Consider the following 496,052-nt stretch of genomic DNA (forward strand, 5'->3'; position numbering starts at 1 on the left):
TTATTGTGAGCTACCATGTGGTTGCTGGGAATTGAACTCAGGACCTCTGGAAGAGCAGTCAGTGCTCTTAACCGCTGAGCCATCTCTCCATCCCAATTAGGTGATTTTTTAAAAAATGTATCTATTATGCTTATTTATTTGGGAGCACACATGTGGTGAGCATTTTGTGGGAGTCAGTTCTTTGCATCCACCATATGGGACCTGGGGATTAAACCCAAGTTGTGATGTTTAACACCAAGCACCTGTACATACGAGGCCATCTGACCAACTCTAATTGTATAAATTTGTGTTCCACACAATATGAGGCCATACTGAGAAGACTTACGGGTTTATCACCATTGCATTCCGTGATGCTTTGACTTTTGTAGCATTATGAGCTGAACAATTGTATCTATCTGATGGTTTGGATATGAGTTGCTCTTTCTAAAGGACTCACGGGTGGATGGCTTTCCCCATCAGTGAATCCAATCACTGAAAGGTTGGTTATTTTGGGATATGGGTGTTGGTAGAACTTGCCGAGGATGCTAAGCCCTGGGTTCAGTCTCCAGCACAGCATATGCTGCGCGTGGTAGCACAGGCTACGTGAAACACTACCTTAAAAAAATATAGGTGGGTGAAAAGATAACCCAGCAGTTAGGAGCACTTGCAGCTCCTGCAGAGGACCTGGGTTCAATTCCCAGCACCCGCACTGGGAGGCTCAAAATCACCTATAAATCTAATTCCAGAATATCCAATACTTAACACCCCCTTCTGAACTCTGCAGATGCCTACATACATGTGGTCCACTTACATACATACAAGGCACACACACATACACATAAAATAAATAAGTAAAGACTCTAAAAATAGGAACAATATATAAAAGAATCACCATTTACCCAGATACTAAAACCATTTTCAAAACTTAGCCAACTAGCCAGGTGGTGATGGCACATAATCACAGCATTGGAGAGGCAGAGGCAGTCAGATCCCTGACTCTGAGGCCAGCCTGACCTACAGAGTGAGTTCCAGGACAGACAGGGTTACACAGAGAAACCATGTCTCAAAAAAAATTAGACAGAAAAGCCAGGCAATGTGGCACACACCTATAATTCCAACACTTGAAGGTAGGAGACTCAGAAGTTCAAGGGCATTTTCAGCTATGTAGAAGCTCCAGGCCAGCCTGGTAGGTGAGACCTTGTCTCAAACACTTTAAAAATGAAACAAAAGAAAGAGATTATTTTATCAAGATGGCTCTGATCAATGGATTGACAGAGCAATAGAGTACTTTTTTAAAAAACAGAGTCTCTATGATATGTATCCCTGGCTGTCCTGGAACTTGCGCTATAGAACAGGCTGGTTTTGAACTCACAGAGCTCCATCTGTCTCTCAAGCATGCATTGATAGAATCTTTTCCTTTTTTTCTTAAATTTACTTACTTTTATGCATATGAGTATTTCGCCTACACATATGTGTGGTCAGCATGTGCCTGCCTAGTGTCTCTGGAGGACTGGAGAGGTTGTCAGACACCCTGGAACTGGAGCTACAGACAATTGTGAGCTGCCATATGGGTTCTGGGAATTGAACTCAGATTTTCTGGACAAACAGCCAGTGATCTTTACCACTGAACCAACTCTCTGGCCCCAGTAGAGTCTTAATTTAGTGAAAATACTAGAAGGTTCTAGAAAGGAGGAGAGGGGCCTTGTAAGCCTCTCAAAGTGGCTGCTGGGAACCCAGCTCCAATCCTCTGTAAGAACAGTTAACCACTGAGCCACCCCCAGCTTTGTGAGAGGAAGTGCCTCTTGGGGTGTGCTTCTGTTGTTTGTTTGGTTGGTTGGTTTGGTTTGGATTTTGGTTTTTCGAGACAGTGTTTCTCTGTATAGCCCTGGCTGTCCTGGAACTCACTCTGTAGACCAGGCTGACCTCGAACTCAGAAATCCACCTACCTCTGTCTCCCAAGTGCTGAGATTAAAGGTGTGCGCCACTACTGCCCAGCTTGGGGTGTGCTACTGAAGGGTATACCCTTCTCCTCCACCCACCTCTTCCTGGCTGCCATCACATGAACAGCTCAGCCACACCTCTACTCCTGCCCTTCCACCACGCTTCCATGTTTCTCTCTTACCACAGCCCAGAAGCTATGGAGCCAGCTAATCTAGAAGCTCTGAAACCATGAAAGAAGTTGTTTTGTGGGTGTCCATTCATGTGTGAGCATGCATGAATATAGGAGCATGTACGTTCATGCGTGTGTGCGTGCGATGTTGAGTCTAAGTATCTTTGACTGTTTTCCACCTTTTTTTTTTTTTTTTTTTGACACATGGTGTCTCACTAACCCTGGAGTTTACCTGTGGCTAAATCAGCTGGCCAGTGAGCCCCGGGAATTCTCCTGTCTCTGCTTCCCAAAGGCTGAAGTACAAGTGGATACCATCATACTTGGCCTTTAGATGGTGCCAGAAATTGAACTTGGGTCCTCATGATTATGTAACAAACACTTTACCAACTGAGCCACCTCCTCAGGACACCCCCGCCACCATTGTTGAAGCAGGCAAGGTCTCATGTGACCTCAGACTCATGTAGCTAAGGGTGACCAGGAACTCTGATCCTCATGCCTCCATCCCACTGAATGCTGGGAGCAGGCGTACAACACCACGCCCAATGGATGCAAAGCTGAGTACTGACTTTATGCATGCGCCCTACCACTGAGCCACACCCCCAGCTTGTTTCATCCTTTTTCTCAGGTTTTTGGTCCCAGAAACCAAAAACTGACGAGCACCATGGCTCTGCCCACTTTATCTCCTGTTGCTATGGTTACATCAGCTTTTCTATGGTTAGTGTTTGCAGATGTAGATTCCTCTAGTCTTTTTTTTTTTTTAACTTTCAATCCTTCCTGTATCTTTATACTGCAGACATTTTTCTTGTAAACAACATATGGCTGGCTTTACTGGTGTGGAAATATTTTTTGTCTAACGGAAACATTCCGTCATTAATATCATACCACTAATAAATAAATAAATTTGCATACTCACTTTGCTATGGACTTTATTTTCTGGGTTCCCAATCGTCTTCTTTCTTGCAACATTTCTTAGACTAATTTCCTTAATTCCATTTTTTAAATGTTGCCATCTGGTAGGATGGCTCAGTGGGTAAAGGTCCTCAGCTCCAAGCCTGAGGACTTGAGCCTGATCCCGGAGAAGCACATGATGGAAAGAGAGAGCCGGCTTCTGAAAATTGTCCTCTGACATCCATATTCTTGGTGTGGTGCAAGAAACGAAGAAGGGAAGAAAGGAAGAAAGGAAGAAAGGAAGAAAGGAAGAAAGAAAGAAAGAAAGAAAGAAAGAAAGAAAGAAAGAAAGAAAGAAAGAAAGAAGGGAGAGAGAGACAGAAAAGAAAATGAAGGAAGTAGTATTTTTTAAAGGTTTATTTATGTCTGAGCACACTGTCACTGTCTTCAGACACACCAGAAGAGGGCATCAGATCTTATTACAGATGGTTGTGAGCCACCATGTGGTTGCTGGGAATTGAACTCAGGACCTCTGGTAGGTCAGCCAGTGCTCTTAACCGCTGAGCCATCTCTCAAGCCCCGAGAATTTTTTTTTTTTTTTAATCATTCCACATTTTGCCACCATGGGTTCAAAAGTTATTGTTTCTCAGTTTTCTGACAAAGATAAGTAAGGTGTGGAGTTTGAAAGTTACTTCTTGTCTGTTTGAGTTAACCTAAAACACCTCTGGCCAAGTTTTCTTTCTGTGAGGCATTCGAGGGATTATTGTGTGCTGCCGCTGTTCAGTTTCGTAGCTCTGCACCAAGAGCTTGAACATTTGGTGTTTTTGAGACAGGATCTCAGGTAGCCAAGGCTGGCTTCAACTTCCCTATGTAACAGAGGGTGGTCTTCAACTTCTGATCCTCCTGTCTCCGCCTCCCCTCCTGTATAGGAGTTAAGGAACACAATGCTGACATCTGGCTTATGAGTTCTAGGGATGGAGCCCAGAACTCTGTGTATGCTAGGTAAGACTCTGCCAACTGAACTACGTCCCCAGCCCAGGCTTGAACATTTAAAATGTGACTAATGCAACTGAGCAACTGAATGTGTGTATTTATTTAGATGCAGGACATCGATCACTGTGTAGTCTAAGACGGTCTTGAATCCCCAAACCTCCTGTTTCTGTCACCCTGTTCTAGGACTACAGGCATGCCCAACCATGCCCAGCCCTGGATTTTGAATTTTTTGTTTGCTTGTTTTTCGAGACAGGGTTTCTCTGTGTAGCCCTGGCTGTCTTGGAACTCACTCTGTAGACCAGGCTGGCCTCAAACTCAGAAATCCTCCTGCCTCTGCCTCCCAAGTGCTGGGATTAAAGGCATGCGCCACTACCACCCAGCTGAATAGTTTTTCTTAAATTACACATACACATGCAGACGTCAGCCCCCATACTGCATAACAGAGCTCTAGGGATTATGGATTATGTGCCCAATCCCTGTCAGTGTCTGATCGTCCATGGGCCATGAAGTCAATTCTCTTGATATCTTGCCAGTGATTTGGTTTATATCTTTTAAATGTGTTTTTATTATATTTTCTTTATCTATGTGTGTGCATGTATGCGTGTGCGCGTGCCCACGCGCGCGCGCGCGCGCGCACACACACACACACACACAAATGGATGTCAGAGGACAACTTGCAGAGTTGGCTCTCTCCTTGTACCGTGTGGCTCCCAGGGATTGAACTCGGGTTTAGTGTCAAAAGCCTTTACCCACTGAGCTGTCTCACGGCCAGCTGGTGACTGGCTGTAAACATGATCACGTAACCCTGTTCTTAAATGAGACATGAATTCAACCAGCCCTGTTCCCATCTTAATCTCCACGAGTCTTGGGTTCCCTCTAGTATTCACACGTTCTCCCAGTCAGATTCTTTTTTAAATTTTAGTTTACTTTTAAATGTAGGGTGTTTTGTGACAAGTATCTGTGCACCACATACATGCAGTACCGGAGCAGGCCAGAAGAGGGTGTCAGATCCCCTAGAACTAGAGCTATAGAGCCTTGGGAGCTGCCTGTGGGTACTGGCAATGGAACCTGGATCCTCTGGAAGAGTGAGCAGTGCTCTTAACTGCCGAGCCATCTCTTTAGCCCCCATCCAGATTCCTTCAAAGTATGTTAGCAGTACTGGGTATCTGTGTGTGCCCGTGAGTATCTGTGTAGTGTATTTATGTATGTGTGTGGCACTCCCCTCTCTGTGCACACATGGAAGCTAGAAGTCAATGTTGGATGTCCTTCTCCACCTTATTTTAGAGACAGGATGTCTTACTGAACCTGGGGCTTGCTGTTTTAGCTAAAAAAAAAAAAGCTGGCCAGATGGCTGCAGGGATCCTCCTGTCTCTGTATCCTATTCCTGTAGTGATAGACATGAGCCACCACAGCCAGAGTGTGTGTGGGTGCTGGGGATCTGAACGGATGCCCTTGTGCTTGCCCAGCGACCAATTTACCCACTGATTCATCTACCCAGCTCTAAAGTCCTTTTAAAAGATTTTCACACATATTAATACATAGTAAATAGGATGTTTACTATATATATGGCAGGCAAAATTTAGAATAATGTACAACTACTAACTCATTTAACCATTTGTGTGACAAGCGCTTTAATCACCCCCACCTTACAGAGGAGGAAGCCAGGCAAACATAGATGGTTTCCTGTGAGCCAGACACAGCAACTCATGCCTAATTAACAGTCCTCATTACTCAGGGCACTGAGGCAGAAAGATCTGTCGACCTTGGAGTTTGAGACTAGCCAGGGGAAAAAAAGAGACCTACATCTCACACAGAAGGGAAATGGCCAAGAATGTAGCTCAACCAGTGGCTCGCTTGCCAGCATGCATAAAGCCCTAGGTCCCATCCCTAGCATGGCATATACTGTGCACATGACATGAGCCCATGACCCCAGCACTCATCAGGGTAGGGACTGATAGATCAGAAGTTCAAAGTTATCTTCAGTTCCATAGCTAGACTGAAGTCAGCCAGGGGTACCTGAGACCCTGTCTCAGAGCTGGGGTTCAAGTTGGTACCCATAAACCCCATTGCCTCTTTCTGGTTGTTTTCCTCACTGGTTAATTTGCTTTCCATCTGACTTGCATAGAAGAATGGTTTTTGAGATTGAATTATTTATTAGGTATTCAGTAGGTGGCAGTCTGTAGAATGAATGAATGAATGAATGAATGAACAAATGAAAGGCAGGCAGGCAGACATTTGCCTGTTTGCACCCATCACCCCTATCCTGGAAGAAGGCTGAGTCTTTCTTGGGAGGCAGTGATAGGGACCTTTGGGGTCGTCTCTTTCCTGGGTCTCTGATGATACCCTTCCCTTGGGCTCCAAAAGGGGGCATGTGCTGAGGTCTCCAGAGCCCTTTGCTTGGCTTTGCCCTTCTCCTGCTGGGTGCTGTTGCAGCTGGGTCCTCTGTAGAAGCAGAGCTGGCCTTCCTTCTTGGCAGCACTGGTGTTCATTTGATGTTTCCGAGGCCAGGCCCAGCGGGTGGCAGGGTTTCTGCTGTTAATCACACAGCCTTCTAGGGCCTGTCCACGTGGCTGGCTTTGAGGGTCAGCCAGAGCTCTGGTGGGAACCGCTCACTGCTCTAATTGGCCCTCTCTTGGGAGGCAGCAGACCCTGGGTCTCACTTGTTTTTACTCTGGCAACAGTCACACCCTCTCAAGGAGGACAGCATGCTTCCTGGTGCAGCTGGTTCTGTGGCCAGCCTGGGCAGAAGTTCATTCTTGTTCTACAGAAACCCTGGGGCAGTCTGGGTCTTTGCCCAAGGCCACAACAAGGCCAAGCTAGGTTGCCTTCAGAAAGCCCAATGACACAGCTCTGCACACTACTCGTTGGCAACTAGAATGAGTTCCCACAGGAAAAAAGACTTTCCCTTGGCCACCCAGGCCCTGCCAAACACCAGACACAGGGCTCTGGCTTTTGGTGTTCACCAAGAGATATCCATGTGAAAATGGTCAGATACTCCAGAATCCCTGCAAACCTACAAGCCGGAGATGACCACGTCCAAACAGAGAGGACTCGGATGCCCACTGACACTCAGCATGGCATGTGTGTTTCAAGGCGCTGTCCCTTCCCTGCCCTTCCTGTAAAACTGAAAGAGTGTCAGAAGCCATTGGAGCTTCATTTCAGAGGGCCTGGCAATATGTCGTTCACCCTCCAGACTCCAAGGGCCTCTCAGAGCAAGGATGAACTGGTCCTGGTCACCTGTTTGTGGGTCACATCACAGTTGTGAAGTCCCAATGTTCATGAGCCTGGTTCAGCAAAAATGTCCAAGGTTCTCCCTCCATAGCCCAATCTGTTTTTTTTTTTTTTTTATTTCTATTGTGACATGTGTGTGTGTGTGTGTGTGTGTGTGTGTGTGTGTGTAGTTTTATTTTATGGCTGGGTGTCCTAGTTTGGTTTCTCTGTTGCTATGATAAAACAACAAGACCAAAACCAACTTACAGGTTACAGTTCATCACTGTGGGAAGCCAAGACCAGGAATGTAAGCCTGACAGGAACCTGGAGGCAGGAACTGAAGCAGAGACCGTGGACGAATGCTGTTTACCGGCTTGCTTCCTATGACTTGCTCAGCCTGCTCTCTTTTGCCATCCAGGACTAACGATCAGGGAAAACTCTACTGTGCCCTGCAGTATCCTTAGGTGTTCTTCAGAGAGCTTGGCCCTACCACACCAATCATTAATCAACCAAATGCATCTGAGTGGTGGTGACAAACACCTTTGATTCCAGCACTTGGTAGATTTCTGGGAATTCCAGCCTGGTCTACAGAGGCAATTCCAGGACAGCCAGGCAGGGCTACATGGAAAAACCATGTCTTAGGAAAAAAAAGAAAAGAAAAGAAGAAGGAAAAAGAGAAAGAAAACACCCCACAGACTTGTCCACAGGTCAATTTGATGAGTTTTCCTCTTCTCAAATGATTCTACTTGTGTTAAATTGAAGAAAAAAAAAAAAAAAAAACTAGCCGCCGGGCAGTGGTGGCGCACACTTTTAATCCCAGCACTTGGGAGGCAGAGGCGGGAGGATTTCTGAGTTCAAGGCCAGCCTGGTCTACAGAGTGAGTTCCAGGACAGCCAGGGATACACAGAGAAACCCTGTCTCGAAACAACAACAACAACAAAACCCTAGCCAGCACTGCAGGTATATGCATGTAAGTGTTGGTGCCTATGACTGACTACCTCTGGAGCTGCATTTAGGAGCTGTTGTGAGCTGCTCAAAATGGGTCCTAGGAAATCCTAAGAACAGCGCCCTCTCTTAACTGAGGAGCCATCTCCCAGCCCCTGTTTTTGTTTGCATTTACTGATCTCAGCTGCCAATGGCCTAAGAACCTGCCTTCCCTCCCTACCCTTAGCTGAGTCTCCTCAGCTCTTCATTCTGGTTCTTCTTGCAATACTTCAGGAAGCCACACTAGACACCAGAGTCCACATGTTCCACATCTGTCTCTAGCCCCGTGGCCTCCCCTCAGAACCTGTCCTTAAGGAAGCAGTTTTGAGGCTTTCAGGACAAAAGACATTGGTGTTCTTTTGTGGCAAGTGTGGGTTACAAGAGGAGGGTATGATTCCTGAGTGGGAGTCTTTTGGCCCTGAGGTCCTCGTGCCCCATGACAAGATTCAGGACCCTTTTTGCCTGGACCTGAGGGTCTTGCTCACTCGGTAGCACCTTGTATCTTTTTTGCATCAGTCTGAGCTGATACCCACTGAGTCTCCAATATCATAGGAACTATGTTCTATTTGTTCTGTTTAAAATCTTTTTCAAGACCCAAACTGTCTTCTACAATCACCTGTGACTACCACCTGTCACCTGTCACTTGATCCTCTGTTCAGTTGACATCCCCAAGCCCCAGAACCTGGCTGGTTCACCTGGTGTCACATTTCTCTCTGGCTCTGTCCCCAGGGCACTTGTTGGTTAATGATGCCCAAAGCAGGCTAATGATGGCAGGGAACTCCGAGTGTGAACAGTGCTTTGTAAACTGTGAAGTTCCTAGATCTTTTTTTTTTTCTATTTAAAAAATGTTTATAAGTGTTTGGCTCGTATGCATGTCTACGCACAATATGCATGCCTAGGATTTGATTCCCTCTTCTGACCTTTTCAGGCAGCAGGTATGTATGTGGAACACATGCATGCATGCAGGCAAAACACTCATACACACAAAAGAAAAACAAATCTTGTTCAAAATGTTGTAGTGTCTGCATATAACTTAAATGCATCCTCTAATATACTCAATTTTTGTTACATGATTTGTTTATATTGCATGTGATGGTATGTGCGGGTGCATGAACACCCATGTGCCATGGCACACGTGGATAACAGAGGACAAGTTGCAGATGAGAGTTTTTGCCTTCCACTATACGAGATATGGCCTGGGGGTCGAACTCAGGCCTTGAGGCTTGGCAGCAGGCATCTTCACCTGCTGAATTCTTATCTGAGTTCTGGAGATGAAACTCAGATCCTCACACTCTTCTGACTGAACTGTCTCTCCAGTGCTTTGAAATTTCTATTTTAAAATCTACTCTTGGCATGGGGGCACCTACCTTCAGGCCCAGCATTCAGGAGGCCAAGGCATGTGCTATCTGGTCCTGTTAGACTGCAACCTTATTTAGCAGGATTTCCCCACAACCAGCCAGATGTATAAATAAGGCATGGACTTATAATATAGCTTAAAGCTTAGGCCTTTTGCTGGGGCAGTCTCAGCTCCTGTTGAAACTTAACCCTTTCTCAGTTCAGGTCTGTGTTTGTTCCTGTCCGTGTTTGCTCCCAAATAACCCCCTCCCCCAAGTGACCCACTACCAGTCCGGGTCCTGGTATTGTTAGGGGCAAATTTCAGATGGGAGTAATGAATCCAAGCTCACATCCTGCCCACTCTTATGGTCGTCGAGGTGGTCGGGATCATGGAAGTGTGGTCCCAAGATCTTTCTTTTTTGATATCTCTTGACCAGAACCAGGTCACCAGGCTGGAGCCCACAGGGGATGACTGAGGTGGATGTGGGGGGCTAGTTCTTTTAGGTATCAAACATAAGTGTGGAGACCACTTTGAACCCTCTGGAGTGCCTGGATTGACTCTTGAATATCATGGTTAGAGATTTCAGCTAAGAGGTCAGCTTTGACCTTTGAGAGGATGACCATTTCCAAGGTCTCTTTAAGGGTCCAATTCATCCTTTCTACCTGACCTGAACTCCAGGGACAAAATGTACAATGAAGTTTCCAGTTTATCTCCAATGCCTTAGACAAGGTTTGACTGACCTGAGAGGTAAATGCTGGACCGTAGTCTGATCCAGTATTGTTGGAGTCCCGAATGGAGGAATCAATTCTTCTATGAGTTTTTTTATTTACTGTTTGCACTGTTTCCTTTTTGGTTGGAAATGCCTCAGTCCATCCCGAGAAGGTATCTATAAAAACTAAAAAATATTTGGAACCAAATTTCCCTGGTCTTACCTCTGTGAAGTTCATTCCCCCATAGGCTCCTGATGAGGTACCTCTTTTCTTTGTGGCATCTGGTGGGAATGTCCTGCAATTCTTTAGTCATGCTTGGAATATATAACTTGGGAAGTATCAGTTCCTTTTTAAAATTCATTCCCAGGTGTGTGTAGGTGTGGAATTTTTTGGTCACAGTTCTGCCCACTGTCCTTGTCTTTCTTCCACCCACTGTGTGTCACCGTCCATTCTTGGTGTAGGTTTGGGACAGGAGTTGACAGGCCTGATTGTCCTCTTTGGGCTGCTCAGACAGGACCTGGTCTGGGAGCACCACTGGCAAATGTGGGAGAGGCTGCTTAGCTGCCTCTCAAGCCATCAAGTCTGCTTTTCAGTTAATGATTCCCTCTGGGGTCTGTCCTTTTTGATGTTTGAGACAATGTATAATGGCCAATTTCTTTGGGAGCCAGGAGGTCTAAGATTTCTCATTTATTTTTTAATTGTTTTTCCTTCAGCAGTTAACAGCCCCCTTTCATGGTGTATATTGCTCCATGAACATATGCACTGGCAAATGCATATTGACTATCAGTGTAGATATTAGTCATTTTGTCCTTATCTAATTTAAGCACCTCAATGAGGGCTATTAGCTCTGACTTCTGGGATGACATCCCACTCAGGAGGAGAGACATCCATGATGGCTTGTTCAAGTCCACCACTGCCACCTCTGCATACCTCCACTGGTACCATCTTCCATGAAACTGCTCCAGTAGTGGACGTGGTGATGTCCACTTTGGGCCAGGGTTGGTCAGTTAGGACTGTGTTCTATGTATGTATTGCAGGGTTTCCAGCCATGTGGAAGTACTGGCAGATTTTTCCAGGGCTGGTTAGGTAGCAGTGTGGCAGGGTTCACATCGGTGCTGGGAGTAAAGTATGCTGGGGGTTGGGGAAGGTTAAGTAAGAGAGAGTGATAGTGAGTCAGTTGAGCATTTGAGACTCCTCATTAAAATCTGGTGATAACTTTTGAGTGCCTCCCTACCTTCAGGTGTTGGGGTCCCAATCCAAGCTGAAAAGGCACTGTCAGTCAGTGATCTCAAGGGTTCTGAGAGTATATATGATTATTTCCTGTAACTAATTTGTGGGCTTCCATCCAATGTGGTCCTGTTCTTCTGTGGTAAAGAGGGTCTGAAGGAGAGTCGTTGGGTAAAGTGGAAACTTAAGGGCTCTTTGGAAAGTTGGTTGGATGGTGTTTTGCTGGGACAAACACATGAAAAAAAATGTTTAGCTGAAGTGGACACAGGTGAAAGACTAAGACTCGTTAAAGAACATTTCACTAAAACAGACACAAGAGAAAAGATGTTCTACTAAAACAAACACGTAAAAAGACACGTGATAAGAGACTCTTTGCTAACACACATATACTGGTTTGCCTTATATTGTATAGTCGAGCTACATTTGCCAGGACACCGTAGAGAGAAACATACCAAAAAAAACTTCTAGTGGTACACTACAGTTTCTTGCCACTTTTGCAGACTCAGACTGATTGACAGAGTGATGTCAACTGAGACAGACACAGGTAGTGAGGCAAGACGCATGCTGAGGCAAGACATGTGCTGGGACAAGACCTGGAGAGGACATGCAATGTTTAGATGATGGAGCTGAGCTAGACTTACTTATAGAGCTAGCCGTGCAATGCCTGTTAGTCTCATGACTTCGCTGATCTTCGCTTCCCCCGAGAAAGACACAGCCAAAAACTTTTCCTGGCATCCCTACTGACTCGTGCGGAGGCTGAGGCCCAACTGTCTCTACTAGATAGTGCCACCGCTGCTGATTCCTGTTTGCTATCCCAAGTCTACCAAGTTAGACTAGTGATTTATCCATAAAGTGTTTTCTAGTAGATTGAGCTGTCACTGCTGACCTGTGAACTAAACTGAATTTCCAGACAACATAGATGAGAGTTACTCAAAAAAAATCTTTCTAAACATGTTCACTTCCCCCATATCCTTTCTTTTCCACTACCTCTGGTAGGTGGTGGACTACAAGACAGGTTAAAACATTTAAAAATCATCATTAAAAATAAAGTTTAAGCCGGGCAGTGGTGGCACACACCTTTAATCCCAGCACTTGGGAAGCAGAGGCAGGTGGATTTCTGAGTTTGAGGCCAGCCTGGTCTACAGAGTGAGTTTCAGGACAACCAGGGCTACACAGAGAAACCCTGTCTCAAAAAACCAAAAAAAAAAAAAAAAGAAAAAGAAAAAAAAGTTACAGTTGGGTGTCTTCCCAGGTGGGCTGGTAAACCATGAAAGGGCTCCCTCCCTCAGTGGCCAGTGGGGCAATGATATGCAGAGGGAAAGCCTCTGGTGAGGGGCTGACAAAGGCTTTCAATCTGGTTTGGGGCCAGCTAGTGAGGAGAGAAGAAGATGGGGGTGAGGATTGGCCAGTCCCCAGGCAGTGGAAGGGCCTTGAGAGGCTGACGGTATAGGATTTGGCAACAAGTTCTCCTCTGGTGGAGGCAGGATTAGTGGGTCCTGCTTAAGACAGTAACAGACAACTGCAGCAACAGTTGTAACTATCTCTTCAGTCTGCTAGACTGATCCTGGACATTTCTGGTAAGGGCAGAAGCCCTTTCCTCCTCTGTAGGTTCAGGGAGAGGGGCAATAAGGTTTCTCTACCATTTTGTGGGGCGGTCATATAGAAGAAAATGCCAGGCCATGACACAGAGAGCCTGGGCACCTGAGAACTATAGCCTGTATGGGGAGAGTCCATGAGTCAAAGGAACCCTCAGGGGGCCAGCTAATGCCAAAGGAAGACCATTCAAATTCTCAGAGAGTGTGAAGTTTCTGGGAAATACTTGGGTGCCCCAACTGGTGACAGCCTTCTGAAAATCCTTAAACTTGTTTAAAATCACTTCAAGAGGAGTATCCAGGGCGGAAGAGGAGTGTCCCATATTGTCCCATAGTAAACGAGTCAAAAGTTAGATAGAAAAGAAAGATGCCAAAAAACAAACAAGCAAAGTAAAAAACAAACACAAACAAAGCTGAGTTTCAAAGACAGACAAGAGTTCAAAGGGGTGGATTGTAATCCCTTGGCCAAGTGGAGAATGGGGAATCCTCTGTCTCCTCACTTGAAGAGCAATACTGTGTCCAGCTTTTCTTCTTTGAATGACCAGAGGTCTAGACCATACCAGAAACAAGACCAAACCCAGAAAAAGAAACTTACCTCCTCACAGAGGGGCTGGCCGGCTTGATAGTGTTCACTATCAATATCTGGGGGGTGAGGGGTGGTCAAGGATAGGCGGAGATCTATATGGTCAAGGAATCGCCACACAAACCACTCGAACTCTGGGCTCTGTTAAGAAGGAAGTTTATCAAACACACACCCCAGGACTGACAGATCAGGGCCGCACCATAGATTCAGGAGCTAAGAACGAAACCCCAAATGTTCCCAGGGCCAGTTTCTAAAAGCAAAAAACCTCAGTGAGCTCATGTACAGGTGCAGAAAGAGCTGCAGGGTGGTCAGCTCTGACTCAAGCTATTTTGACAATTTAGACATAACAGTTCAAACTGACCTTTAATTTGATTGGTCCTAAGTGGAGCCTCTGGTTGTGAAATTTCTTAAGAATAACAAACCTTAGCTGGGGAGATGGCACAGTGGTTAAGAGCACTGGCTGCTCTTCCAGAGGACAGGGTTTCAATTTCCATCATCCACATGGCAGCTTACAACTGTCTGAAACTCCTATTCCATGGGATTCAACACCATTACACAGCAATACATATAGTCAAATCACCAATGTACATAAAATTGATGATATTAATAATAATTAAAGAATAACAGATCTCATAACAGGGTATATGGTCAACTTGACCCTGCTCTGAGTCAAACTATTATTATTATTATTATTATTATTATTATTATTATTATTATTATTATTATTATTTTGGTTTTTCGAGACAGGGTTTCTCTGTGTAGTCCTGGCTGTCCTGGAACTTACTCTGTAGACCAGGCTGGCCTCGAACTCAGAAATCTACCTGCCTCTGCCTCCCAAGTGCTGGGATTAAAGGCATGTAGCCCCACCATCTGGCTTTGTTGGTGGTATTTTTGTTTGTTCTATTGGATTTTTGTTTTTGTTTTGAGACAGAGTCTCACTATATAGCCTTAGCTGGCCTGGGATTTCCTAGTAGGCCAGGCTGGCCTTGAACTCACAGAGATTGCTTGCCTCTGCCTTTGCAGTGCTAGAATTAAAGGTGTTCTTCACCATGCTTGGCTGTTTCATGAAACAAGCTCTCACTTTATAGCCCAGGCTGATCTTGAACTCTTCATCTTTCTGCCTCTGCCTCCCAGGTGCTGAGACTATAGGTGTGTGCCACCATATCCAGCTTAAAATTTTTATTTTGCCTCAATTTTATTTATAGAAATAGCACAGACCACCAGCCATCTGCCAACAGTTAGAAATGGTCACAAACCATCTGTCTTCACATTGGTAGGCAGATGCCTTTACTATAGACCTTCACAGGAGCCTGGGACTCATTGGGAGCCTGAGCTAGAGCAGGCTTTAGGTCCAAAGTAGGCCCTAAAATGGCATTGCTGGTGACAACGACCTAAATGTTGGAGTTCAGGAATTGCCATACAAACCATACAAATACTGATGTCTGTAGATTGCTGTCTGTACGCAGGTGAGGGCAGGTGAAAGACAAGGCTAGGGCCTGTGAGTGGGCAGTGGAAAAAGAAGGCAGGCTGAGAGTTTTAGAGAGAGGGGACAGAGAGAGACAAAGAGACAGAGAGGAGAGACAGAGATGAGGTGACAAGATAGAACCTATAAGAGAGGAAGATGAGCCTGATCCACATGGCTTGGAAGAGTCACAGGTGACTATGGATATTATACCACACTAGAGTTAAGTAGAGTGTGTTTGCCCCATCTAGGTGTGCAAGTTGTGTCTATATCAATTGAGTTTTGAGTTCTTTGTGTGGGCATTTTGGGGACTGAGAATTTACTGTTATAAATTTGACTGATAAATTACAAGCTTCTGGAGTTTTCTTTATACAGGGCTCCGGTTTAGAGGAAGTCTTGGCCGACTAGCCGCAGGGAACAGATGACTGGGAATGCAAGTGAAACTGCAGGAAATTGGGCAGACCTCCACTTAAGGAGAGCCTAAGGAGTGGGAGACATAACAGTTCATATTGACCTTTAATTTGATGGGTCCTACATAAAGCTTTGTGGAATTGCTTAAGATTAACCCTAACTCGCCGGGCGGTGGTGGCGCACGCCTTTAATCCCAGCACTTGGGAGGCAGAGGCAGGTGGATTTCTGAGTTCGAGGCCAGCCTGGTCTACAGAGTGAGTTCCAGGACAGCCAAGGCTACACAGAGAAACCCTGTCTCGAAAAACAAAAATAAATAAATAAATAAATAAATAAATAAAAAAGATTAACTGTAACTCATACAGAACATGACAGTATATGTGATCAGCATGACCCTTCTCTGAGTCAAGTTATTTTTTTTCCCTGTGTCAATGATTGGCATGCATATCACAGCAACAATATGAAATAGTTGGCAGGCATGGAACAAAATGGCCACAGCTATGCTAGGGGCAGGGGCCACAGGCCTCAACAATAAACAGAGTGGTTATTGGGTAAACAGAAGCCTAAATTCAGCATTCTTCAGAAATCTCATAAGGCCTGACTCTCTTTACCAAGACTTCGCTCGCTCAATCCACTCTACAGATCAGCTCCCTCAGGTAAGAGCATCTAGTTCCCGGTCATCCCAGCAGCCTATGTCAGCCCATGATCCCCAACCTGCTGTTGTAAAATCCACTTGCTTTCTGATACTTTGCTTCTCTCTGCCCTCTAAGAGATACCCTTGGCAGTTTGACCCCAAATAAACCTTTCCTTCTACCCTAGAACTGTCCAGTTCCATGGATTCACTGCCTCCTCACTTAGAGACTGAAGTGGAGATGCAGTCCCAGCCTCGTCCTGTGATTGGCAGAGCCTGAGACCCTTGGCTATGTAGTCATGAACCAGTTCCCCAACTTGATGCCATTTCTGTGCCGTTAGAGTACTGGGCATGTGTGGTATGAAGACTTGGGCCATGTACTCACAGTAACCTGTGGCTCCCAATGACCTTGGGACTGGAAAACATGTTTGATTGGGGGGTACGGGGGGGAGACAGAGTCTCATATAGCCTACCTAGGCTGATCTCAGACTTGCCATGTAGCCAAGGATGACTCTGGACTAGTGACCCTCCTGTCCCCACCTCTGGAGTGCTGGAGTTCTTGGTAAGTGCCTCATATTTATCTGTCTTCATTGTCCTTTTAATTCGTTGACTTTAAAAAACTATTTTTTTCTTAAATTACTAATTCCTCCCTCACTAAATTCATTGGCATGTCCCAGGCATCCTGAAGCCCTGACCCCGGGGAAGCTACACTCCATTTCAGATGTGTAGGCCTGCGGTGCTTCATGCACACTTCAGTCCCCATGCCCCATTGCTGCTCCCCCTGGGGCCTCAAGATACTACATCCCGCCTGCCCCTACCCCTCCACATGCCAACCAAGTCCCCTGGCCTCTCTTGCTTACCTGTCAACACCCTGTAACTTGGCTCCCGAGGGTCTGGCAGGGGAGTGGGTCTCTTTGTGATAACAATGGAACTGTGGTATTTCTCCATGCTACAGGGATATCTGTCCCTCTGATGATACCTGCCAGTCTTTGTCATAAGTAGGGTTTTATCTGAGTTTCCTAAAGGAATCAATGAGACAAGAGAGACCCTGTGAGCACCCAAGCAAACTTAGCCTCCTTTGTTGCTTTGAAAAGTCCAGGATTCCAGGAGAGAGAGGCAGAACCCTTCGCTAGGATATACTGGATATGGCTGGGGTTCTAAAGTATCCTATGGCTCTCTCTTGGGACACGATGAGTCCTGTGCCATTCAAGCCCTGATCTAGAGCTCACACTCTGACCACTTCAGCATCAGGGACTGGGGGACAATCATACTTGGTTGTGGGGCAGCTTGGCAGGGGCAGCAGCTCTCTGTGATGAGATGCAGTTGGCACCAGAGTGTGGGACAAAGAAATAGCTTGGCAGGGAATCAGACAGTCCCTTCTGCCACCAGCCCCAGCTTTCCGCTGGGGATACATAAGAGGATTAGGGCTCAGAACTCTGGACAAGGGGCTTTTATTCACGGACTACATTTTCATTGGCTTGCAAAACCAAGGGGAATGGGGAGGGTCTGACCTCTGGTCTCTTTGGGGGAACACAGGGAGCCCTGCTCCCATCAGGGATGGATAAAGGCATCTAGTCCCTACCACATCTGTCTAAGGCCAAAGCTTCGGGTCCCAGGGGGGCAACCTCTCCTTGCCATATAACAGCCATTTACACACTGGCAGAAAATTTCCTGAGTTAACAGTGGCTCACGAGGGAATCAAAGTTCTGAAATGTCAGGGCAGAGGGAGGCATGTTGCCACCGTTCCATCTTCTGAACATTTGTCTGGGAAAACTGAGTTACAGAAAGGGGTTGGAAACCTCTGTGCTTGAGTACCTGGGCAGGGACCAGAATGGGGGTGAGGGTGGAACTGTGGCTGCCTGGAGTGGGGTTTGTCCCCTGCCTGGCACTGGGGCTGATCTGTGTCCCTGGTGGGTGCTCTACCTATCCTAGCAGCTCTCATAACTGGAACGATACAGCATGTGCTTATGGGTAATCTTTCAGTGTAATGGCTTTGAGGGTTGGACGCACCGTTTACTGCTGAGAACAGCTCTAGTAAGCAATTGACAAATATTTGATTTGCTTCTGCTTCTTATCTATCACAAACAAACATTATGGAGATCCTCATACAAATCTTATTTATATACATTTTTTTATGGTAAGAAGTACAGGCGGGCCAGGCGGTGGTGGCGCACGCCTTTAATCCCAGCACTTGGGAGGCAGAGGCAGGAAGATTTCTGAGTTCGAGGCCAGCCTGGTCTACAGAGTGAGTTCCAGGACAGCCAGAGCTACACAGAGAATCCCTGTCTAGAAAAACCAAAAAGAAGAAGGAGGAGGAGGAAGAGGAGGAGGAGGAGGAGGAGGAGGAGGAGGAGGAGGAGGAGGAGGAGAAGAAGAAGAAGAAGAAGAAGAAGAAGAAGAAGAAGAAGAAGAAGAAGAAGAAGAAGAAGAAGAAGAAGAAGTAGTAGTAGTACAGGAGATTATGCTGCAAAAGTTTTGTTGTTATTCTGGTTATTGTTTTGGGTTTTTTTGTTGTTGTTATTTTTGTTTGTTTTTCTTTGGGGGGAGGTTATTGTTGTTGTTTGAAACAGGATTTCTCTATATATCTCTGACTATCCTAGAAGTCATTCTGTAGACCAGGCTAGATCTACCTGCCTCTGCCTCCTGAGTACTGGGATTAAAGTTGTGGGAGAACATGCCTGGCTTTGGATGTTGTTTCCTCTGAGACAGGGTTTCTCTGTGTAGCCCTGGCTGTCCTGGAACTCAAGCTGTAGCCCAGGCTGGCCTCGAACTCACAGAAATCCACCTGCTTCTGCCTCCCAAGTGCTGGGAATAAAGGTGTGTGCTACCATGCCCTACTTGTTATTTTGAGACAGGATCTCAAATAGCCCAGGCTTGCCTCAAACTTACTCTGTGTAACTTAGAATGACCTTAAAGCCCTGATCTTCTGGTCTCCATTTCCTAACTGCTGGATCACCATACCTCATTTTGCAAAGTTTCATTTTTTGTTTGTTTATGTATACGTGTGTTTGTACTACATATACATAAGGGTGTGTTTGCCCTTGTATGAGATCTGAGGACTACTTTCAGGGGTGAGTTCTCTTCTTCTGTGTAGTTTCTACAGATCCAGTTCAGATCTGAAGGCTTTCTGGCAAGTACCTGTAACCATTGTCATCTCTCTAGTCCTATAAAAATAGATACATAAAGTAATGAATTATTATCTTTTGTATTTGCTTTAGTTTTAAAAAAAATCTTTAATTTTTCTGGGCTCCGAACTACTGATTTTTTTTAAAAGATTTTTATTTTTATGTATATGAATACACTGTCACTGTCTTCAGACACACCAGAAGGCATCGGATCCCATTATCAAATGGTTGTGTGTTGGGGATCGACTTTTAGCAGAAAGCGGCTATCAGCTTTGCAGCCATCTTGAACATATACCCTGACATGAGACTTGGATTACAATAGCCTACAACAGCTGAACACACTCCGATAACATCTTGCTTTGGATACCCAGGACTTTCCTTGGGTGTGTGAGATTAAAGGTGTGTGACTTAAGAGTGTGACCTAGAGATCAGATTTAGAGACAAGACCTAAGGGCATGATTAAAGGTGTAACTTAGAGGCGTGGCTTAGAAGTGAGACATATAAAAGGCAGAGGCAGACGGCAGAGAGATATACTCTTTAGGGAGACTCTTTAGAGAGTACAGCTAGACTTGGGACTTGGACCAGGAAGAGAGACTGAAGAATAAACGGGATTGAATCACACTCTGTCTGGTCTCCATTCTTCAAGTTCGTCCTCACTCTCTCTCTTGCTGAACCCCAACCCGAGGACCAGAACGGCAGCTTGGGCCGGGATACAGTGGCTGCCAAACTCAGGGCAGCCTGGGCCTCAACATTTTGCTCAGGCCGAAACATTTTTTGACGCCCGAACATGGGGTTAGTGCGGTTCTCAACAGTTGTGAGCCACCATGTGGTTGCTGGGAATTGAACTCAGGTCCTCTGGAAGAACAGCCAGTGCTCTTATCTGTTGAGCCATCTCTCCAGCCCTGCTTTAGTTGTTTTTTTTTTTGTTGTTGTTTGTTTGTTTGTTTTTTTTGTTGTTGTTGTTTTTAAGAAAGTAATATAAACTACATCCCAGTGATAGTGTAAATGCTTAGCATAAGAAGGGAGGGAGGAATGGAGGGAGGAAGGAGATACACAGGAAACTAAATCCCCTGATGCTTTGTGTCCACTCCCTAACCATGGAACAGACCTTAGGGTTGATGATGCTTCTTGTGGTTAACAAATTCTGTCCGAAACAATGTATACACCGGGGACTCAGCAATGAACCTGGGATGTATAGTGTTGTCAGTATGAGAAATGTTTACAGAGAAAACACAGCAGAGAAGCAGTTACAGGGGTGATAGGTGACTCATGGCTGGAAGTTTGAGACAGGGCATACAAAAGGCTTTAGTTTCTATGGCTGCATAAAACACAACTCCCAGACATGTTGGCCTGAACACAACAACCAGTTCTTACCCATCCGGGTGCTGGTGTGGGGCATCTCAGCTGGGGATCTCCCCGAGATTGTGATCACATGAGAGACGGTGCTGGGATCCTCACTTTGAAGACCACAAGACCAGGGCCTGGCAATGGGCACAGTAGAGATCCGTGGCTTCTCTCACTTCTCCCCGTGGTCTTTACACGAGAGCTCTCCGGTAGAGCGGATTCAAGGCCGGACTTCTCTCCAAGCCATCAGGGCTCCACCTTGATGCATCTGTGAGCACCAAGCAGGAATGACTGCCTTTTACCACACAGCTCCGAAGATCACACACACGTCACCTCTGCCGTGCTTTTCTCTAAGCACTTCGAGAATGTTGCCACACTCCATGGTGCAGTCTGTAATCCAAGCTACTTGGAAGGCTGAGAAGGAGGACCACAAGTTCAAGGCCTACCTGGACAACTTATTGAGACTCTTTTCCAAAATAAAAAGTTAAAAGAAGGGTTAGGAATAGCTCAGCGGCTCAACTGTAGGGCATTTGCCTAGCATGGGTGAAGCCCTGACTCAGTCTCCATTAATGAAAACTCTCTCTCTCTGTCTGTGTGTGTGTGTGTGTGTGTGTGTCTTTGTGTATGTGTGTGTGTCTCACATGTGTCTATTCATAATCTCTCAATGAGGTGAAGTTATGAGACAAAGATGCGGATTGTTCTATGACCTGCTGGCATAAACACTATTTTTATATCTAGATTATATCTAGAAATGCCTTTATTTCAAAGTGTCTTGTTCTCACCATCTATTTATAACATTCCTTTTTTGTTTGGGGGTTTTTTATTTCTTTTTTCTTTTTCTTCCTCCCCCCCCCCTCTTTTTTTTGAGACAGGATTTTTCTGTACAGCCCTGGATGTCCTAGAATTTGATTTGTAGGCCCAGCTGGCCTCGAACTCACAGAGATCCACTTGCTTCTACCTCCTGAGTGCTGGGGTTAAAGGTGTGTGCCACCATGTCTGGCTTCAACACCTGTTCTTAATCTATGTTAAAACTTTTCTTGAGGTGGAAGAGATGGCTCAGCTGTTAAGAGCACTTAACCTGGAGGTCCCTGGAAGTGTTTTGGGTGGCAGTTGGGAGGACAGGGTACCCTGATTCAATTTTGTTTTCATTTGTTTGTTTGTTGGGACAGGGCCTCTCTCTATGTAGCCCTGGCTGGACTGGAACTCACTGTGTAGACCAGGCCAACCCTGAACTCACAGAAATCTGCCAGCCTCTATGTCTGGAATTTTGGGTTTAAAGGTGTATGCCACTGTACCAGGCTAAGCCCGGTATTCTTGACCATACCAGTCTGGACTGGAGTCTCTAGAACCTACACAAAAGCCAGGTGTGGTGGAATATGCTTTGTGATCCCAGTGATGGCAAGAAGCAAAGTAGAAATAGGTGGTTCCTGGGGCTCACTGACCAGCTAGTCTGACCAGCCTGGTGATGTTCCAGGCCAGTGAGACACTGTCTCAAACAAAAGGCAGATGGTGCCTGCAGTTATCCTTTGACCTTCAAATAAGGGAGAGAACAAATCCCCATAAGTTATTCTCTTTCCTCTACATGCACACCCTTGGCAGGAGCATGCTCACAACCATTATAAATAAATAAATAAATAAATAAAAAAAGATTAAAATATGAAACTATAAGAGATTTAAAAAGCCACCCTCTCCTATAGAGTGAATTTGAGTCCATTCCTGATCTATGTAAGATCTTATCTCAATAAACAGACTGTGCTGGGCACCAGGGCACACACCTTTAAGTCCAGCACTCTGGAGGCAGAGGTAGGCTGATCTTTGTGAGTTCAAAGGCTGACTGGTCTACCTAGCAAGTTCTAGGCCAGCCAGGGTGACACAATGAGACCCTTTCTCAAAAAAAAAAAAAAAAAAAAAAAAAAAAAAAAAAGTAAAAGAAAAATCCAACATTAAAAATTAAATGATGAACTACCCACAACTTTGATGGGCTTGCTTGTTTTAGTATATTTGCATCTAAATAGATGTCCCTGATATGATTCATAATAGTAGCAAAATTACAGTTATGAAGTAGTAACAGAATAATATTATGGTTAAGGGTCACCACGACATGAGAAAATGTGTTAAGGGCCACAGCATTAGGAAGGCTGAGAACCATTGCCTTGAGAACCATATTCACGAGAATAGATGTTTTTATTTCTTTTGACAGGACTCCATCTAGCATAACCTGGCCTCAAACTCACTACATTGCTAAGACATCTTCCTGCCTTCACCACCCACATGCTGGGGTTAAATGTGCCCAGTGCTAAATTCAGTTTTTATGGTGTGCTGAGATTGAACCACGAAGTTTTGCACGTAAGCTATTAGTCTACCAGCTGAGCTACACCCCAAGACCAGGCTTCTCTAATGGTCATGAGGTTGAATGGGGAGTAATTATGCACACGTGTTACACTTTTTGACTATCAAAAGTAAGGGCAGTGAGGGTTGGAGGGATGGCTCAGAGGTTAAGAGCAATGTCTGTTCTTCCAAAGGTCCTGAGTTCAATTCCCAGCAATCATATGGTAGCTTTTAACCATCTATAATGAGATCTGGTGCCCTCTTCTGGCCTGTAGGCATACATGCAGGCAGAATGCTGCATACATAATAAATAAAATCTTTTTTAAAAAGTAGGTGGTGGCTGGGCAGTGGTGGCACACGGCTTTAATCCCAGCACTTGGGAGGCAGAGACAGGCGGATTTCTGAGTTTGAGGCCAGCCTGGTCTACAGTTAGTTCCAGGACAGCCAGGGCTACACAGAAAAACCCTGTCTCGAAAAACCAAAAAGAAAAAAAAAAAAAAAAGAAAAAGAAAAAAGAAAAGAAAAACAAAGAAAAAACAAAACAAACAAACAAAAAAAAGCAGGTGATGGGGCTGGTGAGATGGCTCAGCAGTTAAGAGCACTGACTGCTCTTCTGTAGGTCATGAGTTCAACTCCCAGCAACCACCACTAACCATCTGTAATGAAATCTCACTGAATACAGCTACATTATACTTACATATAAATAAATAAATAAATAAATAAATAAATAAATAAATAAATACCTTTGGGCAAGAAAGAGAAGGGAAGGGAAGGGGGGGGGAAGTAGGTGGCAATCATGGACCCTGGAAACAGAATTTGTATATTTTTTTTCTTTTAAGATTTATTTATTTCATGTATATGCTGTAGTCTTCAGAAGAGGGCATCAGATCCCATTTCAGATGGTTGTGAGCCACCATGTGGTTGCTGGGAATTGAACTCAGGACCTCTGGAAGAGCAGTCAGTGCTCTTAACCGCTGAACCATCTCCAGACCCAGAATTTGTATTTCCATAGCTCTATAGTTTGTAGAGACGCTTTGAGGCTATAGGAAACACAACTCTTGTAGCTCAAATTTCAAAAACTTTTCTGGTCTTCTGCCATGACCGCACAGAAAGCCCTGGGTGAGACAACAGAGCAGAAGTGGGCGGGGCTTACCGGAACTTATTTCCCAAGCCTGGGAGGCAGATAAGGCCAAGTGCTATCTGGACATACCTTAATAGCACCTAGACTTTAAGAAGGAGAAAAAAGTCAATAGAACATGAAAATGTTCTGACAGAACTATTACAAGAGTCAGAAAGAAAAGCCCCTAGGAAGTGTCTCCATGACCTCTTATCAAGATATCCAAAGCCTTCAGCTTTCTTACCAGCTTCAGCCTCCAAATGTCCGAACTCCTCGTAAGAGGCCTCTACAGATGGCGAGCTTAGAGTGGTGCAGGCTCACAGCGCAGAAGGGCTTAAGAAGCATCTGATGTTAGATAGCACTGTTCTTCGAAATGCTCTGGCAGCTGCCGGCCCCTCCTGCTTTCACTGCGTGCGCCTGGGCCAGTAGCCACAAGCTTCTCAGAGCCCTGCTTCCGAAAAGCCCATTCATAGCTTTCTTTCTCAAGGTCTCATCTCAACCCTGACTTCCTTGTCTACACAAAGCCATCCTTTCTTCTCAGGGACCCAGGTGGCAGTTGAAACTTTACATAATGACTCCTCTTTCTTGTGGTCCCATAAAGCCCCCAAAGGGCAGCCCAGATGGAAGATCTGCTTTGTCCCAGTGCGTGGTGTCGAGGAGTCAGATGAGGGTACTTAATCTCCATTTTAGCCAGAACCGGGCAGGCTAGCACCCCAGAGCTACCGGGCACATTACAGACCAACCCCTCTTGACTTGCAGACAAGACACAGGCGAGGTTTTCTCTCAGCCTGTGCAGTGACGACTCCCTGCCTCCCACCTTTCCTGTGAGGATGAATGGGTGGGCGGGCTTACTCTCCAGGTCTCAAACTCACTGGCTCACTTGTGCCTTTCCTCCCTGGCCTCCACTGGTTACTAATGAACGCCACTCCCAGCCTTCCACGTGCTTCTCAGGATCCTGTCATTTTCTGAATATTTCACCATCTCCACAGCCATGCAGGATTCAGTGCCTTCTGGCTTCCGGTTTCACCTCCTCTGATGCAAGGTACCAGCTTCAAGGCCGTCCCTGCCTTTGTTTCTGATCCACACTGCCTCAGACCCTCTTGTCATCTCAGCAGTGACTGTGTGTTCTGCCTGACTTCAGCACCTGTGCCATTAGCCCCCAGGCTGCAGCAGACGGTACCTCATTACAGGCAATCCGCACGACCGCACCTTCTGTATGCCCAGGAGGAACAAAAACAGGTAGAGAAACCATCCCAGGGCTGGAGAGACAGCTTAGTCAGTAAAGCGCTTGCTTCCTTTGCAGACATGAGGGACCTGAGTTCGAGGCCCAGCATTCACATGATCCTAGTGCTGGGAAAGTAGAGACAGGTGGATCAGGGAAGTTCCTTCCAGCCAGCCTACCCTCACTGGCAAGCCTAAGATTCTGTTAGAAACACCATCTCAACTGGCAAGATGGCTCAGTGCCAAGCCTGTTGACCTGAGTCAGATTCTCCCAGGACCCTTGTGGTAAAAGGAGAGAACTGACTCCGATAAGCTGCCTTCTGACATCTACACCAAGTTATGAGGTACACATGCCTCCCCCACCCAGTAAATAGATGCGTGTAATTTTTAAAATGTAAGAAATCTTGTCTTAAAAAAAAACCAAGGCCATAGGCTAGTGAGGTGGCCTAGTGGTTTGACTGAAAGTGGCCCCATAGACTCAGGGAGTGGCATTGCTGGAGGTGTGGCCTTGACAGAAGATGTGTGTCACTGGGGAGTGGGCTCTCAGGTTTCAGAAGCTTCAGCTAGGCCCAGTGGCACTGTTCCTGCAGCCTGAGGACCCGGATGTAGAACTCTAAGCTGCTTCTCCAGCACCAAGTCTGTCTATGTGCCACCATGCTTTCTGTAGTGTTGAGAATGGACTAAACTGCTGAACTACAAGGCAGCCCCAATTAAAGGCTTTCCTTTATAAGGGTTGCCGTGGTCACAGTGGTTCTTCAAGACAGAAAAAAAAAAAAAACTTAACTAAGACAGCAGGTCGGGGTGCTTGCCACCAAATGTGATGACCTGAGTTTGATCCCCGAGAGCCACATGGAGGAAGGACAGAACCGAACCGACTCCTGAAATCTGCTCTCTGGCTTCGGTACCTGTGCCATTTACACCCACATTCGCCTGTAGGGGGTTGGTCTGGTGCTGCTTGTATTCAAATGCTAAATTCTGTACCCCAAGATTTAGTTGCCCCCAGTCAGGGACAGGGAAATCCTCAAGTATACCAGCTTTTGTTGTATAAACCTTGCCCTCAAAGTTATCCCTGATTGGTTAATAAACATGCCTGCAGCCTGAACTGGGCAGAAGAGAGGGGGCGGAGCAAAGGTTCCTGGCCGTGGGGTCTCAGAGAGAGAGGATGAGGAAGAAGGAGGAAGAGGTTGCCATGGAGTAGGGAGGATGGTTGTTAGCACATGGCCATGAGGGCTAGCCTGATGAAGCAGGGACAGCCCAAAGGGAAAACATGACAAGTAATATCTCAGGAATTAAGACAGCGAGGCAAACAAAAGCACTGCCCAACTCCAGTGCTTTAAGGCTTATCATAAAATATAAAGGCTTTATGGGCCAGGCGGTGGTGGCACACGCCTTTAATCCCAGCACTTGGGAGGCAGAGGCAGGTGGATTTCTGAGTTCGAGGCCCACCTGGTCTACAGAGTGAGTTCCAGGACAGCCAGGACTACACAGAGAAACCCTGTCTTGAAAAGCAAAACAACAACAACAAACAAACAAACAAACAAACAAACAAAAACAAAAAGCTAATTTTATGGGGCTGGAGAGATGGCTCAGTGGTTAAGAGCACTGACTGCACTTCCAGAGGTCCTGAGTTCAAATCCCAGCAACCACATGGTGGCTCACAACCATCTAATGCCCTCTTCTGGTGTGTCTGAAGACAGCTACAGTGTACTCATATATAATAAATAAATAAATCTTTTTTAAAAAGGCTTTATGTTGTTTATTTGGGAACTAGAAGGGATAAGTGGGGTATTTACCAAATAGTATTTACTACAACATCCACCTCCCTAAAATGCAATAAAACTTAAGAAAAAAATTCTACTCGTCTGTCCTGTGGGGTCCACAGTTCTGGGAGATGCCCTGCCAGCTTTCCCCAGGACTCTGCAGTCTCCAGTTTGACCCCAGACCCTGTCCAGGCCACAGGCCTTTCCTACTTCTATCTCACTCCAGCCTTTCTTTCCCCTTAAACCAGTCATTTGGGAAGACTGTCGAAAAGTGTTCGTCTCCATTTTCTGGAACTTTCTCTCCTGCCTCTCCTTTGACCGAGGGTCCTTGTTTCCTTCCTTCATTATTATGTTTATGTATTACAGGCATTCAAACTCCAACAATATGTTCATGAGGGAAAGAGACAACCCCCGCCTGCCCTCTGGGGCTGGAGAGACACTCAGCAGTAATAAGTCTTTTTAAAAAATCTCTGGGACTAGAGAGATCGTTGAGGGGTTAAGAGAACTGGCTACCCTTCCAGAAGCCTCAGGTTCTATTCTTGGCACCCACATGGCAGCTCACAGCCATATGAACTCCAGGTTCAGGAGATTCAATATGTTCTTCTGGCCTCTGAAGGCGCCAGGTACACATGTCATGCATGCAGGCAAAACACAACCCCAACACAACACACACACACGCACACGCACACGCACACACACCTTTATTTAAAAAGAGGCATTTAACCTCTGTTTAACCAAGCCTCACGGTGTTAACTCGTCACCATTAGCCAGTGTCTGCTGCCCTCTGGTGGGCATGTAGGAAATGGCCCAACTTCCAGCTCTTTCCGTTAGCCAGCTGTGTGGTTTTGTGTTCATCTTCAGCTCCATCCCAGACAGATGGCAGAAGCAAGTGCTGTGCCCAGGAGGCAAACAACGTGACAGCGTGGAGTGTCTGTCACAGAGGTGAATTCAAGGGTAGAGTCATGAGAGGAAAGGCTTTGAAGTTGAGAAGGCTCAAGGCCTGGAATAGTCTCTTTAGTAGTAATCCTCCTCCTGCTCCTCCTCCTCCTCCTGCTCCTCCTCCTCATTATTTTCAGCAACAAGCAGGGTCTCATTGTGTTTGGACTGGATGGACTGAAACCCATAGGGACCCTCCTGGTGCTGCCTCTCGAGTGCTAGATTTAAAGGCATTCCTGGCTATTTTGTTTTTTGAAGATTTAATTTTCTGTGTATGAGGATTTTGCCCATATCTAAGTATGTGCACCACATGTGTGCCTGGTGCCTGTGGAGGTCAGAAAAGGAGACAGCAGGAGTGTCGGAGCCCCTGGACAGCATGCGACTGCTGGAAGAGCATCCGGCTTATACCTTCAGCTGTCTCTTTAGCCTCTACCGCTACTAGTACTAGTACTTCTGCTATTACTAGTACTAGTACTTCTGCTATTACTAGTACTTCTGCTATTACTAGTACTAGTACTTCTGCTATTACTATTACTAGTACTTCTGCTATTACTAGTACTTCTGCTATTACTATTACTAGTACTTCTGCTATTACTATTACTAGTACTTCTGCTATTACTATTACTAGTACTTCTGCTATTACTAGTACTAGTACTTCTGCTATTACTATTACTAGTACTTCTGCTATTACTATTACTAGTACTTCTGCTATTACTAGTACTTCTGCTATTACTATTACTAGTACTTCTGCTATTACTAGTACTAGTACTTCTGCTATTACTAGTACTTCTGCTATTACTATTACTAGTACTTCTGCTATTACTATTACTAGTACTTCTGCTATTACTAGTACTTCTGCTATTACTATTACTAGTACTACTTACTACTACTACTTTGGTTTTTTCAAGACACCATTTCTCTTTGTGTAGCTCTAGCTGTCCTGAAGCTTGCTCTGTAGACCAGGCTGGTCTTGAACTCATATAGATCTGCTTCCCTTTGCCTCCTGAGTGCCAAGATTAAAGGTGTGTGTGTGTGTGTGTGTGTGTGTGTGTGTGTCCCCACGCTGCCCAGACCCATTTATTATTTTTTAATGTGTCTGCATATGTCACTGTTTGCCATGTGTGTAGACACCTGAAGAGACCAGAAAAAAGCATCGGATCCCCTGGAGTCTCACATGCCGGTGTGACTGCCGGGAACTGAGCCATGTCCTTGGAAAGCAGCAAGTGTCCTAACGGGTGAGCTACCAGTCCAACCCCCAGAACAGTGGAAAGACTGGCGCTAAGGGGGCAGGGAAATGAAGATGTTTATTTGTTTTGTGGTTGTTTTTTCTTGCTCTCCAGGAACTCACTCTGTAGACCAGGCTAGTCTTAAACTGGGAGATCCTCCTGCCTCTGCCTCCTGAGTTCAGGGATTAAAGGTGTGTCCCACCACTTCCTAGCTGACACTTAAGAGTTCTCAGGATAGCACACCAGAGAAGGCACTGGGACACAGAGAGAACCTGGAGTCTGCAGAGGGTCATGCTCAAGTGTTCAGAATATAAAGACATTCCCCAAGGCCAGGGAAAGAAGCTCAAAAAGACAAGGAGGGGGCAGAACTAGGAGGAAATAATAAATCCAACCTAATAAATCGAAGCCATGAAAAACCCACAACTAACATTCTATTTCATGATGAAAAACTAACCGTTTTCCCTTAAAATAAGAAACAAGGCAAAGATGTGTGTTTTCATTGTTTCCAGCCAATATCCTTAAGTAAGAAACAAATAAAAGGTATCTAGGTGAGAAAGAAAGAGATAAAATTATTCTCCTCACTGACACTATGGTCATTTACTCAGAAAATTCAATTGAACCTTTTGAAAGCTACAGGAATTAATGAGTTTAACAAGGATGAATGGCAAATCACAATAGACAACTAAACTGTAACTGGGGAGGTATTTCCTAGTGCATGTGAGACTCCCTGGCAGCACCACATACAGAAAGCAAAACAGTAAGAGCTGGAGAGATGGATGCCTGGATAGACATTTACTATGAAAGTCTGGTGACCTGAGTTTAATCCCGAAACCCATGGAAAGGCAGGAGAGAGCTGACATCCACATGTACTTGACCACTCTGTAGATCCAGAGTACATGACCTCCACATGTACTTGGTGGTGCACACCCACACCCCCACACCCCCCACACTACCCCCCACCCCTCCCACCATCACCACCACCATCACCATCACCATCACCACCACCATCATCATCACCACCATCACCATCGAAATTGTGCCAGGCCTAGAATCAAATTCATCTAATCACTGCACTAAGGATGAAGAAGCAGGCAAATTCAAGACTGGTCTGGGCTACATACCAAGTTCCTGGCTAACCAGAACTGCATGGTGAGGCTGTCTCAAAAACAAAAATCAGGGTAACTGGATTTTGCATTTTGTAGACAATGTAAAAGAAACTAAAAATAAAGAGTACTATTTATGTATGGTAGGACATGGTAATCCCAGCTCTCAGGAGGCAGAGATGGGTGGCTCTTTATGAGGTCATGGTCTACATAGTAAGTTCCAAGCCAGCCAGGGCTACACAGTGAGACCTTGTCCCAAAACAAACAAACAAACAAACAAACAAACAACATCTATAATAGTACAGGAATATACTTGACAAAATAAACTTGACAAATCTGTGAAAGTCATGAACACTGGAACTACAAATATTTAAGAAGACCTCAATGAATGGAACAGAGAGACAGACAGAGAGAGAGACAGAGAGACACAGACAGACACACACATAGAGACAGAAAGAGAGAGAGGGGAGGAGGAAGAGGAAGAAGAAGAGGAGGAAGAGGAAGAAGAGGAGGAGGAAGAGGAAGAAGAGGAGGAGGAAGAGGAAGAAGAGAAAGAGGAGGAGGAAGAAGAACTGTAAACTATAACCCTAGTACAGGATGCACTCTGGTTGGACGACCACAAGTTCAAGGCCAGTCTGAGCTGCATAATAAACCAGATCAGCAAAGTCTACACAGCAAGCACTGCCTCTAAAAGCCAAGAAATAAGTAAAATGAGAAAATACAAGTAAGGCTGTTAGAAGAGAGTACTGCCCTCACAGAGGACTAGGGTTTAGTTTGCAGCACCCACATTGTAAGGCTCACAACTGCCTGTAACTCCAGCCCCATGGGCTCCGCCTCTTGTCCCCATGGGCACTGCCACTTCCCATACCCATAATTAAAAATATAAAGATAAAACATTTAAAAACAAGAAAAAGAACAAAACAACCCAACAAACAAAAACCTGGTAGATTACTTTGATAGTTTGTGATATTTATGTTCAACAGAACAGACACCCAGCTGTGAGCATCAGGCCAACTCCAACTCTTGGGGTCAGTGGTCTCTCTATCTCTGTCTCTGATTATTAGGGGCTGGAGATATGGCTCAAGAGTTAAGAACACTAGTTACTGAAACAGTTAAACTTTTTCAGAAACTCCTAGCAGACTGAACAGAACCAAGAGTGCAGGTCAGCTTGGTTGTGAGCTCTGTGTTTCAGGGACACAAGCTGACCACAAGATAGATGGTTGGTTACGAATAGGCTCTTAGAGAATAGCCCATACAAAATGTTCCCCATGACTGTTCCTTGGACCCTGTCACAAACTGAATAATGGGCTGGAACTTTCTGCAGGTACTCTCCAATAACCTTCACTCCCCCTGGGTTGTGGTTTCCCCCTTGAGTTGTGTTTTTTGACTTTAAATTCTCTCTGTCTCCAAAGCCCCGGGTCAGACCCCATTGCCCCTGCGTGGGCTACAGGTCTTGACCTCAACATGTTGATCGAAATATACCTCTTGCGGATAACAACAAGTTCTGTGTCTTGTGAGTTAATGGGTGGCCGAAAATTCCTGAGGCTTGGGTGAGGTCCTCCCTTCCTGGGGGCCTTATATTACCACATGATAACCCACAACCATCAAACTCTAGTCCCAGGGCATCTGATGTCCTCTTCTGGACTTCGAAAGCACTAGGTACTCATGTGGGCAGAACATCCATACCCATAAAATAAAATAAGTCTTTAGATCTTAAATGTCATTTATTATTGTGTGTGAAAATGTGAACGTGGATGCCCATGTGCCATGGCATACCTGTGGAGATCAGAGGACAACTTGCAGAAATCAAATCCTCTTTCCTCTGTGGGTCTGGGGCTCAGACTTGCCCTTTTACCTGAAGAACCATCTCAGCCCCAGCGATTGCTTCACTTTCTCACTACCAGTAAACCCAAACAGCCCTTTTGTTTCTTTGAGAAGAGGTCTTGCCACGTAGCCCTGGCTGTCCTGGAACTCACTATGTAGACCAGGCTAGCCTCAAACTCACAGAGATCTGCCTGCCTCTGCCTCCTAAGTGCTGGGATTAAAGGTGTGCTCCACTATGGCCTGCTCAAAGAGCCCACTTTTGGCTGTAAGGCCTAACTCATCTTGACTCAGAGAGGTCAGCTTTGACTTCCATCCCACGTGTAGAGCTTCAGAGGGGGTCATCTTGATCCTTATCTTAATCTTGTAGTTTTTGCAAAAATATCCAGGCTAATTACTGATCTTTTACACACAGCTGGGTTTAACAAAAACATTACCCCAAATGGTAATGTTTTACCATTTTACCTGATTAAATACAAACAAACAAACAAACAAACCTCCAAAAAAAACAAAAAAAAAACCAAAAAGGAAAATTCACTTAAACTCCACACACCTTTTCCCAGATCTTCTTAACTCTCTTTTGGCAACAGGCCCTAGGCCTGCAATACAGGAAGCTTGGCTTTGGGTAGTGAACTTTTTCCTCATGATCTGAGGGACTCTTTAGGACTACATGATTTAAGCAGGACCTTCAGGGAAGGCCTCCAAGATAAAGTGAGAACTGAACCAAAGACCTGGAGTGGCTTCAAATCAGCTGGATATCTGGGGGGAAGAGTCATTCCCGAAAGAAGCACTTCTCGCTGGGCAGTGGTGGCACACGCCTTTAATCCCAGCACTTGGGGGGCAGAGGCAGGCAGATTTATGAGTTCGAGGCCAGCCTGGTCTACAGAGTGAGTTCCTGGACAGCCAGGGCTACACAGAGAAACCCTGTCTCGAAAAACAACAACAACAAAAAACAAAAACAAAAACAAAAAAAAAACCAAAAAAAACAAAAACAAAAAAGCACTTCTCTGCACATACCTGAGGGTGGGTACACAGGTGTATTCCCACCATACCATCTTTTTTTTTTTTTTTTTTTTTTTTTTTTTTTTTTTTTTTTTTTTTTTTTTTTTTTTAAGTATTATTGCCAGGCATAGTGATGCACGCCTTTAATTCCAGCACCCAGAAATCACAGGCAGGTCTGTGAGTTCAAGGCCAGCATGGTCTACCTAGCAAGTTTCAGGATAGCCAGGACTACATAGACTCTGTCTTTTCTTTTTTTGGGGGGGGGGGGGAGACAAGGGGTGTTTCAAGACAGGGTTTCTCTGTGTAGCCCTGGCTGTTCTGGAACTCACTCTGTAGACCAGGCTGGCCTCGAACTCAGAAATCCACCTGCCTCTGCCTCCCAAGTGTTGGGATTAAAGGCATGCGCCACCACCGCCTGGCTAGACTCTGTCATAAGGAAAAAACATGTATGGGTGTTTTGCTTGCATGTACATGCCCAGTGCCTTAAAAAGACAGAAGAGGACCGTTCAAGCACCTGGAAGAGGGACGACAGACAGTTGTGAGTAAGCAGTGGTCTTAACTGCTGATCCAGCTCTCCAGCCCCAAGCACAATTTTGGTGAAGGCGCCTAGGACAACTACCTTAATTTCTAAACCACTATCCAGCTCTTGCATTTCTTTACAGTACCTCCAGAGAATGGGAACTGATGTATTTTCCTTTTATTCCTTCCTAATTATGCCTTTTGAGATTATAATTACATCATTCCCCCTTCCCCTTCCCCTCTCCAAACCTTCCATATCCCTCTCCTGGCTCTCTTTCACATGGCCTCTTCTTTCATTGTTATTCCACACATGTATGTTTCTGTATATAACATCTATGTATGCCGTTATTTTATTTATTTGTTTATTATTTTTGTTTTTTTGAGACAGGGTTTCTCCACTGGCTGTCCTGAAATTTGATCTATAGATCAGGCTGGCCTCGAACTCAGAGATCTGCCTGCCTCTGCTTTCCAAGTGCTGAAATTAAAGGTGTATGTCACCACCACTAGCTTAATATTTCTTTCCTCCTCCTCCTTTATTTGTTTGCTTGCTTTTTTTTGTTTTGTTTTGTTTTTTTTTTTGTTTTGTTTTTTTGTTTTTGTTTTTTTTGAGACAGATTTTCTGGGTAGGTCTGGCTGTCCTGAATTCACTTTGTAGACCAGGCTGGCCTCATACTCAGAGATCTGGCTGCCTCTGCCTCCTGAACACTAGGATTAAAGGCATGCTCCCCTAACACCCAGTTACATTATTTTTATTTTCTAGAGGTAGTTTCATAAAGCCCAGACTTGCTGGCAATCCTCCTGCCTAAGCCTCCCGAGAGCTGAGATCACAATGTTGCCAAGTTTTTAATGTTGTTTTTGATGATAGGAAAGCACTTTTTGACTGACCTGTATCCCTCTGGCTTTGCTTGCTTTTAATTTTTATTTTTTTAGCAGAAGGCCAAGGAAGGGCCTTGCTCACTTAAAATAAAACTATGTATATGCTTGGTGTCCTTGGAGGCCAGAGGAGGGTATCAGATTCCCTGGGGCTGCAGTTACAGAGGGTTATAAGTTGCCAAGTGGATAGTGAGACTCAAATTAGGGTTCTCTAAAATCTGTTGAGCCCCCTTAAATTTCTGTGTATGTTGTGTGTTCATTGGCGGCAAAGGCCAGAAGAGGGCGTCGGGTCCCCTGGAGCTGGAGTTACGAGTTGAGCAACCCAATGTGAGTGGTCTTCCAAAGGAGCAGCAAGAGAGCTTACTACCTGAGCCATCTCTTCAGCCCCCTGGCTTTTGCTTTTACACAAAAAAACTTTTCATGATGTAATTCTGTGCTGGTAAGTTTTATTTTCGCTTTTTTACGAAGATCCGGCTAGCATTTCCCTATATGTCCCATGTATCTAGCCTAAGTTTGTGAGCAATACACCAGGAAGACGTGGAGCGACCCGGAGGTGCGGATGGAGGGGGAGCAATGAAAAGAGAAAGCTCACCCGCTTGTGCTAAATTGTGAGGGAGCATCAGCACCGCGCCTGAATGAGGGATCACTCTATGGTTCAGCTTTACAGGCTTACGTGATCACACGCTTGCGCAGCAGCATCACAACCCCAAGCCTGATTGGCTGACGCGGGGGCCGGCAGCGAGATCACGCACGCGCACTTTCTTGCGCGCGAGCGTGGTCTCGGGGGTGTTGTTCTTGGGTCTTCATTCTTTCTGTAGAACCATAATTTTTAATCCCAATTCACAATGTTCCCGGAACTCAACAACCTTCTCAGCACCACCCCAGACAGGACCGAGCAGGTAAGATGTCGCGCGGACCGGAAGAGGGCAGGTCCCGGGAGCGTTCAGTATTGCATCCGGGATACTGCGCGCTGGAGCAGGTTCGTCTGCGGTAAACCGAGGGCATCTGGGAGTTGTAGTCTGAAGAGGGCTCGCCGAGGCTGCAGTTGCGTGCCTGGGCCTGTGGAAGATGGGCTTCCTGGTCCATCTTACCTGTTCATTTCCAGGTCTCAGGGCCATGTACTCCGTGCCACTCTGGCTCCTAGAGGTGGTTGCAGAACAGGCCCTAGAGGAGAGCCTCTTACCTTCCCTAAGTCTCCTTCCACCCTGGAACATTTTACAGACTGCATGGAACACCGCTTGCACTCTTCCTGGTTCTGATGACGTCTAAGAACTGTTCACAATTGAACATCTGCTTGTGTTAAGCCTTCAGCATATTCCGTCCACTCTGTTTTTCTCAGCCTCCTCACTCTCCGTGGAACCTCAAGGTCTTTCACATTTTCACGTAGGCGTTACCTCTCCCAGGAGTATATTTGTCTTACTCTATAATTTGCAGCAAACATACCACATATGGAAAGCCTTTTATAATAACTATGGTGCCAGGCAAACTGTAACTTTGAATAGATCCTTGTGGATTTTATTTGCCCAACAGTTCTTGATTGTTCAGGCCTCCAGTTCTGACTTCTTTTCTAGTTGCTAGGGCATTTCCCAGGTCCAGAGTGACAACAGGAAATGACCACACTGGGTGGGTGGGAAAGGTGTTTCAAGGCCTGGCAGTGTGATTTGGCATTTTATATGGGGGGAGGGGAACAACTGAAACCCAGAGAGATTAGGCAGGTTTGCCCTAAGTTGGTACAGCAATTGACGTGGTGAGTGACAGACCTTGATCCTGATGTTGTCTGGAATACAGCAGGTAGCTAGACAATGCAGAGACCATCTTCATAGGGCTTTCCAGCCATCACTGTGATAAGAGTCCAGTCTGAACCACAGCCATTGGGAGATCTTAGTTATCAGAGGCCTTGCCAAGAATTGGGCCACAGGATAGCACAGTGGATAAAGGGCTTGGCACCAAGTATGGAAGTGGAATTTAGATTCTGATAACCTATGTCAAATCTAGGTAGGCAAGAGGGCACCTGTCATCTCAGCATTAAAGAGGCAGAGATGGGATCCCTGGGGCAAGCTGGCTGGCTGCTTTAGTTGAAATTGGCTAGTCATCGAGAGTCCCCACCTTGATAAATTGGAAAAATGGAAAACGGCTGAAGAAGATACCCAGCATCAACTTCAAGTCACCCAACATGTATAGCTGAACACACATGCCCATGCACATGCAGACACATATACCACATTCAAAAATCTAAAACAAAAACCATTTGCTTCCTCTTCGTTCACTGTTACAGACAGATCAACACCAGGGAGGATCTTAGGGCCAAAGACAGACTTAAAACATCTCACGATTAGGTGTGTGGTAGGGAGCAGAGACAGGCAGATCTCTGTGAGTTGTTGCAGGCCAGTTGGGACAATGCAGTGAGTCCCTGGCTCAAAACAAACAGAACAAAGTAACTCTGTCTGACTGGGCGTCTCAGGCTGGTATCTTTTGTTCCTTTGTTTTTGCTTTGATTTCTTAGGACTGTGTAGCCTTGCCTGGCTTGGAACTCACTATGTAGACTAGACTAGTCTCAAACTCAGAGTCCTACCACCCTCTGTCTCTCAGGTGCTGGGGTGAAAGGAGCCACACTCTGCTCAGTCTGGCCTTTGACCCACAATCCTGTTGCCTTAGACTTCTAAGTTCTGGGTGGAAGAACTTTTCTGAAGGCCCTTTATACTCATTGGAAATCAGAGATGAAGGCATGCTTTCTTTGAATCTAATTCTCCTTAAGACTGGTTCCTTGCCAGGTGGTGGTGGCACACGCCTTTAATCCCAGCACTTGGGAGGCAGAGGCAGGCGGATTTCTGAGTTTGAGGCCAGCCTGGTCTACAGAGTGAGTTCCAGGACAGCCAGGGCTACACAGAGAAACCCTGTCTCGAAAAACCAAAAAAAAAAAAAAAAAAAAAAAAAAAAGACTGGTTCCTGAGTTACTAAGCCAAACAGTGAAAAAATAATAATTTTCTTTCTTTCCTTTCTTTTTTTCTTTTTGCCAATAACATCAGTTTAGTACCTCGAGGAGGCAGTTATAGTCTGGTAGGCGTAGAGCCAGCCCTTACAGGTCATTGAGTTTCAGAACAGTCTGGTTCATGGCCTGGTGAAATCTCTATATCCTCTTCCGTGGTGCTAGCCAAAGTTTCTTCCAGGTTATCAATGGTTTTCTCCATCTTTGCCACAGATGTTTCAGCAAACTCTTCAGCTCTTCCAAAAGTTTGATCTCTGTGCTTGCCCTCCTTGATGGAATACTCCTCTGAGGCTGTCAGCATCTTGAGGGCCTGGTCAGTGGTTCAAAACTCCTCCCTCAGCCACCTGAATTGTCTCCCAGCCACATTAGTGGTCTTCTGAGCCCTCCAATTCTCCTTCCAAGGTCACCAGCTTCCTGGCCACCTCCTCATATTTGCAGCTGGGGACCTCTGTGGTGGACTTTGGCCTGCCTTCTATAGCTGAACCTTCTCTATCTCCTATCTTTTCTTGATCTTCCATAGCCCGGCTTTCAATGACCTTTCTCTCTTGCTCTCATCAGCTGCTTTCCCAGTCTTCTCTAGCTTTTGCAGGGCTGTAGCCAGGCGCTGCTGTGCCTGACTCCTCCTATAGGAGCTGAGTGGTGCTTCAGGGAGGCCACATCTGCTTCATCCTCAGTGGCCTTCTTCTCAGCCTGCTGCAGTTTCTCCTGGGCATTCTTCACAGACTCGGAATAGTTTTCCACCTCCGCCTCTGTCCCCTTTCGCTTCTCCCGGAAGGTCTGCTGCTCTCATCCAGCTGCCTGCATCGGTCCTCAGCTTGCTTCTTGTCAGCCTCGGTCTGCTCAGCAAGGTGATGGTATTCTCCTTGTCCAGTTTCAGCATCTGCATCTTCTTTTGGATGGCATCTGTATTGGGTGGGCAAGCTGTAAAGACTGGGTAAACTGGGCTGCTTGCGAGCACTGAATGCGTAGGCTCTTTCCTACTTCTGAGGCTGAGCTGTGCATGCCCATCGTCACTAATGGGACTCACAGCTTTACCCTCTCACAATTTTAATTATTGAGTTTCTTATTTTTTTTAACAACTTGGTTTTTTTCATTTTTTTTTTATGTATATCCATGTTTGTCTGCATATGAGTGCAGATGTCTGTAGAGGTTAGAGATGTTGCATCTTTTTGGAGCTAGACTTATAGGCAGTGGGAGTTGCCTGATGCAGACACAGTCCCTTGCAAGAGTAGCCTGTACCCTTAGCTTGTAAGTCATCTCTCCAGCCTGATTTTCTTCAGGTTTTAATTTTCAGGTGTGTGTGTATGTTCCCATGTTTGTGTGCATGAATACAGTTGCACAGGAGCCCAGGTGTGGGTGTGGTAGCCATTCCTCTTACTTTGTTTTGAGACTGTTGTTCACTGCATACACTAGCTGGCCATAGAACGTGTAGACATTCCATCTTTGCCTCCTGTCTCTCGGCATAAGCTCTGAGCTTGCAGTTATCCACTGCTGGGTCTGACTTTACTCGAGTTTTGGGGATTCAAACTCAGGTCCCAGTTATTGCACAGTGAGTGTTTTATCCACTGAGCTATCTCCTCCACTCTGACGTTTATTCATTTTTGGATTAATTTAATATATGTCATTAATGAACAGCTGTTCAAGTGTGGAAATATACAAAACTGACTTGGTTTCTCTTATGGGGCACACCTCTTTACAGGGTGTCTAACTTACTTTATGCTCTTCTCAACTTTCAGGGGAAACTGACTCTCCTCTGTGACGCCAAGACAGATGGCAGCTTCCTTGTGCATCACTTCCTCTCCTTCTACCTGAAAGGTATGTGACTCCTTGGTACTGTAGAAAAGGAACCCCAGGTCTGGAGAGATGGCTCAGCAGTTCAGAGCACTGTCTACTCTCCAAGAGGACTCCGGTTTAATTCCCAGCACCCACATGGCGTCTCACAACCATTTGTAACTTCAAAAAAACCCCCCCAAAATCAGTAATTGTCTAGCCAGGCAGTGGTGGTGCATGCCTTTAGTTCCAGGACTCAGGAAGCAGAGGCAGGTGGATCTCTGAGTTTGAGGCCAGTCTGGTCTACAGAGTGAGTTCCAGGACAGCCAGAGCTACACAGAGAAACCCTGTCTCAGGAAAACAAAAACAAAAAAACCAAACAAACAACAAAACAACAACAAACGGAAACCCAGAACAGCTAGGAAAATAGAGAAGAAAAACCCTAAGGAAACAACGAGAACATTGATTGCCCTGGCTTTGGTGTTTGGATAATCAGTAAGGTCCTCTATCAGATACCAAGTGATGGGAGCATCATTTGGTAGCATGCTTGAGGACCTGAGTTCAGATCTTAGGCAGTTCCAGAAAACCCAGATGTGGTGCAGACCTGTAACCACAGCACTAGGGAGAGAGGGAAAGAGTCAGGTAGATTCCTGGAATCTCAGTGGCCAGCACACACCCATCCCCACACACACACCCACACACACACACCCTCACACGGAGTACTTAGGGGCCAGGGAGATAGCTCAGTTGGTAAACAGCACTGGCTGCACCGGCCTGATGATCTGAGCTCAGTCCCCAGCACCCACATGATAGGAGGGAAGAACTGACTCCCACAAGTTGTCCTCTGTCTTCTGTACTCACACCAAGGTGCGTGTGCACAGCCATCCTTCCCCCAAGTAAACAAACACATAACTGAAATAACCAAACAGAAGCTGGGGATGTGACTTAGTGGCAGAACTGGGTTTAATCCCCAGTTCTAGAAAACAAAGGGGGAAGGACATTTTGGCTTGGTAAGGTGGTTCAGTGGGTAAAAGTACTTGTCACACAAGCTTGGCAACCCGAGTTCAACGTTTGGAACCTGTGTGCAGGTAGAAGGAGAGAATCAACTCCAGAAACTTGTTCTCTGATGTCTGTGCATACACATCTCACACACACACACACACACTAATTTTTTTTTTTTAATGCATCTTAGGGGCTTGGGGTTATAGTTCAGTTTGTAGAATGTTTACTTAATATACATGAAACCCAGGGTTGAGTTTCCAGTATCATAGCAAGGGCTGCACAGAGAAACTCCGTCTCAAAAAAAAAAAAAGAAAAAAAAAAAAGCAAAACAAAAACTAGAGTTTAAAGTCATCCTGGGTTATATAGGAAGTTGAAGACAAGCATGTGCTGCCTGAGACTCTGCCTCATAGAAAGAAGGCCGGGAGGTGAGTCTTAGACAAATCGAGCGTGATTATATCAGAGTGCAAGGCCTCATCTAGGCCTTCCTTCGTGTTCTTCTTTCCAGAGGGTTGAAGTATTGTTTGGTTGTAAGCAGAGGATTTGTTTTAAAAGTCAATTTACTTTGTTTGTTTGTTTTTGTTTTTGTTTTTTTTTTTTTAGCTAATTGTAAAGTCTGCTTTGTGGCACTCGTCCAGTCTTTCAGCCATTACAATATTGTGGGACAGAAACTGGTAAGTGTTTCAGCCCTCTGTGGTGATATCCCTTCAAAGGCGCTTGTGTCATGCATGGGCCGTGGCTGGGATTTTTCTTTCCTTTCCTTTTCTTTTTCTTTTCTTCTTTTCGTCTTTTCCTTTTCCATCCCCACCCCCCTTTTTGTTTGTTTTTTAGTTTTGTTTTTATTCTAGACAGGGTTTCTCTGTGTAACCTTGACTGCCCTAGAACTCACTCTGTAGACCAGGCTGGCCTTAAACTCAGAAATCCACCTGCTTTTGCCTCCTGAGTGCTGGGATTAAAGGCACGTGCCACCACTGTCTTCTGTGGCTGGGCTTTTCTGTTTGGGTTTTGGAGAATCTAACAGGAAGGACTGAGGATATCTTGGGACCCCGAACCCCTTATCCAAAGGATTAAAGCAAAAACTGGGCATGGGACCCTGAACCCCTTATCCAAAGGATTAAAGTAGAAACTGGGCATCTTTTATTGAAAGTGTATAGAACCAGACCTAGCATTTATAGTTGTCAGTGACTCAAACCCTTCTCCTGATTGTATCCAGTTAAAGTTTTCTTGCCTACTTGAATGTGTTTTCACACAACTTTAATCCCAGTACTCAGGAGGCAGGGACTGGTGAATCTCTGTAAGTTCACGGACAGCCAGGTCTACAGAGAGTGAGTTGTAGGACAGTCAGGGCGTCATTGTGAGACACTGTCTCAGACAGCGCACCACCAACAAAATAAAGCAGGTGTCTCACCTCGAGAGCATCAATTGTTGGTTTGAAGCACTGCACTGTACAAGTTGGTGGCTCACGCCTCTCATCCCAGCACCAGGAGGTAGAGGCAGGAGAACACAAGATCAGGGTTGGGACTGCAGAGGTACCTCAGTGGTTAGTGCTGTTGCAGAGGATCTGAGTTAGGTTCCCAGCACCCCCATCAGGCAGCTTACAACCTCCTGAGGCAGCTGTACTTGCAAGCAGAGATACTTACATATAATTAAAAAGTAAAAATAATCCCAGCACTCAAGGAAACACAGATAGGCAGACCTCTGTAAGTTTGAGGCCAGTCTGGTCTACAAATCTAGTTCCAGGACAGCTAGGGATACACAGAGAAAAACTGTCTTAAAAAAAAAAAAAAAAAAGGTCAGGGTTACGTTCCGCTGCATTTTGAGTCAAGGCCTGCTTGGGAGGATACCCAAGTCCGTGTTGCAAATATCGGAAAGCAGAGTGTGAACAGACAGGAACACTTCAGCAGGGGTTGGAATTTGTCTTACTGCCTTTTTAGCCAGTATGTAGCTTCTCTGAAAGGTTCCCCATTCCCTTCATGGCACAGCAAGTCATTCTGCTTTTTGTCTTATCTAGGGTGTCAGCTTGACAGCGGCTCGGGATCGAGGGCAGCTTGTGTTCCTGGAGGGCCTCAAGTCCTCTGTGGAAGTCCTTTTCCACTCTCAGGAGGAGCCTCACCCCCTGCAGTTTCTCAGGTCAGAACTGTAGTGCTGGGGGGTGGGGGCAGACAAGGGCTGCTGTGTTGTGTCAGGAGGCAGAAGCGGCTTCAGGGATCAGACACTTCCCCTATGTCCCTACGTGTCAGATAGCCCTTGGCTGACATGAAGCCGATGGTAGGTGGTGGTCCCCAGAGCTGTGGAAAGCATTGTTTTCTGGGAGGACAGCAGTGAAGTGCTCTGCTGTTTCTCTGATGGTGGCTCAGACTCCGTGCACCTGCCTTTGCTCTTTCTTGCCTTTGTATAGAAACTAAGGGATATGGGCTAGTGACCTGTTTTGTTTTGTTTTGTTTTTTAAATTTTATTGGAACATAGCCATATTTGTTTGTCATTGATTGTCCCTGGATATTTGGCTTTATAGCCACAGACTGGTTAGTTGATGCAGGGGAAAAAAAATGACCTGCAGGCTTAAATATCTCTTGTGTGACTCTCTAACAACAGCAACAGGAAATTGCTGCAGGTCTGAGACTGGCTATGCCATGCTCCTCAGCCTTTTTGAATATCAGCCCCTAAATGGCCACTATTCTTTCTCTTCCACAAAGGAGTCCATGACCAAACTATCCCCACTGCCCTGCTTTTTCAGATATTCCCTTTTGCAGTGGCCAGAATGTCTGTGTGTGTGACATATTCCCTAGCACCCTGGCCTTGTTTTATCATTTGACTGCAGGGGATGGTTACACCTGATCCCAGTGTGTGGGAGCTGTTCTCCAGTGCCAAGGGGGAAGGTGGTTGCCTTGGGCACTGTGCTCCACTCCTCCTCACACTGCTGGGAAATGACAGCTTGCAACATCCCCAGGGAAGGTGGGGGGTGGGTGGGTCACCATGTGTCAGAAATGTGTCAGTTCTGCGTGTACACTAGCAACCATAGGCCACACCCCTCATCAAGATGCTTGAATTCAAGCAGCAACTCTGCTTCCTCTAGCTGTTCAGGATCTGCTGCAGAGGCCTCTCTTACTTGCTCATTCTGGCTTGTTCATCTAGGTGTCACAGCTTTTGGATTGAGAGGCTATATAGTTGTTGTTGTTGTTCTTCCTCCTCCTCCTCCTCCTCCTCCTCCTCCTCCTCCTCCTCCTCCTCCTCCTCCTCTTCTTCTTCTTCTTCTTCTTCTTTTATGTCTTTCTTTTGAGACAGTCTCACTGCCTTCCCCAGGCTGGCCTCCAGCTTTCTGCTCTCTTGCTTCTGTTGTAGTTGGGACTATAGGTATGGACCACCATGCCAGGTCTTTATAATGTCTCTTCAGGAACTCAAGGCTTGTTCAGTTTTTGTAGCCCCTAAATTTTACCTTAGTACCTGGGAGGCCATAGAAAATACTTGATTTGGAGTAAAGTAAAATTTACTTGTGTATGTGTGTTTGTGTGTGTGTGTGTTTGTGTGTGTGTGTTGTGTTTTTTCTAGGTTGCTAAATACTATTGTACAGTTCTTTGCCTTCTCCAGCCTTCCTTGGTGCTACTTTGTCCCAGATGAATGTTTGTAGAGTTGTGCACGGTGGTACATGCTGTAATCCTAGCACTCGGGAGGTAGAATCAATGGGGTGATGGATTCCAGGTCAGTTCTAAAGTGTCACAAACTTTAGTGACAAAACTTTAGTGAACAAAGAGAGGAGCTGGGGCTGTGGTTCAGTTGATAGTGTTTGCCTAGTGTGTGTGAAGCCCTGTGTTTGACACCCAGCCCTCCGTCAGACCAGCTGTCATTCATGCTACAGAGCACTTGGGATGTGGAAGCAGAGAGGTCTTGTCTTTCTTGTTTGTCTGTGCCATCCTTGGCTACATAGTGAGTTCAAGGCCAGGAGTTCGTGAGACACTGTCTCAAAATAAAACAAACATTCCCACCACATATGTAGACTGACTGACAACCGCTTTGGTGATTCTCTCCTGCATTTCTAGGGAGGCTGGTGCAGGGAACTTGCAGTCGCTGTATAAGTTTATACAGGACACCCTGAAGCCTGCGGACAGTGGGGAGTCTCCATGGAAGTCCCCGGTGCTGTTGGTGGACAACCTCAGTGTGCTGCTGAGTGTGGGCGTGGGGGCAGTTGCTGTGCTGGACTTCATGCAGTACTGCCGAGCTACGGTGTGCTGCGAACTGAAGGTACGGACGAGGCTGCTGTGGTCGCTGAGAACCCAGCTGTGTGCTCTGTTTTCTCTCTCTGCTTTGACTTTCGCTTTCCTCTGGTGGACGCAGAAATTCTTTGTTCTGCCTGTTCTGCTTTACCCTACTTGGCAATGCTAAATAATAAACCTCTCAAAATTAAAGGTTGACTAGCACCGTGGGACAGTACCGCAGTCCCCGCCTGTGTGCCCTGGGGTTCCTCAGTGAGTGAAGGTTAGCTGGAGTCATGACTTATAACTGCTTTGTATTTTCTTCCCTTATGGGTGAATGTCCTGGAATTGAACCTTAAACCTTTGACTGAAACTTTTTTTTTTTAAAGTGGGAAATGGGTTTACTTTTTTAGTGCAAATAGCAAATAAAACATGTTGGAAGAACATACAGCATGCATTAAACTGTATGCATTAGGCTCTGACACAGTCCAGTCTTTTTTTTTTTTTTTTTTTTTTTTTTGCTTTTTTGAGACAGGGTTTCTCTGTGTAGCCCTGGCTGTCCTGGAACTCACTCTGTAGACCAGGCTAGCCTCGAACTCAGAAATCCGCCTGCCTCTGCCTCCTAAGTGCTGGGATTAAAGGCGTGCGCCGCCACCGCCCGGCCACAGTCCAGTCTTAATAGCCACCACCATCCCTTCCTCCTCTTCCTTGTCCAAACCAACCACTTCTATAACCCCTTCGCTGGAATCCTCCAGATCCTCTGTAGCCCCCACCAGATCCCTGCTAGTCTCCACTGGATCCTCTGAAGTCTCCACAAAAGTTGTTTCTGTAGCCTCCTTGGGAGCCTCCTCTATACCCTCCCCCCACCACAACAATTTGGGCCTCACATTATAACCTTCCCCCCTACCATAACCCCCTCTACCACCTCCTTATCCTCCACCGCCTCCTCCACAACCACCACCACTACCGCCACCACTTCCATCACTGAAACATTTTAAAGCGGTAAAGTAGGGCAGGGGTTGTCACTCAGTTGGTAACATGCTTGTGTAGCAGCTGTCCATGATGTCACATGTCTGTAACCCAGCACTCGGGACGTTGTGGAAGAAGGGTTGTGAGTTTTAGGCCAGGCAAAAGTGCTGGCTGCACAAGCCTAGTGACCCGAGTGTGAGCCCAGAACCCACATCGGCGTGAAAGGAGAGCACACGTCACAGCATTGTGCTCTGACCTCCACATATGCATTGTGTGCCTGGACCAGCATGCTCTCACATCCCCTACACAGCTAATTAAAAAAAAATTAAGAGAACAAAATAATTGAGCGAGAGGCTGAACATGGCAGCATCTGCTTCCAATCCTCAGACTCCAAGTCTGAGGCCAGCCTGGGCCGCAGAGCTCCAAGCCAGCCAGGACTATGTAGCAAGACCGTGATTCAAGGAACAAAACAAAACAGAGCGGAGTGAGCTGGCTGTCTTCTACAGTACCTGGCCCACAGTGGCTACTCTTCAGTGGGTGAGGGCACAGGCTATAGGGACTAATGGGCCAGTTGTGTGGAGAGGCCAGATTCAGGGTGCAGAGCACTGGTAGAGAGAAGTTACATGAATTAGCAGTGGTGTTTCCAATCATGTAACCCGCATGCACAGTCCTGCCTGGAAGCCACGGTTAAAGGGCTGCTGAGATTGTCTTGGCTACAGTCACAGGGCCAGGATCCCTCCTGAGGCAGGGTTTCTCTGTATAGCCCTAGTTGTCTGTAGACCAGGCTGGCCTTAAACTCAGAGGTCTACCTGCCTCTGCCTCCTGAGTGCTGGGATTAAAGGTGTGTGCACCACTGTCTAGCTAAATGAAAATTTAAAGATACTTAATTTGGTAGTGGGGGCATGGACATGCTACAGACAACTTTCAGGAGTCCTCTCTGTCCTGCTGTTCTGTGAGGTCTGGGAATTGATTCAGACCGTCACGATTGATGGCAAGTGCTTTTACCTGCTGAGCTGTCTGCATGCCCCTGTGGCATGATACTCAGGAACAGAGATGGGGCTTCTAGGCTGAGGTTGGTTTTAGATGAATTGAGTTGGATGTTTAGGTTGGATTTGCAGATAAAAGATTGGAAGTAGGGTTCTGGAGCCACAGAGCACACAGAGATGGGTGTGGGGACACGGAAAGCCTGGTGTTTTCTGATCTGGGTATCCATTTGTTAAGGACCTGGTTTCCTCCTTGTGTGATGCAGGGAAACGTGGTAGCCCTTGTACATGACACTGGGGGTGCTGAGGATGAGGAGAATGGCATCCTGCTGAATGGCCTCAGTCATCAAAGCCACCTGATCCTGCGGGCTGAGGGCCTGGCCACTGGATTCTGCAAGGACGTGCATGGGCAGGTAGGTGCACAGGCTGAACGGTGGGCTACTTTGGGGAGAAGGCAGATCTTGGCTGTCCTGAGTTTTGTGCATGTGAATTCACCAGGTAGCACTGAGACTCCTGGAGCAAGAAACGGTTTTTCTGGTGGTCTCATTTGTGAATGTTAGGGCCTAAGAGTCATTGTAGGAAGACCCCAGTCTTAAATAGTATGCAAAGGCAAAGAGAGTTTATCCTGAAGAACTTAACAGCATGCAGGGATCACCATCAAAATGGGGACTGTTTGAGGGGCTTGCAGGGCCTTTTTACACAGGGCTAGGGGAATTTTTCCAGAAGGTTAGGTAACCTCTAATGTGATTGGTAGCGGCAAAGCAGTGACATTAGAAGAATTTTGATTGGTTAGTTTCATTGTATTTGGTGAGACCTTGAAGAATTTTGGAGACCAGCTCTGTTCTGGTCTTCTTATCTCCTCCAGCTAGGTGTCCCAGGAGTTCTAGACTTACCCTCCCTAAGTCAGGGCCATCATTGACTAAAGGCCCATTGTCAGTGGTTCCTTCTGAGGAGCCCAATGTGCTTCCCAGAGAATTGAAATGTTTTATTCCCTAGGTTTTGGACCTTTCATGGCCAAAGTGGTAATTTGAAAAGGAGACTTTTGTCTAGAGTGGATTAAAGCTGCATTGTGATAATAGAATTCCTTTCCTGTACTATAGTATATATATATAGTATATATATGTATATAGTATATATATGTATATAGTATATATAGTATATGTATATAGTATATATATGTATATAGTATATATAGTATATGTATATAGTATATATATGTATATAGTATATATAGTATATGTATATAGTATATATATGTATATAGTATATATAGTATATGTATATAGTATATATATGTATATAGTATATATATGTATATAGTATATATATGTATATATGTATATAGTATATATATGTATATAGTATATATAGTATATGTATATAGTATATATGTATATATGTATATAGTATATATAGTATATGTATATAGTATATATGTATATATGTATATAGTATATATAGTATATGTATATAGTATATATATGTATATATGTATATAGTATATATAGTATATGTATATAGTATATATATGTATATATGTATATAGTATATATAGTATATGTATATAGTATATATATGTATATATGTATATAGTATATATAGTATATGTATATAGTATATATATGTATATATGTACCATTCAACGTAGTTCCTTTAAAAATAAAAATGTGGGGACTGATAAGCAGGATGGCTTAGCAGGTAAGGGCGCTTACCGCGGAGCCTGGCAATTTGAGTTGGATTTGGAAGCCACATGATGAAGGGAGTGGATGACTCCCTCCCACAGGTGTCCTCTGACTTTTTATATGTGTTTTGTTTTTTTCTCTCTTTCTTTCCTCCTTCCCTCCCTTCCTTCCTCACTGCCTCCCTTCCTCTCTCTCTCTCTCTCTCTCTTCCTCTCTTTCTTTCATGTATGTGAGTAGATTGTTGCTGTCTTCAGACACACCAGAAGAGGGCATCAGATCCCATTACAAATGGTCGTGAGCCACCATGTGGTTGCTGGGATTTGAACTTAGAACCTCTGGAAGAGCAGCCAATGTTCTTAACCACTGAGCCATCTCTCCAGTCCTTGTTTTTGTTTTTCAAGACAGGGCTTCTCTATGTAGCCCTGGCTGTCATGGAACTTATTCTGTAGACCAGGCTGGTCTTGAACTCCTTCCTCTGCCTCCTGAGTGCTGAGATTAAAAATATGTGCCACCACCTCTCCTGGTAATATGTTGATTTTCAAAATCAGTCTAGCTAACAAGCACAAAGCCATGCTTGGAAAGGAGACTAAAGGACTGGAGAGATGGCTCTATTGTTACGAGCGTTTGTTGCTCTTAAAGGAGAACAAGTTTAGTTCCCAGCACCACATGGTGGCTCAGCCATGTGTGACTCCAATTCCAGGGCATCTACCATGCCCTCTAGTCTCTATGGGCACCAGGCACTCACATGGTCCACATGTAGATAAACATACATTCATAAGATAAAAATAATAAAGAGTAGTTGCTGATGTATGTATAGCTTAGTGTTAGAGCAAGTGAACAGCATGTACAGCACCCCAGGTTCAAACCCTAGTACTCAAGAATAAAACAAAGTAGACAGCGAACCGGTGGTGGCTCAGCCCGTAAGGCATCCGCCTGCAGAGGGCGCGGGTCCTGCAGAGGGAGGAAGGGAGGGAGGGAGGGAGGGAGGGAGGGAGGGAGGGAGGGAGGGAGGGAGGGAGGGAAGTGGTGGACTTTTCAATCTTCCCTGTAAGAAGCAAGCAATACAGCTGCTGTAACGGAGAGGCAAGCCTTGTAACGTTTGCTTCTGGTAGTGTTACTGTAGAAGTTGGTCTCATTACCATATGGCACGCTTGCCTGAGCTATCATAGAAGCTTCAGTGGAAGGTGACCAAGACCCAGTTGGATTCAGAGTGGAGCAGGTACTTGGTGGCTGCCTCTTCCTTAATCCTTCTCTCTCTCTCTCTCTCTCTCTGCAGCTGAGCATCCTCTGGAGGAGACCATCGAAACCCACAGCCCAGCGGGCTCGAAGTCTCACTTACCAATACAAGATACAGGATAAGAATGTGTCCTTTTTTGCCAAAGGAATGTCTCCTGCTGTTCTGTGACCTGATTTGGGACAAGTAAAATGACATTGGACAGTTGTGGGTGTGGAAGCTGAGGTACCTGGGTGGAATGGTCCTTCAGACCTTTGGCACACTCTTCAGGCTTGACTGCAGCTCCTCTGTGACCCGGGCGGATGGTGCTGAGAGGGTGTGCCCACTTTGTCTCCAGGGTTCTGCTCAGGAAACACAGCGAGGAACTGCATATGGCTTCTGCTGAGAGAGGCTGCATGGTGAACTCCAGCAGAGCGGTCCTTTGGGGCATCCCACGTGACTTGGGCCTCACCTGCCTGTTTTTGAAGGTGGTGCCATTAAGAGCCACTGTAGGTAGGAGGAGGCAGTCAGGAAGTTGTCTTGAATGGCAGCCATCCTGGCTGACAGCTGGACAGTGATGGCCAGAATAAAGAAGGTTCCCACAGCAGGCTTCCTGGAAGTTGTCTTTTTTTATGTTCCACTTCCCTTTTACAAAGGGATGTTTCCTTGCAATCTGGTGAGGAAATGGGCTTGGAAAGGAAGTGAGGACATTCGAGGCTTAGAACAGGCTGTGGATAATTGAATTGGAGCTGGGTTTCTGCAGCCATCCCTGCCAGTTTGTGTTCATGAAGACCAGAGGCACTGTCCCCACCCCTCACCCACTGACAGTGTGAACCTGCTTCTGTTTCTGCAGCATTCCCTGCCAGCCTGTGTTCATGAAGACCAGGGGCAATATCCCTGCCCCTCACCCACTGACAGTGTAAACCTGCTTCTGTTTCTTCAGTTTGGCTATATGCTGGAGTCCTAGCCATCAAGAGCATGGCACTGGGACCTTGAGTAAGGCACAGGGGAATGTGACCTTGAGAAGAGTAAGAAAGTGCCTTTGCTGTCTGCTTAGAAGGACCTTGGTGAGTTACTGTTAATGCTCTTTGGAAGACAGTGGAGACAGAGGAGGGAGGGCTTGGAACCAATATGTGTGTGTGTGTGTGTGTGTGTGTGTGTGTGTAGGGCAATTTTAGACAAAGTCTCTCTATGTAGTCCTTGCTGGCATGGAACTTGCTATGTAGACTAGGCTGGCCTCAAGCTCACAGAGATTCCCCTGTCTCTGTCTCCAGAATTAAAGGTACCACTTCTAAATAAGAGAAAGGAATATTTATCCCAGCATCCTGAGATGACTACTGGTCACACCTAGCTCCTTAGTAAAGGTCCCCTCAGAGGGAATATAAGGAGTGTTTTCTTAAAATTAGTGCATTGTTTTTACATGTAAATTATGCCACTAGTAAAACTAAAAATTTTATAGATTGTGTGTATGTTCCTGTGTTGAACTCACAGCTTTGCACATCTTAGGCAAGTGCTCTGTTACCGAATTATGCCTATAGTCTTTATATAGTTATTAATTTAAAAAGTAGCTCAAAATAACACTGGAAAGGAGAAAGAGGTATTTCTCTTCACCTTCTGTCCTTTGTCCTGCGTGTCAGACATGAGTGTTTTTCATAAAGCTGGTGTGGTGGTACATACCTTTAAACCCGAGGCAGAGTGAGGTAGAGATTATGAGTTTGAGGCCAGCCTGGTCTACATAAGTTCTAGGCCAACCAGGGCTACAGAGTGTCTCTCTCTTTTTTTTTTTTTTTTTTTGGTTTTGGTTTTTCGAGACAGGGTTTCTTTGTGTAGCCCTGGCTGTCCTGGAACTCACTCAATAGACCAGGCTGTCCTTGAACTCAGAAATCCGCCTGCCTCTGTCTCCTAAGTGCTGGGGTTAAAGGTGTGTGCCACCACTGCCCGGCATGGACTGAGTGTTTAAAACCTCAAAGCTCACTCCCCCATTGACATACTTCTTTCAACAAGACCATGCCCCTGTATCCTTCAGATCCTTTCAAACAGTTCCACTCCCTGGTGACCAAGCAGTGCTCTCAGACACAGACTTCGTCATTCCCCCCACCCTTATCCCCACTTCCAGCTGCTGGACCTTTAAAGCAGGGAAATCATGGAGAAACTCAGTGCTGTGCTTAGCTTGTCTCAAGTGGAAGTGGAGTATTGTAGCAAGCATGTGGACCCCCATGCAATAATCAGGGAAAATGTGCAGGGTCCTGGCAGCCAAAAGAAAAGCTGTTTTGTTTTCTACACAGGATCTCACTATGTAGCCCAGGCTGGCCTTAAATTCATAGCCGTTTTCTCCTTCTGTCTTACCCCAGCCTCTTGAATCAAGCTTGAGATTATAGGCTTAGACCAGTTTTTACTTATTTCTTTTGGTTTTGAGACAGGTTCTTCCCTCCATAGTCATGGCTGGCTTTGAGTTCACTGTGTAGCCCATGTTGGTCTCAAGCTCTCAATCTTGCTGTGTCCAGCCTCTTGAATGCCAGGATAACAGGCTCATGTCACTCAGCTCTGATCCCATTCGTTTGTCTGTTTGTTTATTGTCAGAATCTCACTGTCGTCACTCCTAGGCTGGGACTCTATTTAGACCAGGCTGGTCTCAAACTCACAGAGATCCACCTGCCTCTGCCTCCCAGTTGCTGGGATTAAAGGCATGAGCATACCCAGTTATATAATTTAATGTGAATGCCTAGTGCTGGCAGAGGCAGAAGAAGGGATCGAATTCCCTACAGCTGGAGTTGCAGATGGTTGTAAGCCATGGAGGAATCAAACCCAGGTCCTGTGCAAGAGCAGCAAGTGCTTTTAACCACTGAGCTACCTCTGTAGCTCATTTTATTATTTTAAAATAGTTTATTTTGGGCTAGAGAGATGGCTCAGCGGTTAAGAGCACTGACTGCTCTTCCAGAGGTCCTGAGTTCAATTCCCAGCAACCACGTGGTGGTTCACAACCATCTGTAATGGGATCTGATGCCCTCTTCTGGTGTGTCTGAAAACAGTGACAGTATACCCATATAAAATAAATAAATAATAAAAAAAAATAGTTTATTTCAAGCTGGGCATGGTGGTGCAAGCCTTTGGGAGGTAGAGGCAGGCAGAGCTATTAGTTTTAGGCCAACATGGTCTTCTACCTAGTGAGCTTCAGGCCAGCCAAAGCTACACAGTGAAACCCCTGTGTCAGAAAACCAACACATATATTGTAATCTCAAATAAATAAAAACTCAAAAGATTTTTATTTTATCCGTAAGAGTTTCCGTATGCATGTGTGTCATGTGCAGGTGTGTGCTAAAGCCAGAAGAGGGTGTTTAAGTCATCTCCTGGAGCAGAGGTTCCAGTCAGCCTTGAGCAACCTGATGTGGGTGTTCTGAACAAAACTCAGGTCTGCTGTGAGAACAGCATGGACTCTTAACTGGTGAGGCGTCTGCTAGGCCCCGATTCCATCTATTTGAAATGTCCAGAAAGAGCGGATCTGTAGAGACAGACAATGGATTAGTCATGTCTGGGGACTGGGGTTGGAAAACAGGAGTCGATTTATTTAACCTCTCTAGACCTTACTTTCCTCATTTAAAAAGGTCCTGTTTATTGGGCTCATTTTTATTTAACAATTTCATTACATCTCTTTATTTTTACTTATTTGAGTGTGTGTGTGAGTGTGTGTGTATGTGTGCATTTGTATGGGCCATAGCATGTATGTGCAGGTCAGGTGATAACCTCTCAGAGTTGATTCTCTCTTCTCTGCATCCGAAATCTAACTCAGGTCTTCAGGCTTGTGAGCACATACCTTTACCTGTTGAGCCATCTCAGTGGCCCAACATTTTTAAAAAATTGTTTAATTAATTATTTTTTTTTTTTTTTTTTTTTTTTTTTTTGAGACAAGATTTCTCTGTGTAGCCCTGGCTGTCTTAGAACTTACTCTGTAGACCAGACTGGCTTAGAGAGTCACCTGCCTCTGTCACCCCCAAGTGCTGAGATTAAAGGCATGTACTATCACTGTCTGGCAAAAAGAAATTATGTTTTTTTTTTTAATTAAAAAATTTTTTTTAAATTTTTATTTATTTAATATATGAGTGCTGTGCTGCATATACATCTGCCTGTGTGAAGAGGGTGTCAGATCCTTCTATAGATGGTTGTAAGCCACCATGTGGTTGCTGGGAATTGAACTCAGAACCTCTGGAAGAGTAGCCAGTGCTCTTAACCACTGAGCCATCTCTCCAGCCCTTTTTTTTTTTTAATTTTAATTTAATTTAATTTTAAAGATTTACTTATTTTATGTGAGTACACTGTTGCTATCTTCAGACACACCAGAAGAGGGCATCAGATCCCATTACAGATAGTTGTGAGCCACCATGTGTTCTCCGGGACTTGAACTCAGGACCTCTGCAAGAGCAGTCAGTGCTCCATGTATGTCGTACACTTTGTACATGCTTGATGCCTCAGAGGCCAGAAGAGCGCATTGAATCCCACGGAAATGATGGTTGTGAGCTATTATGCTGGGATGCTAGGAAATGAACCTGGGTCCTCAGGAAGAGCCGTGTTCTTAACTGCTGAGCCACCCCCTCCTCACCCAGTATTTGTATTTGTTTATTTTTGCAGTTCTAGTGATTGAACCTAGGCCCTCACAAATGCGCTCTACCAAGGAGCTGTATCCCTAGATAGCTATATAGTCTGAATGGCCTTGAATTTACAGTGGTCCTCCTGCCTCTACTGACTGAGTACTGGGATTCTAGGCTGGAATTATTGTATTGTATCCTTGGTATGTGACAGATGAAATCTGCTTGAAAATACAGACATTGAACGAATGCCAACGTGGCATTGAAAGTATGAATCTTTTTAAGTGACTGTAACAGTAATTACAGTGACTGCCACTTACTGGAATCAAGGCATTTTATGTGTTCATGTTCTGATTTAATTTCTTTCAAAAGCCTCAGAGAGCAGTGTTCATTGTGTCCCGGTTCTTGGCTTGTAGATTGAGATTTCCTGAGGTTAAATAGATTCCCTCAGCCACAGAACTGTAGCTCATATTGGAACTGGAATTGAAACCAAGCAGCCTGGTCCTGCCTTAGCCATTTTTGCTTAATTATGTTGCCAATTGCAATCACTTTCTTTTTTTTTTATTTTTTTTATTTTTTTTTTATTTTAAAGACAGGGTCTCTTGATGTAGCCCTTGCTAGCATAGAACTCACTATGTAAACCGGGCTGGCCTTGAACTCACAGATCTTTCTGGCTCTGCCTTCTGAGTGCTGGAATCTGTGCATCCTCATGTCCAGCACATGTTCTCTTTAGAGCAATGGTTCTCAACCTTCCTCCTGCTGTGACCTTTTGATACACTTCCTCATGTTGTGGTGACCTCCAACCATGAAATTATTTCCTTGCTACTTCATAACTGTAATTTTGTTACTGTTATGAATCATAATGTAAATATCTGATATACAACCAACACCCAAAGGATTCACAACCCACAGGTTGAGAAACACTGTTTTAGAGGTAGGTATCTGTGTTTATTAGATAGACTTCTTCTCTAACTTTGAAGATTGTTCTGAGGATTAATTGACATGAGATGTAACACTAGGTACAGGATAGAAATGTAACTACTGGGATTGTTAAATTTTTGATGATTTTTTTGTTTATTTTTTAAAGACAAGATCTCTCTGTGTAGCCCTGACCATCCTGGAACTTCCTCTGTAGACCAGGCTGACCTTGAACTCAGAGACCTTAACGCTGGGATTAAAGGCGTGCACCACCACAGCCCAACTTCCATTTAGTTTTCTAAAAACTTGGATTTGTTTCTCCTGAGGACCAACCTGAAGTCAGGTTGAACTTTGGCTGAATTGTTACATGCACCAACTATAATCAGATTAGCTGGGACTTGTTGGAATTGCATAAACAATAAGATGGATCACCAAGCATGATGATGTATGCCTAAATTTCCAGCACGAGCAGGAGGCAGAGGCAAGATAGATGCCAGCTCAAGGCTAACCAGGGTTCAATCAGTCTCAACTAACCAGCCAACCAACCAGATAAGCAAACAAAACAAATTCAACTTTTTAAAAACAGCTGCTAATCTGTGTGTCTCTATAGATCTAACTAGAGATAAATGGAACCAGCCCTCATACCTGGCTGTTCATAACTAACTCCAGCCCTGGGGATCAGATAGACATTCTCTTCAGACCTCAGCAGGCACATGTATTCACAGCCTTCTACAGACACACATGCATGCAGGTAATTAAACAGGGAAGGAAAATTTTTTTTGTTGTTTTTTAAAAAATATTTTTATTTTTTGAAATTGTAATACTTTTTTTTTTTTTTTTTTTTGGCTTTTTTGATAGAGGCTAGCCTAAAGCTCTCTATGTAGACTAGGCTGGCCTCCTGTTGTGCCCCTTTCATGATCCCCAAAAGACCACTAAGGAGCCAATGCTGATGCAGTCGCACTAGGGTCTTTATTCTTTAGTGGGCCACTCCAGCGTCACTGATGCAGCAGGACAGGAGGGTGGAGCCCTGAGCCCAGGTTCATGCAAGCATTTATAGAAGCAAACAAACAAGCAAGGGGGTATCCAGTGTGGCACACATCTGGTTGGGGGCTTTTATGGCATTTGTTGCCCTTTAAAATGGTTGGCTGGTGCTGGGAGCCGAATCATAAACTTACTGAGTAGATATCTTTAGGTACATCTGTAACTTCTGCTTTCCTGATTGGTGGTTGTTAGTGAGTGACCTGGAGACCAGTGATAGGTGCAGGCCTGGTGGTTAACTTGAGTTCAACCTTAGGTCAGGTTCTCTAAGATGGAGCCTGAACCCAAGATGGAGTTGGTCTGGTCTCTCACTCCAACTCAGAGATCTGCCTGCCTCTGCCTTTGAAGTTCTGGGATTAAAGCTGTATGACTGTATACACCGTTAACATAAGATCTTTAAAAATAACAAAAGGAGCCCGAGAGGTGGCTTAGTGGAAGCAGCAAGTGTTCTTCAAATATAATTTTTATACACACACACACACACACACACACACACACACACACACACACACAGATATAGATATAGATATAGATATAGATATAGATATAGATATAGATATAGATATATATGCCCAGATAGAGTAAGTGTGGTCCGTGTTGTCAGTATGGGGAGATAAGTTCACTCCCTTCCACACTGACACTCCTTTCCCCTCATTCCTCAGAAATTCTTAGTGCAGAAGCCCTTGCCTGTGTCTGTCTTCGGGCTTTGGGCTCTGGCTGCCCGACCTGCCTGTGTTACTAAGCAACTGGCCTGTCCCTGACCTTGACATAGGAAAAAAAAAAAAAGACCCGATTTCTCCCCCCCCCCCCCCCCCCCCCCCCCCCGCCCCCCAACTGCTAAATATCAGGCCCAAGGCCTAGGACAGAAGTCAGCAGCTGTGCAGAAAAGCTACTTTGTATGGCTCCTGGTGCAACATATTGATACTCTAGCTCAAAAAAGGTTGGGAGGGGAAAGGGCAGGGTGTGGAGTGACAGCAGCTTCCTCTCTGGAGAGTAGACAGTCCTGCCGGCCCAGGGTTCAGTGGAACTCTAGTTTGTCTTTAACTTTTCCTAAGTGACTTTGTGGTGAGGTGGATTTAGAACCTTAGTCTTTTCAGGACCTTGGCTGTAAAAGAAAGCTCTCAACCCTGAAGGATCATAGCAGGCTCCGTCAGAAAGTCTGATAGACTGTGCGGGAGAGGCTAGGGATGCAGAGTGCTTGTCTAGCAGTCAAGGTGTTGGAAACACTTTGAACAAAGACACATGGACAGAGTGAAAATAACATAGCAAGGCAATTTCTTTACACAAAAAAAGGATGGGCTGGCAAGTGTACCAGGGCAGGAAGTGTGCTTGGTTTTTATTCTAATGCAGGTGGTGACTGTTTTTTCCCCATTGGCTGAAGTCCAACCTCAGAGTCTTTTGAGGTTAACTAGTTTTAAAAGAATATGGGTAAAGGAAATTAAGAAAAGGGGGAAAGGTTCTCTGCTCCAGGCTATCACATTCAAGGACGTATGTGTGTGTGTGTGTGTCTGTCTGTCTGTCTGTCTGTCTGTCTGTGTGTGTCTGAACGTGTCTGTGTGTGTTTCTGTGTGTGTGTTGTGAAAACAAACATTTTACCAGGTGGAGGGGATTAAAAGATTTTAATTACCTACATAAAAGTTTCACAAGGTGGAAAGATTTATGGAATATTAGTCCTTGGAGGGCAAGGACTTTGATGACTCGGGTTCAAGTTGAGCACACAAAGCAGACCAAAACACCCAGCAAATAAAACTGGAAAGATTTCACATATCCTTACGAGGAAAGAGACAGCGGTAAGAGACAGAGAAACCAGTGACAGAGAAGGGGATCCTCACTCCCAGGCTTCTGAGAGGGCAGACATGAAAGGATAAGGCCTGGAGGGAGTGGGCTGAGGATGATGGAGCAGGGGGGAGGATAAGCTTCCCTACCCCGCTTTCTACTGTTGCTTCTAATTAAGAAAAGAAAAGGCCGGGCGGAGGTGGTGCACGCCTTTAATCCCAGCACTTGGGAGGCAGAGGCAGGCGGATTTCTGAGTTCGAGGCCAGCCTGGTCTACAGAGTGAATTCCAGGACAGCCAGGGCTATACAGAGAAACCCTGTCTCGAAAAACCAAAAAAAAAAAAAAAAAAAAGAAAAGAAAAAAAAATTTTTTGATTTTCATTGCTTTTAAAGACAAGGTAACCTTTGAACTATATAGCCCTGGAGCTCATGCTGCACTCACATCATCGGTTCTGCCTCAGACTCCTGAGTGCTGGGATCACAGGCGTTTGCCACCAGTCCAGGCGTTTCGGTTTGCGTCTCTGTTGCTATGATAAAACTCTAACCCAAATCAACCTGGGGGTGAGGTGGGGCCAAAGAGATGGCTCCATGGTTAAAGACACTTGTTGCTTTTGCAGAGGACTGGAGTTCTTTCCAGCAGCTTCATGGTGGCTCACAACTGTCTGTAACTCCAGTTTTAGGGGGAGTTGAAGCCCTTGTTAGGGAACCAGGAACGCACGTGGTGCAAAGGCATGCCAGCATGGGAAACACTCACACACTGAAAACAATAAAATCTTTTTTAAAAAAATCAACTTGGGGAACAAAGGGGATATTTGGTTTGCATTTCCGTGTCCATCACCAACGGTTAGAGCAAGTACACCAGGTAAAAAAATTAAATTTTATTTTTATTACTGAGGTTTGAGCTCAAGGCCTTGATGCTAGGCAAGTGCCCTACCAGCCAGCTGTATCTCCTTATATCGATGGGGGCCATTCTTGGGTACCAGACTGGCTTCACACTAGGGACCTTGGACTTCCGTTCCTCCTGCCTGCACCTCCTGATGGCTGATATTATAGGTGTGAACTACCACCGCCAGTTTGCTTGGTGCTGAGGCTCAAATCCAAGGCTTTGTGCTTGCTGGGCAAGCAGCATATCAACTGAGCTACATCCCTACTGGAAATATGCTTTATAGAAAAACCCTCATCTTATTCAAAGGCTAAAGTGGCCATCTCTGATTTCTGTTTTGCATGGTGACCATACTTATATTTTCTTTTCCCCCACCACTGGTGCCCTTGAGGGCAGGAACACGATCTGTTCTACCCAAGTAATGCCTTGAGGGTAAGCAAGAGTGAAGCAAGAGAAACATGTTTAAGATGGGGGTAGGGAGCGACTCTGAGCTGTGACACTCAGAGGGCTAAGAGCTGGGCATTGGTAGTGTGGTCAAGATCTCTCCACAGGTGGACCTGAAGAAAAATGGAACCTTGGGGCTATTGCTGAGTGCTTGGGACCTACCTCACTTTCCCCTTCTGAGAGAGTCACTTCTATTTTCAAGGCCTAATGAGAGAACACACACTATATGCTTGGCTCAACATTTGACCAGGGCAATCACTCAACATAATCTGTTACATGTCCAAGTTGATTGGTGGCAAGTCAGCCGGTGGAAGGGACTTGAACACCCATAATTCATCCACGTAGATATAAACACTGAGTATATATATATATCTTCCACTTTACCCTATGCATTGTATTCTTAACAAAAAATGGAATCGTACACCAGCTTGGCTTTGAATTAGCTTTCACTGTCAGTAAGTGCTCACTAAACACCCTTGGTGTAGGAAGCTTCTATACCTAACTCATTAACTGCATAGATTTGCTACTTAACTCAGTTGCTTCTAATTCCCCGTTTGCTTTCTTTTTGATGCGGCTGTGAATCTAACCCAGTGCTCCGAGAGTCCCAGGCAAGTGCTCTACCACCGAGCCGTACACCCAGTCCCGCTTCTAATCCTTTGGCATTATAAAGCGTGGAACATGAGCTCTTGTGTATGTTCTTGTTCTTGATCACTTTCCGGGACGGGACGTGCTCCTGTCAAAACTCTTTAAGTGCTACTAGCCACCTTTTTCCAGGTCACGGGCAGCTCCAGTACTTCCTCCCGCAGTTGTGTGGCAGGGAACCACCAGGGGGCGAGCCCGAGCCGCTGGCAATGCTAGACTACGCATGCGCACGCCGCTGGGAGCACGTGTGGAGGGCGGCGGAGCGGGAGGGGAAAGGTAGGAGTTGAGAGGTGAAGGGGCGGGGAGCTGCGCGGGCGCCGGCCGGCCCGGAGGGAGAGGGCGGGCTCCAAACACCGGACCTCGGGCCGGGAGCGTGCAGGCCGCTCTCCGCCGCTCCGTCGCCGCCGCCCGGGAGCTGCCTCGCCGCCACAGGTACTCAGCGCGCGTCTCCACGGTGCGGCAGGGCCCCGGCGCCGGCCTCGCGCCGCTCGTGCCCGGGAGTTCCGGGATGCGGGCGAGCCCGGGCAGGGGCGCGCGGGCGTGGGCGCTGTCCAGCAGCCCGAGGGCGGCTCGGGAGACTGCAGTCAGGAGCGGGGGCTGGACGGTCGCGGGTCCCCTTCCGACCGCGCCCCCGCCCGGGCCTGGGTAGCGATGGGTTCAGGATCCGTGAGCTCAGGCAGCCTCGCCGCTGGAACCTGTTTCGGGGTTGTCTGGGGTTTCCAGGGTGAGGGCTAGACCCTATGACTCAGTCTTGCCTCTTTCCGAAGATCCGATAGCCAGGCAACATGTAGACTCTCTCCTGGGCGTGCTCGGTTTCTGGTTTTATGTGTTGCTTAAACCTAAACTTTGCTCGCTTATGTTGCTCGTGTTTACTTCCAGGTGGTTTTGTTGCATCAGGGTTATAATGTGATAGCGCTAGCTGCAGGGAGCTCCGGGTCCACACTGCATCACAGAAAGTTGTGCAGATGGAGGCGATGAAGAGGGCATCGAGCCACTGACGCGGCAGGTGTGGGGTGGGAGTGGGGTTCTGACAGTAGTCTCCCCTATTTTAGCGTATTTACTTCATCTTTTATGGTGACAGAACTGATGAATAACTCTCTGGTGATCTTGCAATAATTCTTGTGAAGTCGACGTAGGAACAGTCTTTAATGATGTTATCTTTGGGTGCATTTGTAGAGTTCGATCATGCAGCGTGCTGCCATCTCAAGGTGTGCTAAACACTGAAGCTTTTATTAGAGTCAGGATCAAGTATGTCTAGTTAGTGCTGAATGCATTTTAGGTGTAGCCTGAGTGATGCTTAAATGAAGATTGTATGTTAATTAAGTATATGTTAATGTATTTCAGATCTAAAGTGTTTTTATATATTTGCAGCATTTTTGCTTGGCACATTTTTTTTCTTTAAACCAACCAACAGCATATACAAGTGTAAACATTATGTCTATACTCATTATTAAATTACTTGGGGAAATGTGCCTAGGGCATTGGTCTACCACTGAGCAACACCTGCGGCTTTTTATTTTGAGTTGGGCTTCGTTGCCCAGGCTGACCACAAAGTTTCATCCTCCTGCCTCAGTTTCCTGAATATGTGGGATAACAGAGGTGTGTGCAACTGCTTTGCTCAGCACTCATTCTTTGCTCATAAGTTGAAATGGAAGAGCTGGTTTTCACTTACTTGAAACTCCTTTGTTGTTGAATTCTCATATTCTCTCTCTCTCTCTCTCTCTCTCTCTCTCTCTCTCTCATTACTGTGGCATGGGGTTAGGTGCGGGGAGAGAAAGTACCTCTCCAGATGTGCTTTGTAGTTACTGGTCTGGGAACCCTACCACCAGTTTAGATTACTATCCTGAGGTGGAGACAAAAACTTTATTCTTAGTTTGTGGCTAGAACACAGAATCATACAAATTGTGATTTGCCTGAAGTCATATGTAAGCTGCCCAACTGTCCAGTTGAGAAAGGAACCATGCCTGCTGGACGTTTGTGTTTGTTAATGTGGGTGGTTAGGGTTGCCACAATTCAAGATCACTTCAGATGAGTGTGACTCAGGGAGCCTAGAAGGATCTTCGGTTCATGTGCTGTTTGCTTACTCTGACTGTATCCCATTTGTTGACGGCGACAAGTACTGTATGTGTGGTTTTTGTTGTCTTTCTCATTGAACCAGTTTCCAGGGTCATCCAGCATGTACACGGAGGATCTGGCCTCCAAACCATGATTTGCCACATGAGCTCCTGACCCTGTAACTTACTACTGTCCTCAGTTTGCTAAGGAAATGAGATCCAGGTGACTTTAGCCACCTAAAGTGACACTTGTGGGTAATATTTATTGAATATTTCAAGGCTTGGGCAATTGGGCTCCAGTGTTAGCTTCTCTAAAGTTCCATCCATAATGAACAGGTGAGACGAGAGTGTCAACTCCTCTGTGAGTAAATTTCAGGCAAGTTTTCTCACTGGAGAAAACAGCCCAGTTAGGGGCTGTGCCTGTGTGCAAACTTGTTTGCCTGACAACAGTCCGTGTTTTCCTCCAGATGTGCCCCCTGGCTTCATAGTCTCTCTATTGTTCTGTTAGCAAGTGGGAGGGGGTAGAGGAGGTGGCACGAGTGGAGGAAGCAGCCTGTGTCACGGAGCTGAGACCAAGATGGTGCATCTCGGTGCAGCAGGGCTCTCATCTCCTCCTTCTTCCCCACACAGCTTGTTAGACTTTGCTAATTTTTAATTTTTTTTAATTTGTGGAAAATAATACATAACATAAAATTTACAATTTTAATGATTAAATAGAGCAGTCAGGGATATTAAATGTACTCACACTGTTGTATAGCTGCCCTTATTACACATTTCCAAAACTTCTTAATTATTGTACACAGAAACTGTCCCTATTAAACAGTCCGTATTTCCCATGCCGTCAACTGCTGGCAACCTCTGCTGTACTTTGTTTCTGTGAGTTTGCTTGTGATAAGTTCTCTCATCTGAAGGGAATTGTAATTATACTTTTTAGATTAGTTTACTTTGTTTTATGTGTTTGAGTGTTTTGCTGGCATGTTTGTATGTGTACCATATTATGCTGGTGCCCTCAGAGGTCAGAAGAGGGTGTCAGATCCCCTGGAACTGGAATTAGGAATGGTTGTGAACAACCTGTGTTGGAAACCAAACCCTGGTAGTCTGCAAGAGCAAGTGCCTTTAACTGCAGGGCCTTCTCTCTAGCCCCACGTATTTCTTTCCTGTCTGGTTCCTTTCACCTTGTTTTGAAGGTTCACTCATGTATTGTTTATTACATTTTATTCCTGTCTCAGATTGTTTTCAAGGGTTTTTATTTATAGCCTGTGCTCTCCTGGAACTTGTAGACCAGGCTGGCCTTGAACTCAGAGATTCACCTGCCTCTGTTTCCCAAGTGCTGGGATTAAAGATGCTGCTGTATATTTCCATTTTAAAAGAAATCTATCGCCAGGTGGTGGTGGTGCACGCCTTTAATCCCAGCACTTGGGAGGCAGAGGCAGGTGGATTTCTGAGTTCGAGGCTAGCCTGGTCTACAGAGTGAGTTCCAGGACAGCAAGGGCTTCACAGAGAAACCCTGTCTCAAAAAAAAAAAAAAAAAAAAAAAAAAAAAAAAAAAAAAAAAAAAAAAAAATCTACCTTTCAACGAAGATTGGAGCTGTTTCTACCTTTTGGCTCTTAGGAATGATGCCATCAGGCATACAAGTGTACAGTTAGTCGTAATCAAGAGCTAACCATCAGGAGCAACACAAGTGTACAGATAGATCGTTGAATTCTTACTTTTAGTTTATTGTATATTCTTTGCATGCTATTTGGATATACAGTTGTCTGTCAGCATCCATAGGAGATTGGTTCCAGGATCCCCTTTAGGTGCTAAAATGTGTAATTTTTATGTATATGGGTATATTCCCTGTATGTACTACATACATGCAGTGCCCAAGGAGGCAGAGTGGCTGTCGTATCTTCAGGAACTGGAGTGACAGATGGTTGAGAGCTGTCGTGTGGGTGCTGGAAACACACCTGGGTCTTCTACAAGAGCAGCCAGTGCTCTCAACTGCTGGCCCACGGCTCCACCTCCTAGGTTTATTTACACTATTTTTAATTCCATGTAGGTGTTTGTGTCTGTATGTGGGTGTGTTCTCATAGTGTGGAGGCTAAAGGAGGCTAGAAGCTGGAGCTGGAGTTACAGGTTTGTAAGCTGTCTAGTGTGAGCCCGGGGAACTCAGCAGTTCACACTCTCACACTCTTAGCTACTGACATAGCCCTGCAGCCTCTTTGTGTGGCTTTGAACTGTGTGGATTTCTCTTGTTGGGTCATAAAAGGTTTTTTATATATTCTAGTTGTTAATCCTCTGCTAGATAAATAATTTACAGATATTTTCTCCAATTTTTTTTTTTTTGTCCTGTGTTCTTGAAAAGGACCTGAGTTTAATTCTTGCACCCATATAGTGGCTCGTAACTCCCTATGACTTCAGCTCCAGGGGATCCAGTGCCTTCTTCTAGATAGGTTCCACAGGTATGGAATTCATGTGTCTTTTCCCCTATGTATTCACAGTTAAAAATAAGAAATTTTGTTTTGCTTAGTTCTTTGATACAGGATTTCTCTCTGTAACCCTGGCTGTCCTGGAACTTGCTCTGTAGACCTGGCTGGTCTTGAACTCAGGGGTCTGCATGTCTGTGTTTCCTGAGTGTTGGGATTAAAGGCATACTTGTCTCAAAAAAAAAAAAAATTCTAAAAAAAGTTAATGAAATAAAGGTTCTAGAAGAGGGCTCAGAGAGTAAAAGCACTTGTCCCCCACCCACAAATCTGGTGACCTGAGGTTGACCCCAGACTCCACCTAAAAGTAAAGCAAGAGAACTGACTTTGTAGAGTTGTCCTCTGACCTTCACGTGGGTGCCATGGTATGGGCAGTGCATGTGCATGCACGTGCACACTAGTACACACACACACACACACACACACACACACATGAACCCCAATGTCCAATAATAGTACATAAAAGAAAGTAGCTGGGTAGTGGTAGCACAAGCCTTTAATTCCAGCACATGGGAGGCAGAGGTAGGTGGGTCTCTGTGAGGTCAGAGTCAGCCTGGTTTACAGAGTGAGTTCCAGGACAGCCAAGGCTACACAGAGAAACCCTGTTGTAAAAAACCAAAAAAATAACAATAGTAAAATAAAAAGAAGTAAAAGTAAATTTTACAAAGAAAATCTGTAGCCAGGCGGTGGTGGCGCACGCTTTTAATCCCAGCACTTGGGAGGCAGAGGCAGGCCGATTTCTGAGTTCGAGGCCAGCCTGGTCTACCAAGTGAGTTTCAGGACAGCCAGGGCTACACAGAGAAACCCTGTCTCGAAAAACCAAAAAAAAAAAAAAAAAAAAAAAGAAAAAGAAAGAAAATCTATAAGCCTGGTGAAGTTTCTGTGCTGGGGATGGAGACTAGGAAATACAAGTTACAGATGTATTACATCTTGGGATGTGTCTTCATAGTTAGCCCACCACTCTTTGCCTCCTTGTGCATAGAAGAAAGGGTTGGAAATATAGTTCAGCAGTTAAGATATGGCCACTACTTATTATTCCAGCCTTGGAAGACCAAGATGAGGTTAGGAAGACTAGCCAGTTAGCGAGCTCTGGATTTGATTAAGGGACCCTGGCTCAATAAATAAGGTGGAAAAATCAATTGAGAATGATTGGCAACTACAGGCTTTCACATGCACACCCATCCATACACGTGTGCACATATACAAAACAAGTATACACACATGTATACCACACATGTGAAAACCAAAACAAGAAAAGAGTACAGAAGTTTTGAAACCTGGTTTGGACTTAGCAGCGAATGGAATGGGAAACATGGGCAGCTGGGCAAGAAAGAGTTGCAGGTGTGGAGTCTTCTCATACGGGTGTTATTTGAGGGGCCACTGGGCATGGAGTCTTCTCATACAGATGTTATTCGAAGGGCCACTGTGTATGGAGTCTTCTCATACAGATATTATTAGAAGCGCCACTGGGCATGGAGTCTTCTCATAAGGGTGTTATTGAAAGGGCCACTGGGCATGGAGTCTTCTCATACAGATGTTATTGAAAGGGCCACTGGGCATGGAGTCTTTCTCATACAGCTGTTATTGAAAGGGCCACTGTGCATGGAGTCTTCTCATACAGATATTATTGGAAGGGCCACTGTGCATGGAGTCTTCTTATACAGATGTTATTGGAAGGGCCACTGTGCATGGAGTCTTCTCAAACAGATGTTATTGGAAGGGCCACTGTTCTCTGCCGTGGTGTTACTGAGTGCTTTGAGGACTCCAGCCCCTAGAAAAGGGTCGAAGGTGAGCTGCTGCTTTGTGTCTTCTGAGTCACTCTCCACTCAGAGACAGCTCTTTGTGGTTAGAATGGAACCTTTCCTTCCACGCAGCATTTGTAGTAAGGAATCTTGAATGGTAATCTCAAAGGCTCATCCCATCTTCCATTTGGGGGATTAGGTTATATAAGGTTATATGTATTAGGTTGTCTGGAGTCTTGGTGTCTTCCATCAGAACGCATTACCAGCAGGAAGTCAGGCAAGAGGACTCCAGCTTGTGGCCTTGATGATACTGGTATGTGGCTAACAGCAGGAGTGCAGGTCCTGGCCTTGCTTCTGCTAGCACAAGCTCAGGCTGAGGCACCCGTAAGGGTCCTGCTGGGTGATTTTTCTGGCTTTGAAATAGGTTTTCTGGGAGCTAGAGAGACCACTCAGTGCTTAAGAGTACTTGTTGCTCTTGCAGAGGGTCAGAGTTCAGTTCTGATGTGGTATCCACATCAGGCAGTCACAAGTACTCCAATTCCAGGGGGTTGGACATTGAACCTCCTTTGTTCCTTGGGCACCTGAATACATGTCCTCATACACACATGCAGATACACACATATACATTTAAGCGAACATTTAAAAATGAGAGTTTTTCCTCATATTAGCAGTGATAAATCAGTTCAATCATCTTACTAATAATTCTCGATTAGGTCTCAAAGGAGTAAAAATGGACCCTTGTTGTTACTTGATTGTGGAGATGATGTATGTGGCTGTGACAACCATCACAATCAATGAGTATGATTGGTTCTTCCTTTAATGGAGGTGTTGCTGTTCATCCGAACAATGACTCTAGAACGTGGGAAATCGTCCCCTTTAGTGCTTGTGCTTCAGCGTCCCTCAAATCCATTTCTTTCATTAACTGAAATGAAAGAAAATTCCTTTCTATTTTTAGTACAGTTAGCTTGGTCTCTTGAAAATTCCTCCAGTTCATTTGCCTACTTTTGATGCTTAGAGAAGCTAAATTTCTTGCCCTGAGCATTGCTGCTTTGCAAAATAACTTAAAACAAAAATACAACTTTTTTCCCCCTGAAGATTAATTGTTTGCACTGGTGGACTAGTTTAGCTCAGTGTACAAAGCTGCAGTGACTTTCCACCTTAGTCCAAAACAGGTACCAGGTGCATCCAGGGAACACAAGGTGCCTCGGCCATGACCTTCTTCCTCAAGGGACTGCAGGCAGGAAAGGGTGCTGAGAGCATCTAGAAGCACCTGGAGCTGGAAATCCAGCCACAGAAGCTCAGGCAGAGGCTGCTGCACCCACAGGAAAGCTTCCTTCATTAGTTTATAATTTTAGCTTTTAAAATGCAGAAATTTATTTACAGAATATAAAATTTAAAAGTTGTAAAGGTGTTCACAGGAAAGTGTTCCTTCTGTTCTGCTCCTGTCACAGATCTTCTCCCAGTGACAGAATGCCTTTCTCATGTGTCCATTCAGGGGTATTTTATGCATATACAGACAAACACAGAGAATTTTTTTTGAATTAGGGTTTCTTTGTGTAGCCTTGGCTGGCCTAGAACTCATTATGTAAACCAAGCTGGCCTTGAACTCACAGACATCACCTGCCTCTGTCTTCTAAGTGCTGGAATTAAAGGTCTGCACCACCATGGCCTGGCTTCCTTCTATCTTTAAAGTTTGTTCTGGGGAATCAGACTTGGGTCATCAGGCAAGTGTCTTACCCACTGAGCCATCTTGCTAGACCTGTCTTGTAGATTTATATTTAAAATTATCATTAGGTATTTTATATATTTTTGCCTTTATACCTGTTATACATTTGGGGTTTATTTTAGTGTGAAATATAGTTTGAACTTATTTTTTTTCAGATATGCATCCATTTGCAGAATACCTGTTGTTGAACACCTTTCTCTCAATTGCTTTAAATTTCTCATCATGTTCTATATATGGTATACTTTGCCACATGTACTTGTGGGTCTGTTGACAGAGTTTTTGTTCTGTTACAGAAATCTGAATATTTATGTGTTAATACCCACTTTTAACTACTCTGTTTTGCTATTTGATAAATTTAGTCGTATATACATACATGCAGACAAAACACTCATACACATAAAATTAACTAAGTGAATCTAAAAAAATGTTTTAAAAATTAAACCATATATTTTTTATTTTATTTTACATGTGTGTGTTTTTGAGACATTGTTAGCATTCTGTCTAAGCTCCACCCCCACAACAACAGCCAGGTATGCTCCTCCCCACAGTTACCTGGCAATAGCCAGGTAGACCTGGCCCACTATAAAAGGGGCTGCTTGCCCCCTCTCTCTCTTGCTCTCTTGCACTCTTGATCTCTTGATCCCTTTGTCCCCTCACCCCACGTGCTCATGGCCAGCTTCTACTTCTTCCTCTGTCTCTCTCTGTCTCTTGGCATCTCTGTCTCTGTCTCTCTCTCTGCCTCTATTACCCTCTTAACTCTCCTCCCCATGCCCGGAATAAACTGTATTCTATACTATAAGGTTGTGTGGCTGGTCCCTCAGGGGGAAGGGATGCCTCGGCATGGGCCCACTGAGACATCCCCTTCCCCATACCTCACCACACACCCATAGAACATATTCCAGATCTTTTTATAAACACATCAGACATGGTTTCCCTCTGTAGCCCTGGCTGTCTATGAATTCATTCTGGAATTCAGGGATCCACTTTCCTCTGCCTTCCAAATGCTGAGATTAAAAGTGTGCACTACCCCCACCTGGCCAAATCCTCCATGTTTTAGTGGGTCTATGTTATATTTTTAGGTTAATGTAGGAAGAATAATTTCTTTTGAGACAGTGCCTCACTATGCAGTGATGGCTGGCCTGGAATTCTCTGTGGAGACCAGACTGGCCTCTGTCCAACGCCTCAGTCTGTGAGACAGGAGCTCCAGGTGTGCACCACCAACCACATCTCGTGTGTGATCTTCTTGTGATACTTCCTTACTGAGAGTAGGGCATGGTTTTTCTCTTTGTTCAAGTCTCTTATGTTCCGTAGAGAAACAGAAAGATCTTTGTGTTTTGCTTTTTTAGTATTTTGAATTATTTATATCTTCTGCTTATTCATGATAGATGTGAAAGCATCGATTTATTTGTAAAATTTTCTGATTTATTGTGTGTGTGCTCACCCAATGTGCTACCATTGCTGAGTGTAGGTAGGTCAGAGGACAATTTATCTCTTTTCCCCAGGGGAAAGCCATCTCAGGTCATCGGCTTAGTGGCAAGCACTCACACCTGCTGAATCATCTTGCCAGTTCTGATGTGGACTTCCTACATGTCAGTTCTCACTGACTTATGTGGTTCTTTTATCAACTGTAAAAGATTTTCAATTGATCTTATTGGATTTTCTAGAGATGTAACAACATCTACAATAATAAAAATGCAAAGAAACAACAAAAATACCCTTTCCTTTTCAGTTATATGATTAGGGATGGGCTCATCTTGTTCATTTGGAGTGAGGCAGGCACCTGGATTAGTAAAACACCTCTGTCTGTGTCTGTGAGGTTTATTTCCAGAGAGGATTAACTAGGGGCTGGCCTGGGGTAGACAGGGTCCAAACTGAATCCAAGGAGAAAGGAGAAAGCCTGCTATTTCGGGCATTTTCTCTCTATCTGCTTCTCCGTCAACATGATGAAGCTACATTGCTCCTTCGTTCCTTTTCTGACATTCCAGACTAAGGCCTCTGAAACTGAGCAAAAATAAATGATTCGTTTATGTCCATTTTGTCACAACCTCATTTTTCTGGGACCCATTTTTCCTGTTACTTAAACATAGTTGCTGTGACACCAGGCTGTCTGGGTCTGAACCCTTTGGTACTGATATGCAGGAGCTTAAACAAGCTTGGAGAACTGGGAATCATGGTGACACACGCCTTTAATCCCAGAATCCCAGAGGCAGGTGGGTCTTTGAGTTTGAGGTCAGCCTGGTCTATAGAGTGAGTTCCAGGATAGCCAGGGATATACAGAAACTGTCCCAAAACAAAACAAACAAAAAAAAAAAAAACAAGTTTTGGAGCTAGCTGTGAGCTAGGGAAGTCCTATAGTGCTGTCTACAGAACCTGGCTGCTGATTCTGGTAGGAGCGCAGACAGAATGCTGTAGAAATATGGGCAGTAAGGACTGCGCTGAGAGATTTGGGGTGGGAGCGAGCATTCTGTTGAAATTAAACTAGAAGTCACTCATGCCGCATTCTAGCAGAAAAAGTCTACATTTTATCTAGACTGGTGCAGGCTTGTAGTCCCATCTCCTGAGGAAGGCTGAGGCAGGAGGATGGCAAGTTCATTGCCTGCCTAGGCAACTTACTGAGATTCTGTCTCAAGTTTTTTAAATATGTTAAGAGAGGACTGGGGATTGGCTTAGTGATCTAGTGTTGTGGTTCTTAGGTTCCATCTTTGTACCAGAAGAAGAAAAGAAAGTATCTGTGTTTTGTCTGAGTCTGAGAGTTTTGTGAGACTAAGTTTAAGGATGATAGATTCTGGCTGGAGAGATGGCTCAGTGGTTAAAAGCACATTGACTGCTCTTCTAGAGGTCCTGAGTTCAATTCCCAGCAACCACATGGTGGCTCACAACCATCTGTAATGGGATCTGATGCCCTCTTCTAGTGTGTCTGAATGCAGCAGCCATGTACCCACATACATAAAGTAAATAAATACTTTTTTTTTTAAAGGATGGTAGATTCGTGGTGGGAGATTAACTGAGATTGTTGATTACTTGCCTAGCATGCCCAAAGTCCTAGATTTGATCCCAAACACTGCATACATTGAGTATGGTGGCAAATGCCTATCAGGTACATAGCAAGGCTATTAAGGTACATATGAGGCTATTCTGGACTATATGAAATGCTGCCTCAAAAAATGAAGAAGGCAGAGGCAAGATGGGGTTGATAGGTGTGGGGTTTGGGAGAGGAGTGTGGCCATGGATGTATTATATACATATATGAAATTGTCAAAGAAAAAATTAGAATTTTTCCAAGGTAATAAGATCAGTTTATCTGGTGAGGGAGTCTCAAGGTACTGCAGAATTCAGCTGGGGTGGTTTATAGTGGCACGTGGTGGGAGGGTAAGGCAGAACTGAGGGGTTTAAGACCTTGCAGTAGCAGGAGAGCTTGGCTGGTGCAGCAGTTAGGACTGCTAAAGAAGCCAGATACAACACTCTGCAGCAAAGCAGTAGCAAAGGTGCAGTGAGAGCGTCTCAGAAGCTGGCCAGAGTCCACCTGTAGCATCACGCTCAAGCATGCCAAGGTTTCAGCTCATTTGAGAAGAGAGCGCTGGGATGCCTACTGCACAGCACTGCCTAGAGTTTTACTTGGGCTCAGTCCCCTGGCACTCAGAGGTCACGGCAGCCATGGTTTGAGGGGCCCTAGTGCTTGAGTTGGCAGATCACATGCTAATACCCATTTGATACAGTTTTTCAGGAATGTAGAATATGAGTTACAAGGGTAGTGGAGGTTTCCACCTGAATTTTTTCTTTTGTTTATTTATTTTGTCTGTTTTGGTCATGGAAATCAGAGGACAGTTTGTGGGAATCAGTTCTCACTTTTCACCATGTGGATCCCAGGGACTGAACTCTGGTCATCATCAAAAGCTGAAAAGACCAAAATGTATGTCAGGGTCAGGATCCCCATGGGTTGTCCTTGAGGTGCAGTGAATATAGCTGTGAGTGGAGCTAGACATGCAGTGGAGACCCCAGGAAGTCAGAGATGCCAAGAACCTGGAATATCTCCAAGGAAGGTCATGGGAGTGAGCAGAGCCAGAGAGAGAGAGAGAGAGAGAGAGAGAGAGAGAGAGAGAGAGAGAGAGAGAGAGAGATCGATCATGGGCTGCGGCCAGCAAAACCATAGAAGCAAGTTATTCTTTAAAGCAAATCACTTCCTGTTTTGATGCTACAGGATTTGATATTTGGCTCTCCTCCTTTTCTGTACCACAGTTTTTCTCTTTTAGAATTGGAATATTGGGGCTGGAGAGATGGCTTGGCAGTTAAGAGTACTTACTATTTTTGCATAGGATGCAGGTTTGAGTCCCAGCTACACAGATAGTGATTCATAACCATCCATAGCTCCAATTCTAGGGGATCAGATATAGGGGTTTCAGTATATTTTGAGCATCAATAAGAAAGTGTGACTTCATCAAAAAGATGTGCAGCCAGTAGACAGATACTTAAAGTTTTTGTATGCAGGGTGTCCAACATAAGCAGACCTCCAAATTTAACTTAGTGTCCCTACTGGTATGGTTGGAAGATGAGCCAGATGCCTGGTGCAAATGCAGACAGCAAAATTAATAACCATTAGAATTGTGCAGGCTGGGGGTTGTGGAGATTTACCTGCCCTTTTTGCCAGTTTAGTATATGGTAAAGATGTTTTCATCAGAGTTAATCTGGCAGCTGTAGGGCTCTTAGATTAGTGGGCAATGTTTCCCCAAGAGCATGTAGTTGGGCCTTTCCTAGATTTTTCTGATTCTCACCAGATATAGGTAGGCCCAGTGATTTACCTTTCTGATAAGCTCTCAGGTACTGCTGTTGGATTGGGGACCATTCTCTAAGTGTCTTTGGTACAGGGAAGGAGTAAACAAAGTGTGGACAGCAGATGACTCAGTGGGTAAAGGCACTGACCGCACAAACCTGAGGACCTGACTTCAGTCTCAGGAACCAACACAAAGGTGAAAGGACAGAACTGATTCCACAAAGTTGACCTCTGACCTCCACATTTGATCCATACTGTGTGTGTGTCTGTGTTTGTGTCCATCTCCTGTGACAATCATGTGATGCCCTTGAGTACACTTAGAAATTTTTAAAAATACCAGCTGAAGGGGATTTTAGGCTGGGACATTTGTAAACAACAGGATGGATGAAGTACTCCCTCTGTTAGTTTGTTTATTCAGTTTATTATAGTGTGTGTGTGTGAGCGTGTGTGCGTGTGTGTGCGTGTGTGCGCGCGCATCAGAGGAGTTTTTAATAGCTGGTTCTCTCCTTCCACAGAGGATAGAACTCAGTCAAGCTTGTGTGCCAGGCACCTTTACCCTCCCAGCCAGCTCACTGTTCTTACATTTTACTTTATTCTAAGAAGGTGTTGTTGCCTGTCTGCTGCCAGAGCTCCTGGTCTGCTTGTGTCATTCCTGAGAGGCAGCTGTGTGGTGACCAGTATCTGTATAATTAATATCGGATCGGTGATTGGTGTGGCTCATCCGCTCATTACTTATACTTATCCAGAAAGGTTGTTGTTTTCCAAGACAGAGTTTCTCTGTGTAGTCCTGGCTGTCCTGGAATTCACTCTGTAGACCAGGTTGGCCCGGAACTCACAGAGATCTTCCCCCTGCCTCTGCCTCCTGAGTACTGTGACTAAAGGTATAGCTACCACAGACCTGCTATCTAGTAAGTTTTTAATCCTTTGTTTCTGTTTGAGAATGGGGACCTGAGGTCCGTCTCTAGCCCCATGTAAAAAGCTGGGTGTTGTAGTTGTGTTCCTAATCCTACCACTGGGAAGACAGAGCCAGGTGGATCCCTGGGCTGTAACCCCATCTTGGTTCTGTCTTGACCTAGATAATGGGATGAACCAAGAAAATAGTGTGTATAAAGTGCTTACATTTGTATTTGGTACAAGATAATCACCTAATAAACAGTGGTGGCCCTGGCACTGCAGCTTTGTTATTTTGACTTTACTACTGTTACTATGTTACTGTTGCTACTTTGTATTAAATTGCTTTGGGGAGAAGATATGGAGTCAAAAAAAAAAAAAACACTCTTAATTTCACTACCAAGAAATAAATCCTGTTCATATTTTGAAATTTAAAGGTTTCTTTTAGTAAGGTTGTGAACATAGTTTATACATTTCAGTAATCTTCTTTCCTTCCTCCCTCCTTCCCTTCCTTTCTTTTTTCATCTTATGTAGCCCAGGTTGGTCTCAAAGTCCCTGTACAGTTAGAAAGTGTCCTTTCTAACTCATCTCCTGTCGCCATCTCCTGTCGCCATCTTCGAAAGTGTAGGGCTATAGCATGAGCTATCACGCTCAACAGTATTTCCTAAAAATTGTGTGCTCATGTGTGTGTGTGTGCCTGAGTGTGTGTGTGTGTGTGTGTGTGTGCCTGTGTGTATACACTTGTGTGTGAACAAGCACAGGCAGGTATGCACACAAGTCTGTGTGAAGGCTGGAGGACACTTCTTTGGATTCAGTTTTCTCTTGCCACCTTGTAGGATCCCAGGATCTAACTCATCATCATAAGGCTGTGTAAGTACTTTACTGTCTTGCTAGCCCATAAAACATCACTTTTATAATACTAAGATTGTAATGTTTTAAAATATTTTTTGTCATAGAACAGACTTGTCTTTTCACCACACATGTCTTGTGGTGTGCACCCACTTTTAAAAAGGTGATCATAGAAAAGCCAATATATACAAATAATGGAAACCAAAATTGTAAGCACAGTTGCTGAAAAAGAAAAAGAATGACTGGGTGCAAACATAAAACAATAAGTACAGGAACTGCATAAATCCTGTGTAGTAAAAACTACCTGAGGCTAGAGAAAGGAAACAGTACAAATAGAGAAGCACTCGGATTTGAAGTCTCGGTGTAGTGAATATGTTAGCTCTTCCCAAAGTGATGAGCAGGTAGGTTTACTATAACTTGTACCCAGATCTGAGGCTCCGTGCTTAAGAGCACGTGCTGCTTTTCTAGGGGACCAGAGCTCAGTTCTTAGCGCCAGCATTAGGTGGCTCTGGTGCTGCTGGGCTGCAAGGGTAACCACCCGTGCATACACGTAACCCCCAACACATACACATGTGATTAAAAATAAAATCTTGGAGAAAGTCCTGCAAGCCAAGCACAGTGGCATGACTCCTGTAATCACAGCACTTGGAAAGCTGAGGCAGCCAGATTGAGAATTCGAGGGCAATTTGGGTTTCCTACTGAGAACCCTATCTTAGAAAAAAAAATGATGGAATTATTTTCATGAATATAGACTGTTGACAAAATTATTCCGAAACATACTAAGTTTTGAAGAGGCAAATAAGCTAGAATAGCTAAAAGAATGTGTTTTAAGCAAAGAGAAGTAAACAAAGGCAGGAGGATTAAGAGTTCAAGGCCAGTGTGATCTATAGGGCAAGAAAGACACTGCCTCAGATAAACCAAAACTGGGGACATAGCTCAGTGGTAAGGTCCTTGCCTGGTATGGCCAAGGTCCTGGGTTCAATCCCAGCATTGCAAAAAAAATAGACAAGAGAATGACATGTGAAGAACCACTATCCATTTGAAGATTTGGTAGTTGCAGCTGGGCATGGTGGCACACACCTTTAATCCCTGTCCTTGGAAGATAGAGGCAGATGTAGCTCATGAATTGGAGGCAAACCTGGTCTACCAGCAGGGCCAAACCTGGTCGACCAGCAGGGCCAAAGCAATGCAGTGAGATCCTGTCTCAAAAAATGAACAAACAAAAAAATTTAACAGGTGTAGCAGTCAACAGTAGATCACTGAAAAAGTAGAGAATCTGTAAATAGATTCACGAATAGCCAATTTGGTGGGAGGCGGCAGTAAGGCATATTGTTATGTTGATCAGGCTGGTCTTGAACTTACAAACTCAAGAAATTCTTGCTCTGCCTCTTGAAAACAGATTATTGCCCATACATCTGACTGACCTTTTAGCCAAGCTGCCAAGGCAATACAATGAAGAAAGGAGTAAGTTTTCAACAGATGGTACTAAAGTAAATTGCTATCCTTGTGAGGAGTTAAGGAGGGAGGGAAGGAAGGAGGGAGGGAGGGAAGGAGAGAGAGAGAGAGAGAGAGAGAGAGAGAGAGAGAGAGAGAGAGAGAGAGAGAATGAATGAACCTAGATTTAAACTTTACATTTTATCCAAAATGAGCTCAGATGGACCACACAGGTTTACTGTAAGACATACACATTTTAGGAGAAAATTACATTATAACAAGTAGTATCACTTTTAAAAACTAATGCACTCCCCAAAATTAAGTTCAGTTTTTATAAAGCATAAAACAATACTCATTAGTATACTATTCACAATAGCTGGGGGTAGGGGAAAGGTGGAAACTACCCAGTGTCTGTTAACTGTAAGTGGATAAGCAATATGTGACTTATGCGTTTAGTGATGTATTACTCAACAGTTAAGCTGAATGGACTAGTGATAACTTAATAGCATTGTTCATCCTTGAAAACTCAGCATGGAAGAAGCCATTCACAGATAGACATTGGATGACATCTTTGCAATGTCTAGGACAGGCGAATCCGTGGAGACTGGAAGTGGCTTGATGGGTGTCAGGATGGAAGTGCTAAGGCAACAGGGAACAACAGCAGATAGGCATCTGGTTTCCTTAGACCTGAGGGGATGTTCTGGATTTAAATCCAGAATCGTGATGGTTGGTAGGCAGGGCAGCAGAGTTTACTTCTGTGAGCACGTTAGACGGTGGGTGATATTTTATGGAATATGAATTTATTATTACTTCTCAAACAGGTTCCTTATGTATAGCCCTAGCTGGCCTGAAACTTTCTGTATGGACCAGGCTAATCTTGAATTTTTAGCAATCCTTTTCCCAAGTTTTGGGATTATAGGCTGTGAGCTATTGTGTTTGACTTAATATTTTATTTTTTCAAAAAATACTCAACAATTTAAAAAGTATACAGTTAGAAAATGAGACATTTCTGGCTGGAGAGACACGAAGTGGTGAAGAGGCTACACAGACCTTGAGGACCCAGGTTCAGTTCCCAGCACCCACATGATACCTCATAAGTGCCTGTAACTCCAGATTCAGAGGATCTGAAGCCTGGCCTAATGTCCTCGTGTATGTGTTTTCTCTCTCTCTCTCTCTCTCTCTCTCTCTCTCTCTCTCTCTCTCTCTCTCCTCTCTCTCTCTCTCTCTCTCTCTCTCTCTCTCTCTCTCTCTCAGACACACACACACTATTAAAAATAAGTCTTTACTAAAAAAAAAAAAAAAAATGAGACATTTCCTGGAAGAAGATGTGGTGAATTAAATGCATGGAAAATTGGTCAGTGTTGCCTAGGATGACGCTGTGCATATCTAATTGTAATTTGGAAAATAAAATTTATTTTCTTTTGGGTGGCTGGGGTTTGAGACAAGATCTAAATCTTGGTCTTGAATTTGTTGTCCAGTCAAATCTTGATTCTCTGATTCTACTGCCACCACTTCCCGAGTGCTTCTGGTCACAAGATGTGCCATGTCTGGGTCCCTTTCTCCTCTCTGTCAGTGCTGGGGATGTACGACCTCTGAGCTGTAGCCCTGGTCCCAGTTTTAGCAATTTCTTAGAAATGTTATACTATACATCTCAGCAATACTTCTAGGCACTTCTTCCATGGCTACAGGAAGTGAGGCATTCTAGAATTGGAGAGCAAATGAATTGCTCAGTATGTTAGTAGACCATGTATATGCCTTTCCCCAAACTTCTGTGTGTACAGAAGGTCAGGGCCACCCTGTCTCTCTCTCCGCTCTGCTCACACCCTTATCCTTTCTGCAGAGCCTTCTATCTTCTGAGCCTCTTGATGTGGCTTGATCTGGGCTGCTCCTTTCAGGCCCCCTGGCCAGTTCTGGACTGTGCTAGCACTGTTTTTTCTTTATATAAACAACTAATTTGAGCTTCTAATAACAGACTCCTTTGATTTTGCTTATATATATGGTCTTTCCCAAAGGTGCAGGCAGAATTGTTTGTTTTTTGTTGTTGTTTTGTTTTCAAAACAGGGATTCTCTGTGTAATCCTAGCCTTTCTGGAACTTGCTCTCTTAGACCAGGCCAGTCTGGTTTTGCCACAGAGAAGTATCTGTTTCAGAAATGGAACTCAGAGATCCATCTGCCTCTGCCTCCTGGATTAAAAGTTTGTGCCATCATACCCAGCTTTTTTTTTTTTTTTTTTTTTTTTTTTTTTTTTTTTTTATGTAACAAGGTCTACTTAGGCCCCCAGGGCAAGACTGTCTCTTTAAATTCAGAGGGAAGGACTGTAGATTTTTATCTGAAGCAACCTGTAACTCTGGGGCAATGTAGGAAAAACAGGTTATTGGTTCAGGTTGGGTAAATTTTGTTTTGGAATATCTTTGCATTAAAATTTCTGCTGAGTAGTAGAGATGGACAACCCCCCTCTTCCTAGGTTAGGCAGGCGAACTGTGCCATGAGCTAAAATTTGGATTTGTTTTCCAGGTGCTCTGAAAATTAACAGTTACAGTAAGTGATATCAATGAAACTTGTGTTGGCTACAGAATGGAAAGAGAATGTTAGCTTTAGTGTTTATATCATATTAATCTAAGAACTGCACTACAGAGGCAGGTCCCTTTCCTGGTAGCTGATGTATGTAGAAGAGAGGCCATGGAAGGAGACAAGGATTAGAAAGAGAGTCTCCGGGAGGGTTTGGTATTGGAAAATATTTAAGGGAAGAGATTTGTGCAGCTAATTACCAGGGAACCTCTTGCTAGTGTGTCTCTGACAGGTGTGCTTCTTTGTGTTTGCTTTGCCTTTGGGGCTGGAGGGAGGGTAGAGGGATGCTGGAGCAAGAAGTTGCTTCCTAAGGGTCTCTGTATGTGCTCCACTTTGAACAGGTCCTGTGCTGGAGACATCAGTGCCTGCCTGTCTTCTGAGGGTGAGCCCCGTGAATAGTGGAGCTGTTGAGCACTTTTTTACTTGTCAGCAGCAGCACTCACTGCTGCCTCAGTTCACTCGAAAATATAGAGACCTAAGAGACTTCTTGTTATCCCCTTGGAGCAGGTTCCTAGACTACCTTAAGTCTAGTGCTTCTAGAACAGTAGAAGGAGTGGTAGCCATTCCTTTTGATTTGTGAAATAGTTACAATATGACTCCTTTTGCTTCTGATTTCTGGTTATGGCACTTGAGGAGTCATCCTTATAGCCTGGGTTGTCATCAGGAAGCTTAATCAAGCCCAGAACACGTCTGAACAAGTTTCCAATAGCACAGACCAAGAAAACAGCAATGTGGAACAGAAGTGAACTTGAACTTTAAACCCACTAGAGAACTATACTAAGAAGAGAATTCTAGAGGCTTTGGCATTATGTAAGAATTTTCTGTTTTGATTGGTTTAAAATGAGTAGCAAATAGCAGATTAACTTAAACTAACACAGGGCAAGAAAAAAGACTTATTGGAAGGCTGTGGGGTGGCTTATAGACTGGAAAAAAAGTTGATGAGCCAGTCTTCAGAAAGGACTGAAGCCAAAACACCCTAGGGATCTTGGGAGCAACGATCTCTGTGGGTTGAATACGAACCACCAGTAATAGCCAGTTCCTCCTCCATTTTGTTCAGAAGCCAGTGTCCACAGGGATGGCCCAGCTGGTATGGCCTGAGTCAAGGTGGTGGACTTTGACTGATAAGCAGGCCCTGTGGACCTAGTAGGAGCCTGTGAGTTCCAGGGGGCTGCTGTTACTTTAAAAGGAGACAGCTGACAGCAGGCAGGGACAGTAGGATTTAACTGCTCTCAGCTCCTAGGAGCAACTGTGGAACCAACCGAGAACAGAGACTGCAAGTCAGTACTACTGCCTTTGTGTAAGTTTAGTTTGATGACTGTTATTTCAGGGTCCTAAGCTTTTGGTGTTTTATGTTGAGGACAGATCCTACTGAACAGTCTTTATTAGTAATCTGCTCAGGAATGTGTTTTGGGGGTGTGCATTTCTTTGCCAAGGGTTTTCTAAGGCTTTCTCTCAGTCTGGCGTGTGCACAGAAGAGGACAGGGAGGACAGGGAGAAGAGAACGCTCACTTGGCAGAGCAGCTGAAGGTGCTGTCTGTTGTATGGGCATGCTTGCATATGCCCTTGGGGAGTGGTCTTTTACCAATGCCTACTATGAGACCAGGATGTGTGGGTCGTGGGTAGCATTTGCGAGGCCCTGGGTTTGATACTTAACGCCTGAAAAGACAAAAACAAATATGCTAACATGGAAAATGGTTGAGAATCGAGAACTAGAGGTAGGTGGGAAGTTCTCAGGTTTGTTTGCTTAGACTGGGTGGGGGGTGTGATTCAGTGTCTGAGAGCCACAGGACCTCACAGCCATGTTGTTTGTCACCCAGTGACCTATGATGCTGGACACTCAGCCTTAAAGATCCACTTGAAACAGTTGCTTCAAGTTCATTGTTTCATGCTGTTGAAAATTAAAGAGACAAACTCTTGGGTGAGTTTGCAAACTAGAAACAAGCTTTATTAACAAGTATTACAGAAAAGTAAGAAATTTAAGAAATATGAGAAATTAGGGAAAAGTGATAGAAACTCCTGAAAGAGGAAAGGGTTTTCAAGAGAGGAAGAAGCCACTGAACTTCATAGAGGAGAGGTTTTACAGGGCTATGGGGAAGACTATATGAAGACCAAGGGAACTGTTGGGAGATTAGCTCGTTCTCTGGACTACTGAGGGTGGGTCCAGTGCGGGGTGCACAGGATCCACAAGTGTCCCCAGCCCGACCTGGGAGATAGGTATGCAGCCACTGTACATGTGCTGCTCTTAGGCATGACTGAAGCCCCTCTCTGTCCATCAGCAGCTCTGTCAGTCACTCATGTTGACTATGTACTCGCTGTTAGTCACTTAGCCTGTGTTACTACCCTCCAACCTTGCAGGTATCTTATGTGCTGTTAAGTAAACTAAGCTGTGCACTCACATCTAGCAGACGGACAGCAGTGTGTTGCTTCTTTCCCAGCCATTAGGAGCTGCAGTCTTTCTTGGTTGATTTGTGTTTGTCTCCTTGTCTATGAGGGTGTCCTGAGGTGATCTTCTGGGCAGGAGCTTCTCGTTAGAAGCCATCCATACTTAAAATGTAGTCTGTTTTTATGATTAGCTGCATTAGAAACAAGACATTTGGAAGGATATTGCTCCAGGGGTTGGGGTGGAAAGCTGGCTAGAGCCCCATCTCTTATCTGTCTAGATTGCTTATCTTATACCCAACTATAAACCCACTTAACTTCCTCAGTGTTCCAGACCTTGCTGCATTAACCCTTAATTTTCTTTAGAACACTAGCTTCTGTTCTCACTGCAGTGTAAATGAGGAACTTGCAGTTTTTTACCATGAACTCCTTTCCCTTAGTACCAATAAGAGCTAGGTCCTGCATCAAGAGAGCAGTCCATAGGCGCTCACAAAGGTACCAAGCTTGTGTGTGTGCATGCACCTATATTGAGACTCACATCTCCAGACCCTACATATTCTGAAACCAGTCCCTAGGCACATAACTGCCCCCTCCCCCTAGCAGTCCTGGTGTATAGAACCAAGTACTTAATTTTTTTTTTTATTTGCATTGGCATTTTGCTTGCATGCATGCCTGTGTGAGGGTCTTGGGTCTCCTGGATTTGGAGTTAGCTTCCATGTGGTTCTGGGAATTGAACCTGGGTCCTCTGGAAGAGCAGCCAGTGCTCTTTAACTGCTGAACTATCTCTCCAACCTCCAAGTACTTAATGTTACTTTACTTTTCTCCTTTCTGGTTAGGTACCTGCAGATGATGTCTATTGTCATTGGTATCCAGCATCTTCCGGGCTGATCCATGGTCACTCTCCGGGATGGCAACAAGGTGACTTAGCTGAGGATGACCCTGACTGAAAGGCTTCGTGAGAAGATATCTCAGGCCTTCTACAACCATGGGCTGCTCTGTGCATCCTATCCCATTCCCATCATCCTCTTCACAGGACTTTGCATCTTAGCCTGCTGGTATGTTTCCAGTTTGCCCCTTATGTGGTAGAACAGTGCGGTGTGACAATAGATTTCACTAAACCTAACTGTGATGGAGGTCTTGGACGCTGTGTATTTTTGTGTAGTGGGGACTTAATAAGGATACTCACTAGAGCTGCACAGGAGAGTTCAAAGGCATTCCCCTTTAGTGTTAGCAATAGCAAGAGTCTGAGTACTGCAAGGTAATGTGCGTTTGTTTGAACAGCTCCTTGGACACCTACAGGCTAGCTTGAAAGGCTTGCTTCTCTTGTCATTTCTCATGTTCATATACGGCCATCTTCTGATCCCTTGTTCCTTCTTGGGGTCTGCTGTGTGGCAAGGTCTGTGTGCCATGGGTGCTTGTGTTTCCTGTCTGACTTTCACAGGCCTCATAGAAGCCTGCAGCCTGATTGTGACTTTGTAAAATGAGGGGCTTGATGTAGCATGGCCTCTTGAACCATAAGACATTTTCAGCCATGTAAAGAACCCACCTTAATATCATTTTCTCTAGAAAAAAATGTATTTTACAAGCGTGGGTGTGGCTCAGTGGTAGAGCTTTGTCTGATGTGCTCAAAGCTCTAGATTCCTAGCATTAAAAAGATTTCCAGATTCACTGTATACAAGGCTGTGCTATAAGTCTGGCTCAAGACTGATCTTCCTGTTATAAATGACCCCAGACTTTTCTCTAATTTACAGTAAGAAAGATGAGAATCATTGAGGGCTTCCTCCCCGGTGTCAAGTCAGGAATATATTTAAATTTCTCATTTGTCCTCACAATACTTAGGAAACAGTCCAGTTATCTCTTCATTCCACAAAGGTACAAGTTTAGTGATGTGCCTGGTCCATGCCCTGCCTTTGTTGCCTGCCTCTCTTCATTCTGGCTCAGAGTACATTGGTGTTTAAAATCTACCAAACTGTATTGCATATTATAAAATACTTACAATGACACATGTTGTATGATGAATTCAGAGTACCGTGAGGAGTGCTGGCTATTTAAAAAAAAAAAAAATCAAAATTCTCTGTTAACTGACCTCTTTAGTGTTTTACTTCTCTAGGTCTTGTTTAGAGGGTCAGGCAGGTTTAAGACATACGGTAGTGTCAGAATTGTATGGAATCTTGTAGAATAAGGCAGGTTCTCAGACATGGCGCTATCAGAGCCATATGGAAGGTGGGCTTGATAGATAGAATCAAGTCCTCCTTGTCAGCAGGCGCCCTGCCCACTGAGCCATCTCAGCAGCCTTAACTGAATGTCTTTTGGCATCTTAACACATCTGGCATGAATAGCACACAGGCTGGTACCTTCAAAAGGCTAACCAGATAGACCTTATATAAAGTGCTAGTATCTCTACTCTAGAAGCACAGATCTGTTTAGAAGTCCTGGGCAATTTCTTACACCTGTACTGGAAGAGAGTTTGAGATTCAGAAGTTCAGTGGACTGCTGGTGGTGTCTGATTTTACAGAGTGACACATTGTCAAACCTGTAGAATCATGGTTTCTTCACCCGTATAGCACTGGGTGCACTCCAGGGTGTGGCTTTTGTTCATTGTTTCCTGGGTGCTTTACCATGTACGGATTTGGAGATAGTCTGCTTCATCTGAGCCATGATGTAGAGATGCCTTGCTTCTTTCTCTTCTCCCTGACAGGAGCTCACTGAGATCTTGAACCTGGGAATACAAACGCCAATGTTATTTTCTATTCTGGGAGTTTTTTTCTGTTGAAATGACTCTTGACTTTCTGTCAGAGCGTTGGGGTGCCTAGAGGAAGCAAAGCGTAGATAGCAGCCAGCTTTGGTATCATGTTAGATAGTCAGGCTCCATCTAACTGCTGCTCTTTATCCTTAGATGAGGTTTGCTAAGACCCAAAGGACCTCTGCACTTACTCTCCCTACTGAGACTCAGCAGCTACCGAGCTATGGGGTGTAGCTGTGTTTACCCCGGTTCATCACCCAGTCCCCTCTAGAAGGCACAGAGCAGGACTTGAGGTGGTGACCAGTGAGGGCTTGTGAATGTATTCTTCATCAGGCTGAAGAATCAGGGATTGAAAGGCTGTGTCTGCAGGAGTCAGGCTCCTCAGATTTTCTTCTCTAAGTTGATGCTGAGGTGTCAGTGATTGAAAGCTGAGGATATTCTTTCAAATAGCCTGAGTGCTGAGCCTTGTAAGTGGGTTTTGGTAAATTCACTCCTGCCTGGTTCCTAAGTGTAGTAACTGCTAACTCCCTCCCCTGGGAAAATCTGATGAAACTTGTAGCAAATAGATATTGTAGCAAAAGTTGTATTTATATTTCCTAGAGGTTAGGCTACTACCCAAGGGGGTGGCCCAGCACTGAGGGCGACTTTCCCTTAGACCTTCCCTGGTGTGTGTGTGTGTGTGGGGGGGGGGGACACGGGGTACGTACACTGTGAGGACAGGACAAGGGTACAGGATGTAGAATCCAGCTCAGAGGGAGGTTGGTATCACGATGAAGGTGCATTAAACCTCCTGAGGATGACAGTCTTGCAGGAATTTGAGAACAGATTTGATCCCTTTCCCTCTTGCTTTTCCTTTCCGGAGAGTGACTGGTACCTTCAGCAGGGAGTCTCAGCTGTAGTGGCCTATACTTCTCAACAGTTTTGTCCCTTTCTGTTGTTCTATGATTACCTTTGGGGTCACAAAATGGCCTATGTAACAATTTGCCTCTTTGTCTGCTTAGACATTTATATGTTCTTTTCGCAATAAGAAAAGAAAATCAGAGTACCTTAAGCCTGTCTGTGCTTGTGGTTAGGTCAGCCAGAGTGGCTGAGATCAAAGTTTCAAAGCACCCTGACCTCTGCTCTAAAGCCTGGACTCTGAGGGACCCAGTGGCCAGCTCCTTAGACCTGTTTTTCATGATACTGCCCAGTTGAACATTCAAAGCAAGAACCTCCTCTTCTGGTCTTACAAACAGACCCTGTTTAAAAAAAAAAAAAAAAAAAAAAAAACCCAAACCAACAGCACACAACTCCCCAAAGCTTGTAGGAAATCACAGATTGCTTTTTCACTCAGTTTACTCACGAAGAAAGGTAAAGTAAGAGGAAAACCCTTGAGGTCTTTACTTCCCGACTCTCCTAGCTTTGTTTTGTTCAACCCTGGGACGTGGGGGATGAGTGCATTGAGCTGGGTTTGGAGTCACACTTGTAGTCACAGTGCTTAGGAGGCAGAGGTGGGTAGATCAAGGCCAACCTACTCTGCATAGCAAGTTCCAGGCCAGTCAGGGCTGTCCAGTGAGACCTTGTCTCATAAATAAAAGCAAAAGGCTGGAGATGGCTCAGCACTTGAGAGCACTGGCTGCTCTTCCAGAGGACCCAGGTTTGATTCCCATTACTCATATGGCTGCTCACAACCATCTGTGACTTCAGCTGCAAGGGCTCTTCTGGCCTATTCTGTGAGCACCAGGCACCCAAGCACTGTGCAGACACATATGCAGGCAAAACACCTGTACAAAAAATGAATTAATTTAAAACAATTAGATGGCTGAGAATTGGTGCCACACAACCTTAATCCTAGTACTTGGGAGGCAGAGGCAGGTAGGTCTCTTGTTCAAGGCCAGCCTGGTCTATAGAGTAAGTTCCAGGACAGTCTAGAGTACATAGAGAAACCCTGACTTGAAAAACAAAGACAAACAAAAAACTAGAATGGATCTCCCACCTTTGTTATCTCCAGGAAGGTGTCTCATGTGACATCTTCTTTGCTTCGGTGTCTCCAGAGTTTCCTAATCTTAGCAGAGATAACTGGAGAGTGAGAATGGGAAGAGTGAGGAGCTAGGCAGTCTGTGTGGTGGATGGTGAAAATGCAGGGATGCTTATTCAAAAGGCAAGAGGAAAATACCATGGGCAGCATTAAAGTACACTTGCCAGGGAGCAGGGACAGGCTAAAATGTCTCTGTGGGCTGCTCTCCTGCAGACACCCCTGTACCTACTCTGCCTTGCTTTTGTACTCAGTCCTCTGCCAGAGTGTCCCAGCAGATACAGTACCTGGGCAGGGAGGAAGTGGGTTCTGGGATTCAAGGGACAGGGTAGCTGGTGGCTGAGACCTGACCCTGCACTTCAAGGTCACAGTGTACCTCACTGTTCTCCCTGCCTTCATTTATAAAACAGAAGTTTTAGGTTGGGCTTCCTCTGAGACAAGCCTTTGAGCTTGAGTAAGTTATATACAAGATGAGATGAGCACGAGTCTGGGCAGGAGATAGCAGGGGAGGCCTGTCATCCAGCAGCTTAGCACCCTGAGCAGCCGGGGCACTGTAAACAGACCTCACAGCACTCTCCCTGGGGGCCCAGCTAGGGATTCTGTATTCCATAAAGGGTCAGGTACAAAATATTTTAAGCTTTTCAGTACACCCATCTGGTATATTACCTTGTTGTTGTTTTTTTTAATTGCTATTTGTTTGTTTTATATAGCCCTTTAAAAACTATGAGAAAATACTTTTTAAAAATTATTAATTGACAGACTAAAACAAAAACAAAAACAAAAGCAGGCCATGGTTGTTGTGCCTAGTATGCATAGAACACCAAAAACCAAATAAAAATAGGCCATTGCTAGATTTGACTTCTGGGCTGTACTCTTTCAACTACTAATCTATAAGCAGCAGCATTAGCCATTGGTTGGGAGCTGCATCAGTTAGCACTGACCTCCAGTACTCGTGGCCTGAATACTTTGGATCACCCAGACAGACGCCTCCAGCAGCAGCAGAACATTTTCAGGCAAAGAGGGGCAAGTAGTGGCTGTTGAAAGTTGGGCCAGCATACCTAGAAAGAGCAGATATCTTAGGTGGCCAGATGTAGGCTATACAGGGATAGCAGCAGAAGCATGTGGCCCACGGGGATGCAGGGTATCAGTCAGGAACAAGTCAGAGAGGGGTTCTGGTACTAACAGGACCCTGTAAGCCACACAGAGGAGTTTGAACTTTATATAAGGAAGTAGTTTGAGGGCTACAGTCAGGGACTGTAGTTGGCCATGGTAGTGTATGCCTAGATATACATAGAGTATCAAAAGTTCAAGGCCAGCCTGGGAAACTTACGGAGACCCTGTTTCAAAATAAAGGTAAAAAGAGGGCTGAGAATATAGCTTAATGTTAAAGCCCTTTCCTGCTTTGTGCAAGGCCCTAGATTCAGTCTCCAGTACTGCCATGATAACAATGAAGGAGAAACTAATACATTCTTTTAGATAAACAAAAGCTGAGTGAATGGTGATTTCAGTTATTTCACCTTTAGGTCAGCTGATACCTTCTTATGCCTGCCATATCTGCTTTGAACCCCTGCTTTCTTCTCAGCTGGGTGTAGGATACAGTCTTTCCATCCCAGCACTTGGGAGGCAGAAGCGAGCACAGCTCCGTAAGTCCAGCTATGGAGAGCCTGTCTTTAAAGACAAACAAACAGTATTCTGGGCTGCCAAACTGACTTCACAGGTAGTGGTATTATTTGTCACCAAGTCTAATGTCCTGAGTTTAATGCCCATGACCCACCTCCTACAAATTGTCCTCTGACCTGTGCCTACACATACACAGGCAATGTGGGTGTACACACGCGTGCGCGCACACACACACACACACACACACACACACACACACACACACACACATAAATGTACAGTTATAAAACATCATTCAGAGTAGGTCATTGTATACTTAAGATGTCCATTGTAAGTTGTCCCTAGGGTGACTCCCAGTAACTTGTAAACAGATGGAGCACAGAGGATGTAGCTCAGCAGTGAGCACTCACGTGTGTGAGGCACTAAGTTCAAGCTCCAGTCCATGACAACTGAAACTGTTAGAGCAGACATGGTGGTGTATGCCCATAACCCTGCACTCAGGAGGTAGAGATAGGAGGATCAAGAATGCAACACCAGGTTTTGAAGAAATGGGTCGGTGCTTAAAAGCAATTGTTCTTACAGAGGACCCGGGTTGGTTCCCAGCACCCATGTGGCAGCTAACAGTTGTCTGTAATTCAGTTATAGGGGGATCGGATGCCCTCTTATCAGCTCTTCTGACATGTACACACATGCTATTCAGATTTATATACAAGCAAAAAACCCAGACACATAAAAAAAAAAAAGTAAATCTTGGGAAAAATTTCAGTACCATCCTCAGCTCTGCAGCAATTTTGAGGCCAACTTGGGCTATGAGACCCTTTCTCAACCCCCTCAGCCCACATAAACGTCTATAGAAAAGGAAAGGAGGGGATCAAAACGGCTCACCTGAAAGTCCGTGACTAAGTGGTAGTTTCTCGAGGAAAGTTTTCTCCGAGTAACAGGCCTGACTGTAACTCACTCTGTAGACAAGGCTGGCCTTGAACTCAGATCCACCTCCCTTTGCCTCCCCAGTGCTGAGATTAAAGGTGTGTGCCAGCACTGTGCAGCTAAATAATTTTTAAGGCAAAAAGTTAGTAGTGGAAGAATTAAGAAACAGAAACCAAGTAATATATAGAAAATATACAGCAGCTACCAACCATTTGTAACTCCAGTTTCAGGGGATCTGGCACCTTCACATAGACATACATGCAGAGAAAACACCAATGCACATAAAATAAAAATAATTTTGAAAAGAAAATCAATTTTAAAAAATAAGAGAGACTGGTAGATTAAACATAAGAGTTATTTGAATGCCTTCTACAGGACACTTTAGGCAACACAATAGGGGCTGGAGCAATGGCTCAGTGGTTTAGAGCACTGGCTGCCCTTCCAGAGGACAAAGGTTTAATTCCCAGTACCCACGTGGCAGCGCACAGCTGTCTGTAAGTCCAGCTCTAGGGGGTCTGACATCCTTTTCTCTTCTGGCCTTCATTTCTTCCGTTTCTAGAGAACCTGGGTTCAATTCCTGGCACTCACTTGTGTTGCACAGAAATACAAGCAAAGTATATGTTCAGGCAAACATTCATATATAAAATAAAAATAAATAAAATCTTGAAATTTTTAAAATAAAAATAAATTACCTTATAGATAGGCACTATAGTTTAAATATAAGATCACAAAGAGACAGAAAATGCTCTGCTAGAAAGAGATATTGCACCAAATAGTAATGGGAGGAGAGCCAGAGAGGCTTTATTATTCTCATACAATAAACTTCAAAGTTATGAAAGGAAGAGGTAATAGCAGTAAGCATACCCAGCTGACCACAGACTCCCCAGACAGACTGGTGATTTCAATCTACTTCAATAATGACATGACATAGGAGGATCAAGAGTTGGGCAGCCTCAACTATGTAGTAAGTTCAAGGTCAGCCTAGGCTACATGAGATTTACCTCAAAATAAACAGGCAAAACTCCTCAAAACATAAAAAGCAACAAGCAGCTAAGGTCATTAAGGAAACAGGCTGACCACAACTGTTAGAGCAGTAAGCATAAACAGCACTCCGCCCACAGCCACAAAGCGCACCCATCACTGAGCGTACACCCACAGGCAGAGCCGGCAGAGGCTGCAGACAGATGGAAAGTCTTGAAGTTGCAAACAAAAAGTCCCTCCCCCTTTTTTCTTCTTCTTCTTCTTCTTTTTTTTTTTTTTCAAGGCAGGGTTTCTCTGTGTAGCCCTGGCTGTCCTGGAACTCACTCTGTAGACCAGGCTGGCCTCGAACTCAGAAATCCACCTGCCTCTGTCTCCCAAGTACTGGGAATTAAAGGCGGGCGCCACCACTGTCCGGCTCCCCGCCTTTTTTTTTTTTTTTTTTTTTTTTTTTTTTCTGATTAAGACTCAAAGTTTAATATTGAGCACTACAGTTATATAGGGGAAGCCTACCCGAACCCGTCCTTTGTTTCAGCTGGATAAGGTAAAAAAGTTCCTTTTTGATTACAGTAGAAATAAACCAAAATAAGATCAGCAACAGAAAGAAAACAGGAGAATTCACAGATCAGTGGAAATTAAAACCATTGAGTCAAACAAATGAGAAGTTAGAGAATATGAAAATAATATGAATATGAAATAGGAGAAGTTGAGATGATGAAAAAAAATTACAACACACTACCAAACAAAAACAGGGGCTTAAAAACTTACTAGATAGCCTGGAGGTGGTGGTGCACACCTTTAACCCCAGCACTCAGGAGGTAGTGGCAGGCAAATCTCCCTGAGTTTGAGGTCAGCCTGGTCTACAGAGTAAATCCCAGGACAGTCAGGGCTACACAGAGAAACCCTGTCTCAAAAATCAAGAAAAAAAATTGACAACACACCAGAATACAATATACTGTAAGCAGGTCTTTCCTGGGTCTCACCCAGTTCTTCCCTGGGTGAGCCCTGTCACATTATACTGGTAGGAAAATGCCCAGAGCTGAAAGGAAACAATGTTTGGAAAACCTGTTTTTGGGGACCTACAGGCAGTGGCAGAGCATGTGCTTAACAAAGAGACAAGGCACTGGGGCATCCTGACTGCCCGGGTGCCCAAGAGAAACTAACAGATGGACAGACTAATAGGTTAAGGTGCCTCTGGAAGGATGGCCCTTGAGTTTAAGATGACCATGAGAGTGGTGGTCTAAAGGACAGTGGTGGTTAGGTGACAGACAGGCACAATGATGAGTGGGAAATCAAATTAACAGGAAGTTGTCCGGGAAGTCTGTAGCATGGAGTAACCTGGCCCTAATTATCAGGTTTGAATCTGCACATAAACCTTCGGGTGTGGCTTGAGGTCTTCCCAACTTCCTGAGTGAGTCTCCTTCCCTCTTGCCTAATGCCGTCTAAAGCCCACCTGGCCTGTTTTTGCTCTCCAACTGCAGTGTAAATTTTGAGAGCAGAGATCTTGTCTGTCTTGTGCGTCTCTGGGCCTTGCACAATGTCTGGCCCTGAGTTCATGCTCAAATATTTGTTGAAAGAAGAATTACTGAGAAAACAACCAGGCTGGTTGCCTGTTAGTGGTGACACAGCTGCCAGGGCTGAGCAATCAGGAAGCCATGTCCAGAAAGGAGGCAGAAGCAAGCGTCCAGATTTCTCTGCCAAGGAAACTCCACTCTTGCCAGTTGCACACTCCTAGGTTAGACATGTCTTGGATTGTAGGATAGCAGCGAGAGAGGAAAACAGATCTTCATTTCCCAAAGATGCTTTCCTCCTCCTTAGTCTCTGTGACACAGGTTGTTCTATGTATCCTGAGCTGTCTTGGAACTTACTATGTGGCTTAGGCTGGCCTCAAATTTATGATCTTGCTTCCTACTGCTTCCCAAGTACTGGGATTACAAACATGAGGTATCACACTCGACCCCAAACATGCTTTCCTATTGCCTTTGTTTGTAGTTCCATTTAATAGTGTATCATTGTGAAGCTCACTACTTGGTTTGGGATTGGTTGGTAGCTGAATGATAACTTAGTCATTCTTTGTCTTCTCTATAAATGGAGACTTCCATTTTTATTATAGATAATGGTGCTTGCCTCCTACAGAGAAGTATTTATATAGCTGATACACTTTAAACGCTTAGAATAGTCCTGGCACAGGGCTGGAGAGATGGCTCAGCAGTTAGAAGGACTTACTGCTCTTCTACAGGAGGAATGTTTGGTCCCCCCCCCCCCAACATGGCCGCTAACTACCATGTGTGACTCCAGTTCCAGGGAGTCTAGTAGCCTCTTCTGGCTTCTGTAGGCACTGTTTGCATGTGGTGCATAGATATACATGCTAGCAAAATACACATGTACATAAAATAGAAATAAATCTTTAAAAAAATGGTTTCTAGCACATATTAAGCCTCATATGAGATTCCATTATTATTATTATTTGCCTTCTCCCTTGGCCTATGAGGCCTAAAAATTAAAAGCAGATGGAAAAATACATGCGTGTAAACCAAAACTCAAGAACTACAGACAACATCAGCATCACATAAAACAAACTCATCCAGGCAGGCACGGTGCTACACACCTATAAATCCCAGCATCTGGGAGGCTGAAGGATGTGGGTTAAGGCCAGTTTGGACTTCATAGAAAGATTGAGTCTCAAAACAAATAATGATATAATCTCCTTCCCCCTCCCTCCCTCCTTCCCTCTCTCCTTCCTTCCCTCCCTCCCTCTCTCCTTCCCTTCCTCCCTCCCTCCCTTCCTCCCTTCCTTCCTTCCTTGGAAGCTGTGGTAAGCAAGATTACCTTTAGATTTTTTTATTTACAGAATTTTTATTTTTATATGTTTGTCTGCCTGAGTGATTGCCACATGTTTGAGTGCCAAAGGAAGCCAGAAAATCCCTTGGAGTTGAAGTTACAGATAAATGTGAGCCAATAAGTGCCAGGAACTGAACTCAGACCCTCTGGGAAAGAGAAAGCATTCTTCCTGTTGAGCCGTGTCTCCAGCCTTCACAACTACATTCTCAATAACTTCAACTAGAAACAGCCAAGTGTCCCTTGCCAGGGAAGTAGACATGTGTACTATAATTATTCATTCAATGGAATACTCCGTACCCGTGATGTCAGGGCTTTTATTGTAGTGCTAGGGGTTGAACACAGGCCTAGGCATGCCAGGCAAGTGCTCTACCACTAACTGACATCCCCAGTGTGTCCATAAAAATGAGTGGCTCACTGCTGGGCAGTGCTGGCACACGCTTTTAACCCCAGCACTCAGGAGGCAGAGGCAGGTGGATCTCTGAGTTTGCAGCCAGCCTGGTCTACACAGAGAATTCCAGGATAGCCAGGGTTACACAGAGAAACCCTGTGTAAATGGGTTTTGTCTCAAAAAAGCAAAATCAGACAAAGAATGACATATGAACAAACATATGAATATAACACATACATACATACACACACACACACACACACACACACACACATATATATATATATAGAACCATTTACAATAAAGTACATAAATAGGACAGATAACTTATTTTATATTATGCTCAAAAATAGAGCTGGGCTGGCAAGACAGCTCAGTGGGTAACGAGTGTTTGCTGCTAAGCCTGACAGCTCGAGTTCAATCCCTGGAATCCACGTAGGACAAGGGATGAAAGAACCCGCTTCTGCAAGCCGTCCTCTGACCTCCACACATGCCTGGAAGGTGCACCCCTACACAGATAAACAAATGGATGTAAAAAAGAGGGAACTGTGGTTGGCGTGTGGCTGCGTGGTAGAACATACACACAGAAGTATGAGTCTCAGCACCAAAGACAAACTCGGCAGTGGGAGGGACTGCAGCACTGCCTGCCGAGAGGGCGTGTGACGGCGTGTGCTCAGGGCTGTCTTCTGAGGGTCTGGACATTCTGTGGCTTGATCTAGGTGGTGATTAGTTACAGGTTTATGCGTAGATGAAGACTGTACATCTGATGTGATGTGTCATACTCTATGTAAGTTGCTTCCTCTTTTGTCTGCTGTCTTGTTTTCAGGGTACCATCTCAGTGTTTTACCACAAGGAGGCCTCAAATTTGCCACCCTCTTACATAGTTTATTTCTGAATATTAAAAAAAAAATTTAAGTGAAACGTGAAACAAAATAAACAAAATACACATATATTTCATAGCTTGCTGACGTGAGGCCAGTTTCTTTCCATGTGATGGACCCATTAACTTCTGTAGCAGGGGCTGTGTGATCCCCACCCTCAGGGTGTCATGCACAATTTTTATGATCTGTCCCTTTAAATAGAACAGTTCCTCAGCTGTCTGAACCAGAATTTGTATCCTCTCCCCTAGTTTTTTTTTAATCCTATGTCTGATTGATAAGATTTTTTTTTTTTAACGTCTTGTCTAAAGTCTCAGAAAGCATTCAGCCAGCCTTTTACACTAGTTGGGCTTCTTTGTAGGTTTTTTGGCTAAAATACGTTTGAAAATTCTGATCTAGATGGTATCTGAATTTCAGCTCTGAAATTCTGTGGGGAATAAAATGATGTTTTTACACAGTTCTGGCAAAGGAATACACTTGGAATTGCAGTGGGCCCCGTGTCACCACCATCTCATAGACCCTGCCTCTCAGATGTAATTATTCTCTCTCTTTTTCCTTCTCCCCAGCTACCCGCTGCTGAAGCTCCCCTTGCCTGGAACAGGACCCGTGGAATTCTCCACGCCTGTGAAGGGTTACTCGCCCCCGCCTGCGGACTCTGACCACAAACAAGGAGAGCCCAGTGAGCAGCCAGAGTGGGTAGGTGCTCGCTTGTCACTGAGGAGAGCCCAAACAAAGAGCTGATTGGTGGAGGCAGGCTCAGCAAGTGACAGCAAGAGTGGGCAGCTTGAGACTAGTGAGTTCATGTGCTCACCTGCTTGACAAAGGCACCAGGAGTGTCTAGTTGGACACTTAATGAGTAACCTCTATCGAGAGAAAACAGTGACGCACAAGTGTGAGTGTCCGAGAAAACCGAGGGGTGACCAACTGGACCCAGGTTCATACCCCGCCTACTCACACACACTGTGCAGAGACAGGTTGTCTAGTCTTTGATCCTAGGTGGTCATGAGGACAGCAGGGCATCCCCAGAGTGAGGAATTTTTTTCAATCTTCATAATCCAGTCAGGAGGGTTTTTTGTTTGTTTGTTTGTTTGTTTTTGTTTGTTTGTTTTTTTGTTTTGTTTGTTTGTTTGGTTTTTTTTTTTTTTTTGGTTTTTTGGTTTTTTGGTTTTTTGAGACAGGGTTTCTCTGTGTAGCCCTGGTTGTCCTGGAACTTACTCTGTACACCAGGCCGGCCTCGAACTCAGAAATCTGCCTGCCTCTGCCTCCCAAGTGCTAGGATTAAAGGCGTGCGCCACCACCACCCGGCCAGGTTTTAAAAGTACAGTTTTTTGCTTTGCTTTGTTTTTTAAACTAGAAGGAAAGTTGGAGCCCAAAGTACTTAAGGGCCTCAGTTACTTAATCTTTGAGGGTCAAGACTGGGTTAGACCTCTTTGCTCCCTCAGCCCTACTGGCCCAGACTGGACTGTTGTCAGTTGATGAGCTCTGAGCTAAGCATGGATATGAGAAAGACTAGTTGAAGGCCAAGACTTGGTACCTCACTCACTGTGACTTCTGCATTTGCTGTTTGAAGCTCAGAAGCTTGCCCACCTTATGTTTGGGTCTTACCTACCATGTAAGGACAGTGTGCCTATCCTTCATGTCTTGTGCTGTGGCCTCATAAGCTGGTGCCAGGCTTGCTTAGGTTTGTGAGAAAAAGCAAAGCTCGGCACAGAGCTCCTCGTCCCTGCCTCTCACACGATGGCCCCTTTCCCCACTTCACCCTGGTTACTGCCAGCTCACTAGTTAGGCTTTTGACTCTCCTGTTGCTGAACTGTGACAACCTGGTGAGAGGGTTGTGTTACAGCTACACATTGTGTCAGTGAGAAATACACACCAGTGTGTCCTGGCCTCTGCCTCTGACCACCAGAGGATGAGTGATCTGAAGCTGGCAGATGCTACTTGTGGGCTAAAGAGATGGCTCAGTTGTTAAAGAGTTCTGTGCAACACATCAGGTAGCTCACAAACACCCGTAGCTCTAGCTCCAGGAGACCCAGTGCTCTCTGGCCCTGAGGGAATCTTCACACATGTGGTGCACATAAATTCATACAGGTATACATACACACTTTTATTTTTCTAATTAAAAAAAAAAAACTCTAAATTAAATGTCTTCAGTGTCCCAGCTTCATGATGCAAACATTTTACCATCATTATCTGCTTAATATAGTTCTACTAAGTATGAACTGATGATACTTAAGTCTTTATTTACGGCTGTGTCTTGACTAGTAGAGTTCATTGGGCCTGTGTACAGGACAGAGGTATCTGTGGGCTTCCCTTAGGACCTTTCACTGGTCTCAGATGGTGACAGTGAGCAGGTGAGCAGTGCAGCCTAAGGTCTAGACAGTCAGAATTATTTAGTTCTTCCTCTGATGTGCTCCATCCCCTGCAGGATGGAAGAGACTCAGCTTGGTACAGTGGCCAGTTTCATGGACTCAGTGGCGAGTTACCACACTCAGATTGCTGTGTCTGATAAAAATATAAGCCCACAATAGAGTGAGAATCATTTCAGTTATAAGGAGCAGAAAACCTAACTTAAAGCAGAGTAAGTTAAAAGAAAGTCTTCACTCCCATACCTAACTCATGGGCAGGGCCAGAATGCCTGCTGCACTACCAGCCAGGTGCTCAGGACTCCATCTCTCAGGTCTGTTCTCTTCAGGTCAGCTTCATCTCTATCTTCCTAACAGTGACTGTAGGAGCTTCTGCCCTGTGTTTGTGCAACAGCAAATCTAGTGGATGATGGGCATTCATTCCCAAAGCAGCGGTTAAAGGTGCTTGTTGTTCTTGAAGATGGCCTGAGTTCTATTTCAACACCCACATCAGGCAGCGGATAAAAACTCTAGTTCTAGGAGACCCTCTGCAGGCGCCTACACACACCTGGAACACATAAACTTACACATATATGCACAAATTAAAAAAAAAAAAAAAAAAAAAGCCAGGCAGTGGTGGTACATTCCTTGGAAGGTAGAGGCAGGCTGAATTCTTGTGAGTTCAAGGCCAGCCTGGTCTTTAAGAGTGAGTTTCAGCCAGTGGTGGTGCACACCTTTAATCCCAGCACTTGGGAGACAGAGGCAGGTGGATTTCTGAGTTCGAGGCCAGCCTGGTCTACAAAGTGAGTTCTAGGACAGCCAGGGCTACACAGAGAAACCCTGTCTCGAAAAACCAAAAAAAAAAAAAAAAAAGTGAGTTTCAGTTCAAGCAAAGGCTATACCGAAAAACTTTGTCTAGAGAAGGAGGGGGGCCGGAGAGGGAAAAAGAAAGATGGTCACCAAAAACTTTTGATGGTCAATGCTGGAACAGTTTTTTGTATCACAGTGAAGGAGTATTGACTTATATGCGTATGTTTCTACTCTTAAATAAATGGTAAATACTTGTAAGTCTATCCTAAATCCACATAATTGACTAAATAAAATAAATAGGGACAGTAAGCAAATCCTTGGGCAGAAAAATTCATAATTCCCTTTTCTTTCTTTCTTTCTTTCTTTCTTTCTTTCTTTCTTTCTTTCTTTCTTTCTTTCTTTCAAATCCTTGGGCAGAAAAATTCATAATTCCCTTTTCTTTCTTTCTTTCTTTCTTTCTTTCTTTCTTTCTTTCTTTCTTTCTTTCTTCCTTCCTTCCTTCCTTTCTTTCTTTCTTTCTTTCTTTCTTTTTCTTTTTTTCTTTTTTTGAGACAAGGGTTACTGTTGCCTAGGCTGGCCTCAATCTGCTATGTAGCTGAACCCCTGATTCTTCTACATCTGTCTCTCAAGTACTGCAGGAAGGCAGGCTCCACAGTACCCGACTTCTCTGTTCCTTAAGTGTGTATAGAGACTTCCTTCCACAGAGCATAGGCAGGGGAAGGGTGTGTGCAGTGGAGAACTTGACAGGCAAGTCCTCAAGAAGGTATGGCTATTAGAGAAAATGGCACTTCTCTCTGGGGTCTTCCAGATGTATAGCTAGCTCTAGTCTACTGAGTAAAACATCAAGCAATCTCAATTGAGGGACACCCCACAAAATACCTGACCAGCACTCACACCAAAACCAAGAAACGTATGAGAAACCGTCACAAGCTATGAAAAGCCCTAGGTGTCATGGCCTGTGATTTTAGAAGCTTCAGTCCAATTTTAGATGTCTCTGTTGCTTTGTGTCTTAGATGAGGCATAACATCATGACAGCAGCAAAGTGTGTTGGAGGAGCCTATCTGTCTCACTGTGGCAGGAAGCAGAGGAAGAGGCAGGGAGGCAGGGGCATGTGTGTGAAGAAGGTGTCCAACCCCTGGAGCTAAAGTTCCATGCTTCCCAGCATGGGTGTTGGTTCTGAAAAAGCAGCAAATGCTGTAACTACTGAGCTTTCTCTTCAGTTCCTGCTACAGAGTCTACTCATCCTTACCAGGTCCTTGGTCTGAGTTCAGCCCACTCTGTATTAGACTTAGCGTGACCTATGGCTTTGTAGGATTGGCAAGGAGCAGTTCCTTCTGGGCAGAGGGCTGTGCATACAAAGAAAAACAAAGCAGAAACGGCAGAGATTTTCATTTCCCCATGTGTGGCCTTGGGCAAATGACTGTACACTTTTGCACTTGAGTTTCCATATTTATAAAACAAGATGATAATTGTGCCTGTGCTGCACATTATCTAAGGATTAAACGAGAGACTGCAGACTTAGTGCAGTGCCTGGCCCACCATTAGCATTCAGCAGATACTTGTGGCTGTCATTGTCTCTCAGTTCTGCCTAGCCTGAACAGATTGGAGAACAGGAAGCTCTGTGTGCTTGGACTGCTTGCAAGGTCACTAGCATATGTGCCTCAGGCCTGCCCTTGGCTCAGTGGTCCTTCCTTCAGGAGCCCTGGCCTAAGGGCCTTCCACATGAGGGTTCTGCTGGACCTGTGTCCTTGCACTGCCATACTTTTGAAGTTATGGTCACTCAGATTTACATAAATGCCAATGTTCTACATAGCACAGATGCTCAAGAAAGGTTCTCACTGAGTAGGTAAAGAGCAGGGTTGTTTAAGAGACAGTGAATGTGCCACTATTTTATTCTGTGCACTGTGAGAAAGTTGGTGGCCCAAGTTTTTTCTGGGCTTTGGAGTTCAAATCTCCGATAGTGGAAGCCATTCCCTTAAAGGAACTAACTCAGGGACTAGAGAGATGGCTCAGCAGGTAAGAGCACTTATCACTCTCACAGTGGCTCAGGTTTGGATCCTAGTGCCACATGGTCACAACTATCCAGAACTCCAGTTCCAGGGCATCCAGTGCTGGCTTCTGACCTCCATGGTCATCAGGCACATATGTAGTGCACATACCTACATGCAGATAAAACATTTATACACTTAATCAGTCTGCTTTTTAAAAAGACTGGCACAGACCCAGTGAGGCGGTGCACATTTTAAGTCCAACACTTGGGAGGCAGAGGCAGACTGAGTTCAAGGCCAACCTAGTCTACAAAGCAAGTTCAGGATAGCCAGGGTTCTGTTACAGAGAGAAACCCTGTCTCAAATATCTCCCCTCCCCCAATGACATAGAAAAAATGGTGGTAAGTAAATCAATCTGAATGAACCTGTAGAAACTAGTAGGCTGAGATGACACTGCCTGGGATGCCAGATCTAGTTTTCATAATTCCAAGGAATAATGTTTTCATTCTGATGCTTTTCTAGATGGTCTGTGAATGCAAAACAAAAGAAAGAAACACTGAGTAAGGGCTGTTCTGAGGATAGAGACTCTCCAGCACCACAGGTCACCAGTGTCTCTAGGAGCAATATGGAGTCCTTCAGCTCTACTTGCTCAGGCCCTGTGAGGTCTCTTGCTCAATACACCCTTTGCTGGCTGCCTCCCCTGCAGTTTCCTGTATCTTTAAGATGAATTAGTGTTTTCAGAGTCTGCTTCTAGAAGTTTCCAAACTGGTCTAGGGCTTGTGAATGACTGCCCCTGTAAGAGGATATTGGTGTCCAGAAGAGAGATCTTGAGGTCACATATTAAATGATGACTTGGTATGTTTAATGACTGGGCCAAGACTTTGAAAGAACTTGAAGGATGTGGAGTACCTGCTGGGAAGGTTCAGGTGGAAGTTGGCGGGTGAGTCAAGAGCCATCCAGCAGAGGGGCCCAGGTAAGCTGAGGAATAGGTCTGCACAGGACTCATGGCAACATGGTTTGTCTGCAAAGTCTTCTGGCCAGTGAATGAAAACACAGGAGCTGTGGGCTACCTAGAGTTGGTGGGACGTCAAAGGAAAAGTCTGTTTAGGACAAATGGGATAACAACATGTTCTATAGAAACATGGTGGAAGGCTGGGCATGGTGGTGTACCTGTGTGATGCCAGTACCAAGGAGGCTAAGATGGGAAGATTACAAATCTGAGGCCAGCCAAAGCTACATAGTGGACTCCACATGACAGACAGATAAATCTGAACTGCACAGAAAGCCATGCTACTCTCTTCCATGAAAAGAACAGTGGTGCTAACAATAGACTTCCAAGAAGAACTTTGCATGAACTTGGGAGTGGGGCACTAATAATCCTTCTGGAGCCTGACCCTGTATCCCACCCAGCTTGAGAACTCATTCTGAATTGTAGTTATTAGTCCTTTGTGGAAATACAGGCCCAAAGCCAGGTGGCGGCGGCACATGCCTTTAATCCCCGTACGTGGGAAGCAGAAGCAGGAGAGCTCTCCTCTCAGCTGCCCTGTAGAGTCCTGAGAGGCTGGCTTTGGCTTGGAAGCAGCCCCTCAACCCTCAGGCATGCCCAGCTCCCTCTAGCCTGCCTGCCTGTCTCTCTCTAGTTGCCATTGAATTTCCAGGACCTTGGTTTCATTAGACGGCCCCTCCACCTCAAAGACATTTAGGCTTTTCTCTGTCATCATTTTAAAGTCTAGAAGATCCAGCCAGGTGTCCTAGCTGGCCTTTCACTTGCCAGGGTTCCTTTGTGCTGTGCAGGCCTTCTTACTCTGTGTCCCTTGCTCCTCAGATGCCCTCCCTGCCTGTCTCCACCTCTTCTTCTCACAGATGCTCAGCTTTTAGCTCACATACTATACACATTAGGAATGTCCCATGGCGCGTCTGTCGCTGGGAATTGCACATGTGAATGCTCTCATCTGCAGTTTGAGCTTGGTCCCAGTGAGGTCAGCAGCAATGTGGAAGAATCGATGCTCATCCTGCCAGCAGTTTATGAGGCCACTCACTGGCATGCTTTGGGAGTGAGACAGGCACACACCAAGTTTTTGTGAGAAAAGTGGCTCTTAGTAAGAGACCTGAGTCTGAGACACTCTGATACCCTCTTTGGTTATGGAACTGCCCGAGCAATCCTCCTTCCTACTGCTTAGTACTGTTATTTCTGTTAAAATTCCATCTCTGTGGGTGTGAGTGGGCAGGGACCTACCATGCAGTGCACTACCTACCATGCAGTGCATGCAGTGTGTGGGCAGGCTGGCAGGCAGGTGCCACTACAGTGAGCAAATATGTGGTGGAGAGATGGGAAGGAAAGAGAATCTGAACTGGAGAATCAAGGGTGGGGAGGATCAGCCTGATGTGAGTAGCCCGTCCACCCACCTAAGGTCATGTTGATGTCCTGGCCAGCCATGTCTAGGTCTGTGGCCCTGCAGCAGCAGGATTCTGTCACTGTTTATGGCCCATGTTACCAACAAAGGCCATGGGGGGTATTCCTAGTCTGGGCTGCTGCCTGGGGCCATGTCAATGTCCAAGGACTGCACAGAGTTAGCCCTGTCCCTTGTTGGCTGCAGCATTCAGGAAAGCGGCCTGCACCTTGTCTGGGCAGCACAGTAGAGCTGGCCCCAATAGTGGGGGTGCAGGAGAGCTGGTGGGCTGACCAACTCAGCCACCACCCAGGCCCAGATCTAGGGGGTTGAGTTGGCCCATCCCAACATCTACCCCATCTGTGAACTGCTGGAGCTTGTTAAGGGACCAATGCAGATCCAATGCTCCAGGATTCCATGACATAGGGCAACACCAGAATATCCGAGGGGAGATCCAGTATTGATAGTATGGTGGAAGCCTGAGGCCTCAAACCAGACCAATGACTCACTGCAATGAACATTTACAAGTAAAGCCATTTGAGCAAAAGTGTGTGCTGTACGACACTGACGTACTAATTCCATGGTGCTGTACGACACTGACATGCTGATTCCATGGTGATGAACGACACTGACATGCTGATTCCATGGTGCTGTACGACACTGACATGCTGATTCCATGGTGATGAACGACACTGACATGCTGATTCCATGGTGATGTATGACACTAACATGCTGATTCCATGGTGATGTACGACACTGACATGCTGATTCCATGATGTATGACACTGACATGCTGATTCCATGGTGATGTACGACACTGACATGCTGATTCCATGGTGATGTATGACACTGACGTGCTGATTCCATGGTGATGTATGACACTGACGTGCTGATTCCATGGTGATGTATGACACTGACGTGCTGATTCCGTGGTGATGTATGACACTGACGTGCTGATTCCATGGTGATGTACGACACTGACGTGCTGATTCCATGGTGATGTATGACACTGACGTGCTGATTCCATGGTGATGAATGACACTGACATGCTGATTCCATGGTGATGTACGACACTAACATGCTGATTCCATGGTGATGTACGACACTAACATGCTGATTCCATGGTGATGTACGACACTGACATGCTGATTCCATGGTGATGTACGACACTGACATGCTGATTCCATGGTGATGAACGACACTGACGTGCTGATTCCATGGTGATGTACGACACTGACGTGCTGATTCCATGGTGATGTACGACACTGACGTGCTGATTCCATGGTGATGAATGACACTGACATGCTGATTCCATGGTGATGTACGACACTGACATGCTGATTCCATGGTGATGTACGACACTGACGTGCTGATTCCATGGTGATGTACGACACTGACGTGCTGATTCCATGGTGATGTACGACACTGACGTGCTGATTCCATGGTGATGTACGACACTGACGTGCTGATTCCATGGTGATGTACGACACTGACATGCTGATTCCATGGTGATGTACGACACTGACATGCTGATTCCATGGTGATGAATGACACTGACATGCTGATTCCATGGTGATGTATGACACTGACATGCTGATTCCATGGTGCTGTATGACACTGACATGCTGATTCCATGGTGATGTATGACACTGACGTGCTGATTCCATGGTGATGTATGACACTGACATGCTGATTCCATGGTGAGATTGTTCGTTTATCTGTTTTCTTTTTAGGGGAGGTTGTAAGGGTAGAGAGTGAATATGGAGGATGGAGAAATGATTGAGGTGCATAATGTGAAAGTCACACAGAATCAATAAAAAGTTAATAATAATAAGTGTGTAGAAAGAAGGGAAAACATCTCTGGGTGGAGAGGTGGTGGTGCACAAATCTAATCCCAAAACTCAGGGGGCAGAGACAGAGGCAGGCAGAACTCTGAGTTCGAGGCCAGCCTGCTCTGCAGATGGAGTTTTAGGACAGCTAGGGCTACACAGAGAAACCCCATCTCAAACAACAACAAAACCCAAGCAAACAAACCCATCTCACAGATGGGCAGAGTGTGTGTCTACTCAATTACATTCTTGTGGGAGTGAGGCGAGCATACATCTGGATGCCACAGGATGGGCGTTGTTATTTTCTTCACAGTGAGGACCCTGGAACTCGGGTCAGAAGCACTTCTAATGCCATAGAGCTGGAGAGCTGGCACTGAAATTTTGTTGTTTTTGAGACAGTTATGTAGCCTAGCTGGCCTGGAACTTGCTGTTTAAACCAGGCCGGTCCTCAAACTTAGACAATCCTGCCTTTGCCTCTTAATTGTTTGGATTATATCATGTATCACCATATCCAGCCAAAAACTTGGCTTGATTTTTTAAACACACTACAGAGTAGTAACTCTGTGGGTCAATGTCTAGACACAGCTACACACCTCTTGGAGTTTGTAGTCTGGTGCAGCCAGCAGCTATGCTCTGGTAAAGGGCTAGACAGTAAGTGATTTAGCTTGGTACTATGATAGACCAGACATCGCTCTTGCAGACACCCAGCTCTGTTGTAATAGCATGGGCCAGGGACCAGTGGGGGTGTAATGGACGTAGCTTTATTCCGGAAAACCCAGAAAATGAATCTGAGCTTTGTTTTGGCCTGGGGAGCAGGGTGTGTTTTCCTGATACCTAATTCATGAGTGTTTTTCTCATAGCACATGCTCAGTGTTTCCTTTCTGTCCTTCCCTATCTCTTCTGCAGTATGTGGGTGCCCCCGTGGCATACATCCAACAGATATTTGTGAAGTCATCAGTGTCTCCCTGGCACAGAAATCTTCTGGCGGTAGATGTGTTCCGGTCACCTCTGTCCCGAGCATTCCAGCTGGTAGAAGAAATCCGGAACCACGTGCTGAGGGACAGGTACTCCTCTCAGGGACTCCCAGCTCTGGGTAGCAAAGGGAGTTATATTGTCAGCCAGTTCTCAGGGCCCTTGTGGGCCTGTGATGCTGCATCCTTACAACTCAACAGAGTGGGTGTGAGTGGGCCTGACAGTAGGGAGTTAGCTGAGCAATAGCTGACCCTCTGTGTTCTGCTGAGATTAGCAAGTTCTACCTGGGGGTACCTTCTCAACAGACTGTCTGTTGCCACCAGATTATAGTTAGCTAGTGACTTTGACAAGAATTTTGGTGAACTAAAGCCCTAAATGTTCTTGCTTTCACTCTTGGCCACTAAAATTGTCTCAGGTGTTAGTGGGAGAGTTTGCATGCTCACACTTGACTTTCCAGGAAGGAGATGGCTTTAGGGCTCCAGTGCATTCTGAGGGCTGCACAGATGCATGGTCTTCTTGTTGAATACTTGGAAGCATTTCCCTCAGTGCCCCATCACCAGGCTCTTTAGAGACAGCAGGGAGAGATCAAGCATTTAGGAGCCTGTTGACAGATGATTTCCCTATAAGTGCAGTGGGTTGGCCCTGTGCTGGCAGAAACAGCAGAGGCTTCCTCCCGTCTTCTGCATAGCTCAGGGACCAAGAGCCTGGAGGAGGTTTGCCTGCAGGTGACAGACCTGCTGCCAGGCCTCAGGAAACTCCGGAGCCTACTTCCCGAACATGGCTGCCTGCTGCTGTCCCCTGGGAACTTCTGGCAGAATGACTGGGAAAGATTCCATGCTGACCCTGACATCATTGGGACCATCCATCAGCATGAGCCCAAAACTCTACAGACGTCAGCCACACTCAAAGGTACCCTCAGCACTCAAGATCTAGAGAGATCTGTGTGGTCACTGTCCCCTTCAATGGGTGCTCTCGTATATCAGGGACTGCCCCTTGATTCTAAGAATAAGGGTAGAGAAGGGGTTCTGGGTATCCCAGTTGCCACCCGGTATCGGTGATTGTCATTCCTTTGTCAGTGCTTGCTTGTTTCTACCCGCAGACTTGCTGTTTGGTGTTCCTGGGAAGTACAGTGGGGTGAGCCTGTACACAAGGAAGAGGATGGTCTCCTACACCATCACCCTGGTCTTCCAGCGCTACCATGCCAAGTAAGGTGCTCAGGCTCCGTGCTCTGTGGCAGACTTGGCCTTGAGTGGTTACTTCTCTGACCAGCATGGCCCCAGCCCTCCTATTGAAGTGTTTGTATTCTTTATACCAAAGAATTCTGATAATTTGAATGAGGATGGCCCTCAGCCCTGACTAAGAACAAGGGAACTGAGACAGGTCTGACAACTTCCATGGCTTGGAGTTTTCTTTTGGTTTCTTCCTAAGCCCTGGGCTGGTGGCCTTGCCTGACTACTGAGCTCCATGCAGCCTGTGTCTTCTCAGTAAGCCACTGCAGGCAGCTCTCCACACGTGGCTGGAGCCCCTGAGGCGCCTCTGGTGTGTTCTTCTGAGCCTTTGGCACCTGGAACCATGTGATAGGTCAGGAAAGGTTTGCAGCTTCAGCATGCTTCTGGTGCCTGTGGAGACTAGAGAGATGTTAAGACACCTCAGAGAAGCATCCAATCAACAGATGGGAGGAGACCCTGCTGGCCCCTTCAGGGACTCTTTTTTCTACAGGTTTCTGAGCAGCCTACGTGCCCGGCTCATGCTTCTGCACCCCAGCCCCAACTGCAGCCTCCGAGCAGAGAACCTGGTCCATGTGCACTTCAAAGAGGAGATTGGCATTGCTGAGCTCATCCCCCTCGTGACCACCTACATCATCCTGTTTGCCTACATCTACTTCTCCACACGTAGGTCTCAAGATGCGCTTCTCCCTGACACCCACTTCCCTGCTGTCAGAAATGACTTGGAGCTGAGAACATATCTGGCGGTCATTAAAGCTAAGGCTTCATTCCCCTATAGATTCTCAGAGGCTTCTGAGGAAAAGACACTTTGTGGGTTAGAGCTCCCGAGAGGTGTGCTACGTTCATGGGATTGGAAGTGCTCATTCTTGTCCTCCTCTTCTGGTTAAGCAGAAGCTTTCCCTTCCTTGACTGATGGCACATTCGGTTCGTAGGAGCTCAGTTACGAAGGGCTCCAGGGGCTGGGGCAGGTACTGCCCTGATATGTCCTCTCCGCTCTTCAGGCAAGATCGACATGGTCAAGTCCAAGTGGGGCCTCGCCCTGGCAGCCGTGGTCACAGTACTTAGTTCACTGCTCATGTCTGTGGGGCTCTGCACTCTCTTCGGCCTGACGCCCACACTCAATGGCGGGTAGGTCTCACAGGGCCAGGGTGAGCCGTCAAGCCCCTGGCACGTCTGGGCACTGTTGACCACTGGACTAGACGTCTGTTGTTATGCAGTGTCTTTGCCTTAGTATTTTTGACATTGACAGTACATTTTTCCCTCTTTATGTATATGTATATGCCATGTATGTGTTTGTACATATCTATACATACACATTCTGTGCTTTTAGAATATGTCTGCATATGTGTGGTATATGTGTATATATGGATGTTATTGTTTATATTTTAAATCTACATGCACACTTTGATTTTTTAGATTTGTTTTTATTATTTGTAATATGTTGGGGCATAGGGGAATGTGCAGGTGAGTAGGGGTGCCCGTGGAGACCTGATGAGGAGGCCCTGGAGCTCGAGCTGCGGGGGTTGTGAGCTGCCCGGTGAGGTGCTGGGAAGTGACCTCAGGTCCTCTGTAAGAGCAGTAAGCACTGTTCACTACTGAATGACCTCTGCAGCTGAGCACTGCTCTCTGAGGGCTTGTGTCAGGGAGGTGCGCCATAAAGAAAGATATATGTCTTCCTCACTGTTAAAAGAGGACTGGCTTGGTGGGTCAGTAAATAAGGCACTTCCAGTCAAGCCTGCAGACTTCAGTTAAATCCTTAGATCTGTGTAATGGAAGGAGAAAACCAGCTCCCACAAGTTGTCTTTTGATTTCCACATGTATCTTGTGACACATGTATGCATGCATGCATACATATGTGCATAAATGAATATAATGAAAGTTTTCGTTTTTGTTTTGTTTTTCGAGACAGGGTTTCTCTGTATAGCCCTGGCTGTCCTGGAATTCACTCTGTAGACCAGGCTGGCCTCGAACTCAGATCCACCTGCCTCTGCCTTCCAAGTGCTGGGATTAAAGGCGTGCGCCACCACTGCCTGGCAATGAAAGTTTTTTAAAAAAGATTTAAATGCCCAGATAGAGTAAGTGTGGTCCATGTTGTCAGTATGGGGAGATAAGTTCACTCCCTTCCACACTGACGCTCCTTTCCCCTCATTCCTCAGAAAATCTTAGTGCAGAAACTCTGGCCTGTGTCTGTCCTCAGGCTTTGGGCTCTGGCTGCCTGGCCTGCCTGTGTTACTGAGCAACTGGCCTGTCCCTGACCTTGACATAGGAAAAACCACTTCCCCCCCTTCCCGTGTTAGATAACAGACCCAAGGCCTAGGACAAGAGTCAGCAGCTGTGCAGAAAAGCTGCTTTGTATGGCTCCTGTTGGGTTCCGTGTCCTGGACTGCCTGCTTCCTTTTATGAGTCACTTTCAGAGCCTCATGTACATGGATAAGGCTCAGCCAGCAGCCAGATGCCCAGTGGGGACAGTTACTCCTCTTGAGGCGTAGCTTCTCAGCAAAGGTATAAGGATTTAGGCTGCGGCCATCCCTCCCATTTAGATGAATGTCTTGGCCTGGAGTGACAAATTTAGGGTCCATGGTAATTCCATCAGCCACTGGAGTCTAGTGTGGGAAGGGTCAAGAAAGCTGAGGTCTGGTAGTGGGGCAGTGATGTTCTCTAGTGAGTTCTTCCAGCTTCCCTTCTCCACTGGGTAGAAGAGACAAGGGACAGTAGCTGGCCCCTCTGCAAAGCTTTGGAGCCTGTCTAAGGGCCAAAAGCTAGGTTTACAAGAAGCCTTGTTGGATGAAGGTACATTAGAGAGAGTTTCTTCCCTGTGCTACAGAAGCCACTGGGCAGCCTCAATTTTAGGCCGGAAGGCCCACAGCTTTCCCAGGGCTCAAGCCTGGTAAGAACTAACACTATGTTAGACCTGATCATGCCACCGTCTCTTACTGTCTCTTCCTCTGCTCCCCAGTGAAATTTTCCCATATCTGGTGGTGGTTATTGGGCTAGAGAATGTGCTGGTGCTCACCAAGTCAGTGGTATCAACTCCAGTGGACCTCGAGGTGAAGCTTCGGATTGCACAAGGTAACACTGTGGTGATGGGCTGTTCTTCATTTAGGCCAGAGGAGATAAGGAGTCCTCAAAACGTGTCTCTTAGGGCTGTGGTGACTGCTCAGTCAGTAGAGTGCTTGCTGCAGAAATTTGAGGACCTGTGTTCAATCTCTAGACCTAGTCTAAAGGCTAGACATAGTGCAGCGGTTGTTGTAGTCCCAGTATTAGAGAGACGGATAGGTGGACCCTGAGCTGGCCTAACCTGATCAGTAAGCCTTGGGCCAATGAGATACTCTGTCTCAAAATACAAGGTTTCTGTAGAGCAATACCTGATGTGACCTCTACACACTTGCATACATATGCACCCACACAGCCCTACCACAGAGTCTCTCACTGTGTAGCTTTGGTTGGCTTGGAACTTGCTATGTAGACCAGGCTGGCCCCAGACTCGTAGAGACCCATCTGTCCTTGCCTCCTGAGTGCTGGGATTAAAGGTGTGCACCACCATGGCCTGCTAAGAGGAAATTGATCTCTTGACACACTTTATCCTAGGCCTGTCTGTGACAGTAACCAGAAACTGACTGTATTCCCTCCACCATCCTCTGACAAACTTCTGTGCTTTGTCAGACGCTGCCCTGGGTGTGGGGTTATGAAGAGATGAGGGAAAGCCTTTTGTGTAAATGAAGAGACTTGTTCTTATGACAGCTGTGGCAGCATGAGGAAGTTGTTAGCTCAGCCATTGCTCTGCTGGTCAGGAGTGGATATGGTCATAGTTGAGAAAGCCCTGGGCTTGCTTCTTGGGTTTCCTTATCTATTCACCCTGGTTCTCCATTGTTCTTCTGCACACGGTGGTGACTCCCTAGAGTCTGCCCATTGAGTGGACTGCCTGCCTAGAAGCTGGAGCCCTTCTTCATACATCTGTCCTTCTGAGGACCACAAGGTCACTTGTGGACATGTAGAACAGGCTGGTCTTCACTGCCTCAATATGGTTTCCCTGTAGGCTTAAGCAGCGAGAGCTGGTCCATCATGAAGAACGTGGCAACTGAACTGGGCATCATCCTTATTGGCTACTTCACCCTTGTGCCCGCCATCCAAGTAAGGTTCCAAGGCTTTACCTCTTAGCAGCCGTATGGTGTGTGTGTGCTGTCATCTCATGCAAGCTTCTAATAGATTCCATGTTGCTGCGCCAGAGATCTCAAACAAGTGCAGGGGAAGAAAACCTAACTTTCAGCAAGTTCTGCCCCATAACTAGGTCTAGGATGCAAACCATCCCTTTCCTATGCTAGGGCAGAATTCCTCTTCTTTCTGTGGTAACTGGCCAGAAAAACACATGAGCAAGTCAGGGCTTATGGAGAAAGGTTCTTTAGAGAGCACGCTGGTGGGCTTAAAGTTTCCTGGGTTGGATCAGGCCCTTATGCCTTTCTCACAGAACTAGAAGATTCTAGAAAAGCACCTTTTAAGGCCACGCTGAAGCAAAGTATGCAGGCTCTGCCCTGCTCCCCAGTAAACAGCTATCCTGACCCTACTAGTCAGCTCCCAGACCAGTAGCTGAAGAATGTTTTCCTTTGTCATTGCTGTGCCCTGGTAATTCTGGGAACTGTGCTTCCCAGGCTTACAGCCGCTCAGCCACTATGCCTCTCATGTGTTCACTGCAGGAGTTCTGCCTCTTTGCTGTTGTGGGCCTGGTGTCTGACTTCTTTCTCCAGATGCTGTTCTTCACCACTGTCCTGTCAATCGACATTCGCCGGATGGAGGTAAGAGTGGCTGAGTCTGCCCTGCCCTCTGTCTGGCTTGCTGCTGCCTTTGTTCAGAAGGCCACTGGATGACACAGTGTGGCCCCAAGCAGAGGCAGCACTCCCATGCAGGCAGCCTCTGAACAGCTTGGGGCCTGATCTCTGTGCACTCAACAGCTAGCAGACCTGAACAAGCGGCTGCCTCCTGAATCCTGCCTGCCCTCAGCCAAGCCTGTGGGGAGACCAGCACGCTATGAGAGACAGCTTGCTGTACGCCCATCCATGCCATACACCATCACACTGCAACCATCTTCCTTCCGAAACCTGCGGCTTCCCAAAAGGCTGCGTGTCATCTACTTCCTGGCCCGTACTCGCCTGGCACAGCGCCTCATCATGGTACCTATCATCCCTGTTCTGCCTTGCAAGGCACAGCATTCAAATCCCAGGGGTGGCACTACAGAGCCTTTCTTCTGAGCTCTCTGACCAGTAACTCCTGGCCTGCCTGTTGGGGAATCAGGATCAGAGGGGACAAGCTGTCTCTAGAGGGACACAGGATAAAGTCACTGTTCATGGTCAGTGCTTTTCTGGGCCCTGGCTAGTCAGCCTCCATGTAGCATGCAAGTAGCAGAGAACGGAAGGAGGAGTGTGCTGGCTGCTGAGGTGGCGGCATTTCTCCCAGGCAGCTAAGGGAGAGGGTGGGGGTAAACTGAGGCTCTTTGGAAGGTTTGCAGTGGATTAGGCACCTGGGCCCTCTGGCCAAGCTGACCAGGGAATAGTGTCAGCTTTCTGGGCCCAGCGCAGAAGTTCTGTCAAATTAAAGGGGTTCCAGTAGTTTCTAGCCTTGAGAATTCAGTTCTTAGCCACAGAAAGGGAACCAGGCCTCTAGTGGCAAATGTTAGCAGGTGTTAGTGAGAGGACTTGGGGAGGTAAAAGAGAGTACAGATTGGGGGCCATGTCCTACCTGCACATCCAGGTCCTTCCAGTGTGCAAGCCAAGACTGCTGGGGCCTGGGGCTGCCCATTGCCTACAAGGCCCTACTGAGCACCCGACACCCCACTGCAGGCTGGTACCGTTGTCTGGATTGGCATCCTGGTATACACAGACCCAGCAGGGCTGCGCACCTACCTTGCTGCCCAGGTGGCAGAGCAGAGCCCACTGGGTGAGGGTTCCCTGGGCCCCATGCCTGTGCCTAGTGGAGTGCTGCCTGCCAGCCACCCGGACCCTGCATTCTCCATCTTCCCACCTGATGCTCCTAAACTGCCAGAGAACCAGACATTGGCAGGTGAGCTGCCTGAGCATGCGGTTCCAGCAGAGGGTGTCCATGACAGCCGAGCCCCAGAGGTAACTTGGGGCCCTGAGGATGAGGAGCTGTGGAGGAAATTGTCCTTCCGCCACTGGCCCACACTCTTCAACTACTACAACATCACACTGGCCAAAAGGTAAGCTGAGCTGAGCCAGCTGTCCTCTGTTTGGTGTCAGCTCACCATCCCCAGGGCATCTCCTTCTCTACTAGGTGAGAGAACACTAGTCTGACCTCTGCATTGAGTCTGAAATCAGTTCACGGGGGCAGTGATGACAGGAGCTAGTGCTCCTAGCAGATACACTGGGAGGGTGGCCCTGAGTCCGTGTTCCCAGGAGTTAAAGGTTGCTTGCCCCCTTCCCCTTGGCAGAGTGAGATGCATTGGGTGCGGTGTTGGAAAGTAGCAAGATTGGGGTGGCAGAGCTGGTTTGGGGGCGGACTGCAGGCGGGGAGACTACACTAGGAGGGCACCCCTACTGAGACAGGGCATCACTGACTACTCACAGGTACATCAGCCTGTTGCCTGTCATCCCTGTCACACTACACCTGAATCCACGGGAGGCTCTGGAGGGGCGACATCCTCAGGATGGTCGCAGCGCCTGGGCCCCACCAGAGCCTTTGCCTGCTGGCCTCTGGGAGGCCGGACCTAAGGGGCCAGGTGGAACACAGACCCATGGCGACATTACCCTGTACAAGTAAGGCCTCAGTAGACAAGAAGTGGGTCAGGGCGGAGCCGGTGCTGGGGTACACCTGCTCATACCTTTGCTGTCCCGCACAGGGTGGCCGCGCTTGGCCTGGCAGCGGGCATCGTCCTAGTGCTCCTGCTGCTCTGCCTCTACCGGGTGCTCTGCCCGCGGAACTATGGGCAGCCGGGCGGTGGCCCGGGCAGGCGGAGGCGCGGGGAGCTGCCTTGCGATGACTACGGCTACGCACCGCCTGAGACGGAGATCGTGCCGCTGGTGCTGCGAGGGCACCTCATGGTGAGTAGGGTGGGATTCAGCGGACAGCGGGTCGTCGCGGCCTTGGCTCTTGTCAACATAGCACCCTCACGCAGGACATCGAGTGTCTGGCTAGCGACGGGATGCTACTAGTGAGCTGCTGCCTGGCAGGCCAAGTCTGCGTGTGGGACGCACAGACCGGGGACTGCCTCACACGGATCCCGCGCCCTGGGTAAGCGTAAGTTGGCCCCGCCTTTGCCGGCTCTCAGGCTCGGCTATCAGCTCATACTCTCGTGTGCCCCTCAACCCGGCCAGGCCACGCCGGGACAGCTGCGGAGGCGGAGCTTTTGAAGCTCAGGAGAACTGGGAAAGGCTGTCGGATGGAGGCAAAGCTAGCCCGGAAGAGCCTGGGGACAGCCCTCCGCTGCGCCGCCGCCCCCGAGGGCCTCCACCGCCTTCCCTCTTTGGGGACCAGCCAGACCTCACTTGCTTAATCGACACCAACTTCTCGGTGCAGCTGCCCCCAGAGCCCACTCAGCCTGAGCCTCGGCACCGGGCGGGCTGTGGCCGCTCTAGAGACTCTGGTTATGACTTCAGCCGTCTGGTGCAGCGTGTGTACCAGGAGGAAGGCCTGGCTGCTGTGCGCATGCCGGCCCTGCGCCCACCCTCCCCTGGACCTCCCTTGCTCCAGGCCTCTCAAGAAGAGGGGACTGCTCCGGAGAAGGGCTCTCCTCCTCTGGCCTGGGCCCCCAGCACAGCCGGTTCCATCTGGAGCTTAGAGTTGCAAGGCAATCTCATCGTGGTTGGGCGGAGCAGCGGCCGGCTGGAGGTGGGCCAAGTGGCTGCCCACACCTAGCTGGGGGGTTCCCACGAGGAGTGGGTGCTCACAGCCTGTTTCCACAGGTGTGGGACGCCATTGAGGGGGTGCTCTGCTGCAGCAATGAGGAGACCTCCTCAGGCATCACAGCCCTTGTCTTCTTGGACAGGAGGTGAGTTATCTGGCTGCCTGCTGCAGCCCCATGTTTTACCCAACCTGTGAGCGTCAGACAGCGATCTGAGGCTTGAGGCCTCTTTGCTTGGTGTGGGATTTGACCTATTTTTATTCAGTCTCTGGTTGATATGGTGGTTCAAATGGTGACCACTTTAAAAATGTGAAGTTTCTGTAGCAGGCGCCAGGCATAGGGTAACACAGAGTAGAGTTTTCTTTCTACCCTTCTAAGGCAGTGTCTCTCACTGGATTGCGAATACTGACCCTCTGGATATTTCAGTCTTCAGCTGCAGAAATTTTGATTGCAGAACTTTATTTTTAACAAGGTTTCGGTTTGGGTGCTTTTTTTTTTCATTATTTTTTTTAATGTGTTCAGGGTTTTTGTTTTTAAATAGACATTTTGCTTGCTTTTATGTGTCTGGTGCTATAAATTCTAAAAAAGGGTATGTCAGGCAGGGCTCTGGGACTGTAGACAGTTGTGAGCTGCCATGTGGGTGCTGTGAACTGAACCTGAGCCGGCAACCTCTGAGCCATCTCTCCAGCCCTCGTTTGGGGTCCTTGTAAACTGCCCAGAATCTCACTGTATAGCCCCCAGATTTTTTTTTAAGATTTATTTATTTTATGTCTGAGTACACTGTTGCTATCTTCATGCACACTAGAAGAAGGCATCAGATCCCATTACAGATGGTTGTGAGCCACCATGTGGTTGCTGGGAATTGAACTCAGGACCTCTGGAAGAGCAGTCAGGGCTCTTAACCACTGAGCCATCTCTCCAGCCCACCCAGACTGATCTTAAAGCAATCAATCCTTTTGCCTCAGCCTTTCAAGGGTTAGATTACACAAATGTTGTACACTTGGGCTCAGAACATCTTTCCTGTTAAGTCTGTTTGCTTACTCTGTTCTTTTTTCCCTCTGTGCTGCCTGCCCCTCATACCATCATGGGCTTCTGTATACATCATGGTTGGAGGAGAGGTATCCTAGTTCCTGAGCTTTGGCCTTACCTGGGTTTACAAACTCAGTTTACCTGCCTGCTCCACAATGGCTGTCCCAAGGGTTCCTGACTGTTGATTTCACCATCCAAGCTAGAGAGGGAGCCTTTTGGGGGTGGGGGTGGGGGTGGGGTTTCAGGGGAACTCTGGCTCCCTCCATTTTGTCTGCTGCCATCTCTTACTGCCACCACTGGGACTTCATCCTCCTGCCCTGTGTGTGTTGGGACTCCTCCCCTTCTGGTCTCTAGCTTTAGGAAGTGCTCAGGTCTCTGACCTTTAAAGTCCCTGATGACCATGCTTTCATCTTCCTGTGCACATGGAGTCCCAGATGAGCCTTTTTGCTGGCCATGGGCAGAAGGTGTAGACATGCAGTACCTTTTGCTGGGACAAGATTTCAGGACTCAGCAGATTTGTGATTGTAGGAGCCATTGGCAGATTCCTACCTGTGTCTGCAGCTTGTGCCTAAGAATTCTTGGGAACAAAGAAAATGCTAATGTGGCTAAAGGAAACAAGTAGACTATATACTCAGGTTCCAGTTGACTTCAGTTATAAAGACTGCAGCAGCCCTCTATGGTGGCTTCATGGAACATTTTCACCCCAGTCCCTTCCTCAGAACTGACCTAGTTCTGACCCTAAAAGCTCCAGGGAAACCCTCCCTCTATCTGCTGTCTTTTCAAAGAATGTTCTAGATTTATTGTTCTTTATCCGATGTGTATGAAAGTGCACCATGAGCCTGGTGCCTATGGAGGACAGAAGAGGGCATCAGAGATTCCCTGGCACTGGAGTTCCAGATGATCAGGAGCTGCCATGTGGGTGCTGGAAATGGAAACTGGCTCTTCTGCAAGAACAGACGCTCTTACAAGTGCCGAGCTGTCACTCCAGCCCTGTTTTATATTGATTTACCAGTGTTTATGACACCAGCTACCACATTATGAATTGTTAGCTGAGTGGTGAGTGGCAGCCTCCAGCCCTAGCGTCTTCTTATGGCACATCCCCTTGAAGCTATCGTCTTCCTTCTCTTCTAGGATTGTAGCTGCTCGGCTCAACGGTTCCCTTGATTTCTTTTCCTTGGAGACCCACACTTTCCTCAGCCCCCTGCAGTTCAGAGGTCAGTGGGCCTGGGGGGCAGCAGGCATTATATATGGGTGTGGGGGCAATATTCCTGCAAGATGCCTTTTAAGTATCTCCTCACTGAGTTTGTCTCCTTAGGGACCCCAGGGCGAGGCAGTTCTCCTTCCTCGTCTGTGTACAGCAGCAGCAACACAGTGGCCTGTCATCTGACCCACACAGTGCCCTGTGCACACCAGAAACCCATCACAGCCCTGAGAGCTGCTGCCAGGAGGCTGGTGACAGGGAGCCAAGACCATACTCTAAGAGTGTGTATTGTTTATCTCTGGGTGCTGGTGAGCTGGAAAGGGGGTGAGGAGGGGGGACCATGCTAGGAGTCCTAGAGGAATGATGGAAAGCATTTCCTAGCTAAAACGAGTACCTTAAAAAGTCCCAGAGACTGGAGCCTATCCTCCCTGTCCTAGGTCTTCCGACTGGAGGATTCGTGTTGCCTCTTTACCCTGCAGGGTCACTCAGGGGCAATCACAACTGTGTACATTGACCAGGTAGGGCCTGTGGTGGGGCTGTGGGTTCGGCTCCTGGATGAGGATGCTCTTGTTGATAAAGGCACATTACCCATGACTGAGTTCCTTTGGGCCTCTTTCCCCAGACCATGGTACTGGCCAGTGGAGGACAAGATGGAGCCATCTGCCTATGGGATGTACTAACAGGCAGCCGGGTCAGCCATACATTTGCTCACCGTGGAGATGTTACCTCCCTCACCTGTACCACTTCCTGTGTCATTAGTAGTGGCCTAGATGATTTCATCAATATCTGGGACCGGAGCACGGGCATCAAGCTGTACTCCATTCAGCAGGTGAGCAGGCGGGGTATAGGCTGTTGGTGTTTGGGGGATTGAACACCCCAACACTGAAGACCTCTTCTGGCTTTGCCTCCAGGACCTGGGCTGTGGTGCAAGCTTAGGTGTCATCTCAGATAACCTTCTGGTGACCGGCGGCCAAGGCTGTGTCTCCTTTTGGGACCTAAACTATGGGGACCTGTTACAGACAGTCTACCTGGGCAAGGACAGTGACGCCCAGCCTGCCCGGCAGATTTTGGTGCTGGACAACGCTGCCATTGTCTGCAACTTTGGCAGTGAGCTCAGCCTAGTGTATGTACCCTCTGTGCTGGAGAAGCTGGACTGAAGGCAGGTCAACCACACTACTCCCTTTCCCCCATCCCAAGGTGGGGCACGGGGGACAGCAACTCTTTGGACCTAGACTGGAGGCAACAGTTAGGCATCTTCTTTGCAGCTGACTCTGAACTGTTGTCTCCTGGCTGTAATAATAAACTTTTTTTAAAGACCACCTTTACTAGAGGCCTGAGGGGCTTGTCTTTCCACTCTACTCTGAGACCCTTCTCAGAGCTGTCCAAGGATGTGGGACAGGAACGGCAAAGGGAAAGGGGTCTTTTGCACTCTTGAGGCAGCTGTAGGTGAACGCAGACACTGGCCACAGAATAAGTTTATTATTTCAGTAGCCCAGGGCTGGAAAAATGTTCCACAAAGGAGCAGAGCCTGACCTGAGGCCTGCAGTGCATCTCCATCTGGTAGAGCTGAAGGCAGCAGGGATGGGACGTGTAGTGTAAGAACCAGATAGACAAAGCCTTTTCAGGTCTTGTTAAGTGTCCAGAGTGGATCCAGGAGGCTGAGGGGGTCATCCGTAGGTGGGGCAGCCCTTAGCCCTTGCCCACTGTGGGCCTGCAGAAAGCTCTGCTTGTTCATCCGCTGCTTCCCCCGTAAAGAGTTGTCTAGTGAAAATGCTTCCGGAGTCAGAGAGGCCAACAGCTCCAGGGAAGATGAGGGGGGCCCTAAGCTGGGGGCTTCAGGCACTGACGGCGCCTCCTCTGGCTGGGGGGCTTCAGGCAGGGGTGAAGACAGGGGAGGCGGCGAGGCAGATGGGACAGGGGTGGGCTCTGGAAGGCTAGCTGGTGGAGGACCTGGGGGTTCTACAAGGCCTGGAAGGCTGGGAACCAGCGAATCCAAGCCACCTGGGGGCCGGATGCTGAGCTTGGCAATGGTAGCCTGAATGGAGCTGATGGGCACGTCTCCACCAAGGACCAGATCCTGCGAGTCCTGAGGAAGGTGGTTCTGAGAAGGGAGAGCTAGTAAGAAGAGTTTCACTGGGTTATGAGCATCCCAGCAGCCCTCAGGGAACTGCCCTCACCTTCTGGCTGATGCTCATGCTGGCCACAGGCTTGCCAGGAGGAGGCACACCGTGGCGCTGTAGGACCTGCTCCACATGTCTCACCAATGCCTCATGGCAGAACTTGAGGTGGAGCTAGAGACACACATTTGGTCTAGTCAGCTGGGCAGGGCCATCTTCACCAAGGGCAAGCGAGACCCAACTCAGCCCAATCCACCCACTCACTTTTTCCTGCAGCATGTGTTTTCTTTGCTGCCGCATCCGCCTCACCAGCTGAGGCAGCTCAGGAATCCCATTCCCAGCCTCGACCTCCTGCACTGCTGCATAGAGCAACGCAAAGGCCCCTGTGCGGCCCACCCCAGAGCTGTGACAAGAAACAAGCATAAGGCCAGGCTAAGAACCCATAGGGTACAAAGCCTCGCCCCAGTAGCTGCCAGCTCCCTACCTGCAGTGTACGACAACAGGTGTGTGCAGGGGTCGCTGGTGCAAATAATGTGCATGCACCTCCTGGATGAAGCGCAGCAGGTTGCCAGGGCTGTCTGGCAGGCCTCTGAAGGGAAAGTGCAGGTATGAACCAGGCCTGAGGTGAGGCCTTCACCCCTATGCACCCAAGGAGTTTGCCCTTGAACCCACCACCCAGAACAGTGAACGTACAACTCAGGCCAAGTAGGGAAGTGGAGGTGCACAAGAGAGCGCTTGAGGCTCTGGTCCCGGAACTGCAGACTCAGCACTCGCTCCACATGGGTGTCGGTGGTGCGGATACTGCTCAGTGCCACGCTCAGGGCTCCATGCACCATGGGCTGGCCCCTCTCAGTGGGGAAGTAGCGTGCCACCTTTTGCTGAAGGGTAGACAAGTCAAGGCTAGCTTTCCCTCCCCACTCCAAGATTCCCTCCTGGATACCCATCTAGGCGCTTACCTTTTCCATCTCCGCCTCAGACACCAGCATAACAATGACTGACACTTTCTGTTCATGGACCATGAGCCAGAAATCTGCAGCTGTGCCAGGCAGCGGAGCCTGGGTGGCCACTAAGGGTGGACAGTACGGCGAGAGCCCCTCCACACAGCTAGCATTGATGTAGTCATCTTTGCCTGAGCGCAACACCACACGGTTACTGTCATACGGCATGACATCCTGGTGCCGGTTCTTCAAGGAATAACAGCGGGCAATGGCAATAGATCGACCTCGGGCATCATGTTCCTGTGCCTCCTGCAACTCTCTCCAGATGGCATCCAGTGCTCCTGCATCCCCCAGCTGGCCCCGAAAGGTCTCCAGCTCCTGCTGCAACTGCTGCAGCCTCTCAGGATGTTCATAGGGGTCCTGCTCAATTAGCCGCAGGGCCTGTGGTCGACGGCCCTCAGCTGCATCTACCTTGGTAGGCTGTAGCAAGGGCTGCCCGCCCCCAGGAGGCTGAGTGCCTCCGTGCTGGCTCTCAGGGCTAGAAGACAGTAGGTCTGCAGCTGCAGCACCCCTGCGCAGACATGGTGGTTGCTCTGCTGTTGGGGGTCTTGAAGGTACTGGGCCAGGCCCTGGCGATGGGGCAGGTGAAGGCACCAAGTGGGGACTAGGGGTGGGCTGCCTGGCTGGTGGGGGCCCTCGAATGGAGACAGGGGTTGCCTGAGGACCAAGGGGCCTAGGAGAAGGGGCAGGGCCATATGGCAGAGTGGGGTGAGGATGAGGAGGCCCAGGGCTGGGGAAAGGCAGAGCCCCTGAGTGTGGGGGAAGAGGGTCTTGAGATGGGCCTGGATAGATCTGGGTGTGCAGGGTGGGTGGTGCCTGTCCCAAGACACCAGGCTGAGGAGTAAAATGGTAGGGGGGTGGTGGTGGAAGAATCCCTGGGGCTTGAGATGGGAAGAGATGTGGATGCTGGAATGGAAGGGGCTGTTGTGTGGGTTGTGGCCCAAATGCTGGCCGTTGGGGCTGGGGCTGGGGCTGGGATTGTGGCTGGGGCTGGGGCTGAGGTTGGGGTTGGGGCTGGGGCTGGGGCTGGGGCCCAATCCTGGGAGCTGGAAAGCCTGTGGGGATCCCAGGAGGAAAGTGATGCTGTGGCAGAGGGCCTGTGACATGCTGCTTGGTCCCTTGGTAAGTATAGGGTGTGGGCAGAGGCTGCGGTTGGGGAACAGATTGGGGTACAGGCTGAGGCACTGGAAAGCAGGGCTGGGGAAGAGCTGGGGTAGGGTTTGGCCGTGGTGCTGTGTGGCTAGAGATAGGGGCTTGGACACTATCTACTGTGGTGGTAGCTGGCCGGACTGCCATGGCTAACTCAGGTCCTGAGAACTGTGGAGGTGGAGCAGAGGGAAGGCCTACAACTGGTTGGGGTGGCCCTACCCCTGCATAGGGACTGCTTACAATTCCATGCTGGGGAGAGGATCTGGGTACAAGACCCAACTCCGATGAATAGGCAGGGGCTGGGTAGAGGACCGTTGCTGGTGCCATGGGCACTGCAGCCCTAGGCTGCATCAGTTGAGTGGGGCCTGAGTAAGTTCCAGGGGGTATGGGTCCTGAGAGGTAGTGGGTGGCTGGGCCTGTAGAACTAGGGAAGGGGCCGGGAGGAAAGTGGAGAGGGGCAGGAGTTCCTAGGAATGGGTCAGGCAGCCGTGGGCCGACCATCATGTCAGGGGGCAAGCTGCGCAGCTCCTCAGGTGGGTCTCCAGCCTCCACTGCCTCCCCCTCCTCACGGCGGGACAGCAATGGCTTTGGGGCTGTAGGCCGAGGTGGTGGTGCCTTCTTCTTTAGCTCTCTAAGGGACAGACGGGAAGAAAGCCCAGCCTCCATAAGCCAGGCTGGCCTGGGCTCAATCTATTACAATAAAGCCTAAAGCCCATACCTACCTGTCCAGAAGCTGCTGGCGAGTGGCCTCTTGGGCACGGCAGATGGACTGTGCCCGTTCCAGCAGGGTGGCTACCTTGCTTTCCAAGTCTGCATAAAAGTCCTTGCCTTCCTGGGACTTCTTCATCAGGTCCTCATAGGCTTCATAGGATGCTACCAGGGTCTGTAATGTGGAGTTCCACCTTGGTGGGCAAAACAAAAAGCCAAACTGAGGCAAGCTACGGGGACAGAGCTCTGGACAGAGCTGAGGTAAGAACAAAGGCAGGCACTGACTTCTGGTCCAGTTCACTCAGCACCCGGCGCACAGCTGCATACTGCACATTGGCCTCTGTCAGTGCACGGAGAACATTGTCCTGGGCAGCCAGGTTCTGCTCCAGGTACACCTTCAGCTGGTCATACTTCTTCAGCTGTTCCTCAAACAGTTTCTGAGGGAAAATGGGGACAATACCACCTAAGGATTACCACCTAAGGAGAAGCCCACAGGCAGAGCCCTTTCTCGCTGCTCATCCAACCCACCTTCATCTCTGAGTGGTCAGTGGTGACCAGGGAGGCAGTGATGTCATCCTTCTGGATCAGCTCTCGGAGCTGCTGTTCCAGGGATACACGCTGGTCCCGCATCTCCTGCACCTTGGCTAGGATGCGCTTTAGGTTTTGCAGCACAGCCTTGTCCTCTGAGGGTAGCAGCAGTCAGTGAGGTCAAAGAAACCCTAGTTCCAAGCCACAGCAATAGCCTAGTTCCCCACAGCAATGGGCGGGGCTTACCCTGGGTGAGGGCTGGCGTGGGTAGGGCAGCCCGCACCTGGTCCAGTGGTCCACTGAGCAGGCGCAAGTTACCAACATGCAGATTCATAGCGCGATGCAGCTCACTGTTGGTGAAGGAAGCCTTTTCATGTACTTCCATGTACTTGGCCCATTCTCGCCTCACCTCTGCGAGCTCAGCCTTGGCAACAGAGGGGCCAGGGCCAGCCCCAGCCTGGCCCAGGGTCTCCTGCAGTTTCTGCTCTTGCAGCTCATCTTCCTCCAGTAGATCCCTGATGTCCTTCAGGGAGGCCTCCACATCCGTGAACACCCCTGACAGCACTGAGGTGTATTGAGGGTAGACACTGAAGTAGGCAGACCAGGCACCACTCTGCCTTCTGCCCCCAAGACACCGAAATACCCACTTAGATTAGAGCCTGTTTCCCAGTACCTGCTAAACTCCAAACAAACACAGGAAGTGACCCACAGAAACATTTGGGTGGTACATGCCTGGGCCAGGGCTTCACCAGCATCCTCAGGGGGGTTTGGGGGGGAGGGGGTATGGCGAATGGCTTGCATGCTACCTCTGCATCTGTCTGCTGTGTGCTTTGCTCACCCTGCATAGACTGGACAAGGTTCTTGACAGTGTCGGGCCGGACACTGAGGGCCGCACACTTCTCCATGAGCTGGGGTGGGATATGGCTGTAGGCATCCAAGTTGTCTACTGTCTCAGGGTCGAGCTGCATGGAGTCCATGAACTGACTAGGGAAGGAGACAAGATGGATGGATGCTGGGCTGCCTCAATTCCTTCCACATGAAGAGCCTGCTAGGTTGATCCCCCCACTGAAACTAGACTGAAGACTTAGCAGAGAGAGAATTGTAACCTTTACCTCATCCAATACCACATGGCCTAGTAGGCCATACCCAGGCACTGATACAGCTGGTGCTCCACAGAACATTAACATAACACCTACAGTCTAGATGGAGACTCTGGGCCGGGAGGCAGGAAACCAGGTGTGTACCCACCCCCAACACTTGTTCCGTACTTACTCTAGGACCTCATTCTTATCTTCAATCTTGGCCAGCATTTCCCGAAGCAGCTTGGCCTTCTCCTCACTATGGAATAAGCAGAGCAGTTGCTAGAGACCTGTATTGAGAGAGCCTCTCTGCCAAGGAAAGGGCCAGTCCCTCCTACACACCTGTACAGAGATGAGGCCTCGTGGGCAGCCATGGGTACCAACTTGGCAAAGATATCAGGACCTGTAACAGCTGGGTCTGTGGGGTTTACTGGCAAGGGCTTCACCAAGGGGGCTCCTAAGAGCAGGGAGCGTCACAGACATCAGGCCCATATGAAAACTCAAGGCAGCCTCTCCCTATCCCATCTTCTGCCAACCCCACTCCTCAGCTTCCCCTCAGCTGTCAGACCTTTCACAGGCTGAAGGGTATCCAGTGCTGGCACAGCCTCATGGTAGATAAAGTCATTGTCCTTCTTGGCAGAATTATATCTGGGAGTCAGGAATGGGGAGGGAACAGATTACCAAGGACCCAAAAACTAGATTCCAAAGGCACTGTTAGCTTCCTCCCAAGAATGCAAGGATAACCACCCTAGTCCACACACTCACTTTCCCCCAATGACATCCATAGCAAAGCGAAGTGCATCTTGCACGGTGTCAGGCTGGCCCTGTGAAGTATCGATAAGAAGAGATAATCAAGGCAGTGTTGAGATCTGTCAGGTCAGTTAGCTCTGCCTTCATGGCTCTGAAGGGCAGCCACATGTGTTCAGCTTTACCTTGGCCAACTTGATGGCTTCATTAAGCTTGTCCAGGGCACTCTGGAAGTAGGCCACCTGTGGAGGGCAAAACCTGGTCTGTCCTTCCCTGCCCAGACCCTCATGCTCCATATCCCCACTTCATCCTGCTTGACGATCGCATCACTGACCATGACCAGCATCTCAGGTAGCAGATGCCAGCCAAGTCAACAGCCCCCAAACAGCTCCACATCAGCTTACACCTCCGAAGAGCCATCCTCCCTGTGGGGAGCCCACCATGTCTCCTGAGAGCCTTAAAAACTACCACAAGGTAGTGATGTCTTGGCACATGGTGTGGGGAGGAAGACCAGGGGACAAGGGTGGGGCAGAGAGGACCAGTTCCAATACGATGTAAAGACAATCATAAAATCCCAGAACACACGCTCAGTGCTCTGACCCCTCACCCACAGTCCACTCACCCGTTCACCAAACTTCTGCTGCTCCTCCGCCTGCTTCCCCATGTGTAGCTGGGAAAGAAGAATAAGCATCACGATTTGTCTCCTAGGCTACGCCATCGGGCCACTGCACACCCAGCAGCCCCCACGTACATGAGCCACAGCTGCGAAGTAGTAGATCTTCATTTGGACAAGCTTCTTCCAGTCCTTCTGGATGCGGCCCAGCAGGGAGGCAGTCTCAGGGTTTTCCAAGGCCCGGCATGCCTCCTTATAGTAATCTACCACCTAGGAGTTGGGATGAGTCCAGTCATCAAGGACCAGGGGCAGAGCAACTTGTCCATCCTTAGCCCACTTCCTACCTGTGCACTGATGCGGGCGACTAGAAAGCTCTTCCGGTTGTCCAGCATGGACTTCTCCAAAAGGCACTCCTGAGCCTGACCCTGGAGCAACAAGTGCAGGTCACCTGAAAGTCTTTTCCTTCCTGGGAACCAAGGGACAGACAAAAAAATCCCCTCTCCTCTAGTCTCCCCTAGAATTAACACACTGTGCCTGCTCTTTCTGAAACTCAAAAGACCCAACACCAAGGCCTCTTTCCTGCCTGTCCATTACAGGCACATGGCTGGCCCAGGATCTGGATAGAACTGCCTCCTCCCTTAGTCATTCCTTCTCCAAGTCAACTTAAAGTTAGGGATGGTGGCTCATGTTTAGTCCCAAAAAGACAGAGACAGGAGGACTAGCCATGATCTAGAAGCAGGCATGGGCTACACATCAAGTTTCAGACCAGCCTGGGCAACAGATAGGACCCTATCTCAAAACAGAAACCAAAGCACTTTGGCTCTGCCGGAGCACCTCCTTCTCACCAGCATAAGGTTGACATTGAGGGTGAGGATCTGGCGACTCATGTCCACACTGAAGGCCTGTGGGAAGTGTTCACGCAAGTAGGCAAAGGCACCTGCTGCGCACTGGAAGTGGGTGCAGGAGACTTTCATGCCCTGGGAGGGAAGAGGTGAAGGCGTCACTTCCGTCAAAGCCCTCCCTCCACAGCACATCCACATGACCAATGCCCCCCCCCCCAATCCTCACCTCCTCAGATACCCGCTTGTCCATAGCCCCCAGCATGGAGTGCAGTGCACCTAGAGAGGCAGGGGACATTCTGTTAGGAGAGCCTGGGGATCTTCCCAGGCTGCCTGCTCCTGTGCTGAGACTAAAGCCGAGGGGCACTGCTGTCATCCAGTCAGAGAAACAGGTCTGATACCTGGGCAGTCAGTGCAAGAATTCCCGAGGAAGAACAATCACAAACCAAACCAAATCCTTTCTCCGGTTATGTACCTGGCTCGGGGTAAAGCAGGGAGGAGCCCCCATTCTTTCCCTCAGCCAACAGCACAGCTGACCTGAAGGGCAGTCTAAGGCCAGCTCTTCCCTCCCTCCCTCCCTGAGGAGATCTGAAGCCATTCATTGAGGAGTAGAGGTGATACTATCCAGGCATAGAGAGGCCATGCTCCCTATTGGAGTGAGTACACAGTGACAACTTTTGTGATAGCCAGGCCAGCAGAGTAGTCCTTTAAACAGTGACTTCCCAAGGCCCCAGAAAATAGCAGAAGTGCCTGTGTAGCTGTGTCAGAAGTCAGGGAGGGGTTAGAACCCAGGCTTCTTCCTTTCATTCACCCATAGCCTTTTTGGCCATCTGACCTAATGAACTGAGACTCTGGGCTGAAAGGGCTTGGAGGAGAGTCCATGGAAGGACCAAGCAGCTCACCGAGGTTGTAGAGAATACAGGCCTGCTCGTACTTGATGTCTTCATGGGCCACAGACTTGCCTGAGAAGATCTCAGTCCTGCAGACATTCCAGCCATCTCAGTCATACAGACGGTGGGAGCTGCCCTGGGCCCACAGGTCAGGGGAGGGGACCAACTACCCCAGTATGAGACAGGGGTCTATGGGAGATCACACTAACCCATTCCCCATCTTGTGTAGCAAGGAGGAGAGCGGGGAAAGGACCATGCCTATCACCAGGCATCCCAGCTGTCCAAGTATCTTCTAAGCTCTCAACTTCCCTGCCCAGTCTACCAGCGCTCACCAGGTGACGGCAACAGCAGCCTCCTGGCCTGAGCCCATCGGCACTCGACTCTGTAGGTAGTGTAGCTGGCCAAGGTACTTTCGAAGGACACTGCAGCCCTCGAAGTCCCGGGCAACACGAATAGCATTCTGGGAAGCAGGATGGAAGAAAGAGACTCATTATCACTAGAATTCCAGAAAAAAGTCCTTTCTATGCCCACAGCTATCAGATATACAATTCTGGCCAACAAGACTGGCAGAATGAGTCTGTCCCACATTTCTAGAAGATACTCTGCAATGTACTTCAATTTTTTACTATATTTAACTTTTTACTTTTAAAAAATATTATTTTATGTGTATAGGTGTTTTGCCTGTATGTATGTGGACCACGTGCATGCCTGGTGTCTGTGGAGGCCAGAAGAGGGCATTGGCTTCCCTGGAATTGGAGTTATATATGGCTGTAAGCTGCCAGTGGGTGCTGGGAATGGAAACTGAGTCCTCTAGAAGAGCAGCAGTGCTCTCAAGTGTTGAGACATTGCTCCAGTTTGACCCACAGGTCTTCATCTAAAACTGTACAGTAACAGCTGTATCCCGGAACCAGGAGGCAGGGAGAGGAGGAAGAGTTGTTTAAGGCCATTCTTGGTTACAAGGCAAATTTGAAACAGCCTGAGTTACATGAGACCCTGCATCAAAAAATGATGGGGGGGGGGGGGGGCACACATCCAAGACAAAGAAAAAAAATCCTTGGATGTGCATACAAAAGCACTTCTCACAACAGATTTAAAAACTGGGCAACACAAGACTTTCCATTAAAGACGACTGTTTACGTGACTTATGTCAAGGCTACTCACACAAGAAAATAGTCTACAGCTACACTAAAGACAAAGGTTGCTATGGATACAGCTACACTAAAGACAAAGGTTGCTATGGATATACTAACATGTCAATGACATGCTACTAGGCAAAAAACAAAAACAAACAAACAAAAACCACCAGATGAATATAGTGTGATCTTATTTCTGTAAAAGCATATAATATGCAAATAAATATACAGACCAAAAAGGAGGAAAAAAATCAGATGACTATAGCTCAAAATGCTGACAGTAATTATTTATGGTAGTGAAGTGATTTCTGTGTGTATGTAGAGTGAATATATGCACACGTGTGTGCAGATGCATGTACCCAAGGTTGACATCAGGTATCTTCCACAATCACTTGCCACCTTGTCTTTTGAAACAAGGTCTCTCAGGAAACCCAGAGCTCTCCACCTGGCTGGACTGGCTACTTATCTCCACTCCCCACCCTTCAGCCCCTGCCAAGCACTAGGGTTACATATATGCATGACCACATCAGCAAGGTGAACTCTAACCACTGAACCATCTTTCCAGCTCCAGAAGTATCGAAAATGAGAGCTGCCATGGATGTCTGTAATCCCAGTACCCATAGTGGCCCAGGTTAGCCTACAGCTTGTACCACTAAAAATAAGGGCCAGCCAGTTCTCTTGGTGCATTCCTTTAATCCCAGTGCTTGGAACACAGAGGGAGCAGATCTCTTTAAGTCTGAAACTAGCTTGGTCTACACAGGACAGCCAGGGCTACACAGAGAAAACCAGTCTCAAACAAAGAACAATGGAGTGTGAGGATACCCGGGTGGTAGACTGCTTGTCTGGCACCCACGAAGCCTGGGCCTGACCCTAGCACCACAAAACCAGGTGGTGCACACTTGTCATCTTAGCACTTAAGATGAGGAAGTAGGAAGGTCAAAACTTCAAGATCATCTTCAGCTGCATACAATGTGTCTAGACCTCTGTGGGTTACGTGAGATTATGTCTCAAAAACAGACAAGTTAGACAGCTTAGCAGGTAAAAATACCTGCTGCCAAACCTGAAGACTCGAGTTCAGTCCCCAGTACAGCAAAATAACTAAGATTTAAACATAAAGGAACAATGCCTATATCCCAGAACTTTTGGGACAGAAGCAAGACCAGCCTGAACTACATTGAGATGCTACGTATAAGAAAGTAAAATGAACTCCCTTTTATTTTGGTGCTTTTATAGACAGACAGACAGACAGACAGACAGACAGACAGACAGACAGACAGACAACCCTCAATCCAAATATGACCACAGTAGAATATAGAGTTATGTTTTGTTTTGTTTCTTTAAAACCTCTTTAGCAAGCCAGGCAGTAATGATGCACGCCCTTGATCCCAGCACTTAGGAGGCAGAGGCAGGCGGATTTCTGAGTTTGAGACCAGCCTGGTCTACAGAGTGAGTTCCAGGACAGCCAGGGCTACACAGAGAAACCCTGTCTCAAAATACCAAAAAACAAAACAAAACAAAAACAACAAAAAAACCAAACCTCTAGCAAACCAATTAAATTTGGTCCTACCTAAAAATACCTGCCGGGCGGTGGTGGCACACGCCTTTAATCCCAGCACTTGGGAGGCAGAGACAGGTAGATTTCTGAGTTCGAGGCCAGCCTGGTCTACAGAGTGAGTTCCAGGACAGCCACGGCTACACAGAGAAACCCTGTCTCAAAAAACAAAACAACAACAACAAAAAAATACCTTCTCCTACCTGTCTGAGTAACTCCAGCTTCTTTAGTTCCTCATTGTAGGCTTCTGGGTTCTCTCCATAATTCTTCAGGACAAACTAGAGAGAGAGAGAAAAAAAAAAAAAAACATAAGCAGAACCTGCTGAGTCTGAGGCAGCACAGATACTGATTCTAACAGCCTCCTCTTCCTCAGGACTAGTGAGAACGAAGATTGAACAACCTTCACAAACCCCTCAACAGGACTCTCAGTGCTAGGGCCTTCTCCATAGATGCCAGAAGTCTACCAGTTCAGGGAGCGAGCTGAGATCCTCAAAGGGTCACGAGCTAAAGCCTCATTCACAGATACTCTCTTCTAGATTCACAACTCTAAGGCAAAAGGCACCAAACAGGAGCAAGAGAACAAACCCTTCCCTACCAACGCCTCCTCGCAGGGAACACACCAATGAAAAAAGTGCTCTGCATCTCCCTCCACTCAAGAAAAGTCAGAGGGAGCATGATGAGAAAGGAGCCAGCATGGAGTGGGGTGTCACCCAAAAACAGCAGGGCTGGAGAGATGATTCAGCAGTTTCAGATGGTTCAGAGAAGAAGCTCATCTTCCAGAGCTTGGGTTCAATTCCCACACCCACAGGGCAGCTCACAACCATCTGTAATTTCCATTCCAGTACCCTCTGCAGGCCTTCCTTCACAATGTGGTGCACAAATACACATGCAGACAAAATACTTGTACACATAAATAAAAAATTAATTTAAGTAATGATAATAAACAGACAGACAGCAGGGCTGGGGAGGTTCAGCCGGTAAAGGACTCCCCTGTCTCCCATAAAGGCCTGCATTTAATCCTGAGTGCCTCATAGTGCAGCCATGGCAATTCACACTTGTGATCCCAGCACCCAGGGTGGAGAGAAATCTGTTTCTCCTCATATAGTGCTGGTGGGAATATAAATTAGCGTAGGCATTATAGGAGTAAGTAGGAAGCCCTTCCTGGGGACCTAGGTTTAACCTCCAGCAACTAACTACATGAGGGCCCATAAATGTCTGTTACTCCAACTCCAGAGGATCCAATGTCTTCTCACCTCAAAAGGCACCAGACACACATGTGGTGCACAGATATACATACAGACAAAACATTCATAAACATGACATTAAAATAATTCTTAAAAAATAAAGCAACTAAAAATAGGCACAGCTAGTTGGTTTAGTGGGTGACATCAGGTCCTTGCTGTAAAAGCCTGGTCTACCCAAGTTCAACAATCCCCAGAACACAAAGGTGGCAAGAGAGGGTGGACACAGGCTGTCTAGCCCCAGGCAGGAACTTGGAGGCAGAACTGAAAGCAAAGACCATAGAGGAGCACTGCTTACTGACTAGATGGCCCTCACTTGCTCAGCTTGCTTTCTTTTCCTTCCTTCCAACAAAATTGGATAAATTGGGTTATATCCAGGAAGCATGGCCTGGAGGCTTGTTGTGGATCTGGGCCTGATTTTTCATTACTTTTACATGTAAAGGGGGTTAATATCACCTGCTACACCTGCCTCGAAGATCTGCCATAAAGACTCGATCTAGATCCTAAACAGAGAAAGAGGATGCTGAGCTGAAGATATACTTTATGGTAGGGCAAGGCCTCTACTAAGACTCAGAACCATGAGCTCTTCTCATGTAGTAAGACGTGAATCTTCTCAAAATTATAAGATTCCATATCACAGCTGGTCATGGTAGTATAAGCCTTTAGTCCCAGCACTAGTGAGGCAGAGGCAGACGGACCAGAGTTAAGAGGCCAACCTGGCCGGGCAGTGGTGGCGAATGCCTTTAATCCCAGCACTTGCGAGGCAGAGGCAGGCGGATTTCTGAGTTCAAGACCAGCCTGGTCTACAGAGTGAGTTCCAGGACAGACAGGACTACACAGAGAAACTGTGTCTCGAAAAACAAAAAACAAAAACAAAAACAAAACAAAACAAAAAAAAGAGGCCAACCTGGCCTACATAACAAGTTTCTGTCTGGCCAGAGCTACAACCTTTCTCAAAAATATTCTATACCACAGATAAGAGATGTGTGATGAGCATATGATCATTGGTCGTGCGGAAGGTCGTTTAACACTGAGGGGATGAAGAAGTCTGCTTCTCGATGGTATACTTGTTCTGAGCTGTTACTCTCTTCTAATAACAAATGATACAAAACTGTGCCACTAATGATCACTGGAATAAGAATTCTGAATCATGCCATCACTTGCAGGTTAGAGAAAGGGAAGATCAGCGACTAGCAATGGGGGCAGCAGGACCCTGAGGCAGACTTCCCGACACCAGCGGTCCTCTACCTCACAGTCTCTTCTATTAGCATGCTCTCTTTCTGCATACTTTTTTTCAAAGAATTATTTATTTATTTATTTATTTATTTATTTATTTAATGTATATGAGTACTGTAGCTGTCTTCAGACACACCAGAAGATGGCATCAGATCCCATTACAGATGGTTGTGAGCCATCATGTGGTTGCTAGGAAATGAACTCAAGACCTCTGGAAGAGCAGTCAATGCTCTTAACCACTGAGCCATCTCTCCAGCCCCTGCATACTCTTAATTTGTTATAATGCCTTCAAATTTCGCCATGCTAATTAAAGCGATAAGCAAACAAAGCATTAAAAGGTATTGCATGCAACTTTTTGTTGTTGTTGTTTTGTTTTTTGAGACAGGGTTTCTCTGTGTACCCTGGCTGTCCTGGAACTCACTCTGTAGACCAGGCTGGCCTCAAACTCAGAAATCTACCTGCCTCTGCCTCCCAAGTGCTGGGATTAAAGGTGTGTGCCACCACTGCCCGGCCACATGAAACTGTTTAAAAGACTGTCTCACTGTTGTCTAGGCTGGGCTTTGACTCCTAGGCCCACATGGTTCCCCCACCCCAGCATCCCATGTGGCTGGGACCACAGGTGTGTCCCGAAATGCATCATGCATGTCCAGCTCAGCACATGCACTGTTCTTCCTTTACTTTTTAAACTTCCCTTCCATTTCCAGAGCTGAATCAAATCTAGGTCATTCCATGAGCTGTACTAAAAAAATGCACATAAAACCGAGTCATGCATACAATGTTGTTATTTTACACATGATCAGTTGCTGAATTTCAAATGAAACAAAACTTTATTCAGACAACAGTGTTGCCAAGTAAAGCTTTCAGCCCAGTCATGTCATCAAACCTGACAATTACAGGTCAAAGGTCCAGGCCTGAGAGCAGACTCTAAATCCTATCCTAGTCTCAAAGACTCCCTCCACACCCCTTTTGATCAGCCAGTTGGTTTCTTCTGAACACCACAAGTGAGGAAGATGTAGGCTATAACTCCCTGTACTACAAGACCCTGTCTTAAAAAGGGGATGGGGGATGGGGGAGCCAGGTAGAGACAGTTCTGTTGGCAAAGTGCTTGTCACACAAGCAAGCATGAAGGCTTGACTTCAATTCCCAGCACCCACATGAACAGCTGTACACAGTGCCTCAACTCTGTAATCCCAGCGCTGGAGAGACAATAGAGACCCCTGGGTTTGCTAGTCAGCTACCCTACTCTGCAAGCCTCAGGTACCAGTGAGAGACCCTATCTCAAAAACTAAGGTAGACAGCTCCTTAAGAACTATACTTGAGGTAGGCCTCTAGCCATCACATGCATACGTGCATACACACAAACATGTACACATACACCAAAGAATTGATTTCTTTCTAAGAAAAAAATCTGGTCTAACCCTGAGTGAAACGTATACAGGCTTCTGATGTTTGAAATTAAGTCAGAAAAGACTATGAACCATCCAGGTTATCATAATGGGACCATTCCACATATTAACATAGATAGAAAGACAGGTTCAGGCAGATCAGCTGGTCTTCTCATCTGTGATAAGACATAAAACAGATCCACGCCACAGATAACCGACAATATTTCATATACTTTGTGTCCTCCGCTGGTGAGCATGGGGGGTGGTTAGGCTTCAGTTCTTCTCATTTACCTGTCCTGTGGGAATTCTAGTAGAGACAAAAATTCCTCAAAGCTGAAAACCCAGATGTGACCAAGAGGAGCAGCAGGACAAAGCAAGGAGCACGTGCTTCCTTCAGAACAAGATGACAGACAGGACAGAGGGCCTGTCTGTGCTAAGCACATGAGGGGATTTGGAGGAAGCATGGATTAACTGCGAGGAGAAGGAGCATGAAGCCAGAAGTCAAGAGTGACCTGAGCAAGGCAGCAGCTGGACATGGGAGTGTGAAAGGTCCCACAGAAGAGGACTAAGGAGTGAGGCCACAGAGGCAGGCTGCAGGGAGCTGGTGACACACCCGACAGCAGAGCTTACCAGAGGCCTCTGATGGGAAATGAGCATTCAGAGATCAGCCAGAGCGAGAGGAGCAACCAAATGGAGGCATAGTGGGTGCCCAGAGTGTCTCATTCAAATGGAAGCTCAACAAAGGCAGGAATTTTCAAAATCCTTGTACTCCCAGGTCTGCATGTATAATAGGCACTCAACGAAAGAACAGGGGATGGCTACACCACCTCAGTCTAAGTGAGCCTGAGTGTAGCTGGTTACATAGGTGTTTGGGAAAAAATGATTTTTTATATTAACACATGTGCCCAAGAGCACAGGAGTCACCTTTATACATTTTCAGTGAGTCAGTCCCTGGGCCTCCAGAAGGTAATACAGGACTGATGATGTAGCTCACTGATAAAGGATTTGCCTCATTTGAACCCCTGGGTTCAATCCCTAGAACTGGAAAGAAGGGTTATGGGAAACAGTGCTTGTCCACTAAGGGCTTATGAGCCCAGGTGTGCTAGCCTAGTTTAGCACTGCAGCTCAAAACCGGCTTACTCTTCTCCTTACTCCGATTTCATATAAAGGAAGGGAAGTCACATCCATTCGGAATGACAACAATACTGTTAAAAGAAAAACTAAACTTACATTTAATGAAGTTTATCTGAGGAAAAGCAAAGACGTATTGATTTGTGAACAAGGAATTCTTCCAAAGAGCCACTTCAGAGACCTGCAGCCTACCCTAAAGCTCAGAAAACAACTTAGTTATGGTGTCATCAACCGGCCAAGAGTTACACATCAACTAGTTAAATGATTACAGGTTAGTGAACTGACTACAGTGCTTCCTGCCAACAACCAAAATTAATGTCACTGTGATAATCCTACACTGAGGCTGGACATGGGAGCGTACACAGGCCCAGAGTTCACTCTCTAGCACCACCAAGCAACAACCAAAACCCTGTACTGTTTGGATCTTTTGGGTCCAATGCAAGTGCCCAACACAAATCTCTTCAGATGGGTACTCCTGTACCTTGTAGATATTTCTACTTTTTTTTTTTTTTTTTTTAGAAGATTTATTTACAGCCGGGCAGTGGTGGCGCACACCTTTAATCCCAGCACTTGGGAGGCAGAGGCAGGTGGATTTCTGAGTTCGAGGACAGCCTGGTCTACAGAGTGAGTTCCAGGACAGCCAGGGCTACACGGAGAAACCCTGTCTCGAAAAACTTAAAAAAAAAAAAAAAAAAAAAAAAAAAGATTCATTTACTTATTTTGTCTATGGGTACTCTAGCTGCATGTACACCTTCATGCCAGAAGATGGCATCATGTGGTTGCTGGGGACCCAGGACCCCTGAAAGAGCCAACAGTGCTCCTAACTGCTGAGCCACCTCTCCAGGCCCTGATATTTTTACTCTTTAAATTGTTCAAACTTTTAAATTTCCTCTACAACGCTATGGATACCTTGTGTTAAGTGGTAAGGGGCTATATTATAGGGATATAATTCAGTGACAAAGCCCTTGCCTAGCATGCCTAGCAGACCCTGGGTTCAAACCCTAGCACCATTAAAAAAAAAAAAAAGACCTTGGAAGACTGCCTGTATTGCCAGGGCTGAACCAATTTTTACTCTACCCCTCTCCTGAGTTTCCACCAAGTCAACAGTAGAGTTTCTGCATCTAGAGTAAAGATAGAGAATGACAATGAGACCAGAGGCAAACAGTAGGACGAGGACTCTACTGTCAGGAAGAGTGAGTTCCAAGGCTCTGGAGTGGCTTCTGCAGAATCTCCTCTAACGTTCAGGGAAATGTATGTACGTGTGTGTTTCCTCTTGAGATAGGCTCTTACTATGTATAGTTCTTGCTGTCCTGGAACTATGTAGACTAGGCTGCTCCTGAACTCAGAAATCCATCTGCCTCTACTTCCCAAGTGTTAGCATTGAAGGTGTGTGTGGCCATGCCCAGTAAGAATTGCGTTTCTGGAGCAACACCTCTCATTGAGAATAGGTGCTCTCGGTCTTTCTTGGCCAGAATAAGAAAGGTTACATTCAAACAGAAATTTCCTAGGACTGATGCAGTGACATCTGCTTGTAATCCTAGCACTGGGGAAGTTGAGGCAAGAAGATCAGGAATTCAAGCTTAGCCTCTGCTATATAGCAAGTTTGAGGTGATAACTGCCTGTAATTCTGTGGGGCCCTGTCTTAACCAATGTTCCCACCCCCCAAAACCTAGGAGTTTTGGAACTGAGAATATGTCTTGTTTTGAGACAGGGTCTCACTATGTAGCCCAGGAATTCAATTTTCCTGCCTCTGTTTCCCAAATGCAGACATATAACCACCGTATCTGACTAGTCTGAGATATTATTATTATTAAAATGTATGTGGTTTTTGCATGTGAATGCAGGTGCTCTCAGAGGCCAGGAGTCTCATCTCCCGCCCCACCATCCCCAAATTGGAGATACCAGTAGTCTCAAGGTGGCCCACCAATGTGGGTCATGAGAACCAAACTTCTGTAAGAGTAGATACTTTATTTTCTACTGGACATCTGTCTAGCCCCTGGGCAGAGATTTTTTTTTTCATGTATTTAGGGTCAACATGATCTAAATCTAATTTAAATTCCCTCTAGACCAGTGGTTCTCAACCTGTGGTTCACGACCCCCTGGGAGATTTGAATGACTTTCACAGGGGCTGCCTAAGATCATCTGCATATCAGATGTTTACTTTATGATTCATAACAGTAGCAAAATTACAGTTATGAAGTAGCAACAAAAGTAATTTTATGGCTGGGAGTCACCACAACATGAGCACTGTACTAAGGGGGCAGCAGTAGGAAGAACCGCTGCTCTAGACTGTCAGTCATTTGAGAAACATTTCCCTAGGTAGTGGGTATCAGGCTAAAGGAACATGGAGCGGCCCCTCTGGTATCCCGACTGAATATGGGGTTAAAACACAGCTCATACAGGAGCAGAGTGTAGCAGAGCAACCTTTAATATCAACACTTAGGAGGCCAAAACAGGCCTGTGGGTTTGAGGCCTGCCTAGTCTACATAGTAAGTTCCAGGATAGCCAAAGCTATAGTGAGACCCTGTCTTGAAAAAACAAACAAACAGCCGGGCAGTGGTGGCACACACCTTTAATCCCAGCACTTGGGAGGCAGAGGCAGGCGGATTTCTGAGTTCGAGGCCAGCCTGGTCTACAGAGTGAGTTCCAGGACAGCCAAGGCTACATAGAGAAACCCTGTCTCGAAAAACAAACAAACAAACAACAACAAAAAACCCAACCAACCAAAACCCAGTATATATAGGGCCAGAGCAGCAGGGTCAGGGGAGGAAGACACTTGCTAGCAAGTCTAACCACCTAGCTTGATTGCCTAGACCTGCCTTGTAGAAGGAGAACACTAACGCCTACAAGTTGACCTCTGGCCTCCAAACAAATGTACTGCCATGCCTGAACCCACACATCTAGACACACACACAAATAAAGATTAAAAACAGCACATAGAACTGTTGTTAAGAAAAGGGTGAAGGGAAAGAAATTCAGAAAAGGAAAAGACTAATCCAGATTAAGGAAAGCTTTTTGGAAGTCAGAGCTTCAACCGGACCTTGAAAGTTGAATGGAACCAATTTACAGAGATTAAAGACTGGCTCTATCTCCACTCTGTGGGGCAAACATGAGAGCTCTTTTAGGTAGAACAGTGGTCCTCAACTTGTAGGCCTCAACCCCTGTGGGGGTGGCATATCAGATATCCTGCATATCAAATATTTGTACTATGATTCCTAACAGCAAAATTAACAGTTATGAAGTAGCAACCACTGAGGTAAAATGATTTCCACAAAGGCACAACAAGGAGAAAAGGCCTGTTAAGGAAACAGGAAGTAATGATTATGAACAGAATGTGGAATACCTGTATCAGAAACACAGATCAAACATATAACACATAACAGGACTGAGACAAAAGATCAAAGAATTAGGCTCTATCAGAGAATCCTTAATGGAAAACTAAAAATACCGGCTTTATTCTGTACAACTACCTCTCTATCTTCCCCAGTTTTGATACATTTTAGAAAAATTCACCTCATTATATATTTGCATTAAACAGAAGACAGGTGAGAATTAACAAAATTCTGTAAATTTAGATCAATTGGCTTAATATGCTGGTCTTGCAGATGCGGAAGGCGTATGTACGGGATGGAGGTGTATATCTCTGGGGAAGAGCACTTGCCTAGCTTCTTGTGCCAGGCTCTGTCTGGGCCTGATACCCACCACTTGGACCGCCACCACATATACACACCGGGCACCTGAACGCACCTCTCCCATCCTTAGGCACCTAACCAATTAGGGCCTGTACTGTGGAAGTACTGGTATGAAGAGAATCCGGGAGGCAAGACCATAGGAAACTATTTCCAAAACCCATTTTCTTTCTCCTCCCCCTTTCCCTAAACACCACATCGTGGTAAAGGATTCTAGACTGTCTACTCCAACAGCAGCTGTGCTAAATCCCCAAGACTCCTCACGGCTTCCCAGTTGTCCACTTCTGCTAAGGCAGTAGCTCTCTGTGAGGTTACCCAATTCCACATCACCACACCTGATCTCACTACGGAAACCCCTTGCCTCAGTGAACTCCAAAGGACTGCTCTACCCAACACAAATGACTCATAGGATGCCAAGAGCCCTACCGTGACTCAAGCCCTCTTATCAACAAGAAACTGTGTCTTTTGGTCCAAAGGAACTTTGGAACAGAAATTTTGTAAGGAGACCATACAGAACTGGAGAATCACACAGACACACAATCACACACTCTTAGAGCCAGACATATCTATGGACCACGGGGGTTCGGGTCTTAAACACACATTCTTTCCTAGTCCGGTCGTGAACTGGGGGCCCACCAAGGCTCATTCCTAACATGGACTCTGTAAAACCTAGACCGCCATCACTCCCCGTGCAGGCTCCCTGGACGCGGAGAAACAGGGCAGAGCTGGGTCCAGGAACGTCACAGCAAGGAAACGCTGAACCTCGGCAGAAACGCAGGAAGTCCAGGACAAAAGTCGGGAAAAAGGTTTCCAAAAAGATGCAGGGCCAGTCGGAGATAAGGATGATGTGCCGACACGGGAGGGGAGGGCCATCCTAAAGGAAAACGCCTGGCCCGACCTGCGACGGAACCCGAGGAGGGACAGGCGCGCAGGGGGCGTCACGCGCGGGCAGACGACGGAGATGTGCGGCGAAGGTGTGCTCACCTTCTTCACCGCAGACTGGAAATGAAAGTCACCGGCCTCCTTCAGGTCCAGCCAGATCATGGGCATCCGGGGCACGGCCTCCATTGCTGGTAGCGCTTAGCGGCCCCAGGGCCGCTCCCCTCCCAGGTCCAGCAGCTGCCTCAGCCGCGCGCGCAACCCCGCCCCTCCACGCCGGAAGCTGCTCGTCACGCGGAGTGACGCAACCCCCCCCACAGCCTGCTGGGAGGTGCAGTTCGCCCCCGTGTAGTCTTTTGCACAGGCGCAGTCCTCTTCGCGCATGCTCAGTCTTCTCGCGCGAAGGGTCTTGGGTGGAGGGACGAGCCAATCCACGGTGAAGGGGCTTCTGGGAATAGTGATCGCCTCCACTAAACTCGAGGCTTCGCTGGGATTATATGTTTTGTGTATCGCTCTTCTTCCTCCTAGGAGGGCCCTTCAAAAACTCACCCATGAATCTGTAATTCCAAATATTGAGAGCGGCGAAGGACGGGGACAGGTGCTACATTAGAGAAACACGAGCGTGATATAGTGGGGAGAGGGGTCGTGAAGACAGCCTTGAGCCATGCAAACTGTATGGCGGGATGGAACTCAATCTAAAAATGCCAAGGGATTCATTCTGTCAGCCGTAAGGGGGCAGGGACACTGCTCCACACCACCACCCTCTGCTGCCTGAGGAGTTCTTAGTAGGGTACATTTAACAGCCAAGTTAACACCTAAGAAGGTTGCGACTCTGGAAGGGACTATACAATGACAAGCATTTGTCTCTGGAGACACTTGTAAAACAGGAATTTTAAAGCTGTATGTGTGTGTTCCTAAATTTTAGTCAAATAATGGAGTCGTTCATGGTGGGTGGCCCCTGTTATAATCCCCACACCCTGGAGGCTGAGGGAAGAGACTAGGTCATTTTAAGGTTGGACTGGGCAAGTAATACGTTGTCTCAAATTTTGAAAATAAGGAAACGGAGAAAGTAGTGAGTGGCCTTTTGTAGTCTTTTAGGAGACCAATGATTGTGGCTTTGGGTGAAAGGAGGGTTGTTTTTCTTTCTTTCTTTCTTTCTTTCTTTCTTTCTTTCTTTCTTTCTTTCTTTCTTTTAAGTGTGTAAATAATTCACTTGGAGCAACATCTAAGAACTATTTTGAAAACAAAAGTATCCTAAGTTGGGGTGGGTACATGTTAGGAATGAGATCAAAGTTGATTTCCAAGTTTCTGCCTGGTGTAGGTGGATGGCTGTCAGGCTGTTAACTGACAGACATGAGGAAATTGAGAGGAACGTTTAGAAGAGAGAGCAAAACTTCAGGTCTGTTTTGAGTGAAGATGAGGACAGATGCATTTAGAGGCAATGTAGAGCCCAAGAATAAAGATTCTTTATTAATAAGATTAATAAGACAGGTTTCCCTGACCCAGGTAGGGCCTCTTTGCACAGAGCTAACAAGACATCTTCATACTCAGTAAAAGGCTTGTCTTCTTGCCAAATGAAGACAGCAAAAACAAAACTTTATTATTATTAAGAGTATGTTAGGGACTGGAGTGATTGCTTAGTCGATAAGAACACTGGCTGCTGCTTTTCCAGAGGACCTGGGTTTGATTTTCAGCATCTACATGGTAGTTCCCAGGAGTCTATAACTCTGGTACCAGATCTGAAGCCGCCTTTTGGGCTCCAGGGCCCACATATGTGGTGCACAGACATACATATGTGTCAAGCAAAACACCTATACACATACAAGAATTTAAAAAATGAAATGAAAAGAGTACGTTAGGCTGGGGAGATGACTCAGAAGGTAAGGTGTTGCCATAGAAACGTGGGAACCTGAGTGCAATCCTGGGAATCCACCTAAAGATTGAAAACTGTCTCCACAAAGTTGTCCTCTGAGTTCTACATGTGCACCATGGCCTGTGTGCACCCTGAATCCATGATGCATGTACACAATAAAGCTAATTTTTGAAAGTCGGAAGCTGGTCAGTGCATCTATTCATTCTCTGTGTCTCTGCTTCCTGGATGCTGTGAGGTGAATTCTGCCACCGAGGCCCTCCGTACTATAATTTGTTGAAGCCCTTGAAGATATGGGGCAAAATAAATCTTCCTTTTAACTTTCAGGTATTGTCACAGCAATTAGATTTGAGAACAAAAGGAGTTGTTTGTGGGAAGAGTTTCATTGTGAATTATAACACTCTGGAGATGGATGATGGGGGAGGGGATGTAAAATAGCAAGTGTGCCTAATAGCTTATAGCCTTCAAAGGGTTAAAATTGTAAAGTTTACATTAGATGTGCTTTACTATAAGAATGGGGTGGGAAGGATGCATGATTTTTCACTAAGCTAGCCAGAGGTGGGTAGCAAATAATCCCAGCTTGTGAGAAGTGAACATGTCAGACTGAAGGGCAAGGCCCTGTCTAGACTATGTAGTAAGTTCCAGGCCAGCGTGTGCTTCACCAGAACCTGCCTCTAAACAAACACTGCAGATACTTTTTCTGCAAAACTCGGGAACAACAGTTGAGTCCCAGCCAAGAGGAAGCCTAGTGAGTACTGTATTGTTGAGCAAAGAGATGCAACAGCTTAGATACAAAAAATGAGGCCAGGAAGGGATCAATGTGGGCTGGAACGGAGGGGCCAGGGGTGTAGCAGGAAGTCTTAGTTCTTGTAAGAAAGACCATCTAAGGAAGGGCCATTCCAGTGGGTGGCACTGGAGGAAAAGCTCTAGGATTCAGAGCAGCCAAGTAGCTGTCTCTGCATCTTGAGCATACCATCCCTATTGGCTGCCCTCCCCTGAGCCTCACTCACTACTTATTTGGCAGTGCCAGAGCTTGAACCCAGTGTGTTGTGTGTGCTAGGCAAGCACTCTCGCCGCTGACCTCCATCCCTAGTCCTCTCTCCTCTGTAGAATGGTTATCCCTGGCCCCAAATGGTACTTCTCACACTAAAGTACTACAAACACAGGTGTGAGTTCTGGGGTATATACACAGTTGCTATAACAAAGTACCATTGACTGGATGAGCCAGACAGCTGGAATTTAAGGCTGGGAATGAGGCCCATCTGTAGCATACTTTCCTAGCAAACGTGAAACCCTGAGTTCAATGCTCAATTACAGTAATTGGCATGAAAGTATCCGTCATAGATGTCAAATGCTGACGCTGGGGCTGGGCTGGGCTGGGCTGGGGAAGGTGAAGGGGCAGAAGGGATTCCGCCCCTCCTCCCCCCCCACACACCCCAACACCATGTCTCATCCTCCCCTCCCACTTACCCAGCAAAGCAGGAAGTTACAGGTAACATAAGCAGCGATACAAGGAAAGAGTTGACCCCAACACCAGGGGGCAGCAAACACCACCTTAAGCCAGGTCAGCTTGTCCTCTCACAGCCTTCCCCTCCAGTAAGCTGCATGGACCCTTAAAGACACACTGAAAGCCTTCCTCCTGTTACCAATGTGGAAAGGTAAGTCTGAGTTTTGGGAGTTGACCACCCAAACTCCCCCCCCAGCAAGTGAATGTAAGAGTCCAGGCTAGAGGTGGGTCATTTATTCAGCCGATTTTACTTGACCCCGCTCAGGGTCCCACAAAATGTTTTAGGTGCTGTTGAACAAAACAGGTGAACATCTCTGCCCTCAAGAAAGACAGCATTTTTCAAGGTGGGCCTAAGATATGGTACAAGGCAGGCACTCAGTATTTGGAAGACTGAAGTTTGAGGGCAGCTTGGGCTACTTAGGAGAAACCTGTCTCAAACAACAGAGGAAGGAGAGAAAGAAGATGAAAAAATTAGAAGAGGAAGAGAAAGAAGTGGAGGAAAAGGGTGAGAAACACACACACACACACACAGGGGGCGGGGAATGAATATGCAATGTGGATGGAAACTTACATGGACAGTCAAAATTGTGTAAAAGATGTCCTGTCTCGCCAGTAACCAGGGAAATGCAAACCAAGCTCCACTGAGATGCCATTTTCAGACTGCTGACTATAATCCAGTTAATAACTCATGCAGTCTTTATCAGGAATGAGTTACTTTCATAGTACAGCTAAATTAAAGGTTTTTGTTTGTTTGTTTTCAAGATGAGGTCTCTGTGTAGCCCTGACTATCCTGGAGCTAGCTCTGTAGATCAAACTGGCCTCAAACTCACAGAGATCCACCTGCCTCTGCCTCTCGAGAGCTGGAATAAAAAGGTATGTGCCACCACCACATGGATCAAATTGGCACTCTCGATTCCTTGGTCCATATTCCCTTCCTACTTGTCTGTGAGCTCTGAAAAGAATCCAAATCACCCCAAATAGGAAGCTTTGAACTTTCTCCCTTTGCCTCCCTTGGCTCAAAATCCTGAATCACTTCTTTACAGGGCAAGAAAACAGGCACAGAAGAGGAAAGTGTTCTCCCAAAACCTCACATGATTGTGAGAACCAGGCCACAGGAGGGGAAGGGGGGCAGGGTGGGGTAGGGTGAGGATAAAGTTACACTAGTGTAGTGTCCTGACTCTCCTGGTCTCAGACTTGGCAAAGCAGAGGCCAGAGCAGGAGCCGGGGTTAGAAAGCTAGGGCAAGAACTGGGGCAGGGGCCGGGGCCGGGGCAGGAGCACCCACCTTGCATTGCTTCCCTTCCAGCCATCATCCAGGTTCTTGAAGCTTGGGAGAAAGACTTCTTCCTTACACCTAAAGAGAGGGTGAATGTGCCCCAGCAGGGAGCAAAGAAGCTGCCCCTCTCTGCCTCTCTTTCTTCCAGACAGTCCTGGGCCTTCAAAAACAACAAAACAATGTTGGGCACTTTTTCCTGGAAAAAGATTCCAACACAGGAAATTTTCAAGTACCTTTGAGGCCTATCCAGGAGAACCAGAACATGGTCCTGGCACTTACGGTCACTTAGCCAGCAGATGGCGCGAAGGCCATAGTATTGCCGGACCTTGACTACAGGCTTCCAATCCTGTACAAAAAAGCCCAGCAGATTCCAAAATATGTTTGGTGGGGCTTCCTTTTTATTTCATTTTTCTTTTCTTTTAAGCTTATATTTTGAATTACATCTTGTCTGTATGTGTGGGGGTTACGGGGGATTTGCATGTATAACAGCCTGGGTGTGGAGGTCAGGGGACAACTTGAGGAAGTTGGTTCTCTCCTTCCACCATATGGGTCCCAGGAATGGAACTCGAGCAGCAAGCATCTTTTTTGTTTGTCATTTTGAGACAGAGTCTCACATAGCCTAGGCCAGTCTCAACTTGGTACATAGCAAAGGATGCCCTTTAACTCTGATTCTCTTGCCTGCCTCCACTTCCGAGGAGCTGAGATTGCAGGAACTACCTTGCTTAGCTTATCAGTGGAATTCCTAAGGCATCATTTATTTGTTTGTTTGTTTATTGGTTTTTCAAGGCAGGGTTTCTCTGTGTAACCCTGGCTGTCCTGGAACTCACTCTGTAGACCAGGCTGGCCTTGAACTCAGAAATCTGCCTGCCTCTGCCTCCCAAGTGCTGGGATTAAAGGCGTGTGCCACCACTGCCCAGCTTGTTTGTTTATTTAATGGGGAAGAGGGGTGTGCATGCCATGGTCCATGTGCAGAGGTCAGAGGACAACTTGCCAGACTCAGTTCTTTCTTTCCACTGTGTGGGTCCTGGGGATCAAACCTGGGTTGTTAGGTTTGGTAGGAAAGGTCCTTACCACTTAATCATTCCACCAACCCAAAATCATCCTTCTTCTTCTTCTTCTTCTTCTTCTTCTTCTTCTTCTTCTTCTTCTTCTTCTTCTTCTTCTTCTTCTTCTTCTTCTTCTTCTTCTTCTTAGGACTGTTTCATTCGGGGATAAGTGATACTTTTGTATTTATATCTCCACATGGAAGAAAACAACAGGGGATTTATCCCTCTCATGCCTAGAACACAGTTGCAAATTGAAACCACTGATAGACAGGACCTCCAGGTTCCAGAGCCTTCAAGAGTGTTTCCATGTCTACGCACACACACCCCTCTGTCTGGTACCAGGTAGCAAACATTAGCTCAGTCAAACATACTGGACTTTGCAGGGAGTGCCTACAGGTTGGATGGTACACCGTCGGGTGTGCCAAAACTACTGGGTCAGGGGTTAGGTTTAGAACGTGAGGAAAGGGGAAAAGGCCTGTCAGGTGTGTCTTCATGTGAGCATTGTGGCCTGAGCCACTTTCTTCACCCAATTCACCTTGCAGAGACCACTTGAGCAAGGCCTCCGGAATGTGTGTCCACCTCCTGACCACACATTACAGAAATGGGAAGGGGAGAGCTGAGAAGGAAAGGGCTTTCCCAAGGGCCCCTAGGAGTTGAGTTGGGTCTTTCTTCACAGTTCAGCCCCTATGAAGTCTTTTGACTAGACCTGATACTATATGTTACATGGGAATAGATGGGCATACAGAATTTGGGGTGGGGGCGCCTACCTGAACCCGATCTTTTGGAGTTCATAGGTGAACAGATTTCTTCTGGAGGTGGGGGGTGCTCTTCCTGCAAATACCCATGACCACTGAGCCTCTCTTCAGCCCTACAGCCCTATAGGCCTGGGTCTCTGCAAGAGTAGCAAAACGCAACCACTGAGCCTCTCTTCATTCTTTTTTTTTTTTTTTTTTTTTTTTTTTTTGGTTTTTCGAGACAGGGTTTCTCTGTGTAGTCCTGACTGACTGTCCGGGAACTCACTCTGTAGACCAGGCTGGCCTCGAACTCAGAAATCTGCCTGCCTCTGCCTCCCAAGTGCTGGGATTAAAGGCGTGCGCCACCACTGCCCAGCCTCTGTTTGCCTCTTAGCCTTCCTTCTCCCAGCAGTTACTGGGATTTACAACTTGCCTTTTTCTTTTCCTCTCTCAAACTCTAGCTGTGAGAAACAAATTGATTAATTAATTAATTAACTAATTAAAGAAAAAATAGTAAAGAAACTTTACAAGGATTTGGATGAGCATTCCTCTAAAGACAGACAGACACTAAGCACATAAAAAACACACTAAAATAATTAACCATTAGGAAAATGCAAATCAAAACCACAATAAAACAACATTCTATCACCAGTGCTGCACTCAAGAAGCTAAAGCAAGAAGTTCTTGAATTTGAAGTCAAAATAACCTTTTGAAAGAGAGGTAGGGTTGCAAGATGGTTAGTATTCATTTTGAAACAAAGATACGGTTGCCTTTTCCTGGATTAGAAAGTGCAGAACCATTTATAGTTAAGGTTACAGGTGGGGCATAGCCCAATCCTTGGGAAACAGGTTTAACCATAAGCAGGAATGAGCCTAGTCTGTCTTTACTATAAAATGGCTTTTAAGCCTAAGATGGAGGCAGGCTGGTTTGTCACCTGCTTTTTTATCTCTTTTAGGAGAACAATGGCTCCTTAGCCATGGGATGGTTGGAAAGCTAAAAGCATTCCCTCTAGCAGAAAGGTGGGGCCTTTTTGGTCCTCTTTCAAGCTGCTTCCTAGAACTACCTATACCCACAACAGGAATGCTTGTCCCTTTGCACAGAGAGCTCTGAAAGGAGCAGGTCCTTAACAGAGCTGACACCATATTGTAATAGGAAAGAAAACAAGTCTGGACAAGTCCAGAAAACAAGTTTGGACATGTTTTAATTTTTTTTTTTTTTTTTTTTTTTGGTTTTTCTAGACAGGATTTCTCTGTGTAGTCCTGGCTGTCCTGGAGCTCACTCTGTAGACCAGGCTGGCCTCGAACTCAGAAATCCGCCTGCCTCTGCCTCCCAAATGCTGGGATTAAAGGCACGCGCCACCACTGCCCGGCATGTTTTAAAGTATTATGATAACCAAAAGTCCACCTGCAATGAAGTCATAGCCCACAGATAACCAGACACATCTGGTTATCTGGTTATCTGCCATATACATCAGAAGTAACCCCAATTCAAGCATAAAAGAGGAGCCCCCGGCCGGAGCAGTTCATCACACTGGTAGCCATGGTTACCTAGCATGCTCCTCCATTCAGGCCTCCTCTGTAGCCGAGAGACCAAGCACTCTGCAGCATGGATCATCAAAGCAGCAGCCGAGAGACTGATGCCCCTATCTTCCTGGTCAGGCACTCTCAGGACCTGAGCTGCTGGAAACTGCAGTCATAAGGACTCAGGTCGTATAATTCATGAATAATGATGTACTTATTGCTATGCTTATTTCTTTGGTAATTAGCAATTTATTATTTGTGTTAACTGTACTGATATTGATAGAGGCAATGCATAGGAAATGTGGCAATACCTCGTTGTTACAATAGCTTTGGCATTGGTGATAATATATTGTTTGCTGTGCATTATTAAAGAGCAATTAAATATCAAACCTCTGTCTCTGGTGTACCCTCTCCCCTTTCGTGGAACTGACCATCTCACAGTCAATCCTGAATATGATTCCTGAGTGGAGAGGACCTGTCACTCCTCTCCCCGCTAGGACCCTAAAACCTTATCACAACCTGCTCACGACAGATAACACACTGGGCTCGAGACAAGCTGCTAGAGGCAAAACACAGTGAAGATGTTGATGTCAACTCTGTGAGGGACTGGAGGGCCACAAATTATCAGGTCTTAATTTTTCAAAGTTTTATTCTTGATCTTATCCAAAGACCAAGAACGACTGACGGAGAGATGGCTGGTGGGTAAAGGTATTTACTTCAGCCTGATGCCCTGACGTTTATCCTGGGACCCACATGGAAGAGAGAACTGTTAGGAACCAGGTACTTCCACAGCCTGCCTTCAGTGACACTCACCACTGGCCGCTAAATGCAACACATTTCCACTGTTACCAGGAGGAGTTGTGTACCCTTTATAAAGTCCCTGCCATAAAGGCCTGTGCTGTGCGCCCTTTTTCTCTCTCCCTCTCTCTCCCTCTCCTATTCTCCCTCTGGATCCTTCCTCTCAATCTCCCCATCTCCCCTCCCTCCTCTTCTATTATGTCTGCTCAATAGACCCCTCTCAAATAGACCTCTCTTATGAGACCTGTTGCATGGTGTGACTCTGTGGCATTCCTTGGCCCTGACCTGCTAAGATCTTCTTCCATCACAAAACCCTAACAAGAACAAATTCCACAAAGTTGTCCTCTGACTTCCACACTTGTGTCATGACTGTGTATGCATGTACACATACTAAATAATAAAATTTAATAAATAAATACATTTTATTTTACCTATTTATTGAGACTGGGTCTCACTGTATAGTCTTCCTAGAACTCCTTATGTAGGCCAGGCTGGTCTTGAACTCACAGACACCTTTGGTAAATAAGCCCCTTGAGTTGCAACTAGCCAGTTCCCACCCCAGACTTCCAGCCCCTTGAGATGAAGGTGGCCAAGCTCTACCCTACAGGGACAAGAAAGCCCAAGATCAGGCCACAGAATCCCACCAATCTCTGAGCTTGCTCCAAGATCAAGTCACAAAATCCCACCAATCCCAGACCACCCTGGAAAGCTCCCCTTGCCCACAAGAAACACTAAATCAAGCCTGCCTTCTGCTCAGCTCTCTGCAGCTTCTTCCCACCCCCAGCAGAGGCAGCCACCCTCTTGTGTCTTTCCAATAAATCTTGTGTGATGATTTGTGCACTGTTTCTCGGTTGACTCCCTATGGCTACGATACCTTTTCCTCGGAGCTCTAATGCTTATATCCTCCTGCCTCTGCCTACCAAGTGCTGGAATTGGAGGTGTTCACTACCACACCTTACCTTTATTTTTTAAAGAATGGGTTTTACCTTGTAGCTCTGGCTGGCTTGAGACTCACTTTGAAAACCAGTCCGGCCTTGAACTCACAGAGATCCACCTGGCTGTGTCTCCCAAGTACTGGGTTTAAAGATGTGGGATATCATGCCCAGTCCATGAGTGAAATTTAAAGGCCAAGGGGTGATGACATTCAGAATTTTAATGGTTCATGTATTTTAAAAATGTAGTTAACACAGTGGGTATCACCTTGAGTGTGGCTTCAAAACATCTCTGTGATCCTGGAGGATGAACTCATATGTGGCGTCCAAGGGTTTTAGGCAGCTATTTTTGGGATCAAAGCATAAGAGCCAGGTAGACACAGAAGAGCTGTGAACAGGCAGGTCTAGAGGGAGTAGACAGGGACACTGAGGCCCAGAGTGAACATGCTTGCCCAGCCTGCCCACAAGTCTCTTGCTCCTAGCTTAGGACTCATTTTAATGTCCTGGTGTATTGCCCAAACCTCCTTACCTTTCTTGGCCAACAGTGTTTCATAACATTGGCTAATATTTGATCTCAAGCCAAGTAAGGAAGGGGCCCTCTTTCTAGAGGCACCAGCCCTTTATGTCACCAGCAGTCCTTGGGCAAGGCAGTCTCAGTATCACCTAAATAAAAGGGGCTAAGAGTGGCAGTGTGTCAGGAACAATGGCAAGGCTGTGGAAGACCTTTGTATTGGTGGTGGCCTTGGCTGTGGTCGCCTGTGAGGCCCAACGCCAACTAAGATATGAGGATATTGTTGATAGGGCCATAGAGGTATACAACCATGGGCAGCAAGGAAGACCCCTCTTCCGCCTGCTAAGTGCCACTCCGCCTTCTAGTCAGGTGAGTATCTGCCATCCCAGCCTAGGAAACAGGCAGTGTAGGTTTCTCTTACCTGGGCACTGGGGATGTAGCTCATTTGTTAGAGTATCTGCCTTGCATGCAAGAAAGCCTGAATTTGAACCCCAGCACTCAACAGATGGAGGTAAGAAGATCAGAAGTTCAGGGTTAGTCTCAGCTAGGTAATAAGGTCTAGGCCAGACACTTCTATTCACAGGTAGGACGAGCCTGTACGCTCAGCTTGTCTCCTGACATGAGACATGAAGGGAAGGGACTTTTGTTCCTATTTTACACAAGAGGATACTGAAGGGCAGTCACAAGAGTACCACCTAACCGTTTGTGGGAAAGATGACAACCTCTCCTGTTTTTTTAGACAGAATGCCATGTAGCCCAGGCTGCATGGAACTTGCTATGTAGCTGATGATGGCCTTGAACTCCTGATCCTCCTGCTACCACCTCCTGAGGGTTGAGATTACAGGTGTGTGCCACCACACCCGATTGAACCTTTTATTTATGTCACCCTAACTGGCCTGGAACTTGCTATGTAGATCAGGCTGCCCTTGAACTCACAGAGATCTACCTGCCCCAGTCTCTGAGTGCTGAGATTCAGGTGTGTACCACCACTGACTTTACCCTGTAGGTCTCTGTTATGGCCATTTAATAAGTCCCAGATTTGGGGGTACTGGATAGACTTGAGCTAGACTGATGCAGGCAGTATCACGTGACTCCTCTGTGCTTTGTTCCCTAATCTGTGGAAGAGAGATGCTCACGAGTTCTCTGTTGCTTCTTTAGAACCCCTCTGCCAATATCCCACTCCAGTTCAGGATTAAAGAGACAGTGTGCACTTCCGCCCAGGAGAGACAGCCTAAAAACTGCGACTTCCTGGAGGATGGGGTGAGTCACCTTCTTCCAGCTTCCAGTCTGCCTCATGGAGGAGAAGTTCCCTCTTCTCTTGCCTTCTTCCATGTCACCTGGCCACTTTACCAGCAGTTGTAATGTTGAGGCCTTTTTACAAATCAGATCTTTGGGCCCAGAGATGGTTTGGTGGATTGAAGAAACCCTGGGATCCATGTGGTGGAGAGAGCTGACTTTCACAGCTGTTGTCTAACTTCTATAGACATTACTCTCACACAACTCAAGTAATCAAAGAAAAAACAGGCTCTCTTTAACACCCTTTCCAAGTATATATTATTGCAATTACTTACTCCAATAGCAACATGTGGCTCAGTGTAGTTTTATTTTGCATGTACAAGGTCCTGGATTTGATTTTCCTGGTGCCACCAAAAGAAAAAAAAAAGAGCAAAATGACAAAGTGTCTACAATCCATCTATACATGTTGCTGTTTAAAGACAGAAAGAGAAAAGTTAACATTTTAAAAAATGTTCTTTTACCATTCACATTTAAAGTAATGGTTAAATTTACTGACTCATAACTCATGACCCAGGAACAAGCATCATCTGTTGACAGGTCTTCACCCATAGTCTTCAACAGACACGGCTTTCTCTGGGCATGGAAACTTATGATTACCTCTCCTGTAATCGTTTGTGTGTATGTCCTGCCGTTTATATTAATGGGTGTGCATCTGTCCCTCCCAGCCACTCTTTTCTGGGTCTAGTTTGCATCTCTTATTTGAGGAAAGTCCCTGCCTCTTTCCAGAAATGTGACAAGGTGTCTCTAGCTCTTGTCCCACTCATCTACAGGAGGAGAGAAACTGCACAGGGAGATTCTTCAGAAGGCGGCAGTCAACCTCCTTGACCTTGACCTGTGACAGGGATTGCAGTAGAGAGGTGAGCAGCTTTACTGCCCCATGTCCACTCTGGGCTTCTCACCACCACAGAGGCCCTATCCTGAGGTTAACTATCCCCTCGTGCTGGGCTCTCTCCTGGGCTCTGGGAGGCACTGAGGTGCTGTGTATGTGCTATATACACAGGGTCTTCATCTGAAAAAAACCAAGCCTTTTCCAGCAAGTCCTTCAAGAAGTGTAGCATGTCCTATGTCAGTATGGCTTAGATCTTCTCACTGTTAGGAGAAGGGGAGCTTGGGAGAGTTATAGAGGAGACTCTGGGGCTCTAGAACATCAAATTTCTGGCTTCAGGACGGCCTATGGAAGCCTACTTCCCCCTAATTCTGCTCAGGCCCTCTGGCCTCCCATGGATGGAGGCCAGGCCTCCATAACTCATCAAGCCCTTGTAGTTAATGCCTCGGTTGCCTTCCCGTCTTCTCGAGGGGAAGATCACAGTCAGGTTGGGAAAGGACAATTTCTACTGTGATGGTGGTGACTGTCCTGCATCTTTCCTGCAGCCTACCCAAGTGGCCAGTTTTAACGATGATATAAAGCAAGATGACTCCGAAGAAGACAAGTTCGAAGGTCTGCCCCCTCACATCAGGAACATTTATGAAAACTCCAAGTACGATATCATCAGCAACATCCTGAATAACTTCTAGGGCTGGAAAGAGGAGGGAGGCGCTGCCTGCTTCTCTGACCTCTTTACCTCCACTACCCATCTCCCCTTGCTGCCTTCAGGACCCACCCCTGCTCCCTACCCTTCCCAGGAACACCCTCTGGAGAGTAGCTCTAGCTCCTAAAACATCCATGCCTTTGTCCACTTGCTTCCCTCTGCTGGGCCTTCCAGCTTTACCCTCTATCTGAAACTCTTACTGACTCTTCAAGGTCCAACCTCCAAAGTCCCCTCCAGTGGGAAGCCTCCTCAATTCTCCCAGAGCCAAAGTCCTTCCCACATCTGTTCTTCCAATCCTCAAACCACACTGGTAATACCTGCTGTGTCCCCAGCCAGATGACACTGTATCTATTCACAGCTGGGCCTCCTGGGCCAGTTGCAGGTGGCTGTAGGATGAATTTTTCAATGATGTGCTCTTGGCATCCTGGGAGGACAAAACCCTGTGGACTCCTGCTCTCTGCCTAGTCACTGTGACACCAAGTGCCCCTTGCCATACCCAGGCCCCTTAACCCGATGTGGAAGGTGGGTGGGGTGTGGTCAGGTCACCTTGAGTGAGGCCTATAAGAGAGGTTCAATAAAATGCTTCTGAGATCAATGAGGACGGGAATGAATGGTGCACAGGGGCTGGAATGGCTGAACGTGGCGTGAGGAGACAGATGTGTCAGGCTCTGGGTTGGGGTTGAGGAGATCCAGACTCTGTGAGGCCAGAGAAGGGGCCGTAAAGAAGTGAGGGACCAGCTAGATGGCTCAATGGGTAGGGGTGCTTGCCCCCAAACTGGACAACCTGAGTTCAATCCCAGGACTTACATGATGGAGAGAGAAAACTACTGAATTGTTCTCTGACCTCTGCACCTGTGCTGTGGCATGCATGTACGGTGCACACATGCATTCATGCTCTCTTGTGTGTGTACACACATTCATACAAAATAAAAGTGTCACATTTTTTCCTAATTTTTAAAAGAGAGGAACTAGGTATGGGGACAAAGGAGCTCAGGAAGGCAGAATAGTCTGTCCCCAGTCTCTTTGGCTGCCGTTAGTTCCTTAGCACAAAGGCCCAGTCAAAACTTTCAAACTTTCACTTGGGTATTAAAAAGATCACCATAATCATTGTTATCTGAAGATCACTGATTGTGTGTGTGTGAGACAGGGTCATGCTGTTGAGAGGCCACACCTACTCTATCTTGGGACTGGACTCCATCTTAAAAAAAAAAAAAAAACTGAGAACTTGGCCTGCAGCAGAGCCAAAGCTGTACCCAAGTCCCAGGAAGGATCCCAGGGCTTGTCACTGGCCCATACCCCACAGTCACTCCCTGGCTACACCCAAGTCTCAGGAAGGACCCCACAGTTTGCCATTGGCCCATACCCCACAGTTACTCCCTGGCTGCACCCAAGTTCCAGGAAGGACCCCACAGCTTGTCATTCCCAGGAAAGACCCCATGTCTTGCCATTGGCCCATACCCCACAGTTACTCCCTGGCTGCACCCAAGTTCCAGGAAGGACCCCACAGCTTGTCATTCCCAGGAAAGACCCCATGTCTTGCCATTGGCCCATACCCCACAGTCACTCCCTGGCTACTTCCTAGCAACAGTCAATCAAAGATTAGTCTGATTGTTTCAGATGTGCTTTCGGACCATTTGTGATTGTTCATGGTCTTGCTTCACAGCACTTGTGGGGAGCTGACAGAAGGTGGCTATCATCCTTGCAGCCATCTTGAGCCATATACCCTGATAAGAGACTTGATTACAATAGCCTACAACAGCTGAGCACACTCTGATAACATCTTGCTTTAGATACCCAGGATTTTCCCTTGGGTGTGTGAGACTTAAAGGTGTGTTACTTAAGGGTGTGACTTAGAGATCAGATTTAGAGACAAGACCTAAGGGCATGATTAAAGGCGTGACTTAGAGGCGTGGCTTAGAAGTGAGACACATAAAAGGCGAGAGGCAGACAGAAGAGTTCAGAACAATTTGGAGTAACAGAGATTCAGACACTAGGAGTAGGAGTAGACATTAGACACTTCAGAGAGAACAACTTGGAGTAGGAATCAGGCACTTGGAAGATTATTAGGTAGTAGACACTTAGCACTTGGAGAAAGAACTTGGAACTTGGAGACACTAGGGACTAGGAACTCAAGACTTGGACTTGGAGAGAAGGAGACTGAAGAATAAACGGGATTGAATCACACTCTGTCTGGTCTCCATTCCTCGAGTTCGTCCTCACTCTCTCTCTTGCTGAACCCCAACCTGCAGCAGACTGGAGCTCCTTGGGGCAGTTTGGGCTAACAAGTTAGTCCCCAAGGCTTTTGGCAGTGCAGGTTCAAACACTGACAGAGCGGTCTGAGACATTTTGGCCCCTAAGCGTGGGCTAGAGCAATTCTCAACATTCTTGACGCCCAAGTGTGGGGCAGCTCAGGCCGCAACAAGCACCCACCTGTCACCTTACAATAGACATTCTTTTAGATGCTTGACAGGACAGACACCCCCTCACTTGCTCTCATTTCCCATAAAACTTTGTCCCGAAGAGAGTTCAGGGCTGCTTCAGCAAACCATCCTGTGAGTTGGCGGTGAGTAAGCCCAAACTTGAGTTTGTGATAAAGAGACCCTAATGTGATTACATTGGAGTTGGCTTCTTGGTCATCTTTTGGGGTTCATGAATGCTCCCTGGCACAACACTGTATAGCCCAGGCTGATGTTAGACTCACAGCAACCTACTCAGTCTCCCCAGTGTTTGGATTACAGATGTGGCCCACTGCACCTAGCTTTACTTCTTTTAGTTACTCTTTATTAACTGTAAACGAAGTGTCTTTTGTTTTTGCAAAGATTTATTTATTTTATGTATATGAGTATATTGTACATGGTCACTGTGTTCAGACACACAGAAGAGGGCATCAGATCCCATTACAGATGGTTGTGAACCACCATGTGGTTGCTGGGAATTGAACTCAGAACCTCTGGAAGAGCAGCCAGTGCTCTTAATAGCTGAGCCATCTCTCCAGCCCCTAAACGAAGTATCTTAATACGTAGCTGGTAGCTGTCCTCTCCTTTCACTTCTTCTAATGCCCCCCTCCACCCCTCAGCATCCTTAATACATCCCCTCCCCCCTTCACGTCTTCTGAGGCCTGTTAGCATTCCCTGTTGGAAAGCTAACTGATCTTGTGGACTCCATCTTGTCCAGGTAACCACATCTGCAGTGAGTCCATGGATGAAGAGGCCATGTTATGTCCCGAAGGCAGTTTCACAACCCTCTACCTTTCTACCTTGTCCTCCATCTCTGGGGTCATTCCATCCCTCTTCAGTGATGTTCCCTGAGACTTGGGTGGTGTGTGTGATACAGATGACCCACGTAGAAGTGAGCACCTAGTAGATACTCACCCTCAGCACTCTGACCAATTATGAATATCTGCATTAACACTGACCTCTGTCCATGGTTGGGAGGCACACTCATCTATGAGTATAAGCATATATATTTAGAAGGTAGTTTGACAACATGCCTTATAGAAAAAAAAAAAAAAAAAAAAACAGTAGACAGGCCTGTAAACCAGTGAGCTACAGGCTTTCGGCCAGGTTTACAGTACCAGGCCTGAGTTACTATGGATCAGGCCTCAAACCCAGTTCAAAAGCAGCTGGCTACACACTTAACCTTTACACCACTACTGCACCAGAGGGCACATCATGCCTGGTGGGTCAGTATTACAGCATGCAGGATTGGATGCAGGCACTCCACTCAGCCCTTTTCTCTGCCAGTGGCCTGCACAACACCATCTGGTGCTATGAGAGGAAGTTTTTAGGTCAGTTACAACTTTTTTTCTCTATGTCCTATAACACGGTATATTATGTCTTCAGAAACGGAGACATTAGCCTGTGTTGTTTGGGGGCCTCTGGGACCTTCCTGCCCAGCAATTTGTAGGGGTCTGGTACTGAGATTTTCATTAAAAAACTCTTGTCTTTCATGGGGATCCAGCCATTCAAGGGCATCTATGTTCAAACTACTATTTGTTTTAATTGTAACTTTAGATTAGATTAGTTTATAAAGTAGTGAGTTTTCAGCTGGGCAGATGTGTCACACACCTTTAATCCCAGCACTTGTGAGGCAGAGGCAGGAGAATCTCTGAGTTCAAGTCCAGCCTGGCCTATAGAATTAAGTTCCAGGACAGCCAGGGCTATGAAGAGAAACCCTGTCTTGAAAAACCAAAAATCAAATCAAACCAAACCAACCAAACAAAAATCAACAATAAAAACACCCAAATTAAACAAACAACCCCCCACCTCCACACATATACACAACACCCAGTGAGTTTCGATAGGGGTTGTCATACACATTTCATATTAGTTAACCCCTCTGGACCACCTTGTCACCTCTTCACCTCATATCCCAATCCCAGTTTAACCCTTTAAATCCCGTGAGGCCCAAGCCACACTGCACCTCTACATCATGTACTCTACCGCCCTCTTTTCCTTTTTTTTTTTTTTGAAAGTATTCTTTTGATTTTGATGACAAATGAGCCTCAAGAAAATTGGTTGTCAGTCCAAGTCTAACACTGTTACCATCTAAATCCTGTCACCATGCTTGTCACACAAGGGCTGAGCCATCTCCCCAGCCCAAGAGACCTTAAAATATTCTATTTTTAATTTAAAAAATGATTTTGTGTGTATGTGTGTGTGTGTCTGTGTTAGTGTATCCCACATGTGTGTAATGCCCTCAGAGGCTGAGAGAGGGGGTTGGGTCCTCTGAAGCTGGAGTTACAGGCAGTTTTGAGCTGCGTAATGTTGATGAGATCCAAACTTGGGTTCTCTGGAAGAGCATGAAGTTCCCTTAACTGCTGAGCCACCATCTTTCCAGCCAGATCTTTCTCCCCACTCCCCTCTCTCCTTTTTCTTTTTTTGAAATAGGGTCTCCAGCGGCTAAGGTAGCCATCTGCAGAGGGCGAGCCCATGCCCTTCGCTCTCTCTCTCTCCCAGTTTGAATCCCGCTTTCCCCGTGTGACTCTGCCCGAGTTTCATGGGGAAAAAAAAAAAAAAAAAGAAAAAGAAATAGGGTCTCACTATGTAGCTCTGGCTGTCCTGAAACCAGGCTGGCTTTGAACTCACAGAGACCCGCCTGCTTCTGCCTCCCAAGTGCTGGGATAAAGACGTGCGCCACCAGACCTGACCTCATACATAATCTTACATATTTTTTTTCAGTGATTTCTCTGTGTACCAAGGTTCCAGACTCTAGCTGTTTGTTTATGGATATACAGGAGTGGATTGGAGGTGCTGGACTGTCAACATGGCAGCTGGCTACGCCCCACTGGGGAACTAGATCTATAGTTTTGTGGCAGTTGAGGAAAGGGAACACTTGAGCACTGTGGCAGTTTGGACAGGGGCAAACACGCAGCAGCAAATGCAGTCTCTGTGTATCTTCCACAGGCATCTGTCTGTAGGAAGTGAAACTCACAGATGCTATTTTTCTGTTGCTGATACAACACTGTGACTATGGCAAATTATCAAAAGAAGAGTTTATTAGAGCTTACCGTTCCAGAGGGATAAGAGTCCTTTGTGCCAGGGAATTGTAGCAGGGGGTGGCAGACATGGCTGCAGGGACAGATGAGAGCTCATATCTTGATCTGATCCAGAAGCCAGAGGCAAAGATCTAGTGTAAAACTTTCGATATCTTGAAGCCTGCCCCCAGTGATGCACTTTCTCCAGCAAGGTCACATCTACTAATCCTTGCCAAACAACCGCTAACTGGGACCAAGTATTCAAATGCCTGAGACTCATAGGGGATGTCTCCTTCAAACCTCTCAAAGATTGCTTTTTGCTAGAGGTTCATTTGGCTTTTCCCTTATTTTCATGGGAATATTTGTAATTTGTCCAATATACTTTTCTTTTAAACCAAATCAAATAAAAATGTAATTTACTTCTAATATTTAAAAATAAGTCAGGAGAGGGCTGACTCAATGGCTAAGTACTTACTGTGCAAACCCAAGGACCTAATTTGATCTTGGGCACCCAGGGTAAAAGACTACACAAACACTCCATGTGGCGGTGTTCAGCCTGCAATCTCATACTTGGATTGGATGAGCTTCAAGCTCAGTAAAGATCCTGCTCCAAAATCTAAGGTGGAAGGCACTCAAGAAAGACACCTGATGTCATCCCTTGACCTCTACATACATGCACAGAAATGGGCGTGCGTGCTCGCGCACGCACACACACAATCAGGAAAAGGTAAGAGTATTAGGAGAGTTTTCTTTATTTCTCTTTGGTTTCTTAACACAAAAGACATGCGTCCTATAAATAAAATGTTTCTTGTGAAACAGCCGTGGGTGAAGAGGTTCAGGATTCCTACTTAGTTCCATCAGAGGCTGGTCTTCAGCTCTCTTCTGCTTGTGGTCTCTGGTGAAGCCCAGAGTGAGAAGAGATGAGGAAGGATAGTGGCCAGACCCACCTCATGTTACATTCTTTCCCGTGTCCTTGGGTGATGTCTGTTTTCACATGATCCTACTGTACTAACACTAATGAGACAGACCAGCCACCTGCCCTCAGACATGGGAGTATAAAAATGTTCCTGTGTGCTCAGAGCCTAGATCAAAACGCTGACTTGATCGTTCTTGGAAACACTCTGTGTAACCTCTACACTAGGAGGTGGGGGTGGATACAGGAAGGCTAATCAGACAGCAGCAGGCTGGGGGAAGAGGATGTATCATCTCTAGTGATACAGTCTGCTAGCATCGTAAAGACCCAGGAGGCCCACCTGGGAGCCCACTGACTGGTTCTCAGCACCTTCACAGTCGAGGCTGGGCAGTACATTCACAGAAGGACTCACTAAGAGGAGCATGGCTACACTCCTCCTAATAGGACTAAAGGAAGCCAAGGCCCAGAGCCCCCAGAGTCTACCTCAGCAGCAAACTGAGGGGCAGGAAGAAATGCTGGCGCTCCACGAGGAGCCTAGTTAAAATTCATCAGTTACCAGATTGTTCAGTCTTTTGAGATAAAAACATTATTTTCAAGTGCTTATAGCAGAGGCCCAGCTCTTTATGTTGCGGGGAACAAAAGTCCTTCCTTCTGAATCTATGGCAATTGCACATACTGGTAAACCTGATGGTCTGGGGAAAGGGATCCCGCAGGCATCACACTGTGCCCTTCAGAACTGTCCTCTAGGCTGAGAAAGGGCAGCAAAGGGCAAGAAACCAATCAGGTGGACAGTGGGATGGACCCTAAGACCCAATTTGGGGCTAAAAATAGTAGATGATCCTTCTTGTCTCTACTGGAAGAATTTTAGGAAAGCAGATTTTGGCAGCAGCAGTTGAAGGTCTGCCCCACTGCCCAGTGCACTGGTAAGAGAAAGTCTCCTCGCTGGGTCCTTCTGTGCTATGGTGAGGTCCCATCCAGAGGAAGGAGGAGCATTGAGTCTCTTCACGAGGTCATTTGCCAAGATTAGAGGAAGAAATAGAAAATCTCTTCGTTGCAGCAGCAAAAGACATTTCTTAGTCCATAGGCCTTTATTTCACGACGCCAGCGTTCCTTGCTTGAATGTAAAGGCCCATCTTGCTGGTCAGTCTGCCAAGGGCTGGAGAGAAGGTGGACGCCCAGGGTTGGCAAATGGATGGAAAATAGGGGAATGGCAGGGCAGACAAGTCACCTGACCAAGCTGGTCCATGGCTGGTGGGAACAAGCCCCTGGTTAGGTCCTAGAGGTACAAACGGTCAATGTGCTCAGAAGCATCACGCTGAGGAAGTTATTCAAGGAAAGTGGATGGGTAAGTGCGAATCTGGGCAGACATGTTGTTTCCTGCTGGCCAAAGAGGGAAGGGATGTGTGTGGGAGTGGAGATCTGTGGGCGTGCTGGGGGTGGTGGGAGGTGACCATGGGTGGCAGCTGGAAGCTCAGGTAGAGGTGAGTGGCAGTAATCAACCGGCTCCCTAAGCCTGGGATTTAAAGTCCTCTGACGGTGGGTGAGGAGACCAAACCCCACGAGCACCTTGCTACAGGTCAGTCAAGAATGTCCTGATTTCAGACACACTGTGGGGCTCAGAGGAAACCCAACTGCTGTAGGAGGACTCCGGACCCTGGGATCCGAATGTGGGAGTGGACAGCAGTTGTCGTGTTTGATGGTTTTCCATTTAAATGTGCATTTGCTTTTAGTGTCATTTATGTTTTCTTCCTGTGAAAAATGTTCACTTCAGGTCTTTTCCTTCCAGTTTCTCTCGAACGTTTTCTTGTTTCCATTTCCTCCAGTTTCTCCCGAGCATCTCTATTCCCCTTCTGTTTGTCCAGGACATGTGGACAAAGACCTGGATTCCCCAAAAATCAGGCACGGGGAAGACTTCTGTTCTCTCTGCTTGCTGGAGACAGGGACCAAGTCCTCTGTGCCCATGGTGGAAGGGAGAGCTTGTGCGTGCAGCACGATGTTGTAGCTATACCACCACAGGCAGTGAGGACACCAGGGTGTCCCTTCTCTCCCAGCTTTACCCCACACTTCCCAAATGGCTTGCACGCTGCAGCTTCCCTAGGCAAAGGCCACAGCAGGGCCACAGACAACAGGGAAGGAGGAGCATGGGCTGGAAGACCTCCCGCACATGAGCACTCCAGCTCGGTGGCAGGTGGGAGCTGGGCCAGTGCTGCGGCAGGTGCTTGCTGGGCTTCGGTGGAGCCTGTGTACACGAACCAGTTCTGTTACTGGCTGTGGGACCCAGAGGGACTCCTGTCCTGTGCTGTGCATCTTGACAACCTAAGGTTACAAGGGCAGCACAGTGAGAGAGGACTTAAGCACCTGGAAAAACTGTCCCTCTGGCAAGCTCACATTACACCCCATCTTCTGGTCCACCACTGCCTCTTCTGAGAGGACTTTCCCCTGGAAGGAAGCGCCTATGCTTGTACCAGATCCCTAGCCCACCACATCCCATCCTTTCCCTAGATGGTGAGAAGAGGGATGCAGCCCACACCAACCCCTCCCTCATGGCATGCCATGGGGGCCATAAATGTCCAGCGGTCCGTGTCTGGGTCATACATCTCCACTGAGCTTAGGTTTGACTGTCCATCATAACCTCCCACCGCATAGAGGCGCCCACAGCTGGCCACGAGGGAGACCCGACTCCGGCGTGTGTGCATGGGTACTATGAGGCACCACTGGTCTGCCACAGAGCTGTACATCTCAGCAATACTGAGGAAGCCAGAGCCATCGTAGCCCCCACAAACAAACATCTTGCTTCCCAGGGAGGCGGCGCCATGTCGGCAGCGCTTGTTGAGCATGTTGGCTGCTGGGTGCCAGGTGGCCGTGTGGTGGTTGTAGTGCTCCACCTGCAGCAGGGAGAGAGGTGCAGGTACAACATGGTGAGTAACAAGACCTGCTCCGTGGGGTGACCCTCCAAGGCACAGAAGCCCACACGGTGCCAGACTGGGAGAGACTGGGGAGAGGGAGTTCAGTTAGCGTGTCCCCTAGCTCTGACGCCATCTCTTTGCAGCTGTGCACCTGCTCTTATACTAAGCTGGTACCTTCTGGGCATATGCAAGGAAATGAAGAAAGAATTTTCCTAAGGAAGGGTTTCTAGGTGATGGTGGAATTGGAAGGAGAGTACTGTCTCATGTGACTGTCCCCAGTGCTTTCTGCCTTGGCACTACTGACTGACTCTGGAGCTGCTACTGCATGGCTGCTGAGCCCAGTAGTGTCCAGAAGAACAATTGCTACCATTCACTCCTGGCATACGAGTGGGCTTACTCTGAAGAGGGCTTTCAAAGGCTTTTTAGCATCCCATGGACACCTGAATGGAGCAAGTTCAGGATGACTGCACCCTACACTTGTGTACTTGGGCTGTCTAGAAGTGAAGAGTTTTAATTTTCTTTAAGATTTATTTGCTTATGTATATGAGAGCTCTTTTTGCATGAATGCCTGTGTGACAGAAGAAGACATCAGATCCCATTACAGATGGTTGTGAGCCACCATGTGGTTGCTGGGAACTGAACTCAGGTCCTCTGGAAGAGCAGCCAGTGCTCTTAACCGCTGAGCCATCTCTCCAGCCTGAAGTGAAGCATTTTAGATGACGTAGGAGAGACAGTCTGAAACCTCAGTAGATAACCTTTATCTGGCAGTGGCAGGGGCTGAAACTTAATTGAGCCCTTGTGCATGCTAGACAAGCAATATACGACTGGTCTACACCCCCATCCCAGGACAGAGGAAGTCACCCAGGGGAGGCCAGACTCACACTGCTGAAGATCTGCAAGCCATCGTGGCCTCCTGACACATATATCCTGCCCTCAAAGACTGTAACCCCAGCAGCACTGCGGTTTGAGCTCATCGGAGTCACCACTGTCCATCTGCAGAAACAAGAAAATAGCAGGGCCATGAGATCGGTGGCCCTGACCTTCCAAGGTAGCTTAGCCAGGAAGGGGCGACTGTTTCTGTCTTCTTATGTCTGGATAGTTTCACATCTTCTTACTTCAGCCCTGCAGATAACAGTGCCTGATGCTATGCCTCTCCCCCAAGTCTCAGACTCACAGCCAGTCAGTATGGCGTGTGAAATCAGCACACTCAGACAACCTGGCGCACACCTGTGAACGCTTTGCATTTCTTGGTCTTGTTAATGAGACCACCACCTACCTAGTTATCTACTTATCAAACTTAAAGAGAGTGTCCGTCGGCTTCCCCCCTCTCTCAGCATTCCTGTGGTCCACAAGTACTGGTTAGCTGATTTCCTAGTCAGTATTTGCTCCCACTCCTAATACCACTTGCCTGGCCCTGGCCTCCTGTCTAGATCACTCCTTATGCATGGCCTTGCTTTCACCCCAATCCCACACAGCAAGGGGGAGTTGAATTGCTTTTCTAGCAGCTGTACCACGTCCTAAAGTGCTTCCTCACCGTCTTCTTTCAGGCAGTGCACAAGTACCTCAGTGTAGGTTTTGTTTGGTTTGCTTCTTTTGGTTTTCTTGAGACCTGTAGCTCTGTGTAGTCCTGGCTGTCCGAGGAACTTTGTAGACTGGGCTGGCCTTGAACACTCTACCTCTGCCTCCCTAGTGCTGGGATTAAAGGCATGTGCCACCCTGCCTGGTTCTGTTTGTATGCTGAGAAAGGCTCTCATTCTGTAGCTCAGGTTGGCTTTGAACTGGAGGCAATCCTCCTGTTGTAGCTCTCAAAGGCTGAGATTACAGGATGAGCAACCATGCCCAGCTCTTACTGTGGACTGTTCCCATCTTGTAGCTTTCCCACAGCACACAGGGAGCAGTTTCTTATTTGAACCCCTTCTTGCCTGTTTAGGATAAGGATTGACCACTGTTCAATCTTTTAAATAAAGCCGTGTGTATATGAACGTGCTTATGTATGCAGGTACACACGCATGTGTGAATGTGTACATGGAAGCCAAATGGGTATTATCCTCAGAACCATGCCCACCTCCTTTTCTGAAGACAGGGCATTTTTTTTTTAATTTACTAATTTTAAGTATATGAGACCTCTGTCTTCACACACACCCGAAGATGGACTCAGATCCCATTACAGATGGTTGTGAGCCACCATGTGGTTGCTGGGAATTGAACTCAGGACCTCTGGAAGAGCAGTCAGTGCTCTTAACCACTGAGCCATCCCCCAGCCCTGAGACACAGCATCTTACTGGCCTGGAGCTCATCTATTAAGCTAGACTGGCAGACCAGCAAACTCTGAGGGATCCTCCTGTCTCTCCCTTCTCAGCCAGGATTGTAAGCATGAGCCACCATGCCTGGCATTTTTGGGACTCATTCTTGCAAGGCAAATATTTTATAAATGTAAGCCATCTCTCAGACTTACTGTTTGTCTGGTGAGTACACCTTGCACCCCTGTCCTAGAGCGATGAATGTTCCCCACACTGTCCCAAGAACTCCAGACACAGACCTCCAGGGAAAGATGATGACAGTGTACTTATGGCAACCAAACTGAGCACCAGGGAGGACCTTCCTACCTGATAATAACCAAACTGAGCACCAGGGGGAAACCTTCCTACCTGACGATAACCAAACTGAGCACCAGGGGTGACCTTCCTACCTGATGAGAACCAAAGGGAACACCAGGGAGGACCTTCCTACTTTCTACTTGATAAGAGCTGCAGTCAGTTGTTAGGCAACAGAACCCTGGCTTTGGAACATGCTGATGAGTTCGTTCAACCCATCTGCTGTTATCTAAGACGGGAGGATACAAACACCAGAATGAGTAATTCAGCCAGCATTTCCAGTGTTTCTAGTGTTCCACCAAAGCATCCTACTCGGTTGTAATGGGTGTTACAGAAAACACAAGTTTAAACAGGATTCCTCACTGCCAGATTTTCTAGAACTTCTGCAATATCATATGTGTGGTGGAAAGACAAAGACTGAAGAAACAGATAACAACACTGCCCAGGCTTATCTGACCACATTCCTTCATACCAGGCCTGACTGCCACCGTGAACAAGCTTCCAGACACTCCTTACCCTGTGCTTGCACTTCCAGTACAGTGGACTGATGTAAGTAAGAAACACAGACCAATGAATAAATGTTTCTGGGTAGCTCAGCCTTCTGATTATTTGGAATGGGTTCATATAGCCTTCAACTCCTGAGCCTCCCGCCTCCACCTCAAGTCCTGGAATTACAGGCATGAACCACCATGCCTGGCTTTAGCTCTTTTGAAATCTAACCACGAAATTTCACCACGAAATGATCTTTTTAAAAAATATTTTCTATTTTTGTTTAGTTTTTTTTTTTTTGAGACAGGTCTTGCTTTGTAGCCCTGGCTGGTCTAGAATGCACTACATAAACCAGACTGGGTTTGAACTCACAGAGATGGACGTGCCTCTGCCTTCAAATGAAAGGATCAAAGGTGTGCACCACCATGCCCGGGCTTTAACCAGAGAGTTAAAAATCTATTACATGGCAGAGTAGGGCAGTGGTGGTGCACGCCTTTAATCCCAGCACTTGGGAGGCAGAGGCAGGCGGATTTCTGAGTTCAAGGCCAGCCTGAGTGAGTTCCAGGACAGCCAGGACTACACAGAAAAACCCTGTCTCGAAAAACCAAAAAGAAAAAAAAAATCTATTACATGCAAGCATTGTTAAGTCACTTCCTACCCGGAAGACGCTTTAAGCTGGGTGCCACAGCACATTCTCTATGGCTGAGGTGGATTATGAGAGTCCTTGAGTTTGAGACCTCTTCTCCAACAAAGCAAAGCAAAACTAAACAAAAGGTGGTGACAGGGACACTGGAAGCCTAGCGAGCACAAAGGCCTGGTAGTGGGGAAAGGTAGGCTGAGTATAATGGTTTAGATGTGTAATTCTTGCACTCAAGAAGCTGAGGCAGGAGGACTGCTGAGACTAAAGGCTCAGGCTATATTATTAGACTCTTATCTCAGGAAATTTTGTTCTATCTCAGAACAAATTCATCGTAAAGAACAAACAGCAGCTCTAACTTTTGTACTGGGAAATAAGTCAGCCTTACTTGTCCGTCTCAGGTGAGTAGGTCTCCACAGAGTTGAGGGAGGAGTTGCCGTCATAGCCTCCACACACGTAGATCTGTCCATCCAGCACAACGGTCCCCATGGCACTGAAACAGACAGAATGGTCATCCCAGCAGCCTTTGACATACACTAAGAAATTAATCTGTCAACTGTCTTTTTCTAGAATAGACCCAATCCCAGGGACACAACCAGGGAAGGGCAGACCATGAAGATCTGTTCAGTGGTTCCTCAGCCCCTGCTCCCCCTACTCTTAGGCTCAGCAACAAGCGGTCTCCTCTTCAGGCATTTAGCCCTTGATCTGCTTGACCTTGATCTGCTCACCTCTCGTCCCACTGCATGATGGGTTCATTCACTTGTTTATGTAGTTGAGGAAGGCTCTATACCCCTAATCCTCCTGCCTTGGTTTCCCAACGGTTGAGATTATGGTGTGCACTGTCCTGATTAGCCTGATTAGCCTGATTTACCCTCAACTATGTTTGGGCTGGAGAGATGGCTCAGAGGTTGAGAGTACTGGCTGCTCTTCTAGGGAACTGAGTTCAACTTCCAGCACCCACACAGTGGCTCACCACCATCTGTTACTTTAGTTCCAGGGGATCTGATGCTCTCTTCTGACCTCCTCAAGTACCAGATAGGCAAGTGGTGTATAGATATACACAAAGGCAAAACACCCCAAAACAAATATAAATAACGAGAAATAAAAATTTATTATTATTATTATTAGTGTGTGTGTGTGTGCATGCATGCACATGCAGAGATCAGAGGACAACATTTGGAAGCTGGATCTCTCCTTCCACTGTGGGTTCCTTGGACTAAACTCAAATCTTCAGGACTGCATAATAAGCACGTTGGCCCACCTAGCAAACCCAGGGCCTCAGCCTAATTTAACTGTAGGGTCTAGACATACTCAAAGTCCCCATGCTTCAGAATTACTATCTTCTAGCCCCATGCCCCAAGAGTGGCTTCTTTACTAGGACACGTGTCACATTTATTCATTCACCAGACTTCCGTCAGCCATGTGGAAGGCATGATGTCCTAGATAATGGTTATGCATGGAGAACAGAGGTCAGCATGGTGGTGCAATCTGACTGAGGAGGCTGAGGCAGGGAGAGCTCAAGTTAGAGGGCAGCCTGGGCTACATAGCAAGAGCCTATTTAAAATAAAAACCAAACAAACAAACAAACAAACAAAAATAACAAGTGAACAGCCAGAGTTCCTGATGGCAGGTACTTATGTGTCACCAAGAGATGAGGTGCTACAAATCTTGCTGTCAACTCTTAGCCAACAGGGACCCTTTGGAACATAGGAAAGGTCTTTATGGTGACTTCAATAGTGATTTTTGTGGTATATTGTACAAAATAGGCCATAGCTACATGTGCTTGTGCGCTTCCTCTGACTTCCTATTCAATTCCCTTGTAGTTTAATCTGTATTTTTATGACTCTGGGCCTTGCACAGCCTCCTTGGCCTGGGTGGGGGAGACTCCAGCGTCTGTTTGTTATACATTCATACATCACCCTTCAAGGAAGAACTGCTGTTAGCATAGCCGGCTGGGCTCTCTTCTCAAGGTTGCTTGGAGAAGACAGGCCTGAGAGTGGTAACCACAGATAACCTTCTACCCTATACAAAGCTTGTGAGACTTTAAGTGGCACTGCCAAGCTGCCTAACAAAGTGTTTTCACGTCCAATGCTACGGAGACTAAAAATGAAGCTGGGGTTGAGTAGGAAAGAGAAATACACTGGACAACTGCCACTTTTCAAGTACACATAGCAAGTCAAACTACACTAACAGACCCTCTGAACCTGCCCCAAGAGGAGATCACTAGTAAAATGACAAATTTAATAGGCACTGATACCCTTCTAGATATGAATGTGAAACATACCCGAAGTAACTATACTTCCTTTTTCTTGGTAATATTGGGGATTGAACCTAGGGCCTCGCTCTTACTAGAGCAAGCATCTTACCACTGAGCTGCAGCCTTAGTTAAGTCAGGAGTTGAGTAATGATGTGACAATGAATCAAGAGGTGCTCCCAAACCATAAACAAGTCACATAAGAGGTAAAGAGGATGCCAGAGAAGGAAGCCTGCCAGTCAGCCTGGGCTGGAATAATCCAGCACAAGAATCTGGAAGAAGGTGGCTTGCAGGATGGAAACAAGATGGTAAGCGAGCTGAGAGGAAGCTGTCACTGGCAGGATGGAGAGCTATGCGGGACGTCAGAACAGAAGTGACTAAGAACATGTAAGGGAACCTGTAAGTTAAAGGGACAAATGGAACTGGACCCATGTTGCTAATACCAGAGCAGTGGCCACAGTGAATAAGAGGGATACCCAGAGAACTTTCCTCCCATTTAAATAACACATCAAATCCACCAACATCAAAGCAAGAACGTCCCCTAGAGCAGACACACAGAGCCAACCGACAGCTGTCAAAGAGCCACCTGTGGTTGGGATATGGGAAAGGACTCCCTCGGTCACAACAAGCTGCAAAATGTCCAAAGGCAGAAAGGAGACAGAGAAGGATGCGGAGGGAAAGAGGGGAGAACTCTGAGAACGTCCGTGCAAGAAGCACATCCTGTGCGCACATTGCTTCTCCCAAAAGCAATGTGCACAGACCTCTGTGCGCTGTGTGACTCTGCTCTCCTTGCTGCTGAGCAGATGCCATCAGACTCGTGGCCTCAGACCAATACTGATGAATGTGGAATGTATGTGTCACCTTCGTGTGGCAAAGCCCTCCACACTAACTACTGCCTCAGCACACGTGCTATCACTTGGCATCCTTCCCACCTTCCCAGTCACGTGATCTCCCAGAGAACCAGAAGTATGGCAAGGAGGATGGACCTGTGAGGCAAAGGTTAAATCACAGAATTATACAGAAAAACCAGTAGAGAGCAACTGACTGGTAGGTTTCAAATCATCCTTTAAAAAATGGCACATTATTCTCCTTCCTAAAATTGAGTACAAGTCACAGAAGCTCAAAATACAGGCAGATCTGTTCTGATTAAATGTGCAAGGGACCTTGGGTTTCTTTCCTTCTCAGTCCCTATGAGGAAAGCCAGAAGAGTAACACTTGTGACTGCTTGTCTGCTGTGGCATGACAGGGTCCAGGAGCAGAGCCTGTCCAATGACACTTTTAAATAGTGTGGGCCTCCTACCACTGCAGAGCATGCACTGCCACGACCTCTGGACTAAGAGGGTTCCTCATGGACACTATCATGGTGTCCTCAGCTATGCTTCTCACCCTGCAAGTGTGAGCGACCAAGCCGTGGGAGACATGGACAGCTAGCCCGTTGGAGAATGTACAAGTTCAGTCCACCTTGTGAATCCACACGTGCTCACGGCTGGAGAGTGTGTGTGACACTGCCTTGCTCACGCACTTCTAGGGCAGTGAGAGCACATGTATAGTAAGAGAAAGAAAGCAAGAAGAGAACCACCGTAGGTTTCTTGCGTTACTAACGAGGGTAAAACTCCTTATCCTTCAGGCTTCAACTTTAATCCCACCTCTTCCCTGAGACCTTCCAGATCTTCTAGTCCAGTCTCTCGCCCTCCTGGACTCTTCCGTAACCACATTTTCAGTTCTTAGCTGGCACTTACATGGTAACATGTCCATGTCTTGGCTCCCCAAGTTCCTCAAAGGACAAGGCAGGTATTTTATGCTTAAGCAAATATGGGTTTGCTCCCAGGAGGTGCTGGCAGTGGCTGGCCTGGCAGCAGGATTTCTCCAGGCCAAACTTGCATTTTACTTTACTATGTTCCCCTACACGGGGCTCCCCAGATGCTCAGTGTGTGTGCTCAGCCTGCATGTGGCTTCCAGAATACCTTCGCTTGCTATTCATGCTCCCCACTCGGGTCCATGTGTCCGTCTCAGGATTGTAGGCCTCCACGGTGCTCAGTCGCAACTGACCATCATATCCCCCGATAGCATAGAGAAGCCCGTTCACCACAGCCACACCCACACGGCTCCGGGCTGTTGTCATGGGATGGCACTTTTCCCAGCGATTGGCGATAGGGTCGAACACTTCCACAACATTCAGGGAATCACCTGCATAAAAATTTGCTACTCAAATTAAAACAAATGAGACCACTTGTTTAGATCATAGCTACTGGGTATTGACTAGACGGAACATTTGACTCAATTTTATTAGCTTCTCATGAATCACTCAGAGTAAGTGGGCCCACTAAAAACTCTAGCTATGATAAAAATTTTAGACTCAGATGGGAAACATTCGCTCTTTAGTGAGAGTAGTTCTCAGTTATAATCAGGTAAGCCTCTTGCTTGAAATCAACAATGAAGGTAAATGCATGGAATGCTTGCCCAATGCAGAAAGCATGCCAGAGTGAAGTGCATAGGTCCTAATGCTGTCACATAATCTAATGACCAGACAGGTTGATTTGTGTCCTCACCCTGTTTTGAATGTGAAGTTAAAGGCTAACAGACTGCCATGAGGATTAAATGACATAATGAATACAGCACCCAGCATGGTTCTAGAATATGCTTAGAACTCAGTAAACAGCAGTCACAGAGACCAGGAATGATAATTTCAACTCTCTTACCCTCCTCAGATCATGATTAGCAACTCAAACAATTCTCTTCCCTGTTGCTTGGTACACCAAGCACTTGTTACATCCTGTGTTTGTTACCGAAGACTTATCTTTTCTAGGTCATGGTGTAACAAGCAGAAGGTTGCTGGCTACCTTTCCTAACCTTAACTGAAAACAGAACTGTCAACTTCTCACTGACCCTCCAGGGGCCTTTCCTAGAAATGTGACTGTATGCAGTACAAGAGCTACAGATAATGGTGATTTTGTACTGTTTTGTTTTGGAAGCGGAGTCTCAACAACTGTAACCCAGGCTGGCCTCAAACTCTAGACCCGCCTGCCTCAGCCTCTGAAGTACTGGGATTACAGTGTGTAATGGAGCTGCTGATAACAGGTGGATGTAAGACTTGTGGGGGCTTCACAGAAGGCAGTGAGAAAAATTATAAAGAATTACAGACCTGGGGTATCGGCAGCCTGGGGCACTGGGTTATCTCAGTCTGATCCGTATGCAAATGTGAACAGTCTAGTTATAGAACTGGGCGGATCCCTTCCTGTATTCGCTCTAGAGCTGAGTTAATGCTGCAGATGATCAGCACAAGGGAGGGTTCAGTTTAAGAATGAGGATGAGTCCCAGTCCTTGCTCTGACCAAAGCAGAGTATACATACTGCTCAAGTTCCCTAGGCCTCACCCTCCTCATCTGTAAATGTCAGCTATGGTGACTTACTGACTCTGACACAGGATCCTACTGTACAGTCCACACTGCCTGGGCCTTGGGATCCTTCCAAGCACTGAGATTACAGGTGTGTGCCACCATGCCCAGCTTCTCTCTCTTCCTCCCTCCTTCCCCTTACCACCCTTTCTGTTGTTGAGATGGGCAGTAATCCTCCTGCCTCTCATTCTCAAGTACTAAGATAGAAGCATGTGCTACATTGGCCAGCTTTTTCCTTCTTTCTTGAGCCAGTCTTACTGTGTAACTCAGCGTGGCCTCAAATTCACAGTCTTGTTATTTTCATGACCCAAGTGCTGGGATTATAGGCATGTGTCAGCATCCCTGGACTGTTGAGCCTAATTCTTTAGTATTGACATCAATGCATTATTATGAACACAAAATAAGCCCTACTCTAGGGCTACTTTCCGAAATCTTAAGATAAGGACAGGAGACAGAAGAGCATAAGGAGGAGGAGTCAGAACAACCAGGCTACCTTGACTGTGCTTCTTCATTCAAAGAATTCTAGAAGGGCTCTGCAAAGGGGAGTTGCAAGATACCTGCTGAGTTGAGGCCTCCCACGGCATAGATGAGGCCAGCGATGGACGTGCAGCATCGAGGCCGAGTCCTGAAAGCTGGCAGGTGGGGCCGGCGCTCTGGCATCAGGTGATAGTCCTTTGCTTCATCTACCAGGTCCCTGGAATAAGGTACAAGATGCTAGGATCGGAGGTACCTCCCACCTTGGTCCACATTTACACTTAAAAGCCTGGCTCCTCCATATCTCAATGTAGGGAATCTAGGAAAAGTCTTCTGAAAAATTTGGAAATTTGGTCTACCAGTGTTCTCGTTCTCTCTCTCTCTCTCTCTCTCTCTCTCTCTCTCTCTCTCTCTCTCTCTCATATGCCAGGGATTGAATCTAGGGACACACACATGCCTCAATGCTCTACCAATGAGCTAGCTATATCCCCAATCCTTATGTGAGGTTTAGTGTCAGAAACTCAGGTGAGAGCAGGGGAAGCCATACAAGGCTCCTGAGATAGCTCAAAGGTGAAGGAAAACATGAACAGAGGCCGCCTCAGCTGGTATAACCGGAGCAATTTCTTCTGACAGGCACAGACCAGCTGTGATTTTGAAAAACAGTGTAGGGGTTAACATGGGAGTGTTGGGGAAGCTCAAGCAGCCTACTTCCTGTCAGCACTCAGACCTAGCTCTTCCTTCCTATCCATCGCCATCCATGGCTCACACCCTCCAGTCAATCATCCCTTGATTGCACCTCGGCAACTGCTGCCAAGTACTCCAGATGGATTTCCCAGGCCCTCTTCTGCCTCCCCAGCCCCTCCTCAACCCCTCCAAACCACAGACTACATTGCTTTTCTCTAAGAATCTTCTTTGCTAGCTACCTACTGCTGACAGAATAGTTGATATGTTTCAGGATTACCCTTCGGACTGTTTGTCACAGGGCCCCAGCTCCCTCCAGTCACACAATCCTTACTTCCTGACATACCATCACAGAGCCCTGCACCACACCACTGACTTCCCCCTAAGCCTGCTGATCCCAACTAGGAGTGGAATACGGTAAAACTGAATGTGTGTAAAAATCTTGTCAGTAAAGGAAAAAAACAAAACCCACCATTGCATTGTGACTATAACAAGCAACTGGAAAAACAGGCCCTTTTCTTTGTTTTAATACATAACAACCCATCTTCTGTGCTGGTGGCTCTAGGTAGAAGCTCCACACACTGGTATACGAGACCACCTCTTCCATCGCCCATCAGAGGCTAGTCACTATCTACAATTTATTGAAGAGGGCAAGAGCCTCTGGGAAGCCCCATCTGTACTATCAAGTCAGCTGCCAGTGTGGGCAGCATATACACAATATACTTATAACTCTCAGTTGATGAAGATGAGGAACACATAGATAGATAACTTATGGAAGGAAAGCCCCTTCTGCTCCTACATGGCATCTAATCTATCTGCTTGTGAGCAATGTATGAGTTAACTGACTGCTCCAAACCCTTCCTCCCCTGAGCTAGGACAGGTGTCCAACTCCTTTGCCTAGACCCTAGTCTGTGTCCTGGACAACGCCACCCACACGTACCTGCATTTGTGACAGCACCGTACCAGGTCATCTTGCTGCACGCGATCTGATAGAAACTGGGGCCGGCAAAGAGGCAGGCGGATATTAGACAGCAGCTCCGGCAGGCATGCCCCCCTCTGCTCCCGGTCATATCTGACCCAGGCTAATGCAGCTTCAAAAACCTATGAGACAAAGAGCAGATGCCCTTGAAGCTACCCAGAGACCACACTCCTGCCTCCACAGTCTCAGTTTGTCTACTGCCTGCACTGGAACAGGTCCTCGGGTGATCCACCCTTTCTTCCTACTTGGTCTGGAATCCATAGCTTTCTTTTACACTCCAGCTATGCTCTTAGGCCTAGTGTTTTGTTTTTGAGACAGGGTTCCCTATGCAGCCCAGGCTGGCCTAGAAGGACTCAAGATCCTCCCAGTGCTGGAATTACAGGCGTGTGAGACCACGGCACGCTTAGGTCCATTCTTTTTTAATGTAAGCCTGGGTTACTGTAAAGCTTCCTGGATTTCATTATCGATTCTTTTCTGTACCACAACAGAATATCTTTCTCTCTGTTAATCTTGCACCCAACCAGCTCTAAATTCCAGTCCAGGCCAGTTCCTTTGTTTACACTGTCCACCTAGGAACCCTCCTTAGTGCCTCCAAACATAAGACTATCACCAGCCGAAGCCCCTCAGGCCTCACAAATTGCCACTCAAATAAACAAGTGTAAGCTGCCCCAGGACACACTGATTAGCAGAAGAACGCAGGAGGTTCCATGTCCATGCTGCCAAGCTCAGCATCTATTTCTCTGCTGGTCACTAATAGTCAAAGGTGCGACAGTGTATCTTCAGATATTCAAGAAATTTAGCTGAGTTCCTGTTACCATCTCGGTGACTGCCTCCTAGTGTTGGGAGCTGGGTTGATCCAAGATGTTCTTAGAGGCCCTGAGGAAAAGAGAATTCCAGCTCTGTCCCTGCCCAGGGGCAGACTTGGCAAGGACCAGTATGGGGCTGGGGCCAGGCCAACATATTAAGGTTTTGGTTCCTGGGAAACTGTCTTTCCCTTAAAAGACTGCAGTTGACACAGGAGGCAGCTGTGTCTGAACTATCCTGTGTTCTCTTGCCACACTGTCTGATTTAGCTTCCTGCTGACTGTGGCCCATTTCCCCTGCTGTAAACAATATGTAAGATACTATTCTTTTTGTTTTGTTTTTGTTTGTTTGTTTGAAAAAGGGTTTCTCTGTACAGTCCTGGCTGTCCTGGAACTCACTCTGTAGGCCAGGCTAGCTGTGAGCTCAGAGATTGGCGTGCCTCTGCCTTCCAAGTGCTAAGATTAAAGGTGCATGCTATCACTGCTGGCAGAATGCTATACTTCTTAATAAACTTGCTTGGCACAAGCTATAAGTTTGTGCAAAACCTCTGGATCCCAGGTTTATGTCTTCTTTATTTTCTCATCTCCAGTCCTCTCCACTGGACACTATTCACAACAGGTAACTCCTTCCCTCCCCCATTGTGTGCACAAATATACATGTTTGCCACAGCACCACGTGTATAGAGGTCAGAGGACAGCCTTGGGTGTCAGTCCTTGTCTTCCACCTTGCTAACTGTGTACAGCAGACTGGCTGGGCCACAAACTTCTTGGGATTTTTTTTTTTTTTTTTTTTTTTTTTTTTTTTTGGTCTCTGCTTCCCCTCTTACAATCTTACAATAAGAGTACTGGGACCACCAGAGGTCACTGCTGTGCCTAGCTTAATGTAGGCTCTGAGGATTCAGATTCAGGTCCCCAGCCTAGTAGAACAAAGTCTCCGCCCATTGAGCCAGGCTAGGGCTCCTGGCTGCAAACACCCTACATGGCTCAGATTTTGACTTCTCAACGGATCAGACGCAGCAGTGACGACCTCAGGTGTTTGCTGAACTACACTTCTTACTGTGCATGCAATGTCCTTCACTGCCAGCCCTCAGCACTCTCTGTCCCAAACAGCACACACTGTCCTCCTAAGGCACTTACACTACACCTCTGCAGATAGGTGTATCCTTCCTTTGCTCTTCTCTGGCTGATAACACTGCTTTTACTTTAATTTTTCTTGACCACTCCAAGAAGGTAAGACTTTATCAATAGCTCTGCCACACAAAATGGTTACAAACAGCTTTCAAAAGCTTCCCAATTTCATAATGGTCTCTCTCTCTCTCTCTCTCTCTCTCTCTCTCTCTCTCTCTCTCTCTCTCTCTCTCTCTCTCTGTGTGTGTGTGTGTGTGTGTGTGTGTGTGTGTTTTGAGACAGGGTTCATGTAGCCCAGGCTGGTTTCCAACTTGTTTCTGAGACAGAGTCTCACATTTAGCTAGTCTGGAACTTGCTCTGTAGCTGACCTGAAACTCAGAACTTGTTATGCAGAACAGGCTAGTCTCAAACTCATAGAGATTCTCCTGTCTCTACCTCCCACATGCTGAGATTAAGGATGTGTGCCCATGCCCAGCCCCAACTTGTTATATAGCTGAAGATGAGCTTAAACTTCTAATTCTACTGCCTTCGTTGCCCCAGTGCTGGGATTACAGATGTGCACAACCCATCGTCTTTATGTGGTGCTAGGGACTGGACCGAGGGCTTTGCTCGTGGTAGGCAAGCTCTCTCCCAATGGATCTACATCCCTAGCCCTGAGTCCATAGTTTTAGGTTCACCCATACTTCACCACCACTTCCAGCTCTTCCAGCTCAGAAATCCCTCTGGTTGCCTCTCACATTGCCGGCCCTACCTCTTTTTCAGCTCTCTAGGTCTGTTCTAGTTCCTCACCTCTCTGCTGACCTGTGTTCTGGAGATTGCTGCATGGGTGTCCTCCATTCCTGTGCTAAGCTCCTACCTCATTTGGACATGCTCACTTGAAAAACAACAACAACAACAACAACAACAACAACAACAACAACAACTCTAATTTCATGAAGGCCAGCATTTTTAAAAAAGATTTATTTTAAATAATTAATGCACGTGTGTGTGTGTGTGTGTGTGTGTGTGTGTGTGTGTGTGTGTGTGAATGCATGTCACATGTGTGCAGGGGTGCCCATAGGACAGAATAGGGTAATAGATCCCCTGTAACTATAGCTATAGGCGGGTTCAAAACGAGGAAACCAAATATGAGTCCTCTGGAAGAAGAGTAGGTGCACTTAACCACTGGACCGTCTCTCTACCCACGGAGCTGAGAGTTTAGCTTAAGCCTAACCATCAGAGCCTGCTCCCTAGCCCTCTCTGTCCCCCACCCCTCTCTATCTCCACCACTGTCTATCTCATATTTCATTCCCTCAGATTTCTAATATTCTTCGCCCAGGCTCTTTCTCAGCTGACAAGACAGAAACAAACCAGAGAAGAATGTCAATAAAAGATGTCTCCTAGCGTCTCCCTGTGTGCACACTGGCTCTCCCTTGGGCTGATAGGGATGCAGATGGCTTTTGCTCTTATCTGATACTGCTGATTTCTGCTGCCTTAGACTGCTTCTTCTCACTTCAGAACACCATGCAGCCACTGTTTTCCCACTTCTCCTGTATCATCCATTCTCCCTCCTCTAGAAAGTCCCATCAACAGTCAATGATGTATTTCTCTTGCTTTAATAAAAACAACACCACCTCCTCCAAATTCATGTGCTTGATTTCCAGTTTATGGAAATTATTATTTTTAATAATAAATATTGGAGGGCTGGAGGGAGATGGCTCAGTGGTTAAGAGTACTGGCTGCTCTTCCAGAAGACCTGAGTTCAATTCCTAGAAACCACATGGCTGTTCACACCCATCTATAATGGGACCTGATGCCCTCTTTTGGCAGGTAGACATACACACAGGCAGAGCACTCAGACATTAAAATAAAAAAATATATTGGAATTAACCTAAGCTCTAAGAATAAGGGAAATATGGCTGATAATTATACTATCATTTAGATACTAAAATATAAGAAAGACTTTAGGAAAATACATATAACAAAACAAACCCCCAAATACATAAAACTTGTATATTCATAGTTTGCTAATAAAAAAAATGGAAGGAAGGATGGACGGGAGGAAGGATGGACGGGAGGAGGGTGAAACGGGAGGAAGGACGGGCGGGAGGAAGGATGGACAGGAGGAAGGATAGGCAGGAGGAAGGATGGACAGGAGGAAGGATGGACATGAGGAAGGATGGACAGGAGGAAGGATGGACAGGAGGAAGGATGGGCAGGAGGAAGGATGGACATGAGGAAGGATGGACAGGAGGAAGGATGGACATGAGGAAGGATGGACAGGAGGAAGGATGGACATGAGGAAGGATGGGCAGGAGGAAGGATGGACATGAGGAAGGATGGACAGGAGGAATGATGGGCAGGAGGAAGGATGGGCAGGAGGAAGGATGGACAGGAGGAAGGATGGACATGAGGAAGGATGGACAGGAGGAAGGATGGACGGGAGGAGAGAGAAACGGGAGGAAGGACGGGCGGGAGGAAGGATGGACAGGAGGAAGGATAGGCAGGAGGAAGGATGGACAGGAGGAAGGATGGACATGAGGAAGGATGGACAGGAGGAAGGATGGACAGGAGGAAGGATGGGCAGGAAGAAGGATGGACATGAGGAAGGATGGACAGGAGGAAGGATGGGCAGGAGGAAGGATGGACAGGAGGAAGGATGGACATGAGGAAGGATGGACAGGAGGAAGGATGGGCAGGAAGAAGGATGGACAGGAGGAAGGATGGACATGAGGAAGGATGGGCAGGAGGAAGGATGGGTGGGAGGAAGGACGGGCAGAGGGAAGGATGGACGGGAGGAAGGATGGACAGAGGGAAGGATGGACAGGAGGAAGGATGGACAGAGGGAAGGATGGGCGGGAAGAAGGATAGAAGGGAGGAAGGATGGACATGAGGAAGGACGGGCAGAGGGAAGGATGGACGGGAGGAAGGATGGACGGGAAGAAGGATGGACGGGAAGAAGGATAGAAGGGAGGAAGGATGGACAGGAGGAAGGATGGGCGGGAGGAAGGATGGGTGGGAGGAAGGATGGGCAGAGGGAAGGATGGACAGGAGGAAGGATGGACAGGAGAAAGAATGGACGAGAGGAAAGATGGACAGGAGGAAGGATGGGCAGGAGGAAGGATGGGTGGGAGGAAGGATGGACAGGAAGAAGGATGGACATGAGGAAGGATGGGCAGGAGGAAGGATGAACGGGAGGAAGGATGGACATGAGGAAGGATGGGTAGAGGGAAGGATGGGCGGGAGGAAGGATGGACAGGAAGAAGGATGGACAGGAGGAAGGATGGGCAGGAGGAAGGATGGGCAGGAGGAAGGAGTGTGGGCTCTGCCTGTTCAGACTGCTGTTGTGCTCACCGACCTGCTCCTCTGACTTCACATTCAGCTCATCCCTAGACAGCAGCTCAAGCACGTCTTCCAAGGGCAGGGCCAGGAACTCTTCAGACAGAGACACCTCTACAAAGTGCTGGTGGGTGAAGCTGTTGGCTGCGTCATACAGCACAGCACACATCATCGTCTCGGCAAACTGGCGCACACCCAGGCAATTTTTGGGGTGAAGCCTTTGGCATAAGATGATAAGAGAAGAATTAGAGGAAGGAATACCATTATCTTCAATCATTCTCAAAATGGTTTTGAGTATAGCCATGGAACATAAATTTTGTTCCCAGCTTTGTTAGAAACTCCCTATGGTATCATGACTCAGCTTCTAAAGGTATCAACTTAAGATGGGCTAGCCTCAACTCTGCTTCCTGGGGCATGCGTGGCCTTGTCATGTCAAAGTGGAATGGACTGTCAGGAAGTCCTGTGACCTAACTGTCACATGAGAAGACAGCGAGCATGCACTGGGAAGCCTTGTCACCAAGTCAGATGCAGAAGCCTTCTCCAGGGCACAAGTCCACCTCTAGGCACCAGGAAGGCACCAAAGGCAAGGAAGAGTCACCCTCTCTATTCAGGAGCCATTACACATTTTCCTTTTTTTTTTTTTTTTTTTTTTTTCAGGTAGAGGGAGGCTCCATGAATCTAAGAGTTCAGGACCCTAGAAACAACAGCAACAGCTATTATTTATTATCATTCATACCCATTCTGCACAATTGTTCTATTTTAACTTTTTTGGAGACGGGGTTTCTTTGTGTGACAGAGCCCTGGCTGTCCACAGAGGCTAGAGGATTTGGACGCCCTGGCCCTGGAGTTACAGGTAGCTGCCCTGTGTAGGTGCTAGGTCCTCTGGAAGAGCTGCAGGAGCTTTGAACGGTAGAGCCATCACTCTAGTTCCCTGCTCATTCTTTTTCTGAGGTGCTAGGGATTGAACCCAGGACCCTGCACATGTAGGCAAACACTGTACCACTCAATGCCATCTTTAATTCTTTGAAATTCCTTTTTAAGGGCTGGAAAGATGACTCCGAGATTAAGAGCACTTACTGCTCTTATGAGTTCAGCCTCTAGCACCCACATCTGGAGTCTTACAACCTCATTTAACTCCAGCTCCAAGAGTTCTAATATCCTCTTCTGGTCTCGGAAAGCACCTGTACACACGGCATACACTCACACAGACACACAGACAGACAGACACACACACACACACACACACACACACACACACACACACACACACACACAATCCTTTAAAAAACCAACTCTGTGGGGCTGGAGAGATGGCTCAGAGGTTAACAGCACTAGCTGCTTTTCCAGAGGACTTGGGTTCAATTCCCAGCACACACATGGCAGCTCACAACTGCCTATAATTCCAAGATCTGACACCCTTACACAGACATACATGTAGGCAAAACACCAATGGACATAATATTTAAAAATTATAAAACAAATCAACTTTGCAGATTGCTCTCATTTCATAGTGGAAGACAAAGGTGCAGGGAACTAAGACATGTGTTTCTAGTACTCTGACAAGAAAGTGAACTTGTCAAGGGCTGTCAAGGGCTGAGACTGCAGGCAGGTCTCTTGCTTCTATGGCTACAACACCAGGGTAGACCTTACTCATAAGACCCTGGGAAATCCTGCCCCTGCCCCTCTCTGAAGAACATGGCCATGTTCCTTAAGTTCTCCGAAGTGTCATTAATTTTCTCACAGAGAAAAGGTGATGGTAACTACATACCTATTAGAACTAGAAGGATGATTTAGAAAGAAAACAGATGAACAAACAAAAGTGGGCAGGCATGGTGGTACAAACCTGTGATCTAGCACTCTGGAAATGGAGGCAGAAGGATCAGGAACTTAAGGTTAACGTGGACTACCTAAGGCCTTTTTTCAAAGAAACAAAACATGCCAGGGAAATAGCTCAGTGGATAAAGACACAGCTAGCTGTGCAAACCTGGTGACCTGAGTCCAGAACCCACTAAAACGTTCCATGTAATGGTATACACTGGACATCCCAGCATGCCTGCTGTGGGACTGAAGGCAGAGACAAGAGACTTGAAGGTCATGGGCCAGCTAGCCTGGAGTTCCTAGCACAGCAACAGAAACCAGAGGGACCCTGCCTTAACCAGGTGAGGTGAGACTCCATCCACTCCAGAAAGCTGCTCTTTGACCTCCACTCATTTGCATGGCATGCATGCCCCTCGCCAAAAAAAAAAAAAAAAATAGCATCAGCAAGCACACAACCAAAGATACAATTAAAAATAAAATTTAAGGGCAGGGCAGTGGTGGCGCACGCCTTTAATCCCAGCACTTGGGAGGCAGAGGCAGGCGGATTTCTGAGTTCAAGGCCAGTCTGGTCTACAGAGTGAGTTCCAGGACAGCCAGAGCTATGTAGAGAAACCCTGTCTCGAAAAACCAAAACCAAAACCAAAACCAAAACCAAAACCAAAACCAAAACCAAAACCAACCAACCAACCAAATAAATAAATAAATAAATAAATAAATAAATAAATAAATATTAAAAAGTAGCATTTTTCAGGCCAGTGAGATAGTAGATAACGGAGCCTGTTGCAAAGCCAGACAACAACCTCAGCTCAATCTCTGGCACTCACACAATGGGAGGAGAGAACCAACTTCCATAAGCTGTCTTCTGATCTCCATATGTGCAATGTAGCACATGTGTAAACACACACATGTACATGCATGAAAACAAAACACATCCAGACATACACACACACACACCCAGACACACACACACACACACACAGCAAACAAAATGAGTGCAGGCAGAATTACTCAGCACAGTGCCTGGCATGATGCTGGATGCTATCTAAGCTTCTGTTACATTTGCTTTCTTTCTCTCTCTCTCTCTCTCTCTCTCTCTCTCTCTCTCTCTCTCTCTCTCTCTCTCTCTTTTTTTTGTTTTTCGAGACAGGGTTTCTCTGTTTAGTCCTGGCTGTCCTGGAACTCACTCTGTAGACCAGGCTGGCTCGAACTCAGAAATCCGCCTGCCTCTGCCTCCCAACTGCTGGGATTAAAGGCGTGCGCCACCACCGCCTGGCTGCTTTTGCTTTCTTACTCTCAAACTAACCCAGCACGATTCTGGAGTCTTTGTGACAGAGTAGACTCTGAGGGATCAAATTTTCCAAGTTTTACTTTTCTGTATCCCTCTATTGTCTTGGCTGTCCTGGAACTCACTATGTAGTCTAAGAAGTGGCCTCAAACTTGAGGCATCCTCTTGCTTCAGCCTCCTGAGTGTTCCAATGACAGGCATATGTGACCATATCTGGCTCCTCAGCGAGTTCCCCAAGGCCAAGGAAACAAAACCACTATACATCGCATCAGAGACAAGGCAGTGTGGAGCAAGGGGCAGAGGAGATGCGTCACTTAAGAGACATTAAGCTGGTGTAAGGCAAGGAGGGTAAGCCTGGGCTTCCACAGCAGGTGCCTCACTGAGGCCCCATCAACCCAGCACCACAGACGGGGCGAGGGTGGCCGTGTGCTGACTATTCTCCTCCCCACTCTCTGAGGGTTAGGACTTCTGCACGTGCTTTGATCAGCTTGATCTAACATGGAGCACCAATCATGCCTTCCCAAGTGAGCTGTGCTACCAGCCCCACAGGAGGGAGGACAGAAAGGCAACCTGTGAGATCTAGGATGGGAATGGAAGGGCATGGCCTCACAGGATGGGGAGAGGAAGGAGCAGAGACCTTTGTCTTTCACTAGCTCCTCCCACAGCCCTCTGCTCACTGTCCGTAAGGAGACTGTGTGGGTGTCGTGATGCACTGCTGCAGACAGGCCAGGGATATGAACTAAGTTGCCGACCTGTTTCACTGGTGCGTTTGATTTTCAGTCTAGCTGAAGGCTGGTGGTGAAGCCCAATGGTAGAGCATGCATACCATGTACAAGGCCTTAGGCTTGGCTCCCCAGAACCTTGAGGGGGAAAGAAACTACCCAAAACAACCCAGTTCTGGGAGAAGAGTTGCAGAAAATGACTCCAGTATCTAAACACCAGGAGGCCCATCTATTTGCAGGCTGGGAAAACCCATATATCTGCATTCTGGGAAAAGGGCCACAAGTCAAAACAAACAAACAAACAAACAAACAACAAAAAAAGAAAGATGAAAAGAAAAGAAAATCAACTGCAACCTCTGAGTTGGGGGCGGGGGAGGCAACAGGCAGAAGAGCAGGTAGGCCAGACAGGCTCAGAATATGCTGCCACTGCATCGCTGTGCTCTCATGCCCAAAACCACTTTACTCAAGATACTGGCAACCAAACCTTCAAGCAAGGAAGCCCACACTTGTCCTCAAATGTACATGGAAGATGGGAGCTGACAAATCTCACACACCCTACAGCCAGGCTGAAGGAACGGAAATAGTAATCGCTGGCGAAAAATCAGACGGTAGGCCAGCCTTATGGCAGGGAGAAAGGCGACAGTGAAGTAGGGCTGGTGCCTGGGCCTGGGCAGTAACCAATGGGAAGATACTGAAGGCAGACCCAAACTGTCAGGGTTCTGCTTAGCACTCACTCAGGCACCAACTGCACTGGTCTAAACAAAGGAAATGGTTTCTGCCAGATGAGGTGGCATGCTCCTATAATCTCAGCATGTGGGAGGTGGAGGGAGGAGGACTGTCATGAACTTAAGGCTTGCCTGTATCACGTGGTGTGACCTATCTAAGAAAGAAAAGGAACTGTTGGGCATCTTTGTTGTCCTTTGAGTTAGGGTCTATGTAGCCTGGAGGTGATACGTAGGTCAAGTTGGCCTCATCTAGCTCCACCTGCTTCTGGATGCTGGGACTAAGGATGTGTGTGACCTCCTCCAGCTGTTCAGCGTCTTGAAGAAAAAGTGCCTTATGATAGACAAGACTGGTGTTGCAGCAATGACCTCAAGAGCCTCTAGGTGGCACTGTTGTCCACTGATGAAAGTGTAAGGAATGGCAACTGGCAGCAACCATTGCATCTGCAAGCCATTTTCCAAATGTGTGTGCGCCCGCGCATGCATTCCTCCAGCCTGATCTAGAGGGTATCCTAAGGCAGGGACAAGCCTGGCCCTGGAGCTGTCACTAATTACAAGGTTTCCATCTGTAACACTTAACACAGAGCCAGGGCCTCAAGGTGAAACCATTTGCCCTGCAGCTAGCTGAAGTATACCTCTACATTTGAGGCATCACTGCCATGGTTATGTGCCAGTGTGCACATGACAGTGCTCAGTGATGCCCATGGGCATCAAATAGGTAGGAGGTGGATACCTTGTAAGAGCCATAAACAGTCTCAGTGGGTAGGAGTGGGGTGGGGGAGGGGAGGTCAGCTCTGAGAGGATGATGTTCTTGACAGGGCTGAGGTGGAAGGAACACTGATCATCAGGCTAAGCATGGAGACTGGGCTTGGAAGAACATCATACGCACAGAGGAGCTCTTCTGGGATTCCCATGCCTGTGTGTGGCCAGCCCTAACTTTCACCTCCACATCTCTGGTGATTAAATGGCCTTTAGCTCATGACAGAGCACTGTCCCCTAAAGGGAAGGAAGAGCTTATCTGATCAGTTAAAAGGTCACAGGAGAACCCATTTGCCAGGAAGCAGAAATAGCATAATCCATGGCCATCCTCCTAAGACCTCACAATGACGGCCTCCAGTGGACAGACATACGGGTGGGCTCTGAATGAGCTGCGGTATAAAAAGGTCAAGGAACTCATGAGGGCTAAGAATCTAGACAAACACAGAGGTGACTATGGAACAGTTCGGGAGCGCCAAGTAAATCAGTAAGGTAGTTTGGTGAGAAATTAGCTAAGTTATGAGCAACAGTAAATGGACACAACAGACTGTATTTAAACACACACACATATACACATATACATACACACATACGTACATATACACACATACAGACATACATATACACACACATACATACATATACACACATACATACATATACACACATACATACATATACACACATACATACATATACACACATACATATACACAGATATACACACACATATACACACATACATACATATACACACATACATATATACACACACATACACAGACATACATTCACATACATATATAAACACACACATATATACACACACATATACAGACATACAGACACACATACACAAATACATACATATACACACATACATATATACACACACATACGCAGACATACATTCACATACATACATAAACACACACATATATACACACACATATACAGACAGACACACATACACAAATACATATACACACATACATACACACACACACACACATATATACATACATATACACGCACAGATGATAAAAGAAAAAGAAGTCATCATTTGAGAGGGACTTGGGGAGCAAGGGAGAAGAGGAGAGGGAGCTGGGGAGCACAGGAGGAGAGGGATGAAAACTGATGTAAATACATAAGAAATTCTCAAAAAAATTAAATTTAAAATTAAGGAATAAAAGAGGGGAAAATTAGCTAAATGAACTGAGGGCCAGCCTGAAAAGGGACAGCCTCAAAGGGTCTATGTCATGCCACAAGTGTCTACGTAAGTGCCCAAACAGTTGGGTCCTGCACAGGACTGATCCCAAGAAATGCCACCTCTACAGAGGAACTCCCAGCTCATTGTTCAAACACTCCAGACACACCCACACCGTTGGCTCAGCAAGACAGCAGGGATTCCAGAACAGAGCACAGCCCCACCATCTGCTTTGCTCACCTTTCTCGGAGGAAAGTGCAGCACGCATCTTTGATGCTCTGCAGCTGCAGGAAGCTTGCCCCCATCAGCAGTGACTGCACATTTTGCTGGTCGATAGCAAGGTTGCCGTTATAAGCAAAGTTGATGAGAGCCTCCAGGGCGCTAGAAGGGAGAGGAAAGCATGAGAAGCTCTTCAGAGGTGAGTCTTAGCCCACAGGTCACTTGGTCCTAACTGAACAGACATGACTATCCATGACTATCTACAGTGGTTTGAGTAAGAATGGCCCCCAAAGGCTCATATATTTGAATGCTTGGTCATCGGGAGTGGCACTACTTGAGAGGGAGTAGGAGGGGTGGCCTTTTTGGAGTAAGTGCTGGTGGGCTTTGGGGTTTTAAAAACTCAAGCCAGCCCCAGTGTCTCTCTTTCTGCTGCCTGCCGACCTGGAAGGATGTGAAACTCTCAGCTCCTTCTCCAGCAGCATGCCTGCCTGTGGGCCACCGTGCTCCTGCCGTGATGATAATGGACTAAACCACTGATGCTGTTATAAGCCTCAATTAAATGCTTTCTTTCATTAAGAGTTGTCATAGCCGTGGTGTCTCTTCACAGCAGTAGAACACCAAGAAACTACCTGAAGAAAGATGAGCCATGTTCAAAAATTCCTTTGAAGCTGGAAAAATGACTCTGGCTACAAGTGCCTACTGTGTGATCATGAGGACTGAGTTTGGATCCCAGCACCCATGTAGCAAGTGAGTGTCCCACAAATGCCTGCAGTCCTGGCTCCTAGGAATCTGATACCCTCTTCTGGCATCCATGGGTGTCGGTCATAGGCACACTCACCTGCACACCCACATGTGTGCATACACTCACACAGTCACACACGCACAAATAAACAAATCCTTTCTGAAAATCTGGTTAGCTGAGTTGAACATGGCAGCACATCCTGTGAGTTTAAGACAGGAGAATCTCAGGTTCAAGGTCCAGCCTAGGCTACGAGTAAGACATCTCAAACAAACAAAATCTACTTTATTGAGAATATTTTAAATGGAATTACTATTTCATCACAGCCAAAGATTCATTCTAGCCAGGTGTGGTGGTGCACACCTTTAACCCAGTTCTTAGGAGTCAGAGGCAGGCCAGTCAGGTTTAAATAGTGAGAACCTGCCTCAAAACAAACAAGTGAATAACTGTCCACATGTATTTTTTTTTTCAGACTCCTAATAAAAGAAACAATCATTTACAACCTCTCTATTGAAAAGGTTAATGGTGGCGGTCTTTCTAGTTTTGCATCTCTGTTCATCCATACATGTGATTAATGTGGACAGAGTTGTGAAGTGTTTTACTGATCCCATTCTCATTGTGCTACGCTAGCTTCAGGTCACTGTTTTGTGGTGGTTGCTGTATAATAATACTAAAATATGTTCTAATTTATTGGCTTTTATTATCAGGCACCATGACTACTGCCATTATAAATATTGTCATTAGACATTTTTTAATTTGGGAGTAAATGTTTAGGGAGAGATTTCTAACTTTGTGGTTTTGACTTTGTATTTGTTTCCCATGGAGAATGAAATCAGAATTCCAGCCGTGGAGCTCTGGACTCTCTCACTGTGTCCAGCCCTCTGAGCTCACTCTCACCTTCTGCTGGGCTGCTCCTCTCTTTGGATGGCTGTTCCTCCAGAAAACTCATTCTTCCCATTTTCCTGACCACATCACCACCCTCTGCTAACTTTTACTTCTCCTTCTTCCCTCCCCCTTCTTTTTCCTTCCTTTGTTTTGCTTGTTTGTTTTCAACAGGATCTCGTCTTTTAGCCTTGACTGTCTAAGAGTATATAGACAAGGCTGGCCTCAAACTCACAGAGATCTGCCTGACACTGCCTCCTAAGTGCTGGGATTAAAGGTGTGTACTATATCCTCAAAGATTCTTTCTTTAAAAAAAAAAAAAAATAGGTCTTGTAGCACAGGCTGGCCTCAAACTCACTATGTAACCAAAGGTGACTTTTGAACTCCTTACCTTCCTGCCTCCACCTCTTGAGTGCTAGGATTACAGGTGTATGCTACCACACTCTATTTATGCTCTGCTGGGGATTGAACTCACGGCTTCGAGTATGCTAGGCAAGCACTTGAACAACTGAGCTATACACCCCATCCTGCTCTGCTTCCCTCATATTACTGTTACTCCCAGCTACATATCACTGCTTCTACCCTGAGCGGTGCACACCATGGACGCTGCCCAGTGAGGCACTTGAGTACTCAGGTAGTTCTAGACTGATAAAAATGTGTTACAACGTTTACTGGAAAAACTATTCTTCCAGCCCGGAAATGCAGACAGTAATAAATATATTTACTATACTGGCACCCAACCCTAGTTTAAAAAATATTGGATTCTATGAATTAAATGTGTTACTTTAATAATGGAGTAAAAACACCATCAAAACTCCCACAAGGAAGGTATGACCGCACACATGTATAATTCCAATACCAGCAGGCTATATAGCCAGGAGGATTTCTAGTTGAGTGTGGGGCTAGTCTGGGCTACACAAGACTCTGTCAAACCAGCGAATCTCCTTCATTTCACCCGACCTCACACTGACCGGGGCGCTCGCCTCTGCTAACTCCCCACAGTGTGTGGAGCTGCTCCACCACAGCTGTGCTCTACTGCAGGCCCTCATATGGTCCAAGGCTCAGGCTGAATCTGGCCATGGGAATAATGGCAGCAGGGGCGTGGGGGTGAGAAGGCTGGCCTCGGGAAGCATAATGGGGAGGGGGGGGATGTCTGGCCACAGAAGCATGACAGTGGGTCAGTACCTTGGGTCCATCCCCTGCATTACAATCTCATCCTGCTTGCACTCCATCATGTCATTCGTAAACATAGCGTGGAAGTACGGGATGGAGGCCGCTAAGACGATCCGGTGAGCACTGAATTTGTGGTCCCCGATCTGTGGGCCAAAGAGAATACAAGGACAAATATTGAGGAACACTGATAGAAAAGCCCAATCCTCTGCTCATGGCAATGACATGGAAGACATCCCAGGGATGAAGGACAAACAAGGTTCATCACAGAGACTCTGCACATTTAAAACCTAATACACTCAGTGATGGTGGAAGAGATGTGGTGTAAAGACAGTAAGCAAAAGTAAGCCTGAATTCGACAAGTACCAGCTTTTATTTACAGTGCAACCCCTCCCATTTTCTCAGACACATGTTGCTTCAGCACTTTATTGGAACTCCAGGTTTGTTTTTTGTTTGTTTGTTTGTTTGTTTGTTTTGATTTGGTTTTTCGAGACAGGGTTTCTCTGTGTAGCCCTGGCTGTCCTGGAACTCACTCTGTAGACCAGGCTGGCCTCGAACTCAGAAATCCTCTTGCCTCTGCCTCCCAAGTGCTGGAATTAAATGCGTTCGCCACCACTGCCTGGCCAGGAACTCTGGGTTTGTTAAAAGACAGATTTATTAAGAGACAAAAAAACTCAAAAAACAAAAACCACAAAAAAAAATGACAAGAAATGGAGAGAAAAATTAGACCTGACTTGAAGGGGTGTGGGGAAAGGATTTAGAACACAGCAAGCAGCTCACATGGTGTCTGGGAAAATAACCCTGGCAGAAGGGCCTATGCTACAGACAGGCTGGTCCAAAGGGTCAGAGGTCATGTGTTTGATAGTACAAAGGGTCAGAGGTCATTTCTTTCTCCAATATCCTTTTAGCTACTGAGTCATCTTTCTAGTCCTATTTATTTTTGAGTGAGGGTCTCGCTATGTAGCCCTAGTTGGCCTGGAACTTGAACTCAGAGAGGTTTGCCTCCCTCTGCCTCCTGAGTGTTTCGATCAAAGGTGTGTGCCACCACTGCCCGGCTTCTACTGGGCTATTTTAAAATTTTTAAAAATATTCAATTCTTTTTTTTTTTTTTTTTTTTTTTCTGAGACAGAATTTCTCTGTGTAGCTCTCGCTGTCCTGGAACTCACTCCTGACTCTGCCTCTAGAGTACTGGGATTAAAGGCATGTACCACCACTGCCCAACTTTAACATTTTTATCTGTGTGTGTATGTGTGTGCAGGTGCCTGTGGGGTCAGAAGAAGACATCAGATCCCCTGGAGTTATAGGTGGTTGGTTGTGAGCTGCCCAGTGTAGGTAGTGCTGGGAACTGAGCTGAGGTCTTCTGGAAGAGCAAGTGCTCTTAACACCGTGCCATCTTTCCAGTCCCTAATATCAGTTATTTTTGCTTCTAGTTTGTTGCTTTGGAGCTTTCTTTCTTTTGTTTGTTCATTTTTTCAAGACAGAGTTTTGACACCTTGGTTGTCCTCAAACAGGATCTGTAGACCAGGCCTGCCTCTGCCTCTCAAGTACTGGGATTAAAAGTTTGCACCGCTACTACCTGGCAAATTTATTTTTGTTTCATGTGCATTGGTGTTTTGCCTGTATATATGTTTGTATGAAGCTGTCTGATCCCCCAAAACTGGAACTACAGCTGTAAGCAGCCATGTAGTTGGCTGGGAAGTGAACCTGGATCCTCTCAGAGAAGAGCCAGTACTTGTAAACACTGAGCCCCTGCCCCAGCCTGCTTTGGCATATTCTTACAGCTGTCTGAACACTAACCCTGAGTGAGCAGCCATTCTTTCTGGAAGTTTTAGACTTTCTCTGTTTCTGGAGTTCTGAAGTTTCGGGCTCTGTACCTTGGTGCTGGTTTCTCTTGTGCATTCTCTGCTTTATTTTAAATTCTGGAAAAAAAAACAAAACAAACAAACAAAAAAAAAAAACAAACAAACCAAACCCTTTTTGGGGCTGGAGAGTTGGCTCAGTGGTTAAGAGCACTGACTGCTCTTCCAGAGGTCCTGAGTTCAATTCCCAGAAACCACATTGTGGCTCATGACCATCTGTAATGAGATCTGATGCCCTCTTCTGGTTTGTCTGAAGACAGCTACAGTGTACTTACCTACATCAAATAAATAAATCTTAAAAAAAAAAAAAAAAAAAGTTCTGGAAAGGTATTTTCATAGTATTTTATTTTTCTTTTTATGTGTGGGTATGTATGTAATATATATGTGTTTGTTCAGGTGTGTTTGACCATGCTTGTGCATGTGGAAACCAGAGGTTGACATTGGATGTTTACATAGATTGTGCTCCATCTGCTTTTTTAAGACTGAATCTGAAACTTGCTGCTGTGTCTAGGCTGGTGGCCAAGACCCTGGGATCTCCTTCCTCTGCACCCTAGCACAGGTTTTAGATGTGCTGAGACTCCTGGCTTATATGTGAGGACTGAAGATTCCACCTAGGCCCTCGTGACTGCATAGCAGACATTTCATTCAGAGTTCTCCCCCGCCCCTTACACCACTTCCTTGCTGGTTCATTCTACTTTATCATTCTGTGTGAGTGCTGGGACATACATGCCACAGTGCGGGTGTGGAGGTCAGAGGACAACTTCAGGAACCTGTTCTCTTTCCACCTTGGGTTTTGAGGATCACGCTCAGGTGGTCCGTCTTGTGTTATAAGCATCTGAGGGTGAGCCATCTTGCCAACTTCTCATGCCATTCCCTTGATAGATTCCTCCTTTTCTAGTGCTGTGTGCATGTTCATTAAGGTGTGTGGAAGCCAGAGGTCGATATTCAGTGTCTTCCTTAATCACTGTGTATTGTTCATGTATGTGTACGTGTGCATGTTTGTGTGTGTGTGTGTGTACATGTTGATGTTGAGTGTCTTTCAAATTCACTACTTTTTGACATAATCTCTTTTACTGAACCTGGAGCTCATAGATCCATCCAGTTAGCCTAGCTAGCCAGCAAGCTCCAAGGAGCACCCTGTCTCTGCTTCCCCTGCACTGAAATGACAGGGATGTGTTGTCACGCTGGCTTTTATGAGGATGCTGGGGATCAAATGCAAGGTTGAGCTTGCACAAGTATTCTATCAACCAGCCTTTCCTCTATTTTCTTCTCTTCCAGAGTAAATCCACACCCCTGTCTATGTATTTGTATGTTTGTATTTGAACATGCACCATAGTGTACCTATATTGAACAGGAAAAACAAAACAAACAAACAAAAACATTCCCCAAAACTAAAAAAACAAAACTATCCTTTTCCCTCAAAATCCCAAGTGTTAGATTTAAAGATTCTGATCACCAGGCAGAGTCTTTAGTCGAAACAGGTTTTTGTTTTTGTATTGGTGACTGAACTCAGAGTCTCTCTTGTGCCAGGCAAGCACTCTAGCCTTGATTATGCATGCCGTTGCTTTCAGCCTTGCTCTTTGATATTTATTTATCAGAGAGGCAGAGTTCGTATGTGCTTTGTTTCACCAGGTTTGTGTGTGTGTGTGTGTGTGTGTGTGTGTGACAAAATCTCCTAGAGCCAAGGCTGGCCTTGGACTCCTGACCCTTTCATCTCTGCCTCTCAAGTGCGGGATTACAGGCTTGCCCCTGAAATCCTCACAGCTCACAGGAGCGCACTACCGCATGTTTGTGATCTCCAAGACTATGCCTAGCAGAGCTACAGCGCGTGCACACACACAGCTGCCCAGAGCTACAGCGCGTGCACACACACAGCTGCCCAGAGCTACAGTGCGCGCACACACACAGCTGCCCAGTGATTTTTAGACCCCGATCTCACTCTCTTTTGTGTGACTCCATCATTTGCTCTAAATTTCCAAACAGATATTGATTGACAAGTATGGAAACTGGAGGCTCTCGGGGCTCAGTCGTCAGGGTAGATGACAGCAGGGCTTCACTCGGACAGAGGCTCTGTGTCCACTCTCTGTATAAGCCAAGCAGCATGAGCGCCTGCTGTGGTTTTGTTAGAAGTGGTTTGGACTTTCCAGTTGCAGTTGATGTCTTTTTCTTAGAAGCTGCTAAGAGGATCAAGCATTCAGAAGCATTCTATGTATCTTTAAGTCCTGTCTGTGTTCCTGTCAGCAGCTGTGATAGGCAAGAGCTAATTACTAAATATCTTTAAGGTATTTTTTTCTTCTGGTATTGGGGATTGAACCTTGGGCCCTGTACATGCCAGGCAAGTACTCTACCACTGAGCTACATCACCAAGCTGGAAGGAGGGTTTTAAGTTTGAGGCCAGAGTGGACTATACATGTAGTACATTCCAGAAATAGTTTCAGCTATATAGTAAGATCCTGTCTCAAAAAATCCAGGAGCCAGGAGTGGTGGTGCACATCTTTAGTTCCAGTATTTGGAAGGCAAAGGAGGGCAGATCTCTGAGTTTGAGGCCAACCTGGTCTACATATTGAGTTCTAGGCTAGCTGAAGCCACATGGAGAGACCTTGTCATAAACAACCCCCCCACACACACACACATACACACACACACAGTCCAAAAGACACTGACTCAAGAAGTAACAAGTAAAGCCAGGTGTGGTGGCATGTCTTTAATCTCAACACCAGGGAGGTAGAGAGACAGGAGGATTGCCTCCAGGCAAGCCTGATTTACAAAGAGTTTCAGGCCAGTCAAAGCTACAATAGTGAAATTCTGCTCAACTAAAATAAAGCCAAAATGTTTGCTAGGCTCTTGCTCTGTGCCCTTCCTAGGAAATAAAAATGTGATATATTCCAACTGCAGGAGTTTCCAAGCAATTGTCACCTTTCTGTGTGCTCTGAATAAATCTCCTTTGCCCCTGAGACTCAGTCTTCAACTGTAATGTAACAAGACTTAACTGGGCCAGCACCCCCCTCCCCATAATATGGTACCCTAGCACAAATTTGGAAAAGCTCATATTCTGAAATGAAGGCATCTACATACTTTGCAAAGTGGCTGCAAGTACGTACACATAGATGATGTTTGTGCAGCCTACAGTCTGGTGTACATGTGGAGTTGAGAGGCCTGAACCCCGCTGGAGGTGCCTCCCTCGTCAGTACAGTTGGAGGCCGTGAGCAAACAAGAGCTACCAGGCCGCTGGAGCTCCTGGTTGTCTCCAGAAGATTTGTTTTTACACACATAAACCTTCCCTTTTTCTTTCTTGGAAAGATAAGGAAACAACATTCCTAGCTCTGCCCCAGTGGTATCTTAGTATCTATTAGGTCCTGTGGTCCACACAGCAAATCGTGTTTCCTATTACAGGCAACTGCAGCTCAATATTCAGCCAGCTGCATATTTAGATTGGAAAGACAGAACCGCAGAATCTGGGTTAGGAGACAGGTGTTCCTGGGGGAAGCAAGGGAGACTCTCAGAACAGAAACATCTTGATACTATTGCTTCTACTTTGAATGAGCTCACAAGGAACATGAGTAAAACATGGTAGGCGCCTCACTGATGTAGAGTTATAAATACCCCTGGGGCTGATGTGGGGTAAGACTGAGCTTTTAAGGCAGACACAAGAGATGCTGACAGTGCTTGACAAACAGCTGCCCATAATTCTTCTGAGGCATTGAGTCATACAGGTTTTGAAGTTGGTATGTAAGACTGAATCTGTAATATGAAGAAGTACCCTCACCAGGGCATGGTGGCACAGGCCCAGAATTCAATGTTAGCCTGAGAGGTGAAGGTAGGAGGATCAGGAGTTCAAGGCTGCCCTTGGGCACACAGCAAGTCTGAGGCCAGCTAAAGCTACAGGACCTCATTTCAAAATATGGGAGATGGGGAACTGCAAAGATCTAGGCATGAAGCTAGTATTTTGTGGTGTGCACCTGTAATTCTAGGGCTCGGGAGGCTGAGACAAGAGGATTGCCACAAGTTCAAAACCAGCCTGGCTTATATAATCAAAGTCAAGTAAAAACAAACAAACAAACAAACAAACATCAAGAACTAGGTATGGTGACAGACATCTGTAGACTCAACTTTCATTCATTCATTCATTCATTCATTCATTCATTCATTATTTAATGTGAGTACACTGTCGCTGTCTTCAGACACACACCAGAAGAGGGCATCAGATCTCATTCCAGATGGTTGTGAGCCACCATGTGGTTGCTGGGAACTGAACTCAGGACCTCTGGAAGGGCTCTTAATCTCTGAGCCATCTCTCCAGCCCCTCAGCTACGTCTTTAGAAGGCTGTAAGGATAACTTGAGCCCAAGAGTTTAAAATCATCCTGGCAACATAGGTAGGCTGAGGATGGGGCTGGGAGGAGAGGAGGGACTGGTACTTTGATCAGGCTGTAAAGTGAATGAATAAATAAATAAATGAATAAGAAAAAAATGAAGCTTAGCCAGATGGCAGAGGCCTGTAATCTCAGTATTTCGAAGTGTGAAGCAGGAAGATGGCAAGACCAAGTGTGTTTTGGGATACAGAGTGAGTTCAAGGCCAGCCATGTCAAAATAAAAGGAAAGAAGCTAATGACATAGCTCAGCGGTACAGGGGCTCCATCTCCAGGGGAGACACACGCACACATGTGATTCAGTACATGTGAGAAGCTGCATGGATAGATTAAACTTCAAATGTAAGCTAGAAAGAGGTAAATATAAGACTTTTTAGGGCCGGGCAGTGGTGGCGCACGCCTTTAATCCCAGCACTTGGGAGGCAGAGGCAGGTGGATTTCTGAGTTCGAGGCCAGCCTGGTCTACAGAGTGAGTTCCAGGACAGCCAGGGCTACACAGAGAAACCCTGTCTCGAAAAACCAAAAAAAAAAAAAAAAAGAAAAAGAAAAAGAAAAAAGAAAAAGACTTTTTAGGAAAAGCAGCACATCGTGGTAGATAAGAACAGGTACTTTGAATGGGCACAATGACACAAACCTTTAATCCCAGCACGTTTGAGGTCCACCTGGTCAAACAGCAGCCAGAGCTACATAGCAAGGCCCTGTCTCAAAACATCATCATCAACAACAAACCAGCTCTGGAGGCAAACTACCAGCTTCAAATCTAGTTCCTGCCACGTAGCTACTCTGTGTGCCTTAATTCTTTTGTAAAACAGTGAAAATAGTACCTTTCTCAGGGGTTGTCATGAGGATTAAGTTAGCTAACATCTGCAAAGCATTTAAAACAACTCAGAGCATTGCTCGATAAAGAAACTAAAATGTTTAATGAAAGTTATTTTTCATGGAGAAGTTGTCAAACTATGTCCTGAGGGTCAAAAAGTCTGTCCTGTCTCCTGTCTCGGTATGGCCTGTGAGTAAAGAACAGTTTTGCACTTTTAAATGACTAGGAGTAAAAACTAAAAGTGTGATATCTTAGGATGCTAACTGAGATCTGGACATGAAGTATGGCCCATGGCTTGTGTGCTCAAGCCTTGGTCCTATGCTCACCGTGCTATCTGGGAAGGCCTAGCTGAGGAAGTGTGCACAGGAGTGTATTCCTAGGGACAGTGTCTTGTCCGGGCCCCTTCCTCTTCCAATTTCTGCTTCCTGTGTACCATAAGGTGAGGAACTGTGCTTTGCCACACTCTCCTCACCATGGTGGGCTAACAGCTCTGTTAATGCTGACTTTGGTAATACTAGATACCAAAGTGGAAAAATTCAAATTTTGAATTTTATTTTATTCAAATTTTATTTTATTCTTTATTTAATTTATTTATTTATTTTGGTTTTTCGAGACAGGGTTTCTCTGTATAGCCCTGGCTGTCCTGGAACTCACTCTGTAGACCAGGCTGGCCTCGAACTCAGAAATCCACCTGCCTCTGCCTTCCAAGTGCTGGGATTAAAGGCATGCGCCACCACCGCCCAGCTGAAATTCAAATGTTAGTGTCCAGATATGGTCCAAATTATGTTCATACTTTTGTTTCTTTTCCTGTGTGGTACTAGGAATGAACCTGTGATCTTGTACACACTGCACAGGCACTCTGCAAACTGACAAAGTTCAGTAGCTGTGAGTGACTGACTGCCCACAAACCAAAAACAGTTACCATCTGACCTTTTACAGAACATGTTTGCTCTAGAGTCACAGGGAACAAATACCAAGAAGGAAGTGAGCAAGTCCTCCAGAAAAGAGGAAGTGGCAATTCTTAATTAAAACCCTCAGCCCTGGGAACTCCTCCCTTAGCTCCTCTCCACGCTTCCCTTAATAAATCCACATGTGCTCTGCTAAAGACAAAGCAATACCCCTAACCAAATTACTCCTGATTTCCGGCCGATGTTCATGGACTCTCTTAGCTAAATCAGCAAAAACTATTTGTAGTCTGTGGAATTCAACGCTGACTAGACACAAAATGTTCCCTCCTTTGTAGAATGCAGAAAAACTGGGCCTGAAATCAAGGCGTTTAATCCCCAGGACCTGCCTTTTTGTTAAACAGTCTCATGTGGCCCAAGCTGGCCTTGAACTTGCTATGTAACTGAGGCCTATGTGGACTTCAGCCTCCCTAGTGCTAGGGTTATAAGTATCGCCACCATGCCTCATGCCTCTACTCTCTGAGACAGGATCTTGCTATATAGTCCTAGCTGGCCTACAACTTTAGCCCAGGCTGCCTTCAACTCACAGTAATCCTCCTGCTTCAGTCTCCCAAGCACTAGGATTATAGGCATGTGTCACCACAGTCAGTTCTGTCATTAGCCTTCTCTTTTAACTGTGTGTGTGCACGTGCGTGTGTGTGTGTGTGTGTGTGTGTGCACACATAAATATCGGTGCCCATCGAGGCTAGAGCCATCATGCTGGGAGCTGAACTCTGGTCCTCGGCGCGAGCAGTACACATTCAACCTCCAGCCATCCCTCTACTCCTATCAGTTTCTTTTCTTAATGTTACAGTATTGAGTGAATATGGATGGCAGGCAACAGGCAAGACACTCAGGTACAGTTCTATCTTGTAATTCCTGCCCCTCCCTTCCCTGCTGAGGACTGAACCCGCATGTTAGGCAGCACTCCTACCATTTGGCCCAAGCCTACAATGTACTTTTTGTCCTTGTGCTGTACTGGGAATTGAACCTGTGAACTTACACGCATTAAAGAGACACTCTGTAACTGAGCTATGCCTCCAGCTCTCTGCAATCTTCAGGCAACACAGCTTCGTTGGGAAGCTTCAAGTTTTTCTCTTAAAACTTGAGACTGGGGGCTGGAGAGAGAATTCAGTGGTTAAGAGCTTGTATTGTTCTTATAAAGGCCTGAGTTTGGCTCCCAGCACCCACGTCAGGTGGATTCACAACCATCTGTATCCAGCTTCCAGAGATCTCATGACCTCTACCAGCTGCTCTGAGTGCTACACTCGAATGCAGATATACACAGATACAAATAATTTTAAAAATCAAAAAACAAAGCTTTAAACTGATCAAATGAGGCCACCTACATTATTGAAAGGTAATTATCTGTATGTAGTTTATTGATTAAATTTTTTTTCACAAGACAGGGTTTTTTTGTGTAGCCTTGGCTGACCTGGAACTTAACTCTGTAGAGCACCAGGCTGGCCGCAATCTCAGAGATCTACCTGTTTCTGCCTCCCAAGAGCTAGGATTAAAGGCGTGTGCCACCATCGCCCAGCTGGTTAAAATATTAATTACACTAAAAGTATTTTCCAGCACTGGTGTTTGGCCAAATGGGCACCATAGTCTACTGACACATAAATTTTAGTTGATATATCAAAGTACTCATTCTGCATGTATGTCAGTGCTTGCTAGGTACAGCCCCTTTGGAAAATAAGTTGGTGATTCTTCTACACAAACACCATACACAGCAGCCTCTGTACTCAGGACATTCATCGAAAAACAAAAACAAACAAAAAAAAAAAACAAAGAAAAACAAAACAAAAAAAAACCCAAATCCAAAACTCATGTATGATCTTTTATATAAGGTCCACAGCTTTATTTGTAACAGTCAAAAATGAAAACATCCTTTAGTGACTAAATGATTAAACAAACTATCGTAAATGCATTGCTACTCAGAAATATGAAAGAAAAAAGCTGTCAACACACTCAGTTCGGATGAACTTCTAAGGCATTATGCCCTATGGAAAAAAGCCAATCTTAAGCGCCACGCCTGCTAAGATTCCACTGACAGCACTGTTTTTAAATGAGAGACGAAGAGGAGGAGCTGACTGGTGGTGACCACCTGTACTTCCTGATACACAGGATGAGGCAGGAGAGTTACTTGGGCCTAACAGGTAAAGGCCAACCTGAGTAACCTAGTAAGACCCGAATGAAGTAAAAGAAAGAAAGACTGGAGAAATGGCTTAGTGGTTAAGGGCACTTGCTATACTTCCAGAGGCCGAAGCTCCCAGCACTCATGTTAGGTGGCTCACAACCACCCACAATTCCAGCTCCCAGCAATCACCCCCACCAGAAGTGTCCCAGTGATGGAACTCAGGTGGCCAGGCTTTCACCCTTCAATCTATTTTGGCAAATTAGAAGAAGTTTCTGGATGAGTACACTCAGTGTGTAATTGTGTCTGCTCATGTCAATTCCCACTATTTTGCCCAAACCCAATCTACGCTGTCTGTTTCACTTGGTTCCATCCACCTTCATACCTCTCCTTTAGGCTGCTGGCAATTGCACAAAATGTCTGAATCCTTGCTTGGATCTTTAGCTCCCAGGTTTCTGTCTAGTGAATTATTCCTCAGCTTTGAAGATACACTGAGACCTTTGAAGATACACTAAGACACACTGAGGCCTCCTGTGATTTCTAGGCAGGCAGTGCTCTCCTCTGTGTGCCACTGGTACAAGCCTCCAGCACATGTTGTGTTAGCCCTTATGAATATCCCTCCATCCAGGCTGAATATTCTGCCTACATTGGAAGGCCTGTAACATGTGGCTCATATATGAGTGTATTTAATTAATCCTAAAGCTTGCTTCATTAAAAAACAAAAAAACAAAAAAACAAAAAAACAAAACCTCCTGCATCTGAGATAGGTAATAAAATTGTTAGTAAATCATCTTTTTAATTTGCCCCTTCAGCTCAGACTGGTGGGACCTCACAAAGTGGCAGTTACAGGTGGCACACCTTAGGAAGTGCTGCTCTCCAGCACCACCTGAAACTTCAGCAGGCGTGGCAAAGGGCCAGGCTTGATTTCAAGGTTACCAATACAATCAGTCCTGAAGAAATAAGTGAGCTACACCTTTGTTCAGATGAGCTTCTAATAGGCTAGTATATAAGAAACTGTCAAGGAAGGGAGGGGGGGCTCTTTTTCTTCAAATGTTGGTGATCTATCTGCCCACCAGGCGAGAACACTAACAGAATAACCTTGTCCAGCTCGCCAGAAGCAGAACTGAGACTAGCCCTTACAAACCCACCGGGCTGGGAAACTGATGGCAAGCATTTTCAAATACACTAGGTTCAGCCTGAGGTTTTGGCAGTGTTTTAAAGTACATCGAACCAAAAAGGGGCTGGGGCCATGGTGGCCCACATCTTTAATTCCCAGCACTCAGGAGGTAGCAGAGGCAGGGGGATCTCTGAGTTTGAAGCCTGGTCTACAGACTGAGTGCCAGGATAGCCAGGACTACACAGAGAAACTCCATCTCAAACAAATAAGATAAGATAACATAAAATAAAATAAAATAAAATAAAAGATAGAAGGAATATTCCAAACTATTGATGAAGCTTCGGTCTTTCTGCTTTTTGACCCCACTGGGTAGGAACTCATCAAGGCAGGGCGAGTTGCTGAGAGTTAGCAATGAGATGTGGGGTCACATTCCACGAGAAGAGCAGGTTAAGACATTCAAGCCTATTCCCAGTCTTTTGGAAGCCTACTACTACCTTTTACCACCCATAACCGACAGGGGAGGCGAGGGGAGGGAGGAAGGCAGAGTTGTCAGCAATCACTGCATCTGACTAGACCAACATCAAGTGCTAAGAAGCTATTTCTTATCGGTCCAGAGTCCTCATAATGAGACCTCATGTGCACAACTGGCTTCCATCTCACTCTCCACCTGACTCCTCTAAGATGGGCATACTTGAAAAGGCCTGATGCTATTTTCATGCCTGGGCCCTTGAGGCCTCCCTCCCTCAGCCCAGAAAGTCTCTTCCCACCTTATCTGTCTAAGATCTCTTGGTCCTGCAATGTACCAATCACATACCATTCTTTCCCACGAAACCTTCTATATTTTAAGTAGGTGTCATCCTTTTGGTTTCTTGCAGGTTTCTAGTTACAACTCCACATCATAGAATTTATCACACTCTGTCTTATCTAAAAGTGAGTCGGAGAGTATCTTTGCCACTGATCTATAAACACCAAAGACAAAGGGTACTCTCATTCATAGCGTGTTGCCTCACACACCCAGCCAAGCGCCATGCACAGTGAATGTATTTGGCTAGTAGGCTGACTGACGGAACATCACAGACAGACCGCCTCAGCTCTGTGGGGTGATTCAGCAAACACTCCTGAGCATTTGAAACATTTGAAGGACAAGAGGCAGCAAAGATGTTCAGATGCTTCAGAAGCTTGCCCTCTAGAGAGGGAAAACAGACACACTTATGCTTACTTAGGAGCAGAGTGCCAGGGCTTCCAGTACATAGCACATAAGCATCACTAGATCAGCCAGGAGGTGGTGGAGCAGGCTTTTAGTCCCAGCACCTGGGAGGCGGTGGCAGACAGATCTCTGCGTTCCAGGACAGCCTGGGCTACTCACAAACAAACCCTGTCTCAAACAAACAAACAAAAACAAACAAACAAACAAACAGAACCACTATATCCAATTCAGGACAGCTGAAGTGGGCCCTAAAACTCTGCATTTCAAACAAGCTTCCAAGCCATGCTGATGCTCTGGGTCCAATGACAACAGTCTAAAGGTACCTTCTATTGAAGGTACAGTACAAGAGGGAGTGATTAATTACCCCAGAAAAACGAGAGACTCACAGAGACTCAATGTTACACAATTACCCACTATGCTAGGACAGGGCAAAAGAAAAAAAAAATGTGGGTCACTTCCAAACAGAAACACATGGCTTGGCAGGAAGAGAGGTATGTGAACTTGTAACTACACCAACATTAAATACAAATGCAGAGTGTTCTGGGACCCTAGTGGCTGCACACATACCTGTGATCACACCTAAGAGAAGGTAGCAGATCAAGAATTCAAAGTCATCTGTGACATAGCCAGTTTGAGACCAGCCAAGGGTATATGAAACCTTGCCTCAAAAACAAACACACAAGGAACTACTCTCCAGAGTGGGGAAAGTTTGGTTGTTTTCTCTTCTTGAGAAAAGATGAAAGGACCCTTAAGGCACGGACATGACCCTGCCCTACAGATGTGTCTGCAGAGGCCTGGAGCAAGGAGGGCCGAGCGCACAGACTACAGACAGCTACTGCAGGAGACTGTGGGCAACTAGGGGAGAAGAGCAGGAGGGGTGAGAGGAAAGCCTGTACTGGAAATCCATCGGGCAGTGCTACGAAAGCCAGCCCGGCACTCTGGCAGCAAGTCCCATCGAAAGCGCCTTTCTCTGGACTGAGTCAGCAGGGGCAGTGGGGGGATTTCTGTGAGCAGCTTAGAATAATCGGGCAGTCAGTTCAATCAGCAGCCCCTTCCTAAATCCTCCAGAAAACTAGCTGCCATCTGCTGCTTCTGTATTTCCCTGCACCCGTGGACAGTGTGATAACTTATTACCTAGTCCAAAACACAAACAACAAGACAGTATTTACTAAAATAAGGCAGAAGTCCCTTGGAGACACTGGTTGCTGCACATCTGCCCCTCACTCCCCTGACACGTCCATAGCCTTCCTTCCAGTGTGCAGAAGAGTAGACTTCCTGGGGCTGTTGATTGTTAGTGGTAAGGAGCTCACGGCATGAACATGAGGACCTGAGTTCAGATCCCAGCACCACATAAAAATCAGGTTGAGCTAAAAAGTGTCTGGAATCTCAACAGGACAGGAGGATCCCTGGAGCTCACTGGTTATTCACTCTAGCCCAGCTTACCTCCAGGTTCAGTGAGAGACCTTGTCTCAAAAACATAAGTGGAGAGCAACTGAGAAAGATATATAGTATTGACCTCTGGTCTCCATATGCATGCACACACAGAGGGACAGGTACAAATGCACCATGCATGTACACATGCATGAGCGAGACATACAAAGAGGCATGCGTGCGTGTGTGCACACACACAAACACAAATGAAATGAAGTAAAATTTAAAATGTAAAAGAATTGCCTTCAAGAATGAGCCAGAATTAGTTGTTCTTCCTCTGGTTATTACAACCATCTCCACGAACAAAAAAGGCAGAAAGTGCTGGTAAAATCCTGTGGATTTTTTATGATCCGGGGAGAAATCCTACCGTTTATGCTACAGATTTACCCCTAACCTCTGCCTTGACTCACAGATCAGTCATAGTTACTTTATTCACTTATTCATAAAGGTATGGTGGTTTGATAAGAGTGGCCCCCATGCTCATGAGTTTGATTGCTTGGCCTATAGGGAGGGGCACTATTAGCTGTGGTCCTGTTGAAGTAGGTGTGGCCTTCCTGGGGGAAGTTAGTCACTGTGGGGATGGGCTTTGAGAACTCAGTTTCCTTCTTCTGCCTGCAGATTAAGATATAGAACTCTCAGCTCTTTCTCCAGCACCATGCCAGCCTGGATGCTGTCATGTTTCCCACCATGATAATAATGGACTAACCCTCTGAACTGTAAGCCTGCTTTCCTTCATAAGAGTTGCTATGGTGGTGGAGTCTCTTCACAGCAACAGAGTAACTAAGACAGAAGGTGTGCATCTGTTTTGGTTCTGGGATCGACGAAGGGCCTGAGGTGTGCTGGACACTGTTCCTCATTGAGCTAATCCTCTCGCCACTCATAAGGTACTTGCAGAGTCAGAGCTTTAAGCAAGGGACTAGGCTGAGTGGGGAAGAGAGAGACCTTGGTTGACTTCAAGCATTTCCTCTTTTCTTTTTGGTTACTCTATTCTTACCATGTCAGCTCCCTGAAGGTTCCACAAAATAACAAACACACATATGTGCCTACCTCTGGCCCCATGTTTCTTCTTCTTTTCACTCCATACTTCTCCCTCTCCTGCTGGAATGAATTACTCCCTGCCTGTAGATCTCTATTCAGAGAGGCTATTCTGGCTCCTCTAGCAAAAACAGCATTTTCAGGCTCCTTATTTTGCTTACTTTCTTTTTTTTTTTTTTTCCAAGACAGGGTTTCTCTGTGTAGCCCTGGCTGTCCTGGAACTCACTCTGTAGACCAGGCTGGCCTCGAACTCAGAAATCCGCCTGCCTCTGCCTCCCAAGTGCTGGGGTTAAAGGCGTGTGCCACCACTGCCCGGCTTCTGCTTAATTTCTTCACAGACTTAACACTACTGAACATTCATAGCAGGTTTTTGGTTTGCTGTTTGCTGTCTCACTATGAGCAGAAGCTTATATTCACAAAGATTGTCCTTAAACATGGAAGACAGAGACACATGTGTTGAATAAGATAAAAAGTCATCCAGAAAGAGTAGGATAACAGAGTCAGGAAGCTGAGCGTGTGAGTACATATGTATGTGTTTCAGTTTGTTGGTTACACAATGATCATTCCTTAAGGTCTACAATAATTCTCTGGGAAGGCCAGCAAGACGACATAACAAATGTTTTTTCCAAGCACTTGCATAAGACGGGAGGCCTGAGTTCAATATCCAGAACCCATGCAAAAGCCAGAGGTTCAGGAATGTGAGTATCTGTAATCCCACAGTGAAGATGGGTGGCCAATCAGCAAAGTGTGCCATGTTAACACGTCTTACATATAACAGTGCTGGTGGGCTAGCTAGTTAATGCTGCAGGATATTTAATTACACTGTAAACCCTAAGATTGTATTGTTTTCTGGAAAAACCTATTTCTAGTTGTGGTGTGGCTCAGCCCTCAGCATAGACCTTTAATCCCTCTGGCTGGAATACAGACACGCCCTTAGTACACACCTTTAATTCCAAACAGTGAAGGTAAAGTTAGTTTGAAGAGGAAGCCCCCATGTTTATATGTGATGTCTAACTAGAAAAAAAGGGAGCAAAGGCAGATGGATCACTGTGAGTTTACGGTCAGCTTGGTCTATAGTGAATTCTGGGCCACTTAGGGCCACAGAGTGAGATAACTAATATGTGTATACAGAGTATGCATGTGTGTACATGTATTTATAAAGGTGTGTTTGCCCATGCTGGTATAAGTGGAAGCCAAAGGTTAATGTCAGAATGTGTTTCCTTGATTGTTTTCACATTTTTTAAAAAAGACAATGTCTTTTGAAAGAAATTATTAGTATTTCATCATTACCATCGAGATCACCATCACTGAGACAGAGGGATGGATGGAGGGAGAGGAAGAGGCCCTGAATCTAATGTTTTTCCTTTCATTCCTTCTTTGAGCATGACTACTAACAAACTACAAACAACCCCCACCCCCACCCCAAATGACTAAAACCCAGATGATACATATCAGGGCCCTAGCATTTATACCCTCTGAAATTTTACCAGAATCCCAAACATCACACAACTATAGAAACTGTCTACAGCTGGCAAAACCGTGCCTCTGGTAGTGCATGAGGCAAATCAGACTCAGCTGCTGAAGGTAGTATGAAGCAGCCCTACATCCGTATACCTGACATTAAAATAAAAGCACATTCTTATAATAGTTCTATGATCTTTAAAGAAGCCAAAATTCTCAAAATACCAAAAATACCACTACAAAAGGATCTTATGTAGCCCAGGATAGTCTCTCAATTTGGCTATGGAGTATGAACTTCTTACCCTGCCTCCAACTTCCAAGTGCCAGAACTAGGTGTGCATACCATTCCTTGTTCACAATTCAGCTCCTAACAGCTGAGTTTGCACACTACTCAAGTTAGTTACTTTTGCATCTCTGTAGCAAAATATCTGTCAGAAACAAGTAAGGGAAAGTTTTGAGGCTTGTGATTGGAGGAGATACAGTCCACCCTGGCTAGGGTGTGTCAGTGGAAGCATGAAGCCACTCATCATCCCCTTTTGGTTTTGTTTTCTGCAGCTAATTTTGTATTGCTGCGATAAAATACCGGGACCAAGACTTCTTATAGAAAAACGAGTTTATTTGGGCTTACAGTTTCAAAGGGGTAGAGTCCATGATAACAGAGCAAAGGCATGGTAGGAGGCTGAGGGCTCACATCTGAATCAAGCAGGAGCAGAGAGAGGGAATTGAGAGTGGTTCAAGTCGTTAAACTCAAGGCCCACCTTCAGTGACACCTCCTAAGTCTCCCAAACAGCACCATGAATGTAAACACTGGAGATGACTGAGGCTGTTTCTCACCCAAAACAAGCTATGTCCACTGTCAAGAAGCAAAGAGCCGGTGCTGGCTTCCTCTGTTTACCTTTTCATTCCATCCACGACCCTAACCCAAGACACGGTGCCACTCACGGTGCCACTCACAAGGGTGGGGCTTGTCATCTAAACCTTTCTGGAAATTCCCTCAGAAACATATCTGGGGTATGTGTATTTCCTGGGTGACTCCAAATCTAGTCAAGTTGATGATGAAGGATAACAAGCCTACCACAAGATCACAAATAAAGTACAGGAAAGATTACTTCTTAATATGAAATAGTTTTGATGGTTGTATTTGAATGCAGAGGCAAATTTGGTTTTAGTGTCAAAAAGCACTATGAATATTGACCTTGAGTTTGAACTCAGCTTGGTATACATAGTGAGGTCCTAATTTAAAAAAAAGAAAGAAAAAGAAAAGAAAAAAAGGAAGAAAGAAAGAAGACAGAGAGAGTGAGGGAGAGAGAGATGTAGGGATGTTTATATGCACTGTGTGAAGATGAGATGTGTTTTTGTCCTCCTTTGCCTGCCTAAGACACCTTCTGATTGGAAGTAATGGAGGATTAAAATTAAAAGCCACCGGGCAATGGTGGCGCACGCCTTTAACCCCAGCACTTGGGAGGCAGAGGCAGGCGGATTTCTGAGTTCGAGGCCAGCCTGGTCTACAGAGTGAGTTCCAGGACAGCCAGGGCTACACAGAGAAACCCTGTCTCGAAAAAAAAAAAAAAAAACCACCCCCCCCCAAAAAAAAAGCCTATGGCCTATAGCAAGGAGGCAGGGGGAACTCTGGGAAAGAGTCATGCTGGGAAACATTGACCATAAAGATAAAGGGGGAGTCAGACCTATGAAACAGGAGAGGTAACCAACCATGTGGCAGAACTTGGATTAGTAAAAGTGGAGTTACAATTGAGTTACAAGGTAGCTGGGAACAAGCCTAGCTTAAGGTCTGGACATTAATTCATAAATTAAAAAAGCCTCTGGGTCATTATTCAAGAGCTGAGGTGGACATAGAAAAAGCCCAAATGGTTACAAATGGCGTCCTTTGTAAGGGTTCGTAAAATCCAAGCTTAGAGGCTGAGAAAAAGTCGTGGGTAGAAAGGTGGGGAAAAAAGAAAAGAGCAATTTCCAAGCCAGGGTAGAAGGTGGTCCTTTAAGAGAGTGAGTGACCAGAGCCTTAGAGCACTTCCCAGGTGTGGCAGAGTGACTGGCTGAGCAGTACCCAGTTAGATCCCTCAGCCAGCAAGTGGAAAAGCCTGCAGCGTCCCAGAGCTAGGACAGAGGAGTGGCTGAGGTCAGCCTTCAATACTTGCTACTTGGTGAGGGGCATGGCTGCTTAAGAGCTCCCGTGGAGTGACACGCTATTCTGTGAGCTTCGTCTTAGAGCCCCAGGCTGGGGCCCAAAGCCATGTTTCCACAGTGGGCAGAAGTCAGAGGACAGGGCATGTGGGCCTGGAGTTGCCAGTGGGTGCCCAGGGGTGAAAGCTTTCATCTTACAGAGGCTTGGCAGGGCAGAGAAGCCAGCTCAAGGCTCATGGCACCAGAACCACTCATTCCACCTCTTCCCTGTGAGCAAAGGGCTGTAGCTTGAGGTACAAGCCAAACAGCTCGAAGTAGACAACAACCAGAAGAAATCCAATCCCAGACACGAGCCTTTGACCAGGTAAAAATCTTTGGAATTCTGCTTAAATGCTAAAGAAAGAAAAAAACTGAATATAGAAAGTCATAGGGAGAAATAGTACATCAAGTCTCTGACGGAAGGAAGGAGAGAGTTAGAGATTAAAAAAAGAAAAATATTTTCTATGTTAAAAATGAAAAAAATGCAATGACAGGGCATTTGGATTCTGTATAATTTTGTTTCGCTTATCAGTTTACAAATAATTATATTTTCAATAATGATTGAATGTTATATATCCTTTTTAAGAGAGACCATAACAAAGTGAACTTAGATAATAAAGAACTGAAAAAAAATCCTTGGTTAATTACAAACAATACAACAAAGTTTAGACAATCCTTTGAATCATAAAAATTCAGAGGAATGTAATCTAAAGCCTACATACAGTGCCACCTTGTGCCACAACTGCAAAATGGCAACCCATAGAGATGCAACATTCTGCATCAAGAGTACAGATCGTTTCAGGACGCCATCTTTGAGCCATGTCATATAATAGCATATGTGTTTCATTTTGTAGAGTTTGGGGAATTAAAGTATGTACATGTGTTAATGCATCATACAATTGACTGCTATTCAGGATTTCAATGGGCTTCTGCCCTGAGTTTTGAAAAGGCTGATTCTGAGATTGCACATGTTTAAAAGATGATGGCTATCTTGGAAATATTTTTACAGACTGAAGCTGATGATGCTTTGACATGTGTATCCATTAAAATAGAACAATTTTTAGACATTATGGCATACAGAATGTTACAAATATGTCTTTTTTTAAGACTATTTTTTAAATATATATTTTATTTATTTCATGTATATAACTATATTGTAGCTGTCTTCACACACCAGAAGAGGGCATCAGATCTCATTACAGATGGTTATGAGCCACCATGTGGTTGCTGGGAATTGAACTCATGACCTCTTGAAGAGCAGTCAGTGCTCTTAACCACTGAGCCATCTCTCCAGCCCCACAAATATGTCTTAAAATCCTACAGGTCAATTATAAAAGGATTTAGCTACACTTTAAAGGAAATTCTCATACAACAGAAGGGACATATGGCATCTCCAAGAGATAGGTTAAACAATGCTTTATTGACTTTAAACTTTAAGTGTCAATGAGACAGACAGCACAATTGCTGGAAAAAAAACTGGGTTTTAGAAAGGACTGCTGATTATATATATATATATATATATATATATATATACACATATATATATATATATGCACATATACACAGTAACTTCAGAATGGAAGGCAGGAAAGGTGTTGTGTTGGGGAAGATGTTTTGTATTTGTTACACAGGAAGTGAAAAGCTTTAATTCCTTCACAATTAATAAAGATTAGATTTGACTGGAAGAGACCTCCTGAAAATCTTGGCAGCAGACATGAAGGAAAAACCAAGAACAAAACATGTACAGTATGTGCTGACCTCTCCAAATGGGAACAGCTGAGACTGGCTGAGACTGACTGAGACGTGGATGTCTCAGTCAGTGCTTCAGCTTGAATGGCCAATACATGTGGGCAACAGAGCGCTCAGGACCTATTATTATATGCCATCCTTTCAAATGGCATAGGTGAAAATCTGTATTACAGTTTGGGTACAGTCCAAACAGACTTATAAAGTTTAATGTCTTTCTCCTGCTTGAACCTAGAGCAGAGAATCACCTTTAGCTGAACTGTGTCCACTGCACATCCCATACATGTGTTGATGCAGAAATGTGTATTACTTTTGAAAGTCTATATGTTTAAAGAGTGAAAGGACCAGACACCACAGGAGACAAGACAAGCAGCCCAGATGATTCAACCACACAGACAGCCTCAAGTGCTGTTTTCCTTAAAAACCTGAATCTAGAACAACTTCAATACAGCTAGCTAAGATCATCTAGCCTCAAAGACTGTTCTAGCCAAGACTTCAATTAAGTCCTGTACTCTCCCATCACAGAGAGACTGGACAGCAAATGATACAGCTAACTTTCTTGATTGGTTAAAATAAAAAGTCTATGGCCTATAGCAAAAGGGAGAGAGAGAGAGTAACTCTGGGAAACAGTAAGGTTTGGGAACCCTGGCCACCAAGATGCAGAGGAAGTCGAACCTATGAAACTGAGGAGGGGTAACCAGCCATGTGGCAGAACTTAGATTAGTATAAACAGGATAACTGAGTTACGAGGTAGCTGGGAACAAGCCTAGCTTAAGGCCTAGGCATTAATTTGTAAATAAATAAGCCTCTGCATCATTATTCAGGAACTTAGGTGGACAAAGAAAAAGCCCAGCTGGCTACAGAGAGAAGAGAAAGGGACTGTGTGATCGTTCAGTGAGCATTACTGTCTAGTCCTCCGACAATGTGAGTTCTATCCCTGGGGCTCTAGGAGGTAGACTGGGAGAAGTAACTCCCACATGTAGTTCTCTGACCGCTGCATGTACTCTGAGGCATGTTATCACTCCCTCCACAATAATAAATGAATATATTTTAAATTTTTACATAGAAACATATATATATATACATACATATATATATATATATATATATATATAGAGAGAGAGAGAGAGAGAGAGAGAGAGAGAGAGAGAGAATATAGATACAGCTGAGCATGTGGCTCACGCTAACAATGTCTGCATTCATAAAACCGAGGAACACGACTGTCAATGCCAGCCTAGGCTACATAGTGAGCTCTAGGTTAGCCCAAGCTACAGAATCAGACCTTATCTAAAAAACAAACAGAGTAAAGCAAAACAAAACAAAATAAAAAAGCACTTTATTTGGTGTGTATGTGCATGTGCAAGAGTGGGGTGTACATGTGGGTACACGTGAGTATGGAGGTAAGAGGGCAATGTCTGGGATCATTCTTCAGCACTGTGCATCCACTTCACTGGCCTGGAACTTGCCAAGTAGGGTAGGATGACTGGCTGGTGAACCCCAGGTATGCACCTGTCTCTGCAGCACCATGCCCAAACTTTGGTTCTGGGAAGCAAATTCACCCTCAGCTGACAAGTCAAGCACTTTACTAGCTAAGCCATCTCCCTAGCTGCATTTCAACCACTTCTGCAAGTAGCCTGGCATCCTCAGCTTCAAATGAGAAAGAAAGGGAATTTGGTGCTTTTCATTAACAATTTGGAAATATTCAACTTCATGCTATAACGGAGCTATGAGACTTTAGTATCAAAATTGAGAGTTTTTAATAAAGCCGTCTGTCTTTACTGTGTTTCTTCCTATAGCACTAGAGTCAGAAACCAGGGCCTCCCTTGTGGGACACTCGGAGTGCATGTCCCACGGCTAACTCCATCTCTAACCCCGTAGCCATACCGTTTAGTAGGAGACACTTCCAATTCCTAGATACTGTATATAGAGCCACAAAGTAATTGTCACTGTACCCTACAAAAACTTCAGCTCTCCAAAGGTCCATTAAAACACCCTGAGGCCAATAAGCTGTAGCCAACTGTGTTCCAGACTTCCCTGTGTCCACAGTTTTATTAGAACACAGCCGCACCAGTTTCTAACTGTATGGTGCAGAACAGCTTTTCAAGCTACGCGCAGTCACACTGAAACTCTATTACCTAAAATCCCCAAATCCTTACTAAGTTTTCTAGCTCATAGCTCACACACATTTGATTCATTCATTTTGTTCTCAACTGGAAGAAATGATGCAGTCAGCTGTTTGGGGTATTCTCTCTACGGTCTTGCTGGCACATACGATAACCGCAAAGAAGCTGGATGGTCCCATGCCAAAGAGGCAAGAGCGCCAAAAGTCAACAAGTTGAAAGTAGGAAGGTGGGGGCCACGCTCATAGTTTAGGAAAGTCTGGGAATGTGCTTTAGAAAAACAATGTGGTTTCATTTTGCAGTCATCAAGCTGAACCAGGTAGGGCTAAGAGAAAACAAAGAAGTCTCATACACACAATAAAGGAACTGTCTATGGTGAGAAGTGTCCCCAAACATGGGCTTCTGACAGTCATCCACCCAGCCAAGCTCCAGAAGTGTCAGGGAACCCCATGGATGTCTCGCTAGTGGTAACAGGTTTTCCAGACTGCTGAGCCTCCAGCTTCCCATAACGTCAGGTGTCAGGCAGCATTCATTAAGTGCATAGTCTCTCACATCCGCTCAGTCAGTGTCCAAATGCTAACAGCACCGTCCAAAATGTAATTCAAACAAGAAAGAGATCAAAGCCCCTTTTCCCTTCCTCTCTCCCTTTCCGTTTTGCTTTGAGACAGTCTCACTTTGTAGCCAAGACTGGCCTGGAATTTACTAGGTAGCCCAGGCTGACCTTAAGTTGGTGGCAGTCTCCAGTTTCAGCCTCCCATGCTTTGGGATTACAGGCAAGAGGCACCACACCTGGGTAAAAGTAAGCTTTTGCTGACTATTGAGTTCTTGCCACAAAGTGCTCTGCTCCTCAAGGAGTGCATTCTTCCTTTTAACTACTTTAGAGACCAGGCTAAAATTCAACACTACTTTAAAAAGTTGGGAGAAAGTCTTGGGAATAAACTAATTAATGAGCGTTCAGAAGTTTAAGTTTTCCTATACAAAATCATTTCAAAATAAAAAAGAATTCAAAACATATGTCTCCATGTATGTGGCATGGCAACTCATGCCACAGTCTCAGCACTCTGAGGCTGAGGCTGGAAGGTCACCAAGTCTGAGGCTGTCCTGCTACAAAGTGAGTTTCCGGCCAGTCTGAACTGCAGAGCGAGTCTCTGTCTCATAGCTATCCCCACTCCCAACACCCCCCCCCCAAAAAAAAAGGAAAGAAAGAAGAGAAAGAAAGAAAGAAAGAAAGAAAGAAAGAAAGAAAGGGAGAAAGAAAGAGGTTACATCTAGAAATCAGCCAAAAAGTCTCTCTTTTCGTCTCTGTGCAACAGGCTGTGCTGAATTTAGACACACTAGCATCACTGCCTTCCAGGCTCACAAGTGACACTAAGGCGGTTTGGTTGGTTTGGTTGTATCCTGCTCTGTTTGCTTCATGCCATCCGCAAAGCAGATGAGTAATCTGACAAAGGGCATAAAAGCAAAAGCATCACTTCCACCCATACAAAAAGAGCGGCGCTGGATCTCAGCTAATACCGTTTTGTGCCTTGGATAAATCCCTTAATAGCTCTAAGCTTTAAGCTTTTCACTCTACAAAATAAATGGCTTTAGTAGAGACCTGTATGGATTCCTTTTAACATGGTTATTCTAGCTCTATAATTACCCTGTATTATACAGTATACCATACATAACAAAACCGACATGCACCAGCAAGTCCTGACTTCATTTCCTTCTCCACCAACTCTTCTATTAAAGACAGGGTACAACTTCAGACTCACATGTGTAGCACTTCAAGCCAGCTTCAGGGGAGATTCTGTGCCTGGATCTAGTGGACCTAAAGGAAACATTCTAATACTGTGTCCTTCACTCACAGAAAAGACATTCCCTACAGGAGAGATGGCTGTCAGGTCAACTATGTGCCACACACACAAGCCCCTTGGATTTGAGTTCAACTCTTGGAATCCACAAAAAGGAGGAAGAATCGACTCCACAAAGTTGTGTGTGTCACAGCAAAGTGTGCACCCCACACCCACCCACCCACACATCACACAAGCACATAGCCCTTCCCCTCTGTCCTCTAAACTTACAGGTCTGTGAATGCTAAATATATAGGGTTGCTAGTAGTCTCTGGTTCTGCTTTCACAGATATAGAAGAAAAAGAATATGTCAGTTGAGGGGAATAAAACCCCTGCAGCCTTGAGATCTCAGGAGAAAAGATGCAACCTAGACCTGGGAGGTGGGGCTTCTGCCCAAATGGCTGGACCCAGGTGAACCTGATGCACACTGCTGGGACCTTGGAACTCTTGTCAGATGCATGGAGATGAGATGGGGAGGAAAGCTGAGAACCACAGACACAAACTGCTCTATCCAGACCTCAGTCACATCCCACAGGTTGCCAAGAAGCCCTGTACTATCCTCCTTGCCATTAAGGGAAAGGACTTGTTAAAGAGAACCATTAAGGCTTTTTGTTTCGTATCTAATTAGTTCATATTCAGAACAAAACAAAAACTACTCAGGAGGCAGAGACAGGCAGGAACTCTGAGTTCCAAGACCAGCCTGGTCTACGGACCTAGTTTTAGGACAGCAAAGGCTAAACAAATAAACCCTGTCTTGAAAAAAAAAAAAATCAATCAATCAACCAACCAAAAAAGATCAAGTGATCACGTGATTACAATAAAAAAAGGGTTTTTTAAATTCTAATTTTAGCTGGGCAGTGGTGGTGCACACCTTTAATCCCAAGCACTTGGGAGGCAGAGGCAGGCGGATTTCTGAGTTCAAGGCCAGCCTGGTCTACAGAGAGAGTTCTAGGACAGCCAGGGATATACAGAGAAACCCTGTCTCGAAAAACCAATCAATCAATAAATAAGTAAATAAATAAATATTCTATTTTAATTAACTAATAAATTTAGAGATAGGGTCTCTCTATTTAGCTCTGGCCTAGAACTCACAGAGATCCACCTGCCTCTGCCTTCAGAGTGCTGGGATTAAAGGTGTGTGCCACTACACCTGGGTAAAATGTAATTTAAAAACAAAACATATTAGCTTATATATTGCAAGATTCTTTTTTTTCACATTTTTTTAAATTTTATTTTATATTTTATTTACATTTAAGATGTCATCCCCTTTCCCCATTTTCCCTCCCTAGAAAACCCCTGTCCCATGCCCCCCCTTTCCTTTTTGCTTTTATACAATTTTTTTAAATGTTAATCAAAGGATTTATAAGTTTGGTAATACTCAATCAGAAGCGTAACCCAATACCCAACCTAGACATATTAGCTTATATATTAGTTAAAGATATTAGTTAATATATTACTCTTTTCTGTCACACTTCTACTTAACTATCCAATAGGCTCCTAGGGAATTTACGTTTAAATAGTTCCAAAAGGAAAATTAAATCTAGGCTCAAGTGTCAGCAGAGAACTTTGAGGGTGTGAGAAAACCATGCATGTTCACTTTCAGTCTTCCTCAAGACAAGAGGAAAGAGGGGAGCTTTAGCAAGAATGGGCACGGTTGAACTAAAGTAGCTTAAATCAGTCACAAATGAGTAACTGAAGTAAATTCAGACTCTTAGTGACAGAAGACTCTACACAAGACCGTGGAAACTACAAGTCTAACCCTAATTTTGCCTAATTCAGCCTGTGACCTTGAACAAGACCTTTCTGGGCTTTGGTCTCAACTGTTAAATGCAAGCTATTGAAGCACAGCAGTGGACTGCAAACTCTTTGAAGGCAAGGGGCATAAATAAACTAAAATAAATTCAAAACTGCACACTGAAACCAAGTGTGGTGGGGCACCGTCATCAGTTAGAAGTTATTCTCAGCTACATAGCAAATGCAAGCCAAACTCAGCATAGCTGAGACCCTGCCTCAAAAAACAAACACAAATAGCTGGGCATAGTGGGACAGGCCTTTAACCACAGCACTTGGCAGGCAGAGGCAGGCTAACCTCTATGAGTTCAAGGGCAACCTGGTCTACACAGTGAGTTCCAGGACAGCCAGAGCTACATAGCGGGTAACTATTTTGAAAAACAAAAACAAACACAAACAAAATAAAACAAAATCCTGCAAATGGAACACATAACATTTGTTTATACTTTGTCTTAGCTAAGGTTCCATTGCTGTGAAGAGACACCATGACCAAAGCAACTCTTATAAAGGATATTTACTTGGGGCTAGCTTACAGATTCAGAGGTTCAGTCCACTATCATCAAAGTGGGAAGCATGGCAGCCTCCAGGCAGGCATGGTGCAGGAGGAGCTGAGAGTTCTACATCTTATTTGGAAGGCAGCTAGGAAAAAACTGGCATCCTCAGGCAGCTAAAAGGAAGCTCTCAAAGCCCACCCCTACAGTGACACACTTCCTCCAAAAAGGTCATACCTACTTCAATAAGGCCGTATCTCCAAATAGTGCCACTCCCTGGGCCAAGCATATTCAAACCACCACATACTTTATTTAGAAATATCATTAAATTATTACTAATATCAGATGCACCTATAGTCCCAGCTATTTGGGAAACAGAGACATGTGCTTGAGCACAAAAGTTTAGGGCCAGCCTGCTCAACACATTAATCTCTTTAAATATTATTATTACAGGCGTGAGAGCTGGCTCTGTGGTTAAGAGCAATGGCTGCTCTTCCAGAGAACTCAGGTTCAATTCCCAGCACCCACACAGCAACTCACAACTGGCTGTTATTCTGCTTCTGAGGGATCCAACTCCCTCTTTAGCCTTTAAGGGCACCTGGCACACAAGTGGTATACATCCGTACATGTAGGGAAAAACATCCATATACATAAAAACAAACAAATAGGAAATATAGCTGGGTGGTGGTAGCATATGTCTTTAATCCCAGCACTTGGGGTGGGTGGATTTCTGAGTTCGAGACCAGCGTGGTCTGCAAAGGAAGTTCCAGAAAAGCCAGGACTACACAGAGAAACCCCATCTCAAAAAACCAAAACAACAAAAAATGAACACACACAATAAATAAATACATAAATAATAAAACACAAACACCTACTATTAACTGAGCATTTGTTACATGAAGTTTGAAGTTTATTAACTAATTGAATCATTAGTAGTCAGGTAGGTAACGATGTCCATTCACTGAGGAATAAACTGACTCACTAGAATTTAAGGAATTTAAGTTTTGTTAGCTATGAAGTGGCAGAGCCAGAATTCAGATCCAGGCAGAGCCTGTGCCATACTGCCTCTCAGACCACAACAGCAAAGTTCCCAAGGAAAACACAGCACAGAGAGAGTACAAATGCCAGCATACTCGTACAAGATGAAAAGCAGACAAGTTAGTGCCTGACTTAGATGGAGAATTCTGAGCATCCCAGAGGTCAAACACCTGCAGAACAACCTCCTAGTCTAAGCATTAGGAACACTCGACTCCTCTGCATGTGTCATGAGGAGGGGCCCAGAACAGGCAGTACTGGTCCTCTCTACCACGCAAGCAACTGCTCTGTCACTGCCCTAACAAAAAACAGGTGGTTTACACTTTGAACAGGATGAACTCCTTGACTCCAGACTTGGGTAACTAGGGCATTACTGAATACAAAGACGATTCATTGATTCTGAATACATCCTGAGAGGACAAGTCCTTTATTTTATAGCAATGGTTTTCACATGTGGTCCTAGAGGAAGACTGCATCACTGGTGAACTCGATGGGGCTCATGCCAAACCTATGAATCAGAAATCCCAGGGTGAGTGATAATGAACACGGCCATCAGGTGAGTCTCATATCTGAAGTTTGAAAACAACTACCCTAATAGGGGGGCAACTAGTTACCAAACCACCCTATGCCAAAAACCTTTAAACAGTTCTTTAGAGCCTGCTTATTTAAAAAACAGCCTGGATTCACCAGCAGTTGGAGGAAAAGAGTAAACTTTGAGAAACCAAGACAGATGTTGCAAAGCAGCTTTTGTGAATAGTAACTATAGCGTTGGTGTGCTGGGCCTTTCTATGGCTCCTTTCACCAGAGTTCTCCTGAGACTTTATAGAAGGGGGTTTGAGAACCAGTGAGAGAAACATTATCTATAGTCATGTCTAGCTCTAGACTTCTAGACTATGCTTTTACACAGTCCTCATGACCCTGACCTGACACTAGCAAAGTAACTGAGACTTGCACTCTCAGTCAGAACGAAGTTTGAATGATACAATTGTTCCTTTGCCTGAACGGAAAACATGTCACAGGGGAAAAAAAAAAATCATACAAGCAATTTCTGCTGTAGGTTTGGTAGATTCAGCATTTATGTTGAATGTGGAAGCAAGGTGTACTGCTTTATGGAAGTAAGTATCTGTGACCACACTCTGTCTACCATGTTGGTTCTTTCACTGGCTCATCTTTGTAGCCTGACTCTTTAAAAAAAAATTCCTTATCTGTGTCTGTGTGCTTTTGTGTGTGTGTGCAGATGCCACAGCACACTTATTGAGGGCAGAGGGCAATTTTCAGGAGTCAGTGCTTGCCTTCCACTCTGTGGGTCCCAGGGATTAAACTCAGGTCATTAGGCTTGGCAGCAAGTGCCTTTACCCACTCAGCTTATCACCAGGACACAGCCTAAATCCTAACCCAAAACTTCTTTCTGATTACTGCCTTTCATTGGTCTCTACTCATCCCAAATGTCAGGGCCACAGTTAAATCATTCTGCTTCCAAATCTCTACTGGCCTTGCCATCTTCTGCATCCTTTATCCAACTTCATTTTCTTAATCCTCTTGGTTTTCCTGTCTCATCTGAGAAGATCTGCCCCTTCTCAGACCATTCCGCTATTCTAATAGAGAACCATTTCTTTCAGGATTGAAGAAAACGTTAACATAGGTGTTATACAAAGAATACCAAATATCTAATCCTCACCAATTGTGAGATTTAAGAATTATCTTTAAGCTGAGTGGTGGAGGCTCACGCCCTGATTCAAAAAGCCAAAAACAAACAAACAAACAAAAAAACAAAAACAACTTTATTTTCACATTTCGAAATTTAAGCTTAGAGAGATTAAGTCATGTGCCCAAGATTACAGCTAGTATGATCTGTCTCCAAAGCCAGTCTCAGGTTGTTTTGCTTTTTAAAGTTCCAAACCATTAACCTTTTTTTTTTTTTTTTTTTTTTTTTTTTTTTTTGAGTCAGGGTTTCTCTGTGTAGACCTGGCTGTCCTGGAACTCACTCTGTAGACCAGGCTGGCCACGAGATCCGCTTACCTCTGCCTCCCCAGTGCTGGGATTAAAAGCATGTGCTACCACTGCCCAGTCACCACCCTACTCCTACCAGTCTGACTCGAATATATGAAGAAGCAATGCATCCTGAACCGAGTAGAAAATAAAGTTTAAGAGGTGTCTGTGTCTTTCTGTTGTTTTGAAACAGGAAGAGGGAGTGTCACGCACAGACAGTAAGAGCCTTCCAGGCAAGGTCCAACAGGAAAAACCACAGGCAGGCAGTATCTCCCCACCTGGAGGGATCCACCTGGCTCAGCAGGGCACCCAAGACCAGAATTCTGGATGGAAACAGGTGGAGAATATATCTCTCATATCTCTCCCCCCAAACAGTCCTTTAGCCTGGCCTCCATGACCTTTTAAGGTGGTGACAGTAGATTGTTTTCCAGCGTGGATCAGAGTAGCCACATCAAAAGATTTCCAGATCCGATTCTAAAAGCGCCAAGGGCAAGCAATGACTCCTGAAGAGAAGGCTTTTACAGTTAGCATTTACAACAGCGCAGCCAACTTCAAGGAATGACTTTATGACAAGATAGGATGTTTTAGTGGTACCCATCGGAATGTGGAGTCAGCCACCGCCCCTTCCTCCATAGGCCGGCTGTAAGAACGTTTTCTCTTGTCTGTATGACAGAAAAGGAGGCGGATATCCCAATGTCTCCAGCTCTTAGGGCGTCAGAGGCACGCCTCTCAATCTTTCCTTCCAATGGCTGAACGGCTGTCCTCTCTACTCTCCCAACTTGGCCTCATTCCCCTTCTGAGCTTGGCACCGCTCTCTACTACTCTGTTCCCCTCTAACCTTTCTCCACCTACAGTCTGGACCACTCTTCCCCTGTCCACCACCCTTTTCTTCCCGCTCAGTCCCTTTCCCCTCAGCCAGCCACCGCCCAGACCATGGTACCTTGAGCGTCACGTCGCATAGCTTGCCCTGCCGCCGGATCTCCTCCATGACGCCGTAGCCGCGACTAGGCAACTCCGACACGGAGAAATGCACCAAGTCCTCCAGCTCCTCCGCACCGTCCTCCACCATCTTCCCCGGCCACCGCAACTGCGCAGGCCTGGCCGGCAGGCTTCACACTAACCAGGGCGGGGCAAGGGCGCACGCTGACGGCAGCCCGGAACGCGAAGCCGGAATCTCATTGGCCTGAGCGGCCACCGTACTCACAAAGTCCTCTACACCGGAAGTCTCACTGCCCCGCTTCCTGGTTCATACATAGCCTTCTTTTCCCTGGAACCTATACTCCGTCTTCGTATATACAGAAACTCTTAAGCCTTCCAGGTTAATTGACTCCATCTCTGTCTTCTTTGTTCAGCCCTGACTTTTCCTGTACCTTTAACGGTACAGGAAAACGGAGAAATGTGAACTTAAATTCCGCTACCACCCTACACTACTTCCGTAATCCCTGCAGGCTTCCCGTTGCCATGGCGACTGTGTACACAGCTGGTCGGCTAGCTGTCCCGGTTGCGTACAGCGCTCCCTTAAGTTGCTGCAGTTATAGCGGTCGCTCTACCCGAGCGCCGCTGCCTCGCGAGGTGAGCAGTGGTCACGAGCCGGTGGCGTTAGGTAAAAGGGAAACCTGGTGGGGATATTCCCCCCTGGCTGCTATCAGTGGCTGGGTTCCTAACTCCTTTGGCTTTTTTATTTGTAAAAAAGACCCGAGGCACCACTGGAGAGCGTGTTATCGCTGAGCTTATTTCAGCCTGGTCGCAGTTTAGGGGAGCTAGGAGTTTTTGATGTTCCTTAGTCAGGAGTCTCCACCGGGATCCCACGACTCGCCTTAGACAGAAAGGGCATGAGGTTGAGTGTCAGGTCATTAAGACAAGGTGTCATCACTTAAAGCTTTTGAGCTACCGAAGAGGAAAACCCTCTAGAGGGGGACGGGAATAGAACCAAGGCCGTCCACACACATTTTAGAAAAGCATTCACCACACACTGGGTGAGAAAAAGGACAGTGGCCAGTTTTGCCTGGATGCCAATTTCGGGTTCATTTCATGCTGTGTTACAATAGGACCCTGTGTTGTGGCTTTAGAGGGTGTTGTTTCTTAGGCAGTCTTTGTCCCTGATAGAGGTAAGAGCATGGTAGATATGGACCCCTAGTGCCTATCAGTAATCATCCCACTGACTTCTTGTCAAGCCTTCATGGGTGTTAATGTATATCCTGCTTCTTCCCAAGCCCAAAACAAATGAAGAAACACTGAACCTCTTGCTCAACACAGAGGTCTCCTGATAGCCCCTCAGAGTCACTTTATTATGTATGAAGTATGTAAGGATTGTGTTCAGAAGACTGGGTGTGTTGAGACTGAACATGGCTTCTTGTACTGGGAGCTCAAGTATTCTCTCCAGAACGCTGCAAGTTCAGGGGTTAGAATAGTGTGTGGGGAGGGGGAAGTGACATATCACATACCTTGGAACTCTCTCAGTAGTGGCTGAAGATGGACCCACCTATGGAGATTCAGTCACCCTCTGACTTCCAGCCATGAGTGTCACCATCAACTACCATTTCTTGAGCACATGGTGTGTGCTGGGCGCTGTTCTGGACCTTGTGGGGGGAATCACAAGAGATAAAAGACAGCATCCTTGTCCTCAAGCAGCTTGTAATTTGATTTGGGAGTTGAAGCCCACATAAATGAAGCGACATAAGAACGGTAACAAACAGTATCTCAGTAAGTGTGAAATGGCATGTGCTTTGGATGCGCTGCTGACTAGTGGACTCGTGAGAGGAGTATAGACCATTGGAAAGGCTAGTTGCCGGCTGTGTTTGACTCCAGGAGTGCTCCATGGCATGAGCTTCTAAAGGACCTTGGAAAGGATGGATGGGGGGCTGCATGTGCATGTGCATTGGAAGTTTTAGGGCAGAAATGGAGAAAGTTCTGAAACAGTCTTTGAGCTGTCCTGTGAACCTGCTTCTAGAACTCTTTGGATTGTTTGTAATTCCTTCTAGATGTTATACTCAACGGCACTGGAACCTTCCTGGGCAGGAAGATAAGACTCTTGGGGTTATGTTCAGAAAGGTTTTCCAGAGCTGTAGAGATTGAGTATTGAGTAAAAAGCTCAGATCTCATCCGGAGGTACAATCCCCAACACTTGGGAAGCTAAGGCAAGAGAATTGTGAGTTCAAGGGCAGCCTGAGCTACACAGTGACACCCTATCTCAAGGAAAACATTTTTTTAAAAAAAAATCATGAACAAACCATTTCTCTCTTCTACCCTCAATTTCTCAGTAACATAAGTCAAAGTGAATTTGGAACTGAAACCTTCAGTCTCCTTAGTTTGGGGTCCATGTTAGAGCTCCATGTGATTGTTTTTCCCTAGAGCTCAATTTTGCAGACAAAAAAAAAAAAGTTCAATCAGACTATGTTCTTTTCTTACCCCAATATTTTTTTCAGATTAATTTTCCCAAAACAAAAAAATTGTGAAAGATCCAAGGGTGCTAGAAAAAGACATATGAAACAGTGACTTGAGGAATGTAGGACTCCTCTGTGATGGGCAAAAGCAGGGGCACTTGCTTGCTTTGACAGCTGAAGTACCAATGACGGGTAACACTTTCATTTTATCCACATCACTGAAACTGTAAGCTGGAAGGGCAGCACCTGCTTCTGTGGAATGCTTAACACTGTGGTGATGATGGCTAATGTATTTGCAAGAGGAAATGATCCCAAGTTGTGTCTAGATGTGGGAAAGCCATCACTACTTTTAAAATCTAGAGTAGTTTTTTGTTAGGCAGCACTACTGCCGCTCTATTAAGAGAAGTACATGTAAAATGTTACTATTATTTATTTAATATGTTTTAAATATTTTGTTATAGTTTATTTCGGTGTGTAGTGTGTGTGTGTGTAGTGTAGTGTGTGTGTATAATGTGTGTGTAGTCTGTGTGCACCCATGTGTGCCAAAGTGCATGTGTGTACACCAGAGGATAGCTTGGGGAAACTGGGTCTCTTCTTTGACCATGTAGGTCCTGGGGATCAAACTCAGGTCATCAAGCTTTGTGGCAGGTGCCTTTACCAGTGCCACCTTGTTGGCCCTCAAAGGCCTGTTTGTTTGACACAGGGCCTCACTATGTAGCCTTGGCTGGCCTGAAGCTGGATACATAGACTAAACTCGTAGGTCCAACTGCCTGTGCCTTCAGAGTGCTAAGATTAGATGCATGTACCACCACACTTGGCCCCCTGTGATTTTAATAAGTATTAGGAGTTCTGTGTCACATGAGAGTATTTTTTTTTCTGTAGAGGTAGTAAACATTACTAAACGTCCCTTCAGTATATTAGACGATTGAATCAACTTCCTTTGTCTGACATTTCACTTTTCATAAATTCAGCCAATTCTTTTGCAGATGTATGTTCGCTGTTCCGCCCACCCCCATCACCTCGTGTCCATGCCCACTCGTCTGTCTACCTTCCCCACAACTCCTTCCCTGTCTCCTCCTCTAAAAGTAGAGGTTACTTTAGGGTCAGATGCTTTATTCCTTTTTAAACTGTCCCAACCCTGATGGGGCAATTTAAAGGGAAATGTACAGGGCAGCCTGCATACTTCTCTGAGGACCTTTCCTTTATTTAAAGTTTGTTTGTACATTGTACAATAGGAGTTCCAAAAAGCCAAGTGGTGGTGGCACACACCGTTAGTCCCAACACTTGGGAGGCAGAGGCAGGCAGATCTCTGAGTTCTAGGCCAGCCTGAACTACAAAGTGAATTTCAGGACAGCCAGGGCTACACAGAGAAACTCTGTCTTTAAAAAAGAAAAAGTAGTTCCAAATGGGTTTTTCTTCTTTGAGACAGGTACTTGTTTATCCCAGACTGGCCTTGCACTTGCTATGTAGCTGAGAATGATCTTGAACTTCTGATCTTCATGCCCCCACCTCCCAAGTGCAGGGATTTTTGGCAGGCATGGCACTGCCGCCACACCTGGCTCTCAGGAAGGGCCCATCTGAGGGCTCTGAGGTATCTCACTGGGTAAAGTCCTTGCCTATTCAAGCATGAGGAATTGAGTTTGGATTCCCAGCTCCCATCTCACGTGAAAGCTGCATATGCCACAAAAGAGACAGGTGCATCTCTGTGGGCTTTCTGGGCAGCAAGTATAGCCAAAATGTTGGGTTCCAGGTTCAGCAACAGACCCTGCTTCAAAGCATAAGGTAGAGATCAATGGGGTGGACATCCTATTTCCACTTCTAGCCTCTACATGCACTCACAGGTGAGTACACACACACACACACACACACACACACACACACACACACACACACTGCTTTATCTTAAAACTCTACTATGCTAATCTGATAACAATGAAGGGTTTGTGTGTGTGTGTGTGTGTGTGTGTGTGTGTGATTTTTTTTAAGACATAGTTTCTCTGTGTGGCCCTGGCTGTCATGGAACTCACTCTATAGACCAAGCTGGCCTCAAACTCATAGAGAACCTCCTGCCTCTGCCTCCAAGTCATGCACTGCTGCTGCTGCGCCACCCCCACCCCACCCCATATTTAGCATATTGTCATCGGCTTTTCTTGATTTTTTCCACATGTAATTTAGCTAGACTTAACAAAATTAATGAGTATTACAAGTAGATTTTACTTATCTTTGCTGAAAGCTCTTGGGATTTTGTGTTCTTGATCATCACTGTGCATCATGAGATATTTGAAAAGGGGATCAAGTTTTCAGTCCCCCTTAAAGTCATAAAACTCAATTGGGCACCACAGTCTACATCTGTAATACAGCACTTGAGAAGGAGACAGGAGCATAAGGAGTTAAAGGCCAGCCTTGGGCCCATGAGATGACTCATGAATAAAGGCACTTACTTGCTTTGCAAACATAGTGACCTGAGTTTCCTCCTGGAACCCATGTAAACGTGGAAAGAAAGAACTGACCCCACAAATTTGTTTTTAAAAGGCCAGCATGAGATATATAAGCCCTGGTCTCAAAAGTAAACAAAATTAGTTGGATTATCAATTCTATTTAATCAGGTTTTTTTTTTTTTTTTTTTTTTTTTTTTTTTTTTTTTTTTTTTTTTTGCTTCAGAATCAATGCAGCAGTTCCACTGGCAACATCTCTTCTAACTAGCATTTGACTTTACTTGATCTTTAGTGTCTGTGACTTCAAGGTCGTTTCTGTTATGAGAACGACCCTTCATATTAGAAAGTCTTTTAACTAAGCTTGCCTCATGGTCACTTCTACTCTGTTCTTTTACAATGTGTCCATCCCACAAAGCTTTATCAGCATTTGTTTTAATGTTTAATGTTATATAAATGAGTAAAGAATATATGTGTGGTTTCCTGTTTTGATGGGACTGGAGAGATGGCTCCACAGTTAAGAGCACTGGCTGTTCTTTCAGAGGACCTAGGTTCAATTCACAGCACCCACATGGTGGCTAACAACTGTGTTTAACTCCAGTTTCAGAGGATCCAGTACCCTTTTCTGGTCACCGTGGGCACTGCTCATATGTTGTATGCAGACATTTGTGTAGGAAAAATACCCACACACATAAAATAAAAACAAAAAACCCTTTTTAAAAAAAGAAAGTGGTGAGAATATAATTCTGTTTGAGGAGAGCAAGATGGGACAAGAGGTTGATTTTTTTTTCAGTAAAGTGAGAGAAGAAAAACTATTGATCATGGACTAAATCAAGAACACTTAATTGGGGGCTGGAGAGATGATTCAGTGGTTAAGAGTGTTTTTTGCTCTTTTCAGCACCCATGTCAGGTAGTTCATTACTGCCTGTAAGCCCAGGTCCAGAAGATAGAAGATCAGACACACTCTTCTGGACTCCAGGGAACTTACAAACATGTGGCATATACTCACATAGACACACACAAATAAAAAACTGAAGAAGGAGAAGGAAGAAGGAGGAAGGAGGAGGAGGAAGAGGAGGAGGAGGAGGAGGAGGAGGAAGAAGAAGAAGAAGGAGAAGAAGAAGAAGAAGAAGAAGAAGGAGAAGAAGAAGAAGAAGAAGAAGAAGAAGAAGAAGAAGAAGAAGAAGAAGAAGAAGAAGAAGAAGAAGAAGAAGAGGAAGAAAACTAGCAAGATGGCTCAAGTAGAGTGTTTCCCTTGCAAGTCTGACCACTACCACACGCTGAAGCAGGTGTCCCTTGTGCCCAGAAACAATAATAATAAATACATCTTTTGAAAGATCCTTAATCTATTCTGCTCTAGTTAGTGTGTTGGAGACAGGTGTGAAAGAAGGGCTGGCTTTAATCTGTTCCAGACAAGTGTGTCAAGAGAAATGGACTGAAAAAGGAGCATAAATAGGTGCATTTTAGATTCAGGACATTTCTCGAAACAGCAGCTAAAATTAAGCCACTAAAAGGGACCAGTCTTTTTGCTTTGGGTTTCAGTTTCTTTGGAGTTGTGGTGGAAAATGCCAAAGCAGCTGAAAGACAGGAAGCATGTGTACTTACAGGGCAGGGACAGTGGGTTGTGACTGGTCTCTTGTAGCCCAGGCTCACAATGGAGCTGAGGCTGGCCTTGAACTCTGATCCAGCTGCCTTCTTCACCTCCCAAGTATTAGGGTTACAGGTGTGCACCACCATGCCAGCTTTTACTCTGATCTTAATGAATGACATTTCCCTTCTGGTTGGTATTTGGTGATGACCACTAAAAATCTTGTCGTTCTTCTCTCTTTAGCTAGAATGGGTACTAGGAAAAAGGTTCAAGCATTTGTCCGAGTCAAGCCTACTGATGACTTTGCTCATGAAATGATCAAATATGGAGAAGACAACAAAGTAAGTGCAGTGTGTTTGCCTTTGCTTATCCATTCCTTTTTCAATCCAGTGTGCCCTTGTTTTCACACAGCCATTTAAGGACCAAAACGGAGGGACTGGCAAGAGAGCTCAGTGGGAGCAGATGCCTGCCAGCACGCCTGAAGGCCTGAGGACTAGCTCATCTATCCGAATGGTGGGGGGAGGGAACCAACTCCTGAAAGTTGTCTTTCAGATTCCATGCACACGCTATTGTGTGCACATTTACACACACACACAATTTTCATCAAAAGGACTAAGACAGAATTGATAAGTCTTCATGTAACTTTAGAGTCAGTCGATCAACTCCAAACTGGGCTGTTAGTGAGGAAGTGATTGAGATTGTCATTGTTTTCCGTGTGTGTTCATATGGTGGCAGGGCACAGGGGTGGAAGTCACAGCAACTTGCAGATCTGCAGAGTAGTTTTTCCTCTTCCACTTTCGTGGGTCCTGAGGAATCAAGCTTGGGTTCTCGGGCTTGGTAGCAGACACCTTTCCTCACTGAATCATCTTGCCAGCCCTCAGGTATTTTAAACAAATAGTTGAAGAACAAATTGCTCCAGTGTTGCAAGTTCTGGTGGTCAGAAAAGAGCTCAAGGATGGCACTGTGTGATGTGCTCTATGGCATGATTTAAACAAACATGGAGCCAGGCAGTGGTGGCACACACCTTTAGTCCTAGCACTTGAGAGACAGAGGCAGGTGGATTTCTGAGTTTGAGGCTAGCCTGGTCTATAGAGTGAGTTCCAGGACAGCCAAGGCTACACAGAGAAACCCTGTCTCAAACAAACAAACAAACAAACAAACAACAAACATGGAAGCTTACAGCATGAAATTTGTTCAGCAACATTTACTATGGAGTATTCATTTGTTTTGATTTTGATGGAGGTGGGGGTCTCACATAATCTAGCTGGCTTCTGAACTAGCTGCTTAACAGAGGGTAATTGTGATCCGTTTGCTTTTACTTCCCAAGTACAGGGATTGTACTTACACGTCACCGAATCTGATAACCCTGTCTTGGCCTTAGTTTTGTTTTTCTATGGACAGCTAGGTCTTGGTTCTTAGATTATAGTAGCCAGTAGAAGATTTCAGTGAAAGCCCCATCAAGAGCTTGGGGAATACGCTGGGTTTGGTGCTATACTGTCATCTGAACAGTTGCGAGACCGAGAGGAAAAATCCAAATACCTAAACTCAAAGCAAGCCTTCATATCACAAAAGTGACTTACAAAAAAAAAAAAAAAGGCTTGGAATCTTATTGGGAAATGGTTGAAGGTGCATTTGAAATTTTGCTGAACACAAGTAGGTTGGGAACCCTCCATTTACATTAACACAAATGACTAATTGTATCTGAACACTTCAGGGACTTCATGTGATCATTCTATTATTGCTCCCAATGGCTCACAGCTGAGGAAGTAAACGCTGGCCATAGCGCAGATGATGGAGAGGCATCACATTTGTAGGCACACAGCCAGGGCCTGCCTGGGCTGTTGTTTCCAGTTTCCCTGTTACTCTGCCTAACTCGTGGCTCAGTAGTTAAGAGCACTCGATGCTCTTCCAGAGGACTGTGCTTAGTACCCAGTACCCACAGACAGTTCACAATCATATGTAGCTCCAGTTCCAAGGGACCTGACACCCTTTTCTGGTCTCTGCAGGTACCAGGCATGCGTGTACTGCATGCACATACATTCATGAAAATATTTATACGTGTAAAAAAAACCAAAAAAGTAAATTTAAAAACTTTTTTAAACTTTATATCTTCTGTTGTTTCTAAGTTAGGCCTCACTAATCAGTGATTATTTATTTATGTATTTATTTGATTCAATCTCCCTATGTAGCCTTGGCTGTACTGGAACAAGTATGTAGACCAGGCTGAACTCACAGAGATCTACCTGCATCTGCCTCCTGAGTGCTATCAGTGATTCTTTTGACAAAGACTTCCTAAAAGTAACTCCAACCCCCTCTTATTTTTTGTGACATTTCACACATGTTCCCCACACTGGCCTGAAACTCCAGAGCCTCCTGACATAGCTGTCCAGGGGTCTGGGTTCAGGTATGTATCACCCACACCTGGTCTCTCTCTCTCTCTCTAGAGCATTGATATTCACTTGAAAAAAGACACTCGGAGGGGAGTTGTCAATAACCAGCAGACAGACTGGTCATTCAAGCTGGATGGAGTTCTCCATGATGCCTCCCAGGATTTGGTTTATGAAACAGTTGCCAAGGATGCAGTTTCTCAAGCCCTTGATGGATACAATGGTAATTTAATTCGTTGTCATTTTGTCTAGGACTCTGAGGAGGCCCTCTTGGAGGAAGAGGTACAAGAGGCACTCCATCCTTAGCACAAAACCAAACAAAAGAACTTCAACTTCATTTACTAACATTGTAAACTTACTTGTCAGTCTGTGATCTAGTGATAGAACATATATTTACCTCATGATGTTGTAGACATGGCTTCATCCAGTCTCTGAGACATTACCTTTATTGGATTGTTAGAAGACCCTGGCTTTATAAATCATTAGTTAGTTTATTTGTTCACCTTACATCCTGTTTGAAGCCTCCCATCCCTCCTCTCCTCCTAGTCCCACCCTCACACCTCCTCCCCCAACTGCCCCTGCCCTTCTCCTCACAGAAGGGGAGGCCCCCACCATGGGTATCAACCCACCCTTGGCACATCAAGTCAGAGCAGGACTAAGTACATTCTTTACCACTAAGGCCAGAGAAGGCAGCCCAGCTAGGGAAGGGATCCAGAGACAGGCAACAGAGTCAGAGTCAGCCCTGCTCCAATTGTTAGGGGACCTACAGGAACTCCAAGCTGCACATCTGCTACATATGCTCTTTGGTTGGTGGTTCAGTCTCTGTGAGCCCCCATGGACCCAGGTTAGTTGACTCTGTAGGTCTTCTTGTGGTGCCCTTGACCTCTCCAATTCACTCAATTCTTCTCCCTACTCTTCCACAAGACTCCCCAAACTCTGCCTATTGTTTGTCTGTGGGTCTCAGCATGTTTCCATCTGCTGCTGGATGAAGCCTCGCAGAAGACAGTTATGCTAGGTTCCTGTCTGCAAGCATAGCAGAGTATCATTAATAGTGTCAGGGGTTGGTTCTCTCCCATGGGGTGAAGACTGGCTTTTCATGAGTCTTAAATAGTCAAATAAAAGCTTGTTTCAAGTCTCTCATTGGCTTTGGGTGTATGTGTGTCCAAATCTCAGTCTCACTATGTAGCCCTGACTGGCTTAGAACTCACTATGCAGACCAGGCTGGCTTCAAGCTCTCAGAAATCTGCCTACCTCTGGAGTGCCACCACCACCTGGATTTTTTTTAGATTGAATTTTTCTTTCTTTGTTTGTTTTTAAGACAGTATTTCACTATGTAGCTCTGGCTGTCCTGGAACTTGTTCTATAGACCAGGCTGACCTGGAACTCATAGAGATCAGTGCTGGGATAAAGGGTGTGTGCCACCACCACCTGGCCCTATATGTGGTTTTTAAAAAAATCTTTAAAAGTAGATGGGGCTAGAGAAATGACTCAGCAGTTAAGAGCATTCACTGCTTACTCTTCCAGAAGACCCAGGTTCAATTCCCAGCACCCACAAGGCAGCTCTCAACCATCCATAACTCTAGTTCCAAGGGGATCCTCTTGTGGACAGTTTGGACACCAGGCACTCACATGATCCACAAATATACATGCAGGCAAAACAGCCTATAATCTCAGTGCTTAGAAGCAGAGGCAGGAGGATCAGGAATTCAAAGTCATCCTCAGCTACCTAGCAGTTAGATGTCCGCCCAAGCTACGTGTGGCACTAGCTAAAAATAAATAAAGCTTAAAAAATAAAAATAAAGTTGTAGTCTGAAGACAGCCATCTGATGGTTGATGATCAGAATGTTCTCTATTTTGCAAGGCTTTTGTTTGTCGGTTAGTTGCTTGGTACTGGGCATCAAACCTAGAGTCTCACAAAAATTAAGCTCATGTTCTATCACCATGCTACATATATAGTCCAAAACGTTTAGACTTTTCTATAGGAAAGCCCGTGAAGGGAGTTAGGCATGGTTGTGCATGCGTGTACATCCAGAGGTAGAGGTGAGATGAACAGGAATTTGAGAACAGTTTGGATTATATACCTAGCCTCTGCTTTAGCAAAACCCAGTGAACCTTGAGTTCCCAAAGTTGTAATGTATTCTTCCTGTGATACATAAGTGTGGTCCCCACTGACCATGAGAGGCTCTACGGCCTGGAGATAAAAATGGGGAAATTAAGAACTAGGGAACTTGGTAGTCTTAGGCACTTGTGCTACAGACTTATAGATGGCTCTGAATCCCAGCTGAAGTGAGTACTGGCTCATTAGCGGTGAGCACCAATTACTAATTGTTTCTGGCTTCAATGCAGATGCTGAATTAGGGCCACTCATCTAAAACCTGACTCTGATCCCAGCATCTGGGAAACAAAGGCAAACAGACTTCCAGGCCCTAGTGTAGCCTCACCAGGTCTGCCATGTAGATTCACAGAAGCAGTCTTTGGAGATCCTTCAGTTCAAGAGGGAGGAATAAGAGCCCAAAGTGACAGTGGTTTGTGTCCCAGAGCCTGATGATGATGGTGGTGATGGTGATGGTGATGGTGATGGTGATAATGGTGATGGTGGTGGTGATGGTGATGATGGTGATGGTGGTGGTGGTGGTGGTGATGTAAAAAGGTGCAAATGAAAGTATTCCCAGAATAGGCAATCAGACACAGGTCATGTCCCAGTTGTGGTGATCCATTTCTGGAAATAACATGGTACTAACTAGGAGCTTTGTAGTCTGTCTATAAATAATTCTCTTAGCAAGATACAGGGTCACAGGCTGGCTATTACAGCATTTGGCCAGTGGAAGCAAGCAGATCAGGAGTTCAAGTCATTCTGGGCTACATAGCTTGAAGCCAACATGAGCTACACGAGACCATGTTCCAAACAAATCAACAAAAAAGCCCACCATCGACCCTTCTTTCTCTATCTCTTTCTGGAAATTTGTCTCTGTGGGGTGTTTTCTGCTAGCTCTCAGACACCTGCAGTTCATGGCCTTGAGAAGTACTGGAGTCTAATAATCCAGCTCCCCCCTATTCTTTTCAAGAAAAGTTGCAGCCACAGTGTTCCCTAGCCCTAGGACCAGGGACCTAGATCATCTGGGAACAGAGAGGCAGAGAGGTCCATGTGAATCACACATTAATGGTGCATGTTGAGGTTTTCACTGTTCGTGTCCCTGTTCTTCTGTGTACTTGCCTTCTTCCAGGGTGCAGTCCCTGATGTCTTTGGGTGTTTCTGGTGGCTGCCTTCACATCAAGATCCTGGATGGCACCAAGCATGTTGAGGGTTTGTCCAGGGAGGGAGTTTTCTGAATGCCACTCAGTCATATTTTGAAATGTTTTCAGGTACCATCATGTGTTACGGGCAGACAGGAGCTGGCAAGACATACACCATGACAGGGGCAACGGAGAATTACAAGCACCGGGGTATTCTCCCTCGTGCCCTACAGCAGGTAGAGAATGGGCCTATGGTTGGGATACCACACAGCTACCCTCTTCTCTACCATAGATGCAGCCAGCTCCAGGTTTACCTACTAGAGACAGTGTGTCCAGCACTCGAGTGAACTACAGCTAGCACTGGTTCTGGAGACAGGGTGCTATGACTGGCCTGGAGTAGAGTCAGAGTCCCAAGGAAACTCAGGCTTGGATGCCATAAGCCTGTTTCCTTGTTTCTGAAGGAGGGAACAGGCATGCTGGTCAGGTTCCTGCTGCTCCTGTGCTCTGTGGTTCTATAAGGAAGGATTTAGAGGTCTTTGCTGGTTTTAGTGAAGAGAATATTTCAGAACTTTCTTATTATCCTACTGTGACTTCTTGCATTCAGTAACTCCTTGAGGAACTAAGGAAAGAAGCAGAGCATGGCTGAGCCTTTAGGACTGTCAGCCATGACTCTGGGAAATAAAACAAAATGGGACAGAAGGGACCTGCTAGCCCAGGTTTTGGTTAGAGGTAAGATGCAAACAGCCTTTCTCCCAAAGCGTTTTGAGATTCTGAACTACACACGCTTCATTTCCCTGAAGAAATATGCTTACTATCCCACTGTCAAAATGATCAGCATCTCAAGGCTGAAATGTAACTCAGTTGGTAAGGTGCTTGCCTAACATGCTCAAAGCCCTGGATGTGATCCCCAGCCATGAAGACAAATGCATAGTGGCATGTGTTTGTGCTCAGGAAGTGGAGGCAAGAGGGTCAGAAGTCCAAGATCATCATTGATTACATTAAGAATCCCTGAACAGCCTGGGTGACATGAGACCCTATCTCTAAACTAGCTGGGCATGATGGGCACACTTGTAATTCCAGTACTTGGGAAGACTTAAACAAGAAGATGGTGAGTTGGATTAAATAACTGGAATACATTTTAAATTCCAGCCAGACTGGGACACAGTGTAGAACCTGCCTCAAAACAAACAAAAAACAAACAAACAAAACCCAACACAAACCAGAAAGATCCAAAAGTTGATAATCTAACCTAGTAGACTATCAGTAATCGTGACCATGACAGCACCCGGACTGTAATCTCTTTAGGATAAGAATTGTCCTGGGCTCCCTGATGCTCTCTCCTGAGGGAAGACTTGGCTGACATGAGGTAGTCAGTCAGCCTCTTCTGCTCTTGGTGACTGGTCAAATTCCCATGTAGGTGTTTAGGATGATTGAAGAGCGTCCCACACACGCCATCACAGTCCGTGTTTCCTACCTGGAAATCTACAATGAGACCCTGTTCGATCTCCTGTCCACTCTGCCCTACGTGGGACCCTCAGTCACACCGATGACCATCGTGGAAAACCCTCAAGGGATCTTCATTAAAGGCTTGTCAGTGCATCTCACCAGTCAAGAGGAGGATGCCTTCAGCCTCCTCTTTGAGGTGAGATGAGAGGCTCCTCCTTCCCCCTTTCCTTCTTCCTTCCCTCCCTCCCTCTCTTCCTCCTTCCTTCCTTTTCCCTCTCCCTTCCTTGCTTTCCTCTTTCCTACTTTTTGTATAGTTTTTTATTTACCCTGATAATCAGAATGAAAATTTGTATGTGCTTATATAGCAAACTTAGTGTTCGATAAGAAGAAGAAATTCATAAAGCATTTTTCATTTAAAAACAAAAACATGTATTTTAGATCATGACCATCTAGTCCTTTCTTTCTGTAAGGTTTGTTTGTTTGTGGTACTGGGGACTGAGCACAGGGCTTTATATGTGTGAGACAGACCCTTCGTCACTGAACTATATTCCCAGCCTCTTTTTACTTTTAAAAAACATTTTAGCCAGGCATGATGGTGAATGCCTTTGATTCCAGCACTCCAGAGGCAGAGGAAGGTGGGTCTCTGTGAGTTCGAGGCCTATCTGATCTATAAAGTGAGTTTCAGAACAGCCAGGGCTGTTACACAGAGAAACCCTGTCTTGAAAAACATACATACGTACATACATACATACATACATACACACACACACATAAATTAAAAACATTTTAGCTGGACAGTGGTAGTGCATGCTTTTATTAATCTCTGTACTCAGGAGACAAAGACAGGTAGATCTCTAAGTTCAAAGTCAGCCTAGTCTACAGAGTGAGTTCTAGGATAGCCAGGGCTACACAGAGAAACAGTTCTCAAAAATTTTAATATTTTAGATTCTAGTCCTTTCGTTCTGTGAGGTTTTAATTTTTTTTAATTTTAAAAAAATTAAATGAGAACATGTTTTAAATTGAAATTTTTTTAATTAAAAAATGAATTTTAAAAATTAAAAAACAAAATCTTTAAAATTTTAATTATATGTATGCTGTGTGTCTGAGTGTTTGTACATATGTGTGCAGTACCCACAGAGGCCAGAAGATGGCATTAGATTCTCTGAAGCTGGACTTACAGATGGTTATGAGCTTCCCCCATGTGGAATGCTGGAAACTGAATCTGTGCTCACTCTGAGGCATCTCTCCAGCCTCTCTTATGTACTTCATTATTTTGAGACAGATTCTCAATACATTTCCCAGGGTGAGCCAATGTAATGGTACATTCCTGTAAATCCAGCACTTGTGAAGCTAAGGAAGGAAAGTGGCTGAATTTAAAGCCAGCCTGAGCTACACACTGAGACTTTATTTCAAAAAGATGCTCAGGCTTCCTTGAAGTCACTCTGCAGCCCGGGTAGGCTTTGAACTTGTGACCTTCTGTTTTTGCCTCTTGAATAGCTGGGCTTACAGATCTATACCGTCCTGCCCGGACTTACATAGTTGAACTTATTCTTGTATTCTTTTTCTCTTATCCCTTTTGGCAGTGCTAAGGATCAAATTCAACTATGTGCGTGTTAGGCAAGTACTCTACCAGTGGCTACACTCCCAGCCTGTCTTATGTCCTCTTTTTGAGTTAACCTTAAGTCACAACTACTTATTGAATCCAAATGTAAGGACTGCTGCTGTGTTTGCATATGCTTGTAATCCTGTCTCTTGGTGGGCTGAAGTAGGAAGACAGTGAGTTCAAGGTCAGCCTGGCCACCTGTAAGAACCCTGTATAAAACCAGTTCTTTGGAATTAAACTTAAATGTGAAAATGAGAGCTGTGGGATGGCTCAGTGGGGAAAGGTGTCTGCCAGGAAGTTGTCCTCTGTCTTATAAGTACACAGACATAGTATATAAATAATAATCAAAAAATCAAACCACTCTGACAGTTACCAAGAAAAAAAATCCATAATCATGTTTTACAAAAGACCTAGCAATTCTATTCCTAGATGTCTACCCAAGAGAAATGAATGCATGGCACATATACAATATACACACAAAGATTCATATGTAAGTGTTCATAGCAACATTATTCATAGCCATCAAAGATGTCACCATGATATCTGTTAGCCAGTGAATAGATAAACATCTCTACAGTGGAAAATTGGTAATGAAAGGAAATGGGTAGGGGAGGCCAGACAGAAAGAGGGTGCGTTCTGCAACATGAATGAACCTTGGAAACATTGTTTGTAGCAGTCCGCCACAGAAGGCCACATATTAAAGGAGTTCATGCCCATGGAAAATCCAGAATAGCTACACAAAGAACCAGAGAGTAGCTGAGTGGATGCCTGGGAGGGGAACAGGAAGGACTGGACATGGGCCCCAGGGAGCCTGGGGTTATGTAGCAGTTCTAAAATAGGATTGTGGTAATGTTGCACAACTCTGTACATTTACTAAAAATCATTGCATTACAAAAAAATAGCAGACTAATGTGGGGAGCCGACAGAAGGCGGCTATCATCCTTGCAGCCATCTTGAGCCGTATACCCTGACAAGAGACTTGATTACAATAGCCTACATTGCTGAGCACACTCTGATAACATCTTGTTTTAGATACCCAGGATCTTTCCTTGGGTGTGTGAGACTTAAAGGCGTGTGACTTAAGGGCGTGACTTAGAGATCAGATTTAGAGACAAGACCTAAGGGCATGATTAAAGGTGTGACTCAGAGGCGTGGCTTAGAAATGAGACATATAAAAGGTAAGGGGCAGACAGAAGAAATTATTATTATTAAGTATTAGGCACTTGAGACTCGAGACAGGCAACTAGGATTAGACACTTGTAGTTGGATGAGACTCAAGACTAGAACTTGGAACTTGGAGGCACTAGGGACTAGGAACTAGGGACTAGGAACTCAAGATTTGGACTTGGACTAGGAGGAGAGACTGAAGAATAAATGGGATTGAATCACACTCTGTCTGGTCTCCATTCCTCAAGTCCGTCCTCACTCTCTCTCTTTTGCTGAACCCGACCTGCAGACCGGAGCAGCTTGGGGCAGTGCAGGCTCTAACAGTTTAGGCCCCAAGGCTTTTGGCAGTGTAGGTTCCAACATTGATAGAGTGGTCCTTGACATTTTTGGCCCCCAAACGTGGGCTAGAGAGGTTCTCAACATTTTTGCCACCGAATGTGGGGCAGCTCGGGCCGCAACAGACTAGTGCCTTTTACGGTATATAAATTACAACAGCCAGGTATGATGATACACCCTCTAATCACAGCACTTAGGAGGTAGAGGCAGGTGAATTTAAGAGTTCATGGCCAACATGGGCTACTCAGCAAGATCAAACAAAGATTATAACTAAAAAAAACCTTTTCTTAAAACATCACATGGTGATTTTTGCTTTTGCCCCATGAGTCTACAGGGAAGAAAGAGCTTCCCCTGGTGGTAGGAACATTTTATAGGAACCTTTGGAATTTTATTTTATTTTATTTTATTTTTGAGACAAGGTTGTCTTTGTTTAGTCCTATCTGTCCTGAGATTTACTTTGTTGGCTAGGCTGGCCTCTAACTCACAGGGGTCCACCTGCCTCTGCCTACCAAGTGCTGGGATGAAAGGCTAGGTTCTTTCCTCACAGCAAGAGTTCCTTAAATATTGGTGCCTTTCAGAACCATGTTTTTGCTGAGCTGTTGTGGTAAGGGGACAAATGAAAAGCTTAAAGAAGCTCACTGTGAGGGTACAGAGGTCACTCACTAGTTAAAAGCACTGGCTCCTCTTCCAAAGATTCAATTCCTCATACCTACATGAAGGCTCAACTGCCTGCAATTCCAGTTCCAGGGGATCTGACATTTTCCTCTGGCCTCTGAAGGCACCAGGCCACATGTGGTGCATGGACTAAACACCCATACATGTAAAATAACTTAGAAAATAACAACAACAACAATAACAAATTCACTATGGCGTTGAAGAAGGAGTGGCAAAGACCCACTGCGATTGACCATAGCACAATGTGAGCCCTGTTCCTGGAGTATTGGGTACTCTGGTGGGTGTGGTCAGGATGTGCACCCAGCTGAGCGATTTTGCTGACCTCTGCATGGTTTTCCTATTGGTGCTTTTGTATCACTTAAAATACATAGTATGTATTAAATACATAGTATGTATCACTTAAAAATCATAGTATGATTTTTAGATCCTGCATTTCTCAGTTATTAAAACCTGTCAATGATCAGTAAGAGCAGGACATAATGATGTATATGTATGAATGCGCCCTGTTAAACCCATCACTCTGTATGCCAACTTTAAAAAATAACTTAAAAAACATATTTTTCAATCTGGATACAATAACTCACACTTGTAATTCAAGCACTTGTAAGGCAGAGGCAGGAGGGTCTGTGAGTTTGAGGTCAGTCTGATCCACAGAATGAGTTCCAGACTAGCCAGAGCTACATAATGGGACCCTGTCTCCAAAATAAGCAAACAAACTGACAAATGACTTCTCATTGCTTTCTTGGCTGCCTAACACTCCTGTGTACTGATATCAGATTGTTGGAAATACAGTTGATACCAATTCGGTGTTTATGAACATCTTAAGCCTCTTTTTTTGGACAATGTTTTCTTTATTCTTATTTTATGTGTGTGGGTGTTTTGCCTGCATGTATGTCTATGTACCACTTGCATTCAGGACTCAGTGAAGTCAGAAGAGAGTATTGGATTCCTGGAACTGTAGTTAAAGATAGTTTTGAACTCCATGTGGGTGCTGGAAATTGAACCTGAGACCTCTGGAAGAGCAGCCAGTGCTCTCAACTGCTGAGCCATCTCTCCAGCCCATATTTTAAGCCTTTTGATTCTTACTGTATCTCACTTCTCAGAAAACATCAGTTTGTACACTTCACCTCAGATCTCTGGTGGTAAAAGTACAGGACCAAACTCCAGTTTGTCTTTCTTTTATTAGTTTACAAAAAAAAAAAAAAAAAAAAAAAAAAAAGACATTTTCCCAGAAGGCCCAGCTGACTGTAATGGCCTGACTGTTGGACAATGACTTAGATTCCTTGTTTTCAGTTTTCAAAATGTCATGTATGCTTCCTTTCCCTTCCAGGGAGAGACCAACAGGATCATTGCCTCACACACGATGAACAAGAACTCATCCAGGTCGCACTGTATTTTCACCATCTACATGGAGGTTTGTTCACCAGAGAAGGACTCCTGTGGGTGCTACCCAGTCAGATGCTCCTCCCAGGGCATTCTGAATTGTTTGGATATTTTTGTAGGCCCATTCTCGGACCTTATCGGATGAAAAGTATATCACTTCCAAAATCAACCTGGTAGATCTGGCAGGCTCAGAGAGGCTCAGCAAGACAGGGGTAAGTGAGGGGAGTGGGTAGCTCGTCAACCAGCCGCAGACCCTGTGGCTTAGAGCCTGTGTGTATGCATATCCCATACTGGACGCTTGAGAACAACCAGATGAAGTGGAGTCCTTTTCTAACCGTTACTTGAGATGATTCCCCTTAACATAGCGCCTATGTTGGAAGTAAGCCTGGGGTTCAGGACCTCACCGCTATCTCACAAAGGGAAAGCGGAGTGGCAAGCAGGCTTTTCCTTTTGTGAAAGGGTACATTGCTTCAGTCGAGTAACAAGCACGCCCAAGCAAAAACATGGTAGGTTTTTATCCTAACACAAGAGTGCTGTGTCTTCTCTCCTTTGGCTGGAATCTGACCTCATAGTCTTTGATGACCGGTTCATTTTGAAACTTGATGTGAAAGAAACGGGGGGAAAGGGCAAGCCTCTCTGGATCAACAAGTTCTGAAACTACAGCAGAGTCTCTGCTAAACAAACAGCTTTACATAGTAGGGAGATGGCAATCACATCACGAAGGTCTCGCTCCTGGGAGCTTTCTTCTGATAGGAAAGAGTTGGGTACCTTGTAATTACCCCTAACCCGTGTTCAGGAAGTGCTCCACACAGGCATGGCGTTTCTCTGTGTATGGACGTGAAAGAGTTCACATGTATATTTAATGGCAAATATATATTTGCAAAGGTGTTTTAACACAAAATTTCACGAGAGTATTTAAATGAGTATTTGCTTGTGCGTGTGCTACTGTATTTATGTGAATATTCATCGGCTTACCTGCTTGGGTATTTCATGTGCATTTGTGCATGTAGATGTGAGTATCATATGAATATCCATGTATATCTTCTTATTCACATCAACCTTCATATGAGTGGTCCTGTGAGTTTTACTACGACCGTTATCAGTAGCCCAAGATGGAAAATATTCCCAACTTGGAGGAAAAGGTCCTGGTTTTAGGGAGGAGGCTCGAGCCTGGCTTTGGACTTTCACATCACTGTAAACCACTGGAAGGGTGGGCAGCCTTGATAGGGTAGCCTCTCTATTCTGTCCAGCGTGACCAAGACTTTTTTTTTCAGTCGGAAGGTAGAGTCTTAAAGGAAGCCACCTACATCAACAAGTCACTGTCATTCCTAGAGCAGGCCATCATTGCCCTTGGGGACCAGAATCGGGACCACATCCCTTTCCGGCAGAGCAAGCTCACCCATGCCCTGAAAGACTCCTTAGGTAAGGGTGTGGATGGTCCTCAGAGGAGAGGCTGTGTCCTGGGGAGGACTAGGCCTGGCTCATCTGACATTAGGGATCAGAGAATCACTTTGACCCAGGGGAATGAACTTACTGCGACACTTCAGAAGTGATGCCAGTCAGACACATGGGACAAACCTTCGTGCACTCTTGCTGTTAGAATCTTTATTCAAGCTTTTGCCTCTGCTGGGAATATTTTCTCTTTCTACCTTGTCCCTAAACTGTTTGGCATAGACCTTTGTGGCTCTAGAGACTCAGGGAAAGCGCCTTTCCTATCATTTCCCCATGTCCTTTATACCTTCCTGGACACAACAGTGGGAGCCACCTTGTCATCCCTACCTGTGTCAGGCTTTGTCAGGCCTAATGACACAGCCACTGGTTGCTGGTCATTAGCCCTGTGACACCATGAGCAAAGTCTGAGCTGACACCTTCCCTCCCGAGCTTGCCCCAGTCTCCTGAATTGTCTCTACTGTTCTGTCCTGGTTTCTCCTGTGTACATCTTATGGTCTCTCTCTATTCCTACCTCTGTCTCTTGCCTCATAGCTTCATGCAGACTAGGGTTGTCTTCTTTGTCTCTAAATTAGCATGGGCTGTTAAAACAAAGTACCACAGGCGGAAGGCTTAAACGACAAACACATTCCTTGTAGCTATGTGGACAGTGAGGGCCAGGATCTAGCTGTCAATAGATGTGGTTCCTTCCTTGCACATGGCCACTTCTTGGCCATATCCTCACCTGGAAAGAATGAAATGGCTATTTTTTTTTTCTCTTTTCTTACAAAGACAGCAACCCATCACAGGGGCTGCACACCTAGACCTTATCTAAAAGTAATTACTATCAAAGGCTCCGTTCGAAACACATCAGACTGGGTGTTTGGGATTTTGGAGGTTATAAATTTTGTGGGGATACAAGCATTGAGTCCATAACAGAACTCTGTCAATCCTAAAGGAATCTCTCCTGCCCCTTTCTGCAGGGGGGAACTGCAATATGGTCCTCGTGACAAACATCTACGGAGAAGCTGCTCAGTTAGACGAAACGGTATGTAGACAGCCAGTGCAACCAGGCTGAAGTTTCTCCCCATGGGTGCAGAGGGTGAGGGTGGGGCATGGATAAGGTTGGATCCAGATTGGCTCAGATGGTGCACTATCCATGGTATTGTTAGGGACCCCAAGGACAAATCTGAGCCACAACTGCTGAAGGTGACAGAGATCAGGATGCAAACACCAAGCAATAAACCATATTAAGAAAGAAGCCCACGTGTAAGACAGACTTAACCTTGAGGGCTTATTATACAAGGAGGCCACAGTGAGAGCACTTTTGTGAGGAAAAAGAACATGTTTTGAGGGATACAGCTCCTGTGAGTTGAATAGTTCAGTAGAGATACAACAGAGCCCTCCCTGCAGAAAGAGAAGCCCTGGTCCTAAGTCATGTCAGAGTCCTGGGTGGTCGAGACCTTCAGAGGTGGTTAGAGAGGGGAAAGGACTTCCCCACCATGAAGCTTGGGTGGGTACTGAGCTGGGTGGCATTAAAATATTGGCAGCAGGATGCACAAGTGTTACTGGTAGAGGTGATGACAGAACTGAGTATGTGACTCATGCAGGAGCATCTTGCTCCTCTACAGGAGGATTTAAGAGGGAAGGAAAGGGAAATTGCAGGGCCTTGATGTGTCTAGAAAGGCCAAGCCCTAGGCTGTTCTGCACATGGCTGGAGCCATGATAGAATTTGAAGAGGGGAGAGCTGTGGACACGGATGGGACTTGGAGATAATCCAGTGGCAGGACACAGGTGTCCTGAAAATGACATGGAAATGTCAGACAAGAATAAAGTGCCCAACACTGTAACGGGTGAATCCATTCCAGGTTGGGTTTCCCCTTCTAAAGTATCCTTGTCATAAGACAGTTAGGAAAATTGTCCCTAGCTATGTTATTGTTGCAAATGTTGAAGGCAAGCTTCTGCTATCTGGAGAGTTCACTTAGGTGAAATGGGTCATTTCCAGGGATGTGAGGCAAGACACGACTTTAAGGCCTCCAGTCTGTATGCATTAGGGACTGTCCCAGCACAGGGAGAGTGCTCTTGCCACATATTCAGTGCACTGGGACTTGGGAGGCCAAACCAAAGAGCTCCAGCTGACGTGAGACAGCACCTCCAGGGAAAGGGTTTAGGAACCTCCTGGTCTCATCGTATAACAAAGTACAATTGAGCCCCAAGAGGAGCTATAACAACTTTGACTTCCAGGCTGCCTTAAAAGAAAGCTACCTTTGAAAACTCTATCCATGCTGCTTTGGGGAGGTCGTCACCCACCCTGGGACATTTTAGTCATGGACCCATTTGGGAGTCACTCCATGTCTCTCTGTGATAGAAAGACATGGTGGCAGATACAGGTGTCTTGGGTGGCTTTGTAGTAAGCATTCTTATTTGTAGTATTGCTTTAAGAATAAGCATTGGAGCTGGGCAGTGGTGTGCACGTCTTTAATCCCAGCACTTGGATGGCAGAGGCAGGCGGATTTCTGAGTTCGAGGCAAGCCTGGTGTACAGAGTGAGTTCCAGGACAGCCAGGGCTACACAGAGAAACCCTGTCTCAAAAAACCAAAAAAAAAAAAAAAAAAAAAGAAAGAAAGAAAAAAGAAAGAAAAAAAGAAAAAGAAAAGAAAAAAAAAGAATGAGCCTTGGAAAGCCGGGTATGGTAGCACATGCCTTCAATCCCAGCACTCAGGAGGCAAAGGCAGGAGGATCTCTGTGAGTTTGAAGCCTGGTCTATAGAGTGAGTTACAGGCTGGCCAAGGCTACTTAGTGAGACCCTATCTCAAAACAAAACAGATGATCCTTGGGGTCAGTCAATGGGTATTCCTCTTGACACATAATTCATATTTAACTAAAAAGCATACAAAGGGAAGGCAAAGAATATTTTTAATAAAGTGGAAGGAAGCTCTTGCTACTAACCAGGCCCAGATTATTTTAATATTCTAGAGATTCAGTGACCATTGCTGTTTTCTCCTGAGTTACTCAGTCCTGCAAGCCAGTGATTGTATATTCTGCAGTCTCTTTCTTTCTGAGGACCTCTTTGTCTCTTAATCCTTGTGCCCAAATATCTATTTAATAAACTCTAACTCTGTTACATAACAAGGAAAAAGAAGAAAAGAAAAGATACCTTCCAGTACAGTTTAAAGCCCCCATCCTCTCATCTCCACTCCTGAGATAGAGCACAGGAAGCAATTCTCATGACCCTCAAGATCTCCATGCTCTTAGTCCCACACTGCCCAGGGGCTCTGCCTGGGTCTGGACCCACAGGCCCAGAAGTGGGGTCTTCTGGGTTTGGTGAAAAGGTGTATGAGAGGTGTGGATGCTAATGTGTCTCTTCTTTAAATGTTAAAAAAAATACCTGACACATTCCTGTTATGCACTGTATTACTCTATGACCAGTGCCCGGAAGCAAAAGCAACAGTCATGTTTGGAGCAGAGTCTGATGTGGATCTCACAAAACTAGCACATGTAACAACAATTAGGCTTCTTCCGAGAGCTCTCTTTACAGAGACATGAGAAATTGTACACTGAGTCTCCTAAGGATTCATAAGGCAGGCCTCCCATCCCTGTAGAAGGAAGTGGTGAGATTTATATAAGGTCATTCAAATGTCCAGTGGCAGAGCACTTAACCCACCAAATGCCACTGAGGAAGAAACTTATCAGTCCTTCTCCGGGCCACTGCAAGGTGACCCATCCCCGTCACAAGCCTGTTCCCAGTCTCAGGGCCTCTTCACTGACCCAGCATTATGGGAGACTCCGTTCTCAGGGCCTGCCTTGTGCTCCACCCTCACCTAACACCTGTGCATTGACGATATTTCGGGACACCTACTCAAATGGCTGCTCGTGGCCTCTAGCCATAATGGCCCAGAAATCACTTAGGAGATGTCAAGTTTGCTTTGGAACAGCTACTGTTTATACATCTTCCTCTTTCTTCCTCCTCCTTCCCCTCTTTTCCTCTTCTCCTTCTCCTTTTTCCTTTTCTTGGAGTGGGGGCAGGGCATTTCTTGAGAGTCAGGCCGTCAGGTTCCTCTGATGTACTGGTTTTCTTTTTTTTTGCAGTGATAAAAGATGAACAGAGGCCGAGGGGTGTTAGGTTTCTTCCTCTGTTGCTATCCACCTTAGTTTTGAGGCAGATTCTTTTTTTTTTTTTTTCTTGGTTTTTTTGAGACAGGGTTTCTCTGTGTAGCCCTGGCTGTCCTGGAACTCACTCTGTAGACCAGGCTGGCCTCGAACTCAGAAATCCGCCTGCCTCTGCCTCCCAAGTGCTGGGATTAAAGGCGTGTGCCACCACCGCCCGGCGAGGCAGATTCTTTTGAAGAACCTATATCTTACTGTTTTGGCTAGGCTGGCTGGTCAGTGAACTCCTTGATTCACCTGTCTCTGTGTGCCCCCAACACTGGGGTACAGGGACACATATATAGTCAATATCTGACTTTTACATGGGTGCAGGGGATTTGAACTCAGGTTACCTTGCATTCACCACAAGTGGTCTTACCCACTGAACCATCTCCCCAGCCCCTACCATGTTTTTTTTGGGGGGGGGGGCAGGATCTCTCATTAACCTGGAGGTAGCCCATTAAGGCTAAGATGGCTGGCCAACAAACCCCAAGGATCTACCTGTCTGTACCTTACCAGGTTTGAGATTGTAAGCTCATGCTACCACACAGGCTTCTCTATGTGCATTCTGGGAATCAAACTCAAGTTCTCGGGTCCCCATGTTTATGCTGTCAACTACTTTATCAACTGAGCCCTTTTCCCCAGACACACGTGGCTTATTTGCCAGATGTGGTGGCACAGCCTTTAATCCCAGCACTCTAGAGGCAGAGGTAGGCAGAAGTCTGTGAATTTGAGGCCAGCCTGCTCTCCATAGAGGGTTCCAAGACATCCAGGGCTACATATAAAAAACCAGTCTCAAGACCATACAAACAAAAAAGCAAACAAAGAAAAAATGTAATAATGAACATGGTTGCATGTCCTGGCCCGAGCTGCCCTGCTTGGGGACCAAAATGTCCCAGACTGCTCTGCTGCTCCAGTCCGAGGGTCAGGGTCTAGCAAGGGGGGGTGGGGGGGGGGAAGGGAAGAGACGCAAAGAATGGAGACAAAAGAGAGTGTCTGTAGTCAAGTCTCGTTTACTGTCTCCTACTGACTCCCTTGCAAGAAAATCCTGGGTATTTATAAGCACAAGCAGGAAAACACACTTGAAGACTCTTTACCACATGAACCATGCAGCTGGGGCCACTAAACAGCAAAACAAGATACGTGGGATTAAACAAGATGTTTATCAGAGTGTGCTCAGCTGTTGTAGGCTGTTGAAAACCAAGTCTCATGTCAGGGTATATGGCTCGAGATGGCTGCAAAGCTGATCTAGCCGCTTTCTGCTAAAAGTCGGCTCCTAACAGTTGCATAGTATTTCTTTTAGACCAAGAGAAGTAGCTAAGGAGGAGCAGAAGGCACCTCCTGTAGGAGGGACGCTGTGCCTGTGCCTTTCATGTGAAGGAGAACCTGAAAAGCTTTGTACTGGAAGCTGGTTTCTAATTGTGCCTTCATGAGCACAGAATAGAAAGACGATGAGGATAGGAGAGGAGGAAAGAGTGCCTTAGGCAGGGGCGGCCTGAGCACAGGGATCTGGATGGAAGCTGGGAGGTGTGGGTTAAAACTTGGCACAGTGTGGCACTAAGGATGTTCATCTGTGTAGAAAGCTTGCCTGGGAAGCACAAGGCCCCAGATGTGCTCACCAGCACTGCAGACGAAAAGTAAAAGAAACAGACCAGTTTGCAGCAGGTGTGGCGGCTCACGGCTTTAATGCCAGCATTGGGGAGGCAGAGGAAGTTTGAAAACTGTGGGGTCTTCAGAGGGGCAGACACACTGATGACCTTCCCTGTTGCCCTGGGTGCAGCAGATCTCCTGGGAGGAGTGGAGGAAGAGAAAGGAGAAAGAATGGAAGGAGTGGGAGAGAAGAGATGGACTAGTGTCTGGGTAGTGCTCTAGATAAGGACCCAGTGGCAGCATGGGCCTCCATCAACTTCCTGTTCTACTGTTCCATTCCCTACCCTACTGAAGACCTCGTCTCCAAGGTCTTGCTTGTTTATTAAGATTATTTTTGTTTTTTTGTGTGTATGTGAATATGTGCATTGTGTTGTATTGTGAATACGTGGATGTGGCTGTGAGCATAGGTGCCCACAGAGGCCAAAGAGGGTACCAGATCTCCCAGAAGTTAGAGTGATAGGCCATTGTGAGCCACCTGATCTGGGTACTTGGAACTGAACTTGGGTCCTTGGGAAAGCAGCAAGCTCTTTTAACCGCTGAGCCTCCTCTCCAGCCTTATTTATGTATTTTTGATACTGAGTCTGATGCAGCTAAGGCTAGCCTCCAAGTTGATATATAGCTGAGGATGATCTTAAACTCCTGATCCTGTTGCTACCACCTCATAAGTGCACGTGCCATCATGCCTGATGTACCCTTTTTAATTTTATACTATGGTATGGATTGGACCAGCCTGGACTACATATTGAGTTTTGCCAAGCAAAACTCATGAAGACCTCCACTTGCTAATAGTGTCTATATCACTCACTTAACCTTCAGACCCCACAAATGCCCTTTTGTTCACTGTCCCCTTGAAGAGGTGAACCAATACCAGGTAAGGCAACTGGAAGAGTTTAAGGAGGACAGGGCCTATGCGAAGGCTGATCTTTAGGGTCTCGTGTGATTGGTGAGCCACCTGACATCTATCTGATGTGTTTTCAGCTCTCTTCGTTGAGGTTTGCCAGCAGGATGAAGCTGGTTACCACCGAGCCTGCCATCAACGAGAAATATGATGCTGAGGTACTAAGGGGTTGATTGATGGGAGCTTCCCAGCTCTGGGAACTCTGTCTGCGGGTTTGTTCCCTGTGTGTTTGCTGCCACGCAAGTATCTGCTGGAGGTTGTAAGGGAAGCCAGACTTGTGTGGTTTTCTTCCTACCTCCACTGAAGTTTTGCTTGGAGTCCTGGTCAATCCTCTTTCTTTCTGTGATAAGCCAGTATCTTTAAGAGTCCCTGGAGACCCCGCTAGACTGCCACAAACGTGAAAGGGAAGATGATTTACCACTCAGCTCACATTCGGGGGTCCAGGGACTTGGGTATCCCAGGATTCCCCAGGAGATTTCTTTAGAGCTGAATCAGCATACATTGTCTCTCAGAGTTGCCTGCCTGTCACGATAGAACACATTTATTTTGTGTGTGTATATGTGTGCATGTATATGTGTAGGCACATGAGTGGAGGTCAAAGGACAACTTGTGGGAGTCAGTTTTCAGGAAGATCATGAGTTCAAAGACAGCCTAGGTTCTATGAGACAGTCTCAAAAATCGACCCACTGGCTGGAGAGATGACTCAGTGATTAGAAGTGTTTACTGCTCTTATAGAGGACCTGGATTCCATCCCCAGCACCTACATGGCAGCTCACAACCATCTGTAACTCCAGTTCTAAGGAATCCAATGTGCTCTTCTAGCCTCCCTGGGAACCAGGCACAAACATGGTGCACACACATGCACACACACACATGCACGCATGCACAAACACATATGAGTAAAATAAAGATAAATCATTTTTTTAAAAAAGCAACAAAATATACTTATGAAATCATGATCACTGGAGATGGGCATGTGTATGTCCCTGTGTTCCTGGCAAAATGGTTAAACATTTCTAGATTCTAAACCTTGAAGGATGATGTCATCATGGAACTAAACATGGTTTAGCAGGAAAGTAGAGCTCAGAGTTCTGGTTCTTAAACTCAGTGAGGGTTAGAAGCACCTAACCAGCTAAATTCCTGTCTATTCTGAGCTCCTGATTCTGTTGGTGATAGAGCCTGAATATTTCCTTCCTTCCTTCCTTCCTTCCTTCCTTCCTTCCTTCCTTCCTTCCTTCCTTCCTTCCTTTTCTCTTCTGGTTCTTCTCCCCCTTGCCTTCATTTTGTGACATGGTCTCATTATATAGTCCAATGTGGCCTCCATTTCCTGTTCCTCCTGCATCATTCCCTGTGTGATAGCATTATGGACTTGTGCCATCACAGTTTAGTGAAGATTTATGTTTTTGAGTTTACAGTTGCTGCATTTGTTGTTTCTGGGTTGGACCACCTTTTTTCAGTGACTTGCTCCTTCCTTATCTGCAGAGCCTTTTCTTGTGTGTGTGTGTATGTGTACAATGTGTGTATGTGTGTGCATTATATATGTGTACAGGGTATGTTTGTGTGCACATGCATGCTTGTGTTCATGCATGTGTGTGCAAGTAGATGTGTACATTATGTGTGTGGATACAGGAGGTGCTTTCAAGATCTTGAATTGTGGGGTCTGCTTCTGCAGCCCTGTTTCCAGGCAGCTTCTCCCAGCAGTAGAAGAGGCTGCTACATCAGTCAGGCATTAGGAAAACAGTTCCCTCGTTCTCACGATAAGTTGGAGGCTGGTTTTCCCAAGAGGGTCCACTACCCAACTCACCTTCTGATTGGATCACATATGTCCTCTGTGATATATACACTCAGCGGAGTCATCCAGCAGCAGGTGCCAGCATCTCAGCCAGACTTTTCTGTATCTGGGGCATAATGTCTTTCTTAGAGTGGGGAGGATGAGGTGGCTGAGAATAGCCACCAAGCCATTCTCCTTGGCCCTAAGACAGTCCATACTAGAAGGAGGCCTACTTAGAGTTTCCTAAAAGGCTGAGCCTGGGTTTGGATTCTGATCACATGCCTCAGGCGTTGTGTCTAAATTGCCACAGAGCCACCATGATGCCAGAGGTCTGTTAGTCCTTGCTGTGCACTCACATGGCAACAGCAAGCCTCTGTACCTAGGTGATCTGACTGAATGAAGCTAGACTAGAGCAGGCCTGCGGTGTGAGAAGCCCATGGGCCTGTGATTAGACACTGCTGTGGTCATTTGTTTTGGCAGTAGCTCCTTCCACTGGTCATTTTCTGACAATGAACAGGCTGTTCATGGTGAGAGGTCTCTGAAAATTTCCTTGGGCCTCTGCTACAAAATATCAAATGTGACTTGGCAAATTCTCTTTTTTGGTTTTTTTTTTTTTTTTTTTAAGACAGATTTGCTCTGTGAGGCCTGGCTGTAGTTCTGTGTAGAGCAGGCTGACCTTGAACTCAGAGATCCACCTGCCTCTGCCTCCTTAGTGCTAGGATCAAAGGCAGACACCTCTGGCTGGCAAGATTTGGCACATTCTGTTGCTCAAAATTTATCACTTCTAGACTGGAGAGATGGCTCAGAGGTTAAGAGCACTGCTTTTCCAGAGGTCCTGAGTTCAATTCCCAGTAACTACATGGTTGCTTATAACCATCTATAATGAGATCTGGTGTCCTTTTCTGGCCTGCAGGCATATATGCAGGCAGAACACTATATACATAATAAACAAATAAATCTTTTCTAAAAACCTATCATTTCTCAATACTTGAATCTATGAGGTGTTCTCTGCCAGTTGTTTTTCTTCTTTCTTCCCTCATTCTTCTCTCCTCTTCCTCCTTTTTAAAATTTTTGTGACAGTTGCAGGATAGCCCAGGCTGGCTTCTATGCTATGTAGCCAACCAAGGCCAGCCTGGACTATTGATCCTCCTTCCTCCATCTACCAAGTGTTAGAATTACATGCATACACTTGACTTTTCCTTTCTGTGGTGTTAAGGCTTGACCCCAAGACTCATACATGCTAGGCAAGTGCTCTGCAACTAAGTCATGCCCCAGTCCAAAGAATGTCCATTTATAAAAGTGGACTATTAGGAGGTGCTGGACAAATCACTGGGCTGTGCATGCAAAGGGTATAGCTTGTTCTTGGACCACTCCTCAATCTCTCTGCTTTGTGGCCATCATGAGGTAAATAGCTTTCCATCGGCACCCTCACCCTTCCATCATGTTAGACCTCGTTTTGGACCCAAAACAATTTGTTGAGATTTGCTTGTTTGTTTTTGAGACAGGGTCTCACTATGTAGCCCTGGCTGTCCTAGAAATCGTTACACAACCCAGGCTGGCCATGAGCACACTGCGATCTGCCTGCATTTGCCGCCTGAATGCTAGGATTAAATGTGGACTACTACACATGGCTTGCTCAGATATTTTGTTACAGCAGCAAAAGTGACTAACACAGGGAATCAAGCCTTTACCATGTGACCTTCAGTGGGCATTTAAGATCCAACCATAAGAGTCCAGCATGGTAGCATTTGACTGTCATCCCAGCACTCAGAGGGAGAGCCTGGAGGATCAGGAGTTCAGGGTCATTCTTGGCCACATGATGGCTTTGGAGCCAGCATGGACTACATGAGACCCTGTCTCAAAAATTAAACACACACACACACACACACACACACACACACACACGAGTGGTATTTTTGGAAAGAGCAGTAGAGCAGTGTGGGGTGGGGAGAATTAAGTCCTGACACTTGACCTTTGACCTCCACACATATGTCATGGCCTCGGAAGGGCTTTATCCTGGGAGACTGGGAAACTCTCCAGGAGCTACTGGGAGTTGGGTTTGAAGACAGCCCCTAACCTGTGTGCAGTTCTCAGTCATGTTTGCTGAAAGAAGCCATCTTAGATCATAAGCTCATTCCAGATCATAAGCTCATTCCAGTTGGAGAAGGGTCACCCACCAACTAGGATGGATGGCCTAGAAACCAAGAATACACTTTATATATTGGCAGGAATAACCAGGATATCTGGGTCCAAATTAAGACATTGAGCATTTGGCTGGCGTGGTGGTGCATGTCTTTAATCCATCACTCTGGAGACAGAGGCAGGTAGACCTCTGTATGTTGGAGGCCAGCCTGGTCTGAGTGAATTCCAGGACAGCTAAGGCTACACAGAGAAACTCTATCTCAAAAAGAAAAATAGAAAGAAAAAAGCAAAGAAAAAGAAATTGGGCACTTGCTGTGAAGGAGCCAGGTAGTTTCCTGATGGCCCTCTTCCCTATCTGTTTTCCCTGGCAGAGAATGGTCAAGAATTTGGAGAAGGAACTGGCATTGCTTAAGCAGGAACTGGCCATCCATGATAGTCTGGTAAGGGATTGGATGGGGCAGGGGGAGTTGCTGGGGACAGAGACCAGGGCAAACAGCTTGGTGGGTTAAGGCCAGGGACAGTAGCATAGGATGGGTAGTAGAAAAGGGTCAGCAGTAGATGTTCTGCGGCAGGTGGAGTACTCCAGTGGCCTAGTTGGGCTTGTGGTCATGGTTCTGATGGTCCTGAAGGCAAAGAAAAACATCTCCCTGCCTTATGGTTTGCTGAGACATCTGGCCTGGTTTGGGGCTTTCCCCACCAGGACCAGATAGTAAAGCCAACAGCCAGCTCAGCAGTCAGGTGCTATACCGCAGCTCGGTGCTTTGGCCCCGATGCTCCTGATTGGGCTCAGGTTCCTATTGCTTATGTAGCATATGTTTGTTCTTCACCCTTCAAGTCCAACCGCACCCTCGTGAATTATGACCCCATGGATGAAATCCAGATTGCTGAGATCAACTCCCAAGTACGGAGATACCTGGAGGGGACGCTGGATGAGATTGACGTAAGGAGCCCTGCTGTGGGATCACCAGGCTCAACTCTCTTGGACTTCTCTTGCTGAGTAATGTGATGTGGAGTGGAGGCAATAGATGGGAAGTGGTGTAGACCCTTGTCAAATGCCTTCAGCCCACCATGGCCTAAGCTTCCATGTTTAGGGTTACAAACCCTAAAGTGAGCTCTACACAGTATATGTACCAAAGGTCGTCCATATCAGGGGTGTGGGAACAGACCTGGAAGCAAAGCTGCTCTGATGGGATCCCAGGCACCTCCTGGCTGAGTGACCTGGACTGAGTGAGTGATCAGTAGCCTCACCTGCGCAGCAGAGACAGCAAGCAGGCTCAGGCTGTCTCCCCTTAGATAAGCTGGGCTGTGCCTGGTGGCGTGAAGCTAATAAAGGGTTGTAGTCATTAAAGAAGATCCTGCCTAAAGGGTTGTAGTCAGGTTGATAGTATTAAAGAAGATCCTGCCCCCCAGAGCCCACTGCTGGAGTGGAAAAGAAGAAAGCAGCAGCACACAGGAAGGGCTGGGTAGCAGAATGAACCTCATCTACATTGCAGCCATTAAACCTCTCACCAGGGAACTACATGGGCTACCATCCCTCTCCTCTTAAGTGTCAATGTGGGCAGCAGCAAAGGCGGGGTCTCAGGCAACTGAAGTTTGGTGGCCTTTCTAGCACAAGGGGGCATCAAACCAACATTGAATAAAGTTCATTGTTCATAAGCTGCCAACCTTCCTCCAGCTGCACATGTGTGTGTGTGTCCCTGCCCAAACAAGAAGGTTCATTAATGGGGTCCATCTTAACCTTCTAGAAGTGGAAGAAAGCTAGTTAAGTAATTTTGTCTTTTTTCTAATGGTTATTTTATTTGTTTACATTTCAAATGTTGTTCCCCTTCCTGGTTTCTCCTCCACAACCCCCCCCCCAATCTCACCCCTCCTCCCTGTTTCTATGAGAGTGCTTCTCCACCCACCCACTCCCACCTCACCACCCTAGCATCCCCCTATGGGTCATTGAGCCTCCACAGGACCAAGGGCCTTCCCTCCCATTGATGCCAGATAAGGCCACCCTCTGCTACATATGCAGCTGGAGCCATGGGTCCCTCCATGTGTACTCTCTGGTTGGTGGTTTAGTCCCTGGGAGCTCTGGAGGGTACAGTTAGTTGATGTTGTTCTTCCTATGGAGTTGCAAGCCCCTTCAGTTACTTCAGTCCTTCCCCTAACTCTACCATTGGGGTCCCCATGCTCAGTCTGATGGTTGGCTGCAAGCATCCGCACCTGTATTGGTCAGGCTCTGGCAGAGCCTCTCAGGAGACAGCTATACCAGGCTCCTGTCAGCAAGTGTTTCTTGGCATCAGCAATAGTGTCTGGGTTTGGTGTCTGCAGATGGGATGGATCCCTAGGTGGGCTAGTCTCTGGATGGCCTTTCCTTCAGTTTAATATAGTCTTTTCCTTAGGGAGTATTTGTAGTAATTTTCCTCATTGCTGTGGCAATGACAATATATCTGACAAAAGCAATATGAGACAAGAATGGTTTGTTCTAATTCACAGATGATGTAGCCCATCATGGCAGAAAAGGCAAAGTGGCAGAGGCTTAAGGCTGGGCAGACTGCACACAATCAGGAAGCAGAGAGAGCAGGAGTGCTAGGGGTTTATCTCCCTGGATATTTTCTTCCTTCCTTCCTTCCTTCCTTCCTTCCTTCCTTCCTTCCTTCCTCTAAATGAAATGTACATTGGTGTTTCGCCTGCATATATGTCTGCATGTGAGGGTGTCTGATCTCTTGGACCTGGAGTTACAGACAGTGTGAGCTGCCATGTGGGTGTTGTGAATTGAACCTGGGACCTCTGGAATACCAGCCAGTGCTATTAACCATTAAGCCATCTCTCCAGCCCAGTTTCTTTTTATTCAGTCTGAACCTAACCCATGGAATGAAACTGTATCCATTGATGGTGAATTTTCCTCATAAGTTGGCTCAGTCTAGAAAGTCTCAGTCTAGACGTGCTCAGAGTGGTCTGTCTCCATGGTGTTTTAGATCTGTTGACAGCATTAACCATTTTGTATCTTATAAAGTAGCACTGTCCCTAGAGATTTCCACTCTAAAAGTATTTTTTTTTTTGTTGGTCATGGTGGCACATGCCTGTATTCCAGAATAGCATTTGGGAAGCTGAGGCAGGTGAGTTCAAGGCCACTCTGGACTATGCAGTTAGATTTTTTTTCATAAAACAAAAAGTGAGGACTGGAGAAATGGCTCAGCAGTTAAGAGTACTTGATGTTCTTGCAGAAGATCCAGGTTCAGTTCCCAGCACCAATGTGCAGCTCATGGTAGCCTGTAACTCCAGTTTCAGGGGATCTATTGTCCTCTTCTGGTCTTTGAGGGCACCAGGCATACACATACATGCAGGTAAAGCACTCATATACATAAAAGTAAATAAATCTTTAAAAATATACACACACAGCCGGGCAGTGGTGGCGCACGCCTTTAATCCTAGAACTTGGGAGGCAGAGGCAGACGGATTCCTGAGTTCGAGGCTAGCCTGGTCTATAGAGTGAGTTCCAGGACAGCCAGAGCTACACAGAGAAACCCTGTCTCGAAAAACTAAATATATATATATATATATATATATATATATATATATATATATATACACACACACACACACACACACACACACACACACACACATCTGAGTGTGGGTTTGTACTTTGCATAGGGTACCTATGGAAACTGAAAGAGGGTAGTATCCCATGGAACTGGAGCTAAAGACAGTTGTCAGCTTTCTGATATGGGTGAGGGAACCAAGAGAAATATATGCTCTTAACTGCTTAAAATGAGATGGTTGAGTGTCAGCCAAGGGCTCTTGACTTTTCTGCGTAGACACAACCTCTTGGTACCTTGGTTTAATCTCTGTTTTGCTCTCTTCTGCCAGATAATCAATCTAAGGCAGATTCAGGAGGTATTCAACCAGTTCAGGGTAGTTCTGAGGTAAGTTTCTCCTCACTCTCTTTCACACTCCATTTTCATTTTTTATGGCCTGGGCAATTGCCTTCAAGAAAACCTTCATATGTGTAAGAGGTGTGTGTATGTTTGTGTGTGAAGAATGTTCTCTGCCACGTAACGAACCAGATCTGAGAGCTCAGGGTATGCACAGATCCCTGATGGGTGTTTGTTGAGTTCATTAATTGGACAGGAACTCTCTGGAGTGCCAAGTGTGAGTATGCCCAGAGGCAGGCCTCATGAATCCTCCATGTCTGCTACCTCAAGGAGCACTTAGTATATTTGAGTACAGATCTACCCATTGTCTGAGCAGCCAATGCTAGTTGGTACTAGACTAGTCACTGGATTCCAAAGGGACTGTTAGAGCCTAGGTGACATCACAGTCCCCATGCAGGTTTACAGGCATTATTACATGTCATCTTAGAGCTGATGCACCTGGCATGGAAGGGGCTCTATAGGTTTCCCCAAACCCACCTGAGTGCTCCAGAGAGCTCCTGTCCAATTAGTGAACTCAACAAACACCCGTCAGGGACCTGCACACACCCTGAGCACTCAGATCTGGTTCGTTGCGTGGCAGGAATTGGACAATGTGGGGATGTATACATTGTGAAAAGGGATGGGCCTTTTTTTGTTGTTTCTGTATTGTCTTTTGGCTTATGGTAAGGCTGTGGCTCCAACATCAGGGCTTTACCTAATCAACTTTTAATCTAGCATTTGGGTCTCAGCCCAGTGGACGCAGCGTACCCCCATTACAAAGTGTTGTCTTATTCCTTCTCCCAAGCCAACAGGAGCAGGAAGTAGAGTCCGCTTTGCGCAGGAAGTACACTCTCATAGACAAAAATGACTTTGCAGCCATTTCTGCTGTCCAGAAGGTAAGCACAGTTGCTTCTTGCTAACATCACTCACTTCAGACTTTCCATCTTTGGGGGGGGACTTTGGCAGTTGTCATGCAAGTTCCCAGATCAAGATAACACCAGAATGAACAGAGTGTCCTGGGCAAGAGGAAACCACTTTAGGGCCTGGAGAGAGTGTTCAGTCAGCAAAGCGGTTGCTGCACAAACATGAGGCCCTCAGTCCAGTTCCCAGAACCATGTGAAGCTGGCCATGGTGGTGCATCCTTGTAATGCAAGCTCTGGGAGGCATAGACAGATCTCTTGGACTCTCCTGCCAGCCAGCCTAGCATAGTTGGGAGTTCCAGGCCAATGAGAGACTGAGCGACAGACTGTTCCTCTGGTCTCCACATCTATGTACATACATACACAGAAAAAAATAGTATACCTCTTTTGCATTTAAAATAATGTCCATAAATTGTACATATGGCTTAAGCTATAGATGATCAATACTTGGAACTAGGTTGGAAATAGGTCTTAAGATCCGTAGGGAGATGGATGTGGTAATGTACGCCTTTGATTTTAGCCCATGAGGATGGATTATTAGGAGGCCAATATGGAAAATAGACATTGATTTTCTAGGGTTCAGGGACAGCTCTACTAAGGACAGCATGAATCTGGTAGAAGCAGCCAAATCTTGGCGTGTGTGGAAAACATGCTTACCCCAGGGCTTGCACCTCGAACACTTACATTCTGTAGAGGCCCAAACCTCTAATAGAACGTATGCCCCTTGTCCTGATCTCTCTATCCAGGCAGGGCTAATGGATGTTGAAGGTCAGCTAGTGGGTGAGCCCGATGGACAAAGCTTTGGACTTGGGGTTGCTCCTTTCTCTGTCAAACCTGGGAAGAAACCTAAGACTAAGAAGACACTGAAAGACCAGTACAGGTGAGAGCTCTCTGCTCTGTATCCTTGGCACCTAGGCTCCTTGGTAGACAGAGGGCACAACATGGCCTCCTCATTCTCCCATGGTACCTGAGCTACCAGTGCTCACTACTGCACTATTGCTGATGCAGCAGTGGGGTAATCTGTGGGAAACCTGAGGGTTCAGGTCAGGGCCATGCCCCAGTGTTATGACTCATCCTCATAGCACCCCCAGTGTTTCCATCTTACTGAGTTCCTTCCAATGTTCCACCCCTGTTGTAGTTTGGTTGTAGGAAGCACTGGGCCAGCTCTGGCAGCACTAGGGCACCACTGTGCTCTCCACTGTGATTCCTCTGACTCTCTCACCTGCAGCTAACACTCAAGCCACAGAAATCCTAAACTCGTCTTTTAGGTGAGACTGGGGGAGGCAGAGAAGGGGACTGACACTATAGCCAAGGATGGCTGGTTTCAGATACAGGATGATCCTCCTGCCTCATGTTCTCAAAAGGGTTCCATCCCACCCATCTAAGACTCATTTTTATGTGCAAATTGGAGAAAGCATTTTCCCCAGTTTGCTGCCCAGGCAATACCTGGTAGCAGTAGTCAGAGCATGAGATTCAGGGGCACATCTTCCTTCTCTGTGCTTCTTAATCCTAAGAGACTTCCTCACGTGAGGCATGAGAACTGATCTGTAACTGTTTCTGTATCCCAAAAATGGATACAGAAATGATTATAATAATGAGAGCATCAGAGCTAATGGCATTGTGGGCAGTATATGCAGTCCTTCCACATGGGAAGTTCTATGTGCAAGCCATGAGGCATGTAGCAGAGAATGTACCTCTTCTGCCTGCTATGTCCTGGGCCTCTCCTTTGTGCTGCAGGTAGCTGGAATAATAACTTACATGGATACTGATCCTCTCAGCAACACTCATTGTAAGAAGAAAGGGGGCTTGTTGTGTTATCCATGCCTGCAATCCCAGCACCTAGGAGGCTGGCTGAGTGTGGATTCAGAGCTAGTGAGATGGCTCCACAGATAAAGGTGCTTGCTACACAGCCTAAGGACCTCATCTGTGGAGCTTACATTAAAGTAGAGGAAAACAAATTACACAGTTGTTCTGTGGCCTCCCCTCCCCCAATCATGGACTCTGTCACACACAATAAAAAAGCATATGCGTTGAGGCCTCCTTGGACTACATGGTACAACCATCTCACAAAAAAGAAAATGAAAAAAAAAAAAAAAAGAGGAAAGGAAGAGGGAAGCAAGACGGGAGAACAAATGGAGGAGGCAGAACTGAAAGGAAAGACTGATAAAGGGTGTGAGGTGGAGCTCGCCTGGTGCAGGATCTGCCTAGCATGCACAACCCTGGGTTGGATGTTCAGCATGACAGAAACTGAGAGTGGTACCATACTCCTGTAGCCTCAGCAGGAAGATGGAAAGGACCAAATTGTCCTCAGCTACCTAGGGAGTTCTAAGCTTAAGATACATGAAATCCTCTTTTACTCTAATAGAAATTTTAAAAACAAACAAAAAAAACCACTGCATTGACTCAGCTCCTAATACCCATGTCAGGTGACTCACAGCTGCCAGAAACTCCATCTCCAGGGATGTTTCACATCTCTGGCCTCTTAGGGTACTGCTCTCGTGTACACATGCTCCCACCCCTCACCCCCCACCACACACACACATTTTAAGAAGATAGGAGCTACTGACTGCCAGGTATGGTAATGTACTCCTTTAATTCTAGCACTTAGGAGGCAGAGGCAGAAAAATCTCTGTGAGTTCTATGCCATCCAAGGCTATATAGTAAGGATAGATAGATTGATAGATAGATAGATAGATAGATAGATAGATAGATAGATTGATAGCTGGCTGGCTAAGGGGTTGGGTGGTTGGGTGGATGGATAAATGATACATGAATAAAATAAGCAAACAGGCTGATGTAGTAGGCTGCTTGGTCTAGTAGGCTTGAGAAAGGTCTCATCTTAGGGTCTTAGTTTCTCACTACCAGTGCCTGGGCCTTGGTATTTCCCTGATGTTTTTCAGCTCCTCAGCAAGAAAGGAAGGTGCCAGTAGCCCTGTGAGTGGCAAGGACTTTGATATGGCTTCCCTTTCCAAGACCCAGCTGATCCCATCTTCCAAAGATGGGGACCTCAAAGACATGCTTGCACGAGAGAGGGAAACTTCCAGCATTGAGCCCCTTCTCTCAGACTCTCCAAAGGAAGAATCACGCGCACCCAGGTACCCATCTAAAGACAAAACTTCCACCAGATTAGGTCAACTCAAGGCAGGGTGTGGTCCTTACATGGTAGGTAAAGGATGCTCAGAGCAGAAAAGAAGTAAACAGGGGAAACAGAAAGTCCTAAAGGAAGAAGTGTGACAATGTATATGTATGCTAAGTGCCCCAGCCTCAGTCTTCGAAGATACATAGTCAAACAAGAATCATTGTAGGGGCTGGAAGATAGCTCAGGTAGTAAAGGAACTTGCCAGTTCTGATAACCTGAGTTCAATACCCAGGACACACAATAGTTGGAGAGACTTAACTTTCACAAGTTGTTCTCCGATTTTTATACACATGCTGTGGCGTGCACATGCACACACACACATACACACACATCATTTTAGAACTACCACATATCAATTATTTTAAAGTGAGGTATCAGCCAGGCAGTGGTGGCGCATGTCTTTAATCCCAGCATTTGGGATGCAGAGGAGGGCAGACTTCTGAGTTTGAGGCCAGCCTGGTCTACAGAGTGAGTTCCAGGACAGCCAGGGCTACACAGAGAAACCCTGTCTCGAAAAACCAAAAAAAAAAAAAAAAGACAGACAAAGAAACAAAAAAGGAAACATTTTCATAGTTAATATTAGATAAAGGGCATCCGATGATTATTACCTCTGCCCCTGGGGTGTACAGCATATGTATGAGAAACTTTTTCTGAGCCTGTGTACATTTCAGAACATTCAGAAAAGTTAAAACTTGCATAGTAATTGCCCATACACTCAGAGACCTCTTGTCTCTGTTGGTAAGCTATTACATTTGTTCCATCTTGTGTTGTCCTTTTCAAAATGCATTTCAAATAAGTTGCCAACACCAGCCTACATCCCTCTGTGCCAAAGGTTACAGTATCACATTAACTGGGGTTCTCAGAGAATTTTCTGCTTGGGGGGATATGTATGTATGTATAGTGCATGTACAGGAATATATGGGTTCACACCCTTGTATGTGTGCATGCTAAGCCCTGAGCAGCACACCTAGTGTCTCCTCTTACTCTGTGCCATATATTTGGAGACACAGTCTTTCAACAAACTAGAAGCTTGCTGTTTTAGGCTAAGCTGGGTGACCCGCCTGTTTCTGCCCCCAGTGCTGGAAATATAGACATGATACATGGATTCTTACATGGGTTCTGGTGTATGGTATGAGGCTTTCCTTAAGGAGATTTAAACCAAAGTCTACTTACTCTAGATAAGGAACCAGTGACAGAACACACTAACAATGCCTCCAGAGTCCAAACTAGCGAACCCATGACTGTGTTGGAGTTACAGGAACATGGGTAACTTAGAGGCAGCCACATTGCCAAAAGCCTACCCAGCCTTGGTGATGCCTCATAAAAGCGACACCCCTGGAACTGTGTGACTTACAGGCAACTGGACAAGTCAGAGGCTCCTCCTCCCCCAGCACTTTACTGCTTCTATAACCTTGTGAGAAGGGCTTGGTAAATCTTGTTAGTTTTAGGAACTTCTTAAGACTTATGAGTTACTTAACTTTTTGAGTCTCATTGGCTTCTGTGCTGGTTTGAATAAGAATGCCCCCCCTGGACTCATATGTTTGACTGCTTAGTCACCAGGAGTGCAACCCTTTGATAGAATTAGAAGATCTTTGTTGGAGGAAATGCCATTGAGGATGGGCTTTGAGGTTTCAAAAGCCCACCAGGCCCAGATTCTCACTCTGCCTATGGATCAGGATGTAGTTCCAGCTATTTCTTCAACACTATGCCACCATACCTCTCACCACGTTCCCACCATGATGATAATGGACTAAGCCTCTGATACTATAAGCAAGCCCCCAATTTTTATGAGTTGCCATGGTAACTTTATATTAATATAATAGTGTCTAAGAAATCTTGCATTCTTCTTCCTGGATAGAATTGCTATATAACATGGGGATATGAACCTAGGCACAATACAGAATACGTGCTCTTATCCACAAAGTCAGACCTTGAGGCCCTCTCAGCGAAATTTTAACACCATGAAATAACACCTCTGTGAGAAAAAAAATCATATATTCTGTTTGGCTTTACCCATTTAAAAATATATCAAAGAAATCTCAAGAGATTCAACAAATTCTGTTTGCTGATAGGTTAGAATGATGTTGTTTTCAGTTTCTTTCCTTTCCTCAGTTTCTGCAGTGGAACAAAGATGTGGGATTTATTCCTAGAGATGAAGTTAAATAATCTGACATCAATAGTGCCAGGATCTCTACCTCCTGCCCTTGGAAGTCACAGGGCAGAAAGATGAAGAACCTTGTGTCTCCAAGGCAGCTGTTCCATTTCTTTTCCCTCTGACTTCTCCCTCTGTCCCTAGACCCAGCACCCCACCCTCTAAGCCTGTGGCCTTTGAAGAGTTTAAGAATGAACGAGGTAGTGAGATCAATCGGATCTTCAAAGAAAACAAATCCATCTTAAATGAACGGAAGAAGAGGGCCAGTGAGACAACCCAACGCATCAATGCAATCAAGCAGGAGATTGATGTGACCAAAGAAGCACTGAATTTCCAGAAGTCGCTACGGGAGAAGCAAGGTAGATGTGAAAAGAAAACGGCCAGGGCAATGCGGGGACTCAGAGTCACCATGCTGTAAGTGTGGCAGCCGGGGCACTAAAGGACTAAGATTGAAGGGGCAATAGAGGGCTGTAGGGAACAGACCTATGTCATTTCACTACGCTCTAGGCAGCCCTTCCTGCCAGCTAGGCTTTGCCATTGTCACTACTTACTGCTGAGCCTTCCTCCTGACATGCGCTGTGGTCCACGGAGAAACTGGCCCTTGGCCTGAAGGAACCCCTCCCCGCCACACACACATTGGAGGCTCAGTAGAGAAAGCTAGGCAGTTCATTTTATGACCTTGTAAAGGTGGATACCACTGACAGAGATTTAAAGATAAAGTCAGGGTATAACAGGAATGCAAAGAAAGTTTTATTTTTTTTATTTTTGTTTTTATTTTTGTTTTTTGAAACAGAGTTTCTCTGTGTAGCCCTGGCTGTCCTGGAACTTACTCTATAGACCAGGCTGGCCTTGAACTCAGAGATCTACTTGCCTCTGCCTCCTTAGTGATAGGATTAGAGGTGTGTGCCATCCCAAGTTCAAAGCCTTGTCCATCAGTCTAACCCACTAGGTGACCTTCAGCATCAATAAGCCCTGCCTGGATAGAGAGGTCAGGACAAGGAGTCTGGGTTGTGTTAGAAGTTTGGAATGCAAGTGTTCATGGCCCCAAACTTGGAGTGTGTATGTTCACTACAAACACCAAGATTTGGCTGCTGCTGCCAGCTTCAGGCTGTCCTTAAAGCTGTCTCTGAACCCTGGAAAATCAATGTCTGTTTTCCATTTTGGCCTCCTAATAATCCATCCCTGAGGATCTACTTATTTATTTGACTCAAAGGAAAAAAAGAAAACTCTTTAAAGGGTGACTATCTTTGGCTGATGGGACAAGATCAAAATAAACATGACCGTCTCTCTCTGTCCTCCCCTCTGCCCAGCATCCCTCCTATTTGCTCTAAAATGCCAGCCAGACACTACTGAGCTGAACGGCCCCTATCTATGGATTTGCTGTGGCGGCCTAGCCTTCTTGTGTTTTGCCACTCCTTGTCACACCCACACATGCTTCCAGGCCTCTGCCACGTGGGATCTGCCAGCATTGTCATCATTTTGGAATACCATCCTTCCCCTACCCTGACTATCGCCTCACTCTCTGACCTCTTCCATCACCCTGCAGGAGAGTATGAGAACAAAGGCCTGATGATCATTGATGAGGAAGAATTTCTGTTGATCCTGAAGCTCAAAGACCTGAAGAAGCAGTATCGAAATGAGTACCAGGAACTTCGAGACCTCCGGGCTGAGATCCAGTACTGCCAGCGCCTAGTGGATCAGTGTCGCCATCGCCTGCTTATGGGTATTCCAGTTGGGGAGGTTGGCAGGCTCCTTGAGATCAAGAGAGGCCTGAGGTCAAGGCCAAGGGTCAGTTCTGGAAGTGCTCTCTGAGCTTCGTGCTGTAGAGCCAGGGTCTGGTCAGAGGCTTCAGGTAGGTGCTTTCTAGGCCTATGGTGGCAGGAGAGATCGGTGAGAACAGAGAAGCTCCTGGAGCAGAAAGTGAATGCAGTTGAGCCTGTAAGAACCTTAGCCTGCTTCCACACAGGCTCCCTTACCCATCACAGTGCTGTCTCTGACTCTTGCAGAATTTGACATCTGGTACAATGAGTCCTTTATCATCCCAGATGACGTTCAGGTAGCACTGAAGCTAGGCAGCAGCATCCGGCCAGGCATGGTGCCCATCAACAGGATTGTGTGTCTGGTGAGCAGCACGAGGGTACGAGGGTGTGGGTGATTCTGCCTCTTCCCTGGATTCATGTCTAGTGCTGCCAATGCCCAGGTAGGGAGGCAGGTGTAAGTTCCTCCATCACTGAAAAGTGAAAAACAGAGCTAGAAAGGTGGCTCCGCAGCTAGGACTTGCTGCTCGTCTAGAAGACCTGAATTTGTTTCTCAGCACCCGTGTCAGGCAGCTCACAACTATTTGTTAATTCATGTTCCAGTTCCAGTGCCCTCTTCTGGCCTTTGTGGGCAACAGCACACATATGGCATACAGTCACGCAGACATAAACACATACAAATCACCGGGCAGTGGTGGCGCATGCCTTTAATCCCAGCACTTGGGAGGCAGAGGCAGGCAGATTTCTGAGTTCAAGGCCAGCCTGGTCTACAGAATGAGTTCAAGGACAGCCAGGGCTACACAGAGAAACCCTGTCTTGAAAAACAAAAACAAAACAAAACAAAAAACCATACAAATCTTTTTAAAAATCTTACCCTAGTTAGGTTTCCAAAGCAAGGGTTGGGGGGCAAAGAGGGTTTATTTCAGCTTACAAGCTTTAAGCTCCATTGTGAAGGGAAGTCAGAGCAGGAGCCTAGAGACAGAAACCGAGGCAGGGGCTGTGGAGGCATGCTTGCTCCTTTGCTGCCCATGGCTTCTTTCCTCCCACCTGGTTGTCTAAGTCAGGCAGTGGTGGCACAGGCCTGGAATACCAGCACTTGGCAGGCAGATCTCTGAGTTCAAGGCCAGCCTGGTCTACAGAGTGAGTTCCAGAACCACCAAGACTATACAGAGAAACCCTGTCTCAAAAAACCAAAGATAGATAGATAGATAGATAGATAGATAGATAGATAGATAGATAGATAGACACATAGATAGATAGATAGACACATAGATAGATAGATAGATAGATAGATAGATAGATAGATAGATGTGGATGAGTGTTTTATCTGTGTGTGTTATTCACTACATGTGTGCCTGGTACTCACAGAGTTCAGAAGAAAGTGCTGATTTACATTTATAATTGGAGTCATATACAGTTATAAGACATTTTGTGAGTGGTGAGGGTTGAACCTGGGTCCTCTGGAAGAGCAGTCAGTACTCCTAACCAGTAAGCCATCTCTCTAGCCTCTTCAGTCTGTTTTCTTATAAAAACCCAGGACCTCCTACCCAGAGGTGGCATTGCCCACCAGGGGCTGGGGCTTCCCACATCAATCATCAATCAAGGAAGTGCCTCATAGAGTGCCTATAGGCCAGCCTGATGGAGGAAATTCCTTAACTGATGGTCTCTCTTCCCAGACATGTCTAGGTTTGTGTCAATTAGACAAACAAACAAACAAAAACACAACAACAACAACAACAACAACAAAACACAACCAGCACAAATCTTAAAGAGCAATATGTAAGGGCCAAATAGATGGATCAGTGGTTACGAGCACTGGATGCTTGTCCAGAGGCCTTGAGTTAATTCTTCACATCCACATGGTGGTTCACAGCTGTCTATATCTATAGTCCCATGAATTCCAATGTAGACACAGCACCCATATACATAAATAAATAAATCTTTTATGAGAGAGTGAAATAGAGACAGAGAGAATCCATTATATCATTGTCAACTTTCTGCAGTGCCCAGGTGCCCCTTACAGAGGAATCTGAAAGGACACTGGCAGACATGGGTGCTACAGATGCTCAGGGTACATTTGGAAACCCAGCAGGGGAATGTCCTGATGCTAAGCATAGGCCTGCCAGGATTTATCCTGACAGTGCCAGGCTGAGATACTGTGCTGGGTTGGGCCTCTCCCAGGGAGAAGATGACCAGGACAGGTTCAGCCAGCTGCAGCAGAGTGTCCTGCCTGAGGGTCCTGATTCCATCTCCTTCTACAATGCCAGAGTCAAGACAGAACAGAAGGTAACTTGGGACATTCACGTCTGTGAGGGTGGAGGCCCCAAAGATTTTGTTATTAGGATACCCAGAATCACCAACCTCATTAGATAGCCACAGAGTGTGTCTGAGTGTGTGTTGGGGATGTGTGTGATGGTACCAGCCCAGGGAGATTGAGTAATCACTAGGTGTCTTCTGCCAGCTCCAGACTGGAACAAGGCTGGACTTTGGAAGTAGGGGAAGAAAGATCACATAGATCATGGCCAGGTCTGGACATGGTTTGTAAATGCTAACCTACCTATAACCATGTATGGTGGCTCACAGCCCATAACAGTCTAAGAATGAAATCCTCTGAAACCACGGCCTGTGGAGAAAAGAGGCTGGCCAGGGGGGAGCTATCCTGAACAGATGGCAGAGGACAGAGGATCCCATGTAGACAAAGTGAAACTCGACATGGTGTCAGCCACAGAGAACCTATGACTCCCCAGTCTTCACTCTGCCAAGGCCCTGAATACTGTGTAGTACTCTGTGCTCAGGTGGCCTTTGTTACTGTTTTGTTTGTTTGAGACAAGCATCCTGTATCCCAGGCTGGTCTCAAACTTGCTAGGTAGCCAAGAGTAACCTGGGACTGATCCGCTTGCATCCACACTCCACATGCTGAGATTATAGGCTTGGGTTACTGTACTCAGTACTAGTTCCTATTTTTTTTTTAAGTTTTTTTTCATTGTGAGACTGATTTATAGCATGTATGTGTGTGTTTACATACTTACATTTTTAAAAAAACTGTTATTTTATGTGTATTGGTATTTTGCCTGCATGTATATCTGTGCAGCATTTGCATGTTTGGTGCCTGTGGAGGCCAGAAGAAGGTGTAGGATTCCCTAGGATCCCTCCAGAACTGGAGATGATAGATAGGAATTGAACCTGGGTCCTCTGGAAGAGCAGCCAGTGCTCTCAACCACTGAGCTATCTCTCCAGTGAGCTATCTTTCCAGTCCCAAATATATTTTTTTTAAATCACAAGCTCATGTTTGATTGGACTTAAAGACTGCAAAATACATGAATTGAAATAATTTTCTTCCTGAAAGGACATATACTTGTTTTTGGAGCAGGGTGGGAAGGGGGTTGTTTTGTTTTGATTTCTTAAGACATGGTCTCCTCTCCTTATAATCTCTATGACTTCGAGGCCAGTCTGATCTACACAATGAGTTCCATGCAAGAGCTGCATAGTTGAGGCCCTTTAATCCCAGCATTTGGGCAGAGACTGGTAGTTCACTGAGTTTGAGACCAGCCTGGTCTACAGAGTGCATTTCAGGATAACCAGGGTTATACAGAGAAACTTTCTCTCAAACAAAACAAAACAAAACAAAACAAAACAAAACAAAACAAAAACAAGACACTAACTCATTAGTTTAGGCTGGCCTCAAATTCACTATGCAGCTAAAGATGACCTTGAAATCCTAATACTCCCCTATACCTGTGGAGTGATGAGATGACAGGCTTTCAGCAGCACATCTGGCTATTTGGGTTTTTTTTGAAACAAAGTTCCATGTGGTTCAGGCCTGCTTTGAACTTGCTGTGTAGCAGAGTGGCCTTGAACTCCTGTTCCTTCTGCTCCTACCTCTTAAGTGTTAGAATTTTCAGGTTTTCCCCACTATAATGCCAGCATTTGCTTTTTGCAGTTATCCATAGAGTATTACCAACCTAGGACCATTTTACACCCTTCAAGAATTCCATGAATGCTGGAGCGGATCTCAGAAATAGAGCATTTGGATTTGTAAGGCCTGTATAAGGCCCTGGGTTCAACAAAAGGAGGAAAGCTTCCATCTTGAGCCTGGTGTATGTCAAATCCTATAATCTAAACACTTTAGGGGGGCCTAAGGGAGGACTATCTTGAGTTCAAGGCTATCTTGGGCTATATATATATATTGAGACACTATCCCAAGAAATAAAATTCCAGCTTAGTGTTGACATTGCATGTTCAGCTTCTTACCTTGGGGACTCTAGAATTCCTTTTCATATTCGAAACTAGCTTTAACATTTGCTCCTCTCTTGCCCCCTGCTTTAGTGACAGCCTTTCCTACCAGCTTTTAGGGATCCTAGTAGTGTATTAAAAGAATAAAATTTAATTAACAAAAGAAAGGGTAGAATTTGTGACTACTACAGCTGGGTGGGGGAGGGGTGTGTGTCAGGCTATAACAGTAATTAGGCCCTGACCTCTAGAGGAAGAGCCCCTTCCTGTTGGTTTCCTATTTCTATGACAAATACCCGGGAGTCACAGCCAGTCTGGTGGCACATGCCTCTTGAGTGCTGGAAGCAGGAGAATCAGGAATCCAAAGTCATCCTTATTTGCATAGGAGGTTCAAGGCAGGCCAGCCGGGGCTTCTAGACCCTCTCTAGAAACAAGCAGAAATAGAAACAAAGGGAAAAACAAAGATGAAAGATTTATTTTGTCTAGTAAACTGGTTCCATTGTTATAGGCATTTGGTAAATCAGATCATCGTGGCATCAGAAGAGCATGGTGGAGAGCTGCTTGTATCATCAACGTGCTCAAGCAGAAAAGGACAGGGTTGGATCAGTGACATGCTATACCTTTCAGGCCGTAACCCCCGTGGCCTACATCCTCCAACCTGCTCCTACCTCTTGTGTCCCACCACCTTCCAATAATGCTATCAAGTTACGAATCCACTGGGGGATAAATCTGTTGATTAGCCTCTCACTTTCCTATTACCTTTCAATGATTAGATCTACCCGTGGAGACTAAGCTTGCAAACACAAGAACCTATATGCTTTAAGGTATATAGTATATAAAGTACTTTATATCCAAACTGTTGTTGGGGTATATTGTGTCAAGGTTGTCTTTGTCTTACTTAATTGTTAATTCTGTAACTGCAAAGCCGAACTTTGGTATTGCTATTCTTAAGATGAGGGAGTGAGGCCCATCACTTGTCTCAGTGTTTTGTAAACATACGCCTTCCTCACTTTCTGATTGGTTTAATAAAGATCTGATGGCCAATAGCGGGGCAGGAAAGGGAAGTCAGGACTTCTGGACTGAGAGAGGGTCTCTGGTAAAAGAATCACGGACAGTTGGGTTAGTTAAGGTAGATGAGTTAGCTGGGAGGTAGCCTAAGCTATAATAAAATTAGTAAGTCTCTGTGTCATTATTCGTCCACTGGTGGGTCCAAGAAAGTTCAGCAATAAACTATAACATCTTTTGTCTTTTGAATCCATTCTCTGTCAGATTTTATGTAGGCCACTGAAGCATGCATGCCTACTTTTTGTTTGTTTTGAGACAGGGTCTCACTATGTAGCTCCGGCTGTCTTGAAACTCACTAGGTAGCAGGTGGAGTTCACAGCCACCTACCTGCCTCTGCTTCCTTGCTGCTGGGATTTAAGGCACATGCCACTATGCCCAGTACATGTCTCCTTTTAAACATAACTGCCAGGGTATTTCAAACGTTTTACACACTTTCCTTAGACTGAAAGGATGAAAGCGTTTGAATGGAATGTTACTTTTCATAGCAGTTGCACTGTGCAGAGAATGCTTTGTCTCCAGACTGTGATGTTTGCAGGAGCAATGATGAAGTGCACGTGACATGGCTTGTGAGTCCTCGCTAAGACCACACCTCCTCATCAATTTCCCCTCTCTTCATCTTTTTTTTTTCTAGCACAATTATATGAAAGCCATGGTGGGCCTCCAACAGTCACACAGAAAATAGTCTCATCAATAGCTTGAAGACCAGCAGCTCTAGTCTGTTCTAAGGAAGCTGCTAAACCACATGCCCAGAGTTCCAGCCACTCAGCTGCAAGCTGGGACCAAACCCAGAGAACACACAATTGCCTGCCTGCTAGGATGAACATCCTCCAAAGGACACCTTTGCTCCTCTTCACAGAATACTTTTGATTTTCATTTACTTCCATATGTAAAAGCAAGATAAAATTACTTTTTATTTCCTGTCTGAAAGGACATCTTCCTTATGTACAGGTTGTGGCTAAAATCCAGTCCTAGTGTTTGCCTAGCAAGCATGACACCTGGGATTTGATCCCTAGCAAAATACACAGAGATACAAACACAGACACAGCAGACAGACAGACAGACAGACACACACACACACACACACACACACACACCACACCACACACCACACACCACACACCACACACAAACATGTACCAATGTATATACACACATAAGGATAGAAGGAGGCTTGGGAGTGTAGCTTAGTGGTAAAATACTTGTCTAGCATTCATGAAGCTCTTCCATCTCCAACACCTCCAAAAAGGAAAATAGCTAATATTGTAGCTAGGTCTGCAATCCCAGCACTTGGGTGGTGGCAATGGGAAGATGAGGAGTTCAGTTAGCCTCAGCTACGTATCCAGTTCAAGGTCAGGCTGGACTGTAGGAAACCCTATCTCAAACTAATTTTACTGAGTAGGAAATCAAAAGAGCAATCCAGGCTCATCAGGCAGGTGTTTCCCTCTGGTAGGTCTGTCCTCCCTTCTGTGCACATCCGAAGATTAGCTTACTCGAAATACTTCTTCCAGTTCTCTTAGCTCACACACTCTGCTCCTGGCCTCTGAACACAGGAGGAAGTCCTTCTTCCTTGGCAACCAGAAGAGTATCAGATCTAGTTAGTGACCTATAAAAGGCAGAACTGGGTCCCTGTGCCCAGGAGTGCATGACCCTATTAGCATAGCCTTTCTGGCCAAGCACACATGTGCAGTAGGTGTTGCAGCTTCTCTGTGTCTTGGCCCCTCCTTTTTCCTTCTTAGTGTGTGACTGAAGATACACTTATGTGAAAGTGACAGGAACAGGGATCACACCAGCAGGGCTGAGCAGGGAAGAGGAAGCATCACTCCTGAGTCAAGTTCTCAGGCTCTGTGTTGTTGGTGATGGTAACACAGGGAAAGAGCTTGCTGCTTTGTTAAAGACAAACACTGGCCCTCTGGGGTTCCCAGCTGACCACTGCAGTCTCCGCTGATGTTGTGGGTCAAGGCTTTGACCGTGAACATGGTATGACAGTGATCCTCCATCTGGTACTCTTGACTGCCCAGGATGATAGAGGTCCCACAATGGAATTACCTGGAAGCCTGTCAAGGGAAGCAGTGAGTGAAACTACTCCAGATCACACTTCAGAGGTTAACTTCTATCTGAGGGCTATAGGTCCTCGAATTACTTTATATGAGGAAAGATGTAAGGAGCTGGGACTGAGGACATGGCAAAGTGGCTGAGTGCTTGTTCTGCAAGCATGAGGCTCCAAGTCTGAATTCTCTGTATATGCATTGAAAACCTTGGCTGCAAGAGTGTTAACCCCAGGAGGTCCTGAGAGCTTGCTGGCCATCCAATATATCCTAAACAGTGGGCTTCCTGTTCAGTGAGATACCCTGTCTCACAGTAATAGGATAGGAAGCAATTGTGGGAGACAACTGATGTCCTGCTCTAACCTGGTACCCATACCCACACATTTGCATGCATGTACCACATGTAAACTCACCCCCCCCCAAAACCAATCCCTCTCATCTCTGCTCCTACCCCAGGGTCTCATTATTTAAGTCAAGCTAGTCTAGAACTCAGTGATCCTTTTGTCTCAGCCTGGCCAAGTGTTTGTATTGGAGGCATGTACCACCACACTTATATCAAGGAGCTATTTTCTTTCCTAAGAGGAGAAGAGCCATGTGACAGTGTCTCAGGTATGGTTTCCAGGTGGAATAGAAATGAGGGGATTTGGTGTGTATGGTCCCCTTATCAGAAGTGCCTATTGCACACTCATGAGGACCTGAGCTTGGATCCCCCCCATGTACCCAGGTAAAGTCAAGGTATAGTGGCATGTGGCTATAAAGCTAGCCCTGAAGCCAGGGGGCAACAAAGTAGGGGTGTGGACATAGGCAGATCCTCAGAGCTCACAAAGAAAAACTTGTTACAAAAATGGGGGAGAAAAAGATTGGTAAATAAGGGTACAAAGCCAAAAAATTATCACAGATACTATATAATTTTGTGGTTAATAGATATAAACAATATAGAACTAACATCTTGTAAAACAGAGGCATAAAACTTGAAAGCAGAGGGGTGAGAAATTGAAATTTGTCAAGGTAATTTTGTATTGCTTGTGGAAGAAGAAAAATACTTTATCCTTTTATATATACAGTGCTTTTCCACTAGAAGAAGGATTGACTCTTCAGGATGAAGGTGTTTGTGTGAGTGTATGGAGAGGGATATTATTTCCTAAATGTCATACTGAGCCTAGGGTCTTGTTGCTAATGCCATTATTGCCTGCCTTCAATCACGGAAATGAAACGCACAAAGTTACTGAACTGAAAACTTACAATTTTCTTGTGCTTTCAAACTTGAGCATTTCTCCCTCCTTTCCAGTTTTTTGAGACAGGTCTGTAGTCAGGCTAACACTATATTCTTACTACTCATGGCTCTGGAGTGCTGCAGTTACAAGGGTGCCATGCTGTGCCTCACAAAGTCAGCATCTGCTGAGTTTAGACAATGCTCTCTCAATCCTCACTAGGGGAAGGATTAGGTAGAGAGGTAGGAAATGAGTGTTGGATAGGAAGTAGCTTTCCACTCAGTTCCAGTTCCAACTGTGGACTCAAGGGGGAATGACCTTTTGTCTTTCCTAACCCTTAGTCAGGTTCCCATTTGAGTCAGAACTCTGGCCTGGACACATAGAAAAAAAACCTGCTATTTTGGGAAATAAGGTAGCACCCAGTGATATCTTAAAACACATCTAGTTGCTTATGGGTTGTATCACGCAATCTACTATATATTCATCTGTATATTAGTCAACATATTAGTTCAAAGTCTTTATATTGACTGTGGCTATTGTTCAGTGGTAGGGACTACTTGCTTAATGTTCTAGTTTCATTCTTTTGCTGTGATAAAACACTTGGACCAAAAGCAACTTAGGGGAGAAAATGGCTTACACTCCCAGGCACAATCCATCATTCAGGAATATTGGAGTAGAAATTATGTTAGTTTTCTTATACAGTTTGGACCAGCTACTTAGGTAGGTGCTGCCCACAGTGGGCTAGGCCATCCTCCATCAAGATACCTTCTCCACAGAAACGCCACAGAGCAGTCTGATGTAGGCAATTCCTTAACTGATGGTTTCCTCTCAGGTGACTCTAGGCCGTGTATGTCAAGCTGACAAAGCTAACCAGGATGCCTAACATACACAAGGCACTGGATTCAATTTGCAGCACCAGGAGGGAAAAAAATTTACAGTTTTGGAGAAAGTCAGGGGGTCAACTGGTGTCCCACTGTCTGAGATACATTTCCCATCTCTTCCCCAAGCTATAGAACTTTCTTGTGGCAATAACCATGATTTGGCTTTCTTCCTTTTTTCATGAGACACAAAAGTTAACTCTAAGGGCCACTAGTAGCCTGGGGTCTGCTGGAATGGAGGTGGTCTGGGCCCATAGGAGACGCTACTAGAAGTGATTCTCAACGTTGTCGTTTTACTTAGCAGTACCCGTAAGAGTGCGGAGAGGCTTCATGTTGTGGACTTTTTCTTTAAACTCATTTGGAGGGCTTTTTGTATAAAAGCATGGAATAGTAGGGTGTGGTGGGTTTGAATAGGTTTGGCTTCCATAGACTCCTGTGTTTGAAAGTTTGGCCCATAGGTAGCAGCATTATTGGGAGGAGGTGTGGCCTTCTTAGAGGAAGTGCATCATTGTGGGGGTGGGCTCTGAGGCTCCCTATGCTTAGGCTCCGCCCAGGGCGGAAGAATGTCTCCTGCCTGCCTTCGGATCAAGATGTACAACTCTCAGGTCCTCCTCCAACAAAGTGTCTGCGGTGCATGCGGCCATGCTTCCTGCCATAATGGACTGAACCTCTGAAACTGTAAGCCAGTTCCAATTAAATGCTTTCCTCATAAGAGTTGCCTTGGTTATAATGTCTCTTCACAGCAACGGAAACCCTAAGCCGTGGCATGGTGGCACATGTCTTTAATCCTAGCACTCAGGAGGCAGAGGTAGGTAGGTGTAAGGCCTGCCTGGTCTACACAGTGAGTTAGTTCTAGGCCAGCCAGGGCTACACAGTGAGGCCCCGTCTTTTTTCTCTTTTTAAAAAATGTTTGGGAAAGTATTCAATAAGCTAAAAAATATCTATTACTTTGATCAGGAGGCCTATCACAGTAAGTATGGAGTATGATGTTGGAGGATAGGGAATTTTAAGGCAAGTCTGGGCTGAATTTTTTTTTTTTTTTTTTCCAGACTTGGGTTCTCTGTAGCCTTGACTGTCCTGGAACTTCTCTTTAGACCAGGCTTAAGGGTGGAGATTAAAGGTATGAACCACCATGCCTTATAACATGCATTTTCTTTGTCTTGAATTCAAACTGGGTGTGGTGATACATAATCCTAGTATTTGGGATACAGCAAACCAGATTCCAGAGAATCCTGAATACAGTCTCAAAGGTGCTGCCTGTAAAAATTTGAATCAAAGATACATGGGCCTCAGAATTTCCACTGACCTCCATGGTTTAATATGCTTACTCTATTGGGTTCTGACCAGACTAAAGTTACCGTAAGATTGAAGTACCATTCATCTGTCTCCTGTTAGACAGCTGTTTATTAAGGAAATGGGGAAAGTCATACACTTCATCTTAGCTTCCTCTCAACTTAGTTTCCATGTAAAGTAGCCCTTTTCTAATGTCAAGTGGCTGCCAATAGCTTCTGTGGCATTTAAGGCAAAGAGCTCCAATATATTCAAAATCTAGCTGGACATGGCGGCGCACTAGAGACTGAGGAAGAGGACTTGAAGCTCTAGGCAAACCTGGGCTACATATTGAAATACCTCAAAAAAATCAGTAAAAATAACATTGTTTAATGAAAGTCATTGTACAAACATGTTCACAACATTATGTGGTAAATATACAATTTTGATAGGCAAGGCAGTAGGAACCCAAGAAACAGCCGTGCCCAGTGTCAGGACTAGAAATTGGCTATCAGTTTACGTAGTGCCAGATAGAACTTATCCATTGGACTGTAATAACCTAAAATGTGTTGACATCTGTTGAAGTTTAGGGCTTTATGGACTGAGATGTTTCTCTATAGGTGGGAGTACTTGTATTTAGGAAGCCTTGAGGTCAATCTCCAGCATAAACTAGCTATTGGGAGTATCTCTGTAATCTCAGCACTATGTGGTAGGTAGATGCAGGAGAAGGAGAAATGTTCAAGGTCATCACTGGCAACATACAGAGGTCAAGGCCACATGGGATACCCAAAACCTGTCTCAGAAACATACAAGAAAGAAGTAAAAAGAGGAAGTTCAGGGTTTCACAAGTACCTCATTTTATCCTCACAGCAGTGAGAATCTGTTCATAAAACTTTCATCTTCAGCAGGTTGGGGTGTCTAGCACCTGTAATTCAGGCATCAGGGAGGCTGGGTGGGGTAAGAAGGATTTTGAGTTTGAGGTCAGTACAGCAAGTTTCAGCCACAAAGGAAAGCTCACCAACAAAAGCAAAACAAAATGGCCGTGGGAGACTGAAACCTAGAGCTTTTTTTTTTTTTTTTTTTTTTTTTTATGGACCTTGAACTTCCACTATATGCCTAAAAGTTACCAGGGGGGGGGGGAAAACTTCTAAAGGAAATAAGAGATACTGCTAGCCTACATACACACACGTGAAAAAATACATTTTAACAAGCCTGTGAGATGGCTCAGTCAGTAAAGGCACTTGCTGCCTAGCTGTATGATGTAAGTTACAGGACCCACATAGGAGACAAAATGGACTCACTGTTATCCTCTGCTACATGTGCATGTGTGTGGCTCAACACGTGCCATTCCTATAAAAACAATTTAAAAAATACATTTTAGGCTGGGCAGTCATGCCTTTAGCCCCAGCACATGGGAGACAGGCAGATGGAGCTCTGTGAGTTCGAGGCTACAGAGAAACCGTATTTTGAAAAACAAAAGAAAAAAGCTAGAATCCCAGCAGCACTCAAGAGGTTGTAGGTAGGATGAAGCATTCAAGTGTTCAGGGTAAGTCTAGTGAAAGATTCTGTTAGATCACATTTCAATTTATTGGTAAATCCAGTTTAAAAATTAGTGGCTAATCTCCTCCCTCCCCCCCCCCAAAAAAAATTCCACAAAAGATCTGAACTCTGTGATCTGCCACTTTCACGATAAGCAACTGCTATAAATTTAGCTTGGTGTAAATTAGCTAATAGTTTCACGCAATCCTGCTAATCCAGAACAAAAAGTTTATAGTTTAAATTATTTTTTTTCAAAGTTTCACGAAATCCTGCTAATCCAAAATCAAGTTTGTAGTTTTACATTTTTTTTCTTGCAAGAAAGTAATAACCTTTCCCTCAGGGCATTTCTCCCGAGGTCTTAAGAACAAACCGACCTTGGGGTGAGGGCAGAATACCGCGGTTAGGAAGGTAGGAGGTTTCGGTGGGGACACGGTGGTGGGGGCTGCGGGAAGCTGGAGGGCGGAGGGCGTGTCCGGGAAGCCGGGTCTGAGAAGCATCCCCTGCTTAGCTTGGTTTTCGGTGCGCGCCGAGAGCCAGACGAAGAGGCACGAGAGAAGAAATAAAGGGGCAAGCGGGGTAGAGTGGCAGCTGCGCTACCTCACAGCCTGGAGGCCAGGCTCTCCGACGGCTTCGGGCGCCTGGTGGTGGAGGGCTTCGAAGGATGAAGGCCGGTGTCCTGAGGGCCTCGGCCTGTTCCCCGGACGTCGCCCAGGGAGGGGCGGCGGTGGCGCCCCTCCAGCTTCGGGACCCGCCTACAACACTCGGCCCTGGGACTTATTGTTCCGGGAAGCCGCAGGCTAGGCCCGGCCTGGCCCGCGGGTTGCACCCCACCCCTGCCTGGGTCGGCGGGCTGGGGCTGGGGCTGGCGCTGGCGCTGGCGCGCCGACTGGCGGCCGGTGGGCTGCCTGTGCGTGTCTCTTTAAGGGGCTGGGCCTGCAAGGCTGCAGGGCGGGCGGGGTGTGCGTTGCTTCGGGAGTGAGTGTGTGAGGGTGAGAGCGGCGGGCGGTTGCCTGAGGGAGGGAGTGAGCGGGCGAGCCAGCCAGCCAGCGACGCGGGCCGCCCCTGCCGCCGCCGCGATCGGACCAGCGGCCTCCTCCCCTCCGGTCCCCTCCCCCGCATCGGCCTGCCGCGGGGAGGGGGCTAGCGTCGCCGCCTCCAGCTGCTCCTCATGAAGCAGCTGCCGTCGCAGCCGCCACCGAAGATGGGGGATTTCTACGATCCCGAGCACCCGACCCCAGAGTAAGTCTCAGGTCCGCGGCCTCCCGCTGCCGTTGGTCGCTTCAGCTGAGGGCGGCGCGTCCTGACCGGTGGCGGCGCGCGGAGTAACGGGCCCTGGGCGTCTTCGCGCGGTCGTGGTGGGGGGCAGGCCGGGCGCAGCTACTTCAGGCCGCCTCGCTTGGCCTCGGCTGGCCGGGCGGTTGGGCCTGGCGCGGAGACGGCTGCTCGCGTCGCCGCGGCAGTTGGGGCGGCTCGGTGGGGGAGGGGCGGCCACGGCCTCCTCTGCTGTTGCCGCGTCCTCAGTCGGCCTGCTTAGGTTCGGCGCTCCGCGCAGCTCTTCCAGGACACTCTGCGGCGTCCCGAGCTTCTGTTGCAGACCACAGTGCATAGGCCGAGGCGCCGCTAAGGCCAACGCGGGCGAGAGGGCGCCGGCTAGTATAGGCCGAGAATCCCCGGGCTCGGGTGGAAGCTCGGCCCGTCGCCCGGCCTATCGTTGACGGCAGCTCGGACCGGAAGGGCCTACCGCGCGTCTCCCCGCTTCGGTCCGCGGAGAAGACCCGCGTTGCATTCTTGGTTTTGATTTTTTTGTTTTTGTTTTCCTTCTTGGGCACTTGAATCTGGCCCCGTAGAGCTCTGAGCTGCATATTCTGCACCTTTGGCGCTTGGGTTTTGTAATGGTGGCAAGGTTTGTCTGGTCCCGTTGTTGAGGTGACACCAGTTTTGTTTTTTACCCTGAAAGTGAAAACCTGACAAACATTTCTCGATTATGAGGCTTGAACACTTTGGCGTACTATTTCTTAGGTAATAGAATCTAGAATCTTATCTACAAGGGTGACTTTACTGCGTGTGAAGATTTAGTTAAGAGACCCAAAAATCTCTTTGTATATTCTTCTCTAAAGAAGATAGTGTACTTGTAAAGCGAAATATAGTTTTGGCGTATAGTTTCTTTTCAGTATATATAGGGCATTTTTATATTTCTGTTGGGCGGTATCTGATAGCACATCAAGTTTTCATTCCAGTCAGATCTGGTGGTGTACACCTGAATTAGGATTGTAGGCAGACTTGTCTGCCTCAAAACGACAACAAAAGTAAAAAGAAAGCTTCCACTTCAGACTCAGGAGTCAGTGCTTTCCCTAAGCCCTCACAAGATTGTTTTGTTGTTTTTAGATAAATGGTTTCACCTTGTTGCCCAGGCTGGTCTTGAATTTAGTGTGTAGCCCAGGCTGGCCTCGAACCTGGGATCATCCTCCTTCAGCTTCCGGAATGCTGGGATTACAGGTGGTGACAACTAAGAAAAAACATTGTTTTACCTCGATTTGTTTATATTGATGTCATCTGCCCATAGGAGCAATCATTTCCAAGGGATGTCTAGTGAAAAACTGTTAAACTTTTATGACTAAATTACCACACGTTACACATTTTTTGGGAACGTTTGCCAGATTTTTTCACCTTGGTTCAGAATGTTTGGATCTTACTTGATAGTTCTTCAGTATTGTAACACAAAAGTTATTTTGTTGGAGTGTTACCTCCACACAAAAAGCAAAATCCTCATGTTGCCTAAAAAAATAAAATTTTATTGGGACAATTTTGACAATCCAGTTTACAGCCTGAATAGTTTAATACTTGCTTTTAAGTTTACAGAAGCCCTTTAGTGGTCCTGTGGCAGTTTTGTCTTGATAATCTTGATACATAGAACACCTCTTCGAACAGTCTTTATGTGCTCTTAAAACAAAATCCATCTCCTACTTGCAATAGTAAACCATCATGGCTTTATCTTTTCCTGGATTCTTGGCTTTGGAATAACACTTAAAGGTTTTTGCTTTGAGACTTGAAAGACTGCAAAAGGAATTTGTATCATTCAATAAATGTTGGTTGCATGCTTATCTTGTACAAAGTAACATGCTAGTCCCCAGGAAGGGCAAAGAGCCTTGCAGTGACTTTTCAGGTTGTACAGTGAAGTCTCGAAGTTGTAAGGATTTAGTTTATCCTTTTTTTTTTTTTTTTTTTTTTAATTGGAGGAAAACATTTTTCCTAATATGTGAAAAAGTGGAGTCAAATATATCTTTACTGTGCAAGTGAAGGAGAATGCTTATTTTTCCTAGTCTTGTGTTTTACTTACTGGCTTTACTGTTTTGGAGTTTTTAATAGTGGCAAGTAAATTCTGATACATGTGCAATTTTTTTCTGTTTATTAACTTGTATAGGTTATAGAATGTTAATACTGGCCTAAAGGTGTTGGCAGGCAACTTGAACAGTATCACCTGTTTTACATGGGAAGAAAATGAAGCCTGGCCAAGGAAAGAAGAGTGAAGCCATAGCAGACCCTGTGAGGAAGTCAGACAGGCCTGCACGTGAACACTAATGTAACTGATTGAGTGACTTTATCTTTGAATTTGGGTTTTCCCATTTTGGAAATAGTTATCCTAATACTAGCAACTTGATGGGGCTTTGGAGAAGATTGAATGAGATAATACATGAACCGCTCTTGGCACAGTGTGTCAAGAAATTTGTCAGGGAAATTTGAGAGGTGTGACTGAAGTTGGGGGAAAACTGGTTGTGAAGAGGGTTAGTTTCAGATGATTCTTTGAAAAAGAGAAGTTGTGGTGAAATGTAAATTTGCTTTGATTAGAGCTGGGATTGGGGCAGGGATGGTCTGTATTGTCTTGTCTTCCATTCATCCTTTAACTGGTTGCTTGTGTGTTGGCCTTGGATTTTTCTTACAGTATAAATAGCATTGTGTTCAGGTGAAGTGGCTATAATCATTTGAGTAACTGCATTAGGTGCTCATTTAGTGCAGGGGTAGAGATTGGGGGCATAGCACAACCAATCAGTCTTCAAGGACCTGTCATACTGAAGGAGACAAACATGATAAGAAGTGTTATTTGTTGTTGTTGGGGTTATTTGTTGTTTTAAACATAGGCCTATCTTTACTAAAGGTTGATACTGTAGGAGTAATTGATGTACACAATCAAATGTCTTTGTGCAGTTTACATTCTCATGAGGTCTATAAACAATAAGTTATACAGAATGGCCAAAGGTAAAATGCTTTGGAAAATCCTATAGGATATAGGTGATTTGCTGTTGTTAAAGAAGTCACAGTATAAATGCTGGTAAGCATCCTTGGGAGAGTAAGTTGAGATATCCAGTATCTGTGTATATATTGTTTGGAGAGTTGAGGGAGTGGCAGGGCAGTAACCATTGTAGTTCAAGTCAAGGTGGTAGTTCCAAAGTGCTGAGGCAGTAGTGTAAGCTGCTCAGTGTGGCCAGAATGGAATAAAAAAGTGATAGTTGAGTCACAGTAGGAGGGGTGCAGAGTTGCATAAAGGTTTGTAGAGCCATTCTAAAGATTTGGTTGGGGTTTTTTGTTTGATTTTGTTTTTTGAGAAGAACCCAGGCTGTCTTTAAATTCTTGAGCTCAAATGATCTTCCTGCTTCAGCTTCCTGAGTAGCTGGGACAGCATGTGCACTCCACTGTGAGTTTTAATCAGAGGAATGATATAATTTGCTTTCATCCTCAGAAGGATCATTTGTAGTGTCACAGAGGAGCAGAGTGGAAGCTTGAAGACTTCAAGACTTGAAGAAGCTAATAATCCAGAGGAGTGGCTGGCGGTTTATACCAAGATGGTGGCGGAAATAGATGGATGCTCAGTGTATGCTGAGGATTAAACTAACATGATGTTTAGTGACATTTTTGGCATGTGAGAGAAACTAAGGATGATTCTAAGGTTTTTGGCAGTTAGAAATCTGTCATCCTCTGAACTAGGGATGATGTAGAAAGAGCAAGTTGGAAGTAGTGGTTCTTTTTTAGGCATAGTAAGTTGGAGATGATTGTTAGACATTTAGGTTGGATTGTTATGTAAGTCTGGCTTTCAGAGAAAAGGCCTAAACTGGAGATAATTTTGTAGTCATCTATTTAGGTAGTATACTAAGCCAGCAGACTAGATGTTATTATTACTAAGACATTCATTCTAGACCAAAAATTCACCATGATTTATAGTTTAGATAAAATCTTAGTATGTAGTCAAGGCTAGTGTGGACTCGTGGTTCTCGTGCCTTTGCCTCCTAAGTGCTGAGAATGTAGGTACGCCACCATACCTGGCAAGAAATACTCTTTGAAGCTCCATGTTAAGATTTAATTATGTAAACCTCTTTTGTTATTTGCTTTTGAGACAGGATCTCACTGGCATCTCCTGGTGACCTTCAACTTCTGCCTTGACCTTCTAAGGGCTAGGATCACAAGTGTATACCACAAATAGGTTTGATGGTATAGACCAGTAATTTTACTTGATTAGTAGTCTGAGGCAGAAGGGTCAAATAAATATTCAAGACATGGTTGGGTTACTGAGTTAATTCAAGGCTAGCTTTAGCATCTTAGTTAGACCCTGTCTTAAATAATAACAATGATGGCGATAGAGAGCAGTGGTTAAACATTTTGCATAGTGTGCATGGGGCCCTAGATTCAAACCCCAGTACTAGAGAGAAACATGTCACCATTATGTCCAACATGAAATTTCTTTTTCTTTTTTCCTTTTTAATTTTTATTTTTTTGAGAAAGGGTCTATTTCACTATATAGCCTTGGCTACCCTGGAATGTGCTGTGTAGACCAGGTGGGGTCTAAAATTCAACAGAGATCTATGTGCTTCTCTGCTCCCTTAATGCTGAGATTAAAGGCTGCTATACCCGGCAGTTATTTATTTTTATTCTTTTTTTTTTTTTTTTTTTTTTTATCATCATCATTGTCATCACCTTTATTTCTTTCTTAGACAGGGTCTCTCTACAAAGCCCTGGCTGCCCTGGAACTCACTCTGTAGACCTTGTATTCACAGAGATCATATCTGAGTGTTTCTGCTTCCTCAGTGCTGGAATTAAAGGTGTTTGCCACCATACCTGGCTGATTTATTATTAATAGGTATTTGTAATAACTTTTAACTCTAGTATAACCCTAGTATTCGTTATTGTTGCATGAATTTTGTTGGTTTTGCTGAGGTGCTAGAATAGTCATATTGAATGACAGCAAAAGATGACCAGCTTGGGCTAGACTCAAGACTGACTAACTTCATCATTTCTATTAATTCATTCATTCACTAGAACTATAGAGTAGCACCTTAAAACAAAAAGATAAAAAAAATAACAAAAACTAGGACCTTATTTTATAGTGAACTAAAAGCTATTGTAAGACTTGAAGATTATATCTACAATTACCAATAATTGGGTTTAGATTTCTTTTTGAGAAAAATCTAGCTTGTGCGTTTCATTTTGTTTTGAGACAGGATTTTATTATGTAGCCTAAGCTGGTCTGGAAATTGTTATTCCACTAACATTGGCCCCTAAAGTGCTGGGGCTGGGATTATAGCCATGTGTATAGAACCAGTGAGAGAAAAGCCCACTTTCCAGCATCTCAGGTTATAATGGTATAACATGTTTTGAGACGTTACAATCCTTGTTACGCAATTTAACAAACACTTGCATTATAGATGTGAGCCATTATATTATCATTTTAGCCTAGATTAACAAGTAATGGAAATTTTGCCATTTGTGTTACTTTTCCCTAATTTGTATGTGTGCGTTTGTATGGAAATGAGTGAGTAATAGTAAACTCTGTATCTGTGAGATAGGCATGTGAATGCCATGCTGCATGTGTGGAGGTCAGAACCACTTGGGGAGTTAGTTCTCTCCTAACTTGAGTTGTAGTTCAAACTGAGGTAGTGAGCCTTCTTTTTTACTTAGTGGGGCATTTTACTAGCCCTTCAATTTTTTTGAAATTCCTTTTTGGCTGAGCTGTTAGAGAGACAAGATATCGGGATCCTTCTTTAAGTATTTTAATAGAGTTGGAGGTAGTTTGTGATTACCTATATTTGCAAACACACAGATGAAGCCAAGGCCTGGTAGTGTCTTGCAAGGCCGTGTCCCCCCCCCCCCCCATTTGTTCAGGCCTAGTTGTTACTTAGTGTCTTTTCTAGTTGAGTAAGTAAATTGGTTACTTAAATTGAGTTCTAAAGTTGGTGTGAGTCCCTAAAGCTGCCTTTTATTTTAGAGTGCTTTTTCTGTCAAATGCTAACATCTTGGTAGTGAAAATAGCTTTGGGATGATGTGGGTGTTGATAAGAATATAATTGTACAAGCAGGCTGATAGAAGGGCTGCTTACTGGGAACACTGCTGCTGTGGGCTTGTAAGAATTTGGAGCAAGTGGTAATTTCTGACTATAGCTCTTGCAACTGCCCACTTCCTTGCCAAGTATAGTTTAGACCTACTCTTTAGGAAGGGTTCTATAGTGGTCGTAAGTGTCCTTTGTGAAGACATGATATAACTTACATTTTGATTCTTTTAGAGTCTGATATTTGGCTTCTTGGTAAGTAGTTATTAATTGCATACTCTCTTTGAGTAGCCAGACAACACCAGGTTTAATACATAAGTAGAACAAATATTTACTAATATTCATGTGGTTACAGAAATTCTCTTTTAATATTTACTTAGTTTATGTATATGAGAACACAGTATATGTAGCTACCTTCAGACACACCAGAAGAGGGCATTGGATCCCATTACCGATGGTTGTGAGTCACCATGTAGTTGCTGAGAATTGAATTCAGGACCTCTGGAAGAGCAGTCAGTGCTCTTAACCTCTGAGACAACTCTCCAGCCCCAGAAATCCCTCCTATGGAAACCCATTCTATATTCTTCAGCATGCAAAAAACTTATTTTTAGTATTAATTTTATTTATTTTGTATATGTGTGTGAGTACCTATACCTGTGGAGGGCAGGAACAACTTTTGGGAATCGTTCTCTTCTATCATGTGAGTCCCAGGAATTGGAATCAGAAATCAGAATATCAGGCTTGATGGCAGGTGCCTTTGCCTGCTGGGCATTGTCATTGAAATATACTTCAAAAGTTGCTTTAAAGTAACCAAAATAGATATACTCTGTGGTAACTTTAGCAGGTCCAATAAAAAAACAAAACAAAAAACTTCTATTGTACAATGACATAGGAAGCCAGTTGTATAATTGCTTACATTATATATAAATTATGTATATTGCACATTAATAATAGTTTGTGTAAGAAGTAATGTTGTTAACTGATGTGGCACATTAAAATAGTGGTGGCTGAATAGAGAAGCCTTTCCTGGAAAACTTTCTCTGTCCAGTATGGTGAGGAAGGTTAGAATAATAGTGTCACTACCTGGGAGAATCTCATGTTCTTTGTTGAAATATTTTGTTGTTGTTGAACAATGTGAAATGAGGGGCACACATTAAAATCCACAGTAGTATATCTTTCAGCTGAACATATGTTGGTGAAAAAAATTTTTTTCCTATCTATATGTTTTTCTGAACTGCATACATTGTTTACACATTTTTGTTTTCAGTATTTTTTCTAAATGAATGAAGATTTTATTTTTAGTTCTAATATATGAATATATATATGTATGTATGTGTGTGTGGTGGTATGTGCACATGAATGCAGGTACCTGCAGGACCAGAGGTGTCATGTGAAGTCGTCATCACAGACAGTTGTGTGTGAGCTAATCTGTGTGGGTGCTGGGGACTGAAATCAGGCCCTCTGGAGCAATAAGGATTTTTAACTTCTGAGCCAATTTCCCAGCTTTATGTAAGTGTTTTAAAAGGCGCGCGCGCACACACACACACACACACACACACACACACACACACGAGTTTTATAAGTTTTTTTTTTTTTAATTTTTTTTTCAGGATTGAAATAAACGAAGCTTGGGGCCTCATTCCATGCAGTACACTGTATCATATTTTTTTTCCTTTTTGTTTTTTTTGGAGACAGGGTTTTTTTCTGTAGACCAGGATAGCCTTGAACTCAGAGACCTCCCTGCCTCTGCCTCTGTAATGCTGGTATTAAAGGTATGTGTCATTACCTCCCAGCCATCCCAAGTTCATAGCTTTCTGATTTTTTTAAGATGATTTGGATGGTTACTAATACTGGAGCCTTACTGGCATTCATCTCTTTCTTGCAGTTTTGTTGTTGACTTAAGTTATTGTAGAAGAGTTAAGTTATTGTACTAGAGAAGTCAAGTCAGTGATGAATGTTTTATATATAAGTTATATGTAAACATATATACTTTATAACAATAAGTATTATATGTTTGTTTAAAGTTTTGCTATGTAGCCCTTGTTGGTCTGGTATCCCAGGATTCATAAAGAATGATTAGCATATATGCATGTGTAGCACTGCAGAACATATGGGGAAGTCAGAAAACACATTTTCAGGAGTGTATTTTCTTACATAGTTGGTTCCAGGGATTGAACTCAAATTTTCAGGCCTGTGCACAAGGGCTTTTATCAGCAGGACCATCTCACCAGCCCCAGGATATTTATTTTCTTAGTTTCACTGTCATGAGTCGATGAACTTACAAAATGTTCAGCAGAATTGAGTTACTAGAAAAAAAATTAAAAATGTAGCCGTAGACATTGAGCCTTAGAAAGGTGGTTCAGAGGGTAGGAATGGAGGATCTTGGCTCAGGTTTTATATGGTATTTACAACCATCTGAGCCAGAGGATCCAATACCCTCTTTCTGGCCTCCAGGGGCACCAGGCACTCACAGTTTGCACCTATATTCAGGCAAGCAAAACATCCGTACACAAAAAATTTTAGACTAAAAGTAATCGAGGCACTGAACAGTTACGTATTGATTGCAGTAATAGCAAAATAACTCTACACAGGATGAAATTGCATAAACTGTACACAGAAATGAATTTTGAGTTCTGTGTTTAAAAATAGTGACTCAAGATTTAGTCTGGTTAGCCATAATGTATGGTCCTAGTTATCTTTAGTTGTTGGCTTGAGACAGTCTAGAGTCATTTTAGAGAATAGAGCCTTGATTTAGAAGTTGCCCTGATCCTATTGGCATGGAAGCCTGACTATTAATAAATAGTCCTTGTCCACTGTGGGCAGCACCATTCTTTGGGCAGGTGGTCCTGGCTGTATAAGAAAGCTAACTAAACCTGACTACAAGCAAAACATCCCACAGTGTTCTTCCATGGTTTCTGCTTAAGCTCCTGACCTGACTTCCCAGAATGATGGACTGTAACCTAGAAGTGTAAATTGAATAAACTCTTTCTCCTTAAGTTGCTTTGGGTCATTGTTTTATCACAGCAACAAAAATCAAACTAGAATTTGAACCAATATGTTTCCTGGTTTCATATTGTACTTCAGCTATATGGTTACTGTTGGGTTAAGAGGACAAGAATTTTTTTTTTTTTTTTTTTTTTTTTGTAGTTTTTTGTGACTAATTATTTCCTAAAGATCTTCAAAGCCAGGCAGTGGTGGCGCACGCCTTTAAGAGGCAGGCGGATTTCTGAGTTCGAGGCCAGCCTGGTGTACAGAGTGAGTTCCAATGACAGGCAGGGTTACACACAGAGAAACCCTGTCTTGAAAAACAAACAACAACAACAACAACAACAACAAAACAAAACAAAAAGATCTTCAAAGAATACAAGTCTGATCATTGGTCAAGGTAACATTGTAAAACTTTTAAGTCTCAGTGTCACTATGTGATAAGCAGTGAATCAACCTGCATTGCTCTGAAACTCAGTTAAATATTCAGGGAAGACTCCTTATTGCTTTTCCTTGTGGTTCTATGCATACCTATATCATTCTTCTTTTACTTCTGTCTCTGTCTCTTATTTCAGTCTACATTTCTCATTTGTCCTAAATTACTTATTGTGTGTCTTATTTGTGCCAGAATCCCAAGGATTTAGGAGACGAGCAAGATATGTTTATTTGAGTAGAGTTTAGTCAAAGAATTTTTATGCATTACTAACTGAAATCATTAATAGCTTTCATGTTTTAAACATTTTATGCCAAGTGTTGTATGGAGGGTCTTAGGCACTCTCTGTAGTAAGTTCAGTATTACTATTGGTTTTATATATCTTTTCTGTAGCCTCTAGTTTTGGGGAATGACTTAGTTTAGAAAATGTTTATTTTGACTTTTAAATATTATTTTTATGTATACAATGTTCTGCCTGCATGTATGCCTGCAGGCTAGGAGAAGGCACCAGATCTCATTAAACATGGTTGTGAGCCACTATGTGGTTGCTGGGAATTGAACTGAGGACCTCTGGAAGACACTCTTAACATCTGAACCATCTCTCTAGCCCCAGACTTTTTTTTTTTTTAAATTGTTTCTGGGACAGAGTTTCTCTGTGTAGCCCTGGTTGTCCTAGAACTGCATTTATAGACCAACCAGGCTGGCCTTGAACTCAGAAATCTGGTGTGCCTCTGCCTTCCAAGGATTAAAGGTTTGTGCCACCATGCCTGGGTGACTTTTCTTAAATTTAAGCTTTTCGTTTTAATTTTTTTGTTTCAGAGTCCCATGTAATCTAGGCTGGTTCCTAACTTATTGTATGGCTGAAGATGACATTTTGCTCTTATGAGTCGGGTGGGGCCTTGTATACTATATCCCAGTCTGGTTTTGAGTTGGTGATTCTCCCACCTCTCCCTCCTGAGTGCTTGGATTACAGGCTAGCCAAATGGTAGTTTTATGTCTTTTCTTGTTAAGGATTCACCTTCCCTCACACTAAGTCTTTTTCTTTTGAATCTTAACAGTAAATAATCCTAATCCCAAATGCTGGGATTGAAGGCATGCACCCTGCCATCACCTGGCTGTTATTCTGTACTTTTGAGTCTTTGCCTGCACATATGTATGTGTATCATATGCATATCTGATATCCACAGAAACCCTAAGGGGTCATCAGATGCCTGGGTTGTAAGCTGTCATGTGGGTGCTGGGAACTAATTTTTGAATGCAGGATTTTAAGAGCTAATTTGTTGTCAATCATGGTGGTACATACCTTTGATCCCAGTACTAGGGAGGCAGAAGTGGGCAGATACTTGAGATTGAGGCCTGTTTAGTCATATAAGGAGTTTCAGGACAGTTAGGTCTACATAGCAAGACTCTTGTCTTTAAAAAGATAGCTAATTTGTATAAAAGTCTTTTAGTTAACAATTTGAAGGAGCTGATTAATTATCCCTTATTTTTGTCCTCTTTAATGCAGCTCAGATCAAGTAAGAATAAGACTGGAAGACTAGCATTATAGTACTCCAATCTGGGAAAAGTGCAGAATAGATACAAATTAAACATTAAGTAGATAAGCTTCTGTCCTTTAGTCTGATTATAATAGCTATTTACCTCAGACTTGTGCCGATTTTGTGTGTTGCATTGTGACTTGGCAGTCATAATAATAGCATATATGTAATGAGTATCTCTTATCTATTTATCAATCATTATCTATAGTACACCTGCATGCCAGGAAAGGTCATTGGATCCATTTATAGATGGTCATGAGCCACATGTGGTTGCTTCCTAGGCAACAGGGCCTCTAGAAGAGCAGCCAGTGCACTTAACCACTAAGCCGTTTCTCTAGCACCCACATACGAGTGTCTTATTAAGTACTTGGTATCAATAAAACCTTGGTATTAAGGTTTTATTTTAATTTCATGAGATTTTAGGAAGTATATGCATATTTATAGTTTTGGAAAATACCTAATTTCAGTTGTATGTTTATTATAATTTTCCCCTGTGGTGCATGTATTTTTTTTCTGTTTTGCTTTTTTTTTTTATTGTATTTTGCCAGCATGTATGTTTATGCACCACATACATGCAGTGTCTGTGTAGGCCAGAAAAGTGTCAACTACTCTGTGACTGGAGTTATTGACAGTTGTGAGTTGCCTTGTGGGTGTCACTCCAATGTATGTGTTTTACAAATTAGGAACATTAAGGTGTTCTAACCTTTGTTTTCTTGAAGCAGGGTCTCATGTAGCACAGATTGGCCTTGAACTCACTATGTAATTGAATATGAACTTGAATTTCTGGTCCTCTTGGTTCTACATCAAGGCACGCACTACCTACACACCTAGTTTATTCAGTGTTGGCTGGCTACTAAGCCCTGTTTTTTCATGCACGTTTGGCAAGCATTCTTTGTTCGTTTGCTTTTTGTTTTTTTCAAGACAGGGTTTCTCTGTATAGCCCTGGCTGTCCTGGAACTCACTCTGTAGACCAGGCTGGCCTTGAACTCAGAAATCTATCTGCCTCTCCCTCCCAAGTGCTAGGATTAAAGGCGTGCGCCACCACTGCCCGGCTTGACAAGCATTCTTAACTACATTCCCTAGTTCTCTTTCTGTCTCTGTCCCTCTGTTGAGTTAGGGTCTTTATATAGCCCAAGCTAGTTTTGAACTTCACTATGTAACCATAGATGGCTTTGAACTTGTAATACTTCTGCTTCTACCATCCAAGTATTAGAATAACAGGTATACAGATATATAACTATGCTTGGGTAGTTTGGGATAAGAATCTTGTTAATGTTTAGTTTGGTGTTGAACTCTTAGGCTCAAGCAGTTCTACTTAGCTTTCTAAATGGCTGAGACTACAAGCACATGCTATAGGACCCAGCGTTTATTTTGAAGTTTGATTATCTTCATCTCTTTGTAGCCCCTTCTTCCTTTAAAAAAAAAAAAAGAAAGAAAGAAAAGCTTTCGATACTATTACTGTTGTATGTGTGAAGGGGAGGTTATGTGATGTGTGTATGACTTTCCGCCTACTGTGATATGCATATGGTCAGAGGACATGGCTGTGGAGTCAGTTTTTTTCTGTCCTCCTCCCTGTGGGTTCCTGGCTGTTAAATCAAACACCTTCATCTGCTGAGCTAATGTTTTTCAGTGATTCTGTAATTTATACGTTTTTGCTTCTAGCTTTATTTAGGATTAAGGAATGAAACAAAATATGTAATGGCTTGTATAGTATGGTTGCAATACCTAGAAAATACCAGTTTAAATTTAAAAACCACACAGATACTCAAATGTGTAAGAAGGGTTTGTACACCAAGATGAAAACAGGTTGGATTCAAGAGCTTTTGCTTGTTTTGTAATTTTATCCTCTTTCTACCAATATTAGATTATGATTGATTGATTATCTAGACATGGTTTCTGTGTGTAGCTATAGCTTTACTAGAACTCATTCTGTAGACAGGCTGGCCTCAAACTCAGAGATCTGCCTCTAGAGTGGAGTGCTGGGATTAAAGGCGTGTGCTGGGGTGGGGGTGATTTGGATGTAAAGTGAATAAAGTAATGAAAAGGCGTGTGCCACTATCACCTGGCTTATTGTTAAAGGTGGTGGGCCACCACCACAGGGCTTTGTTTATGATGGACAGCCATTATCAATTAAAAAAAAAAACTTTGTGTATGTGTGTAAGCAGTGTTGAGTTCTCTGGAACTGGTATTACAAATGATTTTTAGATGCACTATGTGTGGGGGTGCTAGGGTCCTTTGCTCTTAACTACAGAGTCATCTTTCCACCTCAGCTGCTCAACTTTTTTGAGACAAGTCTGGCTGGCTTGAAGTTTATTATATAGACCAGGCTGGTCTTGAACCCAGATCAGTTTGCCTTTGAGTGATGGGATTAAAGGCATGGGCCAACCACCACCTGGCTTTTTAAAAAATCTTTTCTTTTTTAGATGTATTTATTATGTGTATGACTATTTTGGCTTTATGTATGGATGTGTACCACTTGTATTCTTGGAGCTCATGGAGGACTAAAGAAGGTATTGGATCCCCTGGAACTGGAGCACAGATGGTTGTACCCTACGTTGTGGGTGCCGGGAGCTGAACCCAATTCCTCTGGACGCAACACATAATCTCAGTTCTTTGAGCCATTTCTTTCTCCAGCACTAGGTTTTGTTTTTTGAGACAGGGTTTTCTCTGTATTGCCCTGGTTGTTAAAGAACTCTTTTTGTAGACCAGGCTGGCCTTTAACTTGCACAAAGATCCACCTGCTTCTGCCTCCCAAGCTCTGGGATTAAAGGCATGCTCTACCACAGCCACAGCATTAGATTTTTTTCTTAGTGAGAAAAATTTTAATTTTTCTTTGAATCTTTTGATTGTGCCTCCTCCTCCTCCTCTTCCTCCTCCTCCTCCTCTTCTTCCTCCTCCTCCTCCTCCTCATTATTATTATTATTATTATTATTATTATTATTATTATTATTATTATTATTATTTTAAGATAGTGTTTCATGTAGCCCAGGTTGGCTTGAGCTTGTTAGGTTGCTGAGGATGACTTTGTGAACTGATTTTTCCTTACCTCCCACCTCCCCAGTTTAGTATTACAGGTGTGTGGTGCCACACTTGTTTATACAGTGCCAGCAATCTACCCAAGGCTTTATGTGTATAAGATAAGCACTCTACCAACAGAGCTAAATCTTTAGCCTTTTCCGTTCCTTTTGTGACAGTGTCTGCCAAGTGACCCAGGCTAGCTTACAACTCTTGATTGTCTTGCCTCAGCTTCTTGAATGCTAAGATTACAGGTTAATCACTATACCCATCTAGCAAAAACATCCTTCAATTAACCGTTGCCATTGATAGTGTATGTGCTTTTATGCCTGGCAAAATATTACATATGGGTGATAATAGTCATCAGACAATTGATGAAGTACAGCAGTTCTAAATTATATATATGAAATTTCAGTGGTTCTTAAGACCCACTGAAAATAAAAACCTTTTATCTTTGGCAGTACTTGAGATCTTAACAATATATCTTTACTACATTTTTTTTTTGTCAGATCTTAACAATATAGCTTTACTACATTTTTTTTTTTTTTTTTTTTTTTTTTTTTTTTTTTTTTTGTCTTGTGGTATTGCAGTACTCTGTTGTTGTGGGGATTGAATTTAGGGCCATTTTCATTTTAGGCAAGCACTCTGATTGAGCTATTATAACCTCAGTCACTGTTTTGAGGCAGCTCTTATTGGAGCCCTGGCTGGCCTCCAGTTAACTATGGAACCAAGACTGGCCTTTAACTTAATCATGTTCCTGCTTCTGTTTCTCAAGTATTGGATCATAAGGCATGAAACACCGTGCCTGCTCCTTCTCGTCCTTTTACATGTTTTTATTTTGAGGTAGGGTCTACTAAGTTGTGCAGATTGGCCCAGAACTATCTTGCCCTTGCAGTTTTTGATCTTGAATCTTTTTGCTTCAGCATGCTGTATAGCTTAGATTACTGGTGCTGTTCATCACAACTTGTCATTATTTTATTCAAACTTCCATAAATACCTGTTAATGGAGCAACTGAATTGCTGTTTAGATCTATATTTGGAAAGAGGATTTTTGTATATTTCTCTCAAGGAGTGCCCCTTATTACATTTAATTGTTGCCTTCCTTCTATCTCATACTTTATACTTGGGCAGTGGTGAATGGGTTTACTTGTAGGAACTGTTCTGTTTTCATTTTTGCCTTTTATTTGGGGATCACTCCAAAAGTACATTCATTAAAACTAATCCTCTCTTTGAGATTCTTTACATTCCTGGTCTTTTAAACCAAGTTGTTTTCTACTTGGCTGCTACATTGTACATTTCTCAGTCTTTATATTTACTTCTTTATGTTGGAATTACTTTTGCAACAATCATTTTTTGTTACTTGTTAGAAAATGTAAACTTCTCAAGGTCAGGGATACTGCTGTACTCAATTGATTTCTGGTACTTAGCATAGTGGTTTGCACCATCTTCAGGAAATAGTTGTTACAAAAAATGTAACTAGGACAGTGAATGAGTGGACAGGTTTTCTAAGTATCTGTTTTGATTAAAGGTTACATTTTATCTTAAGTACTTATGATTCTTTTTATTCTTTTGCATGTTTTCTTGGCTGAATGGGAATAGAGAAGAAGAAAATGAGGTAAGTATAACTGAATTAGTCATTTAAGAAATGGCCTTTTAAGTTCATTTATTATAGCTGAAGATATTTAAAGTTACCTATCATTTTGACTGAAATGAAGTTAATAGTTTTAATCAATTTGATTATTTTGAGCTGTAATGTAACTCAGTAGGAATATTGTATATAACAAGAAAGTAAGTTTTATTTTATGTTCAGTGGTGTTTTGCCTGCATGTATGACTGTGTGAGGGTCTCAGAGCCCTGGAACTGGAGTTACAGACAGTTGTGAGCTGCCATGTGGTGCTAGAAATTAAACCAGGGTCTTCCGGAAGAGCACCCAGTGCTCTTAATTGCTGAGCTATATCTCCAGCACCAAGAAAGTAACTTAAACTTAAAAGATTCAAGAAATTTAGAAAGGTTACAGAAGCTTGCAGTTGTAGAATCAGTTTATCTGTCTCTATGTATTGTTTCCATATAATATTTAATTTGAAAAATATTGTTTATTAAATATTTGAAAACCACTGCTCTGCGTATAATGTAATATGTGTGTATATCGCAAAAGCTTTATTGCTTTTCTTTTTTTCTTGTTTGGATTTTCAAGAAAGGGTTTTTCTATCCAGCCTTGGTAGTTTGAGAGATACTTTGTCAGACAATGGAGAAGACTTCTTAGTTATATTTTGTTGTTCACATAGTAATATTAGAGAATAAATTAGCATTATTATGGTGGTGTGCTAAGGCAGAATAATTTCAACTTTTAGTGTGACAGAAGGTCTGCTTCTCTTGATTACTTTATCAGTAAAATGAATGCTGTAAGAGGCTAAGTTGTACCAGGGAAGGTCATTAAATTGCTTGAACTTGTTGATCCCTACCTTAAAACAAAAATAGACATATCACAAACAGGTGGGGTTTTTTTTTTACTTCATTTTAGAGTCATTGATCATATATATATACATACCATGTACTCTACTGATTCTATGCAATGCTAGGACACCCTTGGTTTATTTGATCTTTGGTGTTTCTTAGGTAAATAACACATAAGGAAAACTTATTTTGTGTACTGAGGTGTTATTTACTGCCATGTATATAAGTGTCCTTTACATTTTGTTGAAAATTCTGTTAGGCTGAGCGTGATAGTGATGATTGCAATCCCACACTGGGTAGGTGGAAGCATGAGCATTAACATAAGCTCACATAAACTGTGGGCCACCTGGTGAGAGTCTTCCTCAAACCCAAACACACCAAAACAAAATAAAACCAACTCCCAGAGCTATAACAACAACACAAAGACAGTTCCCCTCCAAAGAAGGGAGGAAAAAGGAAAGAAAATAAGACAGGACCGTGAATGTAGAGGATAAGTGACATAGTAGATAAAATGGAAAAAGTGCAGGTAACTGCTGAAGCTGGGGATAGATACGTAGTGATTTGTTATTCTTTATACTTACACTTATCTTTTTACTTAGGCCTAAAATGTTTAATAATGAACAACTGGATTCCATTTGTAGCATAGTGAAAGTCATATTACTGTTGGGTTTTTTTCCTTGACATTTTAAATTGTAATGACAGTTTGAAAGAAAGTATTTGTTATAGTAATAATTGTTTTGTTCTTTTGTAGGCAAAGATTGAAAATGTGCAGAAAACAGGTTTCATCAAAGGACCAATGTTCAAAGGTGTTGCTTCAAGTCGATTTTTGCCCAAAGGCACGAAGACAAAAGTTAATTTGGAGGAACAGGGACGGCAGAAGGTGTCATTCAGCTTCAGTCTTACAAAGAAAACTTTACAGAATAGATTTCTCACTGCACTTAGCAATGAAAAGCAAAGTGAGTCTCCAAATTCCCCAGCTACCCCTCTTCAAGTAGACTCAAACCCTAAAGTTAAAATGGACACTGGAGATAATTTTCCTGCCACAGAAGAATCTTCACCACCAAAATCAAGAGTGGAATTGGGCAGAATTCATTTTAAGAAACATCTGCTTCATGTGACATCCAGGCCACAACTGGCTACAACTACAACAGTAACATCTCCCCTTCCTCCTACAACACAGTTACCAGCAGTCATAGCAGAATCAACTATAGATTCACCACCTTCATCTCCACCTCCACCTCCTCCACCTCCCCAAGCCTCATCACCCTCACCACCAGCACCAGTATCGGAGCCAGTAGCCTTGCCTCAATCCCCAGTAACAGCACTAATGACATCACCACCAGGACCTTTGTCAGTAGATGTAGCAGTTAGAGCTCAGAAAGAACCACCAGTTAAAAGTGTACCGGAATTTTTAGAGGTGGATACAAAGCAAGATATTGTATCTAATAGTTTGGAAGAACACACAATTCAGACTTTGAAGGAACAAGCAGATAATCCCCTGCAAAAAGAAGATTCCCATATTGGGAAGGAAGAAGAGGTTTCAGACGGCTCTAAGATAAGCCTCAGTTCTAGAAAAGCAAATTCTAAAAAGAAATCTTCACAATTTGAAGGCACATTTCTTGGTTCAGAATCTGATGAAGATTCTGTACGGACTTCCTCCAGTCAAAGATCACATGATTTAAAATCTTCAACAAGCATTGAGAAGGAAAGAGATTTTAAAAAGAGCTCAGCACCTTCAAAAAGTGAGGATTTGGGGAAATCATCAAGATCTAAAACAGAGAGAGATGATAAATACTTTAGTTACTCAAAACTTGAAAGAGATACTCGATATGTATCTTCCCGATGTAGGTCCGAAAGAGATCGAAGGCGAAGCCGATCTCGTTCTAGATCTGACAGAGCCTCTAGAACTAGTTTGTCTTATTCTCGGTCAGAAAGATCTCATTATTATGATTCTGAACGGCGCTACCATAGGAGTTCCCCTTATCGTGAGAGGACACGATATTCTCGGCCATATACAGATAACAGGGCACGGGAGAGCTCAGACTCTGAAGATGAGTATAAGAAGACATATACAAGGCGCACTTCAGCCCATTCCTACAGAGACCTAAGGACATCATCATCTTATTCTAAATTTGATCGGGACTGTAAAACTGAGACCTCTTACTTAGAGATGGAGAGAAGAGGAAAGTATTCTTCAAAACTAGAAAGAGAATCCAAGCGGACTTCAGAGCATGAAGCCATAAAAAGATGTTGTTCTCCCCCAAATGAACTGGGATTCCGGCGGGGGTCATCATATTCCAAGCATGATAACAGTACTTCCCGTTATAAATCTGTTCTTTCAAAATCTATATCCAAGTCTGATAAATTTAAGAATTCTTTCTGTTGTACAGAATTAAATGAGGAAAACAAACAATCTCATTCTTTTAGTTTGCAGACTCCTTGTTCAAAAGGTAGTGAATTAAGAACAATTAATAAAATTCCTGAAAGAGAAAAGACTGGGTCTCCAACTCCATATCAGTTAAATGATTCACCTACTTTAAAAAAGCTAGATGAATCTCCTATTCTTAAGCCTGAATGTATAGGGCATGATAGCCATGAGAGTATTAAAGAATTGGAGTTATCAAAAGTGAAAAATGATCAATTAAGAAATTTTTGTTCCATTGAATTAAATGTAAATGGATCTCCAGAGACAGAAGCTGACGTGGCAACATTTTGTACTTCTAAAACAGATGCTATTTCAATGACTTCCGATGATAGTGTGACTGGATCAGAGGTATCCCCTTTGGTCAAGGCTTGCATGCTTTCATCAAATGGATTTCAGAATGTTGGTAGATGTAGAGAAAAGGACTCAGATGATACTTGTAGGCAGCATAATAAGTCAAAAAGTCCATTTAGGGAAATGGAACCTTTGTTGTCACCACACCATGATAAACTCATGTCTTTGCCAGTTAAGACTGTAGATTATTCCAAAACATTAATTAAAGAACCAGTTGATAAGAGACATTCTTGCTGCAAAACCAAAGATTCAGATAGATACTGTTCTCCAAATGAAAGCTCTGAAGCTGAAAATACTGAACCTTCAGTTACGAAGATTTCTTCAAATAGCTTCGTGAATGTGCATTTGGAATCCAAAACGATTATATGTGATAATAGGGAGCTAACAGATAAGCACTCAGAATTTACATGTGATGAACATAAGCAGAACATTGGTAGCACCAGTTCAGCTTCTCTTAACCATTTTGATGCTTTGTATGAGTCTGTAGGGAGTTCAGGTATTATTTCATCTCTCCAGAGTCTTCCATCAGGAATAAGATGTGAAGAAAACACACCTCTAACTCTAGGTGCGGTGCAGAGTAAAAAAGGCATAGATTTTTTAAAGTATGCAGGGAAAGAAACAGATGTTGGTAGTGCCCTTCCTGATTTAGGAAAAGGATTTTCTTCTTGGGAAAGCAGGCAGAATAACGTGTTACCTGGGCAGTCTTTGCAGGAGGCTCATGAAGAAGGGAATTCCATATTGCATGAGAGAAGAGGAAGACCAGAAATCTCCTTAGATGAGGAAGAACGAAGAGGCCATACACATATATCTGATGATTCAGAAGTTGTATTTCCTTATGATTTGAACCTAACCATGGAAGACAGTGATGGTATAACTTACACCTTAAAATGTGACAGCAGTGGTAATGCTCCAGAGATCGTATCTACTGTCCATGAAGATTATTCTGGATCTTCTGCAAGTTCAAGTGATGAAAGTGATTCAGAAGATACAGAATCTGATGACAGCAGTATTCCGAGAAACCGTCTCCAGTCTGTTGTGGTTGTGCCAAAGAATTCTACTTTGCCCATGGAAGAGACAAGTCCCTGTTCTTCTCGGAGCAGTCAGAGCTACAGACATTATTCTGACCACTGGGAAGATGGATTAGAGTCAAGGAGACATGCATATGAGGAAAAGTATGAGAGTATGGCAAGTAAAGGCTGTTCTCAAACTGAAAAATTCTTCCTTCATAAAGGAACAGAGAGGAATCCAGAAACTTCTTATTCACAGTTCAACAGGAAAGTAGATAATCACCTGCCTGAAATTGCTCATTCTCAAAGTGATGGGGTCGATAGTACAAGTCATACAGACTTGAAATCTGATCCTCTAGGTCACCTGAATTCAGAGGACACATTAAGGGCCAAAACATCTAGGCCACAAGAGCTACCAGTTTATTCTGACGATTTTGAAGATATCCCAAATAAGTCTCGGCAGCAGATGATTTTCTCTAATCGGCCAGATAGTAGTAGACTAGGAAAAACAGAGCTGAGTTTTTCTTCCTCTTGTGACATTTCCCGAATGGATGGCTTGCACTCATCAGAAGAGCTCAGAAACCTAGGGTGGGACTTTTCCCAACAAGAAAGGCCTACTACCACATACCAGCAACCTGACAGCAGCTATGGAACCTGTGGTACACACAAGTATCAGCAAAATACTGAACATTATGGTGGAACCCATAATTACTGGCAAGGAAATGGCTATTGGGACCCAAGATCAGCAGGTAGACCTCCTGGAGCTGCATATGATCGAATCCAGGGGCAAGTACCAGATTCTCTAACAGATGATCGTGAAGAAGAGGAAAATTGGGATCAGCGAAGTGGATCACATTTCTCAAGCCCATCCAGTAAATTTTTCTTCCACCAGAAGGACAAGGGATCAGTGCAAGCACCAGAAATAAGCAGCAACTCAATTAAAGACTCTTTAGTTATGAATGAAAGGAAAGATTTTTCAAAAAACTTCGAAAAAAATGATATAAAAGAGAGAGGGCCTCCTAAAAAACGAAGGCAAGAATTGGAGAGTGATTCTGAAAGTGATGGTGAGCTACAGGCTAGAAAGAAAGTTAGAGTGGAGACAGAACAGGAAGAGTCGTCTGTGCCCCTACACTCAGAGCTGATGGGGCCTTCATGTGCTATGGATGACTTCAGGGACCCACAGCGATGGAAAGAATTTGCCAAGCTGGGGAAGATGCCTTGTTACTTTGATCTTATTGAAGAAAATGTTTATTTAACAGAAAGGTGAGCCTGACATAGTTTTTAAATAAATTTTTGCTGCTTTTTTGTTGTTAAAAAAAAGAAAGAAAAAAATCACCAATTAAAAGTAGCTTTCCAGCAGTTTAGACTGAAATAAGAGTTAAGTGATAAAATTTAGATAACAGAATCTATAAAATGGCATTTTCTATTTAGAATTATTAATACATATCCTCCCATTTTTTTTTCATCTAAGAAAAATGATGTCTAGGATTTTTTGTTTGTTTTTTATAATTCCTTTAGTTATTAAAAAGTATAATTTAAGCTGACCTGATTTCTCCTTTTATTTCATTCTTCTTTCATGTGGTTTCAAAAGTATAAGCTAGCCCACTTTTTCTTAATTCCTTTTTCATGTGGAATTGTGACAGAAAAATAAAAGTTCAGTGAGCAGACAGGTGATGGTTCAGTGGAAAAAAGACTTCTTTTCCAGAGGACCCAGGTGCAACTCCAGGCACCCACATGGTCACTCTCAGCTGTTACTCTGGTTCTAGGGAATCCGTTTCCTTCTGGTCTCCTCAGACACTGCACACACATAGTACACAGGCATAACACACAGGCAAAATACTCAAACTCATAACTTTAAACAATATTTTTTTTTTTTTTTTAAAAAGGGGCAAATGATTGTTAGAAACTGTTTTCCTTTTTCTTCTTTGTTTTGTTTTTCCAGACAGTTTCTTTGTATTTTCTGCTATCCTGGAAATTGTACTGTAGACCAGGCTGGCCTCAAACTCAAGCTGCTTCTTCCTCTGCTTCCAGAGTGCAGGGATTAAAGACCTGTGATACTACGTCTGGCCTGATACTTACTTTTTTCTTTAAAACAAGTGCACACGAAGCACCTTTAGGTACTATAAAGCCATAATTAGAGTACAGTTTATATATATATTTATTTTATGTGTATTGTTGACTGGTGTTTTGCCTATATGTCTGTGTTGGGGTGTCAGATTCCCTGAAACTGAAGTTGCAGAGAGTTGTGAGCCACCATGTGGGTGCTGGGAATTGAACCCTGGTCCTCTAGAGGAGTAGGCAGTATTCTTACTTGCTGAGCCAGCTCTCTATCTAGTTCCTTAAATTCTAATTATGTGTGTCTGTATATGGGCTTGTGCATGTGAGTTGGGCCTACAAAGGAGTGTTAAGTACCCTGGAGCCCCAGAGGTAGATATGAGTTAAGGGAGGTAGGTGCTAGAAATCAAGGTCCTGGTCCTCTAGAAGAACAACAAGCACTCTTACCCACTGAGCCATCTCTCCACCCACTGAATGTGCTTATTAAATTTCTCTGTACCCATTTTCTTTTGTGTAAAGTTCCTCTAGTTGAGATTTAGTCTAGCTATCATCTCTTTAAGCACTTTGAAAATTTTGTTAAATTTTTATTTGTAAAGTATGTGTAAGTTAAGACTTTATTCTATTCATTTATTTTTGTGACAGTTTCATGTTGCCCAAGCTGTCCTTGAACTCCTGATTTTTCTAGAAACTTGACTTCTCAAGTACACTCCACCACTACCAGATCTAGTATGGGTTCTTATGAACGTAATAGAACTTGAATAGGTTATTTTCTCTATCAATATCTTTTTTTAAAATTTTGTTTGTTTATGGTTTCTAAATGCCAGTGCCTTGAACATCTTCATGTTTATTCCTAAATTACATCTTTATTGAGAGAATTTTGCTTCTAAAATCTGTACTGAATAATTATTTTTTAGATTTTAGATTTTTTTTCCTGAATGCCTCACAATATTACCTGAGCTGGCCCAGGTCTGTGCCCTCCTGCCTTTGCCTCTTGAGCTAGTGCGACAGGCATTCACTAACCTTTCTGCTCTGGTTCTTCTATAGTCATACTTCATTTTTAAATGTCCATTCTCTGGAAACAGATGTATACAACAAGCGTTAGACTAGTAAGGGATCCCGTAAAAGATTTGGTTGAGTTAAACATATAGACACAAACAAGTTTCCTCCCCTTCCTTCCCCTCTGTTCCTCTTCTTCCCTTCCTCTTACTGTGGTGCCTAGAGCCTATTTGTATGCTACCAGCCAGTGCTCTACCCCAGACCTTTGTTTTCTGCAAGCCCTAACAGGGGGTCTTCTATTGTTCTGGCTGGACTTGCCTGGTTTAGGCCGGCTTTGAATTTGGGTACTTTCCTCAGGCTCGTAAGTAGCTTTGATAATAGGCATACACCACCACACCTGGCTTTTATCTGACTAATGCCAGTAATTTAGATCATTATTATTTCATTCTCTTACCACCTTCTCTTTTGGGAGTGGATGAGGGCGAGGGTATAGAGACTTGCCAGGCTTGCCTTCGGTCTGCTTCTACCTTAGTGTTGTCTTTTGAGTGGTTGACTTAAGAAATAAATATGAAACTGAGCTTCAGTACTTATTTGATCAAATTATTATCTTCAATAGACTGTAACTAAATTATATGTAATTTTACCCAATAGGAAGAAGAACAAATCCCATCGGGATATTAAGCGAATGCAGTGTGAGTGTACACCTCTTTCTAAAGATGAAAGAGCTCAAGGTGAAGTAGCGTGTGGAGAAGATTGCCTTAATCGGCTCCTCATGATTGAATGGTAAGCAAGATGGTCTGCTCCTCACCTCATGTAGTGTATGTCTTTAATGAAAAATAATTAATGAAGGAGAAAATGTTAACCTTTTCACTATATGTAAATGAATACTTATGAGCAATAAAATTTTCAGTGTTTAATAGAAAACAGGTATTAAGATGAATTTCCACTGCATTGCTCATTAGATTATAGCATCTGGCACATAAGTGTTCTATAAAACAGTTTTACTATTATTATTAATAATAATAAAAGTAATTGCTACTTTTTTCTTTTTTGGCTTTTTTTGAAATTGGCTCTATTATGTAGCCCTGGCTGTCCTAGAACTTGCTAAATAGACCAGGCTGGCCTCAGACACACATATTTGCCTGAATCTGTCTGGCTCTGCCTCCCAAATGCTGGGAGTAAGGCTTGTAAACAACGACAGTTAGCCTCTGCAACTACTTTTCATTCAGTGATGATTGTTTCCTGAGAAGTAAATTGTGGCAGTTGTGGTAATTTGATGATGAAATAAAACACCAAAACTTGAAAATTCAGAAGGTGGATACCAACACTCATAAGGCAGAGGCAAGTGGATCTCTGAGTTCTAGGACAGCCAGGGAGGGCTACACAGAGAAACCCTGTCTCAAAAGCCAACCTTTTGCCTTTGTAGTTTCCTCAGAAAAGTATTAATGTGTACAACATAGGCATATATATATTTTTAAGCACTGATCTTTCTTCAAAGACACTTTATGGATGTTTTTAGTAATTTTTTACTCTTTGGTTTTCCCCACCCCCACTTGAGACAGGGTTTTCCCATGTATCTCTGGCTGTACTAGAATTCACTATGCAGACCAGGTTGATGTCAAACTCAACAGGCATGCACCACTACTGCTGGGTGGTTTTTTTTTTTTTTTTGTTTGTTTGTTTTTTTAAATACATAGAAATAAAAGAATATTATGTATACTTTTGAACAATCAGACCTGATCAGAACTGCATATACAAATCTGCCTAATTTTTCTCTGTCCATAGTTGACCATAGTAATTAATTTTCTGCTGCTACATACTTGATTGGTATAATTCATAAGATGCTATCTCTGCATTAAAAATGTTTCCTTTGTTGTTTAAGGTATATATAGCCTTGGCTGGTCTGCAGTTTGCTGTGTTGATCAGCCAGGCCTAGAACTCATAGAGATATCCACCTGCCCTTCTGCCTCTCAAGGTTAGGATTGAAGTAGTGATTGCACTACCAGGTCTAGCTAAAAATGTTTGATAGTTGTTTTTAACCAGTCTGATTAATGAAAATTCCTTTTTTTCTTAGTGTTTTGTTTTTTATATGTATGGGTGATTTTGCCTACATGTAAGTCTGTTGTATACTAAGTGCATATCTGGTGCCTGTGGAACCCAAAAGAGAAGTCTGATACCCTGGAGCTAGAGTTGCAGATGGTTGTTAGCTGCCATGTGTATATTGAGATTCAATCCCAAATTCTCTGGAAGAACAGCTGGGCCATCTCTCCAGATTATTAAGCCTGATTATTTTATTCTAGAAAAAAAGTATTAGTCTAGACATGGTGTGCACACTTTTTATCCCAGCACTCAGATGAAGAGGCAGGCAAATTTTTAAGTGATAATACTGAGGAAGGATCATTGGTTAGCCACACCTAAACTTGTGCAATAGAGGTGAGGTATTTGTTGTATAACACATTCTGTTGAAGATGTTACAATTCTTTATGGTATTTAAAGAATTATCTTTCACCCATTTCTCATTTCAGTTCCTCTCGATGTCCAAATGGAGATTATTGTTCGAACAGACGGTTTCAGAGAAAACAGCACGCAGATGTAGAAGTCATACTTACAGAAAAGAAAGGCTGGGGCTTAAGGGCTGCTAAGGATCTTCCTTCGTAAGTTTGGTTTCTATTACCTTTCACTTCATCTTTTGTGTTGTTGGCTTGCCTATGTAGAATGACTACTTGGTAACTAGTTTGTTAAATTGATTTCTAGAAAATGAAGAAAATCCATTTTGTTTTTTTGGAAGGTTTGGGTTGTTTTGTTTTGTTTTACAGTTAGGATGAATGACTTTTGAGGCCTTTCATTTAGCTGAATCTTCAAGCCTAAATTGTTAGTCCCTGCATATTGCTATATTCTATAAATTTCCACTGTTGGATATTTTAGTGCTTGGTTAGATTCTGGTATTTAAACTTGCCTCAATTAAAAGTATGAGTTGAGTGCACTGTCATTAGACTGTTTGGTATAATACAGCACATTTTAAGACAGCAAATAATCATTCCGGTGGGGTCTGACTCCCAAGCTGGAGTGAAGCTCTGACTTTGGGCAGATGACCAAATTTCTTTAAACTCTCTGTCTGCCTTAAAACACATGTTACATAGCTTCAGTGATCAGGGAGGAGAATTTGGTTTTTGATAAAAAAGGGAAAGATCTTATATTTTAGTATTTTTAGCAGTTACTGTTATTTACAAGATAGCCTGTGTAGGACTTGAAAATTTGTCATTATTATGCATCACAAAGTTGGTACATTTCTTTGGTCAGAAAGAAACATCTTAGGATTTATTATTTTTTACTTTACATGTGTAGATGTTTTATCTCAATGTATTTCTGTGTGCCTAGTTCCGAAGATCCATTGGATCCTATGGAATTGGAATTACAGGTGGTTGTGAGCTGCTGTGTTGGTTGCTGGGGGTTGAACCTTGGTCTTCCCAAAGAATAGGCAGTGTTCTTAATTGCTGAGCCATCTGTTTAGTTCTTTAAATATCGATTATAAAGATAATGATTTAACTTTAGGTTTAGCCATGAGTGACTAGGTTGTTATTAATGAACTCTAACTTGGCTATTACAAAAATAAATTTATTTACATTTTTCTATGGGATACTTTTGAGTTTTGTTGTTCATGAGATACAGACTTTCATTGTATAGCCCTGGTTGGCAGGGAACTCAAAATAGACCATGCTGGCCTTACATGCTGGCTAGACTCACTGTGATCTGACTGCCTCTTTATCCCAATTGCTGAAATTAAATGTATGTGCCACCTTCTTCAGCTGAGATAGATAGATTTCTCTGAGTAGCCCTAGCTGTTCTGGAACTCACTCTGTAGACCAGGCTAGCCTCAAACTCACAGAGATACTTCTGCCTCTGTCTCCCAAGTGCTGGGACCACCACCGACAGCCTAATTTATTATTTTTTTTTAAGAAAATTATTTTCAGTTGGTAGGGTAACTTTTAATAAGTACTTTATTTCAATATCATAGCTTCTTCTGAGCTCTTTGTAAGCTGTATTTAAAATGTGTCTTGGGGGGGGGGGGGATTACTGAAGGGTGTTACTCAGGGCCTTGCATAATGCCAAGACGGACCTTATCAGTGAGCTCATTCCTCAACACGGTTGTTTTTGTATCCAGTTAGAGAATATGCATCTTGGAAGTCTGTGTAAAGCTTAACTATTTCTTAGACTTAGTGGTCTCTTAACTATTTTAGGAAAGAGGTAGGTGATGTATGCGTGTTGTCTTAGTACTCAAGTGACTGAGGTGGGGGGGGGGGTGTTTCAGGTTCAAGGCCTGGCTGGGCATTGAGTACATAATAAATATTAAATATTTTGCATTTTATGTTTTAGTAGTTTTGTAAATTTTCAGTGTAATTCCTATGCTGGAAGTGCTATTTTTTATTGTTTTGTAGGAACACCTTTGTCCTGGAATACTGTGGAGAAGTACTTGATCATAAAGAGTTTAAAGCTCGGGTAAAAGAATATGCACGGAACAAAAACATCCACTACTATTTCATGGCCCTGAAAAATGATGAGGTAAGCAGTGTGAATGTGTTTACTTGAAACGGGTATGACAACTGTTTCATTGGGGAGATAGAGCATGGGTGGGTGGACATACTGATTGATGTTTAAATGACAAAAATTGGGCCAGAAGAAATGAACAAAATTAAATATCCTTTTGTGCCTCTAATTTCTGCACTGGGAAGATGTAGGCAGAAAGATCAGGAGTTCAAGACCTTCGTCATCTGTTCAGTAGCCAGCTTGTGGTACATAAAACTCTCTCGAAATGAAATAAGACAGAATCAGAACCATATGTAGTTTCTATTTGTTTACAAATGGATGGGAAGAGGTGGTGTGTATATGTAAATACAAACATACATGCTTTATACGACAACTTTAAAAATCATGGATGATTCCTAGAGTGTTTTTATGTGGGTTATTTTTTAATGCTGCGAAATTTAGAGATGTCTGTCATTCCATTTTAAAGTGATGCTAATGAGCATGTTACTTGTTGATATAAACAACTCTATATAAAGATTATTTTTCATAAAACCTTTTATGAGAAATGATGTGTTAATGTTGTATTTTGCATTTTCATAAATCTCTTCCATGTGTGGTTTGATAATGCTTTGCTTAATCCTTAGATTTGCTTCTATATTCAAGGTAAAAATGCTAATTCTTGCCACCTATCTCTAGACTCACTTTTTAGCAATCTGGGTGTGGCCTCTGGGATTCCCAGTCTAGGGCATTTGGACATTACTCAAGTTGTAGAGCTACTGAACTGTGGCACAGTGTCTGTTTTAAAAGGAATTATTTCACATGTGAGATTGAAATGCAATAAAATATAAGAAATAGAAGAAGAAAAAAATATAAGAAGTAGGTAAGAGAGACAAGTTATATTTTCTGTTTTGTTTTTAAGACCAGATCTTAACTTTGTAGCTTTGGTCTGCCTAGAACTCAGTAGGCTGCCCTGAATTCTCAGTGATCCTGTCCCTGCCTCCCAAGTGCTGAGATTAAAGACATGGGACACTGACCTAGAACGAGCTAAGTACTTCAGGATGATCTTGAATGTCAGATCCTCCTGCCTCTACCTCCTGGTTTCGAGGATTACAGGCCTGTGCTACTATGTCTGGTTTTATGAAGTGCTGAGGATTGAACCCAGGATTTCTACGTTCTAGACATAGACAGTCTCTGTACAAACGAAGCTTATCCCTAGCCCCAAGAAATGATTTTGCCTTTAAAGAAACTACCTAACAAAAATTCTAAAAAAGCAGTCAGCCATTTGTTGCTATTATAGAAAGTTCTCTAAAATAGGATAAGAACCAAAGGGATGTATGTGGGTTTTTTTTTGCATTAAAATTATCTTAATGCATTTTCTTTTTCAAAAGGCATGGATATTTTAAGATCTCACTTTAAGACTCTTAAAATTTTCTTCTTTTTCCCAGATAATAGATGCTACTCAAAAGGGGAATTGCTCTCGTTTCATGAATCATAGCTGTGAACCAAACTGTGAAACCCAAAAAGTAAGTTGATATAAATGTTTAAATTTTGAAGTATTTATTCAAGATTGCTGTTTTTACCATTAATTTTAGTTTCTACATCAGAGGTAAGTACTCTTTTAATTTTTTCTTATTTTACTTTATTCTCATTTTAGAATGTTTAGATTTAAATACAAAAATGTAGAATTGCAAAAATAGAGTGCATGGCCAGTTATCACCCCTCACCTACCTTCCCTAAGTGCTTATGAAGTTTTGATTAATCAAAAGACTATTATAATTTTATAGTAAAGTAAGATTTTTTTAAAAGGTAAGATTTAAGTTGTTACATTTGTGTGTGTGCATGTGTATGTCTGTATGTATGCTCTCATGCGTGCATGTGCATATGTGTGTTGAGGTCAGAGGAGAACTTGGAGTTGAGTCTTTTACCATGTGGGTACAGGAGACTAAACTCAGGCCTTTACCTGAGGAACCATCTTGTCAACCTTTTATTATCATTTTTACACCTATAATTTTTTCTAGTCTAAAATTCAACTGGGAAATTTGTTACACTTGATAGTTTCCTCGTCTATAATTATTGTAGATTTTATTTCAAAAGCAATGTAATACAAACGTAAATCTGAATTTTCATCAGTGGTTATTGTCATTCATATTCATATATTTTTTTAGATTTTATTATTTGTTTTATGAGTACGCTGTAGTTGTCTTCAGACACACCAGAAGAGGGTGTCAGATCACATTGCAGATGGTTGTGAGCCACCATGTGGTTGCTGGGAATTGAACTCAGGATCATTGGGAGAGCAGTCAGTGCTCTTAATCATTGAGCCATCTTTCCAGCCTTCAGATTTTTTTTTTTAACAGTAAAATTTGTTGTCAGGTAGTGGTGGCACATGCCCTTAATTCCAGCATTTGGGAGTCAGAGGCAGGCACATCTTTGTGAGCTGAGGCAAGCCTGGTTTTCAGAGTGAGTTCTAAGACAGACAAGGTTACACAGAGATACTGTCCTGAAAAAAATGAAGCAAAAAGTTATATGTATGTCTTGGATATTAGCTTGCATGTATTTCTGCACTAGGTGTGTCCAGTACCTACAGAGTCCAAATGGGTTGTCAGATTTGCCTGAGACTGGAGTTAGATAGTTGTAAATTACCATGTAGGTGCTGGGAATTAAACCCTCATACTTTGACAGTGCTCTTGACCAGTAAACCATCTTTCCAGTCTTTCCTTCTCCCTCACTTTTTTCTTTTTCTCCTTGTTCTCCCCCAACCCTCTTTCTTTTGAGGGTTTTTCTTTGTTGTTTGTTTGTTTGTTTGTTTGTTTTTTGTTTTTTCGAGACAGGGTTTCTCTGTGTAGCCCTGGCTGTCCTGGAACTCACTCTGTAGACCAGGCTGGCCTGGAACTCAGAAATCCGCCTGCCTCTGCCTCCCAAGTGCTGGGATTAAAGGTGTGCGCCACCACCGCCGGGCTCGACAGGGTTTCATTATACACAGACTTGGCTGGTTTGGAACATGCCATCTAGATCATTTGGCCTCAAACTTGCCTGCCTCTGCCTCTTAAGTGTTGGGATTAAAGGCGTTATTACCAGGTCTGGCTCCTCTTTCTTTTATGGAGCTTTGTATTTATTTATGTATAGCATAAATGTTTTTGTGAGCATATGCCATATGTCGTGTATGAGTGTCTAGGGGGTCCATAAGAGAGACATTGAATTCCATAGTGCTTGAGTTACAGGCAGATATGAATTGCTAGATGTGGATGCTGCAAAGTGAACTTGGGTACTCTTAAGCCATTGAGCTAGCTCTCCAACCCCTTATATTCAGATTCTTTATCCAGACTCCAGGTGCCAATTCGACTGTTTTATAATACTCATATGGCATAAGTAGCCAAAATTGAGAGGGATTAGAAAATCTAGGTTAAAGACTTGGAGAGATAGCTCAGCAATTCCTGTTCTTGTTGAGATCCCAGGTTTGATTCCTTGTACCACAGGTGGTGGTTCTCAATGTATGTGTAATTCCAGTTCCAGGTGATCTAGTGCCTTTGTCTGACCTCCATGGTACCAGGCATGTATGTGGTGCACATATTAGATTGCAGGCAAAACACTCATTCACAGAATAAAATCTTTAAAACATAAAAGAAAAAAAAATTTAAGTAAATTGTAGTTGGCGAGGAAGAAGGTAGCCTAATGGAGAAAAGTGTTTGTGGTATAATCCTGATGGCCTCTCTGTGTTTCAGTCCTAGTGCTCCTATAGCAAGGTGGGAAGTGGAGATGGGGGAGTGATGAAAACTTGTAGGCCAGCTAGTTTATAGCTAAGTGGCAGAAATGAGAGATCCTGCTTCAAAACAGTGTGGAAGATGAGTTGGAGAGATGGATCAGCAGTTTAGTTCTTAAAGAAGACCGGAGTTTGTTACTGGAAATTGGGCTCAGGTTTTGATACTCAGTGACACCTAGAATCCTCTTGTCTTGTTTTGTTTTTAAAGACCAAATTAGCTTTAATATATGTAAATGTAAGTTAAAAGCAGTTTTTGTTTTATGTCTGTTGGCTATGCTAGAGACTGAACACAAGGCCTTCCTTGTGTTTGCTAGCCAAGTGCTTTCCGTTAGCCACATTCTCTAGCACAGTATCAGTTCATTTTATTGTATTATAGGCCAATTAATGGATCCTGAATTTGATAGTCAATTAAATAAAAAATAGTATGTTGGTTAGTTAAGAAAAAAAATCAACTCATTTGCTTTTAGAAAACATCACATAAAGATTTATATGTATAATACAGTCAGATAAGAATGGTCTTTATACAAATGGATGTTCAAACATTAATCAGTTACTAATGTCTCGTCTTCTTAAAACATTTCAGTGGACTGTGAATGGACAACTGAGGGTTGGATTTTTTACCACCAAACTAGTTCCTTCAGGCTCAGAATTGACATTTGACTACCAGTTCCAAAGATACGGGTAAGTAATGATTTTGTGTTTTTTTTTTTTGTTGTTGTTGCTGCTTCTGATATGGAAAATAGATTTTCAGATATAGTGATAAAATTCTCGTGTGAATTATTTAGAAGTTACATATACTGTCAGTTCTCATCTGTAATATGCCATCATTATTTATTTTTTCTGTTATGTGATTTTTTTTTTTTCCTGGCCACTAAGGGATTTACACTATAGGAACGATGTAATATTCCTCTGGACTCAATGTAATAAAACTACATTGAGTTGGGCTGGGGATGAGGTTCAGTCAATAGCGTGCTTTCCTAGCATGCGTGAATCTCCCTGGGTTTGAATCTCAATCCTAAATAAAAAATGGAATATGGTGGTGCACGCCTGGGATCCCATCATGTAGGATATTGGTTCTCAACCCTCCTAATGCTGTGACCCCTTTGATACAGTTCGTCATGTTGTGGTCCCCAACCATAAAATTATTTTTGTTGCTACTTCATAACTAATTTTGCTACTATTATGAATCACAATATAAATATCTGATATGCAGATGGTTTTAGGTGACCCCTGTGAAAGATTAATTCAACCTAAAGTAGCCCTGACTCACATAGATTAAGAAGCACTGATGTAGTTGGAGGCAGGTGGATGAGAACTTAAGGCCACTCTTGCCTACGTGTCAAGTTGAGAACAGCCTGGCCTAGATGAGACCGTTTCTCAAAAAACAAAGCAAAACGGGGGGTGGGGTAGGGGGAGAGAACAAGCAAAAAACCCAAAACTAATTCATTATAGAAATATCAACTTTGAGTGTGTATGTATGAAGAGAATAATATCCTTTTTTATCCATCCTTTTATCAACTTTTGGATAATATTGTTTGACTTATACCAACTGTATTGTACTCCTTTTGGAGTTTGCAGTCATGGTGCAATGGTTAAGAGCACTGACTGCTTTTCCAGAGGACTTGGGTTCAATTCCTAGCACCCACATGGGCGCTCACAACTATCTGTGAGCTCCAGTTTCATGGGATCTGATACCCTCACACAGACATACATGCATGCAAAACATAAATGCATACAAATAAATCATAAAATAAGTAGTGGTATACTCTTTCGATCCCATCAGTTGGAGATAGAGGCATATGGCTCTTTGAGTTTCAAGGCTAGCCTGGGTCTGCATTGTAAATTCCAAGCCAGCCAGGGCTCTGTAGTGGGACTGTTATTTTAGCAAGGTACAGCGGTATATGCTTGTCTTTTCCACATTCAAAAAGTAAAAGCATCAAAATTAAATAGAACCAATGAAGTGAAAGGGTAGAAATTTTTGAGTAGGGTATAAAACTCAGAAAGCTTTCCTCCTCCCCAGGTTATACCTTTGTTACTTTCGATGCTTGTATTAAAAGGCATACAGATTAAGTTTTTAGGATATTTTAATCCTTTCATGCTAGTATGTAACAAGATTTAGTTTTCTTACTTTGTCCAGTGTTTTTACTAGTGGCTACTTTTCTTGGTAGTGTTGCCGTCTGTTTCAGATATTCCCTCATATATTTTGTATTGCAGAACTTAGTGATCTCTGAGATTCTTTCAGTTCTGAAACTGTTATCTTATTAATAACACTGCTTTTCTTATCAGTAGGTAACTACAGACCAGGTTCTATGGATGATTCGTACTGTTTTGTTTTATGTGCTTATATTATCCTTTCTGAGAGCAAAGAAGTGGATATGTTTGAGTCCTTGCTCTGTAATGATTTTACTCTTTTGCCTCTAATTGCTTGTAGAGGTGGATTTTACCCAGGACTGTAGACTTAAGTCAGAATTCTTTTCCAATACTTTCCTTACCTCCATGGTTTCATTTAGTCAGTTGTTACTGTATTTATTATTGCCAAAGCTCATTGTGTGATGTTTTTGAATCAAGTGTTTCTTTTTGAGTGTCATGATATTGCATTTTATATGTTTTTATAATAGTGGATCTTACTTTTTGGTATACCAAGCAAACATTTATGCATAAGTGATAGTTGTCTAAACTGTGTTACCAATTTTATTTCTAGCACAAACAATGTATATAGCTTCTTACTTTCATGTTTCAATAAGTAGTTTTATTGGCCTGTTTTATCTAACAGGTGATAAAAGATTAGAAAAATGATGAAGCCAGTCCTTCTGATGCCGGCCTGTAATCAAGCTACATGGGAGGCTGAGGCAGGAAAGCTACAGGTTCAAAGCCAGTCTGACCAACCAGTTGAAACTGTCTCAAAAATAGGAAGTAGTAAAGGGGCTGGAAGTGAAGCATATTAGTAGAACTATTGTCAACTTGTAGAACCCATGGATTGAATTTGTCTCCCCCACTACCCCACCCACCCCAACACACACATACAGAAATTGGGAGAAGGGGTGATGGTGAAAAAAGAAATATTTTTTTTTACAAGCAAAAGAAGCAGGTTTGTAAGAGTCTCTTAATATTAAAATGTTTATTTCCTGTAGGTTGGTATGATTCTTAACATGTCACTCCAACATGCTTTACTTTTGCGTGACTCAATCTCCTGTTTCCTAACAGCAAAGAAGCTCAGAAGTGTTTCTGTGGGTCAGCTAACTGCCGGGGTTACTTGGGAGGAGAAAACAGAGTCAGCATTCGAGCTGCAGGAGGGAAGATGAAAAAGGAACGCTCTCGAAAAAAGGATTCAGTAAGTTTGCTGCAGTCAGTTTTTCAAATCTTATAATAAAAGTTTTAAGGAAGTAGCTTTTCTAATTAATTTAAAAGGTAAATCCAGGTTTGGATTAGATACTAGAAAAGAGGTGTGGATGGGTGTTTTTATTTTACTTTAGTAAATTATAAAAGAAAACTGCTTAAAGCCAAGAGCGGAGGAAAGGAGCTGCGACCAGCCACCCAGAGGCCGCCGAGCCAGAGCCAGCGACACCTGAGCTAGTCTGGCCGCCATCGCCCCATGGCAGCTGCCAAGGACAACAGTCGCGAGGACCGTGATATTTCCACACAGAGTCAGATGAGTCCAACCACGACCCCCGGTTTGAGCCAATAGTTTCTCTTCCTGAGCAAGAAATTAAAGTGCTGGAGGAGGATGAAGAGGAACTTGTAAAGATGTCTGCTTCACAGAATGACCTCCCAGAATGGAGGAGCAAGGCACAGATGTCAAGCTTCTGAAGCATAAGGAGAAAGGAACCATCCGCCTTCTCATGAGGAGGGACAAAACCTTGGAGATATGCGATAATCACTATAATATCACACTGATGATGGAGCTGATGCAGAATGCTGGCAGTGACCGCGCCTGGGTCTGGAATACCCACGCTGAGTTTGCTGACGAGTGTTCCCAAGCTTGAGCGCTCATCATCCACTTCCTAAACGCTGAGAATGCACAAAAGTTCAAAACAAAGTTTGAAGAATGCAGGAAGGAAATTGAAGAGAGAGAAAAGAAAGGACCAGGCAAAAATGATAATGCCGAAAAGGTGGCTGAGAAGCTGGAAGCCCTTTCTGTGAAAGAGGCCAGAGATGAGGCTGAAGAGAAGTCTGAAGAAAAGCAATGAGTCATTCTTTTTCCTTCCTTCCTTTCTTCCTTTCTTTTCTTTTTTTTTTTTTTTAAATTTGCCCTACCCTGTAAGATTTGTTTTTATTCTGTTTTGTTTTTTACAAGGGACTTTATAAAGAACTGAATTCCAACCTTCAGGGTTTTTTTTTTTTTTTTAACTTTTTTTTCCTCCAAGTTTTGACACCATTGAACATGACTTCAGAAATCCATTCCCCAGTCATGAAAATGTACTGTGCTAACTTTCTTTTCCATAGTGGAAACACTTATTTATAGTCATCAAAAATAAAAATAATAAAAATGCCTTTGAAATAAAACATGCCTTTGAAAACCTGGATTTTAAAAAAAAAAAAAGAAAATGCTTAAAGTTTTTTGACTCATAATTCCCCTGAGCTTGTCTTAGTTCAGGATTGTGTGTGTACTTGTGCACACAGCTGTGCCAGGTGTGAAGGTTAAGGGACAGTCTGCAGGAGTCTGTTCCCTGTTTACAAGTGGGTCCCAGAGATTGAACTCCGTTCATCAGTCATGGCAGCAGGCACCCTTACCTGCTGAGCCTTCTCACTTGCCCAAAATGTGTTCTGTTGAGTAAACATACCGGTTTGTTTAACTGTCACGCATATTTGTGTTGTTTATTTGTATCTTGCTGTTATGAATATGACTGTAGTGAGCATCGTAGGCATTTCCTGGCACATATTGTACAGGCATTTTTCTGTGTTTTGTTCTTCTAAGTGGAATTGCTGGGCAGGAGAGATACAACTATTTTGTATTTTAATGTTTTTGAGGATTTTTTTATATTTTATATTTTCATCTTATATGATTTGTTCTTTACCTCCCTTAAGGACAGCTTTTTAGAGAAAAGTATTTCTGTGTATGTTTTGCTTGCTCGTGTGTCTGTGTACCACTTGTATGTCTGGTGCCAGTGGAGGGCAGAAGAGGTCATCAGATCCCCTGAAATTAGAGTTGCATACTATTGTGAACTGCTATGTGGGTCCATGGAATCAAACCTTTGTCCTCTGGAAGATCAACCAGGGCTTTTAACTGATGAGCCATCTTTCTGCACTAAAGGATAGTCTTTAAATTTTGCAATCATTGTAACATTTTCCATCTTAGCATCTAGAAGTATCTATACTTGAACTACATAATCTTTTCCTGCTTTCCTTATTCCTTCCCATACTATTTTTCCTTTTTTTCTTTTTCCCTATTTAGAGAGAGAGCGTAGGGGTTTGCTGAGGGAAATCTGATGGCAATTTTCAGGTGTTTCTCTCCTTCTACCCTATGGAATATAATTTTTTAGACATAGAGGCAGATGCTGTTACACACTGAACTATGTCACTGTCCCTCAGGCCTCAAAACTTTTTGTGCATAGACTTCCTCATATCTTGGATTAAAGGCCCGATTAACTGTGTCCAGCAGTGCTGAATACTGAGGAATGTATGTCAGACAGGTATTTTGCCATTAAACCATATCCCAAGGCCTTACATAATTTCTTGTTCATTTAGTTGATGAATGAATGAGATGCTGTTCAGATTGATCTTATTCATTTTTCTTTTCATTTATATGTTTATTTAAGTTTTTTTGAGATGGGGTTTTTCTGTGTAGTCCTAGCTGTTCTAGAACTTCCTTTGTAGACCATGCTGACTTTGAACTCTAGAGATCCACCTGTCTCTACCTCCTGAGTGCTGGGATTAAAGGCATATAACACCAAGCTCATTTGGTTGTTTGAGACACAGTTTCACTATGTTGCTCTGGCTATCCTAGAACCACAGTTAGCCATGCCCCCCTGCTTCCTGAGTGCCAGGAATATGGCCACCTCACCTGGCTTTCTATTTATATTTTAATATCAAGATTGATATTACAGGAATGGCTTAGTGATGGATATGTCCCCTGTCCCCCAGCCTAATAGTATAGTTCCTTCTTGTGGTCATAGTTTTAAATATCTAAATTACTTGTGAAGCTGGCAATCTCCCTGTCCCTCAGGTTGTTTGAGTAAGTGAGTGAGTGGTACTTGTCTTTTAACTAGAATGTTTTCTTTACTGTCCTAGGTGGATGGAGAACTTGAAGCACTGATGGAAAATGGTGAAGGCCTCTCTGATAAGAACCAGGTTCTTAGTTTATCCCGGCTCATGGTTAGAATTGAAACTTTGGAACAGAAACTCACCTGTCTCAAGCTCATTCAGGTAAGCACCTTAATACTAATGTATTCCTGAATTTGGAGTGGGACATTTAAACTAAAATCTGGCTAATGGAAAAAAAGTAATCATTTAAAATAGACATGCAAGTTCTTTTTTGAAAGTTGTTTTATGAAAATGGCTGAAGAGTTCAATATTATGACTAGCAAAGCTGGTTTGCTTATCCCTTCAATTAAAAACACATGGTGGGATTTCTTTTAGTGTGATAATTCATGGTACTTTGTATAGCTCTCTTGCCCACAAAACTTGCCTACCAAAACTATTTTATTATATAATCTCAAAGCAAAGGATTTTAGCAGTCATCTCATGTTTTCCAATTTACTAAATATGCCATAAGAAAACAATAAAAAATTACCAAAAAAAAAAAATCCTAACAGGAGGATTGGTTGTATAGTTTAGAGTGCTTGTCTAATATAACAAAGCCCTAGGTTCAAACCCTAGCACTGCAGAAACCAGTTATCAGGAAAGAAAAAGCTTTTTGAATAAGAATCTGAATGAAAGAGATAAAAGAAAATTACCTAAATAATTTCTACTGTTACAACATTTTCAACAAAGTAATTTTGCATGTCATTCAGAATGTAATTTCCTTTTTAAAAAAAATTTTTTTATAGCCGGGCAGTGGTGGCGCACTCCTTTAATCCCAGCACTTGGGAGGCAGAGGCAGGTGGATTTCTGAGTTCGAGGCCAGCCTGGTCTACAGAGTGAGTTCCAGGACAGCCAGGACTAGACAGAGAAACCCTGTCTCGAAAGACAAAAGAAAAAATTAATTATTTTATGTATATGAGTACCTGTAGCTGTCTTCAGACACTCCAGGAGAGGGCCTCAGATTCCATTACAGATGATTGTGAGCCCATCATGTGGTTGGTTTGAATTGAACTCAGGACCTTTGGAAGAGCATGAGCCATCTCTCCAGCCCGAATTTATTTATTTTCATTTTATATGTGTTTATGTGTTGCCTCTATGCATGCACATACACTGTCTGCTTGCTTAGTGCTTACAGAGTCAAAAGAGGGTATCTGTTCTCTTAAACTAGAGTTATGGATAGTTTTAAGCTACCAAGTGGGTCCTGAGAATTGAACCCAGGTCCTCGCAAGCAACAAGTGCTCTCTTAACCACTGAGCTAACACCAGTTCCTAAATTATTTGTTTACTTTTAAGTTATTGCATTTATTTATTGTCTGTGTGGGTACATATCTTTTGAAGTTAGTGGAAGAGTCAGTTCTCTCTCTTTACCATGTGAGACCTGGGGATTTGACCTTGGTCATTAGGCTTAGGGGCAAGCACCTTTAACTGCTTGAACCATCTTGCCAGGTCCAGAGCTGAATTTCATTGTGTTTTAATAGTTTTCCAATTGTACTAAAGTTCAAGTGCACTATTGGGAGGAGGGGTGTGTGTGTGTGTGTGTGTGTGTGTGTGTGTGTGTGAAATGAAATATTTGGGTTTTTTTTTTTTGTTTTTTGTTTTTTTTGAGACAGAGTTTCTCCTGTAGCCCTGGCTGTCCCAGAATTTACAGTGTACATGGGGGGGTAGCCTCAAACTCAGACATCTTTCTGCCTCTGCCTCTCAATTGCTGGAATCAAAGGTGTGGGCTATTACAAGAGATACTGTTTGCAGCTGTGTAGTTAGTTATATTCCTTTAAGTAACTTAGTAACTCCATGAGAGACTTGAAAATAGAAGAGGGACTCATGGAAAGAAGTGGGTCAGAGAGAAGAGGCAAGATTGGGTAATTAGGGATGAGTTGGATAAAAGTGAATTAAAGACAACATTTCTTAAACATTAAATTCTTTATAGTGTTTATTAGATATCTAATTGTAGTTAATAAAAGTAGACTTTTTGGGATGTGTGTTTTCTATGTATGCATTAATTTAAGTAAACTCTGATTCTCACCGTGGGCTTTCTGTAACATTTGCTACTGGTATTGCCTCCCTAACACCTGCATCATGCCTTTTTCCCTCTATGAAAGAACACACACTCACAGTCCTGCCTCAAGTCATTTCTGGAACGTCATGGGTTGTCACTGTTGTGGATCTGGATGGCAGAGCTTGGCGATGGCCGGGAAAGTAACCAGAAGCTTCAGGAAGAGGTCAGTTTCCATTTCCCCTACATTTCTTAAAACTACTTCGAGTAATGGCTTAGTTGGAGGGAATATAATATTGGTGATATAAATTTAACACCTCCATCAGTATCGAACAATAAAAATGTTAATATGCCTATTACCATTCCTGTGGCTATAACTTTGCTTTTGTAGTGAATTTGCATTTGGTTTTCCCCATATCATCTTCTAAAGTTAGTTCTATATACCAAGAACTCTAAGCGCAATCTATCATGATAGTAATTTGGTTGATTGCTAAGAAAAGTATGCAGAAAACATAGAAAATTTGAATTTTGGAGTTCTGAAAAATTATTGACAAGATTAAGACCATTGTTGGGCAGTGGTGGCGCACACCTTTAATCCCAGTGCTTGGGAGGCAGAGGCAGGTGGATTTCTGAGTTCGAGGCCAGCCTGGTCTACAGACTGAGTTCCAGGACAGCCAGGGCTACACAGAGAAACCCGGTCTACAAAAAACAAGGGGAGGAAAAAAAAAAAAAAAAGATTAAGACCATTATGAGAAGCAAAGAAGTGTTTTCAAAGGTCTGAGTAAAGATTAATCGGCAACATCATTAGTGGACTTGCAGCTTTTCCAACTCACCATGACTTTTCATAGGTAGTAGCTTTATAAAAAAAATCATAGTTTCTACCCCAAAGTCAGTTATTTAGTAAACCCTTTGTTTTTTTTACTGGTCTTTGGTTTTGGTTTGTTTTGAGACAGGTTTTTCTATGTAGGCCTAGCTTTCACAGAATTCACTTTGTAGACCAGGCTGCCCTCAATCTCACAGAAGTCTGCCTTTGCCGAGATTAAAGATGTGTGTCATCACTGCCCAGCCAATAAAAACACTTTTAAAAATGAAGTATTGTGGGCTGGAGAGATGGCTCAGCTGTTAAACCAAAAATAAAAATTAAGTATTGGAGTAGACATATGGTAATTTTTCTTGCCTGTAACCTTTTCAAAGAGATCTGGGAATAAGTTAAGGAGGACTTAGGTTTCTATAGGCCAATACTGGAAAATTTTGTAAAGAGATATTTAGATTTCCGTTTGAGGGATACTATGGATGTCCTCGCCTAGATAGTTATTGTCACAGGCTAACTTAGAAGATAATGCTTGAATCTTTCATATGTGGGAACCATCACTTTAATACCTAATGTATGGTTCCCAAGTTTCTGTTATAGTAACTTGGAGAATTTTATAGAAAAATTGACTGTAAGTGTGGGTTAGTTTTTGTTTTGTTTTTGTGTGTGTGTTGTGGGGTGGGTTTTTTTTTGTTGTTTTTTGTTTGTTTGTTTGTTTGTTTGTTTCTGCATACTTTTGGGGATCCCTTCTTTTAGATAATATTTATCAGTCACACTTAGTGTTGTGAGTAGTCATTACTCTGTACTTTTTAATTGTAGGTTTTCTTCCATCTTAAAAGGATAATAATGTTTATAACCTTAAACTGCATCTATATTTACAAAGACATAGGTGTTAATTTACTAAGACAATACCCAAGATGTACTATTTCCTGTGTGAGTTCTTTACCTTATGTTTGACCAGCTATACGGAGTGATTGATTAATTTTTCATTATGTTTAATCAGATTATAAAGACTTTGGAGCATTTGCCCATTCCTACTAAAAATATGTTGGAAGAAAGTAAAGTTCTTCCAATTATTCAACGCTGGTCTCAGACTAAGACTGCTGTCCCTCAGTTAAGTGAAGGAGATGGGTATTCTAGTGAGAATACATCACGGGCTCACACCCCACTTAATACGCCGGACCCTTCTGCCAAGCCGAGCACAGAAGTGGATACAGATACTCCCAAGAAACTCATATTTCGCAGACTTAAGATTATAAGTGAAAACAGCATGGACAGTGCAGTCTCGGATGTCACCAGTGAGCTAGAATGCAAGGATGGCAAAGAGGACCTCGATCAGTTAGAGACTGTCACTGTAGAAGAGGACGAAGAACTACCGTCTGATCAGCTACTAACACAGCCTCTCTGCGAGGCTAGAGTTGACAGTGAAGCCACCCTCGAAGTCAGTAAAGTACCCACATCGGAACTAGAGGCAGACATCGAGACAGAGCCCAAAGACAGCAGTGGCACAAAACTCGAAGAAACTATTGCTGAGGAAACACCATCCCAAGATGAAGAAGAGGGTGTGTCTGATGTTGAAAGTGAGAGGAGCCAGGAACCACCAGATAAAACAGTGGATATCAGTGATTTGGCTACCAAGCTACTAGACAGTTGGAAAGATCTAAAGGTAAGAAACTTTTGTTACTATAACAAATTATTCGGTTTGTTGCAAACCTAAATAAAAACTTGACGACATTTCTAGCCATGAGTATTTCGGAAAAATGGAATATGATCTCTCAGCTAGTGATAGATGTCTCCAGTGTTCTTTAAGTCTTTGTTAGAGCCATAACTGTCAAACCATTATACAGATAATGCCCTCCTTTTCTCTCACTGAAAAAAGTAGCGTATTGGTGATTTTATTAATTCAAGGGCTCTTCATATAAAATAAAATCCTTCAAGTATTAAATTTACTCTAGATGTAATGACAACAGATATTTAAATTAATTGGAAATCCAGTGACTGGGTTAATAGAAAATTAATTAGCAGTGAAATTGATTGGAAAACCCTGGTAATTTAGGAACTTCACATTATAAAATATTATGAAATTTAATTCTAGAAAGAACATCATGGCACTAGTTTATTTGTGTTTGTTTTTAAAATAGTCCTCTCAAGTTTTTTGTTTTTTGTTTTTTTAAATTGGATAAAATACATTATCTAAGGGAGGTGGTGTGAAGCTAGGCATGCTGGCACATGCCTTTAATCCAATCACTGGGGAGGCAGAGAGAGAAGTGAGCCTGGTCTACAGAGTGAGTTCTAGGACAGCTAAAGCTACACATACACACAGAGAGACCCTGTCTGAATAAATACATAACAAAAGGGGAAACGTCTGGAAACTTTATGTCATATATGGCATATATATTTATTTATATTCTTGATATAGAATACAATAAGTTGTATAGAATTTGCCTTTCAGAAAATTCAGTCTGGATCTTGAATAAATATGAACATAAGAAAATTTGAACCTATGAGAGTTAATGGTTCACTTCAGTTGTAAGAGGGCCAGGGTCCAGTTTTTGAGGACCCTGTGGGAACAGTTTACTTCCTCCCTTTTATATTTTCTGTTTCTCCTTTTCTCAGAGCCGAAAACAGTTAGATAAATCAACAGTGCAGTTTTTTGTAGTAAGGTGAAACTACAAAAGCTTATTGCATTAGTCTATGTGATTTAACCCCATGAAACTTAAAGTGAACCCAAGGAGTAATTGGTTGGTTGTATGCTGTGCTTCCTGTTCACTCTGTTGAGACCTTTTCATATACCAGTCTGTGCTCTTACTTATATATGTTATACTTTGATTGCTTAAAATTTACATCAACTCAGATTTATTTAGTGTGAAACCTGACTTTTAAAAATAAATATAAAAGGAAGTACTGATAGTAAGTCTGTCTGTGATGCCGTGTATTAACCGCAGGAGTCAGAATTTTGGTTAAATGAGAGATACTAGAATGGGTACTTGTTGGACCTTTATTTAAAGCCTGCTTTGTGCTAGCACAGGGTCTTGAAGTTCCTCAAATGTTTGGAGGCAACTGTCAGCCTGAATGACAGTAATTTAGTGATAAAGGTAGAGGTAGAAGCGAGTACACAAGTGGACACAGGAAAGACATGGAAAGCCACAGTTTGGTAGAAGAAGAGAGGGTGTTCTTGTAAAGAGGTTTGCTAGGAAGTCTCTGGTCAACATTTCTCAGATCGTTAGGATATAATCTCAAGATGTAAAGCTCTTGACTTTCTGTGTAGGTAGTAGTTTTCAGTTGTGACTCTGGGATGTATTTTACATAACTGGAACACTTAACCTCACTTTCTGAACACTTGTTCAGTCCTACAAAATTATTTCATCTTTTTATCCTTTGACTTCCTATCTTAAAGACCAAAGTAGCTTTACAATAACGTGTATATTAATGATCTCTTGACTTTAGGTTTACATTTTTATTTGTACTTAAAATAAAATATTTAGTTCTTAGATTTCATACTTTGTATTTATCTGACTTCTTAACATCAAGGAAGCCTTAAATAAAATTCTCTCTTTTTCAAACTTGTTTGGGCATTGCATTTCTGAGAACATCTTTACTTACTGTATAATATATATATTTTTTACATATTGGTGCTGGGGTTCTTAATTCTTCTATTCTTTTCATAAGCATTTACCATGTCTCTGATTTCTAAACTTTAATTACTATTGTCTTTTTAAGTTTAAAGCAAAATTTTAGCTGGCACTTGACTAGGAGTCTGAAATCAAGAATTGTTAAATTGGATATGTTTTAGAGAAACATACAAATCTCATGTGATTACTATACCACTCCGGCATTGAAAGAGTTAACTACTTCTGTCTGACTTCACCTATGTGTTCAAGTAGACATTAGCTGAAAAGAAAATATCTTATTCTTTCAACCTTACTAAGCACCTGTGGCCAAGTACTGTTAGTTTCTGATATTTAGTTCATACCAAAAAACAACGGTTGTGGTTGTTTTGACCACTCTAATTCCTCCTGATCTTGTGGGTCTACTATATATAACATTGCTGGACCTGTATTCCAGTTGTCCTCTCTACACTGGATGGAGTAAAGAACTGAACAGATAACTTCATACTCTTTAGTCTTGGTTTTGCTGTGAAGACAGACTATAGGGATCATCAATAAAATGTAAGAGGGTGGGAGGGAAGGGAATGAAGCTTCATGAATTACTCTTTGTCCTCCCAGATCTGATGATGATCCCCCTTGTAACTTGAACCATTTCCATCTAGCTTCTCAGGGCAGCAAGGAGCTTGTTAACATCACCAGCTGACCATGTGTCTCCTTTTCTCAACTCCATTTCCAACTTCGTGCTGAAGAAAAACGAGAACCTAGCGTGCATTCTGTGAAGAAACAGGAAGATGGTTGGGAAGTTGGATGATGCATGAAAAATATAATAGGTGAAAAGAGGACAGAGGTGGTTAACTCACTGGCGCCGGCATTATTTTGGTGCGTCCATTGTCAACAATTGTTTCCGGGAAAATCCCTACTGGCGAGAAAGGATTAAGTGAGCTACTTTTTCTATACCTTATATACACAGGACCATGCCTAGGCTTGCAAGGCACTATACACATCTCTCCTAGAGAAGCCCTCACACCACCCAGCACATTACTATTTAGAAACGTGTTCATTTTCACATCCAGATTTTGCTGGGCTACATTTTTAGCAGAGACATGTGCATCAATTTCTTTGTAGAAGAACTGCTGTATATCATCTGTCCTACTGAAAATGTAGCCTAGCTTTCACAAAACAAAACAGCAATTACAAGTAATTAATTATAATTTGACTGGAAAAAACCTTAATTCAATTGGATCATATGAAAAGGAGGTAAGGGTCTCATGAATTTGACAGTTTGAATTGCTGTTAACATCAAGAGGTTATAGTAATTAGTAATTTAAAATCTTCTTTACACTTATATATAGGATGTACATCTCTCCTTCTTTCTGGTCACCGTGGGTAGCTTATTTCTACCTGGATTAGATGATTTAGAGACAGAAGCTTCCTATGAGTGATAAGTTAGTACTTCTTAATAACTGCTCTTTTTCTCTTATTTTATCTTTTTTTTTTTTTTTTTTTTTTTTTTGTAGGCACTGCTTTTACAGTACGCTATTTTAGCCAGGCCTGGTGGTACATGACTTTAGCCTCAGCACTCAGAAGACAGAGGCAGGAGAGTCTTGAGTTTAAGGCTAGCCTGGTCTACATAGTTCCAGGAAAGCCAGGGCTACGTACAGAGACCCTGTCTCAAAACCAAACCAAACCACTATTTGGTTAGAAAATTCAACATTAAACTTTCTATAGAAGCTTGAAATATAATTACCTAAACTGAATGGGTTTGAGTCAATATTTGAAGTTTCAGTTCATCACTAATATTGTCTGTAAAAAAAGATTTTTACATGAAGTTGCATGTCCTGAGTTTCTGTGAAAATTTTGATAAGAGATTTATAAGCTTATATAGAGTTGCCTCCAGGGAATGCTGCATTGAGAATATTTTTAAATATCTCAATTTTTGTGGTTTTGTTTGTTGGTGGGGTTTTTTGTTTTGTTTTTGAGACACAATTTCTCTGTATCCCTGGCTGTCCTGGAACTCACTCTATAGAGCCAGGCTGGCCTTGAACTCAGAGATCCACCTTGCTCTGCCTCTGAGTGCTGGCATCAAAGGTGTGCACAACCAACAACAATTTTAAGTGTCTTGTTTTTTTAAAAGACAAAAATGTTCTAAAACTTACTGTTTTGTTTGTTTTTTGTAAGAGACGGGGTCTAGCAGTAATAATCCAGATGTGAGGATTAAAGGTGTGTGTTATAGGTATGTGCCATCACTCTTAGCAGTGAGGTGTTTGCTGCCATCCCCTTTCCCTGCCCTCTCCCTTAAGCTAGGGTCTCACTGTGTAGTTCCTACTGGCCTGGAACTGCTAGCCACTGCTTCTGCCAAAGCCACCATCACTGGCTGAGGTCACTTTTTATTTAGTGGTACATTGTGTTTATATAAACTACTTGTATCTAAACAGTAGTTCATCTTGTTTGGTGGTGCCCTGTAATCCCCCAGAGGTTGAGGGAGAAGGGTCATGAATTAGAAGCTAGCCTGGTTCATAGTAAGATTAAGATGTCTCAAAAGGCAAAATAGCAATTAGAGATTTGGGTCACTGCTAGTTTTGTTTCCAAAGTGACTGTGCTCCATGCTTGTATGTTATATTGTATATTATATATTGGCTGTGGCTACTCTAATGTTAGACTTTGGTGATTCCACAGAGAAGTGATAACGATTTTAATGTTTGTTCTATCCTTTCCAAAAAGTTTACCAAAACCTATTTTAATAATAAAGCATAGAATTTGCTAAGTGAAGTCACTTTTACTTTATACATTTGGGTGAGCCGTTAATTCTGTTTCTCAATAACAATAATCATGTTTCTATTGCCCGTGAAGCTAATTTTTGTAGTTACATCTTGACTTTACTTAGGAAAAGATAGTTTAAGTATAAGACTATATGAGAGGTAGAAGAGTAATAAACATCATAGAAAGAATTTCCTAATGGGAAAAGACTTCTAAGGAATGTTGTTTTTCCTCAGAACCATGATAAACCTGTCAGTAACTTGCAAGTTTTCTAGTGTAGATTAAGCCACATAAATTTTTCTAGCTAGTAAATTTTAAATTCCAAATAAAGTTTCAGACTTAGAAACATCCAGAAATGTTCTGTATATATTCTACATAATATGCATATTCTAGTGATAAATATATAGAAAATTGGCTAAAAATTCCTCCATGCTCTGTATTCATACTCTCTAATGTTAATTTTTTGCCAAATTATCATTTTAAGTTAGATATATGTTCCTATGAGGAATATTGCTGTGGTGTTCTTCACAAAGCACTCAGTGGTTCCCTTACTGACATTGTCAGCTTAGTCAGATTGCCAAAGTGTCTGCCAGGCTTCTCCAAAGTCACTGCTTACTTGGGAGTGGTAAATCATGCTGTAATGTCACCACCAGAAGGATCTAAGTTCCAGGCCAGGCTGGGCCACATGGACAATTCCAGGCCTGTGTGACTACACATTGAGACACTACCTTCCTTCCATTGGATATAAAAAACAAAACAAAACTACATGGGGAACTCTGTTTCGGAACTCTGTGTTTTCATGCAATGCGTTCGAGTCATTGGTTGCCTAACAGTGCTTTTAGACTCATGGATTTGCATTCTCTTGGATGGATTATGCTGTGTTAATTCCACATTTGATGCTTACACTGCCTCATGTTTGGCCAGTGAAAACGCCTTCTTGTTGGCTTCTGTCTAATTTTGATTTGTTTTTGTTTTAAAATTTCTGATGGCGTGTTGTTCCAGGTTCAGTTTGTACCTGGCCTTCCTAGCCTCTAATTAGCCCTTTTCCCCCCCCCAAGATATACTTATTCTTTCTAGTGGGAAGCTTTATACATGTAAAAATTTTAAAAGTTATTTGCCACCAAGCCGGAGGATCTACTTGGAGTGTGATACTTGGAATCCATATAATGGGAGAAGGAACCTCCATAGGTGCCTCCATGTATGTAGGTGACATGCACGTCCATGCATAAACACAGTCACACAAATAAATAGATTGCTTTTGTTGTACAGGTTAAGTAGGTCATATTGCATTTGATCTAACACTTTTAATGCAGACCCTCTCGTGCCTTGCTTTTACTTTTACAACAGACTACTGTTCTTGCTTTCATTCTTTGCTTTCAATATATTATCCTTGATTTTCTTTTAAAATTATAGATGAGACTAAGAGGACTCTGTAGTAGCATTGCATAAACCCTAAATTAAGTATTTAAAAAACAAAGTGTATGGAGATGAACATTATGTCTATTTTTTTAAAGATTTATTTAGTGTGTATACAGTGTGTATACAGTGTTCTGCTTTCATGTATGCCTACAGGCCAGAAGAGTGCACCAGATCATATTATAGATGGTGAGCTACCATGTGGTGGTTAGGAATTGAACTCATGACCTCTGGAAGAGCATAACCTCTGAGCCATCTCTGCAGCCCATGTCTGTCTAATCTTGCCCAACAGTTTTTCTTCTGTGTGAGCCATGTTACCTGTTCATATATGTTCATCTTTCCACATCTTCAGGCATCTTCTTTCCTTGTTTGGAATATCTTTTTAGCCTTTACAGATTTGATTTTTGGTTTTAAGTCATTCTTTATAAAATGCATTATAGTATTCTTATATAAAAAATTACTTGCATAGATGTTAATTCTCTTGTCTAAACATGTTATCCTTAAGGGCATGAGCCATTTATTAATTTTTGAAATGGTATCTTGATATGTGACTACTAGCCTGGAACTTGCTTTGTATACCAGCCTGACATTACACTTGGTGTGATGATTCTGTGCCTGTTTCCTGGGTGCTGGAATCATAGTCATGGACTATGGCATGTGATCCAGATGGTTGGTTGGTTTGTTTGTTCCTTCCATCCATCTGTCCTTTGTTTTTTTCTGAGATGGGGTTTCTCTGTAACCTTTAATGTTCTGGAACTCTATTTAGATTGGGCTGGCCTCAAACTCAGATTGTCCTGCCTCCCTGCCTCCTGAGTGCTAGGATTAAATACATGTGCCAGCACTGACCAGCTTTGGGATAGTTTCTCGATAGTTGTAGTAAAAGTTAATATTATAGTATCTCTATAGTACTGATTGGAGTAAATTCCCTCTTAATTGTATTCCCCAAATAGTTGGTGATATGCTCAGTATCTAGACTCATCTTCTGGGGAGAACAACTTTGTTCGAGTCCTTTAAAAAAAATTTTTTTAATGGTTCTACATTTACACTGTTGAGGTTGCATTTTTCTTAATGTTTCTTGTATGCACAACATGGTCTGACCCCCAATTTCATGTCAGATCATTCTAGTCCAGCAGTTATAGCCACCTTCTAATGTTTTTGTATTTTCTTTTTCTTGAAACTTGCTTTTCTTTTAGATTTCTCTTAAGGTTTTTCCTTTCCCATGGGAAGTGATTCTTGTTTTCCAAGACAGTTTTTTTTTTTTTGCTCTTTATATATTCTCTCACATCCTTTCCAGTACAGCAAATGGCATTTCACAGTAGTACTGGGAGCAAAGGCGGTGATTGATGGCTTTTATTTTAGCTTCTGGAGATTCCTCAGTGTGGAACTTTTTAGAGCCTGTTGCATATTGTAGTCTGGCACTGTAAATACTTGAGTGAAAATATTACTATATTTTATATTATATATATAACTATATTCTTAAATCTCTAGTGTGAGTTTTGTATTTGATGGGTAATCAGAAAATACATATATAGATACCATGTGATCTTTTCAACTGTCAAGTATGTGGTAGTGTTTTTGTCAGCTGCAAAACAGAAACAGAAAACACCATGAAATTATGATTTAAGCCGGGCGGTGGTGGCGCACGCCTTTAATCCCAGCACTTGGGAGGCAGAGGCAGGAGGATTTCTGAGTTCGAGGCTAGCCTGGTCTACAGAGTGAGGCCAGGACAGCCAGGACTACACAGAGAAACCCTGTCTCGGGGGGGGGGGGGGGGAAGAAATTATGATTTAGCTTTTGGTTGAGGAAGCTGACTCTGGTTTTATGATTTAAATAAGCCTTATATTCATCTGGTCTTTACTTTGCCCAAATTATTGGTTTTTTTTGTTGTTGTTGTTGTTGGGTTTTTTTTTTTTTTTTTTCTTACCAAGCAGCCCATGGAATCTTGTAATTGAGAAGCTAGTGAGTGAAATTCTCTCTGTAATTGTAGCAACCATTACTTTAGCATTCCTCAAAATATCCCTCACCCTTATATTGTAGTGTTTTTCATCCTGTGATGTAAGATTGAACAGTAAAGGACATTCATAACTTCTGAAATGACATGGATGTCTGAGCTTTTCTGTTGTGTAGCTAAAGCCGCTTATCTAATAAAAGTGTATAGGTGTCAGATGGGAGAGGATGAATTGTGCTTCAAAAGGCATTTTCTGGATGACTTGGACATTATTAGTAGGGCTTCAGGAAAACTATGATGACTTTTATGTTTTAAAAAATATAGAGGATATAATTTTGAAAAGTATAAGAAAAAAATCTTTGATCGGAGAAACATTTAGCGCTGACTCTGATTACTCATTAATGGCTACTATTCTGTTTCCATATACTTTTGTTTTCTCTCCTGCCCAAGGATTTAGTACTGGCCTTTGGATCTTTGGCAGCAGGAACTGTGTTAGCTGTTAACTTTCTTTCCTTTTTAAAAAATTATTTATTTTATGTATGTGAGTATACTGTAGCTGTCTTCAGACACACCAGAAGAGGACATCAGATCCTATTACAGATGGTTGTGAGTCACCATGTGGTTGCTGGGAATTAAGCTCAGGACCTCTGAAAGAGCAGTCAGTTCTCTTAACTGCTAAGCCATCTCTCCAGCCCTCAGCTATTAATTCCCAGTGCTTCACGAGTTAACCTAAGCCCTGCATATATAGAGAGAATAAAAGTGAGCATTGCTAAGGTAGGTTCTTTGAGTTGTATCAAGATGGATAGAGCCTGAGGAAAAGAAAAACATGCTTCAATCAACGTACAAAGAAGTAAGAGGGCTTTGCTAAACAGCAGCATCCTAGCAGTTGCCTCTTAATTAACCAGGTCTTCACCAATAAGATGTTTGGTGTGCAGCACTAATCCTGTGGTACTATACCTAGAGCTGCTTCAGAGATGCCTGATCCTTTCCTTTTAACTTACACAGACCATTCTTATATGCGGTCCAAAATGTATATAATGAAATGTTCTTTTCCTATTCGTATCTCCTGTGGTTCTCAATCAACTATGATTCTTTTGTACACCTTTCCAGAAAGAAATCATAAATATTATGCATATATATGTGTGTGTGTGTGTATATATATATATGGCCAGCTTTTTATTTTTTTATTTTTCATTCAATATGTAGTCTAGCTAGGCCTGGAACTCACTTTATAGACCTGGCTGATTTGGAACTCAGATCTGCCTGCCTCTATCTTGTTTGCTACTATTCCCAACCTGCTTTTTTACATCGTATTTTGTACCAGTTTTAGAGCATTTTTATAGACGTATGGCAGGTGGTTGTATAAACATACATAATTTAATCAGTTCGCTATTAAATCCATGTATGTTGATTCCTTTCTTTGAGTTAACAATGTATACTTATACACTGCTAGGTCATTATTTATTACTTTGATAAACACCCATATTGCTAATTATTACTAGTTTAACTTTTTTCTTTCTTTTCTTCCTTTTTTTTTTTTTTTTTTTTTTTTTAAAGACCGGGTTTTCCTGGGCATCCCTGACTCTTCTAGAACTTGCTCTGTAGACCAGGCTGGTCTCAGACCCACCTGCTTCTGCTGGGATTAAAGGGGTATACCACCACTGGCTGGCACCATTTAACTTTAAGAGTGTCTGGTGTGCCCAGTTTATGTTTCATTCTCTCACATGTAATCATCTAATAGGATGGTATGGTGCATACTGTTGACAAATATGTATGTGACACAGAATTTAGAATTTAAGTATCCACCATCTCTGTGTAGGCTTTTTAGCATTGTTTTCTGGGAGAATCAAATCCAAGAAATGCCTTTAAAGGTTTATTTCCTTTTGTTTGGTAGATGTTTAGTTGCCATTTTAAAGTTAAACTTTCTTTAGAATGAAGATACTAAACCTGTAGTGTGTTTAGTGGTAGAGCATGCATCTAATACGGTCAAAGACCTGGCTTCAATTTCTGCCCTACTCGCCCGACCCCTCCCCTCAAAAAAAGCTCTGCTGACTTTTGACTTTTCTAGCTTACAGTGTCACTACTGACGTCTGAAGCTTGCTTTTTTTTTGCTTCCAGTTTCTTATGTATCTCTTACAGGGCTTCAAATTTATATACTGTGTAAGTATAGCTGAGGATGACTGTGAACTTATGATCAACCTTATTTCACCTTCCAAAGGGTGGGATGATAGGCATTCATCGCCATACCTGGCTGTGTGGCACCTGAGTTTTGTAAATACTAGGCAAACATACTACCAATTAAGCTGTACCCCCTGCCCATGGATGGAATTTCAGTAACATGATAAAAGTGATGTCTTTTAGCTCATAGCTTTTCCTTCTTTTTTTTAATTACTTCTTTTTTTTTTTTTAATTACTAAATATATATTACATGTCTGTGCATGTGTGTATGTATGGGAGTCCTGGTGCCAGAGGAGGTATCAAACCCCTTGGAGCATCAGGAGCATCATTACTTGAGGTTCTAAACCACTTAAAATATAGGTGCTGGGAATTGAACTTGGATCGTCTTCAGGAACAGTACATGCTTTTAACTGCTGAGCCATCTCTTCAGCCTTTCATTACTTTTTCTTCTGTGGAATTATTTTTGTTCCTCTGACCTGTTGGATTTTCTTTTTTAAGATGTAGAACTTATGGTATTTATTCTTTTATTTTGTTTTCATCCTCTCATTTGACAAAGCAAGACTTGATCTTAGAAAAATATGTCTGGCTGGTGGTAACACAAACCTTTAACCCAGCACTGGAGGGGCAGAGGCAAGGTGGACCTCAAGAACAGTCTGGTCTACACAGAGAAACTCTGTCTCAAAATAAAACAACAACAAAAAGAAATAAATAAAAAGTTTTGTGGAAGCTAGGCGGTGGTGGCGCACGCCTTTCATCCCAGCATTTGGGAGGCAGAGGCAGGTGGATTTCTGAGTTCGAGGCCAGCCTGGTCTACAGAGTGGGTTCCAGGACAGCCAGGGCTACACAGAGAAACCCTGTCTCGAAAAACCAAAAAAAAAAAAAAAAAAAGTTTTGTGGAGATGAACAAATTAGTAAAATGTTTGCCACAAAAGCTTGAGGATTAGGGCTTGACTTTTTGTTGTTTTTGGTGGAGACTCTTAACCCTTTTTTGTTTACATTTTCTTTCATTTTTAAATTAACTCATTATCTTAGCCCTCCTATCACATTTTTTGTAACATTTTAAAATCCAAAGTTTGTTTACTCTAAATTCTTTTCTGTATATAGATTTATATTACACAAATGTGGGTACATTTTCACAAAAATTAGAAAATATCTAGACCTCCCAGTTTAATAACTGCCCAGGATAGTTCTTATTTTTAATTAGGGATAAAACATTCACATAGTCATAAATTTGCCTCCTAGGATTTTTGGTACCAAAAATATTATGGTATAATAAAGATTGAATGGTTTTGAACATTGGTCCCAGGCAAAATCTGAATTAGTTTACTTCTACTTAAGTAAAAATGTTGTTATGGTTTGAAGGAAAATGATGAGTTAGATTTTTCTCTCACAGAGAATAACCCTAGCACTTGGGAAGTGGAGGCAGGAGCAGATGGGAGTTTAGGGTCACCCTCAACTACACTCAGCCTCAGGTCAGCATGCATTGCTGGACACTTGTCTCCAAAAACCAGGATTGCCTTTTGTATACAGTCTAGGCTTGGCTGAAATCAGATCCAGGACAGTTACTTCTTTAGTCTGTTTTGCATGTTTTCATTTATATATATATATCTCAATCGCCTCTTTTCTTTAGCAGAGTTAAAAATGGGTGAGACTTAGAACAGAATCAAGTCTCAGCCATCCTTTTGGGTGTTTGTTGTTTTAAACAGTTTCAAGTAAACCAAGTATGCTTGAAAGTTGCTGTGTAGTTAAGACTACCTTAAACTTCCTAAGTATGCAAATTTGGGGCATTGGTATATGCTTTTAGACTATGGTGTTGCTTTTATTTTATTCATTAGCAAATTAGATTTGTTCTTGCCTCATAGCAGTTGCAGCTTGAATGTATATGTATATGTTGGTTGGGAGTACTATCTAGCCACTAAAGAAATGAAAAAGAATGATATCTAAAATATTGGACGGAATGATGAAATAAGATTCTTTTAGGCCTCTCAGGTATAAGGGTTAACACAGCCATGGTCTCCAGCTCATAGTACCTCCTTATAACAATCCAGTTTCATGATTGTATTTTGAGGGTCAATGTGATAAGGAAGCACAATTCAGATAAGTATTTGTTCAGTGGCCTATATATAACGGTGACATTATTATTCGCTTAACACTGTGACATCATCCCTGTTAGGCTAATGCATTAATAGTATTCATTCACCAGATAGAATGACCCTAAAAAATTTCACAGTAGTTTCAACAAGGCTGCTTCCTTCTTATCTTTTAAAATATCATAGAATTTTGGTGCATTTCATTTTTTAGGAGTTCAGTCTCCTTATACAAAAAATTGAATAGGAGAGTGTAGATGATAGTTTTTTTTTAATGTAGTTTTGCCATCATAAAGTAGAAAATTGAGTTAGTCAACTCCTACCCCCAGAGTTATTAATTTAACAGGCTGGCAAGTCAAGGACTGGTAAGATTCTGCACAGAGCCATACCAACCTGAGACAGAAGTGCATTGCTTATGATAATGCATATTCCACGATGGGTAAGGAAGGCTTTCTTGTCAGAACGACTTAAGACAGGCTCAGTCTGGTTTATGCAATAAAAAGGGGGAGATGTGGAGAGCTTTTGGGGTTGTCTGGCGAGAATCTGATGTAGGACAAGGAAATGGACTGCAGGCAGAAGTAACAAAGAAGTAATTTCAGGCAGAAATCTAAATCCTAGGCTAGAACAAAGAATTAGCTTCGGGCATGAAAATGACTTTGGGTTAGGACTGGGAATTAGGCTTAGATACTTTGATCATCCTGACAAGCCCTTAGAAATAGTGATCACAGGACTGTGTTTATTGTTGTGCATGTTCTTTGATTATCTAGGTTTATTGTCTTCCTTGTTCCTGGACTATTTGCATCTGTAGTATTGCTATTTTCCTCAACCTAGAACTGACCTTAATACTTGCATGTAATTTAAACAGTATAAAGGCAAAAAAGGAGGAGGTGAGATGGAATAGGAGATTAATGAGTGGGGGGAACGGGGAAGGGGGGTGGCATCTGAAATGTAAATAAGTAAGATATTGAATAAAAAAAGTTAGTCTACTCCTAATCTTGGGTATGCACTGATAAAATTTGTTCCATTTATTTTTAGGTGTCACCTTTACTATAATCATCTATACTACAGTTATCAATAGTTAATGGTAGTAATATATTTTGTAAATGTAAGATACATATTTGAAAACAAATGAACATGTACTTTAGGCTGAAGAGATGACCCAGCAACTAAGAACATAGATGGCCCTTGCTCTTCCTAAGGATCTGAGTTCTGTTCCCAGCACCCATACCCGGTGTCTTGCAACTACCTGTTACTCTGGCTCTAGGGGAATTCAATACCTCTGGCCTCTGGGCACCTATATCGTGTATCCATTCCTACTCACACATATATACACATAATGACATGTGGGTATGCATATGTGGAGGGCAGTTTTCCTGCAGTCATTTTTTTTTTTTTTTTCTATCATGTGAGTCCTAGGAATTGAACTCAGAGATACCCTTAACATGCTGAGCCATCTTGCTGGCCTCGGAATATATTTTCAGGCTAACAATTGAAATAATCTTTTGTAGTAATTTTCTTTGGCACATTAACTATCATAGAATGCATCCCCAACTTTTGAAGTCTGTATAATATTTAATTTTTAGCATTTTTCATGAACACTTAAAATGTCAGGATCTTATGGGAAAGAACGAAGCTGTAATATCTGTAATTGAGTCCTTGGTGTATCTAAGTATTCTTTATGAATGAATATATTTTTGTTTTTGTTTTTTTGAGTACCTAGATTTACATAGTATATTCAAACAGTTTACTTCTTCAGATTAATTAATGGTTGCTGATAAGTAGTTTTACTTTTCTCCAAATGTGGTTATTCAGTGGAATAGAGAAACTAGAGCTAAGAATGTCGGCTTTTTTCTTTTTGCCTTTATTCCTGACCCACTACCACCCATAGCTGCAAACTGACAGCCAAAGGACTATAGGGATCTCTGAGAGTAGAGTAGCAAATTGAAATGTGTCTTCTCACCAAGCAAAAGCAGCTTCAAGAAGAGAGAGAGCCTGGATGTTCTGAACTGAGGCAGTTTTTTCCCCCAGAGTCTATCTTGCTGGGAGGCATGACAGCCTTTGAGGAAACACAAATGTAAGCATTTTAGTGACTCTCATCTTTCACTCTCTACATCAGTTATACGAGGAGCTTTTTACAAAGAAGGATTTCCAAGATTTAGTTTGTCTTGGGTGTGGTTAATACAAAAGGCTTCCTTGTCATTCCGTGGCTGTGGTACAGAATCATAGTTCTAATGGAAGGTCTTGAACATAGGAAGGAGGGTTTTAGGGGCTAATGGAATGGAGGAATCTACATTTGTGCATTAATCTTAGCCAACATAATGCTTTCAGCTAGCTTTATTGTGTGTCATCTAGTCAAGCAGGTAAGGAGGTCTTGGAGTTCGACCCTTATAGTAATGGTAAGCATGGTAATCTTGAATAGGTAGTAGCCAAACTTCCAAGTGAGTTGCCCTTTCTTATAAAATGGAGGGTTGTTTTTCATCCCACCCCCACCCCCACCCCCCCCCCCCCCCGATGCTGCTGGCCATTAAACCCAGGGTCTTACACATGCTAAGCCAGCACTGTGCCACTGGGCTGCTGCTTCTACTCCGGAAGTTTGTTTTGAAGTTCAAATTAGATAATACATATAAACATTTAATAGTGATACAGTATATATAGGATAAGTGCACAGGTAATATTATAATAATCTATTGGATAATCTGTTAGTATATAATATTGGAGAGGGTTTTTTTCCTCTGTTTTTCCTTTTTTCTTCAAGACATGTCTCACTATGTAGTTCTGGCTGTCCTGGAACTCACTATGTAGACCAGCAGGGCTCGAACTCAGATCTGCCTGCCTCTGACTCCCAAAGGCTGACATTAAAGGCACGTGCCACCATGCCCTTTTAAATATTTCATCTTGAAACTTCATTTGTCTAATATGGACTATTTCTCATTTTTCCTAAATACTAGATTATACTGTGAAATGAGTTTGGTTTTGTTGGAGGACCTTTTCAATATTGGATCACTGGATCACATAGTCGATATCCAGGCTACGTGGGTGTGGTTAATATTACACAATTGTTATAAAGGGGGAGAGAGTATCATTGTATACCACTGAGAATATGTAGACTCGTCATTAGTTGGCTCACTTTAGTCAATAGCTGGGCAAGAACTTCCACCCATCTACTGCCTGGTAGACTGGAATAGTGTGGAATTGACAGCTCTTAGGGATTACCCAGTACATAAACATATTCAAGGCATAAAACATGGTTTATGTTTTTCATGATCAATTTGGTAGAATATTAGATGCCATTTTGGGAGTATTAATGACCTAATAATAGTGTTCATTCTTCTACCCCTTTTCCCCCTTCCTCTCGTCCTCCTTCACAGTCTTATGAAAGTAGATAATTTGGCCATTAGCAAGGTTGGTTTTGCATCCATAGAAAAATACATTGAATTGCCTAGTGTGTGCAAAGACACTAAATTTTTCTCTATATCATAGCAAAGGATGTGGTGGTGGTGGGGATGGAATATAGCTCAGTAGTGGAATGGTTGTCTGGGGTGTGTGAAAACAAACTGGTTTCCATCCCCAGCACCATATAAACCATGAATGTGGGGAAAAAATGCTGATTTTTTTGTTTGTTTCAGTTTGTTTGTTTTTTTAGACAGGGTTTCTCTGTGTAGCCCTGGCTATCCTGGAACTCACTCTGTAGACCAGGCTGGCCTTGAACTCAAATCTGCCTGCTTCTGCGCCACCACTGTCTGACACATGTAATCTTCAAAATGTTTTTAACTGAGTTACTGCTCTTAGTGGGAATGGTACATGAGACATTATGATTGTCCTTATGAATACACTCAGTAAAGAAGCTATAGATGACTTCTATCTGATTTTTGCAGGAATATATATGCAGAAGGCATTCAAGAATTAGAATTCTTAGGAAATAGATTGTCACAAATACAGTGCTACAGTTGTTTATTCTGCTATATCACTAGTGGGATAATACAACGAACCAGCCAGGTGGTGGTTTAATCTCAGCAACTGGGAGGCAGAAGCAACTGGATGTCTGTGAGTTTGAAGCCAGCCTGGTCTACATAGCTAGTTCCAGGACAGCCAAGGCTACACAGAGAAACCTGTCTCCCAAAACCAAAAGGAAAGAAAAAAAAGATAGTATAACCTTGGTAAATGTGAAATATATACATGTATATCTTCTTTTACTCATTTTCATCAGGCCAGATCCTATTTTATTTAAAAAGCCAAATTATTTCATTTTGAAAAATATTTTGAAAAATATTTAATTACCAATAAATATTTTCCTTGTAGTGTGTTTTCCTGGCCTTCCTGTAGCTTTATGTTATCAGATTCAAAGTAATGATCTTATTGCCTCACACTATTAACTCATCTTTTGTTTTGTTTTTTGTTTTGCAGGAGGTGTATCGAATTCCAAAGAAAAGTCAAACTGAAAAGGAGAGCACAGGTAAGCTGAGGAACACTTGTATAGGTAGCTTTAAAGAATTCTTTACATAATTGTGGAGACAACCCATAAGGACTGTTCTTCCTTTTGAAGTAAACATACATAAAAAAATGAAACATTAGATGTAATAATTTGGAAACTTGCACCTGTATTCTTAGTGTATTTTTCCAAAGGAGATGTTTCTTATACTGCCTATGTTGTTGCTTTGATAACTTATCTTTCATTGATTTGTCCCTCTAGAATAGTGAGTCTTGTTTGTTTGTTTGTTTGATTGTTTGTTTTCTTCCTCTTTTAGTGCTGGGATTGAACCCAGGGCTTCTCACATGTTAGACAAGCACTCCACCACTGAGCTTTTCTCCCTGGCCTTAAAGTAGGCATTCTTTAAAAAAAAATTTTTTTTTTAGGTGTGTATATGAATGCTTTGCTTGTATCCATATCTATTTATAATACATGTGCCTGGAGCCTCTGGAACTGGAGTTAGGGGTGGTTGCAAGCAACCATATAGATGCTGAGGACTGAACCCTGGTCCTCTCCAAGAGCAGCAAGTGTTCTTGCCCATTTTGCCATCTCTCCAGCACCACCTCTTTTCTTTTTCTTTCTTTCTTTCTTTCTTTCTTTCTTTCTTTCTTTCTTTCTTTCTTTCTTTCTTTCTTTTTTAAAGAATTACTCTTTATGAGTGTTTTGCCTGCGTGTGTGTGTGTGTGTGTGCAGTGTCTATGTGTATCTGGTGCCCTCAGAGGCCAGAGAAGAGTACCAGATTCCCTTGAGTTGGAGTTACACATGGTTGTGAGCTATCATATGGGTACTGGGAATATACCCTAAGTTTTCTGCAAGAACTGCAAGCCCCAAATAGACATTCTTAAATCTATATTGCTAGAGGTATGTGGAGCAATATTTACTTCTAGCTATTCATATATAGAGGGAGGTGTGTGTGTGTGTGTGTTCATTCTTTACCAGAAAAGGTTAAGAAATCTTACCAGAGCTGTGTATATTAGCATATACCTTTAATCCTGATACTCAGGAGGCTGAAACAGGCAGATCTCTGAATTTGAGGCCAGACTGGTTACAGAACAAGTTCCAGGACACCCAGGATCTACAGAGAAATGATGTCTAGAAAAGACAAAAAGGAAAAGAAAAGAATAAAAGGAATCTTCATTGGATTCTCAAGAAATCAGTGCCTACTGAAGCTCAAAATCTTTGTTAGAGAACAGATAGTACAAGTTCCATGGTAGTCTTAGTGTCCTGACTTTAACTGTCTCACTGTGTTTCTAACAAACTTTAACGAATTAAAGGAATGGACTCAGTTTGTGGGGCTGTGATTGGTTTCTTGAATCCCTTCTAACACTGAGCCAGTGTTGCTGGAGTGAAAAGGCCAGTGTGTGTGTAAAGACCTTATTTTTTACAAGCATAGGTTCTGATTCCTTAAATAACGTTCTGTGTGATATCTTTTGCTTCATTGTTTTCTCTTTTGCACATCTTTAAGTTCTAATGGTTTATTCTCTTCATAGCTAGACATCTTCCTACATGGGACTATAAAGAACTGTAAGAAAGAAGATTTGCTTCTAGGCAGGTTTTTTTTTGTTTGTTTGTTTTTGTTTTTGTTTTTGTTTTTTTTTGATAGGACCATTTGCAACATACAAAGTTGTTAGAGGCTACTAGTCTAGTCAATTAGCACTAAAGGCAAACCTTAAATATTTCAGGGTTACCTCCCATGTATCTAGTCTAGTATTAAACTCTTAGAGCTGCAGAGGATGATGTTGGATTTTTTTTCCATAAGCAACCTTTTATTTATTGCTTGTGGAATTTTCTTGTGTTGTCTCAACTTAGCATAAGGAATTGGTTTTGATTTTTTTTTTTTTTTTTTATATTAAGCAACTAAAAACTAGAACCTTTAAAATTCAAAGTCAGGATTTGAGAGAAGAGTCCATATATTTACCTTTTTGGGTAGAAGTTTCATTATATACTTGATGTGTTATTTCCCTATTAAAATAAACTGTTTTTAAAAATAACTTACCTTTCTAGTAACTGAACGAGGAAGAGATGCTGCTGCCTTCAGAGATCAAACAGCTCCCAAGACTCCTAACAGGTCGAGGGAGAGAGACCCAGACAAACAGTCTCAAAATAAGGAGAAAAGGAAACGACGGGGCTCTCTGTCACCACCCTCTTCTGCGTATGAGCGGGGAACAAAAAGGCCAGATGACAGGTAAGTGACCAAGTGAGTTTTTCTTATTTGAGCAAATCCAAACTAGTCCCTGGGCCCCTATATTGAAAAGAGGGACTTAAACTTTCCAGGTTAACTTCGACATTTATGTTGTGGTACAAACACACCACTTGCACACTAAATGGATTGGATAGGAGAGGTTAAAATTTTTTTTTAAGAAGGAGAACTTGTTGGGAAGAGAATGGTTTCAGAGGGAGAAGAATGTCAGGAAAGGGATGGTACACAACAAAAATTCATTATATGAGTATAAAACTTTCAAAGAGTTAAAAAAAAAAAAATGAGGCCACCAAGATAGGTCAGTGGGTAAAGACACTCATTGTCAGGGAAGACACTCATTGGTGAAGTAAGTACACAAATGAAAGAAAGGCTTGCTTGCTTATTTATTTATTTATTTATTTATTTATTTATTTGGTTTTTCAAGACAGGGTTTCTCTGTGTAGCCTTGGTTGTCCTGGAACTCACTCTGTAGACCAGGCTGGCCTTGAACTCAGAAATCCACCTGCCTCTGCCTCCCAAGTGCTGGGATGAAAGGCATGTGCCACCGCTGCCATGCAGAAAGGCTTATTTGAATTAAAAAATAAAATCTAAATTAAGACTCGGCATGGGAGCATACAGTTATAATCAGCATTTATATGATGGTAGCAGGAGGATTGTTCAAAGTTCAGAGCCAGTCTGATCTTCATAGCAAGTTCCAGGTAGCCAGAGTTACATAGTGAGACTCTTGTTTCAAAATATAGGCAGACACACACAGCACTAGCTTTTGGAAATAATATCTTCTAGATGAGTAAATATAAGATTTTACTGGTAGGTTTTAAGACAGTTTTTTTTTTTTTTTTAATAATAGAATTTTGCAGTTTGCATTTAATCACATATACTTTTTTCATTTGTGTAATTTTAGTCAGGATCACACTAGGATGCCATAACTTAGAACAGTCTCCTGAGTTCTAAGGCGACGCGTGTTAGCTGCTATGCCTGGCTTTTTTATGTGTGTTGAGGATCAAGCTCAGATATTCCTGCTGGACAACATTTTAGATTATTTCTTGTTCGTGTCACATTTTCTTTTCTTCATTTTTTTTGCAATGAAATGGGTTTTATCCTGTTGTGTTTTTAAAATCTGTACTTGTGATTATGGAATCTGCCTCAACCCTAAGGAGGAATAGGAAGCTGGTGTCACTACTTGAGACATCTAAAATCAGGAATGCTGGGTGGAAGTACACAAGTATTGGGTTTCCTAGGGCTTCTCTTTATCTGCCAGATTCCTTTTTGTTTGTTTTCTGGTACCTGGTATTTAGCACAAGGCTTTGTACATGGTAGATACACATGTGCATTCGTGCCTTCAGAGGTCTGAAGCATTGGATCCTCTTAGAACTGGAGTTAGCCGGCGGTGGTGTCTCACGCCTTTCATCCCAGCACTTGGGAGGCAGAGGCAGGTGGATTTCTAAGTTCGAGGCCAGCCTGATCTACCGAGTGAGTTCCAGGACAGCCAAGGCTATACAGAGAAACCCTGTCTCGAAAAACAAAAACAAAAAACAAAAAACAACAAAAAAAAAAAGAGCTGGAGTTACAGGCAGTTGTGAACAGTCTGATGTGTGTGCTGGGAACTGAGCTGCTAAGGCATCTTTCCAACTTGCTTGGTGTTTGTTTGTGTAGTGCTGGATGTTGAATTTAAGCAGTCTCTGCCTTCATTTACTAATTTTGAGTGTGAATTTTAGGCATTGTCAAATTAGACTTGATGTGGTTAGTGGTTTTTTCATGAATGACTTACTGTCTTATGTTTTGATTATATCCATGATTGGTAACTTTTTGTGGTATTATTTTTTTGTAGATACGATACACCAACTTCTAAAAAGAAAGTACGAATTAAAGACCGAAACAAACTTTCTACAGAGGAGCGCAGGAAATTGTTCGAACAAGAGGTAGCACAGAGGGAGGCTCAGAAGCAACAGCAACAGATGCAGAACTTGGGGATGACATCCCCACTACCCTTTGACTCTCTGGGATATAATACCTCTCATCACCCCTTTGCTGGGTATCCACCAGGCTATCCCATGCAAGCTTATGTGGATCCCAGCAACCCTAACGCTGGAAAGGTGCTTCTGCCCACACCTAGCATGGACCCCGTGTGCTCCCCTGCTCCTTATGATCACGCTCAGCCCTTGGTAGGACACTCGACAGAATCCCTTGCTGCCCCTCCATCAGTGCCAGTGGTACCACATGTGGCAGCCTCTGTGGAAGTTTCCAGTTCACAGTATGTAGCTCAGAATGAAAGTGTGGTACACCAAGACTCCAATGTTCCTGTAATGCCAGTACAAGCTCCAGGCCCAGTCCAAGGACAGAATTACAATGTCTGGGATTCAAACCAACAGTCTGTCAGTGTACAACAACAGTATTCTCCTGCACAATCTCAAGCAACCATATATTATCAAGGACAGACATGTTCAACTGTCTATGGTGTGACCTCTCCTTATTCGCAGACAACTCCTCCAATTGTGCAGGTAATTAATGGCAGAACTTCTCTTTTGTAAATTAAAGTCTGTTAATACCATGCTAATTAGATCTGGTATAAGAGAAATTCTGTTGTTGATAACCTTATTTCATTTGAAATGATAGTTGATCTGATATGAAGGAAGAAGTTCAATTTTGTTTGTTTCTTGGTACTAGAGATGAAACCTTGGGACTTTTGCATAAAGTCACCAGGCATTCTCCCAGTGCATTATAACCCAGACCTTGGAGCCATTGTATCTCTATCAGTTATCTACTGTGTATAATGTCTAATAAGACAATAGTATGTCACAGTTTCCATGAGTAAGGAATTTAGAAGCAATTTACTTACCTTGATGATCTGGTCGTGAACCATGGAATTAAGAGTCAGACTATTTTCTAGGATTGTAGTTATCTGGAGGCTAGATTAGGAATGGAGGATTTACTTTGCAGTTTATTCACAACTGAGGCTTCCCAGTAGGACTACGCACAGTTCCTGTTACTTTACCATATTCTGTTCATCACACAGGGAGATAGGGGAGATTGCCTAAGAGTGTACATACCAGGTGCCAGTAATCACTGGAGAGCTGTTAGGAAGGCTTTACCACTATAATCTATAATGAAAGTATACTTACTGAACCCTTAGTTTACTTTACATATTCTTTGTTTTGTTTGTTTGGGACAGGGTTTCTCTGTAATAGCCTTGACTGTTTTGGAACTCACTCTGTAGACCAGGCTGCTCTCAAACTCAAAAGATTTGCCTGACTCTGCCTCTCAAATTCTGGGATTAAAGGCGTGTACCACCACTGCCCGCCTATTTATGTCTCCTGAGTAGTAGATAAGTGGATTCTCTCCTCTTTCTTTGAATTAGTTGACCAGAAGTGATTTAGGAGGTTGGGTAATGAGAAACATGTAACATGCTGGTTGGTGTTTATTTTGACTCTCAGCTATCAGCTATCATCTACCGTATTTTTGGAGAAGATGCATATATTCTTGAGTCTTTGTTTCCTCATCTGTAAAATGGCAAAATGCCTTAAAATAATTTAATTTTTTTTTGCATTAAGATGGTAGATGGTATTAATGATGAATTTCAAAATCCTTAGTCCTAGTTATTATGCAGTTATCTTACTACTGAAAGAAGTGTTAACATTAATGTGCTGTGAAATACAGCTGGGCGATGTTCATCTGTTATCTGGGCTAGAGATATAATCTTTAGTAAGTGGCCTTAAGCTCTATGATGTTCAAACTCTGCTATTTACCATAACAACACATGGGAGACTGAGAGTTACAAGTTGTGATACTCATGATGATATAATAATATGTGGAATGCAAAAATTAAATTTGCAGTAACTTTAAAATTTCTGCATGAGGCTGCAAAGGTGGCATAATGGTTAAGAGCACTTGCTGAGTCCCTAGAAGACCTGAGTTTGGTTCCCAGCACCCATGTCAGACAGCTCAGCTGACAGGTGCTTGTGGGTCTGTTCTAATGTATCTGACAACAAATCTTTAGAATTTCTGCATGGTGAGCTTTTGTCAGGCAAATTTTGATGATCATGGTATCACTAAGGGTCAAGGAATTTAGCTTCCAAAATACTAGGTCCTTGCTATACCCATTGTATGCTTGGCTTCCTGTTTTCTCTAGAAATAACATATTTCCCCTGGGATTTGTTGGGGCTTTTGGGGGGACTAGGGGGTTGTTTGTTTTTATTTTCATTAACTTGGTTTTTGGTCTTGGAATGGTGGTGCATGCTTGTAATCCCAGCATGGTGGCAATCTGAGACAGAAGAATAATGAGTAATTTTTACATTACTCAGAATAAGTTAAAAAGCCTGGACCTTTTTAACTTATTCTGAGTAATGTAAAAATTCTTTAACATGGTCTAATATAGTAATATCATCTGACATAATAATCTAAATGGTTCACTTTGGTTGCTCTGGTAAAGAAAATAATGATAGTTAATGGGCAAAGTAGAGCAGTTACAAGATCGTTGAGTAATCTACCCAAGAGAGCAGGGTTAGTTGTGCATGACATCCATGTGAAAGAATGTATAAAGACAGAGCTAGCAGATTTTGTTAATAAGTTAGATTGGGAAGACAAGCCAGGTCTGTCCTCCCTCCCTCCCTCCCTCCCTCCCTCCCTTCCTCCCTCCCTCCCTCCCTCCCTCCCTTCCTTCCTTCCTTCCTTCCTCTCTTTCTCTCGTTCTACAGTTCTCTGCAGTATCTGGTGTTTAACTGAGTTACAAAAGATCCAGTTAACCAATTTACTGCCTCTGGTTACTCCATAACATTAAACTGAAGTCAGGACTACCAGCATGTAAAAGTGTACCTGAACACATGACTTGGGGCTTATATTTTCTTTCAAACATTAATAATCTTTTGTTGCTGGTACCTTCTATTTTTATTGACTTCTGATTATTATCTGGGTGTGTATTAAGTTTTTTAAAAGTCTTTTTGATGGCATATTTCCTATCTAACTCTGGTTTGGGATCTGAGCTCAGGCTGACTCCATTTACCCTGTTCTTGTGACATCAGGAAATACTTTCTGATGAGGGGCATTCTCGTTGAAAGTTCAATTTCCTATTATTAGCCTATGATTTTAAATATCTGATTATATTCCAATATCATATTCTATTCGAGATAGTTTGGATTCACATTTACAAAGAGGCAGAGAATAATATAGTACATATGGGAAATGACCCAAGGACCATTGCCAGTGAAAACAGCCCCATCTCAGAGGAAAATGTTAACTGGGAACACTTCTTTTGTTAGACTACCTATGTTTTATTCATTGCCCCTAAGTGGAGAATTTAAGCTATACATTTGGATTCTTAAGACAGTTTTGAAAACTTTGATACTAACTCCTTGAGGATTATTTCTTAGAAGCTGGATGAATTCCTGTGGATAGTTTCCTTATTAATGTTCAGAGATCCACTTGCCTCTGTCTCCTGAGTGCTGGGATTAAAGGCCTTTGCCTCTATAAACCAGCTCTCAAGAGACTACATGTGAACAAATACTGTATCTGATGCTGTTAGAGCTGGAAGGGTTTTCTGGATTCATTTTTTTTTTTTTTTTGTATAAATCAGTGTGAATTATGAATTTTAGATTCATTATATTCTGCTATCTTTAGAAATTTTATTATTTAAACTTTTTTAATTTAAATTTTAATTTAACTTACTTAATTTAAACAAATATTAACTTAATATTTGAAATGAACAGAGAGGTGTGTGAGAAAGTGTGTGTCGGGGGTGGGGGGTGGGAATGGGTATGTCTAGTGTGTCTGAGTATTTAGATCCTTGGAACAGCACTTGTCATTCTAGTTTCCCTGAGAGTTAAACAGACAGTTACAATGAATAAAAAAAGGGAAGGGTTTGTCTATTTACTTTTGTGCCAGATGCATTGATGTGAGATTGAAGTAAATGACTTATTTGGTGATACACATCTTTAATCCCAGCACTCAGAAGGCAGTTCTGTGAGTTCAAGGCTAGCCAGAGCTACATAATGAGACTCTTATCTCAAAAACCAACAACAAACATAAAACCAAAATGTTTCATGATAAGTTTTTTTTTGTTTGTTTGGTTTTGGTTTTGGTTTTTCGAGACAGGGTTTCTCTGTGTAGCCCGGGCTGTCCTAGAACTCACTCTGTAGACCAGGCTGGCCTTAAACTCAGAAATCCACCTGCCTCTGCCTCCCAAGTGCTGGGATTAAAGGTGTGTACCATCATTGTCCAGCCAAGAAGTATCTTTTTAAAGCTTGTGTCATATTGGAAGTCAGTTAATGTCTCACATAATAGGATCCAGAGAAATATAAGTTATGACTTTGTTTGTTTTGTCTTCTAGAGTTATGCCCAGCCAAGTCTTCAATATATCCAGGGACAGCAGATTTTCACAGCTCACCCACAAGGAGTGGTGGTACAGCCAACTGCATCCGTGACTACAATAGTTGCACCAGGGCAGCCTCAGTCCTTACAGCCAGTAAGAAATATTTCACTTGTTAACTCTCGCTGGCTGTATATGTCTTTACAAAAAATTCTTTTCCAATATTTTTTGTAATTTATATGGCTACTCGTTTTACCAGACTACCATGAAGTGTCACGTTCTGTGAAATGACTACCATATATATTGGGTAGGATACTTTTTGTTATTAATCCTGAATAATCTTATATTTTTATATATTAACTTTTGAAATAATTTTTCTAGACACAAGGCAGGGAATGATGGTGTTATATAACTATAATCCCAGTACTCTGGAAGATCATGAGTTCAAGACCAGCCTGGACTACATAAATGAGTTGAAGGGCAGACTGGGTGTCATAGCCAAAATGCTGTCTTAAAAGAACTAATTTTGGGCCCAGTGAAGTAACTTTCGTAATGTCCTTGCTATGCAGGCCTGACAGCCCAAGTTTGAGCCCCAGACTTCTGTAAAGGTGGAATGGGAGAACTGATCAACAGTTGTCTACTCGAATACCCCACTCTGGGGTGTTGCATGTGCCTGCACTCACACACATCTCACACACAGTAAAATCATTTCAAAAATGCCCTCCCCCACCCCAAGTATCTGTATTTACTTAGTACTAAAATATGATATTTAATGGACTAGGTTAGAGATGTAGAATTATGTAACATACTTCATTTTGTACATTGTATAATATTATCCTGAAACACATATAGAAGGATACAGTAAAATCTTGGTGAAATATTATTATGGTTTTTAGTAAAATAGGATTGTAATTGGAATGGGAAGGACTAAATACAAGTACTGTGATCACACTGTATTAGAACACCTAACAGTTTGGAGAAGACTCAGAGCAGTCTGACAGTTGTTAACTTTAAAGAAACAGGAAAAATAGTGAAGATAGTTAAAATGCTATATGTGAAACAATGGAAAATAAGCTATCATGAGCCTGTAAGGCTTTTTAGTATTTGAGGGCTTGCTATAAGTTGGGCTCTCTGGTTATAAACTGACATTCTAAATAAGGGAGAGGATGGTCACCATCTGTCTTAGTCTCCAATCTATTGCTCTGAAGACACCGTGACCAAAGCAAAGCAACTTCTTCCTCTTCCTCCTCCTCCTCTTCCTTCTTGGAGTGGGGTGTTCAGATACAGGATTTCCCTGTAACTTTGGCTGTCCTGGAGCTCAAAACATAGACCATTCTAGCCTCAATGTCACAGAGATCCACCTGCCTCTGCCTTCTGGAGTGCTAGGATTAAAGGGGTGAGGCACTACCACTCAACCTGTTTTTATTTGACAGGTAACTCTTATAAATGAAAGCATTTAATTGGGGACTCAATTACATTTTAAGGCTACACCTAATCCTTCCTAACAGTGTCATTCCCTGGTGACTAAGCATTTAAATATATGAATTTATGGGAGCCATTCTTATTCAACCACCACATTTCACTCTGTGACCCTCATAGGCTTATAGTCATATCACAGTACAAAAATACATTCAGTCCAACTTCAAAAGTCCTATATTCTCAACACTGTTTAAAAGTTAAAAATCTCTGAGACTCAAAGACAACATTTTAACTCTAATCCCCTATAAAAGCCAAAGGAAGAAGCAGATCACATACTTTCAGCATACAGTTGCACAGGATATACATTACCATTCCAAAAGGGAGGAAAGGAAGCATAATGAGAAAGTACTGAACCCAAGCCTAAAACCAGCCAGGCAAATTCCAAATCCTACATTACCATGTCTACTCTCAAAGCACTCTTGGTGGCCAGTTCCTTCCAGCTTTGTTGACTGCAGTACATGGTGCTGGTTTAAACCCAGTGTGCAACTTTCCTTGATAGGTATCTCATGACTCTCCAAAGTCTTTGGATCTCCAATACAACCTCAGGTCATCTTCCCACCTTCATGTAACAGCTTCTGTAGGCCTCCACACAGGGATACCCTTGACACATGCCTGGCTTCTGCAGCTTTTCACAGCTGCAGAAAGAGTTCTGCAACCCCTTTCTTGTGTCCTCCTCTTAGAAACCAGAATTCTGCTGCCTAAGGCGCTGGAACTTGGCCCCACTGCTGAATTACATTTGCATCAGCTTTCTGTGGTTGAAAGGAATTTCCTTCACTGCTTAAGCTTCTCTTTCTTTCATTCCTTTCCATAAGTTAGAAGCTTAGCTGGGTAGGGTCTTGTCCTGAGGTCACCATCCCATTTACTCTATTTAGTTAGCGTCAGGCTTCTCTTTAAACTTTTAATGTCCCTATGCACTGGACTTAGCTTCATTAGACTTCTTGTTGTTCCTTTTTCTCCTCAAACTGTACATTTTGTATTTCTCTTTCTCTAGCTTGCTCCTTTTCAATATAGATCTGAATATGACTGATTATTAATAACCACATGACACAATCAATACTAGGTTGTCTTGTAATCTCTGTGAAGGCCATTAATCCAAAACTCAGTTTATCCTCAGGCAGACTTTTAGGGCAAGAGTAGAAAACAGTGACATTCCACCCCTCACTCCCACACCAAAAAAATGACAAGAATGGTCTCTAGGCCACCTTCTAATATTTTTTCTCTCTAAAACCTCTTGAGTCCAGCAGTCATCATCTGCATGGCTCTCAGCCCCCTGTCTCTGTATGTCCTATTAATCCCTGCTTAAAGCATTCATCTGCTTTCCTAATTCAAAGTCCACATTGCACCAACAAGCAGCTTGGTCAGGCCAGTCATAGCAATATCCTGCTCCTTGGTACCAACTTCTATCTCAGTCAGTGTTTTATCGCTATGAAGAAGGAAGAAAGCATTTTATTCAGGGGTGCCTTATAGTTTCAGGGGTTTAGTCCATTATCACGATGGCAAGAGAACATTGCAGCATGCATGATGCTAGAACAGTAGCTAAAAGCTACATCTTAATCCACAGGCTGAGAGGGAAACACTGGGTTAGGTATGGGCTTTTGAAACCTCAGAGCTCACTCCCAGTGCCTTCTAAGCATTCCAATTATATGAGCCTGTGGGGACCATTTATATTCAAACAACCATACTTTGAATCATATTCAGAGTAGTCAAACTTTAGCTTTATTTTAAAAATAACAACACTGTGGTAAAACTTTGTGAGGTGGCTTGTACCTATAATCTAGCACTTGCAAGACAGGAGAGTTGACATAAATTTTAAGCCTGTCTGAGGTATGTAGTGAGTTCTAGGTCAAAAGTTGTCTCAAAAAGAAATTTTTAAAAAGGTTTTTAAGGATTTGATTTGAGGAAGGATAGAACTGTTTCTAGATAGGGGAAGGATTAGTAATTTGATAGTCACTAATAATTTAAAGTAATCTTAAGGGACATAGAAGCATGGTGGGGAAAGGTGATTTTGTTTGACTACAAAGACCTAGATCTATGGGAATTAAGAAAATGAGTCTGAAGCTGGGTCTAAACTTTCAGCTACACTAAATTGTATAGGGATATACTAAAGAACATACAAACTAGGAATGTTCAAAGATACATGATTGTTTAAAAGTGAAAGCATTTCATGTGAATCTGGAGTCTCAAATCTTTCCTTAATAGTTGATGCAAAGCTGGGCGGTGGTGGCGCACGCCTTTAATCCCAGCACTTGGGAGGCAGAGGCAGGCGGATTTCTGAGTTTGAGGCCAGCCTGGTCTACAGAGTGAGTTCCAGGACAGCCAGGGCTACACAGAGAAACCCTGTCTCGAAAAACCAAAAAAGAAAATATATATATATTTGATGCAAAGATAAAGCTGAAAGCTACTCTTCATTAATCGTTTTACATAAAAGGAACATTAAAAGATATATATGTTAAGATGGTGATTATATTAATTTATTAGGGCTGCTATTACAAAATGTTATAGACTGTGTGGCTTAAACAGCACAAATTCATTTTTAATAGTTCTGGAGACTGGACATCTAAGATAAGGATGACAGCACAATTAAATTTTCCTGAGAGCCTCTCTGCTTAGCCTGCAGAAGTATCCTCACACACTCTTCCTCTTGTCATGTTGCTTTTTCATGGGTGCTTTTGACCTCATTGAATCTTAATTACTTCTCTGTAAAGAGGCTCTCTGTCTCCCACTAAAGTCACATTGGCATTGGGGCTTCAACACATGAATTTTGGGGTAACACTTTGGTCAGTTATAGTGATTATTAGGTTTTTGAAAGTGTAGTATTTCTGGAGAGAGAACTCAGTGGTTAAAAGTGTAGTTAAGAAAAAAATAATAGCTGAAATTTCATAACTATTTAAGCAAAGTACAGAAAAAAGTACAGTAGATAAAATGTTACCATCCTGCTTTCCAGGTTAGTTTATGTATGTCTGTGTCGAGTACCACATAGATTACAAAAAGGCATCAGATCCCCTGGAACTGTAAAGTTGTTAACTACTATGTGTGGGGACTGGGCGTCAAACCCAATTTTTCTGCAAGAAAAACAAGTGCTCTTAGCCACTGAGCTCTAATATGGAATTTTATATGCCATTAGTATTGGCTCTTTTAGTCATTGCTAATTGGTTTGTTTGTATTAAAGCTGGTAAATGTTGATCTAAATGATGAGTTGTTAAATATTTTTATGATGTGATGCTCTCAGTCATGGCTTGAAGAGGTCCCTAAGGATCTTCATATGTATTGTCTTGTTAACTATTTCCCATAGTATACCTTTCCTTTATCCTTTTTGAGGGAAGCTAAATATATACTTTTTTTATTGCTTAAGTAGGTATTTTACCCTATTACATATGGAAAGAAATATCACTGATCAAAAATATATTTATATACTTTTTTAGCCTGAAATGGTTGTAACAAATAATCTACTGGATCTGCCACCCCCATCCCCTCCAAAACCAAAAACGATTGTCTTACCTCCCAACTGGAAGACAGCCCGAGATCCCGAAGGGAAGATCTATTACTACCATGTAATCACGAGGTAAGAGGTTTCACTGGGTATCTCACATCTGGTTTTACTTGGTCAGCTATGCTGCCAGCATGACGTTTGATATTTATTGGCTTCTCACTAACCTAAAGTTGGACTGCTGAATTTCTAGAATTCCATGTGGGTAAGGAAGTAAAGGTCACATGTGTTTGAGGGGTGTATACAAGCACAGCCACTCAAGGTTAGTCTGTGGTGGTGTTCCTGAGGAATCCAAAATGTGTTTTGTTTGCATTTGAGGCTTGCTGATTAGGCTATCTTGGGAGTTATCAAGCTTTAGATATGCATCTGCCTTTTTTCCTCTGGTGCTGGTATTATAAGCATGTCACAGACCAGCTTTTTAAATAAGGTTTCATGGGATTGAACTCAAGTTCTCTTGCTTATGCACTGAATACTTTGCCAGCTGAGCCATCTCCCTGTGTGTGCCCTTTGTTCCTATTTGAGATGGATTCATGTAGCACAGGCTGGCTTTGAATGCCTGATCCTCCTGTCTCTGTCTCTCAAGTGCTGGGACTGGAAATGTGCACTGCCATGCCCAGCTTCAGAGTCACATCTGGAAGTGCATGCCAGACTTTAGACTTTGCCCTTTAAAAGTATGCTTTGGTATATCTACCATATTGCATTTATTTAGAGTGTGTATGTATATGTGCATGTGTACTAGGTCATGCATGTAGATGTCAGAGGACAACTTGGAGAAGTTTGTTTTTTAATTTTACTTTATGTGCATTGGTGTTTTGTCTGCGTGTATATCTGTGTGAGGGTGTCAGATCCCCTGGAATGGAGTTAAAAACAGTTGTGAGTTGCCATGCGGTTGCTGGGAATTGAACCTGGAGTCTCTGGAAGAGCAATCAGTGCTCTCAATCACTGAGCCATGTCTACAGCCCTACACCTGTTTTGGGTTTTTTTGTTTGTTTGTTTGGTTTGGTTTGGTTTTTCTTATGTGAATTTCAAGGACTGAATTCAGGTCATTAGGCTTGTTTGAAAAGGTGATTTTACCCACCAAGTCATCCCCACAGCTTCAGTTTTACTATTTTAACTATTATTGCCTTTATGATTCTCTGATGGCTGGCTTTGGACTCTTGACTGTGAATACCCTCACTACAAGTCTAGCTTTATTAATTAATTGATTTACTTATTTAAATCAAGCCAGGTGTGGGGGTACATCCCAGCATTGGAAAGTACGTAGAGGCAGGTTGTCTAAATAGAGAGTTTCAGGAGAGCCAGAGCTGTATAGTAAGCCCCCCCCCTTTTTTTTTTTTTTCTTTCTTTTTTTTTTTTTGCTTCAGTTACACAGTAGGTATAGTAGGTTACTGAGCTCTTTGTCTGCTTTGCATACTTTTTCTTTTTAAACCCAGGATATATCTAGTACACTGAGCCATTTGAAAAGCAGACAAGATGTTTGTTTTTCTTATTGTTGTCAGTACCTGGTCAGCATTATAACATAATTGCCTTCAAAAGTTTGATGAGATTAAATAATGTTAAAAAAATATATATCTTTAGGCTAGAGCCATTGCTGAGGAGAAGCTATCAGAACAGATCTCCATTTTACAGTTCTGACTTATCAGTGTCCTGTTACATATTAAGTTTTTAAAATTCTATGCCAGGGCTGTCTGGTTGTTTGTTTGTTTGTTTTGTTTTTTTTGTTTTTTTCACCCATGACAGCTTGGCTGTTCTTACCTTCTTCTAGACAGACTCAGTGGGATCCTCCTACTTGGGAAAGCCCAGGAGATGATGCCAGCCTTGAGCATGAAGCTGAGATGGACCTGGGAACCCCAACATATGATGAAAACCCCATGAAGGTGAGTGTAGCTTTTATGTGCCCTCATCATTTGAGCATCTGTGTCCTTTCATTCACTGAAGTAACCATAAAGTTCTGGGGTTTTTTCTCTTTGGAAAAATGTAAAAAGTTCAGGGCTGGAGAGATGGCTCAGCAGTTAAGAGCACTGGCTTTTCTACCAGCGGACCAGGTTTCAATTTCCAGTCTTACACAGCAGGTTACAACTGTATATAACTCCAATTTCAGGTGATCTGATACCTTTACACAGACATACATGCAGGTAAAATACCAGTGCATATGAAATTTAAAAAAAAAAAAATGTCAAAGTTCTACTGTATCAGAGGAGAGATTGAAGTCAAAGAGAAAGAAAGACCATTTTAGACATTCAAGGACTCAGATGCATATTGACTTCATATGATACTTAAGGAATATATTTCGGAGAAAATGAGAGGCCCCCATGGTAATTATACTCCAATACTCCTTTATAATTTTTTAGTATATTAGTTTTTTTTCTTCTTGATAGTGAGTTGTATACATGGTTTCTTTTTATTTGTACTTTGTTTATTTTTTGAAGCATAAACTGTCTAGCCCAGGCTATCCTCCACCTAGTGATCTTGTTGTGTTGGGATTACAAGCATGTGCCAACATTCTGCTTGTTTTGCCTTTTTAAGTTGAATACTATAGTGGACATTGTAGTTCTGAGATTGGTTAGATCTGGAATGAATTTAAACTGGTTATGTTAAAACTCATCAAAGGGGTCATGGAGATGTCATAGTGGATAAAGTACTTGCTGCACAAGACTGGTGACCTAGGTTCAGGTCCCTCAGCACTCCTACAGTACAATGGGGAGACACAAAACAGGAGGGAGTTGCTTGGAAGCTCCTGGGCCAGCTAGGCTAGAATACACAGCATACTGGCAAGAAATAATAAGAGAGACCCTGCCTCAAGAAAAATTGGCCTCGCCGGGCAGTGGTGGCGCACGCCTTTAATCCCAGCACTTGGGAGGCAGTGGCAGGCGGATTTCTGAGTTTGAGGCCAGCCTGGTCTACAGAGTGAGTTCCAGGACAGCCAAGGCTAACAGAGAAACCCTGTCTTGCAAAACCAAAAAAAAAAAAAAAAAAAGAAAAAAGAAGGAAAAAAGAAAAATTGGCCTCAAGAAAGAAAAATCAAACCATTGCATATGTGGTATTCCCATATTTAAACACGTCATACACACAGGTCAATAATGAATGGATAATTGATTTTCACCAAAGGAGCCAGAACTGGTGGTGGTTCACACCTGTCATTATTAAGTAGGAGAATTGCAAATTTTAGGCCAGCCTTAATTATACAGCAAAATCCTGACTGAATGAAAACAAAAAATAAGCAGCAAGTGCTAGTCAGGTGGCTCAGCAGGTTAAGGCCCTTACTTCTGAGGTAGATGGTCTGTTTGATCCCTGGAACCCATGCTGGAAGGATAGAACTTAGAATGAGAAATTGTCTCTGGCTTTCATGTGCTCGCTTTGGCATGTGTGCCCCCACACAAATTCAAAGATACTAATAATAAACAACAAAAGAGGCACTTTTTGATTCTCAAAGGGAATTAAACTTTGTTGTTTAAGCTTTTAGGCAGAAGACACTATAGAAATGCTAGAGAAAAGAACACAGGAAACATTGTACTCTTCGTCTCTTTGAGATAGTCACTGAGGTTAGAGCTGGCTTCAGTGGAAAACAAGTGCTTGCCTGTTTATAAGGAATTGTCCTTATTTATCAGCAAGACTAAATTATCTCCAAGGATGAATTACTTAAATCAGAAGTCATTCTGTGTGTTTTAAAACCTGAGGATTTTAGTTTTTCCTAGGACATAAGTGGAGGCACTTAACTTACTAAGGATGGGTAGAAAAGGGGAGAAGAAAAAAAGAACAAGAATGAAAGACGCCTAGGAGTGGATCCATTCCTTTTGTGTGTCATTAACTCTTCTAGGAAATGTCTTGATTCCTGCACTGTGTGTTTTACAGCAGCTCATGTTGTGACCCTGGCTAGCCTGGAACTCTCTGTGTAGACAGTGATCATGTGTGTGCTTCTGCCTCCTACTTACTGGGTTTATGGGCATGTATGTGTTGCTAGGCCAGACTGAACTTAATTTCTTCTCATTTGTTAGGTATCTTCCATATGAACCAAAGCTTTGGGAGAGCTTTGGTATTTGAAGAATACAAAGGGATCCTGAGACCTAAAACTTTCAGAACTACTGTTTTAAGATTTGTAATAGGCATATTATATCACAACCAGCTTCCATCTTTCACTATACCACATTCCTGTGATAATTATAACTTATTTTTTCTGGGAGTGTAACTGTTCATTATGTTTTTTCGTTTATTTTCTCATGTTAGTGAACCTCACAATATATGACTACATTTCATTTTAAACTGTTAATGGTAGGATATAGCTGCGGTTAAGATTCAGGTTTGGACTAGAAGAGGTACACATCATTAGTGGTACAGGTATTTAGCATGTATGAGTGTAGACTTGATTCTTTTCACCCATGTCCACATTAACAACCACAAACAAGTTTGATTTAAAATGTTAAAAAAAAATTTAAACCTTTATTTAGGGAGGTCCTGTTTTTATCTACTATTTAGCATTTCCAATAATTCATCTTTTGGTGTAGAATTTTGTTTCCATCTGTTGTTTGTTTGGTTGGTTTTGAGACAGGGTTTCTCTGTGCAGTCCTGGCTGTCTGGAACTCACTCTGTAGACCAGACTGGCTACTTGGGTGCTACTACCACTCAGAATCATTTTCTTTTATCTTGAAGTATTCTTTAGTATTTCAGATCTACTGGTGATGAAGTTTTTGAACTTGTTTTGTCTGGAAAAAAGAAAAAAATCCTATCCCTTTAAAAAGTATTGCGTAGGCCAAGTGTGGTGCTTCATGCCTTTAATTTCAGCACTGGGGAAGCAGAGACAGATGGATCTCTTTAAGTTCATGAATTTGAGGCTAGCCTAGTCTACAGAGTAAGTTCCAGGACAGTCAGGACTACACAGAGAAGCCCTGTCTGTCTCTGTCTCTCTCTCTCTCTCTCTCTCTCTCTCTCTCTCTCTCTCTCTCTCTCTCTCTCTCTCTTTCTTTCTTTCAAATGTCCGAGTAACTAGTTCTGTTTTGGTACAGCAAAATTGAGCAGATCAAACCAAAAGAGAGAGAGATTCTACTGTTCTCATATTCCTCTACCATGTATACAAACGTAGTCCAGAGAGCTATACATTTAGGGTTTCTCTGTTTTTTTGTAATTTGGTTTTTGTTTCACTTTTGTATTGAATAATAATCCATTGTGTGATTGTACCACTGTTTACCCAGTTACTGCTGAAGGACATCTCACTTTGCTTCCAGATTTGGTTTCTTTGGGTAAACACCAGGAACATAATTGCTGAATTACATGGTAGGGATATGTTTAGCTTTGTAGGAAACGTCCAGACTCTTATTTGAAGAGTGTTGTCACTGGATATAGAAGTCTAATCCTGTCCTGTCCTGTCCTGTCCTATCCTATCCTATCCATATAGAAGTTTTACCTGCCTGTATGTTTTTATATCACAAGACCAAAAGAAGGCATCAGATCTCCCAGGAACTGGAATCACAGGTGGTTGTGAGCTGCCATGAAGATGCTGGGAATCAAACCCAGATCCTCTGCAAGAGCAGCCAGTGCTTTTAACCAATGAGCTGTTTCCTTAGTCCCTGGATACCTGGATATAGAATTTTAAATTGATACTTTCCCTCTCTCCCTCCTTCCTCCCTCCCTCCCTCCCTCCCTCCCTTTCTTTATTTATTTTGAGGCAGGGTCTTTATACATGATCCTGTCTTTCTTGGTCCTTGCTGTGTTAGACCAGGTTGGCCTCTAACTCACAGAGTCCACCTGCCTCTGCTCCTGAGTTCTGGAACTAAAGACATGTGCCTGGCCTACTTTTCAGTTCTTAAAGATATTATTCTTTTTTGTTTTGTTCAGACAGGGTCTTGCTCTGTAGCCTGATCTTATCTTGAACTTGATGTGGTCTTGCTGCCTTTTGTTCCCTGAATTCTGAATTGTCACCACACCCTGCTTATAATTGTTCTCATGAGAAGATGCATTTCTTTCTTCTTCCTTATATATTATTTCTCTTCTATTTGATTTTCAACAACTTTAACTTTTACTTTTCAGCTTTCTTTGTGTTTAACTTTCTTGTGATTGATTCCACTATTATGAACCTGTATTGATAATGTTCATCACACCATTATTTTTTCTAGTCTGTTTTGGTACTGTGCTGTGCTTTCTCTGCAAGTCTCACTTGTATACATGTCGTTAGACAGCTGAATTTTTCATAGGCCACTGAATCTCTCATTTTCGTTTTGTTTTCAGTTTGTGTAGTTCCTGTTGTCTTCTCTTTAAATAAAGATTACTGATGCTGCTATTGATGATAAGCTAAATTCATCCAGAGGTTTTTCAGGTTTCAAGTATGCTTCTGTTATAAAAGTTTGCTTTTGTTTTGTTTCAAGACAGGGCTGTCCTAGAATTTACTGTGTAGAGCAGACTGGTCTCAAATTCACAGACATTTTGCCTGCTTTTTCCTGTTTGGGTGCTGAGATTAAAGATGTGTGACAGCACACCCAGCTGTCTTAGTCTCTGGCCTATCATCTTTACATTTTCTTGTGTTTCTAGTGTAAGCTCTAGACTGAAGCTTTCTGGGCTCTGCTAACCACTGTGTTGAGACATAGTGGATGAAAAGGCAAGTTCTCTCTGACCTTTCAGCCGTTGTTTCCCTGGAGCGTAAGGGCAAAGGTGTGGGGTAGTCAGTTTTTGGATCCTTTTAGACTATGATCTCTGAACAGGCGTTTGTCTAGATTGGATAGCTAGAACTACCTTCGCTGTATCGCTCTTAGCATGCTACAGTTGTGTTCGTGTACCTAGCATATGTATAGGCAGGACTATGTATTCCCTTGGTGTCTTGATTTAGATTATAAGCCCTTCAGAGCCATACCTTGCATCATTGTAACAAGTTTTGGTCAATTCACAAACCTTGTATGATACATAGAGATTGAAAGACACCTGAAACTGGGTCTTCCTCATCTTCAGCTTAGAATGCTGCTGGAGTAGAAGTTTGTGCCGGGTGTTTTAAGGTGCTTAAAAGATATATATCTTTTAAGAATACATATATCAGAGATGTCACAGGAATGGTAATTTTACCTGTATGATTAAGGTCTGAGCATTTGAGACAAGTTTTATAAAATCATAAAAAATCAAAATCGAAATAGTCAAAACTCTGGAGAGTAAAAATTTGGGTATATATGTAATACTGGGCAAGACAGAAACATAGAAGAGTAGACTTGGCTGTGGGTTCCTGGTAGAATTACTTACTTATTAAACATCATGCCTTGGCTTCTGTTCTGATCATGGTCCCAAAATGGCAAACAAAAACACACACCTCAGTAAAGTATGTCAAGAATAAATTGTCTGAGGTCTGCAAATGGGATTAATATGCAGCAGGTATTTGGGAACATATGTTTGATGCAGCGGAATCAGTCAATCAAATATGTGTCTCTCTAGTGAAACAGGCTTGTTTAAAATTGTGACAGATGAGAATATAGAGTATTATTTTGGTCTAGCAGAGTAAGGAACTAAGAGTCACAAAGAGATATTTGAGATGTCTTTTTAAAGTTCAGCAAACCAGGTTGGATATGGTGCTATACCCCTTTAATTCCAATACTGAGGAGGCAAAAACAAGCTCTATGAGTTTGAGGCCAGCCTGGTCTCACACTAAGTTCCAGACCAGCCAAGGCTTTGTGATGAGGCCCTGTCTCAAAACAAACAAACAAAACAACAGAAAAGATTTAAGCAAACTAAGAAGATAAAGAAGCAAAAAATGGCCCCGTGTTATCCGGTTTAAGTACAGGTGGAGAAGATCCCATCGTTCAGTTAAGTATCAGGGATGGAGGAAAGGGTGACCAGAAATTTGACAAATTCATTGTGGAATTTGAGCTTATTGAGTTCAGGGTAGAAGTTGAGAAAACTCATTTCAGATATAGAAGCTTAAAAATGATAGCTTTACTTTATGAACACTCAGGCAGCTAGTCCGGCATCTGAACCATATCCCTAAAAGGGAGATTGTACAAAATTCTTTAAAAATGGGAACATAAAGTGACAAGGGAGCTGGGGGGGACCCACAGTATTTTCCAATTGTAATTTGATATTATGGGTTAAGCACAGAGAGTACCATTGGAGACTGGGTTGCATCCAGTGATCTGGGTTCAAGAGCCTTACTTAGTTCATACTCAAATTTACACACCTTCGTTAGATAGCAGCAATTTCTATATTCTTTACTGGTTAACGGACAATTAAAACATTTGGAGAAGTGTGATGGGTGTTGGTTCCTAGGCCTGGGAGCATGTACTCATTTGAACTTACAAGCCAGATGGAGAAGTGTCCTTAAGATGTCTGGACTAAGACAACTGTTCACATCAGATGCTCTTCAGCTATAGGGAAGTTCCTAGCTCCCCTAAGGCCTGGAACCTTGAGTTTAGTTTCTCTCTGGAGTCTGAAAACTAAATGGTAGTACTTAGAATAAGTTTCTTTTGCTTGTTCCCAACAAACTATTTGAGCCTTCTGCAGGATTCAGAATAGGAATGTGGTCCACAATCCAATTAAGCTTATCATGTGGCTCTTCTACTCACAGAATGTGTGCTACAACAAACTAGGGGACGGTGTAAGGTGGGCACAGAGCGCTGGAAAGTGCTGGGTGGTAGTAAAAGCTTTTGATGATTAGACTGAGCACCTATTAGAGCCTTCCTTCTCTGTTTCCCTCCAGTGTGTTCCCTACTCTTGACCATCTTGTACTCTCTTCCATCATCCATCATGTGGTGAGTGTTAAGTCAAACCTTCTTGAGACCTCAGAACTGAACCATGTTGACTGCTTGCACAAGTGAGAGAGCAGTGTACTTGCTTCTACCTCCTGGATTAACGTTCATCTCAAGGTTCCATAGATGTCCTGTGTTACAAAAATAGTTGCAGATGGTAGGATCTGCAGCCAAGAGGTTTTTCAGTTGTTGATCCTGTTTTGTTTTAGAGTTGGAACTATTTGCAACATGGTTTTATACAATATCACTAATGAAAAAGGAACACAAGACTCACATTTAAAGGAAGTGGTTCAAGTTATTCAGTTAGCATTGTGTCTCACCAGCTCTAGGCCTGCCTTGCACTTGTAGGTGAGGTATGTGGGTAGAGACTGCTGGTTCCTACAGTGATTGTCTAACTTCTGTTTTCCTCTGAAACAACCATTACTAGAATTTTGTTGGTGAGGGCCTCTTTTCTGCCATTTCCTGCCCCTGATTCTTTTTTTTTTTTTTTTTTTTAAACAAATTAAGAAGCAAAAGCAGCAGCTTTCTCTAAAAGCATCAGTCGAATGCTATTTGGTGTTTCTGAGAGTGATAACAATTATGTGGCAAGTTTCTGTGTTCTCAGAGACTTCTTTCTTGGTAGTTAATGTAATATGCAGCCATGTGTGTGTGTTGGAGAACTGAGGTTGACCTCAGAGCGCATATTCTTGATGACTCTGCTTCTACTTCTAGATCCATGCTGCCACCAAACACTCATTTCTCGTTGAGTAACCTATTTGCTTTGATTCACTTTACATCCTGCTCACTGCCCCTAAGTAATCTTTTATATTTTACATTCTAAAGAGGATTTAACTAAATGTATGAGAGAAAAGATAGAGGTGAATGGTCTTCTCTCCTTTTCAGAGCCCATCTCTGTAACTTAAGTCCTCTTCTCCCCTTAAAAAGCACAGAGGCTTTTGACTTAATTGTGTCTATATGTCTAATAAAGAACAGAGTTTGCTTTTGTCCTATCATTCATTTTCTTTGTGAGTACCAGGGCCACACAGGCTTAAAGCCATCTACTAATGAATGCAGATGAACTCAAAGTTCCAGTGATGTGAAAGTGCTGAGACTTCATCTCTTGTCATTTGCAAACACGAAGGCTGACAGCAGGATCAGCTTCTAAAAACAGGCTGGTTCCGCCCAAGGCCTCTTTCCTGCTCACTTTGTTCTATGCGTTCATCTGACTGTCACATAGGCTCCCACCGTTACCCATTGACTTCATGTATCATGTGACCCAAATTAAGGAAAAGGCAAACTGCTTTTTTTTTTTTTTTTTTTTTTTAATGAGTTGTCACTATAGTATAGTGGTTTTCTCAAATGTTAGTGAGACTGCTTTCCCTACAGGTATGTGTTCTAACCTATCATGAGTTGAGGGCCATTCAGTCCAGTCTGATGTCTTTTCTGGTGTTTAAGAATTTTTTTGTAGGCAGTAGGAGTCTGTTGTTGGAAATGCTAAAATATCTAGTGGAACTGTTGGAGAATTGGGAGGATCCCAAAATTTTTCCTGGCAGTAACAAGTATTGTCTTTGGCTCTAGCTTTACTTCTTTGCTTGGCATTGGACTTAAGTGTTAGTGCCTGAAGTGATTCCCATGCCATACAGACACGAACTGGTTAGCTCATGAGTATCACTTCTCCCAAGAATTCTTAGTTGTATTTCATGGTTGGTTTGATAGACAAGTCTGGCATCCTTCATTTGAACACATTTTCTCTCAGTACCAGCTGCTCGGCATGAAAAGCACATGAGTGTCCCCTGAGCTCAGTGCACAGGGCTTTATCAGTGTGGTTTTAAGGCTCTCCTGGTATTGCCAAGTTGAATTGAATTAGAAAGTGACCAAAGTGCATTGAATTTCTTTAACTTTCTTTTTTATTTTAGGTGTATGAGTGTTTTGCCTGCTTGTATGTCTGTATACCACTTGTGTGCCTAGGGCTTGTATAGGCCTGAAGAGGGTATCTGATGCTCTGGAACTGGGGTTAACAAATGTTTGTGGGCTGCTATGTGGGTGCTGGGAATCAAACCTGGGTTATTTGGAAGAGCAGTCCATGTTCTTAACTGCAGAGCCATCTTTCCAGCCCCTCTTATTCCCTCACCCCCATGTAGACCAGGTTACCTTGAATTTGCTAAGTGGCCAAGGATGACCTTGAACCTACTGATCCTCTTGTCTCTGCCTCTCAAGTGCTGGGATTACAGGCATGCATTACCATGCCAAGTCTATGCAGTGCTGGGGATCAAATGCAGGGCTTCCTGCATGCTGGGCAAGTACTCTACCAACTGAGCTACAAACCTAGGCCCAGATTAACTTAACTTTCTGAAAACACATTCTATTTAAAGCAGTGGTTCTCAACCTTCCTAATGCCCGCAACCCTTTAATACAGTTCCTCATGTTGGGGTGATTTCCAATCATGACATTTCTGTTGCTACTTCCTAACTGTCATTTTGTTACTGATATGAATCCTAACGTTCTGTGTGAACCGCCTGTGTTAGTTCACTCTTATGAGAAGGGTTGTTGGGCAGCTCTCAGGGGTCAAAACCCACAGGCTGAGAACTTACTTCTTGCTTTAAAAAAAAATAGTATATATAGTTTTTTGTTTGTTTGTTTGTTTGTTTTGTGCTTTAAAAAATAGTATATATAGTTTTTTGTTTGTTTGTTTGTTTGTTTTGTTTTGTTTTTCGAGACAGGGTTTCTCTGTATAGCCTTGGCTGTCCTGGAACTCACTCTGTGGACCAGGCTGGCCTTGAACTCAGAAATCCACCTGCCTCTGCCTCCAAAGTGCTGGGATTAAAGGCATGTGCCACCACCGCCTGGCCTAATTTTTTGTTTTAAAGGGTGATTCTATTCACTCTGTCATCCTGGCTGTACTAAGGCTTACTGCATAGCCTAGGTTGGCCTTGGAGTTATTTGAAGCTATCCTCTTGCCTCAGCTTCTCAAGTGCTGGTAGCGCAGGTATAAGCCACCGTGCTCATATAGTCAGATAATTCTGGATTTCTGGCTACCTGATATTTTACTGAATAATATATGCATGCCAGAGGGGACACTGTAATCACTCTTAGGACAAGCTGTGTGGCACACTTGTAAGCCCAGTGTTCAGGAACCTGAGGCAGAAGGAACTACAAGTTTTTGGACCTGTCTAATGACAAGAAAAAAAGATTCCAAATCAAAATAGAAAATCGAGTTTTTGTTTCACTTTTTCCGGGGGGGGGGGGGCTGTTTAACCCCTCATCCCTACCTCCCATATAGCCATAGGAGGAGAGTAGGGAAATGGCAAATATATATGCTAAGCCTTTCTAACTGGTCAGCTCTGGGCAATCCAAAAGCCACTTTTTAGTAGAGGGACTTGCAGGGCTTCCTCGACACGGAATCTTTGTACTGTGTGCGGACATAGGTGAGACAGACTGCAGCATGGAGCTTGGGTATAAAAACTGCATCGCTGTAAACTGCTAGTGAAAATGTGAGCAGGGCTTGGAGAGAAGGCTTACTGGTTAAGAAGAGCACATAACTGTCCTGCAGTGGAGCCGAGTCAGTTTCCAGAAACACATTGAGTGGGTCACTGACAAGTCCAGCTCCAAGATAATCTGATGCCTCTGGCCCACATGGGCACCCACACTCACGTGCACATATCTACACACATGAGTATGCATAATTAAAGATAATAAAAATTAGATAAAAGTACGGGCTAGAGCCAGGCAGTGGTAACACATACCTTTAATCCCAGCACTCAGGAGGCAGAGGCAAGTAGGTCTCTGTGAATTCTAGGCTGGCCAGCCTGGTCTACACACCAGGTTCCAGGATAGCCAAGGCTACGTAGAAAAACTCTGTCTCAAAAAAAGAAAACAACAACAAAATAGGGTTTAGACTGGTGGCTGAGTGGTTGAGAGTACCCGTTGGCTCTAAGCTGAACAGATATAACTCTAGGTATAATTCTAGTTCTCAGAGAGACCAGACATGTATGTGCTGCCCATATACATATACTCAGATGTATATAAATTAACCTTAATTTTTTCTTATTAGAAACACTATAGCATCAGCTGATAGTCCTAGAGCGTGAAAACTTTTATTCCAAGAGGATTGTTCATAATTATTTTTTTCCATGGGAAGGACATTCTAGTTGTGTGCACATGGCTTGTATGCTAGGGCTGATAGCTCATGACCTCTTGGTCTTGGTAGGCAATTTGGTATCCTATCCTCTGGGGTTGCTAGAAAGGTGTATTTCTAAATTTATCATCATCTTGCCACTTTGGGAAAAAGGTATTAGTGGTCTTAGCATCTACTCATGTATTCCCTGACATGAATGGCACCCATGCCATGTCTACTGCCAGTGTCATACATCACTCCTTAGTTTTGTGTTTATTTGGAGCTTTTTTGAGACAGGGTCTCTTGTTCCTTGTGTTGAGACTATTGTTTGTAATCTAGGCAGCTCCACTTTGGAAGGAAAGGTGGAAGTCCCAAGGATCTTGTGGAGCATTTAACTTTGTTCTGGAATGCTAGCATGTCAGAACCTAGAAAGGGTGCATAACTGAGTGTAGATGCTGCACGTCCTGCAGAGTGAACACCTGTGAAACAGCTCGAATGTGTAGCTACATAAAAGATTAAAGATGGAGCTTTGATTTACGGTGGAGGATTGAAATTAGGCTTAGAAGGAGGCCAGAGTCAGGTGGTCGATTTTGAAACTGTTAGTCAAGGAGCCTCCTCCAGACCTTGTCCTTTGGTCAGGTTAGTCCTACTAGGGGAAAGACATGTGAGTTCTGGAATAGTAGGCCATCACCAAACTGACACCTCATGTCAGCACTATTGTGTTTCTCTTTCTAGACATCAAAAAAGCCCAAGACAGCAGAAGCAGACACCTCCAGTGAGCTGGCAAAGAAAAGCAAAGAAGTGTTCAGAAAAGAGGTAAGGTTGGAAGATGTGGAAAGCATATCCCCTGTCCTGCTGGGAGCTCTTTGTGTCTGGCCTAAGTATATGCATCTGTCTTGTCTGAAGATGGTTTAGCTTGTATCTCTTGACCCAAAGTCCAGAATTCCATAATTGTTTCCTACTGGCCTGAGAAGAGTCCATCTGCCAGTATAGTTGCTGTTTCACTGTGGGTCTTCTATAGCATCTCAGACAACATTTTTATATATATATATATATATATATATATATATATATATACATATACATACATACACACACACACAGCTATATATATACAGTATTAGGCTTGTTGCAGTATTGGGTGCTTCCTTACTTACTTGCATGGTTTGACTATGTAGTTGTTTATGATGACACATTGTAATGTCCCTTTACAACTAGTAAGCACTCTGGTATTTGATACAACGGCCCTTGAGATAAACAAGACTGAAATTGTTATTCTTAGAGAAACTTTTAAGATCACAACTCTTAAGTTGAATTTCAGGTCCTCTGATCAAACTATAGTTCTCTTCCTGTGCTGTCTCCTGCTTGCTCCATCCTTTCAGTGTCTCTCTACCTGTGAGGACACTAAAAGTTACGAGAGGGGTGCCATGACACGTGTGTGGAGCTTATGGGAATCAGACTCAGACCATCAAGCTCAGTGATGGCCTTTGTCCACTAAGCCATCTCACCAGCTCCCTGATTCTAAACTCTAGACTTCATTCGTTGAAAGGGTTCACAGTGTGTTCAAGTTAACAGACCTGTGAAGAACCACAGCTGTGTGAAAACTGGGCCATGCCAGGGTTGGAGACCAGTGCTTAGAATGTCATGAAAGGCTCTTGAATCTAAGTTAGAAACTGGTCAGATGGATCAGGAAGGAAGGTAAATGTAGCATGAGAATAAACAGAAGCTAGAATGTGTCACCTCTTTCCGAAAGTCATAAATGTTGAGCACTGGTCACCTGAGGGGTGTGGAGCCTAAGGCTGGACACTTTTATGCCCTTGCGTGTACTGCTTTGTGTTGAGATTTAGGGAACCACTGATTTGAAGCTGAGAACAATCAGAGCCTTGACTAAGGAGAGGTGGGTTGCGAGGGGGAAAATGTGGAGGCCAGGCAGTCACAGAGCATCCTTTGAGTAAGAGGTTCATCCAGCCAGCTGTGGTAGTTGAACAACCAAAGGCAGTTCAGATGGCTAGTAGACATAACAGGGTCACAGAGTTTTAGGGATGGAGCGGCCCTGCCCTGTTTGGGGCACTTCCTTGAAGCAGCTGTCAGTGGCTTCTGTCTTCCTTTTCCTCTGTGACCTTATACCATAATTGCTTGGTCTTGATCCTGACACCTTAAAAAGTTATCTCTGTAGGACAAACCTTACAGAAGTAGCCCAGAAGAGGGCATTGGAGATGGCACGTCCTGCCCTGGATCATCCTTCTGGCTGTTACCCACGTGTCCATATGTTTTTGGTGGTTATGGTCTGTGTAATACTTACACGCTTGAAGAAACTTTTGAGGGCAAAATGCCTACCTGGAGATTCTAGGGTTGCAAAGCCTTCTGGTAACTCAAAAATAGCTGTTCTGCTCCGCTTTGCCTCCGGGTTCTAGCGAACCTAGCCACTGACTTCATAGGAGTACACAATGCTAGACAAGTACTCTACCAGCTGAGCTATAGCCCTGGCCACAAGAACCTGTTGATGATGGAGAAGCTCTTGTAGCCTAATTACCTATTATAGATTTTAGCCTTTAACACAATGACCTTGGCAACATTTGAATTTTACCTATGTGAAATTGGACGCTACTGCCAGAACTTACTTTGTTGCTGGAGGCTGCAGCTGCCTCTCCGTGAGGTTTGGTTGGTCTGGCTAAGAAGGCTCTTTTCCTTTCAGGCCTGGGCCAGGATCACTGTCTTGCATCTCATTGGCTTCCTAGTATTATTGTCCTAGACCAGCAGCTGAGGGAGGAAATGGGGATGGCTGGCTGTGCTTTTTGCTGCCTTTTCTAATGATCTCATCTGCACAGTTGAGTAGCTTCTCCCTTCTCTTCTGTCTGCAGATGTCTCAGTTCATTGTCCAGTGCCTGAATCCCTACCGGAAGCCTGACTGCAAGGTGGGCAGGATCACCACGACTGAAGATTTCAAGCACCTTGCTCGAAAGGTACTTCCCATGCTTCTGGTCTGTTGGTGTTCTTAGCAAGCTGTGTACCTTCAAAGATGCTCTCCATCAGGAAGTATGGCTTATGTGCCAGGTGCCAGGGCTTGGGGCCCAGGAATGTAAGGCAAGGTTCAGAGTTAGGAAAGGGGATATCTAAGAGACTTGAAACCTGGGTTTCTCCTGTGCCCTGTACCAGCTTGCCCAAACCCACCCTTTGATTTAATTCCAAGCCTGTCCTCCCTGTCAAATGTCCCTTCTTCTGATGGTATCTTCGGTCTCTCCTTCTGTGCTCTGAACAGCTGACTCATGGAGTTATGAATAAGGAGCTGAAGTACTGTAAAAACCCCGAGGATCTGGAGTGCAATGAGAATGTGAAACACAAAACCAAGGAGTACATCAAGAAGTACATGCAGAAGTTCGGGGCTGTTTACAAACCTAAAGAGGACACTGAACTAGAGTGACGTCAGGCCAGGGTGGAGTATAAGCGGAAAGGATTGAATCCTGTGGCTTTTGCCCTACCCCACAGCCAGGGCTGTGCTCCTGATGCGATGACCCACCAACCTGAGCAGTTCAAACTTGCAGGTGTCAACTGTAAGCTGCAAAAGTGAGCACTGTCTACAAATGACCCCTAGTTGTGAGCTGTTGGTGTAACAGTTACAGGTCATCAGAAGCAGTAGCCTAGGGAAGACCTTGGCCACACTTGACCCCATTCTCAACTCTGAGTCTCCCCCTTGGCGGTGCTGTCAGCGCACAGACCCATGCGCACCCTCCCCGAAGATCCTTTACCCTGATGATATGTATTATATTTTAATGTATATGTGAATATATTGAAAATAATTTGTTTGTTTTTCCTGGTTTTTGTTCAGTTTTTGTTTGCTGTTAGCATCTATGTGCTGGAATCATGGAACGACTTTGTAAGGATAGTATAAATTCTCCTGCAAGGTTTAATTTGTTATCATGTAAATATTCCAAAGCAGGCTGCCTTGTGGTTTTGGCCAGCCTTGTGCTATGTTGATAAGATTGATTTACTGCTTAAGATCACTTTACTTTATCCAATTTTTACTGAACTTTTTATGTAAAAAATAAAATCAATTAAAGAACTTGCAATGTGTGTTCCCTTAAACTTAATCAAGTTTGTTTGTGTTGATGTCACTGGAGAAAGGATGTCACGGCCCTAGTGTGTGGAAGCCAAGATTGACCTTTCGGCTGCATTTTATTATAGGCTTTTGTTCTTGAGGCTGAGCTCAGTTGAGACAATTTAGTCATTCCAGACCAGAGGATGTCTGTCCTGAGACCTCATTGCCACTGGCTTGTTTTAATTTGGTTAGTGGGTCAATCAAGAGAAAAGCCAAATGTATTCTCTCTTGGCTGGAGAATGTTATTGGACCATTTTGCCTTCAGACTTCACTTCTCTCATTCCACAGGAGTGTTCATTCAATGTGTGGGTCCTAACTTCTCACTTTGTTACTTGATACTAAGCCTGGACAAGAGGGAAGGCAGCAAAGAACAGCTGTGGAAGGGGTGCGAGCACCAGCATATGGTGAGAATATTTGTTTTATGTAGGCTCAGCAGTGGCCTCTTTGGTGGTAAGTTTTCAACAGAGAGGAAGTTCATACTAGACTGGGGCCCATCTGTTCTTCAGGAGTGTGATTCTGCTCTGCAAAACAAGGCTACGTTGAGGCCTGACAGAAATTAGAGCACTTCTGCCTGTAGTAAGCATCTCAGAGATTAGGGTATATCCTTACAACTCTTACAGAAATTGGCACTGTCTGTGAGACTTAAGACCAAGCAAGCTGGCTCGGCGGTTAGTTCATTCCCAGTAACCACATGGTGGCTCACAAACACCTGTAATGGGATCCAGTGCCCTCTTGTGGTGTGTCTGAAGACAGCCACAGTGCACTCACATAAATACAAACAAACAAAAAAAACCAAGAGCTTCACTCACTTACAACCATATATTAGAGGGCAGAAAGTCTTTGTTTATGGTCATGTATGCTGTGTGGGAAGTCTTCCCTCACTACCTCTGGGGGTTGGCTACAAGTGTGTGGCTAATCAAGTACCTTAAATGAGATGGCATAGTTCTTACCTGCAGCCCACCTGCACGTATCTTGGGCATCTCTGGTTTACTTCCAGCCTAATACCGTGCGTGTGCTGTACAAAGCTACTTGATCACCAGTACATGACTATGAACCCAGACACTATGGACTAGTAATCTAGTCTTGTTCTACTTTATGACTTTAAAGCACATTGTTGCATTAAGTGGACTATATAATTCACTCAATCCTTGACAATATCTAGTGTCTGTTGAGGCTGTCTCCTGTCACAGAGGTGATTAGGTGTCAAGTTTTAGAAAACATTTTGAAATACCTTATATTTTTGGTTGGTCATTTCCTGCCACAAATGTTTTCATCTTCCCCCCACCCCCATACTCCGTCATGTTCAAATGACCTGAGTGGGGATAGAGTGTTCAGTCTGTTCATGGAGACTTTTATGCTCACTGCTGACTCACTGCTGAAGTGAGCCTTCCCTGGTTTTTCTCATCTTTGGGGATTAGCCTGAGGGTCTTAGGATGGAAGTAACATCCCTCCTCCACTTTTTTTTTTTTTGAGATGTTCTCACTCTGTAGCCCAGTCTGGTATCAGACCCATGCTCTTGCCTCAGCCTCCTGAGCGCTGGGACCATGGGTATGAGCTACTATGTCTGGCTTCCATTTGTTTTAACCAAGACATTGTTACACAGCTCTGGTAAGCTCTTTCTGAGGAGCAACAGTAGAAGCAGCTTACAATAAACCTCATACAGAGCAGTGAATCCTAGGAGCTTCTCAGTGCAGTGAGGGAAAGAGTAGGATCTACCTTGGCCTCCATTTCACCATGACCAGACCTCATGTCTTCTCAGTGAGTCTGGATGAACCTAAAGTCCTTCCGTCCATTGCACTGGTTCTTACTAGAAGGCAGAGTAAACCACCTGTGCCCACTTCAGGATGGGTGTGTGCGTTGAAGTACAGGTGGTTTGGCTCAACGCCCTGTCCTGAACAGCCTGTTTGCCCACTTGTGTTCAAACCACATGAGCAACTGTGGAAGCCTGTGTGGAATTCCTTAGCATGGATGGCAGTCTGGTTTTTTTTTTTTTTTTAGCTCTGGAAATTGAACCCAGGACCTTGAGTGTGCTATGTAAGTGCTCTACCAGTGAGCTATATGTATGCTCAGCCAGAGTCCTAGTATTAAAACGTCATCTTTTTCTTGTCTAAAGATAATCTGACATCTTTAACCACTAGCTCACCACAATTACCTTGCATCTTGCCTGTCACAAGTCACACAAAGGGTCCTTTGCTGCACCATGGGAATCTTAGGGGTAGAGGACTTATTAAATGGGCCTCCACTAAGCAAAGGAGACTGGACTTCTTAATGTGATCCAAACACTCAAGGGGCAGGAGGGTGAACTCCGGCCTGGGCCTCCACAGCCCATGTACAGAAGTGCCCTGCCCCTTCCCATATCCCCAAGTCCTTATCTGGGCCTCTTTCACAGCTACTGAACTGTCTTACAGGTCCAAGGAGCCAAGCAGGCTAGGAAAAAAAGTCTAAAGGTGTCTTTAATATGTGATTTTAAAAAGAAATAGAAAAAAATAGCTGGAGCACATAGAGGCAGAATGAGGATCTGTGGGCAAAGCCATGCCCTACTCTTACCCATCCCCTCATGTCTCCCCCTCCTGTCTTGGAGAGGAGGGGGAAGAGGCATGAAGTGTCTGGATCTTTTGTGTTCTGCCACAACAGCAGGCTGAAGCCAGAGAAGTAGTATACAAGCCCATGAAGGACATGAGGCCATGAGAATGCCCAGAGCTAGGGTGGGCAGCGCTGGGAGGTGTCACTCATACCACAGAGCAGCCCTCAGCTGGTGAGCTCAAAACCTGGACCACATCTTCTCGGCCTATGGCAGCCAGAGCATCCTCTAGCACTCTGAGGGTAGCTCTACTGCCTTCTTGGGCAGCCCAGTCCCTTAGCAGGGTGTAGGCTGGCACATGGTCACAGGCCATTGTTTCCACAGCCTCAGCTTGGTAGCCCAGGTGGCCTGCCAGGCCCTGCCAGCCCTTGGCAGGTTCACCCAACATCAAGAGCCGCTGGACTTCCTCCTGCTGCTGCTGTGGAATATGCAGGTAAAGTCGGCAGCCAAGATCTGGATGTGGTCCTGCAGTGGGAGAGAAATGTTAGTGGGTGGTGGATAGCACTAGTTAATAGAAAAGACTAAGGAAACGTGCTCACCCTGGCTGGGAATACAAGGCTCCAGTCCACAAGGAGAGTCCACGAAGACATTGCTGTCACCACGCCTCTGGTCCCTGTCAGGGTCCCCCAGCTCTACAGTCCGAGCTTTAGCCAACTGTTGCCTTTGCTTATGTGAGCGCCAGCTGTAGGGGGTAGAGGGTACTAAGACAAGGAACTGCCTCAGAGTCCAGGCATGGAGGGGATGCCACAGGACAGTACCCAGACCACCTACCATTTGAAGGCCACATAGGCAAGCAGACCAAGAACCACAGTAGCTAGAAGAGCACAGTAGACAGGAATGATGTTGCTTGAGGCCCCTGGAGGCTCAGGGGGAAATAGGGAGGAGGTGTTGGAGGCTAGGGCTCCCCCAGCTCCTCCCCACACTCCTTCCCTGTTCCCATCCTGCCCCTGCAGGGCTGTATCTGTGAAGACAGACAGTTGTCAAGGTGGGGAGTCATGGCAGCCTCACCTAGATAGACCATCTTGGCAGAACACTCCAAAAGTTAACTCAGCATACAGAGTTGGCTGGTCCTGGAGTGGCAAGAATGGCTCAGCAGATAGACATGTGCCACCAAGTATGACAACCTGAGTCTGATGCCCTAGGATCCACGTGGTAGGAGGAGAAAGTCTCTGAACCCCACATGCTTGCTAAGTGGTTAATGGTGTTTGTTCCGCCACAGGACCAGAGTTCTGTTCCCAGCACCACACTGAGTTCCAGGAGGTCTGATGACCTCTTACAGCCTCTGTGGGCACTCTCACAGACATACATACGTGCACATATGTACACATAAATGGCCCTTTGCTTGCCATTGTGGACACAGTCCCTCCCAGATATGTGCCTTGCCATCTTCCAAAGCATCCAAACATCTTGCTACTGCATCTTCTTCTAAACACATGGCAGGATCTCCTCTGGAAGCCTTTCGTGATCTCTCTCTTCTCGCCCTGGTTGCACCACCTCTTTAACATGGCACTAGATTGGTTGACTTCCAGGGTAGACTGTGAGAGCACACTGATGTGTGCTGTTGTCACAGGATCATAAAAATAAAACTTAACTGTAAGTAAATACCGGTGCTTTCTTCTGCCTTAAGTCCAGTGACCAGTCCTTGTACTCAGTGTAGACAGGGCTCAAGGGTCAGAGACTAAAGAGCCCATGAATAGACTTGTATATGACCCACTCTAACCTCCCAATCTGTCTGCTACCTAGGATCTGGGTCAAGGAATGCCTACCTGAATAGACCACGCCTTTGCTGATGTTATGAAGCATGGTGCTGCCAGGCGCTGCTTGCTGGGCTGTTTCTTGGTGAAGGAGAGTCAAACACAGAACTGAGCTGATGGAGCTTGGAGCCTGCTTCTCTGAGTCCAGAAGGAACTCTGCAGGAAAATGAGGAAATCTCAGCTCTGCTGTCAGGAGTCCCTGAGGCAGCCTGTCCCAATTATTAGTTCACTCTATCCTGATTCACACCAGGGCTGGAACAGTTTCTCCCTCTGTGTCAAAAAGGTGGAGGTAACAGCTGGCCCCTGCTAGCCAAAACTGGTGGCACGGGGTACAGCTCAGGATAGAAATCTACCCATCTATCTCAAAGACCTTCCCAAATACCTGGGCTGAGTCTGGGGATGTTAAAAGGAGGGTAAAGATACATGTGCTGTGACCCCATCTCAGGCTGAAATATCCCTAGGAACTAATGATTATACACATCTGCCAAAACCCAGCATCCTAAGGTCCCAAGGCAAGATATCCTACACTGACTAACCTCCCTCTGTTTCTTCCAGGGCCAGTGGCCAGCCCTTCCCTGGCCAGGGATTGAGTGAAGTGACACCTTAATGGGTTCAGCAAGCTCATAGACCATATAGATCTCAGAAGGCCTGAAATGGAAGAACTGGGCCGACTCAGTCCAAGGTCCCATCTGGACCCTAGAGTACTAGATCTGCTGAGGCCACTTCCTGCAGGCTACAGAGGAGAGGCTCCAGATCTGGAAGGAGGAGAGATCTGCCTTGAATAAGGAAGAGATTAAAAGAGGCCCTTCAAGTCCCCAACAGCTACTGCAGCATAGCCAACGGGTCTACCCCATGGTGTGTCTGTGGTAAGGCTAGCAGCAGTTCGGTGCTGTAGTCAGGTAAGCCTCTGGTGTGGGTGGCCCCTTTATGGATTATGTATCTTTGTGTCGCCACATTGGGAGTTGGGGGCTTCTGGGATCCTAGTTGTTGAGTGGGCCTGTAAACCAGTAGCAGCAGACAGGCCTTGGAATCTGCCCCACCCATCGTGAACTGCTGGAGTGGAACTCCTTCAGGGCTCCCCACCCATCTCCAAGCCCAAAATGGGAAGAAACAATTCAACAGCCCCTGTAGGCCCATACACACCCCAACACAGACGCTGGTACCCGCAGGATCAGAGCACTAAAGGTGGAAGACAGAGAAAGTTCTGGCCCCTTCCACCTAGCAAGAGCTCAGCTAGTCACTCCCATTCCTCCTGACCTTCTGCGGCCACCCCTCCAAGGGTGCCAGGATCCACTCAGCTAGGAAGACGACGGGAATCCCTGGAGAGGACAGGTTCCGGTCTGCCCAAGAAAGAGTGAGCCAAGGCAAGGGGCGGGCCAATGGGGGGGTGGTGTTGAAGAGGGGAGCAGGACAATGAAGAGGCGGGGCTGAGTTCAAGGGCGCGGTTCCGCCCCCGCCCCATGCGGGAGCACGCAGAAGCGCTCGCAGTGCACAGAAGCAGATACTAGCCTGGTTGGCACAGCGCGCCAATGGCATGCAAACTCCACGCGATGGACCGCGAGAGCTGAGAACCTGGAGCCAAGAGACGGCTGGCAAAGACAGAGGAGGCTCCGCTGGTTACACGGAGGCCAGCCTGACCAGGAAGAAACATGCCGGGTAACAGAGGCTAAGATTGGTGGCCACTGAAGGCCAAGGACGGCGGGCACATATATACTCGAGAAACCAAGAGGTTACAAAACTAGGCCAAGTTTATTGCTGAGAATGGGCAGCGATAGTCACCTTTGGAGATTAAGGCCACGGGTGGTTTTTGTGCTTCACTGGGACGTGGGGTTTTGAAAGTAGGGATCCCCTCCCACCCCAGATTGTGCAAAATATGCAGCTGCGGCCGCAGAGGCAATCGCTAGGTCTCCCCTCAGCCGGCGAGGGGCGGGACTTCCTGGTGATGTCATCTACCAATCCCTGAGCTGGAGGGTGGGCCCCGCCCACCCCCTGGTGCAGCAGTCTCCTGGGCAAGAGCATCAGGCTCGGGCGGGTCTGATGTCTGATATCTGAGCACCTAAACACCAGGTTCAGCGAGCCTCTCCAGGATTGTACTCAGTCTCCCCAGAGGACACCTGGGAGATGCGCCGCGAGGAGCGCCACAGCTTCCGCGCGAACTGGCTGCTGCGTACCTGGTGGGAGTAGGGATGGGATGGGATGCGGTGAGCCCTGGCAGCTGCAACTCACAACCCCTCCGGCTGGCCGGCTTGCCCTCGTCCTCACCTCAGAAGGCTGGCCAGCGCCCACAACAATCAATTTGCCATCTTCCAGGCCCACCAGCACATGACTGCGCTCCTTGGTCACAGACACACTGTGGACTGGCACTTTCATGGGCAGGGGAGGCACAGCAGGCTGCAATCTGGAGCAGGGAAGTAGGTGTACACCATGTCACAACTGCGAGGAAGCCAGCTAACAGATGCCTTTTCATGCATCTACTTTGTCCTCAGTTTAAGTCTAGCTAAACTGAATTCCTCGTTTATAGGACTCCCACAACTGTGTAGTTAAGGGAGGCCCAGGGCAAGAATCCCCATGCTAATGAGTAAGTAGGATGCACTCCCTATTACCCTGTGCCAACAACTCCCACCTAGAGGGGCCATCAACTAAGTGCAGGGCTCACTTGTTCAAGTGCAGGATATGTAGCGAGCACTGAGCTGTGCCCAACAGAACAAAGTCTTCTGCCACAGTCAGGGCTGTGGGCTGCTCAGTCAGAGTCACTGAAGCCCGCAACCTCCCATTCACTGAATACAGGTGCAAGGAGTAGGTGACCTGGAAGAATTGGGGACATCAGCAACCGCCTCACCATCCCAGCTACCCCAATGTCTTTGTCGGGTACCCTGTCCCCATACCTGGGCCCCAAGACGTTCACAAGCAGAGCTCAGTACAACAATCTGGCCTTCAGACCCCAGTGCTAAGTGCGATACAGGTCCAGGCAGGGTGGCACCCGGAGGCCTTAATGCTGCCACAAACTGGCCTCGACGTACAGTATGTATGATCACAGTTCCATCCTACAGAAAGGCAGATTAGGGTGCTGGGCAGAGAACTGGAGGTTCTGGAGATGATGCCTGGGTAAACTCCGCCTCCCCAGGGCATGTGGACACACACCTCAGATCCAGACACAGCCATGTCAAGTTCAGTGCTGATGGCCACACAGCTCACTGCAGCCTCATGTCCGTATAAGACCTGTACAGGCTTTGGTGCCAGCCCTGCCGACAGACCACTCTGTGGGAAGCCAGGGCTGGCTTAAGACTCAGGCAAGTGAAGATTTTATGCAAAATGCAAAGCAGAGGGTTCGGGGGTAATGGAGCCCCAGACTTGCTCACAGTAGTAAGGGGATGGACTTCTGGTCTGGGAGACAGGGACTTCACGTGTCTGCCCACCATACATACCTGCTGCAGAAGACGCCACACCATGCACGTGGTATCCCGGGAGCCGGAGATGAGGTAGATGCCGCAGGTGTCCAGTGCAAGGCAGGTCACTACATCTGCATCGGAAGGGGAGGACATGCAGAGATGTTGAGTCCTCCCAGGCCCAACTCGGAACCCCATTCCACATCTGCCTGCGTCATTCTCCGAGGCACCAGGGCTGCTCATACCGAGGTGTCGGCTTAGCTGGTTCAACAGCCTGCCACGGGGTAGTGAAGTTACTCGTAGGCTGCCATCCCAGTGGCCACCACTGAAGAGCAGCTTTCCGTCGGGAGCTACTGCTAGTGCTTGCCCACTCACGCCGCCGCCTGGCACCCACGGCCCACTCAGTAGTTTCTGTACCCTAAACCACAGGGAAGATGGTAGGTGAGGCTGGTCCACGGGGGAGAAATCTAGGCTAGCTTATGAAGCCAGGCCTCTCCCTGGCAGCTGGCCTGCATTCTGTTTAAATGGGGAGGTAGGACATTCATAGCGCACCCCTACCCGCAACCCTGCCTTACTTGGGGTTCCCCATGGTGGGATCTTTGCTGAAGCTGAAGTAGTTATTGATGTTTCGGTCATAGGGTAGCCAGCTATGAGTGCCCAGTAGCCCACTGGCACTTACAGTCACCTGAGGGTAAGAAGTAGTTATTGTAGCCTGGGGCGGAGGCAGAAGGGATGAAGCTAAGGGGAACCTGCCCGGTGTACTTACCAACATGTCTGAGGAGCTCTGGGTGATAAAGGAGTGTGGCTGTCGGTGGGGAACCAGAGCTAACACCAGAGGTACACCCTCACTGACAACCTGCAGAGAAATGTGAAAGGCTGACTGAGAGACAGCCTTCTCAATAGGTGCCTTTGGCCCTTGACACCAGGGACACAGTGGGTGTCATATAGAGAGGTGAGTCTGAGAAGTAGACATGACAGCAGTGGGCACGTAGGAGGGCATCACAGAGGGAGAAGCTGGGGTAGACACAGAAGTCCCCAAGGTCAAGCTTGGGCTCAGCTTTGGTCCTCCCATCCGGTTACTCCTTGGTCTTGGCTCAATGATAGCAGGAAGTGGGGGGTGTGTGAAGATGCAGGAAGGGGTCCTCCATCCTAACTGCACTCAGGAAGTCACAGCTTGTCGTGGCCCTCCTCCTACCCATATGACCTGAGATGTCTTTAAATCAGTCAGTACTCCCATCTGCCCACACACGGGTAAGGATGTGCGGCTAAACCCATCTTATACAAGAAGCTAAGTTCCTGCCCACTTCTCACCTCAGCAAAAAAGGCCTTGAGTTGGTCCAGGTTCTGGAAGATGCTAGGTGAGTTGGTGTCCAGCCGAGCAAGGCGAACGGCTGCTTCCTCAGCTGAGAGCCGGGGTGGATGTGGCTCCTGCAGACAAGAGCCAGTCAGCTCCATGACACAAGTGTCCTACCACGGTATTCCAAACAGTTCTTACCTTCAGCAGCTGACAAGGAGTCTGCCCAAAGTTGCTGATGATGCCTTCCAGAGCCTTCCGTTCCCGTTCATCTGCCACATGGTCCAGGTCAACCGCCCCTGAGAAGAAGGCAAGCGGTTAAAACTCCTTCATTGTCCTTTCTTTGTATTGCCAGTGTCGGTGCCCTGGCCCCACCTCACGTGTGGCACGCTGCCTACCTTCATAAGTGCAGTAATAGAAGACATTGAGGGCCTCCTCGGCCGCTGGACCCCGCTGCTTATAGCCAAAGATGAGATCGATCCACTCATGCAGGTGGGTGGACACATACTCCGATTCCTGAGGAGGAAATGGCAATCAACCCGGGGACTGAATCTCGCCTCAACTGTCAACCCTGGCTGCATGTCTGTACGCGGTCACCTCCTCACCAGAGCCCGGCGGTGCTTCTGGATGAAATCCTCAGGACAGCTGGCCCATGGGGGCAGCACCACATCACCCACCTTCTCGTTGGTCAACTGGAGGCAGCCCAGGTCAAAGCCTAGCAGAGGAGAAGGTTAGCAGTGGGCCTGCGTATTCTTCACCATCCCTGGACACCCTTGTCTGTGCACTCATGCCCAAGCCCCGGTGCCTCGAATGCTACCATTCTGGTTCTCCAGGAAGTCAGGAAAGTAGAAAAACTCTGGGATGAGCTCCTTCACATCGGCAGGGCTCTCCAGCCGTGCCTGCCAAGCAGCTGCCACGGAGTGGAATTGACGATCAGAGCAGTCGAAGCTGGTAGAGAGACACAGCCAGGATCAGATGATCGATACAGGGGGATACATAAAACCAGAGGCAGCATGAGAAGCTGCCAGTTAGACTGTGTGCCCTCCTGCCCACCCTTCCATCACCCCTGGGCGCACCGTCCGCTCTGTAACTGGACGTGCAGGGAGGTGAAGGGTTCCACTCGGATGAGGTAGTGCATCACGCCTGCTGCGTTGGAATAGTGTGTGCCATAGTGGAACTTGTCGATTGTGCCTGCTGGGTCCTCAAAGCTCTCGTATCTGAAGCCACAGGCAACACAAGTCAGCAGAAGACCTACACCCATCCATCCCAAGCCCACTGAGCCCTGCCCTGCCCACATGCTCACTTCTCCCTCACGAGCTGGGCATGCTTGGGGTTCACCACACCGATGGGTTTGGACAGGTCCCGGAAGACAGCTGGATTGCTGAGGTCCAAGACTGGGGATACATAGTCCTGCAAGACCCAGGGGAACTGGCCGCCCACCCAGGAAAGGAGCTGTATGAAGACCCAGACGGCCTGCCAGCCCACCCTGCCCTGCCCTCAACACTCAGGAAGATGGGTAGAGCCTGCTCACAATACTACTTGGAAGGGCTATAAGAACACTGGAGGTTTATGCTAGACACTCCTTCCAGGGAGACCAGGGCCCACCAGGAAGTGAAGAGGGCAGGAGAACGAGGCAGTGGCAGGGAACATGAGACCGGAGCTTAGTCACAGGTAAACTATTCAGGGACTATGCTTAGGCCTGACCCATCAGCCACCACTGACAGAGTGGGGGGTGGGGAGGATATGCAGAGGGAGCCCTCACCACAGGGTACTGAGACAGGTCATTATAGGTGCGTCCTGCAATTGTGTTGAGCTGCATCAGATACTCGAAGTTGGATATCTCTCGCTGTACCCATTTCTGAATAGCAAACAAAGCATGAACAGGGAGGTTGTCCAGAACCCCCTATTTACAAAGTCTTCACCTCATACCCCACACAAACAGAATCTAGGATTCTTACCTGGGTAAGACCCGAGGCACGAAGCATCTCCTGGGGGGAGCGGCTGCTTAGGTAGCCTTGGGTGGGTGGCCGCAGGCGCAGAAGCCACGAGTACACCTGGTTCCGTACCTGGGTGTGGGGTGGGATCGGGCAGAGCTGGGGCCTGGGAACCTGGCAAGGAGATGAAGCGGAGGACCCGGCCACCTTGTGTGGGAAGTTGAGGAAGTAGTTGGATTGATCGATGAAGAAGAGCTCAAGCGCCGAACGCCTCAGGTTGAAACGCCGCAGGTGGACCTCACGCAGCTGGGCCAAGGGGCGCCGGAAGTCATGGCCAATGCCTGCCGAGCAGCCAAGAGTACGATAAGGAGCTGCTGGTTCCAGCCCAGCCTGGACTTTGGCCATTCTCTGTCACCTCTTCCAACAGCTCCATCAGAACACACCTTCCTCAGTTTCCACACGGTCTGTGCTGCCGTCATAGAAATACACGTGCTGCGTGGTGACCTCTAAGAGTCCTGGGACCACAGCCACCACAGTGACAAGCTGGCACTCAGCTGACAACACAAGCTTCTCGCGTTGTTCATCTGGCTCGGCTGCCTCCATCCTGGGGGCAGCATATACTTCAGCTAGGGATGCTGGCTTCCCTTCTTCGCAAGCTCCAAGGGCCAGTGAGCCAGGAGGTCACATATTTACACCTCTTTGATGGAGAGGAGCTGCCCAAAGCCTAGTGCTCACTGACCCAGTGCCCTAGATGAACTTAAAGGTCCTTCTGGCCGCTTGCTGGGTCACCCATCCCCCCAGCCTGCTTCTCCTCACACACTCCTGCCATTCTCCAGGTCCCCACATTGTCCCGGTTTTTCTGAACCTTGCTCATGGTTCTTAGCTACTAAAGAGCACCCACCCACCCTTCTAAATAACTCCCAAACTTGGGGTTGGAGAGTCCCTTCAGGGTGCTCAAGTTGGCCAGCAAGAGATTCAGACTCAGATTCAGCCCCACACAGAAGGCATAGATCACTTGGCAGCCCCAGCCCACCCACTCACAGGGCCCACCCACTCACAGGGCCCACCCACTCACAGGGCCCACCCACTCACAGGGCTCACCCACCCACTCACAGGGCCCACCCACTCACAGGGCTCACCCACTCACAGGGCTCACCCACTCACTCACAGGGCCCACCTACTCATAGGGCCCACCCACTCACAGGGCCCACCCACTCACAGGGCCCACCCACTCACAGGGCTCACCCACTCACTCACAGGGCTCACCCACTCACAGGGCCCACTCACTCACAGGGCCCACCCACTCACAGGGCTCACCCACTCACAGGGCCCACTCACTCACAAGGCCCACCCACTCACTCACAGGGCCCACCTACTCACAGGGCCCACCCACTCACTCACTCACAGGGCCCACCTACTCACAGGGCCCACCCACTCACAGGGTTCACCCACTCACTCACAGGGCCCACCCACTCACAGGGCCCACCCACTCACAGGGCCCACCCACTCACAGGGCCCACCCACTCACTCACAGGGCCCACCCACTCACAGGGCTCACCCACTCACAGGGCCCACCCACTCACAGGGTCTCTAGCACAGCTAGCTCCTCCTCCCCTAACTGGTCTTCAGGCAGCTCCTCTGTTGGGGCACTGATTTTGGCTTCTTTGGTCACTGCCAGAGGCAGTGAGGCCTCCTCGGTGGGTGTCATGGGAGCTTCACCTGCAGGAGGCCAATGGGACTTAGAGCAAGGCATGATAGGAAATACCAGCCGGTTGAAGCAAGCACAACACACTTACCGAGATTGTCACGTAGGGCACTAGCTTCCAGGTGAGGGTCAAAGTGATGATTGGGTACAAGTTTTAGTCGCATACGTGAGTATGTCTCTGCACTAGACAGCTTCCAGTGGGGGGCTGGAGGGACCCTGCAGATATATCACCAGGAATTGTCATGGGCCAGCAAAACGTTACAGAGCCCCCCTTTAAGACTGCTGTGTTTTTGTTTTAAATTTTTATCTGCTATTGTCAGACAGTGTTTCTCTGTGTAGCCTTGGATGGCCTAGAACTTGCTCTGTAGACCAGGCTGGGCTCAAACTCAAAGAGATTAGCCTGCCTCTGCCTCCTAAGGGCTGGGAATGAAAGGTGCCCGCTATCACAGCCCAGCTGAGATTATTGTTTTATTCATGGTGCATTGCTTTCAAGACCTTGAGCAGAGAATCTGGCACTAGGGGTCAGGATTCCTTTTCTACGAAGCCCAACCCACCTTAGTGCCCAGGCCCCACAGGGGCTAGAAAGCTGGCGCCACAGTGCCCCCCAGTGGAGCAGGGCTGTCGAGTGCTGTGCTGCCTGCTGCTTCAGTACCGCTGCATAGCGCAGTCCCTCCATGCGAGCCCTGCGCTGGGCAGGTTCTAGGACCAGCTCCTGTGGTGGGAAGAATAGGTCAATCCTACTGGCTGCTGTGTCTCCACCCCATTCTCTACCCTGCCCTATTAGCTGTCTCCAGCCATATAGGTGAGATAGGGCACAGTCCCCCAGTCTGAGCTGCACACCTGGAAGGTCTGCCGACTCTGGATACGGTCCCGCTGATGCCGCTGCCCACTGCTCATGAGTGTGTCGTAGCAGGCATTCCAGAAGCCTGACATGAGATCATGGCTCTTAGCATATGTGTCCATTTCAAACTTTGACATAGTTGGCTGAACCTGGAGGATCGACAGGGAGAGACCAGTGCTCGAGGTGTGCCTCAGCCCCCATTCCTCTTCCTTGATCCCCATGTCCACCAGGCACCTGCTTGTCGATGAAGTGGCGCCATTCAGGTGTGACACAAAAAGCCTGGAAGTCCTCAAAGAAGGTGGGGCTTCCATTTGTGGGTGGTAAGGAGGGCAGCCCCCACTGAAGTCCCAGGGCCCCATAAGCACGGTCCAGCAGCGTGCGGACCAGAGGCACCAACCACGAACAGCGCTCAGAGGCTGCCACAGCTGTGGATTCATGCTCAGTCTCCGAGGAAGAGGTGTTCAGCGCCCGGCTGAGTGCCGCCTCCAGCTTGGAGAGCACATAGCATGCCTCCTCCCGGCGGGTTGGCACGGCGGTCTGCAGCAGTGTATGCAGCTTCACATAGGCCTGGGCATGCAGCTGTAGGTGCAAGGCAATGAGGGTGGTACCAACTGCTAGACCCCCAGCAGCTAGACCTCCACCTCAGCCGCCCACCTGCATGCTCACCTGTGGGTCTTCCAATAGGATATATCCAAGCACAAGACGTAAGCCGATCTGTGCCATCTCTCGGAGATCCGCTGTGCTATTAGCGAGATGTGGCCAGGCGCCCAGGCGATCAAGCAGGTTGCACACACCTTCAAAGAGCTGCCATGTAGAACATATTTCCAGCATGTTGCCATACAAGGCCAGGGATACAAGAGGAGAAAACAAGGTAGTTTGTGCTGGAGGCTAAGTAAGGTTTGAGTCGAGATCACTGCCCTCACTGTAAGGTATACCCAGCCCAACTCCAACAACATGTCTACCTAACGCTTGGCCTGACTTATAGATACTGATGCTGATGTATCAAAGACTGCCCTGTGAACCCTCCCATCTCCTAGACTAGATACCCTCAGGTTATAAGGACACAGAATGTGCGTGTGACTCCCACCCCTCCAAATAGTCATACCTTCTCACTCCATAGCTCCTGGTTACCGTGGCCCTCAGCACACAAGAAATCCTGCAGTAAACGGAGCAGCCACAGTGCCTGCTGGGAAAGGTTGGCCAGGCCTCCTGGGGGAGCCTCCTTGATGTCGGTCAGGGCTGACTCTAACATCATCTCTAGGAGGCTGGCCAGAGAGGGATTCAGTAACTACCTTGCAATTTACTGGAGACCCATCACCTCCTGAAGCACCCCTCTTACCTGCACTTGATACAGTCTGGTGGTCGCACGAGTGTGGCTGAGGCCCCCAGCTGGGTAAGCACCGAGAAGACCTGGCCACGTTCCCGCCAGGCCGCCTCATCACTGCCCTCCACGCCCCGCCACGTCACTGAGAATAGCACGTTGGTGAGTAAGTTACACAGCTCTTCTTCAGGGGTTTGCTATGGGGACAGGAAGGTGGTGTGAGCTGAAGCTGGGGATCCCTGCTCATCACTCCCTGTCTATTCACTAAGAGGAATGATGAGAGGCAACATTTGGCAAACAGCCAGACTGGCACTAAGGCCTTAGAAAAACCGCTTAAGGGCTTCAGCCACTGTCTAAAGTCTGGGGGAAGACCTGGGGTTCTGTTGGACTTCAGAGAGGAGATATTCACAAAGGCCTTACCCTAAGTCTTCAAGGCTGCCTAGGAATTCTCAAAGAGAACTGGAGGGAGGGGGCCTGGAGAGGTAGCTGAGCAGTTAAGAGCACCGCCTGTTCCTCTAGAGAAAACAGGCTGCCCCTAGGCCCTATAAAGTCTGGGCCCTATGTGGCGACTGCTCTCTTCCCTGTGCTTAACACAACTGCATGTGAGTATCAGCCCTGCCTGATATTAGACTGCCATCTTTGGAAAGGTCACACTGCCAACACTACATTCCTGAGGTGTCCTCTCCTCACACAGTGCAATGTCAGAAGGTGGCCCCCTCACCTGGGGGTTGCTCGTGTTAGAGGTATCATCCCCACTGATGGTGGGTTCCAGCAGGCTGCCATCCTCTAGCACGTTGGAGAGGCTGGAGCTGTGGCGGCCTTGAGCAGTAGGGAAGGGGCGTGGCCCATCCAGTGGGGAGGGTGTGCCAGGCTGGCTGGCCGGAGTAATAGTCCCATTGCTGCTGCCCCCACCTGCGGTATTGCCTGAGCCAACGCTGGCCCGTTCCAAACCCAGGTCAAAGGGTGTACTGAACGGGGAGAGGGCATGGTAAAAGGCATCCGGCTCAGTGCAAGGGGACTCTGAAGGCAGGAAGACGTCAGAAGATTCAGCAGGCAACTCAGTGGGCGGTGGAGACGGGGCCAGCTCCGAGGAGGTCGGCAGCTCTGGGAGAAAGCGTGGGGGACCACTGTCTGTGGCAGCCTCAAGGACATACAGCCGGGTCAGCACATCCTGCCAACCAGCTTGCCGGGCCAGCAGCCGAACGACGTCTGGCTGTCCGTAGATGAGGTGAAAGAGCTGCCAAGCCAGGGTACAGCAAATAAGAGGTCATCTGACTGCTTCTCTAGATCCTCATCCCAAGGTCTTAACAGCAGGGACCTACGAAGGTGCCCCACCCCAGATAGGCAAAAGGAGCTCCAGGGAGCAGAAGTCACCCTTTAATCTCCCCACACTTTATCTCTTACCTGACGACAGATGTCTAGGCGGACACTGAGGTCAGCCTGGAGGGATAGCTGTACAACAGCCAACAAATCTGAGAGATTCAGGCAGTCTGGGGATACAACCTGAGGGACTGACACAGTAGAGGGGACTACCTCAATCCTGTCCACATGTGAACACTCCCTCTTCCCACCATCTCTATCCCGACAAATGATGCTCCCCTCTGCTGTGTCTGCCTTTTGTGGGTTTTTTTTTTTGTTTGTTTGTTTTTGTTTTTGTTTTTGTTTTTAGAGACAGGGTTTCTCTGGGTAGCCCTGGCTGTCCTGGAACTCACTGTGTAGACCAGGCTGGCCTTGAACTCAGAAATCTGCCTGCCTCTGCCTCCCAAGCGCTGGGATCAAAGGCGTGCATCACCTCTGCCCGGCTACCTTTTGTGTTATTTGTTTTTCTGTGTTGGGGATTGAACCCAGGGCCTTGTGCATTGCTAGGTAAGCATTCTACCAGTGAGCTGCATCCTGTCCTCCATAATCTGCCTCTCAGTCCCAACCAGTCATACCTGTCCCTACAAACAGCTTATAAAGGCCCTGGCAGAGCTGGGGAGAGATGCTCCCTTCTGGCAAGCTAGCAACAAGACCCTGGAGACCACAATCGCGCAGCCGGAGCCTCTGGCGGTTCCGCTCAGGTAACCGCTCATTCTGCTGCAGTCTTCGCAAGATCTGTGGGAAGGAGACCAAAGGGCTGTCATCACAGAGGACTTAACATAGGAGAGGCCACTGCATGGATGTGTGGCTCCAGAAGAGGCCTGTGAAAGTGGCTTTAAAGTTTCCTTAGCTTCTAGCCAGCAGCCTCAGTAAATGGGATTAGAGGGCTCGGAGGGGGTTGGCTATACCTTGCAGACCCTGTCAGTCAAAAGGGGCGTTGACTTTGGCCGCACCAGCAGTGTGAGCAGCACCTCAAGGTTCCCTGGCTCCAACAGGAAGATGGCCAAGGGCTCTTGTACTGGAGAACCCTGAAGCAGGGCCAGCAACAAGTCCAGTGTGCCCACCACCTGGGGATATAGAGAATGTCACTCTAGGATGGGTCCCCCAGCTGACCCATACACCTCTCACCCAAGCCTCACCCTCCCCAACCTCCAGCCTACCTGGCCATCGTCACTGGTGGCTGCTAAAAAGCTCAATACAACCTGCATGTCATCCACCGAGAAGTTCCGAACCAGGAACTCACGCACCAGACCCAAAAGGGAAGTCTGTACTGTACGCAGGTCATCTGCAGCAAGGGGGCGCTCCCGCTGTGGGCTGGCAGGTCCAAGAAGCACAAGCAGTGGGTCCGAGAGGCAAGGTGAGGGAAAACAAGATGGTAAGCTGGGCAGCACATCATGCTGTCCCCTATACCAATCTCTGTGGTGCCGGACCTCCAACGTCCACCGGGTCCCACCAGCCTAACCTGTAGTGTGCACGCAGAGCATCGAGGATGAACTGAACGCCATACTTCTTCCGAAGTTTCTGTCTGTGCTCACGGACTATGCTAGACATGTACTGGATGTGACCTGAGTGGACATCAGCAGAGAGCTTCTTCACACCCTGCAGGGAAGAGCTCTGCCCTCTATGTCCTCTCAGATTATCGAGCAAGACTGTGGCTTCTCGCCCTGCCTACCTTGTACCCAGGCCTCTTTCCCAAGCCCCTCACCTACCCAGGCGCACAGCAAAGTCACTGAGGGTCCAGAGATGAAAGTTGAAGAGCAAATGCTGGTAGAGCAGGTAGAGGAGGGGCCCACTGCTATCAGCAGCCACCTGCTCCATCAGCAGCTGGGCAGACATGAGCACGTTCATATCCATGGCCCAACTAGGGACCTGAGGGAAAAAGGAGCCGGCTGAGATGTCAGCTTCTGTCTACCTGCTGTCCCAGCCACTCAGTTTCCAGTTTTTCCAGCAGCAGGAATGAATAATCAACCTTGCTCGCAGCCTTTCAGGGCCACTGTCATCTCTGAAATACAACCTCCAGGCTGGGCTGTGGCCCAGCTTCTCCTGCAACAGGCTGAACCACCATCCTGCCCACATCCTCACAACCAAACCTGCCCACTCAGGCCCCACTGTCCAGAAGGTCCTGCTCTGTCTCTCCTCCACCTGCTCACCATGCCTCACCTTGCGCAGGAGGGCCCCTATAATGGCAGGCCCCTGGCATTGCACCAGGCTTTCCTGATTCACTGTGTGACCCTGTAGGAAGCTCCGAAGCATCAGGAGAAAGGCAGCCACTGCATTCCTCTCCATCCGTTCCTCTGCCGGCCACCAGGAAGAGGGCAGAGGTTGGTCAAGGGTGTGCCAGAAGCCACTCACGCACAATCCCAACCACCATACCAAGACTTTCTCCCCCAAATCCGAGTGTGAAGGACACTTACCTGAAGACTTGCCCAAGGGGAGAAGCAGGCCCTGAGTGTTATGTCCTGAGGTCAGTTCAGGTCCTACAAGGTCATGCGTTTCACATGGACCTGCCTCGGCCTCCTGGGGCTGCACAGCCACTCGCTCCAGTAAGGGCAGCAGGGCACCCATGCCCCCCACACAGTTCACCACATCCTGGAAGGAGGGGCCAGTGATGAGAGGCAGTTCCCAACGGGCATCTCATCTTAAAGTATGGGTCTCTTAGACTGGTCTCCTAAACCCTGCCAGGGCCCAACACAGCTCGTAGCTCACACTGTGTACACTATACACATACATACAACATACCTTCACATTCCATGTCTCCACCCTATGTCCTGTCAGGCGGCCATCCAACCCATGGCCAGGGGACAGGTCCAGACAGATATTGTTCTTACAGGCCTGGATCAAATGGAGAAGGGAGTGACAGACTGAAAATGGAAGCCAGAGGGCAGAGCCCGAAGGCACTGGCTGTTCCCTAATCCCTAAATACCTGCGGTGAATAATGGAGGAGCAACTTGGCACCAAGCTCCTGCAGTTCGCCCTCAGGCTTGAAGGGTGCTGGCTCGTTGGGCCCTGGAGAAAAAAGGATGAACCTTTAGACCTTAGGTCCTCTGGCCAAACCCTCTCCATAGCTTGCCTCCTCCCCTGCCTGCTCAGAGGACAGGTTCCCAGAGTTGCCATCTTCCCTGGGTACCCCTGAGCACTTTGCAAATCTGATGCCTGGAATCGGGACAATCGGGTAGAGGCAGGGGGAATGAGAGACAGCAGGTGCTACATACCCAGGATACACAGGGCACGGAGGGCAGATGCTTGCAGGGCTTCATGAAAGATGGCCACAGCCCCCAGCTCACCCTCCAGAGATGTGGGGCTTCCCCACCGAGTATCCTGGGTGCCTGCAAGGGTAGAGCTGATGCTGCCCTCCTGCAGAGGGGCCCCCAGCCCAGGCCCCCAGCCCAGGCCTGTGGAGGCTGGGACTGACTGGGAGCGGGTGAGAGAGGGGTGAGTGTGAGACAAGGCAGTGGAGACTGACAACGCAGGGAGCCCTGTGGTGGTCGTCGTCGTGCGGTGCCCAGCAGAACCAATACAGCAGGAGGAAAAAGGCTGCAGGGTCAGGATTGGAAGACCAGTCAGATCCCAGCCAAGCCTAGGACCACCTATATCCAGCTCCTGATGACTCCCAAAACTATGTACTTCAGAGCGGTACAAGCTGAAGACACACAGTGTTCCAGGTCACACTGGTCCAAGCCCCTCCAACTGATCCATGGCCTCCTAAATCCTGCCTGGCATACCTCACTGAGGGAAGGGAAGCGAAGAGGTGCTGTCTTGACCAGATGGCCATCTTTGAAGACATTGACCAGATTCTGACTGAAGGGTCGGCGCCCGGGCACATGCACAATGGCCACGCAGTGCTAGAAAGGAAGATGCAATGGCTCAAGCCATAGTTGACTCTCGGTGCTCTTCACCCTACACTGGGCCAGGTGAGAAGAATGGGAACTCACCCAGGCAGAATCAGCAAAGGACACCTCAGGCAAGCTCATGGTCATGTACTCCTTCCGTGTGCACACGGCTACCACCAGGGTGCCAGCTGCTGTGAAGAAGGCCTCGAACCCTGAGCCATTGCTGGTGAAGAAGCTGGGAGAAAGCAAGCCAGTTATGCCTGCTCCTGCCTGCTCACCCTGGCAGTAGGTCCCTAGCCCTTGGCAGTTACCCACCTGTACAGTTGTTTTCGCTGGAGGGGCCGGCTGGGAGCTGAGGTAGACGCTGCCTCTGACGGTTGCAGACACAGCCAGGCGTGGAAGGTAAAGCCCGGTCCTGGCCATCGCTGCACAGGGGGCATCATGATGCCAGCCATGCTGGGTGTGAGGTCAAAGTAGCACAGGGCACGTGCAGGACCTCGGTGTCGTGCCATTCCTGACAGCGCCCGGATGACGGCGCCTGCATGTCGAGCCTTCTGAGATTCAGTTCCACATGACTCTGAGTCCAGCCCCAGCGGAGGGCGCAGCAGGCGACGCAACTCCAAGGGCCGCAGTGACACGCGACCCAGCGCTTGCAGCAAGGCTAATAGCTGTTCCTGGCAGCGGGCTCCCAGGGCTGTCCCTGTGTTAAGTGTCTCTAACAAGTAGCCCACCAGGCCTGCTTGCACACAGGTAGCGCGGCTGGCAGGGCAGCTGTCACAGAGCCACCAGAGGCGTTGTGCCAGAAAGAGACGCAGCTCAGCTGTAGGCAATGCTGGTAGCCACTGCATCAGCACCAACACTGGCTGTTCATTGCGGATTGGTGGAGGTGGGTGCATGCTGTGGTCACCCTCCACAGCCTGTAGGTGGAAAGAATGTGACAATCCCGGGTCAACTGCTGGCCAGCTATGACACTTCCTGTTGTGTACAGTATGGGAAAGCGACACAGGCCACCCCATCTTGTGCCTTGCCAAAGGTGGACGGCCAGGATCACTTAACCAAGTAATCAGCCCTACTAATTTCCATGCTTTGGCTTGTAGCCTAGCAGCCAAGCTGCCAGGCTAACTGGATGCTACTGGGATAGCCCTTGAAGCCTATAGTGTAGAGGTCTCATCTGGGGACACTGACATATATGGGTAAGCCACAGCTCACGTTGCACTGGCCATAGTTAACAGTCCTCCAGGGTAAGGAACTGGCTCAGGCCAGCTGCCTTTGGGACCCAGGCCCCAAGTCCAGTTCTCACCATGTTGAGTAGTTCCTGCAGCAGTCGGTGGGTAGGGGGCCCGTGGCTCTGCAGGACCTCCTGCAGGTGCTGGTAGCCAATGCGTTCCTTGAACACCTCCTGAAAAGTAGCATGGGAGTAAGCAAAGCTGTGGGCTCTGTGGGCAGCTCACGCTCGCACCCATGGGGTCCCTTCCCTTGAGGAACTCCTTCGCCAGTTCTGCCTTAGATCACAGTACAGAAAGAGCAGTCACATACTCTCCAGGGAACAAGAGTGACAGGCCAGTTTTGGAAACATGGAGACAATGACCTCCACCTCTGACTCCTATCACAGAAAGTGAAGCATCCTCACCTTGGCCGAAGGGGAGCCACTCATGATGCAGGTCAGCACTCTGACCACGTGGACTGCAATGGCATCTGTGTCCTGGTCGAGCACCTTGGGGTAGAGGGAAAGTCAGAAGAAGCAGCTGCTGGGGTGTCACAGCTGGCAGTACTTAACAGTAAAAGGGGTGCAGGGCCAGGTACACCAAGGTCCAGAGCATCTGCTGGATCAGAATCCCCTGTGAACACCAGGCCCTCTCCTTGCCACACAAGCTGTATTGCTCTGTACTGGAGTGCTCTCGTATCTCCTGAAATAGCCCTTGAGGCCCTGTAGTGTAGAGGTTTCTACAGGGCATTGACAGGTATGGCTAAGCCACAGCTCACACTGCACTGACCACAGTTAACAGTCCTCTAGGGCTGTTATCATATGAGCTGCCTCATAAACACAAGGTCAGGGCAGAGTTGGGCAATACTGCCAGGCAAAGAGGCCTGGAAAGAAACTCAGGCTGGGAAGGGCCTCTGGCACAGACCAATGGTGCATACTGCCTCTGCACCCCTCCTGGTCTCTGGTGGGCTTACTGGTACTAGCCCTCACAACCCCACCCAAGTTAAACACACACGTGCAAGCAAGCCATCAAGTGTCCCATCACCCATGATGATTAACAGGTTTTCAGGGGTATTGGGGCCATCAATCACAGGGCATTAGAGCCAGAAGAACCTTCGAGATCTTTAAATCCTACCCTGTCCCCCATCCCCTAAATCAGTGAGGACACTGCAGCTCAGCTTAGCTGAGACTAAGAGTCAGAGGCATGCTGCTCACTCCCTTGATCCACTCTGAGGGCTGAGGGGCTGAGAGCTTGATAGCAAGTGCTACACCAGCCACTGTTTAGCCCTGTGGTCCCTGTACTCCCAGCTCTACCAAGTCCCCCTGAAATGTGACTTCAGACAACCTCCCCTTTTCCTGGCCTGTAAATAAATTCAAGGGTCACCTAGCGCTGCCTGATTTGGAACTGAATGGACAGGTGAGCTCTAGAGAGTCACAATAGGCAATAAACATGTGAGCTGCCTCATGAAGACAAGGCCAGAGCAGAGGCTCTGGGTTGGGTCCTCTACCACAAGGTGCTGGACCAGAACACAGATGCTATTGCAGTCCACACACTGACACCCTGCAGCTTCTCAGCCCCTTGGGATGGTGAGGCCTGTGACATATTTTAAGAAACCAGATCTCTTTGGTATAGGGATCAGGAGCCACAGAAGAAGTGGCCCCTCAGGGATTCCTGCCTCACTATGTGATTACAACCAAACCTCTTAGCTTTAGTACTTCTGTGTCTCCTCCTGAGAAGTGGGGATGGGGCAGGTGGTAAAGAGCTTCGAAGGTTCCTTCCAGCCACACCCAAACACCCGATTCTAACACCAGGTAAGCAAAAGACCACTTCCTGTTGCGTCTCTAAGACAAGGCCTTAAGAGGGCATGGGAGCGTCACCCTCACTGCCAGGTATGTCAAGCCTCAAACATAATCTACTTCTCCACCATTCTAGAATACAGGAAATGGTCAGATAAGGATCCCAGGGGTGGGTGGCCAAGGGGGGGGGGGTTGCTGCCTGAGCTGCTCAGCCCCAGGGTGGTACCTTCTGGACATCGGGCTCAGTCAGTAACCAGGTAGCCAGGTCACTGTCCCCCTCAGGGGGCGCCCGGGCCTGCAGGTACAGCTGTAGGAAGGGGCAAAGTAGAGGAGAAGGAGATGAGGAGAAGAAGTTAGAACAGGACCAAGGGGGAGCTGCCAGGGGTCTGCACCAGTGGGAAACAGTCAAAGTTCTCCTAGCAGAGTAGAGCCAGAACCTTAAGGGACAAACCTTGCCCAGGCTCCAGGCCCTCCCACTGAACACAGGCCACAGCCATGTTTGCCCATGATCCTCAGGGTTTCCATCCTCCAGGTGGAACCCCACCCACCTTGCTGTTCTGGATGAGGCGAATAAGATGTTCGAAGCAATTGTTGCTAAGAAAGGTGGCTTGTAGCACTGGCCGGTCCTCACATGCCAGCATCATGGGGATAGCATCTGTGCAGGGGTCAAAGTCAGACTCCCCTACAGGCACTCTTACACACCCCACCTCCCCTCCCCCAGGGCCTGAGAGCCTATACCTACCAAGCATGCTGACCCGCAGGGTGACAAGGGCCTCTTCAGGGCTTGAACTTGGACTAGCTGGCCAGTCAGCATTAAGAATGTGGAAGTAGCCCTCAAGCAGGGTGCGGAGTTCTGGTCCTCGGGGTGGTGCTCGGCTAGCATGCAGGACATGCACTGCACCTACCAGTGCTCTCAGAGCCAGTGGCACCTGCTGGGGGTCCTGAGCCGGGTCACGGCCCCAGCCCCGCACCACACCTAGCAGTCCCTGCACAGAGCCAGCACTCACAGCCATCTGCCCATTCTCCTATAGGTGAGGAAAAACGGCAGTAGACTCACCTAGAAGCAAGGTACTGAGAGGGCTGCCTACTGGTCGACAGGCTCACTACCCAATATACCTTTCCTCCTGCAAGGACGGCACCAAAGAGGTGGATGAGACGTGACAGCAACATGGGAGGCAAATGCTCTGCATCCTGCAGGTTCTCTGGGTAGTAGACAGGGCAGGACAATGTCACCAAGGTTGTAGGGCTATGGTTCAAAGGACTGTACAAGAAGTGGGATATCCCAGCATGGGGATGTGGGGTAGAAGCTGAGCCTAGCAAAAGTCCCGACCTAAGGGAGGAGACCTCACCCTCCTTTGGGTCCAAAATGTCATGGCTGTATGCTAGAGGGGTCGGGGGCTACAGTGGCACTTGAGGAATATATGGTCCAGCCCCAAGAGCCTTTTACAGCTTCATATGTGGCCTTGTCCAGCTAAGCTGGAAAAGGTGCCAGGCAATGAACTGAAACCCAGCGGGCAAAAGGGTCCAGGCTTGAGTCAAATAGTGAGGAACAGGAGAAACCAGATAGGGATGGAGACAGGAGTGGGGAGGAAAGAGCATCACTCCTGAGGATGTCAGGCTGCCACTGGAGGGTCCTACAAATGGGTGAGAACAAATCTAGATGGTCCTACGAGTGCCTTGGCTGTAGAAAATGGAGGCAGGGCTCTAGCCACCCCCACTGCTCCTCCCAGCTCTCCCCCACCCCAGTTCTCCTCTCCTGGGGTCATGTACTACTGACTTGCTAAATGATCCAAAAGGATCCACCTTCCCACAGCCCTGCTTGTCTCTGTCTTTCCCATGAGAGGAGAGGGAGGGCCCAGAAGAGAAGAGGGACGAACGAGTTAATGAATAAAGCCAGGGGAACAAATGGCCAGAAGGGCTTCCTGGCTTCACTCCTCCAGGAATAAGGAAGCAGGGAATAGCTGGTGCACACAGAGGCTTGAGGAGGGATAGAGCCTGGGTGGAGGCTATAGGGGCAGAGAGACCAGACAGGGAACAGTGCCTGGGAGGAGCCAGGAGTGAAGGATGATGGGAAATTGAGGGGACAGGTCAACACCCCACCTGAAAAAAAGTCCTCATTCCAGCCTAGGAAAAAATGACTTTGCCCAGGCCTGCCCTTTCTCTTTTCTCTACCCCTAAACTTCTACTTGGCTGTTAGAGGTTCCGGTGTCTCAGGCCAGACCGCCAAGGGGTTCTTGTCTTGTGGATGGAATTAAGCAACTAGGTTTGCATGCAGGACCAGGTGGGGCCCGGGGAAGTAAGGGTGGAGCCTAACCTTGGAAGAAGGCTCCGAATTCACAGGGCAAAGCAGCCGGAGGGAACTTGTATTTGCTCTTCTCCTTCGAGCTGATGACTTCCCTGGGGGTGGGGGTGGGGAGAGTTGGGGTGAAGCCTGGCACTGGGGTCCATCAGCTGAGCTCTCACGCTTCTCCATCAGGTCCCTGGTCACTCTCCTCCAGCCTGCACACAGGCTGCTTCCATAAGGCTTTAGACCAATGGTCCCATCCCTTTCCTCCCCCTGCGGGTCACCCTGTCTGAGAGCTGGGTCTCACCCACTGTGCTGGCGCCGCCAAGTCTGGTAGGGGTCAAAGAGCCCTTCACAAAGGAGCAGAGCATGCAGGGCCACATTCTCTAGCTGGGTCCCATGGCCCTCCTGTGATGATGGGGATCCTTTCAGCTGCAGTGTGGGGAGAAGAGACAGAGGGAGGGTTAGTCAAGCCATACCCACAGTAGCTGTCTCTGCCCTATCCAGGTAGGCCCCTCACCTCAGCCATCAGTCCAGTGAGCAATGCCAGCACGCGGGGCACCAGTACCTGGCCCCAACCAGCCTCTACATTCTCTAGGTTCCTGAAGTTGGGGGTGAAGAACAGAAGTCACGCTAATGTTCCAGGTCTCCCTCACTCCCAGGCTCACACATCCATGCCTCTGCCCACCCTCAAAGGATATCAGGGAGAAAGCACCTGCAGAGGATGATGAAGAGCTTCAGCAACAGCAGGGCTTGTTCCAGGTTGTCCTGGTCTAGCTGCTCCGTTAGCGCATGGAGAGCATCTAGGGGTAGCAGAGGCGCTTCCGCACCTGCCTCCTCTGGCCTGTAAGAGGGGAGAGATGCTGAGTGCCAAGGGCATCCTACCTGCCTGGCCCTGGCCTCTATGCAAGTTCAGCCTTACCTTCGAGGTTCCAGGGAGGATAAAGAGATAGTCCTCTCGAAGACACCCACAAAGGCCTTCAGCCATTGCTGCAGGTAGCCAAGGTCCTTCTGTTGACAAAAAGAGTTCAAGAGAATGAGAGGGTATAGAATCCCACTGAAGAGAGGAGAGAAAGGTATGGACAGGTGGAGTTCTCAAGGACAAATGGATTGCAGGTGGAGTGATGGGGCTGGAGAAAGGAGGAGGAGGATGGGTCCAGCAGGACAGGAACGTGGAAGGTCAGGACCAGAGGACCGTGGTGTGGACAGGTCACATCCAGGACCTCCTGTCTTTTTTCCCACCTTTCTAATGGTTGGGACCACAGAAATCTGACACAGGCAGAGGAGGAGCTTAAGTGGGCGTGGCTACGCGTGCTGCTGCTGACCTCCCCTTCATAGCTACCTGCTATCTACCCAGACTCTTGGCCTGTGTCCTGTCCTGCCACCTTCGCCTAGTTCTGAAAACTTTCTGGCGCTATGGGTCCTAGGATGCACACACACTGCTGGACAGCAGGCACCCAACACTACAGCATCCTTGCGTAACAGCCCACCCTTGCCCTGGAACCTCCACCCACCCTTGCTGTTTACCTGGACCCCAGGCCCCAGAGTTGGTTCCATGGACAAGTGGGGTGGATAGTGGCTGAGCCCGTGTATGGGCGCCGCCAAGGAAACTATGGTGTGAACAACAGAAAAAAAAAAAAAAAAAACCGTTTCCTCTGCCTTTGCTGGGGCAGGAAGCGCAGAGTCACGGTGGGGGAGGGCAGCCGCTTCCTCCCAGCAGACCGCAGGGATGTGGAGGGGCCCTGGGGCACCCTGGGCTGCTAAGATGCTGTGGGCAGGGCCTATGGCATATGTAGTGGGGTCACATTGCCCTGGGTGCCATCTTTACTGTTAGGGTACTAGGTACCCACATTTCCTGACCTGCCTTAATACCTCAAGCCTACGGAAAATATGGAAGACTTACCCATATCTTTGTTCCTTCTCAGGACCTGGCCACTCATCTGGATTCCATGGGTTTTTTGCTTAGTGACATGGCTAGCCATTTGCCTTCATTTGTCCTAACTTAATGCCATTTCCAGAACATGGAGGTGGGACCTGGCCTGTACGTTGGTCCCTCCCCACATCTGGAGCCCAACCAGCTGACACCAGAGAGCAATCACTTTTCCTAGGTTCCAGTGGAGCCCAGAACTACACTGAAGAAGGAGAGAAATGACAGTGTTCACAGGGTCTGAAACTTCTCATAGGGGCAGGGACCTCACACCTGAGGATCTCAGAACTTTATAGAGTAGCAGTTCTCAACCTTCCTCATGCTGGGGCCCTTTGAAACAGTTCCTTATGGTATGGTGTCCCCCTTCAGCATAAAATTATTTTCGTTACTACTTCATAATTGTAATTTTGTTACTGTTATAAATCATAATATAGATATCTGCATTTTCCAAAGGTCTTAGGCAATCCTGTGAAAAGCTGTGAACCACTGGCTTGGAGGGTGGCTGGCTTGTTTCTGCTACCTGTGGCTTCCATATAGCATGCCCTGACCTGGACAGATGCCAGTAGAGCTGAGGCAGGCTCCCAAAACCTAGTGGGAACAGCTATCCACTGTGTCTGGATGTCTTCTTTGCCCATTTTATCTATTATTTATAGCGCACATGTGCGTGCGCGTGGGTGCGTATATGTGTGTGTGTAGAGCAGAGCTGTATGTCTGCATGACTCTATCACTCTCCACCCTATTTGTTTGAGACAAGGTCTCCCAAGACCCCAGATCTGCCTGTTTCTGTCCCTAAACACTAGGGTCACAACATGGGATGCCATGCTCCTCTTTCCATGGGTTCTCAGGATCCCAACTCAGGTCCTCTGCTTGTGAAGCAAACACCGAGAGTCATCGCCCCTGGCCTGGTTTTTGTTGTTGTTGTGTTTCATTTGTTTGTTTCCCTTTCCAAGCCTCCCTAGCAGTCTCCTTCCCCACCAACCAGGAGACTACGGTACCCAGATTCTGAGAAGCCATATTACCTGGAGGGTTACCCTAAAGTCTCCTGTGTTGAAGGCAATGCAAAAGAGTTCTAGTGGGGTTTTGTTTGTTTGTTTGTCTTGCTTTTGGACACAGGATTTCTCTGTGTAGATCTGGTTGTCCTGAAACATGCTCTGTAGACAAGGCTGGCCTTGAACTCAGAGATTTACCCATTTCTGCCTCCTAAGCCCAAATGCTGGAGTTAAAGGCAGGTGCACACCACCACCACCACCACCACCACCACTACCACCACCACCACCACCACTGGCTCTAGTGGGGTTTTAGGGAAGTAATTTAATCAGGAGGGCTCTAACCATCAATGGATTGTCCATTGATAGGTTTATAATCTGGGCTACTGGGAGCGGGAGGAAATGCCTTGGAACATACCAGAAGGGTTTGAAGAAGTTGTATCTTGTCCCGAGCACTTACAGCTGGCCTGTGTGTATTCTCCCCGTCCTTTGTGTCTTACTTAAGGTAAAGCAGCTTTCCTCTGCCTTGCCCTTCTGTCATGATATCTTGGCCTTGTCACAGGTATACACATACGAGCAACAGAGCCAGACAACCATGGATGGAAAACTCCCAACCCATGAACCAAAATCAACCTTTGTTTCTTTTAGGTGACCCTCTCAGACACTTGATCTGAGAGATGGAAAGCAGGCTTCTAGAGCATCTCAGCTGAACCCGTTACGGGAAGTGGAAAGCCTCAAAGAACACACTCAGCACCTTGGCTCCAGCTACACCTTTCAGGCTAATGGAGTCAGATCTCTGTTGTAGGCCAGGAAGCTGACCATCTGACCCTGACTTCTGCCTCAGTGGCCTCATAGACCCCTTCTGGCTTAAAAAAATGTCCTAACATTGAGCTGGGAAGATGGCTCAGTCAGAATGATTGCATGTAAGCATAAAGACCTGAGCTTAGATCCCAGTACCACATAAAGAATCAGGATCAGCAATACATGTTCTAATCTCAGTTAAGGGGAGGCAGAGGCCGGCAGGTTGGTGGAGTTCAAAGGTCAGCTAGCCAAGTCTACGCTACGGGCTTTAGGTATAGTGAGAGATCCTGTCTCAGAAAATTAGGTAGAGTGAGAAACTGAACCTCTGATCTCCATGTACACATGCAACACACACATCTGCACTCACGTATGCATACACACACACACATACAATATCCCAGCACTGTCTTCCATCTTGTATCCCTAACTAACCCTAGTTAAACCAGTTTTCTTTGACCCAAAATATGGGGACCTAAATCCCCAATCCAACCCTCTCCTACCACTAGAATAAAGGCCCAACTGCTGTGCCTAGCCCTCTAGGCCCCTGATATATCCAAGGCCTAGTTTCTGACCCCTAATACCCTCTGGCCTAGACTTCTCTACCCCACTCTACTACCTCAGTGACTTGGCTTGGGGTTCTTAAGCAGGAATTTCCCAACTTCCTCATGGTGAGTCCAACTTTCATATATATACATATACATATACATATATAAATACATATACACATATATACACACATACACATATATAGTATTTATTTATTTATTTTATGTGCATTGGTGTTTTGCCTGCATGTATGTATGTCTGTGTGATTGGGTCAGATCCTGGATCTGTGCTTCTCAGAATCTGGGTACCTTGGTCTTCCAGTTGATGGGGAAGAAAACTGCTAGGAAGGCTTGGAAAGGGAGACAAACAAACAAACCACAGACATGTCGGTGTTGGGAATTGAACCTGGGTCCTCTAGAAGAACAGCCAGTGCTCTTAAACGCTGAGCCATCTCTCCAGCCCCCATGACTCCAGTTTTCTATCCCTTGGCCTGTCTAGTCTTGTAAACTCTCCAAATTGGGCTGAGCTGGGTTCGAGGCTAGGCCAATAAAAGCAGGCTGCCTCTGAAGGGGCATGAAAGAGTCTCAAAAGCACAGAACAAGTGATAGGAGTAGCTGCCTGTCCACGTCTTCTGGGCCTCACACCTTCTCCCTAGGAAGCCTCAGGCCAGTTCAGACTTGAAGCTATAGTGCTAAATATCAGCGTCTCTGCAGAAGCAGGGGTCAGAAGGCAGGGCAGAGCAGAAGCAAGATGGTTGGTTGTGCTGCCTGTGACAGGGTCCAGAGCCTAGAAGTTGTGGCTGTAGGGTTTGAGGTATCTCAGAACCTCTGCTTCATTGGCTCCTTCCAGACCTTTCCAGCTTGAAGGGAACTCAAAGGACAGATGAGGAACAACCACACAGGCCAAGCCCACCCAAGAGCCCTTCAGGCCGTGAGGAAGTACTTGGGTCTTGCTATAGGAAAGAAAAATAGAGATCACTGTCTCTAGAAGGATAGACACCAATCATCATCCTAACCTATCCCCAACTGGCCCCAAATACACTCTAAGAATGTTGGGAGGAAGAGCTCCCAAAGGTTAGTGAGGTACAAATAGTTCCTGCTTGAACATGGAACTGCCATTCTTTTAGACCTCAGAACTCTGGTGGGCTAAGGGCAAGTCTAGGTGGCACTGGTTGGGGAAAAGCTTTCTGCCTAAGGGACAGGGGCCACTAAGCTGCCTGTGAAGCCATGTGAACAAGCTCATGCCCAGTAGAGAAAGCCTCAAGTGGACATCACCATCACCACAGAATCATTCAGTCACCACTCTGGCCCAGGCTCTACCTTCAGAACAAAGAAACGATTTCCTCCGACATTTGAGGCCCTGCATATGTGCTGCCCCTCATCTCTAGTCCAGGGGTGTGGCTTGCTGTTCCCCTCCCAAGGGGCTGCATACCTTTTATTTTCCAGGTTTTCTCTTCAGAAATGTCCTCAGGCAGGACCAGAACCTTTTGAAGACACAACCCATTGCTGTATAGGTATAAATTATTAACTACCAATGGGATTGGGATTACTAATGGAATTAGTGGCTGAGGGTATGAGTTTTGGAATCCACGCCCTGTTTAAACACTGGGTAGCTTGTTACCTAACAAAAACCGCTCTGAGCCTTGACTATCTCTTTGTGTCGGGGCAGGGGGAGTCTTACCGTGCAAACCAAGCTGACTTCAAAATTACAGAGAAATCTGCCTGCCCCTGCCGCACAAGTACAAGGCTTAAATGAGTGCACCATCAGGGCCAGCTTGGAGGCACTCATATTACCTACTAAAGGGTGGGATGATTGGGAGCTGCAACCAGGGCTCTGGTCAGCCCAAACTCCTGGCATTCTAGGACAACCCTCCCATCCCTGCCTCTGAGTGAAAGCAAGAGGCAGCCCTAAACTCAGTGCAGAGTTGAGGCCTCCAGGGCAATCCCAACTTGCTGCCTTAGGCATGGGAGATAGAATGTATTCCCCAGGGAAGAGTTCCAAGCAGCAGAGAGAGCGAGAGATCACAGCTCGCTACGGATTATGGATGATCCCTTCCAGTTAGAGGTACCTCCACCTCCAGGACAGGAAGAGCTAGAGTCGGATAGGTCTGAACAATATAATATAGCCTCTCAGGCCTAAACTCTCTCCAGGAGGAGAGAGGGCAATGTCAGGTTTCTGGCTACATTGTAAGAGCTGCGGGCCATGGGATGAAGCTGGAGGACAGCAACTTGCCCACGGAGCAGAAGCAACTGAGCATAGTGGTGTAAGGGGCAGACTCTGCCCCTTACCTGAAGGACAAAGAGGACCTAAAGGTCCCATAGCACTTCCGTCCCTAGCTGGTTTCAGTTTCCTTGTCCTATCACTATGGAAACAGTTTCCTGCCATGGTCTCCATAGTAACTGACCCAGTTTCCATGGGGATCACACACTTCCCCATCACCTCCTCAGTTGTCATAACAACCCCAAGAATACCAGCCTTTACCCCCAACCCCAGGCTCTATGTTAATTTTTCTATCATTAAAGTTCCCTCCTCCTTTAATTGCCTTAGCAACAAAAGGAGGAAGAAAGAAATTCCAATTGCCCCTCAGGTGTGAAAGGGACCAAGAGCTGGGTACTTTTGCCCATTTAAGACAGTAAATAAGAGCCAGGCAGTAGTGGTGTACACCTTTAATCTCAGCACTTGGGAGTTGGATCCTTTAATTCAAGGCCAGCTTGGTCTACTGAGTGAGTTCTAGGGCAGCCAGAGCTACACAGAGAAACCGGGTCTCAAGAAACAAACCAACCAAACCAAGCAAACAAACAAAACACAAAACAACAACAAGAAGAAAGTAAATGAGAGATGTAGGAACCGACTAAGCTGGTAAAGCATCCCCTGCACAAGTGTGAGCTTAGGTTCCCCAGCACCATAAAAGCCAGAGCGTGTATCCATTAACCTCGGCTCTGAGAGGGGAGGGGCAGGATGCCAAGACAGGCCTTAAGCTCATTGGCCAGTCTAGTTTAACCAATACAGTGGAAGTTTGGTGAGATGGCTTAATAGGTAAGGGTACCATCATCAAGGCTGACAGCCTGAGTTCAATCCCTGGGTCTACCTGGCCTATATAATCAGTTCCAGACCATCAAGGGCTACATAGTGAAACCTTGTCTAACTAGTAAGGTGAAGAGACTAGAAATGGCCCAGTGGTTAGGGGCATTGGATGCTCTTCTTGAAGCCTTGAGTTCTATTACCAGCACCCACATGATGACTCAAAACTGACTATAATTCCACTTCCAGGACATCTAATGCTTTCTTTTGGCCTCTGTGGGCACCAGCCACGTACATGATGCATAGACATATATGCAGGCAAAACACCAATATACATAAAAGATACCCGATGGCCTCTACATGTACACACACATGTATATATGCATGCATGCATGCATACACACACACACACACACACACACACACACGTTAAACTGAGGTCTAGGAAGAAATAGAACCCAGCTAAGGACCTAGAGGAGCAGAGAGGCCTGGTAAGTTTCCATAAGACAGGAGAGATCTCTGGTCAAGGATAAAGGAGAAGAGAGAGAGGTGAACAAACTAAAGAGCTTCTTCTCTGACCTAACCTCAGTCCTTCCTCAGCAGCATGATGGGAGATTTCAGGTTCCCTGATCTGCCAGGCTCTTTGTGATCCTCAGCTCCCCATCAGTGTGTGTGTGTGTGTGTGTGTGTGTGTGTGTGTGTGTGTGCACATGCGCACACTACTCCAGCCTGCAGAGGGGCTGTCCATTTACATGCTACTTTGCATTAACCTTTACATGTTTCCCAAGTGCCAGCATGGCAGGTGCTGTCCCAGTCTCCTGGTCCTCTTGTGCTTCTCCTGTTTCTTCCTTGAGGACACTCTGGTAGGTGAGCTCTACCCACTCACCATGGCAGCTCTCTCTTGCTCCCTACTTTGGACACCTTGCTGCTGCTACTGCTTCTCCTCCTCCTCCTCCTCCTCTCTCAGACAGGGTCTCACTTTGTAGACCAGGCCGTTCTAGAACTCACAAGAGATCTGACTGCATCTGCCTTCAAGTGCTGGGATTAAAGGTGAAGTGGTGGTCATCGTGGGTGTGAGAATGAGAGCGAAAGAAAGGGAGGAGGGGGAGAGTCAGAGAGGAAGGGAAGGAAGAAAGTGAGAGGGGGAGAGGAAGGGAGAGGGAGAAAGACATGCTATGTTCGCTGAAAGCTTGCTTCTTATATTTCCTATTGCTATGTGTTCATTCCTGTTGTTCCTGGCCCCCAGCCCTCAAAATCCCAGCTCTGCCTGCTGTGGGAGAACGTCCTTGATTGGTCACTACCCTGGTCATCTTCGCATCCAGTCATTCTGCTAACACCCATGGAAGGGAACACTCACTCAATGTTAGATTCTGGGAAGCTATGCAGCGGTAAGCAAGGGCAATGAAGGTTAAGAGAGACTCCAAGAGGGACAGTGGGTGTTGTCCCAGGTAGAGGGCCACCCGAGGCTTCCTGACCACAAGACCAAGGCTTGGGTGGCTAAAGGAACTCTCCTGATAACCTTGCCTTGGTTTCCCCAAGAGGACCCCGAGGAACTCCAACTGAGTAATATCCAGGGGCACTCTGATACTGTCCCTTCCATCTCCTCTCAGAGCCTACCAAGAGGGCAGTCTAAATCTGGGGTCTCCAGGGGAAAAGAAGGACAGGAACTAGGGTGCTTCCCCTTCTGTCCTCACCCAGACCCACAACTGGGGAAACTGGTTTGCCAGCAGATGGTAGCTCCTGCTGCTGAAGGGAGGGGCCACCTGTGCTGCCGGCTGGTTGGCTGTGGACTGACAAAAAGGGTCTCTTCTTTCTTTTTGAGGCAAGTCTCAAAAGACTGTAGCCCAGATTGGCCTTAGACTTTTGGCAATCCTCCTGCCTCAACCTCCCTCATGCTGGGATTACAGGCATGTGCCATCACGCTGAGGCTATGAGGGTCTCGCAACACCTGTCAGATCCACCCTTGCCTTACACACCCTGTGGCACACACAACGGGTCCCTAGCAGCACTCTCTCTCCTTGGGAACCTAGCACCAAGAAGTGGGCCGGTGTTTTTGGAGCATGCAGGAAGGCAGCACTGGAAAGCTGCCTGGCTTCCTCTCCCCGGGCAGCCCGGCCCCACCCGACTCCTGAGTTTGCTCTCACATCCTGGATTTATTTGTTGGCTTGGTCCCAGGCTGCCCCCTGCCTGTCTAGGCTTCCACAACTACAACCAGCCAGCTTGTGCCCCATACCTAAGCTGTCTGGGAGGCAGTGGGAGTACAGCAGACAGAAGTGGCCAACAGCTTAAAACCAAACAGCCCAGCAACTACGAAAGGGTACAGTTCTGGGAAGCGGGACCAGGACAATCTCCAGCAGCCTACCACCCAGTCTGAAAACCCAGCGGTGACATCTCTGCAGGTTCATCACCTGGTTAAAGTTCTCTTCACATGGTCATCCCCCTTGATGGAGAAATAGAGGCTGAATGGAAGGGAGGCAGGCGTTTCTGACCTACACCAGCCATAGTGGGCCCCCCTCTACAAAGTCCAGGTGGCCTGAGGGTAAAACTGTGTTGATTTTACAGCCGGGAAGTAGAGGCTTAAAAGTGCACTGAGCTTGGACCGGGTTACCCTAAATGGGATTCTACTACATGCCACCAGCCCAAGAAGACCAAAGAAGCTGTGGCCCTTCTGACTCAGACGTATGTTCCTAAGAGACAAACCATCAGCCAGCCTCTTCAGAAGGCCAGGGTAAAGCATGAACTCTCCCCATTTCCCTGCTCTCCCTGTGACAAGCTGTTCAAGGACACACAATGGACCATTGTGTCCAGGGCACACCTGAGCTAGGGACCTAGTGCCAAGCAGGTGCAAGGAGGGAGGCATAACCCCAGGATCACTCCCTGCTTCCAGTGCAAAAAGAAAGTGGAGCTTCTAGAGTTTGAATCGCAGGCATCACAGCCTTTCCACTGCCCTTCTGATACCAGCCAAGGCAGCCTGAAAGGAGGGTCCCTTTCAGACATCCCTTCTGGCCTCACCACCCCTGCCCCGGTGCCGAATGGAGGTAGGCTAAAGTTTCCTCAAGTACAGTGAGAGCTCATCACTAAGTACTTCTCTGAAGGAGTCTGAGGTGACTAACGTCTGATGTACTTGTCAGGAATGGCACCTGCCGGATCCCCCAGCCAACATGACATTCTAGCCACTACGACTTATCGCAAATGTGCCCCTCAGGCGAAGCAGCCAACGTGCAAACCGAGTCCCTCTCTTTCGAGGTCTCAGTTTACCCAGTTGTGAAAAGGGTGAGAACTGAGTGACTGACCAGGGCAACTGAGGCTGCGCGGTCTCGCCGGGGATTTGTAATACAGCGAGTACCCCCGAACACTGTCCACTGGCATAAATGCCCGAGGCAGCCCGCCAGCTAAGGGCACACACGTGTGCGCGGGGCTGAAGTCCCGCGTGCGCGCGCCTATCTGTGGCCCCCGGGGAGCCGACGCAGGTGCAGCAGACGCTGCGCGCACGGATCTGGGGACCCCGCGGACCAGGGGCGGGACGGGCTCACCTGCGCGTAGTAGAGCAGCCACAACTCGTAGAGCCGCTCCGAGGCGGCCATGGCCAGACCGGGCTCTGGCCCTTGCTGCGCGCCACCTGTCGCCGCCTCCTCCGCGCCGCCCGCCGTTTGCCCCGGGCCAGGCCCATGGGCGGGAGGGCGTCACTCCAGGGCGGAGCGGCGCTACACTGCTGGGGGAAGTCCGCGGCTCCCGACCCTGTCGCACTTAGCCACCAAAGTCTACACGCCCCTCCTCCTCCTCCCGGTCGGCCACCGCCTGGCTTCCTACACTTGGCTGTCTGTGGCAGCGGCCACCGCCCCGCCTCTCCGAGGACTGTGCAAAGGGCGGGGAGTCAGGCTGAAGGAGGAGCCTGGGGTCAGGGCGGCCCGGGAGGTCTCATGGAGCCCCGCCTCTTGAAGGCGGAGTCCATCCGGAGCCACTGGCAGGAACATTTCCAATCTCCCCAGCTAGGGGCGGGTAAAGGCTTCCTAAATGGTTTATCCGAGTACAGAACCGATCGGGCTTGGAATTATTGCTATTCCATGAAGGGACTGTGGTTCGTGTGGAGATGACTAGGGTCCTTCAACAATACTAATAATAACCTCGTCCATGACGACCACTTGTGGCACTACGAGCAAGGTCTTGTTCTAAGAGCTTTATGGAAGACAGGTGCCACCTTTTAGTTCTTGGCGAGTGTTAAGCTGGATGGGAAGAATCATCATCAGCCAAACCTACCTGCAGAGGAGAGGCCACTTTCTGTGGGGTTGATCCGTTGGGTTGTAGTTTAGGATAACTACAACCCACTCCCTCTAGGAATCCTTCTCAGGTGCTCCATTGGTGGCGACCCCTCCTCCCAGTACCTGGCACTTGCTTGTCATTTTTTGTTCCTTTGGCCTGAAGGAGGTGGGTGCCTCTTGCCCGTTTTAATGAATGAAGAAACTGAGGCCCAGACAAGCCTAATGAGAATTACAGGGACAGCAGGAACAAGGGATCTAGGCCTGGCTGAATCATTTCTGGGCCACTGTCACCAGCACCCTGTCTGTCCTTTCCTTGTGCCCAGACTGTGAAGTGAGGGAGCCCCTGGTCTTGGATGGGAACCAGGTTCTTTGTTAGGAGTAGGGGAAAGTTTGCTAGGTCCAGACAGCTCCTATTGGTCCTAGGGATTAATCAGTATGAAGTGCCTTATGCATCTTAGTCTGAGCTTACATTTCGTAAGCACAGATACCGTCTATGCCAGGCCCTCTCCTACTGTACAGGAAGGTCCTAGACAGAACCAGGTTAACCCAGGAGGACAGTGAGGTTAGAAAACGGTGACGTTTGAAGGGAGCTGGGAGGGAAGATCATTCTCCTGTGGACCAGCTTTATAATAGAAGCTCCAGGCTGGGAGCCACGTTGCTATGGGCTAGTCATCTCCTGGGAAGAGGAGTGGGGGAAGAAAGGAAGCGGATGCATCCGTGACCATCTGCTGCAGTCAAACTATTTTTTCCCCCCTTTTGTTTTGTGAGACAAGATTTCTTCGTGTAGCCCAGACTGTCCTGGAACTTGTTATGTAGACCAGGCTGGACTCGAACTCAGAGATCCATCCACCTGCCTCTGTCTCCCAAGTGTTGGGATTAAAGGCGTTCACCACCACTGCCCTGTGCTGGTCAAACTCTTTCTATACTGTGGCGCTTATTTGGCCCTGGTTGCCGTTTGCAGGATCCTAGGCAGGGAAGGCAGCCTGACTCTGATTATGTTGCAGCTCCAGAAAGGGATGAGCGATCATTCTTGAGTTCATAGGAAAAGGCCATGCAGCCAGGTCTCCAACTCAGCAGGTCTGGAACCAGAGAGTGGACAGCGAGGCTTAAGAGCAACCACTCATCAGGAGAGTTCGAGGTGCCACTGGCTGCTGCTGTCTGTAGAGCAGGGAGAGGCTGACCTCAGAGTGAGATGGGATTGAGAGTGGCCAAGGCAGGTTTCTGAGTGTTTGTCTGGTAGTGGGGCTTTAAGAAGAGGTTATCCTATGTAACCAGACTGAACCCGACCCCATAATTTTGATGCCTCAGCCTCTGAAATGCTGGAATTACAAACATGCACCACCTCACCCGGCTCAGGGAAAGTTTCTCAAGGCATTTGCTCTTGAAGAATTGGCACAAGTGGATAAGGGTGGCTAAGTATTCCAAGAAGGCAATCAGGAGAGGAGTGGGAGGTTAGGCAAAACCAGAGCAATCGACTCCCTCTATTCTCTTCCTCTAAGGTCTGATTCGACTTGCTTTCTCACAAACAAATGTCGGACAAATCGAACTTAACGCCTTTCCCCCTAACTCAGCCAACTCACTCGCTGTACAGGTTGCTCCCTATCAAGGGGCGTGTCCTTCTGTAACAATTTAACAATGATTGGTTCTCAGGGCTTCCGGTTATTTATTGTCTTCCTCGGATTGGCCATAAGTCACTGAGCCTGCGCGAGGGAGGAGCGAAAAAGGAAGGGGGGCCTCCGAAAAGATGGCGGCTGCTCCTGCTGGTGTGGGCCGCCTGGAAGAAGAGGCGCTGCGGCGGAAAGAACGGCTGAAGGCCCTCCGGGAGAAAAGTGGGCGCAAGGTGAGGAACGTGGAGTGAGAGCTGCGGGCATGGTGACCAGTGCTCTGGGTCAGTGGGAAGGCTGAGGACTACTAGGGAACCACTGTAACCAAAGTGCGCGTGCGCGGGAGGGTAGCGCATGTGCAGTAGGATGGCGATGAAATCTGCTGCTGAGATAGGCTGGTTTTTTAAGAGTAGGGCGGACCACGCGCGTGCGCTGTAGGAAGTGGTTTATCGGGCCAGAGCCTAGATTCTTCTTTTATGGTAGTTGTTGCAAGGCAGGCTTTTAACTTTACATGTTTGTTGGGTTCGGCGTTTTTTGTTTGGTTTGTTGGCCGGGCCTTTCATGCCACCAGGGTTCCCTTGGGTAGGACAGCTAGTGTCTTTTCTGTGGATGTGCAGCTGGACTCGATCCAGCAAAAGTCCAAAGGATGTCTGGGTGTACTGCAGAGAAAGAAGGCTGCCCTTTCGTTCCCATCTGGGCTTACTAGTCCTCTTAGTTTCCAGACTCGGAAGTCCTTTTCCTTTCTTTCGTTAGCCACCGAGAAATGGTCTGGCTTCACATCTCTACTTGTTGGTCTTTCTAAAGTAATGAAATTCACTACTTGTCTGTTGACTTTGGTCGTGTCGCTCGACACGGTGAGACTTGGGACAAATTGTTTCATGTTCCTAAGCTTGTTTTTGTTGTTGTTGATATTTTGCGGGTTTTGTTTGTTTGTTTTCACTTCTTTAGTAGAGGAATAAATAACACACTCACTTTCCGTGGGGGAATAGAGGGAAATCAGTAATTAAGGCTTGTTCCACCACACCCGACCTGCAGTAAGTTTTGAAATTAGTCTGAGTCGTGGGGCTTATTTTCTTCTTGAGCTTACTTTTTTGGCTATTGAGGTCACTTTAACATTGCATGAGAAGTTAGAATGTTGTATCTGTTGTTATGTAGGAAAAAAAAAAAGCAAACGGTGTCCCTCATTCAATAAAATAAAAATAAAACATTTGCCAGAGGTGGTGGAAATCAGAGACGCCACTTCCGATTTAATAAACAAAAACTAAGACTGGTCAGTCTCGGTCAGCTTTTGTTCTCCATTTGGGTTGAGTCTTCCTTTCGGAATAGCTGCCTACTATACCTTGTATACTATGAGAAAGCGAAAGGGAAGTAGTGAGAATGACAGATGGCCAAGCCGGCTTCTGCTTTTGTTGGCAGCCTATGAGAACCATCAGATAATTACCCTCTTTTTTTTTTTTTTTTTTTTTTTGTTGTTTTTTTGTTTTTTGTTTTTTCGAGACAGGGTTTCTCTGTGTAGCCCGGGCTGTCCTGGAACTCACTCTGTAGACCAGGCTGGCCTTGAACTCAGAAATCCGCCTGCCTCTGCCTTCCGAGCGCTGGGATTAAAGGCTTGCCCCACCACCGCCCGGGCGATAATTACCCTCTTGCAGCCATCTGACCCATGGAAGCTCAGGCGTGGCTCTTACCCTCATCCAACACTGCGGTAGTCGGTAGTTGTTTGTTTGTTTGTTTGTTTGTTTTGAGTAGGCTGGCAGTCAACAAGCCCTGTAGATCCTCCTGTCTCTGCCTCCCAAGTGCTGGGATTAAGGTTTGTTTCACCACACCCAGCCTGCAGTAAGTTTTGAAATTAGTCTAAATGGTGCAACTTAGTTCCTTCTCAAGACTGTTTTGGCTATTGAGGTTCCCTTAAGATTCCATATGAAGCTGGGGGTTGTGGAACATGGTTGTTATCCCAGCACTTGAGAGGCTCAGGCAGGAAGATTACTCTAAGTTTAAGGACAACCTTGGAGGCACATAGAAAGGAAGCCTATCTCAAAAGAACAGAACAAAAAAGATTCCATCTGAATTTTGGAATGAGTTTTCCTGAGTTGTGTAAAGAGTGTTGTTGAGATTTTGTAGGGATTGCCTTGAATCTGTAAGTCATTTGGGATAATGTCATTGTTTTAAGTATGTAAAATTCACTAGTCTGTGAACATGGCGTGCCTTTCCATTTTAGTTGTTTTCAGTTTCTTCAGCTGTGATGTTGTCTTGTATAGGCTTTTCATTTTGTTTTTGAGATAGGATTTCTTGTAGCCTGGCACTGGTTTCATACTCAGCAAGCAACAGAAGACCTTGAATTTCTAATCTTGCTTCCAACCTCCTAATACTGGGATTCTCAGCATAACCCACCAAGCTGGGTTTTATATTGTACCTGTTTCTATATAAAGCTGGGGACCTTTTAAATGTATGCTGGGATTTCACTGAAGTAGTCTGGTTCATCTTTCCTTTGGCCAGGAGAAGCATGTGTTGGCAGATTTCTTTACTACATTATTGGGCTCTTACATCTCTACCTCTCTTCCAGCCCCTATCCCTTCCACTCCCCCAACACTAGGTAGGAGAGAGAGAAAGTTAGAGGGGAAGGGGCTGTAGACAAATTTCAGCCAACAAAGTAGTCTACTTCCTGCTGATTATGGGCATTGAGTTCCTTGGGGCTATCTTTGTGGTCAGTATATCTCAACTTCTCATCTCTTTGCTCATGACCAGTTGACAAACCACAGCAGCAGGAACCTGGAGGAGCTGCCAGCCCTCAGGGCTCTCTCATTTTTACCATCTCCAGAGTCCCCAGAATTAAACTATCTGCAGCTGGCAGAAACAATGCCCCTGCTAGAGCAGGAAGCAAATCATAATCACCCGCTGTGAAGCAGCCTCTTATCCCACACCTGGGATTAAAACAAAACCATATCCAAGTAACTGGAATTTGAAAGAAACCAAAATTCTCATTACAAGCATGTACTGTTCGTGTGGATTTGAGTGTGCAGGCATGTATGGAGGCAGGTGTCAGACATCATTAGGTGTCTTTCTTGACTCCATTCTATCTTGTATGTGTGCATGTGTGTGTATAGTGTACGTGTGAACACGTGTATGCATATGATGCTTGTGGAGGCCAGAGATAGGCATGGGATATGAGATAGGGTCTCACTGATGTCATGCCCAGATAATGAATGGGTATACCCTCCGGCCAGCAAGCTACAGGGAGTCACTGGCTCTGCAACCCCTGCACTACGGCTGCAGATGTGTGCAACCATGGATACATGAACTCTGAGATCTGAACTCAGGTTCGAATGCTGGCAGAGCATGCACTTGACTGAGACTTTTTCCCAGCCCTCCCTATTTTTAGTCTCTTCTCACTGAATCTAGAACTTGTCACATTGGTTAGGCTGGTGGGCCAGTGAGCTCACAGGATACTTTCGACTTCTGCCTCCCTTACTGTTGAAGTATATCACCTGGCTTTTAAATGGCTTCATGGGTGCTGGGCATCTCAGGACTTAGGTCTTCATTCCTGCATGGCAGCCACTTTACTGAGTGACCCATATTCCTGGTTCCACTTTTTCTTTTTTAAACTCCTGTGTTGAGATGAAACCCAGGGCCTTGAGAGTGCTAACCAAGGGTTCCATCCTTGGGCTGATTAGTTCTTGTTTACTTACTAGGTGTGAAGCTATTCACTTGTTTTGTTTCTTCATAAGTCAGTTTAGTTTGTGTTTTTCTGTGAATTTGCACATTTCACCTCCATTATCCAGTTCTCTGACACACTGTGGTTTAATTGGGCTAACTCTTCACAGTTCTGGTTTCAGGAAGCTTCAGGCTTATCTCTAGAAAGTTTACATATGGGAACTGTATGGCTTTTGCATTAGAATGGAGAGCTCACTATTGGTCCTTGGGGTTTCTTATTCTCTTTAAGAAGTAGGGGCTGGAAAGATAGCTCAGCAGTTAAGAACACTGTCTGCTTGTACAGACCACCCAGGTTCAGTTCTCAGCACCCACACGGCTCCTCACAACTGTCTATCACTCCAGTTCAAGAGGATCCAACGCTCTCTTCTGGCCTCCACAGGCAGGAACTGCTTGCATGTAATACATGTACCTGCAGGCAGGCAAACACTCTTACACATAAAATAAAAAATGAGCAAATCTAAAAATAAAGTAGAAGTAACTACAAAGCTTCCTTCTTGACTCAGAGGCTTTTGCCTTTTCCTGATTTCTTTCCCTATCCATGGACTGTGTTGGAAGAGGTGGAGAGTGTTGGTTTTTTTTTTTTTTTTTTTTTTTTTTTTTAAGACTCATTTATTTATTTCATGCATATGAATACACCACCATTGTTCTCTTTAGACACACCAGAAGAGGGCACCAGACCCCATTACAGATGGTTGTGAGCCACCATGTGGTTGCTGAGAATTGAACTCAGGTCATTTGGAAGAGCAGTCGGTGCTCTTAACTGCTGAGCTGTCTCTCCAGCCAGAATGTTGGTTTTTTGAGACAGGATATATATATCCTTGGCTGGCCTGGAACTCATACAGAGACAGATGCCTGCCTCTGCCAACCAAGTACTGAAATTAAAAGGAGTGTGACAACAGGCATGTCCCTTTCTATAGGCTTTTAGTTTTGTCCCCACCCCTGGGCCTTTTCCTCATTAGAAAAGGAAAGTTTGATTTTTTTTTTCTCTTGATTTTTTTCAGTTTGCGTGACAAAACGTTTGGTTGGATTCCAGATGGATCATTGGAGCTGACAGTCCATCTCTTTAGCAGGAGTATATACAGAGCACACTGTGTGCAGGCCTCAGGCGCTGGAGGGGAGTAGTGGGCAAAGCAGCCTCTTCCAGTCTACCAAGTACACTATGTCTAGTGTTAGTTGGAGATAGCCCTGTAGAGGAAAGAGGGGAGAGGGAGCTGGGAGTGCCTGGAGACTCGGGTTTTATGTGTAGCTCTCACAGGTCATTTATTACTGAAAGCAACAGCACGTTCAGGGTTAACTGGGGGAATGTATCACCAGACCAGCTTATCTTCTCTGCTTTAGATGACGGCTGACAAGTCAGCTTAGGAAGGGAGGGAGGTTTTACTGTTAATTTGTGGGTGGCAGCTCAAGCCAGGAAAGGTTAGCTTATTTTGCCTAAGATCACATGACTAAGACCAATGGAGCAGTAGAGGAAGGAGAGACCCTGAGAACAGATGATAGCTCTTTTTTGTTTGTTTGGTTTTGTTTTGTTGTTTGCTTTTCAAGACAGGGTTTTTCTGTGTAGCCCTGGCTGTCCTGGAACTTGTTCTGTAGACCAGGCTGGCCTGGAACTCACAGAGATCCACCTATCTGTCCCTCTAATGCTGGGATTAAAAGCATCAGCCACCACTGCCCGGCTGATGATAGCTCTTTTACGCTCGGACTTTTTTACCTTTATTTTTTGTGGTACTGATGATCAAATTTAGATCCTCAAGCCAGTTAAGCATTCACCACAGTGCTCTCCTGATGAGACAGAGTCTTGTTAAACTGGCTTTGGGCTCATTCTGAAATCCAGTCAAACCTTTTGAATTTGTAATCCTCCTGCCTCCGCCTCCTGAGTGGCTGGGATTACAGGCCTGTCCCACTACAGCTGCTGCTGCTGCTGCCGTTGTCTCTTCCTCTTCTTCCTCTTCTTCTTCCTCCTCCTCCTCCTCATGTGAGTTGAAGTGGTTGCTGAGGTGAGAGGCATGTGAGAGTGGCTTTGGAAAGGCCTTCCTGTATAATCTTGTGTGGTGCTGGGCACGGAGCTCAGTGCTAATGCATTCTGTCATGTCCTCCACCACTGAGCCACACTCTAGTCTGCTTCCTGATACAGTCTGGGTGTTGTGAATTACCTGGTTTTTAACAAAAATTGGGTGGGAGAAATGGCTGAGTTAGCAAAGTGTGTGAGGCCCCGAGTTCAGATCCTCAGAAAATCTTCTAAAGCCCAGGCACAGCTGTTACGCCGGTGTTTCTACAGTGAGGTCTGAACAGGAGAGGCCTCAGAAGGTCATGAGCCTGTAGTCTGGTGAACACAGAACTGAACAGCTTCTAACCTCCATGTGTCCACTGTGGCACACGGTAACAGTGCTTGTGCACACACATGTACACACCACAAAATAAGTCTTTAAAAACACCAGCTCTGCTGACTCCTCTCTGCCTCCAGCTCACTCCAGGAGTGCTGGATTGTAAGCATGCACTTCCACACCTGGCTTTTTAAATTGGGTTCTAAGGATCAAACTCAGATCATCAGGTTCGCATGACAAATGTTTTACCCACCGACCCAGTTCCCCAGCTCCTAGTTTTAAAAGACTTTTCAAGGATGTGAAAGTGATACACATTTGTATCGATTGAAATTTTTAATTGTATTTCAGATTTTGAATTTATGTCACTTCCCAAATTACCTGTGTGTGACAGGATCTTCCTCTCATGGTGCTAGGCGCTGAAAGACACAGCTTGTTCTGGCCAGGCTCCTGCTGTTAGATGGCTGTAGTGAGGGTGTTTTCACAGCCACACCACACTGCTGCCACTACTGCCAGCCGGCCTGTGGCCATCGCTCTCCAGCCAGGGGGAAGGGGTAGGCAAAGTAAGGAAGCTGCACTTCTGTGGCTTGCACATAGCAGATTGCCCTCGGGTCCACAGCAGTGAGGCATGCAGGAAACTACTGGTTAGAAAAGCCACACAAAGTGTGCCTGCTACTGGAGGTGTGAAGAGGCTCATCTCCCCAGGTCTAGTGCTGCGGTACTTGGTGAAGTGAGAAGCTATCAGAAGTTCAGTGAGCTGATCTACAAACTCCCAGCATCTGGTGGAAGAAATCATTCAGGACTTCAAAACTGATTGTAGTTCCTGAGTGTAACTATTGGTGTTTTGCAGATAAAATGGAGGAGGTGAGGGCTATCTGGCTGAACCTCTTTGAAGGTACCAGCCTCTGCCTCTGTTTCAAACCTGTAACTATTATGCTGAAAGATACCCAGCTACCATATAGGCGGAGAATAAGCTTAAGAATCCACACACAGTAGGGGACTGAAGAGATGGCTCAATAGTGACTGAGCCCCTGTTGCTCTTGTGGAGAACCTGGGTTTGGTTACCAGCACCCGCAGGGTGGCTAACAGCCATCTATAACTGGAAGTCCAGGGAGTTGAGTACCCTCTCCTTACTTGAGGGCACTGGACAAGTGTCGGGTACACACCTGCATGCAGGCAAAACACTCAAATGCATAAAATAAACACATTTTGGAAAAAGAAAAAAAAAAAAAGAGGGCGATGGTTCACCACAGCTTTTCTTTTTCTCTCTGTCACATTTCGTGTGTGTGTCAGACTCTGTGAAGCACAAACGTTGCTACTTATTTTCAGTTGTACTGCTTATGCAGGGTTGTGTAATCTTCACTGCTGTTTTCAAAGCCTTTACCAACTTCTGCAGAAACACTACACCTATTAGGCAATAACTCACTGTCTCCTTCACTGCAGCTCCAGCTTGCTTTCCCTGAATTTCCTTGCTCAAGATACTTCATGGTGTATGTCCTGTTGCATTTGCCCTGCTTTGCTTAGCATGAGACAGTCTCTCTCTCTCTCTCTCTCTCTCTCTCTCTCTCTCTCTCTCTCTCATTATAATGATGGGGTTAAGGAGGTCAGAGAACAACTTTCTGGAATCAGTTCTCTTCTCCCACCTTTATGTGGGATCCAGGAATCAAACTCTGGTCACTGGGCTCATGTGGCAAGAGCTATCTCTAACCTATATTATAAACTTAGTAGGCACAGATTTTCAGTGTTCATTAATATTGCACCAAGCATCAGGATTTTGTGTTTTTTTAAGGCTAGGTGTAGCACATGTGATGGTTTGTGTATGTTTGGCTCAGGGAGTGACATTATTAGGAGGTGTACCTTGTTGAAATAGGTGTGTCATGGTGGGCCTGGGCTTTAATATCCTTGTCCCAACTGCCTGGAAGCCAATCTTCTGCTAGCTGCCTTCAGAACAAGAGGTAGAACTCTCAGCTCTTCCAGCCCCACATCTGCCTGGATGCTGCCATGCCCTTGCCTTGATGATAAAGGACTGAACCTCTGAACCTGTAAGCCAGCTCCTACCAAATGAATGTCATCCTTGGCCATGGTTTCTGTTCACAGCAGTAAAACTCTAAGTAAGACAGCACACTGTGTGGATACACCATGTACGTTTTCTGGATTTTTGTTACTGAGGATTGAACCTGTGCTGAACTTGTGCTCTGCCGCTGGGTTTCACCCCCCTGACTCAGACTTTACTTACCCATTTATCCAGTGATGGACACCTTTTGACTATTGCTTGTGTGTGGCTTTAGTTCTTTTGGATGCATACCCAGGAATGCAGTTGCTGTATTATACACTAATTCTGGGTTGTTGGGGTTTTGTTGTTGGTTTTTAAAGGGGGTTGGGGTCTGGGTCTAGAGTCCAAGTTGGCCTTAAACTTGCTATTGTAGCCCAGGCAAACTTCAGGCTCAAGACATTCCTGCCTCAGCTACCCAAGTACCAGGATCTAGGCATGCTATGCTTTCTATTTGATTTTATTTATTTAATTTTTTTGAGAACCAAACTGTTTGCCTCAGCAGCTACACCATTTTAGCATCCCACCAGAGATGCCTGAGGGTTCCAGTTTTTCTCCACATCTTTGTCAACTTATATTTTCTCATCACTTCCTTGCCTCCCTTCTTTTTTTTTTTTTTTAAACAATGCCCACTCCAACAGGTAAGTGTCTTATGGGTTTGATTATCAATATTGAATATCTGTGTTTATTTGCTGTTTGTGTATCTTATTTAGAGAGAAATATCTGATCAGGTCTTGGGCTGTGATTCTTTGAGTCAGGTTGTCATTTGCTGGAGTACTTAGTTGTGTACAGGTTCTCAACAGTGAACCTTTATTGGATTTGAGATTTACTTGTATTTTTCTCACTCCTTAGGCCTTCTTTTTGTGGTATCCTTTTGTCATGTCCTCTGATGTTCAAAAGTTTCTAAACTTGGTGCATTCTAAGTTGCCTGTTGTCAATTACGTTGCTTGTGTGTTTGCTGTCGTGTCTCCTCCACTGGTTCCTGTCTGTTCTTTAATTTGTTTTATGTGTATGAGAGTTTTATCCCAATGTGTATCTGTGCACCATGTCTGTGCCTAGGACCTCTAGAATCCAGGTGAAAGCATCAGATTCCCTAGGGCTGGAGTTACAGGTGAGCTACCTTGTGGGTGCTGGGAATTGAACTGGGGTCCTCTGGAAGAGCCGCCAGTGCTCTGGACTGCAGAGCCATTTTTTCAGCCTGGGGTTTGTTTTTGTTTTTTAATTGCTTGTTTTTAGCCCAGATTATCCTGGCCTGGAATTTGTGATGCTTTTGTCTTGTGTAGCACAGACTATCACAATTGCTATGACCCTTGGGACCCACATGATTAAAGAAGAGAACCACCTTGAATTTGTAATCTTTCTATCTCAACTTCCCAAGTCCTGAAATTACAGATGTGGACCTGACTTCTCTTATGTTTATCATCTTTTAAATATTGTATGTGTGTGTTTACACGTTGTGCCAAGACACCAGTGGGAGGTCAGAGAACAGCTTTTGAGATGTTCTCTCCTTTCATCATGTGTGTCCCAGAACCTCAGGCTTGGTAGGAAATAATTGTACTTGCTGAACCCTCTCTCTTCTTCTATGAAGTTCTTTTTTTTTTTTTTTTTTTTTTTTTGGTTTTTTGGTTTTTTGGTTTTTCAAGACAGGGTTTCTCTGTGTAGCCCTGGCTGTCCTGGAACTCACTCTGTAGACCAGGCTGGCCTCGAACTCAGAAATCCACCTGCCTCTGCTTCCCAAGTGCTGGGATTAAAGGCGTGCGCCACCACCGCCCGGCTATTTATATGTCTTAGGCTTATACATTCCACATTCTCTGTCATCTCTTCCAGTTCCTAACAAGCCTGTTTAGTTTTAGTACTACTCAATCTTGAATTATACTGGAGGCAGTGCTTTGCTTTCTTTCTTTCTTTTTTTTTTTTTTTTTTCTAAATTCTACTTTGTATAACATAGTGTCTCCTAAGCAAGTTTAGTAGATTGTTAGTAACATCAGTTTATTATACCCAGTGTCTCCCTATGTCTGAAGAAGGAGTGTCTAATTACTTTGAGTTGGTTTTCCAGCCCGCAGTGGCTTCTTGTACCATAGGGTAAGTGGGGAGACTGGGAGGAAGTGTGGACTGTCTGCTGTCTACAGATAAGACCCCAGGAGGCCCCTCCCTAGGGAGGAAGTGCACCACATTGTTAATTTCAGCCCTTTGATATGACAGTAGCCACTATGAGGCTGAGTGCTTTTTTTCTCCTGCACCTACTAGTGGGGAGCTCTTTGACCTTTGTAGCTGTCCTTGATGGCCCCAGCAGTTGGTGGCAGGTCCTTCCATGGGCTTCTCCTGGGTGGATTGGTTTCTCCTACTGTTTTGTTCCCCTGACCCCAACTCTAAGCTCATAAGTTAATGGTGCTGAGTTAGAAGTAGTCCTTAGATTGTGGGAAGTGAAGACAGACAAGACCTGGAGTCACAATGTTTCTATTAGGTACACAGGTCTGTATGGGAGACACACAGCGTTCTAAGTTTACAAAACACTCACTGGTAAGCCAACCTGCTGTGACAGGTTTGTGAGGGGCACAGCACAAGAGGCTCGGGTGCTGGATTGCCAGGGTCCTGGAGGGGAAATGATGGTGCCTGGAGTCTAGGGCCTGCAAGTCCTGTGTGGAGGTCAATGCCATTGAGTCACGGTGCTGCCTAAAGCAGTGTCGTATGGTCAACCAGCCCTGGGGGACAGCTGGCACGTCCAAGCACAATGTACTATACTCCTGCTTGCTGTCTGGGAATAACACGTTGGGTCTGAGGCAACTTCATGGAAAGAAACTTGAGTTGAGCCATGGAGGGGGAGGTGAGCCATGGTCTTCAGGGGAGCCGGAAAGGAGAGTCTTCCAGGGGAGCAGTTCAGAGGCACAGAGGTGACAACAGAGACACTTTGGAGGATTTGGTAGCAAGTATTTTGCAGTGATTGAGGCAGGGACACAGTTTGGCCCTGAAAGTGCTGGATGATTGGTGTCCTTATCCTGCTGGAGCCAGTATCCATGATTTCCAATCGGGAGAACAGCCATCTGGGGCCACTTTCCTCTGTTGTAAGTGAACCTGTTTTCTTCATTTCTTCTCTTTTCTTTTTTCTTCTGTTTTGTTTTGGCATTCTTCCAGGCATTTCAGTCTAAATGGGTAGGTGAGCAGTTTCAAGACTGTGTGGATGGATCTCTGGCTCCCCATTGGTGCTGTCCAGCAGGGCAGTATGAGGCCACCTTGTCAGTGTGGATGGATCTCTGGCTCCCCGTTGGTGCTGTCCAGCAGGGCAGTATGAGGCCACTTTGTCATCTTTTGACTCCTTTCTTCCTTAACGTCCAAATGTAGTCACTGTAAAAGTGATTAACTTGGCGCAAGCACCAATGGCTGTTGGCTTTCTGGAGGGTTGGGCCAGAACCTGCTGTATTTTCCTTCCATGGTGTTCTACCTACCTTTAAGGGTTGGATATGACCTTGGAACCAAGAGCTGATTGACAGCTGGTAGACTCATCAATAGCTCCTAGACTAGCAGCTGTAGGGAGGGACTAGAGCAGGGCTGTGCAGTAGAACCTTATGTAGTGATGATTATCTGTAGTCTCCACTGCCCTGACCCATAGCCACAAGTTCCACATAGCTTTAGCCCTTGGCATGTGGCTAGTGTGAAATTCAATTTTAAAGTAAAATTAATTTACTTTTAAATAGCCACCTACAACTCCTGGGTACCTTATCAAACAGCACATCTCTGAGGCCCTAGCTCAGTGATAAGAATCGTATTTCTACCTGGATCCCCTTTACTAGGATTTGAGGGAAGATAGTAAATAGAAGCCCAGAGAACACCCTCCACCCCTGCCACCCTCACCGCCCCCCCCACCTCCCCACCCCTGGTGGCAGGAGACTTGAAGTGAAGTATCTTCATGGCCAGAACCTCCAGCACATAACAATCTCATGCCTCCTGTGTGTACACCCTGAGAGTGGAAGGCTGTGGCTGTGAAGATACAGCACACAGAGAGGGGACAGTGCCACGGTAGAAAGCACCTTCTGACCTGTGGGGAGCAAGATGGGACCCTAGCCAGTGTGTCGGGCTGTGAAAGGAGCAGGAGACAGCAGTTAGGGAGGAGAGGGAGTACAGAACAGCATGTGCTGTGTGCAGAGTCACGCTACTCCATGTCCTGCCTGTGCTTCAGCAAGATGTCTCTACCCCCATCCTACATGGCCACATCCTCATGCCCAACAGCCTGGTTGCAAAGATATCCTAGCCTAGGAGCTTGTCCTGAGTTGACAACTTCTTGCATACTGGCAGTCATATCATTTGCATAGCCATTTAAGTCACACCTTGTATTCAGTCCTAGGTTAGATGTTAGTTTACTCCTGTTCACCAGACTGGGCGACATCTAAGGCTTAAGGAACTTGTCACAGGGATGCTTTGAGTTACTGCTATTCCTGTATTGCACCTTAGGACCTGGCCTCATTTCTTCCATTCCTTACCTCTAGTGCTTAGGGATCTGCAGTCCCCATGAAGGAAGCTCCTGTGCTTGTGATCAGAGACTATTGTCCTCTGCCTGCTGTAGCACAGGCCTGCTGGTATAGCAGAGCTAGCATGGGTATCAGTGCCAGCCATACTGGGCTTAAACCTCAGTCTGTTCATCCTGGCTCTGAGATCTTGAGCCAATCTTTAAAGCTCTGCCCGCCCTCCACCCACTTATCTGTAAAATTGAGATGTGGCTTCTGCCCTCATTGGTAGCTTCGTGATAAGAGACAGTGAAAGCTACAAGTGTCTGGTACAGGACCTCTCATAAACACCAATATATATATATATATATATATATATATATATATATATATATATATATATGTATTTTTTTTTTCTCTTATCCTCTTGAAAGGAGGGAGGAGGCCCAGGTAGTCCTCCAGCCCTCTTAGCTAGGTGCTAGTTGGTGGAACTGGCCTTGCTGTGGTGGAAACAAAGAGGTCATTCTCCAGGCTTTGACTGTACTCATCTTTGACCTATTTCCTTGAAGGTAGAGTTCATTGTGAGAGCCACATGTTAATTAGAAAGAGAGTAAAGGGCTGGAGACTTGGCTCAGTGGTTAAGAATAGTTCTGCTCCTGCAAAAGACCAAAGTTCCATTCTTAAAACCCACATTGGTGGTTCACAACTGCCTGTAACTCTGGTTCCAAGGGCATCTGGTAGCTGCTTCTGGCCTCCATGGGTATTGAACACACATGCACATACCCCCCCCACCCCCCACACACAATGTAAGAATAAACTTTTTTTAAAGAAAGAGGAAGAGAAAGGAAAGGAAAAGAAAGGGAAACATAGCATGGTGGTATCTCGTCTTTGTTCTTGCTAAGTCTGTCCTTTTCTGTGAGGTTCTCAGACCTGAGATGAAGGAGACAGAGAGCCGTGTGGGCATCGGGTTTGGGGATCCGTCAGTACCTCTTGAGCCAGCAGTGATAGTTTGGATGAGTCACCCTTCTGGGTGTACATGTGTGAAAGCAAAGCACCAGATGAGTCAGGTCAGTCCAACCTGTGTGTCAGGATCATCTGGGGAGACAATTTGCAACTCTTTCCTGGCCCTTCTTCCAGTCCCCCTGTTCTGGTCTGGCACATACCCTGGACCCCTGCCATGTGTGTTCCCCAGGTGGCTCCAGAGCTGCATTTTTCTGGACTCTCTGATAGTTCCCTGGCATTCTGCTACTGGAAGTAAGATGGCTTCTTTCTCCGGGACAGTAGCTGCCCATCCTCACAGCAGCCATTACCAGCTGCATGCTCACCATTGCATTACAATGCAAACCAGACAGACTCCCCACCTAGGGTTTCAGGGAGTGCTTTATACGATCAGCAGGGAGATGATGACAGGGCAACTGGCCGAACTGTGAGAGAGGCTGCATACTGCTTCCAGGCTTTAGGGATCCTCTGCCTCTGAGGTAGGGGTGGGTGTGGGCCAAGGGGGAAACCTCTTGGGATAAGCAAGAACTAACTTGGCTTCTCTGAATAGTCTCTGAAAGGCTGGGGTTGTAGCTGAGTTGGTAGAGCGCTTGTCTAGCACAAAGTGCTGAATGTAGTTTGAAGTTCCACATAAATCAGGTGTGGTACCCCACTCAATCCCAGCACTGGGGAGATAGAGGCAGGAGGATCAGAGAGGGATGGTGTGTACATGGGTGCCACAGAGTCAGGTGAGGACTGGCAGGACATGATGGTAGGGGAGCTTGGCCCTTGGCTGTTTTCAGAGAATATATGGGAAAAGAAGTGCCCAGGCTCTCGAAGTTCAATATAGCACAGAGGTCAGAGCCCCACTAGGCAGCAAGTGTCCTTTCCACTTTGTGAAAGCGTGGCTGGCAGCAGCCTGTAAGAGCCACTGGTCCTCTCAGGACAGGTAGGACCATACTGAGGTAATACCCTTATAGGCTGACTCTGGGTTTGCTTGGTGCTCTGATGGCAGGAACCTCATGTTCACCTATATCTGGCTTTTCATTCATCATTACACGTGAGCTGATGGGAGTTTAGTTCTTTTATTCATTTAGGGGTCTGGGCAGTGAGACAGGTTGTGTTTGTAGTTTCAGCGAGTCCTGAACTCACTGTCTGGCCCAGGCCAGCCTCACAAGTAGGCTGGTCCTCCTGTATGAGCCACGGTGCCTGTGTAATGAGCTTGTGCTGCTCGGGATTTGTTGGAATAGTGCTAGTCCCAGATTTTCTGGTGTTGCTATACAGCTATCTAGGCCAGCCTGGCCTCCTGCCAGATCATTCTGTCTCGGCCTCCCATGTGTTGGGCTTATAGGCGTGTGCTGCCACACCCACTTTATTCCCAGCCTTGTGCCTTAGTGTGCTAGTAAACGTATGTATACATGGTTATATACGAAGGGTGTAATTGTAAGTCAGAGAATATAGGGTGGATCCTGCCAGACAGCTCAAAATGGCAGCACACAATCCATGAGCAGTGCGAGACTTCCCTCTAACACCTGAGGTAATAGGTCTCTTTCATGATAGCTGTGAGGGAGGAAGTAAAGTGGGATCCTTTTCCTTTTGTGATTAAATGATCAAGTATCTTTCCGTATGTTTGCATGGTGGGCCTGGTGAGTCTTTTCTCTCCAGCCAACCTCCTTCCTGAGACAACGTCTTACTGCATTGCCCTGGCTGGTTTAACACTCAACTGTGTAGACTTTGCTGGCTTTGAACTTGAGGGATCCCCGTGGTTCTGCCCTCTGAGTGTGTATAGGTGTGCACTACTACACTGGTGTACCCTCCCCTTTTTCACCTGACACCTTTCCCTATTGATTCTAGAAATGAGGGACAAGGTGTTTGTGTGGGTTTGGGCCCAGGGCCTCTGGCATACTGGGCATACCAGGCATGATGGGCAATTCAGCGCTCTGCCACTGGGCACTGTCTCCAGCTGATGTCTAGGAACTCTTTAAGACTGAGTTTTATGCTGGATGGTGGTGGCGCACGCCTTTAATCCCAGCACTTGGGAGGCAGAGGCAGGCGGATTTCTGAGTTAGAAGCCAGCCTGGTCTACAGAGTGAGTTCCAGGACAGCCAGGGCTACACAGAGAAACCCTGTCTCGAAAAACCAAAAAAAAAAAAAAAAAAAAAAAAAAAAAAGTGCGTTTTATTATTTTTTTATTAAGTATAGTGTGTAGGTGTGTGCAGAGGCCAGATATGTTGGTTCCCCAGAGTCACAGGCAGTTAGGAACTGTTGTGGGTGCTAGGAACCAAACTTGGGTCCTCTGGAAGATCAGCAAGTGCTCTTAATCACTGAGCATCTCCCCAAGCCCTGATTTCTAGGAATTCTTTTGAGTCCTTTGTTTTATATGTTCATATGGCTATGTATGTATGTATGTATGTATGTATATATGTATGTATGTATGTAGTGTGTGTGTTTGTGTGTGTGTGTGTATTTTTTGAGGCAAGGTCTTACTGTGTAGCCCTACAGCTCAATTTATAGACCAGCCTGGCTTTAAACTCACAAGAGATCATCACCCTGCTTCCGCCTCCCAAATTCTGGAATTAAAAGCCTATACAACCACACTGGGCTAAATAGGCTTTTTTTCTCCTTTGAGATAAAATCTCATGCAATCCAGGTTTCCTCCAGTGAGTCCTAAAGATAACCTTGAATCTCTAATTCTCCTGCCTGTGCCTCCTGAGTTCGGGATTATAGGTGTGGATAAATATACCCAGTTTGTGCAGGGCCATGGTTCGAACTTATGGCTTTGCTTTGTGTGCTGGGTGAGCACTACCAGCTGAGCTCCACCCGTGGCCCCTGGTCCTCAGGTTTTAATGGCATGTGCATGTATGTTTCTGTGTAGCCTGAGGTCAGCCTTAGGTGTTCTTCAGTTTTGAAACAGTCTCTCATTGGGACCTGGAGCTCACTGATTAGGCTAGCCTGGCTGGCCAGTTAGCTTCCATGATCTGATCAGTGAACACAGGTCCTGGAGCATACCTGTTGTCCCAGCATTCACAGCTAGGGGTAGGAGGATCCGGAGTCTGCAGTCAGTCATCCTCAGCCACACAGTTAAGTTGAAGCCAACCTGGGCAGCATGAAATCTTGTCGCCAAAATGCATTTCATGTAGTTAACTTATTATTTCCATGCAGCATCTTGGGCTTCTGAATTATCCCTCTCCACAACAAACAGCTGGGACTGCCTCATGCTCCCAACTCATTCTTAATTCAAGTATGCATGAAGATACAGCAGAGTATACTCCAGGCCCCCCTCCATGCAGTGTGTCTTGTACCTCACACTTCTCCAGCCCCAGCAACTGTGTACCCCAACTCTCTACACAGTGCTGTCCCACTCAGCACCTCCCCTCACCATACGCATACCCCGCCTAGTCCAGATATTCCCACCGTTGCCCCTACCCCACAGCTACACATCCAAATAGATCCCTAACACACGCAAATCCCCATGGAGACCGCCTCCGTACTCCTCCCTAAGTAATCGAGAGAGCCTGGCCTGGTAGTCAGGTCAATGTGTTTGTTTTGTGAGAGTCCCCTCTTGGCTTCAGAGCCTCACCTTTGATCCTGATGCCCTGGCCTCTCTGGGTTTTGTTTTGGGAGGAAGCAACAGCTCTTACTCTTGAAAGAATTCCAAGAAGAACAATTGTTTGAGTGCCAAAGCCCCTGGGGGAGTAAGATGTACACTCACTGTTCTGATCCTGGGCTCAAAAGAACTGTTGTGTGGGGAGAGACAAGGCTAGGGATTGGAGCAGGAGCACACTTGTCCTTCAGACACTTCCAGCCCTCAGAGTTTTAGGGCAGCACAGTGGCTGAATTCCCCACACCTGGCCGAGCTTTCCTGTTCTGGATCCTAGAACTGTGGTAGGCTGGTCCTTTCTCCATAGGAAGTGAGAGTGAGTGTGTGCTGAGGTCACTCTTGTAAGGCTCACTGACAGTGGAGTGTGGGGGATGTCATCACGTTTACTATTGAGTGCTGCTGTGCATCGCACCAGGGGATCAAGGTCAGGAAGGCTCACCCTTACCTCAAGCAGGGGCAGGCTGAGCCCCACACACTAACCTAGCACACTGCCGAGTGCTACATAGGCATGCAGAGGCCATCAGCATCCTGGAGGAAGGGTGGCACTTACATGCCACAGCTACATGGAGGTAAGCTTCTGGACCAATACAGGTGCATCAGTTGGCTTACAGGTCTTGTTCTGTTCTGGGGTCTTTGTTCTAGGCTGCATAACTCACAGTTCCTGGCTAGGAACTAGAAGATACTTGAGGGGTTGAATGGAAGACATGGAAGAGAAAGAAGGACTTTAGGCCGAGGAGGGTCAAGAGCTGATCAGGTGGAGTGGATGCCTCTAGATTCAGGATGTGCCTCCCACCTCCATGTCCCTTGCATACTGTGACTAACTTTTCCTGGCTTGCACTCAGGTTCTCTGTATGTATGTAGAGTCTGTGCAGATCTGCCCTTGTCTCCAGAACTCTGACACTGAAGGGATGGGGTGTATATGCTGGGATACTTTTGGGGGTTTGCTTTTAAAGATATGTTGTGTGCATGTGCACACGCACACATGGCAGCTGACAGCCTGCAGGATTTAGTTCTCTCTCCCGTCATATGGGGTTAAACACAGGCTTGGCATAAGCACCTTTGCCCACTGGCCTTTTTTTGGTGTGGTGGAGACTGGTTGATGTGCAGGTTGGCCTCACACCTTGAACTCCTGATCCTCCTGCCTGCTGAGATTACAGATGTGTGCCACCAAGCTTGGCCTTAAGTGGAGAGGCCCGTTAGTTACCTGGGGACAAGCATAGGAGGGTGCCACTATGAAGACAAAAGCAAGAGTGTGGACTTCTGCTGTCTCCATCCCTGGGGCTGGTACCTGTTGCTTTGATGCCTTGTGTGCCGGCCACAGTGAAGGGCAGTCAGATCACAGATATGCCCTCGTGTCTTCTTCCTTCAGAGTTTGCTGTCACTGCAGCTGAAGAAACAGCACCTCTGAAAAACCAGAGACTCCCTCAGGGTCCCACAGTAGGTTAGACCTGTGTCACATCCTCTTGTGGCCTGGCCTGGCTTTCTCACCCTCTCAGCTGAGTGCATGGATTAGGTAAGGATTACAGGCCTTAAGTAGTCCCCCACAAATAAATGTGCCAGGTCTGACTTGTGCTTCAATGGCTTTAATTAGGATTTTATCACTTGTAGATCACACCAAAGAGGAGACAGCTGTCTTCCTGTCTCAGAACGTGACACTGAGAAGCAGCTGATCAGAGCAGAGGTTAAAATAGCTTACAGTCTCCTAACAGCTCCAGAGCAACCTCCTCCTTGCCTGGGAATTAATGTGAATTTTCCTTTTCAAACTCTGGGTTCTGAGAGTGTTCTCATTTCAGTCTGTCTTCCCACTTGTCACAGGGTTGATTTGGCTGACCTGGCTAACTACTTGGGTATCCCTTCCTCCTGGAGAACAACCTTCCCAGCAGAGTCGACTATGCTTTGGTGAAGAGTATATAGGCAGCCATGCCTGCCCCCTTCCCTAATCTCCAGAGAAGCCCAGAAACTCAGATGCCTGGTGTTGGGGCCTGTTTTGCACACGGTTCCATGTTAGAACAGAGCAATGACCCACAGGCTGGATACGGGTCTTATATCAGTGACTGGCCTTTGTGGTAGTCAAACTCGGAGAGCATACTGGGATCACAGAGCACTGCACTGTCCTCCATTTGTGAGGTTGGCTCTAGGCACAGAACTGTGCCCTTCCCGAATCCTATGAAAACAAGATGCCTTTTTGCCCTACACACTTCATTGGGACATAGCTGTCAGTGGCCATATGCAGCCAAGCACTTCATACCAAGCAACAGAAGTCAATGCTGGCTGATTTGAAATGAAAACCAAGTATTGTGTATATTTGTTTAGAGATTTATTTTTTACTGACCGTGGTGGCACTTGCCTTTTAACCTAGCACTCAAGGAGACAGAGGAAGGCAGAGGTCTGTGAGTTCAAGACTAGCCTGGTTTACAGAGTGAATTTCAGGCTAACTAGGGCTACACAGTGAGACCTTATCTTTAAAGGGGTTGGGGGCGGGGTTCGATGTGTAGTCTTGGCTAGTCTAGTCTGGGACTCACTAATAGACCAGATTGGCCTTGAACTTGAAGTCATAGTGAAATGCCTGCCGCTGCTTCCGTTTTATTTTTCAGTTATGTTTATGCCCATGTTGCTGTGTGTGGGTATGTGCGGGTGCATGCAGTTGGCCTCCAAAGCCAAAAAGGGCATTAGTTCCCCCAGAGCTGGAATTACAGGCTGATATGGGTGCTGAGAACCAAATTCAGGTCCTTTGGAAGCAGTGTAAACTCTAACCACTGAGCCATCTTTTTAGTTCCAGTGAGTGTTTAAAGAGCTGCCATGGACGTCTGTAATCCCAATAATACCTTTGGCAGCCCAGGTTAGCCTCCAACTCTCACCACTGAGGATGACCTTGACTTCCTGATCCTCCTGCCTCTGCCTTCCAAGTGTATTACAGACACTTGGCCACGATTCTCAACTCTTGGAATCAATCTTGAATCCATTTCGTTACCACCAGAGAGGTGTTCGAGCCCTCTCTCTGCAGGGTATCATTCCCAGTTCTCAGTCCTGTGTGGTCTATAGGATCAGCGGCCAGTGACACTTTACTACTACAAGGTCTGCAAGGAAAGTGGGTGTGGCCACCCTAGGCTGTGGTCTGTGCGGTGAGCCACTCCCTGCTGCAAGTGCAGGTGAGGTGGATGGAAGTGAGGCCTCAAGTCTGACCTGGTTTCTGCACTTCTCTGGCTGCGTACTTCATCTGAACCTACTGTAGCCCTGTAGACATTACATCACTCGCGTGCTTTCTTGCTTTCTTCTTGTCCTGCGTGCTCTGTGTCCAGAACCCACTGTGGTAACCGCAGTCGCCCTTAGAGAGTTGGCCACTTCCTCTTCTGGTTCAGCTTCGTGAAGAGTTCTGACCTGGTCTTCTCAGCTAGTGTGCTAGAGTTAGGTCCTGAGAGTGGGCAAGCCATTAAGCATGCTGGATCCTAGGTCTTGCTGGGAAGCTTCTAACTGGGTGGGTGCTGTTTATCACAGGCCCTCCTGGCTGCTGGGTCCAGTTCCTCCTGAGCCGTTGCAGTGCCACAAGTTGGTGGTTGTATTTTCACTTGGTCTAAGAGTGGGCCATGGCTGTAATTCTCTTGTTGGTGTACAGAAAGAGACCCAAGCTGTGGCCGTTTTAAGATTTTGAAAGTGTGATACAGTCAAGAAACATCAGTAAACAGGCTGATGCTTCTTATTTGCTCTGAGTTATGAGTTAACAACCAGGTGCCTTAGCTGTCCTGAGCCAGGTGTTTGGATGGGATGACACTGGATCCCCCGATGTGAACAGGGTCTGGAGAGCCTCGTGTCCACAAGTGAAGCATTAGCAGATAGGCCAGTGGTTAAAAGGGCCTAGACAGATGGACTCTGAGGGACCCCCTCTGCTATCCTGAGAGGCTCTCCTACCCACACTGAGCCTGTTACGTACGTAAGTGGCTTCAACAATGACCTTTGACCTTTCCTTCATGGCCCTTGTTAAATGCTCTTTATAAATGCCATCTTTGCATGGTTGCCGCGCGCCGCCTCTCCTCTTCAGCTGACCTCTGCATCCTGTCCAGCAGGGCCTTCCCTCTGAACCTGTTCTTCTGCCTGGATACAGAATTCAGTCTCATCACACCTGCTCCTTCCTGTGACCCTAGCAGTCCTTGCCATGCCCACCGGCTCCAGGTGGTGGCTCAGGGCTTCATCCTCTCTGGTTCTCACCATACCAGGCCCCTGCGGCATTGGTGCCTTGTGGTAACTATACACTTACTGTCTCCTCAGCTGCCCCCAGCTCTCTGAGGGCAGCAAGTTCACCTCAGTTCCTGCCACCCTTGCTACATGACAAGGCTCAGACACATGGGTTTGGGATTTGGCTGGGCTGAGATTTTTCTTCAAGAAAAGCAGACTCGCCTTTTGGACAAATCCAATGGTTATTTAAAGGCCAAAGTGATTCAAGGCTTTTAGCCAGCTCAGCCGGGCAAACATGGCTCGGCAGGCCTTGCCCTTCCCTTTCCCCGTTCCTTCCTCCTTGCTGAACTGTTAGATTACATTCCTAAAGCTAGACACCAAGATCTGTTTCCTTATTTGGCCACTTCCTCCCCTAAACCTGACCACCAAGGTCCAGCTATGAAAGGATTGAGGCCCAGCAATCAGCCCCATTTTCCTGCCCTAATTAACCTGGCCAATCAAAATGAAAACATCTCGTCCTAACACAGGGTCTCCCTTTAGAAAGCATCCTTTGCCCGGGGCCATGTATTCTCTTTATCCAGAGGCAGCCCTTTGTCCCTCTGGAACAATACTCCACTCTCCTTCTCCCTTGTCCTCTATCTCCTGTCTTTGTTTCTTACTCCTTGCCCTTTGTCTCTCTTGGGCAAATAATCTTTGTGCTGAGAACTTGGTCTTGGTGTGTCCTGTTTCAACGCTAATCCTTTGGTGGGGGGCTCCTGAAGTCAGACAATGGCATTGCCACAGTCTTTCACAGGTGTGGGCTACTGGAACTTTGTCAGTGGTCGCTAGAGAGAATAAAGGTGGGATTTTAGTTAGTATTAGACTTGGAAGAAGCTGGATGCCAACAAGAGCCCTATGTCCTAGCTATGGCATTGGCCAGTGGGGGTGGCACCACTCATGTGTAAGGTTAGAGGTCAACCTATTTTAACAAAGTCAGTTCTCACCCCCAGCAGTGATAGCACATACCTTTAATCCTAGAACTCAGGGGTGGTTTGGTGCTGCTATGTATTCAAATGCTAAATACTGGGCCCTAAGGTCTGATTGTCTCCAACAAGAAGGTCATCAGGTACACCAATGATGTCTTGTAAATCTTGCCCCCAAGTTATCCCAGATTGGTTAATAAAGATGCCTATATCTTGGGCTGGGCAGAAGAGACAGGGTGGAGCAAAGGTTCCCAGGCTTGGGACCAAGATGGAAGAAGGAGGTGGCCATGGGGCAGGTAGCTCTTGAGCACATGGACACAAATGCTGGCCTGAGGGAGTAAGAGGGCCCCAGGCTGAACACGGCAAGGGATATCTCGGGGATCACCACAGGTGAGTAGACAAACTAGCATAGAGGATTGCTATCTGTCCAGCGCTAGTGTTTTAAGGCTTATTATAAATCTAAAGGTGTCTGTGTCTTTTATCTGGGAACAATGATAGTGTGAAGTGGAGTAGAAACCCCTAGTAGATATTTAAAGACAACAAGGGGATGTAGCAGCTTCCAAAATAATAAGAACCACCACAGATAAGTCTCTGCGTTCAAGACCAGCCTAGTCTACAAAGTGAGTTCCAGAACAACCAGAGCTACACAGAGTAACCCTGTCTTGTAAAAGTCAGTTCTCCCCTCCCTGGGATCTAGGGATTGAACTCAAGTCAGGAGATTTGTATGGCAAGTTCCTTTTACCTCCTAAGTTCATCATGCCCTGTTTCTTGTTTGTTTCTCTTGTTTTGTCTTGAGACAGGATCTCTTATAGCTGAGAATGACTTGATGCCCCTGCTCTGCTTCCCTGTTTCTGAGATTTCAGGCATGTACCACTCAGGCCTGATTTATATGGTACTTGGTATCAAACTTAGGGCTTCTTCCTTGCTAGAAGCACTCTGCCAACTGATTTACATCCCATTTAAGCAACAAACAAACAAACAAACAAAAAACCAGTTTATTAATTAGAGGGAGACTTGTACCACTACTTCTTGCATATGGAGGTCAAGGGGCAACTCATGCAAATGGGCTATATATAGCTTTGCTGCATGTAGCCTTCTGTGAATCCTGCTTCAACAGTTGATTGAGCCCAGGTCAGAGGTGCTGTTGACGTTGATGCCTGTGTTGTCAACAAGAGTGGAAGCTGTTGGTAGCTGTCAAGGAGGAACTTTTGGGAGGACCCAGAAATGGTACAAAGAAGCAGAGCTGGCTTAGATGTGTGTGGGAGGTGTCTTCTGCAGTGCCATGAGGTTTCTGGGTTCTTGCTTATTGTTTGCCTAAGATCCCAGGATGGTGAGTGAGGACTGGGGAGATGGAGCTCCCTCTGGGCTCAGCCACTGCATCCTAGTCACCAGCTGGGGCTTGTGCTTTTCCAGCCTGGCCTAGCAGTTGACTGATGCCATCAGGAACAGAGATTCTGGGTGGCTGTACCAGGCTCACAACTGATGATCAGTTGACCTTTCCCTGACAGTTTACCATGAAGTCCCAGAAGAGGTTCCAGGCACCTTCCTATGGAATTTTGGTTTATTTTAAAAACATAGAACTATTATAAGAATACGTTTTTGTTTTAATCCAGTTGTGGGGTATGGTTCTGCTTCAGATTGTCCACAGCAGCAGACTATGATTTGCCTAGTGCTCTAGCAGGGGCATGATTTTGCCAACAGCAAATAGTTTTCTGGGATTGTGTGATGGTGCAAATTCTGGAAACTTTTCAGAGGATATATAAATGCTAGGGCCCTGAGAGGTAAGATGAGTCGTGGCTGTTGTTAAGCCACGGTTTGTTAAGTTGTGCTGAACAAAGAAGAGACAAGAAATTAGATATCCTGATGACGAAGATTGAACCTGCCCCAAGGAACTTGACACCCAGTCATCAAGAAGTTGTCTTAACAATTACGTCATCCCCTTTCCTTTCTGTCCTTTTTTCTCTTCTGTCTGGTTTTAGGGGTTGAAATGGTTGGAAAAAGGGTGGAGAAGGGTGGAAAAAAGAAGAACCCAAAAAGTAGCCAAAGACCAGCTACACCTTCCACAGGAAGCTGGCACACACTCTAGAAGTCTTGCACCCTGCAGTCTCCTCGGGACTGTGTGGTCGGCTTATGAGCACCTAGGCTGAGAGTGGGTGAGGCAGTCAGGAGCTCTGCTCTGTAGGTGAGGCAGTTCTTCCCCTCCAAGAAAAGAGGGAAGTGAGGCCAGGTGGGAAGGTGGGGGAATGACCTCACTGTGTAGCATCAGTTAGCATCTTAGCTGAAAATGCTCAGTGAATAATGAACCCTGCATAATAGAGATGTTTCTGCTAATTTAGGGAACCAGGTCTGCTGTGTCTGCTGCTGTGTATAGTCAGATTACAAAGGGATGCTGGTGTGTGCAGGCCTCAGTCAACCCTGTCTGTGCCTCTGCAATGCTGGGGTTGGGGGTGTCCCAAGACACGGACTAGGTTTTTGAGGTCTGTTCCCCAGTCAGGGTCAGAAACAGTTTGGGGTTAGCATGGCCAAGACAGTGAGTCCCTTTCGTTAGGATTTGCTAGCTGCTTTTGTTTATTGGTCAATTTTTGACAACAGAAGTAAAATGGAAAGATATTACAGCTGTGCTGGGCAGCTCCAACCCATCAAGTCTTTAGTCTTTTTAAAGTGTGGTGTTGCCATGGTAGCAACCTTGGCTCTGTAGTTAGTGTGGTACTCAGCTGTGCCCTCACATTCTCCAGTCTCTTTCACTGAGCAGCTGGCCCTCTGGACTATGCCCAGCAGGCTGAACTACATCACAGTTCTAATTATCCCTTGTGACGAACACTGTTCCGAATACCTCTCACCTGAATTGTTCTGGTTACTTTGATTTTTTTTTTTTTTTTTTTTTTTTTTTTGAACTATAGTTTCTGGCCTAGAAATGGTTGTGTTTGGGGCTTTTGGTAGTTGGCTTCTATCACTCTAGAATGGTATCAGAAGCCCGCTCAACCTTGTGATGTGTCGTAAGAGTGCTTTAGAGTCTAATAGAGAGGCCAGGCATGGTCAATATCTATGAGTTCAAGGCCATTGTGGTCTATATCGAGAGTTCCAGGCCAGTCAGGAATATATACTGAGAGAGAAAGAGAGACAGAGAGACAGAGACAGAGAGACACAGAGACAGACCAACTGACTGAGACTAGTTATGTGCCATGATGTCACGGCAAGAATTGGGCCAGAGCAAGGAGTAGGCATTGAGAGGGGAGCAGCTTGAAGGCTACCCCAACCCTGTTGGGGTTCTGGCAACCTCAAGCCATGTGACTCTGGATGAGTTACTTAATTACACTGTGCCTCTGATTTGCTCATCCACAAAACCAGGAAGGAATGCTGACCTTATAAAATGTTTGCAGTGGTTAATTGAATAAAATTGATTATGTTCAGTAATATCAGTATTATTCAGTTTAAGTAAGTTGCCTATATAATGTTGTCATTCATAAGTAGGAAAAGCAGGACATAAGTGAATGTTTGCATCCAGCTCTCAGAAGAGCTCACCTCCTAGTCATTGGGACCCTAGTGTCACGCTTTCTTTTTATTGACCCCACTTAAGTTTTATCTCTCCTGTTCTCTCCAAAAGCAGGCAAGATTGAGCTGGGATGTGGCTCAGTTGGTAAAGTCTGTTCCAGTAATTCAGCTGCCTGTCCCCTCTCTTTAGCTTTATTGAACCAAAGTGTTGGGTGGGTGGTGGTAAGGGAAGAGCCGACTCCCTAGGAAAAGTACCCCAAGAATCAGGTCTGAGCCTGGCCCATCACTGTTGGGCAGCAGGTTTTGGACCTTGCCAGGATGCCAGTAAGCATTCCCACAGTAGGTATCATGGAGCAGGAGGCTTGCATTGGACTGTGGACCTGGCTCCCTTTACTTAAGCCTCAAGTAAGGTACCACCAGGGCCACCTGTCCCAAAAAGGGTTCTGCAGTTTGCTTACAACCCCAACATGGGTGAGGATTGATATCAGAATTTGTCTGCCCCTGCCCAGTCTTAGGCCTGTGGTGTAGGCTTCCTGTATGCCTCTCTATAGGGAGAAGCCAGACGGAGTTGGGAGCCTCTCGGTTCTTGGCTGCCCAGGTGAAATGGTCTAGTCTGGCTCTCTGTAAAGGGAAAGGGGACTGTGGTTTCTTCTGTCCTCTGCCTAACCTTCCAGTTGGCTACTTCCTGCTGCCGCTGGTGAGGGTGAGTACTGGAAGGGACGTGTGCTCACCCAGCTGTACCTGTTGTTCCCTGTTCTGTCCTCCCTTTTCCCCCTCCCCCCTCCCATTCATTCTTTAACTGGGATGTGTACTTTGGAGACTCTCCCCAGCCACCTAGAGAGCCACTGCCTCTTGTCAAGCTGTCGATATCATATCACCCCTTCCTGTTCTGGGTCCTTGTGCGGTTGCCCCCTTCCAATCCTGCACTCTGAGAATCCAAAAGAGTTCTGACTTTCTCCAGAAAGCTGTAGGCCCTGGAGTCAGTCCGACCAGGTACCTGGTGTAAGGATCCCCATCACACTTGAACTCTCAGTGTGTGCTAGTGTTTTTTCTCCTTGGCTCCCAGCTTCCAGTGCATGCAATTCCTAGCGCCAGGGGTCTGGCCAATATCTGTGGATTTCTAAAGGAAATATGTAGGAGGAGTTACCTGCCGCCCCCCTTGAACCTGTGGCAGGATGCCCAGTTGTACTTCTGGAAAGAACAAGAGCTGATTTGGCCTGAGGCCAGCTCCCTATGTTCTTCCACCACACATAGGATATCAGTGATCCCAGGGTCAAAGCCATGTGTGCCCGGCAGGAGCTGTATTGGGCCAGCATGCTGCTGCCATGGTCTCAGTGGACAGTGCGGCTAGTCCTGCCTTTCTTCTGCAACCAGGGGCTCTCTTTCCTATTGCTGAGGGAGGACATTTTGACCAGCATGGATCCCTCACAGCCTCTGCACAACAAGCCTCAGCTCTATTCTGCTTGAAAGCTGCCACACCCTTTCTCTTTGTCCCCATAGCACTGCTACCTTCTTTGTCCAAGGCACCTTCTCCCCCTTCCTCTCTGCCCCCCACAAGTCACTACCAGAGTCTCAGCCTCGCTGCCTCCTCCCAGTCTCTCTGCATCCTGTCCTGCCTGCCTTCAGACCCAGTTCCAGTTCTTATCCTGGTCCTCATCTCCTACTTCCTTGCTGCTCTGCCAGCTGCCAGCCAGGCACTTTGTTCTCTCTTGCTCTTTCTCTGTCCATAGGCCTCTACAGACAGCTGTACCCACAGCACTGTGGCTCCGGCTGTGGCCTGCCTCTGGCCTTCCATGTCACACTGTGAACTCTGAGTGAGGGACCAGGAGACCCATGTCTGTGTCTGGTGCCCATATGGAGACCAGAAGAAGGTGTCCGATCCCCTAGAAATGGAGTTTTGGATAGCTTTGAGCTACCCTGTAACTGAAGTCTTCTTGAAGAACAGCTGGTTTTCTTCACTGCTGAGCCATCTCTCCATCCCTTCCAAGGCGTCATCTAACATGCTCTAACATTTTCTCGTGCCCTTGATGAAGCAGGCATTAGGACATACAGTGCCCTTCCTGTTCAGAGGTTTGCTGAGAGTATCACAGAAGACCCATGGGAATAAAAGCCCTCTGTGACCTCTGTAGATGTCAGCTGTCAGGACTGCAGCCCTGTGCCCAATCTACAGTCCTCTCCTTGCTCTTCTGGAAGCTATCTGCGTACCCAAGCTGCAGGGTTTTCCTTTCTCTCTCATCATTTCCATCTTGTAATAGTTTGATGATGTCACCATGACTATCTTTGTTTTCAGAGATGAGGAAACCAAGGCCAGACTTGCCCAGGGCCACACAGTCAGTGCAGCCTGATTTCTCACTGGGTTGTCAGCTAGAGCACACTTACTCTATGAGTAGCAGGTGTCGGGCCTGAGGGTATAGACTAGTAAGACAGGTGCCTTCCCAGGAACTCACAGGCTGCTGTCAGAGTGGACCCTCAGCCACGAGCTCCCAGCAGCAGGTAGGATTTGCATTTGGAGACCCAGAAAGGAAAGCACAGCAGTTCTGTGGGATCAGTCAGCCTAGAGAAGTCAGAGCCGTCTCTTGGGATCAGCCTGCTCTCTCCCCCAGTCTCTGTGCAGTAAAGAGCCTGCAGTTTCTGGTCCCAAGCGTGGTGTTGTTCAGTCCAGAGCTTATCATTCCATCTTCAGGGTGAGTCAGACGCCAGTGGCTGCCCTACCCTACTAAATGCCCTTATAACACAGCTCCCAGGGGCCACCGCACCCAACAGGAAGTACCTCCACCCCATCATGAGGTGGCCCTGGCTCTGAGGACAGGCAACAGGGTGCTGTTGTGGAACCTACCAGGTTTGCCCCAGCATTGCCAGCTTCTTCCTGCCCCTGCCTTGGGCACTGCATGGCCATCTGTCACTCTTGCTCCTTACTGTGACCTTGAATTAGAACCACAGAGGCTCTTGCTGTCCTCTTAGGGGATACAGTGTGGGGGTGTGTTGGGAGTTTGGGGGGTTGTTTGCATGGGAAGGGAAGGGAAGGATTTTGAGGCTTTGTGTTCTAATGCCTTTCAAAGTTTATTTATTTGGGGGTGGGTTGGGGGGTTGGTATGTGCATGCTACCTTGTGTATATGGAGGTCAGAGGACACCTCGCAGGAGCTTGTTCTTTCCTTCCACTAAGCATTAAACTCAAGACATTAGGCTTGTCCATAAGCACCTTTACCCACTAAGCCATTTTCCTGGCTCAAGGCCTTGTTTTTCTTGATTGATACACAGGGGGCCCTATCCTATGGAAATGTGGGCTGTCTGTCTGTGCATTGAGAAGCAGTCTGTACTATGAGCTCTTGCTGGGTCTCCAGCTGCCTTAAGGGTGACAAGACATCCTATCAGTAGCTGGCATGCCTCTCTCCTAACCGTACCTGTTTCCCTTAACAGCCTCCTGGAAGTAAGAGCCCCAGGCTTCAAAAAGCTTAGTTTGTGGGACATCTCAGGAAGAGAGATGACCTTGTTTCTTGGCCACTCAATTTAGATCCTTCATCTTTGGGGCACTTGACCCTGGGCACACTTCCTTTAACCTTAATTACACTTCAAACTCATACCCACAAGAAGCAGCAGGTTGGGGCAAGTCCAGGCTGGGAGCAGAGCTCTCACCCGATTCTGGCATTCTCTTCCCACAGTTCTGTCAGCATAAGCAGCTCTAGAGGAAGACCCTGTCACCCCTTCCTGACCTCCACAGGCCCCAGCAGGGCCAGCCATGTGGGTCTGCCCTACAGGCCATGCTGGTTTTGCCAAGCAGTCACTGCTCTTAGGAATGTTCTCTGTATCACTTGGTATCCTGTCCCATGAGACATCAAGAATTGAGTTGAAGGGCTGCTTCCCTTTCTGATTGCCAGTCCCCCAGATGTATAAAGCACAGCAAAACCTCCTCCCTGGGTCTGTTCCTTTGAGCACACTGTGGATCTTCGAAGTATTGCCTCTTGTCTCCTTCATCCATGAGCTCAAGACAGACCGAGCAAACACAGGGAACTAGGGGACAGTGATGTACTCTGTCTTAGTAGCCTGGGGGAAGGGACAGCAAGAGAAGGCGTAGTGGTTTTCCCTCTCTTTTCCTCTCTTCTGAGTGTCTGGTTGAGGATCAACACCAGGTAGTGGCTCTGCATTCAGACAGCCATGTGGACAGGGTACCAGTTAGTGAAGGTGCCTTCCAGGAGAGGAGCAAGGCCGCTGTGAAAGTCAGTGTCAAGTATGAGGAGCTCAGGTGGAGGCATCCCCAAAGCTCAATAAAGCTCTAGCTAACAAAGAGAAGGGAAAGCAGAGCACGGTGGCAAAAGCCTCTGACCCGAAGACTCGGCAGTGACACTTGAGCTACAACATATCATGACCGTGTTATCTCCCTCCCCCACCCTACAGTGCCCTGAGACAGACAGGGATAGGTAAAATATAGTTACTAACATCTGTGACATCACCACACGTCTCAGAGATGCTAAAGGGAGGGGGATATTCTAGGCTATTTTATGCCAGCAAATTAAGTAATTTAGATGAAATGTATGGTTGGTTTTGTTTTTTGACTCATGGAGAAATAAGCAGCGGGAGAGGGATCATTCAGTAAATTGCTTGCTGCACAAAATGAAAGAACTTAGTTCAGTCCACAGCACCCGTGTAAAAAGCCAGACCTGGTCCTGCAACATGGCTCCGTTGGGGAAAGTCAGTTGTGCCACCAGCTTGATTATTTACTTGAATTCGATCCCTGGGAACCAGATGGTTAAAGGAAAGAAGTGAGTCTCAAAAGGTTTCTTCCGCATATGGGTACATCCAATAAATAAATGTAATTAGTACTGATAATAAAACTAAAAACCAGGCCTGCTCTTGTGTGCCTGTAATCTCAGTGCTAAGGAAGCGGAGACAGTTGGCTACTTGAGCTCACTGGTTAGCAGCAAGTCTCTGGCCACTGAGAGATGTTTCAATAAGAAAGACTGACAGAGGCAGCCAAGATGAGTCAGCAGTTAGGAGCATGGACTGTTCTTCCAGATGAGTCAGCAGTTAGGAGCACGTACTGTTCTTCCAGAGGACCCAGACTTGATTCCTAGCACACGGGGTGGTTCATAGCCAGCTGTAACCCCATTTCCTGGAGACCCAACTTCTTCAGGCTCATGTACACTCATGGTGTATATACTTGCACTTGAGTATATAATATACACATTAAATACATACATACATACATACATACATACATACATACATACATACATACATACTAAAGCAAAACAAGAGCCCCCAAGCTGGGCGGTGGTGGCGCACACCTTTAATCCCAGCACTTGGGAGGCAGAGGTAGGTGGATTTCTGAGTTCAAGGCTAGCCTGGTCTACAGAGTGAGTACCAGGACAGCCAAGGCTATACAGAGAAACCCTGTCTTGAAAAAACAAAAACAAAACAAAACAAAAACCCCAAAGTGGATGACCCCTGAGGAGTGATACCCAAGGTTGACCTCCAGCCTTCACATAGTATTTTCATGTGCACTCAGACATACATAGCAAATACACAGAAAAACCAGTATTAAAGTTGAACATCCTAATAGTCTAGTGTATCTTTCTACAGTAATTTGACATGTTAAGGAATGATGGTAGGAAAGTATTTAACATGGGGGGGGGGAGGTTGGTATTTAAGTTTTTCTAAACAGAGAAACATTTAATAAAAACACTTCAGTACATAACCTAGGGTAGTCGTAAATCCAAGGCTGGGTGCTTGAGACACCATTGGCTTGATTTAGTGGGGGTCTCATCATAGTATGTTGGCTGTGAGACCCCTGAGCAGCCTGTCTTTTTGGGTATCCACTGGTGCTTTGGGCTAGCTCTGGCTGGATCTTTGCCGGTAGCCACATCTGAACTATGTGGGGAGACAGGAAAGGGGACTGAGGTCAGAGTCAGTCTTACAAACAGTACTGCTCTCTCAATAGGCTGCCTCTAGTCTTGGCAAGAATTCCAGGGCAAGTCTAAAGGACCATGATCCAGGTCTGCTACCACCATATGCAGGTTCTGTGACTTTGGGCATCTCTTCTCATTTTTCCTTTGTCTGATAGCCATTTCTGAATTATCTGCCCCAGCCCATGTTAGACAGAGAAACTCAGGAGGGCACTCCTGTGATTCCTCTAGTTCTGAGGGCATAAGTTCATGAGTGCAGACTCTCAGGCTGGGATGGCCTGTGCTGCAGTAGGGGTGGGGTGCAGAATTCTCAGCATCCCTGGAAGGGGAGTGGACTGGGGTGGGGCAGCAATGCCTGTGACCTAAGTTGGTGTTGGCCCAAAGGAATTATCATCTCAGGCATGCTGCTGTCCCCACCTGTGTGTCCTATGCACTGTTCACCTGCTCCTGCCACCGGAGGTCCTCTGTCCCCTGCCTGTGCTCAGTGCTCTATTCAGCATCCCAAATGAGGGTAACTGGCTGTGTGTAGACCACACTGTACCTGCCAGCCAGATGGCTAGGAGGTTTGAAAATGTCACTTGGATACATCGGTGTATTCTCCCTAGTTAATGAGTACCTTGGCCCTTGCCAGGACACTTGAGTGTTTCTGGGGCTTTTGGAGATGACGGTCATGGCAGCCTGGCTCTGGCTGAGTTTAACCTTGCCCTTGGTTAGGAAGGAGCATAGTGTGGGCCAAGTACTCCTCCTGGTGGATCCTTCTTGTCTTACACAGATCCAGCCCTCTTCTGTCAGCTGTACAAAGCCCTTCCAGAAAGAAGCTTCCCAAGGGAGGCAGGTTGAGCACCTGCTCTACCACCTCTAACCCAGGGAGCTATTTACCAGCCCTTTCACTTAAGGCAAACACTTCTGGGATTTCCTGCTGACAGGGGATATTAGAGTATCTGCCTACTTTTAATCCCAACACTCAGGTGACTGAGGCAGGTGGATTTCAATAAGTTTGAGGCCAGCCTGATCTATATAGTGGGCTCTTGGCCAGTCAAGCCTACATAATGAGATCTTGTCTCAAAAACAAAAAAAAAAAAGAAAGAGCCTAGTAGCTTTGTGGGCAAGCCTTTAATCAGGGAGGGAAGCCATGTCAGCTCAGCCTCTTAAAGCTGCCTTTCCATCCTATGAGCCACCAGAGAATGCTGACTTGTTTCTCAGCCTGAACCTCTGTCTGTTCTTTAGACCACAGGTTATCCCCTGGGGATGCCTTTCCTGATCCTGTCTGTGTGTCCTAGGGAACCCAAATTCCCTCCTCCTCACCCTAGGAACCCCATGTTGTCTCCTTTCATCCCTGCTGCCTCATGAGACCAAGCTGCATTGGGCTGGGGCTGGGGGTCTTGATGTGTTCTATTATGGAAGGCTTTCAGTGAGCCAGGCCCCATAGGTCATATGGCCAAGGAATGGCAGTGTCTGTCATTGCCCTGGGTCTGCAAGGTGAGCACTGGTAGATGTCACCCCAGAGAGAGGCAGCTGTCGGTGCTGTGAAGGACTGTCTAGGAGAGGAAGTGCAGGCAGCTACTTAAGAGTGTCAGCCCCAGCACACTTTCAGCCATGACAGCAGTCGCAAGTGGAGGCTTCCCAGTTTCTTGTCAGAACTCTACTTTAGCAGGAGTCCATTGCCAGTCACAAAGTGTTTGACATCTTCAGAGGACTAGCCCTGGCATGTAAGCTTCAGTCCTAGGCCTTGGTTCAAGCTTTGGGCCTGTGCCATGGCTCCATACATTTGGTCCTGCCCATGTGTGCACATACCTGTGGTCAGTTTGTCCAGCCACAGTGATGCTGGGAAGCTGAGGACCCAGGAGCACTTTGTTGTGCAGTAGCAGAAGCGGGGCCCTGGTAGTGTCCTTAAGTTACAGTCCTCAGGGCACCTGGACCACAAGCATACTGGATCTGGACTGAAATAAACATGCCTTATGTAAACTGGGATGGGGGAGGCAAGATGACTCTGTGGGTCAAGGTGCCTATCACCAAGCCTGTGGACCTGAGTTCAGTCCCTGGAGTCCACATGGTAGAGGAAGAGCTCCTGAAAATTGTGCTAAGCTATTCAGACTCCTGGAAGTTGTCATCTGACCTCCATGTGTACTGTGGCATCCTTGTACATGTGTACACGCACGCACACACGTAAGAAAAAGTTCCAGGATCAGATTTAGAAGAAACGTTCCCATAGACTGCTCCATGGCTTCTTTTGCCTCCTTGTACATGTGTACACGCACGCACACACGTAAGAAAAAGTTCCAGGATCAGATTTAGAAGAAACGTTCCCATAGACTGCTCCATGGCTTCTTTTGCCTCTGTCTCCCTTAGTTCTGCCACAGACCTGGGCAATGAGTGAGTTCCAAGCCTGGTCCTGAATTACGTTACTTCTGAAGAGATCCAAATGGGTCTTTCTGGATGAGTCTCTAGGCTGGAAAGAATGCCAAGAGGCCAAGTTGTTGGTGACCACCTTTCTACCTTTCCCTAGAGCCCAACACATGGTCCCACCCAGATCCATGAAGGTGGCTGGTGGCCACCCAGCCCCGACCAGCTCATTCTTGCTGTCTAAGATCCTCTAGCTTTTCCTGCTTGCCTTGTACCTGGGACTGGGCTAGGATCATGGAGGGGTTTGTTGTTATTGTTGCTGTTGTTCAGTTTAATTTTGAGACAAGGTCTCACTGTGTAGACCCAAATGGCCTAGAACTCACAGCGATGTGCCTGCCTCTGCCTCCCGAGTGCTGGGAGAGTTGTAGACTTTGAAGGAAGAGAGCAGGAAGAGCCTGCATGGTAGCCATCAGACCTGGCCCTGATTGTCCTGTCTTTGTTGGCTTCCCAGGTGACCTGGACTACAGGAGAAGTTTATCTGAGCAGAGGTTTTCTTTCTTTCTTTACAGGACAGGGAAGATGGGGAGCCACAGCCCAAGCAGCTCAGAGAAGAGGAAGAGGAGCACAGGTAGAGCCTGGGGTGGGGTGTTCTTGCTGTGACACACTGCCCTGCTCTTCCCACTGACACCCTCCCAGTGCTCCTCAGGGCCGGACATTGCTCATGCTGTTTCCATGTTCAGACCTGAAAAGATCAACCCTATCACTCGTTAGGACTGTCCCTTCCTTGTTTACTGTGTAGCTCAGGGGTTCTCAACCTTCCCACTGCTGCAACCATACAATTCCTCACGTTGTGGTGACCCCTAACCATAAAATTATTTTGATTGCTATTTCATAACTATAATTTTGCTGCTGTGGCAAATCATAGTATAAATATCTGTATTTTCCCATGGTCTTAGGCGACCCCTGTTACCACCCCAGGTCGGGAACCACTGGTCCAGCTGTTAGCTTGGGTCACATTCTAACCGTGTATTACATCTTTCAGTGTGCCATGCACCTTTTGTGTGTTCCACATCCCTGCAAACGCAGGTCCGATTGTGGGCAAAGCTCTGATCATCTGCTCTCACCTGCCTTCTCAGCCCACACTCATTCATTTATTCATTCATTCATTCTTTGTTGCGCCCCGCTCGACCAGCAAGGAATATGCGAACAACCGGATCCTTCTCAACAGCCTTTATTGCAGAAGCGCTCTTTTAGTTTTCAGGAGGAGACCCCAAATGCCCAGGGTGAGCTGCTTATATACCCTCAGCCCTGGGCAAGGGGGGGGGGGCGCATGGAGGTTCGTGATTGGTCAGAACTGCAGTGCCTCATTAGCATACCACATTAGTATACCCCACCCAGGAGAGGGTGATCGGTCAGTATCTTATGGTACCCCATTAGCATACCCTGCTCGATTGTGGCATACCCCATTCGGGAGGGGTCTGGTGCCAAACTGAGTTGACGCATGTGCAGTGCACTATTCACCAGTAGGGAATACCAGAGGCCAAGGCCAGCGCCATCTTGACTGGCCGAGTCAGGTCGGTGGCCTACAATTCTTCACGTATTGAACAGGTTCCTTCATGCTCAGGTACTGCTGCTTGGAGTCTATACTTTGTATAGGAGGTAGGATGGCCCTATGGGCAGGCACAGCTCCCCAGAGGAGCTGGGCTGTTATGCCAGAGCAGGCCTCCCTTTTGCCACACGCCTCAATCAGCTTCATGGCTCGAAGAGCAGGCCCTGACCTTTTTCATGTCCAATATCAGTTAGGATGCTTTTACATCATCCTGTAGGCAGTCCTTCAAGGTCCTTGCCTTATCTGTTGTGTGCAGAGTATGTCGGCTGCTCTCTATCTAGAGAGGATCTGCACTGGACTCTGTGGTTTGGGGAGTCCCTAACACCTGGGGGTTTCTTCCATGTGCCCCCAGACCTATATGATTTTGGGGGTAGGCACCATACATGCTCTCCCTTATTCTTTTTTCAAAATATATATGAGTACATCATAGCTGTCTTCAGACACACCAGAGGGCATCAGATCCCATTACAGTTGATTGTAAGCCATCATGTGGTTGCTGGGAATTGAACTCAGGACCTCTGAAAGAGCAGTTGGTGCTCTTAACCACTGAGCCATCTCTCCAGCCCCAGTCTCCCTCATTCTTAGTGACTACTCAGAAGCTGGAGCTTTTTCTTCTGGCTTGTTCATGGGTTCTCAGTTCATAGGTTCTAGCTGGAGCCTTGACTGTCATTTCTGGGCTGTCTCTGATACACTAGATGGTCTCTTCTCATCTTCTTCCTTGCTGAGAAAGAAGGGTCACTGGTTAGCAATAGGTGGGTCAGTAAGAGACTCAGCTGTTGGGCCGCCATGTGGCTGAATCTCTGAGATGGTGCTGCAGCAAAGAGAAAGTTCAGGATCAAGACTCAATTTTGGAAATGGTATATGTGTGTTTCCCAGTTCTTACCAGCTTCACTGTATATCTGCTGTGTGCTGTGCGGGACGCTGCTGCAAACACCTGGGAGACAGCAGTCTGTGGGTGGTGGCATTCCCTAAAGGGACACAGGCTGTTTACAAGAGGAGTGGTGATAAGCTGCTGGCTATAAACAGTGTGAATGCATAGAGAGAGGTGGCTGCAGTTAACACTGGTGAAGAGGCAGAGGGACTCGGCCCACAGTAACTTTCACGGTCCAATATGTGCTTTATTTTTAAACAAAAGACCAAAGGAAAGGAGCAAACACATGTCACTGTACAGAAAAATGTGGCTTTTTCTTGACTTGAGTTGGGTGAGGACATAAGTTATGACCCTCTTCCTATCCTAACTGAGAAAGAAGGAGTACTTAGTTCCAGGCTTCTGTCAGTAAGAGGTCCACCCTGTGAGGCATGTCAAGGCTCTGCTCACTTGCTAGGTTTAAAAAGGTCACGTGTGACACGGCACTGGCCCTGTGTCCTTCTGTCAGAGCAGCTGAGGGCCAGGTGTGGTAGACACTGGGTTAGGTCTGCTTCGCTCGCTTGCTCACTCACTGTGTTCTGCTCTTGTCTCATCTCTCCTCTCAACCAGTGAGGGTCCAAGTGTAGATTGTCTGGCTTGGGAAGGGGGCCCAGCTAGCAAGGAATTGTACCTGCCTTCACAGCTCCCAGAGAAAAGCAGGTTCTTCTAATGTGAATGCCTTCAGAGCACAGAGCCAGGAAGGCCAGGCTGAGTCTTGGCAACAGTTAACAATGAAGCCAGACTCTTGGGCTGGACCCTACACAGTGGCATTCAGGGACTGAGCTCTCTAGGAAGAGCAGGATGAATGAAGTGGAGGGCAGGTACTCCATGCAGAAAGGGCTCCAGCAGGATCACCTGTGCATTCTATCAGATCCACACAGACCCTGAGGCCAGGTCCCCTTGGGGAGAAAGGGTGACCCACAGCTCCACTGCAGGGCTGGTCGCTGAGTCTAGTCAGTAGTGAGCATATTGGCTTCTTGGGCTTCTTGGAAGTGGAAACAGTTTGCTTCAGTTTAATGAAGCTGAAGGGAAGCTTGGGAGATGACAGCCCTTGAGTGTCCTGTAGAGACCAGCACCTGCTTAGGCTGTTTTCAGCCAAGGGCAACAGGACAAGGCCTCATGGAGAATGGAGTGCCTTGAGTTAGGCATGGAATTCAGAGGGCAGGATGTGGGTAGTGGAGCCAGAGGCTTGAACCTGTAGTGGGAAATGGTGGGTGGGCTGGGAAGATGGATAGCACCTCACCTCCTAGGACCTCTTACTCATGAGCCCCTACCCCCAGTTTTACACAGTGTCAGTAGGGGTCCATCCTGGGAATGATACTGAGGGACTTAGAGAATCAGTGTCTGAGTTCCGGACCAGATGGGACAAGACTAACCTGGCTTCTGATGCCTCCTGACCCAGACTCTGACAGGGAGGAAAAGGGGCCCTCTTTCTCTCCTTCTTTCCTTCCCACTTCTTTTTTGCCCTGACCTGGAGATTCCTCCCTAGCCATTGCCTCACACACTGCCGCCCAGCAGGGGGCTGAACTCTCTCCACCAGAGGACTCCAGGGACCTACTGTCAGTGTGCACCTGTGTGCTGGCACAGAGTAAGATCCACCTGCCCCAGTGCCCCTGCAGGTCACTTGGCACCACCTTGACACTGCACAGACACTTGGCTGATGGCCATTTCAATTGATTAGTATACTTACATCATCATGCACCTAAAAAACTATCAGCAATCAGCCCTGAAAGCATAGGAGCCAAGCAGATAGAATGAGGCTTGATGTCTGAAAGTCATATCCAGATTACAGGTCAGAGCCGAGAAATTATTAGCTCTTTGGCCCTAGGGTAAGTCATGTTGCCTTTTTGAGCTTCAACTAAGCAATCAGAAATGAAAGAACCTCTGCTTCCCCTGATGGGAAACTTAGGATACTGATGGGAAACCTAGGATATCCTGGGCTTTGAGCAGCAGGAAGACACTACCTCCTGAGATGGTTACCTACAGACAGAGCTTGAACCTGCCTAACTAGTTCTTAGAGAACACACTGTGCTAACTTTACAGCTAGGACAGTAGCTGGGGAAACAGCAAGGTGGGTGCATGGCATAGAGGTGAGCCATGTGACCACGAGGGAGGGTAGCAGGAGCCAGCACAGACAGAGCCATGCTTACTTGACAGATTAGATAGTGCTGGAAGGAGTGGCCTCATTTCACAGATTGAGCTGTCTAACCAGAAACATTGCAAGGCCAGGGTATGCAGCTGAAGAGCCATGGGGCCAGCACCCTAGTGTCCTGCCCCTGCTTCCCCAGCCAAATTGGTCTCGTGGCCTGGCCAGGGTGGCCTCCCATCGTCCATAAGACATTTTCCAGAATCACTTCAGCTGTTCTAATCCTTTCTTTCCTTATAAACTTTGCAGTCATGCTGGATGTAGTGGCTCACCCGGCATCCCAGCACTAGCAAGGCTGAGGCAAGAGGACTGTTACAAGTTTGAGACTCCCCTGAGCTACAGTTTGAGACTGTCTCCAGACTCTCCTCTGCTCTCACTCCCTCTAACAACCAGCTTGCTGATGTCAACTAAAGAGAGGGAAACAAGCTGGCATTTTGATTAGAATTTCATTGAGTCTGTGGATAAGAAATACTATTCATTTCTCACCTAGTTTAAGTCTCATCCTGTTCCCCACAGACAAACCTGTGGTAAGAAACCGGAAGCCCCAGTAGTGTTAGACTTGTGTTTGTTGGGAAGAAAGATACCTCTGCCCCCCAGTAGCCAGCTAGCTTTGCTTCCCAAAGACAGGTCCTCTCTGCCAAGTGCCTGGAGGCTCTGCCCTGTAGAGGGTCCTTTGTGTTGGGGCTGAGAAGCAGGAAGAAGGGAGGTAGCTTCATACCATATCTGACGCGGGAGTGTACCATGCTAAGTGCCTGAACAAGCAAGTTGCAAACAGCTTGTCTGCAGCTTTGGATCCTGGTCTTCCTTGGATGTGATGGTTGGGCTCCGACCCATGGCTCTGCACACACTATGCTGAACTAAATTCCCTCCCACTGTATCCTGGTCCCTAGATCCTACAGCCCTCAGTGGGTTTTCCCTGGAGTGTGTGTCCCACATTGTGAAAGACACTAGGCCACTGGCCTGCCTTCTCAGGTTGTTCTCCAGCTCCACGTGGGTGTGACCCTCTTGAAGACAGTGGTCCTACCCTGCTGAGACCCAACTCTAGGCCAGGTGCCAAAACCCTTTAGTCTGGCAAATGCCATGCTTCTATTTTCTGCACATCGGGTCTCAGGGTCTTTGTACCAAGGCATGTCACAGGTTAAACACATGTTGCCTCATTTTTTTGGTGACCACTAGGCCATGTTCACCTTCCCCTTACAGGTATTCCTGTCAACCAGCCTGTGGGATGGCTCTGGTTCCCTTCTCTCACCAAAGCTACAGCATGGGACATAACATGCAGCACCCCTTTCCAGACTCACAGTTCTCAGGAACAGGCTGGGGTCTGGGAAGACCAAATTAAGACTGGCGTGAGTCTGACTGCCCGTGTGGGCATGTCCCTACTGTGTAGGAAGAGTGGGAGCATAGTTGGGGCCTTCCCTTTCTGTGTGGGAAAATGTATCTTATGTGTCATGCTCTTTCATGCTTTCAGAGCCCCTTTTCTGAAATCTTCTTGCGGCTCTGGGCTGGGTGTGATGTATAGGTGGGGTAACCACAGTCAGGCAGGTGAAGTCACTTGGCTAAAATCTCCCAGCTGAAAGGGAGTAGAGCTGACTCTGGGCCCCTCCCTGCATCTCATCTCATGAGTAGGGTGGGACAGTGAGCTCACACAGCCTTCTGTGTCACCAATGAGAAACTGAAGCTGTCCCTGCCCTCTGCCTGCTCCCCAGCCCCGACAAAGTTCTGCCCCACCCTCTCAGCCTTGTGTGTTACTCCACAGGGAACAGAATCTTGGCTTCTTTCCCACATCCTCTTGGCTCAGGTCAAGGGTGGGCTAAAGGATGCAGTAGCCCTGTGAAGACTCAGTCAGGCATTTGCAGGGCAGCCTGGTGGGGTGAGCACTTCTTCCTGCAATGTTCTGTGGAGTTATGGTTGGGCCCTGGGTGAGGAGCATTGGATTTTGCAGGCCTCTCCCCGTATCCCTGTTACTTGAACGTTTTCTGGGAAGATCTGAACAAACCAGATAGGGCACCAGTGACAGCAAAGAACAGGTCCATCCAAGCCCAGCCTGGGAACCAGCCAGTGTGTTGGACTGACTTATTTTAGAATGTGGGAGAGATTACTTACAGGAGCCTGGGTGACCCCAAAACAGTTACATCACTGACTAGGCCACTCCAGCATGGGCAGGGGCTCAGAAGGTAGTGTCTGGAATCTCAGGCGAGACAATGATAGCCCTCTCTGGCACTCATTTTATGAGCGGCCATCAGCAGGCACCATTGGAAGGGTCATCACAACTGCTCTGATTAAGGTAGTAATGGCTGTTAGCAGAGGACAGCATATCCACCATAGGGCCCGAATCTGGGCTTCAGGTAGCCTATATGCCAGTTCTTATCTGTGAGCCCTGTGGGAAGCAGCTCCACTGATATATACCTTATTTCTATTCTTTTTTTTTTTTTAATATTTTTTAAAGATTTATTTATTTTATGTTTATGAGTACACTATAGCTGTCTTCAAACACCCCAGAAGAGGGCATCAGATCCCATTGCAGATGGTTTGTGAGCCACCATGTGGTTGCTGGGAATTGAACTCAGAACCTTTGGAAGAGCAGTCAGTGCTGCTAACCACTGAGCCATCACTCCAGCCCCTTATTTCTATTCTTAAATTTAAATATATGTACGCATACCATGCATGCACGCACACGCTTTGTTTTGGGTTTTTTGAGACAGAGTCTCAGTGTGTAGCCCTGGCTGGTCCTTGCCATGTAATCCCAATAATGTCAGACTCTAAGAGTCCTCTTGTGTGAGATTACAGGTGTGTGTCACCACATATGGATTTAAATTTAAATAGCTGTTTAAGTATATATACAGATCTTTTTTTTTTTTAAGATTTATTTATTTATTTTATGTATATGAGTACAGGGTTGCTGTCTTCAGACACACCAGGAGAGGGCATCAGATCCCATTACAGATGGTTGTGAGCCAACATGTGGTTGCTGGGAATTGAACTCAGGACCTCTGGAAGAGCAGTCAGTGCTCTTAACCACTAAGACATCTCTCCAGCTCCCATATATACAGCTTTTTTTTTTTTTTTTTTTTCAGTTGTAGGAAGTTTAGAAAGTACAGATTAATAGGAAGTTTAGCAAGTCTGGATAAAGGGCTGAGGATGTGGCCCAGCCAGCCTTACACAGCCATGCCACAGGCTTGTGCCAGCACGGGGCAGATTACCACACTCGTGCTGAGCCTGTTGATTTATAAGTGTTTTTCTGTAGCATATCTTGAGTATGGGTGGATAGGATAGTTCCCTACGACTCCTTAATACTTCTAAGTACTGATTTATTGTTAGCCCTTGATTTTGATATTATCTTCTATTTCAGAGAGAGAGAAAATGTGAGAGAGAGAGAGTGTGTGTGTGTGTGTGTGTGTGTACGTACATGTATGTCTGGGGATAGAGCCCTGCACTGTCCTACTAGGTAAGCAGTCGTCCACTGAACTACATCTCCAGCCCTGTTTTTAATTCTTTTTTTTTTTAAAAGATTTATTTTTATTTTATGTGTATGAGCTTTTTGCCTACATGTATGTATATATATACTACATGCATGTGTATATGTATATATGCATTAATGCAGTATTCAAGGCCAGAAGAGGGCATCAGATTTTCACAACACTTGTGAGCTGCCATGCAGGTGCTGGGAACCAAACTCGGGTCCTCTGCAAGAGCAGCCTATGCTCTTAGTCCTGACCCTCTTTGGAATTCTTTAAACACTCTTTAACTGTGGGTTTTCAGGTGACATGGGTAGAGAATTCAGCTAGTCCGTGAGGGTGGACTTCTTGTACAGCAGATGTGATGGCAGTACTCACTGGGCAGAGTCTGATGGAACCAGTGGCTAGCCTGGAATGGCTGCTAGCTGTTGACAAACTGTCCTTGGGTGCGGTAGTACACACCTGTAACCCTATCACTCAGAAGCCTTAGGCTGAAGATTGGGAGATTTGGAGGTCTGTCATTTGGGGACAGACCACCCCCCTGAAATCTGGGAGACAGCTGTCTTCTCTGCCTTGGAGTGATGACACCACTGAGCTGTTGTAAAGTTTCCTTGGCTGTCAAGCAGCCACTTAATGTCCTGAAGAAAAGCATGGAGCACCAGCAACAGAAGCATCCCTTCACTGCCTGTTTGCAGTGTCCATGTTCTGGACTCTTGTACATCACCTGCTCTAATATTTTGGGGCCAGGCACTATGATCACTCCATTCTGAGCTGGTCCCCTTCCTCAGAAGGGTGCTTTTAACCCAGGTCTGGGTCTGGGGCGGAAGTTGGCCTCCCAGCTCTTACTTGGTTCCAGTTACTGCTGTATGGTTCTGATATCCACAGTAATCTCCCTAGTGTGAGATTGCTGGGCCAAGGGTTTGGATGCTTTCATGGGTCTTAAGAGAAGCCAGGGACACCCTCTAGAGCACTAAGATCTTTGCTTCTCCCTTCATGTTTGTGTTGTTTATTTATGTAGAGATGTGTGTGAGGGGGGCCATAGAGATCTATCTATCTATCTATCTATCTATCTATCTATCTATCTATACTTTGGATGTTACAAATGTGAGCCTTGGGGCTGGAGAGATGGCTCAGCTGGTAAGGGCGCTCACTGCTTGCTCTTCCAGAGGACCTGAGTTCTGTTCGCAGCACTAAGGTCTGGTGGCCCCCCCACCCACCCCAATAGCTTCTGCTCTGTGTTACCCTAGCACCCTCTCCTGGCTCCTGAAGGCACCCTCCCTCTCATGTGGCATACATCCACACATGCACACAACTAAAAGATTTATTTTTATTTTTTTAATGAAAGTCTTCTGTGGTTACAGTTGCTGCTCTCTCTGGGCATTGCTGACCTCTGGAATCCTGTAGACTCATCCTAGCTTTGAACTTACCTGGAGTCTATTACTGTGAGCAGAGATACAGCCTGTCTCTTACCGGCCTCTGAGAGGAACTGGATGATCAGACGGGACCTAGGTGGCCAACTGAGGCAAACTGTGACTTTTTAAGTTTGCCATGAGGATTGGCCGACCCTGTCTTGCTATCTCTTACAAGGGTTCATGGCAGTGGGATGAGCATGAGGAATCCTCAGGACCTGTAGGGAGAGAAGATGGGCCAATGTCCAAGTGTAGGCAGAAAGCATGAACTGTGAGGTAGACAAAGATAGAGACGGCCTCCATGAGTGAGTTATGTCCTGGGTGCTTGTTTGCCAACAGTAAGATAAAACCGGATAGGTCATCTCAGATTTCTTTCCCTTCTGAGTTTACGTCCACAGAGAACATTGACGTTCTCCAGTCATCTCAATGGCACAAAGGAAGATGTGAGTGTATGGTGTCCCCTGAATCTCCAGGCTAGCCCATGCCTAGAGCCCCTGCAGCTGTCATGGAGGTAGATCTTGCTGTGGTCACCAAGCCTGCTGCAGCACCATTCAGGTCTAGATACGGGGGGCGGGGAGGGGGTTGGGGGGGTTGAGGGGTGGGAGGAGATAAGGGAAACAGATATGTCAGCCTGGACATTGCCCTGTGGCTTGGCCATAAGACTCATGGACGCCACTTAGAAGTAGCTGTTGTGAGCCAGCCACATTCCTACCCTCTGTTCCTGGGGACACAGTTAGCTTCCTTCCCATTGTCTTCTTGCCATTAAGAGCCTTCGACACCCAGGCACCCCATGAATTTCTTTCCTCAACTGGAGGCAGCATAGGCTGAGTGCTGATCTTGTAGGGAGAGCCCAAAGCCACGTGCATAGTGTGTGGTTGCCTCTGAAAAGGCAGGGGAACACGTGTATGGCAAAGAGGAAGTCAAGAGGAGGTGGTCAGTGTCACCCTGTGGGATAGAGACATTGGGGGAGGGGAGGGACTCGGGTGTTTTTAAGGGAGCAGGCTACAGAGCCTGAACCTTGTGAAGTTTAGCCTTAGGCCCTGGACCAGAAAGAGTGGAGACACTGGGGGTGGCCTTTGTGTCTGCCAAAGCTGAGGGTCCTTATAGGAAGTCCAGTGCTTGTGACCAAAAGTCACTGTCCTAGAGGTCTTGGGCTCACTGTCCCTTTCCACACACTTGAGGCCTGTCTTCTGATCTCCTTGGCTCCAGGGGCTCCGGTGCTGCTGCGGGCCTTCCCTGCCACAGCCGCCTCCCCGTGCTCCAGCTGCCTCCCTGCCATAGCTGCCTCCCCGTGCCCCAGCTGCCTTCCCTGCCACAGCCGCCTCCCTGTGCCCCAGCTGCCTCCCTGCCACAGCTGCCTCCCCGTGCCCCAGCTGCCTCTTCCTCTCGTTGGCTTTGGTCCATAACTGGTTGTAGATAGTAACCAGATATTGATTAGACATTTTGGAAATTACAGAAAACCAAGGAAAGTTTTTTAAACAATCCCATTTAGATGTAAGCACTGCCAACACTGTTATCCTGTGCATTTCCCCTCCCTCATCAGATCTTCTTTGCAGACATTACTTTCAGAAGTTGTGTAAATGACCTACCTCATAACTGCAGTGGCTTTGTGTGTTTACTGATGTGAGAGAATTGTGCGTTTCAGCATTTGAAAGATATTAAAGGGACACCAGGAAATCCCTTCCCTGGCTCCTAGCTTTTAAGCTAGGAGTCTACCCCAGGCCTGACTTAGCTCTCTCCAGCCTTCCCACAGGGTTATTTCTATCACCATTGTCCAGCACACCACTGTCTCTTCCTTTGCTCTTCCTGTACTGTGTCTTGGCATTCCTTCTAAAAAGACCACAAAGAGTGTCTTCACTGTAGCTTTGACTACGTGACATTGTTTTGGTACAGTGTGAGGAGCTCAGGATGCCCTGAGTGACATGGGCAGGGCGTCTCAGACACACAGGAGTGGCAGAGCTCTCTAGTGCAAATGTGAGTGTGAGTGCAGGCAGGTGTGCACAAACTCACGACTGTAGCTTCTCCCTCAGACTCTCTCTTCTGGGGCTCTAGCCTGGCTCTCCTGCTCCTTTGCCTTCTGGTCCTTGAAAGCTTGGATTTTCGGGGTCACCCCTCACTTCCTGTGAACCCTTGCCCTGCCATTGTGAAGACTGGGAAGGGCCATGGAGCTGAAGCCTATCTTCTCCTTTTCCTGTGCAACCTCCAGTCCTTGTCAGCCTCACACCCAGTTTGGAGCAAAAGGGCTTCAGCAGATAAGCCTGGCTTCTGGCTGGCCCAGTTTCCAAAGCTCACTAGTAACTGATATGAAGCTGGTGGAGACCAGACAAACGGGAATGGCACACAGGTAGAAAAGAAAGAGGCCCTCTGGCTGAGCCTCAGCTACTAGGAAAGTGTCCTGGTGACCCTGCTACCCTACAGGCAACATAAAGACCAATTTCTGTTTGGCCCATTAACCACTATGAGGTCTACTGAGGGGTCTTGGCAGGCACTGCCTATGTGTGTGGGGTGGCTTGTTGCCAGCTACACACAAGGCTTTGTCCCTTGTGCTCTAGGTCTCCTTTGTTTGTCCTGACAGGCGGAGCTCTCAGGGCCAATGAGCTTCTGGAACAGTTACATGGAGATGAGAGACATCTACTCTAGAGGACTCTGCTGTAGTCAGTTCGGATGACTTCAGCCTCTCACACCCCAAACCTCAGGAGAGATGGCTGACTTCGGGTTCCATGTGGATAACTATGGTAGCAGAGTTCTGCCCATGTCTGAGAAGCATTAAAACTTAGATTTGGGTCTGGGCCATACTGTTAGAAGTCCAGGGCTCTAGACCCCTCTTCCCCAGAAGCTGCTCTATTCTTAGGGGTACAGAAGAGAACCAGCATTTGTCTCTCACGACCACCAGAAAAACATCTAGCTGCTGTGTGAGCACGGGTAGTATCAACCTTTCCTGGCCCTCTGAGAGGGTGGTGGGTGATGGCTGGCCTTACTGCTCTGGCTGGCACTGTTAGTCCTGCCATACCCAGTCTGCAGGGGGAAGACCTTTTGCCCTTTTTATTTCGGTCTGGATCCTTTAGATTTTTTTTTTTTTTTAGGTGATCATTTCATTTTCTCTTTCTGTTACCTTGTTACTATAGTCTCTATCCCTCTATTTAGCATCTTTCATAGGGAAGAAAGAGTACGTTTTTTTTTTTTTTTTTTTTTTTTTTTCTAGACAGGGTTTCTCTGTGTAGCCCTGGCTATCCTGGAACTCACTCTGTAGACCAGGCTGGCCTCGAACTCAGAAATCTGCCTGCCTCTGCCTCCCAAGTGCTGGGATTAAAGGCGTGCGCCACCACTGCCCAGCGACAGAGTGCATTCTTAACAGAGGTCCTAAAGAGGAGCTTGCTGAAGAGCAGTGGTGGCGCACGCCTTTAATCCCAGGACTGGGAGGCAGAGGCAGGCGGATTTCTGAGTTCGAGGCCAGCCTGGTCTACAGAGCGAGTTCTAGGACGGACAGGACTACACAGAGAAACCCTGCCTTTTAAAACACTGCCATTTTAAAAGGAAGAAAACAAGACTGTGAAGAAGCCTCAGTGGCTGAAGATAGTTGCTGCCAAGCCTGGGGACCTGAGTTCAGTCCTGGTACCCATGTTGAAAGAGAGAACTAGGTCCTACAAGTTCTCCTCTGACCTCTGTGGTGCATGTGCACACACCCACACACATGATGGATAGACAGACAGACAGATAACAACAACCAAACCCTGCAGAAATAGAAAACAGTGGAAAATTAATTCTTTTTTTTGTTGTTTTATGTTTTGGGTAGACAGTCTTACTGTGAGACTCAGGCTACCCTCAAATTTGCAATTCTCCTGTCTCAAGTCCATTTCTGATCGTTCCAGTACATCCTTGGACTTCAGTGACCCATGGATGTTATGTTGGACCATCTGAAATTCTGGATTGTTCTTTTTCCCATAGCGAGCTTCTTGCCCCTCCCAACAGCACCTGGCCTAGGGGTTCCCTGATCCTCCCTTGTGGGACTGATGGGGTGCCCAGTTATATCGCATTCCCTGCTGAGGGGTGATCTACCTGCCCTGGGATTGCAGAGACTATTTCTATCTCTGGCAAAGTGGTATGCTGCAGGCTCACCCCGTTCTTAAGATGGGGTCACAGTGGGTAGCCAAGAGCTTTGCCAGGGCCCTCTCCTCCTGGGCTCTGCTACATTCTTCTTCTCTCTCCAGCCTGTGAGGTTGCAGGGAGCCTTGCTTTTCAGACACCATTAGCAAGAGTCAGAGGTTCAAGGGAGGCCCTTGTTACTTCTTAGCTCCCCGTGCGCCCCTGCAATCCTTCTTGACTTGGTTCTCCAAGGCCGACCAGTGGATGTTTAAACTGTCTCTGTGCCCCAGTTTGTTGTTTGTGGAAAGAGAGTTAAATCTTGGACTTGCTTAGAAAAGCCCAAAGCACAACCCAGTGCCTCTTTCCCTGAGACTCCTGCCTTTTGTCAGTGGGCCAGGGACACAGGGATTCAGGCGTTGGGCCCCCTTCATGCTGGTGGCCATCTGGCAGGTGAAGCTACACAGTAGTCTCTTATTACTCATGGACCCTGGATCTGGTTGTGGGGTTGGATTTTTTTTTTTTTTACTCTCCTCACTAATCCCTGCCATTTTCTTTCCACATCCAGTTTCTGTTCCTCTTTTCTTTCCACCCTGTGGGGAACAAAGCCATGGCAGCAGATAGGCTCCACTTCTCACTGTGCACCCCAGTGACCTGTTGCTCACTCCAGACCTGAGCAGGCATAGGAAACATGGCCTGTAGGGTACCCCTAGATGTGTGGGATGGGCACTTGGGTACCGGCACTCCCCGGGTTTAGCCTAGCCCCAGGGACCTTGGCAGGAGGGAAGAGGTGGTATGTTGGTATGTTAGCTGGGGACATGGCCACTAGTTAGTTATGTGGCCACAGGCATCGTGCACCTCACCTGTGGAATGACTTAACCCTCTCATGGACTGGGGAAGCCAGCAGCACTCTTAGCCTAGCCTAGGCAGAGCTCTCATGGTTGGAAGGCTGTCCTGAAAACCTAGGACTTTCTGAGGGACCAGAGTTCAAGACAGAGTGGGGAAACAACTCTTTCTTCTGTGCCTCTGGCCTAGGGTCTGTCCACTGTCCACACCTACCTTAATTAAGCCCAGTGACCCATCAGGAACTGTCAACTTGTTGCCCTGTGGGGTAGCCAGGTCCCCTCTTCCCAGGGACAGTCCTCTCTCTATTTGATTTGGATTTGATGAGCTGCTGAGCTGGGAGACTGCCTGCAGGTAGTGGATAAAATCCTGGGCTCCTGCTGGGGAATTCTGGTTTCTGGGATTCCACACCCCTAGGTTTGAGGTTTTTCTAGTAGCATTGAAAAGAGCTGTCAGGGTTTGAGCTTTGTAAGTCTCACCAGCATGTGAGCAGATCTTGACATATGGTTAAGCCTTGTCCCCATGACCTTTGTGGGCCACACCCACCAGGTGTCAAACAGATCAGCCTCTTGTGTCTCCTTTGTGTTGGTCAAATCAACTATAGCCTCAGGCCCAGAAGCCACCTTCTGGAACCTTTGTATGTAATATAAAGCCCCCCCACTTGCACTTTTGAACACAGAGTGTCTCTCTCTCCTCTCTTCTCTCTTCTCTCTTCTCTCTTCTCTCTTCTCTCTTCTCTCTTCTCTCTTCTCTCTCTGTCTCTCTCTCTCTCTCTCTCTCTCTCTCTCTCTCTCTCTCTCTCCTCCCTCTCCTCTCCTCTCCTCTCCTCTCCTCTCCTCTCCTCTCCTCTCCTCTCCTCCTCTCTCTCTCTCTCTCTCTCTCTCTCTCTCTCTCTCTCTCTTTCTCATCTTCATATCACTTGGCCCAGTATACACAGACTCTTTCCACTGAAAGTGATGGACTGTGTGACATACACTGGCTGTAAGACTTAAAGGCTCTGAGGAGGTTTAGCTGGGTTAGGAGAGCTGGTATGGAGGGCTTTGTCATTGAGGCATTATGCAACCCAGGAGCTCTGGCTTAGCCTTGTTCTCGGATGTACAATCTCTGCTGTGTGACCTCATGAAAATGGCATACTCTCAGTTCCCATTACTGTCAAATGGAGACAACCCAGTAGATGCTAGTGTCCTCAGTAACCATGGCCCAGTTTCTGAGGAACGTGTGAGAGAGAGAGAGAGAGAGAGAGAGAGAGAGAGAGAGAGAGAGAGAGAGATAGATATGGGGGGATGGTTAAGTTCTGTGCTTCCCTTTACTTGGCCACCTCCAGACAGGAGGAGGAAACGTGGAACTTGCACATGGGAAGCAGGCATCCCATCCCACTCCTGCACTGAGGTGTGCTTGTGCTCTGCTCTCACAGGGAACTCAGGCTTCGGAACTATGTCCCAGAGGATGAAGACCTGAAGAGGTGGCGGGTCCCCCAGGCCAAACCAGTTGCAGGTACATGGACCCCTTTTCCCCCATGCTCCTTCCAGTCACCCTCAGAGAAGAGGTACCAAGTCAGAGCGAGGGGTCTGGGGCATTCACACACCTTCTCAGGGAACATACATAAAAAGGTCAGGAGGGCAGGGAGGAGGCCCCTTGTACCTCCAACCTGGAGTGGGCCACAGGTCCTCCGGGCATGAGGAGTAGAAGTGACCTGAGATCCTTGGGCAGCAAGGCAAGATGGTGAGTCCTGTATTGCTGGGGAGAGGGGCAGAATGAAAGACCCCAGAGAGAAGCTAACCATAGAGCCTCAGGGGACAACCAGCAGCAACACAAAGCCAGAGAGAGCCTTGTCCAGATTCCCCACTCCTTTGACTGAGGGTGACAGATGTAGGGTGAAGAGGGAACCTCCTAGTCACAGGAGCAGATTTATCCTTGGTCCTGAAGGATCTGGCTTTGTTTGATTTTAAGACAGGGTTTCACTGTGGAGCTTACTTTCTAGACCAGGTTGGCCTTAAGTTCACAGACATCCACCTGCCTCTGCCTCCTAAGTGCTACCATGCTTATCCAAGAATCTTAGTTTTTAATTTTTGATACCAACTTTCCATTGTGCAAGTAATGAATGAGTTAAAAACCTCATCAAAAATTCAGAAGTTGCCCAATTGTTCCTCTCCCTGCCCCATGGAGCAGTGGAGGGTGGCATGGGCACCCCACAGGGTGGGAGGGGGATGAGAAACTGGCCCTAGGCCTCTACCAGAAGGCCACAAGAACTTAAGTCTGGCAGAAGAAAGGAATGTCAGAGAAACACATCCCTGGTGACAGGTCTGAAGGCTGTCCACGTTGTTCCATTTCATGCATCTGTCCCCAGAAGGGGACACTCAGAGAGAGACCTAGGGACTTACTGGAGGCAGGAGGTGCCTGTCATGAGTCTGAGGTGGGATGAAAGGGAAGATAAGGCACCCAGACTCCAGCCATGCCAGACCTAGAGGCCATCCCTAGGACCTTCCCTTTTAGTGCCATAGCTCCCATGGACACAGGCTCCTCCCATTTCGTATCTGGAAGCCTGAGGCCCAGGCCTTGTCCACTCCAGCTATAGCCTGCTCTGTCCCTTTCTGGGCCCTGGGGTCTGCCTTCAACCTAGGAGATCAGATGTCTTCCAGGGTTGCTGCTGAGTGGTGTCCCTCCTCTTCCCTGGGGCCCTTTTGGCTGTTAAGTCTGGAGGAACAGCTCCCACCCACCAGGCCTGTGTTGTTCTTTCCCCCTCTAGTGGAGGAGAAGGTGAAGGAGCAGCTGGAGGCTGCCAAGCCAGAGCCTGTCATTGAGGAAGTGGTGAGTACCTAGGAGGCCCCTCCCTGCTTGTGCTGCTTCCTTCTCTAGCTGTCTCTGTTCCCACCCTACTAACTTCCTTGCCTGCCTTCATTTTTCTGCCTCTATGCCCAGTCTCTGCACTCCGTCTGAGGCTGGGTCTTGGCCCTGATGCATTGTCTCCTCTCTCCCTAGGACCTGGCCAACCTGGCACCTCGGAAACCTGACTGGTGAGTGTTGTCCATGAAGGCTGGCACGAGCTCTTTGGGGGGTGGGTGGGTGATGGTGTTTGGTGCATGTCAGAGGCCTCGGCTGGGAGGACCGCCAAGGGACAGATAGGGACAAGCACTGCAGGCATACCTTTGCCCAAGAGAGTCAGGAGTAACAGCTAAGTAAGGCATGAGACATGGGCGAGGGTAAAGTGCTGAAGAGGGGCCCGAAGGATGAAAGAGCAGGCATCCTTTCGAGCCTCTTCTGTAGGGGGGAAAACTCACCTACTCTGGGGGCTCCGACTTAGCAGTGCACCCCTGTGTGCTCAGGATACCACAGTGAAGAGACGGATGGGCAAGCAGATAGGGCTTAGGCCTCTGTTGTAACTGTGAAGTAGGGAACCCAATCCCTTCAAGCCTGGAAGCCCCTCTGAGTGAGCTGAGAATATGGGTGAGGGAAGGTGCTGTAGGCACGTCTCTCGGTGCCTGTAGATCTGTGGGGTGGGTGACAGCACCTACCACAGTGCTTTAATTTGATGAAAAAGCCATGAGGTGTGTGCTGAAGGAACTGCAGAACTAGAGAACTCACGCTGACTTTAGGAATTCTGCAAGCCCCAGGAGTGGGGGTGGGAGGCTGTGGCCAGAGGGGGAATAGGGCTGACAGTTGGCCACCACAAGTTCCTCTCTGATGCTGACTTAGGGGACATAGAAGGGGGATCCCAAGGAGCCAGCCACCATTCTGTTTCAGTCTTCTACCTTGACTGAGTGTGTGGTAGGCGTCCCCTTCTCTCAGTTAGCTCGGTGGAGTTAGGAAGGCTGATGGATGATAGGGTCCAGAAGAGCAGAGAAGGTAGCATCATGTTCTCCCCAGAGCAGCATCTCAGGCAGGATAAATATCAAAGCCCTGCAGGAAGATCCCAGGGCCACACCATGCTAACCCTTAGCTTCTGTGTTTCCCCTCTCTCCTGATGTAGGGATCTGAAGAGAGATGTGGCTAAGAAGCTGGAGAAGCTGGAGAAGCGGACCCAGAGAGCCATTGCAGAGCTGATCCGTAAGTGCTCTCTGGCTAGTGGAGGTCTGCTCTCGGGGCAGTGACTTCAGCACAGGCCTTTTCCACTTGTCTGCTCTCTCTCCATCCAGGTGAACGGCTGAAAGGCCAGGAGGATATCCTGGCCTCTGCAGTGGATGCCACCACCGGACAAGAGGCCTGTGACTCCGACTGACATGTTTTCCCGTGTTTCGTCTCTACTGCACACACATCCTGTGGGAAGAGAGTCTCAGACAGGGATGGCGTTAGGCTAGCCAGCACTTCTGGGTCTTGAGAACTGAGCCAGCCCACTGAGTCTCAGCTTCTGTTGGTTGTGACCAGTTCATTTCCCAAGCCTGTCTACCACCCTGAGTGGGTCAAAGCTCAGATCTGTACATATGTATGTAAATGGTGCTTTTTAACTTCTGGAAATAAACCTTTATTTAGTAGAGGCATGTCGCTTCCAGTTTTCTAGGTGCTCTGGGGTTGGACTTGGGATGCAGAAGTTTTACTCAGTATTCTTACCCCTGGGTAGGGCCAGGCTAGTTGAGCCTGGAGGGGTGGGCAGGACCAAGGTTGACCTTCTGCTACTACTCTCTAGTCAGAGTCAGCAGTCATCGCCTCAGAACCCTTAGGCCACAGATACAGAGACAGGGATTATCCTCTTAAGACCCCTCACAAGGCCTTGCAGTAGTTGGTGCAAATGAAGGAGAGACTCCCACATGGTCCTCTGGACCCCTCCCTATATGAAAGTGAGGAGGGTGCGCTCTGAGGAACTTCACATAGAACATCACAGATTAGAGGCTATCACACTGCTTCTCCCGGATCCTGCACTGCTACCAGCAACCAGCAATGTAATCATTCCTCTCCCAGTCAAAGATATGGGTCAGCTCTACTAGAGGTATGCTAGGGTTTAGCTGTGATCTTGGAGCCTGCGCCTATGATGTCCTGGCTGAGCTGTGAGCCTCTGGGTTGATTCTCTAGATGACAGCCTGGCATCATGAAGACTGATGTGGGTACAACCATCTGGAGCTCCCCTCTAGGAAGATTACACCTGCAGTTTGCAGGGCCAGCCCCAGCAGACTTCTTTCTTCTTCTGGTTTTTCTTGAGGCAACAGTGAGAGGAGCTTCGAAGAGGGTGAGACTTGGTCTTAGGAGATATTTAGGGTTCTTATATAATAATAAAGCATTTACCTATCTAAGTCTAAGTCACTTTGCTACTGTAGCTGAACTACCTTTGAGGCCACAACCTGTAGTCTCTGGCATTCAACACCTCAAGCTAAAACAACAGGCTATTAAGTAAAGGATTAATTGCTAGAGCCTTTTCCCCTTTGTCTAGATGCCTCTTGCTGGTCAGGCTAGGGGGAAGGTTGGAGCATTAAACTCCTATTGAACCAGGGGAAGAGAGTCAAGCTAGCAGGAGGAAAAACTTTACATAAGCAAATATGGATTAAGCTCATATAAATTCATAGACAGATTCATGCATGCACACTTATACATTTTTATTCAAACCAGTGAGGTCCAGCTTGTATATGTTCTCTCAATTACATATGGACAGACACACACATACACACACACACACACACACACACACACACACACACACACACACACACACATCCATACTATCATGCATTTGGAGCAAAAGACCAAGCACCAGTGCAGAAAGAACTCACTCATTCTGGATGAAAACCGAGCTTCAATCTCTATTGCACAGAGAAGGAAAAAGCTTCTGCCCTTTTATTGCTAACTGAATTAAACCCAAATCTGTAAGAGAAGAAAGCTTTGTTCTCTTTAATATGACTAAGCCTGCCTTGCTATTAAGAAAAGACCTGTTCTGTCCCATGGGCAGGAGAAGCCTGCCTGCTCTTTCTGCTCTCTCTGGAGCTTCCTCTGTTCTCCTCCTTCCCTTAGCATGCTGCATATTGCTCTCTTAGTTTTTTAAGTTGCCTTATAGTTTATGAGTTATTCCACTCTGCATTCTAGTCGTACTCCCTCCTCCTGCTCTGATGTCACAGTGATGTCCTTACTCTTAATACCATTGCTCCCAATGGTATGCCTTTACTTCTAAGTTCTTGTGTTCCGTTTTGTCTACAAAAGTTCTCCTCAGCTCAGGTCTGACTCTTCTGGTTGTCCTCAGCACATAGCCATCTTTCAGAATACATGATCATATGGTATAAAAAGGTCATCACAAGTTTACACATAAATAAGTTTACAACAGAGAATGTTTACATGCATAGACATTAGGAGTAATTATCTGGCCAGACATTATCTGTCACATTATCTACAGGGTCATGGAGAGTGAAAAACAGTAAGTTATTAGTGAAGCTTTGTATAGAAAAACCCAGTCAATATTTTATCTTCTGTCCTTGTGCCTATAGTAAATTGTAGTTCCCTTTTTATGACCTTTGGTTAATGGTTTTACAACCTCTTGGAATGTGCTCTGAGTAGTAGGTGCCTGCTTGCTATCTCAGAAGCAACTAACTCATGACACTAAAGACTGGCAGAGTTCTCCTTGCGATTTTGACATCAGTGAAGACCTAAGAGGGGCTGGAGAGATGGCTCGGCAGTTGAGAGCACTGACTGCTCTTCCAGAGGTCCTGAGTTCAATTCCCAGCAGCAACCACATGGTGGCTCACAACCGTCTGTAATGGGATCCAATGGCCTCTTCTGGTATTTCTTAAGACAGTGAAGATGTACTCGCATAATTAAATAAATTTAAAGAGAGAGAGAGAGAGAGACAGAGAGAGACAGAGAGAGAGAGAGAGACAGAGAGAGAGAGAGAGAGAGAGAGAAAGTGTGAGAGAGGAGGACCTAATAGTAATCCCAGTATAAAAAAGCTTAAAAATACTGGTATTATTTAGGAATTCTTCCAGGATCGTCATTAAGAATTAAGAAATCACCGGGCAGTGGTGGCCCATGCCTTTAATCCCAGCACTTGGGAAGCAGAGGCAGGTGAATCTCTAAGTTTGAGGACAGCCAGGACAACACAGAGGCACCCTGTCCTGAAAAACATCATGTATTTATCTATATAGCATCACAACATAGTACATCTCCATTGTTCTGCAGAGATCGGCTCAAAAGTTTGGGTTAACACATAGTGATTTTTATAATAAGAACAAAAAAGCATATTAATAGCAGAAATCTTTCCTAAAATGAATTTCTGATGGGCCTTGCCTACCCTAGTTGTGTCATAAATTAGGATCCAAAGTGGACCCATCTCAGGAATGTCACCTGCTAGTTTTTAGCTTCTCCTAAGTTGGCTCCTGACAGTTCATTTTAGGGCTTCCTCTCACCTTAACTCATGAAGTGTGCTGGTCCCTGTATGTTGTGTTCCTTCCATACAGTGGCCCAGCTTTGGCAGACAGTGCCGAGGACTTAGGTCATGCAGTTAAGTGCGTGTGCACACAGAAGTTAGGACACCCAAAAAGTAAATAAAATCTCTCAGATGACAGTTTCAGATCTTCGTGTGGCTGTAGATAACCTGTAACACCAGCAGTCCAGGGAGGCAGGGGGATCAGGAGTTCAGATCATCCAGCTACAGGCCAGCTTGAGGCTCGCCCAGGGATGTGGGAGAGAGAAATGGCTAATATACTGACATCTTTTGGAAAGATCAGTAGGGTTGACTGCTGAGCAAGACTGATGGAAGACATAAGAACCAGGACTGAGATGAGAGTGTCATAGTCCACAGACATCCAACTACATAGGTACATTACAGATTCAAGTGTAGCAAGGGCTGAAGAGACGGCTCAGGGGTAAAAGTCAGTCCTTGCTGCACACCCCAGACAACCTGTGCTGGAGTCCTGGAACCCACGCAAAGGTGGAAGAAGTGACTCTACAGCGTTGTCCTGTGCCTGTATGTGCACAGGCATACACGCACAAACACTATAAGCTCCAGACTATACCCCCAACCCCAGGCTAACTGGTGACTTTAGATCCCACTCCGGTCCCAAGTTTTACCTCATTGCATCCCCAGGAATTATCACCCTAAGAGAGCTGAATGCCAGGCCAAGTCAACAGCACCTCATGAACCCAGCCTATAGTCAAGTGGAGTTTCTTAGAGCTGTAACAGTCAGTCACAGCAGGATGGGCGGACTCAGCCGGCTATAAAACTGAGACAGGACATGCCCTGTGGGAGTCCACTTTCACCCTACCCACCACACTGGGCTCCGTACCCCAGCCAAACATGGTGAAGCCCCACAGGTACTTCGTCTCTGAGAAAAAGGCCATGAAGATGAGGCTGTGCAAGTACAGCCCCTCCACCAGAATCCAGTAGTAGTTGTTTGCCAGGAAGTAGAGGAAAAAGGTCCTGGCCACTCGGCAGCCAGCCTAAGAGACCAACCAGGGTTAGTTCCAGAAGGTAGAACCTGCATCTTATAGGCAAGGTTTGGTTCTCATTACTGGAAGAAGTTAGTTCTCTCTAGGCTGCTGGGTTGGGACCAATGTAGTCCATATCTGTGACCAGGTAGACTCAAGGAGGGGGCAGAGAGGAGACCCCTGAGATGGGGGATCAGAACTGTGAGGCTGGATGGGAGATGTCTTCTGTCCTCATGGTAAAGGTCCCTTAGAGATGCCGGGGTGGCCTCCCTCTGTAGTTTAAACAGCCTCTGTCCAGGCTATGTCTGAGTCACACACACCCTTCCCCATCCCCTATCCTACTGATCCCATCTAGTTCTATGGATTCTGGTTCTATGCAAGAGCTCTGTGTTTCAGAGAGCTTTTGACCCTTCTAGGCATGGCTTGGCTATCTTTTCTTTAAGGAACTTGGCCCAGCCCACCCTGTTAGGCACAAGCACCCTCATCAAAACTCCTGGCCTCCCTCTCGACATCTAAATCCACTAGGACCCTGTGCTGTGCCTGCCATCTGCAAAGAGAAACCCATATTTATTTTTAGCAAATTGTCCAATCCCTCTGCCCTCCTTACACACACACACACACACACACACACACAAAGGTGCATGGTCATGTCTGGGTGTGAGGGCTCTGGTGGGCAGACAGCACTTTCCTGGGTCCAGGATGGTAAGGATCACCTGAGCCTGCTGACTTCCCCCTGCCTGATCCATCTATTTTAGGCCTTCACTCTAGCTGGGTCTCCCTCTATTGAGCCCACCCTAGGTATCCCTGACTGTCCTGGAAGTCGTTATGTAGACCAGGCTGGACTCGAACTCAGAGATCCATCCACCTGCCTCTGTCTCCCAAGTGTTGGGATTAAAGGCAGTCACCACCATTGCCCTGTGCTGGTCAAACTCTTTCTATACTGTGGTGCTTATTTGGCCCTGGTTGCTGTTTGCAGGATCCTAGGCAGGGAAGGCAGCCTGACTCTGATTATGTTGCAGCTCCAGAAAGGGATGAGTGATCATGCTTGAGTTCATAGGAAAAGGCCATGCAGCCAGGTCTCCAACTCAGCAGGTCTGGAGTCCAGCCAGAGAGTGGAGAGCGAGGCTTAAGAGCAACCACTCATCAGGAGAGTTCCAGGTGCCACTGGCTGCTGCTGTCTGTAGAGCAGGGAGAGGCTGACCCCAGAGTGAGATGGGTTTGAGAGTGGCCAAGGCAGGTTTCTGAGTGTTTGTCTGGTAGTGGGGCTTTAAGAAGAGGTTATCCTGTGTAACCAGACTGAACCCGACCCCATAATTTTCATGATGCCTCAGCCTCTGAAATGCTGGAATTACAAACGTGCACCACCTCACCAGGCTCAGGGAAAGTTTCTCAAGGCATTTGCTCTTGAAGAATTGGCACAAGTGCATAAGGATGGCTAAGTATTCCAAGAAGGCAATCAGGAGAGGAGTGTGGAGGTGAGGCAAAACCAGAGCAATCCACTCCCTGTATTCTCTTCCTCTAAGGTCTGATTCCACTTGCTTTTCTAGGAATTTGGTTCAACTTAAAAATTAACTGCCCCAGGACACATCCTGTGAGGAGCACATTCCTTAGTCCAAGGACACCTGCTGGATTACCCTGCTGGATTAACATTCAGAGGAAACAGGGATTAACATTCTCAGACCACACCTGCAGGTGGGGAAGGCCCTAGGCAGGTAGACACATTCCTCAGGAGGAACCAATCCTCAACATTTACAGACAAGGGAGGTCCTTGCCACCTCATTCCCCAAAGACCAATCAGTTTAAAAGTCACATTGTTCCACCAATCATATTGTGCCTAGTCACTGTTTCTCTAGTCCACCCCTTAAACAGTATAAAAACTGCTCTTACCTTCAACTTGAGGTTCTTCTTGGTGCTTCTGGCCTGTATGCAGAGAACTCCAGTGCACTGGGTTATTATTATCATCCAACCTCAGGTTATTGCAGCGAATCCGGACCGTGAGAGTTTCTGGGGGGAGCGTGTCCCCTGGTTTTAGATCTTTAAGTCCAACACTTTCTCACTGAGTCTGTGTGAGGCCAGAGCAGAAAAGGAGGGAGGCCTCTGAAAAGATGGCAGCTGCTCCTGCTAGTGTGTGCCAACTTGAAGAAGAGGCGCTGATGGGGAAAGAACGGCTGAAGGCCCTCCGGGAGAAAGCTGGGTGCAAGGACAGGGGAGATGGGAAGCCACAGCACAAGGGCTGAGAGATGTGGAAGAGGAGCACAGGGAACCCAGGTTTCAGAATTATGTCCCAGAGGATAGAGACCTGAAGAGGTGGCAGGTCCCCCAGGCCAAACCAGTTGCATTGGAGGAGAAGGTGAAGAAGCAGCTGGAGGCTGCCAAGCCAGAGCCTGTCATTGAGGAAGTGGACCTCGCCAACCTAGCACCTCGGAAACTGGATTGGGATCTCAAGAGAGATGTGGCCAACAAGCTGGAGAAGCTGGAGAAGTGGACCCAGAAAGCCATCTCAGAGCTGATCCACGAAAGGCTGAAAGGCCATTAGGACAGCCTGGCCTCTACAATGCACGCCACCATCCAACAAGAGGCCTGTGACTCCGACTGAGATGCTTTCCGTGTTTCATCTCTTCAGCACACACACATCCTGTGGGAAGGTAGTCTCAGACAGGGATGGGGTTAGGCTGACCAGCACTTCTGGGTCTTGAGAACTGAGCCAGCTCACTGAGTCTCAGCTTCTCTTGGTTGTGGCAGTTCATCTCCCAGGGGTTTCCACTACCCCGAGTGGGTCAAAGCTGCGATCTGTACATATGTATGTAAAGAGATCTTTGTAAGTTCTGGAAATAAAGCTGCATTTAGTAGAGGCGTGTCGCTTTCAGTTTTTTTTTTTTGTTGTTGTTGCTTGGGGGTTGGACTTGGGATGCAGAAGTTTTACTTACTATTCTTACTCCTGGGTAGGACCTCTGTTGTGGCTTTCTGTTTCTGCATTATTGGACCAGGATCCCATTCAACTTTGGGGAGCAAGAGGAGAGAGGGAAGAAATGGAAAAAAGCAAGTAATGGAGGGGTGTGTGAAGGGAAGAATGTGAGTGGTTGAGGCAAGGGATAATAAAATGAAGACTCACAGAATTCTGGAGCAGAACTGGCACTCACCCTGGTAGGTTTCTTGGTAAGTGCCACATATAGGCTCACTGACCTTGAAGTAGGGGAGTATCCATCACATCTGGACATCTCAGGATGAGAATAAATGAAGCTCTCGTGGCCTGGAGGAGGCAGTCTTGGGAACCATGCAGTCCCATAGGGACGTCCCTTCCCTGTGGTGTTCGATATCACTGTTGTTGCTACTGGGCCTGGGGTTGCCTCTAGCCATCTCCCAGACTCTCAGCTACAGGGAGGCTGTGCTCCGTGCTGTGGATGCCTTCAACCAGCAGTCCTTGGACACCAATCTCTACTGTCTCTTAGACCTGGATTCTGAGCCCCAAGGGGTGAGGCAGAGGAAGAGCCAAGTTCTAATCCAAGGCACCTCCTTTCAGTGTAGTCTCTCCTTTCCCCAGGAGACTCCATAAATCTGTGTCTCCTTTCAGATCGCCAGCTTTTGGCCTTGGAATACCTGCTGTGGCACAAGATGCCTGGGACTTCCATTGCAGGGACTGGGGTGGAATCTTGACCCTGGGAATTAGCCTTTTGTTTTTTCTTTAAGTTTTTCCATATCCAATGAGGGACACTACCTTAAAGTCCCTAAGGTTGTGCCTGATCCTCCATTCCCTCTCTCTTTGCAGAAGGGGAGCTGCCTGAGGGCTGATCTCATTCACTGGGAGGGGGGTGATGGAGGAGGGGGCTCATTTTTTCTTCCCTCTGTACCTCAGCCCTAGCACCTGTCTCAGCACCCAGCTTGTAGTGCTGGAGGGTCACCCTGTCGGTGCATGTCAGGAGACTGATCCTTCAAGTTTTGAGAATGGGCCTGAGACTAGTCTCCCTCCTTTCTTCCCTGACCAGGATGAGGACCCAGATACTCCCAAGTATGTGAGGTTCCGAGTGAAGAAGACTGTGTGTGCCAAGGCAATGCAGCAGATACCTGAGCAATGTGCCTTCAAGGAACAGGGGGTAAGGCAGAGGGGCTGGGGGTGGGAGTCCCTCTTGAGGAACTAGTCAAGGAGTCCCAAGGGAATATTTCCATCCAGTGGACTAGGGTTTAGGGGTTATGGCAAATGAATTCCAGTTTGACCATGGTTTTTCTCTTCTAAGGTGGTGAAGCAGTGTATGGGGACAGTCACCCTGAACCCGGCCTCAGATTCTTTTGACATTAGCTGTAATGGGGTGAGTGGGATGCAGGGGATGGTGAGGGGATGGAACATGGGTTATCCTGCAGACCAGTTAGTCCCTATTCCTACCCAGAGCAGAAGAGAGCTCCCCTCCATCCCCTTGGCTCCTGCCTTGAGCCTGAACTTCAAGACTGTCATTCCCTGGAGTAGTGATTCAGTTTGGCTCTTCCTTGGGAGGCAGAGGCAAGAGGATCCCGATGGGTTCTAGGCCAGCCTTACCTACATAATGAGTTCCAGGGCAGACATGGCTACATAGGAACTTGTTCCGGATGCAGATTCTTAGATCTCACTAAGACTGACAGGACTCGAGGGTGAGGACTTTTTCACCTGGGGTTTAATACACTCTACTGGATATTCCGAGTCCTGCTAAATTGAAGTTCAGAGCATTCTCTTAGGGTACACTTTCTCAGACCCTTGGGAGCCCCTTGCTATTCCTAGGCTCCGGGTTCTCATCTTTTATTGGGGTTAAGGATCCAACTGCATGTCCCAAAGGCTCAATAGGGTCCAGAGGTTCTTGGAGTATCCCAGAAGTATGGTCTAGGTGGGGAAGAATCTTGGGTGGCCCTGGAACCAGCCCCACAAGGAACCCATTTCTTCCTGGTACACAGCCTGGTATACAGCCCTTTCGGTTCAAGAAAGTTTCACGGCTGGCTGGACTCCTCCGGAAAGATGGGGAGAAGATTGGTGAAAAGCTTAAGAAAATTGGCCAGAAAATTAAGGATTTTTTTTTTTTTTTTCCAGAAACTTGCACCTGAGACAGAGCAGTAGTCCTGCCTTGGCCTGTTTCTGGATCCCTAAAATAATAAACTTGGTAAAAGAAACTTCTCTCAGTGGCTTTTGTATTCATTGTCTTTACCTGTGGAGGCTTTCTGAGCACATGTGTGTGCTATAATTTTATGTTCTCTATGTGTGTGTGTGAGAAAGAGGAAGGTAACTGTCCATTCAGGAGGTGTATATAAGTCAGCAGGGCAAGAGGTCCACTTTCAAAAGGTTTATAGCCAGGCAGTGGAGTATTCATGTTTAATTCTAGCACTTGGAGGGGCGGGGCAAAGGCAGGTGGATCTCTGAGTTTGAGGCCAGCCTGGTCTACAGAGCAAGTTGCAAGATAGCCAAGGGCACACAGAAAAGCCCTGTCTTGAACCCTCCCCTCTCCCTCCAAAAAAAGATTTATTAGCTGGGTAGTGATGGTATATAGCACTTGCAAGTGAGAAGCAGTTGGATCTTTGGGTTCAAGGCCAGCTTGGTCTATAGAGTTAGCTCTAGAACAGCCAGAGCCAACCAGAGAAACTGTCTTTTTATTTATTTATTTATTATTTTGTTTATTTGTTTTTTTGTTTGTCGAGACAGGGTTTCTCTGTATAGCCCGGGCTGTCCTGGAACTCACTCTGTAGACCAGGCTGGCCTTGAACTCAGAAATCCACCTGCCTCTGCCTCCCAAGTGCTGGGATTAAAGTCGTGCACCACCACTGCCTAGAAGGCTAGAAGAGATGTCAGATCTCCTGGAACAAGAGTTACAGGTAGTTGTGAACTGCCAGATGTAGATGCTGGGAACTAAACCCAGGGTCTTCTGCAAGAATAATAAGTGCTCTTAACCACGGATCCGTCTCTCCAGCCCCTAAACATTCATTTATTGCTTACCTACATTTGACCTAATATATGACTGTCAGGTAAAATATTTTTAGGAATGGTGGTGGTGGTGCACATCTTTAGTCCCAGTACTGGAGAGGCAGAGGTAGGCAGATCTCTGAGTTCTTATGGTTTTCAAGTCCCCTTGGCCACTGTAAGACCTGAGTGGTCTCAGGGGTTTCTTTAGGTCTGTGGCTCTAATCACAGCCTCCACACTTCCCTGGGTCTGAAGCTTGGTATCCAGAAGGCTCATAGAACCCACAGGTGACCAACATTTTGACTCCATCTGGTCACCTTGGGGCAAGTGTCTAGCTCCACCTGTGGTCCTGTTGGCATTCAGCCAAGACTCTTCATATTGACTCTTCATAGTCAGTACCAGGAACCACCAGTTCCTAGAGCTGAACTTCATGCAGACATTCCTCTAGGAAGAGTCACAGAAAACAATGTCCTAGTGAGCTCAGAAAAAGAGGAAGTCAAGACAACCACACCCCAACAGAAAAACTCAACACAAAAGACACAACACAAACCATCACCAATGGCCTGGTACCAACCAAACCACTCCCTATAAGGGAGTTGGGACTTACACCTTGGTTCTTGACTAAGGGTCTTATCCTCAGAGTGTCTGTCAGAAGCTCTTTCATTGGACACAACTTTGAATCCAATAGTTTTGATGTGTTCCTTGTATCTGGCTGTGTCTATCTGGAACTGCATGTGCCTCCTTTGAGTTGGCCTGATTCCATTTGCATTCTAACCTGCTTTCTTCCTCTGTTTCAGTGTAAATTCATCATTTGAATTTGCTTCTAACTGGACAACCTGATGTGGTCTTATTTTTATGTTGTTTCATCTGGTGGTGGTGTTATTGTTATGCTCATATATTTATTCTGAGGAATATTTTTAAATTGCTTTTTTTAAATCTCAAGTTTTAAGTTACATGTATTTATTTACTTGGGGTTATGCATAACTAATTACGTCTGCAATGACTACTTCCAAATAGACTCACATTCTGAAATATTTGGAATTAGGAATTCAGCTTATAAGCTGGGGTAGGGAGTACAATTTAGGCGACAAGTGTTCTAAAGTTACATCTTTGGGATACTGACCTGTAACAGCATGTATCAACTAGGAATTTGGGCTTGCAACTGTACATGTGTGTTGAAATGGGATGGCCTAGAACAGTGGTTTGACGTTCTATCTAGATCTTAGCTTGAGCAGTGTGCTCAGATCTCATACCTGGGTGTACTGCTTGGTAGATACCTCTAGTTGTGGATGTGCACCTCAGATGTGGACCTCAGGCCTTAGAGCTGAATGTCACTGAGAGCCTCTATTCCGTGTGTTCAATACTAGCCAGTCCTCTCCCTTGGACACAGCCCTGTGCTGAGGAACATACAGAAACCCACTTATCTTTACCTTCTGAGTGCTGGCATTAAAGGCATGTGCCACCACATCCCAGAATCTTTATCCTCTAACTCAGGCATAAGCAAAAGCTTCCTGAACTGTAATATGGGCCAGCCCTCTGGGCACCTGAAACAAGTTGTGTTGAGCAGCTCAGGATGACCAACCATAATCAATTCACCTGATGAATATAGCTGTGCAAATGACCCTGGCTGAAAGTAACAGAAGCAGTCAGCTGACAGATAACCAGGGATGTTCTTTGGCATTTTAGACCGATGACGTTTGCTGTGATGTTGCAAAGAATTAACTGTTGTGTTGATATAGTGGAGGTATAACTGCCTTTAGTACCTCTGTGGAAATCAGAAATCCTGTCTTATTACCCAGCCTCATTAAAACACACCTTCACTGGGCAGAGGCACAGAGGCACCTTGGAGCAAAGAGGTGCTTCTGCCTAGGACACAGCCCTGTGCTGAGGTCCATAGCATGGTTTGAGTCCACACTGAACTTTCCTAGGACACAGCCCTGTGCTGAGGTCCACAGCATGATTTAAGTTCACACTGAACTTGGTGAGTGATTGTGTTTATGTGCTACATAACCAACTCACTGAGAGAGTCTTACAGGAGTCTCTCTTGAGCACAGATCAGAAACCTGGCTTCAGGGTAGATGCAAGGACTCCCATGAAGGACAGAGAGAAAGTCTGTACAGGAATACTGCCAGCCTGGAGCATTCGGTAGCAAAGAGTTTACTAAGGAAGCCAGGTCAGATGCTGGTTACACAGGCACTGCATTTTCCTGACTAGTCAACAGGCTGCTCTTTCTGGAGGACGGAGGACACTCCTTTGTAAAAAGAGAAGTCACCATCCTTCCTGAACACCCATGAATACTCCACAGAAGAAGTAGATAGAGGTGGACTGCAGCAGCTGAGCTGTGGGTGGCTAGACCTTCCAGCAGGAGGTGAGGTCCAACAGGGACAGTGCCTTCAGCCCACCTTCTCAGGGACTGATAGGACTTTACTAGGCTGGTTTGGGCCCTCCTGTTTCAGCTGCACAGTGGATGCCTTCCTCTGGACTGTAGTGCACAGGACCACAGCGTAGCTGGGGTTCTTCCTCCTCATACCAGCGCTGTTCACTGAAGTCAGGGAAGAAGGCTGCAATCTCTCTGCTGGCGGAAACCACAGAGTCTATGAGAAGAGGAGAGGCAGAGAAGAACTACTTAGGAGGTTGAGGCAGGAGGACTGCAAGATTGGGACCACGGCTCAGAGAATAAAATAAATAAGAGAAGGGGCCATCACAGGGAATGTAGGGTAAAGATAAGCAAGACTCAGTCACAGTCAGGCTCAGAAATATGAACCACTCAGTCCCGGGATATATAAAGAAAGCTCACAGGCCACATGGCTGACACAGCTACAAAGGGCCAGAAATATATGAGACACAGCTCACTGGAGAGAGCACGGACTGTCAGTCTCCCACGTGGCTTCCTCACCTGTGGCTGTGGATGAGAGGTTTAGACTCACCTGAGCCATGGGTGGTATTTCGGGTGTCAGTGAGGCCCAAACTCCCACCAATTGAATCTGGGGCTATATGGCGTGCTCAAAATACTCTGATGGGTCCCATCAGTGTCCTCCAAAGTTGGATGGCATCTTTGTGGGCAAGGATGTAGGCTCGGATTGGCCCACTGGGAATAAAAAAAGGGATATGATCACTTAGTCTAGAACATGTTTGTGAGCAGGGCAAGAATAAAAGTGAACAGTACATTCTGAGGGTTCCTTTCCCTTCTAGTGAGCACTGATGCTGGTGTAAGAAAGTGACGGGCAGAGGTGACTACTGATGTGCAAGAAGTGATCAACAGGACTGCTAGGCAGCAACAACAGTGCTCCACCCCAGTGCTCCACCCCGGCCACTGGTCCAGCAACTACAGAACAGGTGCCCACCGGGTTGGTGTAGCACAGCCATGTTTTTTTAGGCTTGACAGTGGTAAGTGAAATCGACAGTTCTATTCACAGGGAAGAGGAGGTATCTCACAGCACGTAAAGATAGCAGGACCAAAATTAGAAGTACCTTGTCATGAATTCCACCAACCGCTGATAGAAAAAAACGCGCTGCTAAGAGAGAGTACCTTCATGGAGACCGTGGTGCTCAAGAGAAGGTTCTCACTTCTCACTCCCTATAATGTCACACCGTTTAGTTTATAGAGAAATAACAAGAAGCTTGGAGTCTGACATTTCTGAGTGTGGAAGCAGACTGCCACTCACAATCTGTATGGTTTTGATCAATTCGTTACCTTCTGTAACTTGTCTTCCCACTTCTGTGCCCTGAGGATATAACATCAACTCCCTATGATTTGGGAAAATTTTTTACTTTTCTTTGTGTGTGTTTGTGATTTAGAGAGAGAAACAGAGAAAGAGAGAGTCAGAGGGAGAGTCTCTCTACATAATCCTAGCTGGCATGAAACTCAATATGTACCAAGTTGGCCTTCAACTCACAGAGATCCACCTGCCTCTGCCCCTTGAGTGCTGTACATTTTTTTCTGAAAACAAAAACAAAAACAAAAACAAAAACAAAACAAAAACAAAAAAAACCCAAAACCCCAAAAACAAAAAAACACCTCCCCCCTCCCAAAAAAAACAAAGCAAAACTCTTTTCCTGTGTTGTATGTACCTTTAAACTTTAACTTTGTCATTTAAGAGGCAGAGCTTCTGTGAGTTTAAAGGTAGCCTGTAGCCTGGTCTACAGAGTGAGTTCCAAGGCTACACAGTGAGATACTGCCTCAAAAAAAAAAAAAAAAAAAAAAAAAAGTTGGGCAATGATGGCACATGCCTTTAATCCCAACACTTGGCAGGCAGAGGCAGGCAGATTTCTGAGTTCGAGGCCAGCCTGGTCTACAGAGTGAGTTACAGGACAGCCAGGGCTTTACAGAGAAACCCTGTCTCGAAAAACCAAAAAAAAAAAAAAAAAAAAAAAACAACTGATGAAGGATAAGGTTTACTGAATACACCGCCTGCAAGGAGCAGGGGACAGTACCTAGAACACCACCTGCCTTTTCTAAGTCTGAGAAGTGAAATGCTAAGTGAAATGCTAAGCATAAGGGAAACACTTGACACAATAAATGTTCACTCAGTGTTAGATACTGATATTTTCAAGACATAATATTATGTTTCTGATTGGAACTCTACAGGAAATCTCTTCTAGGAATAGAAAATCCCAATTATAATGAGAAGTTTGTGCGAAACAAACAAGAAGAGTCAGGGAGATGGCTCAGCCAGGAAAAGGCCTGCATTAAAGGAATGAGGACCAGAGCTGGAGTCCCAGAACACATACACATGCCAGACATGAGGCACACATTGGCAAACAAGAGCTTGAGGCAGGTAGATACTTGGGGCTCAGGGACAAGCCAGCCTTATCTACATGTCAAGTTCTAGGCCAGAGATGGGACCCTGGTTGAGGGAAAAAAGTGGATGATGCCTGTGTCTGACATCTACAGCTGTCCTCTTGCCTGTACATGTGTACATGTGCACTTCATACACATATATGCACACGTGCACACACACACCACGAACATGCACATACATGTGCACACACACACCACAAACATACACACACATGTGCATACACACCACGAACATGAACACACACGTGCATACACACCACGAACATGCACACACACATATGCACACACCAGGAACATGCACACACACACGTGCACACACACCATGAACATACACACACACACACACACACACACACACACACACATCTACACCATAATATCGACTACTGGTCTTACCTTCATGCTCTCAGTAAAACTTCCTGCAGTCCTCAGGCTTCCACTGCAGTTCTCTCATTCGTACAATGAGGAACTTGTTGCTCAGAATCTGCTGATGAACAGCCTAGAGAACCAATCATCCCAGAGAGAAAATCAGTCAGGACTCAAGCTGTCCAGAAGGATTAATTAAGTGGCTATTCCACTGAAGAGTTATGTTGAGTACCCTGCCACCCACGCTCATGTATTAAGGTCAGCTGATGGCACTTTTGCAAGGCCCTGTTAAATCTGAGAAGGTGGCCTTCCTGAAGGTGACATCATCAGGAGAGTGCTCTTGAAGGGGACCCTGGGACCTGAGTCTGTACACACTTCATACCCCAGCCAATGCTGCGAGCACTTCTCAACAGTGTTTATCCTCAACACAGGCTCAGAGACACAGGGCCAAGCAGCTCTGGACTAAAACCCAGGAACCTTTAGGTAATGAATCTTCCCTTCGTTTATGTGTGGCCCAGTGGTAGAAAGCTGATTAACAAATAGAGTGGGTCAGAAGAAGAGGGGCAAAGGTCAAGGTCTGAGTTATATTGCTAGAGCATGAACGTAGGGTACTTGGAGACAGGAAGTAATGTTCCTAGGCCCCACCACCCAGAACAGCTTGCTATTCTTTTGAATGGCCCTTCCCCGTTTTCCTCATTCTTTCTACACCATCACATTTGATTAAAACCTCTGCAGCTTAGTCACATGCTCTGATCAGAAAGTTCTGGGTGGTTTCTACTATGGAACAAAGTATGTGTACCTCAGCCCAGCACTTACCTCTTCTCTCTGGTTCTGCCACCCTGGCCAGCCAGCCCTGCATCAATGTCTCCCTTCTTCTCTCCTGGCATTATCAGTTTGTTCATCCTTTGAGGCCTGAGTCCTACCATTCTGGAGTGATGTATACTGTATTTCCTGCTGTTTCCACACTACAGGGAGCCTGCTGAGTTCTTAACCTAAGGATAACTAACCGTCTAGTTCTCGGGAGAAACATTTCCTAATACTAGAATTCACTCATCTCTTGTCACTCTATCTCACGTTGTCTGGACTCTTTTTCTTGTCAATTCCATTCACTCTACCATTTCAGATGGTTGTAGTGCTTTCCATGTACTGACCATCAGCTCAGGTCTTCCACCCTTGTCCTCAGGTCTGAGAGTGTGACAATGTTTGTTATGTAAGGGGATTTTGAAGATACGATTTAGGTTACTAATAAGTCGATTCTGCTTTAGCTAAATCACCTGCTTGGATTAAATAGTCACATAAGGGCCAGCAAGATGGCTCAGTGGCTAAAGGTGCTTGCTGTCAACCCTGATAACCCAAGTTCAGTTCTCAAAATCCACATTGTGGAAGCCAAGAAACAATTTTCCTTAAGCTGTCCTCTGACCTGCACACATACATCATGACACACACACATGGCTGTCATTCTTTCTCTCATACACACATAAAACAAACAGATAAATAAATGTAATAAAAAAATCACACAGCCCTTTGAAAGCAGTTTTCTCTGGCCAGGGTTGAAAGTTAGAGAGGTCTAAAGAATGTGAAGGACTAGCTGCACCACTGCTGTGTCTGACATGTGTGAAGAATGTGGTTATCTCTGGAAGAGCTGGCCCTGCCTGACGGCTGGCAAGTGCAGAGCTTGTGTGAACCACACTCTGTCAGCAGCCCAGCAATCCTAGAGTTGGAAAACCCCTAGACATTTTTTTAATGTTTATATTTTCTGAGACATGGTTTCTCTGTGTAGCCCTGGCTGGCCTGGAACTCATTCTGTAGACCAGGCTGGCCTGGAACTCAGAGATCTGCCTGTCTCTGCCTCCTGAGTGCTGGGCCTAAGGAGTTCACCACCATCACCTAGGTAATCCCTATCTTGTCTTTGGGCTCAGGAGACCCTAAGCAGGAGATACCCCAGGAAAACCTACTGGACCTCTAAACTATGAAATTGTGAGATAATAAACATGTATGATTTTTAAAAATTATTTTTATTATCTTATGAAGTGTTTTGGCCTTAAGTAGTTCTGTGTAGCATGTATGTGCCTAGTGTCTGAGGAAGCCAGAGGAGGGCATTGGATTCCCTGGAATTGGAGGTACAGATAGTTCTGAGCCAACATATAGGTTCGGGGAATTAAACCCAGGTCCTCTGGAAGAATAGCCAGTGTTCTTAAGTGCTGAACTATCTCTCTAGCCTGAAATGAGTGTTGTTTTAAGCTGTCAAATCTGGAATATAGCAACTTGTAACTGATATGTATGTATAAACATATATACATATGTATTATATAAAACTAATTAGTTTAATACATATATATATATATATATATATATATATATATATATTAGTTAAACTAATATTAACACACACATATACAAAGAGAGACTGAGACTAGATTTTTTTTCTTTTAAATTGGGGCTGGGCATGATGGAATTCATCTTTAATCCTGGTACTCATGAGTTCTAGGTCAAACTGGTCTACACAGCAAGTTCCAGGCTGGCTGTAGCTACACAATAGCCTTGTTCCAAAACAAAGAAAAGAGAAAAATTGAGCCAAGAAGATGGTTCAGTGGATGAAGGCATTTGCTGTGCAGGCATGAGGACTTAGTGCTCATATAAAATAAATAAAAATAATGCAAAACCTTCTATTTCTTGTCTTTTAGATATGCTGTAACTCTCTAAAAGTACAGTCTTCTTAGGGTCAGACTCCACGGGCCTTGGCTTTTTTTTTTTCTTATCTTTTTCTGAGACGGGGTTTCTTTGTATAGCTCTGGATATCCTAGAACTTGCTCTGTGGACCAGGTCTGCCTCTGCCTCTTGGGTGCTGGGAAGACTAAAGGCATGCACCATTGCACTCAGTTTGCTTTTCTTCTTAACTGTTCTTGTGGTTGCTGCATCTGTGTGTGTGTGTGTGTGTGTGTGTGTGTGCGTGTGCGTGTGTGCACACACACACACACACACACACACACACACACACACACACACACACAGGCACAGGCAGGTCAGATGACAACTTACAAGAGTTGGTCCTCCCCTTTCACTATCTGGGATCCAGGGTCAGACTCGGCCTTTATATGCTGGGCAGACAAGCTGATCCCTCTAGGTTTTCAACCTCAGCATCTAACACATGACTCAAGTGTTTGTTGCCACAGGTGGTCCTGTGTCACCTGAAACAGTGCAATGGAGGCTTCAGGTCCATTCTTACCTCCAGGATCAGTGGGTGGGCAACTGCATCAGGCTTGATCAGGGCTAGTGTGAGTTGGAGAGCCTGAGGACTTCGCAAGATGGCGCTCATCTCAGCCCTGGCATCGGAGAGCTGGATTAAGGACCACACAGCATTGAGCTCTCAGTACCTTCTACCCTGGAACCATGTAGCCTTGCAAGCTCAGCAGGGCTTCCACCCGACACTCACAGAGCTACACTCTGTGTTATATTTTGGGGCTGTAGGACACTCATTCACTTGGCTATTTGTACTCATGAGATGGTAGAGGGGACACTCAGGTTACCCTGTGAGATATACATTCGGTTCACACAAGTATAAGGGCACCAGGGAGCTCTCCGTTGAAGAGAAATTAAGTTGAGACACTGCCACCTGACTTTGTCAATACTTTTCTATCTTCTACACTTTTTTTGTGTTTTAAATAATGTTTATGATGTCTACTCTTCAATAGCCTAGCCATAAGACTACAATGACTGTCTCCTGTTTTTTTTGAGACAAGGTTTTTCCCCTATATAACCCTAGCTGTCCTGGAACTCACTCTGTAGACCAGGCTGACCAGATCTGATGCCCTCTTCTGGTGTGTCTGAAGACAGCTACAGTGTACTCAAATACATCTTTAAAAACAAATCTTTGGAGCTAGAGAGGTGGCTTAGCAGTTATGAGCACCTCCTATTCTTACAAAGGTTTGATTCCTAGCATCCATATGGTGGCTCACACCATTCGTAACTCCACTCCTGAGAACTTGACACCTTCTGGCTTCTGCAGTATCACAAATGCTTATGGTACACAGATACATAGTACACAGTACCCTTTCTAGTGTAGTTGTTATGAGACATGCTGAGAGCTATACTGCTCACAGGACACATATCAAACTCAGTTATGACCAAAGCCCACAGCTTGTAGACATTGCTGCTACTGAGATATTTATTCCCACATTGTACATTTCATTGGATATTTGGTCACAATTTACGTGAAAATATAGAGGAATGAGAGCATTGAGTATCTGATATATTGAAAAGGTTCTTGCCAGGCGGTGGTGGTGCACACCTTTAATCCCAGCACTCAGGAGTCAGGGGCAGTTGGATTTCTCAGTTCAAGTCCAACCTGGTCTACACAGTGAGTTCTAGAATGGCCAGGGCCACACAGAAGCCCTGTCGCAAACAAACAAACAAACAAACAAACAAACCCTACCCACTCCCCCAAAAGGAAAAGGTTCTTATTAACTGAGAAAATGTTTACCAGCCAAGTTTATGCTGAGAATCATTTATTGAAGAAACGAATGAATGAATTTGATGCAAGTATCTTCTACTACCAAGTTGTTCTTCTCAAGGAGCTGCTCTCTTTCAACACTCCCTACAGCTTTGTACACAATAGTGTACCCTACCACTGAACTCCGGACCCTGGCTCCCAAATTGGGAATCTTTGAAGAGTCAGTCATACTCCACACGGCTCTCTGAGAACTCAGTAACTTTTATTAGTGTTCAAACTCATCTGAGGAGTGTTCCTGTAAGAGAAATGTTTGCTTAGAGGAACTGAAGTCAGATTAAGAGAAAAGCCAATGCATTGGTAACCACACATACCCACAATCCAGCAGGAGGGTGCTGAACACTGAACTGGGGCTGACTAGAGACATTCTGATCTCATTGCAGGATAAAAAGAAAGCAGAGTAGATATAGGCAGAGAGGAAAAGCAAAGGACGTGGCTGCCTATGTGATTCTGAGGACTCCACTCCAGCAGAACAGATGGGGAGTAGAAGCATTATATTAGAGGTGTGTGGTACCCTGGGATAGAACAGGGGCTGCATGAGGAACAGAATGGGAAACTGATGTCCATATTCAAAGTTTAGCCCTATTGATTTTCAGCTCAGCATATGAGGTAAGTAAGTCTTTCCAGACCTCTGCTTCTTTGAATATGAGATGTAGCTAACAGCTATGACTTTAAAGATTCTGTGAGGGATCTGGGAGAGGAGATAACAGTAAAGGGGGTGATAGTAGGCAGGAAACAGGGTTGGGGATAAGTGACAAGGACCAGCCCTCCTCCTGTTATATGATACAGATAGAGAACTTGTGCAAGGCTGTGGGGAGGAATGACAACCCATTTATTCAGTCTCTTGCTTCACACCATGAAACACTGCCATAGGCATGTATGTCACTTTGCAAAGCTGAGAACATTTCTTTGTACTTTTCAAGGTTTGGAAATACTGGTCCATAAGATACATATGTACTCAATTTGTTACACTGTCTAAAACCTGGTTGTTCTCCACAATGACTTTAAGTCCTCCCTGCTCCCAGCCATTGTGAGACTACTGCCCTCTTGTCTCCACCAGCACTGATAATGTCCCAGCCTTTCCCAGTAAAGCTGGTAAATTGGAATGCCATTATTGTTTCAGTTTGAATTTGTCCAGTTATTCAAGAGCATTTGACCAGGCTTTGCATGTTAATTAGCTCATGATCAAACCCAAGAGCACATCCTGTCCCTAATTTTTGTTTTAGAAACAAGGTTTTACAGTGGAGGCAAGGCTAGCCTCAAAATTACAATCCTTCTGCTGTAGCTCTCAGGTGCTAGCATGTCAGATGTGACTATTTCTTCTGTAAAACTAGTCTTTGCCTATTTTTCTGTGAGTTTTTCTGAATATTAAGGTACAAGTGCATGGCTTTAGTCCCAGCACTCTGGAGGCAGAGGTCGGTGGTTCTCTGTGAGTTCAAGGTCAACCTGGTCTACATAGAGAGTTCCAGGACAGCCAGGGCTACTTAATGAGACTATCTCAAAAAACAAACAAACAAACAAACAAACAAACACCCCAAGGGGCTGGGGGTGCTTAAAGGAAGAAAGAAGAGATACATATCCTTGTTTTCTGCCTGAGATTTGGGACGTTGGGGTGGGAACATTTCCTTCCAGGTTCTGCCAGCTGTCTACTAACTTACCCACGGTGTTCTTTATGTACCGGAGATCTGGCTGGAGTAATCATAGGAATATAATATTTTCTAATACAGTTTTAGAGAAAACTAACATAATCTTAATGTTTAACTCAAAATTTAGGAGAATGGATTGTTACCCTGTTGAGTTATAAATTTTTATTTCTTGCTTTACTCTTAAAAATGAAAAAGGAAAAGAGACTTTACTTACACATGGTCCATCATGCACTTTAATTACAGTTCTGTCTTCATATCTGGAAAAAATTATATTATGAAATTATTGTTTGTTTTTTATATGTATGTATGTATGTATGTATGTATGTATGTATGTATTTATCTATTTATTTATTGAGGCAATGTTACTGTGTATAACAGTCTGGCTGTCCTGAAAGTCAGTCTGTAGACCAGGCTGTCCTGGAACTCAGAGATAGCCTGCCTCTGCCTCCTGAGTGCTGGGACCAAAGGAATGCACTACTACTAGCTGGCTTGAAATGATTATTTTTGTTTTGTGGTATGCCATAAACCATGACACACCAGTTCTTTCTTGGTGGGACCAGGACAAACAAAGTTAAGAAAGAAATATTTTGTTAATAACTCTGAACACACACACACACACACACACACACACACACACACACACACACACATATCTGATGCATTTATTTTATGTGTATGTGTGGTTTGCCTGCATGTATGTCTGTGTACCCATGGAGGTTAGAAGAGGGTGAGTTTGGACAGCTTACAATAGCCTGTGATTCTAGCTCCAGGGGATCCAGTGACCTCTTCTGGCTTCCATAGGCTCCTGTATTTACTAATAATGCTATGCTATTTACAAGTGCTATGTGTCTACACATACACACACACATAAAAAATAAAACAGTTCTTTTTGCTGTTGTTTTTTTTTTTTTTTCAAGACAGGGTTTCTCTGTATAGCCCTGGCTGTCCTGCTCCTGCCTCCCAAGTGCTGGGATTAAAGGTATGTGCCACCACGGCATATATATGTTTAATGAGACCCTGTTTCAACTAAAAAGACAAACTGGAATCCATGTGAAGAAACAGCCAGTACTGGGCAGCTCTTATGAAGCTAGAAAACACAATGAAATATATATTGTATTTGTATATCTTTTTCTCCAGATTTAAAAGACAGTAATAATATTTATGCCTGTGTTAACTGGTATACAATGGATAAAGGCATAGATGGTATGGCAGTGACAGCTCAAAAAAAGGAGGGAATATCTAATAGTTTCATTTGTAATTGTTGTGAATCCAGATTAGATTGCTTTAATGTAGGGGTTGGTCTTGTGTGCTGTGTATTCAGATGCTGACTTCTGTACCCCAAGGTCAAGTTGCAGTCTGGACATGGGCATTTTATTGACCAGTGTGCTGTAAAGAATGTTCCCCAATAATCCCTGATTCAATAATAAAAAGCTAGAACCTGTGATTGGGCAGGGAAGAGAGGAAGGGGGAACTTCAGGTCAAGTGAGGGCATCTCAGACAGGGAGAAGGATAGACCATGAGGATGGACCATGAGCATATGACCAAAAGAAGTTTGCTCTGAGGACACACATGGAACAGAGCAAGACTCAGTTGGCAAGTGTGATGGTTTGTATGTGCTTGGCCCAGGAAGTGGCACTATTTGGATGTGTGACTTTGTTGGAGCAGGTGTGTCACTGTGGGCATGGGCTTTAATACCCTCAACCAAGCTGCCTGGAAGCCAGCCTTTAGATGAAGATGTAGAACTCTCAGCTCTCCCTGCACCATGTCTGCCTGGATGCTGCCATGTTCCTGACTTGATGATAATGGACTGAACCTCTGAACCTGTAAGCCAGCCCCAATTAAATGTTGTCCTCAGAAGAGTTGCCTTGCTCATGGTGTCTATTCACAGCAGGAAAACCCTAAGACAGCCAATAATGGTGCATTTATCTGGTTGTTAATAGTTGGGTTAGAATAGCTCAGAACCTGCCTGACATCGAGCCAGCAGCTTGTTAATAAATCATGTCTTTTACTTGGGAGCTAAAAGGGAATGACAAAGTTGGGCAGACTCCCCCCATCCCCAGTAAAATTACTGCTGCATTGTAAAGTTTGTTTGTGACCCAAGGGCAACTTCTAAGAGAATATTTAATTTCCTTAATTAATTTATTTTAATTTTTCTAGAAAGGGTAGTTTTTTTTTCTTTTTTCTTTTCTTTTTTTTTCTTTTCTTTTCTTTCTTTTTTTTTTTTTTTTTTTTTTTGTAGCCCCGGTTGTCCTAGAACTCAGTATGTAGACCAGGCTGGCCTGAAATTCAGAGCTCTGCCTACCTCTGCCTCCCAAATGTTGGGATTAAAAGTGTGCACCACCACCACCAGGTAAATATACTTTATTATAATTATTTTTGGTTTTGTTGGCTTGTTTTAGATGGATGTACTGTGCAGCTTTGGCAGGCCTAGACCTTGCTATGTATACCAGACTGGCCTCCAGCTCACAGCCATCTGCCTGTGTCTGTCTCCTGAGTGCCAGGACCACACATGTATACCATAATTATTTTTGAGTTGTTGGAGATATTGAACACAGGGCCTCACATATAACAAGAAAGAATTCTATCACTGAGCTATCTCTATAGCTCAAGAAAACAGCTTTATGTTTATATATGTATATGTATGTGTGTGTGTGTGTGTGTGTGTGTGTGTGTGTGTGTGTGATGTATGTGTGTGCTGTCTACTCATCTGTGTGTAGGTACCTGCTTCACTGTGTACGTGTGGACAACCTGCTCTATCTTCATTTACTTTATTTTCTTGAAATAGGGTCTTTCACTGATCCCAGAGCTAACCCTGACAAGCCACAGTGGTCCTCTTGCCTCTGCTCTTCAGAACTGGGGTTACACGCAAGCAGCCATGGCTGCCTTCCTCAGGTGGAATAGGGGATTTGAACTCTGTTCTTTATACTGCTGTCACAAACATGGTCCCCCTGAATCATTTCCCCAATCTCTAATTTTTTAAATATAGTAAAAGTGAGCTTGTATATAACAGTGCCTCTTTGTCTATTGTGCTATGGGTATTTGTTGCAGTTATCTATGCCAGTCAAGGAGGGAGGGATGTTTGACCTAGCCATGTGTGATGTGCAGACTTCTGTGCCTTGGATCAAAGACTTGGGCATTTTGTAGTTGTTTTCAAAAGCTAAATGTCACAGGCCCCAAACTAAACCACTGACAGGATGAACATTAAAAAAAAAAAAAAAAAAAAAAAAGGTAATCTATGTGGGGGAATAATCTGCATTTAAAGACCAATAAACCATTAGTTGGGCAAACTTATCACCCAGCTCACTTCTGCTCCCCATCCTCTCCTCCTCATCACACTTCTTTTTCTGCCCATCCCCCCTCCTCGTTAAGACATGTTTTAATTACATATTTTATGTGTGTGCATGAGCATGTGTTTGTGTACGTGTGTGGCATGGTGTATGTGTGGAGGTGAGGACAATTTCTAGAATTTAGGGTTGTCTTTCTACCATGTGAGTCCCTAGGATCAAACACCAAGTCATCAGGCTTGGTATCAAGTGCCTTTACCTGCCGAGCCATCTCACCAGCCCATCTCTGCTTCATTAGGCTGTTCTGTAGCCAGGCGAACCCACTGGGCTATGGTCACCTGACCTGAATCCTGTGCCCACTTGCTACTGAATTCCCTCCATTTGGTCATTGTCCATGCCAGGCACTGCACTCTGACCTCTGTGGCTTTCTGTTTCTGCATTATTGGACCAGGATCCCATTCAACTTTGGGGAGTAAGAGGAGAGAGGGAAGAAATGGAAAAGCAAGTAATGGAGGGGTGTGTGAAGGGAAGAATGTGAGTGGTTGAGGCCAGGGATAATAAAATGAAGACTCACAGAATTCTGGAGCGGAGATGGCACTCACCCTGGTAGGTTTCTTGGTGACTGCCACATATAGGCTCACTGACCTTGAAGTAGGGGAGTATGCAGCACATCTGTATATTCTTGATTCACAAGGCCTGAAGTGAGACACTTGGGCCCCTCTTCAGCACTTTACCCTCGCCCATGTCTCATGCCTTACTTACTTAGCCCTCATCCCTGACTCTCTTGGGCAGAGCTATGCCTGCAGTGCTTGTCCCTATTCCCTATCTGTCCCTTGGCTGTCCTCCCAGCCGAGGCCTCTGACATGCACCAAACACCATCACCTCCCCAAAGGGCTTGTGCCAGCCTTCATGGACAACACTCACCAGTCAGGTTTCCGAGGTGCCAGGTTGGCCAGGTCCTAGGGAGAGAGGAGACAATGCATCAGGGGCAAGGCCCAGCCTGAGAGGGAGTGCAGAGACTGGGCATAGAGGCAGAAAAATGCAGGCAGGCAAGGAAGTTAGTAGGGTGGGAACAGAGACAGCTAGAGAAGGAAGCAGCACAAGCAGGGAGGGGCCTCCCAGGTACTCACCACTTCCTCAATGACAGGCTCTGGCTTGGCAGCCTCCAGCTGCTCCTTCACCTTCTCCTCCACTAGAGGGGGAAAGAACAACACAGGCCTGGTGGGTGGGAGCTGTTCCTCCAGACTTAACAGCCAAAAGGGCCCCAGGGAAGAGGAGGGACACCACTCAGCAGCAACCCTGGAAGACATCTGGTCTCCTAGGTTGAAGGCAGACCCCAGGGCCCAGAAAGGGACAGAGCAGGCTATAGCTGGAGTGGACAAGGCCCAGGCCTCAGGCTTCCAGATACAAAATGGGAGGAGCCTGTGTCCATGGGAGCTATGGCACTAAAAGGGAAGGTCCTAGGGATGGCCTCTAGGTCTGGCATGGCTGGAGTCTGGGTGCCTTATCTTCCCTTTCATCTTTTATCTTCCCACCTCAAACTCATAACAGGCACCTCCTGCCTCCAGTAAGTCCCTAGGTCTCTCTCTGAGTGTCCCCTTCTGGGGACAGATGCATGAAATGGAACAACGTGGACAGCCTTCAGACCTGTCACCAGGGATGTGTTTCTCTGACATTCCTTTCTTCTGCCAAACTTAAGTTCTGGTAGCCTCCTGATAGAGGCCTAGGGCCAGTTTCTCATCACCCTCCCACCCTGTGGGGTGCCCGTGCCACCCTCCACTACTCCATGGGGCAGGGAGAGGAGTAGCAATGAACAATAGGGCAACTTCTGAATTTTTGATGAGGTATTTACTCATTCATTACTTGCACAATGGAAAGTTGGTATCAAGAATTAAAAACTAAGATTCTTGGATAAGCATGGTGGCACTTGGGAGGCAGAGGCAGGTAGATGTCTGTGAGCTTAAGGCCAGCCTGGTCTAGAAAGTAAGCTCCACAGTGAGACCCTGTTTCAAAACCAAACGAAGCCAGATCCTTCAGGACAAAGGATAAATCTGCTCCTGTGACTAGGAGGTTCCCTCTTCACCCTACATCTGTCACCCTCAGTCAAAGGAGTGGGGAATCTAGACAAGGCTCTCTCTGGCCTTTGTGTTGCTGCTGGTTGTCCCCTGAGGCTCTATGGTTAGCTTCTCTCTGGGGTCTTTCATTCTGCCCCTCTCCTCAGCAATATAGGACTCACCATCTTGCCTTGCTGTCCAAGGATCTCAGGTCACTTCTACTCCTCATGCCCTGAGGACCTGTGGCCCACTCCAGGTTGGAGGTACAAGGGGCCTCCTCCCGGCCCTCCTGACCCTTTTATGTATGTTCCCTGAGAAGGTGTGTGAATGCCCCAGACCCCTCGCTCTGACTTGGTACCTCTTCTCTGAGGGTGACTGGAAGGAGCATGGGGGAAAAGGGGTCCATGTACCTGCAACTGGTTTGGCCTGGGGGACCCGACACCTCTTCAGGTCTTCACCCTCTGGGACATAGTTCTGAAGCCTGAGTTCCCTGTGAGGGCAGAGCACAAGCACACCTCAGTGCAGGAGTGGGATGGGATGCCTGCTTCCCATGTGCAAGTTCCACGTTTCCTCCTCCTGTCTGGAGGTGGCCAAGTAAAGGGAAGCACAGAACTTAACCATCCCCCCATATCTCTCTCTCTCTCTCTCTCTCTCTCTCTCTCTCTCTCTCTCTCTCACACACACACACACACACACACACACACACACACACACGTTCCCCAGAAACTGGGCCATTGTTACTGAGGACACTAGCATCTACTGGGTTGTCTCCATTTGACAGTAATGGGAACTGAGGGTATGCCATTTTCATGAGGTCACACAGCAGAGATTGTACATCTGAGAACAAGGCTAAGCCAGAGCTCCTGGGTTGCATAATGCCTCAATGACAAAGCCCTCCATACCAGCTCTCCTAACCCAGCCAAACCTCCTCAGAACCTTTAAGTCTTACAGCCAGTGTATGTCACACAGTCCATCACTTTCAGTGGAAAGGGTCTGTGTATACTGGGCCAAGTGATATGAAGATGAGAGAGAGAGAGAGAGAGAGAGAGAGAGAGAGAGAGAGAGAGAGAGAGATTGAGATACAGAGAGACAGAGAAGAGTGACAGAGAGAGACACTCTCTGTGTTCAAAAGTGCAGGTGGGGGGCTTTATATTACATACAAAGGTTCCAGAAGGTGGCTTCTGGGCCTGAGGCTATAGTTGATTTGACCAACACAAAGGAGACACAAGAGGCTGATCTGTTTGACACCTGATGGGTGTGGCCCACAAAGGCCATGGGGACAAGGCTTAACCATATGTCATGATCTGCTCACATGCTGGTGAGACTTACAAAGCTCAAACCCTGCCAGCTCTTTTGAATGCAACTAGAAAATCCTCAAACCTAGGGGTGTGGAATCCCAGAAACCAGAATTCCCCAGCAGGAGCCCAGGTTTTTATCCACTACCTGCAGGCAGTCTCCCAGCTCAGCAGCTCATCAAATCCAAATCAAATAGAGAGAGGACTGTCCCTGGGAAGAGGGGACCTGGCTACCCCACAGGGCAACAAGTTGACAGTTCCTGATGGGTCCCTGGGCTTAATTAAGGTAGGTGTGGACAGTGGACAGACCCTAGGCCAGAGGCACAGAAGAAAGAGCTATTTCCCCACTCTGTCTTGAACTGTGGTCCCTCAGAAAGTCCTAGGTTTTCAGGACAGCCTTCCAACCATGAGAGCTCTGCCTAGGCTAGGCTAAGAGTGCTGCTGGCTTCCCCAGTCCATGAGAGGGTTAAGTCATTCCACAGGTGAGGTGCACGATGCCTGTGGCCACATAACTAACTAGTGGCCATGTCCCCAGCTAACATACCAACATACCACCTCTTCCCTCCTGCCAAGGTCCCTGGGGCTAGGCTAAACCCGGGGAGTGCCGGCACCCAAGCGCCCATCCCACACATCTAGGGGTACCCTACAGGCCCTGTTTCCTATGCCTGCTCAGGTCTGGAGTGAGCAACAGGTCACTGGGGTGCACAGTGAGAAGTGGAGCCTATCTGCTGCCATGGCTTTGTTCCCCACAGGGTGGAAAGAAAAGAGGAACAGAAACTGGATGTGGAAAGAAAACAGCAGGGATTAGTGAGGAGAGTAAAAAAAATAATTCCAACCCCACAACCAGATCCAGGGTCCATGAGTAATAAGAGAGTACTGTGTAGCTTCACCTGCCACCCCGTGTTCTCAGATGGCCACCAGCATGAAGGGGGCCCAAAGCCTGAATCCCTGTGTCCCTGGCCCACTGACAAAGGGCAGGAGTCTCAGGAAAAGGGGCACTGGGTTGTGCTTTGGGCTTTTCTAAGCAAGTCCAAGATTTAACTCTCTTTCCACAAACAACAAACTGGGGCACAGAGACAGTTTAAACATCCACTGGTCGGCCTTGGAGAACCAAGCCAAGAAGGATTGCAGGGGAGCACGTGGAGCTAAGAAATAACAAGGGCCTCTTTTGAACCCCTGACTCTTGCTAATGGTGTCTGAAAAGCAGGGCTCCCTGCAACCTCACAGGCTGGAGAGAGAAGAAGAATGTAGCAGAGCCCAGGAGGAGAGGGCCCTGGCAAAGCTCTGGGCTACCCACTGTGACCCCATCTTAAGAACGGGGTGAGCCTGCAGCATACCACTTTGCCAGAGATAGAAATAGTCTCTACAATCCCAGGGCAGGTAGATCACCCCTCAGCAGGGAGTGCGATATAACTGGGCACCCCATCAGTCCCACAAGGGAGGATCAGGGAACCCCTAGGCGAGGTGTTGTTGGGAGGGGCAAGAAGCTCTCTATGGAGAAAAAAAAAAAAACAAACCAGAATTTCAGATGGGCTCCAACATAAATAACATCCATGGGTCACTGAAATCCAAGGATGTACTGGAACGATCAGAAATGGACTTGAGACAGGAGAATTGCAAATTTGAGGGTAGCCTGAACCTCACAGTAAGACTGTCTCCCCAATACATAAAAGAATTAATTTTTCACTCTGTTTTCTATTTCTGCAGGGTTTGGTTGTTGTTGTCTGTCTGTCTCTGTCTCTGTCTTTGTCTCTGTCTGTCTGTCTGTATGTATATATGTATGTATGTATGTATGTCTACAGTGTGTGTGGGTGTGTGCACATGCACCACAGAGGTCAGAGGACAACTTGTAGGAGTGAGTCCTCTCCAACATGGGTACCAGGACTGAACTCAGGTTTGTCTGTGGGGAACAGGATGAGACTTATACTAGAAGAAAAATAAATAGTATTTATTATCCACAGACTCAATGAAATTGTAATCAAAATGCCAGCTTGTTTCCCTGTCTTTAGTTGACATCAGCAAGCTGGTTGTTAGAGGGAGTGAGAGCAGAGGAGAGTCTGGAGACAGTCTCAAACTGTAGCTCAGGGGAGTCTCAAACTTGTAACAATCGTCCTGCCTCAGCCTTACTAGTGCTGGGATGCCGGGTGAGCCACTACATCCAGCATGACTGTAAAGTTTATAAGCAAAGAAAGGATTAGAACAGCAGAAGTGATTCTGGAAAACCTCTTATGGACGATGGGATGGCCACCCTGGCCAGGCCATGAGACCAACTTGGCTGGGGAAGCAGGGGCAGGACCCTAGGGTGCTGGTCCCATGGCTCCTCAGCTGCATACCCTGGCCTTGCAATGTTTCTGGTTAGACAGCTCAATCTGTGAAATGTGGCCACTCAGCTTCCTCCCAGCACTATCTACTCTGTCAAGTGAACATGGCTCTGTCTGTGCTGTCTCCTGCTCCTCCCCCTCGTGGTCACATGTGCTCACCTCTATGCCATGCACCCACCTTGCTGTTTTCCCAGCTATTGTCCTAGCTGTAAAGTTAGCACAGTGTGTTCTCTAAGAACTAGTTAGGTAGGTTCAAGCTCTGCCTGTCTGTAACCATCTCAGGAGGGACCATTGTAGCCGCCCTCGGCCACAAGTCAACTGGGTTCACCTGAAAGGGGGGCTGGGAATGAAAGGGGCTGGAGGGCAAGAAGAGATGAGGCCAAGACAAAGTTCTCTGATCAAGGCCCAAAGCTTTAATGTGCGGCTCTCAATTTAAAGGGGAATACCCAACCCACAACCCCTCCTGGTTCCAGATGGGTGGGATAATCCATAGTCGTTCCAGGTCACAGTCAGAGATGTCTCAAGGCAAGCCCAGGGGCAGTTCTGCTTCTGTGTTCCAGGCAGCCAAGGTGGGTAACTCCACCTAGATCCCGTCACTTGACCTTGTTGTGGTAACCAAGGTCTCTTCAGGCTTGCTCATGGTGGGGGGGAAGGTACACTGTTCTGCAGCTTCTCTTTCCTGTTGCTGTTTCTTCCAAAGCTTGGCCATCGCCAGAAGCTTGAGGTTAGGCTGGTTGGCAGCATCCTCTGGAAAGATGTAGTCATAGACTTCTACCCATCCGGCATCAGACCCATCGTCGGCCTGGACCTTTCTTCTCTTCTTGACCTTTTCTGGCATGAGTTTGTCTACTCTCTCCTTGTCTGATGCTGTTCCAAATTCATCTTCAAACTTTCGCCAGGATTCTAGCAACATAAGCCTCTCTTCTTTTTCCTCACAGTTTCTCATGGTCTTGTTAGCTTCTTCATAAATCTGTCTGCATTTAGCCACACTTCCTTCTTCTTTCCCAGAAGATAACTCAAACTGAGCAAAACTAATCCATACCTTGACGTGCTGTGTTCGCTGAAGCAACTGTCGGTAAAGGTTTCTTGTTCTCTCCGTTTCTTCCTGCTCAATCTCAAAATCAATATATGATTTCCAAAGTACCTCTGGCATATCCAAGCGTGGCTGGCTGATGGCTAATTCATATATTGCCCGAGCTCTCTCAATATCACCAAGGATTGTCTCTAATTCTGCAAACTTAATCCATGACGTACAATTTTCAGGTCCAAATTCCAAAAACTTTTCATAAAGCTTTCTGCATCTGTCAAATTCTCGAAGCTGTAGTTCCAGTTCTATGTAACCTTTGAATAACTTGTTCTTTGGACATTTGCCTATGGAAGTTCCCAGAGCTCTTCTGGCAAATGGCAGATTTTTCTGTCTTATTTCAAACTGTGCGTAATATAACCACATTTTGGCAAACGTGAACTTTTTGTGAGGAATGAGTTCCAAAGACGCTTGATATACCTGTCTTGTCCTCTCAGGATCCTTGGCCTCCAGCTCTTCATAGAGTGCATAATTAATCCAGAGGTAGATGTAGCGCTTCCAGTGCCTCTTCTCCTGGATGGGTGGCACATTGGCAATGGCTCTCTCATAGACTTCCCGCACAGTGTCAGCTTCTGCATCACTTTCCACCAAGCGTAAATAATCAAACCATGCATCATAATTGTGTGGATCAGCCTTCACTTCTTCTTCATACTGGAATCTCCGCTTGCTCAGGAGGATATCTTCTATACCCCTCCGGTCACCAAACTTCTTCTCAAAGAGGGTATAGTTTTTAAAGAGTTCTTGGGCTTTTTGTTTTGGAATCCTATCCAGGGCATATCTGTAGATAACTCGTACCCTTTCAAATTCTTTCTGGTTTTCCTCAAATTTAGCAAAGGCCACATACAGGTGTTCGTCCATATGCTCATCCCCAAAAAACTCAACCGCTCTCTCGTAGACTCTCCGAGCTTGAGCAAAATAAGCATGCTTCTCTTCAAACCGAGCATACTTGATCCAGTTCTTCACAGCAGGGTGCACGAGCACAAAGCGTTCATAAATGGTGCGGGCCTTCTCCACCTCTTTGTATCTCAGCTCGAAGTTGATATAGGAGTGCCAGGCCTGCTCCTCAGGCTGCCATTCCATCCAGCGTTCAAACACCTGCCGAGCACCAGGAGGATTGTTCAACATCTCCTCCATGTGTGTGTACTTGTACCAGAACTGGTCGACTCGTGGCAGAGTTGTTACGGCACGGTCCCAGATATTTCGGGCATGGTTGACCTGGCGGTTCTTCATTTCCATTTCTGCATATTTCAGCCAGAGTGGAATAGTCCGGTTGTTGACACCTAAAGCACGCTCGTATATGGATCGAGCACTTTGAATCTCCTTTAGACTTTCCTCCCATTGTGCATATTTTATCCAGTTGCTAATCACAGTTCTATTTTTTCTTATGTTATCTTCAAAAGTCTCCCTTTTCCGTAGTTTGTAATCCTCTAATTCTTCTTCGTCTGTGATCTTCTGCTGAGGTGGAGGCGGGAGGAGCTCGAGTTCTCTTTCTTTAGCTTCTCTTAGAAGCTGCTCAGCAGTTATCTGTACCTCTGCAGGCGCTTTGTTTTTCACCTTGGCCACTTTAGGAATCCGCTGTTTCCCGGCTGCTGTGGAGGCCGCCATGATTGCAGAGGTGGAAAACGAGCGACCCTGGCCCACACCTGGACTTCAGAAACCGACTTCAAGAAACAGCCTGCACCGCAGAGCCAGCCCACAACAAACTAGATTCCGGAACCTGTTGGGGACCGCACTAGCCCCACGTTGGGTCGGCCAAAATAATGTTGCAGCCCAGGCAAAATGTTGAGGCCCGGGCCGACCCACGTTTGGGCGGCCACTGTATCCCGGCCCAAGCTGCTGCTCCGGTCTGTGGGTCAAGGTTCCAGCAAGAGCGAGGGTGACAGCAGATTCTACCTAATGTCAGAGATTCGTCTCTGATGATCCCTCTATATTCTCTGATCTCTGGTTCTGTCTTCTATAGTCTCCCTAATGTCTTCTATCGTCTCAATTCTGATCTGTTCTGTCTCTGCCTTTTATATGTCTCACTTCTAAGCCACGCCTCTAAGTTACACCTTTAATCATGCCCTTAGGGCTTGTCTCTAACTCTGATTTCTATAATCTCACACACCTTTAATCTCAAGGTATCTAAACCAAGATTATCAGAGTGTTCTCAGCTGTTGTAGGCGATTGTAATTCAAATCTCATGTCAGGGTATATGGCTCAAGATGGCTGCAAAGCTGATAGCCGCTTTCTGCTAAAAGTCGGCACCCAATAGGTCCCCCTTTTTAAATGTTTTATTAAAAGGGAAGGCTGGGAAAACTTACGGAAACCGTGCCTGTCCTAGGTTGGAGCAAAGGACCCCAGCCTCCCTTTCCCGTCCTTGGATACTCAACAGCCATTGGTTGAGCTCCTGTCTTAGGATGGTGAGGCCTCCCTTCTTTTAGGGGCAAGGGTCTCGGTATGCTCTCTTACCCGTCACTGACTATCCGGTTTAGTGCGTAAGTTAGGGGATATACCTCATTAGTCTTGATGACAGAGGTTTTACAATCCCTTGCTTCCAGCCTGTAATAATGGACCTGTGTGGGTTTCATTTGAATAGCATCTCATACAAAAGCCATCAGTTTGTTGAACCGCGTGGACCCAAAAGACAAGAGACTTAACAACGCCTGAATAGTTAGTATGACAGCAACACTCTTTTTAAAGGGCAACATATAACTCCCTCTATCAGAGGAGTAAAAAGTGTAAGCCTCTTCTATTCTGTTTATAAATGTCTTATATCAGAATCTAAACCTATATAAATACAAAACTAATCATAGCTTTGATCTAAAGAAAACTAAGGAAATCCCTGTTCCTGCTCTAGTCAATCTCAAACCCAAAAAACAACTATAGTAACTGTGGTAGTGTGTTTTCTCCTGGGTCTAAACAATCTAAATTCCCACTAAATCTAAAACAATCTAGTTCCCCACTAAATCATAAGTCAGGGAATCAAGAGTCCAATAGAGCTACCCTGGAGATATGGGTGGTGATGTCTTCTTCAGCACTGATAACTTCCCAAGTCAGGTTTACTCGTTGATCTGTTCCAGTTTGAAGGCAATTGTGAAGCATCTTCATGTTTCCTGTGAAGAAAAAATACGCTTCTCAGGGGGTTTCTCCTCCCTGGATTTGTTATTGTTGTCTATTTGTTTAATCAGTCTCTCTGGCAGCCAACGTGCAGCATCTGCAGTTTGGGAATATATGCAAACAGAACCTCTTCCCCAGATAAGCACTGGGTCTGGCCCATTCCAGGTTCCAGTTAATGGGTCTTTCCAGAGGACTGTTGCAAAATTCTTTTTGGTATCAGGATGCCAGAATCTATCTGCAGCAGATTTTCCTTCAGAATCCAAATTTTAAAAATTTAAAATGAAGAGTGCATGATGAAGGATACTTCTGGGGGATCCCTTGGTAGGGTACCATTCCCCCTTTTTAATTTTTTCAAATTGACATTTAATGGTTTGATGTGCCTTTTCTACCATACCTTGGCCCTGTGGATTATATGGAATACCCGTTTTATGTAGTATTCCCAATCTTTCACAAAATTGGTGGAAACTGGAGCTTGTATAACCTGGGCCATTGTCAGTTTTTATCTGTTTAGGCACACCCATTACAGTGATTGTAGCAAGCATATGAGCAATCACATGCTTGCTTGCTTCTCCAGTTTCTAATGTTGCATAGATGAAACCACTGTATGTGTCTACACGTACATGTATATATTTTTGCTTGCCAAATTCATTATAATGAGTAACATCCATTTGCCAGATACTGTTTGGTATCAGTCCCTTTGGATTTACACCCAAATGAGGAACTGGTAAAAGTTTAACACATGATTGACATTGTTTAACGATTTGTCTAGCTTGTTCTCTGGTAATTTTAAACATACCTTTTAAAGTTTTGGAATTAAGGTGATGTAACTCATGAGCCTTTATGGCCTGATCCAAATTAGATGGCAGATCTGATAAAGTCACTGCAGCTATACGAGTAGCTAGTTCTGCCTTGGTATTTCCTTCAGAGAGAGGACCTGGTAGCCCTGGCTAACCAGGAATTCACTCTGTAGACCAGGCTGGCCTTGAACTTAGAAATCCACCAGCCTCTGCCTCCTGAGTGCTGGGATTAAAGGCGTGTGCCACCACCACCTGGCAGATCCAAGTTAGATAATCTCTTCTTCACTTTTTACTAATCCTTTTCCTGGGTGAAAATCCAGGGTTTATCATTTGAGCTGTGATTATTTCATTAGGGCTGCACATAATCAATCCCAACTGGGATAACAGATCTCTGCCCCAGAGATTAATGGGAAGGCCTGAGATCCCATTTCTGGGATTAATACTGTGTGGGTGGCAGAACTGAGGTCCAGTCCTGCGCTTCCTGATGTTGCTCGACTGAGTTCAGAAAGGGATTGGTGTTTGTTGGTAAGAAACTGACTGCTCCATAAGCCTGTTTTGGCTTGCATCGGTTCAGGGCCTGGAGCTGGCCCCTGTTCCGTTTCCCTGATTATGGGAAAGGGTATTACCTTGTGCGTCTTGTTTAGACCTACAATCACTAGCCCAATGCCTTCCACGTTTGCAAATTGGGCAGAGCCCAGGCTGTTTTCTGGGCTGTCTCTGGCTTAACTCATTTTCTACTTTGCGATCTCTTGCAAAGTGTCCAGGCTTACCACATTTAAAACATGCCTTTCTTTCTTTACTTGCCAAAAAATCTCTTACTGATCTGACTGTTGGATTTCAGGGGGAAGGCGAGAGGCCTTCCAGAAGGTCAGGGGATCTGACTGTCAGGTTTCAAGAGACTGAGCCCTCCTACTTGGGAGGAGATGTGGAATCCTTCTCCATCTGGGGTTGTGACCAAATGTAGTTAAGTGTTATTTGTGCCAGCCGTGGCAGGGGTGAGCTATCTGTGTTTTATGTACCACCCGTGAGAGGGGTGAGCTATTTGTGTTGTTTTTTTATATGTGTGTGTCTTTTCTTGGCAAATCATCTGTGTGTTAGCTGTTAATCTACTGTGTTAAACATCTTGAGTTAAAAACAGGTAACATGATTGCCGGCAGAGAGAGATCCTTGGGCAGCAAGGCAAGATGGTGAGTCCTGTATTGCTGGGGAGAGGGGCAGAATGAAAGACCCCAGAGAGAAGCTAACCATAGAGCCTCAGGGGACAACCAGCAGCAACACAAAGGCCAGAGAGAGCCTTGTCTAGATTCCCCACTCCTTTGACTGAGGGTGACAGATGTAGGGTGAAGAGGGAACCTCCTAGTCACAGGAGCAGATTTATCCTTGGTCCTGAAGTTTCTGGCTTCGTTTGGTTTTGAGACAGGGTCTCACTGTGGAGCTTACTTTCTAGACCAGGCTGGCCTTAAGCTCACAGACATCTACCTCTGCCTCCCAAGTGCCACCATGCTTATCCAAGAATCTTAGTTTTTAATTCTTGATACCAACTTTCCATTGTGCAAGTAATGAATGAGTAAATACCTCATCAAAAATTCAGAAGTTGCCCTATTGTTCGTTGCTACTCCTCTCCCTGCCCCATGGAGTAGTGGAGGGTGGCACGGGCACCCCACAGGGTGGGAGGGTGATGAGAAACTGGCCCTAGGCCTCTACCAGGAGGCTACCAGAACTTAAGTTTGGCAGAAGGAAGGAATGTCAGAGAAACACATCCCTGGTGACAGGTCTGAAGGCTGTCCACGTTGTTCCGTTTCAGGCATGGGTCCCCAGAAGGGGACACTCAGAGAGAGACCTAGGGACTTACTGGAGGCAGGAGGTGCCTGTCATGAGTCTGAGGTGGGATGAAAGGGAAGATAAGGCACCCAGACTCCAGCCATGCCAGACCTAGAGGCCATCCCTAGGACCTTCCCTTTTAGTGCCATAGCTCCCATGGACACAGGCTCCTCCCATTTTGTATCTGGAAGCCTGAGGCCTGGGCCTTGTCCACTCCAGCTATAGCCTGCTCTGTCCCTTTCTGGGCCCTGGGGTCTGCCTTCAACCTAGGAGACCAGATGTCTTCCAGGGTTGCTGCTGAGTGGTGTCCCTCCTCTTCCCTGGGGCCCTTTTGGCTGTTAAGTCTGGAGGAACAGCTCCCACCCACCAGGCCTGTGTTGTTCTTTCCCCCTCTAGTGGAGGAGAAGGTGAAGGAGCAGCTGGAGGCTGCCAAGCCAGAGCCTGTCATTGAGGAAGTGGTGAGTACCTGGGAGGCCCCTCCCTGCTTGTGCTGCTTCCTTCTCTAGCTGTCTCTGTTCCCACCCTACTAACTTCCTTGCCTGCCTGCATTTTTCTGCCTCTATGCCCAGTCTCTGCACTCCCTCTCAGGCTGGGCCTTGCCCCTGATGCATTGTCTCCTCTCTCCCTAGGACCTGGCCAACCTGGCACCTGGGAAACCTGACTGGTGAGTGTTGTCCATGAAGGCTGGCACAAGCCCTTTGGGGAGGTGATGGTGTTTGGTGCATGTCAGAGGCCTCGGCTGGGAGGACAGCCAAGGGACAGATAGGGAATAGGGACAAGCACTGCAGGCATAGCTCTGCCCAAGAGAGTCAGGGATGAGGGCTAAGTAAGTAAGGCATGAGACATGGGCGAGGGTAAAGTGCTGAAGAGGGGCCCGAGGGATGAAAGAGCAGGCATCCTTTCGAGCCTCTTCTGTAGGGGGGAAAACTCACCTACTCTGGGGGCTCCGACTTAGCAGTGCACCCCTGTGTGCTCAGGATACCACAGTGAAGAGACGGATGGGCAAGCAGATAGGGCTTAGGCCTCTGTTGTAACTGTGAAGTAGGGAACCCAATCCCTTCAGCCTGGAAGCCCCTCTGAGTGAGCTGAGAATATGGGTGAGGGAAGGTGCTGTAGGCACGTCTCTTGGTGCCTGTAGATCTGTGGGGTGGGTGACAGCACCTACCACAGTGCTTTAATTTGATGAAACAGCCATGAGGTGTATGCTGAAGGAACTCCTGAACTAGAGAACTCAGGCTGATTTTAGGAATTCTGGAAGCCCCAGGAGTTGGGGTGGGAGGCCGTGGCCAGAGGGGGAATAGGGCTGACAGTTGGCCACCACAAGTTCCTCTCTGATGCTGACTTAGGGGACATAGAAGGTGGATCCCAAGGAGCCAGCCACCATTCTGTTTCAGTCTTCTACCTTGACTGAGTGTGTGGTAGGCGTCCCCTTCTCTCAGTTACCTCGGTGGAGTTAGGAAGGCTGATGGATGATAGAATCCAGAAGAGCAGAGAAGGTAGCATCATGCTCTCCCCAGAGCAGCATCTAAGGCAGGATAAATATCAAAGCCCTGCAGGAAGATCCCAGGGCCACACCATGCTAACCCTTAGCTTCTGTTTCCCCTCTCTCCTGATGTAGAGATCTCAAGAGAGATGTGGCCAAGAAGTTGGAGAAGCTGGAGAAGCGGACCCAGAGAGCCATTGCAGAGCTGATCCGTAAGTGCACTCTGGCCAGTGGAGGCCTGCCCTTGGAGCAGTGACTTCAGCACAGGCCTTTTTTACTTGTCTGCTCTCTCTCCATCCAGGTGAACGGCTGAAAGGCCAGGAGGAAAGCCTGGCGTCTGCAGTGGCTGCCAATATTGAACAAGAGGCCTGTGACTCCGACTGACATGTTTTCCTGGTTTAATTTCTTCAGCACACACATCTCCTGTCATGTAAATGGTGCTTTTTAACTTCTGTAAATAAACTTTTATTTAGTAGAGGCATGTCGCTTCTAGTTTTCTAAAGACTGGCAGAGTTCTTGCAGTTTTGACATCAGAGAAGACCTAATAGGGGCTGGAGAGATGACTCAGGGTTGAGAGCACTGACTGCTCTTCCAGAGGTCCTGAGTTCAGTTCCCAGCAGCAACCACAGGGTGGCTCACAGCCATCTGTAATGTGATCTAATGCCCTCTTCTGGTATTTCTTAAGACAGTGAATGTGTACTCAGATACATTAAATAAATTTAAAGAGGAGAGAGAGAGAGAAATAGTGTGTGTGTGTGTGTGTGTGTGTGTGTGTTTGTGTGTGTGTGTGTGAGAGAGAGAGAGAGAGAGAGAGAGAGAGAGACAGAGAGACAGAGAGAGAGAGAGAGAGACAGAGAGAGAGAGAGAGAGAGAGAGAGAGAGAGAGAGAGAGAGAGAGAGAAAGAGAGAACCTAATAGTAGTTTCAGTATAGAAGAGTTTCCACTGACATTATTTTAGGAATTCTTCCAGGATCATCATTAAGAATTAAGAAATCATCTATTTGTGAGGCCGTGGTGGCCCACGCCTTTAATCCCAGCACTTGGGAGGCCAAGGCAGATGGATTTCTGAGTTCAAGGCCAGACTGGTCTGCAGAGTGAGTTCCAGGATGGCCAGGACTACACAGAGAAACCCTGTCTCAAAAAAACTTAAAAAGAAAACAAAAAGAAATTGTCTATATAGCATCACAAGACAGTACATCTTCATTGTTCTCCAGAGATCTGCTCATTAAGTAGGGTTAATACCTAGTGATTGTTACATATATTTAATAACAGGAAACATATCAACAGCAGGAATCTTTCCTAAACATGAATTTCTGATGGGCCTTGCCTACCCTAGTTCTGTCATAAATTAGAATCCAAAGTGGACCCATCTCAGGAATGTCACCTGCTAGTTTTTAGCTTCTCCTAAGTTGGCTCCTGACAGTTCATTTTAGGGCTTCCTCTCCCCCTAACTCATTCAGTGTGCTGGTCCCTGTATGTTGTGTTCCTTTCATACAGTGGCCCACCTTTGGAAGACAGTGCCGAGGACTTAGGTCATGCAGTAAAGTGTGTGTGCACACAGAAGTTAGGACACCCAAAAAGTAAATAAAATCTCTCAGATGACAGTTTCAGATCTTCGTGTGGCTGTAGATAACCTGTAACACCAGCAGTCCAGGGAGGCAGGGGGATCAGGAGTTCAGATCACCCAGCTACAGGCCAGCTTGAGGTTCACCCAAGGATGTGGGAGAGAGAAATGGCTAATATACTGACATCTTTTGGAAAGATCAGTAGGGTTGACTGCTGAGCAAGACTGATGGAAGACATAAGAACCAGGACTGAGATGAGAGTGTCATAGTCCACAGACATCCAACTACATAGGTACATTACAGATTCAAGTGTAGCAAGGGCTGGAGAGACGGCTCAGGGGTAAAAGTCAGTCCTTGCTTCGCACCCCAGACAACCTGTGCTGGAGTCCTGGAACCCACGCAAAGGTGGAAGAAGTGACTCCACAGAGTTGTCCTGTGCCTGTATGTGCACAGGCATACATGCACAAACACTATAAGCTCCAGACTATACCCCCAACCCCAGGCTAACTGGTGACTTTAGATCCCACTACCGTCCCAAGTTTTACCTCATTGCATCCCCAGGAATGATCACCCTAAGAAAGCTGAAATGCCAGGCCAAGTCCAGAGCACCAGGTGAACCCTGCCCATAGTCAAGTGGAGTTCCTTAGAGCTGGAACAGAGTCAGTCACAGCAGGATGGGCAGACACAGCCGGCTATAAAACTGAGACAGGACATGCCCTGTGGGAGTCCACTTTCACCCTACCCACCACACTGGGCTCCCCACCCCAGCCAAAGATGGTGAAGCCCCACAGGTACTTCGTCTCTGAGAAAAAGGCCATGAAGATGAGGCTGTGCAAGTACAGCCCCTCCACCAGAATCCAGTAGTAGTTGGTGGCCAGGAAGTAGAGGAAAAAGGTGATGGTCACTCAGCAGCCAGCCTAAGAGACCAACCAGGGTTAGTTCCAGAAGGTAGAACCTGCATCTTATAGGCAAACTTTGGTTCTCATTACTGGGAGAAGTTAGTTCTCTCTAGGCTGCTGGGTTGGGACCAATGTAGTCCATATCTGTGACCAGGTAGACTCAAGGAGGGGGCAGAGAGGAGACCCCTGAGATGGGGGATCAGAACTGTGAGGCTGGATGGGAGATGTCTTCTGTCCTCATGGTAAAGGTCCCTTAGAGATGCCGGGGTGGCCTCCCTCTGTAGTTCAAACACCCTCTGTCCAGGCTATGTCTGAGTCACACACACACCCTTCCCCATCCCCTATCCTACTGATCCCATCTAGTTCTATGGATTCTGTTTCTATGCAAGAGCTCTGTGTTTCAGAGAGCTTTTGACCCTTCTAGGCATGGCTTGGCTATCTTTTCTTTAAGGAAGTTGGCCCAGCCCACCCTGTTAGGCAAAAGCACCCTCATCAACACTCCTGGCTTGCCTCACGCCATCTAAATCCACTAGGACCCTGTGCTGTGCCTGGCATTTGCAATGGGAAATATATATATATATATATATATATATATATATATATATATTAGCAAATTTTCCAATCCCTCTGCCCTCCTTACACACAAACCCACACACACACACACACACACACACACACACACACACACACACAGGTGCATGGTCATGTCTGGGTGTGAGGGCTCTGGTGGGCAGACAGCACTTTCCTGGGTCCAGGATGGTAAGGATCACCTGAGCCTGCTGACTTTCCCCTGCCTGATCCATCTCTTTTAGGCCTTCACTCTGGCTGGGTCTCCCTCTATTTATTGAGCCCACTCTAGGTAGCCCTGACTGTCCTGGAAGTCGCTATGTAGACCAGGCTGGACTCAAACTCAGAGATCCATCCACCTGCCTCTGTCTCCCAAGTGTTGGGATTAAAGGCATTCACCACCACTGCCCTGTGCTGGTCAAACTCTTTCTATACTGTGGCGCTTATTTGGCCCTGGTTGCCGTTTGCAGGATCCTAGGCAGGGAAGGCAGCCTGACTCTGATTATGTTGCAGCTCCAGAAAGGGATGAGTGATCATTCTTGAGTTCATAGGAAAAGGCCATGCAGCCAGGTCTCCAACTCAGCAGGTCTGGAGCCGAGCCAGAGAGTGGAGAGCGAGGCTTAAGAGCAACCACTCATCAGGAGAGTTTGAGGTGCCACTGGCTGCTGCTGTCTGTAGAGCAGGGAGAGGCTGACCCCAGAGTGAGATGGGATTGAGAGTGGCCAAGGCAGGTTTCTGAGTGTTTGTCTGGTAGTGGGGCTTTAAGAAGAGGTTATCCTATGTAACCAGACTGAACCCGACCCCATAATTTTGATGCCTCAGCCTCTGAAGTGCTGGAATTACAAACATGCACCATCTCACCCGGCTCAGGGAATGTTTCTCAAGGCATTTGCTCTTGAAGAATTGGCACAAGTGGATAAGGATGGCTAAGTATTCCAAGAAGGCAATCAGGAGAGGAGTGTGGAGGTTAGGCAAAACCAGAGCAATCCACTCCCTCTATTCTCTTCCTCTAAGGTCTGATTGCTCTTGCTTTTCTAGGAATTTGGTTCCACTTAAAAATTAACTGCCCCAGGACACATCCTGGGAGGAGCACATTCCTTAGTCCAAGGACACCTGCTGGATTACCCTGCTGGATTAACATTCAGAGGAAACAGGGATTAACATTCTCAGACCACACCTGCAGGTGGGGAAGGCCCTAGGCAGGTAGACACATTCCTCAGGAGGAATCAATCCTCAACATTTACAGACAAGGGAGGTCCTTGCCACCTCATTCCCCAAAGACCAATCAGTTTAAAAGTCACATTGTTCCACCAATCATATTGTGCCTAGTCACTGTTTAGTCCACTCCGTAAACAGTATAAAAACTGCTCTTACCTTCAACTTGAGGTTCTTCTTGGTTCTTCTGGCCTGTATGCAGAGAACTCCAGTGCACTGGGTTATTATTATCATCCAACCTCAGGTTATTGCAGCGAATCCGAACCGTGAGAGTTTCTGGGGGAGCGTGTCCCCTGGTTTTAGATCTTTAAGTCCAACACTTTCTGACTGAGTCTGCGTGAGGCCAGAGCAGAAAAGGAGGGGGGCCTCTGCAAAGATGGCGGCTGCTCCTGCTGGTGTGTGCCAACTTGAAGAAGAGGCGCTGATGCGGAAAGAACGGCTGAAGGCCCTCCAGGAGAAAGCTGGGTGCAAGGACAGGGGAGATGGGAAGCCACAGCGCAAGAGGCTCAGAGATGTGGAAGAGGAGTACAGGGAACCCAGGTTTCAGAACTATGTCCCAGAGGATAGAGACCTGAAGAGGTGGCAGGTCCCCCAGGCCAAACCAGTTGCAGTGGAGGAGAAGGTGAAGAAGCAGCTGGAGGCTGCCAAGCCAGAGCCTGTCATTGAGGAAGTGGACCTGGCCAACCTAGCACCTAGGAAACCGGATTGGGATCTCAAGAGAGATGTGGCCAAGAAGCTGGAGAAGCTGGAGAAGCAGACCCAGAGAGCCATCGCAGAGCTGATCCATGAACGGCTGAAAGGCCATTAGGACAGCCTGGCTTCTGCAGTGCACACCACCATCGAACAAGTGGCCTGTGACTCTGACTGAGATGCTTTCCGTGTTTCATCTCTTCAGCACACACACATCCTGTGGGAAGGTAGTCTCAGACAGGGATGGGGTTAGGCTGACCAGCACTTCTGGGTCTTGAGAACTGAGCCAGCCCACTGAGTCTCAGCTTCTGTTGGTTGTGACAGTTCATCTCCCAGGGCATTCCACTACCCCGAGTGGGTCAAAGCTGGCTGCGATCTGTACATATGTATGTAAACAGAGCTTTGTAAGTTCTGGAAATAAAGCTGCATTTAGTAGAGGCGTGTCGC

The 496,052-nt window shown here is 45.6% G+C and overlaps 12 protein-coding genes, 3 long non-coding RNA genes and 6 pseudogenes across 47 annotated transcripts; 11 read left to right on the top strand and 10 right to left on the bottom strand.

The window, feature by feature from the left end:
* Positions 1-34,914: 34,914 nt before the first annotated feature.
* Positions 34,915-36,090, bottom strand: LOC143435426 (uncharacterized). Its single transcript, XR_013105731.1, has 2 exons — positions 35,672-36,090; positions 34,915-35,547 (listed from the first exon to the last, which is right to left on the bottom strand). It is a non-coding gene; the product is annotated as an uncharacterized LOC143435426 (long non-coding RNA).
* Positions 35,221-49,881, top strand: Elp6 (elongator acetyltransferase complex subunit 6). The gene is made up of 7 exons (XM_034484650.2): positions 35,221-35,387; positions 39,211-39,289; positions 40,847-40,917; positions 42,255-42,373; positions 44,278-44,479; positions 46,649-46,795; positions 49,341-49,881. Exons 1-7 carry the CDS (start codon positions 35,334-35,336, stop codon positions 49,467-49,469), a joined length of 801 nt encoding a protein of 266 aa, XP_034340541.1. The 5' UTR covers positions 35,221-35,333; the 3' UTR covers positions 49,470-49,881.
* Positions 37,565-38,843, bottom strand: LOC117693609 (uncharacterized; annotated as a pseudogene).
* A 9,921-nt stretch (positions 49,882-59,802) lies between the features above and the next one.
* Scap (SREBF chaperone) lies at positions 59,803-115,778 on the top strand. Its single transcript, XM_034483840.2, has 23 exons — positions 59,803-59,989; positions 81,271-81,489; positions 93,390-93,519; positions 103,089-103,246; positions 103,843-104,063; positions 104,254-104,359; positions 104,874-105,046; positions 105,382-105,508; positions 107,337-107,449; positions 108,417-108,511; positions 109,072-109,170; positions 109,327-109,545; positions 110,212-110,588; positions 110,956-111,144; positions 111,228-111,429; positions 111,504-111,619; positions 111,703-112,216; positions 112,291-112,376; positions 114,390-114,472; positions 114,574-114,740; positions 114,897-114,977; positions 115,082-115,288; positions 115,371-115,778. The coding sequence occupies exons 2-23, from the start codon at positions 81,368-81,370 to the stop codon at positions 115,614-115,616; spliced, it is 3,831 nt and encodes a 1,276-aa protein (XP_034339731.1). The 5' UTR covers positions 59,803-59,989; positions 81,271-81,367; the 3' UTR covers positions 115,617-115,778.
* Positions 83,021-86,249, bottom strand: LOC143435427 (uncharacterized). Its single transcript, XR_013105732.1, has 3 exons — positions 86,133-86,249; positions 85,153-85,235; positions 83,021-83,153 (listed from the first exon to the last, which is right to left on the bottom strand). It is a non-coding gene; the product is annotated as an uncharacterized LOC143435427 (long non-coding RNA).
* Positions 115,779-115,902: 124 nt separating the features above from the next.
* Positions 115,903-136,647, bottom strand: Ptpn23 (protein tyrosine phosphatase non-receptor type 23). Of its 3 annotated transcripts, none has more exons than XM_034484148.2 (25): positions 136,479-136,647; positions 127,016-127,090; positions 124,460-124,587; positions 124,140-124,216; positions 123,467-123,516; positions 123,244-123,375; positions 122,743-122,823; positions 122,537-122,668; positions 122,408-122,455; positions 121,971-122,027; positions 121,804-121,862; positions 121,607-121,686; positions 121,381-121,495; positions 121,232-121,297; positions 120,798-120,943; positions 120,206-120,523; positions 119,960-120,114; positions 119,717-119,868; positions 119,446-119,625; positions 117,533-119,354; positions 117,270-117,454; positions 117,061-117,165; positions 116,841-116,979; positions 116,637-116,750; positions 115,903-116,560 (listed from the first exon to the last, which is right to left on the bottom strand). In XM_034484148.2, exons 1-25 carry the CDS (start codon positions 136,560-136,562, stop codon positions 116,081-116,083), a joined length of 4,980 nt encoding a protein of 1,659 aa, XP_034340039.1. In that variant the 5' UTR covers positions 136,563-136,647; the 3' UTR covers positions 115,903-116,080. The 3 variants fall into 3 exon arrangements, with proteins under 3 accessions (XP_034340039.1, XP_076774175.1, XP_034340041.1); XM_076918060.1 differs by lacking the exon at positions 136,479-136,647 and adding an exon at positions 136,095-136,396; XM_034484150.2 differs by lacking the exon at positions 136,479-136,647 and adding an exon at positions 131,905-131,923.
* A 10,074-nt stretch (positions 136,648-146,721) lies between these two features.
* Positions 146,722-149,986, top strand: LOC117693523 (neutrophilic granule protein-like). Its single transcript, XM_034484228.2, has 4 exons — positions 146,722-146,935; positions 147,725-147,826; positions 148,633-148,719; positions 149,234-149,986. The coding sequence occupies exons 1-4, from the start codon at positions 146,759-146,761 to the stop codon at positions 149,375-149,377; spliced, it is 510 nt and encodes a 169-aa protein (XP_034340119.1). The 5' UTR covers positions 146,722-146,758; the 3' UTR covers positions 149,378-149,986.
* Positions 149,987-155,601: 5,615 nt separating this feature from the next.
* Klhl18 (kelch like family member 18) lies at positions 155,602-215,692 on the bottom strand. Of its 3 annotated transcripts, none has more exons than XM_034483762.2 (10): positions 215,458-215,692; positions 184,972-185,102; positions 182,187-182,327; positions 175,456-175,654; positions 170,150-170,310; positions 168,612-168,748; positions 166,625-166,862; positions 162,795-162,899; positions 159,568-159,679; positions 155,602-158,665 (listed from the first exon to the last, which is right to left on the bottom strand). In XM_034483762.2, exons 1-10 carry the CDS (start codon positions 215,584-215,586, stop codon positions 158,279-158,281), a joined length of 1,740 nt encoding a protein of 579 aa, XP_034339653.1. In that variant the 5' UTR covers positions 215,587-215,692; the 3' UTR covers positions 155,602-158,278. The 3 variants fall into 3 exon arrangements, with proteins under 3 accessions (XP_034339653.1, XP_034339654.1, XP_076773577.1); XM_034483763.2 differs by having other exon boundaries at positions 166,625-166,847; positions 215,458-215,602; XM_076917462.1 differs by lacking the exon at positions 184,972-185,102 and having other exon boundaries at positions 215,458-215,597.
* A 248-nt stretch (positions 215,693-215,940) lies between these two features.
* Kif9 (kinesin family member 9) lies at positions 215,941-268,197 on the top strand. Of its 13 annotated transcripts, none has more exons than XM_076917461.1 (22): positions 215,950-216,089; positions 216,978-217,220; positions 222,164-222,261; positions 224,365-224,530; positions 227,671-227,777; positions 228,959-229,183; positions 234,099-234,182; positions 234,271-234,363; positions 235,426-235,573; positions 236,563-236,627; positions 242,354-242,431; positions 246,558-246,626; positions 247,022-247,126; positions 250,045-250,100; positions 250,894-250,984; positions 251,755-251,888; positions 253,909-254,103; positions 256,444-256,658; positions 257,846-258,022; positions 258,306-258,421; positions 260,238-260,342; positions 263,983-268,197. In XM_076917461.1, the coding sequence occupies exons 2-22, from the start codon at positions 217,184-217,186 to the stop codon at positions 264,031-264,033; spliced, it is 2,415 nt and encodes an 804-aa protein (XP_076773576.1). In that variant the 5' UTR covers positions 215,950-216,089; positions 216,978-217,183; the 3' UTR covers positions 264,034-268,197. The 13 variants fall into 13 exon arrangements, with proteins under 13 accessions (XP_034339650.1, XP_034339649.1, XP_076773576.1 ...); XM_076917451.1 differs by lacking the exon at positions 263,983-268,197 and adding an exon at positions 262,795-263,540; XM_076917454.1 differs by lacking the exon at positions 263,983-268,197 and adding an exon at positions 262,795-263,540 and having other exon boundaries at positions 216,978-217,202.
* On the bottom strand, positions 256,126-272,031 carry LOC143435357 (uncharacterized). 4 transcript variants are annotated; one of them, XR_013105592.1, is made up of 5 exons: positions 270,668-271,031; positions 270,056-270,104; positions 269,607-269,702; positions 258,276-258,529; positions 256,484-258,168 (listed from the first exon to the last, which is right to left on the bottom strand). XR_013105592.1 is itself a non-coding variant. In XM_076917463.1 (4 exons), exon 1 carries the CDS (start codon positions 271,897-271,899, stop codon positions 271,540-271,542), a length of 360 nt encoding a protein of 119 aa, XP_076773578.1. In that variant the 5' UTR covers positions 271,900-272,031; the 3' UTR covers positions 256,484-258,168; positions 258,276-258,529; positions 269,607-270,104; positions 270,668-271,539. The 4 variants fall into 4 exon arrangements, 1 of the variants encoding a protein (XP_076773578.1); XR_013105594.1 differs by lacking the exon at positions 270,056-270,104 and having other exon boundaries at positions 256,126-258,168; XM_076917463.1 differs by having other exon boundaries at positions 269,607-270,104; positions 270,668-272,031.
* Positions 271,281-360,981, top strand: Setd2 (SET domain containing 2, histone lysine methyltransferase). Of its 5 annotated transcripts, none has more exons than XR_013105588.1 (21): positions 271,281-271,532; positions 287,176-287,191; positions 288,782-293,076; positions 295,516-295,647; positions 297,390-297,518; positions 299,301-299,424; positions 300,834-300,911; positions 303,732-303,829; positions 306,353-306,479; positions 309,377-309,511; positions 311,487-311,606; positions 313,195-313,857; positions 330,590-330,638; positions 332,658-332,838; positions 334,682-335,351; positions 339,173-339,307; positions 344,053-344,192; positions 345,883-345,994; positions 352,780-352,831; positions 357,657-357,737; positions 359,783-359,817. XR_013105588.1 is itself a non-coding variant. In XM_034483764.2 (21 exons), exons 1-21 carry the CDS (start codon positions 271,462-271,464, stop codon positions 360,340-360,342), a joined length of 7,620 nt encoding a protein of 2,539 aa, XP_034339655.1. In that variant the 5' UTR covers positions 271,286-271,461; the 3' UTR covers positions 360,343-360,981. The 5 variants fall into 5 exon arrangements, 1 of the variants encoding a protein (XP_034339655.1); XM_034483764.2 differs by lacking the exon at positions 352,780-352,831 and adding an exon at positions 360,181-360,981 and having other exon boundaries at positions 271,286-271,532; positions 359,783-359,884; XR_013105590.1 differs by lacking the exons at positions 334,682-335,351; positions 339,173-339,307; positions 344,053-344,192; ... (2 more) ...; positions 357,657-357,737; positions 359,783-359,817 and adding an exon at positions 316,462-316,736 and having other exon boundaries at positions 271,393-271,532; positions 332,658-332,811.
* Positions 306,488-307,487, top strand: LOC117693278 (ran-specific GTPase-activating protein pseudogene; annotated as a pseudogene).
* Positions 360,982-363,451: 2,470 nt separating the features above from the next.
* On the bottom strand, positions 363,452-366,947 carry LOC117725098 (death domain-containing membrane protein NRADD). 3 transcript variants are annotated; one of them, XM_034525077.2, is made up of 5 exons: positions 366,610-366,947; positions 365,365-365,508; positions 364,370-364,454; positions 364,138-364,280; positions 363,452-364,063 (listed from the first exon to the last, which is right to left on the bottom strand). In XM_034525077.2, the coding sequence occupies exons 2-5, from the start codon at positions 365,399-365,401 to the stop codon at positions 363,747-363,749; spliced, it is 582 nt and encodes a 193-aa protein (XP_034380968.1). In that variant the 5' UTR covers positions 365,402-365,508; positions 366,610-366,947; the 3' UTR covers positions 363,452-363,746. The 3 variants fall into 3 exon arrangements, with proteins under 3 accessions (XP_034380968.1, XP_034380966.1, XP_034380967.1); XM_034525075.2 differs by having other exon boundaries at positions 364,370-364,559; XM_034525076.2 differs by having other exon boundaries at positions 364,370-364,559; positions 366,496-366,624.
* Positions 366,948-367,082: 135 nt separating this feature from the next.
* Nbeal2 (neurobeachin like 2) lies at positions 367,083-397,422 on the bottom strand. Of its 5 annotated transcripts, none has more exons than XM_034484077.2 (54): positions 397,122-397,417; positions 387,230-387,318; positions 387,023-387,151; positions 386,828-386,909; positions 386,615-386,739; positions 386,338-386,420; positions 385,140-385,225; positions 384,766-385,048; positions 384,572-384,678; positions 384,250-384,330; positions 382,653-382,736; positions 382,323-382,421; positions 381,338-381,939; positions 381,125-381,257; positions 380,915-381,034; positions 380,405-380,726; positions 380,116-380,198; positions 379,932-380,024; positions 379,607-379,781; positions 379,353-379,486; positions 378,902-379,061; positions 378,655-378,757; positions 378,353-378,506; positions 378,101-378,259; positions 377,768-377,927; positions 377,238-377,344; positions 376,555-377,070; positions 375,852-376,030; positions 375,618-375,777; positions 375,179-375,316; positions 374,747-375,091; positions 374,512-374,661; positions 374,226-374,383; positions 373,763-373,887; positions 373,550-373,685; positions 372,410-372,570; positions 371,991-372,307; positions 371,795-371,890; positions 371,336-371,460; positions 371,109-371,249; positions 370,850-370,980; positions 370,638-370,747; positions 370,431-370,548; positions 370,234-370,331; positions 370,050-370,166; positions 369,505-369,594; positions 369,314-369,423; positions 368,984-369,156; positions 368,778-368,872; positions 368,494-368,610; positions 368,238-368,396; positions 368,009-368,157; positions 367,615-367,750; positions 367,083-367,523 (listed from the first exon to the last, which is right to left on the bottom strand). In XM_034484077.2, exons 1-54 carry the CDS (start codon positions 397,170-397,172, stop codon positions 367,422-367,424), a joined length of 8,256 nt encoding a protein of 2,751 aa, XP_034339968.1. In that variant the 5' UTR covers positions 397,173-397,417; the 3' UTR covers positions 367,083-367,421. The 5 variants fall into 5 exon arrangements, 4 of the variants coding, with proteins under 4 accessions (XP_034339968.1, XP_076773700.1, XP_034339969.1 ...); XM_076917585.1 differs by lacking the exon at positions 397,122-397,417 and adding an exon at positions 387,835-387,879; XM_034484078.2 differs by lacking the exon at positions 384,250-384,330.
* A 2,100-nt stretch (positions 397,423-399,522) lies between these two features.
* Positions 399,523-452,337, top strand: Ccdc12 (coiled-coil domain containing 12). 2 transcript variants are annotated; one of them, XM_034484124.2, is made up of 7 exons: positions 399,523-399,687; positions 433,983-434,041; positions 449,277-449,356; positions 450,609-450,670; positions 450,842-450,876; positions 451,830-451,906; positions 451,996-452,337. In XM_034484124.2, exons 1-7 carry the CDS (start codon positions 399,592-399,594, stop codon positions 452,076-452,078), a joined length of 492 nt encoding a protein of 163 aa, XP_034340015.1. In that variant the 5' UTR covers positions 399,523-399,591; the 3' UTR covers positions 452,079-452,337. The 2 variants fall into 2 exon arrangements, with proteins under 2 accessions (XP_034340015.1, XP_034340016.1); XM_034484125.2 differs by lacking the exon at positions 399,523-399,687 and adding an exon at positions 416,996-417,114.
* A 4,774-nt stretch (positions 452,338-457,111) lies between these two features.
* LOC117693238 (coiled-coil domain-containing protein 12 pseudogene) lies at positions 457,112-458,735 on the top strand (annotated as a pseudogene).
* A 737-nt stretch (positions 458,736-459,472) lies between these two features.
* On the top strand, positions 459,473-461,376 carry LOC117693619 (cathelicidin antimicrobial peptide-like; annotated as a pseudogene). Its single transcript, XR_013105743.1, has 4 exons — positions 459,473-459,671; positions 460,183-460,290; positions 460,432-460,503; positions 461,117-461,376. The product of XR_013105743.1 is annotated as a cathelicidin antimicrobial peptide-like (transcript).
* Positions 461,377-461,484: 108 nt separating this feature from the next.
* On the bottom strand, positions 461,485-477,837 carry LOC117693788 (uncharacterized; annotated as a pseudogene). The gene is made up of 6 exons (XR_013105742.1): positions 477,640-477,837; positions 473,646-473,688; positions 470,505-470,601; positions 467,309-467,411; positions 465,039-465,199; positions 461,485-464,705 (listed from the first exon to the last, which is right to left on the bottom strand). The product of XR_013105742.1 is annotated as an uncharacterized LOC117693788 (transcript).
* LOC117693239 (crooked neck-like protein 1) lies at positions 477,636-485,076 on the bottom strand. The gene is made up of 4 exons (XM_076918104.1): positions 482,988-485,076; positions 479,180-479,259; positions 477,897-477,907; positions 477,636-477,674 (listed from the first exon to the last, which is right to left on the bottom strand). The coding sequence occupies exons 1-4, from the start codon at positions 485,072-485,074 to the stop codon at positions 477,636-477,638; spliced, it is 2,217 nt and encodes a 738-aa protein (XP_076774219.1). The 5' UTR covers positions 485,075-485,076.
* Positions 485,077-489,650: 4,574 nt separating this feature from the next.
* Positions 489,651-491,150, top strand: LOC117693196 (uncharacterized). Its single transcript, XR_004604416.2, has 3 exons — positions 489,651-489,850; positions 490,805-490,881; positions 490,971-491,150. It is a non-coding gene; the product is annotated as an uncharacterized LOC117693196 (long non-coding RNA).
* A 4,075-nt stretch (positions 491,151-495,225) lies between these two features.
* On the top strand, positions 495,226-495,723 carry LOC117693758 (coiled-coil domain-containing protein 12 pseudogene; annotated as a pseudogene).
* The last annotated feature ends 329 nt before the right edge of the window (positions 495,724-496,052 follow it).

Source organism: Arvicanthis niloticus, chromosome 21, assembly GCF_011762505.2.
Source record: "Arvicanthis niloticus isolate mArvNil1 chromosome 21, mArvNil1.pat.X, whole genome shotgun sequence".
NCBI lineage: Eukaryota > Metazoa > Chordata > Mammalia > Rodentia > Muridae > Arvicanthis > Arvicanthis niloticus.

Excerpts from the sequence above, each read along its gene's own strand:
- LOC117693239 (XM_076918104.1), bottom strand. The coding sequence starts at position 485,074 with ATGGCGGCCTCCACAGCAGCCGGGAAACAGCGGATTCCTAAAGTGGCC. Across the intron at positions 479,260-482,987 it reads ACCTTGGTTACCACAACAAG|GGAACTCAGGCTTCAGAACT; the intron begins GTCAAGTGACGG and ends CTGCCCTCACAG.
- Klhl18 (XM_034483762.2), bottom strand. The coding sequence starts at position 215,586 with ATGGTGGAGGACGGTGCGGAGGAGCTGGAGGACTTGGTGCATTTCTCC. Across the intron at positions 175,655-182,186 it reads TGCACTTTCCTCCGAGAAAG|GCTTCACCCCAAAAATTGCC; the intron begins GTGAGCAAAGCA and ends CTTATGCCAAAG. Across the intron at positions 162,900-166,624 it reads AGCATGAATAGCAAGCGAAG|TGCCATGGGGACCGTTGTGC; the intron begins GTATTCTGGAAG and ends TGTCTGTTTCAG.
- LOC143435357 (XM_076917463.1), bottom strand. The coding sequence starts at position 271,899 with ATGCACTGTGGTCTGCAACAGAAGCTCGGGACGCCGCAGAGTGTCCTG.
- Setd2 (XM_034483764.2), top strand. The coding sequence starts at position 271,462 with ATGAAGCAGCTGCCGTCGCAGCCGCCACCGAAGATGGGGGATTTCTAC. Across the intron at positions 335,352-339,172 it reads CAACTCCTCCAATTGTGCAG|AGTTATGCCCAGCCAAGTCT; the intron begins GTAATTAATGGC and ends TTTGTCTTCTAG. Across the intron at positions 357,738-359,782 it reads AAGAAGTGTTCAGAAAAGAG|ATGTCTCAGTTCATTGTCCA; the intron begins GTAAGGTTGGAA and ends TTCTGTCTGCAG.
- Elp6 (XM_034484650.2), top strand. The coding sequence starts at position 35,334 with ATGTTCCCGGAACTCAACAACCTTCTCAGCACCACCCCAGACAGGACC. Across the intron at positions 39,290-40,846 it reads CCTCTCCTTCTACCTGAAAG|CTAATTGTAAAGTCTGCTTT; the intron begins GTATGTGACTCC and ends TTTTTTTTTTAG. Across the intron at positions 40,918-42,254 it reads ATATTGTGGGACAGAAACTG|GGTGTCAGCTTGACAGCGGC; the intron begins GTAAGTGTTTCA and ends TGTCTTATCTAG.
- LOC117725098 (XM_034525075.2), bottom strand. The coding sequence starts at position 365,401 with ATGCTTCATAACATCAGCAAAGGCGTGGTCTATTCAG. Across the intron at positions 364,560-365,364 it reads CAAAGGCGTGGTCTATTCAG|ATACAGCCCTGCAGGGGCAG; the intron begins GTAGGCATTCCT and ends CTGTCTTCACAG. Across the intron at positions 364,064-364,137 it reads GCCTTGTATTCCCAGCCAGG|GACCACATCCAGATCTTGGC; the intron begins GTGAGCACGTTT and ends CTCCCACTGCAG.
- Kif9 (XM_076917449.1), top strand. The coding sequence starts at position 215,979 with ATGGCGACTGTGTACACAGCTGGTCGGCTAGCTGTCCCGGTTGCGTAC. Across the intron at positions 222,262-224,364 it reads AATATGGAGAAGACAACAAA|AGCATTGATATTCACTTGAA; the intron begins GTAAGTGCAGTG and ends CTCTCTCTCTAG. Across the intron at positions 254,104-256,443 it reads GAAGAATCACGCGCACCCAG|ACCCAGCACCCCACCCTCTA; the intron begins GTACCCATCTAA and ends CTCTGTCCCTAG.
- Nbeal2 (XM_034484077.2), bottom strand. The coding sequence starts at position 397,172 with ATGGCCGCCTCGGAGCGGCTCTACGAGTTGTGGCTGCTCTACTACGCG. Across the intron at positions 373,686-373,762 it reads TGCCCTACGTGACAATCTCG|GTGAAGCTCCCATGACACCC; the intron begins GTAAGTGTGTTG and ends GGCCTCCTGCAG. Across the intron at positions 371,891-371,990 it reads GTGCCTCGGGTCTTACCCAG|AAATGGGTACAGCGAGAGAT; the intron begins GTAAGAATCCTA and ends TTTGCTATTCAG.
- LOC117693523 (XM_034484228.2), top strand. The coding sequence starts at position 146,759 with ATGGCAAGGCTGTGGAAGACCTTTGTATTGGTGGTGGCCTTGGCTGTG. Across the intron at positions 146,936-147,724 it reads CCACTCCGCCTTCTAGTCAG|AACCCCTCTGCCAATATCCC; the intron begins GTGAGTATCTGC and ends TTGCTTCTTTAG. Across the intron at positions 148,720-149,233 it reads ACAGGGATTGCAGTAGAGAG|CCTACCCAAGTGGCCAGTTT; the intron begins GTGAGCAGCTTT and ends TCTTTCCTGCAG.
- Scap (XM_034483840.2), top strand. The coding sequence starts at position 81,368 with ATGACCCTGACTGAAAGGCTTCGTGAGAAGATATCTCAGGCCTTCTAC. Across the intron at positions 103,247-103,842 it reads AACCACGTGCTGAGGGACAG|CTCAGGGACCAAGAGCCTGG; the intron begins GTACTCCTCTCA and ends TCTTCTGCATAG. Across the intron at positions 112,377-114,389 it reads CTTGTCTTCTTGGACAGGAG|GATTGTAGCTGCTCGGCTCA; the intron begins GTGAGTTATCTG and ends CTTCTCTTCTAG.
- Ptpn23 (XM_034484148.2), bottom strand. The coding sequence starts at position 136,562 with ATGGAGGCCGTGCCCCGGATGCCCATGATCTGGCTGGACCTGAAGGAG. Across the intron at positions 122,456-122,536 it reads ACTTCGCAGCTGTGGCTCAT|CTACACATGGGGAAGCAGGC; the intron begins GTACGTGGGGGC and ends CTTCTTTCCCAG. Across the intron at positions 119,626-119,716 it reads CTGAGTGAACTGGACCAGAA|GTGGAACTCCACATTACAGA; the intron begins GTCAGTGCCTGC and ends TTGCCCACCAAG.
- Ccdc12 (XM_034484124.2), top strand. The coding sequence starts at position 399,592 with ATGGCGGCTGCTCCTGCTGGTGTGGGCCGCCTGGAAGAAGAGGCGCTG. Across the intron at positions 449,357-450,608 it reads CCAGGCCAAACCAGTTGCAG|TGGAGGAGAAGGTGAAGGAG; the intron begins GTACATGGACCC and ends TTCCCCCTCTAG. Across the intron at positions 450,671-450,841 it reads AGCCTGTCATTGAGGAAGTG|GACCTGGCCAACCTGGCACC; the intron begins GTGAGTACCTAG and ends CTCTCTCCCTAG.